The 576,716-nt window shown below is 36.6% G+C and overlaps 3 protein-coding genes across 3 annotated transcripts; 2 read left to right on the top strand and 1 right to left on the bottom strand.

Moving 5' to 3' along the window:
- Window positions 1-24,756: 24,756 nt before the first annotated feature.
- LOC134528148 (acid sphingomyelinase-like phosphodiesterase 3b) lies at window positions 24,757-295,058 on the top strand. The gene is made up of 10 exons (XM_063361477.1): window positions 24,757-25,272; window positions 107,467-107,543; window positions 220,243-220,311; window positions 224,577-224,730; window positions 285,247-285,464; window positions 286,963-287,126; window positions 289,360-289,555; window positions 290,202-290,314; window positions 292,114-292,292; window positions 294,833-295,058. Exons 2-10 carry the CDS (start codon window positions 107,483-107,485, stop codon window positions 295,056-295,058), a joined length of 1,380 nt encoding a protein of 459 aa, XP_063217547.1. The 5' UTR covers window positions 24,757-25,272; window positions 107,467-107,482.
- LOC134528088 (uncharacterized) lies at window positions 114,757-123,466 on the bottom strand. Its single transcript, XM_063361342.1, has 3 exons — window positions 122,052-123,466; window positions 121,785-121,925; window positions 114,757-119,199 (listed from the first exon to the last, which is right to left on the bottom strand). Exons 1-3 carry the CDS (start codon window positions 122,291-122,293, stop codon window positions 116,937-116,939), a joined length of 2,646 nt encoding a protein of 881 aa, XP_063217412.1. The 5' UTR covers window positions 122,294-123,466; the 3' UTR covers window positions 114,757-116,936.
- A 29,350-nt stretch (window positions 295,059-324,408) lies between the features above and the next one.
- Window positions 324,409-365,562, top strand: LOC134528089 (E3 ubiquitin-protein ligase Siah1-like). Its single transcript, XM_063361343.1, has 2 exons — window positions 324,409-324,569; window positions 362,302-365,562. Exons 1-2 carry the CDS (start codon window positions 324,557-324,559, stop codon window positions 363,498-363,500), a joined length of 1,212 nt encoding a protein of 403 aa, XP_063217413.1. The 5' UTR covers window positions 324,409-324,556; the 3' UTR covers window positions 363,501-365,562.
- Window positions 365,563-576,716: the final 211,154 nt, after the last annotated feature.

Here is a 576,716-nt window from a genome sequence, read left to right on the forward strand (position 1 = left end):
AAGGTAGTACCGAAGTGGCTATCCTGTATGGGATAGGGTACCATTTCAATGAAGTTTGTTGGTGGGGTTAGAATCCCTTGTTGTGTAGTGGGCCTATAGCAGATAGGCACTACAGTGAAATTTTTGGTTATTTTGTGAGGTAAATTCCCTGGAGGTTAAGTAAGATTGGATTCAGTTAGGAAGGAGGGAAATGAGAAACATTGCTGTAGAGAGTTAGTGTACTTGCCTAAGTTTCAAATTGAATTTTAATAAATTAATTTATGAGAAAGTTTTTTTCTGTCAAATAATAATGGAAGGGAATTAATTAATTTTTTTTGAGTAAGGTGTTTTAAGTAATGAAATAAAATAATGTGAAGTAAGTTTGAATAATTGGGGAGGAGTTTCTTTAAGAGTTTAGATACTTGTTTTTGAATTTATTGAGATATTCAGCCAGTGGAGTTTGAGTGTGAGAGATACAGTGAGATTTCAAGGAAATCGGTTGTTTATTAATTAGGAAGAATGAGATTTTATGATTTAGAGTCAGTAAGCAGAGTTAAATTTATGACATGATATTTGGTGACAGTTTACAGTTATTAAGGAGAAAACAGAGTAATCTATTTATTTTTATTTTAATGGTTTGAAGATAAGATTATGAAGTTTTTTTAAGTTTCTTTGGCATGTTGGAATAATTTTTTTTGATTTTAAGAATTTACAGAGAAAATGTAATTGATTTACATTAGTTTGGAGGTTTAATGTTCGATTAGCCCTAACTTGATGGTCGGATCCCAAAAGAATGCCGTAAAACCGATAGCCATTTGAGAGGAATGCGGTAGGCGCTTGTGTAGAGAGGGGTTGTGGGAAAACTCCTTGGGACTGATGGCAGATCAGGGGCCCTAAATAGTGTGTGATGCTGTAAAACCAGTGCAGAGAAAGCCTGGTATGCTTAAATTTTTGGGCACAGGTTATGTAAACCTGGGGTTCCATGGGATTTAGTCATGTTAGCTGCTGTGAGACATTAAGATTTCCAGGCTCCATAGTAAATTCAATGTAAATTTTTGTTTTCTTAAAATAATAAATTTGTTTTTAATTTTTTTGAGATATTTGATTTGTAACAGTGAATACAGACCCCGAGGAATAAGAGTTGTCATGATGTGAGAGGAGAAGGTGGTAGGCCTAAAAGGGTACAGGCACCACAGAGGTTATTTGTATTGCATAATTTAAATATAAGGAAACTTGAGAATTTGAAATTTTGTTGTTGGGTTGGACACCCATAAGAAGAGTATAGGCAGAATTTTTATTGTTATGAGATGTCTAATTTAATTGAAAAGAAGAAAGTTTAAAGATGCAAGGTAACATTATTATTGTAATAATTGAAAGAGATTAAGAGGTAGAGAGAAATAGGCAGTTTTTGTTTGTAAGTACTAAAGTTTACATATAGAAATTTAGTAACTAAGAATGAATAATAAGTTAAGTCTAGTGTAAAAGTTTTTTTTTAAGTGTGTTAAGTTAAGAGTCATAAGAAAGTTTTTTTTTAAGAATGTCTTTGATAGGAAATAGTGGAAACTTATGGGAATTTTAGGGTAACATAAATAATGTAGGTAGGTAATAAATAATAAATAGATGGTAGGTCTTAAGTTAGGATTAACATTTGAAGCAGAATTTAATTGAGAAGAAGGAAAATAAGTAGGCCTAAATAGAAAAAAAGAGGGTTTTATGGTAAAGAAATTTTTTTTAAAGTAATAAACAATGAATAAATAATGTTGTTTCAGGGTAATGTGTACTAATAATACAATTTTTTTTAGGACCAAAGAACATGAATGATGTAACTTAAATTAACATGTATTTTTGAAACTGTTACAGATTCCTTAAGATGAGCTGAGCAGCAATACAGTATACAAGATTGCAAGAGTTCGAGAGACAAGATGCAAGATTTCAGAAACAAGAACCAAGACTGAAGATACAAGAGAAGAGAAAGCTGGCAGCCATGGACTTACAAGTGAAGATTTATAAGGTCATGTAAAATTTTATTTTTTGATGGAAGACAGTAACTGGAGTTTTTTTTTGTGATAAATATTCTTTATAGAACTTTTAGGTTATAATGTCAAAGAGAACTAATACCTTAAGTTTAATTTTCAAAGTTAATTTTCTTAATTTACAGAGGGATTAGTAGTTTTTTTAAAACCTTATTTAGGTTGGAATTTAAATACAATAGCTTATTATAAATGTGTACGAACAGTTCAAGTTCACAGTACTGATAGGTAGGTCAGATGATCTTATTGATTTTGATGATTTGTTTTTTTGTTGATTTTAAGTGTTGTGGATTAGACAATGGAATAGTTCTGAAAACATAAAATAATTTCAAGCTAAGAAATAGTAAATTTAATTTTAACTTAAGTACACCAGAATTAAAATTTTTTTTTTGAATTAGTAATGTTGGAAAATTTTATACTTTACAAGAAAGGTTATAAACAAACTGATCGGATGGAATAAGGATGCAGTAAATCACAGTTTCAGTTAGAATTATTGATTTGCTTTTGAGGTTATGAAGGAAAAGTAGCTATAATTTAAAAGTATGAATAAAAATGTTTTTTTTTTTTAATTTGTTTGAAATAGAAAGTTTAAAAGTTAATTAGTCATGATCTAGGTGGGTGATGGGGTGGGAATTGGCCACTCTTTTTCCCTATAACCTCCCTAACATGGCCTTCTATTACATCTAACAGAAAAAAGAAGAAAAAGAAGAATTATTATTAGTTAGAATGTTTTTTCATGAAGATACTTGATGAACTTTTTATTGTTGGGAAGAATAGAAGCAAGGGTAATCAGATATTTTTACTTGGAAGAAGAAGAAGATAAAGCTGTTTTATTGCTCGACAAGCCAGAGATTGGTGTTTCCCCTCTGCGCTTCTATTGACTACGTTGTTTACTCTCATGGGATAGCTGGTTCGGCACCATGGAGAGAGATTGGTGGGTATTGTGGTTGCCCCCAGAAGAAAAGAAGAGTAGAAGAGGTTATGGGTGGGTCATGTGAAGTGACCTTCAACCCAGTTACTTTGTGGGGACTATTTGATGCTGTCTAGAGAAGATCAAGAGTCAAGAGTTAGGGAAAATCATTGGAGGTCATGTTTCCCTTCCTTAAGTTTTTCCTATGAAATAATTTTCCTTATGAGATTATGCTAAGGGTGGGATACTTTATGTTAGCAGTTGAATTAATTAATTTTATTTTTTTTGTGTGTATGCATCCTTGCCCATCGATTGCAATTTAGTAGTTAGTTTTGTATTTGTCAGGCGTGATGGTAATGCCTGTTGATGATGTTTCAGAATTGTAATCTGTTCGTGATGAGGATGGCACAACTCCGAAGCAGATGTGGGGAGAAGTTGTGAGCTGCCCTGGAAGCCAGTCCAGTAGCTGTTGGAGTTGAGTGGTGTTTGCTGATGGCCAGCCCAGGGAGCTACTCTTCTCGACAACACTGACTTCGAGGAGTTGCACCAACCTTCACGAGATAAGAGTTTAATTAATTGAAACACTGTAAGGACACTTAATTTTTTTTGAAGAACGAAAGAAGTATGGTAATAAACGGAAACTGAAAAAAAATAATAATAATAATTATCAAGAATTTGCACATTGTTTAACGAATACTGAGAAACTAAGAACAGTAATTTAATTTGTAAAGAGAGCTTCACTAACAGAACAATTTTTTTTAGAATTGAGAACTCGAGCCTCTGAAGGTTCCTGTGAGAACAAACCAGATAAAAGTTTTACATTTTAATTTTATGAATACTTGTTGTTTTAAAATAAATCTTATGCAGAATCTAGATGTATGTTCAGACAGCAAGGAACTAAGAAAATTATTATTTTTGTGAAATGAGGAATTTATAGTTATGGTTTAATGGAAAAAGACAATTTGTAATTTTGAGGTAGCTCGATGGGGCTCGAGCTCTGTGAGGGGAGGGTTATGTCGCGGGTTGAAATTTTGCAGGGTTGTTGAAATCAAATTTAGGGACTTAACTGACGGGACTCTGGGCTGGCCGCTCTGTTCACTCGTCAGCGCAAGTGGCGTGACCATGTAATTGGGGCACGGGGCCGGCGCGGCGCGCTGCGGGCTTGCAGAATTTTGTTTGTTTGTTTGTTCGGCTGCGCGCTGGCGCAGCCACGGGCCGCAGTTACTGGGGCGCGCTGTCGTAACAAGCCGCGCGGTGTGGCCTGCACATCGGGGTAGAGGGGGGTAGTCTTCCCAGATGTTCTAGTTAGTTGTTTAGTAAATTTGACTTCAATAACGAGCTTTTGTTATGGTAGGCGCGGCAGGGCGCGCGAATTTAAGCGCAAGTGAGTGGTGACTCGGGGCTCACTCAGGCGGAGGCTATGCGTCTCACCTGTGGTCACGAGTTGTTAGGTCGAAAAGTAGTTTGAGTTAAGCTCGGCATGTAATCGTTTCAGGCTCACTCAGGCGGAGGCTATGCGTCTCACCTGTGGCCACGAGTTGTTAGGTCGAAAAGTAGTTTGAGTTAAGCTCGGCATGTAATCGTTTCAGGCTCACTCAGGCGGAGGCTATGCGTCTCACCTGTGGCCACGAGTTGTTAGTTCGTTCGTGATGTAGGAATTCAGGCTCACTCTGGCGGAAGCTATGGCCGACGCCAGAGGCCACGAGTCGTTTAATTCGTAATGTAGTTTAAGTTAGGTCATAATGTAGTCATCTTCAAGCTTTCGGGCGGAGGCAATGGCCCTCGTCACTAGTCGTTTAGTTATAATTTTTAAAATGTAATGTTCGTTCGGATTTTAAGGGCAGGAGAGGCCCCTACGTTAGTTTTAAGTAATCGATCAAGAAAGGCTTTTCGGAAAATGTGAGTATGGACTTATCTTTGTTTTAATTTTAAGTATTAATTATGATTTGAGGTATTCGGAAGGACTAGGGAAGTGTTTAGTGAAGTTCTCTCATTCTCTCTCTTGTAAGGTCGTTCAATCGTTAAGGAAGTAAAGAAGAGTATTGTTTTAAATTTTAATCCCGATGTGTAAATGTTCTTTAAAAATGATGTTGATTATTTGACTTTAAGAATAAAATAATTTTAATTTAGTATTATGTTATTTTGCAAAATCTCCTTAGTTCAGCTCTCACCAGACATCCTGTACGGGATGACGAACCTATGATCCTAGGTACAGTAAAGTATTTTATGAAGTTAAGACTAGTTGATGCCAAGCGAGTTGTTTCTATGTAAAGAGCTACGATTCTCTCCCCCCTCTGAAAGTGAGTCGTGACAATATATATATATATATATATATATCTGTTGTTAAAAAAATAACTGTTTTGATAGAAAGTACTTATATTTTGTCAACCATTTTCAAACCAGAACACACATTGTTTATCAATAATCAATCAGAATCTTAGAAAAGCATGCATACAAGGAAGGGATACGATACACATAAGATTTTTTACCCCACCATGAACCGTGGAGGTATTTTGATAAGGAAAGGTGGGTCGCCAGCTGAAAAAGGTTGGGAACCACTGGTTTACCCTATTAATTCGTTTAACACAGCAGTTAGCGAGCGAATATGCGATCAGCCGCTTAGTCAGGGGCATGTTAAGCTTAAAAACAGTACGACTAGTATGTGTAAAAGTTTCACATCGCCATTTTGTGAATGAAACCATGCACATTTGTTCTGCATATATATTTTTTTGCAACCCGTGAAGTTGTAAGTGAACCACGTATTTTAGCACGATATGTTTTGGGTGTTCTCAAGAAATTTACTGACAATAATTTCTCCTGAATTATATCCCTGTTTTAAATTATTGACCTTTAAAGGTTTTGTAAAAAAAAAAAAACTTTTAAAAAATTCTACCTGTAAAATATTTAAATGTAATATGAATTTTTATCCGCTTATCCTTTAATACGTTACTATTACACATCATGAAAAACTTGCTTCTTCAACTGATTGTTGATGCCATAAACAAAAAAAAATTTCATAAAAAATTTAAATTTGTAATCACTACAGAACAATACTAACTTTGAACATTAGATATATGCAAAGGGGAATATTATTCTCAAATAATTTAATGGAACATGCTATTTTTATGGCTTATACTGGTTGTCACAGAAACACCTCACGAAAGGACAACAAATTTTATTTATAAACACACACATAAGCCAATAAAAGCTAATATAAAATGTTACGTGCCTAGACAGCAAATGAATTCATTCAGAAAATTTACATCACAGACAAAAACACAATCGGCTGACAACAATGATACAGATGCAACATGTACAGTAAATTCAGTGCAACATTGGACAACACTAACACGAACAGACGCATTCAACGATGAAACTAAACAATTAATCTGAACAACACAACGGAAAGACAGCGACAACACAGAGACACACAGTCTAACACAATTTTAATACAAAACAGATGATCTGTACAACACAACGAAAACACAGTGACACACAAATGAACCCAACGATGATACTAATGAGATAATCTGAACGTCACAACGATGACATAGTGACACACATACGAACACGATTTTAATATTCTTGAGATAATCTGGGCAAAACAACGGCAACACAACGACGTACAGACTTTCCCGAAGGTAATACTAAACGGTTAATCTGGATAACCCGACGAACAAATATATGATACTAAACAAATAGTCTTGATAATTCATAGACATCACAGCGACGTACAGACGAAACCCAACGATGATACTGGGCAGATAATCTGGTCAACACAACGATGAGAGCACTGACGAACACAGGAGGACTTTTCGAAACAATACATTTGCGACGTTTTGAGAGTTGACTTCTTACACAGGTCATGAATCGTAAAAGGTAATATTGCGGATCTGTGTAGTACCTCGTCTGGCGGGAATGCGGCCAACCTGAAGAAACTGCCCAGTGCCTTACTGTCTCGGCAGTCGAAGGTGTACACCCGCTCGTCATTCCTGAGCGAAGCGTGAAGTTGGGTTCGCGGTCGCTGTGTCGTACACAGGCCACGGAGCCCTGAAGGCAAAATCCCCGTCAAATTGCGTGATTTTTCAACGCAAGGTTCTCTTTAGAGATAAAATTTTCTTTGCCCGGTATCCTCCCAGTGTTTGTCTGAAATAACTCCCGAATCGATATGGACGATCCTTTCTCGCCAAAACTCTCCGCCACTAGAAACCTCAATTTCATTAACCCCGTATCGGATAACCGAATAATCCGTGTTCGGGAATATTCACATTTTTTTCTTATGTTTAATTAAAATAAAGGCTAGGTTAGGTGTCTTAGATAAATAAAATTATGCAAAAGTTCGAATTTTATTTTGTTCTCTAGATGGTAGATCTTCACACGTCTAAAATGAAAGGTTGTTTAAGTTAGCGACTTTTAAAATGCTCTTAACTGCTGAAATTATATTAATCCTCACAAAATGGATATTTTTTTCTTTAAATCCAACCGTGAAGTTTAACGGGCGAGTAGCGAACTTCGGGTATGTTCGGAACTGATCGGGATTTAGCGAAACTTGGATTGTCCTCCCGCCGTCGCGTCGTGTGGTTTGACTGATTAATGTCCGTGAGTTCATTTTTGTCGGGTCGCCACTTTCACGAGTCCTAAGAAGTCAGCTACACAAAATATACAATAAATTTCATAAAATTCCGTGAAAGTGTAGGTAAAACATTTTCCTTAACATCAGAAACTATAAAAAAATATTTTTATTTACTAAATAAACATTTTGTTATTGATCCAAACATTTTTAGGTTTTGGTTTTCTAGGGAACCGAATTAAGAATTTTATTTTGTCATTGATTATACAAGTGCGTTTAATGTAATTAGATCGAACTAAAACACCAAGTGTTTTGGACAAAAACTTGAACCAAAATTCACTTGGTATTCTAACCATTACCCTGACACTATCGCATAAAGTAAATTTTTAACAGTTTGTATTTTTTAGAGAACTGTAGTATGTTAGGTGGACGGACAACATTCAAGTGTGTTCGTATATTACTGGTGGTTTGCGAAGTATTTTTACACTTCGAGGCGTAGGTAAAGTTCTGAAATGGAAAAAGGCATTTTCGGCATTCACCGGCGTAGCAGCGCTTCGTGTACCTTTTTTTTTTTTTTTTTTTTGGAACAGGTTTCCGCGAATTTACGGTACATTAATAAATTGTGTGGTCATTATTTTCTCTGTCGCTCTTTGCTAATAAGAAAACAATACAGGTTATAAAAAACTTACAAACTCGAAGGAAATACAGGCAATATTTCCAAATTTTATATAAAAAGGAAAAATAACAACTAAGCTATACGGCATTGTCGCATTCATATAACGAAAGACTTTTAAAACCAGTCACTAACCCTTGACCTTCATTTTTCAATATATTACACTAAACGACACTTCAATCACTAAATACATATAATTTTAATTAATTTTTGTTGAAAAATAGTACGAATTTTGTAATTAAAATTGTATTTATGTGACTAGTTCATAACCAAACCATTTGACCCAAAAGTAATAGGAATATGATGGTAGATTTACATATAATGGTTAAATCAATAACATCCATTTATCATCTCCATAAATAAAAATAAATAAATAAAAAAAAACTTAAAATATGTTTTTACTGACGTACGTCTTCAACTTTCCTGCCCAGTAAATGAGATGGTTTATTTAAGTCTGCAAATTTATGAACACCGAGTTATATGAAGGTCCATCACGTTAAGCCCCTGTACAAAACCGAGTGATGTAACACTCCAATTTTACTTGGTACATTTTACTTTGGTTCTGGATGTCACTGTGGACAAATAATTGTTTTGAACTTTGCAATAAAACTAAAAGTAATTATCATTCCTTTGATAAATTATACGTTTGTAACTGTTAGTGATATCACATAGGTATATATAATTTAAACTGGTCTGTATTTAATGTAAATAGTAACAGTAGTTTTTGAATGAAATCATTTCGTACTGACAGACTAAAAATATTTGAACGTGAGATATGGTTTGGGCATCTAATTATATACGAGGAATTTTATTTTTAACGTGTCGTTGTTTCAAAAAATCACTGATGGATACTTCGATTTTATTCATATGTTTTGATATAGTTGTGGTAAACCAAAATTTTCGCCTCTGTTATTTCTTCCTCCGTTTGCACTTTGCAAAAATCAGCTGGCATATACGTTCGCTCGGTGTCCTGGGTCGCCACGCGCGCGTGTGTGCCTGTGGAGACGAGGAATCCGATACTCGAGGCACGGCGCAACTGAAGGTGTTCCTCCCAAACTTTCCAAACTCGAGTCCCCGCAGACTCCACCAACACCCGACGCCTTCGCTCGCATCCCAACCCTGTTCTGGGACGCCGCAAAATTCTGTTACGAAAACAGTTTTTTTTTATTTGTTGGGAGGCGTGGTGAGAGTTTTCCTTAGAGAGGGGGGAGGGGGCAAGTAGAAGCAGGATGTTAGGTAAGTCAGAAGACAGCTGACAGATGAGTACGATGATGATGACGGAGAACCTAAACGGAGGAAGATGTTTTCACGATGCCCACCCGAGGTGTTAGGTATCTTCATTCGAACCAACAGCGTACGGTAGCGGGTACAACATAGTGTGCTTTGCGCGTTAAAAAAACACATCAGAGTAAAACCCTTGTCAGCTTAGACGTGGCGCAAGCAACATGCAACGACAGCATTGTGCAATTACCCACTGAGATCGTCGAGAGTATCAGCACAGTGACATAGTGATACTTATTGAAGCTTTATTTATTTAACCCGTGGATGCAGTATTTAAACTTTTAATAGAATTATATGCACTTATGTTCTATATTGATTAAACATTTTAGCATGGAATATGAATAGAGCCACGGTTATTTCGCGGTTTCATTTCACCCCAGGATAGGCTTAGCCTGCTTATATGTAACGAATACTTTTTTAGAGTGCCACATTTAAGATTTTTGCTTATTTATTTTTATTAGCAATATCACTTAGTGACTTTTTTTCATATTTTCTCTTATTTTTTGTTTTGTTAATGTTTATTATATTTTTAATTTGTTTAAAGTAATTTTGTTTAATAAACATGCTTTGGTAAAACTTTTCATTCGTAAAACCATGGAGATAAGAAGTAAGGCAGTTGGTGAGTACAATATTTGCCGTGTTAATTATTAAAGTCAAGCTGAGAACATCCCCACATCCCACTTTTTTTTTTAATGAAGTTAAATGTTATTTTCTGGCAGACGTGTTTAGCAATATCACTAAATTATGGCATCATAACGATTATTCCTAGCGAGTACTTTTCAAGATATCAAACACATTTATAGCATATCAGCCTTTATTCAGCTACGATTTGTTTTGATACCCAATTGCTAATCAGTTGACCTCAACCAGTTATTGTGGAAGACAATAGGAAACTCAGGCATGTTATCATGGGGGAAGCTCGAGACGCACTACTGCAGCGATCCTAGCAGCGTGATCTGTAAGCATACACGTGAAATTCAAATCTGTGTACGTTTTAATGGGTGACATAGGTCATGGAGCTAAGAAGTGACTTAGGCACGATTGTTCTCTAAATTATATAAAAAAAACTGGGTTTGTACCGAAAATAAAGCTATTTATGTATTTTTCGTATTATTCTAAAGTTCTGAAAATATAATCGTGCTTCAAAATTATACATAATAAATAGCAATAGAAGTGAAATAAAAACTTGGAAAAACCTTGCGTTAACAACATTGTTCACAACGCTAGGTACAGCTCTTGCCACCAGGATCACTGATGCCGCTTGTCTCGCGGATTTTCGACGACTCTCATGTATTACCCTACTGCAATGTTTGCTTCAACTTCAGAACAGCACCCACTTCATGGTTAAAACAAGCTTTCGGTGCGTGCTGCCCGGCCTGGTGGAGAGGGGATGGGGGGTGGGAGAAGTTTGTTTCATGTGAGGGCCACCGCGAGCGCTGGTGGCGCTAGGCGAACTCCGTGAATGACCGACAGAGGCTGAGTCGGCGCGAAAGGGGAGCATCCAGTGCCAGTTGTGTTTCTGAAAACATGGAATTTCGAATTTCACATCACAAAAACTCTTATAAATTCAATATGAATGTTTTTTTTCCCCATTCGCCTGTGATTTCAATACGCCGACAGTTCTTCTAATACTATTATCATTATATTGGCAATTGTAGTAGTGCATATTAGTATCAAGTACTAGTCACTAAGTAATAGCCATTTAAAAACAACAAAAAAAATGATAAAACACGAAAAAAAAATACAAAAATTATCAACTTTATTTTAGTATATTTTACTACTTCTTATTTCAAGCAAGGTCGTACACCCACGCCTCGGCTGTGAGCTGTGCATATCGTATCAAATAATTAATAAAGTGTCAAGTATGTAAGTTGGTCTACTTTACTTTCTTCTCTAGTTCTAGGTGCTGACTGGCGGCGGAGAGAGTGGTCAGTGTAGACACTCACCAACAGGGTTGCGAGCACCCCTGGTCATAAATCCAGGAATGGATACAAACATAAACGCGGACTACGCGTCCAAGACCACAAACCTCCCGGATGGTAGACTCTATTATACACTGTCCAAAACTTCATCAATACCATTCTCTGTATTTTGTATACTCTTATGCAATTAATGCATGCCCTTGCATCCCGCATGTCTGCACCCAGTGCTTTCTTTGCGTATATTCAGGTTTTACCTGGGTCCAACATAACATAGCTTTAAGCTAGTTTTAAGTCAGGGGAGTTAGTCATGGCATCAATCACTGCCATGGCTGGCCAATCCCCGAACAAAGCACACGATGCATGCGACCCTCTCCCTGCATGGCTAATCCCAGTATGACTAGGCTAGGCTTCGGCCTGAGACGCACCTAGGTCCCTCCCTAACCAGGACCCCTCCTACGAGTACATACACTTAATTTTTAGTTAGGTTAGGAAAAAAAATTGGTTGTCTGTAAAGTCGGTTTACGGACAATAGTTTAACGTGACAACGTCATAACAAAACATTGATGAAATAATTGCATACTTTTATGAATAAAATTTAATAACTTTTAATGAATTATCACTATTTTGTATGGATACAAAGAAGGAGTGAAATGAAATCTACAATTTAATTGATAAATTAACTTTTATTTGCACTCATTAATTCAAATAGGTATGTTTATTACTTTAACGAAGAGATTATTTTAACTAAAACTTTATACATGTTTGCTATTTAACTTCTTCCAATCTGTGTTATTCTGTTAAGGATAGGAGCATGATAGGAAAAGTAGGAAACGAATGGGAGTGTTTCAAGTTGAATGTGCCTCGAAAAAGTCAAAATGATGGTTGTTCTAATCGAGTGGAAGAGAGATAGATGCGGCGCAAGCGTACAATGAGCGTAACGGGACAATGTGCGTTACGGGACACTTTTTCGTGCGTGCAGCCGGCGTTCATCGATTTATTAGACGTTGTCACGTCAAAAAAAAAAACCGATAGAAAAGCGGCTCGCCAGGTTGGGAAGCCCGACTATACTAGCCGTCGCTGTGCGTGTACCATGGATCGTCAACCACGACTTCGAGACCGACTGTGAGTTCATCTGGTGCCGCCCACCTTTCACGAGTCACGAACAACTTTGCAGAACTTTCACCGCAGCTGGAAGTTACAGTGACGAGTGCCACAAATTTTCTGTCCTCGCAAACTTTTGTTTTGAAACGATTTTTTTTTTTTTTTTTTTGCCATTCAACTTCACCTGAGTTGCCGCCAATAACGACTTTAGGTCATTTTCCAAGAACCCTGAAGCGACTGTACACGGTAAATTTTAGTGCGCCACAGTCGTGGCAAGGCAGTCAGTGTAAGCGAAGGTTGACTTATCTTGCAGGGTCCTTCAAAAGTTGCAAGTCGTTAGCGAGGATTTTCTAGCGTTTGAAATACGCGTAGGTGTAAGTGCAGACTTTTGAGATGATGCACATGTTGCTGAGGAAAATGTACCAGCATCAAGACCATTTTGTACCAATGTGGGTCTGTTGTTGGGAAGTTTAAACTTTAAGTCCTATGTAAGCTACCCGCCCGTTAGCTGTACCGCAGGTGGACACGCTGTTAAATTGCGCGAGTCACAGCTGACTTGTTTTAAGACTATTTAAATATTTTTGAAAAATTTGTGGGCAAGCACGAATGGATGTTTGACTTTGCGTAAGTTTCAATATAAAGTGAATTTGGTTTAAACCCCAGTGTGAACCACGGTAGCATTGGCACGTAACTTTTTTTTTTTTCGATGTTGAAGCACAATGTTTGCCAATTTAAGAGACGTTAAAAAAATTACTTCGGCAGTTGGCAGTATGGACTTGAAGATATTTTTTTATGAAATTCCAGTGGTTGAATAATCTATTGCAGCAGTCTACCGCACGCCTCACTTCATATTATTAATATTTTTTTTTTCTCAGTTGTTAAAATTGATAAGAATATATATATATATATATATATATATATACATATATTTTTTTGCAATTCGCAAGTAACATTTTCAACGTATAAGAACATTTCCGTAAATTTGTATAGTTTTATACATTTATACATATTATAGTTAATTTTAGGCGTGGTACTTTATTCCAGAGATTAAATACGCTAGCGCCTTGTTAAAAAAAATTAACTTGGACCGAGCTCTAATATTTCAAACGTTTATGCTAACCTTTAAGATTATTGCTTTTGCGTTAGAAATTATTATAATAGTGTGACGCGATTGCTATGATGAGTATTGTCTAGCTTGTATTTTTCTGCAAATATTTATCCAAGTAGTTGACTGTTTTCTCGCGCGTTGCTCTGAAGTAAATTTGTTTCGGGCAGCAAAGAATTTTATTTATATAGGTATCCAAAACTCCGGTATTTTTAGTGCTACCACTGATTTATTGTTTGCCTTTTCCAGAGAAACCGGTGATACGAAGTTTATGGTGAGTTTATGAAGATTTCATATTTATAAAATAATAATAATTTTGATTTTTTTTTGTTAACACCCAGCAGGTGACTCGGATTTTTGTATCTGCCCTGAATTGTAAAAGAATGAAGATATCACAGTTGGTCGATAAGTTCACATAGTTTGACGGGTTACACGTGGATTCCTTGTCCTTGTGCTGAAATTGAGTTAGGCCAAGTAGTGATGTAATCATGTCCCTCTCATTTCACTTGATAATTCTTCCCCAAAATGTGTCAGTCAAATTGAAACAGACTCTGTAGAAATATTATCCTTTTCCTACTACGTATAGTATTGTTGGCAAGAAGTGAGCTTTAAGTAAGCAGGTAAAGCTAAAAAAACATTATAAAAAACGGTGTTAACATTTCTTTGCACTTGAAAATTAAATTATTAAAATTTTCGTGAATTTCAAAGTTGTTAAAATTATTTTAAGTAAATGTTTTAAAATCTTATAGTTTGCATTATTTTCAGAACTAGACTTTTAAATCATGAAAATCAATATTACTTATGTTTACATAATAAAACTGTTTCCGAACGCACATGAATATTAGTATGGAAATTATTGCATTAATAATGGGGAAGAAATAGAGATCTGAATAATTCGCGTAAAAATTTTGGCGACATTCTATATTGCAAGTTTTTTTTTTCGTGAAAGTGATGCTTGTCATTGCTTAGGAAATTTTATGTCACTCGCTAAAGAACTAGCAGCCAGTATGAAAAACATCTAGTTGACCAAATAATGTGCCTTCCGGAGAGACGTAGAAATGTTGACAACAACCTTTGAACATATAATTTCGATTTGATAACGAAACATTTTTGAAGATTACAACATTTTGCCTAAAAAAAAATATCGCAAATTTCAAAGGCCTCTAGGCATTAGCTATGGTTTCGAGCATCAACGTGAAGAAAGAATTTTCCAAGAGAAGAAAAAAAAATTCTCCTGTTTAACGCAACACGTAACTCGGACTTAGCTGCACGAAAACTCCGCAAGACTAATATCAGAATGTCCCAGCTCTTAATGGCCGAAGTAGTCTTGACGACGTTCCTGCGAGAGATTTATTATGAGAAGGGGCAGGGGGATGGATTAAGTGCAGACCCTCAGCCAAGATAAAACTGCAACCATCCCTCGCGGAGCAATGTTGTCTTGGACTCCTTTCAGCTATACTGTCCAACAATGGCGACCTTCATTTATCACCGTGCCTGCGGTCTCTCGGGACAACGAGACGTATAAGAATCATTTCATTAAATTTGGCCCTCAAGGCTGGGATGGGTCTTCATGTTCCTCGGATACGCTGTGTCACCGCAAGTCTTGATTAATTACGTTTATTTCTTCATGAACAGTAGTTGTTGACAAGTTCGAAACAATAGCATCGGTAAGATTGATTTTTTATTCCTAACATCTTAGCTCTCAGTGTATGGCGTTTGTTAAGAGTAAATTTATGAATGAAATGGCAGTCGCATATGTAATAAAAAGTCTTTGTAGAATATCAGGCCCCAAGCCGGATTTAGTAATTTTTCAAGTCTTTTCGCTTTTGTTGGAGCTGTTTCTTTATATAGATTAAAATTTTTGTCTTCCAGTCAAATTATTAAATAGTGCACGTAGCTGCTCAGGCAACTTGTGTAGTTTAAAACACAACTTTCGTATATTTATTGCACTCAACGTTATTTGAAAGAATTCTACGTTAAATTTGCTGTTCGAGTTTCGTATTTTAAGTGTATTTGTAACATGTGAACAAACGAATTTGATCGTTACCGAGGTTAGATGTTACGCATCTCCGGCGAGAACTGAAAGTATTGCTCACTTTATTTATTTTTAAAAAAATTATCATTCGTCAATTTATAAATCCATCAAAAGCTTGAAACTTCAATTCTAACCAAAGTTACCTAATCATATATACAAAATGATGTCCCTGACACATTGGATTTATACTAGAAATTTGATTGGGTTTTATACAACGTTAGAAAACCATTTATTTTTATTGCATAATTGAAAATATATCATAAGTGTCCTTTTATCTTTGGTATTGACTTGAAATTATTAATTTTTTATAGGTAAATTTCGAAGAGATACTACTTATCGTAGCCTTTACAATGGTGCGACTTCCAGAAAATGTAGTTTTACGTATCATGGTCCATAGACACCGAAACCATTGTAAAATCAAAAGTTTATATGTATGTATTACATTATTATGGACACGATAACTGCCGTAATTTTTTATAGATCTCTTCCCAACTGATACATAAAATATATTTATGGAAAATCTTGTTCGATTTTATTAATGGGCTGTATCCTACTAAAGGGGTTAAAAAAGGGAAATTATTTTTGAAATAAAAAGAAGGAAAAATCGCTGTAAGTCCTAAAATATGACAAATATTACATCCTTTTGAAAGTTTTATAACTGGTAGTAGTAATAACAAAAAATATTTTTATCAATAAATGTTTGATACGAACAACAATAACTGCAAGTTGTGAAAAAAAACAAGGATTTAAGGAGAAACAAATTTATAACGCCCTTCGTATGCACACCGTCGAATCCATCTAAATTGTTTGGAAATCTTATAATTTTTATCTAAAACTTTTGTCCGAAACCATTTTTGATAGTACGAACCATTGCTGCAAGAGGTTGATAAGCACAGGGGTAGACTTTAGAAGAAAATTCATATAGTTACCGTACAATGTACACTATTTAATACATTCTTATTTATAAAATTGTACACAGAAAAACAAGAAAAAAATTTATACCTAGGAATTTGGAACTGATTTTAGCTATATTTGCCGCGCTGAATCGAAATATGAAATTAATTTTTTTTCTATCAGCTATACTTTTTAAGATCAGTGTGAAAAAAAGAAGTAAATCCGCCTGCTTGACTCAATTCACTTCGTCTAAGGGATATCCCAAGCTGGGATACTCCAGGATGATAATCCCATCCTTCATTTCAACGCTTCAAATAAATTTGAGGTCAGTTTGTGAGTTTTAGCCATGCAGGACAGATCGAAGATAATAAAAAATGAGTTCCAGTATTTGCTACATATGCGGAATATACACATTAAAAGATAACAGAAAGAATGTTAGTGGCCTTGTCAAGAGACCTTATCATGTATACTTTGGTGTTAAGCTCAGTTATCAGGATAAATCTTGGGCACCGCATCAGGTTTGTTAGACTTGTACAGAACATTTACGCCTTTGGACTAGCGGGAAAAGAAAATGTTTGAAATTCGGCATACCGATGGTTTGGAGAGCAACCAAAAACCACATTGATGAATTTTATTTCTGTTCAGTAAATATTACTGGAATCTCTCAAAACAACCGTAGCAAGTGGACTTATCCTGATTTAGTAGCTGCAAGACTCCCGGTCCCTCACTCAGAGGAAGTACCGATCCAAGAATTTCACCTGCTTTCAGAGCTTTCTGAGGACGAGTTTTGTCCCTATAACCACCCTTATGATACTAATGAAGGGGACAGTGATTATGAGGGAATGTCAACAATTCCTCAACGTTTAAACCAGGATGAGTTAAATGACCTCGTCAGTGATCTTAACCTGTCAAAAGAAACTTCTGAACTATTGGCTTCCAGGTTGAAGGGAAAAAAAATTACCGAATCAAGGAACCAAAATTAATTTTTACCGTACAAGAGAAAAGGGTCTGCTACCATTCTTCTCTCAAGAAGAAAATCTTGTATTTTGTCACGATATTAGTGTACTCTTGGAAAAAATGAGCCTCCCTAATATTTTCCAGATGATTGAGGCCTATTTATGATAGCTCAATGAGAAGCTTGGAATGTGTTCTTATACACAATGGGAACAAATATGGTTGAATACAATGCTCACTCAATGACAATGAAAGAAACATATAGCACCATAGCTTTGGTTTTGGAGAAGATAAGGTACCGTGAACATCAATGGGTGATTTGTGTAGACTTAAACTTTCTCGTCGGACAGCAAAGTGGCCACACCAAATACCCTTGTTTCTTGTGCCTCTGGGATAGCAGAGACAAAACAAAAAAGAAGCTTCCGAAGAGTTGAGTGACTAGTTGGTTCCATCGATGACTTGGTACTATCTTTATATAGATATAATAATATTAGTATTTACTTAATATATTTGTACAATATAATGATATTTGTATAACATAATAATATTTGTATAGTTTAATAATAAGAATTTCATGTATAATTTTTAGATTTGAATCTTGAATTTAACCTAAAATAACCTAAAACGTACATTTCACTAAAACGTTATAACTTAAAAATTTGACCTCCTAGGCATAAACTAATGCCATATTTTAATTCAGGGCCCCAAATTCTTATGAAATCAGCTCCAAACACTCCGGCACCAAAACTATTGATGGTCTGTGCAATCGATCAGTTTGTAATATTGGAGAACATAATGATGTTATGTACGTTAAGTTATTATAATTTTCGAGAAGTTTATAGAAGTTTAAACAATATTTCTAAAAGAAATGATGTATTTTCAAATCTACCTGCGCCTGTGCGCTATGTCGAAAGTTATTTTTTTTTTTGAATCCGTTTGTTACAAAAATCAAAATATTGATCAATTTAGAGTCATTGAAAATAGTCTCACAAAGAGTGGCCAAAATATAAAGCTGGCAATCGAACACTAAACTTTTAATCTATTTCCATACGTTTCTCTTATGAATTTTATTCTTCTCCCATGTAGAAACGCATTACTTGGTACTAGATAACCACATTTAAGTTTTAAAACACGACTTTACACTTGTTGATTATTTTAAGTATTACATTTTAAAAAATCAAAAAAGTCCGTATAAGTTGTATAAATATTTGTTAATTATATTAATAAGAGTTTTATGCGTTTAGTAAATGTTTATTTTAAAACGATAATATATATTTTCGATATTTTTTATAATTTAATCTAGTAATTTGCACAATATAATAAACAAATTGTGTTTTATGTTAAAGTATATAAATATTACAATATAAGAGTATAATATAAATTACTCATTACAATACATTGATTTTTTCGTCACCTTTTAATGCAAAAATTGCTCTTGTCTCTTAGTTAATTTGCTTAAATCCCACACAATTTAGTTTGGTTTAATGAAGCAACTCTATCACGCACGGTCATACAAATGTTAATTAATAACTATAACGGCTATAGAAAATAAAACAAAACATGTATAAAGTTTAGCCACAGATACGTTTACATCAATAACATTTATTTTTAATTTTTTTTCTTCGGGACATTATTCTAGAAATAATTCACAGTTGTCTAGCATGTAGTACAAGTCTTCATATTTTTACGGAAATGCTGAAGACGGGACTTAACTTATGGAAGAAAGATACATAACGAAAGACGCTATGTTGGTTACAGCAGATTTTTTTTTGCCTTTACACATATTTATATCTTTTAACATCCGGAATTGATATTTGTATGTTATTCTATGGAATACCTGAAGTTAATAGTGACGAGCTTTTCAAGACATTGGCATTTATTTTTTTAGTTCGTTATTGTAAATGACAAGTATTATAAAACTGTCAATATAATCAATGTTACGGGCTTAATGTGGGATATTTACCTTGATGAAGGCAAATTTATAATATTGAACGATGACAATTTACTACGGCACAAAAAAACAATATGGCATCTTAAGATTCCAATGTCTCCCCCTGAAATTTATCTTTACAGAAGGGAAATAAATGTATATATAAAAATCGTAGCGTTGCGAAAGTAATTCAGGCATCATATTACATAAAAAAAAATTTTTTCCTGGGGATAAAAGATTTCCATCTGATGGCGGGACGAAAAGAAAAGAAAATTTTGTACTCGGCATTTGACGGCGGAAGGACTCGCATAAATCACGCAGCTTTACGTCGCGTCAAGATGGCGGAGGGTTTCAGCCTGATAGAGTTCGTACACAAGGCGCGCGGATAAACCGTGGCATCAATCAGTCCCGGGCGCGGTCGTGCAACAACCGGCCAAGTGCGCACATGGCATTCTTTCTTCAGAAGTGCAGCTACGTGGATACTCCTCGCAAGATTTGTCCTCTGTGGGTATCTTCGCCGCGAAACATCCAACTGAAAATATGAGTCGCAATTTTAAATTTTTCATGTGTGACATCTTCGCTCTCGGAATACGACTTCTTGTACTTAGGAGTAATTCCGTGAATGGAACGGAAATGTTTAACCACGATGCTGCCATCTGTGGCGGATGGCACGATCCAAAGTTCAAAATATAAAGGGAAAATTTATAGAATTATCTGTTTAGTGAATTTTAAGATGGGAAGCATTAAATAAATATTTCTTTTCAAAAGTCATTTCCGTAGCTGGGGGTTAATATTTTTTTAGCCCTTTATTATTTTTTTTTTAATTTTTATCGGAGCCGTTTTGTTGTGTAGTTTAAAATTTAGATATACGACGTAGTTTCTCTGGCAGCGCATTCTAGCGGCGAGAGCGCAAACTGCGTGTGATTCGCGTCCAGAAAATCTAGTTAAAAACACAATTTTCTTATATTTATCACGCTCGACTTTATTTTTAAAAAATTTACGCAAAATTTTGTGTCCGAGTATCGTATTATAAGTTTATTTGCATGAGAACACATGAATTTGCTCGTTACCGAGGTTAGATGCTACACATCTCTGGCGAGTAATAAAACACACGCTTAATTTTTTTTTTTTTTTTTTTTTTTTTTTTTTAGAATTTGTATAGCTTATTGAGTCCAGGAGTAGTACCTGGGGTTGTATTGGTTATTAGGTATTGTTACTTTTTTTGTTTTGTTTTGCACTATATTATTCGTACAGTACTTTTTATATGAATATTTTATATTATTTTTCTGTAAAGATAACCTCGTGTATCAACTACCAGTCATTAAAGACTTGCAAAATATTCCTTGTTTTCTAGTGCCAGTCTAGACACTACACACGTGTACATATTTAAGGCCACTGCCACATTTTCTTATTTTCCTTTTCACTTCGCGGTCAGACTTCTTAAAGGTATTAGTAGAGACCTGCAAAATTCGCGGATTCATTCGGTGATAGGGTAGAATTCAAACACATATACCTCTTAGATAATTTTGCTATTGGCTTACTGTTCATCTGGACGAATCTCAACCAGTTATGAACCCTCAACCAAAGAAGGGATCGAATCACAGACAAACCAGATGAGACGACTTACAAGTCGGCAGCCAATGAAATTCCTTTATTTGCCCGAGTGTACAGGGGTATGTGCTGTCTATCCTGAAGGCCATAGAAATCGCAAATTTTGCAGGTCTCTAGGTATTAGTCATTGGTAGAGACTCGTGAATTTCGCGGATTCATTTCGTGTAATGCTAAAATTCATATAAATATACCTTAGTGCTGCTTCTGTCATTGGTTCTCTGTTAATCTAGAGGGCTGAGGGCCAATTAGAGACCCTCACTCATAGAAATGTCGAATCACAGGCCACCCAGTCGAGACGACTCACAAGTCAACAGCCAATGAACATTTGGCATTTGCCCGAGTCTGTAGAGGATATTGGAGTCTATCCTGGAGGTCATTGAATCCGCGAAATTCACGGGTCTCTAGTCATTGGTTTATAGCCCTCTCAAGGCATGTCAAATAACCTGTGACCCAATGAAAAGGGACATTCGACTGTACAAACATTTTCATTACATGCTGTCGCCCAATTATATCGCGAAATATTCAGTTACCTAACAATAACACGAAATGAATATTTAACGTCAAAAATGTCCGGCAAGAAGGCATGTAATTGCAAAATTAAAATTATAAATAAAATAAAAAAAATTGAATTAGGTATTGAAACACGTCTTTCTGGATAAATTTGTGCACCACATAAATAAGTTGCTTGGCTTCTAAGTTGTAACTGCGTCCAAGGTGAATATATCACCGACGTTTCGGTCGACGGTGCAGTCGCCATCATTAACTATATCCTGATGATGGTGACTGCAAATTCGACCGAAACGTCGGTAATATATTCGCCTTGGACGCAGCTACAAACCAGAAGCCAAGCAACTTAAGACAATGGCCGCGAAAGCCTGCGATCTTTTTCAACACACGTCCATTTAAAATTTTGTTATTGTTTGTCAACGCGTGTAAGTTTATGACTTACGTGTTTTAAGGCTCGTGCCTCAAATGCCCATTTGGTTAATTCATTTTCTTGAAATTACTTTCATTTGAGTGAGTTCCCTGAGAATTTATTCCCATAGCTTTCTTGTATTTGTAGTTAGGTCACAAATTATCCAACTTGATATGAACACAGGAAGAAATAAATTCTTTACTTTAACAAAAGATTCCTTGGGAAACCAATTGCTAAGAAATAGTTTGTAATAATACAAGAAATATATTGTAATTTTGTAAAACACATGACTATGGTTGTTTTTGCGTGTATGAAATACTTTTTTTTAAGATAATGCTGAGTATTTCTTATGAAAATTGGTGCAAAATTTTATATTTCAATTGATGTTACATTAAAGCATAACATTTTTAAATCATGGAAAAATTTTCGAATGTTCAATAAATGGTTTTTATTTTGTTGTGCCATGCTTATTGTGTGCTGTAAAGCTGTATTTTAACTGTATCGCTATTTAATGATTTAATAAACGCCTTCACTGGACTGAATGAACTGGATGATTACCGAACCGACGGCAGTCTAATATTTTTCATTTTCGACCATTGTGGGCAAATATAAATCACATTTAATAGGAATAACATTTGAATAAAGATGTCCTCACCTAGGGCTTAATAAACCGAAAGAGATCTGATTCCGGTTTGCAATGGTTACCCTAAATAAATTCCAGGAAAATGCTAGGAAAATTTCTTTCAATATGTCTTGGCCAATTTCATCCCCAATTGATTTTTTATGTGTGTTGTGTTTCCGTCTAAAATGACCTCGGTAAACACAAAAAAATTAATTTCGAAAATTTAAAAGAAAATACTTCATGTGCAAGGAAGTGACCTTGAATCCCTCAAGTTCCCGCTCACCGTCAAATCGCGTGCGCGGCGTAAATAGTGGAGGGATGAGGGGTAAATAGGTGCGCAAACCCTCTGCGCCGTGATCCTGGAGGAAAGCCAAATATTCATTGAGCCCGAATCAGACACCCAAAAAATCTACGTTTATGCAGCTTATAATATGTATAATTATATTTATTCTGTTGTTAAAGAAAAGTGTTGCCTATGTTATGTGTTTTAGATAAATAAATTTCTCCCAATTTTTTTTTCTTCAAGCGAATACGTCGTATAAATCGTGATACCATATTAAAAGTCTATAGTGTAGAGAAAAGATGGTATATTTTGAAACGTTATAAAATATAAACTGGGTTTAGTATATTGGAGTTGCGCATATATAGTGTAACGGTTTACGCATGTGACATAATGAAAAGTTTTTGAATACTAACAGGTTACCATTAATAATAGGCAAATTTCTCGAACATTCGGTTCCGGGTGACTCATCTACTTTAAGAGCAGATGTTGGACATACGCACTATACAATTTTGGCAGAAAATAGTTAACGGTCCGGACTCTTCAGGGAGAGAAAGAAAGCTAAGATGGCGGACGTCGTCCGGCCTAGTTAGTTTGGTTGCAGGCATCACTGAAAATTTTCGGCCGCGGCATAGTACTAGTGTAGAAATGACTGACAGTGATATGAGTTCTAGTGATGGATCCATGGACGTACTCCCGTTTAAAACTTGCCGCTGTGTCCCGACGCAGGAATTTTTTTTTTCTCGGTTGGGTATTTTTGGTCATCTATGTCATCGTAAAGAAAAAAAATAAAGGTTTGCTAGGTTAATGCTGGAGTCACAATACCGAAATGGTCGTGATTTGTTGGATGTGAATATTTTTCAAACCAATAACGTTCGACATATCCATGACGTCAGCACGACATAACTGGCAGACGTGACAAACTTCCCCATTAGAAATATTTTCTATTTCCATCGCGTTTGTGGGCGAGACGTTACTGACATGAACGTCAGAATTTTTTATTTTTTAATTTTTTTTTTTAGAGTCGGTTAAACTGATGCTTTGTTTAAGGCTTTTTTTCCCAACTTTTAATGTTTCGTTTACTAAATTTACTTTCGTAATCGCTGAAATGTGTTCAGGAATTATGATTATTCCATTTGAATGTAAAATTTTAGTTAACCATTTTATTTCCTCAAACAAGCCGATGAAAAAAAAAACTACAAGATTTTAAGGATATTAAATGTTGCTGCATGTGCAAAAAAAATATAATTTGTGTAAATGCAAGAAACATTTTATCGTTAGTCAGATATTTCTATTCGTCGCGTGGATGAGAACCACGTGTTCACAATAACGCGATATTTTTTTTTTCTGTCGCGTTGCGGCTTACGTTATTGCGTCATATGTTATTACAGCAATTAAAAAATATAAAAAAAAATCAAGAAAATGTATAAGCTCTCGGAATATGACTCTACCGCGAAGTTGCGCGAGCGAGGCGGAAAACTCCGGAGATTTCGGAGGACTGACCAGGGGTCAATGAAACGCAGGCTTCCTCGGCAGGGGTGGTGGGAAGGCGCGCGCACGCGCAGAGCCGCCGAGTTCCCCGGGCTCGCGACGCGCGGACGGGCGGCATCCAGTCCAGTCGCTCGCCTCGCCCGCCTTCGGCCGCGTTCGGCTCCTCGGCGCTCGGGTTACTTCGGGAGAGGGAGAGTTGGGCTCGCGGCGCCTGGAGGGGTATACCGTCCCGGCGAGCCATCGGCGCGAGTTCGCCGCCGTGTGGGGTGTGCTCTTAACGCTTCCTTCAGAAGCGAACCGCGCTCTTCGCGAACCTAGCGGTTCCGTTCGGAACGTCCGAACTTCAACTTAAAACAAACGTAGGCAAGCTAGCAAAGTAGGGACGTAGAATTAGGAACAATAGCATACGTGTGTACAAGACGCATAGCGATAATAAAGACAAGAACGTAGAAACAAACATTCTAATCATTTGAACGGTCACTGAGTGTGAAGACAATTTTTTTTTTTTCCATCGGTTCGGTGCACGAAGGAAGTGAAACTACGCGCTGTTCGCGAGATCGTGGTACCGATGGTCGTCCCGTGAGCTGCCATGCCGGAGGAACGCCGGCGAAGGGAAATTCGCGAGACCGCGAGGAAAAGTTTTCCCGAGAAACCCGGCGTAATGAAGCGAGGGGGTTGAGTTTCGCTTTCCGAGGGGGGAAGTTGAAGTTTTCCCCGAAAGGCGGTTCCTCTCTCCCGTCCCCCTAACTTCCACCGGGTTGTGGCATCGATTGAGGTTGTCTTCGGGGAACGGTATATATAATTTTTTTTCTTTAGAAGCCGCGCCTAGCGCGAGGCGACGCGAAAATCGCGGATCTCGTGTCACCCGTGTCGCTGTGACACCGTCGATCAAACAGCAGCAAGAGAAAGGAAGGTGTCATCCGGGGGCTCCCGTTTCATGCGGTCATCAGTCTCAGCGGGGAAGACAGGTGAGTAGTGAATCCAAAAGGGTCCACGCGTTCAGTGAATATATTTATCACATTTAATTTGGACTTTAAAAAAAATTGTTTGTCTGTAAAGTCGGTTTACGGACGATAGTTTAACGTGACAACGTCATAACAAAACATTGATGAAATGATTGCATACTTTTATGAATAAAATTTAATAATTTTTATTGAAATATCACTATTTTGTATGGATACAAAGAAAGTTTTATAACTTTAACGAAGAGATTATTTTAACTATAACTTTTATACATGTTTCCTATTTAACTTCTTCCAATCTGTGTTATTCTGTTAAGGATAGGATGATGAAAGGAAAAGTAGGAAACGAATGGGAGTGTTTCAAGTTTAATGTGTCTGGAAAAAGTCAAATCGATGGCTGTTACAATCGAATAGAAGAGAGATAGATGCGGCGCAAACGTACAATGAGCGTAACGGGACACAGAGTAACGGGACAATGTGCGTAACGGGACATTTTTTCGTGCGTGCAGCCGACGTTCATCGATTTATTAGACGTTGTCACGTCAAAAACCTATGCTTATGCTACCGTTTCGTTTGAGCCAGTCTTTCTGAAACTCTGAAACGTGTTACGCACGCTAAATTTTCTAACAGTGAATTTTTGAAAATTGTAATATGAACCGCTTTACAATGTTGATGAAGAGTGTAGTCAAAATGTTTTCATTTGCTCTATGGTTTACTGGTTTAAACATAACAATTTTCTTTTTTTTTGTAAATTGTCCGTTCAAATTTCAACTTACTCAGAAAACGTTGTTGTAAATGGTTAATAAATACAGATTGTTTAATTACTATACTTTTACGCCAGCTAATACGTAGGATTATATACATGTTTTAATGACACATCTTTCCCAGAGTTTGACAAGTAAAAATGTTTGGGAAAACTGTTCGTTAAAGTCTTGTCGATGAGGTCATGGCAGACGGTAGCACACGAACACACAAACCAGTTATATCGACACAGAAGTAGGCCGTTGCCTACAGTAACAAATCCCAGCGTTTTCGTGGAGTGGCTGAAATCCGGATGTCCGGATCAAGGTTCGAACCCTGGTCTCTCCTGGCTTCATCGGTCGGTAGGAGTTGGGGATAGCCTTGAACTGCCAAAATTCTTGTACATTTGAGTAATTTAATGAAATTGCTGCTGTGGCTATTAACTAACTAAATATTTACTTATAATTTCATTGAAACAGCAAAAATACCTTCCCTAGAGAATCTGTCCCAAAAAAAGAAGGTGCAGGTGAAGACACAAAGAAAAACAGTTTAGTATGTTATTTTAACCCAAACTAAGTGAAACATCCCCCCCCCCCCAACATTATATATGTGTACATAACACTGTTTATAAAATTGTTTCTTATTATTCTTTATGATAGGACACATACTTTAACGCGTTTCTATGTTATTAAAAATTAAAATTATTAAACAAAAATTAAAGTTATTAAAAATTTAAATAACAAAGTTTCATTAAAAACCCAGGTTTATTATTATTTATTTCATCATGAGGTCGATTGTTGTCACAGTACTCTTAAGAGCTTAAAAAATCCTTAATGAATAAAGTCGGTTAGAGGAAATTAAGTGATTCACTATGAATGACGTCTTAAAATTTTCATTAACCAGTAGACTTAAGTATATGGTTTTCTTCTAGAACAGTAAGTTTTGTTAAGTAGACATAAAAGAGAGAAAATTTAAAAAATGACAGTATTAAATTCATGAACAATCACTAAACGCTGAAAGCTACAAAACTGGTTAATATACCACTGTAAAGAAGGGCCATGTCAATTACTTCAAATACGTCTTTTCTCAAAAGTAGCCAACCAGTGGTATCCATTTTCCAAATAACACTGTCAAAGCAACTTAAAGTTGTTTACTGTTGACAGAACAGAAGTGGAAAAATGATAGGTAAACCGAAAGTTCTATCTCTGAGAACTTTTGAACTGATGAAAATTTACTGCGACTTCCGGTTGCGTAGGGACATCAGCGGACGGGAGGAGAGTCTAGGACCAGTGGTTAGGGTTATAAAAAATCGGAACTTTGTTTTTTTTTCTAAATTACGAGCACTCGGTAGGTATCCAAGGGGTCTCCGTGCCCTTCGCTACTTTGGAAGTACATTGCCCAGTGACGTAGCCAGAGCAAAAGTTTTTAATTTGATAACACTGATCTCCTTAAGGGGAATTACGCCCTTTCCATCTTGGAATTTTGGATGTTTTGCTAGATTTCTAATTTTTAACTATTAACCAATTGTTTTAATATTTGAAGGCGTAAATAACATCTCCCAGATCTTGTACATCTTTTTTGAACTACGTGTTTACTAACAAGCTCTAGTCTGTAAGCGCCGCGAGGAAATAACTTATTATTTCACGCGAGCGACCACAACTATCATGATAATAACACAAGTTCGCAAGTGCGACAAGAAGCCAAAGCTAATTCCTTTTCCATGTTGACCCAAAGGAAAAAAAAAAACTCAACACGGTAGCTTTATTGCAAACAGTATCGGGATATTTGAAAAAGCACGATGGTGAGACCCAAAACCTCCTTAAATTCACGAAGAACCCTGGCTTTTAATTAAAAAGAGATATTTGTAAATTTGAAAATATTATTATCTAAGATTAATTGAACTTAAACTAAATATGTTGAAATGGTGATAAGATAGTAAGACAGTGAAAACATTATAATCTTTTCAACGTGCTTGTTAACTTGTTTATAACGGATCACGCCACTCGGAAGTCGTACTAATAGCGTAATTTCTCAGAAGTTCAGTTGTTTTGAGACTATGATGACAGAAAATTCTGTGTAAATGCTGTGATTTTCACCAATGTATGATTTAAGGTCGCACGGTTGTGAACTAGGTTTAAACTCGACTGGGAACTCCACGCAATGAAGCTCTAGAAAGATAATTTTCTTCAGCGCTATTCTTTAAAACATTATAATACTGTTACGAACGTTAGCAAGGCCACGTCACGCGCAGGTGCAGTGCTTTCTGGGCTGCATCACATGCCGCCGTAACATGAGATGTGCTGTGTGCACCTGGGTCGCCGATTTATCTTCCTCCAGCCCTCCGCTCCCCCCGCGCCCAACTGTTAGTTTGAAATCCGAAACCTGCCAGCTGCGGAGTTACGCGAGCCTCCGACACGTGTTTTTTGAGAGATTTCTGCTGTCGGGACGGCTCGGAATGACGCGACTGGCCCCGGCCGCTCTCGTGAGTTCTGGAATTTCGCCGGGGCCTATATATATGCCCCAGCACGTCAGGGCAGGGAGTGAGTCGGAGTTCAGAGAGAGAGAGAGTTCAGGCAGGAGCCTTCCCGCAGCGGAGCTTACAGGGCGATAGTGCCGCGGGTGCGGCAGAGTGGCGAAGTCCTTGAACGAAGGTTCCAGGGCAGTGAGTGAGTGAGTGAAGTCGGGAGTTTTCCCGCGGTGGAGTTTTCGGGCGATATTTCGCGGGCATGGCGGAGTCCCGGGCGAAGTTGCGAGCGAGGCGTCGAGTGGGATCTCGGTGAAGGCAAGTGCGTCGGCGGTGGCGGAGTGCAGCGACGAAGTCCCGCGGCGGAGATCCACGAGGGGTGCTGCGGTGAGAGTTGCGCCAGAGTTGCGGCCCAGCGAGGTGTGTGGATTGTGAGAAACGAGTGACTGGAGGAAGCAACATTTTTTAAGTACAATTGATTAATTGACATTTTTAGATTATTAGCTAGTAATGTAAATAGTGGCAATAAATAAAACTGTATGTGATAAAAATCTTTAATTGGGCTATCCTTTACGAAACCGCGGTAAATCGTAACAATACGTTCTTTGAATGATTCTTGCAATGGGGAAGTTTGATTTAAAACATGGTTAGTGACAAACTTTATTTGCTGGTATTCACGGCAACATAAAATAACTGCTATAATGGACAAGTTATATGAACACGGGAACACATTCCCATATCACAATTTAACGTCTCTGTCTCTTTCTTAAACATTATTTTTATGTATGACAGACAGTGGAAACCAGCTATGACGTATATCCATAAAAATGTTTTTAATGCCTGTTCTATACACCTTTCAAAGAAACCATAAATGATTTTGAAAAAAAAAATCACTACATACAAATATAATGTTTCTATTTTAATTTGGTCCAGGCAATTTAAAGCAACCGAAAATATAGCTCAGCGAACATACCAGCATTGAAGTGGCCCTCACAAATTTAAATAACGGTGAGGTTTTTGAATCGAACCCACGACCCCATAACCATTGCTGGGAATTCGTAAAAAGTGAACATATCACGATATGTCATCCTGTTGAAGAAATTTTGCTTGCATTTGTAGCCACATTTTAAAATACTTTGTTTTCGTAATTTACGTTATTTTTCTCACACTGCAACTAAAATACCTTTTTTTTAGACTGCTATGTATATAAAAAAAGTGGTCTTAACGTATCATAAATAGCTATTATAAATCTTTGGCAGACAATTCCCAAATATATTTACTTCCGAAATGAAATAGGTACTGGTTATGCCCCTTCATGCATCTTGTGACCTGTCATGTATCATATAGCTACGTAAATTCCTACCATTTAAAAAAGATACGTTTTATATGTCAGATGTATCAAAAACGAACCATTTACTTAAACATATTTACTATTTAAATATATACCATAAATGTATAACATTACCAAATGGTTTTTTATCTCCGTACAAGCTAGCATGATAGTATCATAATCCAACATTCTCCGGGAATTGGAAGAAAATATTTGAAAGACTTTGATTTTTTATTTTGTATCCATACATATTTTATCAAAAATATAATTTAAATAAGTTTGTTAATGCTCTTTGTAAGAACTGTACATCGGGGGGTTATTTGTATATATATAAAAGTGTACACTATATGCAAATTTAATAAGCTATCATGTCTCAAGGTTACTTAAAGAAAGGCTTTAAAGAAACTGTATTATAAATGTTTGTGTTGGCTTAAAAACACTTGGGTTCCAAACTTTCTTCTCATACATCAATGTTTACGTTAGAATTATCGAGCATTAACACGAGCTATCAAGACCATCAAATATTTATTGTACACAAAAACATCCCGAACCTATCAAAACTACGCTGTTTTTTATAATCGTTATGTTGTGTGGTAATTTTTTGATATTTTATTTAAGTACGTTGAACAAACCCAATTAAAACATTATTGTTTCAACGTCGTTTCACGCTTATGTATTTACTTTTTAAAAGTAATTTTCCATAGTACGTTTTTACATTATAAGTCAATGTTAAACTTGTTTCGGTACACATTCACTTCTATGTTCTATGGAATTTTTAAATTTTAGTATGGATGTATTCTAAAAAGTCTCATAAATTAATACTTAAATTCTAAAAAGAGATAAATTGTTTTTTTTTTATGTTTGTAACAGATAAACTTGAAAAATCAAGTTGATTTCCAAAATTATTTTGATGCTATAAAGTTACGTCTTTTTAGATTGAAATTGTTTATGTTTAATTTTCAAAAAATGTATGGTTCCTTAAGATTTAGCAACACTTGTAACTATAAACGAATAAAAACTACCAAATTGACCAACTTACTATGCCACGATGCATAAAAAGATAAAAATCTATTAAATAAGTTCCCATTGAGATAAAGAAGTCATATACCAAGTAGAATGCAGGAAAATGTTTACAGTAAAACTAAATAATCAAAAACAAGTAGGTACCACACCTAGCTTTGTTAAAAAATCTATCTTCGCCTGCAAAAGTGAGTACCGCAACTAATTTATAATATATGGCTAGTTGTCATCAGCAGGTATTTAAATTGCAGCGTTCAAAAACTTAAAATTTTCTCCGAAATGTGATACCTGGACTTGGTAATGTCCCAGATCATGAAAACTAACACAGCAAATCCTCTGTGAATGCATCCTTAAGATGCATTCTATTCATGAAGTAAAAAAAAAATATTCTGTAAGTTGCTAAAAATGTTTGCTTTGTAAAATGAATTTAATTCAAGGTTAGAAAATATTTTATCGTACGTGTTTCCATGTCCATATCCATTGTCATTAAATAGTAACCGAATTTGTTTCTTTTCAAAAGCGTTTACGTCTTTACAATGTAAAGCGTTAACAAGCACATATATCGACTTGTCCCGAATAGACGCAGCCATAAAAGAATTGGCTCCTTTAGTTTCAAGGCTGCATTCAGGAAGAAACTATCCGTCAAGGGATCATACTTTTTTTCGACGAAAACACGTCCTAGTGTGTTAGCAAAGAAACAATGTTTTTGTCCACCACTATGGTTCGGTTTACATTCACAATCTTTTATCAGTTGATTTTTAATATCGCACGTTCAAGTTAAATCACGTGAGACTAAAAAATAAACATGCCTGGCTAAGCAAATGGCTAGCGTTACATTTTTTCTAAAAGGTAGTGCCGCAACCCTTAATAGGCTACAAAGAGGCATTAAAGGATATGAGCGACTCGTTCTTTCACGAAAGTGGATCTTTGAAACCATTTGGATGGTCAACGAAACATTTCTGGCACCCTTAAAGTTTCACTTTCGAAGAGTATTTTAGGCTGAAGGTTTCTATTTTTAAACATCCATAGAGTTAGATATATATTTATACAATGCTGCCGTATTTTTCAAAATTGAATGTTTGTCTCTAGTGAATTAAGTGCCATACATAGTTTTTAAGTTTCTACCAATATTATGTCAAATGTAATTTGTTGCCGTTGTGCAATGAGAGCCAGAGAGAGGGAGAGAGAGAGAATACGTCTCTGTGCTTATCGAACAAGGAATAATTTAATGTGCAACTTAAACAAATGTATGCGAGTTGCAATAAATATGGCGAGACGTATTTACATAGGCTACATATTTAAGCGACTAATTTTTTGTTATCTTTTTGACATTCACTTTTATATTTCATGCAGAATGCAAATATTTTAACGTATAGTTTTTAAATTGCACATCTCGAGCTTTTAAGTGGTTATTTATTTTAAAAAATTGAAATAATAATCCTTTTAAATTCTAGAAACAGTAAAATGAGTGTTGCGTTGATATTTTAAATCACGAATTACACAGCCTGGAATATTTGCACTGCAAATTGCGTTCACGGGGTTATCAGCAATTAAAAACCCATTACACGTAATGGATGGGATTGCAGCTGTTTCATTTTGAACCTGGGATTGTTTCTGGTTAGCGATGCGAAATTTCCACGCGTTGAGCAGAAAGCCGCAAATTTCTCGGCCGTGCAGAGTATTACTACATCTGTGTTTTAATTGATTTTATTTCAATCCGTAGAAACGCTACGCCAGATCAGGTAGAATATATATAATATCAACTAAATTAGTATAACTTCTAATTACATTCATTTTATTATAATTTTTGTTGCATGAATATGGAAATTGCCTTTTGGAGCACTTACCTAAAGCTGGTCAAATTTAGCACATTGAGCAAAATTTTGTAAAATAGCATGTACGCTAAACCTCACTTAACTTTCCATATACATTTATTTTTTTTCGATAATGACATGTCGGCATCTACGGAGAATTTTAGAAATAAATATCTTAGTAATTGACACAACAGTTAAATATTAGACACGCATTTGAGAGAACCATGGTTCTAAACACACGTTATCAGTCTTTATTTGAACTGTTTAATTTTTTCCCATCAAAATGTTTCTCTGAATAGGTTATGATCTGTTTATGTCCTAATATCCTTGACTTGTAAACTGTTTGTCCACTACTAATTTTCTTATTAATGAGACATAGAACCAAAATGTATTTATGAAACTTAACTAAATTTAAAAAAAAAATAGCTACTAGTTATTTTTGATCAGCGATTATTTGGTGCTTTTAAATTGCCTGAATAAAATTCTGAAAATTTATTTATTAATGCGCAGGGTTTTTTTTAAAAAAATAATCAATATAGTTTATTTGTTTGGCAATAAGTAAACACGAAGTAAACAGTTATAAATTTATCACTAAATTTATACACGGACTGCAGTGATAGCTAAAATTCTTAAAGAATAGCGCTAAAGGAAATGCCTCTTTAGAGTTTTACTAATGCCACTTACAAAGCAGAACCAAGACAAGAGAGAAAAGTTACTCTTTATAACTGGTACAAAACTTGCACGGTTACCTTAGCAGATTGTCAAGAAATGTAGTTCCTTATTCGCAGCCGGATAAAGCCTTTCTAATCTTGGTTTTCCGAGATATTTCTGATACCTACTATTCGAGGAAAACTTTGCGATATTTTCTTACATTCACTTGCTACAGAACTTGGTCGTTATATTTTCCAATATATATATATATATATATATATATATATATATATATATATATATGGCTAAATAAGCTAAATAAAAACATATTTCTCTTTATTTATAGTTCAATACTTACCTGTGCTCTTAATGATTCGTCCATGAAAGCCAATTAAATATTACGTAAGATCATTGGTTTGAATTATACTCTATAGATAAAAATAACCAGTTTCCGTCAAAAATAATAATTCCTGTAAAAAACTAAAGAATGTATGTGCCACGTATGCCTACTACTATAGATTAACATTAGAACTGTTTTGAACTAAAAAAACAGACTATAATGCAAAATAAATCTAGGGATGATAAGTAGGCAATATAATGGTAATTTTTATTTACGTAATTTAACATAAGTTGCCATATAATATACAATATTATATGTAAGCTCCTCGGTTCATGTGGCCAGAGCACTGATTTGCTACAAAGGTAACTAGGAGCCCAATATATTCTTATAATCTCAAAGGACCCGTTGTCTTTAAGCCTTTATGCATGACCATGCGGCTTAAAGCCATATATATTAGACTAACATATTTTATTCTGGCGAGAGAAGACTTTAGGATGCGTTTTTCCCGCAAAAAAAGCGGCAAAGTAACACCCAAGTAATACGGTTTTAGTATTGAGTGCACTTTCCTGCACACTCAACTCACATGAATGCCAAGTGATTTTAGTTTCCCGCCATGTTATGGCTGCATCTGTGTTAGTGAAGCGGGATGATAAAAGCGACGCTCGCTGGTGCTTCTAGCGCGGCGTCGCCTCTGAACTGGCGCGCAGTCTTCTCGTGCATTAAGCAACTATGAGAACTGAGCGGTAACCATAACATTATATGGCGTAGAAATGAATATTAATGTTTAATGCAAGTCTCTTGAGTGCTTTCAAGAGTCAACGGGGGTATTTTATTCCTAAAAATTCTTCTGAAAACAAGCGATTTATCCATTTTCACTCTTCATAAAATTACAGTTTAAAAATGAAAGACTGTATCAGAACTATTTATTCCTCTCTCAAATTACTTTTGTAAACAGATGCGACTCTGATGTATTGAGCAGTTTTTCAAATCGCGTCCATAAAAATGTATCAGTTATACATTTTAATAGTATCATCTCTATGTGTTGTTGAGTGTTGGTTAAAGATCACAATGAAAGAGTAACTCAAACAGATTTTTTAAACGCATGCGTGATTACTGCTTTGTTGCTTCTTTTTTTCGCTTGCAGCGCCACCTACGCAAAATTGCGAACCCTGAACGTCAAGTTTTTTTTGTATTCTTGCAATTTGCTAAGATATAATCTGTAATTTCAGTTCAACGTGCGTTTCGTAAAGTTTAATTGTGATACCCCGTGTGGCAAAATCATACGCCGATGGTCGAGACGACAGAGCTCTTTTCCGCTAGCCTGCACGTTCACCTCACAACACCATGCGAATTTTTTTTCTTTTATGTTTTACATAAGATCGTGTCTACGTTCATCCGCTACTTAATGACTTGCTACGCGAGCCAATGACATGTGTTTCGAGAGATTTCTGCCGTCGTGTCGGCGCGCAATGACGCGACTGGCCCCAGCCGCGCTCGTGAGTTACAGAAATGGCGGCTGATACATAAAAAGAGGACGTCGGCCTCAGAAAAGAGAGTCAGTTCAGAGTTCAGGCGCGAGATCTCCCGCGGCGGAGCTTCCGGGGCGATAGTGCCGCGGGTGCGGCAGAGTGGCGAAGTCCTTGGACGAAGGTTCCAGGGCAGGGAGTGAGTGAGTGAGTGGAGTCGGAAGTTTTCCCACGGCGAATTTTCCGGGCGATAATGTCGCGGGCGCGGCGGAGTCCCGAGCGAAGTTCCGAGTGAGGCATCGAGTGGATCCTCGGCGAAGGCAAGTGCGTCGGCGGCGGCGGAGTGCGGTGACGGAGTCCCGCGGCTGAGATCCACGAGGGGCGCTGCGGCGAAAGTTGAGTCAGAGGTGCAGCCCAGCGAGGTGTGTGGATTGTTAGAAACGAGTGACTGGTGAAGCAAAATTTTTTTTCAGTGCAATTGATTATTTGGCAATTTTATAAGATTAATTTTAAGTGACATAAGTAGTGGCCATCAATAAAACTGCGCAGTGTAGTAAAATCTTTAATTGGGCTATCCTTTACGAACCCGCGGTAAATCGTAACAGTATTATAATATACTACTGAAACTGGGATATTTTTTATGTACACCCCAGATCATCACCTATTGCCGTATCCCATTGTATACTTACCAGATGTTGGCTCTAGCTTTTTTATTAATTCGTTCGTACAAATATATTCATGCTTTGATATGCACGGGAAAATTTGCGGATTCAGTTCATGATATGCTGGAGTTAGAATTATTGTATCTATGCCATTGGTTCACATTTACCAGGCACTGTGGGCCAATGAAAACCCATCGACCAAAGACGCATCTATTAACTGGTTGCCCAGAAGAGACGTTTCACAAGTCAGCAGCCTACGAACTGGTGTCATTTGTCCAAGTAGGCTAACCTAGAGGTCATTGAACCATGTGTGGAATTTTATTTCTTATTTTGTGGGAGTAATTTCGCCATCTGTGGTGTAATGCTCGAACCAAAAGTTCACAAATACAGATGGAAACTTTTATAGTGATAACCGTTTAACGAATGTTAACAAGAGGGGAAGTAATTTAATAAAAAGGGTACAAATCCAGGGTTTATTATTATCTTTTAAAGTTATTTTCACTTTTATCGGAGCCATTTGTTTACATATTTAAAAATTTATCTCTGCTATTCAAATAATTCTGTATTCGACGTAGCTGCTCCGGCAACAAAATATATAGTGGCGGGTGGTGTAACTACGTTTGATTCCCGTTAAGAAATGTATTTTAAAACGCAATTTGCGTTCATGTATCTTGCTTGGCATTATCTTAAATTTATTCTGTATTAGATTGCGTGCCCGAGTCTCGTATCATAATTATTGTATTTGCAACATGAAAACACATGAATTTACTCGTTACCAAGGCTATATGTTACACATCTCTGGCGAGTGCTGAAAGAATCGCTCACATCCCCCCCCCCCCCCTCAAACCATAGCCATACGCAAAGTTACGCTGGTTGGTGACTTCATTCCACTCCAGGTTAGACTCAACTTGCGTACGTGTTAAAAATCAATTTTAAAGTGCTCATTCGTCTATAAAGATGTCACGTACTTTGGTGGATTACACGTGTTTGGGCAACCACTTACCCTTGGGGTCATCTAGAGCACTGTGGTCCAATCATTAACGCAAGGCAAACATATGTTTAAGTCTAATTTACTAACCAATTTATTAATCCTCAAAATAACTGTGACTGTAGCAACACAGTTTTGGTAAAGATCGCTCTTTCTTCTTCTTAAACTACAGAGCAACTCGTAAATTCTAACGTAGACAGTATTGACATTTTGGTTTTACAACCGAATGTATTTATTTGAGGCTTATTTCTAAGTACCAACTAGGTAATCTGGTTGGAGCCCTCGCTTGGAGCAACAAAATCAATCTTGCAAATAAAGGAGCGTATCAAACATTCAGACGGGTTCATTCCCCACGAAGTAATTTGAATGCAAAATTATTAGATATTTCTTCCGACAATTCCGGAAAAGTTTGAAAGAATTATAATGCAAGTTCCTAACCTTAAGTATTTTCAAAGGGATTTTTTTCTCTGTTTTGAAGTTTGTACGTAAGGGATGGAAATTGTTTCTGATTCGGCTACTTCTAAGATAATTTCTTAATTTCTCTGCGTGTTCGGAGAATGGCATCAGCTCATTGGCTTCTCACTTGAGACATGTCTTGTCTTGGTCTGCAAGATAAGATAATTTTTCAATTGAGAGGTTCTCATTAAGTCAGTGGCATAGAAATAAATTTTGAGACAATCATGATTCAACCAATAGGTAAAATTATTTAATTATTAATTAATGCAGTTTTTTGTAAATTTAAAGAACGTGTTTAAATTTAAACGTTTAAAAATTTTAAAATTTTGAGTATGTATTTTTATAATATTTAGTAATTAAAAATAATTTCACTTATTCGTTTTACAATTTCGTTAAAATATGCATAAATGGACATTGATTTATTCATTTAAAGAAAACAATATTTCGTGCAGGCTTAGTTTTTAACTGTTCACCAACAAGATTATTAAATGAAATTTTAATTAATAAAAATAATTTGTAGAAATATTAATTTTATGTTAATTTTTTTAACGACAGCGAAGTCAGCAGGGACGATGATACACGACACAGAACAGTGATATTATTAGAGACTTGCAAATTTCGCGGATTCATTTTGGTGTCAGGCTAAATTTTCACACACACATATATATATATATATAGTGTAACGTCATATGATACCCTATTAGATGGTTTCTTATGCTGAACCCATACTTATTTTTCGTGTGTCGGTGTGATTCGTTCTCACTACTGCTAGCTACTGGTAGCTGACTGGCCCACAGTTACGTAGGGGAGAGGCTCAACAATTATGAGCCAATGAGCAAAGCAATGCTAAGGTAAAAAAGACGTTTGCAGTTTTAACTGGTGACCGAACGTATCCGCGAAATTTCCAAGTCCCTAAATGTTAGGAACCGGCTATGGCCTGAGTTAAAGTAAATAACCACATTTATGCGTACACGTGGAGTTACTTCCGGGCAAACATTTGAAAAACCGAAATCGACATACTTGAAACGGAATTGAAACCCGTGACCTCAATAATGCATGTCTAGTGTAACACGTGCGCCAACTCACTCCTAATACTAAATTTAAATTTCATCTTAATTTTCGTGCTAATGAAAATATAAATTTTTACGTTAAAAGTATACTGGGAAAAAAATTACAAGACAATTTTCTGCTACTGTGCAATATGAGACAGCTTGTTTACAATTTCTGGTTTAAAAAAATGTAATGTTAGCACTTAAAAAATAATGAAGTTGGTTGGTTTTTATCCCCCTTCTTTTCAGTTACTTACGGTATTGGAGTTTAAATTGCCTGCCAAACAAAGTGAAATCAACTGAATGATCCGCTAATACCCAAGGGAGACGCCACGAAATAAAATTATCGCAGGAACAAAAATCTTTAACCAGAGAAACATTTAAACTGTATTGAGAAATCTTTCTAAAATTAAACTTTTTAAAGTATACTTCAACTAGTAATGCAGCACGCACGTGCGATATTATTTTTGCAACGTTGACGTAATTACAATAATTATTAATTAGGTGTTTGTTTTTGTTAGGCACTTCAGGCACATCGTTGGACGCTAATGATGTAAAGTATCCTTGGTCACAAATACTGTTTACGATGCAGAATTTCACTTCCAACTTTTAAAATAAACTTAATTAATTGTGTTTCATGATTTTTTTAATTTTTTTTTGCTGATATCCATTTATATATGAGTTGGTGCTAACAATTATAATATACTATTTACAAATTACCTTTCACAGTGTGCAGCAGTGACATCAAGAAATTGTTGAATTGAGAGTAATAAAAATTTAAAATTGTTAAGATATTTTCTTCATAGACATGTATTATCTTTTAAATATTTATTTAAGGGAAAAGTTAGTCTTAGGAAAATTACTATACATACCGGGTAATGTATAATATCAATTGAACTTGTGAAACATTAACAAAAATGTATTTATACATTTGGCATGCCCGTAAATTAAACTCTGCTATCGTTGACTTTGAAATGCAAAATAAAGTAAATCTGCACTAGCCCAGGTGGGACTTTAGTTGAACGTTTGAGTTAATCTTAATTTTTTTTTATTTGCAACCTTAATGCATTAGAGCACATAGAAAGCACAGGCGAACCTATTGATGTGACAAAACAAATATTACGGAGACAGCAACGGTGACAGCACAGATGAACACAGTAGGCGTCCTAAGACAACAGTTTCGGGAAATGAGATCTTTTCCTGTCCTCAGGCACAAACTGTCTTTGCTGTCCTTTTGCTGCCCACATGATCTATTTAATATCATCGTTGGGTTCTCTGTTTGTCGCTTTTGTCCAGTGTGGTCTTTATGTACTGTCCTTGTTGTTACTGCCTCATCGTTGTTAGCCAACTGTGTCCGAAAGTTAAGTTATAATTTTTTAAATAATTCCTTTCAAGGATATTTTCTTTGCGGTTTATGTTTTTAATTTTTTTACATCGGCTGATTTTGGCTTGTTTTCTATGTGTTTGTATGATCATATTTTTTGTATATTTATTTTTTGTTCGTTATTGAGGTTTCTTATGACAACAGTGTAACCTACAAGACTTTTATCTAAAATAACATCTTTAATCAAGCTGTTAATTACAAGAACAAAACATAGCACGAATTTCATAAAATTATACAAAAAGGGCATTGATTTGTTTAACTAATGTTTGTTGGTCTAGATGGCTGAAAACAAATGGTTGTTATACTTTTATATTTGTTGCTGTAAACTCGTCGTTCCAGAATTATTAAGTGAACATTAAAATCACTTATCTTTTGTGCAAAATTTCCTTTCTGGTAATTTGCTGTTATATAGGCGTAACTATTGCCTCAATTTGGAGTCCAAAATATAACTTACAATTAGTAAGTTAAATTCTGCACATTTCCGATCGACTTAAGCCACGCAATCATGTACATTACCTATAAGCGTACGGAGTCTTAACAAGGTCTCTGTTAAATAATAATGTTGGCCTTCAATTTAAAAAAAAAATAATCCAAGGATCTGTAAGGTCTTGTGTGGACCTAGTGGTTCGTTTGTGAAGCCCCGTCCGGTAGGTCCCTGCACGCCATTGGCTGGCGACGCAGAACTGTGGCGTCGGCGAAGTGGCGGGGGAGGTGGGTCCTTGTGGAGAGAGTGTGGAGGAGAGTGTGGAGGAGAGAGCCGAGAGAGGAGAACGCGCGGTGTACCCACAGTGGTACGACACACGCGATGCTCACTGTACGGTAGTGAAGTGAATAAAGGGGTTGGAAACGCGCCGTGCATCTATGATTTCGTTCGTCTCGGTAGCTCCCGATAACTAGTACACCCCCTTCCCTTTCCACAGTGAAGTTGGGGGCGGGCGGCAAGCCAGGGGCGGTAGCATTGTGTTGAGGCACAGTGACCAGAACGTGACAACGGCGTGGAAGAACAGCCGTTACAGATCTTTATAAGTTTCGTAAAATTACATGAAGTGAATTTATATACTTTGATCATTAACTCCTAAGAATTATGTGGAAGCATTAACTATCCAAAACCTATAAAATTTTTGTTACTCCTACAGAAAAATATAGCACTCCTCCTTTCACGCACATGAATGTTCTGTTTTCAACAGAACATATAACTCGAAGTCTTTCAGTTTCCGGAAATACGAAGAATCCTTCGTTTATTAAAAAAAAAAAAAAATTATCTTAAAAAATTCGAAATTTTTTCTTTTTTAGATAAAAATAATCATGAAATTTATTGTTATTTATAACAGTGTATCTTTCAGATGTAATTGAGGCTACATGAAGTGGAAATGTTAAGGCTTATGATAGGCTTTTACCTTTTTGTATATTAGTTTAAACCTTCAAAAAAAACTTTTGGTTTTCAAACATGAAAATGAATGGATTACAGATAAGAGAGAGAAAAAATTCACGCTTCTGAAAGAAAAAAAAATTAATAGGAATGAATGCGCCTTAGTTTCTATTTAACAAACTGAGAAATTCCCTGGTACGAAATTTGCGAAGGGAAAAATTTCTTTGACAATCAAATACTTTTACGCATCGGAACGCACAAAAAGAGAGCACAAACGTTTTGCGAAAAGATTACGCTTCGAAATATTTATTAAAACTTCAGGAAAAAAGAAAATTATGATTTCAATTTGTTGAACTGGCACGATGTTTCATCGTCTTCGTAATTATCGAATTTCTCGTCCATTCATCCATCACGGAAAGTGAATTTTTTTTTCCTTACATCGCAAGACAATTATCGGGAAAATGTTCCCGATTTCCTCGAAGATGGGAGAGATGTATCGAAAAACCATCAAAAACGTTTCAAGAGACTCTCTGGAATCACGTTTCTATCAACGCTCGAATAATTATTAAATGCGATTATTACTTTTAATATATCGGCTATTCAAAATGTTAAAAAATAAAGTTTCATATATTTCTACTGGTTAAAGAACTTAGTCAAGCATTTTACCATTAAGATTTTTGCAAGACTTGATTATATTGAAAAATGTAATAGAATTTTGAACACTTAAGTTTAAGCTCTTGAGCATGTGAAGTTTTGGACCAACAGAATATTTAAATTCTTTAATGTTCTACCTATTAACAAAATATAAAGTATGTACCAAGTATGACAGTGAGTTTAGCATAAGCATGCAGTTCAACATTTGGAGCCGACAATGCTACTGACTCGCAGTTTATCTGTAATAATAATTTGGGCCAATGAGAGTTATCAACCAAAAAAGCATCCGTTACAGGAAACCCAGTCGAGACGCCTGACAAGTCAGCAGCCAATCAACAGGTGACATTTGGCCGAGTAAGCAGAGTAGGTATTATGCAAGCTATCCTGGAGATCATTGTACCCAATGTTTTTTTTTTAGTTCTACCTATACTATGTGCAATTTTGTTATAGCTTTAGTTTGTGTTTGTATTTGAAGCCAATGGAGAAAATAAATGTTTTTATCTTACATAACTATTTAAAGTGCCATTTTTCTTTTATAAATAATTAGAAGTAGAAGATTTTATGATACGTCAAGTTCAATCCTTTCATCTCCGTTGGGTGTGTTAATGTACTAAAGTGTGGTATACTATTTATAATTTTTTAAAAATATTTAATGGTGGCCATTATATAAAAAGAGTTAGTTTATTATTTTTTCATATTAAAATTTATTAAAAATTTAAATTCTAATTTTAGTTAAAAAAATATTCACACTTGTTTTTCATGTTAATTTACATGTCAAACAATTATTTTTTCGGCAGTTACATTACTCTGCTGTTGCTTATGTACAGAAAAGATGTGTGACAATGAAATTAATTAAGTTATTTCAATATTTCAATCGTTTCTCGTTCTAGGGAATCCTATTTAAATTTTAAACAAATTACACTTGTGTTAGAAAAACTGTTAAATTATTTTTTTTTACCGTAGAACTATTTTTTTAAAACATAGAAACGATTTTGTTCCGATTAAAAGACGCTCAGAGGTTGTCTGAAAAGTAAATATATTAAGGCGAGGATATTTTAAAAGAACATAGGATGCTTAAAATCACTGGAATAAAAATTAAAAACATAAGTTTTGCACTGGAAACTAAGATAGGAACATATATACCTTGGTTAAAAACACGTATGATGTCATATGGATACCAAATGGGCAGCAAACAAAAATTAAAAAAAAAAAAAAAAACTCAAATTAAACAAGTGTGCTGGTGCCAGATATCGTTTACATTAATAATTCATTTTAATAAACTGAAAACAATACACAATTAAATATATTTTATCTCTAATAAAATTCTGTGTTTGCACTTCGTGTAATGGCATAAAGCCATATCGAAAATACGGCATCATTTCGTAATTTTCGTGGTTCATATTTCTGGGATATCATTACATCAACTCAACCACAAGGAATCACGGGTAGTTGGAAAAATGTTAAAAATAAATTTCAATGCAAATTTCATTTAAGCACGAGTACCTGTAAGAAAAAATATTAATCTGGCATTCATTAGTCGGATGTAAAAGTAAAAGAAGGATTATATACATACATGTATATATATACATATATATATATATATATATATATATATATATATATACCGAGAGCACTATCCTACACTTGTTATTCCTGTTCCATTCTTCAAAGAATCTGTATCTTGGTATTTCCACATTTAATTTCTGCCTAGATGAGGGGTGTTTTTGCGGATTTTATATGCATGAATTAATTAGTTAAATACCTGAGCCGCTGTTGTGTTTAACTGGATATAGCAATGGGATTGTTTTAACTGATGGGAGTGAAAAAATATTAAAAACTTTTTACAAACAGGCGTTATGAATGATGACAGTGATGTTACGCAAAATGACGGGAAATACAACTCGAACTCGAGAAAACTTAAAAATAGGGGCATGCATAATTCACGAAAAGATTCCTCGATTAGCTGAAAGTTAAAAAACACTGTAACATCGTCTGTGTTTCATGATTGGGTATCTTTCTTTCAGGTAAATGACGATTTTTACAACTCCAATCGCAGTAATTCATTGCTAGGGACCGGAAAAATTCGCGTTTTCAATGACCTCTATGATAGACTCCATGTTCTTCTATGTACTTGTGCAGATTACACTTGCTGATTGGCTACTAACTCGTGACACATGTTAACTGGGAAGCTTGTGATTCGATACTTCTTCTGTCTAACGTTTTTCATTGGTCCAGAGTCCTTCTGATAAACTGTGGCCCAATCACTGAAGCAGCAAGAAAGGCAAATGCACTTGGATTCTAGCCTATCGCGAAATGAACCCGTGAATTTTTCAGGTCTCTATTCATTGCGAAAGCAAACGCGTCTGAGTGGCTCGGTCAAATAAGTCTCTCTCGCAGACGGCCGCCAATCACATGGAAGAAACCGCTGGTATAAGTACATTGTTGCAGACTAATAGGCGTTCAGATTTATTCGCAAAAATGCCTGCCCTTACTTATAAAGTAATCATCATCATCTGTGTAAAGGGTTGGATAAAATTAAATTCTCATATTCATCGACATATTAGCTTGTAAATTTATTATTCCGAAATCCGCGTTATTTTCTGTTACAATAATTAAAAGGGACAGGAAAAATTCGCGGGTTCAATGACCTGTAGGATGAACTCCATCGTTCTACGTACACTCGGTAAAATGCCACCCACTCATTGGCTGCTATCTTGTGAGACGTCCCAACGTAGCAGCCTGTGATTCGATAAAGCTTTGGTCGGGTGTTTCTCATTGGCACAGAGTCATCCAGGTGAGTTGTGAGCCAATGGCAGAGGCAGCACTGAGGTATAATCATTTGCATTTTAGCCTATCGCGAAATGAATTCGCGAATTTTTCCGGTCTCTAATAATTAACTCCACACATTCAACGCATAAAAGTTGAAGTATAAATTCCATTAGTTGCTCCCAAATTTTGCCTTGCAGTCGGATTGTATGTTATATGGTTACTAGTCAGTTGTAGGGCACCTAAAATGATGAACATAATAGACTAATTTAATTTACGCGAAATATTTACTAAAAAATAAATTTCTTATCATTTTGTTCAAAGAAAATTATTATATCTATATGAAATGATGGAAATTATATTTTACAAAAATTTGTTTTTAATTAAGAACCTCATGAAAAACTACATTGCGTTTATATTGTCTCTGGTAATTCAATAATCTTCCTTGCTGTGGAATACATTCACTCACTATACCCCAGGATGGCATCTGTAATGGCAGTGCGATTAATATGAAGGTGCTCAACTGAATAGAGTTCGAAACAGCATTAGCATGATACAATTAAATTGTACATTAACATCTATCCACAATCAATTTAATCATACCATTAACGCTGGAAAATTGACACAACAGTGATTGGTAGATTCACGTTTGCAAGTGGAGGCCAACAACTTGATTTATATTCAACAGATAAACGCGGCCAAAACGTGGAAAACCAAGCAACGGATTGTTGCTTTATCACTAACAAAATGCTGAAACTATCGGCCTCGTCAAAATATGACTCTATGCCCACCACGCATATTATCTTTGCGCCACTGACTCGGCAGCAATGCTAGGAGGAACAGGTTATCAAAGAGCAATTTAAACGTTACACTTTAAGCGCATGAAAACAGAATTCATACACCGTTCCAGAGTCAGTCAGTGAGTCAGTGAAAAGCGTATTTATAATGTAGAAGGTTCTGTAACATTTTCATTGGTTTATTTTCCTTCGAGACTTGTCAAAAATGTCTGTGGTTCAGTGAGAACGCAGTTCGTGTGTATTATGGTGGTATTTGCACTACAGTCTCTCTTTGAAACGCTAAATATTCAGGTCTCTACTTACTCCTAATTTTATTTAATGTTTAAGTCATACAGTCCTGTTTACTCTCGTGGATTTTATTGTCAAAGAATTCGGGCTTAGTAACATCTGTCAGTCATACTAAAAGCTGTTCGCGCTTAATACACTTTTATTGCTCTGCGTAAAACAAAGAGACGGAGAAGTGAATGAAATTATTGTTTTGAGAAGGGGAGGTGGTGTACGTTGTAAAAATAATTCTTAGAATTACATGTACAAAGTATTAGTGATTTTAATTTTTTCCATCGAGTAATTTAAAGTACAATTAGATGTAATTTTACGCTAATGTTTCAAGGAACCAAAGTGTTTTGCATGATTCGTATTAAATACACGAATGTTTATATTTGGTTTTAATAACATACAACTGATTTGGTAAATTGACTTTTGAATGCAGATGTGAAGTTACGGTAAACGGATTAAATACACACCAACATGTAAAGCGTATTTTCCATATGTTTGGAATAATGTATTTACAATTCCGATAGCATACATATATACACACTTAAATGCAGGAATACATGTACATAAACTAGTGTAGTTTAAAATTTTCAACAGCAAAGTCTACTACCACATTTATATGTGTAAAGTACACCATTTTTTCTTACAGTTTAATTAATTGCAAGCAAATTCCTACTGGATAGTGGCAACGTCCACCACATTTCACACCGGCGAGGAAGCACGCACCATACATCGCGAGGCACGTATGTACAGTTTGCATCCCCGATCGTGCACACTGGCTCTCAGGAAACCAGCTCTTGGGGTGGCAGGGGGGATCCCATAAATCGGGGTCGACTCCCGGAACGGGGTGTATTTTTTTTTTCCCTTGAGAGCGCGACTTGTTCTAGCACCGCCGATAAATTGAAGGTTATTTCGGTGCTGAGAACAAGGCAACGCCGGCCTGTTCGCCCCGGGCCACGGGCGGTGTGTACTCCGGCTCCAGGAGACAAGTTATGGAGCCCTAGCACGCAAGTGTATCACCTCGCGCCCTCGAAACATGTCCGTAGCCTGGAGGGGGGGGGGGGGGGGAGTAGTTCCGTAGGGTTTCCGGACCCCCACCTTCCAGGATTTGAAAAAAAAAAAACTAACGAGCGAAGACACAATGACAAAACTACAGCAACTTAGCTAAACGAGATTACAGAGAGATTTATTTTAAAAGAATATTACTGTAATCCATAGTGGGCTATAATGCTGTTTTTTTTTCTCTCCCCATTAAAGTTGGACATGCGGCTGGAATTTTTGTATTTCTAAGCAGACTGTATTTAGTGCTAGTTTTCACACATGTTGATACTGTAAGCATATATTTCGTTATAATTTGACGCGTGTAATTCGTGTGTTTAATAAGGTGTGTTTTAACGAAATCATCAAACATTTGAATTATTCGTAATGTGTAGAACGTGATTGTGAGCCCGTTGTTTTAATCAGAGTACGTATATTCACCTTCGTCAAGGGATATGTACATCCATCCCTAAATCCCCACCTAAATCCTAAATAATATATTATTGCCACCATAAAAATATAAAGAATTCTAAAGCTAACATAGGGAAAAGGAAATACTGCGTACGCTACTGACCTTAACCCAAGCATTCTGATCCTTTTTTAAAGCAGTATTACCTAATACTACACTCCCAAACAATCGATATTCATGAGATGGTAAGCACTAATTAATTATTTTTTCATACGTTCATTAGTTCATTTATATATTCGTACTTTCAACACGAACGAATTGTCTACCAGAAAAATTGAAGACATACTTTTAGAAAATCGCCTTGCTAGGATTTGGTATTGGGTGTTGTGTTATACCCGCTCACCAAAACGCTGCAATAAGCAGCGGGAAACCACAGTATAATGACCTTGATTAAGCATGCCCCATTACTCACCACGGTCAGTGTCAGCTGACAATTGTGGTTTAGAAGCTTCAGTATTTTAACAGAATTGATCATAAACATTATTCATTTTTAGGTAATCTATATATTATTAAATAATAATTTTTGTATAATTTTGTAAGTACTATTAAAACAATCTAATTTTTTCTGTGTTTTTTATCAGAAGGCATAATACACCAAATAAAATATAGAACATAAAAATATTAAAAACTTTCCTTTATTAGTTTACGCGTGTTTGGCCCCCAGATTATTTTCTAAAATGATACCTGGATTTTAAAAAAAATTTTAAGTTAGTTATCACAGGCCTGGATAACAAGTCCGGGAGGGTAAGTTCGGCCGATATTGCGATCCTAGCCGCAGGCAAATATAATGAGTTAGTGATCAACGAGTAATATGTATCCAACCAAACTATACCCATCCATTTACCGTCCGTATAATCTCTTCTCTGCCTAGGCTTTAACTTACCTTGAACTAATAAGTAGTTTCCAAACTTACTTAAAGTCTGCTTTGTGCTTATGAACTGAACTCCATCGTGAATAATACCGCTGAGAGGCCATACTTGCAGTATTTGTTTTTAGGGTGGATATATTAAGAAATGTTAGTTTTTCTGAAACATTAAATAATCTGAGCTATCTCTAAAGCACGAATAACCACATGACATATCTATATTTTCATACCTCGCTCAACAAAAGTGTTTTAAACCTAAAATTTATGTCAGATAAAGTATTTTTGTAGGAATAACTATTTAGCACGTCAAACAGGTCAATCAAAATACTTTCAGTTTAATTTTCAAAGCGGTACATGATGAAGATTACTTTTCTATAGCTATAGAACCACGTTCGTTGAGCGTATTCAAAGGTTAAATCGAAATTTCTTTCGTACATTAAATTCTTTTTAAAGTGCTGATTGGGCGATAGGAAAGTCATAAAATTGGGCGAGTTATATGTGTTTGGGTTAACTTGTTCATAACTGACGCAGGGTCTCCAAGGGCGTGTCAGAATCACTGTAGTCCAATCATCAACGTGAAGAAGGTGTATATTTAACTGTTGTGTCTGATTCCTGGTTGGTGTTCTTCTCATATTTATTTTATAAACAGGGCCTGATTAACCCTTAGGTTAGTTAGGCTGCAGCCTAGAGCGCGTGGTATTCGAAGGGGGGGGGGGGGGGCGCCGCGCGCTGAAATCGTGTCTTCGCATGCACTATGAATCTAGCATCATTGCATCTACCCCACATATTTCAACTAGACCGAGACAAAACACTAAAACTAAATGCGCTGTGAACTGAAAAAATTGGGACTCCCTGATTTTAACTTTTATAGGTAGTATGGATCATGTTAAAATTTTCACACTAGTAAACAAAGTCAAAACTAATATACTACTTTTTAGGCCCACCGTAGCACACACACCTGGCGGGGGCGCGTCCTCATAATTAATTAGCCTAGGGCGGTCAAAACTCTTGAAGTTGCTGTTTATAAAGTAGTGTAAAAATTAATGGTATGATAAAGTAACACTATACCGCACGCACCTCTTTAACTATTCCATTTCCTTGTTATTATTTTTAGTTTCAGAATCTTTTGGTATGAATATTTGACTGCGTGTGCATATTTTGCTATGTTTCACAGCAAATTCGGTCGTCAGAGCCCATGGCGTACGTAACTACTGGGCCATGTACCTTTTTCACGGAAAGATTTCCAGATCAGCTGTGTTTAAAAAATGTGTAGCATCGTCCGTGTTTCGTGGTTGGCTGGGTTTATTTCAGGTGCACGTCTACTCTCAGCTACCAATGACAGCCATCCAGTGCAGAAGCAAACGCATCCTGAATGGCACCGGGCAAAATTGGGGCAACGGCTTATGTTGCAGACGGCCGCCATTTACAAGTATACACTCTAACTAGCGCGTGGCATAACTTGTTGCAGTCTAACGAGCAATCCGATTATTTTGCGGAAATAAAACGCATGCCTCTGTTTGCAAAAGGTCATGCCAACTATCCAACATTTAAACCGTGAGTAAACAACTGCTGCCCTGAAGATATCGACTGCAATCTCAACCGAAACAATAACCGAGCAACTTAAAAAAATAATAATCATGAAAGTCTTATTAGAACTCTTCTTTTTTCTTCACTACTTGCACCGTGGTCACGCACGAGAAGTTCGTTCACGTGTTTCTTTTTTCGCAGCTGGGGGAAAGAATGCAACATTTTCGAAATGTTTCTTAATAAAAGTCGAGGTTCCGAAAAAAAATAATACCTACAATATGGCAAACGAGGTCGAGCCATATTTTATGTGAGATCTACTAATTTTCTAGCTCTGGGAACACTTAAATTAAACTACTAGTGGGCAACCGTGTAAAGGTACTAGTGATAAAAAAAAGGTTTTCAGTCATGAGAGACAGTTTACTGTTTCATGAACTATTTAAACCTAGAAGATGGCGTATGCAATGTGCGCTGAAACCTCGTCAATGAGCTACTTAACGTCACGGGTAAAGTGGAAAAGACTACAGCTTGCTGGCAATGGACGACAGAAGTCTGTAAACTGCAATGATTTATTAACTGACCCAAAATTATTTTATCATATACTGTAGTGGTATTACGCCAAATTACCAAAAACTTTACTTTGGCTGCCAGATGAAATAACAGTTGTCACAATACATTTATTAGCAAACTATTTGTAAAACGAAATTTATGTCAATTTACTTTTAACTACATTGTTGTTATTAGGTCTTCAAGTTATATAAATAGCCTTTATTGAGATACAAACCCCATTTGGAACGCGAAATTCAAAACCAAGAGAAACCAGTAACTCTAGTATGTAGAACAGAGATCCACTACGAAACACTCATTTTTTGGGGTCAGCCTGGATTGCAAATATTTGTAAAATTATTTTTATTTTTTTTTTTAAAAATACCTAACTTGTTATTAGGACACGCCCGTTGTACTGAAAGTCAATGAATAAACTACTTTAAAAAGCACGGAAAAAAAATAAATGTAGCAGAAGCCAGTGAACATATGACACCTAATTTATTATACATACGTTGGTAGGGCCTAACCTGGCAACAGAAAGTAACATGAATTTCGCAAAAAAAATACAAATAAATATTCACGTTTCGTCACTTATTCATTTGGTAGCAAATATAGCTTGGAGCACAAATACAACAGCTTTTTTTAACTCGGCCTCGACACCCCCGAACAAGTTACAAAAATAGAGAATAAATGATTACTCAATCACGTGTAACCTTGACACGTGTGACTTGTTATCCGCCATTGAGCACTTTAAAACTGCCTAGGGTGAAATACATACGTCAACTAATAGTAATTATGCTTTAATTTTTTTTCTAACACTTAGTAAATGCGTTTTTCTCGTACTGTAATAATATAGTTTTTTTTAATGCTCTCAGTATATGGCATTTGTTAGGAGTAATTTCGTGGATGGAGCGGGTCGATTGTAACGGTGCTGCCATCGTTGGAAGACTCGGGAATCTCGAAAACATGGTGGACGCGCGTGATTTATCCGTATATATTGCTTTCGTGAACACCGCAGAATTTACACCACACATATGTATTAAAATTATTTATAATAGTACAACTATCCTTTCATACTTTATGTTATTATTTAAAATCATATAATAAATAATAAAAATTAAAAAAAAACGTTACAATCCTGGCATTACGATTTTGACAACCTTTTAACGAATAAACGTAGTTATAGCGCAGCGTTCATAATACCGTAAAAATACAACAAAAAGATAGCATACATATATTCTACATCATTCAAAACAAAATTCTTTCATGTTAAAATTTTTTCTGTTAAATCTTAAATGTAAATTAAGCTTAATAAGGTAAAAGTGTGTTTGTAGGATGTATTTACAGTCTGATTTCAGTTGTTTAGGTAACAAAAATATACAAACATATACTTAGTGTTATAATGTGAGTTTAAAAATGTTTCAGAAAATATTTTAGTAATTCAATAGAAGTATAACTTCTAACGTGTGTACCGAAGTACCTTGGATTCCTTTTTTGTATACGAAATAGTCCAAATACTAGGTACACATACGTTCAATATTTATTTTAATATTAGTAATGTACAAAAAGTTTGAATATGTAACATTTGTTTAACTCAGGGATATACAAACATTTCTGATTTGCCGGTAGTGTTTTGGGTTGGAAGGAAGGGGGGGAGGGGTAGGAACTTTTGAGCACAAGTACTGATATCTTTGAATTATTTTCTAGTGGTAGCAAGTGTAGGTACTTACCCATAATTCCTGTTGCCCCAGCCCTGTTGAAACTTCACGTGGATATTTTTTTATGTGTAAAATCTTAACTCTTTGTATGCGACATTTGATAGGAGTAGTATATAAATAGCGATACTGGCGCTATTTCCTGGTTATGGCTATCTTGGATTGTGACGTCACGGTGACCATCTTGGATTAGATTAACTTTTGACCTTGAAAATTTGTCAAAATGGGCCAAAATTACAAAACATTTGCAAAATCAGTCCAAACTTCGCCAAAATTTCCAGATTTTCGAAAGAAAAAAAAATCCGTTATTAATCTTTAAAAAAATCTGAAAATATTAATATTTCATATTTTAAAGGAAAAATTATATTTTGAGGGTAAATTTTCAATTTTATTCCTCAAAAATTAAAAAAAAAAATTTTTTGGGATGTTTAAAAATACTTTTGCCTTAAAAAAACGAAAATTCCTAAAAGCGATTTAAGACTCCTAAAAAAAGCCGCCCTTAGCATGGTAATGAACTTGAACTTGTAAAATTTAAATTCTATATTTTTGCCCAAAAAATATGAAAAAAAAATATTTTTTGTACTTTAAACATTGCACTTTTCGTTACACCCACTATCTCCGATTATATAACGTTACACTTTTCGTTAAGCCCACCATCTTTGATTCTAGAATACTACACTTTTCGTTACGCACGCCATCTTGGATGTGTTTCCTTCATCGTTGGACTTTCCGTTAGGGTTGCCATATTTGATTTTAGAAACGTTGCAATTTTCCTTACGGCCACAATAAAAAATTCATTTGATTAAATTTTAATAAAAAAAAGTAGGTACTTGCGTCATGGAGTCCTGGGTTCGAAACCGATGTGGTTATTCGATTAAAAATGCCTCCGGATACTTCCTCCACGGAAGCCACCGGCAGACTGACCACCTACCACTAATGCCAAGGCAGATACAACATAAGCCAGTATGACGTCATAGCAGCCATCTTGGGTCCTCATCTTGTTGAAGTCTGGTGGATATCACCTTCTCATTTTCGTTTGCAAGAAGGCACTGTCCCCACATCGCCATATTAGTTTAATTTTGGCCTGGTAGAGTGTAGTAGTATTTATTACCGTGGCTTCCGCCATATTGTCAGTCATATTGGCCGCCATCTTAAAATTCTATGAATTTGAAGTTAAATAATTCATTAAAAATATATTTTGTTAAAATAATGATCGATTCAATCGATATCCATCCTTGGTTCGATCCTTGCTTGATGCAATGAAATATAATTTAATTCAAATTACCAAAATAAATGACAAGCTTAGAGATAAAAACAACAAAATTACAAATAAAATATAACAAAAATTCTACAAGTACAAAAAACAAAACAAAAAACATACAAATTACAAGCGTTTATATATGTCTAGTCTTCTTAGAAGGCGAAGCGAGTTCTTTGCATGCCTTGACATGTGTTTTCAGGACATCTCCACATGACCGGATTAACCGGCCACGTCCATTCGGTGGCCAGGTACATCCAGTCGGTGGCAAGGTAGGTCCAGTCGATGACCATACATGTCAGTCGGTTGGCCAGACACGCACGACTAGTTGGTAGGTCAGAGTAACACGTCAATTTGATGGCAAGGTACGCCCAGACGGCAGCCAGGCTCGTATACTCAGTGGCCAGGAACGCATGTCAAGTAGTTATCCAAACCACATCCATAACTGGACTTTTTGGCGAAATTTGCAAATTTTTGACAAATTTGGGCAAATTTTGAAGAAAAAAACATTTTTGGCAAATTTTGACAAATTTTGAAGGTCAAGGTCACAGTTCAAGGCTTTCCAAGATGGCCGCCGTGACGACAGAATACAAGATGGCGGTCGGCACCACAGGCACCACAACAATTAATCAGCGCCAGTATCGCCATTTATATACTACTGGTTGAAGTAATTTCATGAATACGACTGAAGTCAAGGAACGAAAATGTGTAGCAACCACGGTGCTGCCCATCTGTGAAATTTGCAAACCAAAGCTCACAAATATAAAAGGAAACATTGTAGTATCAAATATTTGATGAATTTTAACATAATCGGCAGCTTTTATTATAATTCCTAATCGAAAATTAGGTACGAAGCCGGGTTTGTTATTTTTTCAAGCATTTTTTTTTTTGCTTTTATCGGAAATGTTTCATTATATATTTTAAAATTTTGCTTGGCAAATCGAATGATTCTATAGACGTCATAGTTGCTCCGGCAGCGAATTGTAGTGGCGGGTGTGGAAACGACGTGTTATTCGCGTCCAGAAATTTAGTTGAAAACGCAGTTTGCGTATATCTATCATGCTTGGTAATGTTTTTTTTTTTTTTAATAATTTTACTTTAAATTAAGTTTTCTGTGTTTCGTATTATAAGTGTGTTGGCAACATGTGAACCCGTGAATTCGCTCGATACCCAGAGGTTAGTTGTTACACATCACTGGCGAGTTCTGGACTCGCTCACTTCTTCTTCTTTTTTAATATTTTCTTTCCGATACCTCTTTCGGTCCATGCTTCATACGAGAAGTGTCTTCCTTTAAAGCCTGCATTTTTGTTTATCGTCCCTCAGCTGGCTTGAGGCGAACAAAAACGTGGGGATATTCGGTTATGCGGAATCCGGAAGGGAATTCTTTTGTTGGAATGAACTCTGCCTCGGGCGGAAGGCCGGAATGGGCATGTACTTTTTATTTTGCGGGGTGGGAGGATGTGGGGAGGTGGATCGGGGAGAGCGGTATCTGGAAGCTATTGTGTGCGACTCCACCCGGTTACGGCAGACTTTATTTCTAACGCACATGATATTAACCCACCCTACAGAGAGAGATTATCATTATTCTTTTTTTACAGTGGGGGGAATGCCTGTATTGCCAGACTACTATCCAGGATTATTTCCACAATTAAAATATTTTTTCTCAAATTAAAATTAATGATAAATATTTTTCATTTAACTTAACATAACGAAACGTAATGTATATATTTTTAGTTGATTTAATGCAATTTCAACAATTCGAAAACGGTTTACCAAATAATCCACAAATAGAACTAAAAGTATAACATTATTTACAATAAATTGTGTCTTTATGTTTTAAATTGTATTTATATATCGCGTTACTATATACATTCATACATCATCATACGGAAAGTTAAAATACATGAAGTCACGTCTCGTCAAATGCAATAAAAATTCACTCAGATTCTTTTACTTTCCTTCCCCCCATTACCTAGTTTTTTTAAGTTAGCAAGAAAACAAATTAAAGACGCAATTTCCGTTCAAATTATAGCCATATATAATATAATTTGGACTTATATGTTCTACTTTTAATCTCTGCGTGGTTTCATAATTTATTCTCCAGCTACAAGCTAAAAGAAATAAGAGTTTTTTTTTTGACAGGATACTTTGTACTTGTCATTTACAGTCAGTGAAAATCTTACCCAGCGTTTTAAAGACAGTCTCATAAACAATTATATTTTAATTTTTTTTAACTTGTAAATGGTATTATGTATCAATCGATAACACTTAATATAAATACTTAAACCTACGTGAAGAATAATATTACGACAGTTAACGGAAAGGAAATGGAGCTTTATAAAAAATGTCGATGTGAATGTTCCTAATATTATTTTAAAAATGAAGTAGAAACATTTTACTTCGGGTGTAAAATCTTTTAAAGCTAAATTGAATTTAATGTTAGGTGCCACGATTCTACGAAATGCCAATATTTACCGCGAGGAGAAGGTGCCTGTACATATATTTGCAAATATATTTAAATTATTATGAGATTGACAGCCCGATAAAAAAATTGACAAGTGTTTTATTCACCTGTCATTTATTAAAATGCAAAGGAAAAATTGCTTAAACTGGTTCGTTCCAGTAATTTACGCTTACTTTCCAAGAAAAAAGGAAAAAAGCCGGAAATCTTTATTTTAGTACAATTTTATTTACTACCCGTTGTAGCCTACTTTTATGTAACACGACGTTGGCGAGAATAATTTCAATTTCGTAGCAAAGTGCTGTAATGGAATCATTCGCTTTAAGAGACATCTTAAGTTAACTCTCGTTTATTTTTAATAACTATTTAATATACTTCCAGCACTTATTGAACCCACATTTAAGAAATGGGTAAATTTTCTGTAATAATCAAACCAAACATATGATGGAAAATTATTAAATATAGTATAAACGTCAAAGCTTAAACTACATCTCGATGATTCCCTACCGTTAGTAATTAACGTTGCAAAGAAAATATAAGCATCTTATATTTATATTTGTTCAAGATCACTGCGGAATAATTAACTAATAATATTAAATAACATTGAAACGACATTGACACACAAAATTGTTTCTCAAAATATAGTTTTATGATTTTTTCGAATGTTTGTTTAATTTTTACGATATTAAAAGGGAGCAGAGGCTTATTGGAGACTTAAAATGATACTGGAATTAAATTATTATACCTAAATTTTATATAATAAATTTTAAATACATAAATTTTATATACATAAATTAAAAATAAAAAAATTGAGATAAACACTGACAATACCAATAGACGATTAAAATAATTCATATCAACGTCAGGTGGGATACATAAAAACTCGCTTGTTATAAACAACAATTTTTACATAATTTGCGTAACCATCATCGTGGGGTATGGGAAATGTTAGCCACACCATGTAAGTGACAGGCAAGGCTGTATTAAACGGTTATTAAATTATGATTTTTAGTGGTAAAATTTATATTTAAGGTTGGTTTCAATACGTTTTGAGTATTTTTTGAACCAGTATTTTCTTATTGGCCAGAGAAGCTTGTTTCGCATTTAACTTGGGCAACTAGTGGGGCCATGCATTTTTAGCAAAATGATTTCCAGACCATCTGTATGTTAAAAACTTTGAACCATGGTCTGTGTTTCGTTGTTGGCTGGGTTTATTTCAGATACGTATCTGCTGCCAGCACACCAATTACATCCATTTAATACGGAAGTAAACGCATTCTGAATGGCCCTGTTAAACAGGGCAATGTTTTTTTGGTACATAGTTATAACAAGTAAATTTAAGCGATTTGGGAAGGGAGGAGGTCGTAAGTAAGTAGCAACAGTAGGTATTTTCAATGCGTTTGTTATACGATTATAAACGAACACGTATTGACATACAAACCATACTGCAAATAAAACACAAATTTATTTCAGGAGTTTCGGAAGCGTTGGTAGTTCGCATAGAATGATCCTGAAAACAAAATTGACCTGCTTTAATTAAAAGAAATAAGTTTCATCTTCATGAACAGTGGTCCTTATTAAACCTTTTTTCCAGGGTTAGCAAAATTATACATTTGAAGTTAAGCAAGCGACTGTGTCTTGGCGTATCGAATCGCCTTACATTTGCACACTACTTCGGAAATTCTCAAAAATACTTAAAAGCATATTATCATTGATTTGACGTGAATACGTCTTTAAAAATTACTTCCATAGTGGGAGGCAATTCAAGAAACGAATGATAACAAATTCGGGGTATACAGTTTGGTGTTGTAGCTATACATCGATCATCTCCAACTAAAATTTAACTACACCACGGAATAGCAAAAAGATCAAAGAATTCGTTACGCTAAGTGAGGATTGTGAAGCATTGGGTGTGGTGGAGGGGGAATCGCCGCCATTTTGAGGTCATTTTGCTGCGTTTCGATATTTCCATTTGGTATAACTTTTGTCTCAATCGTCAGCTCTCGTCAAAAATCTATCGATTGCATTTATAAAACATTAGTGTAAAATAGTTACAGTGAATATATATATAGTGTTAAAATAAAAAATAGCATATTTAATATTTGGTATAGAAAATATTACCTGTTACGTTCACGTATTCACGTACAACACACGGCCGTGTCCAGGACACAGCCACACCCTTTATTTCCATCGCGAGTTTTACACTGGAAGTAACGTTAATGTCTGGCGTCTCAAAACTAATGCTACTCATTACTCGCCGCTCATGAACAGTGCGGCTGTACCCAGGTTTGGTAGGCGCCTTCACTAGCGCACCGTCGGGACTGCCAGGATCCGGCGCCGCTTCTAGCCGGCTCGCTCGCCGTCTCCCAGCTCAGGAGGCGAGCTCGTCTGCGGCCCGGGGCTGACCCTTCCAGCAGACTCGCGGCTCGGCACGTGCCGGTAGACGGCGACACGTACACCAGAGACAAGCATTTAGGAATTTCAGACTTGCTGATAACCCAGGTAAAAGCAGTTGGTGTCAGCAACAGTCAAGTGCTAGACTTTATTGTGTAAAGGGCTTACGTGAACGGGGGCACTCCGCTCGTCCGTGTATCCCCCTCGACGTCCCACCACGGACTCGCAATTGCTCGTTCGGCGAGCAGGCGGGTCGCACTCATTGCACTCGTGCTCGAGTGGCGGCAACTCTGATGCCGTCTCTGAGCATTGCTCGCCCAGCGAGTTAACTCCTCGTGGGTGGTGGAAGACATCCGTAGTCGCGCGTCGCTCCACCTCGGTTCGTGACTCCTGATGTTCTGAGTGCCAGGCAGTTTCTCTTTCGTCGGCAAGCTCCCGAAATCCCGTGAGCCCCTTCACAGTTCTGTGGGCGCTCCGGCATTCTCGTTAGTAGCTAGGTTCGGTTAGGGGTTTGAGTGCGTCGCAGTGAAAGAAAGCCCTATATGCTCTCTAGGTAGCGGGTGGGTTGTCAGGAGGTCGCATGCATCGCGGCTGCTAGAAGGCCGGTCTGGTGCGATGGCTGCGATTTAAGCTATGGGCACGCCCCGAAATTGAAGAGTCTCGTGGAAGAGCACGGAAATACCAGTACCGGGAAAAGCCGTGCGACAGAGCGTACAAGGATTAAAACTGGAATAAATTACAGGTGAGGGCAGGGATAAAGTAGTAAGTTGTTAATTTTTCGCGCGGGAAGCATGTGGGTAGGTGAATGAGCGGTGATCTGTGGTCCCATTCGCCTGTAGTGGCCACAGCCAATGGGGTGACAGCGTGGTTGCTGTACCAGAGGCGCGAGCTCCCCTTGGCGTCCACGGTGCGAACATAGTTGGCTTGTCCGATCGCCAACGCGACAATGTTCACAGCAGCAGGAAGGGGGCGAATAGTCCGGCTCGGACTTGCGGGTGCATGGCGTTCCAGGCAGCCTGGAGTTTCCCCATCGTCGTCTTCCTTCTTCGCAGTCAACGACAGTAGAGGAGTGGTCACAACTTCCTCGTCAAAAAGCTTGCGAGACGGATTTTAAAAGCGCACCGCTCGCAGCTACCACCTCTTTACTGCGGTGGCCTTCGGCCGGAGTTCTCTGCCGCCTTCCACCTCAGAGATGTACGCTGTCCAGTTCCGCTGCGCACGCGGCACTCCACAGTCCGCAAGGTCCAGCCCCCAGCACTTCGTACCTTCGCGCACATTCACTGACGGAACTGCTTCCCGCTGCGGGCCGATCTTTATCCGGGCTGCCTTTCACCGCCAGAACGCCCCGAAGGTGTCGCCGCACCGTCAAGCTGGTCCACGAACCGCCGTCGAGTACAATCACAGCTGCCCCAGCGAGCCTTCTTGGCGACCTTGCATGCCGCTCCAGCGATCACGGTTGAAGCGACCGAGGATATTCCAGGACACCCCAACTAGTAGTTCTCTCAGCTCGGGTCTGCATCAGCATACTCGCTCCAGCGGCATGTTCGCAGACTCGCAGACAGGCCACGACTCGCTCGGCGAGCTGGGAAAAGACGTACCGGGCGTCAGGCCCGATTGAAGCTTCTCTTGCAGGCGGTCGCCAATTGCAAGGGAACAATCGCTAGCGCAGACACACCTTAAAAATATTCGAAGTATTTATTTGCTTTCGATAAACTTTTTTTTTCATAAAAATTGTTATCCTCACTAATATATTTCCTATACCGTTTATTTTACACAATTTTTTTAGTACATTTTACGGACGCAATTTTTACCATGTCTCTGGCAATTTCGTAGAGAACAGTTGAATAACACTTTTTTTTTTCCGCATTCGTTAAACATATCTTAAGATGATTTGAAAAACTCATTTAAATGCAATTTATAATTTTTTGTAGTATCAGAGTTCAATAAAGAGGTTTATGTGTCAAGATAAAGTCAGGAAGAGCAAACAAACTTCTAATTTATGTTACAAGACATTAAAAATCTTCGGCAATATACAATTTTTGATGTGTAACGTCTTAGGTCTCGGTATAAGGCATTTGGTGAAAGTAATATCGTGAATGCGACTGAAGTAAAGGAACAGAAATGGGTAACAACCACGGTGCTGCCATCTGTGGCGGATGGCGAGAACCAGGGTTCACAAAGTCGAAAGAGAAACTTTATGGTATTATATGTTTAACGAATTTTAACAAGGTTATTAGTACTTTAATAAAATTACATGTCGAAAATAAGGTCTAAACCCGAGGTTTTAGTATTTTTTAAGTTTTTTTTTTCACTTTTATAGAAACCGTTTTATTGTATAGTTTTAAATTGTCGGTCTGCTGATCAAATCATTCAGTAGTCAACTTAGTTGCTTCAGCAACGTAATCTAGGGACGCGTGTGGAAACTACGTGTGATTCGTGTTAAAAAATGTATTTGAAAACACAATTTGCGTATGTTTATCACTATCGGCATTATTTTAAAGCACTCAAATTTATAATTTAATGTCCAAATTTCCTAATATAAATGTATTTGCAAAGTGAGAGCACGTGAATTTGCTCGTTACCGAGGTAATATGTTCACATCACTGGCGAGTACTGAGAGAATTGGTCACATATATTTTATCATCGTTGACAGCAAAATATTAGTATATGTTTATATTAGAAACCAATTTTTTTTTCAGAAACCCAAGATATATTCTCTCGATATAAGCTTCGTTATCGTGACAGGATCTGCCGTGGTAGATCTCTTTCATCAATGTTATCACCCCGCTACGGTCTCAGGTGATTGATATGTTCGTCCGGCATTTGGCGTCAGTTGTAACAAGTCCAAGTGGTCACACTTTAGTCCCACCGGAGGAATGCGTCAAACGTGCATCGACAACAAACACTTAAACCTAATATCTTCCCTCTGTTTGTTTACAAACAAGGGCATTCGCACACAGCCTACTGCCAACACAGGCAGGCCTGAAAACTGGAAAACATTTCACCGTCAAAAAAATGTGTTTATGTGGACACTGTGCTCTTTCAGGTGTACTATCAACACTTCAGTTTCTGCCCATGCTAACGAAATTTGTGTGTTTTATCATCTTAACTTTTTAACCGCCGGTCTTATGATGGAATAACACTCGAGCGGTAGGCGCGAAACATAGGACGCGATGCGACAGCGTAATATCGCGTTGTTGTGAAAGTACATATTCCACTCTCATGACAAAAAAAATTATACGAAAATTTATAACATATTTCTGGCCATCACATACATTCACACTACACTAAATTAACTCACTCAATACACCGAATTTACTAATTTTACACACTAGCAACACTTAATTAACTCACTTATGACACTCAATTTACTCATGGCACTCACTCACCACATAAATTTCACTCATTCATGACACTCATTTCACTCGTTTCATACACACGTGACACTTAATTCACTTTATCATGACACTGAATTTTGGTACAGTCTTACACTCTTCATTTCAATCGTGGGGATAATATAAAGGAAGTGTAAGTACATTAAATAAAGATAACCATAATTTGTATCATGCATTTTATTGAACATTTAAAATTAAAAACTTGCGACAGCTACCAATCGATATGTTTTAGAGAAATATATTTGATTAAAAGTTAATATATTTTTTTGGGAAGAATCACTGTGCTTTAACATATTTCAAATATTTTACACATAAACTTATTATAAAAATCTTTAAAAAATTATAAGAACTATAAAACCTTTAACAATGCATCTTTATACACTGTAATTTAATTATTTTTTTGTGCTTTTACAAGGATAGTCCTTAGGAACTCAGTTGCCAATGATATCACTTGTAAAATTTCAAGGCAGATATTTGTACCGTTGGCAATTTTACAAAGCTCTGTCTTGCAGATTTACAAGTGATATCGTTGGCAACTGGATTTTAAAGGTTTTTCCTTGTTAAAAACACAAACAAATTTTACAGTGTAAAAAAAATTAAGACACTCATTTCAAAAACTTCACGCCGCGATTCGATGGGTATAGAAAAACCTTTAGAATCGGAACGTCTATCGTGCCCGCGAATTTTAATCACACCGACGTCACAGATTTATAGAACGTGATTGACTAGAAAATTATATTGTTCACGTCACGTCCAGCGTGTTAATCCAGTCGCGCTGTTGTGATTTCAGAGTTAAAGGCCTGACAGTCTGACAGCAGACAGCCTAACAGCAGACAGCCTAACAGCAGACAGCCTAATAGCAGACAGCCTAACAGCAGACAGCCTGACAGCAGATTTAAACAAAAGAAACCCTGCTGGGGCCAAAGATATTTCTGGTTGAAAAGTTACTTTCCATGTTGCTCAGATCGGGTGTTCATACTGTAGCCACGTCTAAGTCTCAAACGCCATGTAAATGGCTTAATTATTTTGAAGTAATTTCGCTTTAAAATTCATTACATTGACCGCTCTTTTATAAGTCATTTAAACGCAAATTAACTAAGTAAACATAATAAACGTTAGTTGTGAGCTCTAAAATGTCACGCAAGTAATAGTACTTACGAAACCTTGGGAACCTTGTGCACGACTTTTCACCACTATTCTATAACACTAAGTTAATATTTAGAGACATAATTTGTGATTAAATATAAAATACAAGAGATATATCGCTACAAGTTTTGAGGAAAACCCCTCAAATTACAGTAATGAGAAGAAAATGAGACGACCCTACTTTAAACGGGTTTTAAACTTCCGAAACACAAAAAAAAAAAATTTCGGTTAGTTTACAAAATATTCATTTGGGAAAACAGTTGCCAAGAAATAGTTTGGAATATAAACAAACATTTTAACAAAAAAAAAACCGACTTCAAAATAAACAATTCCAACACAAAATAATATGCACTAAAAAGTAAAAAAATAATTGTGTATTTTTCTACAACTTAATAATCAAATTACTTTTTCTACTCATCAATATGTATGTACGATCTATGTGTTTACCACGCAAGAAGGTAGGTAGGTACCAACCCACTTCAAATATAACTCAACACATACCTATGAATAACAAACAATGATCAAAATGTTTTATAGAGTTCTCCTAAGTAAAATGAAATGAAAAATATTAGACTACTTAAAAGTCAATCAAATTATTACGATAATATAATGTAGTTACAATTATTGTTATTTTTGGAGTCGGTGTCAGCCAAGTATGCTAGTTTATTTGTTTCCTTGGCTGACACCGACTCCAAAAATAACAATAGTTGTAACTACATTATATTATCGTAATAATTTGATTGACTTTTAAGTAGTCTAATATTTTTCATTTCATTTTACTTAGGAGAACTCTATAAAACATTTTGATCATTGTTTGTTATTCATAGGTATGTGTTGAGTTATATTTGAAGTGGGTTGGTACCTACCTACCTTCTTGCGTGGTAAACACATAGATCGTACATACATATTGATGAGTAGAAAAAGTAATTTGATTATTAAGTTGTAGAAAAATACACAATTATTTTTTTACTTTTTAGTGCATATTATTTCGTGTTGGAATTGTTTATTTTGAAGTCGGTTTTTTTTTGTTAAAATGTTTGTTTATTTTTTTCATTTTTAGGGACTCTGAAGTATTATTTATTTTATACTTTTTAATTTAAGTTCGTAAATATAAATACAGGTATGAAATGTTTTTTAAACTACCTCTTGAAGTCACGTTTAACCAAATTAAATGAAATTAAAATAACAAACTTAAAAAAAAATGTTGCTATTGCTAATTAGCGCCATGGCAGGCTCCTAAGAATTGAAGAGTTCCGTTACTTTGTCATGGATCCCATGAACAGAACCTTACCAAACTCTCATTAAAATACCCTTGAAGTACGTCTTTTCCAATAAAAAAAATTTATCGAAATCGGTTGGCTTGATATTGAGTTATTCGTCCTTTTGTCGCGCACACATTTAATGAAAATTTAAGACTTATATGGTTTTCTCATGGATGCCATTGTCAGAACTGGACCAAATTTAAATGGGACCACACGGGAAGCACCAGCTTTCAAATGAAAAAAGAATCATCAAAATCGGTTCACCCAGTCGAACGTACTGAGGTAACAAACATAAAAAAAAAACATACAGTCGAATTGATAACCTCCTCTTTTTTTTGAAGTCGGTTAAAAACAAGAAATATGTTTTAACTTTTTACAACACATGGTTATGGTTATTTTTGCATATATTAATAGGTTTTACGAGATTATACTGAGTATTTCTTACGAAGATTGTCCATGTAATTTTATATTTTGGTTGATGTTTCATACAAGAATATTTAAAAAAAAACATTGAAAAGATAATCGAATATTCAATAATTGCACTTCATTTTGTTTTGTTATGCTTATTAATGTGCGCAGCTAATTATGAAAAGTATTTCAAAAATGAACTGAAGTTGGTACTGGGACCACTAAAAGCATAATTGTCAGGTTATAATCCATATCCAATATCACTGCGAACGCTTTATTGTAGTGATACATCCAAATGTACAAATTTAGAAATATCTGTATTTTTAAGTGAATATTTCTGTTCAATAAAATTTGTTTTACAGTGTATGAATTAATATCCCGGGAATTTTTTGCCTGTTAAACATTTAACCTTGTGGTCGTGATAGCATTACCAAGTCGCACATAAGTGCCAAGGGTTGTGAGTTCGACCCCTAAGCCCAACTCAGTCAAATTAAAGTAATGAGCCCACTTTTATACATCAGTCCATTTAATATTGGAAAGTCCTGCATCTAAAAAATATATGTGATTCTGTGAGCGATTGTAGAATGCCTTCGATTATAAGTTGCACTTATTATTTACAGCTAAAAAAATGGTTGATACTTTACAATTGAGTAAATTCGTCTCCGACGTATAACCCTACAGATATTCTTTATCTTATCGTGCTTTGCTTGAACTTCACTTTTAATGCGCAATTAAAGAGTATCCTGTTAACTGGCTCATTATTCAACTATTCCTTTGACGAGGACGTTAAATATTTTCCCTTGAACAGAGCGCTGAATTCAGGCGTGTGAATATATATATATATATATATATATATATATATATATATATAGTAACGGCACTAGACGAAAGTAATTAAAGCTTTTACTCGCAAGTTAGGTAAAAAGACTTTAACAGGAAATTAGCTGACGACCGAAGAAGATGCTCTAATCAGAATAATAACGATACCTTGTGAATAAAGGTTTTATGAATATATATAAACAAATATAAAAAGTGAGGTTTATTTTTGCACAGCTCGGTAGAGCATTGTTTGATATAGAATTTTTGTGGGCACTAGGATTTGTCAGATTACTTGGAAAGCAAAATAGCCTTGAAACACATATAAATCTGCTTAACTTTGATGATTGGACTTCAGTGGTCCTGACACGCGTTTGACGACACTGATACAGTTACAAACAAGGATAGGAAGTAACAGAATACTAATTTTTATTCTTTTATGCTACACAATATTTTGTGGTCAACATTTCTGAAATTCAGCTACATTTTAAAATCAAAAGTCCAACTTTTCATTTCTGAAGGCTGTAATTTTTAAGTTAAAAAATGTTACTACTGGTCATACAGTTAAATTTGACAATACAACCAATAGGCTAAGTTTTCTTCAAATACTGGAAATAAAGACAAAATTTTGATTTAAAAATACAAACTACATAATACAAAAATGTTTTATTCTGCCTAACTCAAACAATTAAGTTAGGTTTGTTTATATCATTTAGTTAAAAATAAAATCAACCTAAATATATGCCGAAACATTCTGTAGTTTTTAATTGATGCTCATGACTTTTTTTTTTTGTCAGTGGTTCAATATTTTAAGTATCATTTAAAATATATTGTGTTTGATTCGGTGATACAGTTCCTTAGAATTTGCAGCCGTAATGTCGACACAAAAAGTTAACTATTATTATTATTAGTATTGTTCAATTAAAACTTAAAGACGTTACACGACATACATCAAATATTATAATTTATTTATTCAACAATAACGTGTAAGGGGTAACAGGTTAATGTATTTAACTAACCTACCAGTCTAGAGAATAAAAAATGCTCTACAATTGAGTCAAGGTATTTCGAAGTATTCTTAGTGTCATGGAATTCGTGGTCAACCGGATTGAAATTGCACTTGTCACGGAAATCGAATATATAAATAAGTTAACTACGATTTTGAAATTGTACAGATTGTGTAATGCATAACTTCCAAATCGACAATTGAGGCAAATTATCCCTATCATTACCAACCCTAACTAGTGTCTATTTCAAGCTGGTAATCCGCTTCACCACTTAGAGCGGCATTCATATCAAAATATTAATACGTGTTTTGGAGTAATATTCAAATATGTCCTACTGAAAATTACCTACTTACTTGTAATTTACTACATTTAGAAACAAAATGTATTAGTTGTTACATTATGGACAGGTTTAAAGGGTGTAAAATAAAACAACACTGCGCTGATTGATTGTAAATGACGACCGTAAAGCATCAAGCGTACAAGAGTAAAGTACGCATACTATACTATGCAGACATATAATGTATTCCATTTAAACGAAGCCATAACAAGAGACCAATACAATTCGCAGATTCATTTCGAGGTATTATAAAATTCAAGTAATGATACATTTTGTGCTGCTTTCTGCTATTGGTTCACTGTTCATCTCGAGGACTCTTGGGCCAATAAAGACCCATCAATGGAAGAAATATAGAATCACAAGTTACCCAGTTGAAACGCCTCACGAGTCAGCAACCAATTAACGTTTGCCCGAGCATTCAGAGGATCCTAGAGTATGTCCTGGAGGTAATTTTAACCGCAAATATTTCCATTCCATATCTATCACCCAAAACTATGTGAGAGAATAATGTAAGTTTTTGTTAAATTGAGTTGAAACTCTTGAGATTTAAGTTGATTGATTGCAAAAAAATGTAAATAATTCTTTGATAATTACATTGATGACAAGAGTAATCTGTTGAGTAATGAACTTACTTACCTACTCTCTAACACATACAGATTTTTTCATAATTCCTGGTACACGTGTTACGGGTCCATAGAAAACAACAAAACAAGTATACAAGTCACTCTCTATGAATATACGCAAGTAACTCAACCATAGAAACATTAGAGGATGATTTCCATATATATGGATATACATGTGTATGTATATACATAATAATATATAATGTAAACGCTTAGTTCACAGCAACCGTTGTCATTTCTGCTGTTATTTTTAGGGAACGGATTTTGGTCTCCTATCCGTGACCTGTCCTTTGCCCAAACTTCCGCGCATGCGCAGAGCTCACTTTTTCGTTAATTTCGTCTAAATGGCGCATATAGCCACTTTTGTGATCATCGGGGGCGTACCTTAAGGGTCATAACAAGAAAACATCGCAACTTAAAAAGTACTTCCGATGATCATAATAAAGGCGGCTCCCAGTTTAATCAATGGTGCTGCTATCTCTAGGATTTATACCGTAACAATTTTATCGATGGTTGCAAAACGTCCGCTAGAATGCGTTGGAATCACTTTCTAGCGTCGCGCAGGGCACCGTGTATTATAACGGTTTCTGATTTGTTTCCTTGCTGGGATTCGGTTTGGACACGTTCTGGAATACGGCCCGCGAGTTAGGTTACGGTTGTGTCCCAACAAGACAGTGCCTATTCACTACCTAGTCGAACGTCTTGAAATGCCACCCAATTAGACGCGTATGAAGCCTGGGTCGTTGTTGGCGGCTTTAATTTGGATCAGTTGTTGTAGAGTGGGGATTTTGTTGTTTAAATCAGTTTCTATTAATTCCGACTATTTCTCTTTTTTTCCCCCTATCGTTTTATTACACAATAAGAACCGCCCTCTAACGCTGAGCATATACTGTGTTGTGACATGTGCTTGTCTAGCTGTGTTTTATAACCCCCTAACTTACGTTTCACGAATTTTGAAACAGCCAGTATTCGTGCCAAACTTGGAAAGACTTGAGAATGCGTCCAAAGTCCTTGTAATTTGGTTTATGACTTATATTTGTTTGGCATAATTTTCAATTTTTGAAGTCAAATTATTTTTCTTAACGTTTGTTTTCAAACACAAACATATTCATAATTCAGCTATAGGTGATCTTTAATTTATTTGAGCCAGATTACGCGTAGGACATGATATTGTTTTGCAGCGAAGCGAATAGCTTTTCCACATTATCCTGTTCATTAAGGATTTTGTTTATTGGACGGTATCAAGGGAAGCGAATGGGATTCCCGCAGGACCGCAATAATGTGCCACACTAACCACAAAGGAGAGGGGAGGGGGACTAGATGTGAAGCCTGCAGTAGTGTTTGTTTATTCACTGGTTCCACTTGATGCTATGGTTTACGTGACGCATAAATTATAGAACTTTTATCAGTTACTGTTTGTACATGCACAACGTCAACACAATGAGGCTACAAGTTTCCCACGAAATAATATGCGGCAAACTTTTAAAGCTGTTTCCAACGAAATTGCATACTGTTAAAGATGAAATAAAAAATTTAAGTTTTTTTACAGTGGGAAAAAACATACTCAATGGAAAATGTATCAAGAGTTTTTAAGTTCTTTAAATGATTCATACAGTGGGGAATTTTGATTTAAAGCAGTTATTTTTGGACATACGCCATTGCAGTTGTGCACTGTTTGTCATGGAAAATTTCGGAAGATAAAAAAATAATGAATATAAATATTCACAGAAAACAATACTGAATCAGCTGATGTCGGACAAACGGAACCAACGATTAAACTAAACAAAAACAACACAAAGACGACCACACGGACAAAAAAGTGTTCTACCTTTAAATATCAGACAGCACAAGAATTTCGTCGAAGGAACTTGTTGACTGATAATATTGTTGTTGCTGACAATAAAGGCTGATTCCTTAAGTTTACTTTTAATTGGGTGTTCTTCCTGTATTAGTGTTGCAGCATTGTTCCAGAGTATTCTATGGCTATTGTCCCAGGCATATTCGGCAAGTCTAGATTTTTGAATTTCGTCCTTCTTTATGTTATTCTTGTGCTCCTTAATGCGTGTTTAAAGGGCCCGGCCAGTTTCTCCTATGTTCATGAAACCACATTCCAGCGGATCTGATACACACAGTTCTGATATTGAGTCAACAAAGCATTGAATTAAATAAATATATGGATACTTTAAATTTAAAAAGAAACCAATTGACTACAGAACTCAGTTGCAAACCAAAAACCCTCATAGAAATACATCAGCCAATAATGGCACTCCCTTTATGGGCGACCAATCAGGATAGCCCTCACCTGCCACTGGCTGTGCAAGTAGAGGAGCTCTAACATATATAAACCCATAGTTCTCCAGTGTCCAATATCAGACTGTTTGTGCCTGATGACGAACAGATATCAGTTCCCGAAACGACGCAAATGTTGTTATTGGAAGCCTTCTGTTTTCGTCAGTGCTATTGTCGTTGTTTTGTCCATAATACGTGTTTAGTTTCATCGTTGGTTCCATTTATCCGACATCAACTGATTCAGTCTTGTTTTCTGTAAATATTTATCTTCTTATTTTTTTTCCCCGAAATTTTCATTACAAACAGTGCACAACTGCAATGGCGTACGTCCAAAAATTACTCCATTAAATCAACAGTTTTTAGGTATTATAAATGTATTGTTTACTATGAGAAATGTTTTGTCTTTTTAAACTTTAATGGCAAGCCTAAAGTTTAAAGTGACTGGTTGATACATATAGTTTTCCCTGTAAAGTCATTGGCGTTCCCGAATTTATGTTTGGGATTGACTAAAACTCTACAACTGGCAATCAACCCTATTTTATAGCATAGGAATTTTTTTGTTGGTAGGCGTATGTGAATTTTCCTTTAACGATGGAAAATTTTGCAAAACTAAACGATGAACACGGATATTGGTATCTCTGTTGGAAATTACAGTAAATTTACGTTATTTTCAACGAATATTTCACCTGAATTAAACGAGAGTTCTTCGTAATTTCAGATAATTGCATCTTCGTATTCCAAAGTCCAAGTTGTGTTTTTTTTTCCTTGGAATAAACATGGTGGACATACTCGTGGAAAAAATAACATTCTTTCTGCAGTAATCTAAACTAGTTTGCTTGTCCACTAAGATTATTCTTGTAGATTCATGTACAAAGCAAATTTACGAATATTACGATGCATTTACGGAGTTCTCTGGATAATATTTTAAACAACTTTATTCGGAAATTTAAGGTGAACCTTTTTAAAGGTGATGAACAAATTAAAAACAAGATTGCGTCCTATCGTTACTTTCTTTTTTTTATCTTTGTGAAATTTTACGTGATAAAATTCGGTCCTTTTTTTATAAATACACTATTTCACAAAAAAAAACAGTGGGATCACTGTTAAAACTGATTTGAGTATTGAGACTGACAATCAAATGTTCTTATTCATAATATGCTTTTGGAGCACAGTTTTTCATAGCATACAAGAAACGAAATATTCTAAACCCAACATGCACACGATCCACATATACGTCTCTACAGTCCCACCAGATGACGGATAAAAGAACATTATACGAGAATTCGACTAATTTTTTTCCCTTGATTCCCTTAATTTTATGTTAAAGCTACTAACAGTTTTGTGTGCTCTAAATGTGCGAGTGTTTTTACTATGAGTAAGAGGCTTGAAACCTACAAAAACAGGTGTGGTTCTATTTAAACTTCGGTTACCACGCCTAGGGATTGAAAAAGGGGTGAGATATGACCCCTGTTAACAGGTTTACGACCTTTCTAGCTAGGGCACCGAGGGAAGCGGCAAAATACCGCATAAAAACCGAAAGGAAACGTGAAAGACTCGTGAGCCATGATATAATACATTCATGCAAAAATGACACAAGTACTCGTAAGGTTAGAATGGTTATTTATTGCAAAGAAACGCGTGCTAATTACAATAAAGATTACGCGTGAGGACTCTTCTCTTAGTTGAAAATTAGCAAATGCCCCAGCTATAAATTTTTTTTTATATAAGTTTAATCAATAGAGTAGTCACTACAAAATTTACAACAACTGAGAATGGGCAAACTTCTGAGCAGTACTTAAAACCCCTCGTCAATTAAGGCGCGTTCATCAAAACGTGCACACATGTCGCACATTCATTCCTTGACGTTGTTTTGTCGGCAAAATGCATGTTGTTGGAGTCATATCATGTTCCCAGTGAGAAACATTTTCGGGTTTTCGGTTGAAAATGACTTCGTTTGAATTAATTTCGGTGTATGTGCTACCTGTTGGTCGACTGACAGTCGGTTGAATCACTTTAGGCTGAACAAATTATTACCTAAAATGTTTCGGTCTACTGCCGCGGCACTGCCCTACACACTTTTGGACATTTACAGCGGTAGAGTAGACAAATTATTAAAACCATAAAATTCATCAACAATCAAACGTTCAGGAGTGCCTGAGACCAAGCAAGAGCGAAATTCAGTAAAAATAAACGGCCAAAATGAATACAAGAAGATACAGAAATATCAAGCACACCGTGTTAAAAAATAAAGAGCGCGTGTATTTCGGTACACGTGAAAAAAGGGGAAAATATATTGGCAATTAAATCCTCGACTCGTAAGTATATTGCAACGAGTACAACGGCAGAGATAAAGAAATAAGGCAATAATAAAACAATTGTGTTATTAATTGGATTTAAAGAAAGTATTCATAGAATAAAAGTGAAAACATTATAGCCAAAATTTGAGTTAAATATTTGAATTTATTTGAATATGTGTATTTTGTTGTTATAGCTTTATGGTAGCTACAATATGAAACGTACGTAAGCAATAGTTCACACATTGTTTACAATATTTTTAACGGAGCTAACATAACCTAACCGAGTGTTTACACAAATCTATAGTATTTTAAAGGCCACTTACCTAACCTAACCAAATCATTAATCTGTTAATTATTGGTAAACTATTTAAAAAATTGAAATTAAATTTTGCTCACTGATTAGAAACAGGTAATTTTCTCTGTACTTTTTGAGTCAAAAACGTTTCACAACTATGTTTCACGAAATCGTTGCATTAGTATGTGGCCTTGAAAATTTTACTCCCATCGCGCCCAAAGAAGTTTCACTTCAAAAAGTCGTGGTCCAAGCCGGGAAATATTAGACGATTTAATGAAGTATGCCTATATCTCGTGGAGGCGAAAGAAAATATTCACAATCTCTACCCAAAAGTAAAAAAAAAAAGACAAGTGATTTTACAAGTGGCCCCTCGCGCAGACATAGTCCAGCGGACTAATAATGACGTGTAAAACCTCTAGAATGAGTAGAAAAAGGCATGTAATGAAATAAAGTCGTAAAAAACTGCTGTCAAACATAATTTAAAATCGGCTGTCGAAATCAGAGTTTTGACAAAATTCCACAAGATACAAAAGCTAAGTGTCGTGTCATGGTGCCGTCGACGAAAAAAGAAAAAATGCGTACTTAGAAGACTTGTTGACTTAAGTAGGAAGAGAACTTTAATGAGCCAGAGGGAACTCGCTAAGAAGAGGAGGTTTGGTTGATGTTATATAGGAATAGCTCTTAAACAAAAGTAGCTACTTCACAAACATGAAATAAATGGTTGAGAATTGTTGGGTGTAGATTTTCAGCAATATGACACAAACATCCTTGTTTCGTATGGGGAATGACCAGTATAAAAAAAAATATTTTCCGAATATAACTTTTTATTAACAATAATAACACATAATTTAACATAATAAGTAGCTGAATTCATTCAAAAGATTTTTGGAACCCACGCATCATAGTAAACTTTTATGAACTACTCAAAGGACATATTAGTTATTTCTTTTCCACATAATAAAAAACAAAAAAAAACACTTATGATTGTCTTTTCCAGGACATAAATTAGATTTTAAATGTCAAAGAGGTCACTACGAAAATAAATTTATATATGGGGTGTGGAACCAACAATCAAAATGAGCTGAGTGAACCTGACTACAAAGAATCCACGTAGCGATGACCAGTGAAGTCAGAAAGCGGGGGCGGTAGGGGCACCCTGTGGCGTAAAAAGGACATATTTAACACCCATTCATGTGTTCTTAAATAAAATAAATAAATAATATACGATAATGAACAAACCACACAAAAGTAACTATATGCTGCCACAGAGATGTAAATCGAATATACAGTTATCATAAGTTACATTTTTTTTTTTGAAAGTTTAACATCGATCCGAATATAAAACCAAATTTTACCTACGTGAACAGTTATATATATATATTATTTTTTACGCCGTACTTTAGCACGTTCTGCTTATAAGGTGTATAAAAACATAACACTTTACCGAGAGATTATCAGGGTTTGAGAAACTCTTTCCTCGGGAATAACGTATCTTGCATTTGGACCCTTGAGGGTCGCATCGAAAAAAAAAAAGTGGATTAGGCGATTCTCTTATCACGCTCAAGCATTAAAATTTCATCAAGAGGAAAGTAAGTACTTCTTTATAATTATTATTTTGTTTTGTTTGCGGGCGTGCACAGCAGCGCTGTAACGCGGTGTTAACGTGGTGGTGTGAAGAGGATTGCTGGTCGGGTTGACGGGCGGGGTGTGTGTAACTCTCGCCGGCTACGACCCCGACGCTGCGGTGTTTGCTGATGGAGTGTCTGTCCCCCGCGGATCAAAAGGGGGTAAGACGAGGGGGTAAGGGGAGAGGGAGGGCGCAGGGATCTGTTCGGCAGAGCGTGAATACGCACCCCTTCTCTGTGTGTTTGCGCTCTTTGGTTTACGGGCGGGGCGCGCCGGCCGCTGCGGCCACCGGGGAGGAAGGCTGGCCGCCGGAGAGAGGACATGACCTATTTGGCGGTTCCGCGCGGGACGAGGGTGGTTTATGGAACGAAAGGTGTTGCAAAAGGGGTGGGGGGGGGATTGGGGTGGCGCTCAGCTTCTCTCGCGGGCAATAGAGGGACAGGGAGGGATTTTTCAGCGCGCGCGAGTGTCCGACATTGTTTGTTTTATTTCACCACCCCACCCCCCCTCCTGTTCTTGTGTGACTGGTAAAGCGTGTAACAGCACGGGCGTCAAAGGCCGCGTGTTAAAACGATCTATACATCACCCTCGACGAAGAGGAGGATAAAAAAAAATACATAAAAATAACCCTAGTTGGGATTTGAGGTCTCAAATGTCTGGCTAATGTTTTTTTTAACGGGAAGTATAAAAAAAATATTCCCAGTGGATGCAAAAAAAAAGTTCTCTGGAATGGGAAGTAAAATATTACATTGTTTGCGAACAAAAAAATTTTTTTTTTCAGTATCACTTTCATGTTGCATGCATTTTTACAACGAGAAAAATGTTTCATGACTGTGTTTGAAAATGAGAGTTTAAAATATGAAGCAACAAACACTATCACCGCCGAATAAATGACATCGAAATGAGTGAGAAAAATCAGTGAAGGCGTGGTGTTAACCAACCAAATTTTAAAAAGGCCTAGAGAGAGAGAGAGAGAGAGAGAGAGAGAGACAGGCATTCGGTCAATCATGGCAACAGCTCGGAAAAAGTAAGGGGACGATAACTCCATCGCTGCTAACATCGAACTGCGTTCTCCCGTCCACAAGTACTTGGAGGCCGCACAGAAAAAAAAAAATGTCTCTACTTTTACAAAAGATTCCTTTGAAAACCAGTGGCCAAGAAATAGTTTGTACAACTAAACAAACATATTGTAACTTTGTTCAAGACATTTCTATGACTATTTTCGCATATAATAAATACGTTTTTAGAGATAATACCGAGTATTTCTTAAGAAAATGTTTGCACAATTTTATATTTTATATCATGTTTCATTCAAACATAATTTTTAAAGCCATTGAAAATATTATAAGAGGTTGTGATATTTTTTTCTCATTTATATTTTATGTTAAATTAGTTTTTATTTATTTTGTGTTTGTTTGAGTTCGTGGTACTTTGCCTCGATTTCGTTATTGGAAACAATTTGTCGTTTTTTAGTGGTATCATGTTCATTATGTGTGCAGTTAATACTGGAAAGCTATTCAGGGAATGGTTTACAATTAACTTTTGCTATTAGAGGTACTGGGATAACCAACACAAAGCATATATGCCCGGTTAAGATTCCGAACCCAGTATTACTGCGAATTAGCATTGCTGTCGTTTTCATGTCAATGTAAAATTTACAAATATCTATAATTTTACATGAATATTTCTGTTCCATTCACGAAAAAAACGTTAGTGTAAATTAAGGCCATGACCTCTCGTGCCCACAAGGGCATAGAGGGGGTAGTCACTGGTTCATCATGACTAATTAGTGTAGTGCAAAATCACTGTTCATATTTATTTGGTATTATTATTTTCCTTTTTCTGCATTATTTATACAATTAAAACTGTTTTACAGAAAACAGAACACTTACATAAGTATAGGTACATACCATCAAATGTATCTTAAAAAATTTAATATCTCATTATTAAAAATGATACATATATATGAAAAATGTAATTAATTGTATGTTATTTGAAGTTAAATGTTAGTTAAAATACAAGTATACTAAACATTATTAATATAAAAGCAATCTACATAAGCTGTAACAAAAAATATCACTACATAAATATTAAAGAAATCTCATCATGAGTTAAAATTCTTCAGTCATAGATTGTAACATTTTTTTTCTTTTTTGAAAATTATTTTTATTGGAGTTTTTTTTGGGAAGAAAATTTCAAAACATTTTGTTGGAATTGATTTTTGAAGTATAGGAACAGGTAAATTCTGTGTATTGTATGAGTTCGTAGCATTTTCGCAAGCACACGAAGGAAGGCTCTTGACTTGACTGTGACCCCTTTATTCCATCTGTCGTGACGAGAAGCGCTATCATAAGAGAGCCAGACATTGAGTCAGGTTTGCTGTAACACGACATCTTAAGAGTTAAGGGGAATCCTTCGCGTCTTTTCACTTCAAGGTCGACCCAGACACATTCCCAGGGCATTTTATTGCCTGTGACTGGCATGCGCAGATTTTTTGCTTTCACGTAATAATATTTTTTAAAAAGTTATCTTGATGGAGTTTTTATTGCAAAATTTTACAGCAACAAAGTGAAGAAGGGTTGAATATTTCAGAGTTCATTTTCATACTAATTTTCTATGAAATTAAAATTTCACTTTTGGCCATTTTTGTCAGAATAAAATTGAAACATAAATAAACTAATTTTAATCTTACAAAAACCCTTTGAAAATACTTTTTTTGTTGGAACAGAAACGGGATATTGAAAAAAAAACCTTGGTTTTGATTGGGAAAATTCAACCCTTCAATGCTGCAACTAGTAAATTCACTTGTCTAACAAAGTATGAATTCATTATCACGCGATGAAAGACACTACGTGTTCATCTTTACATTAAACTATCGCTTTCGTTGACATCATCTACCTACGTCTAGAGATCGGAAATATTCGCGAATTCATTTCGAAATAGCCTAGAACTCGCATTCGTTAACCATCTTGCTGCTTCAACCACTCGGTTACAGCTATTCTGGAAGACTCTAAGCCATTAAAATACGCTCAATAGCAGAAGTATCGATTCACAGGAATTCCAATTATCACCTTTTACAAGTTAGTAGCCAATGAGCGCAAGCGACATTTGGAGTACGTGGAAGACTTTAGAGTCGGTATAAGTTGTCAACGAACTAAGTCACTAAGTCACTTGATCCTAAACGACCGTATACCAAATTTGATGTAGCACAGATATCAATAAAGTTGGTGTTTCTTTGATAAATTTAAAGTTATTGATTAACAACTGCTTCCTTTACTGCTGTGGAAGAAAGGGCTTCTGAATGCTAAATCAACACAGTGTGAGAAACAAACAGCGGCTATAAAACTGAAATAAAAGAGTGGTTTTATCAATAGTTACTTAAATATATTTATAATTTTTCAGTGTTTTTTAAATTATCAAATAAGTACAGATAATGTTCTTCACAACATATGTGCTAAAATTTCTTAAAATTATAAAGAAAATGCCAAAAAAATCCACCACTTCTAATGGAACCAAATTGATTCAATATTAGTGTATTTTTATATAATTCATCATGTAAAAACCTATTTCTTATTTAAATATATTTAAGAAGCTGCTAATTATTCCATTAAATAATATTTATACATTATTCTGACAGCTCCTTCTTATCCTGGGCTATTCAGTGAGTTTATTAACTTTGGGACGGCTGAGAAATGTAGTTCTACTCCTTCTTTTTCCCCCACCGACAGCTCGAATCACAAAGAAAGATCGAGTGTGTCTGGAGCTGTTTTGGCGCTATGTTTTTTAAATAATCAGATAGTTCGGAACACATAAATTTTGCAAGAGATTTTTCAGCTGGTCATTTGTCCAACGAAGTAAGAAAGCTTGGACAAATGATCAGATATACGCAGATATATAAATAACAGCCGTAGGTACGTTAACAAAATTAGACTTTCCAATACAATAGTATATTTTATAATATAAACATAAATAATTGTTTTCCACACAGTTATGGTTTACAATTTATTTTGCAGTTTAAATTTCAGTAAAAAAAAAACAATTTTCTACACAACTAAAATTATTAAATGTATTCGCACCGACAAAATATTTTCAAAAAAATTATTTACAAGCGGAGCATGTAGTAAAGCCATACAACCTAAAATGTTCACCACGCATTTATATTTCCAGGAAAAAAAAATATTCAAAGAATGATTTCAGTCAGAAGAAGCTCAACCCACCAAATTTTTAATTTATATAGATATTTATTTAATTTAAACTTTATTTTTAGTTCGACAAAGAGTTGTTTTTATATGGTAACTCACAACTATAGACAGAGTAGAGAATCAATCGGCCAAGGCTTATTGTATGGAAAGAATCCCAGCGATTTTCTGTAGCGACTATAAAAGACAACGAAAAAAACACGATGGCATAAGCTTTTTTAAACCCAAATCCCTAGGAATGCATGTAGAATGTCAACAATCGACCATCTCTATCAATAACAAAGGAATAAATAAACAAATTTTTATATTCCTTTGAATGTCTAGAAGACGTGACAAATAATACTATATTTAGAGTTTTATTACTACGTTCCTAACTACTTTTTAAAGAAATTTGGGTCACTAATTTTTCACTCTATTTTATATTCTTCTTAGATAAATCAAATAGAATAACTTTAATTCGCTTCGTGTTGCCAACTGATACACTACTGGAATATAGGCCTATTATTGGAAATGCGTTCTCGAACTCAAATTTGCGTCTTGATCCGTTTTAACTTTATCAATAGTCAGAGTTTAACAAAAAAAATAGTGATAGAGTATTCAGTACTCGCCAGTGATATGTAACATCTAACCTCGGTAACGGACAAAATAATGTGTTCTCATGTTGCAAATACTCTTATAATACGAAACTCTAACACGAAATTTAACGTAGAATTATTTAAAATCATGCCGAGCGTGATAAATATACGCATATTGTGTTTTCATATACGTTTCTGGACGCGAATAACACGTAGTTTCCGTACCCACTGCTAGAATTCGCTGCCGGAGTAGCTACGTCGGCTATCGAATCATTCCATTTGCAAACCGAAATTTTCAACTGTATAATGAAACGTCTCCAACAAAAGCGAAAAAGACTTGAAAAATTACTAAACGCTGGCTTAGAACCTGATATTTTACAATGAATTTGATTTATACTGCCCATCTTGTTTAAATTCACTAAACAGTTAGCACTGTAAAGTTTCCCTTTGGCTTTGTGAACTTTGGTGGTTACGCATTTTCTTTCCGATGCGACTTCCGTTCCATTCACGAAATTACTCCCATCAAATTACGTATACCGAGACCTGAGATGTTACACATCAGGAAATATTGTTCGTACTCACGTAGATATTTTTTTTTACTGCGTTGTCCTCCATGACTTGCGACGTCATTCATCGAGCCTTGTATCGCAAAAAAAATAGGTGTTCGTAATCAGCCCACTGCATGACTTATCGACGTCACGAGTGAACGGTCAGAGGCTAGAGTTCGTTGGGCGAAGATTGCATGGGTTAGAAAAGGAGGGAGACAGTCGAAAGTTGAAAGTTCCAGGCTGAAGAAAAAGGGGGAAGGCAGTGAAAGGGAGGGTGTAAAAATTTACTGCCCCCCATAAGCTGTAAATGTTTACGGGCCCCGGGGTTCGGAGCATTGTCGCGCTGCGGGTTTCGCGGCTGTCGTCAGGGGAACCGTCGGGTAAAAGGCGGGGGGGGGGGGGGGGGGGGGGGTGAGAAAAGGGTCGTCGACTTCCCTCCCACCGCATTCTCCAGACACGTCCGGCAAGCTGCGACGGCGATCATGCTTCGGCATGTCGAGTTTTTAGCTCTTTCCTTTTTTTTTTGATTCCAACTTTTTTATGAAGAAATGTTTTGGGAAATGTTAGTACGGAAGTAAACTTGTAGGAATTTTCCAACCTTGGCATCTCTGAAAAAAAAACACTTCTAGACAGCGGTCAAGTAGCCACTGGAAACAAACAGAAATATCAAAAGAAAAACTCTAGTTGTCAAAGCGTGTTAATATTTCAGTGCGTCTCCTAAAAACAAATAACTCTCAATGTAGGAATTGTTTTTACATTTTTTTCGTAAATCTGTGTGCCAACTAGATGTGAGTTTTGCAGAGATATCGGTTTGGTTTGATAATAAGTTTACGGATGTAAACTTTGTGTTCTTGATCAAAAATCACGGGGAGAAATATTCATACCTGCGTGACTAATTTCAAATTCCAAGAAAACACTTGGCAATGTGTCCGGTGGCAAAAAACAAAATGCAATGCTTGTGTTCTAGAATATCCGTAGAAACGGTTATATATATAATACAATGGCATGGCTATGCGAATGAATCATCACGTTGGGTGAAACCCTACCTTAAGCATGAAAATAGGCACGCGTTGTATCTTTAAGTCTGCGTTACGTATCAGTGAACTGCATGTTGCAGCACTGACAAAACATTATGTTATTATGAAACAAAATCCCATACCCTTTCGTCACATAATAGTTAACAACATCTGAACTGAAAAAAAAATTAAAATAAAAGAAATAGAAGAAGACATACTTCAAAGCTCCACAACTACCAAAAATAATAATCATTAATCAATTTCATTTAAATATATGCCCGGAGTAAAACTTCTACGCGCTTCTACACAAAATGGTAAAACTGAAAAATACGAGAAAGACGACTAATTGCAACGTACGGTGCATCGAACTTCGGTAATAATTTAAAATTTATGATACGCTGGAGTGGGAAAGCTCAGGCTTCATTCGCTTTTTTTTTTAAATTCAAAATAAAGTTTTAAAAAATAAAGCTTTGTAGTGTCTTTTCCAGTAAAACCATGTTCAAATATTGTAAAAAAAAGTGATGTTTTATATTTTGTTCTGAACTAAACCATATAGATGTAGATTTCAAAATATAACTCACAACGTTCGTAAATCTGTGTGCCAACTAGCTGTGCAGAGATCGCCCGTGGCTTTAAGATTATTTCAAAGGAAGTAAAATTCGCGCTGTTGGTGTCAAACCACAGGGAGGAATTAAAGTGTCCATAAAAATTTCACACATAATTTATACTTTCAGGTGAGTTCGTTAACTGAAGTGAACGATAAGCCAAACGAAGATACGACCGTGTTTGAGACCATACATCATTGAAAAAGTTTGCAACGCAACCACAGCAAGAATTTCACCGCCAGTTTCGCGTGGCACTAATTTCCATTTCAACTTTAATGAACACATAGTCCGCGAAAGGCTAACTTTGTTTCATGAGTGGTTTTGTTCCATGAATACTTAACAATATTTTGGGGTAAAGAGTTCGAAAACTTTGCACTGCATGCTCGAAGTCAGGCAGGAACAAAATGGGTTACTTGTTAAACTTTATTAATTATATTTTCTTCCCCTTGTTGTCCCAGCCAACGTTTTACGAAATTTCCAAATCATTGAGTAGAAAATAACATCTCAAGGCTTGATATGACATTCCATGTTGGTTATTTCTTTTCCTTGTGGCTACTATATTATAACAGCTATTCGTGTAAATATATTTATTTATTCGTCTTATCTGTATATTTACATGTGGCAAAGTCAAAGCGCGGACACCGCCTTGTACTTAGGCACAAATTAAAAACACTATATTACTTTTACAAATAAAAATAAACATTAAATAGAAAGAAAAATACGCGATATCTTAAAAAATATTAAACTAAGAAACTAGCATACACCTAAACTAATGCTAATGCTAAATTTATTAATTTTTTTTAATGTGTGCTCTTATATAGAGGTTGAATTTCTTATAGAGAAGATATATACAATATAAATATTTAAAAACTAAAATAATTTATAGAAACAGGAACAAAAACTATAATTTACATAAAATATCTGTAACTTATGTTAACTACAGAGTACTACTTTTAAAAACTAAAAACCTTTCAACCGTACATACTAATCCAATTAAATTATCATACCTATATCTATATATATATATATATATATATAATAGGATGTTGGTATGTATGTATGTATGTGTGTATGACGTCGATAAAATCTGACATTGTTTGACCAATTGCCATGAAAGTTGGAACATCGTAGTGTATTTCATCGAGGATGTTTTCATACCATCCATTTTTTTTTGTATCTCGTCGCTAGATCGCGCTACAGTGTATCAACTTCTAAATAGTTTCACCAATCACCTCAAAAATTTATATGCATGTATATTTGAGCACGGGGAATATTTTCGTGATATCCATTTTGTTACAACTCTTCACCAGATAGCGCTGCAACGTATAAACTTCTAAACAGTTCAACAGATCACCGTAGGTAAACAGAATATCATAGGTCATTGACATACAAACAGAAATTGTGTGTAATTTCTCTATGTCTACGTACTGTCATATAGCGCTAGCCATTTATCTTTAACTCTTGGACAGTATATCCCCTTGTGTTCAGCCTGAGAAATGCCGTGTACTGCAGCTAGTAAAATATATAGGCAAACCACACACATATAGTCCTACACATTCGTACCTGAAGTTGCTTGAAAAATAAAAATAATAATTGCGCTGTTGAATTGTTTGTTGTGTCGCGAATTATGTCTCCAGATATTTGCTATAAGTCATTTCCAAGTTGAAAACTGTTCTGCGAACACCTGCATTAATTGCCATCCCTTTAAGGTAACCCTTAAAAAATAAATGGTAAAAAAAATTGTAACATTTGTTCGGATGATCAAAATCGCACTTATACCAGCTTTGCGCTAAGTTTCTCACCAAACAATATTCAAATAGACTGCGCGTTTAGTCATTATAAGGGAAATTTCGCAGATAGAGGAATATTGAAATCGAAGAGAATACGAATATTTGAAAATACCGGGTACAATTGTGCAAATATACAAGCGTACATGCGATACATGCGAATGCACAGGTGGGTGGTTATAGGAAGAATGTGTGCAAGTATCCAAGAACAGAAGTCTGCGAGTGAGCAAGTTTGCAAGTGCGCAAGTATTAAATTGTGGAAGTATACAATTGTGTACACTTTTACTAGTGTGTTAATAAAAAAAGTTCTGAAGTATGCAAGTACGCAAGTATGCAAATGTACAAGCATGCAATTGTTCTATAATACTAACATGCCATAAATCACTTCCCTTTCCAACTGTGTTTTCGGAAAGTAGTACGTAAGAGTTAAATTTTTCCAAATAAATATAATACATATAAATCATCTTCGATAAAATACACATATTCTGTTCACATTGGAGGTTAAAAAATGTAACAAACATTGCAAAAAAAAAGATGCAAAAATTTCTGGCAATATATTTCATTCTTCATTAACACTCCCCACACCCCTTCTATATCGAAAGTCATACTACTGAGCGTTTTACTACTTTTAGTTTTTCGTTACGCTGTGATCTTGAATAAACCTACCAGCTGTTAATAAGTATCACTTGAGAATTAAAAAAAAGATTGGCAAGTATATAAAACCAGAAATGATATGCTGACTTCTGCTGGTGGATCTCTTTTGTTATAGTCATTGTTAGATGATTGCAGTTACACTTTTTATCAAAAAAATAATTTAATATAAAATGAGCACATGTCAAATTCAGCTGAGAAAATAACAGAATTATATGTATTTAAATCGTTGTCGTTATATTGCATTTCCGAGTAATAAAATAATCATGTAACTATGACACAACTTACAAAAATAATTTTTGTCTTCTTTTAAATTAATAGTAAATAATTATGGTGTTGAGATTAAGATAACTAAGAGATGATGTAGGGCTCAAAAATATAGATCAGGCAAGTAATAAAAAAAACTTTAAATGGATGTAAATGAATCGTAATTTTTTAATTGGTATTCTCACCAACATCTTTAACATATTTTCGAGTAACAACGAATGGTCTGTATCCCATTAAACACTTAAAACTTAAATTAAATGTTGGAAGAATAATTTACTGTCAAACTAATCTGTCCATTAAGTCTGCAGTATTAACCTGGATAAAAGTGAAAAACCAAGTTTATTTTAAAATTCAAAGCCATTTAAAAAGGTCTTGCGAAGGAAACATCATTTGACGGGAACGCAAAGAAATGATAACCGGAACTTTGTTAAAACATTTTACAAACTTAGTTTTCCACTTAAAAGCACCCTGCTAAGTTTACAAAAAAACGAACCTAAGAAGTTTTCAGTCAACTCCGCTCGTCAAGTAGAAGTCCTCATTCCTTTGCACGCTAATAACTCTTTCGCGCAAAACTTTTAAATGAAAACAGCTGAGGAACTAAAATATTCGTCTCGTAGAGATATTCGCAACTTGACACGAATGGCTTCTGTTCAATTTGAGGCATTTTCTCTTTGATATTTTTACACGCAATAACATAGCTTCAGGGTATAGTTATTTATTTTTATTCATTGTTAATACTGACAACATGTATTATTTTTATGGTATCAAATAGAAATTACAATATACATATTTTATATTCAAGTAAATATAAATGTAAAAAAAATTGCATGTTTTAAGCCCTTATACTGTCGAGATTTTGTACGAAAGCATAAAAAACTAATTTATGACTGTCAACATACATCAAATATATTTTTTTTTAGTTTTAAAACTAAAACTATGATTGCCACAGTGATAACATGTAAAATGAATATAATATATAATTGTAGATAAGTTTAATTATAAAAGTAAGCTGAATATATTTACTTTACCAAATGAACAGTGTTGTGACAACTTAGATAATATCCTCCATATTCAGAAGGGTTTCACCAAAAATTTTCCTTTCTTTCTAATAGTTGGTGCATTACCCGTACGTAACACGTCACAAATAAATTATCGTAAATATCGTCATGTTCACCACTAACGGATCAAAACAGTGTTCAAGTGTAAAATATCAACACAAATGGAGAATTCCACAGCCAATGGCTTAATAAGAACTCATTTGAAAATATCCAATTAAAATTATTGAAAGGGTGACCAAAAAGATTTATTTTTTACATTAAATACGACATGATACATTTTTTAGTGTTATGGGAGGTGAGTAAGGTTTAAAAAAAATAAAGGTTTGACTAGTTTAATAACTGTGAACCCTTTGATTTGAACTAACTAGTTAAACCTATATTTTTTTTCTTTAAAATTTGACTGATTTTTAGCATTTTGAAGTTATAGGTAGGGGCAGGAATTTTTCGCGAAAGAAATCTGAATGCCTATTAGACTGCAACAAGGTAAACACTCACCGGCTGTTTCCTACATGTGATTGGCGGCTGTCTGCGAAATAAGCCGTTGCCTTATTTGACCGAACCACTCAGGCCACGTTTGCTTTCGCAATGAATTACTGTGAATAGTGCCCAAAAACCTGAAATACACTCACATAATAACTAGAGACCGGAAAAATTCGCGAATTCATTTCGCGACAGGCTAAAATACAAATACTTATACCTCAGTGCTGCCTCTGCTATTTGGCTCACAACTCACCTGGATGACTCTGGGCCAATGAGAAACACCCAACCATAGCTTTATCGAATCACAGGCTGCTACGTTGGGACGTCTCACAAGACAGCAGCCAATGAGTGGGTGACATTTGACCGAGTGTACGTAGAGCTATGGAGTTCATCATACAGGTCATTGAACCCGCGAATTTTTCCGGTCTCTAATAATAACAAAACATAGACAATTGTATAGTGTTTTAACTTTCAGCTAGTTTGGAATCTTTTCGCGAAATATGCATTCCCCTAGTTATAGGTTTATGTTTTAGAGACCGGAAATATTTGCAGATTCGATTAACTGTAGGCTTTAATAGAAACATTTTCATATGTTGGATTAATCAAAGATAAGCCCACAGTTCGTCGGGAGATCTCTGCATATTAGCGAAACTGTCGCTGAATATTTGCCTAAATCACGAGCAATCAACATGTGACTATCAGAAATATGCAGTCAATGAACAAATGTCATTGGCTCACGTGCATAGAGGGATATGTAGTCGAACATGCAGGGCAATTAATGTGGGGTCCCACACGTCACATGGATTTTTATTTTTCAATTTATCGTCATTACTGTTAGATAAGGGCTGTTTATGTAATTTTTAATCTATGAACTCTCTTTAATTTCTAGTTCTGTCAAAAAATATTTTCAATTTATTAAGTGTATTAAAATTACTGTATAAAGTTGCGCAAATTGATAACAATTTCAAACACTTGCGAGCCTTTTTACACCCATTATTAGACACAAGAAAAATTCGCGGATTCTATTCGCCATAGGCTAAAATTCAAATAGTTTTACTTCAATACTGCTTCTGCCATTGGCTCACCACTCATCTGGAGGACTCGGAGCCAGTAAGAAACACTCAACCAAATCTGTAACGAATCACAGGTTGGCATGTTGGGACGTCTCACAAGACAGCAGTTAATGAGTGGTTGACATTTGCTCGTACGTGTGAGGATTACTTTATTATTAAAGAAAAAATTAAATTATATCCTCGCCTTAATAATAATTTCTTAATGTAAAATTTTCAAAATGTGCATAAAGTTGCTTTAAAAAAATCACACACAAGTGAAACTTCACAGATGGAGTTATAAGAATGTATGAAAATGTGTGTATGTATGTATGTGATGGCCCAAATATACAAGTGCAAAAGTTTGAGAGCGCACAAAATGGAATTATGCAAGTGTGCAAGTGTACCAACGTGCAAACATACAACTCCGCAAGTTCGCATTTATGCAATTTCGCAAGCACGGAAGTGTGCAAATATGCAAGTTCTATAATGCTAACATACCATAGAGCGTCCTACTCCTGAGATTTTTGCCATTTTCCGTCATAGAGCGCACCTTTCCTTATCGTTTCACTTTGCGTTTTCATCTGAACGTTACACATTCGTTACGCTCTAATAACGTCATGACCTTGTCTTTCATATTGTAAGAAAGTTTTACTTATATATTTAACTAGTTGCAGTACCCGGCGTTGCCCTGGCTGAACACAGGGTGATATACTGTCAGCGAGTTAAATCAAATTGGATAGCGCTATAAACATAGAGAAATGACACACAATTGCTGTTTGTATGTCTAAGATCTATGGTTTTATGACTACCCATGAAGATCGGTTGAACTGTTTACAAGTTGATGCGTTGCAGCGCCATCTAACGGCGAGTTTCAAAATAAATGGTGAGCATAAAAATTTTTTCCATGAAAAAAACACTTCTATGCGCCAACTTTCATGGCGATCGGTCAAACGGTGTCGGAGTTTACAAACGTCATACATTCACACATACATGCCAATCTTATAATATTTTATAATATAGATAAAAATAGTTCATATGGTATATTTTTGGAGTATTTTGTAATTTTTAAAACTTAGATTATGAAAATATATTCTGGTTGCACCGTGCTGTTTGAACAGGCCCTAAAATCCAGCAATTTATTCGACTACCAAGCGACACAACGGAGTCTAACACAAAAAAATCGTAAAGTTAATTTAAATTTTCTGACGATTTTTTAAATTGCTATCTTCCACTAGGACTAGAAGCAAGAAAAAAATTAACTTGAAGATGCTTTTTGAAAGGTCAAATTTCAAACTTGTTTTTGACGTGACAACGTCTAATAAATCGATGAACGCCGGCTGCACGCACGAAAAAGTGTCCCACTACGGATGTCCCACTACGGATGTGTTCTGTTTGCTCATTGTACGCATGCGTGGCATCTCTCTTCATGCTCATTGTACGCATGCGTGGCATATCTCTTCCACACGATTGGAACAACGGGGCAAGATGACGAATGACTTATTTCCACGTCATGGCACTAGATAGCACCACCTAACAGACACTACTAGCGCTCCACACTGGTGGGCACTAAAGAATCGCACAGTGAAGCCGCTGCCACCATTTAGATGTTTGTTAGATGATGTTCGTACATTTGGTCTGACGTATTGTAATTTTCAAGAACTTCGAAGTAATATCTCATGGACAAACAGGTAAGATATTTGGATATTCAATGCCACACATTATTACCTTAGACTATATACTTTTCTTAACCACTATATATTGTTAACCTTTTATTTTTTTCCTAGCGAAAAAATCCAATACTAATAACATTGCTGATCGGGGCAAGTTGACTGGGGCAAGATGACGACTCGTCATCTTGCCCCAAGTGCTTTATACGGTTTTTGTGGTATCCACATACAACTCTTTTATAACTTTTGTTTGATTTTCTGAGCTTTATAATCTCATAAGCAAAATGCAAGTGTCATCACAAGCTCACCCATGAAAGCGATTCTGGTTCAGAGGAGAGCTCAGAGGATAGAACAAGAACGTTTGAAGCAACAAAGACAAGAGTCTAGAGAAGCCAAAAAAGGAACTGTTACTAAGAAACTGAAGCTCGATTCTCGAGAAAAATCCAAGAAGCTCCAACTTTCGACAGGCATGACTTCAGCTCAAATATCCGAAGTGCAGTGTCCAGTGTGTGATGAGATTTATGTCAATCCTCCATCAGAAGACTGGATCGAGTGTTGCAAATGCCACACATGGTGGCACGAGGACTGCTCGAACTTTGAAGGAGGAAAATTTGTGTGCGATTATTGTTTATAAAACACCAACTCTGAATTAGTTATGTAAGTTAACTATTAATTGTAATTTTCAACAAACCAAGCCTTTAATAACATGCCTTATATGTAAAAACGCATGTAACAATGTTTAATTAGTTAGTTTACAGTAGTTTGCATTCTAAGAATAAATATGTTTAAACTTGTGTCAAAAATGTCATCTTACCCCGTAGTCAAAGTCATCTTGCCCCGGTAACGGGGCAAGATGGCACATTTGCATTATATTTTTAAAAGGGCAGAATTTTTGAGATAATATAGAAATATAGATTTTTTTCATGTAGTTACACCACGACAAAAGACTATTCTAATAGTGTCTGTAAAGAAGGAAATCGTATTTCCAAAATTAAAATTATAAAAAATGGTGAACTCTTAACATCGCCAACTTGCCCCGTCCTCCCCTACTAGTTTGTTCTTTAGACCTTCCACGCAAATAATTTGTTATTTTATTGTCCAGTGACAGAATTAATATTTTAACCTTCCTGTTGAATTGCATGTAATTGAATAATTATATTTTTTTGTAATGTTGGTATTGATATATTTTATAGCTTAACAAAACCACCTATATGAAACCCGATTTAAGTGTGTATGTACTGTTTCATATCATTATTTTATTTTAAACTGTAACGATTTCAAACTTGTGGAATTTTCTAATGGCCAAATCTTCGACAGAATGATATATATAGTGCATATTTTTTGCATACTTATCTGGAAAATTTGATTTTTGGACATTCTTATGCAGTGTGCATAAGGAGAATCAAATGTTAAAAAGAACTTAAGATTCCAAGGCAAAACTGGTGGCTGATGCTTGGTAACTGATTTTAAACCCAAACATTTCCAGTTTTATACTCAATTTCATTCTCCTTACCCAATCTGAAAAAAACAAACATAAAAATGCAACTTTGCCAGGTAATTATGCAAAAAGTATGCGGTATATATATAAAACATTTTGTGAAAATTCAGCCACTCAAAAAGATGCATGTTTAACCTCGTGTAACTTAAATATAAATTAATTACCTAGAATAGGACAAATATATATACACACACACCCTTAAGAGATATTGTAAGTAGCAGCAAAAAAATTGGTTGTCTGTAAAGTCGGTTTACGGACGATAGTTTAACGTGACGTCATAACAAAACATGGATGAATTGACTGCATACTTTTATGAATCAAATTAAATTATTTTTATTTTTATAATAAAAGAATAAATACTTGAAATTATGCTAGTAATCAGATTTTTAAAATGCAAGATAATTAAACTTTATTGCTGAAATTGTTGTTGTAATAAGCAATGAAAACCACATTAACTTTTCACTTCACTTTATAAACAGTCGACGAAACAGTTCACGTGTAGATGTAAGTTGTGTGCTGCCGCTGTCTTTCTTCTCCTCGGACGCATAGGCCAATCGAGTGGAAGAGAGATAGATGCGGCGCAAGCGTACAATGAGCGTAACTAGACACAGAGTAACGAAACAATGGGCGTAACGGTACACAGCGTAACGGAACAATAGGCGTAACGGGACACATTTTTGTGCGTTCAGCTGGCGTTCATCGATTTATTAGATGTTGTCATGTCAAAAATTGTCATTTGTCTTATTATGTCGAGGCCGTAGAGTCCATCATAGACTATAGGTAGAGCCACGACGATTCCCCGAGTAGACTTGAAGCACATATCTATCTGCTTCACGTGGATGATTGGCTTGCATTTCTCTTGTCACGCTTTTGACGACTCAGCGCCAGTTATAAACAAGGAAAAGAAGTGGTTACCCAATCTCGTGTAAGTCGCCAAAGGAAGTGATTATTTTTATCGATCAATGGGCATTCTAAAATAGCGTGATGCAGGGTTCAGACGCCTCCATAATATCCATCAAAGGTCCTTAACTTGGACCCCTAAAAGTCTCTTAATATTACTAATATTCCTTTAAAGCTGCTAACTAAAGACTGAAAGCGTGCAAGTAATTTGATAAAGGGTGGTACTTCAATGTTCTTTTATTTCCAACTTGGCGGCAAACAACGCTGTGCTCATGCGCAGCATAACTGGCAAATTTCGGATCACGTGATAATATTTCATGTATTATGAAACTTTTTAAATTCCTTTTTAATAACTACCACCTCATCTTTAAACTTAAAAGTTGTGTTAACTGTCTTACTTTTAACTTATAAAAGTAAACGTAATTAGTTATCAAATAAAATATTAGGGATATAAATTTCAGATAAACACTATGCTTGGGGAAGATGTGTACCAAATGTAATTCTGGACAAAATGGGCACTGACTATTTAACAATCTATTAAGGTATTTTGTGAGATTAGTAAAGGCGACGAAGAAAAGTAATCCTTAAAATCTTCTGAATTTTGCTGTACAAGAGGGTACAAACCATGAACTAATCGTATGTATATATTTAGGACGAGTTTAGCCTTGGTTTAAATGAAACTACAAAATAATCGTGTCTTCACTTAGAAGTAATAAAAGCTGTATTTTTTTCAAAGACTATATTCTATGGAGTTGGTGATTTACAGGGACTAAACATATTCACAGGTTTAACCCTATACGTACTCTTGCGAATGTTGTGATACGTACTAACGAAATACCGGTTATACGAAACTTCTTCTTCTGAGGTTTTTCATTGGCTCAGAGTCCTCCAGATACACTGTAACCATTGGCAGTTGCACTGCGAAGGTAATTGTATTTGGATTCTACCATATTACTATAATAATCGGCAAATTTTTACGGTTTCGAGCGGTTTATCGAGGAAAATGTTTCTGACAACTCTAGTAATTATTGGTTTTTTTTTACTTAAAACAACTATGTTTTTATTGGTATTAGTATGTGCTAATTGCTGGATATAGTTGTGAAGTAATGTTCGGCGTATTTCAGAGAATCAGAGGACTCTAAACGTTATTAATTTTTTTAATGTTTTTTTAGGATGCATCCGTGGTTTATCGTGCGTAAAATATATTGTTAATATGTTTTAGAATAAAAACTAAGAAACATTTAATAAGTTGCCTCATAAAATTTAAAGAACCATTGTCACTCCTATACATTGTAAGTAATTAAAGTATTTGGCTTATTTTGCAGGTAGATAAGTTTGCATGTTCTGATGCAGTTAAGTTTGTCCTAGGAAATTTTAAAGTATAATCTACTGTCGTTATTGGTCAACTTTTTTTCTCCACGTTTCTTGGCTTCTGGGTTTTGGCCTTGTGGCAGTTGATTTTCAAGTCTTACCGTATGCCTTGTCGCAGTTGATTTTCAAGTCTTACCGTATGCCTTGTCGCAGACATTTTCAACAACCTGGGGTTTTGGCGCTTATATTTGTGATTGGTTAAAGACAGCTCTGAAGATTGGTTCACATGGGTGGCCTTCATTGGTAGAGGAGTATAGATAATGAGCTGCCAAGAGCAGCAGCATTGATCTGGTACCTGTAACTTGTAACCGTTAAATTCATGGTCATAATATGCAATTTATTATTATTTTTTATTGATTATAAAGGATATTTCTTTTAGTAAACTTAAAATTTAATCACATACCTTTCGCTATTTTTTTTTCCATTTAGAGAAACAAAAACAAAAAGACTAAATTATTCAACAATCAAAACTCTCATGTTTAAAATTCAACAGTTTTATACTTGTAGTTATATTATATTTAACGCTCTTTACAATATACTAAACATAAAAATAATTACTTCTCTACCTCGTCCTCACACCCATTTTTCAAAATTTTTTAACAGGAATTTGAGTGGTTGGTGAAACGGAAACATTAACATTTTTACGTCTCTTTTTTACAAGCTGAAAGCCTCTGTCGTTTGAACAGGCAGAAATTTATAGTTAGCACTACAGTATTTTTTTTTCTTCGGATACAGAAACATAACAAAAAAAAAGGGCAATTGTGTTGGTTAACATTATAAAGTTCAGACAAGTCTGACATCAGAAATATTGACGTTTTTACTTACTAGCAACGGCGTGGGGTTGTGAAGTGTGGTCAAATAAGCAGTCGTTACTGATGACGTACTGGACACAAGCGGAGGCCATTAGTAAAACGGGACCGCGATAAATTAAAGTAATTGCTGTGCGCAAGACTCGCTTTACATGAAAATGTCCTCGACTGCCACACATTCGTCATGTGCGACGTGATTCATCGTTAGCGCGGTGTGTGTGTTTTTTTTTCAGGTCATGTTCCCCCCCCCCCCCCCCTTTTACCAAAAAAGGGCACGATTACCAGGAAGCGTTTTCACGCCTATGGGCGTAAACGCACACTGGACCTCTTTGGTGACCGAGCCGATCGAATGTCGTCTGATTTAAGGGTGCATGGTGCGGATTGCAAGCGAAGTCGGAAACCCGTGTTTATCATTGCACATACATACAAGACGCCCGCCGAGTCAGAGGTGTGTTTGTGTTAGTAATACGTGAAGATGAGTGAGAAGCTCGGTAGTTCTTCTATCACGGTACAGGGCTCTGGACTGGCGCGCAGTCTTCTCGTCGCGCATAGGCCAGCCATGAGATTTGACACCTACGTGGAGGTGGAGATATGAAGATAGAGGTGTTTTCAGCATTTTAAAAATACAGAAATAGAACTACCAATCCTCTCCAGGACACATCCTAAAATGTTTTTTTTTTCTTGAACAGACACTACTCAGATATCTCGGGCAGTTTTCAAATCACTTGGTTTCCACTGAAGCTTTGCACAACCCACAGCTGGACACCAAGAGCCACTTGCAGAGATAGGAAAGTAAAATCTTAGCTAAAACTTAGCAAATTAATCAAATTGAGAAATACGTTAATTTGCCTAATCCAAAGACTGAGCAATACGGCTTAAAAGACCTGACCTTATGATGGACCAACGAAAACTCGAAAAAAAAAGGCTATAAGCAAGTTGATTCTAGCCTGGAGAGAAATAATACCGTGAAATGCATTCCAGGTTTATTTCACTCCGGCCTACACTCAACATGCCACAGCATTATCAGGCATTTTTTTAAAGTGCTCATTGTTTTGATTACAAGGTCACATCTTTTGACGGCTTATACGTGATTGGGTAAACACTTCTTCTTGTTTATAACTGGTACATGAACGTTAAAGACGTGTCAAGAGCACTGTAGTTCATTTAGCATTATGAAAAGATTTATAAGTGCTTCAATTATACTGTCTACTTTGCTACCGAAAGAATATGAGAAGAATCGTGGCTCTAAGCCTAAACTTATAATTGCGCGAAAGGACGAAACTCTAATAAAATGTATGAATTTATTTTATAAATTAATTTTTATCCCCCATGATGAACATAAAGAAATTAACAATCAATTTTTTTCTCAATTCTCTGTTTTTTTTTGTACTTCCTGTTTGGTATTTCACTAAAAAAAGTTTTGAAACTTCCACAAAATAATTTAAATTTAATTGTGCCAAATATTTGTTGTCCCTATTAAGATAATTAGTGGAGATTGCATTATTATTTCTTGTCAAAATTATTTTCTTTTTCTCAATGTAGATCGAAACAAGTTTTTAATTGTTTTCATTTAAATAAAATATTTGTGGCAGCCAAAGTCCTTTTTTTCTGTAACACTGTGAGAAGCACTGTTAGTTACATAAAATTAATCAGGACTTTTCTCAAGATATTAGCATGGTTATAAACACTCTATTTTTTAACTAATATTTATTATTTCAGTTACATGTTTAAGATAATTTTCTTTTGTTATCTTGATTTTTTTTTCCTATACTTAAATCGACTCGCAAGCTAAAAATTTGGTAGCTAGTAGGTATGCAAGAAAAAGAGAAAATTAAATTATTCTTTCCAAACAGTACGTAATGGAAGAATTCACGGCATCAGCCATTTAAGAATAGACTCAACAATAGACTCTACAATTCTGCAATATTCGCTCATTAGTCATTGGCTGGTGTGAAACTTGCTAATTGGGCTGCTTGTGAATCGATTCTACTTTGCAGGAATTTTATTTCCTGTCCCCACAAATTCAACAACCTAATTTTAAAAATAATACGACTAAATAAATCCATAGTCTGTTTTGAAGTAATTTCATTTAGATACATTTAGTATATAAAACCGAAATAAGTGTTATGACATTGTTTCCAATTTAATATTTGTTGTTTAAGTGGTTCGAGTATTTATCGTGTTCTTTAAACTTCAAGTCTAAAAAAAAGCATTAGACCTAATTAAAATATTATATTGGCCACAAATGATTGTAGTCACAACATAGTATTAAAAAACATACAATTAAAAAATGTAATGAGCTATAATTTTTTTTCATTTTTTACCTTTCACATAAGTGAAAACAATTTTGATTCGTAATTTTTTTTTACGTTTCAAGTGTAAAAAAGATGTAATTTTATTTCAATCATATTCTCCGCTCGTTCCGCTTGGAAAAACCAATCGACAGAAATAATTTGCGCTCTTTTCCAGTGGGAAAATTTCCATGCAAATGATCAATTGTCACTCGCGCATTAACATTTTGAATGGCTCGTCGTTTGGGAACGAGAGGGAGGCGTGTTAAAAAAAATAATGAACCGTACGGGCGTTTGTGAGCAGTTGATTTTTTTCGCCCCCAACGCCGATAATGCAATCGGGGGCGAACAGCACGTGGCTCTGTTTTATGTAGTTCACCGCTGGGAAATGTTCCAGTCCGGAATATGGTGGACCGGAAACTACAGGACATTCACGCTGGAAAGAGTGAGTGAGAGGAACTGCAAAGCTGGTAAAAAAAATACACGTTAAATACGGAAATCTGAAATTTCCTGGGCATATAATTTATATCCGTTTGAATTTCAATGAAATATGAATAGGAATGATGAATGTATAAACATATATGTATGTGTGTTATTGCTCTCTAAGCCTATGCGTGCATCAGGATTTTGCAGCCCCGGAAACAGCTCAGCTGTGTCAACATCGCTTACTCTCGCCCTGCCAAACTTTTTTTTTTTTTTTTGCTGAAGGCCAATTCAGCCAACGTTTGCGGCAAATTATCCCTTCGACAAAAGGAAGACCATAGCATTAGCGTGGTACTTCACATTTACACAGCCGATTCCGTGGGAATTATTATTATTTTTACAATTACGTTAATCGCGTGAACGGGAATAGGCATAGTGGGGATTGGGCTCGAGTTTAGCGCAACGCTCAGCGGCTGTGTTATTACCCACGAACAAAAGGCTTTCGTTCTAAAAGCGTTGGTCCTGGAAGGACAAACGGAATAGGGGGGGGGGGGGAGGGGGCAAAATTGTTTATAAAATAAAATACTACCCGGTGTATTTAATTTCAGATTGAAAAATAATGAACGCAACGCCTCGTGAAAATAGTTTTAAAAAAAATCATTGTGTCTAACACAATGTTACTGAAACTGTGAACTCTGAGCAGAACTGCCAGAGGCACGATTATTTTTCCGACAAATTCCACTCCAGGCTAGACTCAACCTGCCTATACAAAGTGAGTGCGAATTGGACCAACGAAATTCAGCTGCAGGTTCGTTTACCGGCTTTGGGAAGCACTTTAGACTGTACGCCGTATTACATGTTTTCGACTTATTTTGCCGTGATGAACCTGTAGCTGAATTTTGTAGGATGAAATCAGACTCATATTATGCATAATCAAGCCTTTTTGAGTCATCAATGGTTAGAGCCCGGAAAAAGTCGCGATTTCAAATCCCTAAAGGGTAAACTCCATGATCCTCTATGCACTCGTGCAAATTACATCTGCTGATCGGTTACCGACTCGTAACACCTGTTAACTGGAATGATCGTGATTCACTAATTCGTCTGATAAAGATTTTTCATTGGCCCAGAGTCCTTCAGATAAACTGTGGCCCAATCACTGAAGCAAAATAATGTCAACAGTATTTGGACTCTATCCTATCGCGAAATGTATCCGCGAATTTTACAGGTCTCTATCAATGGTCGATAACAACGCAACATTCTTAGGCGGCCACACTTTACTGGGTAACAACTCCTCAAGGGCGTGTCAAGCGCACTGCACCAATCATCGACTTGAATCAGCATGTTTGGAAGTGGCGACTCTTCCCAAGGTTCTGTCCGTGTCCTCGCTTTCCGCTGGCAGGGAACGCTGTCGTCGGCGAGGTGAGGACAACCTCAGCAACAATATCGACGACTCTTCCTTCCCCTGGGAAAACAAGAACTACACTCGACCTCAGAATACAATCTCACTCCACCAGCCAATATGCCGAAAACTGCAATTATGTGGGCATCTGCTAGTATAATAGTCTATCTCAACATGTTAAAAATATCAATTATAAAAAAATTGCAATATAGTTAAAAAAAATAGCAGAAAAACTTTTTTTTTATATTCCTTCAAAGATGTTGAAGACTTTATAAAAAAAATAATAATAAAGATTATATAGGGTGATTTCAAACCCACTTGTAAATTATGCTATTACTATCTTTATTACATACTAATTATGTGTTATATGTTCTGTTTCATTTTTAATTATACTTTTAGTAGTTTCATATGATGTAATTAATAACTTAAAAGTAAAATGTAATTGATTTTTTTATGTTTTTGTTTTTTGTGAAATTGTATATTTTGTGTTTTTTTTTGTGAAACTTTATATATATATATATTTTTTATATGTACTTGACATGTATCATACCCCAGAAATGGAGTTAAAGGATATGAAATAAATAAATTTAAAAAAAAATACATTCTTGTGGCCACTGCACAGAACAAAAATTTTCTACACGTTTACAAAAGATTCTTTTGTCAACCAGTTGCCAATAAATAGTTTGTAATATTAAAATAAAGAGGTCTTAACTTTGTGCACAGCATGACTACGGTTATTTTTCACATATGTAATAAATCTTTTGCGAGATGATACTAGTTTTTCTTGCAAAAATTGACACATAATAATATATTTCAATCTTTAAAACCATTAAAAAGATAATCGCATTTTCAATAACTGGGCTTAATTTTGTTTTATTATCTTTCCCGTGGTTAAAAAAAAATTGCATGAATGAAACATCAATTAAAAGATAAAGAAATGCACAATTTTTTTCGCAAGAAATACTCAGCATTACCTCGAAAAACGCGTTTCACACACGCAAAAAATAACTATAGCCTTATGTTGCTAAAACTTTCACGAAGTAGGTACTCTATTTCTTGGCAACTACTGGTCCCTTAAAGGAATGTTTTATAAGAGTACAGAAATGTTGTTTCTGAGTGCGTGTGTCGACCAGGGAGTGCCCACGCGGTAAGGGGATGGCGCGCGCTCCGTCAGCGCGCAAGTGCGCATGCGCGGACGAGCGAGGGGCCCGCGCTCCGGAAAGAGACGAAGCGGCAATTAATCGCCGAGCTGGAAAACGACGAACTCTCCCTCCCTCCCTCTTTCAACCCCCTTCCCTGAGGAAACCGCACTCGCGCACCCTGGGTGCACTAAAGGCCCGACAGGGATTTATGAAATGGTCGCGACGATTTAAGCGCGCAGTCAATAACTCTCTCCCCACCACACACATACCCTACTATCAATGAATATATATAACACCGACCAGTATGACGTCATGGCGGTCATATTGGATACGCTAGTTGGTTTTCGTCTTCTAGAGTTCGCTGCGCGACATAATTGGTTTAAATTTTACCCGCCAGAATGTGGTAGCATCCAACATATTATCGGCCATATTGGCGGCCATATTAAAAATATGTAATTATTTACCTAAAAAATTAGATAAAAATGTTAAAAAAAATCATATATGCTCGCTCGTCAAAACTGGAGGGTTAGAACGTAAAGCCATATGAAGTTACGATCGCATACGTCACACCAATTTGCTGGTTTGCAACAAACGTGATTGAAATATAATTAGGCTTGTTTTTAAGATAAATGAAGCGTATTTACACATATGTTCACAGAACTACTGGTTACCAATTTTTTTTTTTTTTTAATAGTATAAGGAGTTATATATATGTTTTATTATTGTTTTCTTGGAAATATATAAAACAGATGTTTTTCCTTATGTGCTACTTGTGATGTTACAAGAAAAAATATTTTTATAACTTGTTTACAAAAATTCGTGTATTATTATATTTTGAAAAAAAAAAGTTTTTCTGCGCCAGTAGGAAACCTTCCACTAAAGAAGGGCCGAATCACGACCAACACACACGAGACGTTCTCAAATTCAGCAGGCAGCGAGATGATTATATCTGCTGGAAAGCACACACAAAGGAAGAGCCTATCCTACAGCGCATTGAAAACCGCGAATTTTTCTTGGTTACTAGTACCTATGAGTTAGGCGTGAAGGACATCATTCAACAGAAAAAAGTGTCGATCTCTCGCAGCTAATGTGTAACCTCTCGTGTCAAACGCAAGAGGAACAAGGGGTAAGATGGTAGACAGAGGTGTGCTAAGTGTTAGAAATCAACTTTTTTATTCTTCAAATACACATACCCTTCTTCACAAACAAATAATAACTTCAAGATATCAACAAATCACATTTATTTTCAGAGCTTTCACTTGTTACACAGCTGCAAAGTCTCTGTGAACAGAAAATACAAAAATGATTAGGACAGCCCTTACTTAAGTGAAAGCGCCTTAACAAAACACTGCGTTTGGGGCTACTCAACTAGTACATAACGCCCGCGGCAATGCGTGGGTTACACTGTCAAATAAAATGAAGCAAGAAAAACCATACTTGAATGCTGAAGGCAGAACATTTATGCGTGTTAAAAAAATATATTACAAGAATAAGGATATCTACAGTTCCTTGAAAAAATAATATTAAACAAGTTTTATGATTTTCACACACACCAATCTAAAACTCTTATCATTTACGTTATTCCTCTTAAGTATGATATTAATTATTAGGAAAATAATTATTAAAAATTACTAGACCAAGCGAGGGAGTGACTGCTAAGTTGATCAACGTTTGCGGTCCTCAATGTTCAGAATTCTTCCTGTATTTCCATTTACGGGTTAGTTTATTTATAACTGAAAAACACGTAGTTCTGACACTAACTTGTATAGTGCCGTGGTGTGGCTACTGATGTTCATAGTGCAGGTGGTGGTTTGGTAAATACAAATACATATCTTTAAATCTCACGTTGCCAGCACAAGCGAACCAAGCATTTCTCACAAATACTGCACTTCCAGTTACGTTATAGTTACTGTTGATCCGGGAGTTACTGTTATTTGTCGAATCAAAGAAAATGTATCTTCTGGGTGGTTTTAAGCTCAAACGCCATCTCCAAACCATGCTTCCGTCAACGCTACCCTCTTCTGAATTTATAAATATTAATCCAACTGGTATCGCTGTATTAACGCTGTTGCTCTTAGCTGGGCAAACAGTTTTGCGTAGAAGTGTCTTACCAAATGGTCCGAAGTTGCTCGGGCAGCGTGACGGCAGGCAGGCGAGATTTCTGACGGTGTAGCAGTCGCGGGCAGCAGCTCCCCGCCTCGGTTGTCGTCTCGGAGCTGTCTCTCCCCCAGGGCAAGATAGGGGACCTTATATACTCTGGAACTCGAGGTAAAAAACATCAGAGATTTTTCTGGGACTACATGACCGGAACACGCCGCACGGCCGATGTCCGGAACAAAGCCCGCCCAACGAGGTTCGCCGAGCATTTCCGAGCGGCTCCGACGCTTTCCGCGCAGCGCGCGACAACTTGTGTTGAACATGTTGCATCCAGCGCGCGACAACTTGTGTTGAACATGTTGCATCCAGCGCGCGGTTAGGCGCCGCGCTGGCGTCATCAATGTACGTACGCCGAAATATCTGGCACACCTCGAAGGATTAGAAACCAATGACAAACATATTAAAAAAAAATATAAAAGAAAACTTCTGACTAAACCATATGAGATCCTAAAAAAAAACATAACATATTACAGCAAACAACTGATATCTGGCATGGACTTGTTTTGCGCACATCTTTTTGAAGCATGATTATCTAAACAGTACCCAATTTTGCAAATTTTGTGTTTCTCTTTCTATTAGTCATGTTTAATATTGATAAGGTGGTATTCCAAGATGTTCGACTAGGTAGTGAATAAGCACTGTCTGGTCGGGACACAACCGCAACCTAACTTGGGGGCCGTATTCCAGAACGTGTCCAAACCGAATCCCAGTAAGTGAAAAAATAATTTTTTTATTTTTCTAATAAACGCTAGAAACTGGTTCCAACGCATTCCAGCGGGCGTTTCGTAACTATCGATAAAATAATAATGACGGCAAAAATACTAGAGATAGCAGTACCATCGCAAAGAACCGCCTTTATAAATTTCCCCAAGTACATTTTAAAATGAGGTTATTTCTTGTTATGACCATTAAAGTGTAAAAAATGTATTCTAGGATCTGGACGAAATCAGCAAAAAAGAGAGCTCTGCGCATGCGCGGAATTTGGACAACAGAAAGGTCACGGAAAGGATATCTAAATCCGTTCCCTAAACATAAGGACTGGCCATGTCCTATCATGCATATTCAACACCTAAACCCTTATTTTTGTGTCTTGGAATACTGGCCTTAGAAAACTGAAAATTGGCGAATACATTACTCAATAGGCAGAAAGAAAAAATTTTCTGCCTCTGTAGTGATTCTGGTGTTAGTTCATAGATTGCCTGGATTACTGTAGGCCAATGAGAGACTATGAACAACTGAAACATCAAAAACAAACTGCCCAGAGGAGACGTCTCAAAAATCTGTAACTAGAGGATTGTAGAAGATATCCTAGATATCCTATATATCCTAGAAGGGGAGAGATAGCCCCAAAAATTATACCAGTATCAGATCATTGTTCTAACAACCATAATAGTAAAACATGCTGCAGAATTTTGAGATTTATCTCGACACGAATAGTTATTTTCGAAAAATATCAGAGGCTCTTTTCTCAAAGGTAAATCGCTTGTTATAAACAAATTAAACAAAAATAAATATCTTGTAGTTACAAGTTATTACTAACAAGCATTTGACATGGATTTACTTTAATTTACTCCAACAAAGCTAAGTTTTTTATGTATGTAAGTCTTGTTGGTAGGTACATTTGTAAAAACCAAATTATAACAAACAAGAATTGGCAACATATCGAAAAATTCAACCAACAAGATTTGGCAGCATATCGTTGAATGAATTACTGGTAACAGTATTTATTTTCTTTATTATAATACTATTATGCTAAACATATTAATTAAGTTATGGAAGAAGACAGCAACATCTATCCAGGAGAGTTCATTTTAAAATTGTAAATGTAACCTAACTAAGAAATGAGCTAAGTAGAGTTTTAGTAGTAAACAATATCAGCTACAAGTTTGTAAGTTACATACAATATCGTGTCAGTTAAGACTCGATCTACAATGTCACGGAAACGGAGACGGACCACGTTAAAGGAGACAGATATCTCGGAACATCTCACTATCACATCTGCTGCCTCCTCAAAGCACAGAAACGTAATAAATCACAACCATGAATTTTTTTCCTCAGTTGTAAAAAGCGTAAAATCACCGCTGTAAAAAAAAACATACCACTGTCAGGATTCAAAAATCAAATCAAACAGAAACTACGAAGTAATGCCAGGACACTAGACATGCCTGTGATTAAACAATTGTTAACGCATTTTAAAAAGGTAAAAAAAACATGGCTATCACTGTTGTCAAATACTAGGCTTCGATTGGTCTCACGGAGTAACGTAAACGGAAGAGTTGGGCATTGTCGAGTTAATACCTATGGTTCCGTGTCCGCATGCGTGTCGTTGTAGTTACTCCGTCTACGTTTGCGTGATCCATCTACGCTTACGTGTCATTCTATAACGAGCACAACCCAGGTTATTTTTAGTAGTCTACAAGTTAATAAATTTTAAACAATTTTTTAAAATTCACTTGTCATTCCGAAAACCTTACAAGAGTTCTTTCGCGAAATACTTCTAAATAGGTGTATGAGCGAACTATGTTAAAATTCAATCGTGCAACGGGTCACCAGTGTAGGTACAGCTATGAAGGTGAAGCTTCAACGCCGATTCAATAGCTTCTATAGCTCGTCAACCCCTGGTTAAAGTATTTCAAGATTTCTTCCCTTCCTGCAAGGTTGAAACCTCGCACAAAAAATAATTTCCGTACTTCAACGAAAGGTTCCTATGGAAACCAGTTGCCAAGATATAGCTTGTAATACTTCAAGACAGATATTGTAAATTTGTTCAACACATGGCTATGGTTAATTTTGCATAATTATAAGAAATACGATTTTCGATATAACACTGAGTAGCTCTTACGAAAACTAAGCGCATAATTTTATTATTTAACTGATGTTTTATACTAGTATCAATTTTTCTTAACCATGAGAAAGATATTAGAACATCTCATCATTGGACTTTAATTTGTTTTATTATGCTTGTTATGTGCGCAGTTAATACTTGAACGCTATTCAGGGAACAGCTTACAAATAACTTTAACCATGCGAACACACTATTTTGTAGTGATACAGGTGTTGTAATGTAAATGTTCAAATTTACAAATGTCTGTAATTTTATATGGATATCTCTGGTAAATATACTAAAAAAAATATGTATATGTATAAATCTTCCTGAACCCAGACCATTCCCAATCCATTTCAGTTAGTTTTAGTTAGTAGGTCAGGAAAGAAAATCGCGGTGCCAAGGAGAGGGAAACATTACCCGCAACTGGTGCATTCGACAGTGCGGGACCTCAGATGGCAGGCGACTGCTTCGGCAGTGGCCATGAATTCCTCGTGTGTGTGTGTCGGTCGCGGCAGATTTATTTCTCTGCGAACCACCACTTACACCCCCTCCCTCCTTCCCTACAATATCCTGCTTCGAACCCGCGGAGAAATTTCCAGCCACTTCACAGTTCTCTCTTTCTCTCTCTATCTTTATCTCTCTCTCGTAAAAAAAACCCCTCTCCCACTGTCTCTTGCGTGTCCTGTCGCTATTCCACCACCTTGCTAGGCACGATACTCTTTCTTTCCCCACGTCTTAGTTCCCTATAGTTTTTTTTTTATTATTTACTGGAAAGCGGAGCTAGGAAAAGGATTATGTTTAGGCCGGCGGGGGGGGGGGGGGGGGGGGGGGGGGGGGAGAGATTTATGAAATGTTTGGCTCAGGGACAAAATTTGCGATAACGTGACCTCTATTTTCAAGGTTAAAGCTTCAAGGTACGGTTATTTTTATTTTTTTTCCGTCACTCGCCGTTGTGATTCGTTCCAACAGTGTTGGTTTGATTTATTTAAAAAAATTTTTCCCCTTTGCCACACATTTCAGGGAAGATTTTCGAGTTCCTTTAACTGCCCGAGGGATTTGGTAGGTTTACGAAATAAAAATTAAAAAAAAACTTACATTTATATTGACACTAATACACTGACATACGGGCCTACAGTACCTCGTGGTCGTAGGCGACATTGCTTCTCAAAAGGTTAAAATTGCAAGAGCTATAACAGCCCACGTTGCATAACCCAAAATAATATACTGTCTTCATTGATATTTTGAAAATATTTAACACAAATTCTGATGGAGGGGGGAGGGGAGGAAGTCTACCATTGACCGGGGTCGTGGGTTCGATCCCAACGACCATCACGAATAGACTTTGTGAGCGCTGATTCGGTATATCCGAAGTGGTTCGAAACCCACATGATGTAACATTCGATGTGCCGTCAACTTCATTCTCTGTGCGTAACGATTCGACGTAAAAAAAATATTTGAGAGAATCTTTTAGAACTCGCTAGTGATGAGTAAACATCTAACGTCATTAAAGAGCAAATTCGTGTGTTCTCATGTTGCAAATAAAACTATAATAAGAAACATTGACACAAAATTTAACGTCAATTCTTAAAAAAAAAAAAAAATTGTGACGAGCGTGAAAAATATACGATAAGAAATTAAATTTCATTGAAAAAAAAACGATAAAATTTTTTTTACCCTTATCCAAATCTTTTTGTTTGCCAATATGGTACTGTTGATTTCCAAGGGTTAATCCGAACAACTGGAGTACCGAACGCATCGTAAGTAAATTCGTTAAAAATGAACCTGTGACATTTCACCCCTAGACAGGAATTATCATTGCCTGTGTTTTAGAAGTGTTACTCCTTTAGGAGCGTTGAGGGTGAAATTTTAGTGTGCACCAGAAACGCAATGAAATGAGCGCGCATCACGCAACGGAAATTAAACAGGCTGAAAAGCCAATACGCATTCATGCAGAACTGCCATAGCCACAAGCCGAAAGCGTCAAGATGGCGGACGCAAGTGTGGCAACGTGCACCCGTATATACTAACTTTCGCGAACATCGGGTTATGTACTCGGTGTATTGGTGTGCCAAAGTAAACTTTATGGCGAAGAAACTATCCTGACATACATTTGGTATATTTAAATAATCATAACAAAATATAATCTCAATTTCAAGAGTATAATTTAACCTATCATTTAACAGCAAAGAAATATGTTTTAGAACAATAATGGCGTAAAAGATATTAAACATTGGGTTGGGTTTTAAAGCATTACGAACGCAGCACTATCTTTAATTATTTTTCAAATTAATATTCCCCATCATAAGATACAATTTACCTGAAACATTTTAAAACACATATTACAACACTAAGAATATGTTAGTATATTTGTTATCTCTTAAACAACTGTAATCAGTCTGTAGAGACTTCCTGCAAACAAACCTTAACATCATTGTAATGATTGAACATTTAAGATTTAACATTAAAAATTCCATAGCAAAAATCTTTTATTTTTCATAGCGTCGAATATATTTAGGCTAACAAATTACTGTCTCTTTACAGAATGACAAACACTGCCCCATCTCTACATTTCAATGTTAACTAATGATTGTCAAAATTGTTATGGGTGTTTTTTTAAGTTGTCATTATTTATTTTTGTTAAAATAAATTATAACATAAAATATTAAAGATAGTTGTTCTAAGTATTGTAAAGATTAGTTTGACACACAAATACGCCTAGTATATCCCCCATGTTTTCGAAAGCGAACATATACGGATGAAGCACGCGGGAACGCCATCTTTTCGAGAATTTTTGAAACTTCCACCGATGGCGGCACCGTGTTTACCAATTTCCGTTCCAGTCGACTTCCGTTGCATTCACGAACTTCTCCTTCTAAATTCCCTATACCGAGAGCTAACATGTTTCCACATAATAAATAAAACCAACCTGACATTAACATTTATGTTGGTTTATCCGGTAGCAAGATATACTTGTAGCACACAAGTGGTTGATTAGCTCCCACTTGTGTCTTAAACACGCCCTGGAGGACTCTGAGCCAGTAAGAGCCAGGGAGAATCATCACCAAGGAAGTAAACCCCATGACCTTGGTATAGGCCAATAGATTTATGAAATTTGCTGATCACGAATGGGATAGTTGACACTAGCCTGTAGCGAAAAAAAAATATTCGCGAAATGATAAATGACTACACAGGTGTACTACGTAGGGACGGAAATATTTTGCGGGTTCAACGACATACAGGATAGATTGCATCATTCTATGAATACTTGACTATCGATGTCGTTGGTACGTATTCGTGTTAATTTTGTGATAGTTTCGAGTATGTTGCTTTTAAACGGTCAGATTAATTTTTTCAGTGGTAGGTTTTGCTGTTAGCGCGAAGATTTCCATACGAATATCAAGCGGAATTATAACACAAAGAACTAAAATTCAAAACTTGGTGCTTCTGCGATTTGCCCTCAGTTTGAATAGACCGTTTCGAGCTAACGAGCAATAACTGTCATTATAATTACTACAGAACTGCAACATTTTTATTTTTTGGTCTGATTTGCAGAACCCAAACGGAGGCTTTTTGCAAAAAAATCTTAACGCTTATTAGACTGCAATATGGTATGCCTGCGCTCACGGTTTTTTCCTTTTAATTGGAGAAGCATTTGCCTTATCTGACTAGGCCATTCAGTACGCGTTTGCTTCCAAACTGAATGTATATTAATAGTGAACCAACAGTGAATATGTACCTAAACAAAAAATCAACCATTCACAAAACACAGACTATGTTACTGTGTATTAATTTTCAGCTAGTCTATAAATATTTTTTTTCTTGAAAAATATATGCCCATAATTGTCGCGCATTAAACACCACGAACTTATTTTTTGCTCACTGAACGTAGATGGGCCTAACAACCTTCGTGTCAGTACAACATTATATATATATATATATATATATATATATATATATATATATATATATATATGTATATATACCTATGTATGTGTGTGTGTGTAAATTGTCATTCGTTCCAAATAGATAATCTCTCACAGTTATTCACCAATTGCTTTTAAAATTTGTCACAAGTTACATTACAATACGTGGGTGGTTTTTTGTATACATATATCACACCTGTGACATGTAAAAAAATAGATAGGTAAAAACATTAATTTTTAAAATTTTCATTGCTATAGAGTGACATATATAGATATTTAGATATTGGTATATAGAGGAGTAAGATAGTGAGATATAGAGATATATAAATATATATAAATACAGAGAGATATACAGAGAGATAGAGAATAAGAGAGAGATGCTTTGTATTTGTGTACCTACTACAAAAAAAAAATACAAAAAATATTTTTTTTTGGAATTACAACGGATACTAGGTATTATATAGAGTTGTATAAATAGAGAGAAATATGTATGATAAAGAGAGGAGAGAACGAAAGTCGACGGGTTTCATTAACGAGCTGCCACTTTGGTATTTTCCGGCCCAGTAGATCGCAATAACCACCGCTATCTCTCGATCCTCAGACGCGAGGTAGCTACCCGCGGGGATGCACATTCTCGTTGTCATATGGTTAAGAGTCTGGGGGGTTTGAAGGGGGAGGGGGACAGGATAAAACCGTCCTTGCAGCCTTTCGTTCAGTGACGTTGTTTGGATGTGGACAAAAAAAATACTACTTACCTGCAAAGCCCTGGAAGTGTTATAAGATATTTTTTTATATTTAATTTGTATCATATATAATTTGAGATCAGAAAAATTCACCGATTAAGTTTTGCGAATTTTAAAATTCAATCACTTTAAATCTTCGGTTTACTTTTTCGATTTATTGCAAAAAAAAAAAAAAAAAAGTCAATGAGAATGGATTAACCGAAGGATCATATCTTACGCTCAAACCAGAAAATATGTGCATCTTTAAACTGAGCAGCCAGGTGACATTTACCTGGGTACATAGAGAATTGTCAAGTCCACCCGGAAGATCTTTCATTGAACACGCGAAATTTTCCAGATTATATTTATTAAGAAATTTTTTTAACCCTTATATTTAAATGAAAAAAAAATTGTACCCATAACAAAAATATATTTTTCAACATAGATCCTACCAAAGTTTTGTCTACTAATAAATGTTTTTGCTTGAACAACAAAATATTATGTTTTCACCAAGAAATATTATGTATAGAGTTTATTTAACTAAATAATATAAAGCAGCATTAAAAATTTTTTATTTATGCATAAGTGTTAGGGAAAAATTAAAATATTTGCACTAATATTTTTAATGAAAAGGCTAAAAAAATTAATAAACTAAACTTATTGTTTAAAGTAGCTTTAAATATAATTTAATTCGTGAAAACAATTGGTGAAGTAACAATATATAATTAGAGAAAATCTGTATTTAAGCTTTACTCCTTAGATGTTTATATAACGCAGACTAAATTTAACTACATCTAAAGTTTCAGTTAGGTGAATTGTGGTTTGTATTTCATTTCAGCTCATCGATAGCCAACATGGGGATTTACCAACTCCTCTTGGGACTCCTGTTCGTCTCTGCTGCTCAAGCCAAGATAGGTGAGTTGTCACCATTAGTCATCTTTTCTTATAGTAGCTGTTGCTTCATTTTAAATTTCACTTGTCTTAAATATGAACTACTACTCAAATTAATCATTCCCAAAACAAAAGAGCACAATAACATATAAACGTTTAAACATAAGACATCAATTTTTTCCTTTGCCTAGAGATACTGGAAATACAGAACAGTATTAAAACATTGTCATTGAGTACGTAATAAAAAAATACAGAAAATAAGTTAGTTTAACGTGTTTCTGTAATGCAAAAATGGAACCTTCCTAGTCAGTATAAAATACATTATTTATTAATGCAAGATACGGCTCTACTACATAATATATACGTTCGTTTAAATCGATGTCATGTCAAATTATGATCTTATTTTTCATACATTCTACCACTATATTGCTAACCATATTTTGGGCAGACTGGTTGTAGTTCGCTAATTTTAAAATTAGTTTTCACCAGGAGCGCAGGATTGCAACTTTCGTATGATTCCCAAAGATGAGCTTTCCTTACTTCAAACTGAAGTGTTTTGTTTTCAGTCGAGAATAGTTTTGCAATTAAATGTAACGACTTCAAAACACGCAAGATCATATTCATGGAACGTTACTGTTCATATGAATTAATTAAGCATTGTTGCAGCGAACACAATTATGATTCGTCGGTGGAGGAAGGGAAAGAGATTAAAATTTCTGTTTCATCAACGCAAAATTGGCCAAGTACGTGGTAGAAAACAAGCACGAAACATCCACGTTTAAGTTTTAGAGTAAGGCATTTAATGCTTATTATTGTTAACACAAGATTAAAGTAACAGCACTGAAAACCAATCCTATTAAGGTTCATTTAAGGACAGCAAAGTTTCGCGGTCGTTGCATAAGGTTTCATGCCATGCGGGTTTCTGCAGCTGTTAACACCAACACAAAAACATCATCAAGAGCCTGCTACCCTGATGATGGCGACTGCAGTGTTAACCAAAACGTCGTGAAACCACAACTTTTTATGCCGCGAAAAACCCATAAACCAAGCAACCTCGGTTGGGAGTGGTTTTATGTTCCTCAGATAGAATTTTATTTGAAACGCATTGGTAGGTATTGTAAAAAAATTCTGCTTGATGCCAGAGTAAAAAATTAAAAAGAGAAACGATGTATTAACTAAACTAAATTAAATAAATTTCATGGCCTTGTAATTTGTAAACAGTAAATTTCGCAGCGCTGAAGGTTATCACCATCACGCCGTCGAATCACAATGTCGTCGCGAGACACCAAATTATCGCCAAAAACCACTGCATTGAAGCGTCTTTCATGTTTGCCTGCTGATCTTTTATCTGCTTTATACAAAATTTTGTGATTATAGAATATGTCAATTGAATAATTTGACCAATATATTGTGTTGATGCAAGAGTTGTTGCAGTTGCACAGTAATCTCTAGATTTAGGGCACGACTTATTGCACAACGCTGATTGATTTCATTATCAGAACTTCCAAGGAAATAAATCTAAAGAAATTTGTAACCGCAATTCAGTGACGTCAACAATGCTCCTGCACGATGGTGAATTTGTTCTTGAATCTGTAAAATAGAAAACAAATACTTGATTTATGAGCTTCGGTCAAACGTTGTGTCGTGTATTTGTTTAGCCTATGTGATGTGTGATGCAGTCGAAAAAGAATTAACCTTAAAAGTTGGGTTGAAGCCTCGTTCTTCGATAATATTCGCCCTAGACGATGTTATTTGAAAGGAATTGTTGTACTTTTGTATATTCTGCAATAAATGCTTCAATAGAGGTTATTGGCCGGAAAGCGATGATGCGAGTGGCTATGGTGGTGGTGTTAATTGTAATTTGACTTTTCCGCTCGCACAACATAATCCTGGTGGTTTATGTGGAAATCTCAAAGCATCGCAATGTTGAGAAACAGTGCTCATTGTTCCGAAGTCGACCGATACATCCGCGGCGTAACTGACTGTTGTATCATATCTGAACGCCAAACGATTAGGTCGTAATGTCACGCTTGGCAGTCGGTTTTGTTGCCGTTCCAAATTATTTTGTGTGTAGGCTCCGACTGAGTCGAACTCGACTGTATCCGTTGTTGTGGAGTCATAATGGATAGCACTTGAGAAAATCTTATTCGATTTTCTTCCAAACCGTGTCTACACTCTTCGTCAGTCTCATTTACTCGACGAGCATGTAGTTGGCTTGCGTTGCGCGTTCACCGACCGATATTTCGATGCCTCATGGTAGCATTTATATGATATATGTAATTTTGAACTGAAATCAATTGAATGTACCAATTTTATAATTTCAACGGATATTTTATGCTTTGATAACATGTGACGGTTTTGAATGCACTAAAGACATAATAACCTCTGATTAAGCATTGAAATATTTAAAGTGAAATTTGTTGTTATGAAAACCTGTGACAGCAAAACTCTCAAACTGAACGAATTTTTCAGATTATTTTTCCTGTTAATTTTCAATTGACAATTACTAACACACACAAAAAATAACCATATAGGTCGAGCATTTCTCAAGTGACGGTCTTTCACACGTGCGGCAATTAATTTTTGTATATATATTTACGTTTTTTTGAGATAATACTGAGTAATTATTTCGAAAATTGGTGCATAATTTTATATTTTTATTTATGTCCCATTCAAGCATAATTTTTTTGAAACATAGAAAATATATTTGAGTATTAAATATTTTGACCTTATTTGATTGTATTACGCTTAGTAATGTGCGCAGTTAAAACTGGAAAGCAATTCAGGGAACGGTTTACAAATAACTTGTATCTATTGGACGTACTGGGACAACAGCATCATAAATCTATCTCGCGTAGGAATCAGAACCCAGTACTACTGCGAACAATATTTTATAGTGATACAGTTGTTTTCTTTCAAATGTAAAAATCTTAATTATTACTGTTTCATTTAATATATATATATATATATATATATATATATATATATATATATATATATATATATATATATATATATTACAGCCTAGGTTCGGCAGGGGCGGGAGTGAATCTCGCCATTGCAATGCTCCGCGTCCAACGCTTGTCTAAATTGGAGCACACAGAAAGGTAATTAGATCACCATGCAAACTAGATAGCTTCCCATGACGGGGAATGAAGGAAAAGTAGGGGAGGGGGTGCCCCAGCGATGCTCTGTTGCGAAGCAGCCCGCGCTATCTAATTGCGTTTGTCGGCACAAGGAGTGGGGCTCGTGAAACAAAGGAAAATCCCCACCACGTGTGGATGCGTGTTTTTTTTTAATGTAATACACCTCCCTCTTTTTCTTCAGCGGGGTGTAGTAAGAATTTCTAACTTTTTAGAAGATGTTTTCGTGTGTTGACAATCTTCTACAATGTGTGTGTGTGTGTGTGTTTGTCAGAACCACGACAGACAATCTTCGGCTGAAGGTTCGTCACGTCGGAACAAAATACTGTCTAAAGTGCTTCCCTAGGCTGTTTCGTCCACAAGCGGTGAGGGGGAAAATAAGGGGGAAATGTCCTTTCCCCAACCCAGCAGTTTTTAACTGGAACTACAAGCTACACAAGGAAGAGACTCGTGTTCAGAATTACGTTGTAACAGTCCAAAACCTTTTTTTTTTCCTCCGAAGTATTATTTTAAATGCACATTTTCTAAATAAGTATGTTTATTATAATTTTCGAATAAATTTTTAAAAAATCTCCCATCTGCCACTGGCCTTTGAAGTTGGAGTTAACAGGTTTTTGATGGAAAAATTATGGAGAAATTATTATTATTATTATTATTATAATGTGGAAATTGTTTAAATAAACTTAGGTACAAGTTTTACAACCTTGTACTCTCAAGTTTTCATTCATGTGAGTTGAACTCTTAGTAAGCCTGTAAACCAACAGATTAAAAAGGGGAATCATTCAAAAGGATCATTGAATCTGTAAAAATGTCCGGTCAAATTGCAACTTCTGCGTTAAGGCTAAGATCCTGAGTTTCTCGCGAGCTGGCAAAGACACGCGTAGTTATCTTTGTCCTCAACAGAGCGCACTAGTAGTACGGCTGAACGATGTAGTGACGCGCTGAAAAAGGATTGGGGGGGGGGGGGAAAGAGGACGCTGTTCTCAGAATTCTTATCTCCCAGCGGGGTGTCATGTTTACGACAGGTCTGGAAGAGGGGGGTGGGGGAAGAGTGTACTCTGCCTCGGCGAGCATTTAGATTTCCAATCCCTTTGCCATTCTGTCCCTTTCCACCACACCCACTCAAGACTACTCGATCCTCAACAAAGCGCAAGGGAATACAGAATAAATATTACTATTTTTGGTACATTTCAGTTAGAAACCTGTACGTAACCGAGTGCAACCCAAGGTAATTATAATAAATATTAATTTGGTGCACTACACATATACGATATACAAATTGTATGTTTTACTGCGGTGATTATGTGGCCAAAACTGTCAGATTTGGTCTCTTTTGCAAGAACGCACGTTCACAGCTAACCACTACATTCAAATAAACTGGCCAGTAATGTAGTTTTCCTGCCCCTGTAAAAAAAAATAATAATTTTTAACTGAGTACTACAAAGGTTTTGCGCTTCTACAAAATTTTTTTTTTTTTTCCACATTTTGTCACAGGTGTGTGCGTATGTGTATTATACAAACAGTTGAACGTTGACCATCTAATAGCATGACTTTATGTTGCAAAACGGTATTATTTGCTATATTGATATCTGATTAGAACTGTATTTTTCTGTGCAACTATATATATATATATATATATATATATATATATATATATACAGGCGAACTTTTTATACTATCGGATAATTTTTTGTAGCTGAATATCTGTCTTCAAAATATTGCAGGTTATTGCATTAATTTTAGTGTTTTAAATGTATTATGTTTTTATGTATGTATACATGAGGCTAGAGCTAGAAAAAAGTTTTTGTTTGCTTTTTTAGCTGACCTGTGGCTTTTGATTACACTTTTTTTTTATATGTGATGTTTAAAAACGTTATTAGTAAATGTCCTGGCATTCGTACTTCTTGTAAAAAATATAATCATATTTTCGAAAATTAAACTATCATTTAGTAATTTATTATTGCAATATAAATACTTGTGTATGCCAGTCGCGTCTGGCGAAATGAGGAGCTCCTTCACGCTATCCCTACTGGTGACGTCAAGCATCACTGGTAGTTCGTTTTTTATGTATGAACTGGATGTCAAAGAGGCTCGAAATAAACATCAGTTGTAACTAATAATAATAATAATAATTTAATTATGAAAGGGTCACATACTCGAAGAATCGCCTTCTCTACGCAATCAAACGTGTTTTAAAATATCTAAGGAGTAGGCTACACGTCATAGGTTGTATAAGAATATTTCGGAGGGAGCTAACCAAGGATATTTTATCGTGCATACAGATAAAGTGATATTTTAAGAGTAGTATTATCCCCCCCCCCCCCAACACCACCACCAAACTGATGGATTTATTGGCACATCCGTACATAAAAAAAAAACACTGCTCCAGAATCTGCACCTGAATCGTCTTAGTGGGAAAAAGGTGTACATAAATTACGAGATCACTGAGGTTATAAGGAAGGTAATCAACCAGAGTAAGTGATTAGGAGCAAGGAATACTAATGCAATTAATATTCCATTGATATAATTTAATGATAATTTTTACTCACGTTTTAGAAGTTGATATTGCTGAATAGCAAATTTTTCATTTTAAAATATTGTAACAATGAAAAATTGCGAACCAATAAACATTTTTTGCTTAGTATATCATTTTATTATGTCTTAAGACAAATGGAAACTAGATATTATGAGTACGAAATATTTGTAAGTAATAAAAATTTACATAATAAAATACTTACATTCATACAAAATACAAATATTTTTCTTAGATATACAAGTATAACTACATTTCATTTTCGGCCAACGAACAAATAGTTTTGCTTTGGGCCCTGATAATAATACATAATTACATTTTCATTTTTCACCAAAAGTACATGAGGCACAAAAGTCAATAAATCTTAAACACACAATAAAATATACCCAGATACAAACACCAATACAATAAAATAAAATACAATACAATACAATACTAATTTTAACTGAACATTTTTTGGATATATGCATAATTTTATTAAAATTAATCAGAAAGTAATGCAGTTACATGTTTGCAACCTTACGTACTTCACTTGCCTTTAACGAATCCGGATAAGTTCAATGTTTAGCCAGCCGAAAAGGATGTTTAGATTTTATTTTTAAACGCATGTGAAATTAGTCCTTTTTTTTTAACACTTCATCGCTGTCACGTGAATTTACGGCAACATACATTATTATTGTACTTTTGTTTTGTAGTAACGATCTGTAGGCTAAATATGTACATGTGTTTGTTGAAACTTCGTTTTAAACATCCATATACATAAATTAATTTTGTCAATTTATTTATAGATACCAGTAAAATACAAAATAAATTATATTTATTTTACGTCCTCTTAAATTATTTAAATGATATATAAAATATGACCAAAAATATTTCAAATGAAGAAGTATTTTCAACTTCAAGTACGCGAGAATTACACAGACTCATTTACTTGCGTATTGCATAGCATACATACTTCACGTCCATTTCTGACAGTCTTGCAAAGTCACTTCCAAAGTATCTACAAGTATATTCTTCAGGCGAATTCGGACACGGCATTATAATCTTACATTATATCTAGAAGACGTGTTCTTACATTTGCTTGGAGTTTTAAATTATTTTTTTGAAATAATAAAGTCAATTTTAAAGTTTAACTCATTGCAGAAACACTTACGCAATATATTTGGTGGTTCTCTGCAAGTGTATTTTGTGTTTTATTATAGTTTGATAATGAAGTTAATATGAATTTATTGCCTTTTTTCTGATATGTGTATACATTAGATGTATATGAATATAAAAATTTATGTAACAGGATGAATCTTAAATGGTTTGAACAGTTATCTATAATGACTGAGTAGGTTTTTTCATTAAAAGCCTTTCTTTTTTACTGTTTAAGTTGGATTTCTTTATAACTCAAAAAAATTATCACGTAACTAAAAAAATGAATAAAAGAGCAAACTTCTGTTCGTATGTAGGTGTTAATTTTGCTACCGTTTAAATCATGAAAATAATGTAATACAATTTGTTCTCTAGATAATTAGATTTAGAAGTAAGGCTACATATTTTAGTCATTAGCATGGTACGACTTCCGGAAAAGTTTTACATTTATATATTTTTTTTACAGAAGGTACCGGAGCTTGCAGGTTGCGCAGAAAGGAATTGTATTGTTTGTGAGAGTTCTCTGTTCGCAGTAACACCTATGATATATGTTTGATGTTCTGTTTACAACTCATCGTTAAAACTAAATTTTACATACTGATTATTATCCTTTTATTTAAAATCTAAGTTATTTACAGTGTTTAAAATATGCTTTCTTGCGTTTCGTTTTGTTTGTATGATATTTGAGTCACCCGCAAAGATAATGAGATAGATATTTTATACTGCTTCTTTCGCAGTTTTTTTAATTTTAGTCTTGACAATGGGGAAGCAATTATACAGGCTGTGCTAAATAGATAAATTATGCTTTATGTCATTGAGATCAAACTCTTCTATTTTTGTGCATTTTATAGTATTCCTAGTTTAGTTAATTTATCCAACAATATATTTATACAATCAAGGCCTTAGATGCTTTATAAAAAAAACTCATCTGATTCATAATCAGTTGCCGTGTATAGATTTATTTTGTAGATAATAAGCAGTATGGGTTTTAGTGCTTAGAGTTGATGTAAAACCATGTATTAAATTTGAAAGTATTTTGTACTTTTCATACTTAAAATTATCATACAATGTTCAAATATTTTTCGATATAATTAAGGACACCTGTATTTCGTGAATACATCTCGTGTCAGGCTATTTCACACATAACTGTAGCTTTTTTTTCTTAGAGGTTTGGCGAATTGCGGGCGTGCAGCAGTACGGTAACTACGTCCTCATTGGCCCCGTCAAGTGCGGGAAAACAGCCTTCACCGACCACAGCCAATAATTACAAGAAAAATCTACAGTGTTTTGTTAAATACCTTGACACGAAATGTATTAGCGAAATACAGGTGTCCCTAAATATAAGACGTAATTGCTCTCGGACGATAATTTTCTTTACTGGTATTATCACCTTTCTTATGCAGGAGAATAGTTTTTGTAGTCTTGTGATTCCCATTCTGAAATAATTCCAATAATGGAATATGTGTTTATTATAATAAATGGAGAAGTGTATATAATATTAGCAAATGGCTCATTAAAAATATGAAAAGAAATAATCATAAATTACAAATCATTCTACTGCACATAAATCACAGATTTTAAAAAGCAAAAATTACTATAACATTCAAAATATTACAGAGCGTGCAATGTAGAAAACACGGACGCATGTTGTTGTCTAAATGCAATAAATAAAATACAAGTCTGCGGCTTTAAAAACAAAAGAAATAAAATGTTTCATAAATATTCAACGCTTGTAAGGGTACAACTATTACACTGATATGACATAGTTTTTCTAGTAAGTACATCATACAAATTCCTAACCAGGCACACACAAATATATAATTTGTGTTACACTTCAATAAATTTGGCCATGATTTAAACCTAATAAATAAAGAATGCAAACAAGCTAAACTCTACAGAGTATCGTCGAATAAAATCTGGGCCAAAAGTAAATCAATATTTTAGTGCTCAATACAATTCGAAGGAAATGGAAGATATTTTGTAGTATTATAAATGATAATACAAGGATTGCTGATTTGGTTTTGTATTAATTTTGAGCGTAAAACCACCCCGAAAATATTGAATAAATTTTTCAGTTAAACTGCATATAAACTGAACTGGTTTGCTAGCTATCTTGCTATCGTAAACATGACTGTGAGTCTGATTGGCCATGTTGGTGATATGCACGATTTTCAAGGCTGTCTCCCGATATTATATATGTGTTTTATTTTTATACAAAATGAAGCACGAATATGTTATATATTTATTGTATGAGATACTAGTTGCAAAGACGTTACAGTTTGATTTTATGGGTAGTGAATCAGTGGTATAAAATAACTTCATTTATTTTTTCCCGATAACATCTTTTTGACATTAGTATAAAATAATCACTCGCCAACCAGAGAACCTTATTTTTTGTAGTCATGAAAAAAAAATGTTTGTATTCAATATCAGCTAATAACTTACTATTGCTTATGTCATCAAATACATTTACAGTACTGTTCAATTTGTACAAGCATGAGAAGTAAACAATAATTAGAATTTTTTTATCAGATATAAAGCATCACTGTATCAAATTAAAAAAAAAGAGTTCTCGTCAGCCACACAATTTCTGTCTCTCAAAATTCACACATCTGAAATTTTGCGTTTCTTTGAACGACTTTCTTGTGCCTGTATAATATATTCTGGCTCACGAATCGGTTGTCCCCTGGGACGACATGGATCAGCAAGCTCTGGCAACAAGCAGTTGTTAAAAAATCGCAACAATTTTGACTCCATTTTCTCAAGCCAGAAACAATCATCTCTCACAATTCTTTCTATTGAAATGCCTTTCGTTGTCCGAACGACAAAATCACACCACTTTCTTCGTGTGATGTGTAATTGCCCTTGCACTTGATAGTAGTAATTGTGAGAGCGATTCAAGCAAAGCTCGCCGTCGACAACTCTGCAAAAGAACGTTTTCAGCTGCATTGCTGCATCTAAAGGGTTAAGTTCCCTTGCAGAGTATGGACATTTCACCTCCACCAAACCATCTTCATCAACTAAACCATCAGGAGAAGCTGCAAGAAAGCAATGCTGAAGGTCAACGAAGAGACCACATTGTTTAACAGTATGGCCTGTTTGTTCTTCGTATAAAGCGACAGCTATGCGCTCGTTTGCTAGACCATGTATTGTGGCAGCATTCTCCAATACACGACTGTACACAATCGCTTCCACTGTCACTTTACACGAAGTATTTTCCCTCATTTTACAGACACGTCCGAAAAAGGAAGCAGTGACTCGTTTTCTCCGCTCCTTCATCCACAACTGACTGCTTCCTTGATCTCGTGTCTGCACCTCCAGATCATTCCTTTCTTGCACTGTAAGCTCTATGCTTCTCATCACAGACTCAGTCAGAATTTCTAGTTCAAGACCAGAAGCTGGAGGCTGAGTTGCATGAGGACCATAGCTCTTATCACCCTGTGGTTTAAATGATTCCGATTTCCGTGGTACATGCGGATTCATATCCAACCTTCGCCTACAGTTCGCCTGCTGTTTCTGTCTTTTTGCCATTAATCGCTTCACAGTCACTCCAGGGCTGTGACCTGTGATCGCCTTCATAGTTTGTCCATGCCATTTGTAGCGAAGTTGGAAAGACAAACCAGCAGCAGTAGCCCTACGGCTGTAAGACCCCTGCTGTGAACGGTTTATCTGCTTACCGCCAGCCATCCTTGCAACTAATGACATGTACATTTCTGCTTGGTTGGTTGTGAGATCCATTACAAGTGCTTGTGACTTTGCTCTCACTCGGTCAAAAGCTTGTTTGATTCCCACAATCAATTCACGAGGCAATGCGTCATAACTGCAGGGATTTGCTGTTTTACCAGCTCTCTCACACACATCTAAATTGCATAACTTATGGTCTCCAAACACATGGTTGGGCACATTTAGAAGTGTTGATTGAAGTAGCATAGCATCACCCCCACAGTTGCTGATACAACCTCTTGCACAGCGACAGAGGGCTTTGATTTTCGACTGGCTGAGATGCCGCATATGGATGCCCTTGGCTATGGCATAAAGATTCTTTTTGAGATTCTTCACGACATGGTTAGCACATTCAATCTTTTCAACATCTCTTCCGTACGAAACATTTGCAACTATGGCTGCATGCACACTTGAATCCCCATCACCAACAAACTTCTTAAATTGAAGTTTGTACTTGGCTTCACAGAACCGGAAACCTTCCACTATAATGTCTGCCTCCATTGCAGTGGAAGAATCAGTCCAGTTCCGGAAACACAGGTGAGGCGTGGGTTCCTTTTCCATCCGTTCGCTCCGAATGCATGCGGTACAATATTTGTTTCTCACACCAAGGAATAACAATTTCTTAGTGTAGAAGCCAATTATTATAGCACATCCAGACTTAGCAGAATACCTATGACCATAGGATCTTTGGCTCCAACCTCCATCCAAAATTCCTATGGTCCAAGCATATTCCTCATTTCCAACCATACAGATGCGTCCATCATCTTTCGCCATAGAGAACTCTTCCAGTGCAGCATCTTCCATTTCCTTCTGCAACATTGCCTTCCAGTGCTCTCCGATTCTGTTCTCGTGATAAGAAAAGCAACCCGGGCTCATAGGATGCATATCAATTAGTGACAATAGTTCATACAATGGTCCGTAGCCTAGACCAACCGAAATTGCGCCCCAAACAATCTTATCGTTGATATCTAAGTTGGTATCGATTTTGCATTTTCTTTTTCTTCCCACTGGAAGGCATTCCACAGGCTCAGATTTGAACTGCTGCTCTTGATTGCAGTGAGTGCACTTAAATTTAAAATTTGTCAGCAGACCGTACCTGTTGACACTTTCCAGAAAATATGTTCCTGAAGATGAAATGGGACACCTGTAAAACCAACATAATAATAATTTCTGGTAACATCTCCCAAAAACATTTGTTACCCGTTTGGCTTTCACACAATAAACAAGACAATTTTTTACTAGCATCGGCAATTTAGCTATAACTATTGCTATACATTGGTACTCAAGCTGTTAGGTTGTGATTTTATTAATTTCATACAACTGCTCTAACAGCATAATATTGCATACATCCAAACTACTGTCGTTAAAATCGAACATAAATAGCTTGCAGTGAATCCTGAAAGATCTGCCCGACTCTTTGTGATAAAAGATTATTCTATATATACGTAAATGTACGTTGAAGTGCACTGAGGTAAGGTGGTCAAGTTATCAGTACGGGTGTTACCTCGTTTCACCATACACAATAATCTTAGCAGCTCCTGAGCTCTGTCGAGTGACATGTGAACAGAATAAAATGAAAGAGATAAACTTACATGCCAGTAGGTTCGCTAATTTTTGAATATGAACAGAAGCTTCTTTATCTTTGTACTTATCAATATAATAACATGCACACCACTACAGTTTTCCCAAACTGTTGATGTGCATGTCACAATTAAATAAAAAAATAATTGTGACATGGCTCGAACAGATATACATTTTACATGCTTAAAAATTATGCTATTTTAATGTAAGTCTGAAATGTTGTTCAAGAAAAGGATACAATTTTCATTTGCATTTCACTGTGCTGCAAGAAGCCATGTGGCCATGGCCACATTTATTCGCGCATTTGCCCTCTTACACATCATGGTATAGTAAAACACTATTTCGATCGTCATCGTCTTCACCTCCAAAAAATTAATAATAAAAAATTAATAAAAAATAAATTGGATATTTACGTTGAGGTATTAAAATGTTACTTACTCGTAGAACAGATAGGTACTATCGCCATATCGGCAGACACGTTGGCACGTCCAACTGTCGTAAGCCAAGCGTGCAAATGTTATGATGCTATCTTCTTATAAGTAACAAGAATATGCACAATTAGAATATTACGTTTTTAAATTATTAAAAAATATATTTATCTTGTTCCTTTTACTATGTTTCTTAAAAAATTTCTGCAACAACGTTCTTCCGAAAGAAGGTATACACCGATTTTAAAGGTGCGTGCCTACTTTTTAATTTTATTTTTTTAGTAATTAGAAAATAAAAATTGGTACTTTTCCCACTTTCATCATTGAGGCTGCGACCCAAATTTAAAGTTTCCAGCCCTTTTGACAGTGGGTTGGAATTTGTATAGGCCATTGTGTGAGCGAGTGAATTACTTTTTGCATATTCGAGCAATTCTAAATTTAGGCCCTAAGTTTAATTATAACAATTTCACGTCAGCCAGAAAGCTCAAAGGCTGGTAAAACAATAGAATTTTATTTCATATAATTCTGTATCAATTTCATCTAAGTATTACACACCCATTTAAACACAATTTCTATACATAATAATTTTACTTCAGCAAGGTCTTCGGTTTCTTGTAACAAATAAAATTACCTAAAAAAATAACTGGACATACTTAAACAAAGTTTTTAAATTGTAACATTTGCCAAAGAATTTAAATAAATCTAACTGCAAATGTAAGAACACAGTATAAAGGTCTTTAAAATTGTATTTTGGAAAATTACCTCAATGTTTATTTGCTAAAACTCCTCATTTCACTTGTTGTGTGTGCGCGCACGTGGAACTTATGTTTCTATGATCATTTATAGTTGCAAATAATGTAGCGGAAGTTAAATTGAAAAATATATAATTCTTTCTGGCCAATATTTGTTTACAAACAAAATTTTACAGACCCCAAAAGCAAAAAAAAAAAAAAAAGAATCGCCACTGCCTTGTAATTGTGTTTCTAACGAACTTGTATAACTAACGAAAATGTGTAACTGCTAGGGGTTAGTGATACAATAAATGCTTGGGTAGTGAAAAATCCATTGTTGAACGACAGCATCGAGAGATTGGCCCTTATTTTTGTATCGTTATATACATAACTAAATAATTACGGGAGGAAGTGGCCGTAGGCGGCTGGTCCGCTCGGCGCGCAGGGGGGTTCCTTTGCGCGGCTGCCAAAAGTATGAAATTAAAAGAAAAACATAATATTGTTCGTACTGCAATTCAACTTTGCATTGCTTAGTGTAAAACTATACGATAAAAATGGAACCCTGTAATTTTTTAGCATAGTAATTATTTTTTTTGTTTGTTGGGGCAAAAGTCCATCTTTCCCCGATGAAAATTTTATATGGTGTGCAATTTTTTTTCCACTATAGTGTTTAACCTCTTATCGAATAAAGGCTTACTACGTTAGTAAGTAGCTCCACCACAGTTCACTCGATATATGCGTTAGCTGTGATTACATTGGCTATTTATCTCTCCTCGTCAATATGGCTCAAATATATTTTCCTTTTATTTTCAACATTTATTAATTTAAATCGGTATTGTTACATATCTATCCTATTTACTTACTAACTAATGAAGTCAATAAGTTTGTAGAAGAATTTTCAACCTTCCAGCCGGTTAAACGTTCAGAAGGCGGTAAACAGTAGTGGAAAAAAATCTAAATAACTCAATTTTACATAAAACAATTTTTACCTGTGTCTCTCCAGAAGACGGCATTGCACCATGAAGTGACGAACGTCAACCATCATTCGACCCTCTAACATACTGAGTCCCGGATCTGTCTGTGGCAATGGAGGCTCGTAAACCACTATCAGCGGAGGAAGGTCATCATTCCTAGAAGAGTTATTCCCTTTTAAGAAACATAGCCCATACAATAATTTTTATTCATATGAGTATTATCACATGAATTCTAAATTTACCTGTCATATCACAAACAAGATATGTAAGTGTAAAGCTTACCCTTGATAGTCATCGGACAGAGTATGTGTACTGTCATCAGTGTTGCGTGATGTACACGCCGCCACTGAAGACGCCATGGTGGTTACATCTGGCACTGTGGGGACCGAACTTTCACCGCCTGGGCTCTCTGGCAAGGTTGGTGTTGCAGGACCATCACCAGCAGGCAGAGGGTTTTGTGTCAACCCCAGCTTCTTCTTTTTTCTCGCTAATGTTGCAAGCCTAAGTGAAATAATATAATTCATTAGAGTAGTTAAAGAATTTTAATTTGCCTTTGCTTTAATATTCATTAAGTTTGCTAGTTTAAGATTTATTAAAAATTTATTTAAAGGAAACTATTTAATTAAAAATAGCCTGTCCCCCCCCCTTCTTTTTTTTGTGATTCATCTGCTGTTTGCCTAGATTTAGTCCATTAATCATTAATCTCTCTGTTGTCTATTTTCATCTGTAATATTTTTTAAAATATTTCTGAGTTAAGTGGTTTTTGTTTGTTGATTTTACTCTCGAATTGTTTAAGGTTTTTTCTGGGTGCACTTATAGCAATTTTTGCGGAAATTTTGATTTATTTACTACACATTATAGCATAAGTTTCGACCAATAGGTGGCACGGTAAAATGTCTAACATGTTTTTTATGTGATTAATTACGCATTTGTATTTAAAAATGCTTAAACTGTCTTTGGAATTTTGAATTCTATTCTGAACCACCTTTAGCATGTTACTGAATTTTACGTAACTATAAAAGATGTTGTCAATAACTTAATATGTTGCTCAGAATTCATATAGTATTACATTTGGCAAATTTTAAACCTGTAGATGCTCTTTAATAGTACTTAATTTTTTTCCATTATTTTTGCAAACAGTAGTTGTACCTTCGGAAATAAAAAGTAAATATTACAAAACTAAACTTGAAAAATATTTATCTACTGTATTAATCTTTATGCTACAAAACGAAATTTCGTTTGTGTGTGGGTACATTTTCACATTTGTAGTGTTACGTAACTGTTTACATACACGGATATCATCGTGATTATGGTTAAATATTTTTTTTATAAAATTAGTCAAGATTTAATTTAATAATGGGCCATTTCAGCGAAAAACTTGTAATGAAATGTTGGTATTCTGTAAGACAATGAGTTGAAGGATTGCTGGAATCAGAAGAAAAAAACAGTATGTGACGAAATTGTTTGTTTGTTTTTTTTCGAAAGAGGAAGTATCTAAAATAAACTTAATCTCATAACGTGCCAGAGACGATTAAATGTTATGTTTTTGTGCACGTAAACTGTCAACAGAAAATAAAATTTTTCTAAATGGCCTGCTTGTTTTTAGTGCATTATATACTGTATTTTATATACGCATTTGTTATAGGAATATACTATAAACTTTGACTTAATGGAACGATGTACGACATGTAATATGATTTGTCTTGCCATTTAGGTTGTATTTCCCAGGTTAGAACGAACAGTTACAACTCAAATGGAATTTTTAAGTAAGTACTTAAGTTTAAAAATTCATAATATGTTTTTGCCGCGTAGAATGCATGAAAACCATCGATAACTATATAATAATTGCCGCGGACTAATACGTATGCACTCATTTATACAAATTTGATTTCCTAGTCTAAACTCCCCCGTATCAAATACAGTCCTGCTACGATATTTGTTTTGTTTGCATTCATTTTGTTTTAGCACACCAATGTTTTTTTATGGCATATAAAACGTGCATTTTGTATCTAATTCTTATTCCTTACATTACTTTCTTTAGAAAATTTCAAATACGTAAGGAAAAATCATTAAAAAAAATATAGAATTTTCAACGTACCAGCGCAGCGGTGCGACTTCCTGAAAGATTTTATGTAGTTTTACGTTTCATAGTCCAAGAAACCCATAACCATCATCAGTTCTAAAGTTATATGTATATGTATGTATATATATATATATCACAATTTTATGAACACGATAACTGCCGTAATTTTTCGCACATCAATTCCAAACTGATACATAAAATCAAGTAATGGAAAATCTCGATCGAGTTCGTCAATGGACAAAATCAGTCCATAGGGGTAGAAATGGGGAAGGTTTTTTTTAACAGAAAAATCGCAACAACTTCCATAATATGATGCATATCGCATCCGTGTGAACATAAAGCTTAAAGGAAAAAATAGGAAGAACTTTTGTCTGAATAAGTTTTTGATACGACCAACCATAACTGCAAGGGGTGTAAAAATTTAAGTGTTTCGGACCAAAAAAATCGTAACTCTCTTATTATGCATACTATCGAATCCGTTATAATTCTTCAAAAACCTTGTAATTTTTTAACTAAATCTTTTGTCGGAAACAATTTTTGATTAGACGAACCATTTTTGCAGGGGTTAAACAGGAATTGACAAAAAAAAAATCATTGCTCCCTTAGTAGGCACACCATCGAATATGTTCTAACTGTTTGTAAATCTTATAAACGTTATCAAAAAATTTTGTCTGAAACAATTTTAGATACACCCAATCATTGCAGAGTTATCCTTAATTTTCGCTATAGCAAAAAACTATGGGGAAATATTGAATAAACACAATCTCTTTCATTGCTATATCAATTTGTTATTTAATTTGAGGTGTTGCAGTTACTAGGAAACATGTATCACATTAAAAGAATATTCATATTTTTAAATTTTTATATAACCAAGCATCACTGCAATGGGTGAAATAACAAAAAAAAAAATCATTGTTTGAGTAACTACGCTATATAATATATACGTCTTAATTTTTTATAAAAATTCTAAATACTATCTCAAACCTTTATCAAATAAATAAATACTACAAAATATACGGGCGAAAGGGATTTTTAATATAATGCCATTGATTTTAACACCAACACAGTATGTACAAGAAAAGGGTAATGTAATTATTTAAAAAAAAAATTACCGCTAGTTATAAATTAATAAATTCTTTAAACTCTAAACCAATAAAACGGCTAATAATATAAATATATATAACATAAATATATACATATGAATGGACTGGAATTACTTTTCCGGGGAAAAAAAAATACAATATGTGATTACAATGTAGAACAAGTACATAAAAATACTTACTCAAGTTGGCGTCGATGGGCTTCTTTCCATTTCCTGCTGTGCTTCATTTTAAATACACGTCCACTTACTATTGCTGATACTAGTGTTGTGTTTTGACCGTTTCGAAGCGATAATATTCCCGCCTGAACTCCTGCGATATTCGAGGCATCTAGTGAGTAAACTCGGAACCAACCGGAGCTCTAGCGGCAAACTGTTGAACTCGTTCCTTTCATCAGCGGCAAGTGACAGTTAAATCACAATATTTTGTACTCAGATTATTTAAATTCTGTACGTTGTATTAAAAAAATTAAACCGAAGAATTGTTCATTGTACCTCCTTTAAGTTGTGTGCAAAGTAACAGCCGTGTACAGTTTAAATATATACCTAATATTTAGTTTTGAAAATTTCTAAATTAAAATTAAATAAGAAAGAATTTTTTGAGAAAATTTTCATCATCATATTTACAAAATTCAAAGTTTTATTTACAATTCTACTGTTTATTAATTTTTTTATCTACTACGATATTCATGGGAGAAATAATTTTCTTGGAGGCTGCAAAACTAAGGATCTTAGCCTTAAGAATCAGTATAACCATTCATATGTATGTAGTCAGATGATTTCACTTCAAGCTGTAAATTTGTGCATGTACTTGTATTTAGAATTGTGTATGTGCATTTTCTATTTGCTATTTGTATTTAGGCCTATTTGTATTTGTAAATGTATTTGGTATAAACTATGATTGGTCTCAGTTAAGAGACCCAATCTAAAAGCCTTAAATTAATTAGAAAACAATCTTAAAAAATTCCGTGAATATATCATAATACAATTAGGTTAATTTTATTTCAGGGGATATTAACGTCCCAACTTTACCACAAAGATAGACTACCTAGTCGAGAACGGATAATTTTTATAACAATCACGCATGAAGCAATACTCAATCTTGCAAACGTAGAGTTTTATTTAGATAACGCTGACAGTTAAACCAATGGGGCTTGCTGGAAGTCAATAGTGAAATAAGTAAAGTTCTATATTATAGTAAACATTAAAACAATATAGGTTTAGTTTTAAAAAAAATAAATGTTTGAATACCATTGTGAATTTATGATTTTGGATGTGACACTTTAACTCACAGTGCTTATTATTTACATCTTTTGGATAAAATATAAGTAGTATAAATGTGGGGTACTTTCCCAAATATTACCAGGAAATTCAACAAACTGTAGGGGAGGACGGGGCAAGTTGGCGATGTTAAGAGTTCACCATTTTTTATAATTTTAATTTTGGAAATACGATTTCCTTCTTTCCAGACACTATTAGAATAGTCTTTTGTCGTGGTGTAACTACATAAAAAAAATCTATATTTCTATATTATCTCAAAAATTCTGCCCTTTTAAAAATATAATGCAAATGTGCCATCTTTCCCCGTTACCGGGGCAAGATGACTTTGACTACGGGGTAAGATGACATTTTTGACACAAGTTTAAACATATTTATTCTTAGAATGCAAACTACTGTAAACTAACTAATTAAACATTGTTACATGCGTTTTTACATATAAGGCATGTTATTAAAGGCTTGGTTTGTTGAAAATTACAATTAATAGTTAACTTACATAACTAATTCAGAGTTGGTGTTTTATAAACAATAATCGCACACAAATTTTCCTCCTTCAAAGTTCGAGCAGTCCTCGTGCCACCATGTGTGGCATTTGCAACACTCGATCCAGTCTTCTGATGGAGGATTGACATAAATCTCATCACACACTGGACACTGCACTTCGGATATTTGAGCTGAAGTCATGCCTGTCGAAAGTTGGAGCTTCTTGGATTTTTCTCGAGAATCGAGCTTCAGTTTCTTAGTAACAGTTCCTTTTTTGGCTTCTCTAGACTCTTGTCTTTGTTGCTTCAAACGTTCTTGTTCTATCCTCTGAGCTCTCCTCTGAACCAGAATCGCTTTCATGGGTGAGCTTGTGATGACACTTGCATTTTGCTTATGAGATTATAAAGCTCAGAAAATCAAACAAAAGTTATAAAAGAGTTGTATGTGGATACCACAAAAACCGTATAAAGCACTTGGGGCAAGATGACGAGTCGTCATCTTGCCCCAGTCAACTTGCCCCGATCAGCAATGTTATTAGTATTGGATTTTTTCGCTAAGAAAAATAATAAAAGGTTAACAATATATAGTGGTTAAGAAAAGTATATAGTCTAAGGTAATAATGTGTGGCATTGAATATCCAAATATCTTACCTGTTTGTCCATGAGATATTACTTCGAAGTTCTTGAAAATTACAATACGTCAGACCAAATGTACGAACATCATCTAACAAACAACTAAATGGTGGCAGCGGCTTCACTGTGCGATTCTTTAGTGCCCACCAGTGTGGAGCGCTAGTAGTGTCTGTTAGGTGGTGCTATCTAGTGCCATGACGTGGAAATAAGTCATTCGTCATCTTGCTCCGCTCGTCAACTTGCCCCGTCCTCCCCTACATAACTTTGAGTTAACAAATTAATGGGTATTATCAAATTCTTGCCAAAAACTGCAAAAAAAAAAAGTATCTTCAATGCCGCTACTATAATCAAAGACAGTCGTGTGCAATACGTGAGGTACATAATGTTGAGGCCAAGTGAATAAGACAAATATTTTTGTAAGAATTTTGAACGAATTTTTTACCCTAAGCTGTTTACAACATGGTCGTATAATATATCGCTGTTTTTATCCCTGAATGGGAAATTATTGTATTCGTCATTTTTGTGGTATTATGAATTACTATGTAAATATGGGGAATATGAAGCACATTTATGAAGTATATGTTCCTCCAAATGATATGAAGTATAAGCCATGTGAGTGGCAAAACATATCCACGTGAATTATCCTATATAGGCCTATATATGTTTCAGAGTAATATCTTTCGCTTTGGTTAATTACATTACGTCAGTGGTTTTCAGTACAAAATTTTATTTTTGCCTTTCTTGTCAAAAAGAAGTTTTCTCTAGAATGCCATCACGACGTAAAACCATTTTTATATCTTATTCATGTTTACAGAAATAAATTCAGTAACGTTGATTCAAGCACATCTACCCAACCAAGTGTAAAAATAATTGAAATTATTAATTTATTTCTAATACCACAGGATTTGCTGGTCCATTTTCTTTAGGTAATTATTTTTCAATTTTTTTCGAGATGATGTTTTAAGCAAAAAATAATAATAACAGAGAACAAAGAAGTAAATTCTGAAATATATTTTATCTAATGTTGCTATTAATGAAGAAAGTCTTGTGATGAAAACCACAACCGGCTTAGATTTTAATACAGGTCAGAAAAAGTGATATAATTGTTATGAAACTTACTGAAATAAAAAATTACTATTTTGTATATATTATTAGTTTTTAATAAAACGTTCATAAAATTACTTTAATACGTACTTATAAAAATACCAAATAAAATTTAAAATTTTCAGTTTACTAGCAAAACCCGGCAGACGTTTTTCTGCCAGTGTATTCTTACTTATATACATATATCTAAAATGGATGAAACTATAAAGCGTTTTAGAAAATTTTGAAACAATTAAAGATGGCTCATATTGATAAGGTTCTGTTATTTATAGTGTTTAAAATGATAATATATTACATACATATTTAAATTAATTTACGTGAATGAACAATACTTTTTACTATTCCAATCACTATATAACTGAAACAAATTAAAATAATTTAAACTAATACTAATATCTACAATAACTCAAGTGGATAAACAATATTTTTGGAAAATATTCTACGCGTCAATATCTATGTATACCAATTTTCATAGTGATCGGTTAAACGGTGTAGATGCTGATGTGCAGCAGCGCCTTATAGTGGCGAGTTATACCAAAATGGATCGCATAAAAACCGTCTTCATTTAAAAAAAACACTAATAGGAAAGGACACCTGTATTTCGCGAATACATTTCGTGTCTAGATACATCGCAAAACACCGTAGTTTTTTTCTTGTAGTTATTGGCTGTGGTCGGCGAGAGGTGTTTTCTCCTAGCTGGGCGTGTCCAGATAACTGCGGTCCAATCATGAACACAGTGTGACAGTGTGGAGGTTTGCATTATAGCTTGTGACTAAATGAATCCGCGAAAATTCCGTGGCTCTAACCATTACGCTAAGAAAAAGCTACAGTGTTTTGTGACATACCTTGACACGAAATGTATTCGCGAAATACAGGTGTCCCTACTCATTGGTAGCAACTTTCATGGTGATCGGTCAAACTGTGTTGTAGATTATTAACGTCATATATACCAACATACATTTATAATATAGATAATAAACTTAGTTAGGCTCGTTTAAAAGAATGTGCGAGGTTTAATTAATTTAAATTATTCCTGTAAAGTTACTGAGTTACTTACGTATTTTTAGGTGATCCTCTCTTTACGACCATTGACCGCTGAAATGTAAACTTCCTCTTAATGTCCATCACATAAAAAACTGACGTTTGTTCAATACAGTTCATTGCATCAATTTCAATATATATATATATATATATATATATATATATACACCTATATATATATAGATATATATACCTATATATATACACATACATTTTACCAAATGGCAGCTTATGTATGGGTATATTATGGCAGTTCATTTAGCCAGATTAAACATTAAATAGATGAGTATAAAATGAAAATATTTTTTAATGAAGTTTCTCAATTAGCGCTTTAGAAAGTTTTGTTTAATGTTTTGATATTGGGTGTCGATTATGAGCAGTATTTTCTCCTGCACTCTGTTGGACTAACGAATGTGTTGTTATGTACTGCTCCATGATCCGCCACAGCTGATGCCGTGGTTATTTCATGGACTCATTAGATGGCAAAGTAGATTTGATGCACATATACACCGATATTAACGACTTCAGCACGTGGATATACATATCTGTTCATTCGCCTTCCTTCCATTCACGAAATTACTCATACCTAGAGACCTGCAAAATTCGCGGATTCATTTCATGATATGCTACAATTCAAATAATTATACCTTAGCGCTGCTTCTGAAATTGGTTCACTGTTAATCTGGAGTAATGAGGGCCAATTAGAGACCCTAGCACAAAGAAGTGTCGAATCACAGATACTCGGTCGAGACGACTCAAAAGTCAGCAGCCAATGAACAGGTGGCTTTTGCCCGAGTGTGTAGAGTGTAGTAGAGTCTATCCTGGAGGTCATTGAATCCGCGAATTTTGCAGGTCTCTACTCATACCAAATGCCGTATACCGAGAGCTAAGATGTTTACACAAATTTAAAGGCTTGGTTATGTATAGGTATGTTTAGTCTAGCCTGGAGGGAAATATATTCGTGTAATTATCGTTGCTCTAGCCACAACGTTAAGAATAAGCTACGCTGTATTTTGAAATACATTAACACAAAACATTTTACGTGAAATACAGGTGATTATACTAATACGTTTAAATTTTACGTGGAGTGTCTGGCGATCATCTTAAACTCGCGAACCTAGTCATTATTTACCAGAAAATAAATGATGTCTAGAAATTAACATATTTTTTGCGCTTAGAACGTGTATCTTAAAGAGGCCGCTCTGAGACTGGTGTCTATTTCTCTTGTACTGCGGAATATACGGGACGGCCACGCCATCAAAATTTAACGTACACCGCAGAGTCACTTCTGTCGACTTCTGCATTCGTAAAATATTCACTTCCAGGAACATGCAATGTCTCACATCTGCACGTACTACGGTTGCATTCCGATCGATCACAATAGACCGACGACTCTTACGTGCGAACTTCTTAGGAAATTTAATGCCTAGAAGGTTTCTTCCAATATCCAGCTTAAAAAATAGGCAAAGAAATAAAAAAAGGGGGGAGGGAGATGTTTGCCGGCATCACACCTTTTTCATTGGGCCATACATTTACCCCAGGAAAACATTGTTAGTTCACAAAGAAAAAAAATTGATTCTGTTTGTTATCACCATGATTTTTTTTTTTTTACTTTGCAAGGATGCAGCTACAACCGCATGTACCGTAGATACATCAACGGTTTCTCCTTCTTTCCCTCTCTTTCTCTCTGACACATTATCTAAAAAGTGACAGTTGCGTGTGTAGGACGAATTAATACTGACGGCCAGTAATAATTTTAATTATCATATTTATTACTACAATATACATTATTTAGAAAATCGTATATGATAGTTTATCTTCATTTCTCGGGCGTGAAACAGCGCTTAACGAACGAATTTTATTCTAATTTATGTATATAGTAAATTAATTACATCAATATTTTAAGTATTTAAAATTTTTTTAAAAAAATTTTGTTAGAAATATGTGTGTTTTTTTTTCTGTTTAATTTCATAAGTTGTAAAAATTTTCTACACTTGTTTTGCACTACCGCCTCTTCTTGACAACATCACATTGGTAGGGGCATGTATTTTTCACCGAAAGATTTTGAGACTAACTGTAGCATAGTATGTGTTTCATGATTGGTTGAGCTACTTTCAGGAACATGTTCACTGTTGGTACACGAATCAAAGCAGAAGCAATGTAGAAGCAAACAACGTCGTGAATGGCGCCCTCAAATAAGGCAATTGCTTCTCTTACAGACGGCAGCCAATTACAAGTACTAAACCGCTGGTGTAGTTATACGTTATTGTGGTTTAATTAGCGTACAGATATTTGCTCTAAAAATAATAAACATTTCTTATTTATTATATATAGGTACATTTATATCGGTAAATAAAACTTCATTATTCACAGTTTAATTTAATACGTCGTAAAAAGTGTGAATTTAGTTTAGGACTACCACCTGTCATCTTTACAATATCTCATTACTACATAAAAATAATCTTCTGTACTTTTACAAAAGATTCCATTGGAAACCGGTCGCCAAGAAACTGTTTGAAATACTACAAGAGCGATATCGTTACTTTGTTCAATACATGACTGTGGTTATTTTTTCATGTACGAAATACTTTTTATTCAAGATAATATTGAGTTTATTTTACGAAAATTGGCGCAAAATTAATATTTTGATAAATTTTTCATTCAAGCATATTTTTTTAAACCACGTAAAAGGAAAAAAAGAATATTCCTTTAATTGACTTAATTTGTTTTATTAAGTTTATTAATGTGCGTAGTTAATACTGGAAAACTATTCAGGGAACGGTTTATAAATAACTCTAACTAGTGGAGGTTTTGGGACAATACAAAGCAAAAAATGCCCAGCTAAGAATCTGAAACACTGCGAACACTATACTGTAGTGATACAGTTGTTTTCATGTAAATGTACAAATTTAATAGTATCTGAAATTTTACGTGTATACATCTGTTCCATTTACAAAAAAAATATATATCGACAATGTAACAAGCGTACAAACCTTTGCAGTCTACACTGTCACCAAAAAATTTATATTTGTACACAGTCAGGCCATGCTGAGACAAATGATTCTGAATTTTTAGAGAAGCGGGTATCATTATGCATTTCATGTTTTTATGTGGCCTGAAACGCAGTTTAACCATTGGCGATATCTGCAGCGTCAAACCACGTTCACACGTACGGAACCGCATTTATTCGGGAGTGAGGAGGGGGGATGATTCAGCGTGACGTCGTTCTCACTCCCCGAGCGTAACAAAAAAAAAAAATGCATGGAGAGGCATTGATAACACTCGCGACGGCTGAACAAGTTGAAAAAAGTGATAAACGATCGTGCTCCGAACTCACGCGCACCACAGAAACAATTTTTAGAGCTCGTTCTTCACGCGACATAAAAGGACGATCGCGGACAGCGGTTTTGCGAAGAGAACAATAAAACGTTGTTTGAATCGCGCCGCACCGTGAAGTAACGTGCGCGCAGCTCAGATAAGCATCGAGATGCATGCGCCACTGGGGTGCATGACACAAATCTTTTATGTCTCGCACGCCCAGTTATGAGTGGGTGCCTTCCCTTTCAGGTCGTGATTTTAAATTTTGCAGTAACCACAGATCAACTTGCTGACTTTTAAATGGTTTAACTTTCACGAAATTAAGAACATGTACATCGCATACTTTTTGCTTGATTAATTGTCAAAGTGGCTCATTTAATGGTTTTGGGCTGTACAAATAAGGAGAACCAACTGTAAAACTGGATCTTCCGTTTTTACTGCGTCTTCTCACATCAGTCAAATTTTTTTTTTTAAATCATCAGCTATTAAAAATATCTGCGTTATGTAGTGTTCTTTACATAATGTTGGCAATTCACTTTTCACAGAAATATTGTGCCGTTTATTAAAAAAATATATTTCAATTGTGCTTTCAACTAAAGTTATACACGTGAATCACACATAGTTTCCTCACCCGCCGCTAGAACTCACTGCCGGAGCAGCTGCGTTGACTATTGAATCTTTCGATTTCCATAGCGAAAGGTTATACTTTACAATGAAACGGCTTCGTCGAAAGCGAAAAAAAGACTTTAAAAAATACTAAACATTGACTTTGGACCTCATTTTCTACAAGGAATTTTTAGTAAAATACTGCTCATATTCTTAAAATTCACCAAACATTCAATTCTATAACGTTTCCGTTTGTCTCCATGAACTTTGTTTAGCGCTTTTCGCCACAAATGGCAAAACCGTGGTTACACATATCCGTTCCATGTGACTTCCGTTCCTTTCATGTAATTACTCCTACCAAATTCCCTATACCGAGAGCTAAGACGTTTACACATCAAATGTGTTGTTAATTTGTGTACAGCTTTTGGATTAATGTTACTTAAATGTAGAAAAAAAATTAAAACTACCTCACTGACTGATTTTACAACGATTTGGCGTCAATTCTAAACACGTTTCGCAATGCGCCAAATGCATCACTTGGAAATACAGTAAAATACAGTGTTCGGCTTCAGAGAAACGTCAGTTTCTCCACTCGGCATGCTCCGTGCACGACCAAGTTCACAGATTGGCATCAGCATTTCGTGACACACTGCACAGGGAAACATTTCTACCTGCTTGAGTATATGTGCTTGCATGCAACAGCCATGGTTCCAGTGTTCCACGGCATTGCTTTATTTTTCCCTCTCAACTATTACTTACCTTCAGGCGCATAATAATACGATATATAAAGTGCTTTCGAGTCTTATCACGTGTCACTGTAATGACAAATAATTCGATCAAGGATTTTGAGGTAAGACACTTTAATGAGTGGTATGTATTGCACTTTTTTTTCATGTTTCAAGGCCAAGTTACATCCGTTTGGTAAGTTAAGTCAAAAGTTGCCTTTCGCAAGGTTTATTATCGTCAGGTCGGGTAGTGTAAACGCAAAAAAGGTAATGTTTTATAATTAAAATACCTACTTAAAATAAAAAAAAAATTGTCATTTAATATGGTATGGTCAAAAACTTTGCCTTTAACGTGAATTTTTTTTATCTATGGTGACATGCACTTTTCAGAGTGTTATTTCATTTTTTTTAAATCGTGCATGATTTATTTTTGTAGGCCCTATATGTTTACCTGAAAAGTTCTTTTCATTTAGAAGTTATAAGTTTGCGAATCTTCCTTTGTTAATATCTTTTAATTAAACCCGGTAATATAACATCTTTTTAACATAATGTAAGTTTTTTTTTCAAACGGATAGATGAAATTGCAAAATAGCCATTAAAGACTTGGCTTCGTCCACCAAGTTGGGTCATGGTTTTTTAAATTCATCATTTTTGGTTAACGAAACTTTTACGGAATATTTCACTATATAAATATCCTAACATTTTCAGTGTTACTAATCCTATGACGTATCAAGGAAACTGATTTCAACCACTTTAAAATGTTATCGAAAAAAAGACACATGCATACACATAGACTTTATTAATCATGAAATTGCACAAAAACTTAGTTTTTTACAATTTCAATGTAGTGTCTTAGTTTATTAATGGCAGTTAATGTGAAAGGTTGGAATTGTTTTGCATTTACAAGTTTTTTTCATGATTAGTTTTGTTTCACTTGCCGTGCATCTCAATTCATGTTCCAAATTGGTGGCTTGGTTTTCCTGTCACTAAAGTTCAGAAACCACTCTACCTATATACCTGCCTACACACACATCGTCATACTTTTTATTTGTGTACATTAAGCTTGAGAGATCCACGTGGCGCTGATCTGTCTTTCTATTATCTACATAATAAACATTACCAGCATTATTACCCCATAATAGCTGTTTTATCCCTGCAGGGGTAAATAACCCTTGGTTTGGAAACCATGTTCTACAAGGTATCTGCCGTTTGTAAAGATGTACACAACAACTGTAAATATTCCCCCCCTCCTTCAATAACAGTGTCATGATCAAGATATTATCAAGCTGAAAACAAGAAGGAAAATAAAGAGTTTGTGTGGGTGAGGGGAGGGATGATAGTTTCTTAATTCAACCATTTTCAAGGAGGAGCTGTGTCTATGATGCCACCCAGTAATGAACAATAACAAAAGGAAGATCATTTACTAACAAAAAAATGTTTTCTCTAAAGTGATACTCAAACATATTTTAATACACTATAACAAACAGAAGAACACCAGTTTTTCACGTTGGAAGAGGAACAGCTGTCACCTCCCATAGTCCTGTCCCTCTTCCCAGATACACTATTGGCCATGGAATTAAAAAAATTGTTTGTACTTTTACAAGGAAAGTCCTTGGAAACTCAGATTCCAGTGATATATCTTGTAACACTGTAAGACAGAGCTTTGTACACCATTGGTAATTTTACAAAGTTTTACAAGTGACATCTTTTGGAAACTGGGTTACCAAGAATTTTCCTTGTAAATCAAATACAAAAACTTTTTTCACAGTGTGATCAAGCACCAAAAGTTAATTTTCTGTTCTTTCATAGACGAATATTGTTTTAAATTTTACAGACTAAATGTATAAGTCTTTAAAAAATTTTCAAATTAAATAATATTTGGAGCAACGCTTCGACATACTTGAATGTACCTGAGAATAGTCTTTTTTTAATGCTTCTCATACGATGGTCTTGGTACACATACCAACTATGGATTCAACATCTGGAGGATTTTGTTTGATAAGAAATTTCTCCGAGTCTAATTCCAGCCTCGGCGCTTCGAGGTGACTCGCGAGTTGAAAATATTGAACGACCAAGCTCGACGTGACGTCACACGACACTTCATACACTGTAAAACCTTTTTCGTTCTTTTAACAAGGAAAATCATTGGAAACCCAGTTGCCAACGATATCACTCGGCAAACTGCAAGGCAAGACTTTGTAAATTTTGGCAAATTGTACAAAGCACTGACTCGCAATTTTGAAAGTGATGTCGTTGGAAACTGTGATTCCAAGGACTATCCTTGGAAAGTAAAAATAAAATTTACAGTGCAGTGGTGCTGGCCAAGACAGCACGTGCGGTAAACTTACTATTCATAGAAACCGAATCAAAGCCCGGGATAATCCGTGTTAGTGTATCTATGGGCTTTTTTACCGGAGCTTAGGTTTCCTCGCATCTTAGTGATCTTAACTGATATAAAAGATTGTTTGGTTTAGGTCAACAACGTGTAAAAAGCGCCGCAATAGTGAAAATACCTGAGTTCTCTAAAAATAGTGTTTCATTCTGACCACGAAGTTCCTCGAACTGCAGATATCTTAGGAGAAAGTGGGCGTCACTGGATCTTAGGATTACCAGCCCGCTCGATCCGTGTGCATCCATGAAGTGTGTTCTTGTAGTACAGCATTTGAAGGAAAAAAATTCAAAAATCAATCCTTTGGAAAGTAAACGATTGATGTTCACAGTAAAATAACTGCCTTCCCAACAAAGAATGCATCAAAAATTAAATAAACGATGATTGTTCGTAGTTCCACAAACAACTCCCTATTTAAATTTCTCTAGTTGTATGTTCCTGAGTTAAAATATTATCTATACTATGTATCGAACTATTCTCCAGTTAATTCTAACTTAAATATATTTGAACAATAATTAATTTCGCAATATTCTATTACAGCAAAGTTTTAGACAACTCCATCAGCTTACGGAAAAAGCTTAACTTACCATGGTAAGAGTTAAACATCAATGGATTATTTATTTTTTCTTTCAATAATACACTTTACGAAAAAAATGTACAACCAAAATTCAACCAACACACTCTGAGCGAGTTGTGTTCTGAAACAGATTAGCATGCATCCAGAGAGCATGGGTAACCAGTAGAAAGAGAGACAACAGGGTTTACAACTAAATTCTATCAGTAAAATTCCTGACATTTTTTTGAACATCAGAGGAACATTTCCTGACTCCAAGAAAATAACACTGTCTGCCTGACGGAATATACCCCCGCCTGCTCAGGTGTTATTAACTACTTTAAAATTAATGTTGTAAATTTATTTTAGAATAAATTTATTTAGCACCGTAAATTAAAAATAATATTCATAAGTTTATGAATATTCCTGGATTATATTTACGTTAGATAATTTAAAAGCGAAAAGTAAGCAATGTTGAGAAAAATTTTTTTGGTATGTCTACAAGTATAACGGTGTAAACTGAACTATAAATAAAATGTGGAATACATAAAAACCAAAATTTAGAGATATCATTAAATTTACGGATATTTAAATGAAGCATGTACTTAAAATAAACCAAGGAGTGCTTATATTAAGTTTCCTACAGCTGAATCTTCGTAAGAACTAGCAAGGATTCCGACTTTCAAATCTCGAGTTCTAAATATTTAGTTGGCAGTCTAAGCTGATTGTTGTGAGATTATTTTCAGTCTACAAATAGCTCGTTAATTGACGAACATATCGGAAAATTGGACAAAATAAGTTGGATAATTTGTAACAAGTGTTCTTTGTAAATATAAAGTGCATTTTTTTTTTTACCCCGCGGGAAAATTATTTGTTAAAGGTGAGAGTGGGCGTGTAAGAACTGTAATACTTGTTAACAAATTTCAGAGAGTCCAGCTGGAAAATTCAGCGAGAACAACGTATCAGGCTTATATTTACCGAGATTGATGTCGAGTGGATTAATGTATTGTTAGAGACAGGAAAATTTCGCGGATTCATTACGTAACATGCTTGAATTCAAATAATTATACCTTTGTGTTGATTTTGCTACTGCTCTAATGTTAATCTGGAGGACCCTATGCCAACTCTCAAGACTCTCAAGAAAAGAAGTATCCAGTAGCAATTTACCCAGGTAGAGCCTCACCATTCTGCAGCCAACGAACAGGCGATGTTTCCCCGAGTGTGCACAAGAGAATGGAGTCCATCCTGGAGGTCATTGAACACGCGAATTTTTCGGGTCTCTATGTATTGTGTTTATCGTTTTGTATTAATCAGGGTAATTATACGATGTAGGTAAATGGGACGATGGTTCAGCGTTGACGAAATGGAAAGTTGGAGTTAACAGAAGCACCCCGAGTAAACCCACCTGCTCACGGTAACGTCCGTAACATTGCCCACTTGCGAAATGTACCGTTTTGATCTCTGCCGTGCATTACACCCAGATAGTTTTGGTGGAAGGCGGGTGGACCAACTATAAACTAGAGTTCCTACTTGTTTGGACAATTTGTTTCGAAAGCCTGAAATCTGTATTATTTACACTGTTAGAATTTTTCACTTTAAATTTTATTATGAACGCTGATTACAAATAATCCAGGAACCTACGATAATGAACGGGTATCTTCTTAATTATAAGGGTCTTGAGTTCACTTACTTCGAAAATGAATCAAAAATTAATAATCCAAACGTAGTAACAAAACATTAAAAATCTTTTTGAGTCCAGAGCAAAAACTTTTTTTTTTCCACTTTATTGTTTACCTTGTTTTCAAATAAAATCAGAACTGGGAAATTGGAATACGGTGTAGGTTCTACGAAGATTCAGCTATCTGAGATTACGATGAACTGTTCGTTTGTTTAAGGGGAACTCTACTTTGAAAAGTCCGTTAATGTACTGTAATTTCTAACAGTGTACAGATCATTATTTTTTTTGATGTAACTTCTTTAGGCACATTGATAGTAAAATTTTTAGTTTCAAACAAAATGTGTGCTCATCGCTACGGAAGTTTAACAAGAAGTCCATTATGCATTCACGTTTCGTTCACTGGTGTTGAAACGAAAGATGTACAACAATGTACGATGTACGATGTACACGATGTTTATTTACAAACGAATGAAATAAATTTAATGTTACAAATAAACTAAAAACATAATACAGAAAAAATATATATTTTTTCAACTTATAGCTACAATTTTTTTTTTTTTTAAATTCTGATACTGGTTAACACGTTTCGAAGATTTTGTTCTCTTCAAGTTAACTTGCAATTATGTTAGACGAGGAAACTATTGTGGAACATACATGGTGTCAATTATATGTACCACTTTGTTGGTTCTCATTTAAAAATGACAAATGATGCACTATATTTTTCTTTTGATGCCAAATTTATGCTCACGTTGTTTTTTGTAAAGCAAAAAATAAACATATTGTGCTACTTATGGCTGGTGATTCTTAATAATTAAGGTACGTTTTATTTATGAAATATTAAGAGGAAAAAAATGAACTTCCATGTTGCTTACAATGTATTTTCGTATTGTGTTGTTAATAAGTTAAACTTTCAGCATACGTATGTGGTACAATTTCCTATTTTCCTTTAAGAAAATGTTTCGATACTATATATACACTCCACCTATCTGCGGTATATCGCTGGAAAGAACTCGCTCTGAATGTACGTCTGAAAGTCTTGCCACGAAAAGCCGTTCCATGCATCAATTTCGAAGTGCACATCATTTCGGGAAACGGTAGTCTTTACGACAAAATAACTCCACTGCATATCGGCAACCTTTCAGGTCGTAAGCACGGAAAATGGGCAACAACAGTCCGGAACGGTTGCCAACTTAGAACATAGCCATTTCTTTCCTCGGAAATGAACTATATTATACGTTCGCTACCTCTCCTTTATTCCTTTACGAAAGCAAAAAAAAAAAATAATGAACTAAATGACAGAAAAGAGGGATCACCACGTGACATTTCTACTAATGTTTTAATGTCGTGATTGTCTAGACATTCTAACCACACAAATAATAATGGCGCAAATAAATTATAAATGAGGTTCACGTTTGTCATATAACATTTGCAAAAGATTAAAAACATACTTTTCATTCATTAGAATTTTAACGTGGGGCAAGAGACTGATGCTTTTGACCAAGGACACTATTTAGTTCCCTGTTTTCATCTCGTGCGAATGGTTTCAGATGACTTATATTTTCTCACTATGTAGCTGCTACTTGGATAGTTAGACGAGTAGCCTCTTCATTTACTATGCATGCCACACACGAATATTTGGGCTTTATGGCACAAAATGTTTTTTTTTTCAAAGATCACCCTATCCCTTGATCGCAAAAAATTTCCCTTCGAAATAACAAAAAACGCTGTTTACCAATTATGCAGTGATTTAAGTAAATGTAGGTAATTATATAAGTATTCGTATGACAAAATTGAAAATTACAATAATCATTTTAAGAGTTTAATAAATACTTTCAAAACCTTGTTAAGTCTTCAGCATTAATATCCTTCTTCCTTTACACGTCCAAGTTTACCCTTTAAACATCAAAGCACAGAAATAAGGCGTCGCCAAATGTCGTAATTTCCAAGAAGATTTTTTTTATGTGAATTCTTTGTCGGAAAGTCCATAAATTTACTTCAGTTTTCAACAGTGTAGATCAGATCCCATTTTGTATTTTTTTGTGGAGAAAAACCAAGTTACTTGCGCACGAGAACTCGAGTAAACACAGAAGCGGGGATAGTTGCCCAAATTGGTATCTGGGGTGGAAATCGGAGAGTAAACACACACTTGAAACAATCAATCATTCACTCTATAATGAAATGTACGGACTTCTGTATTCTTCTTTATGTAACGTTGTAAGGAGTTAATAATGTCTGCACTAAAAGAAACATATAATCACCCAAATACAAATTTATTTATTTTTTGCCGTGCGAGTTTTCACAAAATATTACAAGCAAACCGAAAAGAATAATCAATTAATATTAAGCTATTTTTGTGCGGTTTTGGTAAAAATGTTAACATTATCTAGGCACGCACATATATAATATTTAATTATTCATAATTTTTCCAAATAAAACGTCAAAGAGGAGCGGAACTCCTGGGTACCAGTAATAACCATTTGACACGCTTGGAAATACGATAGCAAAACTATTCAGTTTCTTCTTCAAAAGGACACTTTAAATAGTTTCCTCTTTAATAAACAAAGAACTAATTAAATAATTTTTATTTAATGTTTTTAAAGGCATATATTTGTAAGATAATTAAAACACACACACATATATATATATATAATACGTGTGTGTGTTAAAGATGATCTTCCTGATTGAAAACGTAGGGGTCTTTCAGAAATATTATTTGTAGGAATAAAATTCATGTGCCTATAAATATTTTTTTCTCGAAAATTTCTAAAATACTACATAACAAAGATATTGATCAATAGTTTGTGACTAAATTTTAACTGTCGATAATACTTCAGGAAAATATATACGGATAAATTGATGAACTCTCAACATTGGTATACAACCATTATTTAAATGAAGTGGTAGCTGGAATATCGTAGAAAATTATGGCACAGCTTACTACTGTCTGAATCCAAGTCCGAAAAATTAATGTCTTAAATGAATACATACAAATTAAAAATATTAATTGAAACAAGACACATCTTAGATTCAAGTGAAAAAATAACTAATGAAATCAGCTGCTGCCACCCAGTGAAAAAGAAATAAAAATATTGCTGCCACACCCGTTTGGCATTTTCAGTTTGCTTGTGACTACCCGCAAAAGTGGGGGGGGATTAGGCTATTTTATCGAATACTATATGGTTAGTTCTAAAACCATATTCAGAATTTCACTTGGGGTGGAAGGAAGGGGAGGAGAGAATATAACTGTTTGCTTTCAACACCTTTCCTTTTGTTGGTTGGAGTAATATATATATATATATATATATATATATATATATATATATATATATATATTCCCTTTCATCCTTCCCACCATCATCCTGTTTCATCCATCCGTCAATCACGTGACATTCAGCCGAAAAAATTCCATCTTTCCGTCCGTCAAAACATTGCCAAGCTTTAACTTTCGACGGACGGCCGAACGAAATCATAACCTCAAAAATGTCTGAAAAGCATTCTTTTTATTTTAATTTTTTGTTTTGTTTACTTGTTAAGCTGCTTTCTTATAATGATCTTAACTTGCCTATGAACACGTTTTGAGTTTGGCATTTGAAACAATAATTGAAATATTTTAAATTTGTTGCATGTTTCTTAATTCTCTAGCTTTCGAAATTCCGTTAGATATATTATATATTTATATATATATTTCTATATATGTAGGTAAATATTATATATAGAAATATATTTGCTTTTCTTTATCGTGATAAAGTGATATCGATGAAACTTATGATATCTATGAACTTCGTGTAGATTTGTAGGTAGATATGAACAAAACGTACATAGAGCTATTGGGCAACAAATTCATATCGATTACTCCCTTTTGTGTGATTTTCTTTCATTACCAAAATTCTCAACAGCAAACACGCTTGGTGGGGTAGGTTTTACAACACGGGGTTCTTATGCTTTTCGCCATGAAGCCCACGTTTCCGCAAATAAAATAATTTATCCATGGTAGATCTTTTATGCATCCAATACAAAGAATTCCACGTGGTAAACGGATATCATACCAATAGTTTTTTAATGGGGCATTATCAACTTTACGCAAGTAAAAAAAAAATAAACTCATTGGCAATAAGTAAAGTTAATTAATTTTAAATGACTGACTTTTCGTAAACTAAGCAGCGATAATTTTCTTTCGTTTCAAAATTATTACTTTTACATTGTTTAATTAGTGTTTGGAGTTCATGAAAATGAACGTCATCTGCGGCACATAATACCAGTTTATTTCCAGTTGCAGCCGGGGACTACCTTAAATTTTCCACTGAAAAAAAAATCGCAACCAGATAAGTTTGAAACATTAAGTCTAACCAATATGCACTAACTAAAAGAAATAATAATCTTAGTACTACTATCTGAGTCGGTAAAATTGCCACAATTTTTTTTTTTGAATAATAAGTTATTAAACGATTAGTACATAGTTCCTAGTATATTTTGATAAGATAATTACGATAATTATTGGCTCTCTCAAAATGGTAAAGTTTGTATACTTAAAAAAAAGGGTGCGTTTAAATATGTACGCGCGTCAGAAGTTATACTCACTCGGCGTAATAAATGCTAAATTTTATTTTTATTAAAATAATTAATCTAAACAAAATAATAAAATCACTAGAGTGATATAATAAATAGGTTGTTGAAGTTTAGATTTAATCAAAATAAAAATTAAATTAATACTCAGTATTCAATATTAATTTTAACATGTGTATAAAAGTAATTATTTAATTCAGTAAATAATGAATTTAAAATATAATAAATAAAAGAATAATTATAATGCATATTTATTATAATTTAATAATATTAATTATTTATTAATTAATTACACAATATTTTCTAATACTATTGCAAGTAAATTATACATACGGGAACATAACCTGATCAAATACTACCATACAAACGTTCAGGAGACTACTAAACCTTCCACAGATACCACTGTCAATGGACGCTTACAAGAAACCTGAAATCGTTATACATATGGACACATAACCTCACTTACAGAAATACATTTGAAAATACATTTGAAAACTTTTATAAACACAATTTATATTACTAATTTCCACAAAAAAAAAAAAAAGGTCTTTAAAAGTATGGGCCCGTATTCAATAACAATCCACTGAAGTATATGCTTTGAAAGCACATAATATAAATTTTTTATTTGTATGTAGCCCTTTTTCATCTTATAAATTTTTTGCATGGTGTGCGTGCATCGTAAAAATTAATCCTCATAATTGTTTTTTCATAACTTGCCTAAATAAGTACAACCTAACCTAAACTAATATTCACAATAAAAAAAAATGTTTTTAATTATGTAGACCAGTATTCATTATTATTAACAAAATTATAATTGTTATTTGTATATGTATCTTTTTTTTTCATTCTTTGAAAATATCGTTGCGTGTTGCGCGCGCATTGTAAAAAAAATCACTCTCATAATATTTTTTTTCACAACGTGCCTAAAGAAGTATCAAAAACTATCCTGCAACAGATATTTTTTCTCTTGTTAACGAACGCGTTCTTTCTAAACTTTCTTTAAGTGTTAAGCTATCAAAAAGAGTATTCACGGGCAGAAAATAGCAAATTTTAACAGATAATGTTTCCTGTATAGATATAATTTTAAAAAATGTTGTCATTTAAACCTTCCTGTACAATAAAATGATTCATCATCGATTGCGGTCTCCCTCTTCTCGGCGCAACACTAGCCAGGGTCCGCAAACCTGCCGCATTTTCCCCGCAACGAAGGACGGAAAGTAATTAGCCGAGCAGTGGGGGTTTTAATTACAATTAGCGGAGCGCGGTGGAAGCCGGGCATGTTAGTGACTCGGGCAACGGAAGGCAGCGCGCCGCGTGGCCCATTGTGGAGAGTTTCCCATCAACCACGATTCCCCTGCCTCGGCGACGAACGTCTTACGGGTCTGTGTGAAGTTTGCGGAGCCTTAAAGCGGAGCTGTTGAGAGCGAGGGTGTCATTTTGTTGACTTTATGAAGCCGTTTACTTAGTTAAAATACACTCCGTGATACCCACGAAAAATTTTTTTTTACTAGAACACGACGCCCATGAAAATAATTTTTTTCCCCCCGGGAAAATTACCTTAAATGAACCTTGGATGTTTTTTTTTTCTGCTCAATAAACGCCATAGAATGCGGATGTTGAGGCAGTTTTGAAAATACTTTTGTGTTCGCTATCTCGTTGATTGGGAATATTGACACTGTATATAAAAAAAATTATACTTTTACGAGGATAGTCATTAGAAATTCAGTTGCCAAACTTGTAAAACTGCAAGGCAGAGCTTTGTAGCCAAATGCAAATTTACATAACTCTGACTTGAATATTTACAAGTAACGTGGTTGGCAAATGAATTTATAAAGATGTTCCTTGAGAAAAATAAAAAAAAAATATACTGAAGGTATATTAAATAACTAACATCATGTCAAATATAATATTTTTATTTTTTTCCTGTAGGATATGTTTTCGTACGTGCAGGAAATCTTAACTGAAAATAAAGGTTGGTTAGGCAAACTTGCTTGAGCGAGAGGCGAAGTTCGGGTATGTTCGGGACTGATCGGCGGGCAGTGAATCGAGAGCGCTTGCGTCTCTGGTTATCAAAATCCAGATGCGACTAAAATATAAAATCTGACCTCGCTTTCAAATGCGCAACCCGCATGGCAGACTTTATTTATGCTCTGACCAACTGATCATCCGTGCCATTCACTATAGCCTGTATTTTCCTATAAGTACTATTAATGCCTGCCTAATGCACTCCTTATGTCCGAAGCAGGTTTTCCCCGGTGGCTATGCAGGTTTTACCTGAGCCCAACTTAACATGGATTTAAACTAGATTAAATATAGGTTAGTCAATCATGACACCATCTACTACCACAGCTGGCCAATCCTCGCACAAAGCACGCGTTGTATGCGACCATCTCCCTGCATGAATAATCCCTAGCATTACTAGGTGTATAGGCTTCGGCACCTAGATCCTTTAATATATCAGACGCTTCCTAAAAAAAAAACACCTAGTTCTGGTTAGGTCAAGGAAAAAAAAATCGGCTTCCTTCCTCGCTAGTAAATCACAGGTTGATAACTCAATACGACTTACGTAGAACACCATTTTGAATGTGGTTACGGTCGTACGAGCGTTAAGCAGTTATTTTAAGTGAAGTGTTTATTCTACACGTAGTTCAAGGCTAGTTCACGGTGGTAGGTAAATGTTTATTAGGGAGCATTTCAAATTATTGGTAAATAAAATAAGAATGATATTTAAGTTATCAACAAATTTTGTTTTAATTTTTATTTCAAGGTGGAAAAGAATTTCAAATTGTATGTGTAGAAATGATTTTCTATAATAAGAATTATGTTTTTAGATACTTTTGAACTTTTTTGCTACTTAAGACATGTATTATTTCGTAATTTAGTTCCTATTATACTCCTGTGGTATACTTATATGTTTTGAATATGTACTCTAAAGTTTATGTAATTTTCTGTTGAACAAATACCATCGTTATATTTATTAAATAAATAAGAGCGTTAACATTAAAATTTGTAATGAATTTCGTTTCGAATTTTCCTGTAGCCATAGACGACTTCAGTCCCCCAATCCTAATAGAAGATACTTTAACTTCTCTTGTTCATGTTTATGAGATCAGTTATTAAACGCTGATTTTAATTGGGCTGAACACTGTTCTTTACCGGTTTCCTGGTTTGATTTTTTCAACTTTATTTGATATAGGCCTACACCTAGCGTCTGCGGTTTACAAAGCGTTTCAAAATAACGAGCTAAATTTTAATGCAAAATAATAACAGTACGGTAAGGTTTTTAATTAATTATTTAAGAACATAAAAGTATTCTAAACTGGTGCATATTTTCATTAAAATCAAATTCATTGGTGTTTATAAATGATAAAAACTTTTCTGGCTATACAACGTTGGTTGCAGTCTAAATTTGATTAGCTATACTTGCGAATTTCTGTTTAAAGTTAGAACAGTTACTATTTTGAAGAATACTTTTAATTAGCGAGCCTAAATTTTTATCCACATTTATTAATTAAATGTCTGCTCGAAATCAATAATATGTCAGCCAATAAGTTGCTTGCGTGCAAACGAATATACTAAATCATTAAAATTATAAAATCTTATTTATATTACCATTAAATAAGACCATTAAACAACCAATAAATGAAAACGTAATGTAAACGTTTTCATTAATTCTAAGGAAAAGCTACACAAATGTTTATCTGAAAATCATATAACATTTATATGCCAATAGTTACCTATATGTAGATGTTTCGCTTAGTTTCTCTGTAGATTAGTTAGTTTGTAATTTTGCTTATTTGTATTGAATAATTCTTACACTTGAAACCCATTTATTAATAATATTTCAAAATCAAGAAAAAGATCATTAATTTGAAAAGACAAAGGCTGAATAAGGAAGTGCATAGTTTACCACGACGAATTTATAAAACGTATATAAAAGTGTGAGAATGTAAACTAAAAATGTGGTGTTAGGAAAAGCATTAACGTAGGAGTACATATAATAAAGTATGAATTTACTAAGGTTAAAGGTTGATGACATAAAGGTGGCAGTAAAACGATAGTTAAAATAAGGTTAGAATATTTTTTTTTTGTGATGTGAAATAAAAAAAAATATTTAAGGTAAATCTGTGAAAAATAAAAATTTAATTAAAAAAATATTTAATTTGAATTATTTTTGTCCAGAATTTATATTCAAATGCCAAAGTTATATTTGGGATACTATTTAACTTAAATATCGTCAGCTATTTAAATTTAGTTCATACCAAAAAAAAATACTGCATCAATATTGTAAGTCTAAGTTAAAATTCTTTTACCAGGAATACTATTGTTTCCAAGCCACGAAACAGCCTTGTCATCACGTTTGCCTGTTGTTTTTACGGCGATAGCTATGGAGTGGTAGAATAATTAAAAATGCACAACCAAAGGACAGTTAAAATTTTTTGTATTTAAATAAATATAATAAATATTCAAAGAACATTAAATAAAGAGAAATAGAAACATGTATTTTCTCATTAAAATAAAGTCAATTTCCAACATAAGACATCAAAGTTTCTTACTTTTGCTTTTTGCGGCACAGGAATTAAACTAATACAGTTTACAAAAAAAGATTTCAACGGTGTTTTGTTACACCCGGGCTTTAAAAATCCACCACATTGAAAATACAGTGTTTTTTTTGTATCGCGACAAACGTAATTTCGTAAAGACAGAGGACAAGGACAGGACGTAAAAAAAAAAACGGAAAACAAAATGCGAAGCGCTCACACAGGAAGAGCCCTGAGCAGTTAACCAAGTTTGTCTGAGGAAACGGGAGTAACGCTGTTACCTTTGTAGGGAGGTCGAGTGAGGGCGAATGAGGGTGTGTGGGGGGAAAAAGAGGGGGGGGGGGGGGGGGTAGGAAAGGAAGATTTCGGAGAAAGGGTAACGTGACTGTAGGAAGGTAGCTATACGAACTTAATAAACTTCTCAAACACAACAAAGCCCGCCTGGCTGCTGCACGGATGCTACCGCGCTCAGCACTCGTATCCTTCGGCGAAGGAAAGTCCCCCTGTCTGCACGGGTACACATGCGGTGTGCTTCAGTTACAAAAAAAAACCTCTCTATTTGAAAACTGCGCATGATATCCTAGTGAAATCTGCTAACGGAAAAAATAATAATAATTGAGCGAGTCCTTCAGTACTCGCCAGAAACTAACTTCGGTAACGAGAAAACTCATGTTGCAAACACACTTATAATACGAAACATGGAAAATAAATTTATACAAAAATTCTTTTAAAAAACGCTGAGGATGAAAAATATACGAAAATTTTATTCCCAACTACATATCTTTGACGCGAATCACTCGTAATTTCCGCACCCGTTGTTATAATTCGCTGTCGGAGCAACTACGTCGGCTATTGAATCATTAGCATAAATTTTAAGCTATATAATGAAATGGATCCGATAAAAGCGAGGATTAATTAAAAAAACAAAAAAAAAACAACTTAACTGTGGCTTTCGGTTTGATTTTCAAGGAAATTTAAAAAATAACTGCCCATCTTGTTAACATTCGTTAAACAGTTAATACTATAAGATTCCCTTTGGCTTTGTGAAATTTTTTTTTCTCGCCATCCGCCACATTTGGCAGCACCGTGATTACACATTTCCGTTCCGTTCACGAAATTACTCCTACCAAATACCACATGGGCCTACCGAAAGCTAACTTAATCGTGAAACACCCGGTACAGATTGTTGAAAGCACTCACGGGACTTGCATTACACCTTTATCTTAATTTCTCCGCCTTATAATGTAACGGTTACCACTCAAATACAATAGTTGTCTTATGCACGACGAGAAGACTGCGCGCCAGTACACAGCCTTGCGCTTAGAGTCGATACCGCGCTAGAAGCACCAGCGAGCGTCGAACTTATCCCGCCTAACACAAACACATCAATGCGTGCTCCTAAAATAGGGGCCGCGTTTTCCCTCCCTTATTTCATGATATTATTACTAGATACTTTATGTAATATCACGAAACTTAATTGTAGCCACCATTGAAAATGCCAGACAAAAATATTTATATTGAAAAATTAAAAATTTCCTTTCATTAGCAAGACTTTTGTTGGATTAGGATAATTTATGGCTAAATATGGAAAACACGTCCAACGCATATGTTAAAACTCTGCAGTATAGCTCGAAAAGTAGTTTTGTATGACCGAAAAACAACTTTTTTGATAAAATGGTAGCTATAAAGGTAGTGGTAGAAAGCTTTCGCACTTACTAGGAAATCAATTATTTTTAAATGGTTAAGTTAAAATTCAAAACAAAATAGGAATATGTGACACTAGCGTAAGATCCCGTTACATGTATTTATTTTATTGTTATCTAAGTTTTAATTGTTTAATTGGATCCGAATTTTTTAAATTATAATATTTATGTTGATAATAGCTCTTCCTTCTATATTTTAGATTTTTGTAGGAATTCACGGCAGCAATTTAGTCAAATTGATCATGAAACGATTTTAATGTAAGAATAGGGAGTGAAAAATTTCGTAATATGAGAAAATGTACTTGTTTTGTGCAGGTTTTTCCCTTAATGCCATGCTCATTTAATATACCCACATGGAGATGTATGGCAGTTGAGAGTTTATGTTACATAATTCGTAAAGATATTTCATAGCTGTATATTTCTAGTGAAATGCATTACAAAATTACATGTATGCAATTTTTTATGATTGTTATTTAGACGATTACGTCAAAAAATCGTAATTCTTTTTAAAGGTTTAAAGGTTTCTGTTTAAATGTTTTTAAATGGGTTTTTATGTTAATCTATTTCTTGAGATTCTTTACGTATCTTATAGTAACTTAATTATACCATAACGAAAAACCATGTTATTATAGTTTTATAATGTGAACATCCAGTTCCTTTGGAATTAACACGCACCAGTCCACTCTGTATACAGTTCAAAATTTTCACCTTCAATTTACGAAGAACGCTGGTTACGAATTATCCAACGATCTTCATAAATTTACGGCTATCTTCTAAAATGTATGGAAACTGAGTTCGCTTACTTTTAACATGAATCCAAAACATTTAAAAACAGGTAATGTATACAGCAAGAACAATTTTCTTTTGTCCAATTTTATGTTGACCTTCGTTTATAACGAAATATACAAAGGGAAATCAAAAATATGGCATAGTTTCTACGAAGATACTTTAGTTTGAAATCATGAGCAAATATTCGTTTATTTTAGTTATATTTATTTGGTGAAAATGCCGTAAATTTTGTTTGATTTCTAACAGTGTACAACGACTACCAATATGACTGTCTCCCACTAGGATGAATCCTTCAAACATGTCCATAACCCATCATTAGAGACAAGATTTAGTTTTATTTTTAGACAATTTTTCGTTTTAAAAAAGGATATTTCGGAGTTATTGCTTTTACATTTATTTATTTAATAATTCTGTTTATTCATAAATAAAGCATATAATAAACCAAACGTTACAATGACATTTTTAAATCATACTTAATTTGTCAAAACGGTTTAATTTCGACTGACACACATGAAACACTTTAACAACATAATAAATTGTAAAAAGCATGTCTAACTACTAGGAAAAATAAATATAAATTGGCAAGTATGTGTGTGATATATGTACCAACGCAGTAATGTAAAAAATTAGTTACCAACAACAGTTTTAATCTAAAAATTTAAAAAAAGATAAACATTTTCCATTATATTTAGTACATACTTTTTAATACAAACTTCCTTTTAAAAACATACGTTAATTGAATTTGCTACAGTATCAGAATGCGTTTTTGTGTTTTCAGTAATTTTTTCAATAAAAATTCTAGTTAATTTCCAATTTCATTTTTATTTTGGTGCTTGAGGGTGTATTAACTTAGAGTACGGTATTATTTGTTATATTGAGACGCTTTTCTGTGTTATTTCAGTTTTATCGCAAATCACAATACACAGAAAATATTTCTGTACTTTTAAAAATAATAATTTATACCGGTAAGCCAAGTAATAGTTTCCAATAATATAATAATCTTATTGTTAATTTGTACAACACGTGGCTATATAGTTAATTTTGCATGTATTTAATACATTTTTCCAGATAATGCTAAGAATTTATTTCCATATTTAGCACAAATTATTTTTTTAATTAATGATTCATTAGTTATTTTAAAATGAACAGATAATGGAATATTTCATAATTTGACTTTATTTTGTATTATTTTACTTATTAATGTAAACAGTTAATACTGGAAAGCTATTCAAGGAAGAACTTACAAACAACTATAACTATTGGGGGTACTGGAACAACACAAAGCATAAATGCCCGAGTAAGAATACGAGCTCAATATTACTGCGAACATTATTTTGCAGTGATACAGTTGTTTTCATGTAACTGTAAAAATTTACAAAATCTGTAAGTTTACAAAAATATTTCCGTTCCATTCAAAGAAATTTAAAGTGTATAATCTTGTCCCTTGCCATCACACAGTACTACACCAAAGTCCAGGGCCGCCCTTTATCGAACACGAGTATCTCCGAGCGATTTCCGCGTTGTTTTGGGGAGGGGGGGGGGGGGACAACGCGTCTAATGCGCCCTCGTTATTTCAGAGAGCCCGAAATGAGAAAACGTGAAAAGCGCAGCGAAGTGTTCACAGTCGCTGTTTTGTGAAGAGGCTAATGAACCACTCTCATAAATGGCCTAGCGCCGAGGACCGAATAAAAGTTTGTAATTTGGCTAACAACGTCGAGCATAAAAGACAGTTTCCCATTGTAACGTTACTTCTCAGAAAACCATCTCGAGGGAAAACTAGGGGGGGGGGGGGGGGTTATAAAGAAATGTACTCGGAATGAAACACCACAAAGAAAATTAAATATTTGGGAAGCCTCTTCAGCTATAAAAACATTAGTTTTATAAAACCCTACATACACTGAATATACGTATATATTCTTCGCAAATGGAACATAAATATTAATTTAAAATTACAAATATTTGTACATTTACATGAAAACAAATGTAGCATTACAAAATATTATTCGCAGTAATTCTGGGTTCCTGGAATTTTCGCACTGTTTTGTCTCAGTACGTACAATAGTTCAATTTATTTGTAAACCATTACCTGAATAGCTCTTACAATTATTAATTGCACAAATAATAATAATTATATAATAGAATATAGTCTAGTTGTTGGATACTCAATTATCTTTTCAATCGTTAAAAAATAAAATTCTTCAATGAATTTATATATATACAATTCTTCCGTACGTGTGTATGTCACTGAATTCCTCCTAAACGGCTGAACCGATTTTGATGAAATTTTGTGTGGGTGATTAAGTTGGTTCGAGAATGGTTTAGATTCACAATTTGGTCCAATTTTAAAGGTATTTTTAGTTTATTTATTTATTTATGTTTTGTTGTTGATCTTTGGATGGTTTAGGTTCACAGTATATATATATATATATATATAAATAAATATGTATATATATATATACGTGTGTGTGTGTTGTGTATTTATTTATGTGTTGTTAATCTTTGGATGGTTTAGGTTCACAATTGGATTTTGCTATGCAGCGCTGCAATCGCGTGTTAGAATTTTTTTAAATTTTTGGCATATCAGTCTGACCCGATAGTTGGTGCTGCGATCAGATTCTAGGAATTTTTTTACTTTGTTGCATTTTTGCATATCAGTTGCTTGCGTCGTAGCTCAGTTTTGTTATTACATTAGAATTAAAATATAATTGAGCGCTTATTGAGAATATTATATTTTTATTTGTTGAAATAACGTTTTAAAGTTTAATTTAAAATATGCATTGTGCAAGTTTGTGAGATGCAGTATTAAAGTATTTTACATGATTTTTCGTAAATTTTAATGATGTTAATGATGTATACACGTGCATTCAATACCAATCAACTTAACCTACAAATTTTAATTGTCAGTTCTTATTTGATTCTACGTTTTAAAGTGTAATTAATAAATATACATTGTGCAAAATATGTAAGGTGCAGTATTGAAGGGAGTATTTTACACGATTATTCATGACTTTTAATTATGTATAAACGTGCATTCAGTAACAAACAACTTAACCTACAATTTTAAATTATCAGTTCTCCTTTTATTCTATGCAACATATGACGTTTTGAACGCCTCTTTGAAAATAAAAATATAAGTTTGTAAAATAAATCATAACATTTATAAAATAACAATTACTTATAACAATTATAGTTTATAGTATATATGTAAATTAAAGTTATATATTTTTACTGTATATATTATTTAAATAAATATATAATTTTTGGATTTACACGGTTTGAACAGAACGTCTGGTTCAGGTGGATTAAAGAATGGTTTAGATTCACAATTCTATTTTATAAATAATGTTTTTTATTAATTAATTTAATAATGCTGTTGTGGATCTTTGTATGTTTTACATTGAATCCGGTAGGGAGCGCCGTGATCGCGTTATCGAATATTCAATTTTTTTAAATTTTTTTTTCAGTTCGACCCGGCGATTAAATTAAGGGAAATTTCCTGTAAATTTTCGAATTTAAAACTTTTGAACAGAACAACGTCTGTTAGGTCCGCTAGTTAAAATATAAAATTATGAGCCAATTTTTGTAAGAAATACTCAGTGTTATCTCGAAAAAATAACCATTTCCATGTTTTGTACAAAGCTACAATATTTTTCTTGAAGTTTTACAATTTCGTGACAACTGGTTTTGTTTTGCAAAGAAATCTTTTGTTAAAGTACATAATTTTTTTTGTTTACACTCCCATTACTCTCTCTTCTAAAGTAGGATCTTTAAATATATGTATATTTAAACTCGAACTGGGTGGTGTAAGATTTGGTAATCTTGCTTAGCATATTATCTTTGAAAGATTTGTGAAATGGGAGTGCATAACTTGATGCAAGCTTTTGGACATACGCCATTGCTAAGCACATGTATGTCTGTAGAAGAAAACTACAAAAAACACAGATGACAAAAACACAAATAAAGTAAAAAATTGTTGTTGCTGTTATGCAGTCGCACCTGTGTTTTCGTACCATGTGCGTCTCTGCCTGAGGACGGGAGCAGATAGCAGTTTCCGAAACGTCGCTTGTTTCTGTTTTAGAAAACTGTCGTGTTTGTTTCGTCTTTTAGTTTTTGACGTGTTTTTGTCTCGTTTTGACTGTTGTGCTGAATTTTTTGGTTTCGGTATTTTTGTGCGGTCATCATTTGTGGGGGTTTTTTCGTTCTGTTAGTCAATTTTTCTTTGTTTTTTCTTTTTTTGTTGACCCTATTCCTATTGTGGAGTATTGTGTGGTGTTTATATCCTGACAACAGCAATATTTTGCTTTATTTGTGTTTTTTTCATTTGTGTTTTTTGTAGTTTTCTTCTACAGACATACATGTGCTTAGAAATGGCGTATGTCCAAAAGCTTACATCAAGCCTTGCTTAGCATTTTTTTCCATTATGCCATGTTCTACTTGGCGATTTCTTCTAAATCAGTTTTGCGAAATTTACTTGGTTTATTCTTGAGAAACCTTCTTTTTACACTCTAATATAAGCAATTGAAAAAATATTGAGTCACAAAACGTCGCAAAAGTTTTAGCCGCAATGGCAGAAACGTACACAGAAAATAAAAATCGTCTACTTTTAAAAAAAATATTCCTTTGTAAACCAGTTGCCAAGAAATGGTTTTTAATACTACAAGAACGATTGTGTAACTTCGCACAACTCAAGGCTACGTTTATTTTTCCTTATATGAAATACGTTATTTCGAGATAATACTTATAATTTATTACAAAAATTGGGGAATAATTTTATTATCTTAATTGATACTACATTCAAGCATATTAATTAAAACCATTTGAAAGATAGTACAATTCAATTAATTGACTTTATCTGTTTTATTATGCTCATGGATTTGTGAATTTGATGATTCAACTCAAGTAGGCTGCTTAAAATTTACAGCGTAAAAACTCTTGTAACCTTTGTGTTCCAACTGTTCTTTTACATATTTCCAGATCGTTGATTGTTCTGGAACAGACTCCATGTGATTTCTAGTTTACGAAGTACCTACTATTTCGAAAATCACAGTAGTCGAGATGAAACACAGTTTTTCCATGACGAAGTCATGCATTCTCTGAAGAAAGAGAGCAGGATGCTAAGACACCGGATTCGCTCTTCCAAAGACGCAGGTTAGAATCTCTTGCCGGTCATTCTGGTTATCGGTTTTCCTGTATGAGGGGGTCCCAAAAAATAATAATAACCGGAATCGTTATGTTGCTCATCATGTACTTATATCACACTAGTTTCCGCAGCTAGGCAGCTGTTGTGTGATCTTTCCTGAGTCAGTCTGCCAGGTGGTGTCATCCGAAAACAACGATTATGGTTTATCTGGCGCGTGCGTGTGTCTCTTTAGTACTCATGTGACTAAAAAAAAATGCTGATTCTCACGAACAATATGTGGTTGTGAAGTTTCCGCTGAGTTCTTGATAGGCAAAAAACAAAAACAAATAGTCAGAATCAGCAATTATTTTTCGTGTCGCGAGTGCACTAAAGTCTCACACACACAAAGCTGCCAGAGAAACCACTCTCGTCGTTTTCGGATGACGCCACTTGGCAGACTGACTCAGGAGAGATCATACAACAGCTGCCTAGCTGCGGAAACTAGTGTTACAAGTACCTGATGCACCGCATTACGATTCCGGTTATTTTTGGGTCCATTCCCCCCCCCCCCTTCCCAAATCAAACACAGTTGTTTTACGAACTCACTTCTGGAAAGTGCTGGGATAAAGTAGTAATTTCGATGCTTTCGTAAATATTCCCGTTCCGTATCATTTTCACCGACAAGGCTTTATATATAAGAACGAGTAAATTTTTAGATAACGTAAAATAAATAAATAAACAATTCCTTATACAGTAAAATTGTGTTTCATGTAAGTCAATTTATACATTTACACGAAAAATAACGGTATCTCTATAAAATAGTGTTCGCAGTAATACTATATCCGTATTCTTACCCGGGAATTTATTCTTTGATTTGTACCAGTATCTCCAATGATTAAAGTTATTTGTAAATCGTTTCCTGATTATCATTATAGTGTTAACTGCGCACATCAATAAGCACAATAAAACAAAATAAATTCTAATTATGAATATTCCATTATACTTCCCATGGTTTAAAACATTCAGTTTGAATGAAACATTAATATAACATTATTTGCCAATTTTTGTAAGTAAAACTCAGTATTATATCGGGAAACGTGCTTCACTCATGCAAAAATAACCTTAACTATTTTTTTTCTTCAAAGTTACAATACATATATCCCATTAAGTATTACTACTATTTCTCGGCAACTGGTTTCCAAATGAAAATTTTTCTTTTTCTGTGTAGCGGAAAAAATTCTCCAGGCATGAGAGCTACCGTTAAATGCTAACGAGATCACGTGACTCGGATTAAGATTTCTTGTTAAATCCAGGCCAGTATCGATCGCGCACCGTTTAACGGCCGCTGAAATTGCGACGGAGATCCTTATCTTGCAGCGGGGACACGCTTTCGTGTGCCAATGTTTAAATGTTGAGAAGTTTGTAAGTGCTGTGGTAGTCGTAGTAGTCTAGCGTTATTGCATACGAAATTGAGAGAGCGACGAAAAAGAGTGAGAGTAGTACGTCATGAGCTGTAAAACGATACGAGCGAAACGGGATTACCAATCAAGGGTACCTGTTGCGTTAAGCCGTCTTTCATTACACAAAACTTATTAAATATATTTAATTAAACATTCATTGAATTTAACATGCATGTGTAATGTCTTCAAGGATTTTATGAAATGAAAAATGAAAGAGTTTGGGCAAAGACATTTCATAAACGATTTAAAAACTGAGATTGAATTTTAAGAAGTGTTTTGTCTGATTTTAGTTTTTTCAATAATTCGATTTAAATATTATTATTAATATTTTAGTGAGGTTGATGACGTGAGAATATTTTTTACTTAATATGAGTGATATTTTAAGTAATAGTCAACACTAAACTTCATGTATCTGTTATTTCCACGAGCGATTCCAACAAAAATTCTTTTATTTGGCCAATAAAATCCATTTTATAAATTTTAAAGTCATTTGGAACTTAAAATAAATAAGTAAATTAAAGTACGCTGTTAAAAATAATTTAATTCTGACGATTAGATCTTATATTGTTAGTGAAACGTTTGAAAGTTAAGTCTCTGTTCAAAATATTTTGTACACTGTGGCAAATCCTATTTGGTTAGGGCATATTTTAACATTCTTAAGTGTGGGTATAATATAGTTTCTAAAGAAATACTCAGGTGTCAATTTCAAAAGCAATTTTGAACTCAAGCCAAAAGCTGGAAGAACTTCAGATGAAAGACGAAAACGCCATCCTTCAAGTACTTTTTTTTATTTATCTTGAGGGGGGCCTAATTACCGACCAACAAACGGAAAAACTTCCTTCACGGAACTTAGTTATTTTTTTGACAACATCTCTTGAACCAACAGCATCTGAATTAATGGTTATTTTAAATGTTGAAGTGTTTTTTTTCCCCTCCTGTTAGGGTTTCTAATTATTCTTTCGTTCCGAGGGATTTCTTTGCTCTATTTGCAATTGACTGTGAATTACGGGTAATCTGAACCATTGACTACTAATATTATGTATACAGACCTGTCCAAGTTTTTTAACTTAAACAATAACAAGTACGTTTTTTATAATGGCTGCTCAAACACACATTTTTCTTAGTAATATTGAATGTGTAGAGCTAGTCTAACAAAAGCACTATACTATACTATATAGTGCAAAATTTTGTAAGTTCCTGTTCATGACCAATTAGGTATTTGACAGCTCTATTCACAAATAAGACGTATCAATTGGACTCAAAAATATTTTACTTGGCAATTTGCGTGCGATCTATATCCAAAATAATTTGTGTACCGAGAGCTCCAAAAACCACTTCCTACGAAATAATGTGTGCGCAGAAACATGCAAAATAACTTCAAAATCCAGCCGATGTTATCGTTTTGGAAAGACGATATTAAACCGGGCTTGACAACAAAAAATAATACTGAAAAATTTTATTTTTTGTATGTACATGTATATTTATAATTTTTCATTCGATGATATATCCTAAATTTAATCTTGCCTATAATAATACTTTTTTTCCTGCATTTTGGATTACTAAGAATCCTTTCTGATTTTGAAACCAATGGAAGGCATGTATGTAGTATAACACGTAATTGGCATATATGTTTAATTTATACGAAAAGCTGTAAAATGGTACACTGTAATTATTTTGTGAATGTAACAGAAATATTTTAATGTAAAATTTCAGATGTTTGCAATTTGTTACGTTCACGTGAAAACAATTTCATCACTACAAAATAATGTTTGCAATAATACTGGGTTCAAATTCTTACCTGGTCATTTATGCTTTGTGTTGTCCCAGTACCCCAAATAGTTAATGTTATTTGTAAACCGTTCCCTGAACAGCTTTCAAGTAATAACTGCGCACATTAATAAGCAGAATAAAACTAAATAAAGTCCGATTGTTGAATATGAGGTGAAATCTCCCATGCTTAAACATATATTTATTTATGAATTAAACAGCCATTGAAAAATATAATTATGCTCCAATTTTCGTAAGAAATTGTCAATATTATCGAGAGAAAAAAATTAATAAATGTAAAAGTAATCATAAATAATATCTTTCTTGTAGAATGACAAACTAATTTTTATCATTTGTTTCACAAAGGAATCCTGTGTAAAAGTACAGAAAATGTTTTTCTAAAGAGGCCAGATTTCTCGTCTCGTTAGTGTGACATGGCCAGGTTATATTCTCGCTGGTGTGAAACCCCATGATTTTTTTTTGTTAGAAGCACAGACAGTGTTAAAGTCGCGAGCAGGCGAGTTTCTTCGGGGTGCTCCGGTTTCCGCAACCACTGCATTTCATCACTATTTCATCCCAAAGTCTTAAAAAACTTCAGTCAGTTTTAACTGCCCCCGATGTCACCGAGACATTAGACCTTAATTGAAGAGCTTTTGGCAATACACAACTATAGTCCAAAACATTTTTTTCAGGAGAAGTAAAAAAAAATGTTACTTCATTGGTACTTTGACAATGTAAAATTAAAAATTCCGTTTTAATCGACACAATATGAAAATAAAGTTGTACAATTAGGCTTGAAACTTTCTACGTTCTGGATTATGATTGTTATTGCCAAAACAAATTCATCTGAGTGTATAAATGCGAATATAATATTCTTTAGAGTTTGATTACTGAAAGATGCAGTTAAAAACCAAAAATGAAACAATAAAAGGGTTAAAGGAATGAGTTTGAAATATTTATAGGGTAGGCCAATAGTAAGGACAGTTTTTTTTTTTTTTTAAATACTGTGGACAATGGTTATGTTTGCTGCAAATGTTGAGACAATAACCGCTGTTGTTGAACGCACCATATTTCATATCCTCGTATCATAAGACTTTGGTTTATTTTGTTTTAACAATTGTTTCCATGCATGCCTACAATGGATCACCTTATAACTGACGAAATAAAGCAATATTGAAATTTCGGGACTCTGGTTGTTTTTATTTAAAGCTTATTTAAAGCATTCTCACTCTTGGTTGCGTTCTGCCAAGTTGGGAGAATACAAAGAAAATAATTTTTAGTTAATTATGACCGCTGAAGTCATTCTGTGTGCGTTTTTATTTGTAACAGTGTAAAACCTTTAATTTTAAGTTTTTTTACGCTTTTAAATTTTTTCATTAATCCCTCAAGTGTCTGATAGTTGACTCTCGGTGGACACATGTGGAAGGGAATGGGTTGATTACCGTGGTTCTGACGTAGTTTCCGTGATCTCCAAGTTTAAAATAATAATCAATGTACAAAAACAGATACCCCCGGGATTCAATCCCAGGACGTCTGTTCAGCCATTAGTCAGATCTTCTGGAAATACTGAACCATCACTGATGGTACTGGTGGACCTAGCTGCAAGCAGAGGGGAGGGCGGGTGATTGGAAGGTTTTGTTTTGCTAAATGGGCGTTAAATAGGGAGTTAAACAGAGTGTACGTAATTTTGGAAAATTAAAATCTAGGGCCGTATATTTTTTGCAAAAAAAAAAAAAATCAGGCAAGCTGTGTGTTGTAAAATAATGCAGCATTGTATGTGTTTCGCGGTTGGCTGAATATATTTAAGTTACATGTGTGTTTACAGTACACCAATCTTAACCGTTCATTGCGGAAGCCAACGCGTCCTGAATGGCCAGGCCAAATAGCGCAATTTTTTTTTGTAGACGGCAGCCAGTCAAAAGGGATAAATAATTGTCAGTGCAAGGACATTTTATTTTAGCCCTTCGAAAGGCTATTTTTACGTTTTTCATAATACTTTAAAAGTGATTAATAATACTATAGTTTAACTTATTTTTAAGAGAACCAAATAAAAAAACATTACATTATCTCTAAAAATAAAATAAATTACTAAAAAAAAATGCACCGAATTTATGCGAATTGGAGTAGATTATAATTTTATCCCTTATCCCTCCTGTAGCACCACCACTAACTGATGGAGCAAGTTCACGCAGATTTTCCAATCGATGAGTTATAAATACGTGTCTTTAAAATATATTTCAACATCCTTACTAATATTATAAATGAAAAAGGTGTGTTTGTTGGTTTGTTTATTTGGTCTTCTTTCACGCAGCAACGGAGCAACGGATCGGCATGATTTTTGGCAAAGAAATATTTTATGGGCTGGAGAATGACATAGGATACTTTTAACCTCGGAAATAGAATTGATTCCTGTGGGATAGATCTGGAGCGTAATTCTGTAATAATAGATAAAATATCAGGCTTGAGTTAGTGCGCCTGAAAACCAGAGAGTTCGGGGACCTCGCAAAGCAGTCAGGTGATGCGGATAGCCGATATCTAGTTCTGTCAGGGGTAAGCGTTCTACCTCATTTTAATAGAATTTAGTTTTTTGATCTTGAATTTAAAAATGAATGTTAGTCTTCTCTTTTGTACGTTTTCAATATGTTTGCTCATCTTTCATCCGACTAAGTTGTAACTTTGCACACTTGACCCTCGAAATACGAGGAAGGTCACTGTCTAAATGAGATCTCGCAAAAAAAAAAAAAAAAACCATCCCAATCCCCCGTGCTCACCCCTTAAAACAGAACTTGACACTACTTGACCAAATTGTGTTCACTTTGTATTCAAAATAACGGTAAAGTAACTGTCTTTAATTGATTTATAAAAAGTGACGGGCCATTTTATACATTAAATAAAAAATACACCCATCTTCTTTTCTCACAAACTGAAACATTTTTTTGTACTTTTTGATCAAATTTAGCACACTTTGCGTTTAAGTTAAGGGGTAAATTACTGCTGTCAACTGATTTAGAATGAAAAGGTAATGTCAAAAAACCTAACCTTACACCTTTCACACACTTTAAGGTAGAAATTTGGTTCCTCTTAATGAAAATTTGCACACATTACATTAAAAATAAGAAGCAAATAACTGCTAAACATATAATTAAGGAAAATATGTAAGGTCACTGACAACATGAGATATTGTTAGACAACCCCATCCTCTTTCTTCATCCCTTAAAGCAATATGTCGGTACATTTAAACCTAATTAAACGTAATTAATGTTAAAAACAAGAAAACATTTCCTGTTCTATCTGATTTAAAAAGATACTCCCCTTTCTTTATGCCCACATGAGGTGTTAGAATCCATTCCGTCCCCATTTCCCATCCCTTAAAAAAAAACATTGGTATTTCTTTATCAAATTTTGCACACCTGACGTTAAAATCAAGAGGAAGATAACTGTATTCGTCCGATTTTTAAAAATTCTCTCATCCCCCTGTCTAAAAAATATTTCAAAATATCATCCTTAATTCCCCTAACTACCACTAAAGCAGTATTATGGTACTTCTTGATGAAATTTCGCAAACTCGACGTTTATGAAAAGAGAAAATTAACTGTCTAAATTTATTTAATATTACCCCCATAAAATTATCTATGAGATTAAAAAAAAACACCTCGTCTACCTTTCCTACCACTTAAAATATAGTACAGGTTCAACTTGATACCATCATTCATACTTGGCGTTCAAAAGGGGAGGAATTTACTGTCTACCTCGAATTTCCTAAAGTAAAAGTTTATATAAATAAAACTATAAATACTATTAAACCTACTCATATTACCGGCTACAAGAATTTTATAAATAACTAACCCCATTCTACTTTACTACCTCTTAAAGAAGATTTTTTGTTCTCTTTAGTGAAATTTTTATCAGTTCACGTACAAACAAAAATACATTTATCAACAACATATAATTTAAGAAAAAAATAGTTCACTAAACACATTAGATTACGAAAAACCATCACCATTTTCCTTTCTCACTCCTTAAAGCAGTATTTTGGCCCTCCTAGATAAAAGTTTGCATACTTGGCGTCACAAATAACTTTAACAAAAATTTTAATGAATACATGAGACTTTTAAAAACAACTTTCTTCCCGCTCCTCCTCTCTTTTACATGACCTTTTACACTCTTTAAATCAGAATTTCGGCAACTCTCGATGAAATTTGCACACTTTACGTTCGAATTAAGAGAAAAATTACTGTACACATCCGAATTAAAAAAATAATACTCTACACTTTGTGTTCAGCCCGGGCTACACCGGGTACTTCAGCTAGTATGAATTTACAGGTGCGCAGAGCTTCAGGAAAAACAACGCGATTTCAAAACTACTTAAGATATCGGAGTCGGGTCTGTTTACGAAAAGCATTTAAGAATTCGCTAACGGTCGAAAATATTTTTTTTTATTTCGGATAATTTTTTCAAACTGTATTTTTAGAAGTGTTAAAATGGCGAAAATGACTGTTTTTAGAGTAATTTTTAGGCGTATAACAACTTGTACAGATTCTTAAAATACTTAAGGGACTTGCATTACACATTTATCTTCAATTCTCTTCCATACAATGTTACGTTCACCGCTCAATTTTCACAGTTATCCTGTGACGATGAGAAGACTGCGCGCCAGTTCATAGCCTTGCGCTTAGAGGCGATACCGCGAAAAAAAATACGAGCCAGCGTCGCTCTTATCATCCCGCCTCACTAACAGACATACACCCCAACCAGACGGGCCCCTTAACAGTGTTTCTCTTAACAACAAGGTTTTAGCTTTCAGGATTGCTCCCAAAATTATTATATTTTCAAACTATCTTTTTTTAAAGATAGATTCATTTTATTTAATCAGTAAAATTTGTTTGGCTAACTGGCTCTTTCCTACAGCGTGAATGCCGACAACCGCTTATTTTATAGTCCTTTATGCAAATTTTGAGTCAATGATGGCCTGATGCCCAGAAGAATAGAATGTGTCCATAATGTACAGTATGTCCATAGTTCTGGAAAGTATGCTTATGCTGTATAGTTGGTGCACGTCCTTTCCGTGTCTCAGCCCCAGTCCAAAGCCAAAATCGCCGCGGGCACAACACATTCCGCGTCGTGAACCAGTGATGGAGGGGAGGGGGTACATGCATCGATTACCTGCCACAGCACGGCCAATTTTCCCCCAGCCGAGAGAATAATGTCATTGCAACAAAAGAAAAAAAAACTTCGGACCTGGAAAAATAAAATAAAATAAATTTACGTCCGTTATAGTCCACGAGTGGGTGAAAAAAAAAGATAGGCATTTCCTGGCGGTTGGGTAATGGCGTTTCACACGCGAACGGCAAGTTTTGTAGGTGCGGGCCGGATTTTACATGTCAGAAAAAGTCGCGTTGAGAGTCAAAATGACTGGAAGAAGCAATGCTTCAAATAAGTTTCTCAGTCGTTACGTCTGTGAAAAATTTCCTCGCTTTGTATTGAAAGCGTGTATCACAGCAATCGAGAAATGTCAGAAGGAAAATGTAGATGTTTTTAATGCATCTGAAAGGAAGTAGAACTTGCAACCAAACTTTAGTATCTGCAACAGAATGATCTTCATACAGAAAACTGTTAAAATAGCTAGAAAAAATTTGGTATGTTGAAGAATAATTTTTAACAGAGTCATTCATGATTAATTACTTCCACTCAAATGGCTCACACGTCACGACCTTCGAAACTAAATATGTCATATAAAATTGGGCCCTATTCCCAATATTGAACGGTGTATTTAGGCAAATGGAAATGCCTTACAATGAGAAGCTTACTGCGTGTAGGGATGGATAAAGGACTGCATAAACCCGTGAGGAACTACCTGCTTAATACGTATCATGATTGCCACTACAGTATTCAAATACATCCTGAAGCAGTCACACAGAACACGTGCGGTTCATGAGTGTGAACCCTAGTGTGTGTGGAAGTAAACAGAAATATTTGTTGAACTTCTTTTTTTGAGATATTTACACGCAATTGTAATGACCATAATGCAAACAATATATGGTACGATATTACAAAACTGAATTTACATCTAACGTTCCCAATTACTATCTAAATTTTGGGAGTTAGACTCACGGTTATATGAGATATTTTGCTCCAAATTATATAAGACTAAGGTTGGGACTGGAAACATTCGCGGTTTCAATGACCTATAGGTTAGACTCCACGATCCTCTATGCACTCGAGCAAATTACACCTTCTCATTGGCTACTGACTCGTGACTCCTGTTAATTGGCATGCTTGTGATTCGACACTCCTTTTGTTTAGGATCATAAATTTGCTCAGATTCCTTCAAGTAAACTGTGGTCTAAACACGGAAGCAGCATGAAAGTAAAAGTATTTTGATTACGTACTACCTCGAAATGAATCCGCGAATTTTTCCCGTATCTAGAGATAGGTAATATCTGAGAGTGAAAGTAACAACTTTTAAATCAACCTTTCGTGGTATCTCCAGTTCAGCTTACTGCTGTCACTGCATTAATAGCTTTGGTGTTTTGGAGATACAGATATTTGGGGTGTAAAAACTTTCATTTTTTGGGAGTACGCTTATGGAAACGCCCATTGTGCCTTTTCCTCCAAGCTGGCACGCGACAGGTTGAGTGAAGGCAAGTACTAGTATATTCGTTTTCAAAACCATGCCATAGATCAGGCAGGTGTTATCATTAACACAATAATTATACCCAAAGACACGCAAGCAATGTGTTCATCTTTGGATAGTATCTCGAAATATCCAGGAATGACGAACGGGTTGAATGGTGGCAGAATTCATTAATAGTAACAGTATCATGATCCCTTTAAGCCAAATTTTAAGTTTGTGTCTGGTTCTTATATGAACACCTATATTTATAAAATAAAATTATCAACAGTTATATTAGACAATTGTTTATATTACATATATTTATACAATGTTTAGCATTGGAATCTTTCACTCATTATGAAGACATTTGATGTTTAATCAGAAATCGTCCTTAATGAAAAGCAGCCTACGAGTGAAATTCAGATAAGTCAACTTCAGTGAACGGTTATGGGTGACCTAGGGTTCGTCATATGGATGAAAACATACATATAGCCACTAAGAGCACTGATTATGGTTATATCGCTATTCATGGTTGTATGTTGATGGAAAACAAAGATCGCTAGGAGACTTGGTACCTCGAAAAAAATTCCCCCACCTTTTTGCTATCCCGCATCACACTGTAAACATTTTCAAACAAACGACCTTGCATCCGGGCGCAGAAGACAAAGTCCGTATTCACATAATTGTCTGTGGACCCACATCCGCTGTGTGTTCTTTGTATGGATCACACAATGGGGACATACGGCATTATTGGATTACAAGTATCGTCTCTAGAATGGACCACAAACTCTCGAGAACAAGTCATTATCTGCTGATGCTAAATGTTGCATGCCTAGGCAGTACAAATAATTTCGTGGAAGAAATTCACGCAGGTCATTGTCTTAATATGTGCTGCAATATTTTTTCTGACTAAATTTCTTCCGCGGAGAATTCTCTGGGATTTATAAGCATCATAATAAACATCGTATAATTCCATACTGCAGCTGGGTTAGCAAAGTTAAATACATTTATCTTCCTTTGCACAGAAAAAATATTTTTTGTACTTTTAGAAAAAATTATTTTGGGAACCAGTTGCTAAGAAATAGTTTGTAATACTACAATAAATTTGTATAACACATTGCTGTGGTAATTTTATCATGCATGAAATACGTTTTTAGAGATTAAACTGAGAATTTCTTACGAAAATTGGTGCCTAATTTTAAATTTGAATTAACGTTTCATTCAGGTATAACTTTTTTTTAACAAAGTAAAGATAATGGAATATTCAACACTTTGATTACATTTGGTTTTAACCGAGCATATTATTGTGCGCAGTTAATACTAGCAAGCTATTTAGGGAACAGACTACCAATAACTTTAACTATATTGGAAGTATAAATTCCCGGGTAAGAAACGGAACAAAGTATTACTGCGAGCACTGATCCTTTAACTAATCTGCTTTTTCCACCTCCTCCTTGCTATTCCTTGGGGGGTCTTCTTGCTTCCTTCTGTGTGGCGCATGTCCACTGAAGTATTCTGAGCCGGCGGGTGTTTTTCCAGCCCCTGCTTCGTCCGAGGGCGTGAACCCCTGTCGCCTCGGACACGCGAGCGAACCGGCGCGTCGGTCGAGCGTGCGGACATCACAGGCGAAGGGCCAATCGGATGGCGTCTTTGATGCGGAGATAGGAGATATCTTTGCCCGGTGTCGCGAGAAGGCCGATAAGGAAGGGGGGGATAAGAGAGAGGTTCGGTCGGAAAAGGGTAGGCCGTGACGCTTGGAGGAAGAAAACATCGCTGTTTGAAGCACCGGGTCGACGTCGTCTGAAGATGGTTCGCTCTTCAGACGAACATTCTTCAAAGTAAAGAAAAATATGTTTTTATCAAAAAATTAATCAATCCTACGCAAAATCAATGGTTTTATTAAAGAAAAATAATAATTTCTAAAAAAAATTTCTTTCAAAAATTTGGTTGAATTGGACATAAAGTATCTTTCCTTAAAGAATTTATTTACTTTTATTTATTTATTCAAGAAATAATTAGCCTGTAAACCGATTTACAACATATCACTCTACCAAATTGTTTATATTACATATATTTAAACAATGTTTAGCATTGGAATCTTTCGCTCATTATGAAGACATTTGATGTTTAATCAGAAATCGTCATTAATGAAAATCAGCCTACGAGTGAAATTCAGATAATAAGTCAACTAAAAATTATTTATTTTATAACAATAAGCTACAGTTACTTCATGATTGCGGAGATTTTTTATTACTTCACTGAACTTAACTATGAAGAGCAGTTGATTGAAAAACTGTTTCTAACAAACATGTAACAAAATTATGTACACACCATTGAAATACGTTATAATGAAATTTATTTCTTCCATATAAAGATATTGCACACTTTTTAAGAACTTGTACAATATATTTATGTAAGCTTAACTATTTTCCAGAATAAACTTAAGACACAGGCTGAAGATAAACTAAATTATTTCCGACGGAGGTTTCATTGAAATAATATTTTAGCATCACGCTTTAAAAAATCATAACAAAACGACCGCTAAAATTAAAGGTTCCTCTACATTTGTTTTGAGTTATTCATGTGATGGCCGGAACGGAACGTCATTAAGACGAGGTGTAGGGGATGCGAGCCATTTTAACCTCGCCACCTCGTATTTCCATCGCAGGCACACCAAGGCGCGCGCTGGTGTTGCTTGTGTGAAGTTGGCGAAAAGTGCGCGCAAGAAAGGTAAAAAAAAAAAAAATGCTATGTGTAAGTTTGCGCTCTGGGAGAAGAGATTAAACATACTTGGACCTTTATTTTTCTCGTAAAAACTAAGGAGAATTTTTTTTTCATCTCAGAACGTTATTATTATTTTTTTTTAAGAAAAAAAATGAAAACCTTTAACGCGTGGAGAGAGAAGACGGGGTGAAAGTTGGGAAGAGAGAAAGAGAGATAATTTTTTAAGGGAGTTTTTGAGGAGGGGGGGGGGCTAGGGTGCGAGGAACATGAAATGGGTGGGCAATCCGGAAACAGGCGGCTATTACGGTAAGCTTGGTAAGAAAGCGGTTGGTTTGAGAGGTAAAAAGGGGATGGGGGGTTGTTTTGTCGCGTGCGCATAACACTTCTGAAACTCTAGCCACTACTCGTAACAACACGTCACTTCGCGAACGATCGGGGCAGTTCGGGTCGGCCGAGAGAGTTCGCAGTCGACCACCCCCGAACGTTCGCTTTGACTTGCACGGCGAGGAACAACTCCAACCGTAACCAAAGTTCACCGATCATTCATACAGCTTCACTATCGGGATACAAAAAAATAAAGGAGGGAGTATTTCAGAACTCGCTAGAGATGTGTGACGTCTAACGTCGGTAACGAGAAACTTAAAGTGTTTTAGATTTGCAAATACAATTAAAATACGAAATTTGGATATTGGTTTGATTCTTTAAAATAACGCCAAGCGTGGTAAATATAGGCAAACAGTGTTTTCAACTCCATTTCTTTACCTGAACCACCACGTAGTTTCCACACTCGCCACTAGAATTTGTCACCGGTTCAACCACGTCGACTACTGAAATATTTTATTAGCAGACAGAAATTTTAAACTATATAAGTAAACGGCTCCGATAAAAGCAAAAAAAAAAGTTTAAAAAAATTCTAAACCCCATATTTGGACATTATTTTGGACAAGGAAATTTATTAAAACACTGCCCACACACAGGACACGCAATGAACACGCAACGAACACGCAATACACACACAGGAAACGAAGTGAACACACTATACACATACTGAACATGCGATGGACACACAGGACACAAAATGGACACCAGTACTGCCTATTTTATTATTCATTTCTTTCCTGACCTTTCTTCATTTCCTCTATTTTATTATTATTTTCAGCCAAGAAAGACATTATGTTTTTTTTTATGTTTTTCTTTCGTGTCCACATGCCATACCAGGCTTATGACCACACTATAATTCCCCCTACTAGATAACCTTAAACCTCTATTAAAAACAAACACAAACTTTACTACTACTACAAAATGCATTAAAATGCATTAAACAGTTAATATTTTAATGTTTCCCTTTGGCTGTGTGAACTTTTTTTTGCGCCATCCACCGCACATGGCAGCATTGTGATTATACGATTCCGTTCCATGTGATTTCCATCGCATTCACGAAATTTCTTCTTATTCGGTATTCTGACTCGGGATCAATGAATAGTAGGTTTCTCTCCACGAATTGTCAAGGTCGTGTAAGGACACGTTCTAATCAGCGCTGCTTGTTATGAAACCCACGCTGCGAATAGAGAATCATCAACAACTGCACGCAATTACCGGGCTTCGTTAACTTAATATTCGTGTCAATTGATTAATTTCAACACATTTAATGAGGTTTTTTTTTAGTGTGCTAGTCTGTTTTTCTTCCCAAAAATTATAATGAACGTCATAAAACGCTCTCCAATTTGTACAGTCAATAGAGTTTAAGTAATACAATTTTTTATTATGTAAATTACTGTGTGCCAATCTACTAAAAAGTAAAATATTTGTAGTATTGTTTAGTTACATAAAAATGCTTAGTGATAAAGCAATTCAGTTACATAATGAAAAGAATTGAAAAAAAGTACGTGCTGTTACTTCTTATTTTTATTTTTTGTAAAATGCGATTTTTTCATATTTAAATATGCAAACATTGGTGTTACGTAGTGACGCACAGTGCAAAGGTAAGCTTGCGTTTACTAATTTGTCTTTAAATTGAAGGGTTACTATTACAAATCTGATTGAGTAGAATCTTCTGTTCCTAGCACATAGAAGTGAAAATGCATCTAAAGACCATGCTATGGTCTCTACTGAATAGTGAAGATTGGACGAGGAAGGTAAATGCCTAGCCGGTAGGCAACCTGCAACGTAACTCCAGGCATGGCTGCCTACCACACAGTTATAACTTTATTCACCGTTTTCAGGGGCAGTGCTTTTTGTCTTGAACACTCAATATATGCAAGAGAAATATTGACTTATTCGGCCAAGCCATGTAACATCTATGCTTCGTGAAGGTTTGTATGTGAAAAAAATATCAACCAAACACAAAAAAAATGCAATGCTAATTCTGCAGTGTTTTAACGCACAGCTACTTTCACGAAAAATTCCTGTCCTTTGTCATTAAGATAATGTTAATGAAATTTTAACATCAGCTACCGGAATAAACCAAATAATAACGCATCATTGTAAAATCAATGTTAGGTCAGAAACCTGTTACAAATATAATAGAAATCTGATGTGTGTGAAGAAATAGTGAAATGCATTATAAAAGCAGTACCTGAAAAGGAGGTTTCTTTACTAATAATGTTCGCAGGCTTTCACGGCCATTGTCTGAAGTAACTTGGCTTCTGGGTTGTAGCCGTGTCCTTAGCAAATAATTCACCGACGTTTCGGTCAACATTGCAGTCGCCATCATCAGTGAGCTGTTACCTACCTTCTGATAACTGATCCCTGATGATGGCGACTGCAACGTCGACTGAAACGTCGGCGATATCTTCGCCTTCGACGCAGCTACAAACCAGAAGCTAAGCTACTCCAAACTGAAATACTTTTAGAATGCTCCTTGCTCGATTTAAAGGTCCCATCCTTTGGCGGGTTACAAGAGATTTTTTATAATCATATTTAATGTTATAACTCAGGGTGGGTCAAAAGTACTGTAGTCCAAACTTAGAGGTGAAACATATGTAGGCCTATATGTGCTATAAGCCTACTTTGATACCTAGTTAATATGCGAAATAAACGCGGGTCCATTAAATAAATTTTTTCCAATTCGCAAAAGATCTTTTACGATAATTCGTGTGTAACGACCGGAAAAATTAGCGGATTCACTACACGATAGGCTTAAATTAAAATGCTTGTACCTTCGCTCAAAGAATGTCTGGATGACACACGTACAATGATAAATCCTCAACCAAAGAAGCATCGAATCGTAGGCTACCCATTTGATATGTCACGCAAGTCAGCAGCTAGTGAGCAGGTGGAATTTTCTCGAGTAGGCAGAGGATTTAAAAGTTACCCTGGATTTCATTTAATCCACTATTAACTCCAGTCCCTTTTCGTTCGTAGCTGTTTATAGAGACAGGGTTCAAATACATCTTGGATAGTCTCCACAAATTCTTTGCCTACACGGGTAAATGCCTGTTCATTGGCTGCTGACTTAGTCGTCTCGAATGAGTAGCCTGTGCTTCAATGCTTATATGACTGAGGGTTTAATTGGCCCACAGTCCTCCAAATGAAAAGTGAACGAATGGCAGAAGCAGCACAAAGATATAAATATTTGAATGTTTGAATATCACGAAATGAATTCGCTAATTTTTCCGGTCTCTATTTAAAGATAATTTTTTACATATTTATTGCCATCGAAAACGTCAGAATACCGATTTTAACTCAATTTGTGATGTCGTAGATATGTTACAAACATAACTGCAGGATGTGACGAATCATTAAAAGAAATTAGTTGGCTTTTAAATGGTGTTTTACAAAATAATATTATGATTTTTTAATAATTTTTTCTATAAGCAGCGATTTCGGCCAATTAAAATAACATTTTTTATTGTTTGTCTCTTAACTGCCTCTATTTAATTAAACTTTCATATTTGAAAACAATTTTTGGAATTTCACTTAAGAAAAATTTGATTAAAATGTTCCCTTTTTTCACATTAGAAAATGTTCTAAAATTACTCAAATTACTTACAATACGCTCTACATCTGAACGTTAGAGGCACTGTGATTTCGTTGATTTGTTGGGTAGCAAAGTAGACTTGAACCTCATATGCATATTTTTCCCGTTGATAATTCAGCTACAATGCTCTTGACAAACCAGAAACAGTTACGAACAAGCAGTAAAGCGGTTATCCGATCACTTGTAACCCGAAAAAGTATCAAACCTTGGCATCGAGCAATTGTAGAGACCGGGAAAAATTTCCGGATTCATTTCGTGATATTCTTAAGTTGCAAATAATTATACCTTCGTACTACTTCTGCTATTGGTTCACTGTTAATCTGGGTGGCTCTGAGCCAATTGGAGACTCTCAATCGAAGAAAAATAGAATCACATGTTATCTAGGTGAAACGCGTCAAAATTCAGCAGAAAATTAACGTTTGCCAAGTATACAGATGATCGTGAAGTCATTCCTGGAGGTTATTTAAACCGCGAATGTTTCCAGATCTTACCAATGAGCATTTTCAAAAGTCTTCCTTATGTATAGGTAACTTGAATCTAGCCTGGAGTGAAATGAATCCGCAAAACAGTTATGGCATTACATGGAACAAATAAACGGGCAAAGATTTAAATTATACAGCGTGTCCATAAAATAATATCCCAGTTTCAATGGTTTATTATAACAGTTTAATTTAGACTCTTTACAACAAATTATTAGACACACCTGTATTTTGCGCTTTCATTTCATGTCAAGGTATTTCACAAAACACTGTAGCTTTTTCTAAGAGTCATGGCTAGAGACCTGCAAAATTCGCGGTTTCATTGACCTCTAGGATAGACTCCACAGTCCTTTAAATACTCGAGGAAATAACACCTGTTCATTGGCTACTGACTCATGAGACGTCTCAACTAGGCTGTCCGTAATTCGGCACTTTCTGGGTTTAGTGTTTCCCATTGGCTCACAGTTCCACGGATAAAATGTGGGCCAATTGTAGAAGCGGTACGAAGGTATAGTTGTTTTTATGCTAGCCTATCGCGAAATGAATCCGCGAATTTTGCATGTCTCTAGTCATGGCAAATTGTGAGGGTGCAGCAGTACGGTGACCACATTCTCATTGGTCCCGTCAAGAAGATACCTATCCCCGACCTCAGCCAATAACCACAGGAGAAAAGCTACAGTATTTTGTGAAATACCTTGACACGATATGTATTCGCGAAATACATGTGTCCCTACAAATTATACATCAAATTTAAGTTCAACTAACTTAGTTTTTCTTACAAATGTTCAATATGTTCAGCTTTAGTTATACGAAACACAGCCAACCTAAAGACCAAATACTTCCCACACTTTGGTTAACACATCATGAGGTAGCGGTGTAACGTAGACACGATGTTTCATAAAGCCCCAAAGGAAAAGAAAATCACAAGAAGTTACGTCAGGTAAACGTGGAGGCCTGCGAATAAGAGCCCTGTCGTCTAGAATTGATGATACTATCGGCGGATGTTTTTGCCACGTGGGCGATCACAATTAAACTTTGAAAGAAACGCACATTGAACTGATATTATAGATTCACTCTTAGAACATTGCAGAACACAAAACGCTTTACGCTCAATTTGCGTAGATGGCGGTACAAGCGAGAAAATAACAAAGCATAACTCGCGCACGCACATATCTAAAACTGAGTTACTCTTCAATTGTGATCATGAGCTAACACTCTACAACGCTTACAGTCGCTACTATTAAAATATATAACTGGGATATTCTTTTATGGACATACTGCATTGCTAAGGGTCATGCATATTTCGCGAAAAGATTCCGAGACTATAGCTGAAAGCTGTAGCATCATCTGCGTTTTGTGATTGGGTGAGTTTTTCTCAGGTACATGTCGATTGTCACCACAACAATCACAGTAATTCAGTGCGGTAGCAAAAGCGTCCGGAGTGGCTCGGTCGAATATGGCAGCGACTTCTTTCGCAGACTGCCACCAACCACAAGAAAGAAACCGCTTGTGCTTGCATATCTTGTTGCAATATAACAAGGTGATCAGATGTTTTCACTAAATACGCCTGCATCTTATGCATTTCCATTGAACATACGTTTAAGGCGACCAGATCTCCAAGATTAATCCCGGCTCCGAGCCATATTGGCACAGAATCGTGGCTCTTAAATTGGCGTTACGTCGGAGGGATTAGATTCGAAGCCACGACCCTAATCACGCAAGCTTCACACGTAAACAATTATTACAACCAAAGAACCACTAAGAGTGTTTTATAGGTTTCAAATTCAGCATGGTTTTTGTGCGTTACTAACAAGCGGATTCTCGCACGAAAATTACTTACAGTTATATGTGACATTAAAAGATTTTTTTTTTGTCATGCAATGAATTTATTTAAATAACTTTATTCAACAGTATACTGTAAAATATGGGAATATTTGCACACTTAATTTTGACGTGACAACGTCTAATAAATCGATGAACGCTGGCTGCACGCACGAAAAATTGTCCCACTACGGATGTCCCACTACGGATGTCCTGTTTTTTTTTGTTTTTTTTTTTTTTCCTAACCTAACTAATAACTAAGTGTATTTGGGAGGGGTCTGGGTAGGGAAGACTCTAAGTGCGTCTCAGGCCGAAGCCTATACGCTCTAAGCATGCAGGTTATGAACCATGCAGGAGAGGAAACATGCATCATGTGCTAGGAGGGGATTGGCCAGCCATGGCAACGTTTTAGCCATGACTAACTCCCCTCACTGACTATTCTAAGTTAAAAACTAGATAAGTTGGGCCCAGGTAAAACCTGCATAGACACAGGGAAAACCCTGGGCACTGACATGCGGGATGCAAAATTTCATGCATTAATTACAAGCAGGTTGGTTACAGGAAACAGAAGGATGGTTCTGGAAGAAGAGTTGGACAGAGTAGAAAGACTACTAAGCAAATGGGCGGGAGCTTGGACATTTTGTCCGCATTTAGTTTGGTGGCGCTGGTTGTTTCGGGGGCGACTTTAGTCGTTTCCCCCAGGCTGCCAGCCAGCCTGGTGTTTGAGAAGGGAAAAAAAATTTGTGTTATGTATATATATATATACATGCACAGGCATATATACACATATATACACACGCATACATATGGTTGGTATGTATGTTGTGTGTGTGCGATGTCACACTAGTTGCAATGGTAGCTGGTATTCAAAATCTCATGCCATCAGAAACACGACCGTCACTGCAGGTGAGGCCTGCAGGCGAGCCATGCCCATCAGGCATAAAGAGTCAGCCCTAATAACACAGGCAGTGGACCTTTGCATAAGTCAAAACCTACACCTGCGTGCTTCGGACCATTTTGAATAAGCATCATGTTTGGTTATCACATGTATTACAGCCATCTGTGTGTTTATTTAGGTGTAATTCAAAATCTCATGCCATCAGAAACACGACCGTCACTGCAGGTGAGGCCTGCAGGCGAGCCATGCCCATCAGGCATAAAGAGTCAGCCCTAATAACACAGGCAGTGGACCTTTGCATAAGTCAAAACCTACACCTGCGTGCTTCGGACCATTTTGAATTATTATAATCATGTTTGGTTATTACATAATCACATAATTAATTGTCATGTATGATAATTAGGGCGCTTATGTTCTTAATTTACTTAACTTATAACTAAGGGGGTGAAACCTTAAATTTATATTATATTAACTTTTACTTATTATCGAGGAGCTGCCAGCACACATGTGTATTGTGCGCGAACTTTGTTTCATTTGTAATGCACACACTGCCCTTAATTATGCGTAAGCATAGGCAGATTTGTTTTGCCGGCCTGCCACGAGTCCGTGGAAGGCCGGCGCGGGAGGTACTGAGCTGCTCCGAGCGCCGGCAACTAGTTTTGTTTGGGGGGGGGTCGTGCGCTGATTGGCTGTCAGGCTCGGCCAATCAGAGGGCGCCTCGCCCGCAGCTACGGCGGGCGGTGCGCCAGGATTGATTTCGGAAGCTTATACTTCTGTGTATTATTTGGGTCGTAGTTTCCAAGGGAGGAAATATGTGGATTTAAATTATTCACGCATTTATCGTAAAAATTTTGGGTTGTGCGGATATAAAAATCTTGCAAAGTTTCAGTGTTAGTTTCGCTGTGCAAGTTCTCTACTGGACAGTATATCGGGGCGTCTGCAGCGATTCGAATGCACCTATTCTGAACTCGCTGCAGTTTTATTAGATGGCAGTATGCAGCAGTAGCCCAGACTGGGGCTGCATACGTGATTATCGGGCGAATGAGAGCTTTGTAGAGCAGTAATCCGTTTTTGACTGTGCTGCCACATCGCCTGCTCATTACAGGATATAATGCGCGCATTCTAACCTGAGCTTGGGTTTGTTTAATGTCAATGTGCTGTCTCCACAGGAGTTTCCTATCCATGTGGACACCTAGGTATTTAACTACGTCCTTGTGAGGGATTGGCTCATCAAATAGGCGTAGTTGCGGCCTGTTGTCGGCTGGCGGGAGGTTTTTGCGTGTAAACACAATCGCCTCAGACTTGGTCGTGTTTACTTTTATGCGCCAGGCTGTACACCACTGTTCAACTTCAGTGAGCGCAGTCTGGAGCCTGGTAGTGGCCAGCTGTAGGTTATGAGATCTGCTATACAGTACAGTGTCGTCTGCATAGCAGCCTAGCTTGACTAGTCTGTGTGCGGGGCGAGGCATGTCGCGTACATATATATTAAATAGTACTGGGCCTAGGATGCTGCCCTGCGGCACTCCGGCTTTAATTAATTTTAGGTCAGACGTTGCCCCTTCAGATGACACTCTAAAGGTTCTGCCTGCTAGATAGGATGCAATGAGTTTAGTGTAGCAATCCGGGAAGTTTGCTTCATACATTTTATATATTAGCCCTGCATGAAAAACTCTATCAAAGGCCTTTTCTACATCGAGAAACGTAGCAACTACGTAGTCTTGGACGTTGAATGCGCTGGTTATCTCTTCGGTAAGACGGACCAGTTGATGGGTAGTCGAATGAGCACTGCGAAAGCCAAATTGCTCATTTGGCAGCAAGTTATGTTCGTGTATGTGTACTTTGAGTCTGTGTAAAATTATGCGCTCCGCAACTTTAGACACAGTACTTAAGAGGCTTATTGGCCTGTAGTTCTGGGGCAGTGTTTTGTCCTTGCCCGGCTTGTGGAAGACTATTACTTTAGCTTCCTTCCACTGGGAGGGAAAAATATTCAGTCTGAGCATTGCATTAATGCATTCAGCCAGATATTCTAAGGCTTCATCTGGAAGCTGTTTGAGAACGACTGCTTGTATGCCGTCGTTCCCAGGGGCTTTTCGCGGCTTCATATTCTTGATAGCACGCTTAATTTCTTGGGCCTGGGTGGGGAGAGGCTCAGAGATAGTGGGCTGGTGCAGTTTAGCGCGGAGTTCGCGGTAAATTTGTGCAGTGAATGGCCTGTCGCAAGGCTGCAAATTGGGCTGGAATGCTGTTTCTAAGGTGCTTGCGAAAGCATGCGCCTTGTCCTGGGGAAGAAATGCAAGTCCATTATTTGTTTGGAGGGGTGGAATTTTATCAAATTTATTCAAAATTCGCTTAGTCATTGCCCAGGCACTCCCGTCCTGTACATTGAGCTTCGCGATTTTGGCTTCCCACTGGCTGCTACGCCACAACGAGAGTTCATCTGATATAGCAGTTTGAAGCTCGTTGATTCTGCGTTTGATAATGTGCGTGCGTCGCCGTGTGTATTCGCGGCGCAGTCTGTTCTTTTGCGATATCATATCGCAAATGTATGCTGGCAGCTCGTCATGCACTAACTTATCCTCCTTTTCTGGGATGCACTGGCTAATTCTGTCTTGAATTTTCGCGGTAAAATTTGTTATAGCGGTTTCTAAATTATCGCTATTATTTATTTCATCAAGTTCTGAAAGATTTAGTGACAAAAAATTTTTAAAACTGGCCCAATCTGCATTTTTGTAATCCCTAACTTTGCGAGGTGGATTTGATTCGACATTTGCGTCGTCAAAAATTAAGTGAATAGGGAAGTGGTCAGACGTTAAGTCGTGTACAACTTCGAGTTCGAATCCCGAGTTCACACGTTTATTAATAACGATGTCTAGAACATCTGGGAGAACCCCCACACGCCCTGTGTCGTGTGTGGGCTCCATGGGGGCATGAATTTGGTAGTTGTGATTTAATTGGTGGTTATAAAGAATTGTACCATTCTGTGTGGCTCGCCTGCTGTTCCACTCTCTGTGTTTAGCATTTATGTCTCCTAAAGCGAGGAAGGTCGGGGCCGCCCCATACAGGGCGTCCAGATCAGCCTCGCTCAGGGACCTACCTGGTCGCGCATACATAGAAATAATTTTTATGTTTTGTCTGTTAATAGTTAGGTTAATGGCTATCGCTTCAAGATTGTGAAAAGCGGGGAGCTGCCACTCTGTGTGCTTTATACTTTTATGAACAAGAAGAGCCACTCCTCCGCCTCTGTGATTTACTCTGTCGCGCCTATAGATTACATAATTTAATATAGTAATTCTATCAGTCGGAGTTAAGTGGGTTTCATTAATCGCAGCTATTTTTATTTTGTATTTTTCTAAGTGGTGAATTAATTCCGGTATTTTATTTTTAATGCCGCGTGCATTCCAGAATAGGAGGGACTTAAGACTATGGGCCGCGGTTGGTATGCAACACTGGGCCGGATTACGAGCTGCCATTGAGCTTGGCAGCCAGTGTCTGGACGAAGCCCATCATAGCATGGACTTTTTCTGTTAGGGAAACAGATGGGTCGCACCATATAACCATAAGCTGGCACATGGGGACGATTGTGGCCGCCAGATTTTCATCCGTGTTGAAAGTGCGCGACTGCTCGAGCACTTTCTGGAAGTCAGCCAGGCCCGGTTTCGAGGCTGGCTGCTGTTGGGGCGCGGGCGGTGCAGTTGGCAGCACTGGAGCTGCGTCTACCGCCATGCTCGTCTCAGGTGCCGGGGCTACCTGCGGCCGGGAGAGCGCGGTCGTGCGCTTCGCCGGGGCTGGCGCAGCCTTAGCTGCTACGAGCTTATCCTGGGCAGGCTGTCGCGGCCTGTCCTGCCCAGGCTGCGGGGGCCTTTCCTGAGTGGGTCGCGGGGGTTTGCCTTGGCCATTTTTGTGGCCCGTCGGGTGTTTTTTGAACCCCTTCCGCTGCCAGGGGTTGTTCGCCAGCACTGGGTAGTCCAGCTCGTTGTAGCTGGGCTCGCAGTGCTGCTCCAGGGGCGCGAATCGGTTGCCACCTGCCTGCTGCAGGTAGTCGCCGAAGCTCTGGGGAGGAGGGTACCTCGGTGGACCCCAGGGGTTTTGCCTCGGGGGGCCAGAGAAGCCCGGAGGGGGCCGTGGCATCGGTTGCGGCTGGGGCTGCATTGCAGCGCGCCTGTTTTCGCGCAAGTCGCGGCGAGACTGTTGCTCGCGCTGCTTGCGTACCTGGGGCGGAAGGTGCCTGCGGGTCTCTTTTTTATAGACCTGGCAGCCCTTGTAGTTTGCGCAGTGTGCCTCCTTACAATGCGCGCACTTTTTGTACTCCTGGTTGCCCCCATTGGGGCAGTCGGGAGCGCGGTGTGGCCCGCTGCACCACCGGCACACAGGGGCCGCGTGGCAGGCCTTGCCAACGTGATTATAGCGCTGGCATACGCTGCATTGGGAGGGGCCTGAGGGGCGACGGTAGTCGTCGACACGCACGAGCATGCCGGCGAACTCCTTGAGGCCGTAGATGCGCTCAGAGTCGCAGCTCTGAGGCACCTCTATCACTAGTGCATCGCACTTTTCGCGTCGCTGCCGGTTCTCCAGGAACCAGTGGTTCTGGACCGGCAGATTGAGTGAGCTGAATTCCTCCTGGAGGAACTCAGATGGGGTGTGGCGGTGCACTCCGCGCAATACAAATTTCTTCGGCACTTCGTCCCGCTGAAGAAGGACGGAGTGCTGGGCGCCGATAGCCTGCAGTGCTTTGACTGCCCTGTGATAGTCGGGGACTGAGGCCACGTTGACCTGTATCTCGTCTCGGCCGCGGTTCTGGCAGGTGAATTTTTCCTGCACTGACTGTTTAAGGGCGGTGTACACCCTTGGGTACTGGTGCCCCTGGTCGAGGAAAACGAACAGGGGCTTGATTCGCGGCGCCCTCTTGGGGCTCTCGGTCGCGGTCGCGGTTGGTTGCTGAGAGCGGGGGGTGGGGCCCGCCTCGTCGTCGCTGCTGCCCGCACCGGACACCTCCGTGTGCGGACGCTTAGCACGCTTGCCAGTGGCCACTGACCAGCCGCTGGAATCGTCGTTGCTAGGCCCTGAGGGGGCCTCGCTTTCTGCCATCTCGACAGTGTCGCTCATGTCGTTGTAGTAGCCTACGCTCGGGTCCACCCACTGACCGTCCCCCGGGGCTAAGTTAGCCGGGTTCAGGCTAGGCTATAGGGGAGCTAGCTCCCCGGGTGTTGCCGAGTTGTTGGTTGCCAATAACTTACTTCACCGCAGCTCACTCTTACCGCCCGTGCGCATGTAGCACACAGGCACCTTTCAGTACACCGCTGGGTAGCACTAAGAAGTGCTAACCACAGCTTGGGCGTCGACGATCTATAAATTCACGGCGAGCAGCTCCGGGACACGTCCGTCCTCTACCGAAGCGCAGCTGGAACCGACCTTCTCTCGATGTCCTGTTTACGCATACGTGGCATCTCTCTGGTATGTTGCGGACGGTACAGAGAACTCGGCCGGCACGTGGCGGCGTATTGCTCAGGGCAGACGACAAAATAGCGGTGTTCGAGGTTATTGTTGTGCACCGCGCCACGGGAGTATATTCGCAAGGAAATTGCGTTCTTACAAGTACGTATTATTTTAATTATTAGTGTAAATTAGTATATTTAACCATTGTTGTAAGAGTAGTTTTTTATCTGTGTAACTAAATATTTATGGCTGGTATGATATTTCACACGCTTTAGTTTGACATTGGTTATTATTTGTCATGAGTTATTATTTGATCAACTAAATCACACACCGTATTATAGTTATGAGCCCACGAGCGTGTAAATATTTCGAGTCCAACAGAGAATATGCTAGTTAAAAGAAATTCAAACAAATATCGTGCGTGGAATATTATTAATTTATTACATCTGAAACAATAGTTCAAATATTGCCTCGTAGCTGCGCGGTTAGCATGGTTGACTGCCAGGATGACGGTTCGAATCCCGGCCGAAGCAAAATTTTTTTTTGTACTTGTAAAAATAAATACGATGCGCCCGACACTTCAAAAGTAATAAATATATTTGAATTAATGAATGCAAATAAAAGTAAATTTATTAATTAAATTGTAGATTTCATTTCACTCCTTCTTTGTATCCATACAAAATAGTGATAATTCAATAAAAATAATTCAATGTTATTCACAAAAGTATGCAGAGGTAGATTTTATCATACAAAAGATAAAAAAATTAAAAAAATTCTTCCTTAAAGAATGTAATATTTTTAATGCTTAAATGGTTTGGTTGCAAAAACCTATTACGGCTCAGTCTCAGGCCTAATATGATATTTCCTTTTCTTCTGGATCAATCATTTCATCAATGTTTTGTTATGACGTTGTCACGTTAAACTATCGTCCGTAAACCGACTTTACAGACAACCAATTTAAAAAAAAAAAAAAATCAAGCTATCATTAAGTTAGTGAAAAATTAATAATTTTCTTAAATAATTATAGTTTTCGTACATACGAAAACAATTAATCGCCACCACATCCTCAATTATATTTTGAGTGTTGAGTTAAAATAGTACATATTTTATTCTCACTCTAGATGGAATTAAATATGGAAAATTTGGTTTCTACATAGGTTGCTTAACTAACGTGTGCAAGTAGACAAACACTCGCACATAAACAGTTGTGATATAACTGAAAAATTTCAAACAAACGCATGCATGTCGATGAAACGGGTTTAATGACTTCCGCCACGTTTTACCTTATCTCCTGGTCAATCAGGATTTGTCAATATATTTTTTTTGTCTTTTGTTATTATTGTGTGTCTTGCAACCCTTGGTATAGTTTGGGAGGGTCATTCAACTGAACACACGATTCTAATCTATACCGTCACCAAAAATAATGACGTGAAATTGAAGGTCGCTTTGTTTATGACAGGCTTACCCGACCTCAGCATCGCAGTTCGATGTGGACTGGATTTTAGTTAGAATGGTTCTGGGTTCCAGTCCCGGGTAAAACATGAACATAATTTTTGATGTGTACTATCGTAGTTCACGGTATACGGCATTTGATAGGCGTGATTTTGTGGAAAGAACGGAATTTGCATGGAACGGAAATTTGTAACCACGGTGCTGCCATCTGTGGCGGATGGCGAGAAGTTCACAAAGCTAAAAGAAATTTTATAGTATTAACTGTTTTGTGAATTTTAAAAAGATGGGAAGTACTTTAAGATAATTTCTTTGTCGATAATCAGACCCATATCTTGGATTTGATACATTTGAATTATCTTTTTTTCACTTTTATAGGAACCGTTTCAATAAATAATTTAAAATTTTGATTTGCAAATCGAATGATTCTATAGTCCACGTAGTTGCTGCGTGTGTGTGTGTGTGTTTGGTGGAGGGGGGGGGGGAAGTTTGCGGAAACTATATACGTGTTATCCGCATTTGGAAACACATTTACGTATATGTATCACGTTCTGCGTTATTTTAACGAATTCTACATTAAATTTCGTGTTCATCTTTCGTATTACGAGTGTATTTGCAACATGAGAACACATGAATTTGCTATAGTTACCGAGGTTAGATGTTACACATCTCTGGCGAGTACTTAAAGGCTCGCTCATATGGTTTTGTTTATTGAGTTATTTATTCACAACGCTCTCCCGAAGTTAAAAAATTAACAATTGAAAATTTTTTGTGGAACAAGTCAATAATTAGTTACTATAAAGGAGATTCTTGTTCAAAAAGAAATTGTTTGATCTTTTGACTTTTGAGTAGGTACACTTCCAGGGTTAGAATCTTAGCCGATTCGAAATATTTGCTTCTTATGAAATGGAAAAATCTTTCTCACCTGTATTCAAGAAAAACTGTGTTGTCCAGTCTCTTCCGCACGCAATCCCCGTCACGATGGTCTGGAACCAGAACCAGCCTCCCAATTGGCTTATCCCACAGTCGTGCACCGCAACACTGAGCTGCAGCGTTCGATCCCACGGTCAGTCGATCTTGAACTCGATCACTATTCACGACCTCTCGAAATAACCTCCAGGTTAAAGCTGGGCTGAATCCTTAATAAGGGCCGTAGCATCCCTACCCCAGATTCCTCCGCTCTGAGTTCGTTGTTTATTTTATATCTCCGATGATCTCGCTGTCTGCCAAAAGTAATGTACAGAACACATATATATATATGTTAATATACGTATGAGATTTATATATTTTAATTGATCATGTTTAGTTGAAATGTTTAAAGACTAAAATTGGAAATAAATGTGTTTATACTAATTTTCAGTTTTAAATTTCCTACTGACAGACAATCTAATAAAATTAACTAGCAAATGAGAAACAAATTTCAAATTAAAAGTCAAAATAGCTGAAGTACTGTTGTACAACACTAATAAACAACACCGTGATTTTTAATTGGATTCATTTCAGTACAGGTTGGACTCGATGTGCGTATATATAATAACGCCTTTATAGAGTGCTCATTAGTTGATAACAATGCCACGTTCTTTGGAAGGTTACACCTGACTGGATAATAACTTCTATCCCTTATTTTTAACTGGCTCAGGGTCGTCAAGGGCGTGTCAAGAGCCCTGCAGTATCATCAACGTGAAGCAGATGTATATGTGCTTCAAGTCTATCTTGTACCTAATGTATACGTGAAATCCCCGTACTTCTTGTGATAAATCAGTGCAAATTTGTAAGCGGAAATTTGCTTGCTTGAATATGATATCGCCTATCCCGGTGAAGAAGGTTCATCTGTTTCCCGTTAGGTTTCTATTGCTTTTGAACAGTTTCTGCAATTCAAAAAATTTAGTGAAGTTAGTTAGTTAAAACTTCAGAACTATCTCAATCTTCACTTTTGAACCCAATTCTAAGATAATTTGTTGCTATGCAATAAAATTGTTAAGTCAGGCCACAGACATCCGATGCATGTTACGAGTGTGACCTAATTCACATTTACCCATTCGTAAAATAACCGAAAACTAACGGAATGGATATTCACACGATAAAAAGAAATCACATGAGTGGGCGCTCTTTGTGCTCTTTAGAAGTGAAACTTCACAAGAGAGAGGAATATAAGAATGCGTGCATGTGTGGGAGTGAACAAATTTGCGAGTATGCAAGTGTGCATGCATTCAATTTTTCGAGTGTGAATATGCATGTACGTAAATATTTAAGTGTCTTATAATGAAAACATGCAGTTATTATTTACGCTCTGATTATGTCATCGCCTCTATTTACCATACATGCTAGCATATACAGTATTTTAATAGAATAGGAGCTCCTTCGTGGAAAAAAATAGTATTTTTGATTACTATTTTTCTTGAGAAACTCTGTAAGTATTTATAATGTAACCGACCTACCCTCACTTAAACAACCTCTCGTTCGCAACATTAATTTTCGTATTTTATGCTGACCCAACCTAACAAACAGTTCACCTATTTTAACTCTAACCATAAAATGTTACAATTTGCTAGGCCCAAAAGAGTCATTTAAAAATTGGAAAATATATGACATAAAAATTCACGCAGTCGTACTGTATTATTCTTCGTGTAAATTGCTCGTTGCAAACTGCAATATCCATTGAAACACATTAAAATTAACATTACTGTCATGTGTGTTACCGTTAGTTCAAAATAATAAATAATTTAATTAAGATAAGAAGTTAATCAATAAAATAAAGAAAAAGAATGTACGCAAATGCAACAAAAATGGCGAAAAAAGACCTTCAGATTTTTACATTTGTTAAGTTCTCTAATTTATTCGTTGTTCTCTCTAACTCACCCTAACTAAGTCTTTCCCTTCAACCTTCTTTTCAAATATCGCGCCATTTAGCGATATCCGTTACCTCCGCTACCTCCATTACCTCCATTACCTCTCGTTAGCCTGTAATGAAGAGAGATCGCTTAACTTAGCCTACCGGATGTAAAGAAGTTTCAATTCAAAAGGTTTCAACCAATTTCAACATATGAAAACATAAAATACGAAAACACAAGGAGAGAGTACAGAATATAGACGATACATAATGGCGAGATGATTTCTCCCCCAATACACTGCCTTTCCCAGTCGGGAATCGCTTAACCAACCGTGGCATTTTGTCGGACTAGGTCGTAATCGGGGAAACAAGTTGTCTATAAAAAGGAGGGAGGGAGATGTTTCCGCTCTTCCATAGTATAAAAAAAAGGGACTGGAATGTTAAAAACAAGTTTTGGAAAAAAAATAGTAGCTGGTTGATTGTTGGTACTTAAACACGCTGAAAGAATCTTAGTACGAAATAGAGACACTGCTTCATATGTGAAAATTCTAAGGGCCGTTTGCAGAGTCAGGTAGGTAAAACGTAAGCAAAAACTTTGCAGGTCAATCAAATGGAGAAATATTTTATTTTGCCCTAAGTCACGACTGTGCAAGGTGGCCTAAGTCTCTCCTGTCATACGAAAGAGGTTGAATTCCAAAAAATTTCCTCCTTCAGTTTTGAGCCCGGTACGCCTTTTATTGTCGGGTAGGTATGAAATGTTTCTTACACTTCTCCCAAGAATCGTGTTCCTGGTATAATTTACTCGGCTGTCGGATTTAATTGGCACGCCCAGTAAGAGGTGTATTTGTGCTAAGGAGCGTTTATACGGGCTGAGTAAACGGGAAAGCATTACTTATGCTAGTTGCTATGTCGTAGAGTTTACTTGTATAATCAATCCTGTCACTTGCCCTAGTTGCTATCCCGTTCACTCATCTTGGGTAATCGATCCTGTTACTTGCCATACTTGCTATTCCGTTTGGTCTACCCGTACAATCGATCCTGTTACTTGCCATACTTACTATTCCTTTTAGTCTACCCGTACAATCGATCCTTTTACTTGTCCTAGTTGTTATCCCGTTTACTCTACTTCTATAATCTATCCTGTCACTTGCCCTAAATCCTATCCCGTTTAATCTCTACCCTTATAATAAAAACTCTTACTTTCCATGGTTGCTATTCCATTTAGTCTTCTTGTATAATCGATCCTTTTACTTGTCCCAGTTACTATACCGTTTACTATATCCGTGCAAACTCTCCTTGATTGAGGCGAGATGATAATTCCGACGCTCACTGGTGAATCTAGAGCGGTATCGACTTTAAGAACAATGCTCTGGACTGGTGCGCAGTCTTCTTGTCGTGCATGGGGAAACTGTGAGATCTGAACGGCAATCATAACATTATATTGCGGGGTAATGCAAGTCTCCAGAGTGCTTTTAAGAATCTGAATCGGGTGTTTCATGCCCATAATATATATTGAAACCACGCGTTTTATCCGTTTTCACTCTTCGTGAAAAAACATATTAAAAACTAAATTCGGAAACGTAACTGCTTTTCTTAAACAGGTCCATCTAAGTTATCTTGAGCAGTTTTTAATCGCATGTTTTATTTATAAGGCTCGGCACACCACGTGTGTACCCGGGTAGGCGGGGGCCTTAACTCCGGAACAGGTCTGGAAACTGTTGTCTGGACGCCGAGCCTCGCGGTGAAGACGTCAAAGATCCTGTAAGATGGCGGACGGGTGTGATGTACCTCCCAATTTCCTTCACGGCGCGCGGTCCTCTTTCCTGGCGTGCCATCCCTTACCGCGGGAGAGATAGCGTTCCCTGCGCACCCTGATTGGCTCGGTGCCGCGCGATACGTCTTCCCCCCTCCCCCTGCTTTTTCACCAAACAACCCCTTTTCCCCTTCCAATCCCTGGCCATCCTTCTCTAGCGCCGTACTTACCGGGGAACCTTCAGATTCATTGATCCTCGATCAGAACCCCCGAAAACTTTTGAAAGTCACCACTTTACGAGAGTTCGTACATTTTCATGGATTAATAGTACTTTAAATGTCACTGACCGAATCCCGGGGAATGGTCGCGTCTTAAAAATTGCACGGTAATTGGGTGAAGTCGTTTTTGTTTATGCGTAAATATCTCAGTTCTCGGTATACGGCATTTGGTAGGAGTAATTTCGTGAATAGAACGGAAGTCGATCGGAACGGAAATGTGTAACCGCGGTGCTGCCATCTGTGGCGGATAGCACGAACCAAATTTCACAGAAACAAAGTAAAACGTTATAGTATTAATTTTTTAATGGATTTTAACAAGACGGGGAGTATTAAAAAAATCCTTGTAGATAATAAGGTCAAAAGCTGGGTTTTCTATTGCTTCAAGAGAAGGTTATTTTTCCTTCGCTGTTATCGCAGCTTCCTTATATCGTTTAAAATTTCGCTCTGCAAATCTCGAGTGATTTTATAGTCTACGTAGTGGCGAGTGCGTAAACCACGTGTGATTCGCGCCAAGAAATGTTACTGATAATACAATATTTATATTGTAATCACGCTGGACATTATTTTTAAGAATTCTACGTTGAATTTCGTGTATGAGCTCAGAATTATAAGTGTATGTATTTGCAACACGAGAACACATGAATTTGCTCGGTATCGAGTTTAGATGTTGACACGTTACTTGCTAGCACTGAAATGCTCGCTCATGTTTGTTTTCCGTTAGCTAATTAATGGACAATATTGGCTAGACGCCCAAAACATTGGCTGAAGTGTATCGTTGTTGACTCATGGAAACAGTTTTAAATGAATTTTTTTCAAATGAAAGTGACTGTATTTAGCGGCGGAAATTCTAATTAATTTTTAATAACCATCATCAGATGATATCGAACACCATTTCCGCAAATTTGTTTTAGCTAAACAATGTGGCGATGATGAAGAAAGTGACTTCACCTAAGCCACAGCATGCGCTACATATCCTCATAATTCCTGATTATACAACGGATCCAACCATCGATCACCTTGAAGTGTGGAATATAACGTACCGGAAACAAAATAGAGAAAAAAATTTTTAAATCATTTAATATATTTGAAGAATGTATGTACGTATATTTCACATAACTCAAATCACTTTAAAATTTTCATATAATTAATAATTACATAGACTTTTGTAAAAATACCATAACGGAAAAAATTAAAGTATATATTGCGATGTTTTGAATTTAATACCTTACGAAATGTATTTAATGTTAGTACTACAAACTTTAATTTGACAAATAAATCGATCGACATATTTAATAAAACAAACAAAATTTCAATATTTTTGCCACCATGTTTGCATGAAAATTTTTTTCTTGATTAATAAATTATTAGTATTTTAAAAGTGGTAATATTCTCATTATGACTATTAAAAGTTATCAAAATGGTTATATTAAATGATAGTTTCATTATCATTAAATTTTATTTCGCACACTAATACGCTAAGCGCGTCCCACCTTATTCACTACAGCGAATATAATACATAGGGGCATGTTGTCACTCATGGGTCCGCCATATTGACGACTTCAACTGGTGGGTATAGAATAAATGCGGAACCACATTGCTCTTCAACCTGTTCAATTCCCGTTGCATTGTGCGCGCACATTTCACCTTCAACGAGCCATAATAAGCCTAACTTTTGGTGCCCGCCTAGTTGGAAGTGCATCTGTGTTAGTGAGGTGGAACGATAAGTTCGACACTTGCTGGTGCTTCTAGCACGATATCGTCTCTAACAGCAAGGCCGTGGACTGGCGCGTAGCATTCTCGTAGTAAACAGGACAACTATGAAGCCATCCGCAGCATTAGATGGCGGAGAAATGTAATTTAATCAAGAATTTGTACCCGATGTTTAATGTCTAGAATTTATCCTGAAAACACTCGTTTTAGCCATTTTCACTCTCGAAAAATACTGCTTAAAAACGAAACAGAAATACTTATCAGCTATCAGCGTATTTAAAAGTGGCTTTTGTAAACAGAACCCGCTCGGATATGTTGGCAGTTTTTTCACGTGACAACGTCTAATAAATCGATGAACGCCGGCTGCACGCACGAAAAAGTGTCCCGTTACGCACATTGCCCAGTTACACTGTGTCCCGTTACGCGTGTCCCGTTACGCTTATTGTACGCTTGCGCCGCATCTAACTCTCTTCCACTCGATTGGAACAACCATCGATTTGACTTTTTCGAGGCACATTAAACTTGAAACACTCCCATTCGTTTCCTACTTTTCCTATCATCGTCCTATCCTTAACAGAATAACACTGATTGGAAGAAGTTAAATAGCAAACACGTATAAAAGTTTTAGTTAAAATAATCTCCTCGTTAAAGTAATAAACATATTTGAATTAATGAGTGCAAATAAAAGTAAATTTATCAATTGAATTGTAGATTTCATTTCACTCCTTCTTTGTATCCATACAAAATAGTGATAATTCAATGAAAATGATTCAATTTTATTCATAAAGTATGCAATCATTTCATCAATGTTTTGTTATGATGTTCTCCCGTTAAACTATCGTCCGTAAACCGACTTTACAGACAACCAATTTTTTTATATCGGGTGGTTTCTTCTGTAGCTATCTCTCTGCACACTGTATTTGTGCTCGGGTAGGCAGGGGCCTTAAAAAAAAAACTCGAAGATGCTCGACCGTGGACTGTTCGGGCGTCTGACTCGGGGTCAATGGATCTCGGGTTTCTCGGTTCCACCAGCGGGAGGAGGGGTCACTTCCGGCATTCCTCTTCCGTGGCGCTCGCGTGTTCTAGGAGCAGGTAACGGCCCGTGCGCACGCACCGCGCTAGGACCAATAGTCATTAGGGATCACCAGCACGGAGGAACGATTCATTCTCCCGCCTCGTCTTAAAGAGGGGGAGATAGGTGTGAATCACATTTTATTTCCTCTGATTTCCTGTTGTTAATCTTACAGAAGATGACGTGGAAAAAACCACGCGTCCTCATAGTACGAAAACTCGTACACGAAATTCAAAGCAGAATTATTTAAAATAATGCCAAGCGTGATAAATACACGCCAATCGTGTTCCCAACTAAATTTCTTGACGCGAATAACACCTAGTGCCCGCGTGCGCCGCTAGAATTCGCTGCCGGAGCAGCTTCGTCGACTATTGAATCATTTGATCAGCAGACCGCAATTTTAAACTATTGTATATAATGAAACGGCTCCGATAAAAGCGAAACAGACTTGAAAGAAAAAAAAACAAATCCATGCCTGAATTTATACAAGGAATTTTATTAAAATACTGCCCATCCTGATAAAATTCATTAAAAATACTTTGAAGATTTTCTTTTTCTTTGTGAACTTTGGTTCACGCCACCTGCCAAAGTATCTGGAGTTTTGGCGATTATAGCGTTACATTCAGATTGCTGGTAAGTAAAGTGTTGTATCTTAAGTGCTTGTGAGTGAAGTGTTGAAGCCGGAGTTCTGACGAGTGAAGCGTCGTGTTCGTAGTTCTGGCGAGTGAAGCATCGTATACGGAGTTTTGCCGAGTATAGCTTTGTACTCGGAATGCTGTCGAGTGAAGTGTTGCATGCTTATCTTCCGGATCATTAATGCCCTAGGAACTACAGCAGTAGATTTCCTCGCGTCATTCGGAACACGCAACCTTGAAAGATTGAGATCGAAGTTCGAGATCTCGAATCTGTAGCGGGAAATGAAGTTACAGAAACTCTAATAGTTACTTTTTTATCCTTCTAGACCAGGGATGGTCAACCTTTTTAGCAATTTAGGCTAAAACACAAACAATTTTAAATTTATTTTATATATTTTTATTTTGTTCAGTATTTTTGACTCAGAAAAATAAATCCGGAATATGTTTGCAAAACTATATTTTTCAGACTCAAGGTAAATAGACAATTTACACGGAAATTTTTACCAAGCATTTCAGTTTGCTCTCCTGGAAAATCCTTTGTAACCGTTATGGTAAACATTAAGGTTCTCACCCCCCCCCCCCCACCCACCGCAATTGGTCCATATTATAGTTGCTTGGAAAAATGCAATGAAGCGTTAAGAATGACTTCAGCACGTATAGGGAAGTAGAAATTACCCCCTACCCTCAAGGCAGTGAGTCGGCCTTCAGTATTATAGTCATGCTGTGCGTATTTATGAGACTTTAAACGGTGACACTTAAACTTTATGGAAGGATTTTGTGATTAAGTATATATTGGGAAGTTTTTAGATACCTACAGCGATGTGATTATTTTGACCATGTTAAAGTTTTTTCAAACAAAAGGTATTTCTAAACACCAAATGTCTTGAATCCAAGCATCCGGCGTAGTATTAATACTTTTTTTTTAATTTTGTGCGAAAATAATCGGTTGTACGCTCAAATATTTTCCCTTGTAATAAATCAGTGTTTCTAAAAAAGCCCTTCAGTGCCTTTTCATGCTAGTTATTAATGAAAAATTGTCGTGTAGGAAAATAAACTAAACCATTTCTGATATTTTAAAAATTAACAGCAACATAAAAATGGTTAATTCAAAAAATAAATACCACATGGTTAAATTTTCTTAGAATTGATAATGAGTTTAAGAATTTGAATCATAAAATGAACACTTATTTAACTTAAAATAATTATAACAAATTTGGTATGGTTAGTTTTTCAATTCATTTAAAATTTTAACGAAAATAATGTAACTGTATTTCTTACCTCCGGGACGTTGTTGGTCTATGCACAACTTTGGTACATAGGGTTATGTGTTCGAATCCCAGATAAGGACTTGCAATGAAGTTTGCAGTGCTTTGATTAAAATATTGGGTAGGTTAGGTAAAGTTTGTTACCCTCTATTCTGTGATTATTTAATGTAATAAACGCTAGAAAGTTAACAGCACGGCTAAAGTTAATAAATAAGGAATAAAAAATGTGAGCGAGTGATTGTAACATATCGCCAGTGATTGTAACATCTTCAATAGGTTAAAAGCACATTCATGTTTTCCCATGCAGCAAATTCACTTATGATACAAAACTAAAGACACAAAATTTAACGTAAAATTCATAAAAATAATGTCGAGCGTGATTAATATAGGCAGTTTGTGTTTTTAACTTGATATCCGGACGTGAATCACACGTAGTTTCCGCAACCGCCTCTAGAATTATTCCTTGCCGGAGCAGCTACGTCGGCTATCAAATGAATCGATTTCTAGGGCGAAATTTTAACACTACTATATAATTAAATGGCTCCAATAAAAACAAAACAAAAAAAAGACTTGAAAAAGTACTAATCTTCTGCTTAGGACCTGATTTCCGACAAGGGATTTTATGAAAATTAACAGTTAATACTATTAAGTTTTCCTTTGTCTTTGTGAACTTTTGTTTGCACCATACGCCACAGATGGCATCGCCGTGTTTGTTAAACATTTCCGTCGCATTCACAAAATTACTTCCACCAACAGCCGTATGCCGACAGCTAAGATGATAATCATCAATAAAAGCAGCAATACGATGTATGAAACGGCCCAGTTCATTGTGGTCGGTTGGAACGGCGGGCAGTGGGGGAGGATGCATCGATGACGAAGCGCATCACGCACGAACGCAGCAGCGGCGACCCGGGAAACCGCCGGGTCGAGTAATGCAATTTTCCCCGTTGTCCGACGATAGTTCGTTCCCAAACGCGCTCAGCCGGCGGGCTGTGCGCGCTGTGTCGAAAACCGCAACGCCGCAAGTTCTGGTCCTCGCCTCTCCGATTCCCCCTTCTCACCCCCTCCTGCCCCCCCCCCCCCCCCCCCACATAAACCCTTTCTGACCAACCGAACCCATCCCCTCCCCAAAACAGGGCTGCTTTCGCACAGCTCCTGACGATCTCCCGTGCGGCAATTATCCTTCTAATTGGCGTCGCAATTAGCAGCGAACCTGTACCGGCCCTTCATGAAAGGCATGAGCAGACTTCGTGGTGCTCGCGTTCGACAGAAGCGGAAATTTGCGTGAATGAGAGAAGAGACGGCCTTACTTGCAAGAAATTATATACTATACGCAGACAAACACACAAACACAACATATACATGGTGAGTCTGTATTCGGGTGCAGGTTCATCATGACAAAGTAAGTTATAAACCTTTACACGGCTTATGGACTAAAGAGCTCCTGGAGTCTGGTATACATATTTGAAGTTGGGGCTGGATAAAATTTTTTTTAAAATTGCAAACAATAGATATTGTATTTACGAAGGAACTCTGAGTGTAGTTCGCTGTAGCAAAAGTATTTCATTAAAATATTTTGGGGGTAACAATTCTATTTTTCACATATCTTTTGTGGCGTGTTACAATGAAATAATTTTTCTGTAATGACGAAATTCGCAGAAGTTGTAGATATTCGTTCAACTAATCATAATCCAGATCCTCAGTCTTCCATCTCAATTACTTTCTCCGTTATTTACTATAAAATATTGTTTTTCCACCTCCAGCTTCAAAGACGTATACCAGCCATGGGGAGCACTTTATATCAAAAGTCGTACACAGGTTTCCGACTTACTTTGTCGTGATTATCCTGCAGCTGAAGTTTGTTGTCGGTTGAATTCGGGCTCATTCTCCACACAGGGATGTTCCAGAGTTCAACGTCAAGACGAATAATGTTGATAAACCATTTAGCGACTGTTCTGAATCAAAAAACCTCAAAACTACACAGTGGTCAGTTTCGAGTTATACGCTGTTTTTTTTTTCTCTCCAAACGTGTTAAATTCCCCATCCTGCACCAAATGATAAGACACGTTAGAATGCGAGAAGCGAGTGAACTCTCTCCATATACCAAAGGCTTTGAGCGAGATGTGAGCTCGACCTAGTAGAAATAACGCCCGTGAAAGAAGACGAGAAGTGTCGTCTGCGGGCGACCATCACAGACTTGGTCGAGTGCGACGCGTTAGAGATGAGAAAAAAGACAGAGAGAGAAAGAGAGAGAAAAAAAATGATCTGTGGAAAACAGCTGAGCCTCCAGCCGTAAATACTTGTCATCTGGCGACAGCGTTAAGCCCGCGGCGTGAAATACGTCTGCTTCCCATCCCACACCTCTCCCTTTCCCAACCACCAGAAGCGACGTCAGGAGTTACTGAGCTTTTGGACGAGAAGCGAAGATGTCGTGGCAGTTGGGAACAGGGGCGCAAATCTGAAGGAATGGCTTAGGATTTTTTTTTTGAAAAGGGGCTAGTGGCGTAAATTGTTGTTTAAGGGTTTGCGCGGGGAGTAATTGTCACTAGTCCTCTCACTAGGTGATCTAGCCGTCCTATATGACTGCTATAAGAGTAGCACTTTAAAATATATATATATATATTAAAAAAAAACGTTTTCCTGAAAACATAGTCGGAGATTTTATAAAGTTTATCATCTCAGTTTCAAATTAAAAATGGCCTCCACAGTGAGGGACTGTTTATTTTAAAGTAGGCATCGAGCTCCCCTTCCTCTCTATTCCCCAACCCAACCCCCTCACCCACCTGGGATCTACGCCTGTGTTTGGGACCAATCCACGTCATATACTGTCAAACATATGTCAACGGACGATTAACGCTGGTCGCAACTTATCCAAACATCTCAGTAAATGCCCAGGTACTGTCTTAGCTTAGCTCAGTAAGACTCATCCATTTTGACTAACAAACCCCTTAGAATTCTTACAAAGGGCGGGAGAGGGGGCAGGTCTCGCCATCTTGCAATTCCGAATAATTTGATAGCACTTACAGTAAAGCTTCCAAACTAAATATTTTGGTTCGACATGGCCATGGGACTGATATTTGGCTACTCGTTGAAGTCGACACTTGTGAACTGGTGTGATTGTCATGATAGTTGCAGTCACCCACGTAAAATAGTAAGTTTTTTTATTTCGCGGTTCTTACAGACTATAGCATGTTAGTAAATATGCATTTGCAGAATGGCATAGAAGGTGTGATTATCTGGTTGCTTGCTATGTTTATTTAATCATTTATGTCTTCATAAACAGTGAAATTGTAATCTTATATATAAAATTCTCGTGTCACAGTTTTCGTTGCCATACTCCTCCGAAACGGCTTGACCGATTTTGATGAAATTTTTTGTGCTTATCCGGTATCTATGAGAATCGGCCAACATCTATTTTTCATCCCCCTAAATGTTAGGGGTAGTCCACCCCTAAATTTTTTTTTATTTCCAGTTTTTGGTAGGAAATCACCATGGCAACGGCTGTTGCTTTGTTGATGCTTCATTCGTCTCTATGGCAACGGCTATTTCATTGTTAGTGCAGTCCTCATCACCGTTGAAATTTTGCAAGTGGTAGTGGGAGGGGGAGGTGTGGTGGTAGTGGGAGGGGGAGGTGTGGTGGTAGTGGGGGGTGGAGGGGGAGGTGTGGTGGTAGTGGGAAGGGGAGGTGTGGGGGGAGTGGGAGGGGGAGGTGTGGTGGTAGTGGGGGGTGGAGGGGGAGGTGTGGTGGTATTGGGAAGGGGAGGTGTGGCGGGAGTGGGAGGGGGAGGTGTGGCGGTAGCGGGCAGGGGTAGGGGGAGGGTGGGAGAGGGACCGCCGACGCCGAGCAGATTTTTTCGCGAAATATGCCTGCCCCTAATGTTCCTTATGTTACGCAGGATGACATTTTCCGAAAATTAGATCTAATGGGTGGTTAAAACCAGGCAACAGTGGGTACTTTGTCTGCATGAGAACAGTATTTTGCATTGTTCATGCCTTCTGCGTCTCCATGGCAACGGGCATCGCGCGGCAGTGGCGTACCCACAACGAGGGGCATGTATTATGAGCGGCGCAAGAGTGATCTGCCTGTAGACTGCCGTAGCGAAGTACGGGTACATCAGTTGTACGTTGCGTGCACGAGTCGGGTAACCATCGGTGCTATTCATTTTCTCTCCGGTACATTATACAGCATTGTAATAAATTTTCACTGAATTTTTTTTTTATTTACCATTACTATAAATGGGAGATGTGGCTTAATTTTTTTCCATTAGTACCTATAGCCGTGCGAAGCCGGGTCGGGCAGCTAGTTTTTTTATATAAATATGTAAGTTGGAAAGTTACATTTAATTTTTAACAAAAAAATGTATTTTTAACAAGGAACCTGCAAAATTTGCTTTAATTATTGCAACAGTCTAGAATTTTGTTTACTTAATAGACTTTTTTTTGGCACAGTTAAGTCGTGTACGCCTTCTTTTACACTGAACCACGACACATAAACAAAGTATATGAAGTTACATCTAGGAATCAAAAATTAAAATGCATACTAACCGATTAAAAAATGCAGAAAATACTGATGAATCATGTACCAATTTAACATCCAAGTTTAGTACTAAATTAAAAATAATAAAATAATGTATTAAAAATAAAAATATATATATATTATAATGTCGTTAAATGCTGACAAAACATATAATAAATATAGTTATATTTGAGAACTATTAAATTTAAATTAAAATTATTATTATGATACTGTCATACTATCACACACACGCACATTCATTCAGCATTCCCTTGGTTACATGTCTGTAAATTTAGAGAGACCCTTTTTTAAAAAAAAAAAAAAAATTCAGTACCCTTGAAAATACCCCTATCATTGGATCGCGCGACGCACGTACTGTGGGACTAGAAGCCAATCACAAACGTCAAAAAAACATCGGACCCAATCACGTGCTACCCGGAGATGAGGTTAAATGTGGCTGCAGGTAATCAGCTTTGTTTGTGCTGACTTCTGTGGACTTCGGCGAATCCAGCACGTCTCTAATAACCCCCAAAAGAGCAGCACGATTCAATATTTGAAGTGCAATACCCTTAATGCCGACTTTGGGTAAGCGAGCAAACAAAACTTACTACGCGTTGCATTCCACACCGACGCCCACACGCACAAGAGATTTTGTTTGGTTTTATTTTTTTTGTCGACGTTTAGGCACTTAACTTTCTAAATGTCGCTGAGGCTAAACTCTAAATTGGGGGGCGGGGGGTTATGGAAGCTCTCCTATATAATATTTTAGCCTTAACGACATGGAAAAACAAGCCAATTTTGTTTCACATGTTTTCAAGGCATAGAAAATTTTAATTTTTTTTTAATTAAACATTTCCCTTCGTAAAAACGGAGAGTGCACATTTATTCATTGTTTAAAAAAAAACTTTAAATAAATAGCTATTGATATTATGTAGTTCAATTCGATTATTATGTGTTTCAATTCGAACCGCAATGGATTTCGCAATTCAAACAATTTGCCTTAAGCCAATCATTGTCAACTTTAGGCGCTACATTGTTTTCTATTGATCCCGGCGGTTAACGTATTCAACTGCGCGTCACTATCTTGGAACCTCATCAAAACTAAATCCTAAACTTTTTATTTGCCAATATATATATATATATATATATATATATATATATATATATATATGCATATTGCCTCTGGAAGAGCCTGTAACAGAACACTCAAGATACCAGCGGTCTAGCATAAGTCTAACCCGACATTTATAAAGCATTTTTTTTTAAAAGATGGCTTCTAAATTCTAAGATACCTTACAAAAAGAATACAGAACTAATGTGTGTGGGAGTGTTTGAATGGAAATATCATGCACTGTATTTATATTGTATATGTAAATGAAAGCATCGAGTATAGTTACAGATATTTGTGAATTTTTATATTGACATGAAAGCGAATGCATGACTACAAAACAAAATGTTCGCATTACTACTAGGTTCGGATTCTCGCCCTGAAATATGTGATTTGTTTGTCCCAGGTCCTTAATAAAATTATTTAACGGTTTTTTGAACCGTTCCCTGATGAGCTTTCCAGTATTAATTGCGCATATTAATAAGCACGATAAAAATGTAAAGGCCGATTGTTGAATATTCTATTATCTTTCCCACGGTTTCAAAAAAAATTGTATTAAACATCAATCAATATTTAACAATAAGCGTGACTATATATATATATATATATTAGTATTGTTTCCAGAAACGTATTTCATATATGCAAAAATATCCAAAGCAATGTGTTGTAAAAATTTCTAGAAGTTTTCTTATAGTATTGCAAATTGTTTTTTGGCAACTATTATTCCTTGGTAACTGGTTTTCAAAGGAATCTTTTGTAAAGATACAGAAACCTTATTTTTATTTGAGTAAATAAGAATTTCAATTAATTTTATATAATTAACAATTAATTGTTTTATTTTAATATTAAATTTTAGTTTTGTTTATTAACTACTACCTAGCTATTAGCTATAAAAGTGAGTTGTTATAATTTTTTAGTGTTTAAATTAATGTTTGATGTTTATTGCTTTGTTTCTTTTCCATGTAGGCTAATATGTTACGTACTTGTTCAAAGTTAGAGACGACGTAGTAATCTTAAATTATGCGTTGTGTAAATTCTTACAAATTCTAACTTTCTTAAAAGAAGTACCAATGATCTACGTATTCTTCTGCCGCCGTTGTTTTGTATGCGGTGTTTTCGAACATTATCATGTAATTTCCAGTAGTGTTCATAAAAAAATCACTTGAGCATGTGAGTACCGCTGAAACAACATTCTAGAACTAAGTAAATTTAAGGTAAGTTAAATTTTACATGCAACTGTGGATGACAAACCGAGTAATAAAAATAAATGAATAACTGCTTCTCTTCCATTTATAAACTTAAGAAGCGAGCGGTCGCTTTTGAGGAAACAAACCTGGAAAATTAATAAAAAATTATTTGTACGCTTCTGTCTACGATAAACTAATTCGCAAAGGCAGATACATATTTTTAACACAGAAAAAAATAAGAATATTTATTTACAAACAAAACTGATGCATAAATGAATTTTAATTTTAAATTTATTTTATCAACAATTAGTATATAATAGGGCATCCGGGGACAGGCTTTAAGGCTGTGGAGCCGATGAGCCGAATGACATATTGGATTCTGACGTCACGGCAGCCATCTTGGATGACCTTAAAATTGAACTTGACCTTTTACCTTAAAAATTTGCCAAAAATAGCCCAAATTAGCCCAAAATTCGCAAAAATTACCGGTTTTTTGGAAACAAATTCAACCAAAAATTCTCAAAAAATTTGATAATTCAAAAGTTAGGATTTCGAAAAACCTCAAAAGTGTTTTTGCCTTAGAAAGAACTGAAAATTCTAAAAGCGGCTTAAAAGTCCTAATAGCTAGCCGCTTTAAGCCGCCGAGGTCATGACCTTCAAAATTAGGATGCCATGGCAGACATTTTGAATTATGACGTCACAGTTGCAATTTCTATTACGGCTTGCAATTATCGTTACAGGTGCCATCTTGAAAATATTTATTTATTATCCGATTTTAATGAAAAACAGTTCAATATTCATTAAAAAATAACTCATTAATTACTGATTTATTATATCGATTCCCGTCCTTGGTTCGAAACCAGTAAGAGCAAAAATAAAAAAACAACAGATCCTTTCTCCACGGAAGCCACCTACAGACTATACTCCCACCACCAATACCACTTCAGCTCGTATGACATCATGTCCACCTTCTTGTCTTCGTCCGCTGGAGGCCACCATCTTGTTTTCGTCTGTAGAGTGCGCTGACGCTATGTTAGTTTCATTTCTTGTTCACCATACCTTTTAAACTTTGACCTTGATCTTGAACTTTGACCTAGACCTTGAAATTTTAAAAACCATGAACTTTGTCTTTGACCTTGAAATTTGACCGTGACCTTTTCATCCTTCTTAGATCCACCATTTTGTGTCCAGTGCTCGCTACCAGGAACGATAATTAACATATATTACCTGCTAGAGGACATTGCCACCATCTTGTTTTCATCTGCTGGTGGACTCCATCTTGTGTGTGTGTACTTGTCTGATCGAGTGCATTACCATCATACTTGTTAAAGTTTTACCCGCTAGAGTGCAGTAATTATTTATAATTACTGCGACACCCGCCATCTTATTTGGGTGACATCTTGGTAATTTGTAATTATTTAGCTAGAAATTCGGAAAAATTCCAAAATTCATTAAATAAATTTGCAATTAATATAATTATTGATTCGATCGATTCATGTTCTTGGTTCGATCCCTGGTCGATACAAAAAAAATAATTTTATGTAACAAATCTTAACTTCACTAAATCATGTTTAAAATCCTAAAATAAGCTTAAAATCCGCTACTACCAGCCTCCAGTAAGCCATTATGACCGCCATATTGAAAATTTGTATTTATTGATTTAGAAATTCGAGAAAACCTTCCAAAATCCACCGAAAAATGCACTCATTAATTTACACATTGAATCGATGGATTCCTGTCCTCGGTTTGATTCTTGATCAGTATCAAGTGTAACTAAATATTAAAAAAAAAAATTATATTCTGTTTTCCATTACCTTTCGCGGAGTTTATTAATCATTTACTCTACGAAAAACAACTCAAGACAATTTACCTGTCCGACGAATTAAATAAGTTGCTGATAAGCCTAACATGAAAGTATAGTTTTTCGATACTTAGAATAACCTCTAAAACGTTGATGTACAAAGTCATACATATAGACCAATCGTCTTCGGACCACGAGACCGGGTCACAAACAATTTCAGACGTATAGACGAGTCATTTCCGAACCTCACGACCTTTTTCATCGACAGCTAATTATACTTATTCAATTAAACAAACGTAATATGTTACGCATACGAAAGGACAAAGAGGCCTTAAAACATATTATACCAACATCAAGACGTTTTGAACTAGTAAATATTCAGTCACTACAGAATTTACTATGCACAATCATCGAAAAGGCAGCACAATAAGAAGCACAATCGAAAAAAGGAAGCACAATCATTGAAAAGGAAGCGCAATCGGAAGCACCATCAAAGCAAAGGAAGCACCATCAAAGAAAAGGAAGTACAATCAACAAAAAGGAAGCACATTTTGGAAGCACCGTCAATAAAAAGAAAGCACAATCATTAAAAAGGAAGCACAGGAAGCACCATCATCAAAAAGGAAGCACATTTGGAAGCACAATCAAAAAGACAGCACATTTGGAAGCACAATCAACCAAAATAAGCACAATCAACAAAAAGAAAGCACATTTTGGAGGCACCATCAACAAAAAGGAAACACATTCAACAAAAAGGAAGCACATTTGGGAAGCACTATCAACAAAAATATGCCACATTTGGAAGCACAATCAAAAAGGCAGCACATTTGGAAGCACAATCAACCAAAGCAAGCACATTTAACGAAAAGGACGCGCATTTGGAAGCACAATAAAAAGAGGAAGCTGTGTTACGAGAACTAAGTCCTAGTTAGAATTCAGAATTCAAAAAATGAATCATTAAATTTGTATTTTAAATATTTAATTTATTTCTCAACATTAAACAAATGCAAGTAAAACAAGCTATAATTGTATGTAGCCAGCTCCCCTTAGTTCTTTGAGTATGAATGATATTTCTTTGATGCACGAATAGTTTCCTGCACACAGCGAGCCATGTAGAAGTCTTAGCCAGTCAACCAATATGTTTGGATATTTCCATGATGTGTAATGAATCTCTTCTTCTACCATATTCCTTGCATGATTATTATGAATACTTTTAATATCACTATCATCCCAGTGATCATAATAAGCTTTATCAGATTTATTTATTATAACGCGACATTTCCATCGTTTCGGTCTTGTCAGCTTTAGGTGCTTCATCTCAGTCTATGCCTTTGTAAACAGCCTCAGAGTCACTTTAGCCATCACCGTAGAAGTCATAGTCATTACCCAGATTACCATAAGAATTCGATATCGATGTTGTCGAAGTTTCTTCATCGTCTGCTTGTACGCAGGCTTGGCATTACAAGTTCTGTTATGTCTTTTTAAGCTCTCTTTTCGCGTAAACGACTTGCTACATCGAGCACAACTTATCATATTGCGTAGTGGATTTTTAACACAGTCATTCTTCTCATGTTGTCTTCCATTCTTTCTCAAGAAAAATTCTTTGCTGCAAAACTTACACCTGTGTCCTTTCGATACAGCGACAGACACCGAATCAGGATTCATATTAGTTACTGAGACTAATGACAGATGCAAACTGAGAGTTTTAAATTAGATCCATTACTTAAAAAGAATTTTTTTAATATTTCATCAGCTAGAATTAAGTTATCTCATACAAAAGAACTTGTTGCAAGTAGTCCCGATTCTTGTCAACAGATGACGCCACGAGTTGCTTGCTGGTAAATATAATTTAGTTCTTTTATGTGGGATGCTCACTAACGATCGCTAGACAACAAGGAGAAGGAAGTTCGTCTTGCTTGTTAGTGCTTCTCAGTTGTTTCATGGTATATTATTTGACTGAGGAATGGATGTTTCATTTTTAATTACAAATGATAAAAAAAAATGTTGTGAGACACACAACACAAGGCTACGAGGCTTCAATGATACATGGCTCCAACTGGCTACATTAGCTCCAGTCAGCGTCGAAAGTTAAGTTATCTCATACAAAGATTTCGTCATGTGTTGTGTTCAGTCATAATTTATTTATTTTATGTGGGTTTCGGGATGCTCACTAACGATCGCAAAACAAGGACGGCTTCGCTAGACACCAAGGACAAGGAAGTTCGTCCGTCGTGATAGTGTTTCTCATCCGTCTTATCACATACTATCGGACTGAGTTGTATTTTTTAGTTCCACCTGATAAAAATATTAAAATTGCTCATTTAGTAGCAGAAATTCACAATTCAAATGCAATTCTGGATAAAATGTCATGTCTCATTAGGTAAACAATCCTTCATGCAGAAGATCGGTTTCTCAGAAATAACCACAAACACGTGGATAAACCACGGGAATAATCGTGAGCACACGGAGAAAACCATCATAATATTAACGCCATCACAGTTTTGCATCTTTCATCGTGGAAAAATTCCACAAAAAAATATATGAAGATAAAAATTTCACGGAAAACAAGACTGACTCAGCTGATGTCGGACAAACGGAACCAACGATGAAACCAAACAAATATTATGGCCAACACAACCACGGTTTTAGGATCTATGAACCACGAAACGAAAAACTATATAAATTTTTTTTCTGTAAGTCGTACGATTGTAGATCTACATTAGGTAGTCTTTATTCGAAATATACCTAAAAACGAAGAGTTTTTCATAATTTAAAATAACTGAATCTTCTTAGCAATTACTACTCCAAATTTTAATTTCCCCGTTTCACGTTACCTTATAAACAAAGTTAAAAACACAAATGGACAAAATAAAAGTTTTCTTTCTGTAAACTTAAACCAGTGTTTTAATGTTTTGCTCTTATAACAAGTATATTCTTTCGGATTCGAGATTAAAGTAAATGAAGTCGGTATCCATAAATTAACGAAGGTAGCCGTAAATCTTTCGAAGATCCCTGGATAATACGTAACCAGTGTTCTTAGTAAATTGAAGGTGAAATCTTTTTAAATAGTGTGGTAATTATGGGTTTTGACACTTAGTCCCTTTTGAATTTCAACTATTCTTTATGATCTCGAGTGTGGGAAAGTGCCCTTTTTAAACAACCTCAGCCACCTGATGGCCAGCGGTTCAACCACCGGATTAAGGCAACCGGCGTAGCTCATACGTGAACGACGCAGTATTGGATAACAGTTATTGAGGTTAAGTACGTCCTAAAAACTGCGGCAAATGGCTTTAAAAAAATTCAACTGCCGATGGACATAATTAGCGTCATAAACTCGGTGAAGTTGAAAATGACTTCACATGTCTGAATCCATAATTTCAACCGAGAATACCTGTTTACGACAGTCAGCAAAATATCACCTAACATTTCGCTGATCTTTTAGAGATCTACCAGCACTTTTTCTAAGATATAATTCAGACTTCAGAATTTTTTTGAAACCATTTTATTGCAGAGCTAATGAAATATCTCATGAACGTATGAAGTAAAATACCACATAATTACGACACATAAGCGGAAGGCTTTCAACGCAAAACCTTTGATGCACAATAATTTTGATTTTTACTTCGTTTATTGATTTAAGATATTTATTTTAAGAAGTAAACAACATTTAATATTTAAATACACCTGGCTAACACTATTATCCTTTTAAGTTATGACATAGTTTTGTTTTTTCGTATCTTAATTTATGAGCTCCAAATTTTGGATGTCTTCATATTAATGAAGGTCAGGTGTACACATATTATATTAAACATTTATATATTTTAACAATCTAATGTCAAGCCGATTACGATAAGCCAATTTTAAGATGCATATACCTATACAAAGCATGTGATTCAATTCAAGGCTACATTGTCTGCCTTCTGTGTGCACATTTGGGTTACTCGCGTCCAGTTCCGAAAATAAGGATTCACTTTCGCCGACACGTGAGCGCGGGTGTTGCCCTCGTAGCTTCGGCGATTGTCGGGCATGTTCTGCCGTGACGCATCGTGTTTCTTCATCAATGTTGCCTTTACCCAAGGCCTTTACCCTCCCCCCAAGTCCTCCATCACACGTGTTGCCCCCTCCCCAGAGTCGGGGATGGATAGGCGAATGCGGGCAGTGTTTTGTCTGAGTACCTACTTAAGTGATTTACTCGGTCTCACTCACACTGAGTAGTTTCGGTACCTAGCGCCACCAATCGTTAATAACCTATATGTGATGTTCTTCTATACACCAACGCGAACTCACGATGATATGCCTGCGTGAGTGCCGGCCTCATGCACACATGGGCTAGCAACCCGTGCACGTGTCTAAAGAGTTTCGAGTGTTTAAAGAGTGGTTAGCAGAGCTTCACACTACACGCCACCCCCGAGTTTAACTAGGAAAACTGCTTACATCACATTAAAAAAAAAACCTACAACAGCTAAGACAACACGATTCTACAACGCACCAGTTAGCCGACCTAACTGGTGGGTGTCTTTCTACGCATCTTGAAATAAAGTGCACAGAGCGAGCTATAGCAATACAGGTTTCTGGTATCAGCACACACTGGATGCCCTATCTGGAAACGGGACGGATCGGCGGTAAGCTGTTTACTTTTTTGAACGCGCACACTAGTAACTGTGGACGGCGTTGCGAGGACAGACCATGGGCACAAGTTACTTGTAATAATGTTGTTGTTGCGTGCGGTGCACTGTTAAAAAAGGTCACACCTTCAGTTTACGAAGAACGCAGGTAATAAATTATTTGTAGAGACCGGAAAAATTCGCGAATTCATTTCGCGATAGGCTAAAATATTAATAGTTTTACCTCAGTGCTGCCTCTGCTATTAGCTCACAACTCACCTGGATGACTCTGGGCCAATGAGAAACACCTAAATAAAGCTTTATACGAATCACAGGCTGCTACGTTGGGACGTCTCACAAGACAGCAGCCAATGAGTGGGTGACATTTGACCGAGTGTACGTAGAACTATGGAGTTCATCCTACAGGTCATTGAACCCGCGAATTTTTCCGGTCCATAATTATTTGCGGCTGTATTTATAAATTTACCAACAATTATTTCCCTTAATTTGAACATTAATCCGAAAAACATATTCTTGGTATATTAACGAGACATTAAAGAACTGTTTAGTCTACTTCAAAAAAACAATTATTTTGTCCACATGTGTTTTTTAAATTTGTTTATAACGAAGCATACAACTCGTAAGTCGAAATACAGTGTGGTTTCTTCGAAGATTTAGTTATTTTAATTACGAAGAACTCTTTGTTTATTTGAGTTAAATTTTTCGTTGAAAAGTGCATTAATTTAATGATTTTTTCTGAAAGTGAATCAGGAGGAGCTGGGGATTCACTTCTTTCAGTTTAATAACATTCGTGTGTTTGTTATATAATGTTCTGGCTGCCACCATCTAAATTCCGCTTGGTTGTAACGTCTTGTTTTGTAGATTTTGCCTTCTTAACTTGTGTAGGTCGTTTAATTAGTGCACAAATGATGGGTACTCTTGATTTGCACCTGGTAAATTCTCTCGTTTGCCCCTTAGAAGGGTTGTTTTCCCATCAGTGGGATATACGGATATCGGTACATTTCGCATAATCGTATAATAGTTGCCCTATTAATTTATTATTTTGCCATAACTCTGACATGTTAGCCCTTAGAACGAGGCGTGTTTTTACCTCTTTTTGATCGAATACTACTTCCCTAGTTATATGTGAAACGTTGTTATGCTTTCCCAATAACTCTTTCTTCCTGTGTAGGATCGGGGACTTTTTATATCATGCTATTGTGTAACGCAATATTATAGGGTCTAAATTTCGTTTTTTTTTTCAAACCACACGAACGCATGTCTATTTTCACTTATGCGCCGCACTTACTGTTTTCGTTATAATTCCTCTCTGCGGTATCGGACACTTAACGAGACCCGGCGCGCGTGATTTTTACGTGGTTTTTCTCGTGTCTATATTTGAATTGTACCTGTATATACTTTGCAATCAACGCTGATGATTTATTGATTGGTTTGTATTGGAACCTTGCTTCCTTGTTAATCAGAAGTAATGTTAAATGCATTACTTATTGGTGGGCTGGAACTAAATAAAGTAATTACAATCGATTGATAATTAACAATTGATTGATGTGGTCGCCACAAAATAGCAGGCTATGTAGTCTCTGCCTTGCTTGTGTCCGTTTTTAATAAAGGTTGAAACGTACATCCCGGCATTTAAAAAACAATTGAAAATAGTCGGAAACATGATTAGGTTTTGTTAAAAATTCCTCTATAAATTTGGGAAAGTAAGTAATATTGAAGCAATGAACAAAAATAACGAGTATTCCAAACACTTAATATATGGATATTTCGTGTCGAAAATAAGTATAGATGCTGGAAAAATGAAGCATTTAAATACATGTAAAAAAAATATTGTATGAAATTTTGTTAATCGTTCTATAATATTTACATCTTATTGCAATAATAACCTGTACTATGTGTGTAAAAATTGCTGAAACTATTGCCGTTTCGATCCAAGATCATTGCAATTAACGACCAGGTCAGTTGGTTCATCCAGACGTTCCCACTGATGTACGTTCGGCACTCGCAACACTATGTTGCGATGTGGTCGAGCCATTGTGATTGAAACGAGATAACGCCTGAACTCTGATGGCGAACTGGCCGCCAGTTCGCTAAACAAGTACTCCTACGGGCCCGATAATGTTCGCAACGAGGAAAATGCGGGCGGGCTTGAACCGAACTCGTTACTGCTGGCAACAGCCGCCAAACACGAGCCGTAGTGATTACTCATCCCACCGCTGATGCTGCGGTCTCCGGGCGACAAGGGGCTAACACACGATCTTGGGCAACCGTGGCGCGTTTTTCCGCCCCCACTCGTCATCACAGGGTGAAGCCATCGTTGCGGGGTATCTAGATACAATCCTCTTCGGAGCTCTTGTTGACGTGTAACATCTCGTCTCTCGGCACACGGCATTTGGTCAGGAGTCATTTCGTGAATGGAACGGAAGTTGAATGAACGGAAATGTGAAAAAACGATGCTGCCATCTGTGGAAGACTCAAAAATATCGAAAATATGGCGGACCCGAGTAATACAACTGTATATATTTATTTCGTGAACATCGCAGAATTAACACCGCGTATAGGTAATAAGAACTAAAAGTTTATAACAATACAACTATCCTTCAATACTTTTTTATTTTTATGACTATGATTTATAACATAATGACAACTTAAAAAATACGTTAGAATCTTGGCATTACAGCCCTTGGTTGACATTGAAGTGTAGAGCTATCGCAGAGTTCATCATAGTGTAGAGATAAAACAAACTGTTAACCTACATATATTTGACGCCATGAAAAATAAAAGCAATTTGTGATTAAATTTTTTATGTTAATTCATAAATGTTGGATCACATCAATATGGTTAAGGTTTGTTCTTAGAAAGTATTCACAGGCTTAATCCTGTCATTTAAGGAAAAAGAAATATACAAACGTAAACTTAGTATTTTAACATGTGTTTAAAATGATTCAGGTTAAATTTTCATTTTTAATAATTATACGTTAAATTTCGTTCCGAATTTAGTATTATATTTTTATTTGCAACATGAGAACACACGAATTTGCTCGTTACTGAGGTTAGATGTTACATCTCTCTGGCAAGTAATGAAAGACTCGATCATATATATAGTCCCATTGGTCAGCAATAGCAGTTTGAAGGTAATGGGGTGGGCCATCTACCCTTCCTGGCTTTAGCAATTGTTCCCGGGCAGGGCAAGGAAGTTGGCCTGAGAGTAAAGATGGAGTGCCACAGTCTCGTCTTCCTCTCTAATTACCCTTGTTTCCATATTTCACGTCCAGCCGTCAAAAGTACGGGAGATGAGACGGGATAAAACATCCTCTGCCTCGTTGGTGGCTGATAAATTTAGAAATTTAGGTCTGGCCACATGCATTTAGTTGAATTTACCGAAAATGAATGCTTTTTTTTTTTAACTTGCCTTAGTTCACGGGAACGTGCTGAAAAGGGGGGGGGGGGGGGGGGCAGAACAGAAAGTAAACAGTACACGTGGTTATCAATTGTGTTATCATAGGGTCATCAAAGGCTATGCTGCGCTCTCATTGGCTAAGGTCTTCGGAGAGGAGAGTGCCTTCAAGGGCAGAATTCAGACTGTGGAAGTTTAGGTAGTTAAGCGGACTGCTTTCAGAAAAGTCGAGAGCTAACTGCTTAGTTGAAATTGATACCACATTTTGTGTGGCTCGGTAGTGATTCCTGTACTTGTAATTAATTTGAGAACATCTCGTTTGCTGTGCTTGTCAATTCACATATTCACACGACCCCGCGCCCTGCTAGTGGTAGCAGGATGACATACGTATGGGCGAAATTTGCTGCTATTTATCCTTGAATTAAGTGTACTTACGAAGATCCCTGGGTAATTTGTGAATAAACTTCTTCGTAAATTTAACGTTAAATTTTTAAGACTGTAGGTAGAATTACAGACGAAATAATCTCGTTCAGTTCAGCCTTTAGGTGCAGTTAGCTTTGAAGCTCTTATTTATGTATATTGTAAAAAAGAAAGCTAAAGTTCATTTTATTCCATACATTCTTTGCAGTAAGTGCCGTTCGTATCAAAAATTATTTCACGCAAAAGTTTCAAATGTTATTAAGGAGAGTTACAATAATATAAAACGTATATGATGTTGTGTCCAGTTAAAGAATCCTTAAATTTTTTGTCCCTTAATTCATTTTTTCTTACTTCTTGAGGTAATGACTGGTGTCTTCTGAGATAACATTTTTAACATAAATGTTTGGACTACTCTTGGTAGGTAATAACATCAACCAGATGTAATATTTCTCTTGTTAAGAGAGTTATAGTTATTTTCACATTTTCAAAATATTTCCTTGAATCTACTCGTTTGGTTCGATTTTTCCCTAACGAATTCGACCGATATTTTCCTTGTATTTTTTAATTATAATTCTGAAAGTAATTTGTGAGAAATTATGTCAACTATCATCTAAATACACCTACGACTCGCATAGCACGAGTTCAGTTAACGCGAATGTGCATAACGCGAGAACAATTTTTGTGTAATGGTTTCAGATAGCGCGAAATAAAAATCCACATAACACGAGGTGAGAGTAAAATTTTTGGTATAAAACTGCTGCCGCAGGGTGTCACCGCATCGTCGGATACATACACGTGAATGCCGCTCGGGTAGTTTCTAGCCTTTGAATATGTTGTAAGAAACTCGTCTGGCCAGGCTTGACGTCATACGTGACGTGACGCTTACCTCTCCATCCCAAGGGCGTCCATACCCGGGGGCCGGGGGGGGGGGGCGTGCCCCCCCCCCCCAACTTTTAGGGAAGGAAAAAAAATAGTGTAGTCAGGTGTTTTACTTTAAAGAAAATTATTTAAATTCGGTATTATGCAGAAGTGGTTCAACACGAAGATATTATTGTAGCTATATCGTTTTTTACATGTCTACTTCATTTTTTATGTTATTTCAAGCATTAATTTCTGCTGCTGTGATACAAGGTGTTGTGTACAGGGAGAAAATGCGGGCAAGCTCAACGCCCGTGGCGAGTCATTCCCCTTCGTAATCCTACCCAAGCTCACGCGATAACAAAACACAACATATTTAGACCAGTCAGAGTTAGACGACGCGACAGTTGACATGTGCTTGCAGACGGCGAAATGTTTTGCTACTTTTTCGTCATAATAATGTGTATGTTCACAAATAACATCTCAAAACAGAGACAGTTTTATGCATCTGGCTAGATTTAGTTTAGTGAAGTCATTCAGTATAAATAACTTAAGTGTAAATAAATCAGTGAAAATTGTAAAGATAAAAACCATTGTTATTATGTAGTGTTTCTTAGTTTTCCTCATTCGTCACATCCGCTCAGAATATTCACAATTTTTAATGTAAGCTTACACCATTAAAGTTAGTCAAATAAGAATTATTGTTCAGAAAAGTCTACAACGTAAAATTTATGCTGGAATTTTGAATTTAGAGGAAAAACTTTTTTTCCCTTCAAAAGTGTTTAAAAGGATAAGGATTCCGCTACCTTCAGTAGACTCGGAAGCAATTCACACTGGAATCCCGATTTTACGAACGCTCACGGTCGCTTGGATTGCATTCGTAAAATCGTTATCTTCATAAAATTTTGAACATCCCACCCCCTGAAGATGCATGTTATAATTTATTGAACGGAATATATATAATATTAAATAGTAAAAACAATGACTGCCGTCTGCCCTCTGCCCTCCCCTGCGTTCCCCTTATTTTTTTTAACATTCCATAACTTGCCTCATTGCACGAGTGATATAAAGTGACCTCACAGCGACTAACCACTGTTGCACCACGCATTGCATCATGTTAACTTTTGTGTGCTGACAGATACATCAATACTGACCTGCTAGAAAATTTTCAAAATCAGAGAGAAAGCAATGACTAATTCAAAACCATTTTTGAGGCAGTAAAAGAAGATTGTAATGAGCTTGACATAGATATAAAAATCCCAAGATTGGCTGGAAGGCAGACCCACAAATGTAACGTGAATGTCCAGTGCTCATCACCTGAAAACTATTTCAAAGTTGCAATTTACAATCCGTACATGGATTCTATAATTGTCATTTACTACAAAATTTGAAAGAGATAATGGCATACCTTTCAAATGTGGAATTCTTCACCCACATTTGATGAAAAAGGAGACGAGAGAAGATTTCATGAGAGACATAAAAAGTTTGCAAAAGTTTTATCAAATCGACAACTTGGAAGCAGAAGCCAGATTATGGTATAACGTCTGGACGAATAAGGAATCTTTGGAAAAAGCAAAGCTTCATGATATACTTTCAGAAACAATGTTTTACCCAGCAGTAAGGAGACTGCTTATATTCTACCAAACCATACCCCCCACAACTTGCACAATAGAGCGTTCTTTCAGCACACTGCGTAAAGTGAAGACGTGGCTGAGAAGTACTACTGGCGAGGACCGTCTATCCAGCATGTGCCTTCTAAGTGTCCACAGGAAAAGAGTGAAAAACCCTGGTTTAGAGGACAAAGTTCTTGACTTGTTCGGGAAGAAGAAAAGAAATTTACAGTTTGCTTTTTCAGATAAATATTATAGTCAAATCCGTAACCAAACTTATGCATAATAATTTATCTTAAAATTTGCTTTTTATGTCAATACCAGTGAATAATCGTGTGATGTGTGCATTTTTAATTTGTTTTTTGTATTAAATTATGAAGGTAGAGAAGCATAAGATACTGAAAACTAAATTCTTAAACTTTATTCCTACTTAACAATACTGTTAACATAAATTAGGTTAATCCTCTACATGTATGATTGTGTTTAGACACTGATATGAAATTCCTCTTTTTTTATCTTTGCTTGTTTCATAAAATGTTCATATTTTATAAATAACCCATTGAAATTCATGTGTTAAACAATAAATTTAATTATTATAAGAAGATGAACTTGTAAGAAAGTTAATGATTGGCTAGCATATCCAGGGAATAGCGATAGCTAGGACATTCAGCTTATGTTTTGTGTTTTGACATCTGAAAGTCGTTTAAATAGCAAATGAAAAGTACATTCTTTAGAACGAAGGATTATTCGTTCTACCACGGTTTTGTAGAGACATAGTTATTACTTCTGATTATCCACGAGATATCAATTTTGCAAGATATTATTATAGTTTCGACTGACATTCAAGTTTTTACTAATAAAGCAATGTGACAGAAGTAGTATTAATGAATTAGATTATTGTGACATCAAATTTGAATCATCTTAGGCGATTAACTGCAACCACGATAGGGTTTATTCACGATCTATTGCTTGCTTTGAAACAAACTATCAAATTTTCACGACGGAAACTAATGAAACCAGTCAACTAAGTTTACAACCTGCAAGACTAATTACTGACGCTGTTCAGCGTGCTGTAATGCCAGCGATCAACATTTTTGACTGAAGAGAATCGAGCTGAGGAGAAGAATTTCTGCAAGTTCATATCAAAACTGCTCCATCCGGAAGGAAGGAAGGCCAACGATTGACCGGCAGTGACGATATAGAAGCAGTTGAGGGCGCCGTGTTTCACACAGAACTTCGAAGTCGACCATTGGTGCGTACCAAACAAGACCTTTCCCACTGCGAGGAAGGAAGCAGCGGCAGTGAGCAGCAATAGTTCCCGGACCACGCACAGCTGTGTTGCAGAGGTTAACGGAGGTTGGTTATCGTCGTATTGAATAGCATTTGAACTATTTTCGAGAGTCCCTTGAACTATCGATTATCAAGTACCTAAATAATTTTCTTTTCATATAATCTGAGATCACACTAATTTTCCAGAAATTAATCTTCAATTTAATTTTATTGTGAATAATTTTTGGCATGAAGTAAATTTTAATTTGTTCTAACTATAATGTTTATTTTGTGTCTGATCAGATGGAATAAGAAGTTGCTGTTTGATTAATAACTTAACTTTGCAATTTACTTTTGAGAATTTACCTTGTACCTTAAGTGTAGTTGATATCCAGTGGTCCAATTTGCTGACACCATTGAGCAAAAATAGCCGTAAGCACTGTTTAAAGGCACTCATTGATAACATGATTTGAGCTGATAATATTAAATTGAGTTTGAAGTTACATGATTTGAAACAATTCCTTTTGATAGTAACTTATATCTTATTTGAATATTGTAAACAGATTTCACATTTGTAATTTGAAGCTTTACTATCGCTAAATAAACTTATAGTCTTCGACTACTGAATCCATCTGTGCTAATTCTAAATGATAAGCAATTATGATTCATATCGAAACATACTAATATTCATTTAACTGTGAACGAGGGAATATTCTGTGTGATACAATATCGCCGTGATAAAGGTAAACAACAGTTGAAAATAAAAATAAATGTTTGAAACAATTTTTGACTATAATTATAAGCGTAGTTCAGGTGTTACATTTAAAAACAACTATTTTATTACTGTGATAACATATTTAAATCGTTTCTCTCCCAAAGTTAAATCTTTTGACCAACACGTTTTTAACTTTATAATTATTTTTATTTAATTTGTACGCGACATTAATTTAGGGGTAAAGAGAGCAATGAGTTGAAGGACTGTATTGTTTATATTCGTGTACCCGAGACGCTGCAAAAATATAAGGACTCTATTCCTGCATTTGTGTTGCTAAAAATTCACTTGTTTCAATAAAATAGTTAATATTTAATTAATAAAGTAGCCAATAAAGTTTTTTATGGCGAATGAGTACAGTGGTCTAGTATTTTAGTAACAGGACAGTAGTATAGGAATGTATTTCCTGGCACAGGCTTCAGGCTGAGGTGCGAGGTGCCGAGCCACCATCTTGGATTCTGACGTCACGGCGACCATCTTGGATGGACGTGTCCTTGACCTTTGACCTTAACCTTGAATTTGACCCTCAAAACTTGCCAAAATTTGCCAAAATTGGGCAAAATTTGCCCAAAATTCCTCAAAATTCGCCAAAATTTCCATTTCTGTGGAAACAAATTCCGCCAAAAATTCTCAAAAAATTCCACAATTCAAAAATTAGGATTTCGGAAATCCTCAAAAGTCATTTTGCCCTAGAAAAAACCCAAATTCCTAAAAGCGGCTTAAAACTCCTAAGAGCTAGCCGCTTTAAGCCTCCGAGGTCATGACCTTGAAAATAAGGATGCCATGGCAGCCATTTTGAAATATGACGTCACCGTTGCAATTTCCGTTACTTCCGCCATCTTTAAAATCTTTATTTATTATCCGATTTTAATTTTAAAAAATTCAAAATTCAAAAAAATTCAATCAATAAAATTTTAATAAAAATATTTAAAAAAAAAACATTTACGACACGGAACCCGGAGTCCTCGGTTCGAACCCGGTGAGGGCAAAAAAATAAAAATGGCGAACGATCCTCCTCAATGGTGGATACAGGCAGACTGACCCCCACCACTTATGTCAAAGTATATATATCGTCACCTTGTATGACGTCATGTCCGCCATCTTGTCTTCGTTGCTGGAAGCCACAATCTTGTTATCGACTACTATAGTGCGCTGACGTCATGTTAGTTTAATTCTTACCCGCTAGAGTGCAGTAATAATTTATTATTACTGTGACACCCGCCATCTAGTCATATGGACGCCATCTTGGAAATGTGTAATTATTTAGCTAGAAATTCGGGAAAAATTCTAAAATTCATTAAATAAATTGGCAATAAATATACTGATTGATTCGATCGATTCGTGTCCTTGGTTCGATCCCTGGAAGATGCAAAACATTTAATTTTATATAAAAAATAATAATTTTAATAAATAATGATAAAAGTCCTAAAAGAAACAAAGTTTCCAAATCAACCATCCTCCTATAATCCATTAAATCCGTCATCTTGGAAATTCGTAATAAATAACCTACAAATTCAGTAAAAAGTTCAAAATTCATTAAATAAATTTGCAGACAATATACTGATTAATTAGATCGACAAAGGTCCTTGGTACGAACCTGGAAGAAGCTAAAAATAATCTTAATTTTTATATTTAGTTATAATTTAATTTCCGTACATTGTTACTTCATAAGTAAGCTGATTGATTATGTTCTACCTGATATCCTCAAGAAAAATAAAAATGTCTTTAGCTCCAAATGATCAATCGACTCCAAATGCTCCAACAGGTCCAAATGCCAAGTGCCAGGAAATACATTCCTATACTACTCAGGACAAAAAATTTTAACAGGGTCAGAACTGGAACTATTTAATGGCTAGTAACAAGCCACAGTTAGTCTTCCAAAATATTAAACATACTTCATACCCCTAAGTCTGCCCCCCCCCCCCCCCTTACATAATATCATATGGGCGCCCTTGCTCCATCCCCTGCTAATTCTTCAAGGCCCATCACTCCCAGGCCACAAACCATTTAAAAACACCCCCCCCTCCTTCCCTAACTAACATTTCAACACATTCCCTCCCTTATTTCACCCTTCTGCGTGAGAAACTTTCAGCATCCTCCTCCCCTCCCACACCGCGTTTGACAAAAGCCAGGCTGTATAGTCCATTCTCGGTAAAATAAATATTTTATGGACATATACGACTGTCCGCCGTTAGTAAATACTTTATAAGTTATTATGATACAAATGGTTTATTAGTGACACAGCAGTTTCTGCTGAAAAATCACAAATACCTCGAATTTAATTGAATAGAAAAATTTAGCAGGGCCGTAAATATATTTATTTTACTGCATAGTTACTTTTCCATCTGCATTCCAACGTGTTTTTTTCTTCTTTCTTTACGCTGTGAAAGGACGTGGAAATGACAATTGCTTGAGCTGTCAAAATAAACATCGCTGATGGCAAGGGCGGGAGTCTGTGATTATCTACTCCAAAAACATTTCACAGCATTTCAGGAAAGCATTGTTCTTATATCTTTCGTTTATAGCCGAATGTTTTCTACCTGATCAACACCAGTTCCTTCGCCACGTTTTGATTGAAAATAACCACCAGCCGGCTAGCATAGCCGAACTCGCGTGACGCGAATTCACTTAGCGCGAGTATTTATCGGAACCCATTGTTCGGGGTATGCGAGTCCGAGGTGTAAGCCTGTAAGTTTACGATGGTTTTGGAATCTTGAGAACATGAAAAAAAAAAAAAAAAAAAAAAGCAAGTAGAAATTTCCTGGGAGTCAGCACCATTGTTATGAGAGCAATAAGTAATATTTCTTCGAAATCCACCTAAAATCGTAGGAATCAATTTAAGCTTTGTTGCCACGGAGCTGAAAAGTAGTTTGTTCGGAACGCACCCATCTGGTTTGTTTTTTTAGCACAACACGTGTGGGCCTAAACGCACGAAAGAAGGAGAGGCAGGGCAATATCTTCCCCACCGTATCTTATCGAGTCCGTCATTTCTTTCGGTTCCCTCGCACAAACTACCAGAAGGAAAAGGCGCGAATAGCGACACTTGGCCCGCGTTTCTCATTCGGCCACAATCGGACAGTAATAACAAAAAAAAAAAAGAAACAAAAGAAAGATCGTGGTGGTTGAAGAGTGTGGAGGGGGAGAAAAGGGCGATATCTTTCTGGCGGCCTCCCAAACAGCAGGCTGAGTTCTCACCGCTAAAGTGCGCCGGTTTGTTTCTCCCCCCTGCCATTGGTCGCCTTATCGTGGGCTGGGCTGCTTCAGCGGTTGAAATGTGGCGTCGTCAAACATCCATTCCCCGCAGGCTTTCGATCGGGGAGGAAGAGGAAACTAAGTACCGCTTTTCAAGACCATTAGGCATCTTGAATTACAGGGGGGCGGGGGGGGGGGGGAAAGGGTCATTTGACTCCAACAGAACAGTCAGTTGAAAAAAAAATTGGGGTTTCAACTTTTATTAAAGTTCTGTCGTGCGGCTTTTCAAGACCGTAGGGCCTCTTGAATTGTAGTAATTCTAGTAGTCAGTCAAAAAATATAAAATGGTAGTTTCAATGTATACAACAAGGTTTTTTATACATGTTAATTGTTTGACTTTTGGCACTTTCAGATTTTATTTTTATTATTTTCACCTTAAAATCGCGAAAAACATAGGTACATATTTGTTAAATTACAAATAACTTCGTTAAATCATCAGACTATGATTTTACTTGGTTCGAAGATGAATAAACATTAATTTCTTGAAACAGTGACAAAAGCTTTAAAAATAATACATTAATTTTTTGAAGCAGTTACAAAAGCTTTAAAATAAAATTCATAAGTACATAGTAAACTCATACTTAGTCACTACACGTGCATTGATTCACTGTTTACAAGAATAACAATACATGAGAGCGAGTCTTTCAGTACTCTCCACGATGTGTAATATCAAACCTCAGAAAAAAAAAAAAGCAAAATTTTTGTGTTCTAATGTTGCAAATAAACTTATAATACGAAACTAGAACACGAAATTTAACGTCAAATTCTTTTAAATAATGGCGAGCTTGATAAATGTATGAAAATTGTGTTTTCAACTACATTTCTTGACTCGAATCACACGCAGTTTCCGCACACGCCGCTAGGATTTACTGGAATTTCCTGGAATTTGTAATGATGATATTTCTTGTACTTTTAGTTGTTTCTATTGTATCATGTATTTATTTTTGAGCACGAAAATTTCTGAGTCAGCTGGAGCGTGGTATTTTCTTGGCTGTTGTGTTCTTTTGTAACTATGTGTTTCAGTGCTGAAATAAATGAATTTAAAACTACAAACAAACTGCCGGAGCAGCTACGTTTACTATCTAATCATTTGATTTGCAGCGGAAAATATTAAACTATATAATGAAACGGCTGTGATATAAATTAAAAATACTAAACCCTGGCTTTTGAACTGATTTTCGTCACGGAATGTTATTAAATACTGTCCATATAGTTAAAATTCTTTAAACAGTAAATATTTTAAAGGTTCCCCTTGGCTTAGAATACTTTTTTTTTTTGCCATCTGCAGTAGATTGCAGGGTGGTGACACATTTATGTACGTTACATGCAACTTCCTCTCCATTCTCATAATTACTCCTACTAAAAGGTGTATACCGTGAGCTAAGGTGTTACACATCAAAAACACATAACTCAAAAATCTAGATATGGCGTAGTTTATACGAATATCCCATTTTCTGGAACTACGAATGTTTCTTTATCTGAAGGTCGATCTTCGGTGAACACAGGTAGACCGATTATTTGAGGCAGTTTCTAAAATTGTACATTTCTAAGTATTTTCCAGCTGTGGGAATAAAGACAATTTATTTTGGTAAAAATGAGGGTTCATGGCGAAATTAAACAAGAAATCTTTTTATTTAAGAGTATTTCCCCGATAACTTGTAGCATACATCGAGAAAACGAATGCTATATATAGGGACTAGGAAAATTCACAGGTTCAATGACCTCTAGACTAGCTACCATAATACTCTGTTTACTCAGGCAAATACTGCCTGTTCAATAGCTGCTGGCTTGTGATACTTCTTGACTGGGTAGCCTTTTGATTTTTTTTTGCTGATGGTCTCATATTGGTTCAGAGTCCTTAATTTAAATTAAGAGCTAATAGCATAATTAGCCCAAAGATACATGTATTTTAATTTTTGTCTATCGCGAAATAAATCCGCGAATTTTTCCTGTCTTTATATGCCAAACATAAAATATATTGTGGGTATATTGAAACATATGTAGAACCATTCCTGGTAAAAAAAGAAAACAATGGAATAAATATTCAATAATTCAAAATGACAACTGAAGTCGAAACCTAAAATATTGTATTTATTAACTACTGTTGTATTAATTAAGATTATTTAAAATTAATCATTTTAGTGTAAATAAAAAAAACAGAATCACTCGGTTTATGAATATTTCGTGCCGATATGAATTGTTATTTTAATTTTTAGTTTGACATTCATTGAGCAGCTTGTTACAACTAGTGAGACAAAACGTTTGAAATCGTAATTAAAACAGCAATTTAAAGTGACCTTAAACTAACAAGGTACCATATTTTATTGTTCTTCGTTTGTTACTGGTGTTTTTAAAAGTTTTGTAGCTTAAAAAATATTTGTTTCTCATGAAATAGTTTTCCCTGCAAAACTATTGAATTTATTTCGACGATTTTATCGGATAAAATAAACGACTGAATGTACTAATAAAATTGTATAAATCTAACTTTACAAAACATAATATTTAACTAACCTCATTAAATTTCATAAGATAAACATTATAAACGTACTTATGTGAAACTATTTGTTTCGGCAAAGTTATCGGCTGTGACGCACAATGAAGTGACTTTGCATGGTTTTCTTAGAGTGAGTTCGGGAACTAGAGAAAAACTGAAAACAAGTAGGACTTTTTTTCTCTAGAATGCTTAAAAATATTTATAAATTTTGGTTTTGAATTAGATTTCCTTTATTTCTCACAGCTTTCCTTTTTCAGTCGTACCATGAAGAATTCAAGGAGAGAAAATACTTGTAGACCCATTCCTTCAGATTCTGGAAGCTGGAGGCTTGGGATTTTCACTAAACATTCTGCAGTGTGGAAAAAATTTATCAAATTTCTAATGTGTTCCAACACAAGCGCAGAAGTCTCTCACCAAGCATACTACTTACAACGACGTTCTTTGAAACAAAACTTGGCAACATGCGTCACTCTGAAGTTGTCTTTGTCTTCAAGTGTTTTCGAGCCACTTTTATTTCCGTTAAAAATTATTACCAAGAAATGCTTTGTAGCTCACACCAGTAAATTTCATTTGTAAATGAAACAGAAATATTATAGTAAAATTAGAGATATTAGTAAATATGTATATTTACATGAAAACAACTGTTTCACTGCAAAAATAGTAATACTGGGTTTGGATACTTACCCGGGCATTTACAATTTGTGTTAATACAGTACCTCCATTAGTTTAAGTTATTCGTCAAATGTTCACTGAATAGCTTTCCAATATTTACTGCGTATATAGTAAGCATAATGACAACAAACTAAATTCCAAAAATTAAATATCCGATTATCTTTTCCATAGTTTAAAAATTCATACTTTAAAAAAAAATCAATTTGATTATAAAATAATGTGCCAATTTTTTGTAAAAAAAATATTCAGCATTATCTCGAAAACACGTGTATCATATATGCAAAAATAACCATACCCATGTATTTTAGATTGTTACAATTTCTTTCTTATAGCATTTAAAACTATTTATTGGCAACTGGTTTCCAAAGGAATATTTTGTAAAAGAACAGAATTCTTTTTCTATGTAGTCTTTTTACCCCAAGTGTTAAAAGCTCTTGGATAGCGAGTCCCACAAGCAAAGACGCAAACAGACACGCTTCGGCAACACAAGCCTACAATAAAAGTTTACTGTTTTTTTTTAAATATGCAGGTTTTGAAAAAAAAATTGTTTAAACTGTCAAAAATCATGCACGGGCATTTCTTGATTTGATAGTTTATACAAGTTGTTTTCTTTTCATTGCAGGTTACTTCTGGCACATCACCGACATTCATTACGACGAGCACTACTCGTCCACCGGAAACTCCGGGAAAAGTACGTAGCATACTTGTTTTCTTATTTAAGTGAAAACCAATAATATCTGTTAAATCAAACTACAAGAAATAATTAGATTGACAATAATTTCAACAAACAAATGTTTGAATGTAAGTTATATTAACACAAATATTCTGCTTCATGCAATATTGTGATGCAATTAAGAAAACAAATATAGGAACAATAAGACGCAATTTTAGTTGTAACAAATACGTATAGTCTTTACCAATTTTTATCCTTTAATATAAAAAATTGGTATCGTTAAGGTATGGTTATGATTTAATAGAGAAATTTATTTTTAATTGATTATCTGATAAAATGGTTTACCCGTCTGCTTCGTAAACATAGGTATAATGTATAGTTTATTGACATGTCTAAAGATGAAAGTGCCTAGGTGCTACAAATATTTCACTCCATAAAGTATTTAGTTAATTGTTCAGAATGTCGACAACTGTCGACAAACAGTCAATAAACGCTAGTATAAGCGTCAGAAAATCTCTAGGTGTGTGATGTCTGGTCTCATAAAGAAAATTTACAAATTAAACACAAAACAAAAAGCTAAATAAAAAAATAAAAAAACCCACAACTGATGTAAACGTTGTAATCGAAAAAGGACTAAATAAAATTTTTGGAAAAACCCCCCACTAAAAGTAAGTAAATAACAACAGATTAAAATAAAAATCATTTTAAAAAGGGTTGATCTGTCGCGAAGTCTGTCATATGAAAAACTATTTATGACTTTTCTTAGTGGTGCATACCTTAAGGTACCTATTTGTTTCTCGTAGAGATAGACACAGTAATAATATCAAATATAGGTAGGTTTATAAAGGTATACAAAGGTAGGTATTCACCATATAATGACAAATCCAAGAAAATCCGTTGGGGCTGCCATTGGCATCAATGTTCCCAATTATAATCAAAATATAGCAGTATAGAAAAGCAATTATGTGTCTCGTAGAGATCCAGAAAATTATATCAATTAAAGACTACATTTATTTACTACCCAACGCAATTTCAAACTCATAAAACTGCACAATTTTAGTTCATTTCGGGGCAGGGATTGGGTGTTTTTTTTTTTTTAATTTTTAATTTTGCATTTATTTTAAACTTTTTAGAGAATTCGTAAGTTTCTGTCTAAATATCTGTCTATTTGTCTGTTCTGTTCTGTATGTCTTACAAAATTTTATCCCCCTACATTTTATCCCAGTACTGCTCCATTTTATGTTGTTTTTTTTAATTGTACCCTCGTGGTGCCGATACCGTTTTGTTGAGAGAGATGTTTTAAATTGCAATATATTTTAAGAAATCGCAAACTGCAACTGTTTTATATTTTCGGGTAAGAATAAATAATTGTAAGAACAACGTAATAACAATTAATAATAGAGCTGTACCTATTCACACAATTGTACCTATATCCCGATACGCCGATATGCCGATACAACTGTCGCCGATTCACCGATTCTGAACCGATACAGGAGAAAACACTTTTTGTTAAAAAAATTTCATAACTTTACTAGATTACACAAAATAATTCAATCTAAGAAAAGCATGCAACGCAAATGCACATGTATTTTAGTTTATAAACGGAACATAACCTCTCTTTTTTAACTCATATTTTTACTTGTATTCCTTTGTTTATTTATGACCGTTAGATGCATAATTAAACATTTATTTACTAATAGAGGCTGGAACATATAATTTTTAATACGTAATTATATAAAAAAGATTATTTAAAAACAGGTATCTAACTATGAAATATATATTTTCACAAAATACGAAGTTCAAAAATAATGAATAGAAAATGCGCAAAGAGACTTTGTACAGGTTTGCTTTTCAAGAACGGTAATTCCAATACCATATTAACGGCGTGCGGGGATGAAAATTTACGGTAGGTACCAAACATTTCTACGGAAACTCGTTTCATGTGGTAGCTTTGCATGGGCAACAGTACAAGTTATATTACGTTATGTGAATTCCTATATTTATTATTTTTTATTTTTTATTTAATTTTATTTAAAGCGTAATTTTTATTTTTAATAATATATTTATTATTTGATTTTTAAGAAAAAAAAGAGCCAAAACATGGATTATTATCTACGTGCCTCCACATAGATTCCGACGATGTTTTTCTGTTCTATCATCATCATCATCATCAGAAGCAGGAAGAAAAATGTTTATTACAGCACCTTTGGGGAGTTAGCACCGTAACACCTATCTAAGAACCATCGCCGATGAATCGTAAACCTTTTACAGAAAAACCGCATCTAAATCTGTCAAACCGTTTTGGAGATAAATATGGGAACATTCGTTTTTTGCACACACAAACAACCTCTCACTCTAAACGCATACACCTTCTCCATTCCGTCGTGGGTAATAAATTTTTTATAGCCATAAAAATCTCGGAAATAAAAGTTTGGCGTTTTCAATTATTATCTCTTCCCTTCAAATAAACTACAAGTTTTCGGATATTGGTTTGCATATTGGTTTGCACGTGTTTATTATTTCATCATATTATACCAAAATATTTTTTATAAACTAAAACATTATATTAAATAGGCAAAGAAATATTAGTACTGATATATGTTTCCTGATTTCGGGAAACCAAGAAAAACTAAACGTGACCTGGGATTGGAACCAGAGTCATTTATAATTTAAGTCCATGAAAATTTAAAGGTTTATAATCCAGCATTATATTGTTAGAAAAATCATGTAATCCAGCACAATACGTGCCGCTCGCGTTTGGATACTTTTATTTGGGGTGGATTTCGGCTTTTGACTTTAGTGGGCAGGTCGCATTACTACGCTTCCGGCGTTTAATAGTTCACTCGCAGTTTGTTGCGACAATCGGTTTTCATTTCAGTACAGAATTTCCTGCTTTCACTTCTCACATTTCACGGGTGTATGCCGTAATTATTTTTTAAAGAATAAAACCATCGCACATCTGTAAAGTTTTTCTTATAAAGAGCAACGAATTACAGCTTGTTTGAAATACAACCATACCGTAGGTTTTCACTCTATTAATGTGACTCTCTAGGAAAATAGCATTTCTTAAAGCATAGCTCTAAGTGCTGTTTCCGTAAATTTAAACCCGATACTCCTCATGCATTTGTTGTTCCGTCACGACAATTTTTTTAAAGATATCCTCCGAGTGTAATACAATGGGTGTTAAAAGTCACGAAATTGTGGTCAATGCTCATCACTTGCGCAAAAGCATTTAATAACACACTGAGGGCCGAAAAGTTGTTTTGTTTCCGGGATTTATTCGAAACCGTATTTTTAGGAGCGTGAAAATGGCTAAAACCAGTACATGCAGATTAATTTTTGGGGTTGAAATTCCCGGTAGAGAAACTTGAATTCACTGCAGGGACTGGCAATGCCATCTCTGTATTCGTTCCGCAGCCATATAATGTAATGCTTACCCCTCAGATCTAGTAGTTGCCCTATGCAACAAGGAAAGGTTGCACGCTAGTCCACAGTCTTGCGCTTAGAGGCGATACCGCGCTGGGAGCACCAGCGAGCATCGCACTTATTATCTCACCTCAGTAACACAGATACACACCTGACTGGGCAAACCCCTAAAGGCCCCATCAAACTGTCAAATATTTATCTTCGTTTATGTTTGTAAATATATTTGGAAGCGTAATTTGGACGGAAAATAGCTTCCGATTATCTCCACCAAATAAACTGAGACATATAACCTCAAAATATGTTTTAAACCACGTCACACTATCGAAGTTTATTTTTGGTCTGATCCATCAAAACATTACTCATTTTAATCTCATTTTTAAATTAAATAATGCAATACAGTGCCGGATGGAATTTATGGTCTTATTATTTATTCTATTTGTGCATTTATAAATTTTTCGAATCATATATAAAATTAACGTACAATAATATTCGTTACATAATAAAAATAATTGTTGAATGTTTTTTTTTTAATTTTTATATTAAAAATAATTTTTTACACATATCTTTTTATAACCTCTTTAATCACCTATGTGTTCTTCGCCATTTTAAGATTTCTTAAATTTTCGAAAGGCCCGATTTTGATTGACTGATTGCATCCAGCATACAATATATTTTAGAATCCGTCCAAAATGCAAAATATTTGATGGAAACTCGAGTCATCCAACTTGCCAAACAGACGTGTCTGCGCCAGTGACGTTTCCGTTCGGCACAGCACACTGGGGGGTGTTGTTGGAAGGGAAAAACTTGGACAGCGCGACTGGGTCCTTAAGAGTGTCCTTGCGGTGGCGGTGTTGCAGACTGCTGGCGCACAGATGGCGCGGCGGGCGGCGCCAGGCCGCTGGGCAGGTTCGGCGACTACAACTGCGACTCGCCCTGGGCGCTGGTGCAGTCCGCCGCCAAGGCCATGCGCGACAAGCACGGCGACAACATAGAGTTCGTGCTGTGGACCGGGTGAGTGCCTGCCAGCCACCTCCGACCTCCCGCTGCACCTGGCGACAGCTCTCGCCATACGCCACTTGGTAGGAGCAACTTCGTGCATGGAACGGAATGCTGCCATCTGTGGCGGATGACGCTAACCAAAGTTCACAAAGCCAAATAAAACGCTATACTGTTAACTGTTTATTGAATTTAAGTACAAAACCGAAATTTAGTAATTTAAAATTTTTTTCGCTATTATCGGTGCCGTTTTATTATGCATTTAAAAATTTCGCTCTGAATAGCGAATGATTCGATAGACGACGTAACTGTTCCGGCAGCAAATTCTAGCGGCGGGTGCGGTAACGTCGTGGGATTCGCTTCAAGACATGTTGAAAATATTCGACATTATTGTAAAGTATTGATTCTACGTTGAATTTCCTGTCCGAGTTCCGTATTATAAGTGTGTTTTCCAACATGAGGACACACGAATTTGTTCGTTGCCGAGGTTAGATGTGACACATCTCTGGCGAGTACTGAAACACTCGCTCGCATTCTGTTTATTTTTTTTCAAAAGATGGCCAGGGTTATTTTTACGGACTCATTTCACTCCAAGCGAGACTAAACTTTCTGTTATATATAATCAAATCTTTTTGTATTGCTTATTGTCGATAACAAGTTTACATCCTTTGACGAGCAACGCATAATAAGTTAACCACTTCTTCTCCTCGTTCATAACTCGTCCCGGGTCGTCAAAGGGTGTGTCAAAGGCACTGCAATCCAATCAACGTGTACTTGATGTCTAATGTGTTTTGTGTTTTTACTCTATGGTATTTTGCATACAGTGACTTGAACACTGCCGTGCATACAATGATGAAATATATATGTATATATTTCAAAACAATCAAAAGTATGAAGATGCTTGGCTTCTGTACCTGTGGCGACAACAACCCAGAAGCCAAGCAGGGAGCTCTCTGATGATGGCGACCTCAACGTCGACCGAAACGTCAGTAAAATATTCGCCTTGGAAGCGGCTACAACCCAAAAGCCAAGCTACTTCAGTCAATGGCCGCGAAAGCCTGCGATCCTTACTAATCAAAAACATGTTTCTTTTAAACTGTATATTTTATAACTTCGATGCTTCTTTTTTTTTTTCATTGACGGATGCGTCCAAATTTATATCTGATTTTATATTAACTGTAAAATAGCTATTCAACAATAAAAACATAGTATATTAGGCCAAAGATTTCTTTTAAATAATGTATAAACCGTAAACCGGAACTGTAACAGCTTAGTGCTCATTTCGGTTTACAGAAAAGTACTTGCATGTCCTCGCACTCAAAACCAAAAATGACCTTAAACATCGTCAATCACCGCTAAGCCACAAATAGTCCGACAGCTATCTAATTGCATTTCATGTTTAGACAGGGCATAGGAACTCGCTCTAGCCACCGATGTCCACGTTCTCTGAGTATGCTGCAATATTTATGACACTTCTAGTGGTTACGTGAAGTAATCAGTCATTTTCTTCCGCTGGCTTATCACCTGTCTGAAAACATCAGGCTTTAGCGAGGTAAACAATCCTGGGAAGGTATTATTTTATAACATTTAATTCTAGCAATCTGAATGAATGATGTAGAATCGAAATTCGAGCCAGGAAAAAAACCTTAATAATTCAATGATAAATATTTTTTTTATTTGTAAATGGAACAGAAATACATATGTAAAATTACAGATATTTCTAAATTTGTATATTTGCATGAAAACAATGTACCACTACAAAATAATATTCGCAGTAATACTGGGTTCGGATTCTTACCAGGACATTTACCTATGCTTTGTGTTGACCCAGTACCTCCAATATTTAAAGTTATTTGTAAACCGTTCATTGAACACCTTTACAGTTTTAATGCGCACATTGATAATTTAAAAATAAAATAGTCCATTATTAAATATTCAGTTATTTTTCCCATAGTTAAAAAAAAACTTAAATTTAACATAAAAATTATAATTAGGCGTCAAATTTAGTAATAAATACCCGGCATCATATGAAAAACCTATTTCATAAATTAAAAAATAACCATAGCCATATGTTCTACAGAAATAAAATATCTTTCTTTTTCTTGGCAACTAGTTCACAAATAATAATTTTTAAAAGTACAGAAAAACTTTTCCTGTGTGGTGGTACCTTATCCTCATTAACGCGAAGAGAAATCACAGGGTGGATATGTTACGGAGAAACCAATAAGCAGTTTTCTGAACCAAACAGCAAACGACTCTAGAGTATTTCAGTACAGACAGAGTCGGATGTTCGAAAGTTTGGCTTTGTAATCCCAGTAGGACGAGGATAAGGTGTTAACATTCCATTTAACAATTCTTATTTTTTAAATGTTTTATGTTTCATAGCTTTTTATGCTGAAAATGAAAATTTAACTTCAAATTTATTTTATTTTTAAATTATAACATGAACTGTTGCCCAACTGCTTTCAGATATCTTAAACTTTGTGATAAAAAATTGGTAAATTTAATTTACTTTTACTGATCACAGCTTTCATCTTCTGTAAGTTCCATGTTAACCAACACCATACAGAGAAAAAAATTTTTTTTTCTATACTTATTCACTAAGATTCTTTTGGAAACAGGTTGCCAAGAAATATTTTGTAATACTACAAGAAATTTATTTTAACATTGTACAACACATGGCAATGGTTATTTTTTCATCTATGAAAGACATTTTTCTAGATAATACTGAGTGAGTATTTCTCAGGAAAATCGACGCATAAATTTATGTTTTAATTGATTTTTCAAGCAAGCATAATTTTATTAACCATGAAAAATTAAACAAAAATACTTTAATTTGTTATATCATGCTTATTATGTGCCCAGTTAATACTGAAAAACTATTCAGGGAACGGTTTACAAATAACGTTAACTATTGGAGGTACTGGGACAACACAAAGCATAAATACCCGGGTAAGAATCTGAACCCGGTATTACTGCGAACACTATTTTGTAGTGATACAGTTGTTTAAATGAATTTGTATAAATTTATAAATATCCGTAATTTTACATGAATATTTATGTTCCATTAAAAAAATTAGTTTACTATTCATTGCAGTGATAGTTATGCTCTTCGATTTCACTGGTGCAAAACCCAATTTTAAATAAACATTTTCTTGGTAAATAAATCTTGATTAGTACTAACACACTTTATTATTCAATACCTCCCAAAATCTGATTTGTTTGAAAAAAATATTGCTGCGAATACCTTTTAGAAGATAATTTTTTTTTAAATACTTAGAAATGTATAAGTAACTAATCACTCTGTATTATTCTGTCAAATATACCGATATGAATAAAATTATCTTGTATAGGAATAAGGTTGTATGTAAGAAAATAAACTTTTATTCGATTTGTAATGTAAAGCATGCCTTTGTTTTATTTCATCGAAATTTAATACATATTAAATTTATAACTTATGAGTTTCAAAATTTATCACGCGATTCAAGATATTAGAAATGGCCAGAAAGTTGCAGACCTGCAGGTATTTCGTACAGGAAAGGTGATACATACCTTCTAAATTGCGCATTTTAAATAAAATAATCTTTCTTGAAGTTTCTGTTCGGTCCTCTAAAATATGCCATCATATTTACCACGTCCCTTTAAGTGAAACCCATAAGCTGAGGTATAAAACGGTACATTACCTTTTAAAGCCCTCAATAATAAATAATATTGATGAACGATCGTATAGATGTAACAGTTTTGTTACAGATTTTGTATCAGATAGAGGTTAGTTAGAGTAATTTAAATATAAAATTTTTAATTAAAAATTCATTACTTAAGATTATTTTACAAATGTAAGAAAATAAATTTTACCTTGAAAATTTTTCTAAGTAAATTTATGTAGCGTCAATTAGTTAACTGTAAAAAACTAATATATTTACGTTGCGCAATAAAGAAAAAATTTTAAGACATTTTAAAACAAAATTACCACTTGAGGATATTTAATGATGATTGATAATGATTTATGATGATTTAATAATGATAGCATTGTACTAACGTCAAATTATTCTACTTTGACCCATAAATCATTTCAATCTGTACCAGATAAGCTTAATGCGCACTCACCAAGGCTTTCATGCACCGCCCATTCATATTATGAACGAAATTTAAAAGGATTCGGGAAAAGAAACGTGCTCTATCTAAATGGCCGAGAAAGGATGTGTTTTACCACGGTTACTGTTTTCCACTTAGTATGTTACAGTTGTAAATATTTTCAGTTAAAAAACAGGAGCTTAAAATTCCAAAAATTTCAAATACCAAATATTTCCTGGTGTGTGAAAGTTATTCCAGGTTGCCTAAAACAAAAAAGGAATGAATTTCCATACAAAAGACACACACTATTGGTATGATAAAAGAATATCCCTGAAAGCATTTGAGATTGCTGTTCCATTCACACAAACCAATTATTTCACCTCTTTATGTTTTTAATGTCAAACTACGTAAAGCATATAAGCAGCGTTTGTCAAATATAAATTTGCTTTTTTTAAAACAATTAGTAACTTTTGTGTTCGCAAAAATATAATTTTTTAATATATAGCGTTTGCAGGTTTTATATGGTTAATACATTATTGGCTACTAATATAATTCATGTTGAACTGAATTTTTTTTAAAATTTCATTTAATAGTCTAGTTTATTAAAACAAGTATCAGCAGGACACGAATTAAATTGTCCTGTTATTTTTAAATCAGTCAAATTATATCAGCAAAATTAGTTACCATTATAATATAAAAAGGTTTATTTGTCATATTTTATGCTGCATAAATTTGAAGTTGCTAAATTTTTACACCTCGTTGTCGCATTTTAGGACACGATCTTGAATCCAAATCCATCCAACTATCTGTTTCCCAAGTTTTCCAAAGATCATTCTAGGCAAGTACGAGAGTGGTTCCTTGCTCTAGGTTGTGGGTGTTTCAATCTTTAAACTTCCATAACTTGCAAACTCTTATATCCATCTACAATAAAACAGCATATTTGTCGACAAGACGTAAATATATGTATACACTTGTCGCACAGTAAATAAATAATATAATGAAATAATAAATATAACTTCCAGACAACTTTTGTTTAGTGATTGAAATATTTAATTTGTTACGTAATTAGGTCCATCTATGAGATGATGGGGAAATTTTTATTTGTAAACTGTTATCCACAGGATGAAAGAAACTGTTTTTCCCTTCAATTAATAGGGACTTGAGTGTTACTTTCTTAAATGATTATGATGTCTGGTTATAGAAAAGCACAAAAGATGTCGTAACATTTTTCTTTTCTAAATGGACCTCGCACCAAAGTACCGTTAGTATCGGATACTGCTGCGGTCAGATATATCATGTGCGAAGAAATTTATCATGGCCGATGTGTGGCTTGAAATATTCGTAGTGGGAGACTTGGTGTACGGTCGCGTGTAGAGTTTGTTTTGTTTATTTTTCTTAGGATACCTACTCTTTTTTTCCTCATGATTTCAGTTGACGATTAGTCTACAGTGATTTTTTTGACCATAAAATAGTTATTTTGACTCGTCAGATATGTGTGTGTGTATATATATATATATATATATATATATAGACACAAACATACACAAAAGGTAGCACGCCTTAACTTTGGCACTTAAAATAATTAAAAAAATCAATAATACTTCAGGTATTAGAGACTGTACATGTGGAAACGCAGTGGTAAAGTGTAACGACTTCAAGTTATGCATTGCAGAAAACATTTTCAGAGTTGAAAAGTGACTGACAGCTGGGAGATGGTGGACTTCTGTACAGGTTGAGTCTGGATTCGACCGGCAAATTTCGGCTGCAGTTTCATCACTACAAAATAGGTTAAAAACAAAATATGAGTATGGTCTAAAGTGCTAGCCACGGATGGTATACGTCATTGAAGTTAGAGCTGAATAAAATTTGGATTTTAAATAGCAGAGAAAGTACTTTATATTAAACACTGACCGTCTCAATTATGTTTGTTTGAATAGTTCTACAACCACCGCGATTTTTGTAACTCTTGCAAAATTATTTCATTGAAATAGTGGGCGGTAACTCCTTTATTTTTTATATACTTCTGTGGCTTGTTACTATATTCAATTATTTTCATAAAATAATTTTGTGACAGTGACAAAATTTGTGGTGGTTGTAGAAAACCATTCAAAGAAACATAAAACAGACTCTCAGTGTTCAATTAAAATCAATTTCTCTATTAATAACAATACAATTTTAGCTCAACTATTACTTCAAAGACATTTACCAGCCTATAGAATCAACTTAGTCCATAAGTCGTAGAGATTTTTTCAACTTAATTTGTCGTCATGAACTGCAGCCAAAGTTTTTCGGTCGAATTCAAAATCAGCCTGTAGGCTTACATCTTTCCAGGGGTCTTTTTGATGGAGCTTATCACAAGAAACCTCCGCCTATTGGCTTTGGCGCCAGACAATTGTGGTGGGTGTCAAGGGGGATCATCTCTTCTGCCATCGACATCTCCATCGGCCCATCATGTTTCGCCTCGTCTCGTTGCTTAACGTCGGCCATTCGGATTCCCGCAAAGCATTCTACAGCTATCTATTGAGCATTGTTTAGACGTTATGTCCGCAAGAATATTTGGTTTTGTTTCCCTGCCATGAAACTTAGTTGCTGCTACCCTTGTGATATTTTGACGGTGCTTTTCTTATTTCTCAGCGGAATAGTAAACCAGTAAGTTAGGATAACGTAGCTGAAACCCACACCCATCGGAGTTGCTGGTCGACTGTAACCAAAAAAAAGGTTTGCTGGGGAGGGGGGTGGACGGTTTTAGGCGTCGCTAAGGACCAAATTCGCCGCTTCCCTCTCTCTATAACACGGTGTTTGATTGATCACCTGTGCCCGCTACCGCCCGTGGGCACTTGACCCCAAGCGGTCACTGCGAAGGGTCTAATGGAAGGGTTGGTGAGGGGAGTGATTTGGCGGCACATTGTCACTTTTATTCCCACCCCCAACCCCTCCACCCTGGGTTAGAGCGGCCGTCCTCGGGAGCTAATAACTTAGCGGTTACGAGTCTCTCTCTCTCTCTCTCTCTCTCGCGACATCAGTGATAACGGCACGGCGAGCCCCTATCTGTTATACACCGGGTTGTGACGGTGGTCTGCGGGACGTTTCGCCCTTTCAGCCGGGGCGACAGTGATTAATACTCCCTCTCCCTTCTCCACCCCGGGCCATCATCTCTTCTGCCACGGTACCTTCCGCCGTAGCTATGGGCCGCGGGGCTGCATCCGCGTTCCACACCCCACACTGTTGACCATTTTCTCATCACATTCCCGAAGAAAACTGTTTTGCAAATTATCCAGGGATCTTCGTAAATTTACGTCAATCTTCGTAAGTTTGCTTACTTTTAACACGAATCCAAAATAATATATTTTGTATATTGACGAAAAATTCATAAATTGGTTAATCATACAGAAAGAACTATCTTATTTTGATCAAGTGCATGTTTACCTTTGTTTATAGCGAAACATACAACTCTGAGATCTAAATACGACGTAATTTCTACGAAGATTCGGTAGTGGGAAATTACGTGAAACTCTTATTTTTATTTGAGTTAAATTCTTCGTTGAAAAGTCCGAAAATTTACTGTTATTTCTAACAGTGCAGCGACTGTCTGGACTGAGGAAAGCCCTTGGCTTACCTCGGGAATGATTTTCATTTATCTTAAGAAGACGACTGCTCAGCGGAACTAATCTTGTAGGCTGATTCCATAGAAATTGGTAAACTTGTTTAACATATTTTTACAATGCTTATTATTTATTATATACTTTTGAATAGCCAAACTCGTGGTTAGCAGTAAGAAATTAATACTATTTTCGTTACATCAGCTAGTTCAGACAAAAAATCGGAAATTTTGTGAAAATCTCGTGTTATAATTTTGATTGTAAATTGCAGATATAAAATTTATCTTTTATAAAAATGGAGTCATGAAAATGCTTGGACTTAAAAAACAACTTACGAACTTCTAACCCCTTCTCTTTTCACCAGAGTGGTTAGTATGAAACAATAATATATTTTCATTGTTAATACATACTATGTGAATTGCGTATATTCATTGGAAAGATCTACCCTTGCTATATCAAACTGATTCCGTTCTCATCATTACCAGAGTATTAATTAAAAAAAATTAAGTGATAAACTTACAGCTATTTTCAGTGTATATATTTAATGCCAAATTTATTTTCTCGTACTTGAATGAGTGTATAAAATCTAACACACACCTTCTTCATATTATAAGGAATGAAAATGCAAATATTATGCACGATAAAATATTTAAAGGGATTTTTTATGTTGGTAAGTTGAGCCAAATTTCTTACGTCTTGTTTCAATATGTACGGAGGTATAAATTAATTTTATATTGAATCAAATTACCCAATTTTACTCCTCTTCGAGGTTTAATTTAATAAACTGTTATAAATTAAATGTGAGTTTGTTTAGTTTATCATCCACGCACGAAATTTTAACCTCCACTTGATTATCTTCAGAATGAATTGTTATAATTAAATGAAAATAATTTGTATCCCTTAAGAAACAAATTTCTTAAAACTATTAAACCAAATTATTTGTATGATTTTTTTTTCTGTTTCTTATTCTTACATCCCACTTGATGTTTGCTTTGGAGAGTTGATTTATTTGTTACATAAGCATTAAATTTAGAGAAATTTATAAGAAATTATTTTTTAATGTAATTTGTTTATACATCCCAAAAAGCTTATCATCAGCTTGATTATCTGCTAATATATCATTATTTTAAAAATAACTGGACCCATTACATTCATTTATCAATACTCTACTATTTCGAAGAAAATATACTCTAGGCTACTGTTATTGGATTTAAATTCCCTTCAGTATTTATTGTATTTATCTTGCTTTGTTATAAAAACAAATTTTTCTAAATACTGAATATATATTTATATAGTGAGAATTTACCTCACTCCATTTTAACGCCACTGTAATGCACAAATTAAAAAAAATATATATAAAATGTTTGACTATGAATATCTGTATGTATTTTTTTCTGATTTACTTACCTCGTGCTTAATTTGCTTTGGAAACATAATTGTTTTTATTAGAAAACAAAATTATCCCATTTTTACCACCACAGCGGTCAAATTTATAAACATTTAATAATAATAGAAACTCTTCATTTTTGCTACGTTTCTTATTTATTACTCTAGTAAATGCGAATATTTCAATTTATTTACATTAAATGAACTTACACATTTAAACCCTTATGGATTGTAACCTTGGAAATTAAATGGAATAATTTAGAATTTCTGTTGTCTATATTTAATTCTTAATATCTCTAAAATCAGTTTGATATTTTTATCGGAGATTTGATTTATTTCCGTAATACTTTTTTCACCTCTTCACCCGATTATAATTACTTAATGATATATAGACTAGTGTAAAATTTAGCCAAATGACTTCCTAAGAAAATGTAGCTTCATTGTAATACCTGAGCAAACATACAAAGAGACAAAATAAAGAAACTTTATACTTGATGTCTCTGTAGGTACTGTTTAAAAAATCCATGCAAAGCATCGACAGTTTAATATTAATTATTTAGTATTAAAATCAATAATTACGTAAGGATACCAATTTTATACTATTATTAAAGTTTATTTTTACCGTACAATGGAAACACTAATAAAAAGTCTTGCACATTTGGTACCGATAATGTGTTACAACTTTAGAACAGACTGGCCTTGAACAAAAATCATAATCAGGGTAGATCCATTCACCTCGGTTTCCCCATATTTTCCCGTGAACGCTCCAGGCAAATGCTGGAATGGATTTGCACTGTAGGCTATTAAAGATTCCTTCCTTAGTATCTCTGTCTTGATTAGTGCTTGCCCGTCTCGTATAAAGACTAAATGGAAACTGACTGCGAATAGGTTTATCTCAAATGTCCACGATCGTGTTGATTTATAAGCGTGATATGCTATCTAGTTAAAATGAACATGAAATAATTCCATTCTCTGAAGATTTGTTTACTTTTTTAGAAGTAATGAGCTAATCAAATCCTCAAATCCTCAAATACCACCAAATACTTGTTATTTGAATGATTCGATATTTGAAGAAACCGATTTAAAAAAAAAAATTAGAGGAAATATAGTAAATTAAAAAATGATAATACTGATTACCTTTGAAGTTTACCCGTACATTTCCGGTTACCATTCCGCAAGATATTGTACTGTTTACATTTAATTGTATAATGAAATTATAATTTATATTGATTGTGGAAACTTAGTTTGTGAAACAGCCATTTAAAGGGCAGAATTTTTCCACAACGTAGTCATATTTGTTAGTTTATTTTGCATTATTTTATTTGTGATACTTTTCACCTAGATTCTGATTATAGGGGTGTATTCGAGGTAAACTCGGGGGTTCTAATTCGAGATTCGGAGGATTTGACACATCAACACTTTTTAGCCAAGTTCCAAGCGAAATTTATTGGTTTTAATGGCTATTTTGTTAAAGAAATATGAATGACAATAAAATCAAACAAAGTTAACAAATTTCTGTGTATTTGGCCGAGTTTACCTGAAAAATATAATTTACGGGAATACTCCTTGCCTAATGGACTTCTTTCTCTCACACGTGACACTAAATAAAAATCTAAAAATTAATATATATATTCTTACTTTGTTTCTCTTCACCAGATAATTTAAATCAGACATTGCGGATAGTTGTAAAAATAAAACAAAAGTATTTGCCTTCTTATGTCTCTATGTTCTGCTTTTCGCAATAAGGCTATTCCTTGCAAGAACATTTGAACAGTCTTTATGGTACTTTTGGTGGCACAGGCGTTGAAGACCTATTAGTGCACACTGCTCAGTTATGATCTACGCCACGATGGTGGAAGCTTATAAAAGTGTGATTCTGCGGAGGTTGCCTATTTCCTTCCGCAGTGCAAAGCCTGAGGGACAACAGTACACACAGGGCTGAACTCGAGGAGGTAATTAACCACAATCATAGAAAAGGAATTGCGTTCAACCATATTTGCAACTGACAACAGGTGCCCGGATAACCGCGGGCTGACATTCAAATACATCTACCATTATGCTGATTCTGTATTGGCTCGCAGTTGATCTGTAGGACTCTAGGCCATTGAGAGACTATCAATCTAAGGGCATCGAATCGTGGCTACCCGGTAGAGACGCATCACAAGTCAGTAACCAATGAACATGTGGATTTGCTGGTAGATACTACTCTAGAAGTCTTTAATTCCACGATTTTTTTGTCTCTACTGTTTACTTAAAACAACAAGCTTCTACAACAAAATCTTTGGTTAGTGATTTTTATTGTACCAGGTAAAACACTTTTAATGTAGTAATGTGCGAAGCTTGAAAAGAAAATAAATAATAGTTTATACATGTGGGGCCGTTAATTTTATAAGAAATTTAAATAATTTAAGTCAACTAAAAAAATTTTTAAACAAATAATTATTGAAAATTATTTTTTTCTAAGTATATATTTATTTATTTACTGGGTGAAAAGTAATTCTGTGGATATAATTTAAACTATGCAACTTTAAAAAAATGATTTTGTACTTTTACAAGGCTAGGCCTTGGAATCCCTGTTGCCAACGATATCATATGTACAATTGGAAGGTATTTTTATATATGCAATTTCAAAACTTTTCCATGTAATTTTACTAGTGATATTGTTGGCAACAGGGTTTACAAGGTTTTTCCTTGTAAATAGTACAAATATTATTTTACAGCGTGTAGACTAGCGAAAAAGTTTTGAAACAATTGAATTTAATTATACGTGTAGTTTTAAATATTTGAACTTTGTCTCCATTAAGGTTTTTTATAAACTTTCAAATGTTTATTTTAATTTTTAAAAAGAGACAAATTCAGTTACTTACCAAATAAATCTTTCAGTACTCGCCAGAGATATGCAACATCTAACTTCGATAAATAGAAAATTTAGGTGTTCGCATGTTGAAAATACACTTAGCTATAATACGAAGCTCGGGCACAAGATTTAACGTAGAATTCTTAAAATAATGGCGATCGTGATAAATATATGAAAATTGGGTTTCCAGCTACATATTCTCACGCGAATCACTCGTAGTTTCCGCACCCGCCGCTAGAATTCGCCGCCGGAGCAGCTACGTCTACTATCGAAACATTTGATTTGAAGAGTGAAAGGTTAAAATGTATAATGAAACGGCTTCGGTCCTGATTATCGGCAAGGAATTTTATTTAAATACTACCCATCATATTTAAATCCATTAAACAGTTAATATTATAATGTTTCCCTTTGGCTTTGTGAATTTCGTTTCGCGCCATCCGTCACAGATGGCAGCACCGTGGTTGTACATTTCCGTTACACGTGACTTCCGTTCCATTCACGAAACTACTACCGCCAAAAGCAGTAAACTGAGAGCTAAAATGTTGCACATAAAAATGTACGTACTAATTGAAAGCTCTTTGTCTTTTTTTTTTTTTAATGAATGTCTGTATCATAAAATGAACATTGTAGAATGCAATTTCGCACAAGTGAGCGCGATCGTAAAATTAGTTCCGAAGGCCACGCGCCGCTAACACGAAGCTCGCCATCCGAACATTAATAATATCCGGGCTGGAAAGGTGGCGTTTGAATCGTTTCCGACGCAGGCGGCACTACGTGAGCAATAACCGGTCCCTGTACACTCTCGCCGAGTCGGCACAGATTTCGTGGAAAAGGTTTAGAGAGGGGTGAAGCGGAAGAAGTGGAGGAGGAGGAAGATTTTGACACTGCGAGAACGATAAGCCTTCAGCGCCCCCCCCCCCCCCATCCCCAACACACACACACACACTCACACACACTCGATAAGTCCGAACTGACAGTTTGGACTGATCAGTCGGAGCTGAAATGTCTGAACTGTCGTGTGTGAACAAGGATGATGGACTGATAAGTCGGAACTGATGGAATGATGAACTGATGGCATCCGATCAAATCGGACTGTGGGCCTCAGTCCAAACGGCCGTGTGTGGGAACAGCGTCTCGCCAGTCCAAACTGCCAGTCCAAACAATCTGTCTATCAACTGAGTGTTGTGGCAGTCATCTTTGTTTATACTCTTTGGTTGTTTTGCTATTTTTTATTCCTTTTTTATAACTAAAATTGATACTGCGACTGGAACATCCAAAGTTTATCTACATATTCTACAATGAATCGATACATCCAACAACAAGAGCAACCACGAGCATGATCGTGCGTGGCGAAGGCTTTAGTTCAGTCCAAACTGTCAGTACGGACAATTCGTTCCGATATGAGCAACCAGACTGATCGTGTGTAAGCGCCTTGATATAAACCGTGACAAAGTCAGACGCCCGAACAGTTCCGAACACATCCAAAATTCGCTGCTCGCTCGTATTTACAGTCGGAATAATAAAATAAAAACACGCAATCTTGCGAAAAAAAATATTAATTCGTGTGGTTTTAGAATGTTTGAAATGAAATTTTTATATTTTTAATACGATCATCACATTCAAAAATCCACCCTTCCACAAATTATGTATATATATATATATATTTATATATATACACATATATATATATACACACACACACACATATATATATATATATATATATATATATATATTTATATATATACACATATATATATATACACACACACACATATATATATATATATATATATATATATATATACACCTATATGAGTGTGTGTGTGTGTGATCGAGTCTTTTAGTAGTCACCAGTGATGTGTAACATCTAACCTCGGTAACGAGCTAATTCATGTGTTCTCATGTTGTAAATAGACTTATAATACGAAACTCTCATATTGAATTTAACGAGTTACCTACTTGAAATAATGAAGAGCGTGAAAAATATACGCAAATTGTGTTTTTAACTAATTTTTTTAACGCAAATCACATGTAGTATCCGCACCCGTCAAAATAATTTGCTGCTGGTTCAGATACGTCGACTATTGAATCATTTGGTTTACAGAGTGAAAGTTATACTATATAATGAAACGGCTCCTATAAAAGCGAGAAAAAAATTACGTGAGAAAAATACTTAACACCTGCTCTTAGCCTCATTTTTTTACAAGAAATTTTATTAAAATACTGCCCTTAATTTTAAATTAACTAAAAACTTAGTCTTTCTCTTTGCCTTTGTGAATTTTGGCAGTCCCGTGTTGTTACACATTTCCGTTTCTTAGTCTTCCGTCGCGTTCACGAAATTACTTCAACCAAATGTCGTATAACGAGAGCTAAGATGTTACACATAAAAAATAGCCAGTCATAGGGACTGTTGACAAAAGTGAAAACATAAAACCTTTTTTAAAATGTGTAATATGACATAAATTATACGTCAAATGTACGTAAGAAAATTATTTAGGTATTATATCAGTATGATGTCAGCATGATATCATTTATTATTACATCATTTTTTAGTCACAAAAGATGTCACTGGTATGTCAAAATTACATAAAAATCCATTACCTAGCTATGACTTACCATTGATACCAAACTTAGGTCATGTGTTCACTGAGCAATGCACAGTATACACAAATTAAATTTTTCGCGTGGTCATTTTAACTTCACTTACTGCTACTACAGCGTGTCGGTGACGCGAACTCGCCAGATTTTACCCATCCAAAAAGACTCGAACACGCACATGATACAGTCGAGTGTATATACAATGTGTTAGTGTATATATGCGTATACATGTATGCTAAACAGGCCGCTGCGCGTCGCCAGTCTGGCGCAACACGTTACTAGTATGTCGGTGACGCGAACCCATAAGTTTTGCCCCTACCAAAAATCGCCCATTGTGGCTAAGAAGTTTATACATCAAGAATTAAAGAATTAGTTTCCCCAAAAAGTGTCCGTGAAAATTCTGGGCAGGCTGTTATTTGCACTACAGCCGCCAGGGGTTTCTTTCATGAATTTCCGTCGCGCTTAATTGAGAGTTTGGCGACGACAAACAGCGACAAAATCAACCCATCGTTCACAACCACTGGCTCCACTGAGTCCATATCAAAATCAGAATCATTAGAGGGCAGAACCACGTCCATTAAAAAACAATTTTCTTTATTCTCCGTCGCTTCTCGTGAGGCAGGCGGCTGAGGCTAGCTCGTGCGCAAATTTGCACGCCTCGTTCGGGCGGTGGTTTTGCTTCACTGGTTCATTTCTCTCGGCTACTTTGTGCCTCTTTCGATACCTACGTCACTTCTCTGCGTTTTTAATTGCTTGTGTTCTGGTGATTTCGCTTTTTTTATTTCTTTTCTCCAACATAACCTTTTTTCACTTATGCTCCAAAACCAAAGTTGATTGTAGTTATATCACCTAACTAGCACCATTCAGTGCTTACTCACGAGCAACTTAAAGTTTAAATAACGCTAATCAGTTTATTACTTTCGCAGTCACAGCTCTCACTGACTTCAATTCGACGCTCCCCACCAACGCTCATTACGTCATCACTGCAAATGTTAACCGGGTGAGTCATACGTAACGAACGACCACGAGCAAAGTCTGCTCTACTTAGATGTATTTACTTCAACTCTTGTAGCTTTCATAGTTAATGAGTTTCAAGCGGTGTCAAATCCTCAGCCGAAGTGACACCCAACCTAAGATTAAAGACATTCATATTCCTGTCGGAAATTCATGTAAAAAAAATTATTTATTTTTCTTTTGTTAACAGACCTAACATAAACTATCTTTATTCTCCAACTTTTACAATGGAAAGGAAATAGCTGGAGTTGCACGAAAAGCGGGATGATACTGGTGTCTGACTCTGCCTCGATGAACACTGGGGTTTCTCCTGCGAAATGTCTCATAACTCTCCGCTAAGCCATCGGCTCGACGGGATGACCGGACGGCTCGGGGTGTGAGTGTGCAACATCTGCGACCCAGAAGGCGTGCAAAGTTTACCACCCGGCGAATATTAGCACCACCGGGAGGACGGGAGAAGTGCGTATATTAAAGCAGGAGTTGAATCGGGTAAGAAATGGCTTCGCGTGGAAAAAAAAAATATTGAAATTTATATCTTTAACGTAGGAGAATATAGTTCGGGAGATGGGTCGCCGGGTCCGAGTCGATATTCGATGATCGATATTCGATTACCCAGAAAAAAAGTTTTCTGGGAAAGTGTTTTAATATCTGGCTGGGATCCGCTGAACTTCAACCTTTGGATGGATATTTTGTTCACACACGAGGTGAACCGAATAAAGTGAGCAGAGGAGGAACTGAAGGAAAGTTCTGAAATAGGTTCACGACGTTGTGACGATGCAATTTCCGTATAAGCAGTAGAATATTCAGTATAAGGAACAAACACTCCGAAACATTGTCCGTAACAATATTTTGTTAAGAGGAACCACAGCAAGATTAGATGTTGAACCCAGGCATTACCGCAAGTGAAAAAGAAAAATGTGGTGGACTTCGCCGTGTGACCGATTAGTTTTCTCGGGTAATTGATTACGTTTAGTTTCTGTAACAAATAGCTGAACGTCCATTTGATATGTTTATTTATAGGACATACGTATATTTATCGTATTACCATATCTAACCCTCCTCTCCCCCTTCTGGAGGTGAACATTTCGTAATGTATGAGTTCATCTCGCCCATTCATACCGTCAATGCAAAAACCTCTAACTTATTTTAGCTTTTCTCTCCAGCAGCCTACAATCAAAAACGCAAAAAGAAATTTGCAATCAGCCACGTGACGGACGCAAGATGTAGTCACCGTGCGGGCATGAAATTTTTATTTGATTGACACTGCACATGTAAGCGGTACATTATGAGTTCGGGAAAAGCGGCCTGAGTGTTTTCCATAAAATAAACAACATTTTAAAAGGCTATATGTTCTTATTAGTCACTTTGATAAAATCTGACGTACAACTTGTGACACCAAGATGTAAAACAGCCTTTTATGCTAAAATTAGATAATTATTTAAATTCCAATATCTGTACTTCACAACGAAACGAATGTTAGAGATGGAAAACTTTACAGAAGAGTAAAACAATCTTATATTTTATTGATACGGCACCGAAAGAAGTATTTTGGTTTTTACATAGCTGAACAAATATAAAACGTTTATTCAAAAAAATATTTTGTAGAAGAAAATACTTTGTAGATCTAAAAAAAGGATTTCGTAAACTAAACTTAAAAATTTACAAAATCAATTATTCTAAACGTAAAATTTGGTAATACCAACAAAATATGTTGTTACAGCAAGTAAATATTTATTTCGCCATATACAAACAATTATGTTTTTTTCTGTGTGCGTTTGGCTTGCATAAAGAGATTTCTCCCAAATGGGAGACTTTTTATAACAGCCACAGTAAAACTACATTATAACTTGACTCCCAACTGTCTGGCCCAACTCTCACTAGATACTTTAAAAAGAATTTTTGTTTTATTTATATGTTATTTCTCGATTGAAATCGAAATTCTAAAACAATCTGCTACAAAAAAAAATCATGAAATATAGAATAAGAGTCGTTTGGCTTTGAGGTACAGATAATACACATAATACTTATACTTTGTTATTTTTATAAACGTTTCCAATAAACCAGGAAGACCCTACGAGGATAAATCTCTTCAGCATTGGCCAAAATAATCTTGTGTTGCGTGCAAGTGAGCCGTTACCTTCTACTCATAGGTTTGTTAACTTCCAGAAGAGTCGTAAAACCTGTTTGGGCATATCGTATTCCGTTATCAGTAGGCCAGCCATTATTAACTTCTTATCTACGAAATTAAATCTATAAACCATTCACATTATAAACCATATTTGAGTACTTCGAAGCAGATAAGAATCTATTAAGAACATAGGAAGAACCAGCTTCAATTTATCATGTTTGGCAACGTCATATATTTTTGGCTAAGATAGAAATAGGAATTAAAATGTAGGTTTTTATTATGTGTTATATTATAATTTTAATATTTTTAAGAGAAGACCTCAATCAATACTCCAAAATATGGTATTTCATTTATATTTATTTGTCGCTAATGTCTCTTATACCTTTCAGTCTATTCGTCCAATGAATGGACAATATATGTTACTACAGGGATTTTAGCAAACGTTGAATGCATGGGTCATGGTGTACATTCTAAACGATAAAATACTTTATGGCTATGATTATTATATACAGCATAACATAATTACTAAACAATAATTTATAGTTATAACCTAAGATAATTACTCCATTAAAATTCGTGTGATTGAAATGGTTGATATAGCTTACATATATGCTTGCTCCAAACATTCTTTTACAATTTGATATAAAGCTATCAATAAATCCAACAGCACATTTTTCAGCCCATACAACTATATAATTTTTATACCTAGTCTGATTATACATTCAAAGGAATATATTTATATCACAAATTTCCTATGGGTTTGGATTTAATGATCATTATAATTTTTTTACAACACAACAGGGAAATTATTTAAAGTACAAGTTTATTATTTAGAAAAATGTTTTAATTTTAATTTTTACAATTGACAAATCACCATATTTGTTTAATAGTTGTAAACCATGCTAAACCTTTTAGGTTGAAAAGATTATGCTAAGCCATGGTACTCATTATCTGTTATATTTAACCAAGATCAGAGTGAGATTTCTTGGCTTTATCCACGATAAATGCTTTCATTATTATATAACCGAACAATTGAAATGACTAAACATCTTGGAGACAGCACATAAAAGGGCAATAGTTTGGTTCAAAATACTGCAATATTCCAAAAATTATATTCCGTATTCTATACAAGTCTGACTTTATTTAATTTTTTATGAAATTTTAAGGTCATTGTAGATTCTAACAAAAAAAAGACTAAAATAAATTAGGTTCTTGAATGTGTGAATTTAGAGGGACTAATTTTAAATTCTCGTTGAAATTTATTTTAAGCCTATTATATCTATGCCAAATCTAGAAAGAGGACTGGCTATAATAGGGAAAATCCTTTCAAGAAATTCTCTCAGGTGCGGCGTAATATATTCTCCTGTGGTTTTTTATTTGCGTTCGAGAATAATGCCACTTGCACCAGCTTCGTAAAAAAAATGGGTTATTATTAAAACAAGAGAATGTAATGCGGGAACGATGCAAATGATTCACAAGTGGTCGGTTTTCAAAAAAAAAAATTCCAATGGGACGGGTTTAATAGGGTGCAATAGAGACGAATGTCTGTTTTTATAATGTGTGAGAGAGGTAACTGCAAATCAAATTAACGTTTAGTAAGCTCGGGGCGAATTTTCACACGCTACACTATAATTTATTTTGTGAATGTAACATTTGTTCATCTAGATGAAAACACCTGTATCACTATATAAAAATTGTGTTCCCAGTAATACTGGTTTCGGATACTTACCCGGGAACTTATGATTTATGTTGTCCCAGTACCACCAATAGTATCTAACAGTTATTTGTAACCCCCCTCCCCCCTAGAATAGCGCTACAGTATTAGTTGCGCCCATTAATTAATAATTTTTTGAATATTCAACTATCTCAAAATATAAAATAATGCTACAATTTTCGTGAGAAATAATCAGTATTAACTTTAAAAAAATATATTTCATATATGCGAAAATAACTGTAGCTATATGTTGAAAAAAGTTACAATATCTTTCTAGTAGTATTCAGAACTATTTATTGGCAACTGGTTTCCAAACAATTCTTCTGTGAAAGCACAGAAAAAAAAATATTTTTTTTTTCTGTGCAGTAAGTACCCTCGGCTAAAGCACCGTCACCGCACGGATGCAGTTGGTAGTACTGGATTCTATCGCGGCTGCTGGACTATAATCGTTCGCGCCGGGGCCTTGTGTAACGTACACTGCCACGGGCATACACACAAACAAGATGATGCGGTGAAGGTTGTAAACCGGGGGGGGGGGGGGGGGGGGATTGCGTCGAACCACGGGCGGGCCGCGAGCCATAATGCCACATCCGAGCCGTGGTATCAGTCCATCGACACCGCGTGTTCGGGTGCTATCGGTGTCGGATGAAACACCTCTGTCCGGGACGATCGCACGTCGTCAGACTTTACGGCGGCCGTCAATGCTCCAAAAAAAATACCCCACTTCAAAGCAGCAACATATCCGATTGAAAAAAAAAAGGTTAATTCACAAATGCGATAAAAAAATATTTTGTCACGATCTTCTGAATGCACAGTAAAATCGTTTATTACATGAAAATCATTTATATTTAATTGTAAATTACTAGTGTTATAATATTCCGTATCAACAGCTACCGAATTAAATCAAAACACGTGGAATTTTCAACAAAAACCAAACCCATTTATGTGAAATAATTTTTTTTAATGCTAGCTTTTTTTCATATACCCAATATACGTCTAACAAAATTCACCACCAATCTGCTTTCTTAAAATTATTTTTATAACTACTTTATAATACTCGTTCTTATTCTGCAATAGAATTTATGAAGACAGCGTCGATCGAACGGACTCATTATCGTAAGAGGTGCGTTAATAATTTATAGAATAACCTAAGGAGCGTCAAATTTATTTCAGGATTTGAAGCGACTCTTCCAACGCCAGATAAGAGCTAACAGAATAATAAATCATAAGATAATATTAAAATAATGATAAAACCACGCACAATTGTGGTAAGTTAAACAAGAGAGAAATTGCAAAATAGAGAACTAAGTAAATAAAAAGAGTACCTACTTCATAAACGAGCGTTGACAATGATAAACATAATCTCTAAAAGTATAATATAAACAAATACAGCAGCTCTATACAGACCACGGTTACAGCAAAAATTAAGAAAACGTATAAGTATATTAAAAATTAAGAAAACATATAAGTAATAGAAAAGATTTATTACAGTCAAAGGTTTTTTTTTTAAATTGATTAAGTAGTATTCGAATAAACATCTTACACAGAAACTCACACTCTGTATATATAATATTAATGTAGATTATTAGCAAAACCGCAGAGGTTTGGATAATTGTGTCTCGTGAATGTTCAAGAAAAAGTGCCAAAAAAACTCGTTCATATGCGATTACCGATGCAAAAAAAATAATTTTATGTGCTATGATATGTAACTTGTCTCGAACTTTACATTTCTCAAAGTAGTACTAATGGCATCTTTTTCCAACCTTTCACTCGCAAAGCAACACATGGTATATGTTTATGAACACTGTAAGTCACGTGGAGATTTTACCCACTCTATAAAGAGTACAACAGTTTCACAATTATTTATGTGGACCATTCTTACTATTCAAGAGACAGGTATAATTTGAGACAAGTTAAATGATACAGACTATGAGGGTGAATTTTATTACTAAGAAGGTAAAAAAACAAGCATTGCGTAATATTTGCGTTCAAAATCATTAATTGCCGGTGATGTAAAGGAAAACTTTGAATAACCTTTGTTTTTAAGTGTTTAGGCATTTTTCGTGTCCATTTTAATGATAACTTTATAAGTTTATATAAGTCATGTGATTTTAAATTCATAAAAATAAATAATGCTGAATTGCGATAAACCACTGATTTCAAACATGCTAAATTCTTCAGTTAATATGCTAGAACTATAAAATTAATTCGTACAAATAATTTATTTCAATACATTCTTTATTCTTAACATTACAGTTGTTGAAATATATTTTTCTACACAGAAATTTTGTACTTACCATTTCTTTATTGTCTGTGTTCAAGTTCTTTTGTAGTAAAAACTTTAGTTTCTACGAAAGGTTATGACTAAGAGAAGTACTGTTATGTTATTTTTGGGCGAATGTATGAGTTGAGCACGTTTCGTGGTTTACAATAAATTATATTCCAAAAGTGCCCTTAAATAGTTTTATTTTTTATTGAAGTTTATTAGATGGATGCATAATCGTGTAGTATAAAGCCTATTAATTAAAACTATAATATTAATATGCTATATCATTTACATATCTAACTGGACTGCAACATTTTTTGTCAAAAATTATGACATTAATATTGTGGGCGAAGCCAAAATAGCAATGATCTACCTAGTAGTAAAATCATAAAATTATTAAAGCTTTTATGTATAAAGGTAAAAATAACTATTTCTTATATGTAGTTAGAATGAAGTTCATGTTTGAAAACTTACTGAGCTTTTTTTTATATAGCTTTGTTTTTGTTTTTTTGTGAACGAAACAATAAATAATTTACTCATCTCATGATAAACATTTGAAATACACCTTAGTCTTAAATTACTTTTGGTATGAAGATGTAAATATATTAAAACTATTTTTACATCATTCTGACTCAAACTTAAAGTAAACTAAAGTAGTAGGAAAATACCGATTCAAGGACAGGCGCAGGATCCAGGATCCGACCTTGACCTTGAACCTTGGCCTTGAACCTTGAACCTTGACATTGTACCTAGTCCTTGACCTTTGACCTTTAACCTTGACCTTTAACTATGACCTTGACCTTGACCTTTAACTATGACCTTGACCTTGACCTTTAACTTTGACCTTGACCTTTAACAGGAGCCAGGATCCAACCGCCATCTTGTATGGAAGCCATATTGGATGACGTCATCTAATCCATGCTAATCCGTATGCTAATACATGCTAATCCGTATGCCAATCTATGCTAATCCGTATGCCAAACTATGATAATTCGTATGCCAATCCGTATGCCAATCTATGCTAATTCGTATGCCAATCTATGCTAATCTGTATGCCAATCTATGCTAATTCGTATGGCAATATATGCTAATCTGTATGCCAATCTATGCTAATCTATGCTAATCCATGCTAATCCATATGCCAATCTATGCTAATCCATCCGCCATTTTGTATTTCTAGAAATTTCCACCAACTTCGAATCGTGACGTAACCGTTGCACTTTTCGTCAAAGCCGCCATCTTGGATTAGAATTTTTTTTTCGAACTTCAACTTTTCGAAATTCGATGTAAACATCAGACGCCATCTTGTTTCGTCTGCTGGTGGCCGCCATCTTGTTTTCGTCTGCTGGAGGCAGCCATCTTGTGACGTCATATAGTTCTGTTGGTCACCACCAGGTAGCAGCAGGGATTATTTTATTTTTTTCTTTAACTAAAATATTTTCAATGCCGAGGCTGGGATACGATCCTTGGGACGTAAAAACGTCCAAGATATCGAGGTTAAAAACCAGGCACCTTAAGGCGCCACATTTGAAATTAAAATTATTATACCACCGCCATCTTTAGTTTCAGCACAGACTACTAGATGGTGCCAAATTCAAATATTGGTTAGGGAGTTGGCAGAAAGGTGTCGCACGCCGCCATCTTGGTTCTCAAGTTGGCTGGTAGATGTCGCTAGTATCGCGCGCCAAATTCAAAAATTAGTTGCCAGAGGCGCCACCATCTTGGTTCTCAAGTTAGCTGGTATATGTCGCTAGTATCGCGCGCCAAATTCAAAAATTAGTTGTCAGAGGCGCCGCCATCTTGTTTCTCAAGTTGGCTGGTAGATGGCGCCAACGTCGCCATCTTTTAGTTCATATAATCGATACCAGATGGCGCCACCATCGCCATCTTTAGTTCCTAGTGTTGCTTCAAGAGCGCGCCACCATCGCCGTCTTTAATTCCTAGTGTTGCTACCAGAGCGTGCCACCGTCGCCATCTTTTAGTTCATATAATCGATATCAGATGATGCCACCATCGCCATATTTAGTTCCTAGTGTTGCTACCAGAGCGCACCACCGTCGCCATCTTTAATTCTTAAAGTTACCACCGGAGCGTGCCAAATTCAAATTCAAAAACCTAGTTGGTAGATAGCGTCACTAGCAACCATCGTTACCGGAGAGGTGTGGCATGATGCGTCAAAGTATACGTACCCTTATGCGCATCAGACTCACACACGAAAATTTTCATTGTCAAAGTCCCTGAATGTATGCTTATAGGGGATTACTCGTTTAACTGTATATACCTATAAAGTAAATAACCTACAAGTGTTATGTAGTCAGTCGAGACAAGTCGAGAACGAGTCGAGACAAGTCTAGACGGAGTGAGACTAGACAAGTCGGTAGCCTGTACTCACCAAGTTCACCATTGCCGTCACTGCCACCCGGGTATCTGACGAGTGCTAATTAATATACTCGTACACATCCTACCTCTATGACTTATACAAACAGACTGACCGTACCTACTCCAAAAGGACATATATATATAACACTCACATGAAAACATTTGATAACCATCAAGAATTCCAACATACAACAATAAATTAAGCATCGCTGAAACAAATTTCCCAACATTAATTACAATAAAAGTGTTATGCAATGTGTAACCAGTTGAGACAAGTCGGTAGCCATGTTGGAACAAGACGAGTCAAGTCTAGACAGTCGGGGGTCACCCCAAATCGACTAGAAAAAAATTCCCTATACCTGTATTCACCAAGTTCTCCGTTGCCGTCACTGCCACCCGGGTATCTGACGAGTCCTAATTAATATACTCGTACACATCCTACCTCTATGACTTCTACAAACAGACTGACCGTACCTACTCCAAAAGGGCATATATATATATATATATATATATATATATATATTACACCCACATGAAAACAGTTTATGTTCAATGTCAGGCGTATAGGCCAATCGTCTCCGAGCCATGATGTCATTAAAGGCTAACTACACACACATGAAACGAAACAACACACACACCTACACGCATGACACTAGAAGAATAATGCAAGGGAATGGCTTTTCATTTATATTTGCAACAAACAAACCATCCATCCGATTACGCAACCTCAAATCATCATCATCATTAACATCAACATCATCACTACCACTGCTGAGTAGGAGAATGGCAGTTCGAGCTGCATCATTTTCAGCCTCTGTCAAGGGAAGTAATTAGACAAGGTCCTGAAGAAGGAAGTGTCCTTCGATGCAGAGGGCTGCGGGATCGCTCCCTACGATCATACATTTCGCTGTCGCTGGATGAAGTCATGGTGACAGGAGCGCGGGTAGAGACTAGTCGAACTAAACCATAATTCTGTGAAATACAGGCTGCCAGTCGCAACCCTGTAGCTGGTGCGGTGGTCATGGAAATAAATCCTAGGAACATCCCAAACAACGTTCCATTAGCCCAGGAATGTCACAAACAACATTTACAAATACCCTGAGTGGCTTGGCGAGATGTGAACCCCCCTCAACGGCGATTACTCCTGCCCTAACACGCACTGCAGTGAAAGCCTCTTCCAAAGCATAGAATATATTCTACAAAGAACATCGCAGTAAGAAAAAATATGAATTCATCAAGTACGATTCCTGCTTGAATAATATTAAATCCACTACATTAAATGCCTCGAAAAACAAGAACTAATGCTAGCTAACAGTATTGGTGCGGTCAGGAGACAACTTATGTATCTGCTGCGTTAATATCAGACTCTAGCTTCAAAATCATATAGATACGCAAATGACACACAGGTTTAAAGTTCACACACTGGATGCATAGTACGTTAAGTATACAAAATATAAATCTATATTCCAGGATAAATGTTGTCATGGATGTTATAGATGTCAATGCAGGCACGATGATTCTGTTTCTCGAACAGAGGGATCTGCCGAAGTGGATTGGGAAACTCGTTGTTAGTGAAGTTGAACCTTCCCTCCAAGTCATTGTAGCACTGATTAATATGCTCAGATGCTCACCCGCATCTAACTTAACCAGGATTGCACACTTAAAACGTATGCGCTCATCTAAGTATTTACAGATTGACCACCACATATTTTTCTTTGATGCAGGTAAGTATTTCGATGTAGGAGCTAGTTCGAAGTGGATCAAGCTTGTTAATGTGTAGTTGTAGTCGCTTAACACCAGACAAAGACCATCCGGACCCCTATCATAATTAGTGTTCTTCCTCTTTACATATCTTAAAGATGTATTCAGTAATGACATCCTCCACTTCAAAAACTGCAAAGAGTGGAACATTCGTGGTTTTGAAGGCCCTCTTGTCTTCACACGTACCCATTGGCTTTTCACAATTACACTCGAGCACGATGTAATACTTGAGTGGACCATCATCTTCAATTTCCTCCAGAAGTTGGCTTATTAGTTTAACCTTGATATAGTCCAAGTATGTACGTGTGTCCTCGACAGAACTGGTATTATTTTCTACCACACAAGTCTTTAAGTTACCCCAGATCCCCACTTCTGCAATGATAAAGTCGTGGATGTTGGTCAAAACCCGCCTCTGTCACCAGCTATGTTCGGCTGGTGCTTGGCTTAGGTATGACTACAGGCTTAAGTGTGGTCATTCTCTGCTTCTTAGTTGATAGTGTATCAGGACCCTTGCACACTTTGGTATGTGCTTTCAACTTACCAGCCCTGGCGAATATTTAACATAGTTCCCACACGAATACATTTTATGGCTAGGGTTGAGACCGCAAGCCGTCTTATCATGATGTGTGACATGGCTGGAGTTTTCGAAGGTTTTGAAGCAGAAGCTACACCAGGTGACTGAAGTCGTGAGGGCAGCACCAGTACATGTTGTAAGATATTACCGCAAAAATATCACTGCGAGCAGCCATCTTTCCACACAGATCACACTGCTTGAGGTCATGCTGCTGGTTGTCAGCACACTGACGTTCATAATGGTAGCAGTTAATAACTGCCGTATAGGTAGCAGGGCAGGCAATTTCTGCATGGTTGATGTCATCACAACAATCAGTAGTCTGTGCTCTATGCACGGAACACGCGAAGGAAGCCCGACGTACTGAGAACTATAACAGAAGTCTTAAGAAAACAATGTAGCTAGCCATTACATGAAAATGTGTGCATACATAACTTCAAAACCAATCCTTAAGTTAGTACTACCTTGCCCGAAAATAATCTAAAAAATCACTAAAATGTTAAAGTACCGTAACCTAAAAGTTACACTGAAGTAGTCAAAAAATATTCAAAGTCCTGGTAACTGGTAAATTTTACAAATTCTTAAGTACAGAGAAGCATTTAGCTGAAAAATATTCAGAGTCCACACAACCCCCTCTCCACACAAATGTTTAAGTACAGAGAAGCATTAAACTGAAAAATATTCAAAAGCCCGCACAGCTTCATTTTCACACAAAAGTTTAAGTACACATAAGACGCTAGCAGAAAAAAAAAGTTCAAAGATCTGATAGCTAACAAAATTATTTAAAAGATCATATAAAAAAAGAATACACAGCCTCAAATCCACTCATTTACACGAAATCCAAAAATTTAATCCACAAAGTACAACTAATCATACTACCCCTCAATATAACAAAGAAGCCCCCCTGCTTGAAACCAACCAAACCTAAAATTTGTTACATTTTTAGCACTAAACGTAGCTCATGTGCAGATTTTCATAACTCCTGAGTTTCGGTAGGTCTGTGATGTGTGAAGGGGTATGGGGTAAAAACCTGTAGCAACCATGCAACAAGTATGATTAACCTCTATAGCTTGGTCCAATTACAACCACTATTGGCTTTACCAATTAGAGATGGGGTCACGAGGTACTTTCACAATCATGACTCATCTCTCAATAATGTCTGAGAGCCTGAGCTATCCACAACAGTCTCAAGCAATTCACGGCATCGTGGACCCAAGAGTCCCTCAGCACACAGCCATTATCTACACACACAGTTAAACTTCTACATGACAATACTTGACATGGCAAATGTTATATTTATGAAAGGAAATAGTTAGAAAAATTGAAATCTAATACTTTTTTGGATTCAGAACATACACATACATGTGTGAAAATAAGCATGGGACTTGAGCGAAAACATTAGTTCCTCACGAAACAGTTTGTGTAAATAACTTCATACCTACAAACCCACATTAAATCCATAATTCATAGTGATAAATTATGAAACCAACACACAACACCATAAAATTAATCCGCACATTAGCATATTGCAGCTACCCCCACAACCCTTTGAATTCGATCTAACATAAAAATCACTCAAATATCACCAATGTAAAAATTACAAGTCTAAAAATTAAGTCATTTCAGGACCGCAGGACCTTCTTCGTCTTTAGATAATTACAGTCATTTAGACCATCATGAAACTTTTATACATACTAAAGGACCAAGTGACCATGAAAAATATTTTAGTAACACCAAGAGGTTTTGAACTAGTAAATATTCAGTCACTACATATTTTACTACGCACAATCAACAAAAATGAAGCAAAATCAACGAAAAGGCAGCACATTTGGAAACACCATCAACAAAAAGGAAGCACATTTTGGAAGCACCATCAACAGAAAGGAAGCAGAATTCGAAGCACCATCAACAAAAAGGAAGCACATTTTGGAAGCACCATCAACGAAAAGGCAGCACATTATGAAAGCACAATCAAAAAGGCAGCACATTTTGAAGCACCATCAACTAAAAGAAAGCACACTTTGGAAGCACCATCAACGAAAAGGCAACACATTATAAAGGTTGAACTTGTTAATTTCACATAACAAGATGGATGAACAAAATTAATGTAGCATATTTAAAATTTCACTTCACTACACATTTTATTTCTCTATGAACCATAAAATCAGTAATTTGTATTTATATCTTTAAAGGTAAAACTTCCTTGCTCAAGTAATGATATTTGTTTAACGAATAAGAATGTTTTTTTTTTTCACAGTTCATATGTAATATTATATGACGAAAATTTGTAAAACAATCTGGTATTGGTGGAAAAGATTTAATAAAAATTATTGCTAGCTAATAAAAGTTTTGTTTGGAAGGAATAGAGAAAACGAAAGGGAATTGATATAGGAACTTCGGCTAAAAAAAAAATGATATTCTTAATGACTGCATAAATTGAACTTATAACTGGTGAAATATTTTGAAGAATCATAAGAAATGATGGTAAATAGTAATAATATTAATGATTTGAAGAGAATTAGGGAATTAAAGAAGAATTATTATTTATAAGAAGGTTTGAGTATTACAAGGCGATACCAGGAAGAAGACTACGAGTATAAACTACGAAGACTGTAATCAGATAGAGGCGTTTCCAGGACGAAGAAAGAAGTATTTCTAATTTTCAACTGTACGAGAACATATGGAAACGACGTGAGGCGTTCCCAGGACGAAGACGATCAACGTGAGGCGTTCCCAGGACGAAGACGATCAACGATAGGCGTTCCCATGACGAAGACGATCAACAATAGGCGTTCCCAGGACGAAGATGGTCATCTAGAGGCGTTTCCAGGACTAAGTTTGAAACAACGAAAGGCGTTCCCAGGACGAAGACTACTCGTTAATACTAGGCGTTCCCAGGACGAAGGTACAAGACAGCGAATGGGCGTGCCAAGGATGAAGATGCAGAAGATTCATTGCTGAGGTCCTGGCCTAAAGAAGGCAAACCTAGTAACGCATAGTTCGTTACCACGGAACTATAATCACAGGTCTGTTATAAAATGATAAATGAATGTCACCACATTTATTAGCTTGCAAAACTGACAATCGGGAATAATTAATATCACTTGAAATCCCTTACTAAATCTTTTCACATTACCAGGTTGTTAAAGTTAAAGACAACTTGAGTTAAAATTCACAAAATCGTTGTATACCAGCTAATCCAAGGTTTACGAACTTGTCCACAACATACCCAACTCTACCCCTGAATTAGTCCGGACAATAATAAATATATTTTAATTAATGGTGTGTATTACAAATTAATTAAAATAGAAGTAATTGCAATGATTATTCATTATTTCAACTTCTTAGAAGTTGTGGCGCCCACAAATTAAAATAAATGATTCGTTATTTTGTTCTTATCATATAAATACACCAGAACGAGTCTAAGTACTTTCGAGTCTTATCAAATTAAATATATTTATTATAAACAATAAAGAATTTGATAGTTAAGGCCCGTTTAGATTGGCGCCCAACGTGGGGCCATAAATCAAAGGATTAGCACGAAGTATATAGACTACAACAAACTGAAAATTTTAACTCAAGTTTAGAGATCCCACATACATGATGTCAGAAGAAAACAGGAACACTTATTTCTTGAGGGGAAATAATTCAAGGGCTACATCAGAAACAGATCCATCTGAAAACACAGATCAAATTGAAATAGACAATAACATCAGACAGGGCGACGTACCAACACCGCAAATAGGCGAAGTAGATACGGGAATAAGGGAAACCAACATGTCAGGAATGGAACAAATATTTAGCTTCATGCGCGAAGCGGAGGAGGAACGTAGACATGAAATGCGCGAAGCGGAGGAGAAACGTAGACAGGTAAAGCGCGAAGAGGAGGAGAAACGAGAACAAAAAGAACGCGAAGCGGAGGAGAAACGTAGACATGAAATGTGCGAAGCGGAGGAGAAACGTATACAGGAAATGCGCGAAGCGGAGGAGAAACGAGAACAAAAAGAACGCGAAGCGGAGGAGAAACGTAGACAGGAAAATCAGGAACTATTAGAAAATATTAGGCAAATGAATACAGCCATGAATAGAATGTTAACGGACACAGAAAGAAAATTTTCTATAGTATGTGATAGGTTAGAAGGAATAGAAGGAGATCTATCTAAAGTAGAGGAGAAAGTAGATGAAAAATTGAAAGAATGTGAAAGTAAATGTCAAAATATCGCGGTAAATATAGTCGAGGAGAAATTAGACTTAACCAACAGAAGGAATGAAATGAGATTTGAGGGAGTAGAAGGAAGAATCGGTGAAATAGAAAAAGAAATGCAGTTGCGAAATACCGTCAGAAATCATAGAGAAGTAGAGGTAATACATTCACAGACTACAATACCGGAAACTATTAACCTAACTAATTCCGCAGGAATTATTCGAGGTTCGGATACGAATAATAGCATCATGCAAACAGCTATAACAGATCCGATATTAGCTTTACATCATCCAGCTAAGAAATGGTTAGACAGCATACCAACTTATTCCGGAATTAGCACTGAAAATCCTATGCGATTTTTAAGAGCATTCGAGGAATATTGCAAAACTTTCGCACTACACGAAGCAGATAAGTTGAAATGTGTGAGTCATTGTTTAAAGAACACAGCTTTCTTTTGGTGGGAAATGTTACAAGATACTGTTACTGAGTATGAAACATTTAGAAAACTATTCACACAACAATTTTGGAATACTAGGGTTCAGAGTAATCTAAGGATCCAGTTACATGCCGAAAAATTCGATAAGAAAAATAAAAGTTTAGAAGCACATGTTAGTGAAATGTACGAACGAACCAGGTATCTAGATTGTAGAATGGAGGATGCGGAGTTCGTTGCACTAATATTATCGCAACTACCTATTAAATATCAATTACAGTTTGCGGGTAGACAATTTTCAAATATTGTCGAATTCAAGGAACAGTTATTAGTGTATGACAAACTCGAAAAGTTGGAGAGAACGACGACGAACAGGGAAACATACGAACGTAGGGAACCGAATGAAAGTCATAACAATAGTAAACCGAATGTACCCCTGTATTCTAATTGGCACCAAAGAAAATTTGAAAATACAGGAGAACAGAGACCACCGCGAGTTAACACATTGGGATTCGATAATTATAAACGAAACTGGTATGACAGAAACCAATACAATAGGAGGAATTTTTGGAAATATGGTAACCAGAATTATAATAGAAACCTTTATCAGGAATCAGATAGGAGATATAAATTTTCAAGACCACAAATGAAGGGAAATTGGAGAAGGAATGACGACTATTGTAAAGATACACAGAACGCAGGAGGGGCGGTGACACAGATGACACGAAATGCGAATACCGTTGAAAATACGTCACAGGAACAGACAAATACTAGATTTCCGACACAAGGAAACAAACCAAGGGACCAAGTCGTATGTAATTTAGTGAAAACACCAGAATGGAGACCAAACACCAAACTTACGTTTGAAAATTCAACGCATCCGAACGGACAAGGAGGAAGTAATGTAATGAGTTTTAACAACCGTGAGTTTAATTCAAACGCGATATGGCATTCGCCAGAGGCTAACCAAAATGCGCAACAGTTAAACTAAGTAGGGTTAGAGAGGATAGACTCCGAACGTCTAACCCAAAACCAGAGAATGGAGTCGAAAATAACTATAGCGGAAAAACGTTGAATATGTCTATGAGAAGCAATACGAAACAATTACACACTATAATTTTAAATAACAATGACAGGGAATTTTTAAGCGACGAAACAAATGAAGAAACCGCGATTAACGACAAAGAAGCTTTATGTCCTGAAATAACTTTAATGATAAACGGAGTAAAAGTACCAGTATTGTTAGACAGTGGGGCTGAAATTTCTTGTATCAGTTCTGACTGCGTCGAGATGATTGAGAGTACGGGAATAAAATTACCTATTCTGCCGGTACCGAACTTAAAGATCTTGGGTGCGACGACTAAATGTAGTACGATCATCAACAAACAGACATTACTAGAAGTGAATGGACTTGGAACAACTAAGTTAGTACCAGTACTAATTGTTAATGGATTGTCGAAACTCATTATTCTAGGTACTGATTTTCTAACAAAATTCAATGTTGTATTAGATTTTAGAAGATGTCTAGTTGCTATTAATGACGACGAATCGTCATCAAACACTAAGGAAAATTGGAAATTTACTGATCATTGTTTCTGCACGTTAAAGAAGAAAAGAAGGGAAGAACGAACATGTTGTAGTAACCTTAATGATTCAATAGTTTCAAAATCATATTTTAAGAAGGCTACAGTAGGTAACTCGTTAAATGACGAAAAATTAAAAGGACGTATATTTGAAGTCTCATCTTTACATAAGGAAAATTTTTACGACAAACCCGGATTAAATAAATCATACCAACATAAAAATGAAATTAAGAAGGAATATTGAAAGTAATTCAAGACATGGTAAAATCTCGTTTAATAGCTGCCGCCGACGCGCGCAGAAGAAGACTGAAACCTGCAAATAAAATTAATTTATCTTGCGGCGATTTAGTATTAAAAAGAACTAATTACAGTAGTCAATTTTGGGAATTAGTTACAAAGAAACTTTTCTTATTATATGAAGGTCCTTATCGTATAACTAAGGTTATAAGAGAAAATTGTTATAAATTATCAGATATTGACACAGGGAAAATCATAGGTCATTACAATATAAACCAATTAAGAATTTATAAAGACCCTAATATGATAGAGAATTAAATTTTCAACCTTATTGAAAAAAAAACATACCATTAATTAAAGTTTGGAGGGGCAGATTAATCGTTTATTTGAAAGTTTGCCTTATTTACACACACACTAATGATATGAATGCATCATATTTTTATAACGTGAAAGGTTAATGAAGTTACTAAGTACGAAAACAAAACCAAATTATGATACAATTGTTTAACTATGTTTAAAATAGAAAACATGTACTTATTAAATGGAGAGTTGTTTTGTTGTTTTATTATTTGAGTGTGAATTGTATGTAACTCTTGTAAATATGTAACGATGATATGTGTTCAAGTGTAATTTTGTCCATAGTGTATTATTGTTATTGGAAGAATACCTCCAGTGTATAGTGTCACCATACACAATGTAGACATTCTTCGGAGGGGCATTCTATAAAGGTTGAACTTGTTAATTTCACATAACAAGATGGATGAACAAAATTAATGTAGCATATTTATAATTTCACTTCACTACACATTTTATTTCTCTATGGACCATAAAATCAGTAATTTGTATTAATATCTTTGAAGGTAAAACTTCCTTGCTCAAGTAATGATATTTGTTTAACGAATAAGAATGGTTTTTTTTCACAGTTCATATGTAATATTATATGATGAATATTTGTAAAACAATCTGGTATTAGTGGAAAAGATTTAACAAAAATTATTGCTAGCTAATAAAAGTTTTGTTTGGAAGGAATAGAGAAAACGAAAGGGAATTGATATAGGAACTTCGGCTAAGAAAGACATGATATTCTTAATGACTGCAGAAATTGAACTTATAACTGGTGAAATATTTTGAAGAATCATAAGAAATGATGGTAAATAGTAATAATATTAATGATTTGAAGAGAATTAGGGAATTAAAGAAGAATTATTATTTATAAGAAGGTTTGAGTATTACAAGGCGATACCAGGAAGAAGACTACGAGTATAAACTACGAAGACTGTAATCAGATAGAGGCGTTTCCAGGACGAAGAAAGAAGTATTTCTAATTTTCAACTGTACGAGAACATATGGAAACGACGTGAGGCGTTCCCAGGACGAAGACGATCAACGTGAGGCGTTCCCAGGACGAAGACGATCAACGATAGGCGTTCCCATGACGAAGACGATCAACAATAGGCGTTCCCAGGACGAAGATGGTCATCTAGAGGCGTTTCCAGGACTAAGTTTGAAACAACAAAAGGCGTTCCCAGGACGAAGACTACTCGTTAATACTAGGCGTTCCCAGGACGAAGGTACAAGACAGCGAATGGGCGTGCCAAGGATGAAGATGCAGAAGATTTATTGCTGAGGTCCTGGCCTAAAGAAGGCAAACCTAGTAACGCATAGTTCGTTACCACGGAACTATAATCACAGGTCTGTTATAAAATGATGAATGAATGTCACCACATTTATTAGCTTGCAAAACTGACAATCGGGAATAATTAATATCACTTGAAATCCCTTACTAAATCTTTTCACATTCCAGGTTGTTAAAGTTAGAGACAACTTGAGTTAAAATTCACAAAATCGTTGTATACCAGCTAATCCAAGGTTTACGAACTTGTCCACGATATACCCAACTCTACCCCTGAATTAGTCCGGACAATAATAAATATATTTTAATTAATGGTGTGTATTACAAATTAATTAAAATAGAAGTAATTGCAATGATTATTCATTATTTCAACTTCTTAGAAGTTTTGGCGCCCACAAATTAAAATAGATGATTCGTTCTTTTGTTCTTATCATATAAATACACCAGAACGAGTCTAAGTACTTTCGAGTCTTATCAAATTAAATATATTTATTATAAATAATAAAGAATTTGATAGTTAAGGCCCGTTTAACATTTTGGAAGCACAATCAAAAAGGCAGCACATTTGGAAGCACCATCAACAAAAAGGAAGCACATTTTGGAAGCACAATAAAAAAGGCAGCACTTTTGGAAGTACCATCAACGAAAAGGCAGCACATTTTGGAAGCACAATCAAAAAAGGCAGCACATTTGGAAGCACCATCAACAAAAAGGAAGCACATTTTGGAAACACAATCAAAAAAGGCAGCACATTTGGAAGCAACATCAACAAAAAGGAAGCACATTTTGGAAGCACCATCAAAAAGGCAGCACATTTGGAAACACAAGTTACGAAGCACATACTATTAGTTAAGCAAATAATAATGTTGCCCCATATATGACTACAAATGTAGTCAATTCGGCAGCAAATGTAACCAATTTTCTCCATCTGTCTACAAATGTAACCCTGTAGCCTATGTATTCCGATCTGGGTGTATTCATACTGTTTATAAAGCTATGTTATTATGTAGCACGCAGGATGTATACTTAGTGTTCGCAAGAGAAGTAAGGATTCGATAGGTTTCAAGGGAAAGAAAATCAAATTTGTGTTGTCTTCTTAACAAGCTACAATTTCTTATATGTAGCAAAATAGTAAATTTTAATCAAGTGTCATTATTATTTTTATTTGTTTAAACTAACCGAAATTCTCAGCACATAACCAGTCACATGTAGAAATAATCTGACTATGGTGGATTATTACCACAGAATTCACTGAAAAATGCTATGTAAGAATCAATTTTATTTCTAAAATAAGGTCACATTCACCAGTTCTTAGAGTGAACATTATGGAGGATGTATACTTGGTGTTTACAAGAGAAGTAAGTATTCGATAGGACTCAAGAGAAAATCATCAAATTCTTGTCAGGTAAAAAAGCAGAAGCACACGGGAAAAAAAAATTCTGATACAGTAAACTCTTTCCTTAAGCAACATGAGAGTTCTAGCACAAGTCCGCTTGTGAACTCTTTGCTTAAGCAACACGAGAGTTCTAGCACAAGTCAGCTTGTGCGAGAACTCTCATGTTGCTTAAGCAGGATTAAATTTGGACTTTTTAAAAACAAATTATAATATATGATGTTTATAAACGACATCTTCTCCCTGATGGTTTTCTCTGAGTGCTCCTATTTTTTCATGTGAAATTTTGATGGATTTCTTTGTTTGCTTCAACTTTACTGTGTCAGAATTTTTTTTTTCATGCTTTCAGTACATACCATAACCGATATAAATATTTGTATTTGAGTTCATAAAACCAATAAATAACGACATTTTATTAGAAAAAGCCTTTATAAACAATTAAATGTTTTTTTTTTTTTTTTTTTAAACGTCTTAGCTCTCGGTATACGGCATTTGGTAAGGGTAATTTCTAAATGAGACGCAAGTCGAGGAATGAAAAGGTATAACATCCACGGTGCTGCCATCTGTGGCAAATGGCGCGAACCAAAGTTTACAAAGCCAAAGGGAAACTTTATATTATTAACTGTGTAATGAATTTGAACAAGATCGGCAGTATTAACATTTTTAATAAATTCTTTGTCAAAAATCATGTCCAAAGCCTAGGATTAATATTTTTTGTAGTATATTTTTTATTTACAGATGGGTTTTATTATATAGTTCAAATTTTTTCTCTCAAATTGAATGATTCGGTAGTCGACGTAGCTGCTCCGGCATCAAATTCTTTTGAGGGTTGTGGAAATAACGCTTAAATTTCCTTCAAAATGTTGTTGGAATTACAATTGCAGTATATTTATAATATTTGGCATTATTATAAACAATTTTACTTCAAATTTTGGGTCCAAGTTTCGTATTATAATTGCATTTGCAATATGACAACACATGAATGTTTATCGTCACCGAGGTAGGATGTTAGAAATCTCTGACGAGTGCTGAAATACTCGCTCACAGTTATTTTATAAATTCAGTTGAAATGCGTGCCAAAACACGAAAAAATTCAAACATAATAATTTACGGTAGTCCCCGTTCTCCCTTGTGAGTTCTAGCGCGGCCATGTAGCTCCGGCTCGTGGTGGAAAAGATTGAGAGCAGAATAAAAACCTTCAGACCCGATCTACAACGTCACGGAAATGGAGACGGATCTCACAAATAACGTTTACTACAATAACACGCAAACGGAGACGGACTAGCTCGGCAATGCAGAGCTCTTCCGTTAACGTTGCTGCGTACAACCAATAGAAGCCGGGTACCTGGCAGAGGTGATAGCCATATTTGTTTATGTTCTAAATACGTTAAAAATTGTTCCAAAAACAAGAAAATCTAGTGTTCTCTTATAACTTTGTCATTTATTTTTAATATGTATGTAAATTCTGCCAGTGCTAAGATCGCAAAGCATAATATATATATTTTTAAATTAAAATAATATTTCGTAACCTTGGAATGCAATCTCATTGGTTGCCATTGCGTTTCCGTGCATTGTGGAAGCAGCAGACGCGATAGTGAAATGTTCCGGTAGATCCACCTGGGTTTACGTGATCCATCTCCGTATTACGTGATTAGTCTCCGTTTCCGTATTATTGTAGAACGGGCCATTGAAATGTTACGACGAGGTGGGAGAGGGGGAGGCGAGGAAGACCCCCCGCGGTCATTAGCGGAGCCAGATGTTCCACACTATTCTCGCGGAGGGATAGAGCTATAGCTGTTCGTGCCGTCTTATCGCTCGCTGTGTTAATCCCGGTCATAGCGGCCGGGATGCTTTCGGCCACAGTTGAGAGTGTTCTCTGACAATATGAGCCCCTCTCCCCGATCCTAGCTCCTACCCCCTTCCTTTCTCGGCCGTGCTATCCACTCAACCCCCCACCCGTCCTCCTACTTGAGTCTCTTCCTTGCTCCCATCTCAAACCCCTTTCTCGGCCATTCCTTCCTATTCAGAGCAATTTACATAATGCGGGTCCTCGGGCAAGGGGAGTAGTGGAAGGAAGACGAGAGTGGATATTCTCCTTCTTATCAGCGGTCTAATGTGCCTCCCCCTCGAACCCCCGAACCGCCAGGAAACCCCACTTTACCCAGTCCGGTGGGGCATTCGCCGAGACACGCGCGTGGCGATAGTGCATTCGAGGATAAAAAAAAATATATATATTCTCTCTCCCCCCACCCCCTACGACGAAAACGCAACACAAGTGTCGTCGTTTCGACGTCTATAAACGGTGCAGAGGCCTGAGTTGGCGGTTGGGGTTAAACTTCTCCGAAGATAAGGCCTCGACAGTTGTTGGTCCTGTGTATTTACACCCCCAATGCAACAAACTTCTATCCCAGAAACGACCTCCCCTCAAAACCCACCCTGATACACCACGCGTTTCTACCGCTGCGGCTAAACCTTCCGCTGCGTTTTTTTCTTTGACTGAATATTCTTTTGACCGCTTTCCTTGGAGTGCGCAATGCAGGTTTTTTAAGAATGCATGAAGTTAAATTTATCAAAAATTTAACAAATTGTTACGAACGCAGACAGGACCGCGACGCGCGCCAGGTTTGTAGCTGGCTGGCGGCCCCGCACGGCCACTGACGTCACGCGCCGTCCGATGACGTAAGGCATGCCACGTGTGCCTGGCCGGATTACAAGGGTCCTCGCTACCCTCTCCCCCCCATTCCGCTCCCCTTGCACCGTACCGCCTCAGGTCATTGTCAATGACCCTTTTAGCCAAGACTGGTAGAGAAGAAGGTTGGGCCGTCTCGCCTGTTTTGAATAATGATATTAAAAATGAAAGTATCTGACCTGGAAAATGAAATAATACGGAGGCGAGAATCTGAAAAGCGCTTGGAAATGGAAAACAAAATGTTGAAACAACAGTTATTGAAAATTAAAATTCTGCATAAGCGATGTCCAAAATTAGTTAAAACTGAATTGCGGAATATTTTGAAAAATGTTTTCACGCCAAAACAAATTGAAAGATTCATAACCAAAAAGAAATGCTGCTGGGGAAAAGAAGACATAGCAGCAGCAATTACTCTAAGATCAATTTCTCGGAAAGCCTATCTTTACATGAAAAATAAAGTAGGCTTGCCACTTCCGGGATTGTCAACTCTTCGAAAATGGACCAGGAATTTAAAATGTATGCCAGGAATTCAAACTGAAGTGTTAGCAGTCCTTGAAGCTACGACTAAAATCATGACTGAAACAGAGCGCATAACAATTCTGTCATTTGACGAGATGAGTGTAGATTCAAGATTATGTTACGACCAAAGTGACGATAGAATACTTGGGCCAAATATAAACGCACTAGTAATAATGGCTCGAGGACTAGCTTCCAAGTGGAAACAGCCAATATTTTACGACTTCGATAGAAAGATAACAAAAGATCTTCTTTTCGATGTTATAAGAGCGCTCGAGGAACGGCCATTTTGTGTCGTTGCGATGGTCAGTGACATGGGCGGAAGTAATATAGGCTTGTGGAAAGAACTAAATATAACACCAGCTAGTACAACGTTTGAAAATCCTAGTAATATACTAAAATACTAGTAGAACATTTTCCAGATGTTAACAAAAAAGTTTTAATGAAGTTTGCAAGAACCAGAACTTTTATTAGACTTCGGCATTTAAATCGTCAAGCAAAAATTGCAAGCACGGAAAAGAAAAGGCAGAAGAAGCTTGCACAGCTTGTTCAGAAAACCAGAAATTAAGGTAACTGATATATTAATATTCGTCAATGTGCTTGTTTGAGTGACAAAATGTTATAACTGCATGCATATGAGCAATATACAATGGTATGCGCATTTTTCGAGCCATGGTTTATTTCTTTTTCTAGTCAATTTATGCACTCCCGTCTCGTGTTCATATCAGTAAGGCCGAATTGGTAATAAACACAGCGTGTAGTTTCTACACTACTTAAAAATGAACGTCTTAGTCTACAATATAGTAAATTATTAGATTATTGGTATTTGTATGACCGTCTTCAGAAATGCTCACTTAGTCACTTTAGGAGTATCCTTAAAATAAGTTTCAAACATACATAGTATAATTATAATATAATATAATTACCTTGCAAACAAAAAAACAAATACGAGTAGGTATTATTAGAATTTGTCCGACGAATCGCTTGCACGAGCATGAAACACGATGCGCATGAAACTGTTATTATGTATATATACTCGTAACAAAGTTATTTATTTTTCCTCTCCAAATTGTGACAGCCACATAACTGTGTGAGATATAAAGAAACTGTTTGATATATGTTCCAACACAGTAGCTGTATCGGCGTGAAAACGAGTGAAAGATGTAGGTTTTGCCCTTAGCTGAGAGCTCAGCTGGCCGGTTCCTGCGCCGCAGTGACGTCACGAGCAGCCCTTGGAAGTACCGTTACTCAAACCGGCCCTCTCGGGCCAACCTCCTTCTCTACCAGTCTTGCCTTTTAGCGGCCTGGGAATTCGGTGGGTTTTCCGAGGCCACCGCAAGGAGTGGCGTGAATAAGTGTCACTGTTCTGAGTGTTTCGGACGTGGGGTCGGCCCATGATTACGTGACACGTCACAGCTGCTCTCGTCTCATCTAGAAGGACGCCTTGGGGATATAAACGATGACGCCAGCTTCCGCGGGAGTTCCAAGGGTTCGGAGGGTTCCGCGAGTGAAGGGAAGTGGGACATCGGCGAAGAGGGTGAGAGACCCCCTCGAGAGTGACGCGACGTGTAGCGACGGGACCGTGAGAACTGAGTGGCGCGAGACTGTGTGTGTGTGGACAGACGCATGGTAAGGGGCGAATAACTGTCGAGCCTAGCTCCAGTAAGGAGTGCGAGCTGTGGAACTTGAAGACATTGAGTGACTTGCTAATAAACATTTTTAAGTGCCAGTGATTGGTTATCAGACATTTTTTAAGTATAATTATTTATTAGCAACGTAAATATTAGTAATTAATAAAACTGTAATAAAACTCAATTTGGCTATCCCTTACGAACCTAGTTCCCCAACATTAAACTCTAACAATATAAACCATTTATCTAGAAGAAAGTGGCTTCTAATCCGATTCAACTAGTTAGTGTGATACCGGCTTAGTTGACATTCGCAATAGTATGAAAAATATTCTTTCAAAGTTATACTTTTTCCGTTACAGTACGAAATTTAACTTGAAACTGAGCGATATGGGGCATTTTCAGGACGCTGCGCTGACTCGTTCGCACGCAGGATTAGGTTTCCAAGTTCATTTTGGTTTTTGGTTCTCTGTATCTCATATTTAGTTGCAACCGGAAATCATTAAATTACTTCTTTCCTCATAATTAGCATAGTTTAATTACTGTTCAAAATAAAAATTAATGATGTGATTTCCTTGGATTTTTCAATGGCTTATAATGTTTGCACTTTAATTTTAAGTAACACTTTTTTTACGATTATTATACATATTAGTGCGACAGTAAATGCAATGGTTTGAATAAGAATTATTTTTAGTCTGTTATCGGCTGAAACCTAAGTAATAGAACTTGTTACTCAGGGGCTTAAATTTGATATGGGTATAAATTGTTTGGAAAAATTTACACATTATTTTTGAAAATTAAAAAAAAGGGAAGGAAATTTTGAATAAATAAATACATTACATAGCTAAACTGTAGGTATACATGATGGTCATTGAGATATCTGTTGAAAATATTTTCGTGAATCAAGGCGTAAATAGTCTATTCGCTAAACGATTTTACTTAAAGTGATATTTAAATTATATCGTGTGGCTCAGAACGCAAATGTGAAAGAAAAGTAATGAAAAACATTAAACGAATTGAAAATGAAAAAAAAAAAAAAACTTTTCATTGAATCCGGGAAACTAGGAAGTCGTTCTGTAGTTGAATTTCTTTTTACGGAGACAAATTACGATTTCATTCGCATTTATTTAGTTTGTAAAGTAAGTGGTGGGCGAATCTTCAGATAAGCCTCCACCCCACGTCTGTTTTCGAATGGGCCACACTGTCTCTTCCTTCTCTCCTTTCCTCCGCATCCCCTAGATGTGCTAGGAATCAGGGCGAGTACTTACCTGCACCCTGTCCCATTTTTCTTTTTCTTCGGGGGGGGGGGGGGGGAGGGGGAGGGCCTTTCGCGAAACCGCAAAAAGGGTTGAGAGAGAGAGAGAGAGAGAGAGAGGCCAAAAGGTATTCCAAGGGAGCTGTGCTTGGAATGAGGCCTGCATAATTCACAGCTAGTCGATCCCGCATTTAAAATGCTACATTACGGGCGTTCCCATCAAGCTCCCGGCGTTGTTAAACTTACCCCCCCCCCCACCACCACCTTCTTTAAACCCCTTCTCCCCTGCACATCATCCGCAATTCCCCGTCTCTCTCCTCTTCCCACCACCCTCCCGGCCCCACAAAATCGACCAGCCAGCGACCTTAACGCCGAGAGGTTCCCTCGCTTTTGGCTCGATATCAAAACTTCCGGCCGAGAAGTCCGATGCCTCGCCGTGGAGACGGAATGGGAACGGTCCGAAGGCGGCGGTTGAAAGCGGCGTCTGAAATTCCCCGCGGCCGGCCCGCATTCGTGGAAGCGACCACTGAAAAATTAAAAAAAAGGGGGGGGGGGTTTGTCTGTAAAGTCGGTTTACGGACGATAATTATACTGATAACTTCATAAGAAAACATTGATGTAAAATTGCATACTTTTTAATTTTCAAATATTATTTACAGGTTTTGCAAATTTAATTTAAATAATTTGTTTAAATATAATCACGAACAATCATTTAAAAAGCCCTCCTTAACCTGTTTGATATTATAGAAGATTTTCTCGCACGGTGGTTGGCCGGTTCTTGCACGCTCGGCTCAGGCGGAACGTGACAATGAGTCATGCTTTTTCGTGCGTGCAGCCGGCGTTCATCGATTTATAGGACGTTATCACGTCAAAAATCGACAAACAATTCTTTCGACGTGAAAACGACTATTCGCTCCTCGTTACCGTGATAGTCGGTCGGACTTTCTTTCTTGTGCGACAAAATGCCGTCATAGTTGCATCGCTAGTAACTAAGGAACAAATAATGCGTCGACAGTGGTTGAGCCCAAAATGGATAGACCATGTTTGTAGGTGATTGTCGCGCAATATTTGTTTTTGCCTGTGACATTATCGTGCCAGTGTAGGCGCATTTAGCAAAAACATTGATTCGGTTGTCACTGTGAAGAGCTTGTGGAGCACTGGTTTTATCCAAAGTGAGACAGTAAAAATATTCCCCAGAATACAGGTGCAAATCGGTATTGAAATAAAAATTACAAAATAATTAAATATGTCGTCTCACATGACTAGTAAATAAGCTCGGAACTATAGAACACGCAAGTAAGAGGAATGTTCTGTTTCGAAAGGAATCCAAAAAGACTACAAAGTCATTTGTGTTTAAAGACCGTTGTATTAAATATATTTATAACTAATTTAAATCAATATGATACCCTTGGTATGATTTTGTCCAGAGGTGGAACCGAACTGCGCCTAGCGCCTTTCTCTGTTTTTTATACTTATTGCCGCTTCTTCCCAGAGAGTTACTGTCGGGTAACAATTCCAAATGATTATAAACTGGAAAACCATTCGCGGATTGCTGGCCTGTGAAACATCTCGAATAGATATCCTGTGATCAGATGGTCCTGTTTTTGATAGTCAGTATTGGGCCCAGAGTCCTACAGATGAACTGCGAACCAACTGCAGAACCAGCGTCAGAATTTTAACGGATCGATAGTTGCATTCGCGAATATTTTCCGGTACTTGAAAATCACTATGCCAGCAAACCTAAACCAAAGTAAGCACAGCCACCTTCAGGTTACTTGTGTCAGAAGTTTAGACTTGACAGTCACGAAAAAAGATTAAGTACTTTTCTATGTTTTAACAGTAAAGTCATACAGCAGCCCGACATAGTGTCCTCGTAGTTACAGGCAGATGATTCCCACAATAGTCTAAGACGGGTAGTTTCCTTACATAACGAGATTCTTCGGGCGGGGTCGATAAGTCAACTCCTTTTGGGAAGGATATCACGGGATGACCATCCCTCTCGGTTGCTCCTGCAGAACTCTAACGACCACTGTGCTAAAACATCTGCTGTCCTTAGTACTCCGAGAGTTCATCAATGTGTCAGCATTAAGTCTAAGAAAATAATAGCTGAAATATGCTTAGGGTTTTATCACCTCTTTTTTTTTTATCGTGGTACTTCAAAATACTCCCTAGTCCCTACTAGAATATCACGGTATTTTCTTAGGCAGTATAATTTTTAAATTCCTGAAAGCAGAAGCCAGAAACAATTAGGTGATTAGCTACGTGTGTTCTGAGGTCATGCACACGGTAATTCTAGACAGCCGAAATAAGCTTCCGAAGGTGATATAATCTTGCCACTGAAGATTTAAGATGGAGTCACAGAGATCCGTCGCATCCGTCCGTTTCCAGTCAGACCGTCAACCACGTGACATCACGTCCATCAGAAAGCCAGGAAAAATTCCATCCGTTCACCCACAAAAGCTTCCCGAGCTTCAACTTTTCGACGAAAGTATGAAATTATAACAATAATAATATTTGTGGGGTTTTAAAGTATATTTATTTGTTAAGCTGCTTCCATAGCTTGTTTTTTTATTCCATTTAGAACATGTTTTGAAGTTTGATGTTTGAAACCAAAATCGACCGGTTCAAAGAAGTTTAATTAACAATGCACTGTAACAAGAAAATTTATTTCAATAAATATACGAGCGAAAATTTTTTTTTAATAATTCATGTTTGCTTATTTTTCATGATCGTAAAAATTGAAGTCTTATATTCAGTTTGCAGCATCGAAGCGGGAACATAATGTATACAGACATGCGAAATATTTTCAATTGGTCGACTGTATGCCAGATGAACTGATGGTCGGACGGATGGAAGGTGGACAAACGTGACAGATAATTGAGAGTCCTTATTTACTTGTAACGAGATGAAACTGGAATTTTATTGGACGTCATGTCACGTTTAACCTCGATGGGGAAACATCAGAGGTTATGAAAAACATAAACACAAAAAAAGATAGAAATTCCAGCTGCATTGAATATTTTTGATGACTGTACTTGTCTCTAAGTAAGGCGCTGATGATTATTCCTTAATGCTCTTATACAAACATGGTGACCACAGGTTACACCACGATAATAAAAGCCGTGGCACACTTGGGATTTACTTTGAGTATTGCCATTGCCTTCTGCAGTATGGTGGTAGTGAAATTTCTTCAAATTCGTCCAGAAATAAAACCAGGGACGTTTGGCTCACTATTCAAATCCTTCAACAACTGAACAAATATTCTGTATTCTAAGTGAGATACTGCCCGGTAATAAATACGGACTACAAACCCCATTTTTGTAAGAAACATTCGCCCCTTCGTGAGACCGCCGAAGATTCGTGTGCAGTGTGCAGGTAAGTCATCTTCCCGTGAGTTAGGTCTTCCGAGTTAAATTAAATTTCAAACCTCATTAAGGTCGTCTTTATTCACAAGTACCTAAGTAAAAAAAAAAATTAAATACCAGCTACCAATGATTTCTTACCTCTTACTAAGTGATGTGATCATTAAAGGAAAAAAAAACAATAATATTTGGGGACTTAGTCTAATATTAGTAAGTTTGTTTTACATGATTGCAATTTGTTTGGACCAGAATGGGATTTTTTGAAGCCTCCGGCTTGAGGCAGGCACTGAAGGTCCTCAGACCAGCGAAAGGCCCTGGTGTGGTAGACAGTAACTCATCCATCGAGGTAGTTTAGGTCTCGTTCTTACCCAGGTGGCATTCAGCTATACGGTGTGCTGCAGGGAGGTGAGTGGGTTTGACGCTCTCAGCTTAGATTGGCACAAGCGCAATTTCCCTCTATTAACAAGAATTAACTATTTGGGAAATACCCTCTTACTAATTCATAGTGTATGGAAATTAAATTGAATTAAACTTGCCACTTTCCACGTGTACCTTTTCAGGGAACCAGGTACTAGAGCCTGAGATCTACTCGCATCACTGGTGATGGCTGCGGAGAAACCACTGCATGGTCGGGTACAGGGAGTCACATGTGAAGTAACTCTGTGCATTCGAACAGAAGTAGCAAAACTGATTCCGAACAAATTAAGAATGATTTAGAAGGGTGGATAAAAAGGAGGAGGAAGTGAAACGTGACTAACCCGAGCAAACCCACTGGTTCCACGGAAACGTCCGCCACGTTTACTTACCTATAAAAAATGAGGAGCGTGACCGTCACGTGCGTTAGAAGTGTAAGTTAACTTATATAGGGTTAGGAAATTGGTAAAGTAAACGTATATTTAAAACATGTTTACAAGTATGCAATTATACAAGCGTAAAGGCGATACAGGCGAGTGCAAAAGGTATGCGAGATTTTAAGCATGTGTCCAAGTATCCGACTGCGGAAGTATGCGAGTGAGTGTGAGTTTTTTTGAGCGAGTACGCAAGAGTGCAATTACACAAGTGCGCAAGTTTACAATTGTGCAAGCATGCAAATGTACTATAATGCCATAGAGCGCTGCTGATGCCGTCTGTGTTTCCGGCAAGTAATTTTGTAGCTAAAATAAGTACACAGTTAAGGTTCAACTCGAGTCTACAATTATAGCAACGTTGGTGACGATAATCCTGTCCCTCTAGTTTATGTTTATTTGCTCTGAGCATCTATTTTTTTTTCGTTGTTCTATAATGACGTCATACCTAACGGAATCGAACGTGAATCCCCGTGGTAGACGGTGAGTGACCTGACTTATTAAAAAACCATGGTTTCCTAAATACGAATGAAAAATTCCTTGAAATGTTGCGTACCCGTATTTCTCTACTGCGAGTTAGTAGAAATTTGTAAATTTTATCAGTAATGTTTCTACACGTTATTCCATATTATCTGCTTGTACTTGTTGCATTAACGAGAGGACTCTAAGTGCGGTGTAGGAGCAATTGCAGTTTAATGATGTAAATAAGAAAATCTTTCAGTACGAGCCAGATATGTGTAACATCTAACCTCGTAACGCGCAAATTCATGAGTTTTAATGTTGGAAATACACTTATAATAAGAAACTCGGATACGAATTTTTTTACGTAGAATTCTTTAAATGATGCCGAGCGTGATAAATATACACGCAAATTGTGTTTTCAACTAAATTTCTAGACGTGAATCACACGTAGTTTCCGCACCCGCCGCTAGAATTCGTTGCCAGAGAAGCTAAGTCAACTATTGAATCATTTGATTAGAAGACCTGAATTAAAACCTGTTTAGTAAAACGGGTCCTATAAAAAAACTTTAAAAAATAATGAACCCCGGCTTTTGACCTGATTTTTGCATCTTGTTAAAATTCATGAAACAGTTATTATTATAATTGTTTTCCTTTGGCTTTGTCAATTTTGGTTCGCGCCATCCACCATATACGGCAGCACCGTGGTTACACATTTCTATTCCATGTGAAATCCTTTTCATTTATAAAATTACTCCTAATAAATGCCTTATCTTAGATGTTACACATCAAAAACTATTTTAATATTTTTTTGTTAAAATGTAATTGAAGTTGCGTGCACTCGTTATGACCTGCCTACCGTAGCGCAGTAAGGCCCATAGGCGCGTACAGGCTTTCGATGCGAGGGGTTTTATTTCGATTTCTAGCCAGTTTGAATTATTATTGTTATTTTTAAACGATGACAAATATACTACGACGTAGTCGATGATTTGTTTAAAGATACATTGTATGTCAACTGTGTAAACTATTTCTTATAAATTGAATAGAAATATTCATGTTAAATTGCAGATATTTCTAAATTTCTATATTTATATGAAAACAACTGTATTATTACAAAAATGTTTTAGCAGTTATATTGCTTTCGGGTTCTTACCCAAGCATTTATGCTTTGTGTTGGCCCAGTTCCCCCAAAAGTTATCTGAACTTACAAAGATCTCTTAGTCTATTTGAGGAAAATTTTTCGTATTTTTTTTTTTTTAATTAAACGTAATTTTTTAACAGTATGCCCTTCATTGGGCTGGAAGATAATTGGCGTTGAGGTGCTGGTTCCTACACTGTAATATATTACAATAATCAGACCGAATTCGAAACGAAGTATTTAACTGAAATAAACTAATATTTCTTCGTTATTTCAAATAGGTATCTTAATCGTCGTAGAAACTACGCTGTATTTCAATTTCCGAGCTGTATGTTTCGTTCTGAACATTAACAAACTCGTGGACATGAAGAGTGTTTCTGTTGTAGACTTAACACATTTTTGAATGTTTTGTTTATATACATAAAGTATTAGTTTCGATATATTTTCAAAGTAAATAAGCTCATAGTCCGTAAACTTACGAAGATATTCGGAAATTAACGAAGATTCCTTGATAGTTTTGTAACCAGCGTTATTCGTAGATTGAAGGCGAAAATTTTAGCAAAGCAGGCACCTGGTATCTCAGATTAAATGTAAGTTATAAACGCTATATAACTCGATAAACTACAAACTATATATTTTACAGTCACGCGTGCAGATGTTTTCCTCTTCTCTCACTGCAGACGTGGTTAGCGCAATTAGTTCCAGCTTCCAGTCCGTGGCGGCGATCCAAAAGGGCTGACAGCAACCGGCTGTTCCCGTTAGCAAACATTTCGAATTAGGAGCGTTGCCAAATCCCCCCCACCCCTTCCTTTTACCATTGGTCTAGCCGGCTCAGGAAGAGTTTGGCCAATCGAAAAATTTATGCTGCAACTCGAATCAGTAATGCAATTCCACTGGACCAGGACGGAAACTGTCTCGGAATGCCGCGTCGGTGAGTGTGATCCGAAAACGTAAACTGGAAAATCTTATGACATGTATCGTGAGGTTGCAAGGAAATTTGGTAACCAACGGAATCAGGTACATTTAATATCTCTGACAAGACTTAAAAATTGGAAAAAAAAAATTAAAAAATAACATTTTGAATAATATATACGCCTTGCACTCATTATGTATTACGGAACACGTAATCTACACGAAAAAAAATGTAAATTTCGTACTTTCAAATTTTTAAATCTCCGAAAGTTCTTCGCTCATTGCTTTTAAATTATGACACAACGTTTATTTCGAATACGCGCGTGTTTTATAAACATATGTCACACCTGTGACAGGTAAATAGATAGATAAAAATGTTGATAGGTAAACATTTATCTATAAATGATTGTTTGTGTGTTAGTCGTCTGTTTTGAAAATATATAGAAGATAGAGATATAGAGAGAGGTTTAGAGCGGTAAAGAGAGAGAGGGAGCTGTACAAATATATAAAGAAATATATAGAGATAAAGCGAGTGATATATATCTCTCTCTCTATGCAACATGATTTTCTATGATTCTCTGATCTTAGATGTTCATAAAGTATTATATTGCTCTGATTCTAGATCTGCAATCCGTTTTCTCCTATTACGTACAGTTTTTTTTTTTTTTACTTAAATGTAAATTTTACAAAGGGAATTTTTATTGCGAAGGGGAAATTTTATTTTGGTAAGAGGGAATAGTTGGCAACACTTGTTACACCCAGCTGGCTTTAGGAAGGAAACAGTAATGTATTGTTTACATTCTGTAGTGTGAGGTGATATTTTATAAATGAGTTCCCGTAAGTGTTTAAATAACCCAAGCGGGTTCTATTTAATTTGTGGTAATTATGTAACTACTAAGCAAAGACAAGACATCAGTAGTTTTGTGAGAAATGTATATTATGCATACTTCGGCATAAAGCTTGGTGATCAAGACAAAAACTGGGCACCGCACAAGGTATGTCGTACATGTGTCGAGGGACTCAGACTGTGGAAAAATGGTACAAAAAGATCAATGCCCTTTGCAATTACAATAGTTTAGATGGAGCCACAAAATCATATTAATGAATTGGATTTCTGCATAGTTAACGTTCAAGGTCATAACACAAAAACTAAGAAGGACACACAATATCCTAACATTCCTTCGGCCATACGACCAGTTATACATTGTGAATCTCTTACTATCTCAGTTCCACCTCGCGTTCTCGAAAATGTGCTACAGGAGAGCAGTTCAGAAAATGAATGTGATAATGCTGATGATTACAAGTCCGAAGAAAATTTGCGCCAAAATATTCACTCATAATGATCTTAACTATTTAACTCGTGATTTAAATTGACAATGTTGCTGCTCAGTCACTTGGATCAAGATTGAAAGAAAGAAATCTCCTACTACATGGAGTTTCATTCTCATGATATAGGACTCTAGAGCAAGAAATAATAAACTTCCTTAAAGAGGAAGACGCTCTGGTTTATTGTTGTGATATTGAGGGTTTATTGAATTTATTTAATGCCACCTTCGATCCAAGTGATTGGAGGTTATTTATAGACTCGTCCAAAAATACTCTCAAAGGTGTAATTTTACATAATGGAAATTTCTTTGGTTCATTCATTGCCCATTGCGCATTCAGTGCATCTAGAGGAAACATATGAAAATATCAAAGTTCTGATAAAATGCGTGAACTATGAAAAACATTCATGGACAATTTGCGGTGATTTAAAAGTTGTTGGTATGCTACTTGGTCTACAATCTGGCCACACAAAAATGCCATTTTTTATTTGTGAATGGCACAGCAGATCCAAGGACAAACACTGGAAGCAGACAGACTGGCCCAAAAAAAAACTACAAACCGGTTTACAGAACATAATAAATGTACCACTTGTACAACAAAGCAAGGTACTATTGCCTCATTTTCACATTAAGCTTGGATTAATGAAGCAGTTCACTAAAGCACTTCCAAAAGAAGGTGACTGCTTCCAGTATTTGGTGACAAAATTTTTTTTAAAGAAGTTGTGGCCAAGATAGGTAACATAAAACATCCAGGGAGCAAAAAAAGTTAAAGAAATGTTGGAGAATTTCATAAAATTACGATGTAACATGAGTATGAAACTTTAACTCTTACATTCACATAATGATTCTTTCCTTGCGAATCATAATTAAGTCAGTGAAGAACAAGTAGAACGTTTTCACCGGGACATAAAGGACATGGAACAGAGATACCAGGGTAGGTGGAATGTAAAGATGGTAGCGGACTTCTGCTTTATCCTTAAAAGAGATGGCACTGCTGAAGGAAGACAATCGAGGAAGAGAATTTTCAACCCACGTCAGACAGATCTTGAATTGAAATCAGCAAAGACGATGAATTAAATTATCAGATACCGTTGTGTGTTCGTAACAGTCATAGAATTTTAAAGTTAGTATAATATATTATACTATTGTCCGCTGTTATGCAAGTGCGTTGCAATTTCATACTGGGTTGTAAAATACGCGATTTTAAAATGAAACTCAAATAAATTGTTCACTGTCCCAAAATTTCACTTACTTAAGGGGTTTTATTTAACCCTGGTATGAACAAGCGTTTTGGGATTCTAGATAACGCATAAATTCTTTAATACTTCGTTTATGATTAAGATTGTAGCAAATAATTTAGATAATAATGTTAATGTATTATTGAAAGTAAAACCATTCAATAATATTACATTACAAGAGAGAAAATTGGTGAAAACCAAATTAATTGTAAGTTTTTAGCAATTTTCTCCTTTGCAACGTAACATTTTTCAATGATTTCAGTTTTAATAATTCATTTACAATACTACTATCTAAAATTTGTGCCACAATCGTCATTATGAACAAAGTAATAAAAACGTTATGAGCAATTTAGCATCCGAAAACGCTTGTTCAAGCCAGGAGTGTTTACTGCCCCTTAAAAAAAGTTGGTTGTCTGTAAAGTCGGTTTACGGACGATAATTTAACGTGACAACGTCATAACAAAACATTGATGAAATGATTGCATACATTTATGAATAAAATTGAATCATTTTTATTGAATTATCACTATTTTGTATGGATTAATGAAATCTACTATTTAATTGATAAATTTACTTTTATTTGCACTCAATAATTCAAATATGTTTATTACTTTAACGAACAGATTATTTTAACTATAACTTTTATACATGTTTGCTATTTAACTTCTTCCAATCTGTGTTATTCTGTTAAGGATAGGACGATGATAGGAAAAGTAGGAAACGAATGGGAGTGTTTCAAGTTTAATGTGCCTCGAAAAAGTCAAATTGATTTTTGTTCCAATCGAGTGGAAGAGAGATAGATGCGGCGCAAGCGTACAATGAGCGCAACGGGACACAGCGTAACGGGACAATGTGCCTTACAAGACACTTTTTCGTGCGTGCAGCCGACGTTCATCGATTTATTAGACGTTGTCACGTCAAAAAAATCAAAATTGAATTGCATAAAAACCTTACATGATACAAGAAAAGTAAAAACACATTTGACACCAGCATAAAAAAAAATACTTCTAAAATGATCTTACAGTCTCAAAACATATTTCCAAAAACTTTAAAATCTCGCATACTGTATATAGAGAGATGTAGAGAGATATAGATAGGGAGATGGATTTAGATATACTTAGATAGAAACATAGATACAAAGAGAGATAGATATATCTAATGATATCAAGATATATGGATATATATAGATTTATAGAGTTATAAATATAGAGAGATAGAGAGATGCAGTGATATTTTTAGAGGGACATTTATAGAGAGGTAGAGATATATATATAGAGAGGGGCTTTGTATATGTGTACCTACTTCAAACAATTAACAAAAAAAATTATACAGGCATAGCAACGCATGCTTGGCATCAGCTCGTATGTTAATATCTAAATGTTATTTGAACACCCTATTTGTAACTTAAACAAAACCAATGTATAACATAGAACATTTTTTCGTTTATACTTGAGAAACTGTGCAAGACGTGATAAGTATGCATTGATCTTACGTATTTATATTTGTACTCCAATAGAATTCGAATAGTCTGCACAAATGATTACTGGAGCTATAACGCAGGATTTTGGTAAATTTTGAACAGTCAAGTTTCTTTTAGTCTGGTACCTAGTTTTATCATATTTAAGGAAAAGAATAACGATTTATGTATCGGGAAAAAGTCAAAAAGTGCTGACAGTATTTCTTATAGCTGTTTTGGAAATGAAAGCATTTGGCAAGTTTTGTCTCACAGTTCTTAGCAAAATACTTGTACCTGTTTCTGTAAGTTACCAACATTTTCTCAGTAACACCACGGTATGTATGAATGTTTTTGAGAAAGATCATAAAAAAATTCTTACAACATTTTATTGTATATTTAAGTGGTTTTAAATATTCTGGTTGGACAGAACACTCACCCACTACATAGAACAATTTTTTTTTGTTTTATCCTGGTTACTATAAGTTTTTATTTTTATTTGCGCCAGTCTACTTGATGCAGCTGTTTGCTTTACCCTTACCACAAAGGTACCGTGTTTATTTTGTGAAAAGCGTTGTTTCTGGGTTCGTGAATACGAATACTTGTTTGTTTTTTGTTTTTTTTTGCAAAGTTTTATAAGCCATGTTTTTACAATGGCGGAGCACGCACATCCTATCTACAAACAGATATTGGTCAACATACGAAGTTTTTTAAATAGCCGGGATAGCAGGTATTTACTTTTGTGTTAACGGCAAATATTATCATCAAAACTTTTACTGGGCTGGTGAAGGAAAAAGCTAAAAATGAGTTTATTGACTTATCTACAATCTAACGCTTAAGTTTTTTCCTGTTATTTGAAAAAGTGGGCATGTGCATCTAAATTTTGTAGAATATGATTTGTACCTGCACAAGAACTTTGTTCCTAACTGTACAAACGTTTTGATTAATCTTGAAATTATTCGATTTGTAGCCGGTGTTACATTTTATATTTATTTTGCAAATATAAAAGGTTTTATATTTTAAACACCAGCTCTCACCCGCTATAGAGAGGAAAAAAATAAAAGAAATAAAAATATGACCAAAAAATTTATTCTACAAAAATATTCTTAAAAAACTTTTCAAATAAATGTTAGATTCAAATAAAGCAGAGCAAACAAAAATTAGGAGACGAAAGGGAATAGTCGTAATAAAAATATTTATAGTGGCATAAAACTTAACTTTTTACTGTATGCTTGGTGGGTAGGTTTCCCGCGGTCTTTATGTGTGTTTGAGAGACTGCCTGAAACCTAGGCGTATGAAACAAATGGATAGCACTTCGCATAGTCACAAGAAGTTTGCAGTAGAAAGGAGCGCGAATGGTCACTTTTTTCAGAAGTCACTCTTCCGATTTAATAGTTCTATGAAGCAATGTTTTCGCGTTTTGTTTTCTGCTAATCATTGTTTTTATTAATAGTAAATTTTGTGTTATTTGCACTACAAAAAAGCGAAATTAGTAAATATTCTTAACCTTGGTTGTTTTTAACCCGGTATCCCTGCGTATCTTAAATTTGATTGTGCTGTAATAGTTTATAACTTAAAAAACTTAATGACACTATTAACATTCCACTGCCGCTGCAAAATAACCCTCCCCGTCGTTATATACATACATATATATATATATATATATATATGTGTGTGTGTGTGTGTGTGTGTGTGTGTGTGTGTGTGTGTGTGTGTGTCACTTTATGTGACATCTTAGCGTTAGGCATACGGCATTTGATAGAAGTAATTTCATGAAAACAATGAAATTAAAAGTAAAACTGAATGTCTAACAACCACGGCACTGGCAGCTGTGGCGGATGGTGCGAATTAAACTTCACAATTATATAAGGGATTTTGATAGTATTAAAGAGTTTAATAAGTTTAAGCAAACTGGGCAGTAGGTATTTTAATAAAATTCCTTGTAGGAAATTGGGTCCAAGCCTATATTTAATATTTTTTTTTCAAGTCTTTTTCGCTTTTAACGGAGCCGTTTCATTACTTTTTAAAAGCTTTCGGTCCGCAAATCGAATAATTCTTAGCCGCTCCGGCAGCGAATTATAGCGGCGTGTGCGGAAACTACGTGGTAATTCGCGTTAAGTAATGTAGATAAAAACACAATCTTCGTATATTTATTACGTTTGGAATTATTTGGAAGAATTCTACGTTAATTTTGTGTGTCCGAAATTTGTATTAGATGTTACATACCTATCTCTGGCGAGTACTGAAAAACTCATTCTCTCTCTCTCGATGTTTTTTTTTTATTTATTTTCAGTTTGTTTGCGACTGCAGGATTCCCACTATAGTTCGAATTCCGCGCAGGACTCCGGAAAATTAAATTCAGGGGAAGATCGGCGGGCGATAGTAGCGGGCGCGGCCGTACAAGTCCCCCCCCCCCCCCCCCTCCATCGGGACAGCCCGTTCCATCTGATGCCACGGGGCGAATGGAATTGCCGCGCATGAGCTGACCGTTCGCGCATCAAGCGACGGCAGCGCCCAAGTCCGGCTGAACGTTGACTTCCCGCTCCCCCCCTTCCACTTTCCACCCCCCCCCCCCCGGCTAACATTCTCTAACGCACTCGAATTGATTACTTTGGTTTCGGAGTCGGTCCCACAGGTGCGCAGGCTCAGATGGTCGTGCCTGGAAACTCGTTCGTGTTCCTCTAAGAGCAAAAAAAATAAATTAAATTAAACGCAATCGAGAATTTTAATCAATTTGTCTCCAAACACAACTACTTACACCCTTATACTTGCACGTTCATTGTAAACCTAGTTGGAATATATATATATATATATATATATATATACATATATATATCGTATTAGAGCACTTCTTCTAAATAACTAGTCCATCCGTAGTTTTAAACAAAGAATTTCATAGATAAATATAAATGATTTACGCACATAAATCTAGGCCATACATTTTTGTTGGTTTTAAGACTATCCACCAACACTTCTAAAAAAAACTTTTAAGTCCAGTTTAAAATAAAGTATGCCAAAAATATATATCAAAACATAATTTTAGTCAAACTTTTATAGGTAAATTGTTATAGGTGAGTTGCTCCACTTCGATGAATGGACCACTGAGCTTATGACACGCCCTTTACGACTTTAAGCCAATTTTAAACAAGGAGAAGATGTGTGGTAAACATTCAAGAGGAACCCACCAAAGAATACCTTATTTTATTGAGCAAATATATCTTTATAAATACTTTATATTGTTTAAATGAGTTGTGTACAGCCTGGAATGAAAAAAAAAACCGCGAAGTTATCGAGTCTCTTAACTATAACAACTGCTTCGTTAAAAAATATATAATAATTCTATGTTCCATTGGGGAACAGCCAGTGTGGATTCTTTTATGCTGAGTTGAGATAGTAATTTTCTGCCTGCAATGTACACCTCTCTGGATTGTAGTCCACTTTTACACACGCCACTCTCATCGGGCCGCAGATTACAATAGCTTCCATGAGGGCAGCGGAAGAAACTCCCCCAGTGATTTACGACTTAGCGGAACATTGCATGAAGGAGATTCATACTATTATTTAACGAAGAAAGGAAAAATAAAAAATAATAATATCTGATCCTTCCTGCTATTATATTCTCTCCCGAGCGATCATGATAATTTACCCACACAATTTGGAAAGAAAAAAAATGTTATGATGTTACATTTAATCCCCAGGAATTTTGCATTTCTTCGCCGGTACCATTTGTTGACCAGAGACTTTAAATATTAAAAAAAAACTCTCTCTGACAATCATTCTTTTTGTTTGTTATGTATAGACGAAAAAAAAATTATCGACAAAATTAAAAAGCTAAATATAAAAAGAAATGATATTAAGTTATGCTGACGTGTATAACATGATTTTATATTAATAAACACTTAGCACACCGACCACATTATTGCATTTAACAGAATGATGTAGCATTGTTAGAAACCAGGAAATTTCACGGATTGTTCTGGTCTCAGGGTAGAATTCAATGTCATAGGTGTGCTCAACCCATGTTTACTTTCCCATTTGTTGATTTATTGGCCAGGACATGTTTATCCTTGTTAATTGGCACTACCTGATTCGCTCACTTCTCTCTTAGCTGGGCATCGTTGGCTCGTGGTCGTAGAGAGGCGTGTCCAAATAACTGCGGTACAATCATGATCACAGTGCGAGAGTGAGAAAGTTTGTAGTCTAACTTGCGACTAAATGAATGCGCGAAATTTCCGTATATCTAAACATTATGTACCTGGCCAACCAGTTTTAGTAACAGAGTTATGTATTAACTTGGTGGTTTTGGCATGGGTTGGAGACCAGACCGCTTCCCCTCAAATACAATTCAATTAACATACTTAACTTATATCGAAATTGAAATCTAATTAATAATTTTATAAATATGGACAATGGGCGGCAATACGCCACTCAGAAGTCTCTGCTGGGCACGTGGTTCCAATTCCTTCAAAGCCACGAGTCCCTTAATGGCTAAAGAACCTGTCACACTGTCAAATATTTGTGTGCAATGTAATTGACAATAGAGTTGTAGGGGAAGTGTTGGACGGAAAAGAGCCTTGAATTTCCCCCAACAAATATATTTGGACAGATAATCACAAATATGTTTCGAATAATGTGACAGTATCAAAGTTTACTTTTGGTCTGAGCTATCTCAAACTTTTCCACTTTTTTTATTCATTTTGTAATTAAATAATTCTTCACAGTGCTGGATATTTTTTTCCTTGTTATTCAGTTTGAGCATTTTTACCTTTTTTGAACATGAATAAATTTAAATCACAATATTTTTTGTTACTAATGAAACAAATTCTCAAAGATTGTTTTTAAAGTTAAAGAAAAATAATATTATTTTTAGGCTTAAAATACTTTCGCGTATGACATTCATGTTAACGTGACCTTAGTAACTATTTAACATTTTTATCATCTTTGATTGGCCATGTGATCTTCACTATTTTAAAGAATCGTTGAGACGGAAACCGATGTCATTTCCATTTTCGCTAGGCACGAATTTTGATTCGCCGATCGCATTCAATGTCCAACTTATGTAATAACCTGTCATATGTGCAGAATATTTTATGGAAACCCAACTCATCCAACTTGTCAAAGAAACATGGCAGTGCTAGTGACGTTTTTCGATGACGTCATAAAGCTCCAACTTTATTTTGACACTATATAGTAGGAGGTGATGGAAGCAGAAATTTGACAGTGTTACAAGGTCTTAAGATGGCATAGGGGATGCAAAGGAGAGTTCACACATACATAAAACAAGTGAGGGGGTTCTCCCCCTTTTCCTAGCTAACCCAACGCTCTTAGCCGAAAGGCCCTGCTACCCTGGGGCTACCATGGGCACAGAAACGGATATGCCGTTTACGTAATCGGGAAAGCCGTTCAAACCTCGACTATGACGAGAAGCTGAGGGCACCCTTCCCAGCATCACCCCCACCAAGAATCCCCTAGCTCACGAAGCTTACCAGACAATTGACTGTGTCCTTAGACCTTAGACATCGTCAGTAAAGCCAAGTCAAGTCCATCTGTGACATCTCATCAAAAAAAATGGGGGGGGGGGGAACTACATTCTATGTGGTGATCACGGCGAGGAATATCAGCGCTGGTTTCGTTCCAACAGGAACTTGGCTTGTCAATACTGATAAATTTTGGAGAAGACGATGTTCTGCCTAGTCAAGTCACAGATCTTGCTTACAGCAGTCATTGCCAGAAATATCTGCAGAAGTTACGAAAACTCCAGAAGCAAGAGCCGTATCTCCAAGTATTTTTGACATATACGAGAAAGTGGATGTTGAGAACGGAGAATACTCGGAACAATAACTGACTACTACGAATACACCCGCTGAAACTCTTAGACATATGTGTTGAGCAACTTCTTCAATGAACCCACAAACAACGAACCTGAGTGTATTGAACCTGTTTCCACTACATTCAAAGCAAATAGCTCGAATGTTTTCTCACCAGAAGCACTTAGACCATTGCCCAAAGCTTCACCAAAAAAAAAAAAAATAAGATGGGAATACAAAGGACAAGACGCAAGATATCTGTTGTTCTAACTTACACACTAATGAAGGACTAAACAATTAAAAAGCATGTGAAATACTTGAAGAAACATGAGTTTAGTGAGAAAAAAGAGAAATCTTAAGGCAAAATGAAGGATATTCGAAGAAGAAGAATAAAAAAAGAAATCTATGACAAAGAGGACTATAGCACAGAAAATAACTGTCTCTCTATGTGTTGCCTCGAGCCTTTCTCCCACTGCATATCGAGTGAGAAGTGGATTTCTTGCCTCGAATGTAAGGAATGGTCTCATAATGATTATATTGGAGGCAGGGCCGCAACTAGGGGGGCGCAAGTGGGGCATACGCCCCGGGCGCAAAGCTGTGGGGGCGCCGAAATCGCCGGCTTGCATTGTAATTCCTACTACAACTGATAGTGGGTTCATAAATGGAAGTTACAGTAGCACAGAAACTGTTACATGTAGGTATGAAAAATGCTTAAATAACACAATTTTTCCGTGGGAGGGCCCCCGGACCCCCCGCTTTATTGGTGTGGTATGTGCAAAAAAAGAGGGGGGGGGGGCATGAATCCAATCATGCCCCGGGTGCCAGAGACTCTAGTTGCGGCCCTGATTGGAGGAGCGCTCGACATGTTTGTCACAGCTGCTTGTTGGACTATATTTCTGACGGCACTTGAGTATACTTTTTATTGATCTCAAACAAATGCTTTATATTTATAGTTATATAATATATTTAATGTCTTGTAATGTTTATATTAAATATACTTAGCAATAACTGTGTGAAGGTGGTAACTTTACACTAAAAGTTGTGATTAAAGGAGTCTGTCTGATTAGGGTTAAATTAAAACATATTATTATTAATGGTCGTAATTACATACAAAAGGTTGATAACGACAGTAAAAGTTTATTATATTCATATTTATTAATAAATAACTTTTAAAAAACAATTATAGCCTTTAAATTAAATTTCCGTCATTAATATCCTCGAATTGACAACTGTTTCAAATTGCCTCGACCTCTGTTGCAACATTTCTTGGTACTAGGAGAGTTGAAACGCAGGGAGGATTTTCTGAGACTGTCTAGATTATTGCCTATTTTTATGTGTGCTTCACATAATGCACAGAACTGGTTTTGTTTGGTTATAGGTTTCGTGTAGGTGGGAATATATTTGACAGAGATATTCTAGGAAACGTAAGAACTGTGTCAACACTCCTCGGTCTCCACTACAGTTGCAGATTGCCCCTGCAGCAGTATTGCCTGATTTGGCAGCAAATCTGACCCCAACTCGACGGCTCGTTTTCCGATCACAATTTTCTACTCTTCCCGAGTAGCACACCTGTGACCTACAGAACAGCTGCACGAGTAGCACGAACCCGAGGTTCGCGCTACTCGTGCTGCTCGGCTCGTGGCACGCAAAGTCACACCAATGTCACTCTGGCACGACAAAAATTCTCGGATGCCATAGACATTCCGATTTGAAATTATTTTTTCATATCTCCGTTACAGTCACGGGTGCGAATTTTTTTATATGGGAGACATAATTCTGTTTTACAATGGTCGTTAAATTGGTGCATTGGTAATACAATCATTACTATAGTATTTTTGAAAGTTTTTTGACAGTAAATTCGTTCTTGGAATCTTTTATTGATGGCTGTTGTATGTGTGCGTTTTGCATAGCGCTATTTTTTTTTTTTGTTTGCCACGCTGTTAAATACGACCTGGTGTGATGTTTTGCTGTCACGTCGCTTCTTTCAAGTCGCGTCTGTCACTTGTATCGTGATTGTAGCATTGAAAGTACATTCGTTTTTTTTAATTTACTATTGCTTGCTGGTTCGCAGCGACGGCGCCTCGTACACGGGCGGCCGCTCCTCCGACCACCAGCTGCAGGTGCTGAAGAACCTCACCGACCTGCTGAGGCACACGTTCAGCAGCCAGTTCGTGTTCCCGGTGCTGGGTCACGAGGACCCCAACCCGGGGCTGGGGCAGAGCTACGGTGAGGTGGCCGACCTGTGGAGCCACTGGCTGCCCACCGAGGCCCTGAACACCATCGGCCGAGGTGAGCCGCGAGGATGGGAAAAGACCGCCACGTCCAAGCGTCGATCACCTAGACCAGTTCCTCGAGCAGCTGCCAAATGACCACTGACTGATACAACGTCCGTGGTTAACTTGCCCAAAGTTCCGGCATGCGTTGCCACAGCGATCTTCAAAAAGGTTCAACAACTGAAGGCCTGGTGGCCTAGCATCCTGCTTAGACGTTGCTCAGTTTTCTGGTATCAGCGACTATCATAACTGTCAAAAAGAGACTTTATGTCAGTACACCAACCATCAGTTGTTATTTACCATTGAAGATGGCTGCAACAAATCAAGCTGAAACATCTAGCTCACCAAAATTGCATATTCCGGGAATCAGTTTAATACGTTTTCTTGCCATGATATGGTCTGAAAAACCCTAATTAAATTAAAATTTATTTTTTCCCCACCGTATGATATCAGTATGGAGCAAGGTGGTTATGTGTTGAGATAACAGGACTCACATATTTGGTGACCTGGTTTTGAATCCGGTCAAATCACCTAGCAATTTAGGGTTTCCTATAAATCACTCAAAGAAAGTGCTGGGATCGTGGTTTGCTGTAGTACCTTGAACTGTAATAAAATGTGTACTCGTGTTCAGCGATTTTCGCTGTCGACGAGAGACACTACACAAAAGAAAAATTAAATAAATAACTTACAAGACAAACCGTTAACACAAGGGACAAACCAAAATGGAAAAGAAATAATCATAAACGCTTTCAGTTAAATAACTATTAAAAGAAATACCTGCACGAAAAAAAACAGTGGATTATTTTACAATAAACGTGTATGGATGATGAACCATGGTCAATTAAATATCTACGATAAAGTTCAATGGCGAATGATGATGGTAGTAGCAACAAATCTTTTGATGAACGAACAAGCGTAGAAAGTATCAAACGTCATAATAAACGCAATTCAAAAGCAAGGAATAACGAAAATAAACAAAAATTAAAATGACCAAGAAATTTAAAGACTTCACGATGTGTATTTTTTCGAAGGGATGAGACACATGATGCAAGAAACAATCGTAGTATCCTCTTTACTGGTGATAACATCTTGATTAATTTTTAGCGAAAGTTTGCTTTAAATTTACGATTTTGTTTTCGGTCCTTCCAATATTAAATGCTTTTGGACTGCTATTCTTTGTGAATACTCAGGTCTGTCTGTTTATATTTATGATCGCTTGGATTTAAGTTGGACTGTGTTTATAATTTATGTTCATTCATGTTTGACAGTTAAATTACCTTTGGATGAACATATTAAATTATTTTATAACTTTTTGTTGGCGGTGCTCTACGAAACATCCTTTTTTTTTTTTTTGCAACAAAAATAACATTGGTTGCACCAAACAATATGTTATTTAAACATGAGCCACGGCAAATATTATGTGCTTGCAAGGAAAAGATAAAATATACGTGCATGTAATTTTCAGTAATAACAAATTGCATTGTTTCGTTTTATGTATCTTCCTTTCTTTCCAGGCGGCTACTATACATTTGAGCAAAAGGGAAAGAAACTCAGACTTGTGGCTCTGAACACGAACGTGTACGTCAAGGGCGGGATCTTGAGCTTCGACGATGATCCCATCGGCCAGTGGAACTGGTTGGAAAATGTGCTAGATAAGTCCAGGAAAAGTAAAGAGACGGTAAGTGTTCACGTGGACCGAAAGAAACAATTTTGTGAATAATAATAGCGCTGTTTCCGAATGAATTTTGAAAGTTCATTTTAATATTATAGGGGATCACTTAAAAAAAGTCATCTGAAGCGATGTGAGCCATTTTTATTGACCTAGAATATTTTTCAAATAACCTTAAAGAATCACCTATGCATACTTTCGTCAAAGGACCAGTAGTTCGCGCCCATTCATTCTTGTGACGTTTGAGAAGTTTATGGCACTATATTGCCCGTAAAAAATATACTGACGATAGTCTGTTGCCTAGACTGTTGCAAACACTGTTGTTTACACCCTTTTATCAATGAACGAAAAATTATTGACTAAAGGTTTAACAATTGATAATGGCCTAAGATATAGCATGGAAAACTTTATGCGAACTCAAGTAATTAACTGATTAAAAGTATATATTTGTGGTTACACCAGGTGGTTTTAGCGTCTTAATAATTATAATAATTAGAAAATCTTTCCATGGGCTAGTTTTTTACTGAATGTATTCTTGAAACTAAAAAGACAATTGGTTATAAGCTGCATCGTTAAAGGATAGGGTGCATAATTTGTTCTAATACCAATTGTCATAAGGTCATTTGTCCTTATTTAAGAACAAACGATTTTAAGGACATACTACGGAAATGCACTTGTAGGAAAAACGATGTGTACTCTAAAGGACAAAATTCACTACTATTTGGAAACACATTTCATTGCTGTACTAATGTAAACGCTGAGACTAGCTGGAAAGGACCTAGTACAAAAGGTCTAAAATATACCTAATGTTTTTAAATGGAAATAACAATTTGTTAGATTATAATAGGTGATTGCGTGACTGAATGAGAGTGGTGTGGTTTTCAAATTTCAGCAACATTTTCGTCACTTCAATACTTAGTCCGCCCACCTACCTGCATTAAACGTACTGCCTAATGCAGAATACAGTGGTATAGAATAAAACGGCATGACTGTATTTGGCACAACACTGATATTTAACGAGAAAATTCGGTGCATGAACTTCGTGACAAAACTTTGAATCTCAGAAAGATAAATAACGTTTAGTCAGAACCTATTATGTAAGTAAGAATTTTTGGGGGCATCAATTTTAGAATTCTTGAGGCCAAAGAATTAACTTTTTTTCCATATTGTAACTATTTGCAACGCTTTTCATTTGAGTTATTTGACTAAAAATGTGGAGCTTCGGAGATTTGTCCTCTTGCAACTGGCACGTTATTAAGAAATTTTTATATAAAAGCTGCATAATATCTCTCCTTATTTCTGAAAATTTAATCTTTATATAAAATAGGATATTCGAATGTTTGACCTACCGCCATGAAAGTTGGCAGATCGAAGTGTTTTTACATGGAGAAGGATTTATGGTTTCCATTTTTTTTTGTAACTCGCCTCTAGATGGTGCTGCAGCGCATCAACTTCTGAACCGTTCAACCCATCGCCATGGGTAAACAGAAAATCATAGGTCGTAGGACAAACAAACAGCACTTGCGTGTCATTTTTCTATATCCACTACACTGTCACATAGCTCTATCCATTTTGCTTTAACTCGCGGAAAATATATATCACCCTGTGTTCAGTCCGTGCAACGCCGAGTACTGCTGCTAGTTAAATATATAAATCGTAGCACTACATTTTATCCTGTGTTGTCATAACCGAACTGTACTACAAATATGTATTTATCCACAGTATGTTTGTAATATTCGACTGCTATCTACGTTGGTACCAATATCTGGTCCCTTAGTTTCACTCTGTAATTCCTCTTCTTTTTTAGTAATGATATTTTCATTGAGAGCATTTGCCGAAACACTGCAATACAAAAATAGCTTTTTAAATCAGTAGCCTATGCTTGCTTTAATTCAATCACAAAAAAAAAATAGGTTCAATTTAAAAAGTTTGTATTTTTTTAGTTCTATTGGTTATAACTTGTCACTTTTATGTCTGTAGCCTGAACTCTTGGCTGTCATTAAGTTGTTCGACTCCAGTGGAGGTATTATACAAAATCCTTAATATGATTTTCTAAAATAAACTAATGTCTTCTTACCATGTCATAGTACTAGGAATAGTTCACAGATATAGTGTTATTTCGGACAATACTAGGTCTTCGTTTTGACTGCGAATAAGATTGGAATACCTTCCCTTGCTGTATATGACTTAATGATTGTCCTTAACCCCTGAAGGGATGTGTGACGAACTATCTTGTTCGTAGGTGTACCTGGTGGGTCACATTCCTCCCGGGGTGGATGAGAGACAGAGCGGGGCGTTGGTCACCCCTCAGGCATCCTTCCAAGAGAAGTTCAACAGGCAGTACCTCAGGCTGGTGCGCAAATACTCCGACATCATCGTGGGACAATTCTTCGGGCACCTCCACTCCGATTCGTTCCGCATCATCTATGCGGACACCGGTGAGATGCGTTTGAAACTGATGTCATTAATATGTATTCGAACACCCACCAGGCTGGACTTCACAGCTCTAAACATACTAAAGGGAAGGTAAACCATTGATTGGCAGCCGCTTATGTTAGACATCCTTTCTGTCTCTCACTCTTCCGCGTGGGATTTGCATCGCAAATGACTTCATGAACCCTTTTGGTTCCAGTTATAGAGCGAATAATATTAATGATGATCTTATTTCACAAAACATAGAAACACAAATATGTTTGTAGAACATCGTGGTACTTTAAAACACCACAAAATGTTATTGTTTCTAGCAATAAAGTTTTCAATTTAAACCCGATGAAGCGATGTGAATCAGTAAGAATATAGGAAATGGACATTCTCTTAAGGAATTTTTGATCATTGTTTAACTACTGACATCCAATGTAACTCTGTGCTTCATTTAAAATGAATCCAGTGTTGAATTAGTGTAATCTCGTGATAAAGCAGTGAACTTCTATTTAAAAATGACTATAAACCATCAGATATGAGTGGAGCAGTTTCAGTTTGTTTACAATCAAGTCTCGCTGATTGGGAGCCTTTTCGATTTGCGAGCGCACCTGACTTGTTCTATCTGTTTCTTGCTAGTTCAGACTGTTCAAGTTTGTTGTGCAGGAAGGCCAGTCTCCTGGATGTTCATCGCCCCAGCCTTGTCGCCAAGAAGGATCCCAAGCGGAGCCAACAATCCTGGCCTGAGACTTTACAAGTTCAACACGGACACTGGACAGGTTAGATAGAACACATTATTTCAATGACAAGATGACTGCAGGTTAAACATATATCATGAATGGTCTCTGGTATTGCACAAATAAAAATAAGGTGAGTTGTAGTTGGGGCAATGACGTGAGATTTCGTGCTGAAGTCTCTTTTTGAATACTCCAGGTTTGAATGTTAATGGCTGGATTCACCTGAATAGTCTTCATCCATCGGAGGTTACTACAGTCCCATAACTCCAACAAACCCACATATTCAAACTCACCAAAAACAGCTGGTTCCCGCCAACTGTGCCATCCTAGCAGATGTATATGTTTTTCAAGTATACTTTGCTGATTAGAGAATATGCTAAATTCTCATTAATATTAATTTTTATTATGAATACACTTTATTTAAAAAAATACTATGGACTTCAAAAATTGTTCAGGTAACATTAAAATTCATTGAAAATATACCATAGTTGTCGTTAATTTCCTATTCAGATGGGTGGGTAAGTGTTGAGTAATTCATCCAAAATATTTATTGCATTTTATATATGTTTATAAATTTGTTATCAGTTTTAAAATTAATTCGGAACAGAGTGGCTGCGTTTGATTTAAATATTTTGCTCTTTTTTTCCTTAGCTACTGGAAAAAATGCAGTTCTGCCTAGATTTGGTGTCACACATTTATGAGCAGTACTACCTGATCTTGGTGATGGTTAACCAACTTGCATGACCATCAAGAGCTTTTTGTCCTTCCCTTAGGTGTTGAACTAAGTGCAATACTACCTAGATATGGTAATGGCCTCCCATCGTGTATGGTTATGCAAGATCTTGCTGTCCTTCCCCTAGGTGCAAATTGTAGTTTTCCATAGTGAATGCAAAATTTTGAAGTTAAATATGTCGTTATATGGTTTATCGTGACTACTTGCAATACTACCTCGAATTTTTGTCGGCCATTCAATTTGCATAGCCATGTACCTAGTCCTGGACTAGGTACATACATTATTAACTGATTTGTCCTAGGTGCTGAATAACCTGCACTTGTAAACGGCCTGTAAACTCGCATGGCCATGCAAGTTTTTCCTGTCCTAGGTGCTGGACTACGTACATTACTATCTGATTTGGTGATGTCACCAACATGCATGAACATGCAAGACCACCTTATCATTATCCTAGGTGCTGGACAACCTGAACTTGTGGTCGGCCAGAGAACTCGCATGGCCATGCAAGATCTTCCTGTCTTTCTCCTAAGTGTTTGACTACGTGCATTACTGCCTAGTTTTGGTGTCGGTCAACCAACATGCTCGAACATGCAAGATCATCACATCATTCCCACAGGTGCTGGACTACGTGCAGTACTATCTGATTTGGTGATGTCACCAACATGCATGAACATGCAAGACCACCTTATCATTATCCTAGGTGCTGGACAACCTGAACTTGTGGTCGGCCAGAGAACTCGCATGGCCATGCAAGATCTTCCTGTCTTTCTCCTAAGTGTTTGACTACGTGCATTACTGCCTAGTTTTGGTGTCGGTCAACCAACATGCTCGAACATGCAAGATCATCACATCATTCCCACAGGTGCTGGACTACGTGCAGTACTATCTGATTTGGTGATGTCACCAACATGCATGAACATGCAAGACCACCTTATCATTATCCTAGGTGCTGGACAACCTGAACTTGTGGTCGGCCAGAGAACTCGCATGGCCATGCAAGTTCTTCCTGTCTTTCTCCTAAGTGTTTGACTGCATGCATTACTGCCTAGTTTTGGTGTCGGTCAACCAACATGCTCGAACATGCAAGATCATCACGTCATTCCCACAGGTGCTGGACTACGTGCAGTACTATCTGGACTTGGTGGCGGCCAACCAGCGCGGCCAGGCAGACTGGCAGCAGGAGTACAACCTCACGAACTACTACGGCCTCGGTGAAGTGTCGGCGGCGTCCTTGAACGAGTTGGCTGAGAGCTTCATCACGCCAGAAGGGTCGCAGCTGTTTGCGAAGTGAGTGCGAACTTGGAATTTGGGATTTACCATCACGAGATGTAATTTTGTGACGTTCACTTTCTAACTTGCCGTCACCACATCACAACACCCAATGACTTGTCGGAAATGGTGCGTGACCACGCCTGATGATGGCTTATATGCATGACTTTGGATATCAGCCTTAAACACAGTCACTTTAATAAAATACAGTCCTTAAAAACTGTTTCATAAAGCAAACGCTCTACTTTAACCAATGTTCTGGGTGTTGCGCAAACCTGGCACAGACCATCAGCTTATCAAAAAGCAGTTTCAATTTGAATTTACTTAGAAAATATTACAGCGCAAAGAAAATTGACTGCATGTTGTTCTTTAATTTCCATCTCCATACTGCCGAGGGCAATGGCACCTCAAGAATAGCGTTGCGTGCCGTCACGACTGAACATTGTAGTTTTCCATAATGAATGCAAAATTGATTGGCCAAACATGTCGTTGTATGGTTTTTCGTTGACTTATTTTTTCGCTGAAGGTATTATTACTATGAACGAAATTACGAGCTACCCGCCTAGAAATTTACAAACTTCTGTGGATCGATGTGACGCAATGTTAAACCGCTGGACTTACATTTATAAGGACCCAAGTTCGAATTTCGGACCAACCTTCCACTTTCATTATTTTCCAATGTTTTCCGGAAAATATTTCCAAGGACAGTCTTTGATGGTTTCTTCCCCAGTTTTCTTGAATCACATTGTTTATTACTCGTTCAGTTTTCTGCGAGTGAGAGTGAAAAAATAGGTTAAATTTCTCGCTACTTGCTTTATAGCCAACACCTATCGCAACATTTATCGCCTTATCGCAAATCGGACGTAGGTGAAACTCGCAAGCTAGCGAATATTAATGTGCTTACTTTAAACAATGTTTTAAACAGCGAGCCCTTTATTATAGATGTCTCGTGTGGCGTGTACCTTACGCACGCTGAAAAAAATCACTCATTTGAGTGGTTCCCAAACATACCTATAAGAAGAGTCCCGGGTATTTCGCGAATTCGTTTGGCGTCAAGCTAAAATTTAAAACCTTATGTTCGCTCTACCGATGTTTGCTTTTCCATTGGCTAATTTTTGGGAGAACTTTTTTTCGGTCGTCAGTCGTCACTACCTGATTCGCTTTCTTCTCTTCTTCCTGGGCTTCGTTGGCTCACGGTGGCGGAAGGGCGTTTTCAAATAACTGCGGTCCAAACATCAACACAGTGCAAGAGTACGAAGTTTTAAAATATATCTTGAAAACAAATGTATCCTTAAAATTTCCGAACCTCTACTTATAAGCCTTAAGCTTCACTTGAAATAAGAAACTTATAACGTTTAATTTATGTATTTTTTATAGTTTTTAGGTTTTCTCAAATATATTTCGTAACAATTAACCCTGCCAATATTTTATCTTGTAAATAAAATGAAATTGTATGTTACCACAAACAATTGTGTTTACATTTCAAAATCATTTTTGTCATTACAAAACATTTCAATGGTTTATTACCTGCTAATTATTTTGTCGTGTTCAAAATATGCATTTTCAGTGAATAATACAGGATCGAGATAAAATGTGAACACACCGAAAACAATTAACTCATGGCTACGTCTGTCATCTATCCCAAAAGCGGGTTTCGCTAGGATTCATAACTGGGCTACTTTATGTAGGAAGGAATATGAACCAAAATATGCATTTTTGATTTCAACAGATTTTTTTTTGCCATAACAATTCCTTTTGTTTGTTTCATAAGGTTTGACTGCGTTAAAGATAATATAAATTTTCATAAACTGTCTGACTGTAACAGTAACTAGCTGCTACATTTTTTTGTGTGAAATATTTGGGAAATTGTAGTTTTTTTTTATCATTTATACAATAGTGTAAATAGTAACTTTGTAGGGTTTTTAATGAGTGATCTCTGCTTTTTTCATGAAGGTAAATTTTAAATGTTAGAAAAATAATATGTGTCATTACATTTAAAGCCATCATGATTTTTTACTTGTCTCTCCCCTTAACGAGAATTAAGCCCCGCCATCTTAGATTTGTTCTAATTATTTTTTTGGCTATAATTCCTAATTATAACTATTTATCCCAATGGTTTGGCATGTCAAGGCATAAATCATATCTCCCAGAGAGTGTATACTTTGCTGAAACCACGTATTTACTAACAGGCTATAGTCTGTAAGCGCCGCAAGGAAATAACTTATTATTTCCCGCGGGTTACTACAACGTTAACAAGCGCGTTAATTTCAACAAGAAGCCAAAGCTAAGTTTTATGCCATGTCAAGTTAAAAAAAAAAAAAACATTAAAATTGGAAGCTTTATTGCAAGGGAGATCAAAATATTTGAATTTGCAAGATAGCCATATCTAATACCCATTAAGGCACATTCGCACACATTATGTTAATATATTTATTTATTTATTATTTTCTTGTCATTACAATTATATAAGGGGTATTCTTGAATAAGGGCCCTTAAGTAAAATGGCGCACGTGTGACTGGTAGCACGGGAAACAGCATCGCCGGGTCTGTGCGCGCAGGTACTACCGCGCCAACTCGGTCCAGCAGCCCTACAGCTCGGACCCGCGCAACTGCGACCTCAGCTGCACCTTCAACCACTACTGCGCCGTGACGCGCGTGGACTACGCCGAGTTCCAGAGCTGCCTGGAGGCGGAGACGAGCGCCTTCTCGGCCAGGACCTCGAGGACCCCGCTGTGGGGCGTGGTCGCGACGCTGTCCTTCGCGGCGGCCTGCCACGCGTCCTGATGGCTCCTGCTGCTCCTGGGGCGCGCGCGCGCGCTCTAGCGGCGTCGTGCATCGTGGAACGTTTCAGATACCTCGCGTCGTGACACGACATCCCTGCAATGTTCCAGCAATGCATCGCAGCGAGCGTTGCAATGTAACGTTTCTGCAATGTTCAAGAAATGCATCGCAGCGAGCATTGCAATGTAAAGTTTCCGCAATGTTTCAGAAATACATCGCAGCGAGCGTTGCAATGTAACTTTTCCGCAATGTTTCAGAAATGCATCGCAGCGACCATTGCAATGTAACGTTTCCGCAATGTTTCAGAAATGCATCGCAGCGAACGTTGCAATGTAACGTTACCGCAATGTTTCAGAAATGCATCGCAGCGAGCATTGCAATGTAGGTAACGTTTCCGCAATGTTTCAGAAATGCATCGCAGCGACCATTGCAATGTAACGTTTCCGCAATGTTCAAGAAATGCATCGCAGCGAGCGTTGCAATGTAACGTTTCCGCAATGTTCAAGAAATGCATCGCAGCGAGCGTTGCAATGTAAAGTTTCCGCAATGTTTCAGAAATGCATCGCAGCGAGCGTTCCAATGTAACGTTTCCGCAATGTTCAAGAAATGCATCGCAGCGAGCGTTGCAATGTAAAGTTTCCGCAATGTTTCAGAAATACATCGCAGCAAGCGTTGCAATGTAACGTTTCCGCAATGTTTCATAAATGCATCGCAGCGAGCGTTGCAATGTAACGTTTCCGCAATGTTCAAGAAATGCATCGCAGCGAGCGTTGCAATGTAAAGTTTCCGCAATGTTTCATAAATGCATCGCAGCGAGCGTTCCAATGTAACGTTTCCGCAATGTTCAAGAAATGCATCGCAGCGAGCGTTGCAATGTAAAGTTTCCGCAATGTTTCAGAAATGCATCGCAGCGAGCGTTCCAATGTAACGTTTCCGCAATGTTCAAGAAATGCATCGCAGCGAGCGTTGCAATGTAAAGTTTCCGCAATGTTCCAGAAATACATCGCAGCGAGTGTTGCAGTGTTAACGTTTCCGCAATGTTCAGAAATGCATCGCAGCGAGCGTTGCAATGTTACGTTTCCGTAATGTTCCAGAAATGCATCGCAGCGAGCGTTGCAATGTAACGTTTCCGCAATGTTCCAGAAATGTATCGCAGTGGGTGTTGCAATGTAACGTTTCTGCAATGTTTAAGAAATTCGTCGCAGCGAACATTGCAATTTAACGATTCAGTAATGTTTCAGAAATGCAACCCAGCGAGCATTGAAATGTAACGTTTTCGCAATGTTCAAGAAATGCATCGCAGCGAGTTTTGCAATGTAACTTTTCCGCAATGTTTCAGAAATGTATCGCAGCGACCATTGCAATGTAACGTTTCCGTAATGTTTCAGAAATGCATCGCAGCGAGCATTGCAATGTAGGTAACGTTTCCGCAATGTTTCAGAAATACATCGCAGCGAGCGTTGCAATGTAACGTTACCGCAATGTTTCAGAAATGCAACGCCGCGATCATTGCAGTGTAACGTTTCAGCAATGTTTCAGAAATAAACCCATGGTAACATTACGATGTAACGTGCCTGATATGTTCTTTGTAATCACTGAAGCTGCATCTCATTGTAATACTTAAGCAATGTTAAAAATATTACAATTCTATTGTAATTTATTACGTAATCTATCTGAAACTTCCATGTTGTGTGGACGTGCAGCCTACCGATGTTCACGAAGCGTGCTTTGCACAGACGTCAGCGGTAGCTCGCTATCATTAAAACCGCTTTGGTGTGGTGCTTTCAACAAGACGCTGTTATTATTATTTTTTGTGAAGAATAAATGTGTGTGTTTACTTCTTAAGCTTTTAACGCGTGTTCGTTAAATGTGTAATTTTTATACGTTGAAAGAGAATGAATGATTAATGTTAAAAAAATTAAATCAATGTTTACAATATTTTATGAACGCAATTATATCTGTTTATTTTGATTTGAAATTTATTAAAAAATGACATGTCAATTAATTTTCTTTGTAATATGCAGCTTACAGTAGTTCTTATTGCTAGAGTGGCAACAACGCATTTTACCATAGTTTCGATTTTATGCATTATTAGTTGTTTAGCTTTTGTCACTGAAACAGCGTGTTTATTAATTTTTGATTCAAACAAAGTGACTTCTTCAGTTTTCAGTTTTTAATTCAGTGGTTTTTTAAAATTACATTTTTATTGAAGCAACAAAACTGGTTCCACTATGACTTCGAGGCCAATCATCCAATGTCGCTTAAGGTTAAATGCAGGATAAGCGCTAATATGTAACACCGTTACATAAGAAAGATCGTATTCCATTATATTACTGAAATATTAAAATATATCTTAAAGATGAACCGTTATTGCCAGTAAAACGTTGTATCCCTCCTAATAAGGCTTTTATAATTGTTTATCGGCAAACTGATTGAACCTGTCGCCATAGATGTTGAATATATTCATGTTTTATTTATGAGAAATATTTTATGGAACACTGATAAATATTGCAATTTCATCTATAAACGAATATTCTGTAGCCACTAAGAAAATTCTAGTACAATATTTCTTGCCTACACTAAAAAAATTAAATTAAAAACTCTCCCGTGTGGACCAAAACGTCATTGATTTGTGACAACATGCAAGTTTTGATAAAATGGCTGTGCGTAAGTTAACGTATTCTAAATGTGTATACAACAAGAATGGAGGAAAGTGATGTTTTAGAGGTAATTTTGAAAATAATAAACAAAGTTTTTCGCTACATTTCATTTTAAGTCATTTGAAAATTGTGAATTGAGGTGAGAAATATATTGATATTTAATAGGTGTGATTCTGGTTTCTTTTTATGGCCAAATGCTATGTATGTGCCACAGAAGAATACTTGAAAAAATTAAGCATGCATCTTAAAACAAATTAAATGATGTACGAAACGTGTTCAAATATGTGTTGTATTGGTAATAAATAAATTTTATTCTATATTCGTTTGTTATTTTTAAGAAGTTCTTCCTGCTCCAGAATAACAATGGTTGAACCCCTTAAAATGAATAATGGCAGTGTTCATATAAAAAAAATAATCGTATTTTATTTCTAGCTATAATTAGTATAAAGTCGATTTTAACCATATATTATTATATGCACAGTGGTATTTGTAATAAAATTATTAGGTTATTAATTCCCTTCCATGCAAGACCTTTTCTTCATCAACCCACTTACAGTCCACCTAAAAAATACACATAATAATAATAAAACACCAATTTTCAAATGAAAGTATCTACCTGATCACGCGCTATTTTGTGTACATTATGTTTGTCACATTCGAGAAGAATTCATAAATAGTTCACCCAAGTTTATTTATTAAGATGTTGTGCGCCTTTAATACTCTATTTATCAGAGAATAATAGTGGTTGTTATAATGGTGTTATAAACACATAAGTTAAAGGGACAATCAATGTTAATGTTTTATTAGTGTAACCTGCTGAAAATAACCACAACTTCAAATGTCTATTTATATATCTGCACGAGTTACAAAATAACAACACAGAAACATTAAATATTATTTTAATTTTACGAGTCAGTAGTACGTCCATAACCTTCTTCTATTTTACAGTCAAAGTATCTCATATAGGCTATTATGAAATAATTTGAAAATTCAAAACTCTTTCGGGAGTGCATGTACCAATTGTTTCCATCACACACACTCTTTCACAAAAAATAGTCTACAAACACTCCGAGCGGCCAGAGGATATATCATCTAGCATCCGACCCAGGTTCGATGAGCTCGGATCTTCTCGATTGGGAAACACATCGGACGTTGCCGTGGGCCATTAGGGATACTACCGAGGTACCCCCATTCACCCCTGTAACCTATGTTCCATCCACATCACTTCAAGCATCATCCTACCTAACAAACCTCGAAGCCTGGAAGAACGCCAGGCCTGAAATCATTCTTTTGATTTCTGATGATGGCACCAAGTTTCAACTTCAGAACGCCCGACGCGACAAACAGCTACGGGCGGGGAAAACACATCGACGATGTTATTCCTGGTCCGACAGAAAATTTCCTCGCCGCTGCTACTCCCTCCTTTCCCTTCCTTCCTCTCCGCGACACGGTGGAATAACAGTCCCCATAATGTACATTTTCGTGGCACTGGGCGTGAAAGATAAACACGCCAGGGTCGGAGGGCGACCGAGCCTCGTACAACCGACTCCTGTGATCACACCTCCCCCTAACCAGTAAGAGGAGTGAGTGGGGTGGTTGGAGGAGTGTGGGGAGGGCAGGCCGTCGCAGCGTTATTTGAACGAGGACCCGGGGGAAAATGGTGTTATTTTTTTAAACAGCATTCCCCCCCCCCCCCCCCTGGCATCCCCGAGGGAGTCCAGACATATACGCGCATCGCCCTCGCAGGTGAGCCGGAAGAGTGTTTTTCTTTCACACGCAGGGGAGGTTGGTACCAGAGTCGGTTTTCCTTTCCTTTACACCTTCCCTTCCGGACACTTTTTTTTTCTCGACGTGAACGAATCGGTGTAACATTTCAATTGTTTAAAGACCTGCGCCAAAAAAAAAAATTACAAGTTTGAAGTTGTACTACGAGATTAAAAAGTAAAAAAAAAAAAGTATAAGTGCCCATCACTTAACACTTTAGTCAGTTAGACATTCTACCAAATATATTGTGTGGACTGAAAGTTATTTTCTGTAGCGTCAAAAGAATATATAATTTTATAGTTACATACATACCAAATCGTTAACACTTCAAAATTCGAAATTATGTTGTAGTCACCACAAAATATTTGGCTGATTCCGTACTAACAAAAGCATTCTGTGTTCGCACACAAATAAATTTTTTTTTCCAGTATGTCTTGGTAAAAATATCCTGACATTGTTCCAATAGTTAATGAAATGTACTCAAACATGAAACTTCATAAAATAAATAGTTAGCCTATACAATTTCTGCCACAGGTATTGCCGTTAAGCACACTGTAGAAAAAAAAAAGAGAAATATTCAAATATTAATTTCAGCAAAGAATACGTCTCCCTTTTATTTTAAAAGTTTATACACCCAAGCTGAAACCTACCACTCTATCATAACATATTTATTACAAATTTGTTCATTTGCGTACATAATTCTTCAAAATTGTTGCAATTGGAACAATTTATCCTAGGATAGGAAAACTACAGGTGACTTATAGGTTCACTAGCAAATCAAAGAGCACTGTTAGTAACATAATTCACATTGTAGTCCATTTTTGAAAGAATATAAAAAATAAAATTGTACCTATCAGATCGTGGATTAAAAAATAAAACTTAAAACTAACAAAATTTAGCACTATGATAACATACATTTTTTTTCATAGATGTGATCTAAAGTTACTTAAAGTGATTAACGGCTTAGCAACAATTATCTAATGGCGAGAAAATGAAGCAATAGGCTTACATTATATCAAAAACTGTCTACCTATGTGAACCAAAAATTTACACTTTAAATTGCAGATGTAAAATCTGCTTTAAAAATTTTAATTTCCTTGAAAATCTAGTTTTGAATCCATTGATACCTGCAGTTTATTTTAGTTGTTGAAGCTCACTTATTTTGAATGGTTGATCGGCCCGTTTTGCTGTTTTTAATTTGATGCCACATACATGAGAACGTATCCAAGGTGTGACTAGGGCTTACTAGCCAAAATGATTCTGCAGTGGATCAACATTTCCTTCTGAAGTACAAAGCTAAAGACCCAGTACAGCACTAAATCGTGAAGCTGGGGAAAAAATACACCTTTCATGTATAAATATATTGGTTAAGAAATATAAAATTTTAAATGAACGAATTAAAATAATAAATCAAGGAAATAGGCACTTATTCCTCTAAGAGCACTGATCCCAGTTTAGGGTATATGCGTGTTTTCAAACGCGAGTCAATGGATCGTCATAGCAACGCAGAGATAAATTGACAAAAAGCCTCACGGAGCTGTTCGAACCCACTTCCCCTTCCGAGATACACCGTTAGACATTGCGGTGAATTTATGGAATGATCAACGAAGAATTCGCTTAAAATAAAAGAGAGTTCTCAGAGGATAAAGTGTGAATGAAAACAATACACATGCACGTGAAAAGAAGAACAAATTCTTTAAGATTATGATGTATATATATATATATAAAAATATATGTTGGTATACATATATGACATAATTCATCATGAAAATTGGCAAATCTAAGTGTGGAGAATGTTTATATGCTACCTATTTTTTGTAACTCTCCGCTAGATGGCGCTGCAGCGCATCATCTTCTATACCTAACAAACGATTGCCATGAGTAAATTAAATTTTACAGCGGAATATCATAGACATACAAACAGTGAGTGTGTGTCATTTCTTTATGTCCGCCACACGGTCATATAGTGAGGTTTGGCAATTTCCTATCCATCTCCTTGGCGAGACCTGTCCGCTCAGTGGAGATCGCGGCGGCTAGCGAACTAACGACGCTAATAACAGTTAAGTTTTCAACTTCGTCAATAGATGGCGTCTACTTGCAATTTAAACGCGCTATAGTTGTCCGTCACGTCTTGTTTTGGCGTTTTCTTGGCTCTCGATATTTTCTTTTCTGGATGGATTCGTGTTATCTCTATCTCTAACAATTGACTTTGCATGTGTTTTTGAATAAGCTTATTTTGTCATTTATCGATCCGGATGATCAGTAATTCAAACCTTGATTAAATATCTATATATTATGCTTTAACTCGGGGACAATAAGTCAAACTGGGCTCAGTCCGGGCAACGCCGGGTACCGCAACTAGTATGCTATACATTCCACGATGAATTATTTGAAGACTACACGTACAAATTAAATAGTTGAGCATCCGTCAGTTTACGAAGATGCCCGTAGAATCCACGAAGCTTCCAGAATGGTTTGTGACCAGTGAGTGAACTTCGTTAAATTTCAAGTTAAAAAAAAAATGTTGACAGCGTAAAGAGAATGCGAGCTCCCACGCCAGATGAAGCGAACATCCTCCTAAGCTTGTTTGATTAACACTTCCCCGCTTTTCCCCCTCACCCCTCTTGGTGTCTTCTCCAAACAACCGTCGGCAACACTCACCCTCACTCCATCGTGTAACGCGGTAATCTGTTAACGACTCGGTTGGCTCGTGTGCAGATATCCTCGGAGAAGGGCCGTCGAGAGTCGGGGGGCGGTGTTGCCCTGCGCTGCGACGTTAAGCCCCCCGTGTAAACGCCGCAGGTCGTGTAATCCACGGCGCTGACCTCGACCGTGGGACAAGATACCCAACCCACTCACCCCTTCGACCGAACACGAGACGCTAAACTCGGGTCACGCCGGGCCTAAGGACGTCCGCGCGTCCGCTCGCTAATCGCGCCTTGCAAATCCCGGGTACATGGCGCCCGCGGTGCGCCTGCGCAGTTAAGAACTCGTGTTTAATTAACACGTGACCCCCTGGTGGGGTTCGAACCGCGCGCTCGCCCAGGCTTTGCGCGCGCTTGCGATCTCCGACCCCAGCACGACTCGCGTTTTTGTTCCCGAGCAGAGCTGCGGATAACTCGCGGATTCGTTTTGGATTGCACAATTGCACCGCAGTTATTTGGACACGCCCCTTTGCGACTGTGAACCAACGATGCCGCAGCTATAAAAAAAAAAGTCAATAGAAATGCAAACACTGGAAGAGCGAATACAAGGTTATGAATTTTAGCATGACGCCAAACAAATTCGCGAAATGTTTGGGTCTCTGTTTAATATTTCACGGATTAATTTCGCTGCAGAACCGAATCAAAATCCCTGTACATAATCAAGCCCTTATTTAATCGTTCACTGTCGAATGCAAGGTTAATATATTTTGGCGAGTTACACTAAACTGGGTAACCACGTCCGCTCTTGGTTGATAACTGATGATGACGAGTCGTGTTACTCATCGCTGGGTGTCGCGAGCACAGGCAACTCTGTGATTGCCGAGGCAGGATGATTCCGCGGCGGTTCGTCATTGCCTTCCGTGGGATGAGTGTGAAAGGGACATAACAAACACCCAGGCCTGAACCCAGGCCTCCTCCGCGGCCGGGAATCGAACCCGGGCCCCTGGGCTCACCAGCCAGACCCGCTCTAGCCACCAGACCAAGTGGGCGGACTGTTTATAACAAGGCACTGGAAAAATTCGTGATTTCAAACAACTATAGGAAATAAATATTTAGACAAATTTCACCAGCTGTTCATTGATTACCTAAACTGTGCGACGTCTCAACCAGGTGACCTGTGATTTTACATTTATTAGGTTGAGCGTTTGATCATTGCCCCGCGGTACTCATACAAACTTTTAACTAGTAACAGAAGCAGCAAAAAATTTATAGGTATTTGAATTTCAGCCTGGCATGAAATTAATCCGCGAAATTTTACGCTTCCTTTTTTATAAGTGGTACAGTCACGGAAATCTCGAGAATTCTTTTGGGTCGCAAGGTAGACTGCAAATAAACACGCCTTTGCATTTATTTCGTGATTGGATCACAACTTTTCGGACACTTGCCTCTACGAATGTTGTTCGAAAAACAACCAGCTAGCGGTAGTGTGGCCGAATCACATCGGCCCTCTCCAAAGAAGGAGATGTTCTGCAAATATTTGTCAGCCAATAAGACAGCGCGCGTTTGCGTGTGCGTGAGTGTGTAGAGTATGTTTAGGACTTTGAATTTCCGCCTGGCAGTAAATAAATGCGCAGAATTTTCAGGTATCTAATAACTGACTAGTGGTTTTCAAGGACACGCGAAAAGCATTGAGTCCAATCATCAACGTGGAGCAGATGTAAATGACTGTCAAGTCCACTTTGCTAACCACACTGAAATTAAGAAATACTAGTGTATCTAGTAATGGAAGTTATTAATCTGCAAATTGAATGAGAAATTGACTATAGAAGTATGGTAAATTTCCTGTGAATTTAACATTTTCCCAAACAAATATAGGGCAGCTAAAATGGAATCATGAAAACTAACTTCAACATTTATAATATCATACTACAATCATAAAGTAGTATGGAAAATGTCCAAAAAATATCTTACAGCGTAGGTATCCGGAAACTATAAAAGTTTAATAACAAAACACAACAATACTCGTATTTATAATTAAAGATCACTATTAATCGAGGGGCTGAGCGTCATGATGGTAGAATTGACAGTACCGTTTTTTGTAGGACAATAATTTCTACTTTATTTCCCGTTGTTTTCGAGAGAGGACAGTTTAGTCTTTAACTTTCTAAATGTAATTTGTCTATCTATAGTTCACTAAGAAGAACTTGGGGCCTGTATACAACGACTGCAGTTCATGCAGACGACATGAAATTATACATGTAATCGGAGTTTAACTAACCGCTATAAGAAACAAAAAAATGGGTTTTATATTTTTGAGCTAAACATAAATAAATACGTTTATTTAAAAATATATATTACATCACATTCTGGACCTCAATACTCTATAAGTATCCTCAGCAGCAGTGTATTGGTCTCTGGCTTCTGCTGCCATTAATCTACGTGACCCATTTCACTGGTTCAGTCCCTTCTATCCGTTATTTTTGGTCACAGTCTGATTGAAAAAGTTTGTTCACGCTTATCATTGCATCATGCAGAAAGAAACGAAGTGTTAGTGACAAAAAAAACCTCAACTTTTAATCAGAAAGACTTAAAGTTATATAATCTTGCTATGTGTGATAGTAATAACCCTAATAATATTTTCACTTATTTATCATTTGCGAACAGTGAAATATTAAAGGCCGGATTTTCAGGTTTCTCATATGTAAAATTATTTGGTACCTTGATTTGCCATGAATCAAAGTCATCAAGTTTATTTATTTTTTTGTTCTGTATTCAACTCAGGATACGAAGCTTTGCCAAAACATCTAGTAAGTCTACCACATTGTCTAAGTCTATACACCATAAGTTTAGGCTGATTGTATACTCGTATTTCAACCAATAGTTAAATGTTATTGTGACCCTTAAAAAAATTTCTTGTGCAGATAAATTAAACTTTCTATGGAATTTAAAAAACTGTGACGAAATCTATTCCTTTTCTTACAAACTAGCAACATTGCTATGGCTCATAAATATATAAATTATTACATTATAAATATCTTATCAAGTATACAAAATTAATTTTATACGATCAGTTCCATAACTATTTTTGAAAAATATTAGACCTATACTTTCTCAAACCAAACACTCAATAAGTAATTAGCTTTATGGTTTGGCCCTATTCATCCCTTTACTTTACAATGTGACATTCCGAATAACGATATTTATTACTTATGTGTGTATAGAGATGCTAAATAATGGTAGGTTTAAGTTTTAATATTAACTTCACTGTAATTAAGTTTAATTCTTGTTTTTAAGGCTATCATCTAATATGTGGGTTAGCTACACCAAGCAAGCGAGGTAATGGTTGTACCTCTACTAAAACCGGCCGCTATTTGAGTGGTATCAACCCAGACATTGCCTCAATGTACCTTTTTACAACTGAAGCTGGCGGCTTAAATAATTGAGTAGGAATTCCATTCATCCAGGTGATCGAACAAACTCTGTGCCCCTTCTTTTATGGCACGTAGCGAAGGGAACTCTTCCCATGCCTCTCATAAACCACTCGCTCGAATTGGACTGCGGCTGGCGTGTGCAGATAGCCGCGTGAATTATTCAGAACTTAAGTAGTCCCGACTGTCACAGGTCAAAGGTGAATTGAGTGCCTTTTTTTCCTGTCGGTTCACATGGCGCGTATCCACTTGATAGAGAGAACGCGTTTGAGATTTTTCAGCCATGTAAAAATAAAACACTTAGACCGTAGTTTGGTGAAACAGAGATGAACCTTTCGACTGAGTCTGCGAAATTGGGGGGGGGGGGGGGAGAAGAAAGGATTAGATTAAAAAATTCATTCGCGCTTCCGTTACACGAACCTGAAATACAATTTCAAAGTTGTCGAACGCTCGAGCATTTTACGTTGAACAATCCGTGGACGAGCGGTCATATAAGCTGTATCGAAATATTTTTTATGTATAACATCTTAGCTCTCCTATTACACCATTTATTAGGAATAATTTCGTGAATGCAACGGAAATGTAACTTCGGTGCTGCCCTCTGTGTCGGATAGTGCGAAAAAAGTTCACAAACCAAAAATGGAAACATTTATGAATTTTAACATAATGGGCGATATTATAATAAAATTCCTTATCCAAAATTATGCCCAAAGCCGGAATTTAGGATTTTATCAAGTCTTTTTCGCTTTTATTCGAGCCGTTTCATTACATAGTTGAAAATTTCGATCTTCAAATGGAGTGACTCGATAGTCGACGTAGTTTCTCCGGCAGCGAATTCTAGCGGCGGGTGCGGAAACTACTGTAAGTACATGTGATCCGCGTCCATAAATTTAGTTGCAAACACAATTTTCGTATATTTATCAGACTGGGATTAAAGGATTCTACATTATATTTCGTGTTCGAGTTTCGTATTATCAGTATATCTGCAAACACAAGCACATACTAATTCTCTTCTTACCGAGATTAAAAGTCACATCTCTCTGGCGAGTACTGAAAGACGCTCACATTTTTAAAAGATATTATTCGCCGAGAGAAACTCGCTTCAGTGACTGCATGGAAGAGACGGAACACGGTCAGGGTCACAATTATCGCCAATATCGAAAACAAACTCCATCTCATAGATACATTGTTTGAATTCACAGCTAATTAACAAAATTTTAATAAGAAAACCCTTAAAATGAAAAAAATCTTCTTCTTACTTACAAAACACGGAGGCATCGTACACTATTTTTTTTTGTAACTGGATATTTGTAAACTTGTAAATTAACATGAAAACAAATATGTCTCCCCAAAATATTGTTTGCAAATATACAAAATACTACGATATATTTTACTGGGTTTGGTACGATTCTTACCCGGTTTTGTTGTCCCTGTACCTCCAATAGTTAAAGTTATTTGTAAACCGTTCTCTGAATATCTTTACAGTATTTCCGGCGCACATTAATAACCATAATAAAACAAACCAAAGTCAAATTATTGAATGTTTGATTATCTTTTCTATGGTTTAAATAATTATGTTTGAACGAACCATCATTTAAAGTATAACATTATGGGCCAATTTTTGTAAAGAATACTCAGTTTAATCTCGAAAAAAGTTTTTTCTTGTATGAAAAAATAACCATAGCCATGTGTTGTACCAAATTACAATATCTTTCTTGAATTATTACAAAACAATTTCTTGGCAACTAGTTTTCAAAGAAAAATTTATTTTGTGTGTGTGTAGGTATGTGGGATTGCAACTTCCAACTTCTGCGTTCCGATGTATAAATGTGTATTCCGAAGTATAAATGTATTTTGAGTGTTCTACGTATCCTGCCCTGATGTTGTTTGGTCAACTGAGTAATGGATACCGCTGGTTCTACTTCTGGGAACTGTCTCATTTGTGACAAGTACCCCAAGGCAGTCAATATAGAAAGGTTTGGAAATAACAATAGTGTTTTGCTGTGAACGTAATGTGATTTTCATGGTTTCCCTAAATAAACTCATAGATTTTGTGGTTTAAGTAAATAAATAATATCTGTAGGCCCTACCCATGAATAATTTAATGTAAAATAACTTGTAACAGTGTAATCGTCGCGTCATTGTGCCTTCTAAGTAAGCAATTTTCTTTCAGATCTGTAACATCTTAGCTTTCGGTATACTGCATTTACTAAAGTAATTTCTTGAATGGAACGGGAGTCGCATGGGACGGAAAAGTGTAACTGTTTAAACATATTTAAATTTTATGATTAATAATTTGATTTTGTGTAAAATAAAAAATAAATAAAATGTAGAAACAAACCAGCGCCAGAAGGTATCGAACCCAAGCCGGCAGATTGCCTGGCCATACGTTTGACCACTTCGCCTAAAGCAGCTCTTCAACTTAACCAATAAACTCGGAAAAAAATTGGTTGTCTGTAAAGACGGTTTACGGACGATATTTTAACGTGACAACGTCATAACAAAAGATTGATGACATGATTGCATACTTTTATGAATAAAATTGAATCATTTTTATTGTATTATCACAAAGAAGGAGTGAAATGAAATGTACAATTTAATTGATATATTTACTTTTATTTGCACTCATTAATTCAAATATGTTTATAACTGTAACGTACAGATTTTTTAACTATAACTTTTATACATGTTTGCTATTCAACTTCTTCCGATCTGTGTTATGGATAGGAAAATGATAGGAAAAGTAGGAAACGAATGGGAGTATTTCAAGTTTAATGTGCCTCGAAAAAGTAAAATCGATGGTTGTTCCAATCGAGTGGAAGAGAGATAGATGCGGTGCAAGCGTACAATGAGCGTAACGGGACAATGTGCGTAACGGGACAATGAGTCATCCTTTTTCGTACGTGCAGCCGGCGTTCATCGATTTATTAGACGTCACGTCAAAAATTAAAGCTGGGATACAGATTAGGCATTTACCAATCACCCAAATAATTGAAGAAAAAAAATAATATTCTGGGAAAACAATTGTAAAAATTTAGACGGAATTAGGAGTAATGTATTTTATATGAATCTCTCATTTAACGCAATGTTAATGATGGATCAGCTACTACAAGCTCCGTTAGTTCTCAGGCCGCCACGAGCTTCACTAAGCCGACGAAGAAGAAAGGTAAGTTTCCAGACCTATCTAAATGACCTTGGGACATACCAAGCGACATCGCGTTTCAAAATTCCAGGCAACGCCATCTATTGAAGACATTTGTAAATAAACATTTATTAGCGCTGTTAGTTTTCTAGGAGCCGCTAGCTTCACACTAAGCGGACGGGTCTCACCAAGAAGTGTGAAAAAAAGTTTGGTTTTTATTGTTAAATCTCCGGTTCCCTTCATCGCATGGAAATAAAATATACGCCAGTTTATAAGTCAGGTCATAAGCTTCAAAACATAAAAGGTTTCATTAAAATTGGTGTATTAGTTTATGCGCGCTGCTCAAACAAACAGACAAACAGGCAGTTGCAGTTTTATAATAGTATAGATTCACCAATTTTCGCAAGTAATTCTCAGTATTATTTCGAAAAAATCTTATTTTTTATATGTACCTGGTTTACAAAGGTATCTTTCGTGAAAGTACAGACTTTTTTCTGTGTAATCTCTCTAATTATTGACTGGAATGTCGCAGCTCTTGAATTATTACGTGGTTGGAAAACTTCACAAATTCCAACCGTCCGCTTTGTGGATTCGTGGTTCTGTGCTTTATTCCTTGTGACGGATCTGTACCTTAGTACTGTGGTGTCAGTGACTGTGATAGAGCAGAAATAAATATTTGAATAAGATTTCTACAAATTATAATTTCTTAGGTAATAGAAACTCACTCATTTGATTCTGTAACAATTCAATCTTTTTTTATTTGACATCCTTTTGCACAAATTAACAAAATCTAAAACTCAAGTTTTTGAGACGATGTGCTTTTAATCCTAACGTGTTACTTAAAACGGTTTCCATTTTTTTGCTAGATATTTAAGATAAGCTCATTAAAAACATTTTATTTTACAAACTCCATATATATTCAACGCTTTGTTATCTTCGCTGGCAAACGTGCGAGAATTCACAAAAAATAACACAATGTTTTTCATACGGATGGTGATTTAAAGATGTAGGTTTAATTTGACTATTTGTTTTCATCTGAAAAAAGTTTTTTTTTTTTAAGGCTCTGTCCAGCAAAGTAAGTTTACAAGGCTGTGGAATTGGCCAATGTGAACTTAGCTATTGTATTACAAAATGTCCGTGATCCATCCGAAGATAATATTCTTCCTTACTAAAAATATTGTCAGATTTTACAGCGTATTGTTAAGTATTTTTACTTGAAAAAATTTCGAAAATCTTTTCTCTCTCTTCGTATTCTACCTTCACGCTTCTACAGAGGAAAATAACTACACTTGCTAAAAAAAGTTTTTATTTATTTTTAAGATTAGGTAATATATATGCATGGTTTGTTATATAAAAATTATTTTCGTTAAAGACAGAGAGCAAAAATTAAAAGTAACTTTAAAAAAGTTGGTATAGATAGTATTACATCGCTGTTGTCATTAAAAAAATATAAATATAGCACTGTACGTGATTATGCAGGTTTTGTAAAGGGTTCTAGCTAATAATATTACTAAATCATTCTTGGGAACATTTGGTCGTGGTCTTGACTAGATCAATTTTCTATTCTTGGAAATTATTGGCAATGCACGTAACTTAATTTATTTAAATGACTGGAGGTCTTCAAAATTTGCATTATTATTTGCAGAGAGGCTGCTATGAATACTATCATACACTTAACTGTGTTTTCGCTGTACCATAGGCAGTTTTTGGCACTCCCCAAAGGCCAAGAAACCAAATGAGACATTATAAACTTCAAATGCCGCTATACAGCTGAAAGCAAAATTCGGAAGATTTATCTGAGTAAAAGAATGCAGAGCTCATCCTGGTAGCACCAACAAAATAAAGTGGAATTTGCAGTTTATCGATGACCAATGGTAGTATATAAATGTATGCCCGACGGCTGGTTCAAAATTTGGGAGTATGGATTGTGGATTGGGGTCCGCCATCTTGATTTGAGACGTCACGGTGGTCTTGGCCATGTCTTTTGCGGCCATATTAGATGACCTTAACCCTGACAGCCATTTTAGATTTCACCAATTTTATTTTCTAGAACAGTGTACTAATTTTTTTCTAGAAATTTCCGCCATTTTGGATGATAAGAACGTAATTTGTTTTGCGCTAAATATAGAGAGCGTAAAAAACGCAGGTTCATTGACCTCCAGGTGTGTCTCCGAATTCCCTTGCACAGTCGGGCAAACGTCCCCTGCTCATTGGTTGCTGACCCGTGAGACGTCATGACTGGGGAGATCGTGTTTCGGTGCTTCTTTGGATCGGAGTCATCCTGAAAAGAAAAAAAAAACTGTGTGCCAATAACAGAAGTAGCACAAATACACTAGTGTTTGAATTTTGGGCCTGTCGTGAAATGAGTCCGCGAATTTTTTTTTTTTTCTTCCGGGTCTCTGGCTGTAAAGACTGTTTAATCCAATGATGGTGTTTCTCTGCTCCTATCCCTCCAGCTTTAAGGCGGTCGTTGCTTAACGGCTCCGTCGATAACGCCCGCGCGGTTAAGGGGGAGGCTGCGTGGGTGTGAAGGGGGTGAAGGCCTATTCATTCGCCGACGCGTCTAGGCTTCGCCTACGCCAGCACGCGCGCGGAGATAACAAAACTCCAGGCGAAGCCCACACAACGAGGGAGAGGAGAGGCTCTTAACAGCCACAGGAGGAAGTAGATGAAGGGGAGGGGGTCTACGAGGTTTGGCGCTGGAACTTTTGTTTTCGAGCCCTATATATATATGGGGGGGGGGGGGGGAAAGGAACATTAATTAACGCTCGCGGAAAACCACGTGGCGAAGTCGTCTCGGGAGAAACAGTCCGCGCGAGAACACGCAACGGCGTCAATCCACCGGAACCACATTCATTACCCGCATCTCTGCGCATACACAACCAATGTGTTCTTAGCGTGATTGCTCAGGAGCTAATCTTCCTCGAGCTTTGATGGAACTGACGTTAAAATATTTTATGTTCCTTTGTCATTCCGTAGAATTCAGTCAATAGAGACCTCCAAAAATCCGTACAGTTAATTAAAAAGATATAAAAATGCATACAGACTTCCACCTAAACAGCGTTATCCTTGTAACATGGACAGTTTTGACACGCCTCAAAGGGACAGTCCGTAAACGAAACTCAAATAACCCAACCACGTGTTTTCTAGTCGGGAAGTAAACTATGGTAGCAGCTAATGGACAGTAGACAAGAATTATTTGTGGAATATTCTGTGGAGTTCAGCCTGTTACGCAAGTTTCGTAGGTCCTTACCAGAAGCAACCCAAAAAAAATGTTATTTTAAGGTCATTATGAGCTACTTTGTGTTCAAAGTATGGTTTTTGAAATACAGTACTGAAGTAAATAAATCTGTTAGATGTATTAGTGTTACGAGGCGGCCAGAGATGTTTGGAGGGGCATCCTGACCGGGCTTATCTCTGGGGAAACCTCGCAGTGACACAGGTGATCCCCTTCTCTCCCCCTTCACCTTTCCTCGTTCCAGTACATGGACTCCATTAGTGGGCCGCCTTTCTGTAAACCACGCCTCTCCCACGGAGTCCGTGGGTGGCGCCTCACTGTCTCGCCCGGTACATTCTGCGCGTCACGAGAGCACCGTAGCGGTAAGTTGCGTAACTAGGACGTCATTGTTCTCGCAGCTTCGAGTGTTAAGTTGGGGGGAATATGGTGACGCGACACTTTGGAGGGCTACGAGAGCTTTCCCGGGTGGGTCTTCGCAGGAGCGTAAGAGCGAGAGGTTGGAGGCGTCAGCGGCGAGTCCTCAGGGAGTGAAGTGTGAAAGTGATCCCTTGGCGAGCGATAGCACGCGACGAGCGAAGACCGAAGTCATTGCACGGTGACGAGCGAGCAGTGCGAAGCAGTGTTGGGACCGAGGTGTGTGGCAAGAGACGGTCGAGCCTAGCTACAGTGGGGATAATAAAAATTGAACTTACGAAAGTGTGATTAATTTGTGGACAGACATTAAAATTTTAAATTGCTGGATTTTAATTGGGAGTGTAAATATTTACTGATAAATAAAACTGTAGTTAATTAATTGGGCTATATTTCCGCACATTATATTCCCCTACTTGTAACAGTACTATGTATAAGACTTTGAAGGGGAAAAAATCATATGCTAACTCCGTTTCCAAAACACATTTTTTGTGAAATAAATAAAAAAAAATCTTACCCTTTCAAAAATATCCTTTACTTATAAGCCACATAATAAACTGTTATTTATATATTTCGTCGGTCTTTTGCAAAAAGGTGCCAAGTAAAATGGTAAAAAATGTTACTTGGCACCTTTTTGCAAAAGACCGACGATTTATTTATAATAGATTTTAGATCCAGTAAGAGCGTTAATGTTGTCAAAATAACTGATGAGGTGTGATTTTATTTCACAAAGTAATTAACCGTATGGAACATATCCCTAATATTGAAAGAACATTTTGCCAATCGAAACTGTGAAAAACTTGTTTCATGGTGAAAACAGCTTTTTTAAGGTTATAAAATATCTTGACACTTTGTGTTTCGTATGGGACAAAATGTGTGTACTGAATCAAAACACAACTTTATGCTAAATAATTTAAACAAAATTTTTTGTGAGTGATAGGAGTATAATGTGTATAATTAAGTTCGCTATGCAACGACAATATTTTAAGAGCGCCCATTGGTCGATAACAATGTTACGCCCTTTTTCTGGTTACACGTGACTTGGTAACAACTACTTTCTTGTTTATAACTGACTTAGGGTCGTCAAGGACGTGCTAAGACCATTGTAGTCCAATCATCAACGTGAAGCAGTCCTGCATGAGCTTCAAGTCTACTTTGCAACCCAGTGAATGCACGAAATAATTTTGCCTCTATTAATTTGCAATCGAACCCATGTATTAACTTTTGCATCAACAAAATTTTGACAGCGCTATTGAGAATCTTAAGGCAATGCTAGATCTTTACAAGAAATAAATAAATAACCGCCTTATCCATCACCACTCTGATCCTAATGTGAAAAAAAAAACGCTGTTATGAGTTAGGAAAACACGTAATTAGAGGAAAAATACTGAAATAATCACAACATGCGTTGCTCGAAAAAAAAAATGTTAGTTGAAAGCTTACATTTCAATACTAGTTTTACTTATACAATAATAAGTCGAGCCTTTAAAATATCCAAACTATAATTTTCACACGGATATTTCAAGTTATAGGCCTACCAATGATCTAATAATCAATATGTCAATATAGTTTTGTCTATAGTCGTTCTAAATTACTCCATATGGTTGTGAGTGTTGCTAAACAAACATACAGTGTTTTATTTGTATTTTTAAAGTGGTTGTCCACATTTCAGACAAACTTCATCACTTTGTCAGTCTCAGTATTAACAAGGTCACTTCGTGTGAAAATACCCTGTGTTTTTCCTCCTACAAGGTGGGATGGGATGGGAAAGCGTGGATAGGAACCACGCTACCCATCTGCTACCACGGATGCGTCTGGACTTTGACTCTGTGCTTGCTGGTTAGCTGCTTGTAATTATTTGGAAACTATTTGCCAAGTAATAGCTTGCTATACTACAAGAAAGATATTGGAACTTTGTACTGCACATGGCTATGGTTATTTTTGCATATATGAAATACGTTTTCTAGAAAATACTGAGTTTTTCTTACGAAAAGTGGTGCATAATTTTACAATTTATTTGATGTTTTAGTCAAATATAATTTTTATAACACATTAAAAAATAAGCGCATTTTTAATAATGGGACTATATTTCTTTATGCATATTAATGTGCGCAGTTAATACTAGAAAGCTATACAGGGAACGGTTTACAAATAACTTTAACTATTTGAGATACTGGGACAACACAAAGTACAAATGCTCGGGTAAGAATCCAAACAGAGTTTTAATGTGAACACTATTTTGAAGTGAGGCAATTTTTTTAATGTTAATGTAAAAATTAAGAATTATCTGTAATTGTACATAAATATTTTTTTTATTTACAAAAATTTTTTAAATTAAAGCTCCGACTCAGATTCCATGTTGATTTTTTTTTTTTCACCTTTCTCGTCATAACTAACATTAAGGGCTACATTTGAACACTTGGCTTTTCTTGCATTTGTGGTTAAGTCATAAAAATGTTCGACAGATATTCACTAAGAATAATGTAATGGGTGTAAAACGACGGTGAAAAGTTTAATACTTCAGTAATTTTTTATATCCATTACATATTCTTAGAGGATATCTGTTGAAAATATTTTTAACAGAACAAGTCCAACGTTAAAAACGCTAAAAATTCAGAAATAGCATTTAAATAACAAAATAATGAATAAATTAAAAAAAAAACATGTCGTGTAAGATTGAGCTTTAGAGCCTAAAAAAATTTAAGAGTACCTTAGTCATTGTCATCATTTATTCTTAATTGTAGGCTTTGATTTTGATCAACGTGAACCATTCTTCTCCACATAGCCAATATACAGACGCATATTCAAGCATCGCATTTATTGGACAGTTATTGGAATATCCGATACTGTGAAGCGTGTAAGGGTTTAAATACAATACTTCTGGCACACGTTGACTCTTTGTGCAGAACATTCATTGCATGACTATTACAAAAACTCCTTTCAATATAACTGATTTCATTAAATGTTAGAGTGTATTCCTGTATGTTCCTTTCATTATACTGTATGAAAAAAATTCATAACATGACAAAAAAAAAACACATTTATTATGATAATGCTCACGTCAAGTTTTAGTAAAATATTTGTTTTGAAGTAGTTTCATAGCTGTTGAAAATAATGGAGTTCTCGAAATATACATTTACTCGCAAATCAGTACGCAGTAATGTTGTACACTTGGCTCAAAGAATTCCACGAAAAGAGGTTAAATAGTTTACTGAAAATTTCATGGATATATTCATCCACGAAGTAACAAATAAAAATTGCACAAAAAGATCAGAATACTCCAACCCGGTAATCCAATAACGATTGATGTATTCGCAGAACCCCCCTTTTCGTTTTCCCTTTACTTGAGTGAGGGCTAGCACAAGTACAATGACGCTCCTTTAGCCAATACCAACATCGTTCTCCCTGTCATCATTCTTCCAGTCTTGGCGCCTCTCTGTCTCTTCATCAAGAATCGGCAGGTCCCCAGATTCCTTTCGCATGAAGTGGCGTAACTAGGACGCCATTGTTCTCGCAGTTTCAAGAGTTAAGACTGCTTTGATGCACGACCCTTAACCAGTGGTGCGAGACCTCGCCATGGGTCGAAACCAGAAGTGTTAAAGCGGAACTGCCCTGCAGCAGAGAAGTGAAGAAGGTGGGTGACCTATTTGGCGAGCGATAGTGGGTCGACGAGATACGGGCTTCGGTGTGAAGATCGGGCTCACGGCACGGTGTCAACAGCGCGCCGGACGAGTGAGTAGTGCGAGGCAGTGGGACCGAGTTCCGTTGTAACAGACGAACAGTAGAGAGGGCCACCGTCGAATCGAGCTCCAGTTGGGAGATTAAACAGTGGTTATATTCAAGCGTGATTAATTTATTGCATGATATTTAAGACAGAAATTAATAGTTAGTAAATAAACCTCTAGTTAATTAATTGGGCCGTCAATTCCGAATGATTCCACAATTGTAACACTATTGCTATTCGTGTTTTTTTAAGGCTTTGTTTACTTAATTTTTCTGTCAACCTTTTTTCATTTAATCAGACACCAATTTATATTTTAATTTCCCTTAAACCTGTAGATTAAAAAAATATTTATGCTTTTATACATAATTGCTTCCGTATGCTTATTGAGCATGTGATTGCAAATATTAAAACATTTGATGTATAATCGTTTTATTATTGTTTTCGCGCAAGTAAAAAAAAACATATGTTTACAAACAAACATCTCGTTGTCGAATAGCGTCCTCCGCGTAGGTCCGTGATATTCCAAGCATAAGGATGTCGTCTCTTTCCAGGTCATTATTTAAACTTACGTTCCACACGATTAAACTTGCCGACTTTTTGAGTGGCTGAACTTGAACAAAATGAAAATAATAATTCTATCGGATACTTTTTTTTTTCACGATTAGCTGCTGAAGTTTCATTTTTAAATATTTCGTGCATTATGGATAAGGAGAATGAAATGGAGTACAAAAGTGGAAAATTTTAGGTTTAAAGTCATATTTTACTGGCTACTTACTATATGCGGTTTAACTTCTTTCAGATATCCCTTTTTTTTATTTTTCCTGACCAGTTAAAAACCTCAATATTTTTATAATTCTAAAATGCAAAATAAAATGGCCAATCGCCGTGTGCTGTCTATGGGCAACAGTTCGAAACAGTTGGTGAAAAGAATGTTTGGAGCGAGGAACAGAAGGCTACATTTTTTTTTTTTTTTTTTTTTTTGGCCCTGTGAGGATATCCACTAGAGCTGCTTCAGACCATACCAGTTCCGGAGTAGAAAGTATATCATGTATTCGTAGAAGCTCTTCAGCTGAGGTATCGTGACTGACACATGGGCGATGTGTATAGAACGGCCCTGAAGACATGTCAACATCGATCGTCGGAAACATTCCAGGAATTCGAAGCCGACATCGAGCGACTCGTGCACCTCGCCTTCCCAGAAGCACCAACAGAGTTCCGCCAGCAGCTAGCCACTAGTGCGTTTGTAGACGGAATCAGAGATGCGGCGATTCAACAAACTCTTCGTATGGCCCGCCACGAAAATTATCCGCGATGCTCTTGTTCACGCCCTGGAAATTGAAGGTGGCTACATTTCCTCAAGGAACATGAGCATCATGTCGGGGCAGGCTGTGGAACCTTACCCAGTAGCCACTAGCATTGCCTTTAAACCGAACAACTTTCCGTTATTTATTTCAATTTGTTTCTCCTTATCCATTCTGCACAACAATGTAAAAATTTTAATTTTGCCAGCTTATAATGCCAAAGTATGCACAATATATGTTTTAATTTTTTTTATTCATTTTGTTGAAGTTCAGCCACTCAGCTAGGTCTTCAAGTTTAATAAGTGTTAATCGTAAATATAAAATAGTAATTAACTGGAGCAGGACATACCCGCACAAGATAGCACGCGTGTGTGGAATCGAAAAGGTGACGTGGCCTTGGTGGGAGAAGAGCAGCGTGCTTAAGTGAATACCGTCACAGAGACCAAGCGAGAGAGAGAGAGGGATAACGGTGGAGATGTAGTGATGGGTAGAGAGAGAATGACGGGTCGCTTCCTGGCGGATGTCATTATCCACGACCGCGGCTCACAGCAAGCGAGCCAACTTGCTCTCGGTCCCGAGGTTCACCACGTCGCGCTGTCCTCATTTGAATTTTGGTGCCCATCCCTTACCTTCCCAAGACCTTCAACCCTCGCCAACCAACCCCCCACCAGCGACCCGTAAAGTCAACCCCACCCTCTTCGCAGCTCGGCCCACGCCGCGCCGCCCCGACAGGACTCCGTGTTTCATTCAACGTTCCGATGTCGCAACGATAAGTCTCTCGCGGACCCCTAACACGTGGATTGCCAAACGAGGCACGCTTAAATTTTTCTTCCCATGCAAGAAACTGAACGATTCGGTGTAGTTTCAAGAAAGTGACTAAAGGTTCCGAAAACATCTGTGTCTTCCATAAGGATCCTGAAATTACCTGAGGTAAATCCTGGGGAATCATTCTTACTGTAGATTAGTAGTAGGCAAATTCTTTCGTCAGTGAAATATAATTCCATTTGTAGAATATGGTGTCAGCATAATAATTTTAAATAAATATTTATATAATTGTTTTATCATGGTCATTCTTCTCAGATTTAAAGTTATTTATTCAATTTTTTGTAGATACATTTTTTAACAGATATTTTTTTTTAGTTTTCTTCATTACATGCAAAATATTTGATTCATTGTTTATTCTGCAGAAAAAGACCAAATTAAACAATATTTAATATTTAAATCATGTGAGTCTCGTCCTCTAATTATTTCCAAAAAGGATACGTACCTCTCCCTCGTAAAGAGTGTAGTTGGCAAAAACTGTTGCAGTTCTGGGTCAATACCTTCCTTAATATTCCTGGCACCTGGCATGTGCTTCTTGTTCGCCGACTGACGATTTCTTGTCGAGCACAAAGCCAATGCGCTGGCACGACGAGGTTCACAGGCTGGATTCTAACATCCTGCACCGCATTTTTATTTGTAAACGGAAAATAAATATTCATGTAAAATTAAATTTTTTTGTTTGTACATTTACATGAAAACAACTGCATCATTGCAAAAAAAATAGTGTTCGTAGTAATAATTGATTCGAATACTCACAGGATCATTTCTGCTTTGTGTTGTCCCAGCATTTCCAATAGTTCAGTTTATTTTTAAACCACTCCCTGAATAGCTTTCCAGTATTGCTTCGCACTTAGCAAACACTGTAAAACAAAATAAAGTCAAATTATTTAATATTTTACTATCTTTTCTACGGTTTCAAAAACTTTCATGCTTGAATGAAACAACTAAAACGTAATAATATTATGCTCTGATTATCGTAAGAAATTTTAAGTACTGTCTCGAAAAAAAACGGATTTCACATATTCAAACTCAACCATAGCCATGTGTTGTGAAATGTTTTTAAAAGGAATATTTTGTAAAAGTACGGAAAATTTTTTTCATTGTGGCATGAACTCGAATCAATGAGCAAGAGGTCGGTACCCAAGCAATCCGGAGTCGAACTACAAGCATAGAAGTCCTGACGCCCCAGGAGCCTCTGTGCAAAGGCGAAATTTTCTAATATTAGCATAGAGGCCTAGTGGGGTATGGGGGCGTCCGACACGAGTCATCTCTGTACGTAGTCTAGGGTCTATATGCTAGCAATGAGCAGAAAACTTTATAACATTCATAAACATTAGTTTTTATTTTAATTCTTTTATTCTCATTTCAGTTTCACATAGTAAAAAACAAAAACAATTCTGGACTTTTAAAAAAGTTTCCTTTGGAAACCAATTGCCAAGAAATATTTTGTAATATTACAAAGAATGCATTGTAAATTTGTACAACACATGGTTATGGTTATTAACGCATATATGAAATACTTTATTTTGGTTTATTGCGCTTATTAATGTGCGCAGTTAATACTAGAAAGCTATTTAGTGGAAATATTTTAAATGTCATTAACTATTGGAGGTACTGGGACAACACGAAGCATACAAATGCCCGGGTAAGAATTCTAACCCAGTGTTATTACGAACGCTATTTGGTAGTGATACAGTTGTTCCAATGTAAGTGTACAAATTTAAACAAATATCTGTAATCTTACATGAGTATTTCTGTTTTGTTTGCAGAATATAAATTATCTACTATGTAAGTATAAATGCCGTCACGGTGACGAGCTTTCGAATTCCAGAGAACCGAACCCCGATGGCCCCTGTGTTTACGGTATCTTAACAGACGCTTCTGTGCACTGACACGTGACATTTTGAACCTTAAAGGAGAGCAATAATAGGTTTCACGAATATCCAGGCTCATAGCACCGACAAGCATGGAACGAAGGAACCGAACAAATCACGAGTGAAATTGCGGGAGCTAAGAATTCCACGACCGGCTCAAAGTTATACCTACGATTTTTCGGGCAAAATAGGCCCAATTCTCATTCCACGAGTTCTGCCGGTACACAGAAACTAATTTCTGTACTTTTACAAGAAAAAATAAGGTCCTTTTGAAACCAGTTGCCAAGACATAGTTTCTAATACTACAAGAAAGATATTGTAACTTTGTACAACATATGGCAATGGTTATTTTCCATATATGAAGTATGTTTTTCGAGATAATACCTACTGAGTATTTCTTACGAGTATTGGGAAAGATTTTAGATTTTAATTTATGTTTCATTCAGGCATAATTTTCCAAACCATGGAAAAAAAATCAATTAATCAACAATTTGACTTTATTTTGTTGTATCATGTTTATTTAGTGCGCAGATAATACTGGAATGTTATTCAAAGAACGGTTTACAAATAACTACTTCGGGTATGAAAACGAACTCAGTATTACTACTGCGAACCTTATTCATGTAAATGTAAAAAATTAACAAACCTGTGAAATTTTACATGAAACTAAATGTTAATTATAAAAAAACCTTAGAGTTTATCTTGATGTAATGTGGGCATTATTAATTTTTATTGTTTCGCTAACGTATGCACGCTACAATTTGGTGGTAAAAATTACTTCAGGAACTCTTAATGTTGTCCTTTTGATGTAAGGGTACACTCCAAGTATTGTTCGTTTGATACTATTAAATGGAAAGATTTAAGTCCCGAAAGTAAAAAAAATTATAATTTTTAATTATTTTGACCCTTTTAATGTGTCTGGCCTTTTTTTTTTTTTTTGGTGAACTTTAAATTCCTGGGATGAATGTCGTATTTATTCTATTCTGGTTCTTAAATAACAAGCCTGTCTTCTATACCTATTCCATGGCACGAAAATAATAAAACAAAAAAAATGGCTTTTAATCACCGAATAACCTAAAAGGTAAGCATTATAATTATTGTAAATATATTTCTTTCCAGAGTTTTAACCATTTCCTCAATTCTTTAGTTATTGAAATCAGAATTCACATCAGTATTTCCATTCAAAGTTTTTTTCCCTCTCAACCTCACTACAAACTTACCAACGCTGGAGTTAATTTATCCGTGAAATAACCATGGCTTTATTGATTACTCGTCACTATTTCCCCAGTTGAAAACAAGTTTTTTTTGTAGATTTAGCTATACCTCAACAAATCGTTAAGAAATTTTTTTTAGCTACTCGTATTTTTGTAGCTACTTTATTGTAAAAAAAAAAAAATTATTTTATTTCGTGGCAGGCACGTTTGAGACGGGTAGCGTGGGATAGTCCGTGGTTGCAGACATACCGATACATGTTTAAATACTTGCGAGAACAACATTTATGTCGAGGAACCTGGATGCACATTTTATTTATTTTTATTTTTTTTTTAAAGCAATTCGCGCAATGGGAATTTTCATTTCACAATGCAATTATGTTTTCATTTGGATTTTTTATTTTGCATTCTTGATTTTTTTTTATTTCAAATAGTGCAAATTTGTAATGGCGTATGTCCAAAAGTTTGTATTAAATCAACTTAGCTGCATGTATTATTTTAAGAAACTTAAAAATATATATATATATATCACACTAAATTCATCTATTATTTAAATATATATAAGTTTGGCTACTGTTAGTGATTATATTTTTTACATGACAGTCAAGATTTTCGGAATTTCTTAATTTGTTGATGGATGGAAACCAGTAATAATCATGTTGGTATAATATCCAGGATAGCGTAACAAAAATTTTTTATATATTTTTGTGGAGGTGAATATTGTAAACAAAAAAAAGATCCATTTAAACAGTCTTTTAAATATTTATTGAAACAATTGAAAACCAAGCCTTTGCTCCGAAGAAATTCGTGCTATAAAAGCCATTTCAAAATAATTGGTAGGGGCAGGCGTTTTTCACGAATAAATCTGAACGGCTATTAGACTGCAACAAGGTTTGCCCGCACCAGCGGTTTCTTCCTTGTGATTGGCGGCCGTCTGCGAGAGAAGTCGTTGCCTTATTTGACCGAGCCACTCAGATGCGTTTGCTTCCACACTGAATTAATGTGATTGGTGTGCTGACAGTAGACATTCGCCTGAAAGAATCTCGACCAATCACGAAACACAGACGATGCTGCAGTGTTTTAACTCTTATCTAGTCTCGAAAACTTTTCACGAAAAATACATGCCTCTACTAATGAAATACTACAAACCAAAGAATCATCAAATAACAGGCTACCCAGTAAAGACGTCTTGACAAGTCAGCAGTCAATGAACCAGCCGTATTTGCTGGAATAAGCAGAGGATTGTGTAAGGCATATAAGAGGTCAGTGAACTCACACAGTGGTTTCCAGACCCTAGATATCCTCTCAATGATAATAAATACGTGGAATTCATACTCCAGACACATTTTCTATGACATGTCAAAACAGCGACTCGGAGAAGAAACGCACGTACGTACGAAAGGAGTCACGGTATTCAAATATCGCGCGGAATGGTAAACAGTCCCTTTCAGTCATTCAATACGAAGAAAAAAACACAGCCGTTTGAAAGGCGAAAGGTAAAATATACCGTCAACTGGTAGGGTATCTCATATTTATTAAACCATGCTTTTTTTTCCAAGTTACAATAGACCTCGCACCAAGAGTAAAACATTTAGCTGTAGAGTGGTTCATGTACAAGACGACAATTTCGTTATTTTCAAAATTTTCTTGTTATGTGCAGATTTTATGTATATAGCCATGTATTTTTCGCGAAAAAAATCTGAACATTCATTAGTCTGCAGTAGCGGATCCAGAGGGGGGGCTAAGGGGCTCAAGCCCCCTCCAAAACCATCTGGATCCACTATTGTTTTAGTGTTTGCCTTGATAAAGCCTAGCCTCAGCTGGGTCAAGCCCCTCCCAAACCAAAATCCTGGATCCGCCGCTGTTAGTCTGGAATAAGGTATAACTAGGGCTATGCATATTTCGCGAAAAGATTCCGAGACTAGCTGAAAGTTAAAACACTGTAGCAACGTCTGTGTTTCGTGATTGGGTGAGTTTCATTCAGGTACATTACGATTGTTAAAACACCAATCACAGTAATTCATTGCGGAACTAAATGCAACCTGAGTGGCTTAGCCAAATAAGGCAACTATTTCTCTCACAGACGGCCGCCAATCACAAGGAAGAAACCGCTGGTGCGCGTATACCTTGTTGCTGTCTATGTAGTAGGCGTTAAGATTTTTTCGCGAAACATTCCTGCCCCTAGGTATAACCTTTCCAGCGGTTTATTCCTTGTAATAGGTGACAGTCTGCAAATAAAAACAATGCCTTATCCAACAAAGGCATTCAGGAATCATTTGCTTTCACACCGAATGCCTGTGATTCGTCTACCAACAGCAAATATATACCTGGAGCATACTTAACCAATCACTAAAAACAGGCGATGCTACAAGTGTTTTATCTCTAATCAGGTTGTCTCAGATCTTTCCGCGAAAAATACATGCCATCAGTAGGGACACCTGCATTTCGCGATTACATTACGTTTCAAGGTATTTCACAAAATACTGTAGCTTTTCTCCTGTGGTTATTGGCTGAGGTCGGTGAGAGGTGTCGTCCCGCTCTTGACGGGGCCAATGAGAATGTGGTCACCGTACTGCTACACCCTCACAATTTGCCATGACTCTTAGAAAAAGCTACAGTGTTTTGTGAAATACCTTGACATGAAATGAAATCGCGAAATACAGGTGTCCCTACCCATCAGTTAAGTGGCACAAACTATAACAGGCTAGACGTCGTTGCTATACATTCATACTTACGAGTGTTGCTACATAACTTTTTTTTTCTCAGATTTACGTAGTTCTAAAAAGTGGCACGCATTATCCAAATGCCACTTGCATAGCATCACGTAACAATAATTCCTCACGAGCACCGACGACGACATTTTAAGTTGTTCGCACGCGCTGGCGACAGAAGGATACGTGGACCATTTGTGATAATTTTTTCAAAGCTGTAAAGTTGAGACAGGTTATATTTAACGGTGCACAGCGAAACATACTGTGAAATTCAGGTCTACCCGACGAGGGCCTCACGTAGTCCTCCCTCTCCCCCCACTACGAGGATGCACCATTGGAGGAGATGTTGGAGGAGGGGAGGGGAGCCCTGGGTCGGCGTCGGTGACCTTGAAGCGGGCGCAGCGCAGCGCCGAGAGCGGCGGCCAGTCAAGTGTCGCGCTTCGCGCGGCTGAGGTTGGCAGCCCTGCAGCGCCAGCGGCGCAAACCCTTGGGGAAACGGATGAACGTCTTGGAGCGCCTGGGCCGCAGGGTGGGATGAGCGAGTTCCGAAACCACTGAAGGCTCCATCGGATGTTGGCGACAGGTAACTAAAGCATCTTTTAAATTGTTAATAATCGGCGGATGGGAAAAAAAAAAAAAATTATACAAGAAATGGGTAGGGGCTGCCATGTCCTGCGACTAAAAAAAAAAAAAATAATAATCGTGTATTAAATGACCACGATCCTCAAAATACTCCGTTAAACGTCACCTGTTCATTGGCTGTTTACTTGTGACTCGTCTCAACCGGGTCACTTTTTAATCGATACTTCTTTGATTGAGTCACCAATTAATTGGCCCGGAGTCCCCTAGATAAACAGTGAACCAATGGCAGAAGCAGCAAAAGGAAGACGTGTTTGTAGTATAACCTATTGCAAAACCACGAAATTTTCCTGTCTCTGCATATAGGCGTTGTCCACAAGAATATACAATAATGTTTGCAATATGCGAGCGAGCAAGTATGAGAGTGTGCCATAATTAGGGACCGGAAAAGGTAGCGAATTAATTTTGTAATGTACTTAAAATATAAAAAAATGTGTGCGTGTACTTATGTACGCGCGTGAGAAGTTATACGTCTTTGGCATCATTAAAAAAATAGTTTTTAATTGCATGCAAATAATTAATTACAATAAAATAATAAAAGGGCTGGAAAAAGATAGTCAACACTGTCAATAAAGTTCAGTTAAAATTTGAAAAATTAAATAAATAAAATTTGAAGAATAATAAATATTTATGACATAATTTGTACTAAATATTATAAGATTCGTAATTTAAAACATTTATTATTGATTATTTAATATTTTAAAAGAAAATAAATTTAATAATAAATTCAAAAATAATTTAAGTTGATTCATTTTTTTAATATATTTATTATTTTCTTAATTTAAAATTCACTTTTCATTTTTATCAAAAAGTTTACATTAAATTTGTTAATTTATTTTTATAAATATTTGTTATTTAACCAATTTTATAATAAATATTAAAACTTAATATTTTAATTTGATGTTCGATTTTAATTTTTATCACAAATGTTTTATTTAATTTATTTATTTATTTTGTAAATATTAAATAACCAATAATAAATATTTAACATTAATAATTTAGTAATATTTCGTATTAATAATATTAAATAGTAATATTTTAATTTATATCAAAAAATAATACAAACGGATAGTTAACCTCAATTATATTGGAGCACTTGAAAAAGTATATAAGCACAATTTTTTTTACCAATATTTACGAATAGTAAATAATATAAATCAAAATATTCAATTTAAATCACTACTGAATATAATTTATTAGCACATACATAATTCGCATTTATATGAAACTAAAACACGTGTTGTGAATGTAGAAACTAGAAACATGTGGATATATATTATAAATATGAAAACAGTGATCAGAGGCGACGAGCGTGCCAACATGCGCGACTAATAGAGGTTCTATTTCTATTTTTTTGGTAGCTTTTTTTCGAGACTTAATGAGCGATTTAGCGGGCAGCTTCAACCTGTTAATTTTGTGTTACAGTGATGCGTGCGCACCTTAAAATTTCACTCTCATCATTTTTTCATGAAGTGCCTAAAGAAGTATAACTTCAATAAAAACTTTTACCTTTGTGCTAATTCTTCTGTTGGCTCACGGTTTGTATGGAGTACTCTGAGCATATTTGAGAAACTCTCAGCCGTAGGAGTGTCGAATCACTGGCTGCCCAGTTCAGACGTCACTAATTTCGGCAACCAATGAACCGGTGATATTTGCGCGAATATAAGTATTTTTTTTATCAGGAAACTGTTAAACTTGGCGCTTCGTCATCGTGTGAATTATTTGAAATCATACATTGGAAAGTCTTAAATCCGGCAGTTTCATTTTGTTGCACTTTCTGTAATCCGTCACTAACTGAGCCGTTGGCGTTGAGATTTTTTTCCGGGTGTATTGCGGCTGTTAACCTTGGCCGCAAGGTCAACTGCGATGTTGTCGTTTCGTAGTTACAGCCTGTTTTCATTCCAGTACGGTGTTTCCTGTTTCTAGCGTATCGAATTTCAGACCGATTTATTTTTAAGAATAGATACTAATCAAGACGTAGCGTGATATTATAAACTTTTTTTTTGAAATTATACTTCTTTAGGCACGTTATGAAAAAAAATGATGAGAGTAAATTTTTTACAATGCGGGTGTACCATGCAACGAAATTTCACAGGATTAAAAAAAGGCTACATACAAAAAAAAACACCCATATAAATATTGTATGTGTGCTTTCAAATATTATCATTTAGTGAGTGATATTGAATACTGGTCCATATCATTAAAAACATTTATTTATTGTGAATTTTAGTGATAGAAAATGTGTTTATAAACCTTTTCAAGTGTATTTATATAAGTGAAGTTATGGTCCCAAATGTAAACTTCATTTTCATTATGATTCATTACATTATTATTTAATCAATAATTAAATTAATAAATTAGAAAAAAATTGAGCATATTTTCTGATTTTCATTACTAATTAAAATTGTCTCTATTATTTTACTAGATTAAATAATTATTTCTGTACACGTGTTTAGACTACTATTTAATACTGCGTACGTATTTTCTTAATATTATTCCATCATATACTTTGCCAACCGTATTTATAATATTAATCCAGTCCATTATTAATTTTTTTGTTTTAATTATTTGCATGCAAAAAAATGTCAGTTTTTTATTACGCCAAGTAAGTCCAACTTCCAACGCGCGCAACCAATTTTTTTTTTTAACAAGGAACACTTACCTGTTTTTTTTTCTTTTCTTTCTATGGATCAGCTTGTTATATCCTGTTTTAAATGGCATTGTACAGCCTATGAATTGTTTATTTGGTATTCCAGGTGAAATAACATTGATGGTCAATAATCCGGCAAACTCGCATATACAGCATGACCGATGTCCTGTCCGTGTCACAATAAATAACTTTCACTATTTTGTACTTTTTGGAAGGCTTAAACAAATTAACAAAATTAAAAATCGTTCCCACACAACCATTTTTCATGTGCACCTTTAAAATAACTTATATATACAACCTTAATGTATTCAAAGAAAGCAAAACCAGTTTTCTAAACCACTTTTTTCAAGCTTCCTTATTTTTTCTGTAGGAAACAATCTGCGCTTTTAAAAAACCACACATTTGAATTTTGCCTTCATAAACAAAGACTATATAGATTTTTTTTTACGGGGTCAATTTGGCCTCTTTAAATGAAACAGGTTTCCTTGTATTCAAAACCTGCCCAAAGCGTACGGCATATAAATGACGTAATTTGAAATAGCGCTTTGATGCTATACTCAGATTATTTTTAGCAAATTGTATATGCTTGCCAATATTTCAATAACAACAAAAATCTCTTCCATGAGAGGTGAATAATTTTTCAAAAGCACCATTCTAAAATTGGTGTAACTTTTACGTAAATATGCTGATGTGATGAACTATCTGAAGCGACAGCAAAAACCACGTGATGTGTTCGTTTATCCTTACTAATATTATAAATGCGAAAGTAACTCTGTCTGTCTGTCTGTCTGTTTGTCTGTTTGTTACCTTTTCCCGACTGAACGGCTGAACGGATCGTAATGAAATTTGGCAAGGAGATAGATTATATCCTGGGGATGGACATAGGCTATCTTTTGTCTAAAAAAATAAATTTTAAACGGGTTAAAAAAAATATCTTAATTTTATGTAATGTGTGTCATAGATATACAAACTGTTAGTGTCATTCCTCTATGTCTGCCGAGCAATAGCTTTCAAGCCATTACGTTACGTTTTTATATTGTAAGGAACTAAGTAGAGAGTAAGAAAAAAATAAAGATCTTGACAGTTTGTAGTGTCGCCATATTTGTTTCAATTTTCAATACCGTTTTTGTATATTACAATTGAAATTGGAGAAAAAAATAATGTTTCATAGACACATAAATAGTGAGTGTGTGTCATTTCTCTATGTCCACGAGGTCTCGCCGCGTCAATTTTCTCCTTGGAGCGAACCCGTCCGCTTAATTAAATAAACAGCTTTTATCGTTGAATGATTTCATGATTTATTTCATGAAAATCTGCTCTCATAAAAAAGTTAGTTTTATAGACATTCAATAGGTGTCTCGCTCTCTCTGAAGATCAATCTATGAATCGTTACAAATTTATTTCCTCTATTTTTTTAGTTTGATTTGATACAATATGATTTCACTAAAAATCAATTTCTACCCATTCCTATTTTCATTTCCACATTACGAAGTTTCACTTCTTCCACGAGGAGGGACTCCACGCAATATTTTTGCATGCAATTAAAAACTATTTTTTAATGATGCCAAAGAAGTATAACTTCTCATGCGCGTACCTAAGTACACGCACCCATTTTTTTTTATTTAATTTCTTATATATATATATTTTTTCTCCCTACCTAGGGCACTCATAATTCTTTTAAATTTCACGTGTATGTTTTCAATGTCATTCGAGTTGTACAATTTTTTTTTTTTGTAAAATTGGTCATTATTTATACTTTGTTTCATTTTGGAAACATACGTATTTTAAGTATTATGACAAATAAAAAAAATAGTTTCACTAACATTCTTAGGTTTTTATTGTTTGGATAGTTTCAAGTTTAATATTATGTAGGTATATAAATTCTTAAACTTATAAATTTCTTCGAAATTTCTTCATTCTATTTGTCAATATTGTTATTTTTTTACAGTACCTACCTACTTATTTGCAAGGAGTTTGGTTTAGTGTTTATAATTGATATGCTGAGCGTCAAGAGTCTTAGGGCTGCTGAGACCGAAGACCAGAAATTTATCAACTATGTAATATATTGTTGAAAAATTTGAATTTTACTATTTCAGGAAAGTTGATTTTTTTTATTAATTAGAATAGTTACGTGTAACTGCCATCTTCCTTTATTTCATATTAAACATTATGTTTGGTTGAGTGTGAGATAATTTTATTTATGTATGTTTTAATTTCATTTAATTTCTTATATATATATTCTTACCTACCTACTTCTATTAAATTTCAGGCGGATGTTAACATTGTCATTCCAGTTGTATAAATTTTTTTGTCAAATTAGTTGTTATTTATACTTTTTGTTTCATTTTGGACTATGTTTTTTTTTTTACTTAATTCAAAGATTTGTGGTGTGTACAGGGAGTGATATCTCTATTAATTTCTATACTCCTTTGGATAAGCGGAATATTGCCACCACAGTTTTTCATACAAACAAATCCTACAAATGTTTTAAACATTATTACAAATAAAAAAATAGTTTCACAAACATCCTTAGTTTTTTTTTTTTTTTGGTATGTATAGTTTGAAGTTTAATATTATGTATGTACGTTAATTCTTACACATACAGTTATTTATTAATTTATTTAGATAATTATTCATAGGTAGGTAATAAGCTTTCTATTTGTCAATATTGTTATTATGGTAGATAGGAGTACAATAAATGCCTACATTCTTATATTCCTTTATATATCTTTCGATTTGGAGTGTTTCCGAGCCATTCGGGGTCCTCAACATCACCCCCGCCCCCCTCAGGTGGTTAAAGCCCCAAAATTTCGAAAGTTCAAAAACATTTTAAAAACCTATCTCTTTCGATTTTAAGTGTTTTCGAGCCATTCAGGGTCCTCGAACCCCCCGCCCCCCTCTGGGAACAAAGCCCCAAAATTTTGACGATTTCAGGAATTTAAAATACGGTATCTATTCTTTCGAGATGGCGTGTTCCAAACCATTCGAGGTCCTGAACATCCACTTTCCGCAAAAGTGAAAGCCCCAAAATTTCGAAATATAAGAATATATATAATTGGATGTTGGCATGTATGACATCGATAAACTCTTACACCGTTTGACCGATCTCCATGAAAGTTGGCACATCGAAGTGTTTTTATCATGGAGAAGGTTTTTATACTAACCATTTTTTTGTAACTCGCCGCTAGATGGCGCTGTAGCGCATCAACTTCTAAACCTTTCAACCGATCGCCATGGGTAAACAGAAATCCATAGGTCAGAGATACACAAACAGTAATCATGTGTCATTTATTAATGTCCACCACACTGGACATATCGCTATCCATTTTGCTGTAACTCGCGGACAATATATCACCCGGTGTTCAGCCCGGGCAAAGCCGGGTACTGCAGCTAGTTTACAATAAAGTTGTGTGCGTTTACAAAGATTGTATTTAATTTTTAATAACTCAGCAGGCTTGAGCGTAGTTTATTGTCTTGCGTGTTTTAAGAGAGATTTTCTTTATCATAAATATGCCTATTATAGAAATAATAAAAATAATATTATTGAATTTTTTTTTTTGCAAACGAAGAATCATTTTGAATTGGACATTCTAAGGGGAAACAATTGTTAATAAATTATTTGAAATTCTACAAGTGTAATACGTTGTAAATTATTATATAACGCACTACTGTAAAACATATTTAATGTGAAGCAGAAACTCTATCGTTTCAATATTTGGCAAGATTACAATGCTAGCTATTTTAAAAACACCATTTGTGGGTACCTGCATAATATGGATTATTAAAGTGGCAATAGAATTAACTGCAAATTTACATCAATTTTAACGTCATAAATAATTATTTTTATGACATTCTGTAAAGAATTAGTAGGCAAAAACAAATATGTAAAAAAAAGTGTTAACTTTTTTCCCTCTATAAGCTTTGGTGGTACATCAAATATGGCTCAAAAGAAACAACAAATGACACCCTCTAAATTTGCATGAATAATGTTGATTCTACCCTGGAGTTCAAAAATAACCCGATTATTGGCGAGGTATTTAACAGTTTGTTTTAAAATTTCCCTATATGGTAGGCCTAGTGAACGTGTTGCCTACATTTTTTTAAACGGTAAATAAACATAAAAAATCTTTGTAACTATTTTATGTTTAATTTCTTAATAAAAAAAGCACGAAATTTTTGCTCTAAAAAGTATTGAGAAAAAAAAGAAAGCATTTTAGTAATTGAGTAAACAATGATACCTATAATTAATTTTGTATTGGGTAAATCAGATATGGAAGGCCAGTCATGTGATTCAGCTGGCAAAGAACGTCACCAAAGGAAAACGAATTGTTTTGTAAAATGTGTGCCTGCCTGGGCCTAGAGAGGGAAGTAAAGCATATATAAACGGAAGGATGGGGTGGAGAGTTTGGTGGAGTGGAGAGAAGATTTTATCTAGGGGCTCGTGACAACTTTCTCACCCCTTCACACCCAACTACTGAGTCTGACATGACGTAATATCGTAACAAGCTTCTGAAATTGCTTTATTATGTGAGAGCTAATTAATGTCCCCGAACTCTTTTTTTTCCCCCCCGACAGGCTTTGCGTGAAATGGCTGATGTACTTGTTTAGCACACTAAGTTTAATCGTGTTAAGTACTTTCCAAATGAGTATTTAACATTTGTGCGAAATGGCGTTTCTCGTAAATTTAATCTAAAAGATTATTATGAAGTTCAAAAAAAATCGAAGCATATAATTAGCGTCATCATCTGTCAAATACAGAAATGTATTTAACATTTGGGGGATGTACCGATGAGGATAGCTAAATTTATTATAGGAACTATAACTTTTCAGGTTTGAAAAAAAATTGCTAATGACTAATGAATGAAATTGTTATTTTATTGTAGCGAGATAATGTAATTACATTCGTTCAATCATAGCAGTTCCACAAAGCTGTTCAAACTAAATCAAAATAATTTTAATTTACTTTATAATTGTAGGCTCTAACTAATGTTCATCTGAATTCAAAATAAATGTAATAAACGCATTCAATTTTTTTACCTATTATTTTATAATGTAACGGTTCATGATGCACTATCTTTATTGAAAAATATCTTTTGAACCAACTTTTAATGTGTAATAATATTTGCACATTTGCTTATTTCACGAAATTCTGGTTTACTGTTCGCTAATAAAACTTTTTTTTTCTCCGAAAATGTGGAATAAGTTTAAATTTATTGCTTATTTATGAGGTTGTATGCAAATGTTGCGCCTGTCTTTAATACATTTTAAAGAACTCCAACGAGTTATACCTACATTTTTTTAAAAATAATGGCTGTTGGTTTTATCTGGGAAGCTAATTATCATTTCTGAGCTACTATAATTTTTGTCTCTATGAAGTGATTGTCGGGAGACCTACATTTGGTTCATGTAGACCGAAACCCAAAAACCGAAGTTACGAGGCTGGCAAAAAAAAATAATTAAATAATCTATTTCATAACGAAACTCAGGAAACGCTTGTATTTTAAGGAGCGCTAGCTAACATAAAAGTTCTTGTGTGATTGGAATTTGTGCATGCTAATAATATCATAGAACAGTGTACGTATTTGAATTTAAGTTTACCAAGAAATTAATCCGTTATATTTTGCGGTCAATTAAGTGGCGTTAGTACACCAATAAAAGCTTGTTTGCTTTCGAAGCTAAATGACCGAATAAGTTGAGGCAACGAACAAACATATTAAAAGCACGGTGACACATATCCACAATTTGCGGGAATAACATATTTTTGTAACTAGCTTTCGGACGAAATATGCATGGTTTATTAAGTAAGTACTTACGATATTAGCCTCTAAGGCACATATTTATCTCTTATTTATTTTATTACATTTCGCGTCTACTATTTTTTTTCTGAATCGAGGTTAATTTATGAATGTACTTTTGAAAAAGGTTATAATTAAACTCAGTACCGTAGCATTTCAGATAGATATCGAAGAAAGACCATCTATGTCCGTATTTTCTCGGTGTGACTTTCAAATGTTCTATGTATAGCCTACCTAGTTTTTAAGATTCATGTTTCTTAGACTTCAAAACCATCATCAACTCAAAGTTAATGTAGGCTATCCTATAAATATATATAGTATATATGTATATAAATCATATTACACGGTAGGATTGGGAATGTATACCTATATGTTTATGAAAAACTGAAAGTCACCACAATGCATTTTAAATAAAAACATGTTGCATCAAATTTTATTATTTTATATGAATATTTTAAATTTGTGTATTCTTAACCGGGTTATAGTATACAACCAATCAAATATTATGTGAACTCTTTTTATATTCTAAGTTTTGTCTTCAGTCCAGGCTACGTGAAAATATTAAATTACTTGTCTTGACATGTTATTCAGTTAGGACATTCTGTGATTTAGTGCAGTGGTTTTCCGGGATGAATTTCGAAGAAGAGGATACAAACTCGAATGAACTGTACATACTCTGTACTTTTTTTTGCAAATGGAACAGAATTATTTAAGTTAAAGGAGATATATTTGTATAAATGTACATTTTCATGAACAAAAAGTATAGTGTTCGCAGAGATAATAATCTCTGATTCTTACCCGGACATTTATGATGTTTATGTAGTTAAAGTTGCTTGTAAGCTATTGTCTGAACAGCATTCTAGTATTAACTGCGTACATAATAAGCATGATACAACAAAATAAAGTCCAATTTTGCAATATTAAATTATATTTTCCATTGTTTAAAAACATTATTCATCTAATAAAATATGAAATTATGCTCCAATTTTCGTAATTACTGCTCAGTATTATCTCGAGAGAGAAAAAAAGTATTGCACGTATGCTTAAATAACCACAGCCTTGTGTTGTACAAAGATACAATATATTTCTTGTAGTTTCACAAACTATTTTACGTTCTTTATATAATTCATGCAATGAGGAATTTTGATTAAATTCAGTTTTTTAGACATACGCCATTGCAGCTTTGCTCTGTTTTCCATGTAAAACTTACGAAGATCAAAAAATATGTGTTTTTTTTAATCTTCATAATTTTTTTATTAATTTTTTTATCTTCGTAATTATTCCATGACAAACAGTGCAAAACTGCAATGACGTATGTCAAAAAAATAAATGCAATAAAACAAACTATTTACCTTGGCAAATGGATTCCAAGGAAAAAATTTTGAAAAAAAAAAAAAAAATTTTTCTGTACCTACTCGGCGGTTAAACACAAAATAAGGCGTTCGTACGCGTGCGGCCAAGTCTTTGAAGATCGTGCAGAAGTTTCACAAAAAAAAAAATTCCACTTTTCCTGCCGCTGGCAGGTCAACATCGCGTTCGCAGTCGCGAGCTCCGTGCTCGCACGCAGTGACGTCAGTCAGTTTGTGGGTAGGGGGAAAAGGGTGGGGGTGGAGGATGGGGAAGGGGGGAGAACGGTATTGGGGACTAGGGAGCAGCTGGCAAAAGTATCCCGGCGGAAATCTGGCGGTAAATTTCCCGCCCGCCCTCTTCAAAAGCTCCACTCCGTTCGCGCGCAAAGCGTTCGGCTCCGTCACTGGAATCGGATGGAAATGACGGGCGCAGAAATCCTGGGCACAGACATGAAAGGAACGACGGCGAGAAAAAAAAACCGTTGTAAAATCCAGAGTTTTGATTTTGGCTAAACTGTACGGAGCATTCCGTTCCTGATTGGGCATTTTACGCGAGAGAGAGAAAAATAAAATTTGAACGCTTATCATACTGCAACAAGCTACGCCCTCGTTGGAAGTTACTGCCTTGTAATTGGCGGTCGTCTGCAAGAGAAGCCGTCGCCCGTTTTACTAGAGGGATTTAGGACGCATTCGCTTCCGCGCGAAATTACCTGAAGTACGCCAAACCAATCTTCAACATACCAAACTAATCGAAAAAAGCGGACGGTGATACAGTTTTATCAATGCACAATCTTATTTCTTTTTTTTTTGCGTAAAATACACGCCTTTATTTATGACTTAAAAATAAATATATTTTTAATTAGTATTTCAGTACAGTTACGGTTGGTAGTTTGCAAATGGTAACACTCTGCGTATTTCCTTATTATATAAATAATATATTTGTAAAGTCCAGCCCCTTTTTCCTTGCGCAGGTACCAATCAATTCTACTGATTAGGATAAAATTTTAGACTTTTAAACATTCGTCTATCAATTACCAACTACCAACGTGTTTCAAAAATTTGTGTTAAATTAACCCACAATAGGCATAATCATAAATTATATAGACTTAAGTGAGGTTTTGTTTTATATTTCGGAATATTTAAATTTTACTCCGTACGATTACTTAAATATGAGTAATCACGTTTAATATTATATATATATCAATGTCAAATACAGTTTATTTTAATCTTTTATCCCCATTACACGTTGTTTATTTCTCGAATTATATGCACAGCATACACAAACAAATAACAGTGATGAATTATGCACTATTGTAATATTGCATGGCTGTAATAAATTATGTGAAAAAGCAACCGATCATTTTGTAAAAGCGAACAATTATGACCAACGGTAATAGTTATTTATTAAAATGGTTATAAATTACGATTTATAGGAGAAAATATGATTTGATTTTAATAACACATTTCTTTTACTGCAGGGAAATGTAAAATTGTATTGTAAAATGTCAACAAACTCTCGCAGTAGCGTTGTTCGTTTTCTACGCATGGTTGAACAGCTCAGCGCTGCCAATATTAATTTCATCTTTGCTCCCTTATACACAAAACAGTTTTTGTTTGTAAATAGGACAAACACAAACGCCTTTGTTTGCGGCGTGTTAGCAAACACTGGCTTTCATTAAAGGTCACGAGAATTTGATTTTACACCATTTCGGAGTACTTCCTTTCACGAGTATGTATTCTGTCAACGCTAAAAGATAAGTTAAAAAAAAAGTTCCATTAAACTTTGTACTATCGTTTCACTAGCTCAAATTTAACCAACGGCTTTTCACTCGAAATGTGTGGGTTAAATGATATTTTCACTACAGTATTAGTGTATCATTACGAACATATAACCAAAAACAAGTATTGTTCTAGCTGTTACGATGTAAAGATATAATATTGAACAAAAATTTTACACTGCTTGTTTTGTCACTGCTCTTAAACCGTCCTTTATGTACAAGATTTTTTAAAGTTATCTTGAGCAATGAAAATAAATCATTTGCATTATCAATTGCGTCAATAATTTGCGTTATAATGACATGTTGCAATACATATTTAGTTAAAAAAGTCGAATTTCGATATACACCAAAAAAATTAGTTGGAAACATATATATTTATGTACTTATATTAATTGTGGTCTGGAGCGCTTCCAAAGGCTGGAATAGGCATTTAGAATTTTATCATAACCCATTATAATTTTCGTATAATAGATAGATTATTTTACATGTAACACTGAGTGTTTCTATAACCACCGCCAAAAAAAATGCAGCTGTTTTAAATGAATTTTATTTAAATAATTGGTTGTAGATATTGTCACAAATAAATAAAGGCGTAACCTCCAATACCTTCAATAAAACCATTTTACAAGAGTGAAAATTACTGAGGTGGTTGTAGAAATGCGTTTAATTAAACAATATGTTGGCGGCTCTCAATATATATGTGTGTGTGTGTATATATATATATATATATATATATATATATATATATATATATTGGATGTTTGTTTGTATGTATGTATGTATGACGTTTATTAACTCCGACAACCTTTGACCGATCGCCATGAAAGGTGGCACATCGAAGTGTTTTTTTTTTTTTTTCATGGAGAAGATATAGGCGAGCCCAGAAACAAAAGTTTATGTACCTTGTGTTATGCACGTTACAGAACGTTCGTAAAAGAATGCCCTAGTTATTTATTTTGATAATATCTACTATAATCATTGTAGAGTGTTGGTTCAAGGTCATAATTAAAAAGTGACTCAAACCGTTTTAGATATGCGCATGCGCGAGAACAGTTTTTTTTTTCCTCGCTTGCAGCGCCACCTACGCAAAATGGCGACTCCTGAGCGTAAAGCGTTTTGTGTTCTGTAATTTGCTAAGAGTTAACCTGTAATTTCAATTAAACGTGTGTTTTGTTTTAAGTTTAATTGTGATCTCCCATGTGCCGATGTTATAGGCAGTTAGAGACGACAAAGCTCTTATTCGCTCGCCTCCACGTTCGCCTGCTATAACGGCGTGCAGTTTTTTTTTTTTTTCATTGGGGTTTCATAAAATATCGTATCTACGTTTCACGGATACCTAATTTTTAACCAGAGTTGAGACACTAAGCTGAAGAGGCTATTGCTTCCATTACTCCGGACTTGTTAACCAAAGTGTGGATGGAATTGGACGTTAGGTTGGGCGTGTGCCGTATAACTAAAGGTGCACATATTGAATATTTGTAAAAACCTAGGTTAGTTTAACTTCAATTTTATGTATGAATTGTTGTTAATAGTCTAAATTAAATAAACTGTTATAATATACCATGGAAATGGGACATTGTTTATGGACAGTTTTTAGATATTCTGTAAAATAAAAATTTATGTTTATAATTATATTATTGTTTTTGGTCAGAATGACTGATAATACTGTCAATAGACAGTGATTTCTCGTTGTTAAAAATAAAAAAAATAGAATATAAATAAAACTATATTAAAAATTATAATAATAATTAATGATAGTGAACATTTTTTTGGTAACAATCTAGGTAGAATCACTCTGACATTTACACTATACTGCAATCTAAGCGTGAGACATACTATAGCTGAGAATTAAAACTCTGTAGAATCGTCCGTGCTTCCTGATTGGTCCAGTTTATATCTGGTACTTACATGTGTATTGCCAGCACACATATCATAATAATTCAATGCGAAAGCATACGCGTCCTCAATGACCCGGTCTAATAAGGCAATGGCTTTTATCGCAGACGGCAGCCAATCACAAGAAAGGAACCACTGGCGCGGGCATACCGTGTTGCAGTCTAATTGGGGTTCGAATTCTTTTCGCGAAAAATGCCTGCCACCCATAAGCAGATATTCTTAGGCAACAAAAAGTATTTTGACAGTGTATTTGGGTGTATATGCGTGGAAGGAATATGAGTGTATGCTGGAGACGAAAGGCCGGGCTACACTCGCAACAGAACATGCGCAGCGCACACGCACGGAAGTTGAACGTACATAAACAGATAGCAGCTGCTACAGTAGGAAATGGCACAGGCATATGAAAACAGCACGCGTACGACGCACAGAGAGTTTTCGAACTTCTAGCATTTCACTTTGCTCTGCACCGATTCCAGTTTGCGGTCAATCAGCAGACACTACGTTAGAGTCATAGAGTAACCAACTGTTGTATTAACCGCCATTTTTCCGAAAGCCATTTAACCGAAAAAGTCATTAGACTGACAGTTGTGTGACCAACAGTTAAAAGATTTTTTTGTAAATTTTTTGAAATACACATATACAAAGAATCTCTCTCTCTCTCTCTCTATATATATATATATATATAATTATATATATAATTATATATATAATTATATGTGTGTGTATGTGTGTCCATCTATAAATCTCACTATGTATTTCGCTCTATATATAAATCTTTCTATCTCGCTCTCTCTCTCTCTCTATATATATATATATATATATATATATATATGCCACTCTATCTCACTCTATACCTTTCTATGTATCTATGCATCTATTTTTCTACTTATATATCAATCCATATATTTATCTACATCTCTCTCTATATATATATAATCTATCTATCTCTGTCTCTCCATACCTCTTTATACCTTTCTCTACCTTTCTTTATATCTTTTATCTCGCTATGTATGTATCTTCCTATCTGTACCTTTATCTTTACAAAACAGAAGACTATCACACAAACATTTATATATATTTACCTATATGTATTTTATCTATGTTTTTTCCTGTAACAGATGAGACATAGGTTTATAAAATCTCGTGCGTATTCGAATACAACATTGTGTCAAAATTTCAAAGCAATCGGCGAAGAACTTTCGGAGATTTAAGATTTTGAACAAAACAAACGTTCACATTTTTATTTATAACGATTGGTTTTCCCAGCAATTTGGTCGAGTTACTCTCGGTATACTGACAGCTATTGGGTGTAACACGTTTTGTTTCCCGCAAGGTCTTGAGGTAGTCAGCACTTTTACCCTAGAGTAAACAAACCTGCTGAGCGGCGGCTGGCTTGTTGTTAACACATTTAGTAGTCCAAGGCTGTACGTCAGTCGCCATGGTTTCTAAATGTTTAGAAAACTACTTCGTGAGCAGGTGTGAACCATGTGGCTAACAGGTTGAAAACATTTTTTTTCTTACATTTTCACAACGAAAATTATAACGACCTAAAAAGGTCTTTAGGACTCTTCAAAATGGTGAATATGACATCGGCGATTATAACATTACAGTACCATAAGCGATTTCACTGATAAACGATTCAAAATGCTACATGCAGATTCACATTGAAGAAGTTTAAACCATTTTCCAGTAAGGTTTCATGATTCACAATAGTTTTTAACACTTTCATATAAGGGGTATAAACTTATACCAACTAATTTATATCGAAAATAAAGCAATTGTGTGCTGTCTACAAAACAAAACAAGATCAATAGTTAAAAAAACTTCTACTGTCACCAAACAATTATGTTATCGTCAACTCGAAAAATTGGGAAGATTGTTTAATTTAAAACATTTTTTATACTATTTTTCTGTGTCGCGAAGCGTAATTCACGTGCGAGACTTGTATGTTAACAACTGTCATTTTGGGTGTTTGAGTTTAAGCCAGTTCTCACGAATTATTTCCAGGTTAGGTTAGTTGTCACGGATTAGTTACAGGTTCAATCAGTTGTAGCGGATTAGTTCCAGGTTAAGTCAGTCGTCGCGGCTCATTCCCACGTTAAGTCAGCTGTCACGGATTAGTTCCTGATCCGAGGATCATGCACGGAGCTCTGGATGTTCAAACTTCCCCCGGCGACCAGGGTGTGACGACACGGAATGTTCATGCAAATGAAGGGAAGGTGCAGTGTCATGATTAACGCTACGCTTCGCGGCGGATTGTGATATCTGCACGAGCAGTGGGGATGGATCTGAACTGCGAAGGAGGGGGTATGGAGAACGAAAAGAGGGGGGGGGGATAGGTTTGATATAGGTTCTGCCACGCACGGAAACTACACCTGGGGAAATTGGATTTCACAGCTTAATTAAGTACATCAGAAAGTCTGCTCTAACAGATATATATATATATATATATTTATATTTATATATATATAAAATTCTACATATAGCGAAACACATAGGCACATATCCTACCCTGAAGGTAATGTAATATTTTAAAAGCGTGAATTTTCGATTCGTTTCAAATTTATTTTTATTTTGTCTTTACTATTTATAGGAATTGATCCATAAAACATAAACAAAAATATTCTTAGTATTCTTTACAATACGGAAAAGATTTTTAATATAAAATTATGATATTTGAACTGCGAAAAATTTATTTTGTAAAAGTTGACGGAAGGTCCTTCACCTCCAACAAAAAAAAAATATTGAGTTAATAAAAGGATAAATTCAGTAGTAGGAAATATTTAGTTAACACAAACAAATTGTTTCGTAATTTCAACTGTATATTTTACTTGGTGTACAAAATCATTTATGTTACATATTAAATTTGTTCAAAAGATCAGAATATTTTGATAGAGCTATTCACCGTACAGTAAACCAGCTAAAGTGAGACACCATTAAATTGTTTTAAATCATTCTTCCCCATCGCAAGAAGCATTCAAACTGTTTTAGAACATAATTTTTAAAAGTAAGGTATATTATTTAACTCAAGGATAGCCTGACGTAAACAGCGACTGCATTGTAATTTTTTTTGTAAATGTAACAGAAATAATAATGTTAAACTACAGATATTTGTAAGTATGTACATTTACATGAAAACATCTGGTATGACTACAAAATAGTGTTCGCAGTAATACTATGTTCAGATTCTTACCCGGGAATTTACGCTTTGTGTCGTCCCAGTACCTCCAATAGTCAGAAGTTATTTGTATACCGTTCCCTGAATATGTTTCCAGTATTAACTGCACACATAATAAGCACGGTAAGACCAAATAAAGTAAAAAAATTTAATATTTGATTATCTTTTCCACGGTTTTAAAAATTATGCTTCAATGACACATCAATCAAAATATAAAAATATCCGCCAATTGTCGTAAGAATTACTCAGTATTATCTTGAAAAACATATTTTTCATTTATGCAAAAATAAACATTGCCACGTGTTGTAAAATGTACAATATCTTTTTCGTAGTATTATAAACTATTTCTGGGAAACTGGTTTCCAAAGAAATATTTTCTAAAAATATATATTTATTTTTTTGTGTGGCTGCTCAAAAATATATTAGCTAGTGTTAAATTATGTGTAGTGAGTGATTACGACTTTAATAATACTGTAAGTAGACAAGTGTGATCTATGCCTTAATAAAGGCAAACATTCAATGCTAAAAGATTCAACGTTACATTAAAAAAAAAAAACAGTTCAAACTTATATGCCTGCAGAATCTTCCTATCATCCTTAAGCGTATTATTTTATTCATTCTTCATTCATTAATTCATTCACGCGCACATTCATTCATTCATTCGTCCGCGCATGTGAAGAGCCAGCTGCAAACGTCTCGCAGGACGCCGGGTCCGAATAGAGCTGTCACGTTCCTTCGCTCGGAGAGCGGTCGTGTCGCGGAGGGAGGTCAGGCGTGAGAAGAAACTCCTCGCGTTGAGAAGTGGTCAGTAGGTCACGTGATCCCAGGCTTGCCACCTCTGCCCGCGTGACTTGTCGACCGCTCCGTCGTGAGAGAGAGAGAGAGAGAGAGAGAGAGGCGAAGCCAACAGCCACTGATGTGTGAATTAACAACTGACCTCGACCCATGATTCACAGCTAGAGACCGGAAAAAATCGCGGATACTTTTCCCGATGGGCTAGAATCCAAACACATAGGCCTATACCTTTACGCTGCTTTTTCTATTGGCTTAGCCTACTGTTTACTTGGGCGATCATGGACCAATGAGAAACTCTGAACCAAAGACGTATCGAATAAGAGGGAGCCCAGTTGAGACGACTCATGAGTGAGCAGCCAATGAACCGGCGTTGTTTGTCCTAGTGTACATAGAACTGTACAGTCTAGCCTAAAGGTAACTTAAACCACGAATTTTTCCGGTCTCTATTCACAGCACCATGGAAAGGGGGGGAGGGGTGAACACGTGACCGAGGAACACAGATAACGTGAACGGTTCGTAAACGGATCGTGAACGAATGGTGAATTAATCTCGAACGAAACTTGGAACAAAACGCCAAGCCTCCGAGAGCAAGACGAGAATGGGTGTTCGCATATTCACAACAAAACACTTGTGTTGATGATACACAAGTGTCAGAGTTGTCGAAAAACAAATATTCTATGGAAAAAAAATTATTTTAACAAACCACGTGATGTCGTTCCCTCGCGTGATTATTTGGTCATATGACTGATTGTTAGGGACATGCATATTTCGCGAAAAGATTTCGAGACTAGCTGTAAGTTAAAACTCTGTAGCATCATCTGTGCTTCGTGATTGGGTGAGTTTATCCCAGATACACATCGATTGTAACAACACCAATCACAGTAATTCAGTGCGGAATCAAAAGCGTCCTGAATGGCTCGGTCAAATAAGGCAACGACTTCTCTCGCAGACGGCCGCCAATCACAAGGAAGAAACAGCTGGTGCGGGTACACCTTGTTGCATTCTTATAGCCGTTCAGATATTTTCGCGAAAAATGCCTGCCCCTACTGATTGTGCCAAACAACAAATGCAAGGCGAAATATAACTACACTTTCTTTTAATGCGAAAACAAATATCTGGCGTTTATTTCAGTAACGTCTCGTCCGCGAAGCGATGGGAAAAGAATAAATATGTATTTCTAGTCGAGAAATCTGTCGCGTCCGCCATTCATGTCGCCCTGAAGTCACAGATCTGTCGAAAGTGATTGATTGAGAATATATTCGCGTTCCATGCCTCGCTTTGCGATTCCAGCCTCAGTATATGATCTCCACTGCTAGTAGTTTAGTGCAAGATTTAAGCTCTTTTTTTTTTAGTTACTTATGTGTTTTAGTACGTTCACTCACACATCAAGTACATTTTTGTTAAATTGTAAATTCTGTATGAGAGCAAAGGTTTTGGGTTTTAACTACGTTATTCAAAGCTGTTCTGTACCCCTTTTTTCCATAAGCAGTGGCATAAACAAAAGTAAATTAAGAAACAAACTTCAAACTTCTTTGGTTACATTTTTTATTTATACGTCTTATTTTTACATGTGCGAAGTTAAGGCGTGCCCACTGTTTCTTTACACTTTATTGAAAAAAAATTACAAATTTACAAATACAAATAAACAAAAATAAAAAACAGAAATTGATAACTTAAAATTTTATTTTTTTTAAATATGTTCTCTTAAATTGTCTGAATTATTACAGAGAAGGAGACCACAAATAATATAAATAATTGAAAAAATGGTTAGAAAGATTAAAAAACTTTAATTAAAAAATAAAGCTGATGAAAAATACACAGTATTAATTTAAAACTAAAAACTATGTATTATTTAAACTACATATTAAACTCATTTACATATTAATAAACTGTTTACGGCAACCACACCTACACACACACACACACACACACACACCTACACAACAACTAGCCATGACACTCACGCAAACACGCATACAAATTCTTTTAACAACAACAACAAAAAGATATTCAACATCTACAGATTTTTCTGTTTCGGAACACATTGAATTAGCAAGCTGGTTTTAAAAATTTCAAATTTATTTCCCCTCGTAAGTTATAGAACCCTACGAATTCCTATAAAAGTATTATTTAAAATGCTAAAAATTCCATTTGAAATAGTAAACTTGTCAAATTTAAGAATTAAAATTCTGATATTTGTTGTTTTCGAGATCGCAAACGGAGGCCTAAAAATCATAAACATTTACAATAATTAATTGGAATTTCGACTTTTTTTCTTTCAATATTTTCGTCAGTTCAGCGTCTTTACGTTTTGAATTAATTTATAAGAGCATATAAATATCACACATTTGTCTAAGTAGTATAAAACAATTGAAAAAAATATTGCGAACGAGTATTTCGGTACTCACCAGTGATGTGTAAACATCTAAACCCTGTAACGAGCAAATTCATGTGTTCTCGTGTTGCAAATACTCTTGTAACACAAAACTCTGACACAAAATTTAATTTAGAATTCGTAAAAATGATGTCGAACGTGATAAATATATGGAAATTGTGTTTTAAACTATATGTAGTTTCCGCACCCTCCACTAGAATTTAATGTCTGAGTGGACCGAAATTTTCAAATATATAAAGAGGCGGCTCTGATAAAAACGAAAAAAAAAAAAAAAACGAAACCCCGACATTGGACCTGATATTTGACAAGAAATTTTATTAAAATACTGCTCCTCTTATTAAAATTCATTAAACAGTCAATACTTTAAATTTTATCTTTTTTTTTTTCTTTGTGAACTTTTGTTCACGCCATCCGCCACAGATGGCAGCACCGTGGTTACGCATTTCCGTTCCGTCGCATTCACGAAATCAACTCGCACCAAATGCCTTATAGCTGGAGGTATGATTTTAAACATCAGAAATCTAGTAGTTTCTTTTTCCCATGCCAAATTTGGTACGAAATTACTTTCGCACGGTGGAGCCCCGGCCTCAGGCTTGATGAACGTCGCTGAGGACAAGTCGCGCGACGTCGTGTCGCGTCGCGGCAGACGCCCGAGTCTCCACGTGTCCCGCAGACAGAAGAGGTACCGTCGCCGACAATCCGTTTCAATTGAACCCACTCAGCCTGGGATGTGGAGGGAGAAGACGTGACAAGTATAGTCCGTGCCACGTATCTTGTCTACAATCTGACAGTTTCTGTAAGAAGTACCGACGGTCATTCCCTTCTGCCATTGTCCTTCCGTCAGAAGTTGTAAGCTGCCAAAAACCTTAGGTACAAGAACTGGAAAAATAATATATTAATAGGTGTGTATACATATATTCGCTGTTTCAACGACCTTTAGTTTAAACTCCACGATCATCAGCGAACTCGGGCAGATCACGCATGTTCATTGGCTTTACTGGCTCTTGTTAACTGGGATTCTTTGATTCGATACTTATATTTATTCAGGTTTTTTTAATTGGATCAGGATAAAATGTGACCCAATCATTAGAGACAGGAAACATTCGCGGATTATTTTAGATATAGGCTAAAATTGTTTTATTCTGCTTTTAGCTTACAACTCATCTGGAGGAACTCTTGAGCCAGTGAGAAACACTCAACCGAATCTGTGACGAATCACGGGCTGGCACGTTGGGACGTCTCACAAGACAGCAGCCACTGAGTGGGTTACATCTGCCAGTGTATACATACGTAAACATGTGGAGTCCATCCTAGCAGTCATTAAACACGCGAATTTTTCCTGTCCCTACCAATTACTGAAGCAGCAAGGTAAACATATTTGAATTCCAGTCTATCGTGAAACGAATCCTCAAAATTTCCAGTGATTGCTTATGAATGATAAAACCGTAATATATATATTTTTAACATTATCGATGACATTTTAATGATCAAATATATAATTTCCAACTCTCCATGTTGTTATGCTTTTTGTTTGCTGGGAACCTGGCCGTCCCAGGGCTACCCCTTCTCGCCGAACTCCCGGCCAATCACAACCCTCCGCTGACTTGCTCTTCCCCTGGTAACAGTTCAGAGTCCACGACACCCAGACCGCTGGTTCACTGAAAATGAAGTTTATATTGTACATCAAAAACCACTTAATCAGATTTGACACTAATATCAATATGAAAGAATATTACTATCTTGGAACTTATACGATTTTGGCTCCTTTCACATTGTTTGTTAACAAGTTACGCAAAGCAGGATGTAGGAAGAAGGAGGTCTAACAGCGCGTAGATGGGAGGTGGGAGGACAAGAATAAAAGAGGGGTTTTTTTTTCTCTCTCTCTTTTTTGTGAGGGGTCAGAATCAAAGGAAGATCGAACTGAAGCACGCCCAACCTATTCGGCGCGAAGATAGTCTACGAGAAAGTGTTAACCGGAGATTCAAATACCTTCTTCACAAAGCCACTCCACACCACAGCTGTGTTGGTTTACATTTGTTGTGACTCTTTTTTTTAAAAAAAAATTAGAATCTAAATGTAACATACTTTAGTTTTCAAAGTCAGTTTTTTTTTCTTTCCACGTGCGTGTTTATAGGACACACACACATACTCATCAAAGTCGATTACACAATAAGCTAAAGACCTGCAAAATTCGCGGATTCATTGACCTCTAGGATAGACTCCATAGTCCTTTAAATACTCGCGGAAATGACACCTGTTCATTGGCTACTGACGCGTGAGACGTCTCAACTAGGCTGTCCGTAATTCGACACTTTCTTGGTTTAGTTTTTTCCCATTGGCTCACAGTTCCCCGGATAAACCGTGGGCCAATCGCAGAAGCTGTACGAAGGTATAGTTGTGTTTTGATGCTAGATTAGCCTATCGCGAAATGAATCCGCGAATTTTGCATGTCTCTAACAATTACGAACGAGATGACGGAAACTCGGCCCCGTTTGGACCTGGCGCGTGGTGGAGTGGCGTAGAGACGTCCGGATCGCGCACACAGTCACGTGCTGCGCCAAACAACGGCCCCGTCCACTAAACTCTCTCGTCGGTACGGCGGTGGCGGGCGAACCCCCTGTTGGCTACGGCGTTTAATCTGTTTGACGAGAGATACGCCGCCCCCCTCACACTGTACAGTGTACACACTGCTAGACGGCGGAGGCGACGGTCGGCAAACCGGGTCACCAGACGCGCGCATGCCTCGCGGGACAGCTGCGGGATCGCAAGTCGCGTCGCGTCGCGTCTGTCGGCCTAACCCCCGTGAACGACCGTGCACAATTACCCTACCCCCTCGCAAGGCATCTGTTTGAGATGGTACCGTTAGCTCCCGGGGAATTGCGCGTCGCGAGACCGCGCAGGTTCCGGCGGGACGATTGTAATCGATTTCCATCTGTTGACGCCCCCCTTTCCTCTAATCAACCAAAAAAAAAAAAAAAGGCTTGTAAAGAATTTGTTTTGCGGTTCACACTCAAGCGAGCCTCCTACGAGATGCGGCAGAAGCGATAGGTCCTTGTCCTAAATTATATTTAATTTTTTTTATAATTCAGTGCGTATTTATGTTTCCTTTCATACATTCCAGTAGCTAAGAAATAGTTAGTAACACTACAAGAAAGATATTGTAACTTTGTACAACACATGGTTGTAATTTTGCACGTGTAAAATAAGGTTTTCGAAATGATACTGAGTTTTGGGCATAAATTTTAGGTTTTAATTGACGTTCCTTTCAAACATAATTTTTCAAACAATGTAAAAAAATATATACTATTCAAAAAATTGTGCTTATTTTCATTAACTGTGCTTATTAATGTGTGCACTGGAAAGTTATTCAAAGTCCGATTTACAAATAATTTTAACTGTTGGAGGTACTGGGACAATACAAAGCATAAATGCCCGAACCTACATAGTATTACTGCGAACACTATTGTGTAGTGATACAGCTGTTTTCATTTGAATGTAAAAAATTTCAAATATCTGTAATTTTACATGAATATTTCTATTCCATTTACAAAAAAAAATGGGTGCGTTAACTTATATACGCGCGTTCGAAGTTAAACTTACTTGGCGTAGTAAAAAAATAACTTTAATTTTGCCATGAAAATTATTAATATAAATAAAATAATTAGAGGACTGGAGTGATATTATAAATATGGATGGTAAAGTAAAATTCAATGAATTTAAAAAAATCTGTATTAAATATTAATATAAACAGGTGTATCATAATTAAATATTTATTTTAGTAAAATATTCGAAATAAAATTTAAATAGTAATGAAAATGAATAAATATGCAGAATTTTTATTTTATAATTTATCAATTTTATTTATATTTTAAAGATTAATGTAATAATTTATAATTTTATATGGAAATAATTTCACATATGGCAACATAATCTCACTTACAATAATACACATTAAATTACACTTCAAAAAATTTACAACATAATTTCTATGACAAATATTCTCAATAAATATATGTTTTTAATTTAATTGATCAGTATTCAATATAAATATAAAGATTATGATTTAAAACCATATATATAATTTTTATTCGTAGGTAGCATTTTTCATCATGCCAATTTTTGTTGTATGCTGCGCACGCACCGTAAAAATTATATTTCATCATTTTTTTCATAACGCGCCTAAATAATGATAACCTAACCTCACTTACATAAAAACACTTTAAAATACAGATGAAAAAGTTGATAAACACAATTTGTGTAGCTAACATTTAAAATAAATAAATATTTTTAGTGATATTGACCAGGTATCAGTTATCAATCACTAAAGTATAACTTTTATAAGCACACATAACAATTTTTATATTAAGGTAACTTTTTTTTGTATGTAGTCTTTTTTTTTTATCCTGTGAAATTTTCGTTGCAAGCTTCGCGCGTATCGTAAAATATTCAATCTCATCATTTTTTTTTTCATAAAACGCCTGAAAAAGTGTAACTTATAAAATTACAGCGCGTGTTGTGAATCTTCGAGCGACGAGCCAAAGAGACGTCGCAGTGTCGTGCCGACGAGCCTTACAGTAACGTAGAGGGGCGGGAACATCGCTCAGGGTTCGGCCGCTCGGAGTGACCGAGTTCCGTGTCCGGGGGGGGGGGGGGGGGGGGGGGGTGCAGCATCGGCGAAGGCGCTGAGGGTGACGATGGCACGCCTTCTCGCCTGCACGCGCCCGGCGCAGAACTGCCGCGCGGTCTTCTCGTCGTGTCGGTAACACGACTCTTTGGAACTTACAAGTCCCTGAAATTCGTCGTAGAAAATTACAGACAAATGCTACTTCTTCGCACTTTCTTTTTACAATATTTTATAGTAAATTGTTTGTTATGCTTAAATATTGTTCTTTAAAAACACAAGTTTAAGAATATTTCGCAGTAAAAATAATTTTTATTACGTGAATGGAAGGTGTAATTGACACTTAAAAGTTATTCTTCAATTGACATAGGTATTCTATAAAAATAAAAATTTAAATGTTCCATGGTTCAAAATCTTAAATCTCCGAAAGTTCTTTATCGATTACTTTGAAATTTTGACACAACATTTCATTGAAATACGCACGTGTTTTGTATACATATGTCACACCGATGACAGGTAAAAATATAGTTCAAAATATAGATAGGTAAAAACAACAGCAAAGTAAATCCTCAGTAGGCGTTTTATTATTAATAATTTGCGACGTTTCGGGAACTGAGACATGCTCTCTTCCGCCTTAATTTACATGGCGGAGTTTTTTTGCCAGCAGCATATTTTGGCTGATTTTCTAAAATGGACGAATCCTGTGCAAGGACGTTTGTCCATACATTTCTCAACGAATTACACGCGTTCATTGCTGAAAAATGAGATCACACTTTCAAGATCAAAATTTCAGATGAGCAAATGGCAAACTTAAATTTAAAAAAAAGTACAAGTAGCTTATGATGAACTAAATAAAACATAAGTTTTGTGGAGTGATGTGGTGCAGTGATGAGACACTGGACCCATATTTAAAATCCGTGAGGAGCTGGGAACGAGTGCCAGTCCAGTCATCGTGGTTATGACACTTCATGGTTTCCCAAAATAACTAGCAGATAAATGCTAGGATGCTAATTTATTCGTTTTCTTGAATTGCGATGTTGAGAGTATTCGTCTCTTAATTACCTCAATGTCGAAGAAATTTTAAGAGGGATTACGCCTCACCAATTTCAAATATTTTGATACCACTTGCACTAAAGCTTCCGTGCTATTTCTTTGTTTTTTTTTGTTTGACATGTCATGGGGCTTGTCTTTTGTATACTTGTTGAAGACAAAAAACTTGTTAACTGGTGTGATCATCATGACAGTTGTATGTGTTATTTCCTCGCGACACCTACATTACTAATAGCCTGTTAGTGAATGCGTGGTTGCAACAAGGTAATCAAGGTCTGAGATATACGAATCATGCCTCGACATGCAAAATAAAAAATTGGGATAAAAAATTCAAAATTAGACCTGTAGGAAAAAAAAAGAAAAAAATTGGTAAAAGTCCTAAATAGAGGGGCCCTGTGCCTCTTAAAGCCAACTTAAAAAAGATACGGCACTGTTTTCTTTTGTGACACGCACGCTTTCAACTGGACGGCTTCAATTACAAAGACAACTCACGGGTCCCGAGCGACGACTCGGTCTGATTGGTACCTTTCACCCGCTGTGTCATTGGACTCGAAGACATCTCGTCTTTCCGTCAGAGGGCGGGCTCGTTCCCTGGTAAACGGTGAGAGGAATAAGAAAAAATAAACACTCGCCATCCACACGCGAAGTAATTGAATTAGTCTGCCCACGTGTTCTTCGGAAGTGATCACTCTGCGTTCCGGAGGGCTCGAATAACGAAGTGATCCAAACCCTTGCTCTTTTTAATTCACGCCCATTCAGTTACGGCTTCGTTACCGAACAGGAATGCTTGATTTTAATTCCTTTTTTAAAATATTTTAAACGATCAGTGATCTCGGTGAGACGTCATTTTCGTGTTTATTCATTCTATTTTATATGTCTTTACGTCATATAGAAGAAATATATAGAACGTGCGTTATTTCAAACTTACAAACAGCTTCTTGAAAAAAAAAACAGTTCAGTCCCAACCTATTGAAATTAAATTTTAATTTATCACAAAACTTTATTCCGCAGATAGAAAATTATTTTGAACAAAACTGGTTTTAAAATACATTTTTTAACACATTTTTTTAAAAACTTCTCGGTCTAGTGTTGGGCTTTTAAATTTTTTGCAAGAGTAAAGAAAAACAATTTTCTTTCTTACTAAGCAAAAAAAAAAATTATATAAAGGTTTTTCAAGTAGTAAAGCATGACTATTTTATAAAAGAAAAAAGTCGAAAGACCTCAATTTCTGCATGATTTTCAGTTAACTGTGAAATATTGATTTCATAAAATAGCTAAAGCCATAGTTATCTAAACGAAACAAAAAAAAATGCAAAGTATCGTTAAGTGAGGCAATTACGTTCGGTTTTCAAAATAAACTGTTGGTAAGTTTCATGTGAATCTTCGCCCAGTTGAGCCTTTATTTAAGCACATTAAATCACCTTGTCCTTGAAATCGTAACGCCTCCGCTGTAGGAAAAAGGCATACAAACTAATAATTCCAGAGATACCGTTCTCAGAATGGGACACGAACTAACGACCCCGAATATAAAAGTCAGGCACGTAGAAACAGACCACCCAGTCTATCTCTGAAACTGGAACACCATTTTTTCTCGTCAATTATATACATTTTTATCTTCATAATTTGATGATTTCTGGACTGTTTGAGTGGTAATTGACATTGTACCAAACCAGATAAAATTATAAATTTCTTTAAATAATATGTTTATATGTGTTGGAAAACGATTATTATTTTAATGCATAAAAATAAACATGATTAAAGAAATGTGTATATTATGAATTTAATTTTTTTATTTTAATAATTTATTAAATATTTTACCTTGGCTGTTGTTTTTCCAGGTGTAGTGCACAAAACCCCTTAACACATTTCTTAAAACTTACTCGTTTTCCTACCGAAAATTAATTTTTGGAAACAATAAATTTCACCATTTTTTTTACAAGAAGTTATTTATTTTTATGGTTCGTAATAAAATTTACTCTTTACTTATAACGATGAAATTTTGCTCCAAAAATTATAATGTACTTTAAAGAATTAGGTGTTCCGAAACGATCTAAAATTGTCGTGGAAAAAAATCTTTATTGATCGGACCTTATTAAGTTTACATTTTTGTGGATATCTTAATGCTGGAATAGATAAAATTATTTTAAAAATGTATTTTAAAGCTCTGTGTGGTAAAATAAAATGAATTGACTGCCTATCATATGCAACTATAATTAACGTATGAACACTTTTATTTTTAAATCATTTTTCTTCCATGTACATTTTATAAAATAAATTACAATGACTTTTTAATCATATTAACTAAAACATTAAAGTGATTGAATAGCTTGTGAAATACCTTATAACATAGAAATATTACTTTTCAAACAAATCTTTGAAGTGCATCGACGAGTGTCAATGTAATGGAATTAGACATATTCAGAATGAACACAGGTTGTTTGTCAGTTAAGTTGTTTCAACTCATTTTCAGTTTTGTTGTCACGTTTTGGAAGCAAAAATTACAAGCTGTATTTGTTAATGATTCAAATTATCTACATCTTGGTAGTAAATACATCCTACTTATGATAAAAAAAGTGGAGCATGGAAACATTACATTTAAATCATTTTCAGACTTTTATCAATAGCTTTAACTTACAAAAGTTTCCTGGCCCAATTAAAATTTGACATGGTTGAAGAAGTAAATTTTACGCAATTAAAAATTTCAAATGACGCGCTACCATTTCGATAACTTTGAATGGGCGATAAAATTATATTACCGGTGATTAGGCCTCTATTGAAATCTTCTGGGCTTCTCTCAACAATGAAAATAATGTTCTGGATAATATGATTGCTTTTATTGGCTTATAAATTAAGCAGGACAAAAAAGTACAATAACGTGGAAGTAAAATGGCAATCACCAGACCCGATTTTTAAGAGAGTTAAAATATATTGTTAAAAAACTTATTTAAATCTATATTTTAAATTTTATTGGATAGGGTTTTGCATTGCTTGCAAAACAATGATTGAAAACAATATTACCTTATAACAATTTCCAAATAGGGGTTGAAGAAAAGTTCATTATCAGTATGAATTAAAGTAAAATCCTGGCATAGTTTAAACCCGAATGTTCTGGCAGCTTGTTGGAAATTACATCTTTTGAGAAAGTTGGTGTTCACGTAATTGTAAGAGCTGGGTTTATGATTGTGGAAATTATGTGAAAACATTTAGCTGCTCACCTACTTTTGAACAGATTGATGCATAGTAAATTATATATGAACATTAAGTTAGCATTTGTAAGGTGTGTGTAGGGATGCATATGTTTTACCGACATGAATATTAACAAATGTAAATAGAAGTTTTGCGTCATTTTGCAACCATTTTCTGTTAACGTATATTGTATTTCGAGGAATAGTCGCGTTACCAAGCTAATTTATACCCAAGTGATATTTCTCTCTGCATTGCAGCGGGCATCTTTAGGATCAAGGATCAACTGAGAGATTGGAAGTATTAGGCCAATGGCAGGAAATCGTTCTTCTGATTAGCTTCAAAATATGCATTCACATATAACAAATATAACTGAACATAATATTTGAATCTTATTCAGTATGTCTGTAATTACATTTGTTTTGATATCGGCACAGTATTTGTTAGATTTAAATTATTATGAAGGCCAGATACAAATAAAAGTAGTTGCAACAAGACATTTAATAATATATAATTTTATATGGTGATTTACAACTGATAACATTCCTACGATGTGAATTTTTTTTTATCAACTCATGCAAAGTCAGTTGCCACGGGTAATAAAATATTAAGTACAATTAGCAAGCTTTGTCGCAACGAGAAAATTATTCGGGTCAGCACAACCAGAGTGAATTATGGTCCCGCGTCACAGAAGCTCTTGTACGTGTGCCACAGCGAGACCTGGAGAAAGCCCTTTGTTCATCTTTGTGTGTGTATTTGTACCCGTGGGGCCGGGGGGGGGGGGGGGGGCAGTGCCACCATGCCGTATCCGCCCCATCAAGTCCTGCTCGCTGGCCCCTAAAGCTACGCAGCCCGCACGACTCTGGGCTCTGGGGTTTGTTGGGGGGGGGGTTGTTTTGTTTCGGGGAAGGGGGAGGGATGCAAATGCGCGCCCCATTAGCCGTTCCATATCTGGCGGCGCTATGCGTTACGTCCCTTTACCTCCCCGCCTGCCGGCCCTTCCCATTTCCAACAACAGATCACTCTTGCGCTCTCACGATGGCTTCATGTTGCGAGAGGCATGCGGCCCGGACGAAAAGTCTCTCTCTCTCTCTCTTTCTCTCTTACTCTTTTACCTTGCTCTCCGTCCACCTTTCTCTCTTATTCTGTCTTTATCTCTCTTTAACTCCTTTTTTTTCTCTTGTTCTCCTGTTTTTTTTTCTTTTTTATCCCCGTTTTCCTCACTTTTTTTTTACGTATTCTCGCTCTCTTTCTGTCTCTTTACATTTATTTCTGTGTCATTCCCTGTCTATTTCTCTTTGTCTTTCTTTCTCAGTGGCTATCTCAATCTTCACTGCCTCCAGTTGACCTCTCCCCGACTATCTTTCCCGACACTGTGCCATACCCAAACAAACGTAATGCTGCATTCAGTCACCTTTCTAATTTACACCTTTTAGAATTCTTCTTAATTTTTTTTATTTGTTACTTACTCGTTGTAAGAAAAAACAAGGTAGTTTAAAATTTTTCCCCGATATCTGCGAAAAAAATACCCGGTTACAAATTATCCAATAAACTTGAATATTCTACGTATGCATTCGTGAACTCATTGATACTGGGGTCACTCTCTTTCATTAACGCACAAGAATTATTTAAGGGTATTACTTTCAAAAAATATTTAAATCTTCAGCGAATCCATTCTTCTTTCTTACATCGTGTTTAAAAGTGGGGAAAAGTGTCATTTCGGGACGTACACCTATCGAATACCTAAGATGCAAAAATTTTTTTTGGCAAATTCAGAGAAACATTTTGTTACTATAATACAGGAACTAGGCATTTTCAGAAATAAAAAGTACCCTATATCCTATTCCAGGACCTGAAGTAACAATAACCACATTCTATGAAAAACCGTTCCGCTGTTAAATTTTTTTATAGTACCAAACACACACACACAAACTGCAACGGCAGTCCACATGCGTAACTCTCTAGCACAGCTCACTGCCGCACCTCGAATAAAAATTCGTTTTTATGGAGACGCATAATGTATTAATTAAAAAAAAAAACGTTGCCACAGAGACGCAGATTGTATCAACAATGCAAAAACCCGGTGCCACGGAGACACAGATTTTATCAACTATGAAAAAAAAACGGAGACACAGAATGTATCAACAATGCAAATGCCATGATACAAATAAAATTTTAACAATGCAATAGCGAAATTAATATATAAATGTACATATTACCCGTAATCGCCACTTATATTACGTTGATGGTACAGTTAAACTTCGTTTATTCGAACTAACTGGGACCAAAGGCTATCCGGAAAATCGATAATCCGGATAATTCAGCAGATTTACAGTCTACTACAATAAAAAACTATGTTCTGTTACAAAATTGCATAGTATAAATGCCCTATGTTGTTTACAATTCATTAAAAATATAAAACTAACTTTTCACATCATTCCGCCACACATATTTCGTCAAAATTATTTTGTTTCAAACCCATATGACGTTTGAATGAATCATTGTCAGGAAAATTATCGTATGCTAACCGTTGTAGTGGTAGAATACAATTGTCATATTTATGTGAACATGAAATAAAATGTTTACAAATTTGATCCAGATTATCCGGAGATTCAGATCAACGAGGGCCGGATAAACGAAGTTTTACTGTATTGGGTCAAAAGTTTTCGTGAAAATGCCAATAACAATTGTACGAAGTTTCAAGTCAATCTTGTGAACGACGCGCGAACGCATAGAATACGAACATACAAACATTAATTTATATATATAAGACTAACTTATGCCCGGAACGCGTTGCAATGTCTCAATTTTTTTTTTGTAAATTTTTTGAAGTAGGTACACACATACAAAACATATCTCTCCATCTCTCTATCACTCTATATATGTCCCTCTATAAATATCACTATATTTATACAAAAATCCCTCTACAGCTCTATATCTCTCCATATATCTATATATCTCTATCCATGTCTTTCCATATAACTCTATATCTCTATATCCCTTTATGTATCTATGTTTCTATTTATATCTCACTCTATCTCTCGTATCTGTATCTCTGTACATTGATCTGTATATTTATATACATCCCTCGCTGTATCTCTCTGTATATGCTTATCTCTTTCTCTCCATACCTTTCTCTATATCTCTAGCTCTCTGAGTATATATCTTCCTATCCATATATCTATCTTTCCAGAACACATGACCAACACACATTCATTTATGTATATTTATTTACCTATCTATATTGTCATCTATCTTTTTATCTGTCACAAGTGTGATATAGTATATAAAAAATTGAGCGTATTCAAATGCAATATCGTGTCAAAATTTCGAAGCAATCGGTGAAGAACTTTCGGAGACTTTAAGATTTTAAACGAACATTTACATATTTATGAATGATAGATAGTCTAGTCGAGTCTAGCCTGGAATGAAACGAACTTGTGAAATAATCGTGGCTGTTCGCAACGCCCAGCCTAGAGAGGCAACGCACAAAGAGCCTGTGATGGTTCGGTTCGCCCGTTTCACCGGTCAGAGTGATGGCCTGCGGGGAGACCTGGGCAAATCGATAACCTGTTCACTCGCAGTCACGTTGACAGCTTGTCTGTAGTGACAGGTCGCTCGCTGTTCATGTAGCATTTACGTTTTAATTTTCTTTCGCCAGTTGTCTCTGCCCACTTTGGTGCGTCCAAACGTTCACGGCTTTCACAGTCGCTGGCTGGTCTTCACAGAAGCTGTGGTTGTCGAACCCTCTAGTGCACCTGTCTGAGCAGGTAACTGCTGTATCAAACGATTACTTAAACAATTTTTTTAGTGGATTCATTCCACTCCATGCTAGATCTTTGGTGGGTTACACATAATTGAGTAACCAAGTATTCTCGTGATTTATACGGAGATATTTGTAAAGTAAGCTCGGCTCGGCCTTTAAAAATAACGATTTAGTGAGAATAAGTTTTCATTGACAGTTTAAGTATATTAAAGATCTACTCAACATTTTCACATAATGGCCATTCAGTTCCAAGCAATTTTCGCACCTCTGCACCAGTTTTATTAAACCCATCTGTAATTTTTGCAATAATTGTTTACCCGCGTTTTATTTACGCAATCAGACTGGCTTCCTTTTCGTCAAAAAACGGTAGCTATCATTTTTGGGATCAAGTACGGATATTCCTTAATTGTTTCCGGTGATGTTTATACTAAGCGCCTGTATGTACTTAGGCTACACGCATTGCGTATTCAAAGTCTTCTATGCAGAGGAGTTAAATAAACTGGTGCAACGTTACGTAAAGTGATTAGAACTGAGTGGCGATTATGTGAAAATGTGAAGTAGATAGTAAACTAATCCTGTCAACAACATTTTTTTCTCACGATTATTTTTAATGACCAAACGTATCTTACTTTACGAATAGCCCTCGTAACTGGCTCGTAGTGGTCAAGGGCATGTCAAGAGCTCTGCTTTAAAATCCTCAATGTTCTTAAAGTCTACTTTGCTGCCCGATGGATCCGCGAAATAATCGTAGGTGTAACCATTATTTGGCATGTTTGTTTTCTGTACAAGCTATGCTGCATAGTCCTATACTTACTCAAAAATACATTGGTGTGTATTTTCGTAATTAAAAAGTTAAAAGGCATTTCGAACTATGATTGGACCATGCGGTGTTTTACTGTCCACAACTGGCTCGGAGTCATCCAGTGTGTATTTAAATAACTGGGAACCAATCACATAAATGTATTTCAGCCTACTTTTCTACCCAAAGAATACCTCAATTCTTCGTGACCCTTAAATATTGACCCTATTGAAGTTACGTTCAAATATGTTTTTCTAAATTTTTAACTCAAATATAAAATTATTTGTGTGTTTTGAGATTATAATCTGTGCTGGTCTATGTATATAACTGTTATGCTACTGTAAAACCAAAATATAATCAGCTTTACAAGGAAAAATACAAATATTTCGCATGTTTTATGGGTAACATATTAGACTTAAATACGTAACTATCTGCTAAACTTTGATGGTTTGAATGCAGGGCTCTCGACACGTCCTTGAAAACTATGAGCCAATTATAAACAAGGAAAATATGTGGTAGTTATCCAATCACGTGTACTATGCCAAAGGATGTGGCTTTTTTATCGACCGATAAGCACTCTGAAACAAAAATCTGTATATATGTAGGAGACGTTAGTCTAGCCTAAAGTTAAATGTGTCCGCGAAAAATTCCTGGATTTAGTTATTACCCATAATTTTCTTGCGTTTAATAAGCACCAAGCATGCATGATAATTGTTTTAATATGGAAAATTCTCTACTCTATGATATTTGGTTTAAAATGTATGATGAAAATGTCTTCTCTTCCATTCGTGAAATTGTACGATTTGTTTCAGCTTTTTAAGTTCACTTATATACATACATGTAAATTATACAGATTTTACATTTTATTATTTTTATTACGGTATTGGTATCCGAAATAATTGAAGTCATTTAATTAATTTAATGTTAATAGCAATATGCTAATTTTTTTATATAAATTCCTAATTTAACTGTCGTTCATATACATCAAAGTAAAGGGGTATTTTATTAATTCTCAGTTTTCTTCGCAACTACCCACTGCCTTCCACTCACGGTTGTGGTGGTAGACAGTCCTTGGTCTACCATCGATTCTAAGAGGGTTTTGTGGAAGCTGATGCGCGTCTGTTTTATTATTTTCTTATTCAGTCAGTTTGCGACCACGTTTTCCCGATAATCTCCATGACGACGGCGGTTTCATTGTTGATGCTTCCTTCGTCTCCATGGCAACGGCTATTGTTTTATTCAGGCAACCTTCGTATACTACAACAGCTATTGCATTTTTAATTCAAAGAACAATATTTTCTACTTTTTCAAAAGATTTCGCTGGAAAACAGTTGCCAAGGAATAGTTTGTAATACTACAATAAATATATTGTACCTTTGTACAACACATGTGTATGGTTATTTTGACATAAATGAAATACGTTTTTCGAGATAATACCTTTCTTACGAAAATTGGCGTATGTTTAAATTTGTGTTTCATTAAGCATATTTTTAAATCCATGGAAAAGACAATCGAATACTCAATAATTGGGTATTATTATTTTTAATTTTCTTATTAATGTGGACAGTTAATACTTGAAAGCTTTTCAGGGAACGGTTTACAAATAACTTTGACTATTAAAGGTAATTAATCAACAGCGAGCGGTTAAGAATACGAACCCAGTATTACTGCAAACACAATTTTTTTATAGTAATTCAGTTGTTTTCGTGTAAATATTCAACTTTACAAATATGTGTAATTTAACATGAATACTTCTGTTCAATTAACAGAAGAAAAAAAATTATAGCGCGTCTCATAGGGGATTTTTGAATTCGTTAAATGAGCTAGGAATGGCGTTGCACTGCTTTGAACTGAAGGTTGGCTAGCCGAACATTTTGCGGTGGTTTTTTGAATAGCCGAAATTATATAATGGCACAAGGCTCTGTGGAATTAAAAAAAAAACATCCTGTGACGTCAAAAACCTTTTCGCCATTCACTAAAACCCACTATAAATCTAAGATCATAATATATTCTTACCCGGGAAAAGCCGGATATTGGCAGCTAGGTATATTGGTTAGTTATAAGAGATCGCAGGCTTTCGCGGCCAATTGTCTGAAGATGCTTGGCTTCTGGTTTGTAGCCGCGTCCAAGGAAAATATACTATCGACGTTTCGGTCGACGCTGCAGTCGCCCTCATCAGGGTAGACTTACCTGCTTAGGTTATTACAAGTTCTCGTGCCTTATAATAATTTCGCCTGAGAGGGGAGTGTTTCCCGATTGGCTGCAGCCACAGAAGCCCAGATCCAACTGGCCAAACCAACAGTCCAACCAGATGAAATGAAGGCTGAGATTGGCCCACAGCTGCAGCCAATCGGGAATACACTCCCCGCTCAGGCAAGAATATTAAAAGGCAGGAGACCTTGTAATAACTTGAGTTGGTAACTCTATCCCAATTATGATGACTGTAACGTCGACCGAAACGTCGGTGATATATTCACGTTGGATGCTGCTACAACCCAGAAGACAAGAAACTAAGTAAAAGTGAACTTGCATGTGCTTAGTAAACTGTTGATTCCAATACTTCTTCTGGTTATCTTAGTTATAAAGAATTTTTTGTGTCATGAGTTTATTTTCAAAATTCGGTTTTTTTTTTGTTCAAGGCGTGCCAGTGGTGAACCCATGAGGAGGGGAATGTATAATGAATTAGCAATGCGATGGTTTTCTGCCTGTAGATCCCACAGCATAGCCCAGTTGATCAGTTAGTGATGTTTATTTAATGTTTATAGCTTGACTAAGTTTTATTTCAAACCTAACAGCATGATATCATGTTACTTAAATTTCGAATTAACCTTTCTTCGTGCAATAAATGTTGCAAATTTTTATCTAAGAATAATACACTAACATGAATAAAATATTCGTTTTTACATGTCCATACATAACTGAGTTTTTCATGTATGTGGGACATCAAGATTTATATTAATCGTAAGTGACATGCTCAAAGTAAAGAGTTTTACGATAAAAGATACAAACGAACAGTTTTTAAAAACTGTACACCACATGCTTTCATGCTTTTTATCAAAGCTATGATTGAAAAAATATAAGAGTCTTAACGTTCTCAAAACCATATTAAATCATTATTCATGTGAATAATTTTCACATTTGATAAACTATTCATTATGATAACATCAATTATTAATTCAAAATTATGAGAAAAATCACGAAATTATTCGCACGAAATAATTTACAAGATTATAATACAATTATTATAGTACAGGAAAAGCTTTTTGACTTACCAGGGAACAAACATTTTTAAAATAAATGATTCAGATTTAAAAATTAATTTAATCCAATACCGTTTTGAATAATTAATTGGTCTCTTACAAGAGCTCATATACGCTTCTGTGTAAAATTTATAAAAGTTTTTTCGTTAGCTTATGTATCTTCCGACGTCAAAGTCCCTCCAACCATTTTGTGTAATAGGGCTGGATAAACATTCTCGTCGAGATTACACTATATTAAAACTGCGGCATGGTTTCGCAAATGGCTTGTAATATAATTCCTTAATGGCTAGTGGTTTGTGTTTAAAATGTAACATTTTTTCACTCAATTAAATTTCGCATTAAAGCACATTTAACAAAAACGTAAATAACGCGAATTCCTATTGAAGCTTAAATGCTTAAATTATTTAATGGTGATTAGTTTTGGTGAAACATTATAAATCCCTGTAAAACACAAGCATTTCAAAGTTGGTAAAATTAATGGTATTATTCTACATAAACATTTATGTATTATAATAAAATTTATAAGTTATGTTTTTATTGTTAAAAGTATTATACGTATATGTCTTTACTCGTATTTCTGTCTCTTCCTCCATGAATACTTGCTGTTCCTCACTGCAATTATCAGCTTATGCGATTAATTCTACAATTTCATTCGATTCCACTTTGTCTTTATTTGTCACCCTTTTGTTTCTTTCTACTTTGTTTATTGCACCTTCCTCCATGATTTCACTTGTGCTGAAATTATAACACAGGAAGTAACATTCTGAGTAATTTGCCATTTCGTTTCCACTTTGGCGTAAAAATATGGCTAAAAATTCTTACGTGCTTCCTGATAATAGTATGTACTTAATGGCTCCCACATAATGGGCTACACTTTCTACGGTGAGACTATATTAGTGTATATGAGTTTGCAGTTATGCAATGCAATTCTAAAAATGAAATTATAAGACAGCTTCGCTTTAGGGTTTTTTTTTAATTTATGCTCAAAAAATATTTGTGTTCTAAATAAAATCTACTTTCATAAAATGTAATTACATGATTAAAAGGATTGTGTGGTGCTTGATATAAATCCTAAGAAGAATGTAGATGAAAGTGTAATGTGTGATGCTGGGGTCTAGGCACGAGTCAAGCCTGGGAAGTAACGCAGTCGTGTGTCCGCAGGTCGGAGAGCCAAGATGTCGAAGCCGGGCGACTCGGCCTCGCCGCCGCAGCAGCAGCAGCAGCAGCAGGCATCCCCGACGGCCTTCGACGACATCAACGACGGCCTGGTGCGGCTGCTCGAGTGCCCCGTGTGCGCCGACCCCATGACGGACAAGATCTACATGTGCCGCAACGGGCACAACGTGTGCGCGGCGTGCCGGCCGCGCCTGGGCGCCAGCTGCCCCACGTGCCGCGGCGAGCTCATGGAGACGCGCTGCCTGCTGGCCGAGACGATCGCGCGCAAGCTGCTGTACCCGTGCGACCACGGCTGCGGCTTGCGGCTGTCCCTGCGCGAGAGGCGGCGGCACGAGGAGCGCTGCCCGCTGCGCCTGCGCGAGTGCGCAAACCGCGCGCGCGGCTGCCCCCGCAGGCTGCCCCCGGACGGGAAGCGCGAGCACGAGGCGAGCTGTCCCTACCGCCGCTACGAGTGCCCGCGCGCGCCGCAGGGCTGCGACCTGGAGGTTCTGCACAAGGACCGCCGCAGGCACGACGCCAGCTGCCCCTACCGGGCGGCCAGCTGCGCGCACTGCGAGGCCTCGCTGCTGCACAAGGACAAGCAGGCGCACGAGCAGGCCTGCCCGCTGCGCCTGGTGCCCTGCGAGCACGCCGAGGCCGGCTGCAAGGAGCGCCTGGTGTTCAGAGACCGCGCCGACCACGAGGCCTCGTGCGCGCACCGCCTCTACGACTGCGTGCCCTGCCGGCCCGACGGCTGCCGCTGGCGCGGGCGGCGTAGCGCGCTCGAGAAGCACATGGCGGAGGACCACCGCATCGCCGTGTGGCGCAGCAAGTCCAACCTGGGCGTGTGGTGCGACTACGACTCGTGCACGGACCGCAAGTACGCGGGGCTGGTGTCCGTGTACGGAGAGCTGTTCTGGTACCGCCACCGCTTCGAGGCGCGCCGCGGCACCTGCTCGTGGACCGTGCAGTACGTGGGCGCGCGCGACGGCTGCGCGCGGTTCCGCTACCGGCTCGCCGTGTACGCCGACGAGAAGGCCGGGCCCAGCGTCACGTTCGACGACGTGCCCGTCGCCAGCGACCTGGACCCCGTCGACGAGGTGTTCGAGTCGCGGCACGGCGTGTGCCTCGACGCGCGCATGCTGGAGAAATACGTGGTGGACAATAGCATGCGGATCAAGTTCAAGATCAAGAAGGTCAAATGAACTTCTCGGCCCCATCTCCTCAACAATCGACAAGACTTTCTTCTTGGACAATTATTGCATGCTCATCAAATTCAAAATAAAGACGATCAAATAATATTAATTCCCTTAAATAGACTAGGCCTTCTTCAAGAAAAAAATCATAAATTAGAATCGTTTATGATAAAGAATGTAAAATTATTTATATTCAAGTGAATAGGTATTCATTATATTCCAGACTACATTTATAGAACTAAGGTCATAATGGTATTTATTTTTCGTAACCGCTTGACACGTTTCCCCTCTTATATTACATTACTGTGAGAAATAGCAAGTGGATCAATTTAAAAGTAAAGAATGTTGAATGAGTTATTTCCCCTTAAATAGACGAGACCTTCATTATGGACAACTCATGCTCATAAGGCTAGATTTTAAAAAAGGTATAATTTATCATAGGCAAACCAGTTGTGACCTCTCACATGTCTGTAGCCAATGAACTGGCATTATTTTCCCAAGTTTACAGAGGATTGTGGCGTCTTTCCTGTAGGTCATCGAAACTGCGAATTTTTTTTCAGTCCCTACCTATTTCGTTCATTTTTTTATTATGGCGTAGTGTATTTAATGGATAGAACAATAGATACAAGGGAATATAATAGTCTTTCATGTAATTTTATTTTTCAAATATGACTGATCTTAAAAGTGTTACTAGTTGTCACTTGCAAAGCAACATATGGTGTTCGTTACATACACTAACCACTATGAAAAGTAGTTTAAGAACTCTATTCGCAGAATAACAGTGACAGAAGCGTCAAAATTAATGATACTTTTAAAAAAAATTCAATTTAAAACAATTTACATGATACGAACTAAAAAAACAGTTGTTAATTATGTTGTGTTATGAAACAAGTGTTTTGTCTTCATCAGACATAAATGTTAAATCGAGGAATCGCTTGAAAGACAAACCATTGGAAACCTCCGCGATTGATTCACCGAAATCTTAACATACTTCGTGAAGTTGTATTTTAATTTGGTGTACCTATATTTGTATTCAGTGGATATTGCGTTTCGCTGGTTTGGAGTTGATCGTCTTTTTGTTCAGTGTGTATTACGAAGTTGATAAAGCAATGGCGAACAGACAAGCTGCATCTGGAAATAAAGCCGCATCTAAGAAATTCATAACATCCAACATAAATTTCCATATCTAAAAATATTCTTAACTGTCAAGATGCAGTGATGAAACCTAAGACTTTACGCGTTATTGCTGGTGACTAACAGTTGAGACGAATCAGGTAACTGACTATATAATTTATGTAGTTTGTTGCAGATATGAAAAGAACAAAGTTTGTGGAATTAGAATTCTTGCATGTAGTATTACTTCATATATTTAGTTTGACCACTATTGAAATATAATATAATTTAGTATTTTACTATCTGATTTCTTTACATACTTTTTGGTATGATATATTTGTATTTATTTTGCAAGATAAAAATGTGATTTGACGGCTTTACAAAATATGAATGTCCTTTAAACTAAAAAAAAAGCATGGTATTTTAAATCATTTACTAGCTTGTTTCAGAAAACTTTCGCTTCCAGTAATATGATTTGAATGTGATGGGGGGGGGGGGGGGGAAATTATGATGTTGGCTAATTATTATAAGTGTAAGACCACACAAGAACCATTGCCAACTAAAATATTTAACTTGCCAGTGTATTTTAGGTGACAAAGCAATATGTAACAGACCATATACGTCAGGAAATCTAAATGTGGATTTTTTATAACTTTTGATATCAATATTCGATAAATTTTATATAGTTTTACAGTTTTCGATGTAAATTATGCCTTATAAATCATTAAAAAAAAAAGTATCACAACATTTTGGTCTGAAGTTCCACGGACGAGTTACGTGTCCAATATTTGCGGCAGTGATAGTATTCGTTTTTGACCAAAGAAATCTTTTGTTGAATGAGGTGTGTTTTAATTAATTATATGGTGATTAAATAAGAGTTATAATGTTACGAAGATGTACATAAATTCCTTGTACGGTTTTGTAAACATTAAAAAGATATGAGTATTATTGTATTAAACTAATATTTTTTAGTTCCTTTCCTTGTTAATGAATCCTTATAATGTACTTTATCATTTTCATTTATGAGTATTGGCTGTATGAGATACATATTATTTGTTTGTCATACTTATTTTATTATTAATTTTTCTTTTTTTTTTTACTTTATCACGATTTTACTTCTAGAGCCTAGCTTCGAGGCTATATATATATATAAATGTGGCAAGTAATGTCAGAAGTCTTGGTCTAAAATCCTGGGATAAGCATAGATTTAAATGTCGTTTATGTAGCTAAGTTTGTGTTAATCCTCCTTATAAACACAGAGTTAAAGATCTGCGTTAGCAAGCAGCATTTAAAGAAACCAGTCTCGTAGTAATTCTAATTAAACCATGAACTCGTATACAAAGTTCCTCTATTTTTTGTTTGTTTTTTCGCCCCTTCATTGTCAACCGCGTATTGCAATTAGTCGCTTCAATTAGATATGTTCATCTTTTATCACATCCCTGCCTCCCAACTCTCTAGAGTATCTGCTTTCACGCCTTTCGGTGTCCTAGTTTCACGTCCATTTACTGCCGTTATGTGGACACAAAACTATGTTGGCCTTATCTTCAAACCAAAGCGTCTTAACTCGTAAATAAGGTTCTTTTATTGTAGTGAACTGCGCATGCGAAACGTGACCGTGAATTTATTTCATAAACATTCCTACGGCCATTGGGTTGACTACGATGTTTCATTTACGCTAAGATATTTTTGCGCGGGTAGCAAAGTGGACTTGGAGCACATATATATCTGCTTCACTCTGATATGGCTATGTACTGAATATTTTTTTTTAATAAAACAGGAATATTCATGTAAAATCACAGATATTTGTAAACGTTTACATTTACATGAGAACAACTGTGTCACTACAGAATAGTGTTCGCAGTAATACTGAGTAGTATAGAATAGGGCAAGCTGGGACTGGCGCCGGCGCGTGGTGTGTGGTGTCGGTGTCCGCCATCTTGGATTGTGACGTCACGGCGGCCATATTGGATGGTTGTAACCTTGACCTTTGACCTTGACCTTGAATTTGATCCTCAAAATGTGTCAAAATCCGCCAAAATTGGGCAAAATTTGCCCAAAATTCAAAAAATTTCAATTTCTGTAAAAAAAAATTCCGCCAAAAAATCTCAAAAAATTCCACAATTCAAAAATTCCCGTTTTCGAGAGAAAAATTCCCGTTTCGAAGGAAAATTTCCCGTTTTTAGTCCTTAAAAATCCCAGCGGCTAGAAATGTCCATATGTAGGCTTAAGCATCCATGTCTACAGCCTACGATAAGCCTCTGACGTCATCATGGATTATGACGTCACCGTTGCAATTTCAGTTACGGCCGCCATCTTTAATTTTTTTATTTATTATCCGATTTTAATGAATTTTTTTTTAAATTATAAAAATATTCATTTAATAAAATTTCAATAAATTTTTTTTAAAAATCATACATTAACGACACGGAGCTCGGAGTCCTCGGTTCAAACCCGACGAGTGCAAAAAAAATAAAAATGGCGACCGATCCTTCCCCCCGCTGTGGCTGCAGGCATACTGACTCCCACCACTTTTTTTCAAAGTATATATATCGTCAGGTAGTATGACGTCATGTCCGCCATCTTGTCCTCGTCTGCTGGAAGCCATCATCAGTGTATCGTCGGCGAGAGTGCGCTGACGCCATTTTAGTTTAATTCTTATCCGCTAGAGTGCAGTAATCATTTATTATTGCTGTGACACCCGACATCTTGTCATTTGGCCGCCATCTTGAACATCCGTAATTATTTAGCTAGAAATTCGGGAAAAATTCCAAAATTCATTAAATAAATTTGTAATCTATATACTGATTGATTAGGTCGACTAAGGTCCTTGGTACGATCTAGGACGATGCAAAAAAAAAAGGAAATATAACATCAATTTAACATAATAGTAACATGTTCGAAAATAAAAACATTGCAAGTTCTTTTACAAACATAATATTTATTACATAATTTCTATTTAACTACAGGATCACCTGCGAAGGTTAGCAATCTTACAAACATTTAGGTCCGCATAGACGTGAAATGACTAATTCTTAGCTCCAATCGGTTTATACAAGACAGAGTCCAGCCAGATCCTTTACAGACATAGTCCTCCTCTTCTTGACAGAGTTTCTGGATACCTTGTTTAACAGTTTGCTTGATATCGTTAGAACTGTAAATTACTGCAGCCGATGTCTTGAATGCACACTTCTTCACTTTGTCATCGAACGGATAAGGCTTTCCATATATACAGTCCAACCACAAGTTATATTTCAAAGGTCCGTTTGTTGCTACGTCATCAGTAAGCTGATTGATTATGTCCTGTCTGATATCATCAAGAAAATTACAAATGTCCTTTGACTCACTTAACGTACTTGGATAATAGTAGTCTTTCAATGTTCCACGAAATGCAGACTGCGCCAAGTAGAAGCCATTATCGTTCACTTGTAATGCTCCGATCACAGTCTTATGTTTATTTTCATGTTCAGATGCCACAGCAATCGGTTGCTGCACATCAGTTTTTTTACTTGTACGCTCACGAGTCACCAATCTAAACTCAGGAGTCGTAATTGCTGCAGGTAGTTCAGCAGTAGGCGCACTGACTTCACCTTTACAGTTTATCGAATGTTGGCGCAAATTATCAATTCGAGTAAACCATTTATGACACTCGTCACAGCGAAACTTCATGCGAGAAGGATTCTTCGTACATTTACTCCTCTCATGTCTCCGTACATCATGTGCAAATGCAAACGTCATGTCGCAGTAGCCACAAGGATGCCTAGTTGAAGACAAACCCGAACCAGATGTCGCTGTTACTGCAACTGAATCATTTCCAGGCATACTCTTATGCACATCAATGCATCGCTGTTGTATAGAAACTTTTACTTTCTGCCGCACTGCAGGTCCTTTACATGTCTCCAAGTGATGCTTCAAATTAGCATTTCTTGTAAATTGCTTGCGACACTTAATACAACCAAACATTTTACGATAAGGGTTCTTGGCACATTCTCTCTTCTCGTGTCGACGAGCATTGCTGATGTTTGAGAAAATCTTGTCACAGTAACGACATCGATGTTCGTTAGTTGACGATTCGCCATCCATTGAAGTCTCCATCGAGGACGAAACAGCGTTCGTCGAGGTTTCCTGTACAGTCAGCACTACCGTCATTAAAGTCTCTTCTGCTGATGGTATCACATCTGTTGAAATCCCCTCCAATGTTGACGTCATCGTTACCAACGGGATCTGCTCCTTCTCCGTCGTAGCTGTCGATAAGGTTCCCGTAGTCGATGGTACAACCTCCGAGTTCAACGTTAAAGACGGTAAAGATGCCATCGAGTTCGCAAGAACAGGTAATTACGCGATTTATGCACCAGATTAAACAATCTAGGTGATCCTTACACCGCCGTCGTCAGAAACAAACTGAGCGTCCTGCTGTCTAGGACTCGCTTATATACATGCACCGGATGGAATAATTCGCTAGTCAAATCAAGAACAATTTATTATAATACTAGAGTCAAAACAACATTAAAAAAATAGAAGCACCATCAAAAAAAAAGGAAGCACACTTGGAAGCACCGACAACGAAAAGGCAGCACATTTGGAAGCACCGACAACGAAAAGGCAGCACATTTGGAAGCACCGACAACGAAAAAGGCAGCACCATCATCGAAAAGGCCGCACATTTGTCATTGGCTCCAATATTCATTGGCTCCAATATTCATTGGCTCCAATATTCATTGGTTCCATCAGTCTATTGATTCTATCAGTCTAGTGACTCCAACAGTCATTGACACCAACGGCCTTTTTCTTCATCAGCTCCAATGATATTTGGCTAGAATGCTACGAGTCTAAGAGACCATGAGACTACAATTCTACGAGTGTACAAGACTCCTCCAACTACCTTCAAGTGTATAAAGCTCAAAATGCTCCAACAGCTCCAACACGCAATGTACGCGCAATACATGCAATTTACACGCAATAAATGTAATGATTACACAGTACACACACACACACAGGAAACGGAACGTACACACAGTACACACAGGAAACGGAACGTACACACAGTACACACAGGAAATGGAACGTACACACAGTACACACACAGGGAACGGAACGTACACACAGTACACACAGGAAACGGAACGTACACACAGTACACACAGGGAACGGAACGTACACACAGTACACACAGGAAACGGAACGTACACACAGTACACACAGGAAACGGAACGTACACACAGTACACACAGGAAACGGAACGAACACGTAATATTCACGCAATTGACACACAGTACACGCAGAGTACACGCAATTTACGCAAAGTACACCCAATGTACACAATGTACGCAATATATATGTAATGTACACACGATGACTACGCTTCGTTCGCGCAGGACAAGCATTTAATGAAAACGAAGCACGTTTGGACGGAAATTCTATAAAACGAAAGCTCATTTAACGAAAAGGAGGCGCATTCTCTCGTTCATTCAACTTGGTAGGATACGATCTTCAATGATAAGTTAGGATATAATCTCTCCAACAGTCTATGAATCCAACAGTTTATATTTCCATTAGCCATCGACTCCAACAGTCATTGACTCCAACAGTCATTGGCTCTAACAGTCATTGCCTCCAACAGACATTGTCTCCAACTGCCTTTTGGTTCATCAGCTCCAATGATATTTGGTTAGAATGCTACGACTCTAAGAGACTATGGGACTACAATTCTACGAGTGTACAAGACTCCTCCAACTACCTTCAAGCGTACAAAGCTCCAACTACTTCAGCAGCATTATGTTATAATAGTACAAGGCTACTTGACTACGAAGCTACAAGTCTACATGGCTCCAATTGCGGCATCTGTCTTCGTCTGAATTTTCTCTTTGACTCCAACTCCGCCCGCCAGCATCTCTTCGATCTGCACCTCGATTATATTATAATAGTACAAGGCTACTTGACTACGAAGCTACAAGTCTACATGGCTCCAATTACGGCATCTGTCTTCGGCTGAATTTTCTCTTTGGCTCCAACTGCTACAGCAGCATTATGTTATAATAGTACAAGGCTACTTGACTACGTAGCTACACATCTACAAGGCTCCAATTATCACATCTGTCTTCGTCAGCATTTTCTCTTTTGCTCCCACTGCTCCAACAGCATTATGTTATATGATTCCATGGATACTTTGTTACATAGCTACAGGTCTACGAGGTTCCAATGCATCATGTTTACGAAGCTTCCAGAACACAGGGTTACGAGACTGCGAGGCTACAGGACTACGAAGCTTCCAGGACACGAGGCTACATGGCTACGAGACTACATGACTCTAACTGATTACAATAGCACCACTCAGTGGTGAGAGTTAGGTTATCTCATGCAAAAGTACTTTATGCATGTAGTTCTGCTTTTCAACAACAGATGTCGCCACATGTTGCTTGCAGGTAAATAATATTTAGTTCTTTTATGCGGGATGCGGGATGCTCACTAACGATCGCAAAAGAAGGATGGCTTCGCTAGACTCCAAGGAAAAGGAAGTTCGTCTTACATGTTGGTGCTCCACAGATGTCTCATGGCGTAATATTAATTTGACTGAGTAATGATATTTGTCAATTCCACCTGATAAAAATATTGCAAGTTTTGATTTAGTAGCAGAAATTATCGAATTAAATGTAACTCCAATTAAAATGACATGTCTCAATAGACAAAAAAAAAATCCATGCAGAGAGTGGTTCCTCAGAATAGTCAGAAACACTTGAAGAAACCACAGGAATGATTGCAAGAACACGGGAAAAACCATCAAATTATTGACATTAATAATCAGGAGCACACGGAGAAAACCATCATAATATTGGCAAGAATAATCAGGAGCACACGGAGAAAACCATCATAATATTGACCAGATTAATCAGAAGTACTCGGAGAAAACCACCACATGTTTTCCTTAATATCATAAAATTACAGGAAAAAAATATTTAAAAAAAATAAAAATTAATAAAAAAATAAAAAAAATAAAAAAAATGCATAAATTTCTGGCTTGTACAAGAACTCTATCTTTGCTCAACAATGATAAGTTTACAAGCTAGCAGAAACTGTTTATGCATTTTTTTATTTTTTTTATTTTTTTATTAATTTTTATTTTTTTTAAATATTTTTTTCCTGTAATTTTATGATATCAAGGAAAATATGTGGTGGTTTTCTCCGAGTACTTCTGATTAATCTGGTCAATATTATGATGGTTTTCTCCGTGTGCTCCTGATTATTCTTGCCAATATTATGATGGTTTTCTCCGTGTGCTCCTGATTATTAATGTCAATAATTTGATGGTTTTTCCCGTGTTCTTGCAATCATTCCTGTGGTTTCTTCAAGTGTTTCTGACTATTCTGAGGAACCACTCTCTGCATGGATTTTTTTTTTGTCTATTGAGACATGTCATTTTAATTGGAGTTACATTTAATTCGATAATTTCTGCTACTAAATCAAAACTTGCAATATTTTTATCAGGTGGAATTGACAAATATCATTACTCAGTCAAATTAATATTACGCCATGAGACATCTGTGGAGCACCAACATGTAAGACGAACTTCCTTTTCCTTGGAGTCTAGTGAAGCCATCCTTCTTTTGCGATCGTTAGTGAGCATCCCGCATCCCGCATAAAAGAACTAAATATTATTTACCTGCAAGCAACATGTGGCGACATCTGTTGTTGAAAAGCAGAACTACATGCATAAAGTACTTTTGCATGAGATAACCTAACTCTCACCACTGAGTGGTGCTATTGTAATCAGTTAGAGTCATGTAGTCTCGTAGCCATGTAGCCTCGTGTCCTGGAAGCTTCGTAGTCCTGTAGCCTCGCAGTCTCGTAACCCTGTGTTCTGGAAGCTTCGTAAACATGATGCATTGGAACCTCGTAGACCTGTAGCTATGTAACAAAGTATCCATGGAATCATATAACATAATGCTGTTGGAGCAGTGGGAGCAAAAGAGAAAATGCTGACGAAGACAGATGTGATAATTGGAGCCTTGTAGATGTGTAGCTTCGTAGTCAAGTAGCCTTGTACTATTATAACATAATGCTGCTGTAGCAGTTGGAGCCAAAGAGAAAATTCAGCCGAAGACAGATGCCGTAATTGGAGCCATGTAGACTTGTAGCTTCGTAGTCAAGTAGCCTTGTACTATTATAACATAATCGAGGTGCAGATCGAAGAGATGCTGGCGGGCGGAGTTGGAGTCAAAGAGAAAATTCAGACGAAGACAGATGCCGCAATTGGAGCCATGTAGACTTGTAGCTTCGTAGTCAAGTAGCCTTGTACTATTATAACATAATGCTGCTGAAGTAGTTGGAGCTTTGTACGCTTGAAGGTAGTTGGAGGAGTCTTGTACACTCGTAGAATTGTAGTCCCATAGTCTCTTAGAGTCGTAGCATTCTAACCAAATATCATTGGAGCTGATGAACCAAAAGGCCGTTGGAGACAATGTCTGTTGGAGGCAATGACTGTTGGAGCCAATGACTGTTGGAGTCAATGACTGTTGGAGTCGATGGCTAATGGAAATATAAACTGTTGGATTCATAGACTGTTGGAGAGATTATATCCTAACTTATCATTGAAGATCGTATCCTACCAAGTTGAATGAACGAGAGAATGCGCCTCCTTTTCGTTAAATGAGCTTTCGTTTTATAGAATTTCCGTCCATACGTGCTTCGTTTTCATTAAATGCTTGTCCTGCGCGAACGAAGCGTAGTCATTGTGTGTACATTACATATATATTGCGTACATTGCGTACATTGGGTGTACTTTGCGTAAATTGCGTGTACTCTGCGTGTACTGTGTGTCAATTGCGTGAATATTACGTGTTCGTTCCGTTTCCTGTGTGTACTCTGTGTACGTTCCGTTTCCTGTGTGTACTGTGTGTACGTTCCGTTTCCTGTGTGTACTGTGTGTACGTTCCGTTCCCTGTGTGTACTGTGTGTACGTTCCGTTTCCTGTGTGTACTGTGTGTACGTTCCGTTCCCTGTGTGTGTACTGTGTGTACGTTCCATTTCCTGTGTGTACTGTGTGTACGTTCCGTTTCCTGTGTGTACTGTGTGTACGTTCCGTTTCCTGTGTGTGTGTGTGTACTGTGTAATCATTACATTTATTGCGTGTAAATTGCATGTATTGCGCGTACATTGCGTGTTGGAGCTGTTGGAGCATTTGGAGCTTTATACACTTGAAGGTAGTTGGAGGAGTCTTGTACACTCGTAGAATTATAGTCTCATGGTCTCTTAGACTCGTAGCATTCTAGCCAAATATCATTGGAGCTGATGAAGAAAAATGCCGTTGGTGTCAATGACTGTTGGAGTCACTAGACTGATAGAATCAATAGACTGATGGAACCAATGAATATTGGAGCCAATGAATATTGGAGCCAATGAATATTGGAGCCAATGACAAATGTGCGGCCTTTTCGATGATGGTGCTGCCTTTTTCGTTGTCGGTGCTTCCAAATGTGCTGCCTTTTCGTTGTCGGTGCTTCCAAGTGTGCTTCCTTTTTTTTTTTGATGGTGCTTCTATTTTTTTAATGTTGTTTTGACTCTAGTATTATAATAAATTGTTCTTGATTTGACTAGCGTATTATTCCATCCGGTGCATGTATATAAGCGAGTCCTAGACAGCAGGACGCTCAGTTTGTTTCTGACGACGGCGGTGTAAGGATCACCTAGATTGTTTAATCTGGTGCATAAATCGCGTAATTACCTGTTCTTGCGAACTCGATGGCATCTTTACCGTCTTTAACGTTGAACTCGGAGGTTGTACCATCGACTACGGGAACCTTATCGACAGCTACGACGGAGAAGGAGCAGATCCCGTTGGTAACGATGACGTCAACATTGGAGGGGATTTCAACAGATGTGATACCACCAGCAGAAGAGACTTTAATGACGGTAGTGCTGACTGTACAGGAAACCTCGACGAACGCTGTTTCGTCCTCGATGGAGACTTCAATGGATGGCGAATCGTCAACTAACGAACATCGATGTCGTTACTGTGACAAGATTTTCTCAAACATCAGCAATGCTCGTCGACACGAGAAGAGAGAATGTGCCAAGAACCCTTATCGTAAAATGTTTGGTTGTATTAAGTGTCGCAAGCAATTTACAAGAAATGCTAATTTGAAGCATCACTTGGAGACATGTAAAGGACCTGCAGTGCGGCAGAAAGTAAAGGTTTCTATACAACAGCGATGCATTGATGTGCATAAGAGTATGCCTGGAAATGATTCAGTTGCAGTAACAGCGACATCTGGTTCGGGTTTGTCTTCAACTAGGCATCCTTGTGGCTACTGCGACATGACGTTTGCATTTGCACATGATGTACGGAGACATGAGAGGAGTAAATGTACGAAGAATCCTTCTCGCATGAAGTTTCGCTGTGACGAGTGTCATAAATGGTTTACTCGAATTGATAATTTGCGCCAACATTCGATAAACTGTAAAGGTGAAGTCAGTGCGCCTACTGCTGAACTACCTGCAGCAATTACGACTCCTGAGTTTAGATTGGTGACTCGTGAGCGTACAAGTAAAAAAACTGATGTGCAGCAACCGATTGCTGTGGCATCTGAACATGAAAATAAACATAAGACTGTGATCGGAGCATTACAAGTGAACGATAATGGCTTCTACTTGGCGCAGTCTGCATTTCGTGGAACATTGAAAGACTACTATTATCCAAGTACGTTAAGTGAGTCAAAGGACATTTGTAATTTTCTTGATGATATCAGACAGGACATAATCAATCAGCTTACTGATGACGTAGCAACAAACGGACCTTTGAAATATAACTTGTGGTTGGACTGTATATATGGAAAGCCTTATCCGTTCGATGACAAAGTGAAGAAGTGTGCATTCAAGACATCGGCTGCAGTAATTTACAGTTCTAACGATATCAAGCAAACTGTTAAACAAGGTATCCAGAAACTCTGTCAAGAAGAGGAGGACTATGTCTGTAAAGGATCTGGCTGGACTCTGTCTTGTATAAACCGATTGGAGCTAAGAATTAGTCATTTCACGCCTATGCGGACCTAAATGTTTGTAAGATTGCTAACCTTCGCAGGTGATCCTGTAGTAAAATAGAAATTATGTAATAAATATTATGTTTGTAAAAGAACTTGCAGTGTTTTTATTTTCGAACATGTTACTATTATGTTAAATTGATGTTATATTTCCTTTTTTTTTGCATCGTCCTAGATCGTACCAAGGACCTTAGTCGACCTAATCAATCAGTATATAGATTACAAATTTATTTAATGAATTTTGGAATTTTTCCCGAATTTCTAGCTAAATAATTACGGATTTTCAAGATGGCGGCCAAATGACAAGATGTCGGGTGTCACAGCAATAATAAATGATTACTGCACTCTAGCGGATAAGAATTAAACTAAAATGGCGTCAGCGCACTCTCGCCGACGATACACTGATGATGGCTTCCAGCAGACGAGGACAAGATGGCGGACATGACGTCATACTACCTGACGATATATATGCTTTGAAAAAAAGTGGTGGGAGTCAGTATGCCTGCAGCCACCGCGGGGGGAAGGATCGGTCGCCATTTTTATTTTTTTTGCACTCGTCGGGTTTGAACCGAGGACTCCGAGCTCCGTGTCGTTAATGTATGATTTTTAAAAAAATTTTATTGAAATTTTATTAAATGAATATTTTTATAATTTTTAAAAAAAAATTTCATTAAAATCGGATAATAAATAAAAAAGTTAAAGATGGCGGCCGTAACGGAAATTGCAACGGTGACGTCATAATCCATGATGACGTCAGAGGCTTATCGTAGGCTGTAGACATGGATGCTTAAGCCTACATATGGACATTTCTAGCCGCTGGGATTTTTAAGGACTAAAAACGGGAAATTTTCCCTCGAAACGGGAATTTTTCTCTCGAAAACGGGAATTTTTGAATTGTGGAATTTTTTGAGATTTTTTGGCGGAATTTTTTTTCACAGAAATTGAAATTTTGAGGAATTTTGGGCAAATTTTGCCCAATTTTGGCGGATTTTGACACATTTTGAGGATCAAATTCAAGGTCAAGGTCAAAGGTCAAGGTCACAACAATCCAATATGGCCGCCGTGACGTCACAATCCAAGATGGCGGACACCGACACCACACACCACGCGCCGGCGCCAGTCCCAGCTTGCCCTATTCTATACTACTATACTGGGTTCGGATTCTTACCCGAGCATTTATGTTTTGTGTTGTCCCAGTACCTCCAATATTTGAATTTTTTTGTAAACAGTTCCCTGAATACCTTGTCAGCATTAACTGCACACATTAATAAACACGATAAATCAAATTAAAGTCTCATTATTGTATTATAATTTTTCCTTTTTATGATTAAAAAAATAATGCTTAAATGAAACTTCAATTAAACCATAAAGTATTCCCCAATTTTCGTAAAAAATACCCAGTTTTATCTCGAAAAACATATTTCAATTATGAAATAATAACCATAGCCATGTGTTGTACAAAATTACAATATTTTTCTTGTAGTGTTAAAAACTATTTCTTAGCAACTGTTATGTTGGTTTTCAGAAAATAAAAATAAAAATTGTCCTTGTGTTAATAACACCTCTCTTGACAAACCTGAGCCAGTTACAAACAAGGAGAAGAAGTGGTCACCCAGTCATGTTCCACTCACCGAAGGACATGACCATTTTATGGACCAACGAGATGACTAAAAATGCTTCAGAATGTACAGGCAAGTAGAGTCTACCCCGGAATGAAATGAATCCGTGAAATAATCATCGTTGTTCTAGGTTCTAGTAATGCGCGTTCCATAGTTAGTTACGTTCACCTCCTCGTCAGCTAATTTGCCGCCAACGTCTAGTTAGTCAATGACTGGAGCTGAGTTAAGCGCCGTGGGGCAATGCAAAAATTTCTTTAATAATTTGGTTACCCACAGATATAACAGTAGGCTCAGAATCATTTGAAAAAAAAAAAACTTGTAAATTACAGTTCATCGAGCGGAAGGTGTATAGAAATATTTTCATTCTCGCTCATTACAAATAACTCGCTACTCGATATTATTATTTAACATTCGAAGCGGGTTTCGTTTTTTTTTATCTTAAAATATAAACAAAATTTAACCTCGTGGAAAAGTTTCAGACTGTCATGAAGTATGTGCAATTCGGAGATTTAAATACGAGTGGCACACGTGAGCCCGCATATATTGAATCCGTAATAAAGCAACCACCAAATAAGAATATTTTTTTTTTAATTATGCTTGCATCAGCACAGATAAAAAAATTTAAAAAATACTTTTTCACCGCAAATTAATGTATGAGCATTATTCCCAGATTTTAAAAACGGCATATCAAAATTATTTTTATAGAAGATGTCTCTCATTTAGAAACATTCAGTAGCTGTATACAACTAGATTTTAATCACGAATTCACTTGAATTCAATTCAATATTAATTATAGTCGAGGCTCCGTGTATATTATGTAAAGTTATTGTTTTTAAACTTATTGGTTTGACTTTTAAACTAGTACTTTATAAAAATTACCTTTTTTTCCGCCAATAATTTATCTTTTCCAAAAAATTTTTTTATTCTTTTAGTATTAGGCCTAACAATTTGTCTATGTCTTACGTTAAGCAATGACTATAGGACTTTAATTTGGACCAGCTTATGATTTAAAGTTTAATAATCATAAACTCAGTTACTAATTTTGAATTTAACCTACCTATTTAGTAGTATGATAACTTATTGGTATCTTAAGTTTGTATGTCGCAGACTTCGTGAAAGTGAAATACATCGAACCTTTGACTCTACAAAATTAAGACCTGTTTTGACAAATTTCAAATTTTGAATATATATTTTTTTAATGGAGCTTACATACGTTTAAATCCAAATCATAAAATTTCATTTTGGAATAAGACCTGTGATTATTGTACTATATTTCTCTCTAAATAGATCATAAATTTCATTATTTAATATGATGTGAAATATGATGGTAGTTGCTTGCTACATTTTGTCCTTAACATTATATTTGTTACATCATTTGAGTGAGCTTAATTAAGTTGTTGAAATATTTCTTCCTTTGGTGAAAAATTATATTCTTTTTGCATTTGAATGAATATATATTTTGATATAGGCTTCAATTATGTTCATGTGCCGATATCAAATTGTAACGTTAGCATATTTTATGTTGTGTGACATTTGGTTAAACAGACATGCCCATACCGACCAATAATGAAACCGAGTTTTGTAATAAGAGCCTTTTGCTTATGTCCACAAAATACCTCACCATTAAACCCATTTTCATCCAAATCCGTTTACTAGTTTTCGAAAAAAAATTTTAAATAATATATAGTTCAGATTTATCATATTCCTATGTATATATTTTAAGAACTTCATTCAACAGACAGACATTTTCTCAAAAAAAAAGTTTTCTTATACATATAGATTTGATGACTTATCTTATTATTTGTCGCTTTCAGTTACAATTACTGAAATAATAACTTCTACATAACTTCTACTACTTCTTCATAACGTTTATGAACAACAAATCTTACTTCTTAATAATATTTGTGCACAATTTTGATTACTATCGTAGCTAAGCATACTCATGTTCAGAACGACATGTTAAACTGTTAAACATTTCCACCTTAAATCTACACAGAACTGGCTACAAATTGTTCAAGGAATTTCGTTGATGTGTCGTTATCTTCGTAAATTTACTAGTAGTGCCTTCACTTAATTCAAACATGAATCCACAAGAATTATCTTAGTTTACAGAAAAAAAACACTCGAAAACTGGTTAAGACGACTGCAAAAACACATGTGTTTCTTCCACGTGTGCGTCTTTACTCTGTTTATAAATAAAAACAGAACTCAGAAGTTTAAATACTGAGTTGTTTCTACGAAGACGCAGTTATTTCAAATTATGGAGAACGCTTGTTTTATTTTAGGCAATTTCTTCGTCGAAGAGACCGTAAATATACTGTAGTTTCTAATAGGGTAGATTAAAAAGTGAAGGTTTTAGTAGTGTACTGTAGTGTCTCTTTACCTATTCAATTGAACCATAAAACTAAATGATTAAGCATACATTAGAGATTCATAATTTTAATAAACATTGCGATGAAAAACCTTCAAAGAGTCTTACAGTTGTCTGTTTCTAATTTATTCGTTATTGTTTATTCCCTACCATAGGCCACACTGTTAGAAATCAAAGTAATTTTAGGGAATTTTCAACAAAGAATTAATTCACCTCAATTAAACTAAGAGTTCTTCTTAAATTTGGATAGATGGATCTTCGTAGAATTCACGTCGTATTTCTTCTTCCGAATTATGTTTGTCGGTATCAACCGGGAAAAAAAATGTATGAAGAAATAAAATGTGTTTTTTTTATCACGAGTCTTTGTGAATGATTTCTTGTGGGTTGTGGGTTCATGTTTAAATAAGTGGATTTTATTGGCGGTAAATTTACGCAGACAAAAATAAATCTATGAATATTCCTGAATTATTTGTAACCAGCATTTAAAGTGAAAATTTTTAACAGTGGAGAAGTAAATCGTTGTATACATCTCTGGTCAAAATTTCAATGTCTACAAGGTATTGGGAATAAAAAAACTAAAAGTCAGTCATGGGGACTGTTGACAGAAGCGAAAACTTAAAATGTTGTTTTAAATGTGTAATATGAAATTATTTCTACGTCAAATGTACGCAAGAAAATGATTTTGGTATTATATCACTAGCATGTCGGTGACACGAACCCATAAGTAATAAGTATATACGCAATAAGTAATATCTTTATAAATAGAAGAAATAAAGTTTTTTCATTGAAAGAATAAAAAATTATTAACTTAAATCTACAAATAAACAACATTATCTCTAATAAATCAATAACCTGACATTTAAAGAAATTCACATCGTATAAATAAATAAACAAAAGAAAAACATAACCTCAACGTAACGACCTACTAAAAAATATCCAATACTCGCAATATGTACCACACAATAACATTAAAATTTCCTTGGAAAATAAAGATAAAATTAAAAACTTGTATCTTTAAAAATAGAATAAATTTTTATCCTTGAAATATGGAAAATTAACACGTTACGTGACCATGTCGATGACGACATACATGAATTTACTCCCTATCCAAACCTTCCTACAGAAGTTTTCACTTAAAAAAAAGTGAAACTATGTGTGTTCCTAAAAATACTTTATCATCCCTCTTCGGTGCATATTAAAATGCTGATATAGTATAAACACTTGCGTCCCCTTTATGTATAGTTTTTCCAGGAAGTTGAGCCAGAACCACAGAATGTGCCGTTACTTTTTCATAGTAAAATTTTTACTTAACTTAGGGTATTTTAGACTTAATTTGGCCTAGTTTTGTAACTTAATTCTAACTCAATAGCACAATTATAGATTTTTTCCATTTCAGATTCTGGAAAGTTATCTTCAGGGAAATATTTTTTAAAAAAAATAGCCTTCTAATGAGATATCTTTATCTACGTTTATGAAACATGTATTTTAGTTAAATATTTTAATATATATAACATTTACATCAAAAGTTAATTAAACATTTTTATGTTAATGTTTTGTGTAATGTCTTGAATATACTTCCCCATACTAGTTTATTTCAATTATTTTTTGTCTTTATAAAAAAAATTCTGTTGTCACTGATGATAATTTACATATGAAAGGTTTTTTTTTTTTGCAATTTTATAGCTGTGTGTATTTGATTATGGGGTTATACTGAAAACCCCTTCGATATTAAAAATCCATGCCCTGTTTCAGATATTTGATCATTCCCTTGGCAATTTGCCGAATGAATAGATAGGTCCAATCCATAAAATTGGGGTATACATTTCAGTTGATTTTTAATAATGTGCCTATACACTAAACGTAATTGAGCAGAAAGAATAATTGATAGTGGCTTTCAGCCATACGAACAAAGGTTTTCGGGTACCGTTCCTAATTAAAGTTACTTGAATATCTGAACGCAATGCGGCACAAACGAAAAAAAAAATAGCGATGGGGTGTTTTTCGATTTACTCAAAAAGGGGGCGCTGTTATTATGGAAACGCTGGTTGTTTTGGATGATGATAAAGAAATAATGGGTGGCCAGCCATGACGAAATGTCAACATAAAAGAACAGAAATAAGTAATGAACTCCGCACGATCGCGGCAGCCACAAGCTGTTATTTGAGCTCGGGAATGCAAAAACGAGAGGTGAAAGTATGCATATGCAAATGCGCAAATGCACAAGCGTGCTATAATGGAAAATGCCATCTAGTCTCACTCCTGAGTACCCTCCACACTTTCCCAACGCTATGACGTCATCGCCTCGACTTACACTACCGGCTGTACATAAATTGACCTAAGTAAAATAAATTAAGTGTAATTTAGACCTGAATACTACTGTTAGAAATTACAGTAATTTTACGGAATCTCTAACGTAGAATTTACTTCAAATAAAAGAAGAGGTCTTCATAATCTAAGATGATTGGATTCGTAGAAACTCGGCGTATTTTAATTTCCGGATTTTGTTTTTTCATGTAAACAGAGTAAAAACACACTTATGGAGGAAATAAGTGTGTTTTTTGCAAGGTACAAAGTCATTTTTTTTCTTAAATATTTAGATTAATCCTTTGGGTTCAAATTAAGTTATTTTTGGACCCTTTAACTTACGAAGGTAACAACGATACATTTACGGAAATCCTTGGATAATTTGAAACCAACGTACTTCGTAAAACATATAAGATGAAAATTTTTAACAGTGTGGATCTTCGAATAAATTACACCGTTTTAAACTGGTTAGACACATACGCGGAAGTAAATAGTAGTTTTTTCCTGTTGATACAAATAGAGTTTTTGTATGTTTTGTTAGTGTAGGTAATATTATTAATAGTGTTGTATAATGTTTAAAATAAATCACCTCAACACTTGTAAAGTTACGAAGATTGCCAACTTACATTTGTTTTACGCACTATTTTATTCATTTTTGTTTTTCCTATTTCCCCTTCCAAAGAACATTCATTTTGATTCTCCGCCATCGAGCAATATACGTTACCTCCGCTAAAACCGTTACTTATATTATCTTCCAGTACACAGGAATTACTTCATTGCTCAACTTACCCTACCGGCTGTAAAGATGTTTCACTTCGAGTTTTTTTTCCTAGCTTACACAAATACGTGTTTTAATTATCTATTTTAAATTCAGTCATACGTTAAAAGAAATCTTTTTTACACAGAAAATATTTTCCTTACTTTTACATAAAAATATATTTGGAATCCAGTTGCCAAGAAAAAGTCAGTTATACTAAAAGAAAGATATTGTAACTTTGTAACACATGGTTATGGTTTGTTTTGCATACATTAAGTACGTATTTATAGATAATACTAAATCTTCCATACGAAAATTGGTGCAAAATTTTATATTTTAAGTAATTTTTAAACCATAGAAAATATGATCAAATATTAAATAATCCGACTATGTTTTGTTTTATCATGCTTATTAAAGAGCGCAGTTAATACTGGAAAGTTATTCAGAGTACGATTTACAAATAACTAAAGTATTGGAGGTACTAGGACAACATAAAGATATCAGAAAATGTGATGGACTGTTTGGGCATTCCTCGGGACGAAAACGAATATTTTGTGACAAGATATTTGTGCACATGTTCAGTGCAAGTCATCACGAAATCCTCTTAACAAAACTGAGAACTCTGTACTGAGTAAAATATGTGGTAATAAACTTTCATGTGGAGATGCCCTGAAATAACATGCCAAGGTATGCAATGGACTTGCTTCCTACTCTAAGAAGACTGCAAAAATCGAGAACACTAATATTTGTTTGTTTTTTTCTGTTGCAGTATAAGTTATGTAATTTTTTTTCTAAATTTTGTTGTTTTATTTTTAAAAATGTCACTTTTCTGGTATTTTTAATTAAATTACATTTTTTTATTGATCAAGGATACAACCAAGAACTGTATGCGATCTAATCAATCATTATTTTAAGATGTAATTTATTTAATGATTTTTGGAATTTATTTTTCTAATTTATAGCTAAATAATTACAGATTTTCAGAATGGTGGCTAATATGGCCGACAAGATGGCGGATGTCAAGGTAATAAATAATACTGAACACAAGTGGGTTCAAATTAAACTAATATGGCGGCAGATTCCTCTAGCAGTCAAAAACAATATGTCGGATCAAAGATGGTGGCCTTCAAAAGACTAAAACAAGATGGCCGCCATGACATTACACAGGCTAATTTAATATCTGCTCTGTCATTAGTGGTGGCAGGTCAGTGTGCATGTGGTTTCCGTGGAGGAAGGATCCATCGCCATTTATTTTTTCCCTTACTGAAGACGAACAGAGGACTCTATGACATAGGTAAGTACATTTTTATTAAAATTTTATTAAATCAATTTTTTATAAATTTTAATATTTGTACTGATTTTATAGCTTAAAATTACGGATTTTCAAGATGGCTGACGCAATATCACTATATAAATGGTGGAATAATTTTTATCATCATTTTATTACATAAATTTTTAACAAATTTACAAGCTTTCCTAATTTAATAGCTTAAATCTTACGGATCCTACTTTATATTATAAACGCGAAAGTTTGTAAGTATGGATGGATGGATGTTTGTTACTCTTTCACGTAAAACTACTGAATGGATTTCAATGAAATTTGGCCTACAGTTAGCTTATAACCTGGATTAACACATAGACCCCATATTAATATAAAAGTCCATCCCGAAGGGAGTAAAAAGTGATATTTTCATTTTATAACAGAAAAAAATCATAGGTCATAGACATACAAATAGTGAGTGAGTGTCATTTCTCTAGTATCTGATACACGATAATATACATAGTAAGATCTGGCAAATTAATATTTTTCTCCTTGGTGAGACCAGTCCGCTTAGTGGAGCTCGTAGCGGCTAGCAAAATAAAGGCGCTAATAACAGTTTTGCCTTGAATGCGTTTGTCATGTCTTTAATTTTCGTTTGTTAGTGCCGTATGCGTTTCTTTACCATTCATCCGATTGCGATGAAATTTTGGTGATTAGTTATGCGCATGCCCATGAATGTTACTGAGACGGTATAACTATTTTTCAATAGTTGTAGCAAAATCGTGTCAAAAAATGTGTTTATTTCATTCTATATAGCAGCAATTCGTCTGTTTTTGTTGTATAAGTGCGCACGCATAACACAATTTATTTAAACATAAAAGAGAGACAGACATAGAGTGATATATATATATATATAGAGTGAGATAAAGATGGAGAGATAAGTTGAGATATAGCGAGGTATAGAGAATGAAACGGGTTAGATAAAGATATATACCTATAGATGTATAGAGCTATATAGAGATATATATAGAAGATATAGAGATAGTGGGAAGTATATACGTAGATATAAAGAGATAAATAGAGATAGAGAGATACATAGATGTATATAGATGTAGATAGAGATACATATATATGAGAGATGGATAATTGATTTCTATATGTGGAACTACTTCAAACATATTACAAAATAAAACTGAATGAGGCATTGCAACGCAGGCCGAGCATTAGCTAGATAATGGCATATTTTCAATATTAGTAATCTCTTATTTTTAAGCTTTTTTCTATATTGCTTTATAAAGTCTAAATTACATACAGACCAGGTAAATAACTATAAACTGGCAGATTAACGTCTGTCGGTATCTGAAAGTGATATAAAATAATTTTCACACTTGACATTCAAATTAAGAAGACAATTAATAACTACACCTGATTTCGAAAAAGGTCCCTTTCACCCTGTGTTCAGCTCGGGCAACGTCGGGTATTGCAGCTAGTTTTAAATATTGCGACCGTAACGAAAATTGCAACGGTGACATCATTCAAGATGGCCACCGTGACGTCAGATGGTGGTAGGCACCTCAGTCACCGCACTCAGAACCTAGGCGCAGGACTTGTACTCATGAGATTGAGTATTTTTTGGGGTATGATTCGGATTTTCGCCCTTTAAAAAAAGAATTTTGAAGTTTACGTACAATATAAAATTCCCATAATGTAATAATGAATATTGTATTCATTTTCGAGTTATTCTTTTGTCGTTTTCCCCTGCAGTCGTTACTCGTCACCAGAGTTAACGTGATATAACTGTTAATTGAAATCCAGTTTCAAATACCCCTCCCCCATCTTTTTTATAACTCTTACCACCCCGTTTTGTGCTGTTGGGCGGGACACATTTTGAGTGGCTGTTGTGACAATGTCAGCCCTCTCTTCGCTGTCACATGCACACCAGCCACGTTGCATTGTTTCATGAATATTTTTTCTATCGTCTCTTTCCTCCATGCTTTCAATTCGCCACTACATCCACCTTTCCCACCAGTGTTGTGTAAAAACAAATCCCAAAGCCGACTTTCCAGATTAACAGCCTCAGCACAGCCATTTTATTTATTTTTCTGAGTTTATGCCTCTGCAGTAACTACCAACCCCATAAATTTTCTGTACGTCACTGAAAATGAAATTGGAAGTTACCAAATCCAAAACAAACAAAAAAATTCAAAGGCTGTGTTATCCCGTGGGACATAGATTAAATCCTCGATGATATCACCAAAATAAATACCTTACTGCACATAACTCAAAGGATTCGTTTTATCTTATTGATCAATATCTTGTATCTACGTTTTACGTAAAACCGTTTGCTTAAAAATGTGTAACTGAACACTTTGAGTGAACGGTATGTATTCATATTAATTATTTGAACGTTATACAAATCTTGCATGAATAATAACTTTCATGAAATCACCCTTAACAATCTTAGTTTATTATACCTATTAACTTATATTGCTAATATTATGAAGAAAAAATAGACAAACTGTCAAAAAATACCAAAATATCCCAAGAAAGCTGGTTGAGTTAGGTATCACAAACGTCAATGAACAGAAGCTATATGTATATTTATTATTCCTCGTAAATGCTTTCCGAGAATATTCAGAACTAGCTGCAGTACCTGGCTTTGCCCGGGCTGAACACCGGGTGATATATTGTCCGCGAGTTATAGCAAAACGGATAGCGATATGTCCAGTGTGTTGGACATTAAGAAATGACACATAATTACTGTTTGTGTATCTGTGACCTATGATTTTCTGTTTACCCATGGCGATCGGTTGAAAGGTTTAGAAGTTGATGCGCTACAGCGTCATCTAGCGGCGAGTTACAAAAAAATGGTTAGTATAAAAATCTTCTCCATGATAAAAACACTTCGATGTGCCAACTTTCATGGCGATCGGTCAAACAGTGTAAGAGTTTATCGACGTCATACATGCCAACATCCAATTATATATATTCTTATATTTAGAAATTTTGGGGCTTTCACTTTTGCGGAAAGTGGATGTTCAGGACCTCGAATGGTTTGGAACACTCCATTTTGAAAGAAATGATAGGTATTTGAAATTCCTGAAATTTTCGAAATGTTGGGGCTTTGTCCCCAGAGGGGGAGGGGTGATTTTGAGGACCCTGAATGGCTGAGAAACAATAAAAATCGAAAGAATGATATTTGAAATTTTTTAAATTTTGGGGTTTTGACCCCTGAGGGGGGGGGGGGGTGATGTTGAGGACCCCGAATGGCTCGTAAACACTCCAAATCGAAAAAGAATAGGTTTTTGGAAATTTTGGGAATTTTTTTAATTATTGGGTCTTTGACTCCTTGTGGGGGGAGGGTAGTTTGAGGACCCCGAATGGCTCGAAAACACTCCAAATAGTAAAAAAAGTATTCTTAAATTTAAGAAATTTTTCGAAATTTTGGAGTTTTGCACTCCCCCCCCCCCCCCCCCTCCCACAAAAATTGGGTGCGAAGTCGACTTTGGGTATACGTTCCACCATGCCCCGGACACAATTTAGTTAGTAATGACTTAATTTTAATACAATTTTCTCCAATTTTTCGAAATTTTGTGGCTTTCACTTTTAGGAAGGGGGGGGGGGGGAGTGAAGGTTCAGGACCTCGAATGTTTCGGAACACTCCATCTCGAAAGAATAGATATTTGAAATTCCTAAAATTATTGAAATTTTGGGGCTTTTTTCCAGAGGGGGGCGGGGTGATTTTGAGGACACTGAATGACAGGGAAACACTAAAAATCGAAAAAGAATGATTTTTGAAATTTTCTTAATTTTGGGGCTTTGACCCCTGAGAAGGAAGGGGGGTTATTTTGAGGACCCCGAATGGCTCGTAAACACTCCAAACCGAAAGAGAATAGGTTTTCGAAAGTTTGGGAATTTTTTTTATTATTGGGTCTTTGACTCGTGGGGGGAGGGTAGTTTGAGGACCCCTAATGGCTCGGAAACACTCCAAATAGTAAAAACGTATACTTAAATTTAAGAAATTTTTGAAATTTTTTGGTAATTTTTGGTTTTGCACTCCCCCTCCCCCACAAAATTGGGTGCTAAGTCGACTTTGGGTAAAAGTTCCACCATGCCCCGGACACTTTAGTTCGTAATGACTTAATTTTAATACAATTTCCTCCAATTTTTCGAAATTTTGTGGCTTTCACTTTTGTGGAAGGACCTCGAATGTTTCGGAACACTACATCTCGAAAGAATAGATATTTGAAATTCCTAAAATTATCGAAATTTTGGGGGTTTTTCCCAGAGGGGGGCGGGGGGTTCGAGGACCCTGAAAGGCTCAAAATTGCTTAAAATCGAAAGATAAAGATTTTTAAAATATTTTAAACTTTCGAAATTTTGGTGGTTTAACCACCTGTTGGGGGGGGGGGGGGGGGGGAGTGGGTGATGTTGAGGACCCCGAATGGCTCGGAAACACTCCAAATAGAAAAAGATATAAAGGAAAACTTATTACCTACCTATGAATAATTTTCTAAATAAATTAATAAATAACTCTATGTTTAAGAATTTACGTACATACATAATATTAAACTTCAAACTATACACACCAAAAAAAACTAAGGATGTTTGTGAAACTATTTTTTATTTGTCATAATGTTTAAAACATTTGTAGGATTTGTTTATATGTAAAACTGTGGTGGCCATATTCCACTTATCTAAAGGAGTATAGAAATTAATAGAGATATCACTCCCTGTACACACCACAAATCTTTGAATTAAGTAAATAAAACATAGTCCAAAATGAAACAAAAAGTATAAATAACAAATAATTTGTCAAAAAAAATTGTTCAACTGGAATGACAATGTTAACTGTAAAAAAAAATAACAATATTGACAAATAGAAAAAATTAGTAGGCCCTACCAACCTATGAATAAATTTCGAAGAAATTTATAAGTTTATGAATTTATATACCTACATAATATGAAACTTGAAACTATCCACACAATAAAAACCTAAGAATGTTAGTGTAACTAATTTTTTTTATTTGTCATAATACCTAAAATACGTATGTTTCCAAAATGAAACAAAGTATAAATAATGACAAATTTGACAAAAAAAAAATGTACAACTGAGATGACATTGAAAACATACACGTGAAATTTAAAAGAATTATGAGTGCCCTAGGTAGGGAGAAAAAATATATATAGAAGAAATTAAATAAAAAATGGGTGCGCGTACTTAGGTAAGCGCATGAGATATTATACTTCTCTGGCATCATTAAAAAATAGTTTTTAATTGAATGCAAAAATATTGCGTGGAGTCCCTCCGCGCGGAAGAAGTGAAACTTCGTAATGTGGAAATGAAAATAGGAAGGGGTAGAAATTGATTTTTAGTGAAATCATATTGTATCAAATCAAACTAAAAAAATAAAGGAAATAAATTTGTAACGATTCATAGATTGATCTTCAGAGAGAGAGAGACACCTATTGAATGTCTATAAAACTAACTTTCTTATGAGAGCAGATTTTCATGAAATAAAACATGAAATCATTCAACGATAAAAGCTGTTTATTTAATCAAGCGGACGGGTTCGCCCCAAGGAGAAAATTGACGCGGCGAGACCTCGTGGACATAGAGAAATGACACACACTCACTATTTATGTGTATGAAACATGATTTCTTTCTGCAATTTAAAAAACGGTATTGAAAATTGAAACAAATATGGCGACACTACAAACTGTCAAGATCTTTATTTTTTTTCTTACTCTCTACTTAGTTCCTTACAATAGCAAAACGTAACGTAATGGCTTGAAAGCTATTGCTCGGCAGGCATTGAGGAATGACACTAACAGTTTGTATATCTATGACACACATTGCATAAAATTAAGATATATATTTTTTAACCCGTTTAAAGATTATTTTTTTAGACAAAAGATAGCCTATGCCCATCCCCAGGATATAATCTATCTCCTTGCCAAATTTCAATACCATCCGTTCAGCCGTTCAGCCAGGAAAAGGTAACAAACAAACAAACAGACAGACAGAGTTACTTTCGCATTTATAATATTAGTATTGATGCTTTTTTGGGAATGTATGTGCCTGAGTAGTTTGTATGTTTAGAACACTACAAACGCTTACGGATTTCACATGTTTATAATTTAATCACATTTAATCTTTATACAGTTTTAAAGTAAATCGTAAAATCTTCAATATTGTACTACTAAAGTTTTGTTTGCAAAATTACGTTAATCTCCACAGTAAATAAAACGCTTCCTGTGTGGCCTTGATTGGTAGCTGCACAAGTAGCGAGGGTCGTCGGTTCGGTACCAACAACCTGACATTACTCGAATTTATGAGCTTCAAGTAGTTTGTCCGAGTGATTAGGTTCTTTTGGACTGTTATCAAATCCAAAAATTTGGCACACTTCAAATATTAAAGCCTACGTCAGTCATCCGGGTCAAACAATCGGTTATTTTCACCCGGTGGTTTCATGCTGGAGATCTTTAATTATTTCCAAAAAATAAACTATCTAAATAAGTTTTATTTGTGTGTTATAAAAATTCAAACGTTAATATTACTGCTTCGAAAAAAAAAATTCACTGTTATAAAGTAACTTGATTTCATATTGATAAAATTAATGTTTTATTTAAGAAGTATAGCTCCGTAAGATAATGAAACATTTGTACATAAAAACGTAAATAATAATAATAATTTGACAGCTTCCTTGTATTTTGCTCAGTTAACATTTACAGATGCAACCATATAAGTTTATATTGAGACATTGATATATATACGGAGTTGAGTGCATTAGAGGGCTTGCGACTAAATTGTAATCTAAATCGTCAACGACGTGTACCACAGCTAGTAAGGTCTACAAAATAATGACATAATATAATTTTAATTTAATACTGTGTAACGAACCACAATTTTATCATTTTTCGAAATTAAAACTCCTTAATATTATAAATGGAATATATATTTATAAAAAATAATTGTATTGCCATATCTAACTAAGCATTATACATATAAAGTAATCTATATACAGTTCAAGGGACAGCGATTTTTTTTTTTTTTTTTTTTTTTTTTTTTTAGCTTATGGGGAATTCTCACTATCCCGAGTTTCTAGCCTATAGAAGTACAGGAGTGGCCTTTCTCAATTATAGAGGTTTATAAAAAAATACCGCAAATATGTAGTGATATACATACATATGTAATGTATAGGTATTACATATTCTTTATAATGTGTCATAGATGCTTGCAAAAAAATTTTACACTAATATTTATTTAAAGATATCCGTTCATTTCTTCTACGTTTCTGATTTTACATTTTGTGCGTATTTTTCTCGTTCATAAATTTCATATCAAATTTTGTTTTATCAAAGACCGTCGACTTTCAAAAAACTTTTGGACCGTCTCCAGTGCATTTGAAGCGTCTTGCTTCTTTGGAATGTTCTCTACTTCAGTATTCAAAATTTATGATCGGTCGGCTTCATCTTCACTGTCATTTCTGTCAGCACACGTGCTCACACAATTCTGAACGATATAGTCATCAGTGTATTCTCCGGCGGTAGCCACGTCGTCGTCAATTTGAATGAAGTCTTCAAAGGTTGGCGTTAACATATTACCTGTAGTTTCGTGAGTCACAGGCTTGGCCCATTCCTCGTTTCTGGGTCCAACTTCAACCTCATTTTCCTCTGGCAAAAAGTCTTTTTTATTTGTACTGATCGAAAACTCAGCTTTCTTGAAGCAGTTATTGAAGGTAACGTCACTTACTGTGTACCATGCTCTCCTAGCAAATTTCATGGTTAGAAGTACGTTAATCTCAGGGCTATTGTTTTTCTTACATGCACGTAAGAATATGTTTAACGACTGCTTTGCGATAAAAGCGTTTGAATGTGTGTATGATACCTTGATCTAAAGGTTGATGTTTACTGGTGATATTGGCAGGCAAGAACAAGAGTTTTACGTTAAGTGCTGGTAGTCCGTATGAGCAGCACAGTTGTCAATGAAAAGCACGATTTTTTTTTCGTTTTATATTCATTTCCTTACTAACGTTTTACAACCAATCTTTAAATAATATCTTTGCCATCCAAGCTTGTGTATTACTGACATAAACGACAGTTAGAGTCTTGACACTTTTAAAACATCTAGGTCGCTTTGATTTACAAATGATGAAAAGGGAAAGTTTGTCCGGACCAGTCATGTTTACACATGGAAGAATAGTAAGACGTTCCTTGCTTTGTTTTCCTCCATGGCATTATTCGCCTTTAAATGTCAATTTTCTATCCGGAAGACACTTGAAGAACAAAACAGTTTCATCCGCGTTGTAAATATATTCTGGATCATACCCTTCCAAAAGACTTAGCAGATCTTCAGTTCATTGGTTACACACGCCTTGGTCCACAGAATTACTTTCCCCGGCTGCTTTTTTGAAAGCTACATAATGACGCTTTTTAAAACCCTCTAATCAGCCCTTACTAGCTGAAAAGTTCTGAATTCCCAATTTTGTAGCATAGTCTTTAGATTTTTGTGTAAACAAGAGTCCATCTATGGTAATGTTCTTATCAAGGGTTTGTTTTGTCTATTCTAAAAGGTACTTTTCAGTGTTGGGAAACTCGGAAATTCGACTCCTCTTAATATTTCCGTGTCCCTCAAGCACTGACACTTTATAGAATCTTTTGATTTTATAATTTTATAAAAGGTAAATTCTGGTAAACCAAACTCTCTCTGTATTTCATTTCACGATTTCCCGCACTCAAACGCATTCACAATTTTAAGTTTATCACTTAAAGACAAAACTTAGATTTTTAGTTTTAACATTATTAATTATTAGTACATGCCAAACCTTTCTTCACAATTGATACTTACCAAATGTATTAAGTTCGACAAATAAGTCGATACATTTGGCCAATCGAAAAGAATACAATACAAAAACAATGTTAGTTTCTCGAAATTTAAGAAAACAACAACAATGTAAGTTCCACGAAATTTACGAACGTCATAAAAGGCAGATGTTAAATACTCTCGACTGTCGCTTATAGAGGTCCAGGCAAGTAGCAGTCTCAGTTATAGAGGTCCGTGAGTGAAAAGCTACTTTCTCTTATAGAGGTTTCTGTTTCTCTCTGATAGAGGTTTTAGAGGGTTAAAATAACGGGACCTGACAATTACTCTCACTTATACAGTTTTTTCGCTCACCCAGTTCTCACTCACTCAGGTTCGACTGTATATAAAATAGGATGTTGGTATGTATGATGTCGATATACTCCGACACCGTTGACCGATCGCCATGAAAGGTGCCACATTGAAGTGTTTTTTTTTTTCATGGATAAGGTTTTTGTGCCATCCATTTTTTTTGTAACTCGCCCCTAAATGGCGTTGCAGCGCACCAACTTCTAAACCGTTCAACCGATCTCCTTATGACTAGAGACCTGCGAAATTCGCGGATTCATTCGGTGATAGGCTATAATTCAAACACATATACCTCTTAGATAATTTTTCTATTGGCTTATTGTTCATCTGTACGAATCTCAACCAGTTAGAACCCTCAATCAAAGAAGGATCGAATCACAGAAAAACCAGCTGAGACGACTTACAAGTCTGCAGCCAATCAACTTGCGTTATTTGCCCGAGTGTACAGGGGTATGTGCAGTCTATCCTGAAGGCCATCGAAACCGCGAATTTTGCATGTCTCTACTTATGACTCTTGTGTTCAGCTCGGGCAACGCCGAGTACTGCAGCTAGTATCTATATAGAATATTAATATCAAATATATAACCTTGTATAGAGGTGCACTATTAAAGTTGTCAAAAGTGCTCAAACTGGTTTGTTTATATTTTAAATTACCGTCTCGAAGGCTACCGGCAATGAACAGAGTGGTTTTGAAGACTGGCGAGAAAGCATCGCATACGATGCAAATCTTCAAAAAATATTTTGGCCAATGGCTTCGGCAAGTGGTGGGAATTTTGGGGAGGGAGGGGAGTGTGTGTTGTTTGCAAAACCCGAAACGAAAGAGCGGGCACGTGACGGAAGGTCCGGAGGACGAAAGGAGCAATTTTTCCAGAAGGAGAGGGTCACGTCCGGCGGACAAACTTACCACCCCCTTCGCCGTCCCTCGGTCACCTATAAGATACCCCACCCCCCCTTCTCCACAGCCAAGTGTTCTCGAAGTCAAAGAAGAAAACGCTGCAGGGGCCTTTGCTTCCCCGGGCCAACTTTGATCTCGTCTCCGGCCCGACAAGGCTTCAGGGTTTCAGAGGGGAGGAAAAGGTTTTTGTGTGGGGGGACCGGGGGGGAAGGGAGCAGAATCGACTGGAACTTCCTCGTTCGTGTCGACGACGGCGAACTCTAGGAGGGGCAGCCTGTCTGCCTGCTTGCATGCTTGCTTGCTTGCTTCCTTGCTTGCTCGGCGCGTTTATACACGACCGGAGATTATACCTCCTCCCCGTGGCATGTTCTCCTATTACTGTCAGCTTCGCTGGCGCCTTTGAAACTCGATATCGTTCTCTCTCTCAATAAACCCCATCCCATCCTCGTTCTTTCTTTCACTCCCATCCTCTTTAATTTATTCTTTTCTTTTGATTCCGTATCCTCTCCCCCCCCCCTTTTTTTGCACAAATACGTTCTTTCAATGTCATGGTCTGTTTAGCACGGAGCAATACGCTGTCTCGCAAATAACAAACTCCAACGGCCAAGCGCTTCTTTCAGGCTTTTTGGAGACTCGCGAAAACTATTTCCCGGAAGAGCGTACGCTGTTGGGTTGTTTGTTGGTGTACATATCTGGAAGACAGAAGGAGAGCCTCCATTTATGACCATAAGTTGAAGTCTACCGGGAGTTTTTTTAAGTTGATGACGTTTTTACGAGTTCCCTTTGATCTAGTGATGTGTCTGTCGTTCGTGAACGATTCGTTCAAAACGAACGAACCTTCTAGCGAACGAAAGCATAATGTTTCGTTGGCTATGTAAAGAATTTTTCTTTTTAGAGCCGATAAGTCGAAAGCTGAACACGATTCGGTAGGATATAAAAAGCAGAGAGAACGAGACGTTGGCGCATGAGAAGGGGATTCGTTCGCAAAATGACTCAAGTCAACGTGCAATATTTAACTAGAGTAAACGACAACTAATCTAAGGAATGGGACGTGAGTGGGAGTTAGGAGCTCAACAAGAATCGCGTTACAATTACAGGGTATCCATATATTAAATAATGTTCCAGCTTGAAATGTATTGTTACGAACGCGAGAGACCGACCAGACAGCGATGCCAGGTTCGGAGCTGGCTGGCAGGCGTTCACGGCCACGTACGGCCCGCTGACGTAAGGCATGCCACGCGCGCCTGGCCGGATTACAAGGGTCGTCAGTACCCTCCCCCCCCCCTCTTCTCTACCCTGCGCATCGTCATACCTCGGCCCCGTTGTCTATCGTTAAGCAGCCTTGGTGATTCCGCGGGTTGCCGCGTGTACGAGTGACGCTATTCTCGACGCTTCGGGAGTCGGGTCGGCGCGGGATGACGCAACTGGCCCCCAGCTGCTCTCGTCAGTTCTAGAAGGGTGCCACAGACTAATTAAGCAGGGACGCCGGCCTCCGCGTGAGTTTTTTTTTTTTTTTTTTCGGCGACGGTGAGGACCGGCGAGTGCCTCGAGTGTCGCGGGAGTTCGGCGACGGTGTTTGTGGTGAGAGTTCCCGGCGAGGATCGCGGCGAGAGTACCGAAGGGTGAGTTCCGCAAGCAGTGCCGTGTGAGTCCCGCGACAGTTCCGGAGTTCCGAGAGTTCCGCGAGCCGAGTGGGAAGTGCGATATCGGAAGAGTGTGAGAGACCCTCCTCGAGAATGGCGCGACGCGGAGCGACGGGATCGACAGTGCGATTAAGTGGCGATACTGTGTGTTAAGGACAGGCGCGAGTTAAAGGGGCGAACCACTGTTGAGCCTAGCTCCAGTGAGAAGCCTAAGATGTACATCAAGTTCTGTCCCTGCCCGAACACGCCCGAATATTCACCTTCGGCCAACCTCGGGATTTGTTTTATTTTTGCGCAGGAAAAATTAATTCAAATATTAGAAGTGGTCGGTTAGGTTAGCTACATTAAAACACTTTAAAACACTATGGACGGTTAGTTAGGTTAGTAGAGCTACATTAAAATAAACAGAGAAATATAAATATATATAAATAAACCCGAGGTTGGCCGAAGGTGAATATTCGGGCGTGTTCGGGCAAGGACAGAGCTTGATGTAGGTACATCTTAGGCTTCCCTAGCTCCAGTGAGGATTGCGAACTGCGGAACTTGACAAACATTGAGTGACGAGAATAAACCTTTTTTTAAATTTTTTCAGTAATATTATTTATTATTGATGTAAATATTAGTAATCAATAAAGCTGTAATAAAACTTAATTGGGCTATCTTTTACAAACCCATACCTACTCACATTACATTAAATCGTAACAGATTCACAAATATATTACACTTTTGACAAGATGGCTACCGCGCATCCAAACAGCGATGTTGATCGGTGACCAACGGAGAACCTGTTGAAAAAGTCTCGGCGTTTTGGCGCACGCGCATCAGACTTCGTCATGCGTAACTTCCGTCCGTGGCGCGCGCGCACTCCGTTGCATTTCCGTCCCTTACTTATATTTTTTATTATTAATTAAAAAACAACAAACTTAAGAATTTCAACTATCCCCTAGGATTCGGAAGAAATATTTTTATGTCAAAAACTTTAAGGGATTAAAGTGGCAAGTGTGCGAGTGAAAAATGTAACTGAGTGGATGAGAAAGCAGGAAAGAAATCGATTTTTCCTATCCAACAAACGATGCATTGATTACATAGCAGAAACTAGAGCATCGGTTCGTTTGACGTAGACTCTGTCCGTAGCTAGTATTAAATCTACCGCTCGCATCGCACGGGATGGAAAAGTTCGGAGCGGCACGGGTTTCGGACTTGTTGCTGGCGCTACCGAAAGGGCGCCAGCAAAAAAAAAAAAAAACACTGCAAAAAAAAATTTCCTCCGCGGGCAGAATAACAGCGGGGAAATCAGTTTAGGGCGACCCCACTTCTGTGGACGCGCGGACAGGAATGGAGAAGTAAACGACGTGGATCCGCGTTAAGGCGGGGCGGGTCCTGAATCCATAGGGGAGTAATCCGATTCCTGAGGGCGGTTTGTTTGATCCGATAGGAGCGGCCGAGAACAGGCAAGCCGTCGGCCCTACAACTTTGTTCCCGACCTCCTGTGAGTTAACCCTCACACACCGCTCTCGATGCCTCAGAACCCTTCCACTTCCCGTCCCTCGATCACTCCCTCTTTTGCAGCAGTTCCCTGTGCATTCGCGTCGAATTCTTTTACGTGAATATCATTCGAAATAGAACCGTTAAAAATTAATCACGGATTCATTTCTTGATGTACCAGTATTAAAACACTTTGTGTGGCTTTCGCTGTTAGCTCACAGTTTATTTTAAGGACTTTTTTTGCCAGTAAGAAACCGTTAAGTCCCCCACCTACCGGGGCACACACATGGCGTGCAGAGCTTCAGAAAAAAAACCACGCGATTTGAAAACTGCTGACGTTATCCTAGTGGCCAATGGTCACCATCGCCTAGACGTGCGGAAACCTACCCTCCAGGTGACGGTGGCCATTGTAAATGACAGATACCTTTGGCTAGGTCAGCGACATTTATACTAAAACGGAAATCTAATTTAATAAAATATGATAGGGTATACTGGCCCACATTCATGGCTCGGGATTGATGATTGTCGCTGCCATCTTGGATTCTGATATCAAGGCGGCCATCTTGAAATATGACATCACCGAATACAATTTTCGTTACGGACCCCATTTTGTTTAAACCGTTGACCTTGACTTTTGCCTTGTCATTTACTTTGACCTTTGACATTGACCTTGAAATTTGACTTGGCCCTTTGGCCTTGACATTTTACCTTGTTCTTGACCTCAGCCATCATCTTGTATTCTGCAATCTTGAATTCTGACTTCTGGAATTCAAGTGCCTCATTCCACGAATGATGCAGTTTTAGTTACGGTAGAACCTCTGCCATATTAAATTCTCAAAACCTTTTTATTTTTGTACCTTATGAAGTTTCTTTAAGCTCTCCATAAACAATACCTAGACCAAAATATTTAGTAGTGTAAAAAAATTCTATTCCACAAATAGGACTGTGACAAGCAGTTTTATTAAATACTTTTTCAAACAAAGAAGCTTAAATTTAATTTTATGTGTTAAAACCTAGAAATACAATTAAAATGATTGGTGATTCTATTAAGTATGAAATTCTCAAGAAACAGGCTAAATTTTAAAATACATTTTAGAACATTTTAATTGCTAAATATTTGCACATTATTTATAATGGAATGCTCTATACATATTTTCAGGAAGAAAAACACACTTTAAGACTACCACTTACCAACCAGATTGACTATGGGTGACGTAAAATGTAATAAGATGTTTTTTTTTTAGGAAATGAATATAGGTACGTACATAAAACAATTTTAAAAAACATTCACTAAACAGTAATATATATATATATATATGATAATTATGAAATGGTTTAGTATTTATATAAAATGCTTGGTTTTTTCTACAGAAAAAAATCTTATTTATTAGAAAAAGATTTCAGATTTCTCCAAAGTGATATCTCTAAAAGTCATTATTTCAGAGAGTATTCTTTCCCACTTGGTACTTCCAGTTACTGATACTGGTGTCCTCTTTTAAAGAGGTACTAATTTTTACAATGGCTCAAAAAAAAAAAAACACCCATCCAAAAACCTGCCAATTTATAGGTTGTTGGTTTCAATTGAGCAACTTTTTTTTTTACAGGTCCCGAGAACGAGTTGTGTTGGTGAAAAGTAGTTGTACATTTTATTTTTTCTCTCGCCAACAGGCTGTGTGTGAACGACGGAAGATCGCATCGGTGAGTTAGGGGGGGGGGAGGGGACATTGAAACCTGCCTTTAGGCTGATCGTGCGAAGGGTGGCCCTCGATAAACGGTCGGCCGCACGAAAAGGTAGATTAATCGAGTTGGTCGAAAAGTAGATAAGAGGAGTATGGGGGAGGGGGGGCAGAAGGGGTGGGTTTATGGAGTGGCCGGGTGTTCCCGTTGACGGTTGCGGGGGTGGTGGGGGGAAGAGACAAACTACCTGTCGCTCAAGGGTTGCGCGCTCTCTCGCACGTTTCGGTGGCATAGGCCTTAACCACCCCCCCCCCCCTCCCTTACTCTTTCAGAGCGTTTGACCGCAGCTGTCGATAACAAGAACGGAACTAAAATTTTCCCCCTTTCCACGAGACTCGTTGTTCCACCCCCTTCCCCCTCGCGTTGGGCTTCGCCGGCGACCGCGGCGGGAGGGGCCCGCGGAGGAATTTACCGACGTCGGTGCGGCAGGGGTCGTGCGACCGCAGTCGACGATAAATTGGGACGCGCGGAACGACCTTAGTTTCTGGAGCCGGAGGAATTCATACCGGGATCCCGGGCGCGGGAGATAATCCCGTCGATTGTGCTCGTCTGCGCCCGCACGCTGCGCCGGGGCGGCTTTGGACCCGGACATCAATTCAAAGACGTCCTCGTGCTTAGGGCGCGCTTCTTCTGCGGGGCGGAAACCCGCCGTTCGCCGAGAGCGTCCTTAGTGTCCGAGGATGGTATCGAGGAAAATTGTCGTAAGTACTTTCTTTTTTTTAAGATGAAAATTGTGCTGATGAGTAGCATAGATAGTTCAGTTGTTGCCGTTTACCTATATTTAATTGTTTTTTTGGGTCAAGTAATGTGGAGATAAGTGTAGAAATGAACTGCGTGATACACAAATCCAAAATATCGTTGCTGTTGCTAAAGAGTATGGAGGTAGGTGAAACAAAGAACTATGAAACACATTAACATATAACTTTTTCATACTTACTGTCAAAAAGAATATTGAGATAATATTACTAAGTGCTGCAGATCACCTCAACATAGATTATTTTTTTGTAGAAAGTGAGGATTAGGTATAGCATGGGCTACCTGACACACACATGTATGTATATATATTAGCTGAAGTACCCGGTGTTACCCGGGCTAAACACATCATGAAGGGGCTTCTTATTTAGTCAAATGAGAATTTACAAATACAGTAACGCAATAGCTGTTGCCAATGAGACAATGAAAGCACCAAAATTAAATTTTGTAAAACTTACTGATGAAAAACGTGAAATTCTGATTTTTAATGCCCTCGCAACCCCTATTGGGAGCTTATTTTCGGAAAAACCGTTCTAAGTAGATGCCTATGTAGGAAAACAAATATAGTAGTATAGTTTGGGGGCTCCGAGATCAGGCTTCAGGCTGTGGTGCTTGGTGCCGACCGCCATCTTGGATTGTGACGTCACGGTGGCCATCTTGGATTGTGACGTCACGACGGCCATCTTGGATAAGCGTAACGTGAAACTATTTCGTGCGTGCAGCCGCCGTAACGGGACACAGCGTAACGGGACACAGCGTAACGGGACATAACGTAACGGGACATAACGTAACGGGACAAGTATATCACGGCGTCCATCTTGAATCCGCCATTTTGTATGACGTCATTGTGTGTTCTCGAAAATTCCGGTGATGTGTTTTCCGCCATTTTGAATTATGACGTCACCGTTGCAATTTTCGTTACGGCCGCCATCTTTAACTTTTTTATTTATTATCCGATTTTAACGATTTTTTTTAAATTTATAAAAAAATTCACTTAATATAAATTTAATAAATTATTTATAAAAAAAATTACATAAACGACACGGAGTTCGGAGTCCTCGGTTCGAACCCGACAGAGGCAAAAAAAAATAAAAATGGCGACCGATCCAACCCTCACAGTGGATGCAGGCAGACTGACCCCCACCACTTATGTCAATGCACATATACCATCAGGTAGTCTGACATCATGTCCGCCATCTTGAAATTCGGACGCCATCTTGAAAATCTTTATTTATTATCCGATTTTAATGAAAAAAATTCCAAAATTCATCAAAAAATTAACGTATTTGAATTCTGTTTGATTATATCGATGCACGTCCTTGGTTCGATTCCCGACGAGAGTAAACAGTCGATCCTTCCTCCATGAAAGCTACCTAGACTGATCTACCACCACCAATACCAAAGTATATACCGTCAACTGGTATGACATCATGTCCGCCATCTTGTCTTCATCTGCTGGAGACCGTCATCTTGTTTTCGTATGCTAGAGTGTGCCGATACCATGTAGTATAATTATCTGGTCACCACACCTTTGACCTTGACCTTGAAATTTGACCTTGACCTTGAAATTTGACCTTGACCTTGAAATTTGACCTTGGCCTTGAAATTTGACCTTGACCTTGAAATTTGACCTTGACCTTGAAATTTGACCTTGACCTTGAAATTTGACCTTGACCTTGAAATTTGACCTTGACCTTGAAATTTGACCTTGACCTTGAAATTTGACCTTGACCTTTAAATTTGACTTTGACCTTGAAATTTTACTTTGTCCTTGTCGACCATCATGGACCCGACATTTAATGTTCAGTACATGCTACCAGGAGCGACCAACTGCTGGAGTACGTCATCTTGTGTGTGTACTCATATTATAGAGTACATTTACATCTGGTTAATTTTATTTTAACCTGCTACAGTGCAGTAATCATTTATTACCGAGATGCCCACCGCCATCTTGAAATTCGGACGCCATCTTGAAATCATGTAATAATGTAGCTAGAAAAGCGGGAAAAAATCCAAAATTCATCAAATAAATCACTCATTAACTTACAAATCGAATCGATGGATCCCTGTCCACGGTTCGATTCTTGACCAGAGACAGTTGTAACTAATTATTAAATAAATGTTAGGTTCTGTTTTCCATTACCTTTCGCGGAGTTTATTAATCATTCACTCTACGAAAATCAACTCAAGTCAATATACCGGACCAACGAATTAAATCAGTGCCGATTAGCCTATTATGAAAGTCTAATTTTTCATTAATCTGAATAACATATAAGCCGTTCATGTACAAAGCCACACATATAGATCAATTGCCTTCAGTCCATGAGACCGAGTCATGTCATTATCAGACGTATAGGCTAGTCATTTCAGGACCACATGACCTTCGTAATCCATCGTGACATTTTTATACATTCTAAAGGACCAAGTAACCTTGTAAAATATTTTAGTAACACCAAGAGGTGATAAACTAGTAAATATTCAATCACTACATTTTGTACTACGCGCAATCAACAAAAAAAAGGAAGCACCAACAACGAAAAGACAGCACCACCAACGAAAAGGCAGCACATTTGGAAGCACCGACAACGAAAAGGCAGCACCGACAACGAAAAGGCAGCACCGACAACGAAAAGGCAGCACATTTGGAAGCACCGGCAACGAAAAGGCAGCACCGACAACGAAAAGGCAGCACATTTGGAAGCACCGACAACGAAAAGGCAGCAGCGACAACGAAAAGGCAGCACATTTGGAAGCACCGACAACGAAAAGGCAGCACATTTGGAAGCACCGACAACGAAAAGGCAGCACCGACAACGAAAAGGCAGCACATTTGGAAGCACCGACAAAGAAAAGGCAGCACCGCCAACGAAAAGGAAGCACATTTGGAAGCACCGACAAAGAAAAGGCAGCACCGCCAACGAAAAGGAAGCACATTTGGAAGCACCGACAACGAAAAGGCAGCACCGCCAAAGAAAAGACAGCACATTTGGAAGCACCGACAACGAAAAGGAAGCACCATCAACGAAAAGGCCGCACCGCCAACGAAAAGGAAGCACATTTGGAAGCACCGGCAAAGAAAAGGCAGCACCGCCCACGAAAAGGAAGCACATTTGGAAGCACCGATAAAGAAAAGGCAGCACCGCCAACGAAAAGGAAGCACATTTGAAAGCACCGACAACGAAAAGGCAGCACCATCGACGAAAAGGAAGCACATTAATTTGTCATTGACTGCAATATTCATTGGTTCCAATATTCATTGGCTCCAATATTCATTGGCTCCAATATTCAATGGCTCCAATATTCATTGACTCCAATATTCATTGGCTCCATCAGTCATTGACACCTACAGTCTTTTGGTTCCAAAAGTCTTTTGGCCCCAAATATATTAGGCTAGAATTCTTCGAGTCTAAGAGACTATGATACCACATGGCTACGAGTCTAAAATGATCTAGCTGGTTACGAGTTATACATGGCTTGCGAGGCTACAGAGCTACGAAGTTTCTAGTACACAGGTTTACATGACTGCGAGGATACAGGACAACAAGTCTGCAAGAGTACTTGACTACGAAGGTACTCGTCTACATGACTCCAGTTACCGCATCTGTCTTCGACAGAATTTTCTCTTTTGCTCCAACTGCACCACCAGCATTATGTTATAAGATTACAAGGCCGCTTGCTTATGTAGCTTCAAGTCTACGAGGATACTTGGATACGTAGCTTCAATTCTACGAGGTCCTAAGACTTCATGACTACGCGACTAAGAGCCATGAGGTTACGAGATTACGTGACTACGAATCTTCATGTTTACGAGACTGTGAGGCTACAGAGCTACGAAGCCTCTAGAAAACGAGTTTACGTGACTGCGTGGATACAGGAATACAAGTTTGCATGAGTTCTTGACTACGAAGCTACTCGTCTACAAGGCTCCAATTGACACATCTGTCTTCGATGGAATTTTCTCTTTTGCTACATCTACGCCATCAGCATTATGTTATAAGATTACAAAGCTACTTGCTTACGTAGCTTCAAGTCTACGAGGCTCCAATACATCATGACTAAGAGACTACGAGCCATGAGGTTACGAGACTATGCGATTGCAAGTCTTCAAGGTTACGTCATCGCGAGGCTATAGGACTACGAAGCTTCCAGAACGCATGGTTACGAGAATGCATGACTAATTGGCCGCATGGCTACGAAACTTTATGTCTCTAACTGACTACAATAGCACTATTCAGTGGTGAGAGTTAATTTATTTCATGCAAAGGTACTTGCTGCAAGCAGTTCCGCTTTTCAACATCAGATGACGTCACGTTTTGCTTGCAGGTAAAATAATATTTATTTATTTTATGCGGGATGCGGGTTGTTCACTATCGATCGCATAAGAAGAATGGCATCGATAGTCTTCAAGGAGAAGGAAGTTCGTCCTTCCTGCTAGTGCTTCTCAGATTTCTCACGGTCCGCCATATTGGATTGCGACGTTATGGCTGCCATCTTGGATGGGTGTGACTTTGACCTTTGACCGAAACCGCAGGAATGATCGCAAGCACTCGGATTAATCATCAAAATATTGATAAGAATAATCAGGAGCACACGGAGAAAACCATCATATAATTGGCAAGAATAATCAGGAACACACAGAGAAAAACGACACACGTTTTCTTTGATATCATAAAATTACAGAAAAAAATATTTAAAAATAAAAATAAATTAATAAAAAATTTAAAATAAAAACAAAAAATACATAAACAGATTCTGCTAGCTTGTAAACTTATCATTGTTGAGCAAAGATAGAGTTCTAGTACAAGCCAGAATTTTATGTATTTTTTGTTTTTATTTTAAATTTTTTATTAATTTATTTTTATTTTTAAATATTTTTTTCTGTAATTTTATGATATCAAAGAAAACGTGTGTCGTTTTTCTCTGTGTGTTCCTGATTATTCTTGCCAATATTATGATGGTTTTCTCCGTGTGCTCCTGATTATTCTTATCAATATTTTGATGATTAATCCGAGTGCTTGCGATCATTCCTGCGGTTTCGGTCAAAGGTCAAAGTCACACCCATCCAAGATGGCAGCCGTGACGTCGCAATCCAATATGGCGGACCGTGAGAAATCTGAGAAGCACTAGCAGGAAGGACGAACTTCCTTCTCCTTGAAGACTATCGATGCCATTCTTCTTATGCGATCGATAGTGAACAACCCGCATCCCGCATAAAATAAATAAATATTATTTTACCTGCAAGCAAAACGTGACGTCATCTGATGTTGAAAAGCGGAACTGCTTGCAGCAAGTACCTTTGCATGAAATAAATTAACTCTCACCACTGAATAGTGCTATTGTAGTCAGTTAGAGACATAAAGTTTCGTAGCCATGCGGCCATTTAGTCATGCATTCTCTTAACCATGCGTTCTGGAAGCTTCGTAGTCCTATAGCCTCGCGATGACGTAACCTTGAAGACTTGCAATCGCATAGTCTCGTAACCTCATGGCTCGTAGTCTCTTAGTCATGATGTATTGGAGCCTCGTAGACTTGAAGCTACGTAAACAAGTAGCTTTGTAATCTTATAACATAATGCTGATGGCGTAGATGTAGCAAAAGAGAAAATTCCATCGAAGACAGATGTGTCAATTGGAGCCTTGTAGACGAGTAGCTTCGTAGTCAAGAACTCATGCAAACTTGTATTCCTGTATCCACGCAGTCACGTAAACTCGTTTTCTAGAGGCTTCGTAGCTCTGTAGCCTCACAGTCTCGTAAACATGAAGATTCGTAGTCACGTAATCTCGTAACCTGATGGCTCGAAGTCGCGTAGTCATGAAGTCTTAGGACCTCGTAGAATTGAAGCTACGTATCCAAGTATCCTCGTAGACTTGAAGCTACATAAGCAAGCGGCCTTGTAATCTTATAACATAATGCTGGTGGTGCAGTTGGAGCAAAAGAGAAAATTCTGTCGAAGACAGATGCGGTAACTGGAGTCATGTAGACGAGTACCTTCGTATTCAAGTACTCTTGCAGACTTGTAGTCCTGTATCCTCGCAGTCATGTAAACCTGTGTACTAGAAACTTCGTAGCTCTGTAGCCTCGCAAGCCATGTATAACTCGTAACCAGCTAGATCATTTTAGACTCGTAGCCATGTGGTATCATAGTCTCTTAGACTCGAAGAATTCTAGCCTAATATATTTGGGGCCAAAAGACTTTTGGAACCAAAAGACTGTAGGTGTCAATGACTGATGGAGCCAATGAATATTGGAGTCAATGAATATTGGAGCCATTGAATATTGGAGCCAATGAATATTGGAGCCAATGAATATTGGAACCAATGAATATTGCAGTCAATGACAAATTAATGTGCTTCCTTTTCGTCGATGGTGCTGCCTTTTCGTTGTCGGTGCTTTCAAATGTGCTTCCTTTTCGTTGGCGGTGCTGCCTTTTCTTTATCGGTGCTTCCAAATGTGCTTCCTTTTCGTGGGCGGTGCTGCCTTTTCTTTGCCGGTGCTTCCAAATGTGCTTCCTTTTCGTTGGCGGTGCGGCCTTTTCGTTGATGGTGCTTCCTTTTCGTTGTCGGTGCTTCCAAATGTGCTGTCTTTTCTTTGGCGGTGCTGCCTTTTCGTTGTCGGTGCTTCCAAATGTGCTTCCTTTTCGTTGGCGGTGCTGCCTTTTCTTTGTCGGTGCTTCCAAATGTGCTTCCTTTTCGTTGGCGGTGCTGCCTTTTCTTTGTCGGTGCTTCCAAATGTGCTGCCTTTTCGTTGTCGGTGCTGCCTTTTCGTTGTCGGTGCTTCCAAATGTGCTGCCTTTTCGTTGTCGGTGCTTCCAAATGTGCTGCCTTTTCGTTGTCGCTGCTGCCTTTTCGTTGTCGGTGCTTCCAAATGTGCTGCCTTTTCGTTGTCGGTGCTGCCTTTTCGTTGCCGGTGCTTCCAAATGTGCTGCCTTTTCGTTGTCGGTGCTGCCTTTTCGTTGTCGGTGCTGCCTTTTCGTTGTCGGTGCTTCCAAATGTGCTGCCTTTTCGTTGGTGGTGCTGTCTTTTCGTTGTTGGTGCTTCCTTTTTTTTGTTGATTGCGCGTAGTACAAAATGTAGTGATTGAATATTTACTAGTTTATCACCTCTTGGTGTTACTAAAATATTTTACAAGGTTACTTGGTCCTTTAGAATGTATAAAAATGTCACGATGGATTACGAAGGTCATGTGGTCCTGAAATGACTAGCCTATACGTCTGATAATGACATGACTCGGTCTCATGGACTGAAGGCAATTGATCTATATGTGTGGCTTTGTACATGAACGGCTTATATGTTATTCAGATTAATGAAAAATTAGACTTTCATAATAGGCTAATCGGCACTGATTTAATTCGTTGGTCCGGTATATTGACTTGAGTTGATTTTCGTAGAGTGAATGATTAATAAACTCCGCGAAAGGTAATGGAAAACAGAACCTAACATTTATTTAATAATTAGTTACAACTGTCTCTGGTCAAGAATCGAACCGTGGACAGGGATCCATCGATTCGATTTGTAAGTTAATGAGTGATTTATTTGATGAATTTTGGATTTTTTCCCGCTTTTCTAGCTACATTATTACATGATTTCAAGATGGCGTCCGAATTTCAAGATGGCGGTGGGCATCTCGGTAATAAATGATTACTGCACTGTAGCAGGTTAAAATAAAATTAACCAGATGTAAATGTACTCTATAATATGAGTACACACACAAGATGACGTACTCCAGCAGTTGGTCGCTCCTGGTAGCATGTACTGAACATTAAATGTCGGGTCCATGATGGTCGACAAGGACAAAGTAAAATTTAAAGGTCAAAGTAAAATTTAAAGGTCAAGGTCAAATTTCAAGGTGAAGGTCAAATTTCAAGGTCAAGGTCAAATTTCAAGGTCAAGGTCAAATTTCAAGATCAAGGTAAAATTTCAAGGTCAAGGTCAAATTTCAAGGTCAAGGTCAAATTTCAAGGTCAAGGTCAAATTTCAAGGTCAAGGTCAAATTTCAAGGTCAAATTTCAAGGTCAAGGTCAAAGGTGTGGTGACCAGATAATTATACTACATGGTATCGGCACACTCTAGCATACGAAAACAAGATGACGGTCTCCAGCAGATGAAGACAAGATGGCGGACATGATGTCATACCAGTTGACGGTATATACTTTGGTATTGGTGGTGGTAGATCAGTCTAGGTAGCTTTCATGGAGGAAGGATCGACTGTTTACTCTCGTCGGGAATCGTACCAAGGACGTGCATCGATATAATCAAACAGAATTCAAATACGTTAATTTTTTGATGAATTTTGGAATTTTTTTCATTAAAATCGGATAATAAATAAAGATTTTCAAGATGGCGTCCGAATTTCAAGATGGCGGACATGATGTCATACTACCTGATGGTATATGTGCATTGACATAAGTGGTGGGGGTCAGTCTGCCTGCATCCACTGTGAGGGTTGGATCGGTCGCCATTTTTATTTTTTTTTGCCTCTGTCGGGTTCGAACCGAGGACTCCGAACTCCGTGTCGTTTATGTAATTTTTTTTATAAATAATTTATTAAATTTATATTAAGTGAATTTTTTTATAAATTAAAAAAAAATCGTTAAAATCGGATAATAAATAAAAAAGTTAAAGATGGCGGCCGTAACGAAAATTGCAACGGTGACGTCATAATTCAAAATGGCGGAAAACACATCACCGGAATTTTCGAGAACACACAATGACGTCATACAAAATGGCGGATTCAAGATGGACGCCGTGATATACTTGTCCCGTTACGCTGTGTCCCGTTACGCTGTGTCCCGTTACGGCGGCTGCACGCACGAAAAAGTGTCACGTTACACTTATCCAAGATGGCCGTCGTGACGTCACAATCCAAGATGGCCACCGTGACGTCACAATCCAAGATGGCGGTCGGCACCAAGCACCACAGCCTGAAGCCTGATCTCGGAGCCCCCAAACTATACTACTAAATATATATCCCAGATTTAAAGTCTGTAGGTCTCTATTACAGATATTTTCAAACGTTCAATAAATGTCATCTTAAAGCAGTTTACAGGCTTTCACTGCCATTGCTTATACAGGTAGACGATCTTCTATTTCGAGGTTGATTGATACGTGTTAAAGTGATAGATAGTTCCGACGTTTCACTCTGCACTCCAGCAGGCATCATCAGGGGTGGGAAATAAATGGAGAGCTAGAAGCCGACGATCCATCATACTGCCATCCGGGGCAGTTAGTGTATGCGAGGCCAGAAACCGAAGTTTTTATAACGCGCTCAGTGCATTGTAAATCAGGTGAGCCCCACACTTTTGTAGAATCACTTGGGTGAACGGGCGTGCCTTGTGGGGATGGTTTTGGCACACTGTGTGTGCGATGGTTTGTTGTGTGATGGTAAAAAAAGGTTTCGTTTTCTTGCCGTCGACGAGGGGAGAGGAGATTCCCACCATTTTGGTCGGCTAACTAGCGTGTTGTAATGGTCGTGTTGTCTGAGCTGTTGTAGGCTTGCTAGTGTGATGTAAGCAGTTGTCCTAGTTAAACGCGGGTGTGGTGGCCTTTAGTGTGAAGCTCTGCGAACCGCTCCTACGAAACTCTTTAGACACGTGCATGGGTTGCTAGCCCATGTGTGCATGTCACACGTGAATCAAGCCGCCACTCGTGAGGTGGTGTTGGTTAACGGTAAATAAATTCACAATGGTTTGTACATTGCTGGCCAACTTATGGATGGAACTGTTTTGTTCCAATAACAGTTGGGTGAAAGTTAGGCTAAGCCATTTGCTGCGTAGAGCCCCCGGAGATCTGTGGTCGTCTAATTTCCTAGAACATAAAAGTGGCGTGTTAATAGTTATTTCCGTACAGGTCGTGATGGACAGCTAGAAGTTGGTAGGACTACATTTAAATAATACCAGGAAACCAATCTTGACATGCCTATTCCTATTGGCTCAGGTGTAAACCAAGCAGGGGAAAGCTTTTCTGTCACTGGCTTTTGTATCGGCCAATCATGTTCAGCTTCTTTACATTGGCTGTGTTGGTCATTTCGGGTTATACACTGAGTGAATTCGCTCATCTTGCTTTCTGATGGCGTTCGTGTTTCACTTTACCATTAATTTTTCTCACATTTTTCTTAGCTTGTAGCCATTTTTTTTTTTTTAAATTTGTTGTGGTTTGGGTGTTTAAAAATGGCTGTGGCTTCTATGACTTTCCTGCGTTTTTAAAATTTTCTATATTGATTATTGTTTAAAATCTATCCAAGTTACCACTGTGTTTTATGATAGAAGAATTGTTCTACTATGACCGATATGCGTTTCTCTTGCTTGTAGTCCCTGTTGTGTTCTGAGATTCTTGTTGTTACACTTCCTCCTTTCTATAGTACGTAAACAAGGTGACACAAACATGGTTTTAATCCACTTATGAAGACAGGCAGGTTTGAAGTTTTCCAAAAGGCTTTTGTATTGTGTGTATTTCATCATGGTTTTTTTAGTAGCCGGACTAACTGGTTGGTGACTCCACGTAGATATTGAATTACATCTACGATACTGAATTTGTCAGTAATATTTTTAGTGGTTGTTTTGTCTATAGCATGCTGTATATATTTATTTATTTATTTATTTAGTCACGGAATAGTAGTGCTGGGTGATGTGTTTGAATTATTTATTAACTCTGGACTCATCGCTGATATCTTTGGCTCCGTTAACCAGCGTGGGTACAACTGTTTTCTTCTGTGCATGAGGAGTTTAGAGGTGACATTTCGGTATTTGTGTCTGCATATGTTTGTGAAACACACTGTGACACAGGTCTCCATCTGTTCTTTTTGAAGACCAGCATATCCAGGAATGATAGTTTTGCATTTCCATGGTAAATTTTATGTTTGGGTGTATGCTGTTGAAGAGCTCCAAGAAGTGAGTCATGTTGTCCTCGCGTTCGCTCCATGTAACGTAAGTGTCGCCAACATATGAGTGCCAGCATTTAGGTTTCTACTTGCTGGATTGAATAGCTGTCTCTTCGAAGTTTGTCACGAATGTGTTCGCTAGTAGCGAATACAATGGATAACCCAAGAGGGTGCCTTCTTTCAGGATGAAAATTTCGTCACTGTACAAAATGAATATAGAGATTTTACACAATCTTTTGGCCAGATTTAAGGTTTCTTGGCTGCTGGAGTTCTGTTAAAGGCATCTTTAAAAATCTGAAGGGGTTTTTGGTTGTCCACTTTAAATAAAAACCTCTCAAAGAAATAACATTTTTTAAAAGTTCAATTAATCATAACTACTTCGGAGGAACCTTATTTTAACACGACATATTTTTTCTATTTTACTTTTTACATATTTTAACTGAAGTAGTTGAGAAGACTTCATAATGCAAAAAAAAAAAATTAAATATTCAATGAAATACGTTTTACAAGCGAACCATTTTGGACCTGTTAAGACAACAATTTATTTTTGCGCAAAAACCAGAAAACATTGGCGCGTTTAAAAGACGCGCTTGTTCCGATTACATATTGTTACGATTTATATTGTGGGGAGAAGTGAGTTCGTAAGGGATAACCCACTTATGTTTATTTCACAGTTTTATTAGATAATAATATTTGCATTAATAATTAATAATTGTACTTAAAAATGTCCGATAAAAAGTCACTGGCACTTAAAGTTGTTTATCCTCAAGTCACTTAATGTCTGCCAAGTTCCGCAGATCACACTCCTCATTGAAGCTAGGCTCAACAGTTGTTCGCCCCTTACCACGCGCCTGTCCACACACACAGTCTCGCGCCACTCAGTCACCGCACTCTCCCGATTCAGTCGAACTCCACGTCACGCCACTCTCGGGGGAGAGGGGGGGGCTCTCACCCTATTCCCCGATGTCGCACTTCCCTTCGCTCGGATTCCGCTCGGAACTGCCGCGGAGGCCGGCGTCGCGGCCTAAATAGTCGTCGGTCGTCTTTCCAGAACCGACGAGCGCAGTTGTGACGAATAGCGTCATCCCGAGCTGACCTGACGTCCGAACGGTCCAGAAAAGCAGCGTCAATTCGCTGCGGTGCGGCGGTCCACGTAATTCCCCAGGCCACTCAGCGATATATAACAGCGCCAAGGTAGGACGACGTGAATGGCGCGGAGGGAGGGGGGAAGGGGGTAGCGACAACCCTTGCAATCCGGCCAGGCACGCGTGGTATGCCTTACGTCAGTGGCGGCCACGTGATATACGCATGACGCCAATGGCCTCGCACGGCCGCCAGCCAGCTCCGAACCTGGCGTGTGTTGCCGGTCCTGTTTGCATTCGTAACAACATGTTTCCCACGCTCTGTACATCATCCCATTTCCTCTCCTCCGTTTCCTCTCTCCTTGTTTACAACAGCTACACTTTCCATGTGTTTGCCACGTAACATCCTTTGTGATTCGTTCAGAGTAAACAAGTAAATGGTACCTGAGGGTTCACGTATTGAATTTAACTTCATTTAAACTCTGTTTAAATAGTCTATGAACTCGCAGATAATGTTTTTAAAATTTATGTTGAATCAACTCTATTCGCACTGCGGAAAAAAAATATATATTTCCTTCTAGCTATACCGTCCTTGTTAGAAACAGGCCATTCCTACAACTATTACGAAACAAAATGATGAATATTTCTGTGAACAGTAGAGTAGCCTATTTAAACATTGTAACAGTTTCTTGAGTGTACTGCTGTCGAGTATCCGTTCACCATGCCTCGCTGGCTATGCGATGCAAGTCCCCAGATAAGATAAAAAAAAAATAGAAAATTACTTTTATTCTATGTAATTAATTTTTTTCAGAATAATTTATAACACTGTCACCTGAGGCTAAAAATCTTCAAGTGATACAAAAACTCAGAAGTTTTGGAAAAAAAAAACTATTTTATTGTTTATTTAATTATTTATTGGTATCTAATTATTTAACAAGCCTGTATTGTGTTACCAATTTTTTTAAAAAAAATCTTAAGATAACCGTCATTCCTAAATCCTCAAAAGGGTTTATGGCCGTTTAAGGGGGAGGGGGTGAAGGCAATTTTCGGATATCCGCACCGCCCAAACTGTTGTCGAACAAAGGGGGAACTCTGAGCTGCCGGCCGATCTGTTTATCGATGTCTCGTCTCGCTCTCGGAGCTCTTCGATTATCGATTTACTCTCCCGTACAGCAGCGCGGTCGCAGACCACCTCTCTTCTGCCTGGCCGCTTCGCTTGCAATTGTTTCGTCGGGGTGCCTGAATAAACACGGAGGGGATGACCATGCGCCCTTTCCAATCACGCCCAATCTCTTTCGTGCGTGACCTCCCTTCTTCCTCTTCCTTTTACTCTTTGCTGCAAACCTCCCCCCCCCCCCCCCTTCAATAACGTCTCGTGTCCACCCTGGCTCACAGTTCATACACAGGCTACCTGCCGAGCATTGGAAAGGCAAACAGGACCACCAATTGATTTCCTCTTTCAATACCGTCTGCCGGCGTGGTTTGCGTCTCGACTACAGTATTGCCAACAATATACAACCTTCCTTTTTTGTCCTGTATGTGTGTTTGCAGACACGAAAGGAACCCTCCACAGGATGCGGTTTCATTATATAATTTTTTTTTTTTTAAGTAAAACTCGAGTTCTCAAAATGAATTTTTTTTTCCAAACATCAACGGTAAAGCCAATGTGTACTTGTTTATCACAACTGATATTTCCAATTGTTGTCATCTCTCTTTTGGTACTTATATACTTCTCCAAATGACTGTTCGGGAACTTCTGGTTTCAATCAACTTGTCATTCAGGAAAAATTAAGCACCAGAGAGAAGGAAGGGGGGTGGGCTTCAAACAAAGGCAGAAGTGTGCTGACGAAACGTGGTTTTAATATAACGTGTACGGGCACTGAACAGTAACCATGCACACGTTCTCAAATGTAATTTAAATATTAAATTCTAGATTAAAAATTAAGTGGAGAAAGAATGCTTACAGTTTAAAAACAGCTGACAGCTGTTTTTCTCTGTGATCCAGTATGTATCGTTCCACATATTTTAATATCACGTAGATGTATATGGGTAAACTTGAAGTGTACACTAGCTTTTGAAAATTGGGAACGAGGGTAATTGCAAGGCATTTTTGTGCGAGAACAGAAACTGCGACAGGCGAGAGCCGGTGATAATTGCACATCGACAGTGTCGCCAACACGAAAGCTGGCAGTTCGCGACGGTGAATTTCTACCGGCGCGGCTGTGGAAACATTGCTTTCATTAGCGACGCTTCGCGATACATCCATGCGGTATTTCGGCGGCCCCAGTCAGAATAATTGGCTCGTCACATTGTTAAAAGTGATTTACACAAAAAAAAAACATCCAAGCTGAGTTCGTTTTGTCTGGGCACGTGTGCGTGTGCTGATATTGCATGGTTATCATCCACCTTTTGTCTCTCGCCCCCTTTCATATTATTCCGTAATTGATTCATGTCCGTGTTATTCAAATGAAGAATACATGGAAGTATCACTGCAGTGGGCGTACAGAACAAAATAATGGATCTTTTTTTTCCGAAAACACGGTGTTGAATTCACGTTGCAACAGCATAGCGGTATAAAAGCCACATTTAAGAAAAATAACCCACATAAAACATGACGTGATGATATAATATAATAGTCAACTGGCAGAAGACAATATTTCATGGAATAGATCCAGTTTTGATAAAATTGTGATCGACGCACATAGGGGTATTTCAACGATCCAAACGGCCAAAAGTACAGTTTTCAAAACAATACACATTTCTACGATAATGACTACCTGATGTGCAGGACACTTCCGAGAACTAAACCCAGCCATTCCCGCTCCCCGCTCACGCTTTACGCACCTTTACCGTCAGTCGGAATATGATCGTATTGCTTCGTGTACGTTTTCTGTTTCAGAGCTCTTACAAAAGCTACACTTCAAAAGTAAAATTTAATGTTTTTAAGTTGATCAGTGGTGGGAAAAATCATGGATTCTCAAACAACAGGTTAGTAACTTATGATATATATTTTAATTTATATAATTTATTTGTTTAGGAGTTCATTTTTAAGCTCTAAAGTAGACCCTTCCCTAGACAATTTTTTTTTTCATAAAAATATATTGTATAGGTACTTTTTCATACTATCGGGATAGATCGGGCTAAGATTTTGTTTGCAATTCATTGTTCAATGTATTTTCTTTTAATAAACCCAGGATTTGGCCCCGGATAAGCCCGGATAAACAGAAATTTAGTGTTTTGAAAATTGTTCAGTAAATTGTATGAAAATAGTCTCCTTCATTTTTTGGCTTTAAAAGAGGTGTTTATTTGTTTTAGGTTTTATGGGTACATCGACAATGAGGATCGTAACTAGGAAATACTTGTTTGACCGCATGAACAGTGAAAATTTACCTAATTTAGGTGCAAAACTTAATTTTTTGAAAAATAAACTCTTATCTAATGAAGGCTATAGCAATGACCAAATTGAAACTTTAAAAATAAATTTTGCACATTTCAAATCAGAAATAAAGAAAAGATTTACTAAAGCTCATAACAAAGAAGATATTTTTCTTAAATACAATCACTCTTGGCTATAACGGACCTTTGCGATTCCCGTTGCCGACAGTCCGGGAAGTCGGCCAGGCCAGGTCGACCGAGTAAATCTTTTGAGGAGCTGAGCTAGAGAAGCTAAAGAAGAAAAACTGAGTATCTTCGCTCTAACTTTGACGAGGACATCATAGTGCATGCTGCTCAAGTAGAGTTAAGAAAAACTGGAAAGCGAGACGCTTCGAATGTACTCAAGGAAGTCATCCGTTCGCCAACTCGTGCAACAAAGTACAAAAAGGCATACCATCGCACAAAGTCATCAAAAGATAAAATTAGCCCTTTGACCATCCAGGAAGTGAATCAAATGTTCATCGATGCAATATGATATTATAAGAAGCACAAATAAGAAAGTAATAAGAGAAAGCTAAATTCTTACCAACCTGAATCCCTAGAAATGCTGTTGCCTGCCGATCCAAAACCAAAGTGTTCTTCAGTAAGTGACTAAGAAAACTTGTTTTTGGATAATAGTGTTTGATGATTATTATTATTACTATTAAGTATTACCTAGGGCTTATATTAACTGTATATTTTTATAATTTGTTTCTCATCCACCTACTTTGTGACTGCACAACATGTTCATCTATCTATTATTCATAGGGCCAAAACCACATTATATAGTGATTAAAAAAAGGAACATATGAATATAATTATTTTTTTAAACAGTTTTATGGTTTTATTTATAATAAAAATATAATATATTATATATAATAAAAATAATATATATAATATAAAAATTGAGGCAACACTTTCTTACTATATTGAAGATCAAAATAATCCTGGAAATTGCATTTACTATCTCTCTTCAGAAAATTATTAAATCTAGGTTTCCGTTGTACACAACAGTAAAAGAAGTCATGATTGCAACGGTACTTGACCCACGCTTCAAAAATATTTTGTTGCAAGATAATGAAAAACCAATTTTCATTTATTATTTATTTATTATTTTTATTATAAATAAATTATGGTTCTATTTAGTTTATTTATTTTTTATTTAATATATTTATATATTTTTTCATTTATTATTTATTTTATCTAAATATTACTTTAATCTTTTTATACGTGCATAAATTTGTTTAAGTGATCATTTGGCTTATATAACCTATATTGTTTTAATTAATTTTTATGTTTTTTCTATTAAAACATAGGTTTTGTATAAAAAAATAAATTTTTAGTCATAAATACAATTGGTTTGACTTAGTAACATTTTTTAGAGTACATTTAAACAAAAAAAATAATTTTGGCCGCGTAGATCGTTGAAATACCCGTATGTGCGACGTAATAATACAGTTATATACTTAGAACTACCGACCACTTAATGATGCGAGTAAGTTTTCGTCATAAGAAATGTTTATGTTTATGTTGTGATTGTGTTTATGTTGTGCTTAAATAGTTTCTTTGAGCCTCCGCTGACACAAGTTTGCTCTCACAGCATACTTCATTTATCCGTACGTGCAAATCATTGAATTTCTGTGAGATTCAAAGCAGTCATTTTATATGGTTTAAAAATTAGCTTATGTGGTATACCTCTATGAAACGTTGGACATCTTGTTCGAGAATACTCACAATGAAAATGATAAGCGAAATCAATATTAATATTATAAATGCGAAAGTAACTCTGTCTGTCTGTTTGTCTGTTTGTTTGTTACCTTTTCCCGACTGAACTGCTGAACGGATCGTAATGAAATTTGGCAAGGAGATAGATTATATCCTGGGGATGGACATAGGCTATATTTTGTCTAAAAAATAAATTTTAAACGGGTTAAAAAAATATATCTTAATTTTATGTAACGTGTGTCATAGATATACAAACTGTTAGTGTCATTCCTCTATGTCTGCCGAGTAATAGCTTTCAAGCCATTACGTTACGTTTTTCTATTGTAAGGAACTAAGTAGAGAGTAAGATAAAAATAAAGATCTTGACAGTTTGTAGTGTCGCCATATTTGTTTCAATTTTCAATACCGTTTTTGTATATTACAATTTAAATTGCAGAAAAAAAATAATGATTCATAGACACATAAATATTGAGTGTGTGTCATTTCTCTATGTCCACGAGGTCTCGCCGCGTCAATTTGCTCCTTGGGGCGAACCCGTCCGCTTAATTAAATAAACAGCTTTTATCGTTGAATGATTTCATGATTTATTCCATGATAATCTGCTCTCATAAAAAAGTTAGTTTTATAGACATTCAATAGGTGTCTCGCTCTCTCTGAAGATCAATCTATGAATCGTTACAAATTTATTTTCTTTATTTTTGTAGTTTGATTTGATACCATATGATTTCACTAAAAATCAATTTCTACCCATTCCTATTTTCATTTCCACATTACGAAGTTTCACTTCTTCCACGCGGAGGGACTCCACGCAATATTTTTGCATGCAATTAAAAACTATTTTTGACGTGACAACGTCTAATAAATCGATGAACGCCGGCTGCACGCACGAAAAAGTGTCCTACTACGGATGTCCCACTACGGAAGTTCCTATTTGCTCATTGTACGCATGCGTGGCATCTCTCTTCATGCTCATTGTACGCATGCGTGGCATCTCTCTTCCACTCGATTAGAACGACCATCGATTTGACTTTTCAATCATATTTTCGTCGTTTGAATTATTAATATTATGTAATTTAACGATCGTCCACCGATTTTCAGCAAAATCGGTACGGTTATTTAAAAGTAATGTTAAATATTCTAATACATTTTGAACCAATAATGGTGTTTTACAGTTACACATAATAATTCCAATTACAACCGGGATCTTATGCAAAATGTTTTAAAAAAAATATTGTAACACCTTATAAATAAGTTTGGTGTATTTGGGATGCGTATTTGTTATAAAATCGAGTTATTATAACGAAATAATATTATTACCCTATCGTGAACAAAAATTTTATAAAGGTATATATGACATCTGAAACTGTTAATTAACAACTATGGCCTCGTGGCTGAGCAGTCAGCGGAGCTAAATTCTTATCGTAATATTGTCGGTTCGAATCCCTGCAGATGCGGAATGTTTTTTTAAACTTGTAAAAATAAATACGGCTCACGTAACATTTCAAAAGTAATAAATATATTTGAATAATGAATGCAAATAAAAGTACATTTATTAATTAAATTGTACATTTCATTTCACTCCTTTGTATACATACAAAATAGTGATAATTCAATAAAAATGATTCAATTTTATTCATAAAAGTATGCAGAGGTAGATTTTATACAAAAGATAGGAAAAATTAAAAAAAAAATGCTTCCTCAAAGAATATAATATTTTTAATGCCTAAATGGTTTGGTTGCAAAAACCTATTACGGCGCAGTCTCAGGCCGAATATATTTCCTTTTCTTCTAGATCAATCATTTAATCAATGTTTTGTTATGACGTTGTCACGTTAATTTATCGTCCGTAAACCGACTTTACAGACAACCAATTTTTTAATGATGCCAAATAAGTATAACTTCTCATGCGCGTACCTAATTACACGCACCCATTTTTTTTTACTTAATTTATTCTATATAATTTTTTTCTCCCTACCTAGGAAACTCAAAATTATTTTAAATTTAACGTGTATGTTTTCAATGTCATTCGAGTTGTACAATTTTTTTTGTCAAATTGGTCATTATTTATACTTTGTTTCATTTTGGAAACATACGTATTTTAGGTATTATGACAAATAAAAAAAATAGTTTCACTAACATTCTTAGGTTTTTATTGTGTGGATAGTTTCAAGTTTAATATTATGTAGGTACATAAATTTTTAAACTTGTAAATTTCTTCGAAATTTATTCATTCTCTTTGTCAATATTGTTTTTTTTTTACAGTACCTACTTATTTTCAAGGAGTTTGGTTTAGTGTTTATAATTTATCTGCTGAGCATCAAGAGTCTTAGGGCTGCTGAGACCGAACCGAAGACCAGAAATATTTATCAATTATGTAATATATTGTTGAAAAATTTGAATTTTACTATTTCAGGAAAGTTGATTTTTTTATTAATTAGAATAGTTACGTGTAATTGCCATCTTCCTTTATTTCATATTAAACATTATGTTTGGTTGAGTGTGAGATTATTTTATTTTTGTGTGTTTTAATTTCATTTAATTTCTTATATATATTCTTACCTACCTACTTATATTAAATTTCAGGCGGATGTTAACATTGTCATTCCAGTTGTATAAATTTTTTTGTCAAATTAGTTGTTATTTATACTTTTTGTTTCATTTTTAACTATGTTTTTTTTTTTTTTTTACTTAATTCAAAGATTTGTGGTGTGTACAGGGAGTGATATCTCTATTAATTTCTATACTCCTTTGGATAGGCGGAATATTGCCACCACAGTTTTACATATAAACAAATCCTAGAAATGTTTTAAACATTATGACAAATAAAAAATTGTTTCACAAACATCCTTAGTTTTTTGGTGTGTATAGTTTGAAGTTTAATATTTTTTATGTACATAAATTCTTAAACATACAGTTATTTATTAATTTATTTAGATAATTATTCATAGGTAGGTAATAAGCTTTCTATTTGTCAATATTGTTATTATAGTAGATAGGAGTACAGTAAATGCCTACATTCTTATAATTCTTTATATCTCTTTCGATTTGGAGTGTTTCCTCAACATGACCCCCTCCCCCCCCCCCCCCCAAATGTTGGTTAAAGACCCCAAATTTCGAAAGTTTCAAAATTTTTAAAAATCTATCTCTTTCGATTTTAAGTGTTTTCGAGCCATTCAGTGTCCTCGAACCCCCGGCCCCCCTCTGGGAACAAAGCCCCAAAATTTCGACAATTTCAGGAATTTCAAAATTCTATTCTTTCGAGATGGAGTGTTCCAAACCATTCGAGGTCCTGAAAATCCACTTTCCGCAAAAGTGAAAGCCCCAAAATTTCGAAATATAAGAATATATATAATTGGATGTTGGCATGTATGACGTCGATAAACTCTTACACTGTTTGACCGATCGCCATGAAAGTTGGCACATCGAAGTGTTTTTATCATGGAGAAGATTTTTAAACTAACCATTTTTTTTTGTTAATCGCCGCTAGATGGCGCTGTAGCGCATCAACTTCTAAACCTTTCAACCGATCGCCATGGGTAAACAGAAAACCATATGTCACAGATACACAAACAGTAATTATGTGTCATTTCTTAATGTCCACCAAACTGGACATATCGCTATCCATTTTGCTGTAACTCGCGGACAATATATCACCCAGTGTTCAGCCCGGGCAAAGCCGGGTACTGCAGCTAGTAATTTATAAGATTTTTTTTTTTTAATAAAGCAAAGAAGAAATCATTTAATATAGAAGTAAACAATCTATCAAATGCTTTCTATGACATGATGCCCTTAAAGAACCTAATTTTTTTAATAACACATTTGCTCCTACAGCTCTGCATACTCTGTGTACGAATGTATACATCCCTCTTTAACGTTTGGTTTCAGCAGTGAGTATAAATAATCATAATTGTTATTTATATACAAGGGCTTGCCCTGAAATATGGTTTCTTTAACTGTAATGTCTTTATTTTATTTTGTAAAGTTGTTTTGCTAAATGTAAATTGCTTATTTCTTTTTTTTTCACTTAATTTTGTCCCAGTTTTTTATTCAAGGTTTAGTAATTTGTAAAAGGTAAAAAAAAATAATTATAATTTAAATTTTTGCCTGAATAATTTCGTTGTGGTTATTAGAAGTTTACTTTCTGTGTTTCAAATACTTGATAATGTTTGTATTAGGTTTTCTTTGACAGATAATAAGTTCGGTTTTTTCTAAGACACAGCGTGCCAGTTTAAGTGGGTTCGACTTATTTCAGGTCATTATTTTATAATAACGGTAAACATTGTTAAGCTTATAGAATTCTGTAGCATATAAAATTTAAAAAATATATATAAGTAAGTATATATTTATATACTGGTATATATTTGTAAATTTTTTAACTTTTTAATGGGATACTTATTGAAATTGTTTTGAATTTATTTGAAAACATTGTATTCAATTTTACATAGACTTTATAAATTCTCAAAATTGTATGTCTTCTGACAGCAAGTATCGTTTCATTTTTATTTCTAATCTGTACCAGTAGCATTTTATTTAAAACTAAATATTTCAGTTTTGTGATCAATTTAATAAAACTGTTTTTACGTCCCAAAAACATTTAAAATGTAAATTTGGCTGCTAAATATGTAAAAAAAAATTTAATCTTTTGACTTGGTTTACACGCCAATTTTTTTTATTTGAATTACTTGTTAAAATTGTTATTAAAAAAAGTTCTTGTAAATTTATTATGTCGATCTGTTGAGTTTTAAGTTTCATATAAAATTTTCTAACAAATATGACACTTACTACATATTGTATAAAAGCTGCAAAGAATAGTGAAAATTTTGCTAGTAAATCATATGCTCGTAAATACAGTTTAAAAACTTCTGTTGAGTAAATTTGTGACCAAATAACAATTTATAAAGCTATTGGAATAAATTTACTTGATATTACCTTAATCAAAATTAATGACAAAGCAAATTGAATAACTAATTTTGATCCTAAGGCCAACTCTTAAGACAATCAGTAAGTTTCACAGTTTTCAACACAAATTCTATATCTCACACGCAAACTTTGATTTCATCATTTTCTCGCCATTGCCATAATTTAAGGGTATATTTCGGTAAGTTTCATCACTACACTTCCTTCTTCTTTTTTCTGTCTCATATATAAAAAAAAAATAAAAAATTATCAAATCAATGTAATATAATGGGTGTAAAAAAATGCCACTCAGGTGTTCGTAATGATCACTCATGTGAATTTTTACACCGATTATTTTACACTGAGTGTATATCTGTTGAAATATTTTGTGACGAAAAAAAAAATACGAGGGAGGCATCATGGTAAAATTTGAGAAATGTAGTTCAAGTAATAGCAATGACGGATAAATGAATTTAATAAACTAGGTGAGTGAGACCTAGCCCAAGGCCCCTTTCAGACGAAGCGACTAGTTGATTCCACTAGTTGGACGGATGGGTGTCCATGTGAGACGTATAATCGGGGTGCCATAAAAAATTACAGAGGCCGAGCATCGGTTTCAAACACACTAGGCAACTCAAAAAATATCAAATGAATTGAAATTGATAAAGAAAGAACGAAAAATTGATATATAAATATTTTAGTATAGTTTGCGGTAATGAAGATACACTGATCACATTATTTGGCCTCACGCCTTGGGTTGACAGGCCTTCATACACAAGCTTAAAATTAATGGGCAATGCTATCTTAATTAATACGATGCACGGAAAAAATAATAAGCTAAAAATATACATAATGTGGCACAAGGTAACTATCATAATAAGCGCATAAAATATTGAGTGCATTTATAGTGCCTCTAAACGATATTAAAAGCTACTTAAAATATATTCCAAAAGATTAAGGCACTTACGGTTGAAATTTAAAATCACTAAATGGCTCATAAAAAATATTACAAAGGAGCTATAACTGAAACTATTTTTATATTTTTATAAAGCCAAAACATTTCGTGCTAAAATAGTTTTTTTGTAGACTGGCTGTTAATTCATAAAGGTATTGATGAAGATACATAACTTGGCCACCTCCGTATTTATAAAATTCACACAAAAATTTATGTCTCAAAAAGCTTGCAGTGGTTCCACGATCACAACTGATGTAAAGTATTAACGACTGCTTTGACCCACACTTTAATGACCGCACATGAGCACAATTAAACGCATAGACTTCTCGCTGTGATGAGAAAGTAGTGCAAATAAATAAATATCTGAAACAAAATAACTTCGTTCCCCAAATTGAAGTCTTTGCTTAAATTGCATTAGTAATTTTTACCGCGTAAAAAATATTAAACAACTCTTTGGCTGCCTCACAGTGCGTGAAATGCAATAATAACCATAGCCTCTTCCACTTGTCGCGCAAGTTTTAATAAAGTTTTTCTCCGCCACTCACTGAGAGCACAATAATATAAGTTCATAAGTCTACCAAAGACTGAGGAGAAACGTCTTTGAAAAAATTATAAACTCTTGGTGCATCTATCCCCTGTTTGTAGATCTCCACACGTCCAGCTGAGTGGCATGAACTCTACTGTATGCAGGTTGAGGCGTCACATGCCTCGCAAGTAGTGTCTCGCGCTAACTCGTAATGCGCTTAAAAAATGCCACTGTCTTTCAGAGTGCAGCATTTAAACGGCATATGAACAGCCATTAGCAATGACAAGTTAATAATGACAATAATAATCACTACCTATAAATAACGAAATATTTCTTTTATTCATTCTTATTTCCTTCCTTTAGTTCTAGTAGATTCCGAAGTATACATTTTTCTTCTTAATATAAAACTTGCCCCTTTTACACCCTATATGAGGGATACTTCGAAAAATGGAAAAAAAAAATGTTGATAGTAATGGTTTATTTATTATTTATGCCCAACATGTTTTTTTAATGCTTTTCTGTACAGGTATTCTGAGATATTATTAATTAATAAAAACCATTTTTACTTCTTTTTAACCCTTTTAGGTGTAGAATTCTGTAATTATTTAAAGCATAGTGTTTTAATAAGCCAAATACCTAAATAATAAAAACATTTCATCAATATCCGTCAATTAGTTTTGGATTGATGGTGCTGGAACAGACAATATACAAACAAGTAAACAAACAGGCAAGAAGACAAAAATTTTAAAAACTTTTTTTAATATTATAAATATCCATTTTCAATAGTTTGTTTTCATAATTTAATCTAATGTACAGACTACTACTTAAAAAAGGTTTATTAATAGTATACATTGTTTATAACGAATTTCATTTTCTGACGACTGTCATTTACCACTTATTTTGACAGTTTGAAGCAATAGAGCAAAATTTAGAAATAAATTTGTGTACATAAAAAAAGAAAGATTTATTTCCTATTATATTTTTGGTGTGGTAATTTTTGAAAACATACAGAATGATTCTTATAAAAGAGGTCTGTGGAACATGTGGATAAAGGAGTGGGGGTTGAGTGACTGAGTAAATGCAGTACAGTGTGACATTAACTTAGAGGAGATGCTGGAAATATCCTCCATTGGCCTCTAGGCACGTGAGCAAATGATACTACACGTTCTGAAAAGCAAGGGAGAGGACATTGCAAGATGGCCCAGTTAGCTGTGACAACGTTGTACTGGAGTTCTTCAAGTGCGTGGCAGTTGCTGCTACAGACCTGTCCCTTTAGAGCATTCCACAAGAAGAAATCCCACGGTGATAAATCTGGATGATGAGGCAGCCAAGGTTGGTTTATGCCACGGTTGAAGACGGGGGCCTCATTACAAAAGCCTCATCCAGAACAATGATGGTCTCCTGCTATCTATTGGACTGGTGTCATATAAAATCCATACAGTTGGTCCATATTGGTTTCTGGTGATTTTGGTGTCTCTCTCAAACTGAGTGTGGTCCCAGGTTCGATGCCAACCTCCGATGTGAGCCGATTCGTGACCACCTGGCTGGTGCCCGAGTAGTTTAATGCGCCCATGGTAATAGCGTGGGCCAAGTTATGTCGCGCCGAAACCCTGCTTTGCCTCCAACGTTGAGTGTTTGCACTTCAAATGTGTCCTTAGTTTCGTTTGAAGGGTGATTCCCTCCGGATATCTCACTGATTTTTGTTGCCTTGCAAAATTTTCTGCACCATTTCTTCTATTTGGTGTAAAGGTTACGAAAAATTAGGACGGTAAGGATGTAATGTCTTATAGTGAGCAAGAGTTGCGGAGGGAAACTTCACGTACCCCCCCCCCCAAGTAGTAAAGGCAAGGTAGCAGGTGGACAGCCAGGAGTGAGTGTAAAGTATCAATACAGAATTATAAAGGAAACAGTCGCGTACTTTAGACGTTTGCATTATCTACACATCCTAGATTAAAGGTAAGTGGTAAGTTAGAAGAAATATGAAAGCTAGGAGAGAGTGAGGTAGTAAGCAAACCTTGTGGAAATGGCATTTACGTACCTTTCCCATGTTCTGAACCAACACCGCACCCACGAGAAAAGTTAAAATATAAGTTTGACGACTAATCAGGCAAGTGTTCGTGCTAAATCATTTTCGACTAACTGCACTATTTCCACTATTTTTTTTACAGACTAGTGTTAAATTAAACTTACATAGTCGCATTTAAAAAATATTAATCTTCGTAAACATATGATGTTATCCCAAAAATAAAATTGCAAGGCAAAATACGGGAGCACCCTAAGAACACACGCCGTATCACGGCAACTTTCATAACATTTCTCACTTGAAAATAAAAAGGGGGGGGGGGGGGTCCCCACCCACTCAAAATCGAAACAATGATCACTCTGGAGCAAGGCTAGAAATCTGGTCACTTTTTTTTGGAGTAAGAATTAATTAACTAACGAGCAAAACATACGTCGTCTTGAAGACCGTTTCTTCTGACAGTTGCACTGACTTCGACACATTTGTGACCAATTTATACTGTTCAAAGTTACCAACACGGAACCAATAACACTGAACGCCAGCGTGCGTCCAACTGCGCCACGAAGGTTGACTCACTCAACTACCGGGGCCCATTCCGAATGGAGTCACACGACGCAATAAACTCCCTTCTACCTGTACTTTGTCAATTCAGGTTCGAACCCCAGTAGAGTCAAAAGAGTTACATGGTGGTCGTTGCCGTGGTGCGGTGGGGGTTATCTAGCTACTCTTGTTCCTTCCTGCCTTCCTCTTATACTTTAATTACTTCTGTGTTGAGATTTGAAAACATTATCAATTCTATCATTCATCATGGGCCATTATATTTCACTGTCCTTCTTTATGTCCAACGAAATTATGCGTCTGTCGATTGGTTATTCTTGAGCCGCTTGCTCATTCGAGACCTGTGCAAATACAAGTTTCCCCCCCCCCCTTTTATATTTGATTATCCCGCAAATTTGACTTACCTGACTTTGCAAGAGACCCTTGGTGTTCAAATGCATGGCCAAATGTGTCCCGCTGTTCCCGTCGACATGGCAACCAGCTTTCAAACGTACCTAATTCACACACTATTTATGCGAGCATTTTGGTTGTGATTCTCAACAGTGCTCTTAGAGACGTATGTAAGGGGATGTACTCCACTACCCCCCTCAGAATTCCTCAGAAATCATATAAATATATATAATTTTCTCCAAAGAAAGTAAATATTTGAAAGCAAACAGCGGACAAAGCATTTTTATCCCCCCCTCCCCCCTCAACCAACGGTAATATATTTATTCTGCACCAGGTCCGAACGCAGCATTCCCCAGCATCAGCTGCTGGAGTGATAATGAAATAAAATGGTCAATATCAATCATTTAGTCATTATATAGCTATTATATTGTCATTATAAAGTAATGATATAATAATTTTATATAGTATTTAAAATAGTTAATATGATAGTTTTAATTTTTTTATTATATTGCTATATAGTACAGTTGCCGTATATTTAAGTATAGTACCTAGAGTACCATGTATTAAAGTATATGGTATTGTAGTAAATAATGTATAGTATATATTATTCATAGCATTTAATTATAGCGATATCGTGTACTATCATAGTATAATGCAATGTAGTATATTATAGTTGTAGTATATTGTAGTAAATTATAGTGTGTAGTATTATTTTAGTTTTATAGTTTAAATTATACATAGTAAATATTATGTATAGTCATTGAATTTATCTGTGACATAGCCCAGTGCATAATATATTAATGTGCCAACGCTCTTTGCAAGTGAATATATGCTGTCTCAGCAAGGTATGGACGTTGTTCCTTGCTTATGTCTGTTGCGAGATAACAGGAATTCTAATTGAGCTCTCAATTTGTTTTAGATTTGGAACATGCTAATCGAAAAATAAACGCACCAACCTGTAGACCCTATTGTTTTGACACGATCATAACGACAGATAGTTGGTGTTAGCGAGCTGTTGATTCATTAATTTATCTCATACTGCACTTCGTATTTGTTATCCTGCTTTGTGTTATCTCGTGGTTTTCCTGTGTGTTATCTCAAGGTCTGAAATGTTGCTTGGCTTGTTGTGAGTTAATCAACTGCCTGATTGTAGAAGGGCTTCCATAACCACACATATCGATTAAATAAAGTGACTGCTTGCAAATAAATTTATAGAAATCTATATTTAATTAGTGTTTCCTAAGTTGAACGTTTAATGTTGAACACATTATTTGTTTGGTGTTGTTCCTTAACTTGTAAGAAATGAAGCTGTATGGAATAATTCTCATGACTACGTGGTATTTATTTTCATATTGTTTAGGAAAAAGCCAGATGCATAATAAAGTTACCATATTTGTATAGTTTATAACTTCCATTACATGTGTCAATTAATAGTGCTACGTTAAGATCAACATAAATATTTGTTTGAGTTGTTGCAAATTTGTTGAGCATGTTTCGTATTATTCAGTGCTAACACACGGGATGCGCTTTCCAGGAGACCCAATTTCGAATTCAGATAATGCAATTCCGAATAAAGTTTCCAAAGGTTTCCGAAAAAATCACTCCTGGTAAAATTCTCGGGTGATTGATACCGAACAAACTTAGTGACCTAAATTTCCAATGCAATGCATAGTTCCCCATTCAAAAGTCTATATTTTCTTCTCTTTAAAATAAGTTAATATTTCCCCATCTAAATACACTATCTGCTCATTACTTTAAAGTAAATTCATAGTTCTCCATTCAAATATCCTATCTATACATTGTTTTAAAATAAATTCGTAGTTCCCCAATTCAAATACCCTATCTATTAATTATTTTAAAGTAAATTCATATTTTCCCAATCGAATAACCTGTCTACTCATAACTTTAAAGTAAATCTCTGGTTTATGCATACTCACTATGCTTACCGTTGCAATTTGTCAACATTGCAATTTTTAACATTTTGGAGTCAATCTGATTACAAATAATAAAAAAAAAAATTTTTTTTCGAATATCAAGCTATTTTTTTATCGATAAACCAATACCAGAAAAAGTAAGTACCTAAGTGAATTTATAGTATTTATTTATTAAGCTGATTTTTCAGTGCCTTTCTCGAAGTTGTAGTCACTCTGGTCAGCATTGAAGCTGCAGCTGAATAAAGGCTAAAGCTGGAAGTTGAAGACAGGGTCCCACATGTCATGTAGATGTTTACATTTTCTCGTCATTGCTATTGATTCATGTTAATGGTACGTGTAGTAGTGTGATACTGTCTCTGATAACCCCGATCCAAACGAGAGGTTAAACACAAATATAAAAATAATCACATCTATATTTGTTATGTGTCTTTTTGCTTGCAGCAAATGATTTTAGTACTTGTTTGTTATGCTTACAAATGAACCGTATTTTTTCTCACTTTCTCTCTTTCCGCTCAACACAGGCACTTATTTGAAAAAAAAAAAAAAAAAATCAAGGTATGGTAAAATGCTTTAAAAATTGGAGACCTGAAAATTTCGCGGGTTCATTTTGCGATAGGCTAGAATACAAATACGTTTGCCTTTTTGCTGCGTCAGTGATTGTCAGTTTATCTGAAGGACTCTGGGCCAATGGAAAACCTTCAACGAAAATAAGTACCGAATCACGGGCATTCCAGTTAACACATGACACGAGTCAGTACCCTGATGGCATAGAGGATCATGGAGTATATCCTATAGGCCATTGAAACTGTAAATTTTTCCGGTCTCCATTAATTATGGATTATATTAACGCGTAATTTCTTTTCACACGTTTTCAATAAATTTATCGAATATTTTATCGTATTAACTGATATTTAAAAATTAATTTGGCAGCTGTTATTCGCAAAATCCTTGCGGCTAAGACTTCAGAATAACGGCCAGTCAAAGGCTCGCGTTTTGTTGTGTTCTACTTCTACAAGGGCATTTGCCTGCGTCTGAGGTCCTTATCTAGCATTCTGTCATGCAACACTTCGAGCTTCCAACCGCGTCCTCCCAATGCTTCACGACGCGAGGAGAACGATAAGGCATTACGGTGATTGATTAGCTGAGGAGGGGGGGATAGATCGCCATCTATTTTATAGATCATCTTGTCAGACCTCTTATACCCAACCCAGACCTTTTTTTTTTCCTTCTTCGAAGCTGGAACTAAGTCTCCTTACAAGTCCTCGAATGCCACAAAATAGCTTCCTACCCTTTTATAGCCGCGAGGCTGTAAAAGTCTTTAAAAGAAATTTCCTCTATTCACGAGCGATAAGAAAGGGGAGGATTTCGTTCGGGGTCTTTTGTATTACTTTTGTCGTTTCTACCAATTCCATATCCCGCCGGACTTCTCTCTCCACCGTCGTCTTGTCCTACGAGTCTCACGAAGAAATGGCGACCAAATAAACCAAGAAAGCAGAGCTCGGTAAAGGACCGCTATAAAAATTTAATATAATAAGCTCTTTTGTCACGAGAAAACTAGACACGGTTACGATAAGATTCTTTTTTTGTATTTACTTCTTGTAAGTGTCTGCATTGTTTTCTCATTAGCGAAGTAGTGAAGTCAAAATGAATAATATATGTGTATGAATAACGCACATTTCAAGAGACTGTGAATATAGGTTTAAAAAGGCGAACCAGTTATAAAATAACCCGTGAAATTAGAATTGTGATTTTCAAACAGATGAAAACAGAGGCAGGTAATGTTCTATTCTGAATTTACGTCGGACACTGTGATATCTCTTTAAGATTTACAGGAGGCTACAAACATTTTGAGCATCAGACCGGTGCTCATAAATTAACATGAGTTGGAGGTGAAACTTACGAGTTCCCGACCGTATTCCGTTATTGTGAGAATATTAAGAAAAGTTAATGTTCAAGTAGTTTTGAGTGAGAGGAGAGGATTTTTCCTTATACATGTCAAACCATACATTTAGTGAATCGCTATATTCATGTGGTTCAGCAAATTGGGATAACTTAACGGAGAACTCAAGAGGTATATATAAAATTTATACACTATTAAGCGCCGGCCAACAGGTTGGCGCTATACAAATATAAAACGAATACAAATAGAAACAAAAGAAAAAAGGAACAATAAAGAAAGTTATATTTGAAGTGAAGACGTGGATCTCCAAGCAATCATACAACAAACTTTCAAAATGTTACTACTAATAAAATGAACAAAAAGAAATTCACTTTTAAATTCACATTCAACATACATTGATTCATAAAATATCATTGACTAGCGACCCGCCCCGGCTTTGCACGTGTGCAATGCTGATACTAAATATACTACAGAATGTCTTTATATACAACGTTCACTGCTTTTTTTGTCATTAGACAATACAAACATGTTTTCTTTAGAGGTTACTCTTTAAAGAGCGGCATATAATTGTACTCGTGCGATCGCTGCTAATCACAAAATGCTGTAGGGCGAAGAGCGGCCTTCGACGCGCTATTTATAGGCACGCGCCGCCGGCCGCCCGGCCGGTACCGCCGCAACCGCTATGTCCCTGCATTTTAAATCTGTAATATCTTCAAAAATATTCATTTAAATTACATGCTGTAAAGGGCCATATTGATCTATATTAAATGCACAATGTATTTAAGGTGCTTAATTGAATAAGGATTAAAACAGCATTTCTTAAAATCGCTTCGTAAATATGCCATTATTTCTCGTAAAAAAGTAAAGGATAAAAAATGGTTATTGTGGGTTATGCCTAAGACCTTTTTTGATCTATCTCGTAGGGTTCAGCCAGCGATTGCAATGTAAGCGCAAAAAATGTGTTTATTTACGACATCACATTAGAAACCTCTAAAATTATCAGTGTTTCTGTACTATATTATGCATGTATTATGCATATAAACCTTCCCCTTGAATCAATTTATCTATTAAAAAACCGCATCGAAATCCGTTGCGTAGTTTTAAATATCTACGCATACATAAGGACAGACAGATAGCGGGAAACGACTTTGTTTTATGCTATGTAGTGATGGGAATTAATGATTTATATTACTACAAGTGAATTACAAATTTGTTTACACGCTAATCGATTATATAGTCATTTATATTAAACTTATGATGATTCATAAAAGGATAATTAAACGTTTTACTAAAATAATTAGTACTAGCCACACAATGCATAAGCAATCTATATGACAGTAATGAGGTTAATGTCTCATTGTTTCTGTGGCTGTTGGCTGGAACTTTCAGGGACTTGTGCTCTTTAACCTCTTTACAGTTATACCTTTATTGAAAAAAAAAAACTTTGTGTTAAAGTGCAAATCAAGGGCATGACATTTGGCTTTAAGAGAGTAAATATTATATATTTGTATCATTACATGAAAATTAAACAGTGCGCTATTTTGAAGGAAATATTTCGAAGATTATTTCAAAACTTTAATATATTTAAGAGTATATATATATATATTCATTAAGAACATTCATCTAAGAACGAAACAGTGAAAATTATTCGTACAGCACGCAGAGAGTTAATTAACAAAGTATTTCGTTAGCAAAAAAGTTTATTTAAAAAGGAGTACAAAGGAGTCATATTTTCTATACTTTTAGAAATTATCGAAAATGTGTGGACTTAGTAAAGATTTTTTGTAAAATTCGTTAAACATGCATTCAGATAAAAAGAAGGTTGCTTTTGCTGTGGGATTTCACTAGTTTTCAAAAATTTTTGCTGGAAGTCCAAGACGATTCTTGTATTCACTTTACCATTAATTTACGGGGATATCAGTCAATTTACGAAGATTCCTAAATGATTTTAAAGCAATTTTTTTCTCTTAAATTTAGTGTGAAACACTTTTAAACGTGAAAGTCCTTCTAACAGTGACACCGAAGCTGAATTTAGAGTCTCACATCCGACGTCAAACAGATCACATCTTGAGGTCAGTTCGTTTTAATTCATGGAAGCTCCTTTGTCCTCAATCGAAACATATTTTGCAACACGTGTCTGCACACAATTAATTGCTGTGCTCTTTTGAAACTAGCAACAGATGCGGCCGCGTTTCTCGATTCTTTTTACGGCTGTCGTGCTAACCCTAGCAAGATGCAAGAAAACATTTGCATAAAATGGTTTCATTTGTGAAAACAGATATTATAGTAAATTATCACTAACGCGAAACAAACCACCGAACTGAGAATCAATACGCACGTTATCCTAAAACTGAAACGCAAATTCATAAAGTAATTAACATCTAAAAGTAAGCTAAGTCATGAAAAAAAAAAACGAAATATTTCCATTTGTATTTCTTAGTATTCGGAATCCAACTAATGCCATTATTTAATATATAGTTCTTAACAAAACTTGAACTAAGGATTATCGTGAAATCTCATAATAATCCCTGATCAGTAATAGTGTTAATGTAAACTTTTTTAACATAATATTATATTATGTATAACCAAAATACTAATACTTGATTTGCGATTTTTTAATTGAGTCTGCCTCAGAAATAGAAAAAATAATTTAATTCATTTAAAATGTTTTGCCTCTCTTACAGTCATTAAACAATGTTTTACTAAAAATTAAATAAATATTTTTTTTAATGCTTTTGATAACTATCAGTCCATCTTTACGATTGTAAATCATTTATAAAAATAAGAGTTAGTAAAAAAGAAGTGTTCTATTTTTAAAACAACTTTCAGTTGAAAACAAGACCATAAAATTCTGTCTACATTTATTTGAACAGCGACGTCATCGGAGCCGCAGACACGCATCGAAAATAAATGAGAGTCGGTGAAGCAATTGATTGTAGTAGTATATATTGTGGGCTCCGGGGACCGGCTTCTGGCTATGGATTGATTATTGTTTACATTGTGACGTCATGGCGGCCATCTTGGACTCAAAAATTCTTCAAAAATGACTCAAAATTACTTAAAATTTCCCAATTTCGCGGGAAAAATTCCCGTTTTGAGGAAAAAATTCCCGTTTTTTTTGTCCTCAACAATGCCAACGACTTGAAAAGTACCCAAGATGGCTTAAATTCCTTATTGAGTAAATTTAAATCCATGCTGACTCTACCGCGATTCAGGCCTAGGTTATACCGAATGCAAATCCGGTGTTGCATCACTGCACCATCTAGCTCGGGGAAGATAAGTTGCTTCGCTCTTTTGCAACTTAAATTGACTTTACGGTGATTTTTTTTTTTTTTTAATGGTTACCTCTTATCTTTGTACGTTTAGTTAAAACTCAGTTCTTCTATCTAATAACCTATTTTATCAACTATCATGTTTATGTTATGCTTATTTTTCGTAAAATTTCAATATATGATGTATTAGCAGATTACGTGGTAAATTATAAGAAAGGGCATATCGCCTTAATTAGGCCACCAATAAAGATGATAGTAAATAAATAAATAGATAAACCTGCTTCGATTATCCCCGCTCTCTCGCCCCTAAATTGTGAGCACCTTAGTTTGTAACCAAGACAATCCTAAAAAAAAAACATAGTATTAGGGTCCGGCTTCACTCGTCAAGTTGTGTGATTGCATGTCCAGATGTCTAGTGGCGACAGTAAAACAGTTTTATATCGTCAACCAAACCCCTCATTTACTAACTACAACAAAATTTGGCTCACTTTAAGCCTGTTGGTTGACATACAAAATGATTTTATACTTTCAAGGAAACAGTTTTTATTTGTTCCTCAAATGATTTCTTCAGTGGGGAAGATTGGTTCAAAACATTTTTTGGGGGCCATACTTAAATCCTGATTTGCACTGTTTGCGATATTCTACTGAATTCTCTGCGCTGTTTAATTATTTTACATTTGATATCAGCTGATTTTTACTTGATTCCTGTGTGTTTGAGTAGTCACATTATTTGTCCGTTTTCCAGGTGTGTCTATGGCATTCAGTGTAAAACAGCAATGGCGTGTGTCTGTTGCCAATTTGATAGAGAATTGTCACAACATGATCACCACATAAGATGTTCATAAGATGTTTCGTATGAAGTCTTGCCACTAGATGTGTGCTATTTGTGAAAATTTAATTTGGTTTGACCACTCACTTGATTCCACAGCTGTGAAATTCGTGCAATTGAATTTTAAGAGTCCCATGTGATAAATTTTCGTTCGTAATAAAAAAAATTTTTTTTCACGGCGGAAGACGAGTTAACGAACCTGTCATCTTCTCGAAGCACCCACGCGCAGGTTGGGAACAGTGGGTGTCAGTTTGGTGAGCTCTTCAGGATGCCTTCTTCCTTCGACGGGAGAGAGAGAGAGAGAGAGAGAGAGAGAGAGAGAGGGAGAGGGAGGGGGGTGCTAAAAGTCCTTCCCTCTTGTGCCGTACAGCGTCTGACGAGCCGACAATGGCGGAAGGGGACACCCTTCCCTCCACCCACCACCAGCCCCAAGAGACGCACAATGATGACGAAGGAATATCTTCACCCCCTCATTCGCCCCCCCCCCCCCCCGCGCCACCAAAACCCCCGTCACGAACGCCTTCTACTACTTCCGCATCAATCTGAGTGCCTCTCGTCGCCGGTCTGATGTTATTTCAACCATTCCTACCCTCCCCTACACAGGCTTCGTCTCCTGCCACACATTTGCGAACTCCCCCCACCCCTTCCTCCTCCCTCTTGTGCCTGCACGTCGCAAGTGCAGTTACTCTCGTCGGCTCATGGCTGCCGTTCCTGTTTCAACAAACTCGTGCCGACTCTAACGGCAAAGGGGGAACCTGAGAACACGGTTCTACTTCACGGAGGAATATTTCCAGTTTCAAAAATGCCGCCTCGCTGGGTCCTTCAAACGACGTGAAGACAATGAAAACAAAAAAAAAAAATTGTGAGCGAGACTTCGAGTACTCGCCGGTGATATGTAGATATCTAACCTTGGCAACGAGAAAATTCATAATATCTAATGTTACAAATAAACTTACGGTATGAAGTTTTGACCCGAAATATAACGTAGAATTCTTTAAAATAATCCCGAGCGTGGTCAATGCATAAAATTATGTTTTGAACAAGATTTAAAGACGCAAATCACACGTATTTTCCACAACCGCCACTATAATTCGCTGCCGGAGCAGCTACGTCGATTATCCAATCATTCCAATTGCAGACTACATAATAAAACGGGTCCGATAAAAGCGAAAAAATAGTTTTAAAAAATACTAAATCTTGGCTTCGGACCTGATTTTCGACAAGGAAAATTTATTTAAATTGTCCATATTTTAAAAATCACTAAACAGTTGATACTATGACGTTTCTCTTTTATCTCTATGAACTATGGTTCCCGCCACCCGCCACAGATGGCAGTACTGTTCAGTACACATTTCCGTTCCATGCAGCTTCCGTTCCATTCAAGAAATTACTCCTACCGAAAGGCTTATAATGAGATTTTAGATTTTTACACATCAAAAATAACATTTTAAATCTTTTGGTTTTAAGACAATCTTTCCCATTGCAAGAATCATTCTAAGAACGAAAAAAAAAATAAAGAACAGTTTAGTGTCCGATAAAAAATAATTTTGTAGTGTCCACCAAGACAATTTGTTTTTGTAAATGAGTGGTTTTTTTAGATTAAAAAAAAGTGTGTGCTTGTAGTCCTCGCAAGACAGATTTTAAATTTCTTCCTTATTAGGCATACATAGATATTAATTATTTATGTTTTCAAACACACTATTCACATACAAATTAATTATACTTATAAAGTCTAATGCACAAATAAATACTACTTTTCCACATGAAATAAAAACAATTGTAAATACTTTAAAACAAAATAAAATAAATATTGTTGCTCCAATCGTTAGCCGTTACGAAAACTGACGCGTAGACAAACACAAGTAGCGTTAATAGAATTTCTTAGCATCATTGCTGCATCATTTCTACCTCTTTCCTTCCGGCCGTTACAACTAGCATATAGCAGCTACGCTACGTACCTACACCCCCTTTCCTGCGCATCTTCCCATTCGACTGCTAGCGCATGCGTTCGCAGTGACGTCACCGTTGACGCACTCTCCACGGTTCCCCCACCACGTACCTAAATATTCCCCTCGTGCGATCGCAGTTTTCGTAACGCTCGGAAATTGTAGCCCCCTCAGCAAACAAGTTCCACTTCAAAAAATGGTTTCGCTGACATCAATAAATATTTAGACTGATAAGGAGACGTTTTCACGGTCGTTTTTAGGAAAGAAACCAAAATATGAAACTCAATATATATTATCCGTAAGTTGTGTAGGGACGTGATGGAAACTTCAACACTGCAGGGTCCTAAATACGTCAACGACTGATTTAAATTGCTCGCCAGCTCGGCGCCTGGCGCGTAGAGGCGAAGAGGCGTATGGTGCGAGAGTCAGTGTCGCCCTTAGCGACCCCTGCGACTTTTAGAGCTCTTGAGCCCAGCCAGGTGTGTCGGGCGCCTTCATGTTCAAACTCTTATGTGGCTCTTCACAACTTTACCCTGGCGGTAAGGGGATCCATGTCACACAACTGTAATTTTACGAAAGAAGCCAGTTTTTGATACATGTCCACATAGAGGAGTTTTTTTTTTTTTACCTCCAAACCAAACTGGACACGTCTATCTTCGCTTTTCCGCTATTTATAGTAACATAAATAAGTGTTCTACGCCCTGTGCAATCAAGAGGGAGGGGCATAGGAGAAAAAATCCCCGGGGCCCTACACCATAGAGGCCTGTTTGAGTTTTAAAAAAATGTTATACTAGGACGAAAATTTAAAAGTCTATTATTAAAATAGTTCGTTCGAAACCTTCAAGTTATGCGACATACGCAGGTCACATTTCCAGTTATGGAAACGGCAATGTTTAAAGTTATGAAAAAATTATGGATTTAAAAATGCTGTACATTAAATAACGCGAAGGGAATCTGATACAATTATCTGCTCCCGAGGCATTGATTTCTCTCGACGGCCCTGTCTACGCCACTTTTAAAAAGTGAAAATATGTACGTCATGAACTTGGTGCGTGTATGTATCCGTGAACACAATTTGAATGTGAATATAAATTTTAAACTTAGCAGGATTTTAAATTTAAGATACCATGCCAGCTCTCGAGCGAGCCTTTCGGGAATACTTGCACCCACGAGTTGCTTGCTTACTACTTTTTTTTTTAAAAGACCCGAAGTTCCGGTGAAACATGGAAAGTCGTGTTCCTAACTACACACCCAGCTCTTTCCTTACGCATTTGTCCCGCGGACGACTCGCTCTTATTTTTCCATTTCTTCCTCTGCCCCGCAGAGTTGGGGGAGGACGTAGAGCCGAAGATCTTTAAGACGGATGAGGAGAAACGTCGTTGGAGACAGCAGACGCGCGGAGGGTTCACGGTGTTATTACGGCGGGAGACAGCCCCGGAATAACGCGCACACGTGTATGAATATATACTGCTCACGCGACTTGGTCCTCCCTGACTACCTCCCCCCCCCCCTCCCTCCTCGTGGAACGCGGCAAATGAAAAATACCCCTGGAGGAGCGCGAAGATGAAGCCGGGTCGCGTCGACAGCGAATGCCCCATCGGCGCCGAAAGACCGTAGCAATGGTTATTTTTTTCTTTTTGCTTAGGTGTGGGAGGCAGGAAGACACGCGGAAGAGAGAGAGAAAACAAATACGCAGCGAAAAACAAGCGGCGCGGACATCTTGTTGTAACGGCCTCCCCTGGGGCCCGAGCAGGTTTTGCAGTGCGCGGAGCGACAACGAAGAGGAAGTACCAGCAAGTGTTTGTTTAAATTCGCGTGGTATGGACCAGGTTGTTAATCTCGCTCCGGCCATCTTAGTTTCGCATTTTAAATTGTTCACCCGAAATCACTCCAGGCACATTTCTTCCACGTTAACACTCGTCTATGTCGTTCTTTGTTGTTAACTTGTCTGGTTGGCACGTTGTAGACGATAAGTTAAGCCTACAAAACAAATTTAAAAATCACCTCGCCATAATCTCTACATAGCACCAAATTCAAGGTCGTTAAAAATAGCAGCGAAAACTTTTTACCCAAAACAATCTTACCATGAAGACGAAATATATCAAGCGTTGTCACTGTACGAAAAAAAAATTGTGTGGGAAGTAGTCAGTTCTTGATACTGAAACAAAATCGCCATCTCAGTGCAAAACGTAAGAAGTTTAAGTTGGTTATTGTTAGGGATAGGAAAAATTCGCGGGTTCAATGACCTGCAGGATGAACTCCATAGTTCTACGTACACTCGGTCAAATGCCACCCACCCATTGGCTGCCGTCTTGTGAGACGTCCCAACGTAGCAGGCTGTGATACGATAAAGCTTTGGTCGGGCGTTTCTAATTGGCCCAGAGTCATCCAGGTGAGTTGTAAGCCAATAGCAGAGGCAGCACCGAGGTGTAACTATTTGTATTTTAGCCTGTCGCGAAATGAACCCGCGAATTTTTCCTATCCCTAGTTATTGTTAATGAGCGTTGCGCGTTCGTATTTTAGTTATTTTGAACAGAGTCGCATCAGTAAAGTAGTTAGTGTATCTGGATATTAGGAACAAACTAAGAATTCACTTTTCAATATTAAAGCTCGTCCTCACAACACATCTGTAAATTTATCACGTTAGCTATCTTGCATATTATGTTACATCTATAATTTGAAGCATGCGCTTCTTTTGTCGCTCCCGCACGGCCTAGCAATTCCCTCCGCTTAATCGTTCTCTTCCTCCCCACCGTTGCTGCTCTTGGTAGGCTTCCCACCTCCACCTTCACCTTCCTCCCCTTTTTTCGGTCTCCCTCCGTTGCACTAGCGCCCTATGTTTTTTGGATGATATATAAGGCCATGTCGGGCCTTGTCTCGGTTCGTTCGGTGGCGGTCGGAGAGTCGTTTGTACAGGTCAGTATCGGCGAAGGCAATATTTTGGACACAGTAAGCTTAATTACTTGCACGATATGGCCGTGCCATTCTTGAAATTCATTGCAAAGCCCCCAAGTTGTTGAAAATAATGAGCCATATATGTTCTGCTTGTAAATGGGCTATAACTTCTGGTGCCTCGCCGATCGGCCTGCCGTTTACCTGTGGTTTGCATTGCCACTCGTTTCCTGTCTGCTCCTTTCTTGCTTGTTAGAGCCAAGTTTACTGTCTCTCTCGCTGCTCCGCACGGCCTCCCTAGTTGTCGACGCATCGACTCATGTTTCTAATTGTAATATGTTGCATTTTTGTGTTTAAATTTACGTGTTTAATATAATCAGTTTACATAGCTCCTGCATATGTAATCAATTACGGTATTTGTATTACCCCCATCGGGTGTATGTTAATTGTTACGCATGTACGCATGCACGATAAGGCTAGGATTATTAAGGAGATGTAACCCATATGTACCCGCTCAACGTGTTTGCAACGTAATTTGTAACGAGCATTTATTCATGTGTTTTGTACTGGCAATATTTGTGCTGACTTTGATGTTGCCACGTTACGGTTTTGAGCGTTTGAAAATAAATTATTTCTCTACGGACTTGGACTTTCCTAACTCAATGAAATGCACTCTGGCTCTCTAAGTTCCCTACTGGAAGGGAATACCTATTCTTCCTTGTGAAATTGTAGCTTGGTCGAATTAACATTACACCAGGCTGCAGATTTTATAAACTGATATTAACAAAATATTATCTAAAAGTGGAAAATGCATTTGAATGGGGCATAATTTTTGGTTTCTTTTAACGAGTGATATAAAACATTGAAATTACGTTTTAACTTATCACAGTAACCTGCAAATTCAATTTGAAGCTTTTATAAAAAAGACGCTTAGAATATTTTTATTCAAACAGTGGTCTTGGAATTTGCTGAATAACGGTAGATTGAAATATGTTCAGTTGAACAGAGCTCATTTCATATAAACATTGCACAAACTTGTTCTTTTAAAATGCGAAATGTAGAAGAATATCGGAACAATTCGTTTAAACGACACCACATTCCGCATAAAAGGACAACTTTTAAATTGGCAGCTGAAAAAGAGTAACTCTCTTATCGACTTTCATGTAACATCGTGAATCTGTATAAAATAAAGTGAACATTTTCCTTAAAATTGTGGTTTTTAATTGAATTTTCACGTCAATGTTTTGTTTTATCGAAAACACTGTTATTTTCTACTTTACATTTATTTAATATTACTTTTAGATGATAATTTGGTCATATATATATAATGGTCTCTGTAATTTGTAAAATATCAGGCAAATATTCATAACGTTTCGTTTACAGCGATGTCATTAGAGACGGGTAACCCACAACTCAGAACAGGAATATTGGGACATTATAAGGCCATAGCCTAAGGTAAGAGAATACTTCCAGAATATAACATGAGAGATTTCGTGAAAGAATGGAAAAACGAAATGACAATGGCTGTTTCGTACCCGGGTACCCCTGGAATGCGAGACCGATTTCTTACCACTGCGCCGCATTCCATTTCTTCCATTCTTCTTTCTCTTTACTAAATATTTCTTCGTGAAGATCTGGAGCAAGCCCTCTCAAAAAAGTCGGCTTGTTTGACCGTACCCTAGAGTGGGTGTCTGTTCTGTATTTTATGTCACCTGGTTAGCACTTGGATAACAGCTGTATAAGCTTTAATAATTTGAAAAGAAAGGAAGAATCGTTAAAATGGAAACATGATTAAATATTGGCAAACAAACAAAATACCAAGACATCTTCAAGGAATTAGCGCTATGTTTGATTATAACCAAAAACAGTTTTGCTATGCGCAGATAAAAAAAAGGCTGACGAGGAGTCATTCTGTATTTGACATCGAGTATTAAAATTTCAAATATTGTGCACACCAACTCTCTTACTTCTTACCTACATGGGTAGAGACCGTGGTGGGAGTATTGAAGAGGTGAAACCGTGCGCATGCACCCCCACTACTTCTCCGCTACCTCCCCTACTTTGTGACGTAGTTTGAGTTGCAGCTCCTTTGTCCCGTGGACCGTGGTCGGAGTATTCGGTCCGCGTCATTGCGGGGATGTTCTTCCTGCTGTCTTTCTTAGTCGGTTAAAGCTTAGAGATAGTGAAGACCTGTGACAATGCCAAACTATGCGGTGTATGGGTGTACAAACCATTACAGAAAAACTAAAGGAATAATCATTAAATACTACAGGTTCACAAAACAAAAAGAATTCCGTGATAAGTGTGTTCATGCGTGCAAGAGAAGGGATAATTTCAATGTTGACAGATGTTTGAATTTTTTTTATTTTCCGAGTAATTTATTAAGTTACATTAGTTGCGGCGGGCAGTAAACTACTAACCAACGGCTCATATTTTATGCAAACCATTGACACAATTCATTCAAAAATTATTAAAGAAAAACATTCCAAATAAGAAAAAGGATGCTACTGAAATTTTCTGATGTGTACAATTTGTAATATATGTTGGTTTAAAAGTAACGTAATTAATTCTAAAGCTATGTGTTTATGTTATATGTACATTTTTTTGTGAGAGCTGTCACTAAGGAAACGTTTATCTGCTACGTAGAGTAAATATAATGTTTTTCAAAAAAATATCAATAGCAAAGTACCATTGAAAATGTTTAGTCGCAGTTCACTTTGATGTAATGATTAATTTGACGGCATAATCTCGCAATACATTATTTACTCCCTTATAAATATATTTTTGATCTACCAAACCTTACTGATTAAACTGTTTTTAATACAATTAATAAAGTTTGATACATTTGTGTATATTAAATTGAGAAAATCTTGTTGTGCGATATTTTTTCATGGCTATGTGCTGCATTATACACTTTTAATTTCAAATGAAATTTTTCAGTAACAAGTATATGTAATATTTATGGTAATATATTGTTATGGTAGTGTAAGAAATAATCTCGCAATGAATTTTCTTCAATTTATATATATATATATATAGACTTGCCATACGTCCCGGTTTCGCCGGGACAGTCCCGGATATACTGGGTTGTCCCGGTGTCCCGCCCGGTTGTTGAAATTGTCCCGGTTTAGATTCAGGGCACAGTTTCTTGGAAATAATTGAGCAAAATTATTAGATCAGAGAATGATTAATCTGCTCTTGTGTGATCAGTAACATTTTGGTAAGTAACACAGTAATACAAATTTACAGAAGTCGGCAGCAGAGAAGTCCGTAGGAGTCGAAGCCTGCAGTCGACGTAACCTTGAATCAACCAATACGCATCCCGCCCCCGCGTGATTGTCATTGTCAGTATGTTTCCCCACTCTAGCAGCGCCAAAATATACCTACCACTTACGAAACTGCCCGACTTGTACCGAGCAGAGCACTAACGGAATCTCGCGGTAGTCGCCAAGTGAAAAATACGAGTGGTACAACAAGTAGAAAACTGTTTTGTTTTGTAAAAATATCATGTTTGTGTACCATTATGAATAAAATAACAAAGATTATCTATTATATATTTCAAGTGTTTTTTACATTACTGTTTTCATAACCCCCCCCCCCCCCCCCGAAACCGACATCCCTAAAACTTAAAGTAAAAAAGACAGAACTGTCCCGGTTGGTCCGTGAAAAAATATGGCAACCCTATATATATATATATATATATATATATATATATATATATATATATACGTATGATAATCCTTAACACTGATTCAACTGTTTTTATATAATGCAGAAATTGTGCTCCAGTTATGTATGTCAAACTTAAAAAAAAAAAAAATCTTCTCGTGTGATATGTTTTTAAACTGTTTTGTACTGCATTAACTGTTTCAGTTTCAATTTTTTTTTAAATAATAAGTATATTTACTAAGTATTTACATTATTCAATGTTTTATTTGCAATTTCGTAGGTACCTGCAGTTCATTATTATGCTTCAGATAACTACTTGCAGCATAATGTTCGAGTACGAACTATTACGCGGTTAAGAATTGAATGAAATTATTTGTTTTATTATTCATAATATGTTTTATAGTACATAATGTGCTCAAAATGTTTACTTGGTTTAAGATGTTCTACACTTAACCACACATTCACTATATACACCTCACGAAAAAAGCTTATGATAAGATACACATACACTAACACTTTAGGCCTCAAAAGGTCAGGTATTGAGATTTTAAAGTTATACTAAGGGATTTTATATAACATCGCAGCGTCTTTCTAATATATTCAATACGAAAAGTATGACAGTAAAACGCGAGCGAAACTTAAAATACATTAAACCATAGTAGGCACTTTAAACCTGCACTCTACACCTAGCGCATATGACGAAAACAGTCATTTTTCCTATCTTTGAACACTAACTAAAAGTAATGGACTAAGAACAGTACCTACACGTTGTAAATCAAATGCTTGTTGTACCATATGGATACATGTATAATACATATGGTAACAGATAACAGCAATTTTTTTTTAAATTCAAATTCCTAGCATTTAGTCACGACATGTAGAAGTACGACTACCAGCGTTTTGTTATTAACTTAACGTTAGAAATTATTAATAAAATGTCATACGCCTCGTGAGTGATGGGTAGATTACAGTCTTACATGCTTCTTCTTTCTTCTTTCATTATTTTGCGTACGTTAGTTCTGAAGCTTTCATTTCACATTCTTGTAGTGTGTGTGTATGTATGTATGTATGTATGTATGTATGTATGTATGTATGTATGTATGTATGTATGTATGTATGTATGTATGTATGTATGTATGTATGTATATATGTATATTAACTATTTGGCGAACTGAAGCTAAAGAACAAATCTGTAACTACTAAATCTAGGGAGACGTTTTGTACTGTTCGCTGATCTAGGCTGCAACAATATTCTAGGTTTTATATTTACTACCATAAGAACAGCCATTGTCAGAATTCTTTAAAAGGAACATAAATGTTGTTTCTAACATTTCATTTTCCTTTATTCGCTGATACCCACATACTATTAAGGAAAAAAAAATCGCATGCTGTTCTTTGCTCTGCACTTTTATATCCATAGTCAACAGCATAAAGTTATCTATATGTTTACAGTAAAATAATTTAAATTTAAGGAAAAAGCTTAACAGCATCACAGGCAGAACAGTTCGTAAATAAATTGGAAAAAAGTTTAAGTCATTTGACTCAGTGATTTTCCATTGAGGTTGAGTTTAGTTGAAGAGTTTTTACGGCCGCGTGGGACCATCACTCGCGTGACGTCAGAGGCAGCTGCGCAGTAGGGTACGAGTTTCTGAGGCCGGACGGATTCACCTCCTAAATACTCCCACCACGGGTAGAGACCCAGAAACCTCAGTCATTCGTCTTGCCTCAGGGTATAGTTCAAAATCACAGGTGTGCTCAACCCATGTTTTCTTTCCCGTTACTGATTTCTCTACCTGATTAGCTTACTTCTCTCCTAGCTGGGCATCGTTTGGCTCAAGGTCGTAGATGGGCGTGTTCAAATAACTGCGGTCCAATCATGAAAACAGTGGGAAAGGGTGAAGGTTTGCATTATAACCTGCAACTGGAAGAATGAGCGGAATTTCCGTATCTCTATTCGCGGCCGGTACCGAGCTTTGATTCGGAGACGTGGTGCAGTCAAAGGCGACACGACGACCACAATGCTCCGCCGCACAGAATCATGCAGTAGAGGATGGTGGGTGTGAAATAACTATGCTTGGTCGGACGTCACGGGCGTGTTTGCTCGCCGAGGGAACCGATTTATTCAAGTCTTTCCGTGGCCATTGTTAGCTGATTAATGGCTGTCCACCTTGGTACCCCCACCCTCTCCTGTTTTTTTTTCACCTCGCACTCTGCGGACAGACGCACTTGGTGATTATTGACGGATGACCGGGTACGCTCGCTCGCCCATTACCGGAATTAAACGCAAACTCCGCATCTTCCCTTTACCGCGCTTCGCGTTTCTCATCGAACCAACTACCATCCAAACTTCTCCGCCCTCTTTACCAACACCGTTTTTTTTTTATGTATAACATCTTAACTCTCGGAATACGGCATTTGTTGGTAGTAATTTCGTGAATGTAAAGTAAGTCGCATGGAACGTAACTTGATGTAAGCTTTTGGACATTGCTAGGCTTAGCAATGGCGTATGTCCAGAAGATTACATCAAGTCATGCACTCCCATTGCACAGATCTTTCAAAGATAATAACATGGAACGTAAATGTGTAACCACGGTGGTGCAATCTGTGGTGGATTGCCCGAACCGAAGTTCACAAAGCAAAAGGTAAAATTTATATTATTCAACGTTTAATGAATTTGAAAATTTTTTGGTAAAATTCCTTGTCGAAAATCAGATTAAAAGCCGGCGTTTGGTATTTTTTTTCAAATCTATAACACTTTTATCACAGCCGTTTTAATATGTACTTTAATATTTCAATATTCTAATCAAACGGTTCAATAATCGACGCAGCTGACCCGGCAACGAATTATAGTGGCGGGTGCAGAAATGACGTATGATTCGTGTCAAAAAATATATTTGGAAACACTATTTGCGTGTAGTTAACACACTCAGCTTTATTTAAAATAATTGTGAGTTAAATTTCGTGTCAAAGTTTTGAATTAAAAGTAGTAGTTTGTATTAGTATATCCTGCCCCAGGGTTCAGGTTGACACGGGAGATGCCGGCCAACATCTTGTATTATGACGTCACGACGCCCATCTTGAATTATGATGTCACCCTTGAACTTTTAGTTACGGTCACAATCTTGGTTAATGAAATCACATTGGCAATCTTGGTTGACCTTGACCCTTGACCTTACCTCGGCAACCATTTTATTACCGCCATATTTAATTGGGCAATATTGAATTCTAGAAAATTCCGCCCGTTGGATTCCGTCCCAATGAAATTATAACATCAACATTGTAATTTTCGCTATGACCACTGTCTTGAAAATCCGTAAATATTAAACTAGAAATTCTGGAAAAATGGATAAATTCATTTAAAAAATTTATTTAATATAATTTAGACAAAAATATATTTCCACCATTTTAAAATATGTCCACCAACAAATCTATAATTTTTATGCTATAAAATCGATAATAACTTTAATGTTTATAAAAAATTACTTAATTAAAGTTTAATAGTAAAATTTATAAAATGATACTGGGTTCGAACATGGCGAGGTCATTCGACCAAAAATATCGATGGCTTCTTCCTCCACGGAAGTCACCGGCAAACTGACCTCCCACCACCAATGTCATGGAAGATATTACGTCAGCCAGAATGATGTAATGCTGGTCATATTGTTTTCGTCTGCTGGAGACAGCCACTTTGGATCCGACCTATATTTTTCTTCTGCTAGAGGGCACTGTAAGAATATTAGTTAATTTTTACCCGCTAGAGTGGAGTAATTATTTATTAACCGAGAGTTTAATGTCGTGATATCCACTATCTTGTCGGCCGTCTTTTCCACCATTTTTAATTTCTTTAATAATTTACCTGGAAATTCGGGAAAATTACAAAAATATAAAAAAAACTCATTAAAATAATTATTGATTCGATCGATTCCCGTTCTCGGTTAAATCCTTGATTAATGCAAAAATAATCATTTTTATTACAATTATCATAAAAATGATGTGTTCAAGAAATAAAATAACACTATTACAAATTAAAAAAAAAATATTATATAATTTCTACTCTACAAGAACAAAAAACAAACAAAATACTGGATTTTTCGTTTTCTACAGTGTTCTTGGGGAACGAAGCAAGTCCTTTACATGTCTTGACATGTCTTGACGGGGCAGTTCTACATGGCAGTTAGTTGATTACAACATTTTTTTTTTTTTCATACAGCGCAGAGTTCTCAGTTTCATTAAAAGGACAGTGATATATTTCATGATGCCTTCCATGTTTTATGCATACAAATGTCTTTCCGCTGAATGTACCGTTTGATTCTGATGAATGTTTAATCTGTCCTCCGCAAAACCATATGCCCTTTTTCAAGTTTCCATTGTGTATAACATGTGTTGCACTGAAATTTAATGTGTTCATATCTATTTTTACAATCATGTATTATGTAATCACGAATTCTCAGTTTCTGATGTTGTCACAGTACGTACATTTGGATGATGGAACACTGTAATACGCAAAGTCCTTTATCGATGTCACTGGCACTGTTGACATCCATTGTTCTGATGTTGAAGAAACTGCATGAGCTTAGAGCTCCTGCTCTGCTGGAACGGTTGGTGAAACTGTTGACGCCGTTGCCAACAGGATCTGCGTCGTCGTCGCCGTCATTAACATCGGGAACTCTGGAGCTGTCAGCAATGTTACCATTGGGGTCTGCGCTGTTGATGGTGGGCCTTTCATCCAGGTCGTCGTAGTTAATAATGGTAATGATGCCATCGAGTTCTCAAGATCAGGCTGATACCGAACAAATATTTGAGATTAATCTAACTAGAGGATCCGCACTGCACCACAGCCAGAGGTGAACTGAGTGTCGATTTGCCCAGTCTTCACTTACATACCCGCAACGACTAGAATAAGACGAGAGTCAAAACTACAGCCAGTTATGTTTTATAAACAGGTTGTTGCTTGCACTTTATTAACCCAGTGCAGATTTCAAAATGTCGATTTAGACTATTGAGCCGTGAAATAAGTTTACTACTTTTGATGAACTGAAACAGAATTTTTGTGCATTATTCCGGCATCCGTCTCTTTCTAGCCTGCGAGCGTTTGAAATATTGGTGGATGACGTACCACAGTATTTTCACTGGCGCGATGAAAGTCCGTCGTCCATTGAAGTCTCCGAGGTTGCTGGCGAAACAACAGATGGAACAGCATCTGTAGATATCTCCTCTGCAGCTGTTATCACATATGCCATTGGGATCTGCGTCACCACCGGCGTCGCTGCCATGGAGGTCTCTGCTGCCATCAAGATCTCCGTTGCCACCAGGTTCTGCACTGCTGATGGTAAACTGGCCATCAAGGTTGACATTAAAACACCAACTAAATCTCAGGAAACGAACTGAAGAGAGTTGATCCGCATTGGACCGCGGTCAGAGAAGGACCGAGGACTCCGTCGACTAGATATCACCAAAATACTCCCAGAAACTGGTATAAGACCCCAGTCAAAATAGCAATCAGTTTTCATTAAAACATGAGTCAAAAAAAGTCAGTTTTAATTCGTTTTTATTGTAATAATTCTATTATCTATAAATTCTAGATTAATAAATCATATTCGAATTTGGCTAATTGGTTACAAGGCTCCAAATGCTCCGGTTTCTCCAAGTGCAACATTATCTCCCAATTCTCCAACAGATCCAAGTTCTCCAATTGCCAAAGTGCTACAATTTTTCCAATTGATTCAATGCTCGAACAGCCAAGTGCTTCAATGGCTCCAATTGCTCAAATGCTGTAAGTGCTCCAATTGTTAAAATGGCCAAGTGCTCGAATACTGATTTGCTCCAAAGTTCCAATAGCTCCAATGTTCAAACTGCTCCAATGCTCCAAAGCTCCGAATGCTCCAATGCTCCAAATGATCCGATTTCTCCGAATTCTCCATTGATCCAATTTCTAAAACTGCATTTGGCTCCAACTGATTTCAATTCAATATTGATAGAACTTGCCCTGATTACTGGAATGATTATTATTAACACTCTCCATTTAGTTAGACGTTGATGATTTTTTACAATGTGAAGTTAGTAGTTGTATTGTGAGAACTTAGTCTTAGTTAGAAATTAGATTTCATGAAATTAAACAATGACTTTTTAAATCCAAAATAAAATTTATTTTTCAATTTTACAAACATGCAAACAAAACAAGTCACTATTGTATGTAGTCAGCTTCCCTCGGTTCTTAAGAGTATGGTGGCTACTTCGTTGAGGTGCGAATCGTTTCCTGACCTAAGCGAAGCCAGCAGCAGTTTTTAGACGATCGATCGAATTGTTAGGATCTTCCCATGACGCATAATCAATTTCTCTTGCTTCTGTCATCTTCCTTGTGTGCTTATTATTAATATTTTTAAGATCTTCGAAGTCTTCCGTTTTAACATCAAAGTCACTATCGTCATCGTCCCAGTGATCATCACAGGCTTGATAATAATAACTAATTTTAACATGTTTCAAATGTGAACTTCAGGTAACTTCATCACGATCTTCGTTCACGTCAGCCTAAGGTGTTTCATCGCAGTCTTCGATCTTGTCAGCTTCAAGTCATTCTCTGTTGTTAACAATTTAATGGAGGTGACTAGAATTTAGTGTAAATATATTTTCATTTACCATTAAAATGCTACTTATTTGGTTAGTTTTTTAATTTTTAATCTTTAGCGAGCTCTGCGATAGTATTTTTATTATTAATATTAGTAGTATATAATAGGGCATCCGAGGACTGGGTTCTGGGTGTGGTGCCGGTGCCGGTGTCCGCCATCTTGGATTGTGACGTCACGGCGGCCATCTTGGATGGATGTGACCTTGACCTTTGACCTTGACCTTGACCCCGGCGGCCATTTTGGATCCGCCATCTTGGATCCGCCATTTTGGATGACGTCATTGTGTGTTCTCGAAAATTCCGGCGATGTGTTTTCCGCCATATTGGATGATGACGTCACCGTTGCAATTTCCGTTACGGCCGCCATCTTTAACTTTTTTATTTATTATCCGATTTTAATGAAATTTTTTTAAAAAAAATATAAAAAAATTAATTTTATAAAATTTTAATAAAATATTTATAAAAATTATACTTTTACGACACGGAGTTTGGAGTCCTCGGTTCGAACCCGGTGAGGGCAAAAAAAAAATAAAAATGACGACAGGCTCCTTCCTCAATGGTGGGTGCTAGCAGACTGACTCCCACCACTTTTTTTAAAGCATATATATCGTCACCTAGTATGACGTCATGTCCGCCATCTTGTCTTCGATGCTGGAGACCACCATCTTGTTTTCGGCCGCTAGAGTACGCTGACGCCATGTTAGTTTAACTCTTACCCGCTAGAGTGCAGTAATCATTTATTACTAAGGTGCCCGCCATCTTGAAATTTGGCCGCCATCTTGAAAATCCGTAATTATTTAGCTAGAAATTCGGGAAAAGTTCCAAAATTCATTAAATAAATCACTCATTAACTTACATATTGATTCGATGGATTCCTGTCCTCGGTTCGATACCTGATCGATGCAATAATGTTTAATTTTATGTAAAAAATAATAATTTCAATAAACCATGTTCAAAATTCATTAAATAAATTTGTAATCTATATACTGATTGATTAGATCGACTAAGGTCCTTGGTTTGATCCCAGGATGATACAAAACAACTTTAATTTTAAAAAAGTACCACTAAAGTGTAAGGTTTGAGAAAATAAAAACACCGCAAGTTCTATTAAAAAAAATTTTATTACATACATACTACACTAATACAAGTACAAAAAAAATACACAGACAAATTACTAAAGCCTTGTGGATTTCTCGACTGAAACAGTCTTCTTACTATACGGACTAAGTCCTTTACATGACTTTAAATGTCTATTCAGTTTATCAGGTCGACATATTGGTACACCACAATTTTCACACAAAGCAGAATTATCGACTTCATTAAAAGGACAGTGATATATTTCGTGTCGTTGTGCACTCTGAATATTTACCAATGTTTTGTTACATAATATACAGCTTGATTCCGATGAACGTACAGCCAGTCTATCACAATTCCTGAGGTGTCGTTTTAATCTTCCATATTGTACAAACTTGCTTAAACATCTGTTGCACTGATATTTAATGCGTTCAGAGTTATTACTACAATTGTGTATTACATAATCACGTAATTTCAAGTTTTTGATCTTCTCGCAGTACGTGCAGCCGGATGATGGAACACCGTTGGATGCACCTTTCTTCATCAATGCCACTGGAACTGTTGACAACCATTGTAACACTGCTGACATGTTAACTTCTGAAGCCGTTGAGGTCTGCTCTGCAGAAGATGTTGCACGCGTCGAAATCTCCCGCTGTGCTGAGAGAGCAGGTGTAGCTGTAGACATCGTTGTCATCGGGCTCTGCACTGATGATGGTAGACCTTCGATCCAGGTTGGTGTTGATACTGGTAATGATGCCATCGAGTTCTCAAGAATAGATAGATACTGGTCCATTATGTTATACAAGTCTAACTATCCGAGCCGTTCATCACCGCAGCCAGAGACGGACTGAAGTCCATATCACCTGGGGTCTCACTTATATAGTCTCATTAGCCGGTACAACACATGAGTCAAATCAATAACCATGTTCATTATACGTCTCGGAACATTTTTTATAATGACGATGTAAGCTATCGAGACGTGAAATTAGTTTATTGCACTTTTTGCACTGAAACAGTATTCTTTGAGCATTATTCTGACAGCTGCTTCTTTCATGTCTGCGCACATTTGAAGTTCTAGTAAATGATGCGTCACAGTATTTGCACTGACGCAATGTACGCTCTTCATGAATTGAAGTCTGTAATGCAGATGGTGAAAATTCAGCTGATGATGGAACAGCACGTATCGTTGTCTCCTCTGCAGCAGGTATCGGGATCTCCACCGCCGCCGTGGTCTCCTCTGCAGTCGGTATCGGGATCTCCGACTCCATCATCGATGCTGTCATCGAGGTCCCAGCTGCTGTCGGTAAACATTCTATTCCAGTCGACATAACTAAATCTCACGAAACTTAATGGAGAGAGCACGTCCGTACTGCACCGCGACCAGAGGTGAACTGCGGGTCCAGTCGTCTGAACCTCGCTTATATACCCGTGGTCTACTGGTAAACCTCATGAGTCAAAATAATGTCTGTATTTAAAAAATTTTTAATAGGTACCTAAAAATTGTAGAAATAAAAAGCATACGAGTTCAAGTTTTACACATTTATTTATAAAAATTACACAAATACATATTAGGTTAAGGAATCAAGCATTTTCACAAGCAAAGTCTTTAATGCCGCACGAACTGACACGTCGACTCCGGTCCCAACTGGTTCGTTGACTCCGGTTCCAACTGGTTCGTTGACTCCGGTTCCAACTGGTTCGCAGGCCACAGGATCAGGAACACAGGTTTCCAGCTGGTCATCTTCTGTGACGTTGACAACTCCGACAAGACATGGTCGATGACGTCTGTGACCACGTCTACGCCTGGGCTTTGGCTCAGTGCTAGTTGGGACAGATTCACTGCATGAACTGCGACGACGAGACACACACCGTTTGGACGTCTGCGTAGAAGCATCACAGGTCGCAACAGGTTGCAACACGCTCATGTTTGGTGTTGCACATGCAGACGAGGCGACTACCTCAGTGATGCTAGCAGGAAGGATTGTGTGTGGTCTCATGTGATAGACGGCACAGTTTCCAGGTTCGCAACAAGCTACCAGCTGCTGAGTCGGTTCGTAGGACACAGGAAAGTGCGCAAACCGCCAATGCTGAGCACCTCCATCACAGGTTTCTGTATATGTACGTAGATATCCGGAATCCCAGTAGCTGTACTCGACACTGCTGAAGCTAGGTCTTGCGCTCACGTACACGTTAGCAGGATGAAACGTAAACATCTTCTTGCAGGTCGAACGTCAACTGAAGGCACGTACGTATTTACGCCATTTATATATGCAGGCTCCTACTAACATTGTGTGTGCCATTTCTACATTAGCTGCGAGTTTGTACAGGCAGAGACACGTTCAAACTTGTCACATGGCTGCATGTCGTATATTGCACTAAGCTTGCGCAGGGAAGGACAGCCGTAGTCGGTCTGTATATCTACGATTTCAGCTGCTCCGTCGTCACACAGCCCTCGTAGCCATTTCTTCTGTTCAGGTCCGGCAACGTAGATTATTTCGTTTTGAACTAGTAAATCTTGAAGTGTGTTTTTCACTTGGTGGTACGGAATTTTTCCTTCGTCCCACTCTAGTCCGTGATAATATTTACATAGCCATTCGTTCGACCGTTTGCTTTTTTCGTCTAGTAGTTTCCACGGATACGGAGGTCGAAAGCTGCGGGTTCGAGTCTTGTCTCCAGAGGTGACGCTAATTTCCTTGAGCACGAATCCATTTTGACTCTGGAAACCTTGCAGGTTGCAGTACATCTTGTCGCTAGCAATGCTCGGTCGTAACTAAATTATTATCGAAAACGAAACAGTATTTATGTCAGAATTTTCACAAGTTTGTCTCGACAATTGTGCGAAGCAAGCCGATCGTGAAGTATCAGACAAAAAGCATAGGTGTTTGGCGGAATATTTCCGCTAGTCGTTATCTCGATCCTACAGTCGATGATGTTTGAATTTATTCGATCATCCTGTTTGGAAACGTCAAACACCATTAACGGTGCCTTGTTCTTGAAACTGTCGGGACTCAGTATCGGTGACTGTCTCCGCCCATAGTAAGCTTGCTGAAACTTGGCATACATTTGATATGCTAGAAGGAATCTTCCACTTTCAAAGTCCATGTTCATGTCAACGTACGGATAACTTTCGCTGTTTAAAAATATTTTTACATTGCGTATTTGACAGTTATCGAATACGGAGCGACTTACTCCTGCATTGAGCTGTCTTCCGGTCTGAAGCCCGACGATGATGTATCTTGGTTTTTCCGTAGCGAAGCTGGACTTTACTATCCAATTGATACGCTGACTATGAGGCAAGCCAGGATAAGTTTCCAGGCTCCAGGATCGGAATGGCACATCGAAATTCTTGCCATTTTCTATGTTCTTCAACATCTTGACTCGTTCAACGGTGCTCACTTGGATGTGGGGCAGCATCCACTCGATAGACTGTAGTGTTAGCGAGACATCTTGAGGGTTTTCTGCAGCGGCGACAATTGCATTAATGTGCATGTTGGCTAGAAGCAGTACGAGCTCTTGTTTCGAATTAATGATTATATGCTTGTAGTCCTCAGCGAATCCAAGAAGCATGGATAGAGGAACACAAACTTCGAACTTCCCTTCGGCATAAACCGGAAGCTTATATTCATCCTCGAGAGCCCAACCGGCCATCTTTGCAGCAGACAGTTCATTTGGCGTGAGCGAAAGGTAATTTTTCATAGCAGATGTTATGCCTACATCTCTCGTCTGGTCTACCTCGACACCATTGAGTACATAAGTAATGCGCTCGATTAGGTGAAGAATACCATTGCAGGATATTGACGTCGTTGTCGGATGCGTACCATCCGCTTTTGTAAGCGTGCCTCTTATACGTAGAAATGACTGCGAAGGTAAAGTACAAATATCTTGGTGCTGTACTGCAATGCGTACTTCCGATGGTAGTGCGTACGGTCCGAGCAGGAAAGGCTGGTACTCGTGCAATTCCATTTTCGTAATGCTATCATCAAAAATGACCGGATCTTCCACGTTGAGGATTTCGTCTTCCATATTTATTCGGCACTTGTCCAATACTGAGAAGATACTTTATGTTGTCAGGTGTTAATGCACCGATGTCTGGTAGAGAACTGTTCTTGTTCACGCCAATACGATTTCTTTTATAACTGTTCGGTGTTACGAACTTTATGCCCATCGCTTCAAGTGCAGGCGTATTGTAATTTCTTCGTCTTGAAAATTCACCAATCGTCCTCGCTGGTCAACGATTCGGACAACGACTTCGTGTGCGCACTTCACGACGACTGAAACGTAAATGATACTTTGCGGTACTTCGACCAGTTTATATCCTGGCGGGACCATCGGCGAAAACTCGTGCAGCATGTTGCTTAGTCTTCCGTTGAGATACGTTCCACTTGCCAAATTACAGTTTATTCTTATGACATTCACAGGTAAAATGTTTACTGCGCGTGTAGATTCGTACGTTCTTCCCGTATCATAAACCTTTGATTCGAATCCGAGCATCGTACCTATGGTGCCAGGTTTCGTAAAGTCGACATTTTCACTGCATGTTAGAATGCTTTTTTGAGTGTTTGGATTTCCACGCAGTTGAAAGTCTACATCCTGTGGTAACATATCCCTGATGTAATTTGCAATGTCGTCAATTTCGTAAGAGCCAACAGGTAACCGTATTTCATGAACGGTCCCATCGCTTTTCAGGAAGCAGATCTTGCAGTTTTCTTCGTCGATATTAGGTATGGCATTATACGTTTGAAAATCTACGAGTCCGATACACCATTCTCCGTCTAAATCCAGAGGCGGGAAATAAACCGCCCGCAGCTCAGATGCGTGACCTGTCAGGGTAAGTGTTATCGACATGACTAATAAATTATCGTCACTGCACAACCTTTAAGTAGCAATTTTTTTTATTTGTCAGCTAATTTTTGTTTGTTAAAAAGCGAAGACACAAGTGTCCGCAGTTTGTTTGATTAGGCTTCTGTTCCGTTTCGTAATTGTAAAACAACGTAGTGGACCGGCCCAGGTACCGCCTAAGTTCGGGCGGAGGGCGTAGATTACCGAAACTGTCGTAGTAAGTAGCTTTTTTTCCAGACTTTATGTACGCCACCCAGTGCGTGCCGCGACCCGCGGACGTGTCTAAATTAATTATGGCGCACTCACGTGTCTTTGGCTTGCTGGGCAAAGTGTCTCGCATAAACACGCCGCGGAAATTTGGTATTTTAAGTTTTCGAGCGTACTTTATTAAATCTACGTTGGTGAGCGGTCGTTTCGGTAGGGAACTTAGGATTTTCTCTTTACACGTTTCTTTCTCATGCCTCGTCCTGTCTTGTGAGGATGCAAGTACAGTCCTGCGCCGTTTTTTTTACCGATGGCAATGGCTTCCATGCTGGCATTGTGTCGCTGTGCTTCTTTTAACTGCTTGCGCTCATTCTTCGAAGTGTTGACTGCCCGCACTATACCGCTCGTTGCACCGATAAGGCCTCCGAGAGCACCCAATGCAGGCAAAAGCAAAGGAAGAAATCCTCCTATAATCTTCTTGTCGAGAGTCTGTAGTTTTTGCTTGGCTTTTTGCACGCCTGCACCGATCTTGCGCTTCTTGGTCTTGCGTGAGTTAGTCTTTGACTTGATGTAGCTGGTTCGACGAGCACCCAGTCCTAATTTCGTCTTTGCCTTCATGATCTTAGATACGCCCCACGCTGCGATTTTCTCTCCTAGTCCCGCGTTCGACGATTTACTTATATCTTCGGCTTCCTGTGCCAATATCTCGTCGCCCCGGTGCCTGGATTCCAGATCCTTGCTTAATGAATATGCGATATCGTGCTGCTTGCACTTTTCGTCTAGAGAATTAATGCCCACGTCACCACGAGCTAACCTTTTCGCTAGTTTCGTGCCGGGGCCGCAAAATCTGTAGCCGGGAATGTGTAGCTCGAATGGTAGATTGTTTATCAGAGAGTTCACGAGTCCTGCGCCGATGTGTTTTTTGTTCTTACCTCTTCGAGTCATTACGCACAACTGACCAGAAAGTATAAATGTGTTTGATTTTATACAATTACTTTAGTACAATGCAGGTCGTCAAGCAAGATGTTTGTTTGCCCGTGCGCATTACGCAAGACGATGTATTTAGTGCGCGTGAATCACGACATGGCTTACTGTTGCCTTCTGCCGTACGTTGCATAATGGCGGGTCCGTCCAACTGCGGTAAAACGTGTGTTTTACTGAGTTTACTGGAGGGGCCAAACGGTCTTCGGTTCGAGAACGTTTACTTGTATTCCAAGTCGTTGCAACAGCCAAAGTACCAGCACCTAACAACTGTTCTACGATCTGTGGATGGTCTGGAGTATTTTCCGTTTAGCGATAATACCGATGTTGTACCTCCAAGCGAAGCAAAAGCCAATTCCGTGTTTGTTTTCGACGATGTAATGTGCGAGAAACAAGGCATAATACAAGAGTACTTTTCCATGGGCAGACACGCCAAGGTAGACTGTGTTTACCTGTGTCAGACGTACAGTCGTATTCCAAAATATCTCCTACGAGACAACGCAAATGTCATAGTTTTGTTTCGCATGGACGAACTTAATTTACGCCATGCTTATGATGATCACGTAAACACCGACATGACATTCCAGGAATTCAAAGACATGTGCTCCTTGTGTTGGAAAGAAGAACACGGATTCCTAGTCATAGTCAAAGACTGGCCTCTATATAAGGGCAGGTACAGACGAGGTTTCGATCAGTTTATCACCAAACATGAGTCATAGCATTTCGAAATTCGGTCGTAGCAGTCGAGACTTACGTACTGCTCTCAAGTCTCATGACGACGTTATCCGCAAATACATTTCGCTACTGGCTCAAAAAATAGACGGGGTGAAAAAGGAATTACTTGAGTACCTCGTAGCCATAGACCAGCGCGTGGAAGCTTCGGATTCTCGCATTCGCGACATGATCGAAGTTTCGAATGCACAAAGACGGGACGATCTGAGGACTTTTCAAAGTAGTCTGAAAGCATCACTATCTCAATCGTCAACAAATTCAGATTTGGCCAAACACAAGAAAGAAGTTTCTGCGAACGAATAAAAAAGTATAAAAGGAGGTCTTGCAATAAGTTTTCAGCCAGTACAATGTCGGACCTGGCCAGTGACCTTCATCGAGCTATTCAGTCTGTTCGTGAAAAATATTTACTTGCTAGACGAACCAGACTTGCACGTGAGATGGAAAATGAGGAGATATTTAAACCAATCACTAGTCGCCTCGACGAACTTAAAAACAAGGAAGAACCAGCCTTCATTGTGAAGACAGAAGTTGAAGATGAAATGCCGACTGTAAAGAAGAGAAAGTATGAACCAGATCGAGAAGAAGAGGACTTAACAAGTACAGAGTCCATGCACAAGAAAAAAATACCGAAAAAGGGACATCAAGTTAATGCAATGGTCCGACCATACCTGATATCGTTTACGAGCCGGAATAATGACACGACCTACGGAGTGTACAGAAAACATAATAAATGGTTCCTTGGTGCTAAAGAAATAGACTTTCTACCAGGAAATATCGTGCGCGTAGCAGAGTTCAAAACGCGCGGGACTCCGGGTCTGTACGAATTGCTGTTTCGCAGGGAGCCTAAAGGATATTCTCACAACGACTTACAAGAGTACAAAAAACTGCTAGAGCTAACCAATGCACATTTTCGCGATAACGATCCAGATAGTGGTGTATATAAAGACGTAGATCATGAAAAAATCGACATTCTCGCTAATCTCTTCAGTGAACTAACAATACATGGCGAAGGTTTAAAAAAGCTAGAAAGTGGTCAGACATTTGACTATGTATATTGGGACGACCCTAATGAATTAGTTGATCGCCTTAGAATTCTACATGCATCGCTTAGTGTAGGAAACTATTCGCACATCAACGAGATAGTCTCCATACTTGAAGAACTGAAGGAAGCCGGCTACATACAATGAGTCGAACCGGAATCGCTCGCGAACTTCATGCTCCTGCTAGACGGAAATACCTTCGTCGCAAAGTCATAGTTCGTGGAATTGATGATTTATTCCAGGCGGACCTTGTTGAGATGATACCGTATTCCCGATTGAATAAAGGTTTCAAGTACATGTTGACAGTCATCGATGTTTATAGCAAGTTCGCTTGGGCTAGACCTGTCAAATCAAAGACTGCAACTGACGTAGCCAAGGCCATGAACAATATTTTGCGTGATGGACGTGTACCGTCGCACCTGCAAACGGACCTCGGGAAAGAATTCTACAATGCGACCTTCAAGGCTTTGATGAAGAAGTATGGCATCAAACACTACTCTACATTTAGTAACGTCAAAGCCTCCGTTGTCGAAAGGTTTAACAGAACTTTGCGTTCCAAGATGTGGCGGCAGTTCACGGCTAACGGAAATTACAAGTGGCTTGACATCTTGCCGAAACTAATAAGCGAGTATAATTCCACTGTGCATTCTACCACGAAAATGAAGCCAAAGGACGTAAAGGATAATCGCCTGCTTCAAACAGTTTTTCCCAACACGAAGAAGAAAGATCCACGAAAGCGTAAAGCTAACGTCGGCGACATTGTGCGAATCTCCAAGCAGAAAGGTATCTTCGAGAAAGGTTTCACTGCGAACTGGAGTCCCGAACTTTTCCGTGTGACACATGTTCGTGAATCAGAGCCTAGGACCTACTACCTCGAAGATTTGGACCACAAACCTATCCATGGCGGCTTCTATGCCGAAGAGATTCAGCCTACGTTGTATCCCGATACGTACTTGGTGGAGAAGATTATAAAACGAAGAAATGGACTGTCCTACGTCAAGTGGTGGGGCTTTCCACCTCGCTTCAATTCGTGGGTGGCAGATGCAGACGTCGAGAAATCCACAAGGCTTTAGTAATTTGTCTGTGTATTTTTTTTGTACTTGTATTAGTGTAGTATGTATGTAATAAAAATTTTTTTAATAGAACTTGCTGTGTTTTTATTTTCTCAAACCTTACACTTTAGTGGTACTTTTTTAAAATTAAAGTTGTTTTGTATCATCCTGGGATCAAACCAAGGACCTTAGTCGATCTAATCAATCAGTATATAGATTACAAATTTATTTAATGAATTTTGAACATGGTTTATTGAAATTATTATTTTTTACATAAAATTAAACATTATTGCATCGATCAGGTATCGAACCGAGGACAGGAATCCATCGAATCAATATGTAAGTTAATGAGTGATTTATTTAATGAATTTTGGAACTTTTCCCGAATTTCTAGCTAAATAATTACGGATTTTCAAGATGGCGGCCAAATTTCAAGATGGCGGGCACCTTAGTAATAAATGATTACTGCACTCTAGCGGGTAAGAGTTAAACTAACATGGCGTCAGCGTACTCTAGCGGCCGAAAACAAGATGGTGGTCTCCAGCATCGAAGACAAGATGGCGGACATGACGTCATACTAGGTGACGATATATATGCTTTAAAAAAAGTGGTGGGAGTCAGTCTGCTAGCACCCACCATTGAGGAAGGAGCCTGTCGCCATTTTTATTTTTTTTTTTGCCCTCACCGGGTTCGAACCGAGGACTCAAAACTCCGTGTCGTAAAAGTAAAATTTTTATAAATATTTTATTAAAATTTTATAAAATTAATTTTTTTATATTTTTTTAAAAAAATTTCATTAAAATCGGATAATAAATAAAAAAGTTAAAGATGGCGGCCGTAACGGAAATTGCAACGGTGACGTCATCATCCAATATGGCGGAAAACACATCGCCGGAATTTTCGAGAACACACAATGACGTCATCCAAAATGGCGGATCCAAAATGGCGGATCCAAAATGGCCGCCGGGGTCAAGGTCAAGGTCAAAGGTCAAGGTCACATCCATCCAAGATGGCCGCCGTGACGTCACAATCCAAGATGGCGGACACCGGCACCGGCACCACACCCAGAACCCAGTCCTCGGATGCCCTATTATATACTACTAATATTTGTACATTCTTCGTGATCATCAAAGTCGTCTAATATTTTGCCTTCATTCCACTTCCTTGGTGTTGTAGACCGATCCTCATAATCTTTGGACAGCTTAGTTGTACAGGTCTTGCGATGTTTATTCAAAAATATATATATATATATATATATATATATATATATATATATATATATATATATATATATATATATATATATATATCTTCGACCAAAGGATTTCTGACACTGCCTACCACTTAAAGGTTTTCGACAAGGTCCCAAAATACACTCGATCCTCTCATGTCGTTTAGCATTTTAACTCAAGGTAAACTCCTTGCTACAGTCCTTTAGACAATGCTACAGGCGTCGAACCAGGATCCATATTAGCTTCGGTGACTAATACCAGAATTTACTAGGAGTTTTAAAATGAAACAATTTATTTTGATATAATTTTTAATATGTCGTCAGTGAGAGTTAATTTACCTGATACAAGAAACTTGCTGCAAGTATTTCCTATTCTTGCCAACAGATCTCGCCACATGTGTTGAGGTAAATATTATTTATTTTTATGTAAGATGCAGGAGGCTCGCTCACGAAGCAAGAGAAAGATGGCTTCGTTAGACTTCAAGGGGTATGAAAATAGGGAAATCTCCTTGAATTATAGTGTTTCTAAGCTGTTTAGTATTCTACTGAGTAATTAATATATATTTGTGTTTGAATTCCACCTGACAGTGTTTCTTAGTGTTTTTAAGAAAAAGTGTAATCATCTAGTAATGAATAATTTGTGTCTGAATTCCACAAGACAAAACTTTTTTGTAAGTGCTGATTTGGTAACAGAAATTCACTACATGCTTGGGTTATGTTCTCAGAAATAACCAAGAGCACACGGAGAAAACCAACAGAATATTGACAGGAATGACCAGAAGCACAAGTATAAAAATCAACTCACGTTTTGTTACATCAATATCAGTGAATCAAAAAAACATATTGAAAAAATTTACAAAATACACAAAAATTCTGGTTTGTGCTAGACTCTATCCTTGCTGATTAAAAGAAGAAGGTCGTAAGCTTGTTATGATTCAACGTTAAGATGGATCTCAATTCTTGACTATTCCAAGACAGGGTGATAGGGGGCTCAAGACTAACAATGAAAGACAATTCAATATAGAGACTTGATTTACTGTCACGTACTATTATAGAGTTAGCGGTCACCAAATTAGACAATAATGAGGGAGCCTCGCTACCACACCTCGGCAGGTTCCTCACCCACGCTGTGCTGGGTCGCGCTCGCGGCAGGATCTCGACGACGGACTGCGGCGGCCGAGGACCACGGCGCTCCGCGGTTCCGATGTCGCGACTCCAGCCGTCCAGTCGCCGGTGACCAGAAGAAGCCCCCTCTCGACAATGGCTGTCGTTTTTATCCTTTTGTCCGCGTCCGTGTTGATGTTCCGTGTTGTCCCCTTTTCTCTCGCAGCGGCGACCCGCGTCGCTGTTTCGCTGGCGGTGTTGAAATTGCTGACACCTCGTGTTTGACTCAGGGCGAGCCTCGAAGCCGCTTGCCAGAGTGCTCAGAGCGAGTCATAACAAGCTGACAAGTTGTTTTCAGGAATTTGGTTTTTGAGTTTTTTATATGTAACATCTTATATATTTGGTATACGGCATCTGTTAGACTATTTTCGTGAATGGAACGGAAATGTGAAACCATGGTGCAGCCATCTGTGGTGGATGTCGCGAACCAAAGCTCACAAACCCAAATGGAATATTTTATAGTATTAATTGTTTCATGAATTTTAACAAGATCGAAATCAGGTTGAAGGCCGGTGTTCAGTATTTTTTTCATGTCTTTTTCGCTCTTATCGAAGTCGTTTCATTATATGGTGTAGTTAAAATTTTCCGTCTGCAAATGGAATTATTCGATAGTCAACGTAGCTGTTCCGGCAGCGAATTCTAGTGGCGGGTGCGGAAACTACGTGAGATTCGAATCCTAAAATTTCGTTAAAAACACAATTTGCATATATTTATTACGCTCGACATTATTGTTTTAAGAAAACTACTTTAAATTTCGTGTCAGAGTTTCGTACTATAAGTGTATTTGCAACATGAGAACACACGACTTTACTCGTTACCGAGGTTATATGTTACATATCACTGGCAAGTACGGAAAGACTAGCTCGCTATTTTTTGTTTGTTTGTTTATTTATGCACAAAGGCAATATTAGGATAGGTATAGTTTCAGTGCTCAAAGATTTAAATCATGATGTTGGAAGCATGGAGCGCCAAGTTCGCATTACTAGACGTTTACTCTTCTGTTCATGAGTGCATTCATCTTCAATGGCTTCGCGGCTGACGATATGTTAAGCTTAAAAGAAAAAAAGTCTTAACGAGCCCACCTATTCAGGGGTGTCTTTGTGTTAGTGGGGTGGGATAGTGCGATGCTCGGTGGTGCTTCTAGCAGGCCGTGGACTAGCGCGCAGTCTTCTCGTCGTGCAAAGATCTACTTATGACAGTTCAGTGGTAAGGCGCTGTCTTATAGCATTACAGTCGGTCAGGGAGTCAGTATTACATGTTCTGTGAAGTGCCGGGTAAAAGCTAGGATATCAAAGGCGTGTGGTACGATGGCTGACAAGTCTCGGCGCGCCTGCGACGCACCTGTGCCAGCGAGGCAAGCTCTCCACAAGAAGAGCAAGCATCTGGTTCTCGTAATGGGGTGCAAGACCGTTGTTCTACGGCAGAGATTCACTTTCGACGTAATGGACTAAAATGAAAGCAATGACTTTGACTGCGTACCGAGTCTTATTTCAACAAACGCAAGACACTGGACGGCATGCGATCGTTATTCCCGACATGACGAATGTCCAGTAGTCGACGACCACTCTGGGTTAACGTTGGCCTGGAATGCTAGAAGTAATAAGAGACGATAGGCCTGGCATCACATAGACGTATCTGGTGGACGCACGGTTATGTCGCGGATCGTTACTGAATTCGCCAAACCGATCGCCCGGAGTTCCCGCGTGTACGGGCGAGTGCTTGATGATCATTTTGTTCAAGTTGACTTAAGTACGGCAGGAGTGGTTGTTACAGGCACAGCTCTGTATCTTGGGCCCACCGTATTTCGTTGTAAGTATACAACGTGTGATATTCAATGCACCAATGCACATTGGTTTCCAATTCCGCTCCGAAGAGTTCTTCTGCAGATTTTACTGACGTTGGGAGAAATATGGATGTCGTTTACACTCACTATGTCCAATCAGCGACTGTAGAAGCGCTCGCACCGTCGTTCAAGAGGCGCGCCGCTTCGACTTTACGACATTCCAAGAACAGCCTCACTCTCTCCTCGGCTCTGGGCATAGGGGTGCCTGTGCATGTCCCACTACTTCCTGTTTACAACGACGACATGTGTCGTCCATGTCTTTTCCAGGTTCTTAAATATGATGAGGTTGACACAAAGGTTTTTTTGACGTGACAACGTCTAATACATCGATGAACGCCGGCTGCACGCACGAAGAAGTGTCCCGTTACGCTGTGTCCCGTTACACTCATTGTACGCTTGCACCGCATCTATCTCTCTTCCACTCGTTTGGAACAACCATCGATTTGACTTTTTCGAGGCACATTAAACTTGAAACACCCCCATTCGTTTCCTACTTTTCCTATCATCGTCCTATCCTTAACAGAATAACACAGATTGGAAGAAGTTAAATAGCAAACATGTATAAAAGTTATAGTTAAAATAATCTCTTCGTTAAAGTAATAAACATATTTGAATTAATGAGTGCAAATAAAAGTAGATTTATGAATTAAATTGTAGATTTCATTTCATTATTTCTTTGTATCCATACAAATTAGTGACAATTCAATAAAAATTATTCAATTTTTTTCATACAAGTATGCAATCATTTCATCATTGTTTTGTTATGACGTTGTCACGTTAAACTATCGTCCATAAACCGACTTTACAAAAAGCCAATTTTTTTAAGTAGTTTGTAGACTCAATCTCTTCCGTTGCAGCATGCGTTACCATTTAAAAATTATTGCTTAACAAACACCTATGTAAAAATATCGTTCCAAAATTATTTATTTGATTTTTTTTTGCCGACCAAGGATTTTTACAATAAAAAAAACCATCCGAAGTACGTTGATTGTTACTTGAGTCGATCGACTTTGACAAACTTTAGGCACATACACGCGAATAACCATTCTAACATGTCTGGTTATGACATTACACTGATAAAGAATGGTTGCGACTCCCAAATGTACATATTTTTTTTACCTGTAATTTCTTGTTTACCTCACAGTTTTAATTAAATTGAAAACTGAATTAAAAGAGCAGTGTTTATACCGCGTACAAGCACAAACAAATTTTTATCATGCACAACATGAATATTTTTATTGGGTTAGAAGCAAAAAGGACCAGTTTGGTTGCTCTTGAAACGTTCCTATACAGTTTAGGTACAACGTAAATAATGAGTCGGTTTAGATATTCGGTTTCATATACTTATTTTCTGCCTTAGAATTATTTATAAACTTTTGCAGTCAGAATATGCAAGGTTTCTGGTCTGATTTCTGCTTTTTCTAACTACCGTAATGTGTTTGGTCCATAAATGTATTCATTTCCTTCTTTTTCAGTCTCATGACATGATGATTTTATTGTCTCAAGCAACAAAACACTTCTATATTCTTTCTCATAATATTTTTTTTTATTTCTTAGATCGTATTGCATTTGCCCTTTTCTATTTTCAGTATTTAGTATAATGTTTAATGAAGTTTCTTCCAAGTAATTTACAATGATACTTCTGTTGTAATAAATTACGTCTTCATTTACCATTTATTTATTTCTGTATCGTGTGTCTCAATGGACATTTATAAAGTCATTTATAATCATATGTGGGAATCATGTTGCGTACACATAAAAGACATTTATCAAGATCGAATGTTTACTATCAAAATTCCGCAGCCTTGATCACCGAACTTTATCATTATGATGCAACCCTTATTTCTGTAATTATTTAAAAATTCCTCCTATTCACTCCTTATAGTTTTAAAATCTAACTTTTAAAAATATCACTAGAAGTTAGACCCACATAATGGGGTATCTAGTTTACCCTAGATCGTTAATCGTTTAAGTCATGCAACACATGTCGATGAATCAATTATTTTTTTTAGAAAACAAACAATAAAACTGTTTGTGATGTCAAAAAATTAATTATATATATTCCTCCAATCTCGCTAATTTTTGTACTAAGAAGTTAATCGAAATTTGACGGCGTGTGTTTCAAATAAAAAGTTAATAAAAAATTAATGGTAAAACAGGCACTGATAGTTTCTTTAAAAAGACACAATCATGCAGTAATTATATCTCCTGGGTCTAAAGACGCTGTTTTTACTCAATAATCAAAACAATTACTAGACATATGCCTATAATTAATTTTAATCTATTTTTTATATTTTTTATTTCAATTTAATTTCTTTTTTTTTTTTTCATCGGGATTTTCCCAAGGATTTTGCGTAAAGAATTTTTTTCTTAACAGCCGTAGACATACTGATAAGTTGATTCATTATTTACTGATAACCTTCGGTGCTGTCCTTTTCCCTCTCGATATCACCGAGCAAGGCTGAGCAGTCTTGCATTAAGAAGGTCGCGGGTTAAATAAAGGCCCCACCCGGGATTTCGACATCAAATGGATTCCTAAAATCACTCTCCAGGTGAATGCTCGTGTTGTACCTACAACGCGCGGGTGCCTCCTGTGTTTATTGCAACTATCGTTCTCCAGATAACTAGTTGCTGAAGATTTGTTTGGATTCCCCAATTTTTTTTTATAGAAATTTTACATAAATGTTTTGAAGGTTTATACCGATATTACTTCATCTTGATATGTTTAAGTAATCTGGCTGCCTGTTATTTAAGAATAAATTTTTCGTGTGTTTGATTATTTCAGTTTTACCTCAGGAAAAAAAAATTAGTTCTTCACCGCATCATGAAAACAGAGTAAGAGTGTTTGCATCCACTGCCAATAAATCTCGAATAATGAGAGGCCAAATTCCAATTGTTTCGAATCCGAATCTCAAATTCAAATACCAAGGAGTACCTCGGATACGCCCTTGAATCCTAATCTAGATCCTAAGGATGAAAATTAAAATATTGCTAAATAAATAAAAATGTTAACTATGGTGTTAAAACATTCATCCATTTGAATGTTTGTTTCACAAACTAAATTTCTTGAATCAATACATGTTTTAAATTTATCTACAGTATATAATTACATGTTAAATTACAATATCTTGGGGAATGGTAACAGGATAGGTATAAATAAGAAAATTTACCTAGTCAACTTCAGAATGTATCAGTGTAGAATCTTTTAATTTGTTTTATTTTTCAATATTTTTCTTTAAATCTTTTTCCTCTAAAATCAAATTCTTCGATTACTAAGGATTTGATGGTATTTGAGGATTGGAGGATTTGATTGGCCACCGCTATACGCGTAGCCTAAGATTCTACATCGATAAAAATTCTTCAGAAAGATGATACCATTGTTATTTCTTGGGATCGAAACTATCGTTTGCCTTTTCAAAACAAATGTCGAGGGAGGAAAAACTTGAGCCTTTGTGAGTCCATTTGACGGATATTCTGTAGCGGTTCACAACTCCCGCCTCCTAAGAGAAGGGACCCTCTAAGTGCCAAAGACGATCTTCTCTCCAAATATTATTTCAGTAAGCCGTATATTTGTCTTGGCTCACAGTGGTGTCACAATATTTACCCTACCCCTCTTCAAATAACTTCCAGAAGCTCCTATAACCTTCCATAATGAAAGAAACCCTTTCCCCCCAGCCTTTTCCGTAGTCGCGTCAGCCCTCTCACACTGTATTTTTTCCCTCCCTTTGACCAGAATTCTTTGTTCTCTTTCAGCTTCTTTCTCACCACCCTCAGCCTCAATTTCACTTCCACACGCAATTCGCTTTTTGAGCTGTAGTTCTTTTTTTTTTTTTAATTCTATTTTGCCACGTATCCTTTTACTGTCTGTACTCCTTTTCATTTACGTAACCCGGTCCATTTTTACTCCAACAAGTTTAAAAATTAGGTACCGATTTTAAACAGTAAATATACGTTAAAGTGCTGTATTTATTTCAAAAGCTCCCTTTTATTTTTAACCAATAACTATTACATATCCACGCGATATAGCAAAATATTACTCGCTACCACAAGGTCCACACACACACCCCCAAATAAAACGTAATATTTTGAATTAATAGAAAAAAACATTTTTGAGTAAATGCGTATTTCTATTAGACCTGACATTGTTTGGAAATTCTACTACCTGGCTAAAACTAATTTTAAAATAATAGTTTGTTACACCATTTTGTACAGAATTTCCCAAGTTGAATGGGAATTTCCAGAATTATACAATATTAAACATCAAAATAATTTTAAAATTTTTGAATGAAATTGTAAAAATAATACAATAAATACTTTAATGTAAATTAGTAATTCAAATTTTTCACTATTATACTTATATAAAATACTTAATTCACTGACGATATTTACGTCTTGACATTTAGCAACGATGGACTGAAATCACACAGCCCAAGTTATTTTAATTCGCTATATCCATAAGTTTTTAAAAAAATTGTCATCCAAATGAACTTAAATGCATTTCTGCATGTACTACAGTTTAACACAACTATTTAATTTAGAATCTTTAATGTATTGTGTGTAAAAAGTAAATGTTATACAGGTTTTTTTAAATGTAAAACGAACAAATTTTAAAAATTAAAGTTACATTATTAAGTAAAATACGGTTGAAGAAATATTTTATAGCGTTCATTGTAACGGTTACAATTTTGTGGGAAAATATTTATTCATTGCTAACACGTTTATGGTAATAATAATTTTTCTAGTGTCTGTAAAACTACGGGTCTTGGCCTTATATGCACCGTGTACGGAGTTTTGAATATTTTGGTTGCTTACAAGGTCATGATAAATTGAGTCTTACCTACAGTTGAGTTAGAACCTTCAAACCAAACCTTTCAACGTGAATGTATGTATAACGGCAAAAGAGGACTTGGGTGAACGTGAAATAAGCGTGAGTTAGTGAGTAGATATACACTTGATCGTGTGAATGAGCAAAATATTTCATTTCCATTCGACGGGAGTAATTATACCCTCTAATGTGTAACATCAAGGTGTCTTTTAATTCCCTGAAGCCTGGTTCGTGGGAGCAAAAATGTTTCATTAAAGTTTAATTTGATGTTAAACGAAATGTAAGACAACTTCAAAGAGACGTTTATGGAGCGTGTAGTCGAAATGCTATACGATATTGCATGGTTTCCGGGAACGAGTAAGTTTAAGGGGTGAAGAGGTAAAATGTCGAAAGCAACCCTATTCAAAAAAGAGGTCAGCTGACAAAAACTCATGAGCACCTTAGGAACTTACGTAAGCCACACGTTTAACACTTTACCGTGGATAAAAGACACTGCAGAACGTTTCGGTATTTATGAAACTTACAGAATTAAAGTGATTTCCCATGTACATTCAAATTCAGTGTTAGCTGATGAATTGCATCGCTGTTTTCTGAATGATTGTCACAGCGAATAAATTTATATAGGTGTTAAGTTCAGTAATTCATAAAGGTTATTTGGTGATCTTACAACGTTCTTTTCTGTTTTATGAATGTTAGATTTAAAATGTAAATATTGACGTTTCTGTAGCTTAACACATCCTCGTATCACAACACAGAACTTTTGTATTAAGTGAAAATAGATGTTTTAACACTTAAAGGAAAAATAAAATATGGTTTAAGGAAACAGATTTTTGTTACCAGTATACAAAAACGGAATGACTTCGACCGACAAACTTCGACTGCAGGTTAATTGGAAAAAAGTATGAAACATATATTTGTATTATATATGTATAAATACATATATATTTACGACTTAGCGTATAAAATTATTCCCGAGGCTAGTATAGCCTTTCAAATTTGATTTAAACATCTATTTTTTTCAATTGAGAAAGTGTTTAAGTTGGAACATTGAGAGTTTTAGTATATAATAGATTGTCCAGGAACAGGTTTAAGACTCAAGTGCCTGTAGTGCCGACCACCATCTTCGATTGTGACGTCTTGGCGACCATCTTAGTGTTAAATTTACTCAAAATTCTTCAAAAGTATCTTAAAATCCCTCAAAAATGACACAAAATTCCTAAAATTTTTTTTTAAGAAACTTCACTATTTTGAGAGAAAAATTCTTGTTTTGGAAGGAAATTTCCCATTTGATACCTAAAAAAAAAAAAAAAAAAAAATGCCAGAAGCTTGAAAAATCCCTTTGAGTTTTAAATTACCCATTTACAAAACTCCAATAAGCTTCTGGTGGAATGATTTGACTTTGACCTCGTCCACTATCGTTGCACTTTTCGTAATGTTTGCCATCTTGAAAAAATGTAATTTTTATGCTAGGAAATCGGGAAAAAATTTAAAATTTATGAAAATAATTATTTAATAAAAAGTAATTACAGCAATTTGAAAATCGAACACCATAATGATAATCCGTAATTTTTATCCAAAAATTCTTAAAATATCTTGAAATATATTAAAAAAAAAAATGTTAATTAAATTTTGATAGTAAAATTTGTAAAAAAAAAAAAAAAGGCACTGGGTTCTAATCAGGTGAGATAATTCGTATAAAAATGGTAATGTATCCTTCCTCCACGGAAGCCACCGACAGACTGACCTCCCACCACTAATGCCAAAGCAGATATTACGTTGACCAGTTTGACATCATGGCGGCCATCTTGTTTTCATCCGCTTGAGGATACAATCTTGGATCCGACATATTGTTTTAGTTTGCTAGAGAGCACTGCCGCCAAATAGTTTAATTTTTACCCATTAGAGTGCAGTAATTATTTATTGCTATCTTATCGGATGTTTTTGCCGCCATCTTGAAAGTCTGTATTTATTAACCTAAAAATCGGGAAAAATTCCAAAAATAATAATAAAAAATCACTTATTAAATTATGTTTTATTCGGTCGCCTTAGTTCAATCCTTCATTTATGCAAAAAAAGATAATTGAATTAAATATAACCAAAAAAGCTTCAGGTTCGAAAACAAACATAACTTTTTTACAAATAAAATTTTATTACTTATATAGTACATGAACATTAGCCAAAGTTATCACTCTAATAAACATTTAGTTCTGCTTTGGCTTGAACTGACCAAATTTTCAGCTGCCATCGGTTTATTGGAGACAGAGACCAACCAAATCCTTTACTGATAGTCGTCCTCTTTCTGACAGAGTTTCTCAATACTGTGTTTAACAGACTGTTTTACATCGTCAGAACTGTAAATGAGTTCATAGTCTTCAAAACAGACTTCTTCTCTTGATCCTCGAACGAATACAGTTTACCATGTAAACAGTTTAGCCACAAGTTATATTTTTAAGGTCGGTACGTTGCTACTTGATCAGAAACCTGATTGATAATGTTCTGCTTGATATATTTTGACTCACAAAGTGTATTTAGAAAAAAATAGTCTTTCAACATTCCACGAAATGCAGATTTCACCAAATGAAAACCATTATCATTTACGTGTAATGCACCGAGCACAGTCTTGGGTTTAGTTTCATGTCCAGGCATCATCACAATTGGTTGCTGCCCATCTGCGTGTGTGTCTTTACACATACGTGTCTCCAACTTAAACCGGGGAGTCAAAATGTCTGTAGGTTGTTCCACAGTAGGCACACGGATTTCACATTTACAGTTTTTCGCGAGTCATCTCAAATTGTCAATACGATTAAACCACGTATGTCTCTCTTCACAGCGATACTTTATACGAGATGTATTCTTCATTCAATTGCTCATCTTGTGTATTCGTGTATCATGGACAAAAGCAAACGACATATCGCAGTACCTGCAAGGATTTCTAGTCGATGAAGACGAACAGTTCAGTTTCGAACCGGATGCTGATCTAACTGCTGTAGTACCAATTCCCGGTTGTACTCTTAAGCCCGTCGGTACATCGTTGTTGCAGCGAAACCTTTACTTTCTGCCGAACAGCAGGGCCTTTTCTTTTCTTCAAGTGTATTTTCAGCTACTTATCAGTTCTTGTAAATTGCTTGCGACATTTCTTACAGCAAAACATTTTGCGAGAAAGATTATTAGCAGATTCTCTCTTCTCGTGTCGAAGAGAATTACTGTTGTTCGAAAAAATCTTGTCTCAGTAAGACACAGATGCTTGGAAGACACTGATGCACCTTCAGTGGACATCGTTGATGCTAGTGGTACTGCAGCTATTAGGGTCTCATTCGTCGGCGAAACGTTATTCATCGAGGTTTCCTCTGCAGCCATCAAAGTCTCTTATAGTGGTAGAACCACACCTGTTTAAGTCGCTTCTAGTGTTGTCGGTGAATATGATACACTTTCCAACGGGATCACCGCGGTCGCTGTCTAGATCTACGACGACCGATGCTAGACCTTCCACCAAGATCTCTAGTAGTTGGTGTCGCTGCCATCGAGATCTCCGCCATCGGCGATACCATCGAGGTCTGAGCTGTTGATGGTAGACCGTCCATCGAGGTCGTCGGTAAAGAATGTAATGATGCCATCAAGTTCTCAAGAATTCCCAGATACGGGCTAATATGTGAGATGAGTCAAACAAGCCTATCTACACTGTACCACAACCAGAGGAGGACTGAAAGTCCTGTGTTCTGGGACTCGCTTATAAACACGCGGCCGCTGAAAGAATATGCAAGACAAGACAAGAACCATTTAGGTACGTTAATACTCGAGTTAAAACAACGTTCAAAAAAGGAAGCACGTTAAAAAGATCACATTCGACAAAAAAGAAAAGGACATGCAATACAAACACTGGACACGAAATGTACACACTTTACATGCAATGGAAACAGTGGCGTAGCCAGGATTTGTATATGGGGGGTGTTAAGAAGCATGGCCCCCCCCCCCCCCTCCGTATTAAAGCGGGGGGTCCGGGGGTCCTCCCCCGGGAAAATTTGGATTTTAAGGTGTAAAATAGTGCTATTTTAGCAGTTTTCGGTACTTAAATTTAAATATTGTAATGGTAAAAAATTTATTAATTTTAATATGAAATTTGTTTGAGTGATGAATAAGAAATTAATTAAAGATTTTGTGCTAAAAGGGGGGGGGGTTTAACCCCTAACACCCCCCCCCCCCTGGCTAAGCCCCTGAATGGAAACGCAATACACACAATGGTATACGCAACAGCCACCATTACACACACTGGACACGAAATGAATACGCAGTGGACATGCAATACACACACTGAACATGCAATGGACACGCAATACACACAGGCCAAGCAACGAACACGCCATACATACACCGAACATGCAATTAACATACTGCACACGCAATACACACACTGGTCACGTATTTTGACGTATTCTTGATAGGATACGATCTCATCACGGTGATACGATTTCGTCACAGGACACGATCCCATTAGTAGTATACGACCACATCAGTAGGATACCATACTACAGACTTGACTACGCACACTAACGGAAATGACGTACATTAACACGTAGATTCAACTCAGTATGATATGACCTCGTGAACAAGATACGATCAGTCACAGAATACAACTGCTCTAACGACATTTAACTACAAGACTATAAGACTGCAAGACTAACTGGCTACGAGGCTACGTAATTACGAAGCTACAAGGCTACATGGCTTTTAGGCTACATGGCTACGAGGCTACGTGTCTACAAGGCTCCAACTGGCTCCATTTAACAGAGAGAGAGTTTATTTATCTCATGTAAAAAAAAATTGGCGCAAGTAGTTCCGATTCTTGCCAAGAGTTGTTGCCACATGATGTGTGATACAGGCAGTTACTCTTTTTATGTGGGATGCGGGATGCTCTCTCACGATCGAAAGAGAAGGGATTTTCTAGACACCAAGGAGAAGGAATCTCGTCTTGCATGATAGTGGTTCTCAGCTGTGTCAATCAATAGTAATCTACTGAGTAATGAATTTTTTTTGTTTGGATTCCGCCTGTTAAAATATTGTAAGTGCTGATTTAGTAACAGAAATTCAGTGATTCATAATAATCTCTGAATAATATTGCTGGTCTCATTACGAAAGAAATTACATGCTGGGATTGTTTTCTCATGAATAACCAGAAGCACTCGGAGAATATCCGCAGAGGTATCGCCAGGAATAACCGGGAGCCCATGGAGAAAATCAACAGAAGTCTCACTAGGAAGCACTTTAGCAATCAACAAAATAATACCACGAATAATCAAGAGTACATATTGAAAACCATCAAATATTAACAGGAATAATCAGGAGCACACGGAGAAAACCAACAAAATATTGATAGGAATAATCAGGAGCACACGGAGAAAACTAAATCACGTTTTCCTAATTAAAGATGAGTGAAAAATAAAAATAAAATTAAAGAAAATAAAAGAAATACAATACAAATTTTGTCCACCTTTTAAACTTCTCCTTTGTTCAGCAATGATATAGTTATAGCACAAACCAGAATTTTTTTGTAATTTATTTATCTTTATTTTTATACACCTATTTTTTACTGCAATGGGCGGGGGAAACAGTTTTAAGGGGGAAAATTAGTAATTCCTTTAGTACGCACAACATCAAATCAGTTCAATATTTTTAGACATCCTAAATATTTCCTCAATATTTTGTTGTCAACAAATGTTTTACGACCATAATTACTAAAAATTATTTAAAGTCAAATAGTTAGCAACTCTTTTAATAGGCCCAGTAACATATCTGTTTAATTTCTTTGCAAATCTTTCAAATAAGTATTTAACTTGACACGTTGTTTGATAACTGCACAATTTAGCGCAAAGGGCGAATAAATTGTCTTAATACTGAGCTTACGGGTCTTAATCACAGTTTCACTAACAGCGCAGTACATAACATACGCACCAGCATCAGGCCAATTTTAAGCTATGGGTCTGTAATTCTAATTCAGAAACTTTTAAAAATTTCACGTAAATACATTGGATAAAAAACATTCCCAATATTTCGTGACATGGACCATGTAAAAATTTTTATTGGAATTTTTTTAAAAAACGTGCAGAATATATAGAGTGTGTTTGTACAAAAAGACTCTAAATGTTCCAGTAGTTTCCGGAATGTTCAGAAATAATTGGAAATATACATTCACCTGTGTAGGCTCAGCCGAAAGGGATTTTTTACTCGTAGTCTACAGTTTAGGTGTTAAACATTCTTCAAAATTGTCGTAAATGTCGAAAGAAATATAAAAAAATTATATATAGTTGCCTACCCACAGCAAAGATTCAAAACAGTTTATATAACTAAATTAATTAAGGTGTGCCTGAAGATCCTCCTCTTCAACCCACACCCGCGCAAACCCAATTTGGCGTGATTGCCTTTGGCGTAGCCACAATTAATTAGTTTGCTGTGGGGGAACTGCCCATCTGTTGCCACATCTCTAGTTCGACTCTGTTCTATGTCTACTGTCCAGGAAGGATCAATAATTTCAGCCTAAGCCTGGATTATCGTGTGCTTATTTCATGGAGTTATTAGTCTATGTAGTATGTTTCTGTCCTTATGTTGAAGTCAACATGCGGTTAGCAATTAGTTAGCAAAATAAACCGTAGCCGTGTAAGCTAATGCTAGAATTTTTTTAAATAGGCTAGCTTGAAATGAATTTTCTAGGAAGAATCTTAAAAATTACATAATGACGATTGTATTTGTTACCGTTTCCGGTAACTTTCTTTGCGATTTAGTTGGCTGTTACTTGTTTTCTTCTTTTAAGAAGCGCTGGTTAGTTTATTGTTTTCTTATTGTTATTTAATTATTCATAGTGATGTTGATTAGGTTTTTCCTTTTTTTTAATTAATGAATTGCATTAGGAGGACACTAAGAAAATAAAACCGTTTGCTCAACGGCCGCCTAGTGATGTGTGGGTTTGGTTGTTACGAGTGTACCCGAGGACGGCCGAAGAAGCTCGATGGTGACGTAGCCGAGTGACGCGCTCAGCGGTGGCGCGCGAGTGTGCGGAGCGGACTTGCGAGCCAGAGACGACAGAAGGAGGTTCGGTGTGACCGTCCGGCCCGCGGTGTGGCAGCGGCGCGGAGGCGCGTTGACCACCAGCTGGGGCCCCACTCAACATGCTCAAAGTAAGGAGTCGACGCTCATACTTGTTATGGCCAGAATAGGCGAAGCTCGGGGCTGTGAAATACGTTTTGCTGAAGTAGACGGTGACTAGCAACGTAATTTGACTTTACTCAGGACCGGTAAATACTTTTGTAGTGGATGAACATTAATGAACTTGTCTTTCACTCGGGCCCGCATAGTAGTAATTTGGATGGAGTGCATGGAGACAGTTCACGTACTTTTGATTGAATATTATGAGGACTGCAGTATCACCCACGAGTAAACGAGTTTAGGGAAAGTGCGCGCACAGGACTGATAGAAACTTTATAGTATCTTTAAACTATAGTTTTATATTAAATATATATATATATTTGTAATAGTATAACTATGTATTTAATGTAATGTATACGTGGGGGGTTGTAATCCTTGGTAGCCATGATAGTAAATAATGACTGCACTTAATTTTTGTGTTTTTTTAATGGTACTCACACATTGCCCGGGGAATAAGCTATTTACCTTTGGTTGGCCTTGGGGCATGAGTGTGGGGAAAAGTTGCTAATCGCACTGTTGCGGGAGTTAAGCAGCAGGGCAGTTGCATATTGTTTTAAAAAAAATATTAGCAAGGAATTGCAGATAGTATTTATCATTAGTAAGATATTATTTCCTACAGATACGAGAATTCAATAATTATCATGGCAAAGATTACACTCACCCAATCCCTTACTCCTTACCTCCATGGTTTATTTGACGAATATCAGTTTTTAAATGATTAAATAAAAAATAACATCTATCAGCTATATGAAATTTTACGTAGTGCTACGTGCAATGACACCGAAGTTCATGAATCACTTATTCTCGGCATTCCCTAAATTTGCTTTTTTGGATGGTTTCTTCATCAGTGAATTCCACTAATATTTCACGCTAAGTGCACGAAACCAATGGATGAAAAAACTTTAAACAATAAACTTGCTAAAAATTTAACCATGTTGTATCTGTTTGACTTGAAGATGTAAATGCATTATGATTTTACTATTTTATGTGTTTAATTATATATGGTGCGATTATCGTGCTGCCTGAGCTTCTGCTGGAGTTGGTTTTCAATCAATGAGGGAGCTGTCATATTGCGGGGATTACTAATGAATCGATTTGATGTATTAACGCCAGTAACCTCTAAAAAGTCAAATTTAAAAAAAAATCTATCCAATTGAATGAATATTTTAAAATATCTAAGAAAGAAAACAACAAACATTCAACATTAGGGGGACAACAGGAACAGAAAGACAGTTTTAGTGGCAAATTTTATTTTTAATTTGAATATATAAATAGTTTTTTCTCAAGCCATAACACAATAAGATATTTTAAGATAATTATAACCTAATGTTTATTGCCATTACTATAACGGTTAGTTTTTTCCAAAAATGTATTCAATATTAAAGGCCAGTAATTCTAAAAGGTGCACTCTTTATAACAACCAGTCACTATTGACTTCAGGGCCCTTCAATCAATTATATATATATGCTTTAACGAAGACAAATATTTTTTTTGGAATTAAAACTTTTCAAACCAAGAAGGATTTTTCGTTTCAGATATCTTCCTCTTTCTTAATATTTTTTCCCCTTCAACTTGGATATAATTTTGTATAGTGAAACTAATAATTTAGGTATTTTCATGTGGTTTATGAATTTTTTTTTTGTAAACACACCTTAGTAAATTAAGAAACGCATCATTAGAGTTATATAAAAAGTTTTTTGTGCATTAGTAATCGTACGCTAAAATGTACACAGTTTCTTATAGACGGGAAACTTTTTTGCAAATATCAACCCATTTATCAAACGGATGTGACCTTGCGCAAGACATTTTTTGTTTGCCTTTTCTGTTTTCGCAAGGGAAGTCATTACAATATACACAAGCTAATAGAAGCAACAAAACAGGACATAATTATGTAGGTATTTTTTACTTTTATTTTATCTTTCAGTATAATTTGCTGCTACTATTCTAACGAAAAAAGAAACTTTTTTTTCGTTAACGCTTTCCCTAAGTGGTACTTTATTTTCAAGTTTGATTCAAGGACTCTAATTAATGTGAGTGCTATCTTACTCTCTTTTCGTGTTTATTCCCGCGGTTTTCTATTCTGTTCAACGTTCTCGCCGTCTTGTTTCGTTCCTTATAGTACATGTACATATGTATACATAAGGAATTTAAATTAGGTTCACTCCTTCTTGTAGTCAATTCATGCTTAAATTGCCATTTAAATTAAGCAGGTTTCTCGTGGTTTAATATACAAAAAACACAATTAGTTCATTCTCGTATTTTTATGATATTTTTATTTTAGTCTTTCTGTCTTGTTGTCCCAGTATATCTTTACGTTATCTGCACTTTAAAAAGCCAGTACATACAATTTTTCTCCTTTTAAATTAGACTTACATTAATCAGCGCTATAACATTATCAGTTTTAAGTTACACCGTCATAGTCAGCAGATTTTTTTTTGTCTCTTTGTCATTGATTTCTGTGAAACACTCAAAGTGATTAAGGCGATGTTTTGCGCCACACAAGCATGTACGTATCCTGAAGCCAGTTTCACATCGTTCAAATACATTTTAACTGATATAAAACGCTGTCAATTTTCATATTTTTTTAAATACCTACAGTTATTATCAAGCATATAAGAAAAGTATTTGCGTGTTTTTTATGATTAGCTATCAGTATTTTTTAACATATTAGAAACCAGCTCACGAAGACACTTATAAAGAATATAGACGAAAATTTTCCTGGAAAATATTCATTACCACTTGCTTCTTCATTATGAAATTGAGATTCTTGCTACAAAGAATTAATTACATTTTAATGTGTAAACAATATAGAACACTTGTGTTTTAAAATTTGAAAATTTTTCTATATATTTCACCGAGATCAATTATAAAGATTATGTTTGTAACAAACTTGGCACATTAAAATTAAATTTTTAAGTTTTATTTTTATTTTCTGTACTTAATTTCCTTGTGAGTTGACTCTCAAAGTTAAATAAAATAATGAGCAGTATAAGCACTTAGTTGTGTGACATGAAAAAAAACAGAACAGAACAAAATTGTTAGATAACTACTTGTGATATGTCATGCCTTAAAACTCCATTTGTTTGGTACAATATAAACCCTTATTATATGCTATAGAAAATTATGTCCAGAAAAATATAGAAACATTTTGGGTCTTTTACAAGTAAGTAGTCTTAAAAGTATTAACGATAAATGATTCAAAAAATGTGATATTTACTGATCAAAAAGAACGTAAACAGTACCTACCCATTAAACATGTTTGTTTCGAACACACATCTGAAAAGTTTCAGAAACGTTACGAAGCTTCTGCGATGGCGCAGAAATGTACCAGGAACGTTGCGTGCTGAAAACTCCCGCAACTCGAACAGGAAAACTAATTCCTTGCTGATGACATTCGAAGTTTAGTCTCTACTATCTGACAACCCCAAAAAATGAATTATTGATTTTTTAAAATTAAAATCACTCGGAGAAAACTTAACTTAGCTTAAACAAGCGTCAACGTTTTGGAGACATTTTTACTGCTCTGTATGTTATAAATACTGATAATTAAATATAAAAATTGAAAATTTTGCTAAAATGTGTGAAATTAATGACACAATCAAGATGTTTCTATTTCATTACTTGTTTGGGTAACGTTAGTTTCAAGATTGGCAGTACCTACCGCAGAGCCTCCTTGGGGTTCGTTCGGGAAACAAATGAGCGCAATAAGGTTCTCACGAATTAACGATGAGTTCGTGGTGTTAGGTATTTTAAAAATAAATAGTAAATTTAAATTCATACTAAAAAAATATCCGAACATGCTGAATTGACTTCCGAAAATTTTAATATTAATTTTTGCTAAAAATTACATCAATTTTCACTTTGAATTAACTTTAATATAATAACTGATGTTTGTAAACAAATAATGGAACATATTAAGTCTATAAATACGGATGCGGAATGCAAGGTTTGCTATTCCTTTTGAGAATCTGACACTTACAGCGGATTATTGGAGGATCGTTGGACACATCAGACCCATTGGTTCCTTTTAGTACACCACGTGGAGATGATACGTTTGGGAAGGGGTGCGTGCCATATTTGCCACGTTTTTAACAACTTAAGTCAAAATGAGAACGATTTACCAATTACATTACTTGTAAATAAAATAAAAAAGTTTTTGTTTGTATAGTAAATTTTAAAAACGATTTACTTGTTGACTTCATGATGGCAATGTTTGAAAATTCTTCCTAGTTTATCCCTTTCAAGATGTGTAACAAATTTCCAGCATTAGCCTTCCAGCATTAGTCACCCGCTACACGGACTAATGCCTCGATGGTGCACCGCGTGTCGTCTTGCAAATAGCAAAAATGAGAGAAAATTCTCCAATATTACAAGCCGACTGTAGTCATTCTCCTACCCTTCCTGTCCCTGGTTAAGAAGCTAGACTAGGCAGGAACAAAGGGAGATGTGGAATTCAGGGAATCATGACAGCTCGCGAACACAGGGAGCGGGAAGGAAGAAAAAGCACAAAGGAAACAAAGTTACCGGTGGAGTGTTGTGACGGGGGGGGGGGGGGGGGATGAGTTCCTTGCGGGTTCGAGTTCAATGGTAGAGAGAGACGGAGAGAGAGCATCTGTACGCCAGCTGACAGGTCATGGAAACTTTCGAGTAGTCTACGACGTGTATGCGCTATTGCGGTTGCAGACGTAATGTTTATTCAAGACGCGACTATACTGTAGTGCAGTGTAGGTATTTGAGTTAATTTATATATTTATTGTATTGCTATTTTAAAAAAACGCTCAATATTCACAGGACTTTTTCCAAAAAAAAAAAATGTTTTCCATGCATTGATATGTATTTTGAAAACATTATTAAAAATTCACCATCTCTCTCGTGATTTTATCCTCTTGAAAACACTTCCAAACAACAAACTAAATCATAATTAAAAATTTTCAAAAAACATTTCCGTTGTTTCAGATTAATTTTGCTGATGATTATTTTTCTCTCCAATTGATTCTAATAAACTTTGAATGATTTTTTTAAAAACAAAGTACTTAAAATTTCCCTTTCTAGATTAATATTGCATATTATACGGTGATGTAACCATGTTCACAGTATCGTCCACAATTGAGAATTTAATAATATGACGCCTGACTTATTACACCATCATTTGTAGAAAACTCACTTTCACATTGCAGACTACTGAATCATATACATCTGCCCCTTAAACATGGTTTTCTCGATGGGCGAGTATGAATGAGTAAATTACAACTAAAATTGACGCATGGGTCCCGTTATTTGGATGCAGGTTTAATAAATATCAATGGCACATACATATATAGCAGATATACGCTTGGCATATGACTGAAACGGGAAATATTTTTCGAGTTATTTTTTCCCTATTTTGATTTAAGACATGCCAGAGAAATTTTTATTTGTGAACTAAAGAAAATATTTATTTTTCAAGTACTTGTTTATTAAAAATACTATGATACATATATTTTCATACAAACAGCATACGCAAGTGTGATTTAATGTACCCCCTATTATTTGAGGCCAGCTTAAGCAAGAAAAAAAATATAATAGTAAAAATGGTTGACCCAAAACTCTTTAAGGACCTAACAATAATTATAAACGTGAACACTAAAATGTCAGTATATTTTTATGTGTTGTTCAAAAAACACAGCAGTAACACTATGCCAGAACTATGTTCTTTTTTTCTGATTTTACTTATTGGGCATTCACGAATAATTTGTAGACTATGTTAAAATGATTGCTCCCTATATTTAAATGTTGGGTTACTGGGAGATAGATCTTTATAATTAAAAAAGGTTTTATTCAGCTAATGCATATTAACAAGAACCAACACACATTAAGTTATTTTCAGTTATGATAATAATGAATCTAGTGGATTTTAAATTTTAACTTTTTTATTATTATAGCTAACCACAAAAATAAAAGCAATGTCAAAAAAACTATATTTTGATACTAAAGTTTTATTTCGGTAATAGTAGTCATCCATTAAAAAGCATAAATCTGTACCTCGGAACACAACGAGCCAAAGTTACATTCAGTAAACTTTAGAGGAGAGTGAAAAAGCTGCTTTTTTTTCCCTTCATTTTTACTATATTTTCCATCAACCTCCATATGCGTTTTGCTGGAAATAACACATTTATTACTAATTCCTTCAAATAAGTGAACTCATTCAAACTGCCACAGGTGCATAACATTGTAACCGGACTTAACTTTCGTCTGTCTGAACTAAAGCTTTTGACCGAGTCTCATTAAACGATAGTCAAATGCATTAGAAAAAAATTTCCGTGAGTAACGAAGTTATGGTTCCAAATATAAAATAATTTACAATATAACATTACACTGTAAAATATTTTTGTAAATTGAACTGAAATTATCATGTAAAATTACAGACATTTGTTAATTTCTATGTCCATGTAACAAACTGTACCGCAACAGAAAAAAAAAAATGTTTGCAGTATTATTGGTTTCAGATTCTTCCCCGGGCATTTATGATTTTTGTTGTCCATGTATTCACATTAGTTAAAGTTGTTTTTAAACCGATCCCTGAATAGTTTTTCAGTAGTAACTAGGCACATTAATAAGCACAAGAAAAACCAAATAAGGTCGAATTGTTGAATATTTTCTAATTTTGAACCATGGTATATAAACTTATGCTTATACAGTACATTAACTAAATTTTTAAATTATGCGCCAGCTTTCTTAAGCGAGAAATGAAATTTACAGTTTTTTTAAAAAAATAATCTAACTCATATATACAAAACTAGTAACTAATAGAAATTAGATGTAAAGATTTTCAATAATTTTCTTGTAGTATTAAAAATTATTTCTTGGCATCTGGTTCCAGATGAATCTTTTGTAAAAGTACAGAAAAAAAATATTTATGTGAAATAACAAAATACTCAAAATCTGTACCCATAAGGCTTGTTTGAAACTGAGATAGAGATACAGGCTCAAAGTTTTGAGGCACGTGGCCTTTTTTTTTTATTTTACTATTTCACTTCCTTCTCTGCTCTACCTCAGATCCTCCGTGAACCTACATCTGTCAATCACTTCAGCGCACGAGGCTGGGTAAAGCCCTCCCGGTAAATTGAATAAATGCGGAAAGACTGTCACGTGGGAGACTGGCGTATGCGGATATTGGGAGGGCGTTAAAGGATGAAAATTGCATCTCGCTCGAAAGAACGCTCCATTTTTGTGACGCACGAAACAGATTACCATGAACGATTCTAAATTCTAAATGCATTGAATCAATAGAGAAAGTTGTGGTGAGCAATATTTTATCGGAACGCGTTCTTTTGTGGTATTTACCGACAATTCCTTTCTTTAAAAACCTGTTGCCTCTGTTCTAAAGCTACATCTTCTCTGCGATTAGTTTTGAGCACGTTTTATATTTGTTTCATATTTTATTACATCAGTATTATTTTGAATTTTCTAAATGCTTTTTAAATTAAAAATATAATTGAAATTCATGACTTTATAAACACAATACTTTACATTAATAATAATCTGTTAAAATTTCTGTCTAGATAAACATGATAAAGTGATTATAAATTTTTAATTCATTACTTAAACAATGTGTGTTATCATTTTAACCTTGAAATACAATGCGTGAATAAGGGATCCGTCATGAGATACTGCGTGCATAGGTAACTGAAGCGTGACAGCTTATTTTTTTTTAAAACTTGAAGCGCACTTTTTTTTCAATTTACAAACCAAAACGTTAGAAAATTCTGAGAAATCAGCAGTATCTATCTAGGGAATTGTCACGCCAAACAAACCACCAGCACGAATAAATGCTCTCACTCGCTTTGGGAGCGTCTATTACACCACTCACTTCCTCTTTTCCTGATAAAAACCATTTTTTCTTCCCATCGACGAAACAAAATGCTTGAATAATAACGAAGAAGGTTGTAATTATTTACATGGCTTTATGGCTGGTTGGTAGCGATGTCAGATGAACCACACAACAATGCAATTTAATAAAGAACATTTATAAAGCAAATAAATGGTTATGGCTTTTTGGCAGGGATCCAGGTGTGAGTTTAAGTAAACTTGGAAAACTTCAGTAAAAATATCTGGATTGGGAACATAATTGTCTGGATAATTTTAAAATAAAATTCTGGATTAGGCATCCATTAATTTTACATCCAAACCACTTCCTCTGAACGAACATAAATATTAACTTAAAAAAACAGATATATAATGCATAATTCAAATAATGCGTTAACTAGACTAAAAATTGTTTAAAATAAAAAAATTGTCATTAAATTTACTAATCATTCGTGGAAATATTTTCCTTACAAATAAAGTTAAAAATTCATTCCACAACACCTTATTAGTTCTGTTATTAAATGTAAAGCTGAAGCTTTGTTTAACTACTCACTACTTTTAGAACATCGTGTTACTGTACTTTACATTCGCGGCAGATAAAAGTAACACCGTCAAATTTCGTTTCAGTCGAAGCGTACATCTACATCAAAGAATTGTCCCCGGCCATTACTTTTCAGTACCCGCAATAGGACTAACTCGAAGAAGTGATTGAAAAGATTCACCTTCATTCTTTCCACCGCAGCGAATAAAAATGGGAAGAAACCAATAGGGGGATATTGGACAGTCCAAAAAGAAAGACGGAGATACATTTCTTCCCGAAGAACATAAAACTGGAAGGTTGCAGCACCGTACTCTTTCAATAAGTCCGCTTGCGTTAGAAAGAGACGAACCGTAAAGAGAAATATTTCTTTTTCTTTTATTTCTTGTCACTGTTTCCGAAGCTGAGATTCTATTTAATTTTTCTTTCCTTCTTCTTGGTCAAAAATAAAACAAATTGTTTTTGTGATAACTGAATTTATATTCATATATGCCCTACTTTCTCCTTTTTATAGTTCTTAGAGATCAGAGAAGGAATCAGAAGCTGAAAAGATTTCATTATAGTTAAGACCGAACTTTAGAAACTTAGTTTTTTTTATAATATTATAATACGAGACTCGGGAATTAGCATTTCAAAAGTATCCCTTTCCATTTTTTCTTTTCTTTCCTTCGCAATCCTTTTTGTCAAGAAGAAGTAGGTAGGAACATTTAAATTTGAAAAGGTAAAAAATAACTCGGATAAAGGGCACATGACACAAGAGAATGTTTAAATAGTTGTAACATGCACTACAGTTATATATTTAAAATAAACACCAGTTACATTACAAGGTACGTACTGATAGATAAAATTTAAATAACTGTTATTATAGTTAATACATTTTATATAATTCAGAGAATTTCTTTTGAAATTAGTAACGAAGTATATTCTTGTTAACCTTAAAGTATAAAAATTTTAGTTCTACAATACATAAATGTGAACAATTTAAAATTCATTATGTATCTGAACAAACACGATGGCTACTTTAACTTGTAATTTTGATTAACAGCATTCATTCTAATGTTTTGAATAAACGTTTGAGATATTTGCATTATTTAATAAATAACTGAAAATGTTTTACATTCCACCTCAATATGTACGGGAATAAAGTAATTAATTTAGATTGAATTAATGTAGAAATGCCTCTTTTTTATTTTTACTCAAGATATATAATATAGCGTCTACAGAATATGTAGCAACTATATGATGTACTACATATAATTAAAATTTTCTGACTACTTAATCTCCTGAGTCTTGCTGCAATTAAACAGTATGTAGTGATATTTTATTTATGTGGGTCCAAGTTTGTGGTTGAATAAATGACACAAAGTAAAAAATCCGTCCTGAGAATCTGGATTTTTTTGTGTCTTCTTTCTTTCCTTCAGCGTTGTTTAAAAGATTTATTACTTGGCTTACCCCTCATGAGCTGAATAATAGTTTTGTGCTGTACTTTAGAGTGTTTAACAGTCCATCTCGAGAGACAAATAAACTGTGCTGGTTTCCCTTTTCTTATCTTACATAAACGCTATTTAAGGTACCGTGATAATTTTTTGCAAAAGAATAATATTAGTACTATTTAAACAAGCATTTGATTCTTTGTTATAGCAAAGTTTTATTTTAAATTACAAAAACAACCAATTCCATGCATGATTTTCAGGTAAATGTAAAATAACTTCTTGAAAATCAAATGATAATAGATAAACCCATTTTTTTAACAAAATACTGTTGGTAATGGTTCAGTTGACATATAACTGTATTGGTTAAGTTTTACACGAGTTTGTGTTTAATGCTTTCGTGCTTTGAATAAGTCTCATGTTCGATGCATTATTACTTAGCTATGTCTTTACTTGCAGTGAGAGAAACTTTCGTAACCAAGGAAAATGGTTTAGGCATATACGACATAAAATATTTTAATATCAGCAGTTTTTAGTTAGAGTTAAAAAAAATGTTTATTTGATCACACCATAAATTTATTTAATGAACTTAATATGCACAAATATAATATCAAATGGGCTTTTGGTTGAATTATAAGCTGACTACGAATATTTCGTGAATAAATAAATGTTAATGTCACCATTATGAGAAACCTGACTTAAAAATATTTTTCCCCAAAATATTTCCCAAAGATAGGGACTAGTGCATTGGTGCGTATTTTGATGTAACTACTGCCATTGTTTAGAAATAATTAGTAAAATAATTTACTATGCACACACATGAACATTTTTCCGTGATATTACATACATTTGGGACAAAAGTTTACGCATCTTCTTTTAATTTACGAACAAAGCATGTTTTACGCTTTGGCTGTCTGAATGATCGTATTAAATGAGAAATAACCGTACATTAAAAAAACCTTTATTTGTAAGCAACAACATATTAATGTTATTGCTAAATTACAGACAGAAATTTTTGGTCATTTTAACAGCTTTTAATTAATCAGCTATTTGGCGTAACACAATATAATTGTACAATGCCTGTGTGTCTATTCACGAAACTTTATTTTAAAATAGAGCCCGGGCTTTCAAGACAAACATTATTAATCTAAAGTTTTTTTCTTTTCATGCCGATTCGTCATAATATTATATTAGTAGACCTGCGACAGTTTGATAAAAGGTGGAAGTTTAATTTCAGCTCACGAGCTATCTTTTTAGTTATAGAAGTAATTATAAGTAAAAAGAAACCAATACTGGAGAACAGAATGATCGTATATTTTACTGCTACATAAGCAGACTACAAACAACATCATACATACAAAATCGAGCAGAAAATTATTTGGGTAATTATACATGAAAACATTTTGGAAAACGATTTGCCGGAAACTGATTTTGTTGCATAGCACATGTATAATTTTACGAGTGAATTTCTTTGATGTTTTAGTGTATTACATAAATAAATATGTGTACCATGGCAGCTGATCAAGTAACTAGCTTTGTGAATAACTCTGTAAAACCAAAAAATAACCAGCTTGATGAAGAACTAGGAGTTCCTTCGTTAGTTCGTAATTTGGCAACGTATTCTCTGAAGCAAACAAGTGATTTAAAACATTAAAACATTTAACATCAAAACATTACGAACACTGCTAACAAATTATTCAGTTATCTCAGAAAATTTACTCTATTTGCAGGTAGTGAGTGTACTTTAAACTAGAAATCATAAAAAACTTGAGTCTAGAGCAAAACCACTTGTCTGTATTCCTCGATCCTCTTAATTCCGTTCACACTGGAACATGGGACTCAGAATATGAAATCTTGTGTAATATTCTACAAACATCTAGTTATTTTGAAATTTCGTTTCTGTCAGGTGCATTCTTCGTTGAATAGTCTGTAAACTGTTAATAGACGCAGGCTGTCTAAAAGCTTGTGCAGAAAGGCCTAAAACAAAAGGAAGGTGTTATCTTGTAATTTACTAATATACATTACATTATTTCTGAGGGCTCATTGCTGTCATGCCCGAAATATAAAAAAATTGACAGGAATTTGCTGATCTTATTCAAAAATAAGAGTAACTGTAACCAGGCTTTCAGACATGCGGTTATCCATCTCAAAACACAAAGGATTATGGGGGGGGGGGGGGAAAGAACTACTGGAGTTTACCTCTTTCATGGGAAGAAAGGTTCATGGTACTGAAAATAATAAATAATAAAAAAAAATGAAAATGATTTTAGAACAGTAGTTGGCAAGAAATAGCTGCAAATTTTCTAACTACATCTCCCTTCTCCTTGTTAGCTAAAATCCATTTATTGTGAATGCTTAGTTAGCATGGTTAACAATTTAAAAAATTTTCACAAAAATAAAAATAATATTCAGAAATTTGTTGATTATAATTTTTTTTCTGCCTTATATTTTATCCCACGCCATTGGTTTAAGCTACCCTGCGTAATATTTGTATTTCTATACTGAAGACACTGCTTCGGTACAATATGACACGAGTTGGCGCTGATCAAAAACACAGCTTTTCGCCATGCGAGTTCCCGCTTGGTCTTTTGGCGCACCACCGGGACTTAAGTTGAAGCCTTCTCCCTCCTGCCCATTGTAACTAAAGCCTTTCCAGGATAGCCGTTCGCTGCGCTTTCACGGCTTTCGAACGAGCCGCGTGAGCGACTGGAATCAGCCCCTCGGTCTAATAGAGCGGCTGCGCAATCTTGGGGCGAGGAGGGGGCGGTGGAAATGAATGAGATCAGGAGAAGGGGTGTGGGAGAGAGGTGTGCCGTGTCTTAAGGGCACCGCCATCCTTTGCGCGCGAGGAGAGAGAAAGAGAGAGAGAGAGAGTGTGTGTGTGTGTGTGTGTGTGTAATCGTCCGACTAATACCCGGAGCAGGTGCAAATGAAAACGGTAATGCCGGGGCGACTAAAAGGGCGCCCAAGGAAGCGAAAATTACCTCCCGAGGTAGGGAATTATTCACGTTCCGCGAGGGTATAGAGAGAAAGAGGGAGAATCTATGCGCTGGAGTCCCCGCGGCGCGCATGCGTTTCCCGAGGAGAATCTGTCGAGGGCATCGCTCCTTCGTAGTCATTCCCCTGTTCAGAAAATATTGCGGTGATAACAACATCGCAAAATACCGTATAAAGAAACAAAACTGGTGATACTATCCTGTTTATTATCATGGGTAGAGACCGGAAAAATTCGCGAATTCATTTCGCAATAGGATAAAATACAAAAATCATTATACCTCAGTGCTGCCTCTGCTATTGGTTCACAAATCACCTGGATGACTCTGGGCCAATGAGAAACACCTAACCAAAGCTTTAGCGAATCATAGGCTGCTACGCTGGAACGTCTCAGCAGCCAATGAGTGGGTGGCATTTGACCGAGAGTACGTAGAACTATGGAGTTCATCCTACAGCTCATTGAACCCGCGAATTTTTCCGTTCCCTAATCATGGGAAAAAATAAAGGAATTTGACCACCATTAAAATAACACTCATCCTAAAAATTATGTTTGGCTTCCTTTTCCATATACTGTTAAAATGTTAACACTAACAGTTTTAATTTAAAAAGTATTCTTGTCATAATTTATATAGATTTACGGGTACTTGTGTTAAACAACAGTGAACGCGCAGATAGAACCATCTCAGAGATCTTTCGAATTTTTGGTTTCAAAAATTCTAGCTATTCTTCTTGAAAATTAAAAGAACTAACAGTATTCCCAAATATATATCAAACTTTGGCTGGTTCATTTAACTGATTACGAGATATTGTTAATATTTATGAAGGGTGTTCTGTTTACTGGTAACTATGTGCATGAATTATAATTTTTATTGTGATTAAAAAATTTAAATATCATTATATCATTTCAATAAATCAATGCAATACATTCTTACATAAAATTATTTGCTCTTTTTAAAAAAAAATTAGTTTTTTTATTTAGTTTTGTTTATTTATTGTAATATTTCTTTTTATGTTTCATTATATAGATATTTACTTAATATACCGCACGTATTAGAGACAGACTAGTAGCACTCACGCACAAAGTTGCTTTTTTTATTACTAATTTTTCCTAAACAAACATAGTATAATTAGTTGTGTGAATATGCAGAAAATAAAATAACAATTGTAGATTATTATTAACAAAACATTTGAAAGCTTTTTTATTATATGAAAAAATTTGTCTATAATTCTTAAAGCAGATACTCGTCAATATATATCTCAGCGATATATGTATTTAAGCTCGCGTCCATTCGTGGGAGCCGTTCAAAATCAAATGTTAAACTTTTAATACCCATGCATAAAACCAAAATAATATCTAAATCCTTCACAGTTATTTCATCCCGACTCTGAAACAGACTTGACTAGGATGCTAGACACCAACGGACTACCAAGATACCTAAACAAATATTATACAAAAATTGCTCTCTAAATTCACAGACACGTATCAAAGGGAATACTAGATTCTGTAAGAGAATAACAGTATAATATTAATAATTTTAAATTTACTTTAATATGTGTCTATTAGAATGGTTATTTAATATGTTTTTGTTAGTATTCAGTAATAATTTATTTTTTTCTTATACTTAATACAATATTTTTATGGTAGATGTTAACTCTAAACGTGGATTTTACATTGGTATATAATTCATAAGTAATTGCTCTAATTTTTAATTTGTTAGTATGTAATTTAATGTTTGATTCCTGGATGTAACTTATTAAAGGTAGTTTATATTCTCATGTTTCAGTGTAAGAGAAGGCGTATACGCCTTCACTGCTCCAAACAAAATTCAAATAAATAAATACGAACGAGCAGAGAACTGAAGCATTTTCCGAATCCTCGTAACACAAAATTATCTCTTCTTGATAATGCATAATGAAATTCATGGAGTGTTATGAAAAGGAGAGTGACATAAAAATATATATTTTTAGTGCTCGGATTCTTGTGGTTTCATAATTTCTGTGATCGAGAGAAAAAAAAAATTAAGCCGGTGCACTTAAAGCTCGTACCCGTGAGAGAATTATCACAGCGAACCTTCCCTTCACATAGATTGGATTTAAAATAAAAGGGGAGAATTGAAGCCCACAACGAGTGCCTACGAGTCCGGTCAATTTTCTGTCAAAAATCAGAATATTCGGAATTTCGATTAACTGAAGCGCACTCTTTACCCGTGTTCCCAAGAAAGTTTTGGGTTTCGACCCCTTGTGTGTTTGAGTCTTCTTTGACCGTGCTCTAGGTTTACGGCTTCTGTTCCAACATCACGGCACCAATGCTAACATTTATGAGTTTCGAAGTTGTAAGCGTTCAGTGGTTTGGATCCCTATACAATCTGGGAGATTCCAACATTTGTGCAGGGCCGAGCAACGAAAAAACTTTATTAAGAAAGTTGCATGTAATTCGATAAATGTAACTGTTTAGTTGTTTCGTTTCACCACCGGATCAATTGTGACGTTTTCAAGACATCAAGGTTTCCAGATTTTTGTAAGTAAACTTAAATTTAATCTAACGTTTTATAATGATTTAATGAGAATTTTGAGAAAAAAAATTTGTTTTTGTATTGTAAACCTCACACAATGCAAAATTTACCGTTATTTTATCAACTAAAATATGGCTTGTTATTTCAGGAGTGTGATGTTATATCGTGCTTAACTTAACCTTGCTTGCAGGGGTTAACTAGTCTATCGAGGTTTTTTTTTCCAAATTTAAAGTTACTCTGCTCAGCAATTGGTTGTTAAATTAAAACAAACAGTCGCTGTATAAATGCTTAAGTTATAAGATAAAAAAAAAAAAGTTTGAAAATAACTCACTAGGAACTAAGCCTAAAAATGTTACAATGAAATAGGTAATGCTAAACAAAGATATTAACAACACATCAGCAATGAATAAGCGTTAATCTTCATTATAATAAAAAAAAATTCGTTCAGATTTTGACTGCAAATTTTAACTTGGTAAAGATTGCAGACACAAAATCCTTAACATAGTGACTCCATGGGATTTGATTGAACTGCTACAATTCTTGAATTTAAATAGGTTTTGCATTTTTATAAGCAGCATCGGTCAAAATTGTTATCATGTAGATACTTTATGGATATACTTAATTATTTCAATGTAAATACCTCTCATTAAGCCTAGACTAATATTATGTCATAGAGAATTTAAATATGCATCGTTTCCACAGCTTATGTATACTAAATACTTTTAAAAATATATTATTATTGGGTATAAAATTATTCTAAAATTTCAGCATAAGCGCACAATAAAGGCAATTCATTATGTATATGCAATATTTTAAAATAAAAAATTAATAAATCTTTCACAAAAATCTGAATTAAAATGGTTTGTCTGGCTATTACGTAAAAAGCACATTTAAAAAATTCTACTTCAATAGGCTAAAATTTCCAGAAATATATATTGCAGCTACTTTTTTCAAATTAATTATATCCATAAAATCTTGAGTGTTTCGGTGGTGGGGTCACAAAGTTTTCTTCATTTTATGAATTAGGTCCAACAAAGCAATGTTCTAATGTAAATCAGATCACATTTTAAAGAAAAAATAAAAACAGTCAGCCTAAAGAAGAAAATTATTTTGCTACGTTAAAGATTAGTTTGAAGCAATTTTAACTTATTTTTTGGGATGTAAAAAACCGAAGTGAGATATTAATTAATAAGTGATACATTTCACTTAGTTTGAATTTTTTTTACAGTGATTTATGCTTGTGAACTGAATAAACTTATTAGTAAAAATAACTCTCTATAATTTCATATCTTTACAAAATAAGCCATTGACTTTAAAATTTATAAATATGGTCAAAAAAATTTGGAGTAACACACAATGGATCGAGAAAATAATTTTAAAATTTTGACAGTCCGTTCGGAAAATAAACGAATAACTTAATAACCGGTCAATAAAATGAAATTAATAGGATATGTGTATTTCAAGCAATTGGTATTTTTTTCTCTCTTTATAGTAGAATTGGTTTCTACCATATCACGTTTCATTATCGTAATTAAATTTTTTTTCCATAATGATGCAATGTCAAATAATAATTTAACTTGCTTCAGTATACCACTGAACTTAACTGATTTTCAAAAACCATTAGTTTGTGAAATATCTTAGATGAAGATTTAGTTCTTTTTTTAATTATTGTAAATAAGCCTATTTCTTTATGAAGAACTCACTTCAGAAAAAACTAAAATCTCTTCGTAGTTTTAAATAACTGCATCTTCGCAAAACTTCAAAAGTTCCCATTTTCCGAGTTATGTATTTCGTTAACTGAAATATTTGAACCAGTGTTTTTCGTGAGAATAAGGTCAGAATATGAACAATACAACGATTTTTTCTCTGTACTCTTTACACGCAAAAGTTTTAATCACCATGAGGAATGAACTTTGGTCTCATTTACTTGCCTTTTTCACAGTGAAATGGAAGCATGATTTAGCTTAATTTGTCGTTCATTTCATTTCCTGAGAATTAAGTTTTCCTACCCCCGATGACAGGGAATCCATCGACTTAAAAGGGGAGGTATTATTAAATATTTTGTTCATAATATTTTGTGTTTAGCACATTATTTTAATAAATTTATAATTCAACCACATTCAATAGTTTATGTGTATTTGAGTGTTTTGAGTGTTTTTCTAATAACCACGTATTTACGAAATTGTTTTATGAACTAGAAGGCAAATATTTATTTCACTTCTAGCAGGTACTGAAAGCATGAACTCATGTGGTATACAGATTTGGATTGACCATTAAAATGCAGCATTCGCCAACAAACACTTAATTCTTAGTATTTCATTCGTAAATATACAACAGTTATGTTTTCCCAAAACCATAGAAAACTGGTTTGATTAGGGATAGCTAAATTTGTATTGACTTAATAAACGATATACCAAAAAAAGTTAAGAAATTGAATATGAATTTTATATATGAACGGTTAATCCAAATTTGTATACCACATAAATGCTTTCAGTACGTTCTTGGACTTACATAAAAATCGGTCTTTAAGTTCATGTAAACCACCAAACAGAGTCTTGTTTAGTAGAATAAAAATAATTTGCTAAAATACAAAATATCAGAAGCAAAATAATTTAGGGTACTAACGCCTTAAACTCACACACCCAGACGCATCGGAGGGCGTCGAAACTTCAAAACAACAAGCCAACCTGTTATTTTTTTTTTGCGCGTCGCATTTGAAATTCAATGAAGGTTTTATTGTTTGCAGCAATGGTGGGTGTTTGTGAAACCCTTCCCTTCCTCATTTTACAACCCTTTGCCGCTGGAGTTGGGCTCTCGCTGGGGGGTGTGTTGGAAGGGTGGGGGGGGGTGAAGTTCGGTAGTCGGTACCGTGACAAGCGCGGGTGGTTTGTCGAGGGTTTGTTGAAGGGTGGCTCAAGGCTGGAAGGGAGAGTTGTCGGTTTGAGGGGTGGCACGAGGCTGCCAGCGGGTAACAGCTTGTCCGAGAAGGTCGTTACACGGAAACCGGCAAACAAAAAAATATATATAACTGAAAATGAGGTAAAGTGTGAAAAGTCTGCGAATGAAATGGTAAGAGAGAGAGAGAGAGAGAGAGATGGAGAATGCGCTGGCACATTTCCTGCAAACGTGAGGGGTAGTTTTCGGGCCGGCGAGCAGTTTGGAATTGTTGGGGGGTAAGGAGGGGAAGAAAAGTCAGGCTGGGCTGGCAAAACTTTTCTTCTTCCGGAGCTGAGTATAAAAAAAAAAAGAAGTTGTCGGGTGTTCGCAGACCCGAAAATATCAGAAACGAAAATTAAAATTAATATGCCGTGCGTTCCCGTTTTTTTTTTTCATCTGGCGCTAATTTTTTGGATCGCGCTTGGCCACCCGATTTCACGAAGAATGTCGTTCCCTTACGTGTTTCTTCGCGGCAGGTGTGTATCTCTTACTTGCCAAAAATTGTGACTAGTTATAATAATATTAATAATATTTTACTAAACCATATTTTTGCATGAAATTCTTTACTCCTTTTAAGATATTTGTATTAAGCAACTGCATATAATTAATTACAAAGATTTATAATAACTCATGTTGCAAATTCACTTATAATACGAAACTCTGACACAAAATTTAACGTAGAATTCTTAAAAACAATGCCGAGCGTGATAAATAGACGAAAACTGTGTTTTAAACTACAATTCTGGACGCGAATCACCCGTAGTTTACGCAACCACCGCTAGAATTCGCTGCCGGAGCAGATAAGTCGAATATTGAATCATTTGATAAGCCGAGCAAAATGTTAAACTGGATAATGAAATAGCCCTGATAAAAGCGAAACAATACTTGTAAAATGTCTAAACCCCGGCTTTGGAAGTGATTTTCGATAAGGAATTTAAATTAAAACACCGTCCATCTTGTTGAAATTCATTAAACAGTTAAAACTTTAAATTTCACTTTGTCTTTGTGAAAATGGATTGTACCATCCGCCACAGATGGTAGCACCGTGATTGTTACACATTTCCGTTCCATGACTTTTGTCGCATTCACGAAATTACTCCAACCAAATGGCTTATACGGTGAGCTAAAATGTTACTGATTGCCCACCCCTCCATAACCTTCTAGAATAGTTGAGTTACAAAGTTTCTACTCCCGCCCCCTGGCGGGAAAGGTGGAGGGGAGGTCGGTCAACTGACCTGCCACGTCATGTCCCCCACCACTGCCCAGCCTTGCCCGTGCCTCGAGCTGCTCTTGTTGAAACTTGCCGGGAGGTTAGGCAGCCGGCGCTGCGTTGCTGTACGGCGGATGTCATTCACAATACGGGTGAACGTTCCGAGAACTTCACCGCACACAGCCTTCCGTTTCGTGTGGAAAAGCCACCTAAACATTCCTAAATTATTTTTCTTATTTTATCAAAGAGTTCTAGCGTTTTTATTTAGCTTTTTGTTTTTTGCAAGTATTCGACCACATTTTTTTTTTTAAATTATTTCCACTTCTAATAATTTTCAAAGTATTATCTTAAATTCAGTAATTGAATACTTACGGCGTTAGTAAAATTAAGTCCTTTCAATGTTTATATCCTAGTTTCCTGATTTGCGATGAATTTAGTAACGATTTTTTGAAAACCTCCCTCTTTTACAGCTTTCTTCTGTAGTGTAGCGCATCCAGAACTTCTTGAAACGTTAATAGAATTTAGCAGTGATATCTGGTTCCGTTTAAATCAGTGTTAAAAAATACTGGAATTCTTAAAAAAAAATTTAAATAAAAAACTGAGTAATGTCAATGCGATTTATGAACCATACTATTAAGTGTAACAATGACTTAGAGAAACACTTCTTTGTATGCTTTTTGTTGCAATTTTTGTTTAAATTGTAAAATATAATTCGCAGCATTCTTCACTCTCAAATTTCACTCTTTTCTTTAATGTGGTAAGACCACATAAAATTCTTAATAAACGCAGGTTAACAGAACCAGTGACAAACACCTTTACTTTCTATCAGTAGTATTATTTTCCGAAAACAAAGAATACATTTTATAATTATAAAAAGTTTGCGTAAATTATCTCTGAAGGGCGTATCGTTGCCATTTTCCTTCAATCTGTAAACGAAATAACATACGTTCTATTAGACATTAGGCATAACACTAATCTCTTTGAAAGAAAATTGAAATGTCACTTAAACTTTTGTTTGGAAAAAGGGCCCGTCAAGACAAAATTTACTGATTTTATTATTGGTCTAACTATTGTCAAAGACATTTCTTCAAATTAAACTTGCGTTGAAACTCTCTATTTAACGGCTGTTTTCGTTAACTCCAAGGCGAGTCCTGAGTAAGGCTGGACACCTATTTACTCGCCACCGAAGGCTGTGGCAAGTGAAGAATGTTTCTGCTCGCCTTCTCTTAAACGGTCGGTCGTCGTCTTCCCCGGAAGCCCAGCACACTCCAGGTGAGCTGGGATTATCTTCGAAAGATTTGTGCAATGGGACTTGATGTAAGCCTTTGGACATACGCCATGGCTAAGCACATGTATGTCTGCAGAAGAAAACTACAAAAAACACAAAAGTCAAAAACACAAATTAAGCAAAAAAATTGCTGTTTTCAACAGGATATAAACACCACATAATATTTCATAACAGGAATATGGTCAACAAACAAAAAAAAAACAAAGAAAAATGGACTAACAGTACGAAAAAAAAACCACAAATGATGACAGCACAAAAATATTGAACCCAAAAAAATTTAACAACAGTTGAAACGAGACAAAAACACGACAAAACTAAAAGACGAAACAAACACAATAGTTTTCCAAAAACAGAAGAGAACGAAAAAAAAAAAAAAAAAATGATGACAGCACGAAAATATTGAACCCAAAAAAATTCAGCTCAACGCAACAGTTGAAACGAGACAAAAACACGACAACACGAAAAGACGAAACAAACACAATAGTTTTCTAAAACAGAAGGGCCTGCGACGACTCCTCGGCTATCGGCTCCTTCGGTCGGCTTCTCCGGGACTCACGTTTTGGATCTCTGGCTGAAGGACACCGCTCGCACCTGCTGGATTTTCGCAGTCGCCACGACGAGTCGTCGTTCCAGGTCCTCTCCAGGTGTGGAACTCGCCCAGCGAGTTACGCGTGGAGATTGACCTCGCCCAGTCGCAGGCTGCGAATCCTCTCCACACTCGCCCGACGAGCTGGTACAAGTGGAGACAACCACAGCGGGTTTGGGTCCCAACTTCTCCTCGCTTGGCAAGTCTCGCACGCGAAGGTCGCGCGAATGAGAGCGTGACGCCCATCAGACTGCACCGACGATCTTCTTCAATCGGGAACGCCTTCGGGTCGTAATCGATATGGCTGCGGCTTGAAACACAGGTCGCTTCGACGCGACTCGCTAAGCTCGCCCGCTCAGCTACTCGTTCCCTTCTCTTGCCGTCGCTTGATCTCTTCGTTGATTTCTGATGACAACTCCTGTAGACTATCTGAGCAACACCGTGAGCTTCACTGTCCGCTGTTCTACGAAGACTGTCGTCTCCGTGGACCAGAAGCAGAGTTGGGTTTCAGTTACAGTAAACCCTGACCCAGTTCTGAGCCACTGTATCCAACGGAGCAGAAATGTTCCGGTGTAGGGATTTAGTAGCTCACGGGCCATGTACGAGCTGTCGGATTTTGTTGCTATTTCCAGAATTACATGTCTCGGTGGGGGATGAAGCTGCCGAAAAACCAGATCGACTGGTGTGTTGTGCGTGTCGTGTTGTTCTCCGGCGGCCGCGCCCGTATTTATACCTCTCCACCTGCTGTTCTAGAGTGTTTTCCCCTGTTCTCTGCCAATCTCGGCTTCCACCGACTTCACAGGCTCAGGGTCTGCTCGCCTCCTTCTCGCGCGCGCGCCAGTAACCCTCACTGATCTGAGGTCAGCCGGCGGTTACGCGTGCGTTAAAAGGACGTTACAGGGAAACGTCTCGTACGTCGTTACTGCAGTCGTTCGTGGTCGTATAATGAGCATTGCGAGAGGGTTATATCTCTACACTTTCCTAGCGAAGGACAGGTTCATCAGCTAGTGTAAATATAGGCATAATGTATCATAAATATAAGTTGGCCCTTTATTCTTGTCGACTATAAAGGCTTAAGGAACGGATTCATAAAAAAAATCACACAGAACACGGAAAATGTTGGAAGGAATCGGCTTATGAATATTTGTAACCTAGGCTCACATTATTTGCCTGGAGGGATTAGGTTGTTACATTGTAACTGTGTGCGCTCGTTAAAGCTTGCTGTTAACCCCTGATCTTGAACGAATACCACCTGTGATGCACCAATCCAGAGAGTCTTTTTTCATACCTGTCAGTTATACTTGCCCGCAGCACTGGAGAGCATAGCTTGGAATAGTCTCGGTCGTCTAGACCGAAGCCTTGCGACGTGGAAGCCAGCGGTGTAAAGAAGGTTCTCGGTGTTCCGGTTAGTTGGACTGTAGAGGTGTGTGTGTGTGTGTATATATATATATAGAGAGTATGTTAATATAAATATAAACATCCCTCCAGCGAAGCCAGTAGAGAGAGAGAGAGAGAGAGAGAGAGAGAGAGAGAGAGAGACCAATGTCGATCGCTCGAAGTGATGCACCTCTTTGTCATCGCTGTCCGCCGTCACAGCCTCGTCGCACCGCTGACATCACCTACTCGCACTTGGACTTTAACTTTCATAAAATCTGCATTTGTTTGATGTTTAGAGTATAAAGTATGGAGGACGAGTGAAGTAACAGTGAGTTAGCGTAAGCAAAAATCGTTCGGCGAGTAATTAAGGGAACTCGCTCTACGAGCAGAAGAATTTGGCTTTTAAGTGCAAGGCTACTTCTAGAGGTTGGCTTTTCGGTGACTGAGAAGGCAGACGTGACTATACACACATGGTTACGGACTTAGATTTTTCAGGGCCGTTACCAAAACCTCGCAACAGTAAATAGAAACGGGGACTCACAAACTAGATCGTTAGTGTTGAGGACAAGCTACAAGACAGACTCGTCACCACAAATGATAGCAATTGGAATCACACGCCGGAACATGTTGAAGTGGTACGATTTGCTGACGTCACCCTCCCTGCGTAACACTATCTTTTGTTGGGGGGACACGAGTAGCCAGGGGATAACTTGACCTGGCATTGGCCTATAGCCATTGTCCCCTAATAGCTTGGGGAACGATTCCGCATCTACCGTGGAGGGTAAAGAGAACGACGTATGGAGAGGCGGACGTCGTGAGTTTGTTACCCGCCGACCGCAGCGAAACTTGAGACTCGGTTGTTTGAAGATGGCATCGCAGTACGGGTGAACGAGTGCAGCTGCTGGGTGGCCGACAACAGAGCGAGTCACCATGACGAGTACGGATACACGTCGGGCGAGCTGTCTTCCGGACCACCTCTACGAACGATTGTTTGCTTCAGGCGAGAAACGGCAGTCTTCTGAACCGCACGCTTAGGCGGTGGACTTTAATTCATATTTTATAATTTATATTGTTTTGGTATACTCACTCTAAGAATACACTGGCACATAGGGACTAAAGTATTGATTAATGTTCAGAGTGTATTTGAGGAATTTTTGTAACCTATTTTTATTATGATATTCCCATTTTCTTGTTTTTATCAAAGCTTCTGAGGAAATTTAGCTATAATCATACACCTATAAAACCATTCATTAAAAATTTTCCGGTAATATCTTTCTATGTTTATTTATGTATTTATACGTGTTTTGGTCTTGAGAAAAACGTTGTTTGAGACGGACGGACTCTACGCATCAGAGAAAATTGCGAAAAGAACCTGCCATGTCTGGTATGAAGGAATTATACCCTTCAATTAAAAATATATGCTAGATGATTCATCTCAAATATTCTCTGCATATATAATTTCCAATTAACAATGCATCTTTGACATGTTTTCAACTTATTATTTTCGTGATAAACATTAAGCCCGAAGTTTTGTCAGTTCGAATTCAGATTCGTCCTGTACGGTATCGTTATATTTCGTGCTTCGGAGAAATTGTGCTGCGGGTGAAAAACAAAACAGAGGGGAGTCAGGTTGAAGCATGCGTATGCAGGAGAACTTCCATCTTTGATGGCGAGATGTGAAGCGATATGCTTGCAGCGTTCTGTCGCACCGTTCGCGAGCGCCCTTCGAAGGGTTGCGTCTTCCTGACAAAGTGGCATCGTTGCGGAGTTCGTCTTCAGCCCCCCCCCCTCTCACCCCTTCCACGTCCCCCAGCGACCACGTGCACACTTCCTGGCCTCGTAAAACGAACAAGAGGAAGTCGAAAAGCAAGGCCTCCCGGTGGCTCGGCACGGCGGGAGTTTGAGAAACCTGCGCCACTTCTCGACGTCGCCTGCGGGCAATGAACTTGTGGGCCCTATGGGCGTGTGTGAATGTGTGTGTGTGTGGAGTATGCGCCGGTATCGAGGAGTCGAAGAAGCGACGACTTCTCGTGGCTGGAATATCGATACGACCAGCTCCTTCGCCCACGACGCCACGTGGTAGTTGGTGGGTGTAGTAGACCGATTATTCTCTGTCGAGCTCTGAAAGTTCAGAATATTTCAACTAAGACGCACGCGTTTCTTTTCAAGTCTGTACAACGGCTAAAAGTACTTCATGTTTGTTCGTTTTTATGTTCACATCTCAGTACTTAAATGCCAATTCATGAATTTCGCGGAAATTTTTTTTTTTTTTTTCACCCCTGTAAGCGTGGAATTTCCTGATATGTCGCATAGGTTTGAGTAATCAAAATACCTTCGTAAAACAATTTTCATGTAAATCCGTTTAGTATTTATCAAGTTATGCCAAAAAAACAATAAAACGGACAAAACGTTTTTTAAAAATAACTATATAGGCTTCGTTATGATCCAAATAATGTAAAAAGATTTTCTTTTGGAATTTATGAATAACTCTACTCCATGTACAGAATTTGCTGTAAACTGTTTTTAAAATTAATATTATCGATACGCTGTTAAATTTTGGCACTTAAGTTTTCTTCTTTCACAGGTTTTGTACATTATATTTCTCGAAACTTAGCCCAAAATAACTTTTTTCATCTTGGAGTCCTAGGAGATAGGCTGAATTTTTGGTTACACGTTGCAAAAATAGTTATTTTTTTTTAAAAAACTACAACATCGTGAATACACTGTCAGAAATCACAGTAAATTTATAGACTTTACAACCAAGAAATCACTCAAATAAACGAAGAGTACGTTTTAATTCAAGATAAATGTATCTTCGTAGAAACAACACCGTATTTTGACGCCGGGTTCTGTTCATCGGTATAAACAGTGTAAACATACACGAGGCAGAAATAATTGTGATTTTCAGTAGATATTTACAAGTTTTTTGACATTTTTGCTGACACACCAAGATTATTCTTGTGGATTCATGTTTAAAGTAAGTGAACTTAGTAGTTCACGTAAATTTACGAAGCTAAAAACTAATTAACGAAGATCCCTGGATACTTGACAACAAGCATTCTTCGTAAATTTATGGTGAAAAATTTTAACAAAGAATACCTTCGACTGAAATTTACACTGGAACGTGAATTAAGCCAAAAGCCAAGCAATGTATATTTTTATTTACAAATGGTATGATTAACTTTCGCATTCAATAAAATATTCCAATTTCTACGAAGGGCCAACGAATCGTTTATGCTCAGTCATAAAAACTAGTAATGCCCACGGAACATATCGATTTACTTTTACGCGCGCTAAAATATGAATGACGTACCATCAAATTTTAACATTATTTATTGGTAAGTCCAATTTATAATATATATTTTTTTATTATTTATGTAATACTAGCTTCGCACGCGGGTAGTATGTGACATATATATGATGGTTGCTGGTGAAGTCCATCCTATTCTGTGGTTTACCTTCCCCTGTACTTTGATTGTTGGCATAAAATTTCCCTAATTTACCCTACAGGCTCCAAATACATCCTTTGAAAGCATCCATTCTTCTTTCGGAAAGCAGAAAGGGACTGCTCTGACATTAAATGCTGATGACTAAGTAACCTGTATAAAGTCCCTGGATATGGGTCAAAGATATGGAAATGGACTCTAGAGCCAATGTAGCACATTCCTTGAGTCTCATATTGCCATTTCAAGGCACGACACCAAGAGAAGAGGTACCGAGATATTTATTTTATTTTTAATAATAAATATTTGGTTTGTATTCCAAATTAGAAAAACGCTTTAAATTCCAAGCAAATAATATTATAACTGATTTTAATATGTAATTTCCCGATTAATATAGAGGTTTTAGACACATAATTTCTAACAGCCTCTGTAATAACTTCAGTATGAAATGTATTGTTTCTTCTATCACCCATTCAATATATGCGTATTGTTAATATGATTTAGAAAATTTTTTTACAACATTCTTTCTTATTATAAGTATTTGTAATATAATGAACCTATTAAAGATGTCAATTTTAAAATCTTAAGTAATTATATTTTCAAAGGGGAGTATATTTCAGTAAAATATGTGTTATTGGATAAATATGAAGCATAATGAACATACTTGCCAAATTTACAGTTTGTAGGTCTTATTTCCAGGGAACTGATGAGTCAATGAGTGGTTATTAAGTACACACAAGCAAACACACACATATAAACATGTAAATAATAACTTTCTCGGCAGTTAAGATTTTCTTTCATTTAGAAATAATTTTTATCTTACTAACAATTAAAATTATATGCACTGATTTTAATTCCAAGCAATTATTGGATACCTTATTATATTAACTACAAATTACATTTATTGTGGTAAATACTTCTCTTTGGTACTGTTATTTTTTCTCTGTTGTACGTGCACTTCTAGTTCTAGCATTCTTCCAAACCTTCACATCAATAAGAGTGTTACAAAATCTTAATAATTTTAAATTAATTTTTGTCAGTTGTTTTACAATAATTACTTTCATAACAGACTACATGCGTTTTATAACAAATAGGAATACAAAGAAGACACGCAAATTTGTATTGAAAAACACACAAGCATTATCAAAATTTTTAAAAATAAACTCTTTACCAAGTCCAAAAATGGTAATAAATCATTATCTTAAAATAATATGCTTTTAACGAAGGATAAAGAGTTCAATCTAGAAATTGTAAAGTTTTTTGTTACTTTATATTACACTCCAGCAGAAGAAAAATAAACAAATGTACCTACACTATAAAATAAAATTTATATTGTATTTTTTTCTGAAAGAATTTACTAGTTATTTTAGAAAAACTTCACACTTTTAAAATATTATTAATGACTACGTTTGTATTTTACAGCAACATAAAATATTTTGAGCTGCATACAAGTATTTTTAATTTTGAATTCTAGCAGCTACTTGAAGACAAGCTGCAGATTGCTCAACTGAGCAGAAGATTTTTCCGAGAAGAAACTTTAACCAGTTATTACTTTCCATTGGTGCAACACTCTCATGTAACAGCAACTCTGGCACAAAAGCGCTAGGCTGGCAGCATGAAGATGTTAAATTAAAAGTTGTAATTTGCCAGTTTTTTTTTTATCTTCTCCAGAAGGAAAACTGTAATTTGTCACGCGAGGGAGGGGTAAAAAAAAAGTTTTAATTTTTTTTTATTGTAAGTTTCCTTGCAAATGAATTGTGTTCTTCGTGGGATTAAATTATTTTTTTCTCTCTCTCTTCGGCTTCCGGCCTAAACACGTATAAAACGATGTGTCCCCCCCCCCCCCTCCCGCCCTTCTTAAAGAAGTCCAGCTGGTTGTCCTTCTCGCACGTGGTTTATCGCATGCGCACACTGCACTTTACTCGTGTAACGCCCGAAACATAAATCAAGTACCTCCAGCTCCCCGAACCTTTCTAAGAGAACAACTTTGTGTTCGCGTGCGTAAATTATTACACTCCTTTTTCTTCTTATTATTATTTCCCTATATTCTCCTCCTTGCCATCGTTTCTTCTTTCGCGTCTTCACCGAACTAAGTGTCAGATTATGTTACCTATCGCTGTCTTTTGTAACTTGGAACCCTGGATTTTTTTTTCTTTTACGAGGGCGTGAAATTTATCGCCGACATCAAGAAAAGTAAAATCGATCTCTTCCAAACCAAATAATTTGGAAGGAAAATGAAAGCCTTGGCGTATCGTAAATAATGCATCTGCTACAGGTAACGGGATTATTAATTGATTGTTCTTTAGACGCTAACATTTTCCAAATTCGATCAGTTATTCTGACGCCTTATAATATAACTATATGTGCTATAAGGCTAAATTTTTATTTATTTACAAGCTAAGATTTTTTCTTTCAAAAACTGGCTTCAAAAGCTTTTGTCTAAGAAGAAATTATGTACAACTGCAACTATTTATCACACTTAGTGACTTTTCTTTCATTTCCTTCACAGTATTATTTATTTTTAAGTTCCTAAACATGAAAAATAAGTTATTAACGTAAAAAAAAACTTAATGGTAATTTTCCTTGCATCAATGTATCTCTTCTATACTTGCTAAGGGAAATGTCATTCGTATGGTAATTTTTTTTTGTTAATTCCCCACATAGTTGTACTTGAGGAAAATATTAATTTCCATTTAATACATATAAATATTACCAAAAAAAATAGGGTAGGTAATAATCGGAGCAACTAACGAGTGGTTTTCGTGAAAACGTCTCTTTTCGGCCAATGAGATAGAGAAGAAAACGGTTTTATTGATTCTAACAGTCTTCGTCCATCGGAGGACGTTCCTCCCCAGTTAAATCCACCTTCTCACCGCCACTGAGTCATTTCGGAGTCTGCGTGCCGATGTCTGCGCTGCTCATCCGTTCCCCGCATGATGTTTACTCTCTCAGCATTCTTCTTCAGCTGGTAGCGCCGACACTTTCCTGCATTTACAATTCCTTTTGGTTTACTCCTATCTCTGTTTCCTTTTCTTTTTTTGCTACTACTTTTTTCCCCACGTACTGCGACATTTTTTTTTTTTTTTTTTTTTTTTTAAGGAACATCTAAGCTCTCGGTACACGGTCTATTTGGTGGGTGGAATTTCGTGAATGCGACAATTCGACGGCAGTCAAGTTACGGAAACGTGTTAACAACCACGGTGCTGCCATCTGTGGCGGAATGCGCGAACCAAAGTTCACTAAGACAAAGGGAAACTTTATAGTATTAACTGTTCAGTGAATTTTTAACAAGATGGGCAGTGTTTCAATAAAATTCCTTGTTGAAAATCAGGTTTAATGCCGGGGGGGGGGGGGGGGTGTTTAGTTATTTTTTCCAGTCTTTTTTTCCTGTTTTGTATCAGAGAATATTCATTATATAGTTTAAAAATTTCGCTCTGCAGATCGGATGATTCGATAGTCGACGTAGCTGCTACGGTAGCGAATTCTAGCGGCGTGTGCGTAAACAAATTGTGATTGGCGTCCAAAATTTTATTTTAACACAATATGCGTATAATTATCACGCTAAACATTATCTTTAAAAAATTCTACTTTTAATTTTCTATTGTAACTGTATTTGCCAAATGAAAACACGTTCATTTTCTCCATACCGAGGTTAGATGTTACACATCAATGGCGAGTACTGAAAGACTCGCTCTTTTTTTTTTTTTTTTTTTTTTTAGCTGCGTCACAGATTGTTCAAAATTATATATATAGATATATAGATAATATATATTATATAGCTGCAAAATGTCCACATTACTGTATTGAACACAAACAACGCAATAAACAACTAAGTGCCCTGTCTCCAAGGCCGCTTAGCCTGCACTGACTCGACTTGTGTTTCGTTACTCGACAATGTGGGTGTTCCCTCCCCCCACCCAAGTCTCCCTGCAGCCGGGGAGGGAAAATGTGGGGGGGGGGGGGGGGGGTTGTTGTTTAGGCTCCTTCGCTCAGGCCCGTTCCGCAACGGCACGCTGACGGAGACGGAACCGTACGGATCAGCTCGGCAATTCCGAGCTCTTCCGTTTACGTTGCTCCGTGCGACCAATAGAAGCCGAGTACTTGGCTGCGGTGGTAGCCATGATTGTTTATGTTATAAATACACCAAACATTGTTTCCGAGTTCAATAATATCTACTGTTTTATTATAAATTCGGTGTTCATTTTTATTATAACATGTTATATCTGCCCGTGCTGTGGTATTGAAGCATATTATATAGTTTTTATTAAAATAATATTTTTAACCTTTAAAATATAATATCAATGGTTGTAGTTTTATTACGTTTCCGTATGCATTGTGGAAGCAGCAGACGAGATAGTGAAATACCCCTGGAGATCCGTCTCCGGTTACGTGCTATTGTAGGACGGGCCTTTTTGACTGTCAACGTTCCTCTGTCAAGATACAGCCCTTCCATTTTCCACCGTTCCGCAGTCTTCCAGTACTAGTCGTACGGAACTCCGAAAGTTTTGGCGTTGCTCATAAATTAAGGCGAGGTCCAGTATACCCGTACCAAACTCGAAGACTTTCTTAACGTCGAAATTGCTTGCAGTGCAGCAGTCGCGTCTGCTCGGTGACGAATGAATACAGACCTGCAAAATTCGCGGTTTCGATGGCCTTCAGAATAGACTGCACATACCCCTGTACACTCGGGCAAATAACGCAAGTTCATTGGCTGCCGACTTGTAAGTCGTTTCAGCTGGTTTGTCTGTGATTCGATCCTTCTTTGGTTGAGGGTTTATAATTAGAGACCTGAAAAATTCGCGGGTTCATTTCGTGTTATGCTAAAATACAAATAATTATACCTTAGTGCTGCTTCTGCCATTGGTCCACTGGTAATCTGGAGGACTGAGGGCCAATTAGAGACACTCACTCATAGAAGTGTCGAATCACAGGCCACAGTCGAGACGACTCACAAGTCAACAGCCAATGAACAGTTGGTATTTGCCTGAGTGTGTAGAGTATATTGGAGTCTATCCTGGAGGTCATTGAAACCGCGAATTTTTTCGGTCTCTATTTATAACTGGTTGAGATTCGTCCAGATGAACAGTAAGCCAATAGCAAAATTATCTAAGAGGTATATGTGTTTGAATTCTAGCCTATCACCGAATGAATCCGCGAATTTTGCAGGTCTCTACGAATGACAAATAAAAGATGATACAAAGTAGCACGGAAACAAAAGCCCACGGTTACGTACACTGTGCTTTCCGTCCGCGAAAAATAATTCCTCGTTAATCTCCACCGGGAAACGCCCTATATCGCCTTGACAATAGGAGAGTTTTCTGAAATTAAGAGGGAAAAAACACGTACAGAGTAGACCTTCAGTGCTTTGAAATCTTCATTTGGTAAACCTTGGGTGCAGATTTACGGTAAATAGATAATATATTTATCAAAACTGATTTAAAAACTAGGATTATTTTTTTCGTTGAAATGTGGAAAAGCAACGCTGAACATATTTATTTTAGGACTTTGTGACATTTTATATAGCTAATTACACAAGATTACACTAATTACACGAGATTGAAAATAATTATATCCATGCTGTTTCGTCTTCTGCAAAACAGTACACGTTACATTAACGTATATTTCACGAAAACTCCGATCATTGAATGGGAATATTTGTACGTATTTTTTGCAAAGATTTGGCATGTGCAATACGTGATACAAAATTAAGAGAAAATAAAAAAATATTTCATTTTTAAAATTTATAATTATTTAAGAGTTTAAAGAAGTGAAGAATATTTAACGTCAAAATGTAAGTAACATAACTATGTACATGGAAATATGTTATTTATTTTTTTTAATGTTCGATTTATCGTAATATCTGTAATTACAGATAAAGCCATAATTATTTCGAGGATACGTTTCACCTCAGGCTAGACTCTACTTGCCCATGTACAAGTAACCATTGGTCGACGACCGGTCCATATCTTCCGGCGGGTTACACGTCTTCAGCTGTCTCAGGGTCGTCAAGGAAGTGCCAGGAGCATCGCAGTCCAGTCGCCGACGTGAAGCAGTTGGAGCCTGTGTCTGATCGCTTGACCGCCGAGGAGGTGGGCTGAGGGCGAACCTGGCTGGCAACGCGCCGTGTTTGAAAGTGTTCTCGCGGAGAACGGTGAGAGGGAGTTGGCGGAGTTGCGCGCGAACAGCGAGAGGGGGTGGTTTTGCCCGAGGAGGGGAGGGGAAGTTGTAAACTCCCAACTAAGACGTCCCTGGGAGAGGATAACCACTCAGTGCTGCGATGGGGAGCAGGAGGAAGAGGCTGGCGTAGGTGGGGGGAGAGGGGGTTAAGTTCCGGCCGCCGAAAACTCCAGAGGCACTTGGAGTTCCGGAGATTTAGTGCGCGCCGGTCGCTCGCTCGCTCGCGTGCGCAAAGTGCAGCGAGACCGTGCATGCATGTACCTGCACGCGCCCGTGAGCCACGTCTCTGACGTCAGCACTTGTTGGATGACGTAGTTGCGGCCAGGTCACCCCCGCTACGCTAAAAAAATAATTTTCAGTTTTCTTTTTGTTTTTTGTTTTTAATGTGTAAAACATCTTAGCTCTCGGTATACAGCAAATTTCTTGAAAATGCAACGGTAGTCGATGAACGGAAATTTTTCGCAAAGATGGCGGACCCACGTTTAGCAACATACACCCGTATATAGTCACTTTCGTAAACATCAAGGGACATAAACGAAAGTATTGGTGTGCCAAATGAAACTTTATGATAGTGAAATTACCCTGGTATATGTTTGGTAAATTAAAAAATAGTGAAAGTAAAATTATCGAACAAGAAAAAAATATATTTAAGAAAACTGGCATTACAGCGATAACACATATTCTCCTTATTAATACCCAATAGGCTTTGCCAACCTCCGAAACCGTAGTCGGACGCACATTGGCTTAAGGTGCGAGGAGTTCTGGGTTCGAGTCCCGGGTAAGGCATGAGTGTAAAATCTTAAACGTTTAAATTAGTCACTAATTTGTTAAAGTCAATAAAACTGACACACTAAACTGTCAACTATAAGAAATAATAAGTGAATAAAGGGAGGAAGGTTGGCTGGTTGGTAATGAAAAATCACCAGCCAGCCGAACATTCAAAACAAATAGTAGCAGTGTTGTAAAGTGCTCGCTTTATTAAACTTGAGGGACATGTTCAAACCTTGACAATATGATTTTTTTTGATTTTTTAATAACATTATAGTAATAGTATATAATAATTTCGAATGAGCTTAATAAGGTTAAGGTTTATTTGTAAGAAGTATTTACAAACTGATTTCTGGCATTAATGCAAAAACAAATATACATACATACATACACTTTGTGTTATAATATGAGTTTTTAAAGGTTTCAGGTTAATATTTTAGTATTGCGACAGAATTATAACTTCTGACGTGAGCAGGTTCAAAATTGGGATAAAGAATTTTTTTCAATTCTTTTTACGCTTTTATTGGAGCCATTTCTAATAGTTTTAAATTTCCGTTTGTTTTGTGCTACTGTGCGTTATGGTGGCAATAAAAGTTTACGATTAAGGCAGCGAAATCTGGCGGCGGGCGTAGAAATTTCGCGTGTGAAACGTGTCCATAAATTTTGTTACTTGAAAAGCCAATATCATATTTATCAATATATTTATCACGCTCAGAATTATTTTTAAAAATCTACACTAAATTTCGTGTGTGAATTTGGTAATTTTAAGTGTATTAGCAACGTAAGAACGCATGAATTTGCTCGTTACCGTGGCTAGATGTTAACACATCACTGGCGAGTACTGAAAGACTCACTCACGTTTTTTTAAAGTTGAAATTCTTTTCAGCCGGTAGCGTTAGTCGAGGGGATGACTCATCAGAGCGTAACGAAAGTACAAAACGATGGGCAAGCAAGCGTTGGTGAAGCGAGGCTACAGTGGTGCAATTTTTCGTTACGCTGCTGACACACACTGCGAACGGGCTCCCCACATAATTTTAATATGTCATAACTTAGAGCTGTCATAACTTAGTATTCTTGAACAAAACCACAAAACTTAGAACTGTCATAAGTTAGAACAATCATTACTTAGACACACACAACTTGTAACCGTCATAACATAGAAAAACACAACGCCGAAACACATAAATTAGAAAGTCAAAAATAAAACTGTCAAAACTTAAATTATTGTATACTTAGAAACACGTGATTTATTAACACACAACGTTGAAACACACAACTTAGAAATTTAGTATCTCAGAAAGTCATAAAATAGAACTGTCACAACTTAGTAATCACACAACTGAAAACTATTATCTATACTAATATTATAAAGCTGAAGAGTTTGTTTATTTGTTTGTTTTAACGCGTTAAACTCAAGAACCACTGGTCCGATTTGAAAAACTCATTCACTGTAGAATAGTACATTTATCGAGGAAGGCTATAGGCTATATTATATTATCAATAACATTAGGGATCCTTACTAAAAGTCCAATTTAGAATCAAATGCGTTGGAGGGGGTTAGATACAACATGCAGTACACGTACGAAGTGTGTGTTGACAATGCCGCAGGCGCTAGAAGTTTATTTCCTATTGCCTATTAACATTGTTGCCACGCACTAGATGCCTTATCATTCTTAATTTTCCCATACAAGTTAAAACACCCGTGTGATATTAACAACGAAGCAATCAGTACCCTCATAAGAGTTCAATTAGTATTTAAATACTTTTTATCACTTTAAATCGTAAACCTAAACAATTGTTTTTTTCCCTCCATCTGTGTTTAATTTGTTTATTTCTTGACCTTTTTTTTTCAAGTATATATATTTTACAGACTTGAAAGTTCGCAGTAGTGTTCCTTATGTTACGCATGATGACATTTTCCGAAAATTAGATTCCATGGGTGGTTAAAACCAGGCAACAGTGGGTACTTTGTCTGCATGAGAACAGGATTTTGCATTGTTCATGCCTTCTGCGTCTCCATGGCAACGGGAATCGCGCGGCAGTGGCGTACCCACAAGGAGGGGCATGTATAATGAGCGGCGCAAGAGTGATCTGCCTGTAGACTGCCGTAGCGAATTACGGGTACATCAGTTGTACGTTGCGTGCACGAGACGGGAAACCATCGGTGTTATTCATTTTCTCTCCGGCACATTTTACATCATTGTAATAAATTTTCACTGAATTTTTTTTATTTACCATTACTGTAAATGGGAGATGTGGCTTAATTTTTTTTCCATTAGTATAGCCGTGCGAAGCCGGGTCGGGCAGCTAGTATTCTTACAAACACGTAACTTAGAAACACACAACGTCGGAACACACAACTTAGAAATGTAACTTAGAAAGTCATAACCTAGATTTGTTTTAACTTAGAAAATTTTGTCTTGTGTGTTTCTAAGCTATGACAGCCACCCACTGCGAACCACTCGTCCTGCTGACCGCTGCTGCTCGCGGACGCAGCCCGCTGGAAACACTGAGAACAAGCACACTGAGCCCGTCTCCCAGCTGCATATTTAGTCATGTTCGTATTACTATTCGGTGTACTCTGTTGTTCTCTTTTTCTCGTTGAAGTGAGCTATTGATTATTTTGTTACACTTCCAAATGAATTATTGAAGTTTGAAGTTTTAAAGTTTCACTTCTAACGTGACTCTCACGCACCATTTTTTTTCCAAATAACATGTTTATAAAAAAAAATTTTTTTACTAAAGGAATAAATTTTTTGGCAACAGTAGAAACTCAAAGAAACTATATCTAGTGACTGGCCTCTACTCAGTCAAGCCAAACTTTAATTGTAAATGTATTTTCAGCTTTTTTTTAAGCAGATAATTTATGATAGTATTTCGTAATACACACAAAATGATATGCTTTTATAGGGAATGGTTCTGAATTAAATAAATGATACGTAACTTAGAAAAATTATATAGATATGTTGGGTGTACCAGCATGTTGAATTTTTTTTTTAACTAATAGCTATTGCTTGCACTACAAATGATTCTTTTCTCATGTGGTTGTTTGACAAGCCACAGATCTTAACATTTAGAAAAAATATATAATTTTCCAAAACATGTAATGAAAGTTATTAATCTATGACTTTACGGGATAGTTTAAATACAAATATGGCAGTTTTTACTATACGAATTTTATTTTTTCCTAAACAAATATAGGAATAATAACATGGAAACCTGGGAAAAATTATTTACTGTTCGTAATTTATTAATGCACTAAAATTTGCTATGGTGATTTTCTGCGCGATTTATTACAGTTAACTCTCTGGAGTCAGTACCCATGATTTAGAGTAATTTTTGTATTACCTTCATCCGCCTATGTTAAATAATAAGATAATGTTATATTTTTGAATTACCAATAACAAAATTTGTATAAATAATTTAGAACGCAAATTAAAGTTAAAACTTAAAACTACAAAATAGATTTTATCAAAAAATAATATTATATATATACACATATACGTGTGTGTTGGATTTATCTTATATTTTTGTTCTAGGGCAAATTATAAAGATTGTTCAGTCTATAAGAATTTCATTTTATGGTGTGTTACATTTTCTTCAGATCACACCTGATATATATACTGAAAACTGTAATAAGTCAAAAATGTATTTAATATCAACTCGTGATACTAAAATGCTTTAACCATGGTCATAAAAAAAATTCAAAAATTTTTAATTTCTGAACTCCCACGTTTGGAATATTGCAGAACTTTTAATCCCTATAGCTTTAACTTACCAATTATTACATTAACTAATAAGTTTATGTTAGAAAGTCCTTATAATTTTTGTAGACAATAATAGTTACTAAGCCTATGTATAATCATTATACTGATAGTTCTCACTAAGCGTTCCCGTTTGGTGATAAACTGTGATGTGTGGAAACTGGAGATTGTCGTTTAGCATATACGATTATATTTCCAAAATGACAATAGTAATAATAATTTTTTTTATTGCTGAAATGAAGCTGGAATATGTTTTTCGGTTATAAACCTACTATCAGAAGTTTTGCAAGAAGCACGAAATTATCATTAAAATCACAATTATAACTATCACAATTTTATTTGTCATAATTGTTACAAAAGCCTTGTAGTATGAATCAGTATGTACATATGTATCATATGTATATTCATATATATGTATACACATATATTTACAGGTGGAAAATGAAGTCTCAACACCAAGAAGCAGTTGTGTTAGATAAACTAAATACGGGAGGCGTGCCTATTAAAATTGGCTAGCTAGTCGACAAAGAGTAGTGCTAGTACCCCCACTATGACTTTGCATAGCATTTTGGTTTTTAATACGCCCCGTACACTTCACGAACGTTATTCATCGCCCGGGGTTGACGTTAGGTGCGAGTCAAACAAGCCGTTAAGGAGACGATATCAACAAGCTTACTGAGTTTTGAACAAGGCCGTATATCAGGGCTCCGAGAAGGTGGATGTTCTTTCCGCGATAGTTCAGAGAGACATGGCAGGGATGTGTACACACGCAGTGAACCGGTGTTGGTAGCAGTGGTCGCAGTAAGGTACTGTCTCAAGGAGACCGGGGTCTGGCCGCACACGAACCCCTACGGAGACGGAAGACCGCCGTATTCGCCGCGAGGCTGCGGTGGATCGTAATGCATCTGCAGCATCCAACAAAGCTTCAATTGGCACCAGAGTGACATGAACTTTTGAAAACCATTGACCCCTCTTGGCCGTAGCCTTACCGGGGTATGTAAAATAAAATAAAATAAAAGACATTAATTATGTTGATAGTTAAAACATGGTTTTTCTTTCTTTCTTTTTTAATTGTTTTAATATCTTTAACTTTTAACTTATGGGCTAGGAAATCCCTTATGTGAGGTCCCCTTGGGGGTGTTAACCTGAAGAGATTAACATCCCCAAGAGGGAACCGGGAATCTTTAAAATGCACCAGAGTGACACAGCGAAATGTATCAAATCGATTACTTGAGGGACAGCTCCGAGCCAGACGTTCTGTAGCGTCCATGCCACTAACTCCGAATCACTGCCATCGCCGACCTTAAGTGTGTCAAGCTAGAGCTGGTTGTAGGGAGGACTGGAGATACTTTGTGTTCTCAGATGAGAGCCATTTGTGTCCGTTCTGTAGCGTCCATGCCACTAACTCCGAATCACTGCCATCGCCGACCTTAAGTGTGTCAAGCTAGAGCTGGTTGTAGGGAGGACTGGAGATACTTTGTGTTCTCAGATGATAGCCGCTTGTGTCTTGGAGGAGGCCTGACGAGCGCTTGGAACCGAGCTGTCTGCGTCGTCGGCAAACTGGACCTACACGAGGAAAATTTGTTCTGGGGAGAGATTTCCTTTGACACTAGGGAGCACTCTCGTCATCGTCTCCAAGAACTTTCACAGCGACTTCGTACGTCAGAAAAGGTGATTGAACCGGTTGTGTTGCCGTGCATTCTCATTATTCAAGGACGGTGTTTTCTAGCAGGACAACGCTCGTCCTCATAACTGCTTCTGTCATCCGTTGTTCTCCACAGAGTGTCGATCATTAGCCTTGGCCTGCGAGATCACCAGACCTTTCGCCCATTGAGCACGTATGGGACAGTATCATCCAACACCAGCATTCACCGTTGCATATTTGACTCACCAAGTACAAAAGGCGTGGAACTCCATCCCAAAAAAAATTACACACGGCACCTGTACGACACCAGTGCACGCATGTTTGCAATGCACGCGCTCAAAATCGTGGCTACCACAGCGTTTATCAATGTTTCAACCATTTCACGTGTCTTCTCACGCATATACTTGAACGTGTGACCTGGAAAGTTTAATCAAATAAAGATGCTGGCTAGAAAATTGCTTAGACGGAATTTAATTCCTCTAAACCAATTTCTTTTTGGTGTTGGGAATTCATTTTCCGTGCTGCGTATATAAATGTTATACATATTTTATATACACATATATGTCAACTCAACAACAGCTGTAATACTACGACACTCTGGGCAATTCAACAGCGCAAGGCTTAAAAACGTTCAACGACAGAAGTTGACAGAAATTCTTTTGCGCCCATTCCAAGAACACTTGCGCACAGTGGCAAGCGATAAGGAACACAGAAAGAGAGAAATGGAAGGATGGAAGGCAAGCAACAATAAAATAAAACGAAGCGTAAACCCAATCATCGCAGCAGCGGTGTGGAGGAAGAAGGAACAAACGCGAAGCCAAGCTGTTGCCGGCTATCCTTCAGCCCGGGAATAACTAGCGAAGTCAGCCAACCGCAAAGAGATGAACACTTGCGTGTACGGTAACCGACTAAAGAGGTTTTCTAGCTGTGAATGTTATTAGTATTTAAAAGGAATATACATTCCCCTTAAAAATAAAGAAAAATATATTTTTTTTTATAAAATTAGATCAAATTATTTAAATTTACATGTCCACTTTATATCGTTTTCAACAAACTGTGTTAAAAATGATTGTTGCTATATCTTATATAAATATAAATAAATAGATATACTTTTTGTCCAGTACATGGTAATTGTTATTTTTTTAAATTTCCATTGTTTTGAACAATTACGGATTTTAAGCATTCATTATATCGCAGATTGGTTCAACGCTTATGAAATCTATGTTAGAAAAGGCTTGGGCACAAGCATTAAAAATCAATATTTTCTATACACTCAAGTAAATTAATAAAATACCTGTTTATTTTTAAATTAAATAATTTTTTTCATTAAAGTGGAGATACGTGTTTTACTAAACATTTAATTAGTTTACGGCAAGTAGGCCATTTAATATTATCAGCGTACAACTTGTTTCTATTATTCATTTTCATAAGAAGAAAAAATCCACTGATTTGTACGGTTTCAAGCAATTGACACAAGTTTTTCATTTCTTAATATTTGACTGAGGTAAAATAAAACACATATATAATCTGTAATAATTATAAATCTGTTCGGGGTAAAAAGTATGAACATTGGATGAAATGTAAAAAAAAAAATAACTATTGGTAGTAACTATTATATTATTGAGAAGTAAAAACTATAGTTTATAAAAATTTTATCTCTTTGTTTTTATGTTGGTCAGCTTATATGTTTGTTTGTTTGTATGTTGGATGTTTTTCACTTTGTTCCATCACCAATCGAATATTACTAGGCTGATTTTTATGAATTTTTTAATTAAAAATTTCATTTGCTAACATAAAAACTACACTCTAATTAATTACATAATTGTGTCATAGAGGAGTTAAAAAGGAATTAATTTCGTTTAAGATAATTAATTATATTTTCTAAACTAATCCGGCACAATAAAAAATTAGGTACTAATGATAATCATACGAAAACTACCAACAACTATTGTACCATTTTGTGAAAGTCAACCCTTTATTTGTATGAAAAATAGTTAAAGGTTAACAATAAATTATATCTCAGAGTATAATCAAAAATGATAAACTATATTGGGAAGGCCTACCAAAAATAAAAATACAAAAACTACCAACCACAATTTTACCATTTTGCGTAGTTCAACCCCTAAGGGGTGGAATAGGGTGGAATCTGGTTTTAAGATAAATAATTGTAACTCGGCATTTAATAAAGCATAAGAAAATATATTGGGTACAAATAATAAAACCATACGAAAACTACAAACTTCAATTTTACAACTTTGAGAAATATGGTTTTAAGGTAAACAATATACATATATATCTCCGAATATAATCAAGAATGATAAAATATTTTGGGTACAAATAATTGAAACAAACAACCAATATTTTACTATTTTTTGCAAAGTTTAACTCTTTTTTCTAATTCTAAACAAAACCACGTCAATGAACTAACAGAGAAGAAGGAGGTGGTCTTAGCGCAGATGAGTCGTCGAGGAATACTTGTCACAGGACTGAATTTTGTTCAGTTTACAGGAAAATGTTTTGGTAAGTTTCGCTGAGGTTTTTTTTTATTTTTCACTTTTCATGCTCTTTTTAACCGAAGTTGATATAATCGTTCCGGCCACTGCAACGCGCAGGGAAGAATTGTTGAGACGTTGGTAGCCCTGTCAGGGGAAGCCGAGGGAAGTGTTAATTAGAAGGTGGGCAAATTGTGCGCGGAGCAGAAGGAGGGTAAATTTGCCAGCGCGGACTCTGATGGGTGTTAGGTGGGCGAAAAGACCGCACGAGGGGTTAAGAGGGATGACTTGTTGCGAACAGGTGAAGTGTTTCAGGGTGGCGAGATGGGTTGATGAGGAAGGGAAGTCGGGAGGGCTAGGGGACGAACCTTCTCCAAGTGCGGTAGGTGTAGAGAGAGAGAGAGAGAGAGAGAGAGAGAGAGAGAGAGAGAGAGAGAGGGTAGGAGGTGGCCTTAGCGCAGATGAGTCGTCGAGGAAAATACGACCCCTCCCGGCTACTTAGCGCCGTCAAGCACTTGTTAATTAAACACCACTTCCCCTTCAACCAACCCCCTTTACCGTCAGCCAGCGAACGCCAGGCGCAAAGTAGGTTTACTCATCGTCCAGTGTAACATGCATCTTTTTTTTTTTTGTTCTCGGGCACGTTAATGGAGTTGATATCTTTTCAGGTCTTTATTGTGTATTTACGCTAAGCACTGTTAAATGTTTGGACTTTTCTATTTGGTTTAACCTTAAAATAAATAAAGTTATATATATATACATTTCATGTTTTTTATTGCGTACTTAAATGCCAATGTTACATTTTAAATTTATTTGGGCATACAAATAATTTTAATTAAATATTTAACTGAATTGAAACATTTTGCAATTTATTTCAGAAAAATGTATTTAATTTTTCCTTGCTACCCAAAAATTTTAACATTCGTTGAGATTTTGATAATTAAGTAAACTGACATTATTTTTAATGAAAGAAATTACAAATATATCATGAAACAGTCAATATTTTTTCCTTAAGACCAAATGATATTTTAATAGATTAACGTTTATTTTTTTTAAATATTTTATTTGGTGATTCTTTAGACAAGTCTTCAATTTCAACACCGTTTAAAGAAAACATCAAATTATGACCTTAAATTGGAGGCCTGGCGAAATGGAATTTATTATTTTTCTATTTAAGTTAACGTCTCGGTGACAGTGATGTTTTTAGATAAGGAGTAATTTGTGCCGAGTAACCCATCTTTTATTAATTAGGAGTGAATTGAGAAGGAGCATCACTGGAATACGTTGGTTTTGGATTTGTTTGTTGATGTACACCTCTACAGTAAGGCTGATGTACGGGGTGGTTAACTTTTTTAATTCAACGTCACGTGTGGCCCATTGTTACATAGTATCCGATTACGAGCCCATCTTTCCACCATCTTTCACCTGGTATTTTGACGTTAACTGTTAACAGAGGTATGAACTATTAACTTAAGTTGTCCTGTAACTCAGAACTCATTTGGATATCTCTTTTTAAACAGATAAATATATTATTACTATTTTTTTTACAAATATAAATATTTTATACTATAACTGACTGTTTCCTACATTTAATATTTAATAGGTAAGTTTTTCAGCTATAATTTAGAATTAAATGTTTTACTGACGTACTGCTCCGTAATAGTTATCAGGTGGCCGATTAAATATTAAGTTTGAAATGGCAAAGCCAAAATTTAATTTTCCCTGGGCCGCATTGAAGCAAATTACCGAGTGGAGAAAGCGTAGAAACGTTAAGTTTCAATATTCAACGTGAATCGAACCCGTTAGTATTTGAGTGATTTGAAAATTTTTAAAAAAATTTTAAAGTAAAATTTGACAAGCTGTATGGTTCTTTAAAAAAAAAATATAGGTCTTGAATAGCTAAATTATTGCACTTAAATAATTTTTAACTTAAATACACACCTGACGTTACTTGAGACAAATTACCAATTTCATTAGTTATGTTCCCAGTCCTTTTTATAAAAGTGGAGAGAATTATGTCCAACATCCTGTTATTTATTCAAAATAAAATTTTATTTTCATCTTAAAAGATTTATCATGCACAAGTCATCATTTTACATATTATGTCGTTTGAAATAATCATCCTTTTTGACTAAATAAATTACGACATATAGATTGAGAACATTCAAGGATGAAAAAACCGGAAAGGAAATTGGTTCACTTTAAAAAAAAAATAAAAGAACATTCCTTCTACAAGACTTCACGTAACACTAGCCGAACGAGAAAATAAATTTTCTCTAACAGTCACTAATCTTTCACCGTCAGGTCGCGATGTGAACTGATGGAGAAACCTGAATTTTCGTCTGATTGATTCTTCACTTCATTTATATGGTACGAATAAAAAGAGCATCTATGTTACATAGAAGAAAAGTCTTATTCAATTACAAGCTGGGAAATCTACTATTCACTTACCCACGATTCGAACGCTCGAATCATCCGTGTTCATGATTCTCCCCCCTCTGCCCCCCCCCCCTGCTTCAGAGGTTACAGGTTGCTGTTAGGGATGTTACAAAAATAATAATTAAAATCGTTGTTAGAACTTTAATTTTTTAATTTACTATTTTATTTTTTTCCATTACTAAAATTAAAGTTCTGTTAAGTTGGGTAAGCGACATTAAAAAAAGCTACAATCGTGAAAAAGTACGAAATTTCACAAAATAATTCGTTTAATTCCAGCCGCCAATTTGCATGAGCTAGCGGCTAACTTCGTAAATGTTCGGGACTGATCGGTGGTGGTTAGCGAAGATTAGTATTCCCATCCAAGCCAAACAGAAGAGAGATGTGTTTGGTACCATTATGTTTTTTGATGTGTAACATCTTAGCTCTCAAGGTACGGCATTTGGTAGGAACAATGTCGTGAATGGAACGGAAGTCGCATAGAACGGGTGTAACTACGGTGCTGCCATCTGTGGTGGATGGCGGGAACCGAAGTTCACAAAGCCATAGGGAAACTTTATTTTATCATCTTTTTAATGATATATGACATGATGAGTAGTATCATAATATAATTCGTTGTTGAAATTCAGTTTCAAAAATGAGGTTTATTATCTTTTCAATCCTTTTTCATTATAAAGTTTAATAATTTAGTCTGCTAATCAAATGATTCGTTGCTCCAGCAACGAATTCCATTGGCGGGTGCGGAATCTACGTGTGATTCGCGTCAATAAATGTAGTTGAAAACAAAATTTCCGTATATTTATCACGCTGGGAATTATTTTAAAGAATCCTACGCAAGATTTTATATCCGAGATTCGTATAGTACGTGTATTTTAAAAGACGAGAATAAATGAATTTGCTCTTTACCGAGGTTATATGTTACACATATCTGGCGAATATTGAAAGACTAGCTCACGTGTTTTGTTTTCTTCTTTTTTTTTTTGCGGAGTTGGCCGTCTTTCTTGTTGGTTGTTTACTGAGGAGAACGGTTTACATAAACTCCAGCGATGTCCTGAGAAACAAGTGATTACAGCAGAGAAAAAAAAAAGTGTGCTGAACGCGTTTGGCCTTGGCTCGTTACACGATATTGCCCTTCCGTTTAATAAAAGGGCGAGCAGTGCCGGAGCTGACGCAATATTCCCAGTTTCCTATCTTCCCCTTCCCACCCAAACCATTACCAACAACAAACCCCTACCCCCTTCCGCCCTATCTTTTGCTCTGCTGCTCCCAATTCGTGACCCTGAGAACCTTTTAATGAACATTCACCCCTGCGGCGCAGCGGCGCGGAAACGTGGCGAAATCTGCGCCACGGCCAGCCAATTCCCCTCACGGGTTAATAACATGGTGTGCACCGGTCAAGATATTCCGTGACTAAAACGGCACGACAAGACCAGTGTGTGTTGCTGAAAGAACCTAAAGTGTCGTGGAAAACTCACAGTTTTGTTCTACCCAAAACTACGATTGTCAAGGTGGATTAAGTCCGCCGTCTTAGAATTTTTTTTTTTGACGTGACGTCTAATAAATCGATGAACACCGGCTGCACGCACGAAAAAGTGTCCCGTTACGCTCATTGTACGCTTGCGCAGCATCTATCTCTCTTCCACTCGATAGGAACAACCATCGATTTGACTTTTTCGAGGCACATTAAACTTGAAACACTCCCATTCGTTTCCTACTTTTCCTATCATCGTCCTATCCTTAACAGAATAACACAGATTGGAAGAAGTTAAATAGCAAACATGTATAAAAGTTATAGTTAAAATAATCTCTTCGTTAAAGTAATAAACATATTTGAATTAATAAGTGCTAATAAAAATAAATTTATCAATTAAATTGTAGATTTCATTTCACTCCTTCTTTGCATCCATACAAAATAGTGATAATTCAATAAAAATGATACAATTTTATTCATAAAAGTATGCAATCATTTCATCAATGTTTTGTTATGACGTTGTCACGTTAAACTATCGTCCGTAAACCGACTTTACAGACAACCAATTTTTTTTGGTATAGTTCTGATTCAGAACTATTTATCGAAATATTTTTTGTGGGTGTCATGGCATCAGTCATATCTCCCAGACCATTTCTGCGACCACATGTTTAGTAGCAGGCTCTAGTCTAAGCGCCGCGAGGAAATAACTTATTATTTCACGCGGGCGGCCACCACTATCATGGTAATCACACCAATTCGCGAGTGTTGACTTCCACATGTATCCAAAGCCAAGTGCTATGCCATATAGAACCAAAAAAATATATATAACACGGAAGATTTATTGCAAGCAGCATCAAAATATTTTAAATTGCCAGATGGTGAGTACTAATCCCCCCTCCCCAAATCAAGCATAAATATTCAATCTCTGTTTAAGTTTTCATTAATTTTGGTTATATCTACCAAATATTTAAATTGCAAAGATCTTTAATTATTTATATCTATAATTTTTTAGTATGAAATAAATAACTCAATAAAATAAAGATTAGAAGACAGACAAACAAACCAAAAAAATCATACACTTATGAAGTAAGGAAAAACCATTCGCGGAAACCTTCAATTTGTCAAAACTTTAAAAAAAATTAACGTATGAAATGTAGGAAATAACACACTGATATTAATTTTTAAAATAATTTACTGTTGATTTAAAATTTTCACTTTTATAAGGATATGTACTACATGACATCCAGGTTTAGCACGAAGAGTTTCCTAACTTTCAAGGCATTTCCAAACGAAAGTATCTGACGAAAAAATCTAAGAAAACTAAGAACACACGTACACTTTTTGATTCCCCGTGTAGCATTTGTTGTTTTTAACTGTAATTTTAGTAAAATCCTTAAACAATGATATGCACATTATTATTAAATAAATTTGTACTAGACCGCATATTAATCAAATTTTAATTATTTTTTGTACGTTATTAAACACGTAATTTTAGTCAAAAGATATAATATATACTACAAAAAAATCGTTACTTCAATATAATTTAAGTATTATATGATGATGTATGGTCAGTTTTGACAAGTTTCTCACAGTCGAGTACCTGCAGAATTTTAACAAGTGTTTTAGTTTTACGAAAGTATTTCACTATCCATAAGATAGAAGTTTTCACGATGCAGCTAACCTCTTCAATGTCTCTTAAATATTTGCTTCGAAACGGGCTTGGAATAAATGCTCCTCATTTAAATAAATATTGGGATTATATATACAATATCCGAGCGATTCCTTGTTTTCATTTCGCCTCAGCGGAATTATTAAGAGTAGAAATCGACGATGTAGAGACGGAATTGCATATAAAATAAACATATTTTGCAGAGCTGTTAGGCATGTAGAGAAAAAAAAAAAAGGATTTTCCATGACACCCAAGTACACACACACGCGCGCGCACGGCTCGGTTTTAATTAGGAATTCCTCTTTCAATTGACTGCGAAGGGGTTGAAGGGGTTAAGGGTCATCGACGTCTCCAATGCAATGTCTAGCTCGCGGGTGGTGGTGGTGGTGGTAGTTAACTCTGCTCGAACGCATTGCCGATCAAGCCCTCGGGGTGTCTGACGAGAGGGTGGTGGGCTTGGACGGAGTGGCGAGAGACACGAGAGAGATAGTTAGAAGGGTGGTGGGGAAGAGAGGGTTAGAGAGAGAGAGAGAGAAAGAGACAAAATTCAACGCACTGCTCTCGGTTAAAAGTTTCCACCCCCCGGCATCATCCCACACACCGTCCCCTACACATATACACAGACGACCTATACCACCATCTCGTGACGGAATGTGTCAGGGGGAATGCAATTATCCACGCAAGGGTTTGGCGGGGGGTTGGCTTTGAAATTGGTTTGGCCGCAGAGCTAGGCGCACGCTGACTATCCCCTGGGTGCCGGTGTTGGTTGGAAATAAGGGTAGATGTGAGTGGGGAAAGGAGGGGGTTGCGGGTATACTGTCGCCGGGCGATATAAGTTTACACAGAGGGTAATTCGGGGAAGCCCCCTTGGCGTGCTCGTGTGTTATTAAATGGGAATGTGATAGCCAGAAGAAGGTGACACAGACTAGGTGCTGCAACGTTCCCTTAACTACTGACAGCGCCTATCTCGTTTGCATCGTTCGTCAGCAGTGCGGTCAGTGGGGACAATCACACGTTCTTCTTGCAACGCCCTTCTGCAGTGCTGTTAGTGGACGCTGTCAGTAATAAAAATGGCACGTTCTTATTGCAACTTACGTCAACAGTACCGTCAGTGAGAACAATGACACTTTTTTTTTGCAGTGTTCTTCTGCAGTGCCGTCAGTGGGAACAATGACGCGTTCTTCTTGCAACGCTAGTCAGCAGTGCCGTCAGTGGGAATAATGACACGTTCAAACTCGGCCGAGATTTTACACTACTTTATTTTATGTATCAGTTTGGAAGTGATTTGTGATAAAATGCGAAAGTTATAATGTCCACAAAACAAGTATATAAATAATATAATAATATATATACACAAAATTTTGAGTTGACGATGGTTATCATGAAACTAAAAATTATATTAAAGATTTTTCGAAAGTCGCCACATGGTAACGGTTACAACAAGTAGTATTTCTTTGAAATCTACTTAAAATATCTATAGTGCATAATTAGCTAGCAAAGTGGAATTTTAAACTTTTTTTTGTGAATTATGGCTCAGGAGAACCAAATTGAATAAATAACTGAATACTTTTGTGTTTAAAAACAATAAGTGGTTTAAAGTTCCTTCAAAAAAATTTTGTTTGTGTTTAAAAGTCATAAATATTCTGATGATTTAAACAAAAGCCCGATAAAAATTTTTTTTTTAAGAAATTAAATAATATCACACACCACCCAGTAAACTTTACTTTAAACAAAAAAAGTTCCCTTTTTTATGTTCCATTTCATTCTCCTTATCCATACTGCAAAAAAAATTTAATATCCAATTTTTCCAATGCCAAAGTTAGCTATCATTATAAATTTTTCATTTTGTAACAATTCAGCCCATTTAAGAGTTGGCAACGTGGTCTCGACTCTGAATACAAGAAGACGTTAGTGACTTTGGCCACAAACATTTACTACCCACATAAAATTTCAACTTCGAAAGCAATTGGAAGCTTAATTTTTTCATGGTACAAAAAATAGGTTCGGACAGCCATGTTTTTTTTTCTGTCTATTCAGGCACTTCCGTAGATTTCGCAGCCTCGACTCAGTTTCAAACTTTAGACATGTGACCTTGCGTCGTCCATACCCAATACGAACATCAAATTTAAACATACGAAACTCAAAATTACTTAGTTATTTTTTTCTGCTGTGTGGCTTGTTAATGATCAGGCATCTCTAAAATCCTCGATTTCTAGGCTTTCTGGTGAACCCAAATATTATTGATTTACGATTTATCTTTATGATAAAGAGTTTTACTACAACGTCCACACGAACAGTGTTTAATTCATTAACTGTTTAACTTCATGATTAAAGCATTAAAGCATCGGATTAAAATACAACATGCCGTTTTAGTTCCGCAATACACAAAAAATAAACTGAAAGATAAAAACAAATGTAAACACGTACTTAGATTGAGAATTTATTTTAAACATGAGCAGCAACACAAGTTAGACAAGAAGCATATCAACTGAGGATAGGTTCCACCCTCTTTAAGTCGCGTTCCGGCAGAAGCGTCTCCCGGCTCGCATCTCATCTTGCAAATATATGTGCGAACGATCGGTCTTGGTGTTGGCTCGCAATTTCCCCCGCGAACAAGCACCCTTCCTTGTTTGTTTGTCCCTTCTTCAACCTCCTTACCGGGTGTGTGTGTGTGTGTGAGTGTGTGTGTACCTTCCTTCGGAAGCGCACGAAGTCTTGGGCGCTTGCGAGATATTAGGTTGTCAGGAGAAGGCGGGGAGGTGGCGAGTGGCAGAGGTGCAGACTGCGCCGGTTCGCGCTGGGGGCCTAATGTTTATTCAGGCCTAAACGTCGTTAGCGATCGAAACGGGGAGGGGGAAGAACAAACGATGGGTGGTGCTACCCCCCCCCCTCCTTCGCCGTCCGACCACCCTCTTGAGTTACACGAGGTACCAGTGGTGCCGCTTGTTCTTACCTATGAATGATGCATACGGCCAGCTGGCGACCTCAACTCCTCGCCACCACCACCCCCTCCCCCTTCCAGCCACCCCACCACCGATGGACGTTCAGAAACGCCTTCACCAGGCCCCACGACGCTAAGTAAGTCTATTTCGGTACCCGCTCGGAACGAGGTGGAACAACAGACAACGCACAGTTTTCGTGTTGTGTTGTCAGAACGTAGAAACACGTGACCTATAAGCATGTAACTTTGAAACACACGATTTTAAAATTTGTGAATTAAAAACACGCAAATTAAAAACACGTGACATGGAAACACGTGTCTCAGAAACACGTGACTTAAAAACACGCGATATATAAACACGTGACATAAAAACACACGTCATAGAAGCATGTGGCCTAGAAACACATGACACAGAAACACGCGATTTATAAACACGCAACTTAGAAACCAACAACATAGAAAAAACACGCGACATAGAAACACGTGACATATAAACATATGGCATAGAAACACGTGACACAGAAACACACGACTTAGAAACACGTAACATAGAAACACGTGACTTAGAAGCCAGTTTGTTTTCAAGGTATTTTCCCGCTTCCCCTAACCTATGCATTCCTTTCGTTTCTCCGCACCCTATCTCTCATTCTTCAAGCCGGGCGGGAATGACAGTTACGCCCCACTGTCAGGGCAGCCGGGTCCAGCGAGAAGCAGCCACCTTTCCACTCACGTATGCTCTGGACCCTGCCCTTAGCGGGTAGCTGCAGGTGGATTTTCATTTCGTATTTCCGTTCGCAAGCATCGTATGAGAAATCCATTCTCGGCCTGAAAACCTAATAAGTCCAGAATTATTAGTCCCGTCCACTCCAGTTGCTCAACGGGCCAGCCCCGTGCGTAGGTAGTCTCTTTAGTTCAGGATAGCTTCCCGAACCTTCAGACTTTGTGTTCCTCGATTACTTACGGCTGTGGGATGAAATTGCTGCGAGAGGAAGAAGTTCCGTGCCATTTTTATTCCTTGGTAGTGTAATTTCCTATACTAGCGCCTTTTTCGAGAAATATCAAACAAAATATCCAAGAACGTTATTTTTCAAACCTTCTAATTTTTCTTTACTGCCAAGTGAAACGGCAATTTCAATTTCCTACTAGATCCTAAAATACTCTAATGTCGCTGACCTAACACGACCAACCTTTCACTCTCACGTTTACGCGCAAGAAAATATAAACTATGATAAAATTGAAAAATTTTACATTTTAAGAATGATAAAAAAAAAGCGTGAAAGAAAATAGAATAACTAGGTCTACATTTCTGAATGTTTCTTCCTTTGACAAAGTCACTACTTTAGAAACTATCTATAAATAGTTGTGATGTCAGCTTAGTGTTTGGGTTTATGAAAGGTAACTTAGTTGAAAACTACTTGCGATGTACTATATATAATTTAAGAATTTATTAAGAATTTTTTTTTATTTTAGGAATTATTTATATATTTTTACTATGTTTTTGTGTGGATAACTTTTTTCGGCATTTAGGTGAAAATATAATCTACGTGTAAAGTTTCACTCGAAGGGTTAAATTTCAGTCAAGTGAACGTATTTAAAGGACAGAATCAAAGGTCGAGTTTAAGGTCACAGAAATCCAAGATGGCTGTCTCTCGGTCCCCATACCCAGCCGGAAGCCTGCGTCAGACTCCACCGTTTTACACTACTCTGTACCGCCGTGGCTTAATTAACGAACGTTACAGGAATGCTAACAGCGAAAAAGGCGCTCCTGAGCACGTGGGGGGGGGGGGGGGAGAGAGAGAGGGGTTGGTGATAGTGCAAAGTAACGAGAAACCAGTCATTAAGACGCACTTAGGCGCGAAAGGAATGATGAAGCAAGGCACGGCTTGGGAAGGTGGGAGGGGAAGGCATGAAATAGAAGGAAGTAAGGAGATGGGAAGGCGAGGCAATACGCTCGTCGCTTCGTTGGCCTGTATCAAAAAGGTTCCGCGAAAACTTGAAATCACTTACGAGAGAGCTCTTGGCCCCTTTCCAAAGTGCTACGTTTACGCACGAGAAGACGTAATTTTTAAGACGGTTGTATCCTTAACGATGCAACTTATACTTACGATTTAGGGTTTTTGTTAATGTTTTTTTTAATTGCTCCATTAATAAAATTTACTTACTGTATGGATTCACAAAAAAAAAAAAAATTTTTTTTTTTCAAAATATCACAGCTGTCTAGGTTTTTGAAAAACGAATCTTTAAATGACTGAAGAAAGGGGTACTTACAAAGAACGAATAGTTAAACAACCAAGGCTACAAATGAAACGGTTGTTGGTTAAAATATTTATACTACAAAATGCTATGGTCAGACTTGGAGATACGTAATTTATTAGCTTTCATATTTTTATTCATGATTTTTAATTATATAATAGCTTAGTATATCTATAGTTATTTTTTTAGCACCACAAAAAAAAAGCTTCAAAATATCTGTTTTCAAAGATTTAGAGAAAAAAATTTTTTATAACATTAAGAATGTTGTACAAACAATGAAGGGTTTTACAAAAGTTAAATATGAAACGGTTGATTCCTTTCTGTATACCACATGATTACATGCTCATATTGAAATATTAATCTGCTCTTAAGTTTCTGAAAAATAAATACCTAAATATACATTAAACTCGTAAAACATTTTTGAACAACTATGCAACAAAACTGGCTAGGAATATGACCATTGCATCTCAAACTACACTTTTAGTGTGTGAATCAGCGATTTAAATAAGATACATAATAGTTACTGAAATTGTTAACAAATAGGGGACGTTGATTGCTGAATTGCGCTGGGAATCTGTTACGAAAGAAGCAGAAGTCATTGGAAAATAAGCATAAATCGTTGGTGAGATTCAAACATTATATTAAAACTATAAGAAACGACCGATTGTGGATTTTACACATTTACTATACCGTTCCACAAGAAAAAATTGAGAGAGTATTGCCCAGAACCTGTTTTTGCGTGTATAAGGCAAAATAAACTTTGAGATATAAAGATGCTCCTAAAATTGACTATCCTTAAAATACAAAAAGGAATTTAACTGTATTCAGTATGAAAATCTTTTTATAAAAAGATATTCAGTGCAAATATAAACTGTCCACAAATATGTACTATCTCCTAATACAATCATGGAGTTACTAATAGAATTTGCGAATAAGAGTCCCTAATTTGTTCAAAGCTGAACAGAGAAGAACGATAACATGGGTTTAAGGTTTTAAAAGTTTTGGCTTGATTCATTTTGAACTTTTTTCCATTATTTCACCAAATATCAAATCGAATATTGCAATGAGTTGAAGGAATATTATCTGTAAATCTCACCCAGGTTACTGCTAAGTTATATTTTAACTATAAAACGTTATTTGAATAATTGTCAGGAAATATTATTTAGTTAAATTAGGTATAACATATTAAAAGAAAAAGATACTAAAATATTCAATGTAAAAATATTTTCAACTACAATTTATCTTTAACATAGTTAAGAATTTAATTTTTAAAAAGTTTTTTTTTGTATTATTATTTTTTTGGTATATCTGAGACATTTAGATGTAGGTTAAACTAATTGAAATATTAATCTCCAACTTAAAATAAGGGAAAAAATTATGGTGTTTTACAAAGGATTCTCTTTGCCTCTCTTTTTTCCTTTATTAATCCAATTTTTTAGTTATGCTCCTATTCATTAGCAACCTCCAGAAAGTAACTTTTGTACAATTTTTACAAAAGAAACCCGAGTACCTGAAGCCTAATTATAAAGTTTATAACGCCGTCCTTGGTTGATTAAGGGGTGTTCGTTGACTAACGGACCCTCCTGTTGCAGCATACTCTTTCATTACTTCGATGAACCGACTTATATTACCGTGACGTACTCTTATATTAATGATTGTCTTCATTTAGAATCATCTTCTGAAAGGATGAGGGCTCAGCATTTCTTCTTTACACAACTACTTAATATTAAATGATATTCTATTGACAGTTGATTAAAGAACAGAGATATAATTTTACTCAATAAGTAAAAAATTAAGTTTCAAGTTTTGAATATAAGGTGAACAAATTTCAGGAATTTAAATGCGAATTCGAAGAAATCAAAAAACACATCAAAGAACTTTGTCTATTATAATTCCCGGTAAATTTTTATAGCAATTTTACTGATACAGTAAAACTAAATCTTGTAAATAGTATAGTTTTTTAGTTAAAAATTAAAGGTGTTTTGTCCAATATCTGTTTTCGCAAGCGTAAACACAATTTTCTGAGCGTGATTACGTACTTGAAGAAGCAAACATTACCTTTAAAATTTTACAGTTTTGATTAACAAACAATACTTCTGTGTGTAGCATCACTAGCTACCACCACAACGTACCATAAAACTAAACAAGGAAAAATTGAAGTAACATTGAGAACGTGAAAACCCCGAAAGGATGACAATTTTTTTCCCCCCATTTTCCAAGTCAAACGGGAGCATACATACACTAGTGTTGTTCTATCCATACAATCTTGGATAATTTTTCCCCAAACGCACGAATAAACTTTTTTTAATGTACGAACAATGTTTTCTGCATGTCTGACTTTCAATTAAGGAAAACATAATCAGCATAACTACACGCAACATTAGTTTTAACACGACCTTTTTCCGCGTAATTTACTCACATTGACATTGTTTCTATTCTTCTTATTTTACTCTTGTAACGCTATTTAAGATTGTTTTCCGTTTTCAAACAATTCTTACTTGTTTTTTTTTTTTTAATTTTTTTTCATTGTATCTGTTATTCATTTTAGGAAGCCAAGATAATTTTCATATTTCTTATCACGAATCTTACCGGCAAGCTTCTAAAATCAAGTAAGTTCTACCAAATTTGTACTAAATGTTTTATTTATTTTTCCTTGTTTCCGATTAGTGGCATACAGATGTTTTACTTGTGAGCTAAATCAATAAAACAACTAATAAATACAGTGTCAATTATTCATAAACGTCTTTGAATTGAAATTTATAATTTGTATTTTACGCAATTATTAAAACTTATAAGTACTTTTAACAAGATATTCCCGAGTTTTAACAGACATTTCAAAAATAATTTTTCATGATTCCATAGTTACATATGTAACTCTAGCAATTATACTTCTTCAGACTGATTTTATTATTTATTTAAATATTAAGAAACATGTATGTATTACCCTTCCTAAAAACTTAATTTTCGGGTTGAAGCCTACGTTCTCAGGAAGGCAAGTGATTTATTATTATAACTCCTAGCTCCGACGTGAAATAAAAATAACGATCCGATACACATTGTGATTGTTACCTGATTAAGGATAGTGTCTTATTACTTTACGCGTCAGAGAAGCGAGTGACTACAAAAAAAAGCTGTTAAAATGGTTATGGCTGATCATAAAGCCGCAACGGAGAGGAGAGATGTATGACGTGAGTTGCGCCATTGCGAGCGATAACATTTGAGTGAGGGGGAGATAGGGAATTCCCAACACCTATGGAAGAGGATGGGAAGGATAAACAATAAACAAACACAAAATTATTTCGGTTGACATTAAATTTCACTTAAAGTGCAATATTTCGCTTAGTACAGTATGGCAATAAAAGATTGTCCCAGTTTAAATTTTAATAGTATAACTATAGAGTGTGGGTTCAAGGTCACAATTAAAGAGTAGGTACCTACCTCAAACAGTTATAGATAGGCGCATGCGTGACTACTGCTGTGTTGTTTTTTTGCTTGCAGCGCCACCTACGCAAAATGGCTACTCCTGAGCGTAAAGCGTTTTTTTTTCTGCAAATTTGCTAAGAGTGAATCTGTAATATTAGTCCTTCCTATTGGAATACCTTTGCACGGGAGTAGTTGAGCGTCGACCGTAGGTTTGGTCGTTATAGTAGAGATGACAGAGCTCTTTTTCGCTGGCCTCCACGTTCACCTAACATAATGCCATGTGATATATATATATATTTTCCTCTGGGGCTTTATAAAAGATCGTGTCTACCTTCCGCAGCTACCTAATGATTTGCCAGAGTTGAGACACCAAATTGAAGAAGGTATTACTTCCATTACTCCGGACTTGTTAACCAAAGTGTGGGGAGAATTGGTATTTAAGTTTGATGTGTGCCATACAACTAAAGGTGCACATATTGGACATTTGTAAGAAAAGCTAGGCTGTATGATTTGTTGTAAATAGACTATGTTAGACTTTTATCATATACAAATGAAAATGGGTCAATTTTTTATGGACAAACCCTGTATTTCAATTTTGTTTCTTGGTTAGGACTCCTTTACCACCTGGTTGAACACTATCATATTCAAAGTCCTAGGTAAGTATATGTTTGTTTTGGAGGGGGAAGTTGTTAGTTTAAGGGTGGGGGTGGGAATGCGCCATCACAAATGGGAGGGGGTGGGCAACCCTGCTGGTTTCTCACTACGTCGCGGATGCCGTTATCGACCGACCGTTGTTTGCCAGCGTGCGTTGCGTCAGCCAGTGAGGGCAACCTTGATTCTTGCGTCCGTTTCCGACTAAGACGGGAAACACCGTCTTTTTTTTTTTCCTCGTCTAAGTTAATCTAAGTTTTTTTTTTTTTTTTGGGAGGAGTCCAGGTTAGGGGAGGACCTAATTGTTTCTCAGGCCGAAGCCTATACACCTTATCATGCTGGGTTTAAACCATGCGGGAGAGGTCACGTGCATCATGTGCTATTGGGGCTTATTGGTCAGCCATGACAGCAACTGACACCATGACTAACACCCCTTCTACATCCTAGCCAAAAGCTAGCTAATGTGGTCCAGGTAAAACCTGCATAGACATTATCAGAAACGTCGTAGATGTCTTCAAACAGTTCTTGCATTGGAGAATAATGATCGACAACATTTTTTTTACATTCCCAAAACGTCGCAAATGCTTCGTTTTAAATAAACACCACTGGCAAAATTAACTTTAGATGTACATGAACAAAAATAAAAATGCGTGAATTATATGAAAACACATTGTTGTTAATTTTTTCTGACCGCGATAAAAAAATATTGTTTGCAGCCTATTTTTTATCCATGATGAGCTCTACGGAGGTACATTTTATTCAAATATAATGCTAATATTTTAATTGGGAAACAAAAGAATCGATTCAACTTTTTATGTACGTTCAAATTGAGTTACTTTATATAATATTATATTTCAATGTCAGATATTCTTTACTCATGATAGGCGATGATCTAGCAGAGAATTAACACATTTAATTAATTTAATAAATGTAGAGAGATAAGGGTTTAAGTAAAATAAAAAGTTGGGTTGCTTTTGGACTTGCTTTTATTTATTTAAAAAATATAATTTTTAGTGTTTTTCTAACAACAACCAAAAAACTTTTGAACACCCAAAGTAGATGCATAGCTAAATCATTTGCGAATTTATGTTATAAATATAAATTATCTAATTAAATTTTAAACAAAACGAATTGCATCAGTGCTATGAAAATAAAGTGCCTGTCAAAATGACATGTTTTAAATTGTAATAAATTTAAACAGAGAAAGCACATAACTTTATTATTTCTCCCTAAGATTATCACATAAAGTTGTTTTTTATCCAATTCACTGGGATATTAAAAAGAACCAGAGTATTTGCAAGTAAACACATTTACTAAATTATTATAAAACAATTTACTTGTCGCAGGGCTTTCATTTCTTTGCGGTTATTTTATTGCATATTTGTGCCTATATCATGCACTAAGTTATTCATTTTATATATGTAATATTATTTCTATAATCACAAGAAAAATATTTACAGATTTCATATCGCACTTTCGTTCATCCACTGTACAAAAAGTACAAAACAATTTTTCATAGTGGTTTTAAAAAAATATATATTGGTGCTTTAAATAATAGTTATTTTATTCTCTAGTTCTCGAAAGCAACTTATCTTATTTAAGTAATGGTTTCCCTCATTTTTCATCTTTATTCACATCAACTAAAAGCACTTTGCATTTTTCTCCCAAATTTCCTACTCTTGTTGTGAATATAAGATTTTGGTCTTATGCCAAAAAAAGTTATATAGTTTCTTATATGCAGCTCCAGAATACATGGCGTTCAACAATTCCGCATTGCGCTTACAATAACTTTACGTTTCTCCCAGTCTAAGGTTGGATGATCGCTAAGTAGGAAGCACATAATTAAAATAAAATAATTATTAAATACGAATTTTTTTAAAGATATCTTAGAGGTATATATTTTACAAAATTTTCTCGTGTTTTCATTTACGATTACCAAAGCATGGGGAAAAAATGCGGGTTCAATGACTTTTAGGATTGAATCCACAGTTCCTAGTATTTTTTTTTTTTGATAATATCACATGTTCGTTGGCTACTGACTTGAAAGAAGTATAAACAGGGAAAACTGGGATTGGATACTTATTAAGTGGAGGGTTTCTCATTGGCCCAAAGTCATCCGAATAAACTATGAGCCAATAGCAGAACCTGCAAAAATGTGAACATGATTGAATATTAACCTCTCCAGTAATGAATCCACGAATTTTTTTCCTGTCACACGAGGTTTCAGTTGAATGTCTAAACCTATGATCGATGAGACGTAACGATCGGGTGAACATTCGCGTGATGAGCCCAAAACCATCGTCACGATTTAATTAAAATTAACCAAATTAATTATCAAGCTTTGACATTCCGACGTCCAACCGTTCCATGATAGGTAAACTGCACCTACAGCATTGTTCGTTAAGGGGGTTTAGCAAACTAACTGCGTTAGCTGGGATTCGTCTGTTGACAGCAGACGTGCCCCTAAAAGGAACTAAACCAGTCACAAAACACACAGCTAGTGTTTTAACACACAACAGTGTTTTAACACACAACACGCGAATATACATATTCCTATATATATTAATGTTCTATATGAATATATTACGCGTGCCAGTTTTCAAAATTTGGAAACTTCCAAAAATACATAACAATTTTATAATTTATAACGCGTAAATTCATAAAGACAGGCTGTGCATTCTAGTAAGTGATAAATGAAGTTCACAGTAAATTTTGTTTCGTAAAAGTAAAAAGAAATACTTCTGTAAAATTACAGATATTTTTAAATTTGTACATTTACAAGAAAACAACTGTATCACTACAAAATAGTGTTCGCAGTAATACTGATTCGGATTCTTACCCAGACTTAAGCTTCGTGTTATCCCGGTACCTCCAATCATGGAAGTAGATCCAACACTAACAAAAAAAGTTTTAAATATCAATCAAATATTCAATGAATGGGCGTTATTTGGTTTTACAGTGCTTGTTATGTGCGCAGTTAATACTGGAAAGCTATCCAGGAAACGGTTTACAAACAACTTTTGCTATTGGAGGCACTGGGACAACACAAAGCATAAATTCCCGGGTAAGAATCCGAACCCAGTATTACTGCTTACAATATTTTGTAATGATAAATTTGCTTGATTGTAAATTTACAAATTTTTTAATATCTGTAATTTTACACGAATATTTCTGTTCCACTTACAAAAACAAAATATTACAAAGTTATATCTTGCTTTCGACAACATGTTAAAACCAAATGAAATAGAAATAACAAAACAACACTTACTCTCAAGGAATGTATTTATTTGGCGCACGTTTCTACCATAATGTTTCTAGGAATGTAATATTTTGTGTTTTTTTTTTTTTCCCCTTTCCTCGCCGACGACGCCTTTGTGGCCACGTCGATCCCGGCGCTTGGCGTGACACCACATCCACAGAAGAGCAGCGCGAAACGGGGCCCGTGTTTATTCTGCGATGTCTCGCGCCACTCGTGGCCGCGTCCATTCGAGCAATCGATAAGTTCAAACGCGGAATCGATCGTGGCGCCCGGCAGCGGGGCCGCCTGGGAAGTCTGGTGACGTCGTGGAGGTAAGAAGTGTCGTGAGTAATCTTCGACATGGATGTAAAAAAAAATGAGCTCGACTGTCACTTGAAATGCATAACATATATGTATATTTTTGACGTGACAACGTCTAATAAATCGATGAACGCCGGCTGCACGTATGAAAAAGTGTCCCGTTCCGCACATTGTCCCGTTACGCTGTGTCCCGTTACGCTCATAGGACGCTTGCGCCGCATCTATCTCTCTTCCACTTGATTGGAACAATCATCGATTTGACTTTTTCGAGGCACATTAAACTTGAAACACTCCCATTCGTTTCCTACTTTTCCTATAATCCTCCTATCCGTAACAGAATAACACAGATTGGAAGAAGTTAAATAGCAAACATGTACAAAAGTTATAGTTAAAATAATCTTTTCGTTAAAGTAATAAACATATTTGAATTAATGAGTGCAAATAAAAGTAAATTTATCAATTAAATTGTAGATTTCATTTCACTCCTTCTTTGAATCCATACAAAATAATGATAATTCAATAAAAATTATTCAATTTTATTCATAAAAGTATGCAATCATTTCATCACTGTTTTGTTATGACGTTGTCACGTTAAACTATCGTCCGTAAACCGACTTTACAGACAACTAATTTTTTTAGAATGAAACTTCATTACAGTCGGTAGGGTAAATCAAAATGATAGTGATGTTGTCAAAGATTGAAGAAAACTAATTGTAACGCCCGGAGCGTTACGGTAAGAGTAACGATTAGGAAGATAGTGGTGTGAATGCATCGCTATTTGGCGCCATGTTTGCTCCACTTGCACTTCTATGTCAACACCGAGCATTTGACTGTGGATAAATCCTGTGGTTGCTAATACGTCAATAGTACATTTCACATGTTATTCTGAAACCACAGAAATTTCAGATTTATATAATTTCAAAAACAAATTAAACATAATATTTTATTCTATTGTATAAGTATATACAATAAAGCCCCTATAATCGCAAATTAATTTATGTACATAAATAAGAGTGTTTTTGGGTTTGTTTCTTTTACATATATCTACATTTTATTTCCAAGCTTGATGAAATGTTACATACTTGACCTTCAAAATATTATATTTAAGAAAAACTACCCCTAGTCGTGTTTCCGAAGCGTTAATCCTTCAGTGTCAGGGCAAAGTCATGGTTTTACCCAAGTATCCACCGGTAGCTTTAATTTCTTAAAGATAAGATAATTGTTTTATAAACGTGTCGTAGAATGTAATCATTAATATTTATTATTAACTCTTAAAATTTTCAATAGTACAATTTTTTATAACAAATGTTCTAATTATTGTATTAATTTGTTAAAAAAATTATTTAGAGTTAAGGGAATTTTTACTATAGTAGAATTTTTCGGTTCATTAAAAGTTTTTAAATTAAAATTGTTTGTATAAATTTTTGTAAATTTTAACAAGTACATTTCTTATAAAAAAATTTGTAAGTATACGGTGATTTTTTTTAACAATGGTAGAAAGAAACAGAAAGTAACGTAAAAGAATATGAGTTCAGAGAACGATTTATTATTTCCTTTATTTTTCTTTTCATAACATTTTCTAACCAGGCATCAGAAACCATTAAACGGTAACGTTTAAATGATTTATTGCGGTTAACATGACTTTTATACAAGAATTTCAGCTCGGATATCATTATATTACATTGTCGAATGGTACAAAAATTTCAGAGGGACCTGCATACAACTATGGTTTCTTTTTCTCACCAATTGCTAACTGGACTCAAACCTTCGAGGGGGCAAAACTTTTGCATCTTGAACTGATGAAATAAGCAGAGAAAGAATGGACGAATGAATGATACCGCATTCGTTACGTTAGATTTGGGGCGACGAGACGAGAACAAGGACATTGACTAAGTGACTGGGCGATGGATATAGATTTGGAGTACCGTGATGTCAATTCACCAGCTCACGGCAACGTCCGCCACATTTCCCTCCTGCAGGGAAAACCGGGGCACTTTTCTTCGGGAGGAGAGTGATGTGACCTACCAGACCAGCCGACCGGCGGGCGCTTCATTCTTTCCACAAGTCTCCGCCGAACGTTTATGACCATCAGTAGAGTTAGGAAGATGTTTTGGTTATGAATTTCTTGATGAAGTTAATCATCAATTTTAATTATTAGCTCTTATAATTATCAATCAATATACTTTAATAACTTATTATTCATTACCAATTTTAGTAATTATTTGTTTAAATAAAACCACATTTATAATTAAAAAATATCTTTACTACAGTAGAAGTTATGTTCTTTAAGAGGGTTCTTAAAATAATGAAGTTTGTTTGATTTTTTGTAAGTTTGGACAAATCTGTATGTACCTTGTAAAAAAATAATTTTCTGAGAAAAGGTTATTTCTTTAAACATATTTAACAAGTAAAGATAAATGATAGCAGTTCAGTGCCTTTATTTTTCTGTTCTTAATGTTTACTAACTAGGCATTCAAAGCCTTTAAATGCTACCTTTCTAAAGGTTCATTGTGGTTTCTGGTTTTAATATTTATAAAAGGATTGTTTTACTGAACAATTCTTATTTAATGTGTTTTTATGAACTCAAAGAATTAAATTTATCTCAGTCCGAGCATGAAATTAAGGCAAGAAATTGTGGGAGATATAGTTTTGGATCAACCGTTTGTGTGTAGCCTTCGTCTTAAAAATACTTTATTTTTTGGCATATCATTCATTTAATTATTGAATGTTATCATTAATTGAATTAATGAATGATATAGGTACTGAAAATAAAGATTTTCAAGTCGAACGATACCTACGAATGGTTAATTCAAAACAGTATACCACACGTTTTCATGCATTCAGTACATGTTAGGACTGACATAAATATTTGCTTTTTGTTCCTAAAAGAATTTAAATATGGGTACTTGTTTAGAAAAAAATTATATACAATTATGTATGGTTTTAGTACGAATTTACTTAATATCAATTTAAAAAATGAAATAATAGAAGCGAAATAATTTAGGATACTAGTCTCTGTGAACCAAATCACCAGTGCCTACTGGTTATTATTAATTTTTATAAATATTAAAAAAATGTATATTAAAAATTCACTTAGTCTTTAAAATTTAATTATTTGTTAAAATATTTATTACAAATTTGTAACAAAAGATGTTTGTTGTAATTTGTTTTTACTTTTTAAGTTTAAATTAGGTATTGTTTGTAAAGTTGGTTTAACTGATCTAAGCTGTTGATTGGTAACTTATATTTTTATATGTTTGTAAATTTTGGTTTTATTTTTGTAAATTTTAGATAGGGTGGAAAAGTTTCCTTTCAATTTGATATTCAAACCGGACTAGTTGGACAGAGTCCCGAGGCGCGGCGCTAGCACGAGCGAGTGACGTCACAAGGAGTCAGCTGCTCGCCGCCAGTTTGGGAGGGGGAAGGGGTCTGCTGGGAGGCGGTCGCGCGTGGAGTGAGTTCGCGCGCGGAACGACTGCATGCGGGAGTGACGCTGTTCGTCCGGCGAGACTCAGCTGCACTGGGCCGTGACGGCTGTGGAACACGGGGCGAACTACCGCGACACGTCATCGAATAAGTTGCGTCGACCATGTTAACAAATTAGGTCTCCGAAATTTTTTTTAGTTTCGCACAATAGTGTATTTCAACCGGCACGACAGTTAAAAAAAAAAAAGATACTGCAGTCGTTTATTAGAAGTGCATTACGCCCCAGAGAAAGTATGAAAATTTTTTTTATATATGTTGGTACCACTACGAAGAAAAGACGTAGAAAAAATTTAATGTACATTTTTTTTTTTTTTTGGAAAATGCATATCTATTTGAATTAACTGCCTTTTATCTGTAGTAATGTTTATATAAATGAGATACCCGCGTCCCAGAGAATATTTGTAAGATTTGGTTTAACTGAACGTTTAGTTACTGGAAGAAGAATGAAGGATACACAATTTGGACTAAGTGCGGGAAAGTGGAACTTTAAAATATTTTTTTGATCATTCTTTTTTTTTTGTTATTTTATATCGATTTTTTCTTGGGAGTAATGCCCGAGTCATTAGCTTTGTATTCGACTTTTAGGTATATTATTTTTACTTTTTATCACTGTGTATTTTTTTATATCGTTTCCTAGACGCTCACTGTTTAATGATCTGTAATAGTTTTAATATTGTAGCATTTCACTGTGTACCTAGTTTATAAAATATATATTTTTCTAAAGCTTAGAGTTTGCGTGTTAAGCGTCAATAAATATTTAAAATCATTTGCCACTAGCCCTTATTTACGACATCCGTCAACATTACATTTGTTCACTCGATTACTATATTTGTTGGACATCCCGTTGGTGATAGAGAAAGGTAATAAGCTCGTGTTCGGTTTTGAGAAATTTGGTAAAGTTTGATTTGTTTTCGATGAACGTATAGCTGCGGCTTCCCAGCGGGGTCGTCGAAGTTGTGGTTCGTGACTCGTGCGAGACGAGTAGTTTCCACGCCGGACAAAAGAGAATGGGTGGGCGCGGTAAGAGCGTTGGGCTGGGCAGAAAAGACAGTGTCCGCCGCGCCATGTGGTTCGGTCGACTGTCACGCGGGCTGACAGTCAGCTCGTCAGGCGATTCCGATCGAGGCCTTCGTTCCGGGGGGAGCCAGCGGCAAGATACCCCCTCTCCTCTGCCTCACACCCTCCCTCGTTAGCAGCCGTCGATCTATTGTTTGCCCTGGACTCCCGATAAACAGCTGCGCAGGGCAAGCGTCTCCCCTCTCCCTTCTCCACAATCTGCTCCCGTTTATGATCGAGCCCATCTCTCCTCCACGCGCGCAAAAACCATCTCGCGCTACTGCTCCGCAGCCTCCCTGTCCCACAATCCCTTGCGCCTGAATTTTCAGCCCCCCACATCCACCCCAACGCTACCTGGCCAGCCCCTTGTTTTCAATAAGCGCCTCGCGCAGCACCGACCTCAGGCGTTGCAAGGCAAACGAAACACCCCCCGGGGTTCGCACGAGCGAGAGGAAGCTACGTAAGCCACTTTGCATTCTGGATCCTCCCCTGTCGTCGTACACCCCCTTCCCTCCTGCCGGCACACAGCACCAAACACCTGCCTGTGTGTGTGTGTGTGTGTGTGTGTGTGTGTGTGTGTGTGTGTTGGCTAGGCACAGGGTTTCGCCAGGCGACTATACCTCCTGCGGCCCTTCCACCCCCTCCCCTCTCCTACACCCCCCGAGTCAAACACTGCACCGACAACCTAATTTCTTGTTCAAATATTGAACCCTGGCCGTGTCTCGGGAAGGGGGGAAGGGGGCAGCGGGGCGCAATCAGCAGGCCGAGGTCAACGGCGCAGTTTCTCGTGGGCGAATCTCGCGCAATAATCGCGCGAAGCGTAACAACGCCGAGAAGGTATTTATTTGAGGGCAGACGCCCGCAAAATCTTTTTGAGTGACGGATAAACCTCTATAAAGAAAATAAAAACGTGTACGTAGCCTAAGTCGGTAACATATCTTCGATGTTTGTAGGTACCTGCATAGCTCGTGTTATTTTTTACAACAAACTAGATTGAAAACTAATGTACATGTACAATTCAGTAAAATAAACAAATTATGCGCCAATTTTCGTAATAAATACTCAGTATTATATCGAAAAACGTATTTCATAAATTCAAAAATAACCAGAGATATGTGTTGTATAAAGTGACAATATCTTTATTGTATTATTACAAACTAAGTCATGGCTACTGGTTTCACAAACTAATTTTTTTAAAGTACAAAAAAATTCCTTCAGTGCCTACGATGTTGCACGAAAATTAAAAAAAAATGGCATCGTCTAGGTTTTGTAAAGTAACGTCGAGTCTACCCTAGTTGCAGAATATTACCTGAATGTAGCAGATCTATAGTTTTTCGGCCAGTGGCATAGGTAGGACCCTGAAATTCCGCGGATTCATCTGACTTCAGGGTAGAATTCAAAGACATATGTGTGCCCAATCCATGTTGACTTTAGTTTTTCGGCCAGTGGCATAGGTAGGACCCTGAAATTCCGCGGATACTTCTGACTTCAAAGTGTAATTCAAAGACATAGGTGTGCCCAATCCATGTTGACTTTTCCATTGGTTCATTTCTTAGCGAAAACATTTTTTTTTTCCTTATTAATTTGCACTATCTGATTTGCTTACGTTTTCCTGGCTGGGCATCTTTGGCTCATGGTGGTATATGGGTATGTCCAAACAACTGAGTTCTAATCATGAACACAGTGCGAGAGTGTGAAATTTGCATTATAACTTGTGACTAGATGATTGCGCCAAATTTCCGCACCTCTTGGCATAAGGCATTCAACATGTACGAACATTTGCAATCTAGGCTATCAACACATAGTAACTTGAATTTGGAGTTAAGTTTTTATGGTTCGGAGGTTAGAAAAGTCCGTAAAATGTGGTTATGGTTGTGAATAAAACTAGCTAACGGATTGGGCAACAAGGTCGTAAGTTGTCGGAGATGGAGGGTAAACGGAATGACCCCGAGAAAAGAAGTGAGCCCCGTTGTTTCCCACTTGCGAAAATCTTAAGACTCTGCCGGGAAATAAACCCAAATCCGGCCACGTTATCACTGCTGCTCCCGCCTATCCAAACCTGAGATACTGGTTAGTGATAAAAGGTGTTTGTGTGAGCGAGGCCGGTTAAAAACTAAGCATTTCCAGCCGTTTATGCTTCGTCCTGTAATTGAATGTTTTTTTTTGTTTTTTTTAACTGAGTAAACGAAAACCTTATTGTTAAAATTCGCTGGTTCAATAACCTCTAGGACAGCCTCCACAAACCTCTGCTTACTCTGGAAAATGCCACCTGTTCATTGGCTGCTGTCTTGTGAGTCGTCTCGACTGGGTGGCCTGTGATTCGATACTCCTATGATTGAGGGTCTCTAATTGGCCCACAGTCCTCCAGGTTAAAAGTGAACCAATGGCAGAAGCAGCACAAAGGTATTATTAGTATTTGAATGTTAGCATTTCACGAAATGAATGCGCCAATTTTTGTAGTCTCTATTTATTGCATTATCGCTCTTTAGCAAACCATACATTTGTTATAATTAATGTGACGTTTTTACTCGACGATAAAATATAAATTTATCGAACTATGTAAACATATGTTGTCCTTATTTATATTATATACTATAGTGGTTTTAGTAAAAATTTAAAATAATGATATTTTCCTTGACGCGTTCCGTTTGTTTGCCACCTTTAATTATTTAGCCCATAAACCTAAGGTTATGCTCACCCAGTTATAAAAACTTACATGCAAACTTTAGTTGAGCTAGACATACAATATTACAGTTACAATGTTATGCTTTTAGAAAACGTTCCACATTTGGAAGGAAAAGAAATGTTCCTTCTTATCTTCAAGGGCCTTATGGAAATCACGTTGACATTTAAGGAGTAGCTTTTTCACTCAACTGTTCATTTCTGGCTTCTGGCTTCAGTGCGTATGGTTCCGAAGTGGATATATAGTCTCTTCTGGTTCTTTTTCACCGTACAGAAAATATGTGATGCTCCGTACGCATAGGAACACCCAAAATCTGGCATATTCCGTAACGCATACGAACAACCTCCACATGAGTCATCATTAAAATATTTACCTGTCACATTTCTTCAGCCTGGTGTGTATTTCACCATCGCTTGGCTTTGAAGATAAATTCATTTCGGCGCAACCTGCTTGCGTGCGCGATTCATAAATTTTCATTACGTCACGGTGTTTCTCGCGAACGCATTATCCGAGAAATCCGACTTGACGTCTCCGCATTAATATTCATTTAACCTGAATTTTCCATTATCCTTCCTTGCATAAAAAAATACTTTAAAATATATATTCCCTAATTTCTAAATAATGTTAATATATTCATAGCGTATTCATAATCGAACAACATTACCCTTCAGAAGCTTACTGTCATCTCGAATAAGACAACTGCGTGGATGAGGCTCAACATAACACCAAGAATATTTTAATAAAATTCGTAATTGCCATATGGGGTTTGAATTATTTTTATCTCGCTTTTATTAGCTTGCACCTGTATGTATCAATGAATGGACTATGTAATAACATCTTTTCATTAAATTTTTAACCACTATTGCACGTGCGAATGTGTTGAAATTTTGCATACATATAAAGATCCACTGAAAATACTGTACTTTGTTAACTTAACACCTTAGAGTAATGGGGGAGTGGAGGAGGGTCAAAGGGTCAAAAAACCTAATTTCTAGGTATGGGTAATAACAATGATTTTTGTGTATCCGTAAAAGGAAAAAGGGGGAGGGAGGAGCGGAAATGGGTGTAAGAACCAAAATTTTGAAAATTAAAAAATTAATGTTTTTTTTTTTTCAATTTGGAGTCTTTCCGTTCCAAAAGGTCGGGTCGTGGTGAATAATGTGCCCGCAGTTCGACTTTCTCCCCTTGAAAGGGGGCAGGGGTTAATAACTCTAGCATTAGAATATTAAAAAATGTATTATTTTTCGGTTTAGAGTGTTTTCGATCCAATAGGTCAGGTTATGGAGGAAAATGTGTCGGGGATAGGTTAAAGCCCAAAAATCCTAAACGCTCCCATAGCCCGCCTTAGAGATTGATTTTAGGAAAACTACGTGCTCAGTTAATGTGTACGTAACATAAATAATATCCCTGCCGAGTTTCAAGCCTGTTTCCATATAGACTAGAAAGACTGTCAAACGCTTTAATTTTACCTAGAACTAACAAATTTAGATCAGTCTTTCTTTAAATTAGGTTTGCAAAACCAAAATGTTTTTTTTATTTAATTTCATGATAATTTTAACAGGTAAGCTAAAATCATTGTGGTCTTAATTTTTATTAATATTAATGTCTGCTGTTCTGCGGTAGAGGTGTAGTGCTAATGTTCTGTGGTAAACAATGAAGTACAAAATGGGAGATAACAACTGTATCAAACAGGGCGACACTTTATTTTTTTGACAAACAATAATAAAATAAACTCATTGTTAAAAAAAACAAACAAAAAAAACGCTTTTATCGTTGAATTAACTAAATATGAAAAAAAAATAGTATTTTTTCCAACAACTGAATAATGAACGACAACTCTGTATAACCAAAAGCGTGGGGTGCTTCATATAATCTATACTAATATTATAAAGCTGAAGAGTTTGTTTGTTTGTTTGTTTGAACGCGCTAATCTCAGGAACCACTGGTCCGATTTGAAAAATTCTTTCAGTGTTGGATAGTACATTTATCGAGGAAGGCTATATGCTATATTATATTATCAATAACATTAGGGATCCATACTAAAAGTCCAATTTAGAATCAAATGCGTTGGAGGGGGTTAGATACAACATGCAGTACACGTACGAAGTGTGTGTTGACAATGCCGCAGGCGCTATTTCCTATTAACATTATTGCCACGCGCACTAGATGCCTTATCATTCTTAATTTTCCCATACAAGTAAAAAACACCCGTGTGATATTAACAACGAAGCAATTAGTACCCTCATAAGAATTCTATTAGTATTTAAATACTTTTTATCACTTTAAATTGCAAACCAAAAGCATTGTTTTTTTTTTCCTCTATCTGTGTTTAATTTGTTTCTTATTGCCCTTTTTTTCAAGTATTTATATTTTACAGACTTGAAACTTCACAGTAATGTTCCTTATGTTACGCAGGATGACATTTTCCGAAAATTAGATCCCATGGGAGGTTAAAACCAGGCAACAGTGGGTACTTTGTCTGCAGGAGAACAGGATTTTGAATGGTCATGCCTTCTGCGTCTCCATGGCAACGGGCATCGCGCGGCAGTGGCGTACCCACAAGGAGGGGCATGTATAATGAGCGGCGCAAGAGTGATCTGCCTGTAGACTGCCGTAGCGAATTACGGGTACATCAGTTGTACGTTGCGTGGACGAGTCGGGAAACCATCGGTGCTATTTATTTTCTCTCCTGTACATTATACAGCATTGTAATAATTTTTCACTGAATATTTTTTATTTACCATTACTGTAAATGGGAGATGTGGTTTAATTTTTTTCCATTAGTATAGCCGTGCGAAGCTGGGTCGGGCAGCTAGTTTCTTATATAAATTTTTTACCCACTACATGCTCCACTAAAAATTTAAGACTATCAATATTTTCAAGATGATAATATTTTTGTTATAAAAGTTTGTTAGATGTTTTATACATATTTTCATTAATAAAACTAATTTTTCATTCCTTATAATTATAGTAATTATTTGCTTTAAAAAACCACAGTAATATCTATTAAATCTTTACTGAAGTAAAAGTTATGTTTTTTTTTAATTTTTTTGAAGTAACGGAGTTTGTAAGAATTTTTGTGAATTTTGACTAACCCCTATCTTGTAAAGAAATGCTCTCGCAAGAGCATGTATTTAAGAACCTCAATTAGTAACGAATGTTACGTAAACGTATAACATTTCATTAAAAAAAGTCTTATAGACTTTATTTACTTTTTGAAAATGTTCTAACTAGGATTCCAAAGTCGTTATATTGTACATTTTAGAAGATTTATTGCGATTAAGAAAAAAATTTCACCTAAACTTTAGAACAAATATTATTATATTATATTATCCAATAGTCTCAAACTTAAATATCTGTTCAAAAGACATCCGACCAAACAAAAAATTTGAGTGTGCTATCGTGATAAATCTACAGGAATATAACTTCAGTAATAGAAAAATAGAAGATGAAATAACTAAGTGCGTAAAGGTCGAGCCGTAAATCTGTCTTCATTACCCGGGGGCGGAGCCATGGGGGGGGGGGGGGGTTAGGGGTTAAACCCCCCCCCCTTTTCCCCTTAGCACCAAATCTTTAATTAATTTCTTATTCATCACTCAAACAAATTTCATATTAAAATTAATAGAATTTTTAACATTACAATATTTAAATTTAAGTACCGAAAACTGCTAAAATAGCACTATTTTACACCTTAAAATACTAATTTTCCCGACCCCCCACTTTAATTAGGGGGGGGGGCCATGCTTCTTAACCCTTTCCCCCCCCATACACAAATTCTGGCTACGCCACTGATCATTCCAACATACTGGGTGACTGTTACATCATAATTGCGGTTGCAACACTTGCATCTGACGCTTGCCGAACGTTTCGCAATCGCGCTCGATGTCGGTCACGTGGGGCACGTGGCTTCACAGGGAGCTGGCCAATCACGTGGTTTCCCCCTCTTGCTTGGGGGGGGGGGGGATGGTCAGAGAGGGAGGAGACAGCGCGTCGCACAAACAGTCATCAGGGTCTGAGTTCCGTTACTACATTCGTGCACCTGGTGCGCTGTTCCGTGATGCAACAGCGCGTAGAAGTACGGTTTACAGGAGAAAAAAAAATTCATTTTCATATATTTTTTTTTTGTTCTTTGAAAACCTCTTAAGGCTGTTCAAGAGGTCCAAAAATCGTCCCTACTTCAGAATTACTTCAAACTGATACATCACTCACAATAGCATGAAAACTGATGGCCGAACACCCTGACAGCGCTGTATAAGACTCAGGGTCGCGCCGCTGGGCATTCAGTGGCGAGACAGCCTCCAAAGGGGGGGGGTGTATCGCTCCGCTGCCGAACAATGGAAAGGCGACGCGCGTAAGAAAATGGACAGTGTCACTCCTAGTGGAGGGAAAGCTAACTGCTTGTAGTCTGGGAGCAGGTAGTCGCGCTGGCTTGTGGGAGCGCCCTTTGGACAAGGGGTGGGGGAGGAAGTGACAGACAACAACTCGGAGCTCAGAGCCCACTGATCGCTGGTCGCCTTGTCGTGTCGTGGCCCGGCGCCTGGCTCGCTGGCCAGCAGTGCGCGGCTTCACACGTGTTCCTGCTCCACACCTGCCATCTCGCATATACTTCCTAGATTCTTTTTAATGATTCTTCATCCACATGCATACGGCCTGTGCAATATATAAGCTTATATAACTTTTATAGTTATAGGCATAAATTCTTTATTTTCTTTTTGTCTACATTCAATATTACAGAGGTGTCGTTACCCGATTTATGCAATAACTATTTTTAGATGATGGCGTAAAAGCTAACACGAAAATACATTACATATTTAATGTAATAAGGTAGTTAGAAATATCATTGATGTGTCAGTCAGTTACACATAGCACGCCGACAGTTCTCCACGGCAATCCGGGTTTCTGGACAAATACCACTTGAGATGTTTGGTGATTGAGAGACGCGGTGAACGCTGTGAGTCTGAGCGGTGACGCATCATTTGCATCTCGCCGCTCGTCAGCGATCACTGATATAGAGTGGCACATGGACAAATATTTTAAGTAAGAAAATATATTGTAAATAAAAAACAAATGCACCAGACAATTCAACATTTCCCCTCAGTGATAGTTGTGCTGCACACGGAAAACCGGTAATCATACTTGCAAAGTGAGGTACTGATATTATTCCTGCTTATTTTGGGATAACTGGCAAGATAAATCTTGGCCGTTTTCTTCAGCAATTTTTTTTGAACGCCTGCTGCGTTCACTTTTGCTGTCAGATATTTTTCCCAGGCCTGGAAGTCATTAATATCAAAGTAAAAATGATTTCAGTATTGAACGGAAAATAAAATGCTTTTGTTGGCTAACTACATTTATTTAAGTTCATATAAGTAATGATTATTCTTAACGTTCATAATATTCGTGTTAATTAATGTGTCGCTATTTATTAATGCTGAGGCTATTACACTGAGTAGTTTGGTGATATTTGTTCTACAAGATAATGCAATGGAATGTAACCTGGTATTATTTCTTTCATGGAAACGCAAAGTACGTGCGCAATGCACTAGGCAAAGAAACGTAATCATCATTGATAATAATTGTAACACCTGTTCAATTGAAGTTTCGTGTTTTCAAAATTTCTCATTTGTCATAATGGGAGTGTTCATAACGGAAAATATATTTTCGAGTTGACTGTAGCCAATTCCAATGGACACAGCTCCCCAAACAGCAGCATCATTGATATCTTCAGCCTGGTCTTTATTGTGAGAAGTTATGTGTTGAACTTAGTCGCAGGATGCACATAAAAATTGCCATGTATAAAAAAACAGAACGGGTTTCTTTGTGGAAATTAAATTTTCCCATGGTACATTCCTTTTTGTGGGAGTTAAGTGATTCCATTTGTTAGATTATATGTGCAGTATCGAAACATCTATTACCACACAGCTGTTTGGTGACAGGAATGTGTGAGTCGTCCTTTTCAACTATCAATTTAGGTAAGTCACCATCAGACTCTCAGATAAGTCATTGTACCCATCTTCTGTTGTGTCACCAGTTTCTTAGCTGACATCACTACTGGATAGCAATGGCTCAACTAAAACATCTTGTTTCCCGCATGGCCTGTAAAAATAAAGGAATAGATATGAATATGCCAATATACATGTATTTAAAAGATGGTTTTGGTTCATGGTAAATAATTTGTTTTAGAGCTAAGGGTAGCTCCACTAAGACACCTTCCGATAGTTAAATATAGCCTGTGGCACTTCTGAGTTGATGAGCATGCAACGAATCCATGAACGAATAAAATAACTAAAAAGTAATATGATTTATGTAGTGCTTATTATTAAATTGTACGAACATATTACCATTGTTATGCTGCTTCATTAAAAATATTGTAGCATATTTTTAAAGAGAGTTAATATTTAACTGAACTATTAGACCTCGTTCGATTTCTTGTAATTATCTTGTAATTTTATCAGCATCGCACGCGAAATGATACTAATAACGATATTTGTAAATGAGTAGTTCTTTAGATCCTGTTTTATTATTTTTAGGGAATAACTCAAGTACATTATAAATGTTTTACGCGATATGTACATATCTACATGTGGAAACTGCGTATTGTGTAGAAAAACTTTGATAATAATCATTAGCACAGCATTCTCACCTCAAACTTCATAACTCAAATATGGCAGAAACAACACAGATTAAATAATAATCACTTATTTATTTTATGATATATGGTGCCATTGAACAGCGTGAGACAAAAAGTGACTCCCACAATGCAGACAACATAAAGAAAAAGAATGTAAAGAAACACCCTACACACAAGATGTACTACAAAACGCTATTACTGACGTCGAAGAGACAAACAAGAGATAAAAAATATAAAAAAATATATCTTTTATTAACCAAACACACAATACGTATTTAATGTTATGTATGTGTTGATTCCAGTTAGAATTACATTTATAAGTACTTTATTAGTATAGGCCTATATAGCGTAAGTTATTTAACTTAATTAAATCAATAAACCTCCCTTGCTGGGGAACTATAATTTACTATTATTGTATTAATAATGAATGTTATAGCAACTTTTTAATGAATCATTTTTCTTTCTGAATATAATTGTGAGGTTAGTTGATTGTAACTACTCATGAGTAAGTCTGTAGATGCTTTCTTACACACACACACACACACACACACACACAAACACACACATATATATACAGACATACACCCGCGCGTTATTAACTCCTGAAACGTTATGACCTATCTTCTCTCACAAAAGCAATCAGAATATAAAAACTCATTTTTCAAACACATGTAAGATATAAAAAAAAGGCTACATGCGTAATATTAACAAGAAGTAACTGTAATAACTTTTTCAAAGTCAGAATTATGATGTATGTCTAGGTTTTTTATTAATAGAAGTAAATTTTTCTGCGCAGTAGAATAAAAATGCATTTGTAATTTTCGCAGTGGTGGATGTAAATAAGAGACGCCTAACAGGTAATGGAACTTGAGTGTTTATTAATGCAAAGCCAGTGTTTCACAGCTGCAGCATATCGCTCGTCAGGGCCGCGGGAAGTTCGGGAGGGGGGGGGGGGGGGAAGAGAAATGGTCTCGAGTCAGAAATGTTATGGGAAAGTCGGATCACAAAGACAGACATGTAGACGACATGTAACTTTCACCAAGACTGCGTTTAATGCAACATAACTTCTTCCAAGGTAATACACAAATCAGTACCACCAACTGAGCATTAAACATAAAGACAAATTCCCATACACATTAAAATTGACTAATACCAACACCTTCCCCCAATTTTGACAACCCTAACTCAGAAACAAATCTGTCAAATTGACAGTAGGGTACCTGTTTGGTTAAAATGTCACTTATTTGGTTATCTGAATCAACATACACAAGTTTTACAATATTCTCTTGTACAAGCTCTTTTACAAAATTGTTTTTCACATGAATATGCTTAGATCTTTTTGTCTCAAGAGTACATGCCATTTTTATGCAGGATTGATTATCCTCATACATAATAACTTCAATATTCCTTAATTCTGAAAGTTCTGTCAACATCTTTTTCACAAAGATACACTCTGTAGCAGCAGTAGCCAAGGCTACGTATTCAACTTCAGTGCTGGATAGACTAACACAACTCTGTTTTTTACATTTCCATATCACATTATTACCAAATATCCTAATGAAGTAGGTACCCTGTAATACTTTTCCTATCAATTTTATCATTTGCATAGTCTGCATCTACGTATGACTCTATCACATTACACACTTGTTTAGACTATCTAAGACAATACTCTGTTTTGTTTAAATATCTTAGGATGTTTTTCAAATACTTAAAATGACTGTTTCCAAAACAATTCTGAAACTTACTGAAATATACAATAGGAAAACTCAAATATGGTCGAGTACCCAGCATTACATACATCAAACACCCAATAAGTTCTCTATACGGCAAATTATTGTCACATTCATCTGAAGGTTGCAAGTCTAATTTAATTTCCATTGGCAAGTCTGAGAATTTACACTCTTTCATTTGAAATCTTTCCAATATTTTCTCAATCAATTTACATTGCCTAATAGATATACTTCCAGTAGGGAGAGCGTGCCGACTCTGGAACATAGGCGCGGGGGGGAGCGGGGTAATCCGGGGATTATCCCATTTTTTATGCATTTTTTATGGTTTTTTATGTGCAAATCCATTTTTATGCGCTAATCCAGTGGCTAATCCGCTAATCCAGTGGCTAATCCGCTAATCCGCGAATCCGCAAATCCGCAAATTCGCAAATCCGCAAATTCGCAGATCCGCAGATCCGCAAATCGCAAATCCGCAGATCCGCAAATCGCAAATTCGCAAATCCGCCATTTTGTATTTCTAGAAATTTCCACCAACTTCGAATCGTGACGTCATGATTCTGTGTCGTCTGCTGGAGGCCGCCATCTTGATTTCTTCTGGCCGCCATCTTGTTTCGTCTGCTGGAGGCCGCCATATTGATTTTTCCTGGTCGCCATCTTGTTTCGTCTGCTGGAGGCCGCCATCTTGATTTTTCCTGGTCGCCATCTTGTTTCGGCTGCTGGAGGCCGCCATCTTGTGTGACGTCATATAGTTCTGTTGGTCGCCACCAGGTAGCAGCAGGTATTATTTTATTTTAACTAAAATATTTTCAGTGCCGAGGCTGGGATTCGATCCATGGGACGTGAAAACGTCCAGGATGTCGTGGTTACGAGGCGGACGCCTTGACCACTAGACCACGAGACCAATTGGAATATGGTGGAATAAATAATCTATATATGCTACGTACTGACGGCAAGTTTTATGATAAAAGGGGGGAGGGTTTTTTTGCCTTCCTTAATGCATACCTAAGGCGCCACATTTGAAATTAAAATTATTATACAGCCGCCATCTTTAATTCCAGCACAGACTACCAGATGGCGCCAAATTCAAAAATTAGTTGCCAGAGGCGCCGCCATCTTGGTTCTCAAGTTGGCTGGTAGATGTCGCTAGTATCGCGCGCCAAATTCAAAAATTAGTTGTCAGAGGTGCCGCCATCTTGGTTCTCAAGTTGGCTGGTAGATGTCGCTAGTATCGCGCGGCAAATTCAAAAATTAGTTGCCAGAGGCGCCGCCATCTTGATTCTCAAGTTAGCTACCAGAGTGTGCCACCATCGCCATCTTTATTTCATATTTCAGCTGCCAGGGCGCAGCACCATTTGATAGGTCGAATGCTAATCGATATATTTACTTTTATTTCATATTTCAGCTGCCAGGGCGCAGCACCATTCAATAGGTCGAATGCTAATCGATATATTTACTTTTATTTCATATTTCAGCTGCCAGGGCGCAGCACCATTCGATAGGTCGAATGCTAATCGATATATTTAGTAACAAGTGTTGCTACCAGAGGGCGCGATATTTAAATTTAAAAAATATTACAACCTTTAAACAATTCTCCGCCATCTTGGATTCAACAGCCCCACCATCTTGGAAGCACATGATACACCCAAGGACTCGTTCCAATACATGCACAGAGTGCACCGAAAAGATTGTTCCCTTACATGCACAGAGTGCACCATATTGAATGATCATGATATGTGTTCCTTTATATGCATCAGAAGCAGGCATAAGAAATTTTTTCTTATAGGCATACTTTAGTGTTAGCTTTCCTGTAATGCATTTAATAATAGTGTAAGCTCATTATTATTATTTAGTGATAGTGAATTTATAACTATGATGTGTAGTCTCATTCTCTTCATCTCGACGTGGCGGAAGATTCTCTGGAGTGTAAGCTGAAAAAAAAATAAATAAATAAAAACTTGTGTTTGAATTTATAGTGGTATGCTGCTTTCCACATCACCTTAGAGACTATGTCTCAGGAGGTACAGCATTAGATGCGTTAACTCCTTTTTTTTATACATGGCGAGTTTCCCCGAGAGGCCTATTTTCCATGTTTAACAAGGGCGCAAGCATTATGCTTCACCGTCACTCTCTCCCAAGCCGCTGTCCACTCCATCATCTGGCTCCACTTGCTCTTGAGCCTCCATTACAGCTTCAAAGCATGCTATAATACCGTTGTAAAGGTATGTTAGAAACTCGTATTCCTCTGGAAATGCAGCGAACAAATTGATCGCGGAGACCTCTAGATGGTGTACTATCGCATCTATATTCATGCCGATGCAAGCATGAAGCGCATATTCAATGCAATCGCGCATTTCCTCAAAAGCAGCCATGTTCATTATGGAATTGTCAGAGACAGAATGAAGACTATAGTTGACCTGGTCTTGACGGAAAGATGACATGCAACAAAGTTTAACCACATTAGCATTTAAAATCAGGATAGACTCAAATTTACTTTAAATTATTAAACAGACTAGCATTTAAAGAAAACTATCAGATTCACTATCTGAACCGTGTAAATAAGATGAGTGCAATCTCTACATGTTAAACATACCGATGGTTTTATCTCCACATGCGCAGTACAGTAGTGCATGAGTTCTGTCCAACATTCTTAATGTTTTATGGCTGAAGGGGGAGGCAATGAATCGAAGTTGGTTGCCATCTACCCAGTTGGCCACTCCGAGCGGAGGAGGAGTTTGGAGTGCTGTTGTTTTCCTACAACTCGACTCGGAGCAGCAATGCTTATTGAGCGTACCAAGGTATGAGGATAGTACAAAAAAAAACTGGAAAATTATAAAATAAAAAAAAAAGTTAGAATCTCTTATTATGTGGGGAACTCAGGTTCAGGGATCTAGACGGTAATGTCCCCATGGAAGCGTGCTAATTCCATCATCGGAAATGCTCCGCTTGTCGTCACCTGATGACAACGCCACCTTAGTCACGCGTTCAGTACAAACAATGTGATTTCGTGAACGAAAATGATATTGAGTCCCCCAAACCCGTGAATTTGTTTGCAAGCAATCCAGATATTGCTCAAAAAGTAGCGAGCTGAGTACACTGGCCTTCACACCCTTGGCTTTAAGCGTAAAAGCACCATCGTCCATCTTGTATGCATAAAGTTTGGGGCGAAGACCAACATACTCAGTAATGATGCGTCCAGCGGCTTCATCCTTCATGACACCAGTCATGCCGTGGTTGACTGATGGAAACCTTTGAGCATTATCTGGAGCATAATTCGAAGTGTCGAATCGAGAAGCCAAATCGGGGAGAATCGAAGAATACACATCGCGACACTCGATGTGGTACAGAAGAGAATCGGTATCTGAGTAAAGCAGGTGCAGAGATGGAAAGGGAAACTTAACCTGCATATAGTTATAGTGGAAATCATAGAGATGCAATTTGGATAAATCTAAGATGGCCACACCAGTGTAAAGGGGTTTGTTGAAGGTTACCGAACCTTTGGCTAACTCAATTAGGACCAGATTCTCATCGACGATCCGCCTTGCCTTAAATGACGGACGACCTATCAACTCTGCCGCACCATATATGGTATCGTACCGCGAAACCACACGTATGTCACGCTCCCTACGCGGCGACTGCAAAGATTTGCCAAAAACGGAATTATTCATTAATTTATAGAAGGATTTCTCAAAGGGGTTCGCTGCCTGAGCACGGCAATTCAGATTATACCGTACGTACGACGCCATCCAGGATTTTTGCTCAAAGCGCAAAACACGATGAACATTGTCAAGAACGGCCCCGTACGTAAGGTAGTGCTGCAGTGTTTTTGCATGTAAAACATAGTTCTTTCGCGGTTGAAGTGTCAATAAGAGCTTTGACATATTGCCGTTCACCGGTACGCCATTCACAGGTGCAAGCGGCAGGTCTGATAGCCGGTCATGACATTCACGCGGAAAGGATAGATCCACCTCTATAAAACATGAGCAGTCACCATCGGTGTCCATGGTGCTAAAGTTCCAGTTTGCATATTCGAGTTCCTGCACCCACTGGAAGTTGCCCACCGGAAGCTTACCAAGCATCGTATGACCATAGAGAGAATTTACATCGAAATAACAGATGTAGGAAGACGGCAGGCTGGAGTCATAATCGCTCATGTAAACATTGTTAGCCTTCGCATAGCGCCGACTAACGTTGGTGATCCCACCCCGAACAGCATTCTCCAAGAAAAGATAGATATCTGGATCGGTGACTAATTCCAGACACACCTCAGACTTGCTCAACAAACTGTCCCACGCAAGTGATGGGGCCGTAATATAGTGCGCCGGATCTAAGCCATAGGACTGGCAACAAACTGAACGGAAATTCTCGAACACGTCAGCCAACAAACACGTATCCACCTTCAAATACTGCAACGCGTAATCGTTCAAAGTCTTACAGCGGAAAACATTCCACGCAGATCTAGCGTGAGCATAGTCCCCGTCACTCACGTCAGTCCCACTAAGAGCATTATGAAATGCTTCCCTAGGGGGTAGTGAGGTCGTCTGCAGTTCTGCCATACTAGTGACGAAATCGTATGGGAACACCCCTTTCCTCCGAGCTAGATCAAACTGTGCGTCTTCTGGAAACTGGACACGAGTGAGGCTCAGCTGAGCAGGCGAGAGATTACCTGCCAGAGTATCCAGAGATGAAGTTAGGAAGTTAAGGGAGTCAATGAATCTTAAACGCACTGTTCGAGTACCTCCTCTCGCATCATTACCGGTAATCGGTATGTACTTTGTTATGCTCTTGTAACTTTAAAGAGACGTGCCTATAACCCTGACCTCCCCGGGGTTCTCCAAAATGGAGGAACCGTCAGGTTGTGCAATATGACGTGAGACTAATGGTCTCATCAAAAAGTGGGCGTCATAATTCTGAAGATTGTGGAAAATAGCCACCAGTTGGTTCTTCTGCAGTCTAAATGCAATATTACACTTAGAATGCGCATAGCCACGAATCTCACCGGTCAGGTGGCCATGGTCCAACACTGACTTGTCACCTAGTGTCTTATTACATATATGGCAATGTGTCTGACTCGCCAACCGCGCAGCAACAGCAGGAGTCTGGGCTTTCATGGGAACGGTCTTAGCATAAATCGCGCACACCCACTTAGTCATATCAATCAAGGTAGAGACCATGTCGGCAACACAATTCTCCCCTTCAAAGTGCGCATATCTGGTAAGCGAAGCATCGTACGAACAAACTAATAAAATGCTACATGCATAAGGCACGTGCTCGTTCACCGTCGTGGTGCTGGAGGCATCGGTCTCCGGTAAACAGGTGGACATCGGTTTCAAGTAGGTCTCTGTATCGCAATAAGCGACAAAGCCCATACGTTCCTTCTTGGATACATTTGTGAACTCGAGCCATTTAGTCTCCTCAGTCGGGAATACTGACCGAACGGCCGTGTGTTGGCTGCACAAATCAGTGTAGGAGTTCAACTTGTCCACAGTATGGAAATACTGAAGACAGCGCTCGCAAACCCACTTTGTATGTTGATCACGCGAGAGTTGAGAAGAAAGCAAGCGGGACAAATTCTTAATAGTCACGAAATGGAGATGAGCGGGAGCACCAGACGCACGAATAGCCAAAATATTCACATGGCGATCACATCGCATAGAGGTAATGCAAATCGGCTGGATACTTGCATCAGTAGGTTTGTTAAAATCCTCGTCAATAATCGTTCCCTGATCACTCACGCAAGAATAAATGTTCACGGAAATATTATTGAGACTCTCAAAGATCTTAACCTGATGCAGTGTCATGGGGAACGTCATACCGGTCGTATCAAAAACCTCGAGAGGATTAGGATACGATCCAGTACGAGTAACCATCCCAGCCGCCGGCGTCACACCTGCCATAACGGCATACAGAAAGCACATCTCACGGTCAGTCTCGATGTTTACACAAGCTTTGCGGTTAGACAAAAATGCAGGCAACTTTGTATGCGCGGCCCCCACCGTGAATGGTCGGTATGCAGAGACATGCATGTCGAGATGTTTTACATGACTCAACATCCATCCAGACCCGCGCAAAGCAAACTCACTTACATGCTCCATAAGCACAGAAACTAATGTGAAACTGAAAATTTCTGCTAGGTCCTCACTTAACAAAACAGGGATACTTTTGGAGGCGAAGTGGAAGCTATCACTGATGGGCCCCTGCACAGGATCCTCCTTAATAAATACCGCGGCCAATGTAAGATAAATTTTGAATGGGCGGAGAACGCCACCCACTACGTCCAGAAAGGGTTCCCTGCACCTGGAGAGAAATCTATTAATGTTGGGGTCGGGCTGGGGAATATCATTCGCGATTCTGGAATCAACAAGTCGACCCTGGAATGCGGAATCTAAAGTGACGGGCTTCAGGCTAGGCAAAGAGGGAGGTGGCGTGTCTTCGATCTCTAGGTTGGATGAATCATCAGCCGACGATAAAATCACTGACTCAAATGATGATGAAGATGAAATCAATGAATCAATAGATGATTCATCGAGCTCAGACATCGAAGGCTCGCTTTCCTCAAATCTAGCACGCTTATTAGAGTATGGAGAAGACATTATTATAAAAGGAATTTAAAAAAAATAAAGAAGGATACGCTCAACAAGTTAGAACCTGAAAAATAAATAAAAGATGCTTGCTCTAATATACTGAAACCAACAGCTGTATCATCACTTATTATTTTCCATAATATGTGTAAAAATTTGTATTGAAAAAATAAGTGTAAATATTAAATAATTGTATGTCATGAGAAAACTTCTTGTAATATTTATTTGTGAAGTTTTTCAAGTTGTAAATAATGTAGAAATATAAAATGTTTAAGACATGTAAACAATGTGCAAGAAATTAATTATATGTCGGTATATTCTGAGAATGTAGAAAATTATTATTTACATGGAACATACTGTATTGAAAACAAATGTATATCAACTTCATATCACGCTTAATATTGTTTAAAGTTTGACAAAATTTATTTAACTGTTTGCAAGCAAAGAACGAGCTCCGAATGGTTGTTGTTTTTATAAATCGCGCATAGCGTTCAGTAACAGAATGAAAGATGTATTAAAGAAATATTAAATACACGCATCCCGTTGTAAAAATAATTATGAAAACAAGTTGATTCTCAATCATTAATAAATAAGCGAAAACAGGAATAATATTCAAAGTAATATAATCGCAACAAAAAAAATAGAGTTTAGTAATTTTTCCGTGATAATACACAATTTAAGTAATATAAATACATGGATTTAGTTATTGCTTAATTCGACCGTTTTAACGTGTTTATTTATTTAAAATAGTGGACATATTGTTAAATAAGAACTGTAAACACAGTGCGCGAACATGTTTTAACGAAACGAATGTACTCCATCTCGTGTTGTCAGTCAGAACTGACAGAACACATACCTTATCTGGAGAAGAACGTCTCTCTGCGGAGGAGGTATCGAGGGCTGACGAGGGATGGCTGCGATCAAATGAGGTTTCCGACCTCTGTGGCAGGTGTATATATATAAATCTGCGTCGGGCGATGACCTGAATTCTCGCGGAATCGCCTACTCTGTGTGTCGGCTTTAGATGACAGTTATAAACTGAAAATTAATTTAAGAAAGTTGAGTAGATTATATTTGGTAAAATCATTTAATAATATGGTGATCATGGAAAACTAGTTAAACTATATGTTTTTTTGTTTTAGAAAGTAGATTTTCTACCATTCACTTTTTTCAGAATTAAAATTTAATTAATGTTTTTTTTATTATAGCTTACTGAAAACATTTTTCTGCAATCGTTGTAATGCATTACAACGATTGCAGAAACTGTCAACCAAGTCTGTGACAGCATATAGACACCTCTTAGGTGCGACGACAGTTGTCTGGAAAAACAAATTCCTTTCTCTGAAAATAGAGAGCTTCATCCACGGGCTCTCGCACGTCAACCCGCTGGTCGACCCAGGAAGGCAGGACGTTTCAATGCTAGCTTTTATTTTATATCAGAGGAATAATTAAATCATAACAATAAATCAGAGGTTACACATTAGTTTTATTGTAGTCAACATACATTTCGTGAACGTGCGGGCGCAGAGACTGATGGATAATTTGAATAAATTTTTTTTAAATTATACTAAACCAGAAAATTATATAATTGAAAAGAGTATTAATAAAAAATACAGTAACCTACACGTTCTTTACTTAAGTTGCAAACAGTTTCGGTAGTAAAATATGCATTATGCTTTTAACAATTTATTTTAAAACTTTATGCAAAACTGAAATATTACAAGAAAATCACACATAATGTTTGCATACAAACCTGAACATTTACATACAAAGAATATTAAAGTGACGATAAAAAAAAAGATTTGAATGCTAACTTGAACATTTCCTTACACACAAAGAATATTATATTTACGTATTCAGCTGAAACATTTACATACACAAAGTGACAAAAATTCAATTATACTTTGCTTAATAATTCTAGAAGTAATGAGCGCACTGCTACCCGGGCCATCTCGTCAGTTCTTTGTATGGAAGCACTAGACTCTGTTTGAACTCCGACATCTTGACTCACCGGTCCTAAATGACTGAGATCTCTGGTTCGACTCTTGCGAGAGGCAGCAGGCTTTCGCTGTCGTCTGGTGGACTTCGGTGTCGCCTCGGTGATTGGCTCAGCTACAGGTATGATGGATGTTGGCGAATCAGGGCTGATTTGAATGCATTCAGGGATAACCTGAACCGATTGGGTAGCTGTCTGGTTGAATGCGTGTGCGTAGACGTCTTCACTCGTGGCAGGCAGCACTGTATCGTGTCGAAGCATGTTAACAATACATTGTCCATAACCCGAGCAGTTAATTAATTCAAATGGTATGTCTTGAGGTCCTGGGTCGAGTATTTGTTTCGAGTGAAACATGCCGTCACAGCTTTCCGATATGTGTTTTAAATTGTCTTGACTCCACTCGCTGTAATCAACACTGCCTAGACCAGGATTTACACTCACGTATTTCTTTCTTGAATGAAAGTTAGACATCTTGCTTGGCACAGATCCTCACACCGACACAGTTTCAGCTCGACTGTCGACCCAGGAAGCGGCGATCCTATTTAAAAATATATTGCCCATCCGAATGAATAAATTTATTACGAAATTCCATAGAGTAGAGCATCTCGTAGAACAGTCCATTATCTATATCCCCATAGTTGCTTGCTTAGATGCGTCGACACCGAGAATTTGTTTTCTCGTAATAAACGACCTCTCGACAAGGAACACAAATGATTACTGCAAGGCGTGTCGTGAGGTGGGTTCCACATGCATGTAGCGGGATTATGGCGATAGTGTTTAATTCCGGTACACCATTCGGAGAAAGTACTTTCATAGTCTCTGTCACGGGATGTCTTGAGCTCATCAATAGTACAGGGAAACTTTGCCATTGGATGACTAAGATTTATTACACAGTCTTTATGCTGACAGTCGAAAACAGTCAAGAGAGTCACGGACTTGTATGGTCTATCAGCGTGCCACCTCAGTCGGAAATGAGTATTTTCGCGACAAAGTTCGAAATAAACGTATCGAAGACTACTCAATCCAATATCAAATTCATAGAACTCTACATGAAATTCAACACAGTTCAGACTTGCACGTTTGTAAAGATATCTATTTTCGGTATTGTCAAACAAAGTCGAAGGCTTCATTTCTTTAGATCGCGGATCAGGAGGATAATTAAAATATCTTGTCGCTTCATCCCATGTTAAGATGCTCGGTGCCCACAATTCATCTATTACGGCATCTTCTTGGCTTTGAGTTATATCATGGAATCGCGGTGATAACATGACTGACATAGGTATTGTCTTAGCTCTCAAACTTAAGCGAATGGGGCGAATCGATAAAGTTTACACTGAAGGAAACTACATGTCTCGTAGCAAACACTGTTTTCATAAGTTGTGTTGTGAACATAACCGTCACACTGCTCCTCCCAATGCACAACTGTCTCTGGGTTCGTGCTGCGTCTCAAATCACACCTTACTGCAGAATAATCTGGTTCTGAGGTTATAGTTTCAGTAGCGGCTGCTGCCTTAAGTTCTTCTAAGGTAGTAGGAAATTTACTGTCGGGTCTCAAGTAGTGCACAACACAATCTACCTGATTGCAGGGCGTCTCAATAAAGTCCGGAGCCTCCAGATCGCAATCGGTGCTCCAGTGATGATTGAAGTTGCAGACTATGAGGTGGAACTCTCCATCTCCGGTAAGGTATGCCACACGACGAAAGCCGGGTGACACGTCTGCGTAGCGTGCCGATGGATCGAACGTCATTTTTCTTGAATATATAGTGAGTCTACGCCCGCACGACCGCGAACTGTACGCTGACTGTCGTACCCCGGGACGATGACCTCAATTTATAGCGCCTCCAGTCCAGACATGTTTACCGTTGCTTCGCTTGTTGTTGATTCCATTTCGAGCGCGTCATCCAACATTCCAGGATCGCTGTGTTCTAGCATCCAAGCCCTAAGCAATGCGACGTTACGGCGAGACGATACAGGTCTTATGCTGTCACGATTTTGAGCATACATTATGTCTAATTTTTTGAAAGCCGGGCAGCCATATTCCTCTTGTGCATCCACTATGTGCATGTGTTTGAGACAGTGTTTACCCAACCATCTTTTCTGTTCGCTTCCAGCAACTATTACAGTTCCACTCAAGTGAGTTGTCAAGATGGTGGAAAGACTGTTGTAGGGAAACAATCCGTGTTCCCATTTTAAACTATGAAAATTTTTAGTGAGCCACGCATTACTTCTCCGGTATTTACGACTAATGTCTCTCCACTCAAACGGTGGTTTGAATGTTCGCGTAATTATGTTCCCCTCAGAATCAGCAATGCTAAGTTCCTTGGTAATAAAGCCATACTGAGAGAAAAATCCTTGCAGATTAACATACTTCATGGTGGCTGAGACACGACTGAGCCTCTACTATGCTTAACTCAGTATTTTAACAGCTTTGTCTCGTGGATTATAGGAGACAAGTCTGTCGTGCAATATTATTGCAAATGCTTGTGTTAAGATCGGTAGGTTGGCTGAGCTTGTGATCTCCAACTTGCAATCTATGATATTCGAAGGTATTTTCTCAGCTTGACGGCTTACATCAAACATGAATAACGTAGCCAGTTCCTTAAACTGATGAGGGTCAAGCAAAGGTGCATTCTGCTTTCCATAGTAAGACTCTTGAAAATTTGAATACATATCATATGCGATTAAGTAAAATCCATTGTCGAAGTTTATGTCCAAATCCGTGTACGGATAACTTTCTGAATTCAAGAATAGTTTTATATTCTTTATGTTGCAGTGGTCAAACCTCGATTTATCGGCAGCCATTACATTATGTTTAGCCGATTGAAAGCCGACTATTATGTATCGTGGTTTTTCCATCGAGAAGCTTGTCTTTACTGACCAGCTGACATTTTGTGCTTGTGGCATGCTGGGATATGTTTCAACAGACCAAGATCTAAATGCTATATCTATATTTCTGCCTTTCTCCACAAGCTTAAGCAGTCGCGTGCGTTCCGCTGGAGACACTTGGATGTGTGGTACGGCCCAATCGATAGAGTTTATGGTTAAATTAACTGCTTGAGGCTGCGCACTCGCATCTACGATCGAGTTAATGTACGTATTTTCTAAAACTATAATTAACTCTTGTTTGGAGTTTAGAAGTATACGGTGATAATCCTCAGCAAAGCCGAGGAGATGGCTTAGCGGAACACAGATTTCGAAAACACCATCGGCTGTTAGAGGCAAGCTATAGTTTTCCTCGAGACACCATCCCTCCATTTTGCTGATGGCGTATTCATCACGAGTTCGTGAAAGATAATTCTTCACTGTAGATACCACTCCTAGTGATCTGGTCTGGTCTATAAGAACGCCGTTCAGTTCAAATCCTATCCGATTGATCATATGTAATACACCATTGTTTATAATCTTTGCATGGTCCGGTTTCCGTCCGTCTGCCTTTACGAGTTTTCCACGTATACGCAAAAAGGATTTTGAGATGTTTGTGTATGCATCATGATTTTGAATCACTATACGGATTTCAGAGTTGGGGGCATAGGGTCCATTTAAGTATGGTTTGTAAATATGCAGTTCAGTTTTTGAAATAGAATCCTCAAATTGTGGTGCTTGCTCTACTTCAAGAACGGTGTTCTCCATGAGGATAAACTCTAAATCCAAGTTTTTTAAGGAATCTCACGTTAACAGATGTTAGCCGCTTGATGTCTCGTCGTCTACTGGATAAGGACACACCTGAACCGCTCCATTTATGCTTAGAAAAATATTTCACTCCCATTGTTTTTTCAAATGCAGTCTTAGAGTTATTTCTTCCTTTCTTAGGTTAACTAAGCGTCCTTCCTGATCGACTATTTGAATGTCGAGCTCCGATATCGATTGAACGGTAACTGGGACATAAATGAGCGTGGTAGGTCGTTCATTTATCTTATATCCCGGAGGTACTATGGGGGAAAATTCATGAATAGTATTGTTTAATTTACCATTCAAGTATGTGTGTCCCACAGCATTGCTTGTAATTCGTATAACATTCACGGGGAATATATTTACAGGATTTGTCGATTCATGCAGCTCACCTGCTTTGTATACTTGAGAAGAAAATCCAAGCATTTCACCTAATGTATTTTTTCCACTAAAATCCACATGTATATTGTTGCTGAACATTATGCACTGTAAGGTGTTGGGGTTGCCTCGTAATAGAAATGTTGAATCTGCAGGTAGGTTCTGTTTTATGTAAGCTTCCATGTCACTTATTTCATATGCACCTGTTGGTAATTTCATTTCATGATGTTCATTGTTTGCGATGTATCGAAAAACTTGATTATTTTCATCAATGTTCGGTATCGAGTTATATGTTGTCAGATCGATCAATGCCATTGTCCACTCTCCATCCAATTGCAAGGGAGGGAAGTAGTAGGTTCTCATAATCGAGCTCTTCCCAGTTAAAATTAATGTTATTGACATTTTGTCTAGTTTACACTGCGTCTCGCGTTGTGTGTGGTCTCTCTATAAACACTCTGTCGCATATGTGGCTTATGATAACACTAATGCTTCTTATATATTGATACTGTGGGGGAACTTTTGAAGCTAAGTTTTGTAATAAATAGGCCCCACTTGGAGTGCCAAATAAATATGTGGGGGAACTTTCTAGTAGTTTAGGCCCCACACACACACTAAAACGTTGGGCTGAATAAAACTGTGTAATAAATTAGATTTCTTAAATTGTGTGGCTCTTCACTGGTAATGTTGACATAAGGTAAGTCACAGTTAGGTGTTATTTGATTGATTTGGAACATACATAAATATACACTGGAGTAGGTGGAATTACAAATAACACAACACAACACTTTGAAAGATAAATATAGAATTATTTTATTACCAAAGTAAAACTATTTCAAAATTTCAATCTTATTAATATATTTAATTATTATTCATATCCAAAACAACAACCTAATTTAACGGTGACATCATAGTAATTCAATAAAGGTTCAATTACCAGGAGTTATATTGCGCACATTTAAATATTTTCAAAAGTCTTAATTCGGGTTCGTTGACACTACACAGTTTTTAATTAATGTTTTTAGGGAACTTAAATCAATTTACCTCGGCTAGATAGGTTCAAAATCATCGGCAGAGCTCAGAGCCTCTCATCTATAGGACCACTGAGTCTGTTAATTAATGTGTAAATTCGTAAAATTTATCTCCAAGTATTATCTAAATCATCTATAAAGTCAATTTAATTCATGAAATCAATGTTTATAATAAGTTTCGGCGACGATGTGACGTAAAAACGGGAGTTTCGTGATTCGTGCATAAGATTAGGGCACAAAAATCTGGGCACTTTTATTACTCACGTTAATCACTCCTATGATATTTATCTTTTTAGATAAATCCTATTTAAATGTTCTGAACTCCCTAATGTTCATAATTATCATCCACTATCCGGGATGCCTGATGCTAGATAGCTAATTTTCAGGATTTAAAATCGCCGACGTCACGAAGTTGCCGCTCATTCAGCTGGCCATTGTAGAACTCTCTTTCTTACTAGTTTCTTCAAAATAACCAGTAAGACTCACTTTTAAATGGTGGCCCGTGATTGGCCAAAAGGACCGTTTCAGTCACCTAATTTCTTACCGAAAACGTAAACTCCGAACGCAACAATTGCGCGGATAACAAAATTTCACTTAAAATTTAAATACATAAATATTAAAATTACAATTTACATTATAAAATTACGGCGTTAATTTTACCGTTTACAGTTTTCAAGTCCATTAGTCCTTAGAGGGGTATCAACAATACCTCGTTCAAATAGTCCGGTAAAAATCCAAAGAATCACTTTTCCATAGACATACATAACCAAATATTGCAGTTTCTGAAAATAGATAATATTATACATAGAGCAAACAAAAATAAAATAAATCGTAAATAATAATAAATAATTAAACTGTCAAAACAAACATGTTGCAGTACAATACTAAAAATCTTAAGCATAAGTGACCGCAATTCCATGAATGCAACTTTTGTTGCCTGTCATAATTATAGGTTATGTTGCACTTGTTTAAATATCGTATCAGTTCCACTGGTGGAGGCAAGTCTCCGAAGCTATCGTAATATTCAACGTTAGGACCGGTCTTGACATAAGCAGTCCAATGCGTTCCCGGTCCTTTGGATGAGTCTAGATTCAAAATAGCACTTTCATTACGCAATGGTTTCTTAGGTAGCGAATCGCGCATGTATATTTGTCTAAAGTATGGTATTTTCAATTCTTTTATCGCCTTCATTAACTCGAGGTTTGTAAGAGCTCGCTTTGGTAAGTTTTTGATTATCGCTTCCTGCTCCCGCGATTTTTCTTTCTTCTTCTTCCTCTTCGCTTTCCCCCACCACCCGACTGTGGATAGGGGCGTAGATAAAGTCCTGAACCGTTTTTTGCTGCACGTGCTATCGCTTGCATACGTGCCTGACTCCGGACATCGGAAACAGTTTTAGCAACACCCGCAGCTCCACCAATTAAGCTGCCTAATGCAGCGAGTGCTGGAAATATAAATGGTAATAGACCACCCTTCTTCCCCAGGGCTTTCCTGACAGATTTACGGTTTCTCTTCTTTGATGATGAAAATCTTAAACCTGCACCAAGCTTACGTTTCACTCTCATAATCTTGTTAACGGTCCACGCGGATACTCTCTGTCCAAATTTAGTTTCGGGAGACTTTCTAATCTTCTCGGCCGTGTCAGCTAATATTTTATCCGCTTTATGTCTTTCAGCCAAGTTATTACTATTCGCATACGCAATATCGTGAAGACGACACGCCTCGTCTAGTGCATTCACACCACGATCACCTCTTGCTAGTCTCTCGGCTAGTCTCGTGCCAGGTCCACAGAAATTGTAGCCCGGAAGATGTGCCTCGAATGGTAGCTTATTTATAACAGAATTAACTAAGCCTGAACCTCTCTTCCGTCTCATACAAGACATATCAAGACACTGAGTGGTTTCACTATAAGGATGACTGTTTTATAGTGTTTAGGTTTAGTATTAAGAATGGAGGTTGTTCAACAACAGCTCGCTTTACCAATTTCACTAATTGATGATGATGTGTTTAGTAAAACTGAAGAACGTCATGGATCTCTGTTACCAAATACCATACGGTGTATAGTGTCAGGTCCTTCGAATTCTGGCAAGACTTGTCTTATTCTTTCACTTCTAGAACACCCCAATGGGATACGTTTTGAGAATGTGTATTTATATAGCAAGTCCCTAGAACAACCAAAATATCAACGTTTAGCCCATGTGTTGGAAAATGTCGGGGGAGTGAAATTTTTTAAATTTCGAGAAAATGCTGATGTTTTAGACCCCAGTCAAGCCCTCCCCAACTCTGTGCTAATCTTCGATGATGTTGCTTGTGATAAACAAAGCATTGTTCAAAAGTATTATTCTATGGGGCGACACCACAAGATCGACTGTTTCTACTTGGTACAAACTTATACCCAAACCCGAAAGCAATTAGTGCAAGATAATTGTAATCTAATAATTTTGTTTAAAATGGACGATCTTAATCTAAAACATGTGTTTTCCGACCATGTCGGTACAGATATGAGCTTTGAGAGATTTAAAACTCTTTGCGGTCACTGTTGGAACAGTCCTAATGAGCATGGTTTCATTGTGATAGCTAAAGATTTTCCTCTACATAAAGGGCGTTACAGATGTGGTTTTGATCAGTTTATTGTGATAGGTTCATGAATCATGATGTCAAAGTTCGGTGGTGGTGGACTTAAACGATCGCACGACTCATGCATGACGTTTACTCGTGAAGGGGACTGCGACTTTAGCTGGAAACATTTGAAGAGAGTTGGTGATCCTAAACAAGATGGTGATGCTGCTAATAAGAAGTATGTTGACGCAGTAAGCGGGGCTTTTACACATGCTTTGCATTCGATGACTGATGGTATGACACGACAAGTTACAGATATCAACAGATCACTTACTGTAACAAGAGATGTGCAAGTGGGGATTATGGAGTTCTTGCGCAATATGGAGGCTAAAGAACAGCATTTAATTGCTCAATTAAATGAAAGTCTTTCAGCTGTGTCGACAAAGTTGGGTGATATGTGCACCTCGTTGGAGAGCAGGTTAGATTTATTCGCACAAACATTTATAGAGGAACTAAATGATGCACTAAATGCTAACATGGTTGAGATGGTATTGAAAATTAATGCTGGAATTGTACAACAGCTTTCACAAATGAATCGCACTGTTGGTGTTTTGACGATTACTCCTGATGAATATTCTCGCGGTGTGTTGTCTAAGAAACCTTCACCTCCAAAACCAGCACCTGCAAAAACAGCATCTTCAAAACCAGCATCTCCAAAACCAACACCTCCAAAACCAGCACCTCCAAAACCAGCACCTCCAAAACCAGCACCTCCAAAACCATCAAGCTCTAGACATGCCTAGATCACTCACGTATTGATGCTAGTTGTATATAAAAGGGTGATATGCTATCGCTAACTCTGCAGTCATGTCTCTTGAGGCTAGTAAGTTGGAGCGCGTCATAGAAAATGTTCGTGCAAAGTATCTACTTGCCAAACGAGCTCGTTTGGAGAGGGATGCAATTAATGAAGAAATATTCAAGTCTGTTAATTCGCGTTTGGATAAACTTGGACCTAATACATCGCTCGCACAGTCTATCGATACTGTGAAGCAGGATTCTGCGGAAGAAGCTACTGTGAAACAATATTTAGAATCAAGCGACAGTGATGACTCGAACGCTATTCCTTTAAAACATCACGGTGTTCCATATGATGATTCTTTAGGTGGAGTGCAGTCTTATTTGCAGAGCTACAACCTTCGCTCTGGTGATGGAACCTATGGTGTATCTAAACGACATAACCGCTGGTTTTTAGGGGACACGGAAGTATTTTTTCACGATAACAATATGATTCGCGTTAAAGATGAACTAATACAACCTGCTCCTGGTTTATTTGAACTTTTATTTCGCAGAGAGCCGCATACGTACTCGGAATCGGCCCTTAAACAATATGGTAATCTACTAGAGCTTACAAATGCTTATTTTAAAAAGAATGATCCTGCAACAAATCTCTATAAAAGCACGTCACATGCGAAATTTGATATCATTAAGCAACTGTTTCCACATATTGGTTCGCAGCAACGAGGAAGTGGATTGTTACATAAAAAATTGGATTTAGGTCGTAAACGAGAGTTCATTTATTGGAATGATCCGAATGAGATAGTAGATCGACTCAGGTTGTTAATGGCCTCGCAGGCTTCTGGCCACACCGGACACAATAACGAAATCCTTTCGATACTTGAAGAGTTACAAGAATCAGGATACATTGCAAAATGAGCGACGCACAGCGTGGGATTGCATACGAGCTTCACCGAGGCAAACGTATTATATTTCCTCGCAGAAGGGTTTTAACATATGGACTCCATGATTTACTACAGATTGATTTGGTAGAAATGATACCATACAGTAAAGTGAACAGTGGTTACAAGTACATCCTGACTGCCATAGATGTGTACAGCAAACGTGCTTATGCAGTTCCAGTTAAACAAAAGACAGGTGTGATGGTTACTGCTGCCATGAGAAGTATTTTGAAAGAAGCAGGAAGTTTTAAAAGTATTCAAAGTGATGCGGGAACAGAATTTTATAACTCAACTTTCAGAGCTCTTATGAAAAGAAAAAATATTAATCATTATTCCACTCACAGTGAGATTAAAGCAAGTGTGGTAGAGCGGTTTAATAGATCTCTAAAATCGCTGCTTTTTCGCGAGTTTTCAGCTCAAGGAAATTATAAGTGGCTTAAAATTTTACCACAAGTTCTACGTGTCTACAATAACAGATTCCACCGCACCATTGGCATGGCTCCGAATCAAGTGAAGGATGACTCTTTGCTACAAAGTGTTTACAAATATGTAAAGACAATTGACCCTAGAAAACCTAAGGCTCGTGTGGGGGATCATGTACGCGTGTCACGAAACAAGAAAGTTTTTGAAAAGGGGTTTACACCGAATTGGTCTCACGAAGTGTTTAAAGTAACAGCTATGAGGTCCAGCTTTCCGCGTGTGTATAACTTGAGTGATATGGATGGAAATGAAATACAAGGTGTTTTTTAAGCTTCAGAAATTCAAATTACAAAATACCCCGATACATACTTGGTAAATAAAATTCATCGAAAGTGTGGTGAAAGATTCCAGGTGTCTTGGAAGGGGTTTCCCGATACCGTGAGGACATGGGTAAAGAGAAAGGATATGGGAGTTTAAGATTACATATACACATTTTATTTTACCTTATTGCTTGTTCTCAATCGAAGCATATTCTATGGAATCGTTTGTGTGGGCTGTTGTTGAGATTCTATTCCTGCAATGTATTTATAATGTGTGGACTACTTCCTGAACACGACCCAGCACTCTGCAGCTTGGGATCAACAAGCTGTGACGTCAGCCCGCGCTGGGCGCCTCATTGGAATGTGTAGCGCGACATCGGGGTTGCATGTCATCTTTCCGTCAAGACCAGGTCAACTATAGTCTTCATTCTGTCTCTGACAATTCCATAATGAACATGGCTGCTTTTGAGGAAATGCGCGATTGCATTGAATATGCGCTTCATGCTTGCATCGGCATGAATATAGATGCGATAGTACACCATCTAGAGGTCTCCGCGATCAATTTGTTCGCTGCATTTCCAGAGGAATACGAGTTTCTAACATACCTTTACAACGGTATTATAGCATGCTTTGAAGCTGTAATGGAGGCTCAAGAGCAAGTGGAGCCAGATGATGGAGTGGACAGCGGCTTCGGAGAGAGTGACGGTGAAGCATAATGCTTGCGCCCTTGTTAAACATGGAAAATAGGCCTCTCGGGGAAACTCGCCATGTATAAAAAAAAGGAGTTAACGCATCTAATGCTGTACCTCCTGAGACATAGTCTCTAAGGTGATGTGGAAAGCAGCATACCACTATAAATTCAAACACAAGTTTTTATTTATTTATTTTTTTTTTCAGCTTACACTCCAGAGAATCTTCCGCCACGTCGAGATGAAGAGAATGAGACTACACATCATAGTTATAAATTCACTATCACTAAATAATAATAATGAGCTTACACTATTATTAAATGCATTACAGGAAAGCTAACACTAAAGTATGCCTACAAGAAAAAATTTCTTATGCCTGCTTCTGATGCATATAAAGGAACACATATCATGATCATTCAATATGGTGCACTCTGTGCATGTAAGGGAACAATCTTTTCGGTGCACTCTGTGCATGTATTGGAACGAGTCCTTGGGTGTATCATGTGCTTCCAAAATGGTGGGGCTGTTGAATCCAAGATGGCGGAGAATTGTTTAAAGGTTGTAATATTTTTTAAATTTAAATATCGCGCCCTCTGGTAGCAACACTTGTTACTAAATTTATCGATTAGCATTCGACCTATCGAATGGTGCTGCGCCCTGGCAGCTGAAATATGAAATAAAAGTAAATATATCGATTAGCATTCGACCTATCGAATGGTGCTGCGCCCTGGCAGCTGAAATATGAAATAAAAGTAAATATATCGATTAGCATTCGACCTATCGAATGGTGCTGCGCCCTGGCAGCTGAAATATGAAATAAAAGTAAATATATCGATTAGCATTCGATCTATCGAATGGTGCTGTGCCCTGGCAGCTGAAATATGAAATAAAAGTAAATATATCGATTAGCATTCGACCTATCGAATGGTGCTGCGCCCTGGCAGCTGAAATATGAAATAAAGATGGCGACGGTGGCACACTCTGGTAGCCAACTTGAGAATCAAGATGGCGGCGCCTCTGGCAACTAATTTTTGAATTTACCGCGCGATACTAGCGACATCTACCAGCCAACTTGAGAACCAAGATGGCGGTGCCTCTGACAACTAATTTTTGAATTTGGCGCGCGATACTAGCGACATCTACCAGCCAACTTGAGAACCAAGATGGCGGCGCCTCTGACAACTAATTTTTGAATTTGCCGCGCGATACTAGCGACATCTACCAGCCAACTTGAGAACCAAGATGGCGGCGCCTCTGACAACTAATTTTTGAATTTGGCGCGCGATACTAGCGACATCTACCAGCCAACTTGAGAACCAAGATGGCGGTGCCTCTGGCAACTAATTTTTGAATTTGGCGCCATCTGGTAGTCTGTGCTGGAATTAAAGATGGCAGCTGTATAATAATTTTAATTTCAAATGTGGCGCCTTAGGTATGCATTAAGGAAGGCAAAAACACCCTCCCCCATTTATCATAAACTTGCCGTCAGTACGTAGCATATATAGATTATTTATTCCACCATATTCCAATTGGTCTCGTGGTCTAGTGGTCAAGGCGTCCGCCTCGTAACCACGACATCCTGGACGTTTTCACGTCCCATGGATCGAATCCCAGCCTCGGCACTGAAAATATTTTAGTTAAAATAAAATAATACCTGCTGCTACCTGGTGGCGACCAACAGAACTATATGACGTCACACAAGATGGCGGCCTCCAGCAGACGAAACAAGATGGCGGCCAGAAGAAATCAAGATGGCGGCCTCCAGCAGACGACACAGAATCATGACGTCACGATTCGAAGTTGGTGGAAATTTCTAGAAATACAAAATGGCGGATTTGCGGATTTGCGGATTTGCGAATTTGAGATTTGCGGATTTGCGAATTTGAGATTTGCGGATTTGCGGATTTGCGGATCTCCGGATTAGCCACTGGATTAGCGGATTAGCCATTGGATTAGCGCATAAAAAACTGGATTTGCACATAAAAAACCATAAAAAATGCGTAAAAAACCATAAAAAATGGGATAATCCCCGGATTACCCCGCTCCCCCCTCGCCTATGTTCCAGAGTCGGCACGCTCTCCCTACTACTTCCATCTGTACAAATAATTTCTAGTCCAAGGAAAATAAAAACTCCAGTTCCCTCACTCATTTCCTTCATTTCAAATGTTTCTTTTAAAGTCACTATAAGGTTTTGAATTTTTTCTTTATCACCAGAAAAACCCATTAGATCATCAACATAGACCAAAATGTATAAGCCCTTCTTAAAAAACAAGCAAGGATCAGAGTTTGATCGCTTAAAACCAAGTCTTAATAGTTCCTTGCTTAATCTTTCGTACCAGCATCTGGGGGATTGTTTCAGACCATACAAAGCCTTCCTTAATTTGCAAACAAGATTTTTATTCTTTTCAGACCCACAAATCCCTTCAGGAACTTTCATGAAAACTGGATCATTTAGTTCTCCATACAAAAATGCACTTCTGACATCTAATTGGTTAATAACCCAGCCCATCTGTAATGATAGTGATAACAAAATTCTAATAGTATGCATCCTAGCTACAGGGGCATATATTTCTTCATCTGGTTTTGCTTCCTGAAAACACCCTCTGGCAACTAATCTTGCCTTCTTAATTAATTTACCTTTTACCTCTTTTTCTGAAAAAAACCCATTTGGAGTATATTACTGTCTTACCACTTGGTTTTTCAACTAACTCCTAAGTGTGGTTCTTTTCTAGGGCACGTATCTCCTCGTGCATTGCATCTTCCCATGAATCCCTGTCTGTTATCTTTCAAATCAGACACTGTCAAGGGAAAATTAGGATCGAGAAACCCCCATGCATTCAATGCTATTTGCGTTGTATAGTCCTCAGTAATATAGTTTTTATGCCACACTGGAGGTACCCTCGTTCTTTCTGATCTCCTTCCTCCTTCCTCTATACCCTCATCAGACATTCTCTCCTTTTCAATATCACATGATACTGTTTCTAACCTGTCCACACCATTTACCTTTACTTTCAATGGTTCTACATCATATTGTTATTCAAAGTACGTCTCATCCTCCAGAAACTTTGCATCCCTTGACACTACAATTTGTCTCTTGCTTGGATCAAAAAACCTGTAAGCATTTGAAGCGTACCCTACCATGTAAACCTCAATGCTTCTCGTATCCAATTTCCCCAGAGATGGATGGTTGTCCTTAATGAAAGCTTTACTCCCAAACAACCTGATCTTATGGTAATTGACTTTCCCCCCCATACCATGTGTCAGCTGGTACTAGGCCATTGTATCTAGGGGTTCTATTATACAAGAATGCTGCTGTCCTAACAGCTTCCCCCCATAGGTATTTAGATAAGTTTCCTATCAAACACCGGGATTTCTCTAACAAAGTTCTATTCATTCTCTCACTTTGTCCATTTAACTGAGGTGTATAGACAGGAGTATATTCCAGCTGAATACCTTTCCTGAAACACCAGCCTTGAAAACTTGCAGAACAAAATTCACCCCCATTATCACATCGTATTCTCAACACCTTGCGATTATCAGAAGAAAACTGCCTTTCTGCTGATTTTATAAAGCTTTTCACATTTTCACATGCTTCATCTTTCCTCCTCAACAGAAACACCATACAAAAACCAGGATATGCATCTTTTATAGTCTGAAAATAATTATACCCATCAAATGTAGTAGGCTTAATGGGACCACACAAGTCACAGCATATTATCTCAAGACACCTTTTTCCATTAGGACTTATCGAATTAAATGGTTTTCTAGTCAACTTACTCTCAATACATACTTTACAATCTCTTACTGCTTCCATACCTTTAATTCCTGTCATCTTACCCAATGTTCTCATTGCCTCCTCACCTGGGTGACCTAACCTCTCATGCCAAGTAGACATCCCTACACTGGGCACAGGTTCATTTCCAGTTACCGAACAATTCAGCCCTACTACATACAGTTTACCAATTTTTTGGCCTACGAGAACAGGTATACTTTCATTGCTTATTATCATCTTATCATTAAGAAAGGTTGTTTGATACCCAACTGCACACACCCTTGATATAGAAAGAAGATTGTATCTCAAGTTATTTACAATCAAAACATTTGTCAATGTACATTTATCAAAAACAATATTTCCCTTTTCATTTGCAACGAGCATTTTACTTCCACCTGCTACAACAATAGCAACAGGTTCCTTTAATGTCTCAATGCCTGTCATGAGAGACCTATAATCAGTATTTATCATATGCTCGGATGCACCTGAGTCACACACAAAAGTAATGGCGTGAGATCGTTCATCGTTCCTCATCAAAGAAGTTGAAGCTATAAACACCACATCATTCTGTTCAGCACTTACCGGTGGCATTCCATCTGCAACATTTACATTTTGTAAATCATGTCTCCTGCCACAGAAACCCTTCCGAGGCGTATAGGAAAGCGAACCTCTCCGCTTTAACACTGGACACTGTCTCTTGTAATGACCATATTCACCACAGCCGAAACACTTCACCTTTGATCTTTTCGCCGCAAACGAACAGCCAGACCCCTAGGATGGTGACATATGATCATCCACCATTCGAAGTTCTGCATCCAGGAGTCGTCTCTTCACGAACTCTAAAGTTATGTTTGAAGTCATCGTCTAAATGGCTGTGATAACACTGCTAAATTTCTCCGGCATAGTCAATAATAGATAGCAGACCTTATCTGTTTCGTCTAAAACTGCCCCCAATGCTTCTAACTCACTAAGCATAGTCTCAACTACAAGGAAATGTTCCTGCAGCTCACCTGAGTAAAACTTCAATTTCAAGAGTTTCTTCATCACAAATAATTTGGATATGGGGCTCTTCCGGGCAAAAACATTCTTTAAAGAAACCATCATTTCTTTAGCTGAGGTTGCCCCTTTCACTATCTCCAGGTGTTTATCTGATACACATTGAGCTATGACCCATTTAGCCTTTTTATCACGCACATCAAACTGTCGCCTTTCTTCCGCTGACAATTCCCCTTTGGTGATGTCCGAGATATTTATCACGTCGTCTACTCCCTCTTTGGTCAAAAACGTCTCTACTCTCCATAGCCAATTGGAGAAGTTAGTATTCGTAAGTTGTGGAAATACTTTCACATTGCGTCAATATTTCCTTCCGTTAACAGTAAGAGAAATTAATACAAATTATTTAATTATATGCCAAGAATATCTAATTAAGGTTTTAGATCAGATCGGCAAAATAAACTACCCTGTGGTACATCGCACACTTACTCCGTGTCATTATTTTTAAATTGCAGTAGTGTCTTTATTACACCTTACGCTTTTGTTTTGAAATTGTTCATAACAGTTTATTTTGCAGATGTTTTCTTGTTTCGGAACTTCTCTTGTGCCTGGATAATGTAGAGTGGATCACGGACCTTCAGATTTCTCTTGATTCTACTATCTACTATTTCTGGTAGCATGCATTGGAGATAAAACTTATCTAATTTTGGCAGCATTGTGTTCTTCCAAAAAAATTCGTCCTTCTCTATCCTTTCAATGTAGAAATCTTTTGGTGTTGCAATCACAAAGTCGCATAATTCCCTTCCTGTAATATTGAGCTGTCCTTGAACTTGGTAGTAAAACCTATGGTTTCTCTTCAAACTAAGTTTTCCATTTTTAATTTCCAAGCATATAGATGCACTTTTGTCTTGAGCGACATCCCATAATTTTCTGTCTTTTACAGATGGCAAACATTTCACTTCCACCAACAGTTCTTCATCCACGATACCGTCCGGAGTTGCAGCGAGGAATGGTAGATTTTCATAAATGAAGAGACCACATCTGTTTACGACTACTCCTTTTTCAGAACTGTACCTAGATAATGCTTCAGGTTCGTGAACTCTTCCGTACATAACAGATGCTGTATTAAGTTCCTTAGGAAACAATAAATTTCTTACTAGGTTATGGCAAGGTGTATAATCACGGCGAAGTATGACAGTTCCAAAGTTTGATGCCATCAACCGATTCATTCTGTACTCGTACCATTTTTCATTGTCATGCTGACCTCGCGTGGCGATCTCAACACAATCCCTCTTTTCTTTGCTTTCAGCCTCTTCTTTAACCTTAAGTAAAAGCTGATCACAACGACTAATCATTTCTTCCTCTGATACATCAGGATCTAGCATCAATTCTTCATTTCCATAATGTCGATCTGGTCCTCCACCAGTCTTCCTTTTCTTCTTTGGAGCACCATTTTCTTGGTAGTTCAGTTTACGTTTGGAAGATTTCCTCTCACGTCGGTTGCACATTTTCTTGCATGCAGACCCAGGACTCCGACCATGCATTTTCTTCCAAGGACTTGTGTGCCAACCAGGACCACAAGAGTGAGCGATCGCTGCCCCATAACAACGCCTGTAATAACTGCCGCGTTTGCCAAAATTGATGCGTTTTCCTCCAGTGAATTTAGCATTTAGAGCCATGTACCTGCAAAAAAACATTACAGAAGCTACACATGATTCATATTCGTTAAAATGCATGTATAAATTTGCATATAGTTCTTAATTTTTCGGTTAAATCGCTATCAGAACTTTAGTGCACAGCTTAAGTGTAAGAAAATAGCTCGCTATAATGTTGCTGTAACTGTAAACTCTGCAAGATGACATTAAATTTTTTTGCAAGTCACCTTGTGGTAGAATTAGTACAATACAATTAACATAGGGATATAGTTTGTGAAGGAACTGTTCGTATATTCAAATCATTTCTTAGTGTGTTTCAACATATTGTGCAAGGTTATCCCAATATGTTTATTTTCCATTGAACCAGGCGGTAATTACACTGAATTCAACATCCTAAACTTGTAATTCAACTTTCCAACCTTCCGATAGTCTGGAAATTAAGTCTACACCCATGGGCTGTGGCATACAAAGGGCCAGAGGATTTGCGTGGCTCGATTTCCAGAGGGATCAAACCAGAAGAATTTTTTCATGTTACAATCGTGCCGTTTGCCGGCGAATATTGTGGGGATCTTCCTTTTTACCCACCAGTGTATTCGAGTGCTGCTTAATGTCTGC

The sequence above is a fragment of the Bacillus rossius genome, chromosome 1 (genome assembly GCF_032445375.1).
Source record: "Bacillus rossius redtenbacheri isolate Brsri chromosome 1, Brsri_v3, whole genome shotgun sequence".
In the NCBI taxonomy this organism is placed as follows: Eukaryota; Metazoa; Arthropoda; class Insecta; order Phasmatodea; family Bacillidae; genus Bacillus; species Bacillus rossius.

Coding starts and splice junctions, on each gene's coding strand:
- LOC134528148 (XM_063361477.1), top strand. CDS start 107,483: ATGGGGATTTACCAACTCCTCTTGGGACTCCTGTTCGTCTCTGCTGCT. Junction 220,312..224,576: donor CACCGGAAACTCCGGGAAAA/GTACGTAGCATA, acceptor GCGGTGTTGCAG/ACTGCTGGCGCACAGATGGC. Junction 224,731..285,246: donor GAGTTCGTGCTGTGGACCGG/GTGAGTGCCTGC, acceptor GCTGGTTCGCAG/CGACGGCGCCTCGTACACGG.
- LOC134528088 (XM_063361342.1), bottom strand. CDS start 122,293: ATGAATTATATTATTTCACTTAGGCTTGCAACATTAGCGAGAAAAAAG. Junction 121,926..122,051: donor CTGTCCGATGACTATCAAGG/GTAAGCTTTACA, acceptor TAACTCTTCTAG/GAATGATGACCTTCCTCCGC. Junction 119,200..121,784: donor CGTCTTCTGGAGAGACACAG/GTAAAAATTGTT, acceptor TTGGTTTTACAG/GTGTCCCATTTCATCTTCAG.